Source organism: Eublepharis macularius, chromosome 1 (assembly GCF_028583425.1).
Source record: "Eublepharis macularius isolate TG4126 chromosome 1, MPM_Emac_v1.0, whole genome shotgun sequence".
Classification (NCBI taxonomy): domain Eukaryota; kingdom Metazoa; phylum Chordata; class Lepidosauria; order Squamata; family Eublepharidae; genus Eublepharis; species Eublepharis macularius.
The window spans coordinates 201691645-202268360 of NC_072790.1; the positions used below are offsets into that span (position 1 = coordinate 201691645).

General features: G+C 42.4%; 5 protein-coding genes and 1 pseudogene across 9 annotated transcripts; 3 read left to right on the forward strand and 3 right to left on the reverse strand.

The window, feature by feature from the left end:
- Window positions 1-42420: 42420 nt before the first annotated feature.
- SOCS5 (suppressor of cytokine signaling 5) lies at window positions 42421-64948 on the forward strand. 3 transcript variants are annotated; one of them, XM_054987291.1, is made up of 3 exons: window positions 42435-42835; window positions 53832-53969; window positions 59627-64948. In XM_054987291.1, exon 3 carries the CDS (start codon window positions 59639-59641, stop codon window positions 61235-61237), a length of 1599 nt encoding a protein of 532 aa, XP_054843266.1. In that variant the 5' UTR covers window positions 42435-42835; window positions 53832-53969; window positions 59627-59638; the 3' UTR covers window positions 61238-64948. The 3 variants fall into 3 exon arrangements, with proteins under 3 accessions (XP_054843281.1, XP_054843266.1, XP_054843273.1); XM_054987306.1 differs by lacking the exon at window positions 53832-53969 and having other exon boundaries at window positions 42421-42476; XM_054987298.1 differs by lacking the exon at window positions 53832-53969.
- Window positions 64949-136777: 71829 nt separating this feature from the next.
- MCFD2 (multiple coagulation factor deficiency 2, ER cargo receptor complex subunit) lies at window positions 136778-147578 on the reverse strand. 3 transcript variants are annotated; one of them, XM_054984083.1, is made up of 5 exons: window positions 147484-147575; window positions 146925-146949; window positions 143061-143216; window positions 140599-140758; window positions 136778-139813 (listed from the first exon to the last, which is right to left on the reverse strand). In XM_054984083.1, exons 2-5 carry the CDS (start codon window positions 146933-146935, stop codon window positions 139682-139684), a joined length of 459 nt encoding a protein of 152 aa, XP_054840058.1. In that variant the 5' UTR covers window positions 146936-146949; window positions 147484-147575; the 3' UTR covers window positions 136778-139681. The 3 variants fall into 3 exon arrangements, with proteins under 3 accessions (XP_054840058.1, XP_054840066.1, XP_054840076.1); XM_054984091.1 differs by lacking the exon at window positions 146925-146949 and having other exon boundaries at window positions 147484-147578; XM_054984101.1 differs by lacking the exons at window positions 146925-146949; window positions 147484-147575 and adding an exon at window positions 147330-147453.
- A 12961-nt stretch (window positions 147579-160539) lies between these two features.
- TTC7A (tetratricopeptide repeat domain 7A) lies at window positions 160540-403555 on the forward strand. The gene is made up of 20 exons (XM_054984113.1): window positions 160540-160718; window positions 180501-180664; window positions 182441-182609; window positions 189032-189162; window positions 190705-190826; window positions 201480-201558; window positions 207341-207501; window positions 208432-208495; window positions 218216-218353; window positions 219196-219279; window positions 238504-238608; window positions 252294-252411; window positions 270475-270532; window positions 279714-279786; window positions 290655-290815; window positions 324643-324759; window positions 333008-333105; window positions 337685-337819; window positions 356747-356949; window positions 402390-403555. Exons 1-20 carry the CDS (start codon window positions 160556-160558, stop codon window positions 402609-402611), a joined length of 2565 nt encoding a protein of 854 aa, XP_054840088.1. The 5' UTR covers window positions 160540-160555; the 3' UTR covers window positions 402612-403555.
- Window positions 403556-457057: 53502 nt separating this feature from the next.
- Window positions 457058-489222, reverse strand: STPG4 (sperm-tail PG-rich repeat containing 4). The gene is made up of 6 exons (XM_054972507.1): window positions 489106-489222; window positions 484934-485194; window positions 478020-478084; window positions 473963-474011; window positions 459725-459829; window positions 457058-457174 (listed from the first exon to the last, which is right to left on the reverse strand). Exons 1-6 carry the CDS (start codon window positions 489220-489222, stop codon window positions 457058-457060), a joined length of 714 nt encoding a protein of 237 aa, XP_054828482.1.
- A 6797-nt stretch (window positions 489223-496019) lies between these two features.
- On the reverse strand, window positions 496020-518214 carry CALM2 (calmodulin 2). Its single transcript, XM_054984125.1, has 6 exons — window positions 518050-518214; window positions 507530-507560; window positions 499759-499902; window positions 499581-499687; window positions 497616-497751; window positions 496020-496651 (listed from the first exon to the last, which is right to left on the reverse strand). The coding sequence occupies exons 1-6, from the start codon at window positions 518050-518052 to the stop codon at window positions 496623-496625; spliced, it is 450 nt and encodes a 149-aa protein (XP_054840100.1). The 5' UTR covers window positions 518053-518214; the 3' UTR covers window positions 496020-496622.
- Window positions 518215-523474: 5260 nt separating this feature from the next.
- Window positions 523475-524376, forward strand: LOC129325022 (ADP/ATP translocase 3-like; annotated as a pseudogene).
- Window positions 524377-576716: the final 52340 nt, after the last annotated feature.

Sequence of the window (576716 nt, forward strand, 5' to 3'; positions counted from 1 at the left end):
GAATAGAGAAGACCTCATATTTCCACTGTTGGTTAAATATCTTTTCTGTAATGTTAATGGTCACTGTATGCCATAAACATGCCCTGCAAGTTGGAATTGGTTGAAGCACGTTTGCCACACGTTCTCAGAAGAAGTCAAAAAAAGTTGAGGAGAAAGGGGATATACAGGAGAAAATGAACCTACTATTTAAAAACCAATAAGAGCTAAACAAAATAAATATCCTTTAATAAACAAACAGAAAGTGCCACAAAACAATAGTAATATGTACAAACGCTCCTATTATCAATCATAAAACAAGAGCAAGTGCATTTGGACATGCTGGCTTCATCATTGGTCCAATATACAACAATTTCAAAACACTGTACAATTTACTCGTGACAAAAATATGTGAAAACCATGTACAGGGATTTTACATACTCAGTAAGTCCTTTAAACATTTGCAAAATTGACCAGAAGACTAGGGTGGGGTGATCAGCCACCACAGCCTGCTTTCCCTTAAATTAAAACATGCAGAAATACTGTTTTTCACAGAGTTTTCCCTCCCAAAAGAAAAATGTACTTTTGTTTGGAGAACAATTAAACCCCCTCCACCATTCTTCAAGTGTCATATCTGTCTTCATCTGAAGTTAGTGCAACTGAAATGGAGGAAGGGCAGGGAATGAGCACAGCTTTGAAGAGTCACATATGAAGTTTCCTTATACTGAGTCAGACCATCGGTCTATCAAGGTCAGCATTGTCTACTCTAGCACTGACTAGCAGTAGCTCTTCATATTTTTTGTATCATCTCCTACCTGATCTTTTAAACTGGAGATAACAGAAATTGACCCTGGAACCTTCTGCATGCAAAGAAGATGCTGTACTGCTGAGCCATAGTCCTGCCCCTCTCCTTTGCCCTGTGCTTTGCCTATAGTAATAATGGTTATACAATCAGGTGTCTCCCAGAATCCCATATGAGATCTATTGATTTTATTTATGATTTTATCTGTTATTTGTTATGTTTTGAACTGTGGTTTTATGCTGTTGAGCCCACTTGTGGGGAGGGCAGAATATAAATGCAAAACATTCATTCATTCATTCATTCATTCATTCTGTAGTTATGGGGAGAAGGCACCCTGCTCAGAGGATCAAGTTGTCAGTACACAAACATACGATACCATATGTAGAATAAATTGCAGCTGTATTTAATATAACAAATTAAATCCATTTAAAATACTTCTTTTTACAGTGCATAGATCATAGTATACTAAATACTTAATGGCTAACAAACCAGTAGTCTTCAAGGAAAAGAAGGCAATACGGAATGGTTAAATAAATTCTCCATATCTTTCTTATATATATGTAGCTGGGAAAGCACAGTAGGATTAAAAATCCACACAGTCTTTCTGTGATATTCCTCAGTCCTTAAGCAAAGCCATTTCATTCATTGCTAGGGCATTCTTTAGGCTGAGAAATTCACAAATGCCTACTAATTGGTGAACACACAGAGTTCAGTTTATTAAAGCTTTTAGAAACATTTAGATGTAAAGTCATTTGGTCTGAAGTAATTTGTGGTTGTAAGAGGGTCTTTGTTAACAATAAGGAGATTCTTTGAGATAAAATGCTCACAGTTGAACTCTGTTATAATTAATGGAATACTCATTAAGTAGAGTTTTCATTCAGAAAACCACCCAAAGGTGTGATTCTTTAAATGAACAAAACCAGTAATTTGGAATGCAACTTTAAATTCGATCCGTAAGGCATTCACTAGGCTAGTTTGAAGTCAGGGTTAAGGTCTGAAGTATATATTTTAATAAATTAAAATGTATTAAATGATTTTGAAGACTCAGGCTTTTTCAGGAGAAAATTAACTGGAAAATGTCGAAGTTAATGAGATGTTAGAGCCAGTGCAACATGTGCCAGAAGGGCCATGGTTCAGTGATTTGCACATATTAAATCTGAGGTGTGCTTTTCCAGCTAGACTGATAGTGTAAAGGGTGTACTGGGCAAGGTCTGGAGAAACAGACCTAGAATCAGAGGGAATCAGAAGCAGGTGACTGAATTATGTAAATGAGAGAGCCAATATATTAAGGTCAATGCAGGACCTTGGATAGTTCCCAAGGACAGAAGGAAGTTGCATTCCATACCAAGCACTACCTGATGGTGATTGCCAGGTTCCTACTCACCAAGTGAGGCTGCAAAAGATTTAAAGGGGCAACATAATCATCTGGAGCTGTACACTGCAGAGCCATAAATGGTCCCAACAGGGACTTTTCAAAGAAGAGAAACAACAGCCCCCTTCTCCCTGGCCAAAGCAGGGATTCTATAGCAAGAGCATCACAAATGATAACTGTGCTTGAAATCCTTGCATGAAGAAGAGCCCATCACCTTTCATGATAACTGGTTTCATTGTCTCTTACCTACTCTTTTTCCTAATGTTCAACTGAAATCTATCCTCCTGTAACCTGAACCCATTAGATCTAGTGTTATCTTCTGGAGCAGCAGATAAGAAAACTATGTGGTAACTTGTCAACAGGGGTGGACTGGGAGGGAAGAATAGCTCTGGGAAAGGGCCATACTCCCTGGCCTGCCCTGGCTCCACTTCCCCCAAAGGAGGGAGAGAGGGACTACTTGTCTGCCCTGCCCCAGCTCCACCCACCCAAAGGAGGGAGAGGCAGGCTGCTTACCCAGCAGGCTGCATGATGCTTGGATAGGCCATGTGCCACTCTTCTAGCACTAAGCTGGCCCAATCCAGGTGAGGGTGGGAGGCCACTGGCCCACTGAGAAAAGTCCTGGTGGCCAAAATGGCCAGCCCACCTCACTTGTTGAGTAATCACGCCCCCTTCAAGTTCTCTCCAGACTAACCATCCCCAGTCCCTTCACAATTTCTTCATATTCTGAAACAAAGCATGAAAGATACATATGGATCCAAAGATATTTCAGAAACAAGATAAAAGCCAAACAGTTCTCATGATATAGCTGGAAGTGACCTGGTGCAGTTTGCTGAAGCTAAGCAGGATTGAGGCTGATCAGTGCCTGGATAGGACAGCACCTGGAAAACCCTCATGATGGAAGAAAGGTGAGATATAAATGTAATTAAATATATAAATACAGAGTAACGTTGTATTAAGGGACATAGACCAGGAGGAGATAATGCATACTAAAGATCCTAGAAACAATTTCCTGTTACTTACCTTTTTACTGAAGTACCATGGGGTTTGTTTTTAATGAGACCATGCCTGGAACATCAACCTTTCTCCATGCTGGTACACTAAACAGAAATGATCCAGGGGCAGCTAATCGAATAGTTCCTGGCTCAGATGGTTGGAGTTCAGCGTAAAAACATGGGGGAGGGGTGCTGAAGTCCGGCTTATACACATGCTATTGTCCTGATCCAGAGCATGAACTGTATGAACAGGCACTCAGGACAATACACGAGTCACATATGATTTTGTGACTTAATCGGTTGATTCTCTGTCCCCACCCTGTGTGGGCATTAACCCTTGTATAGCTTGATGGACAGAAGGCTGTCCTGCCCCTGAAAGGTAAACAGCCACTTAGCTGTTTCATCCCTGAGCTTATGGGAATGCCGCCCCGGCATCCAATCACCCTTCAGAGGGAAGATGGGATGTTGGTGGAAAACGCAGCAGCAGCTCAGTTCAGGGCTGCCTCCGGGACAAAGCAGACAATTCTGTGTATAGTGCTGCCATATTGTGGCAAGGTGGTTTAACTCTGCCTCTGGGAGAGGACAGACTTGTGAGGACTGTCTCTGGTCATGAGTAGCCCTTGTCCCCTTTAGACTGACTCTTAGGAAAGGGCAGGCTGGTGTGGGTGGAATCCTGTATGTGTATGGGACTAGACTAGTTAGTGAAAGCCTGTTTGTACTTGAAAGCATTACAGGGAATTAAAATCACAATCTGAAGCCATAACTAGCTTAAATTTATCTGCTTCAGCTAGGTTTCCTCTTTGAATAGTGGGACACCTGAGCTGCTGATCTTTAAAAAAAACCTGTACAATCTTCTTTGTTATTTTTATAAACTACCCGATTCAGTGATCGTCAGAGTTCTTACTTACCTCAAAACTTTTACAGCGGCAAACTCAAAGCCTTTTCACTCACTACCATAAGAACATCTAGCAACTGAAAGGAAGATTTACATTTCAAAGCAAACCTTGTTCCCAAAATTATAGGCGGCTGTGTGGGTTCCCTCAGTTGGAAGAAAATGCTAGTCACAGACAGCAACTGGAAGGGAATGGGGTCTGTGTGCAGTCTTGGAGAGCTACTGCCATCTGGAATGCAGATCTGATTATTCTGGGGTTTTCTTAAACCCCTGGTCCTCTTTGTCAGTGGATTTATTCCAGTCTCACCACGGAGTAAATCAGATTCCCTTGATCTTTACAACATTAATCCCATCTTTCATTAAAGACTGACCAGCATGTATCACAAGGTTGATTCTCAAGGTTCAACATCTTGGGGGCACACTATATGAGGTACATGGTATCTTTGGAGTTTGAAGGGAATGATTTCTGGGCAACAGCAAAATACTTCATGCTTCTTTCACTGTTATTTAGAATGAACAAGGATGTTACTGAAAAGCTGCACGATACAATCCACTTTGTAATAAATGTTAACCTTTCCTAAAAGCAGTTTTGGAAAAATCGTAATTTCATAGCCTTTCTTTGAGAACAAAAAGTATATTTATGGGACAGGAGCAGCTGTATCCTCGAGTATCTGTTCTTGGGATCTTGCGGAAATTTAAGAGACATGCCCTTGACAAGTATGCAGAACAGGAAGCATAGCAAACTTGACAAAATCCATGCTCATACAGAATGTATGCTGATACTTAACGCGTTCTGGATGACCCACTGAATCTTACTGACTCTGAAGAAGTGAGCTGTGACTCATGAAAGCTCATACCCTACCACAAATGTTGTTAGCCTTATGGGTGCTACTGGACTCTTGCTCTTTTCCATTGTTACTGACTCTGTTCCATTGTTACATCAGCTGAAAGTCAGAGCTGAATCTAGACACCTCCTACAAATGTTGGGTCAGGCCTGCACACAACTGGGAACCTACCACACCAAATGGTTCCCATCAGTCATGTATTATGGCATGTGGGGTCTCTAGTTCTGCAGGCAATCAGCAAAATCAGCAAGATGATACATGCTGCCATCCATGACAAATGGGCTACATCCAGCCTACTGAGTCACGTTATGTAGGACTGCCCTAGAGAAACTTGGAATTAGGAGCTGGATCTACATTTACTATGTCTCACCTAGGGGTCTGTTTCATTGTATTTAGTACTTTTTATTCCACCTTTCCTTCAAGGAGTTCAAGATGGCATACATCATCCTCCCCACCTAGATTTAAACATCACAACAACAACCCTATGAAATAGGCTGAGAGTGAATGACTAGCCCAAGGACCCCCATGAGCTTCATGGAAGAGGGGTTTTGAACCTGGGTGTCCCAGATCCTCTTCAACACTCTAACAAGTATACCATACCAGCTCTCAGTTCTCCTATTGCTGATCAGTACTAAGAAAAATATTAACTACTAACAATCCTGAGGAGATTGCATTTCCCCAATCAGGACAGTCCCTATCCAGGCTTCCTTTGCTTGCCACGTTTATTTACTACAATACTTATACTTTGCCTTTCCTACATGGGTTCAAGGTGCCTCATAACACATCATTAGAACCACACCAATGTCACATAAAACTACAAGAATTCCATTATCTGAAATCCGCGTACACACACCAAAACCCTGGTGAAACAACACTATTTTGCAGCATTTCCTCAAGACCTCTAGGAAAAGCTCTCTCTTCACATTCTCTGAAAGCCTTCCCAAGGCCCTCAGCCTTTCCTCGTAGGGCTCAGTCTCCAGACACCTGATCATTCTCGTTGCTCTCGTCTGCACTCTCTCAATTTTGTCCACATCTTTTTTGAAGTGAGGCCTCCAGAACTGCACACAGTACTCCAGGTGCTGCCTGACAAAGGCAGTATAGAGAGGGACTATGACCTCCTGCGATTTCGATGCAATGGCCCTTTTGATACAACCCAAGACTGTTTGCCTTTTTGCCACTGAATCACACTGACTGCTCATATTTAGTTTACTGTCCACTCTTACTCCAAGATCTCGATCGCATACACTACTACCCAGATAGCACTACACTAGTATCCTGTATTTGTGCTTCACATTTTTGTGGCCCAGATGTAATACTGTGCACCTATCTATGTTGAATTGCATCCTGTTCACAACTGCACACTTCTCCAGAGTATTCAGGACTTGTTGAATTTTAACTCTATTTTCTTGGGTGTTTGCCACTCCTCCCAATTTGGTATCATCAGCAAATTTAATGAGTAGCCCATTTACTCCTCCATCCAGATCATTAATAAAAATATTGAAAAGTACCGGGCCCAAAACCGAGCCATGTGGCACCCCACTGGACACCTCCCTCCATTCTGATGAAACGCCATTGACCACAACTCTTTGGGTGCGGTCCTCTAACCAGTTCCCTATCCACCAAACTGTCCTATAGTCCAGTCCGCAGTCTTCCAGTTTACCCATTAGAATGTTATGGGAGACCTTATCAAAAGCTTTACTGAAATCCAGGTAAATCACGTAGACAGAGTTCCCATGATCCAGTAAGCTTGTCACTCGATCAAAGAAGGAAACCAGGTCGGTCTGACAAGATCTGTTGGGGACACCATGTTGACTTCCCTGGATCACTAAGTGGTCCTTCAGATGCTTACAGATCGATCCCTTTAAAATCTTCTCTAATATCTTCCCAGCGACAGAAGTTGCTGTACTTTCCCGGGTCATCCTTCTTCCCTTTCTTAAAGACTGGGATAATATTCGCTCTTCTCCAATCTTGTGGCACATCCCCAGCTCCAGGAGGCCTTGAAGATGAAGGACAGAGGCTCTGCAAGTTCTCTAGAAAGTTCTTTGAGCATTCTTGGATGCACCCCATCCGGCCCAGGGGATTTGTATTCATCCAGTGCAGCCAGGTGCCTCTCCACAACCTCTCTGTCAATGTCAACTAGCCCCCCAGGTGCCCTGTCGTGTCTACTACCATCTCTAGATGGGTTCTTCAGGGAGAAAACAGAGGTAAAAAAGTCATTAAGCCTGTCTGCTTTTTCTGTCCTCCATCACAGTTTCTCCTTCCACTCCCAACAGCAGTCCAATTGCCTCTTTTACCTTGTGCTTGCTTCTCACATATCTGTAGAAGATTTTCTTATTGTAGCGAGACCCCCTGGCTAGACCCAGCTCATACTGAGCTTTGGCTTCTCTGATGGCTGATCTGCAGTACCTAGTAATCCTCATATATTCCTCTTTAGAGGTCTGTCCTTCTCTAAATTTCCTGAACGTTTCCTTTTTCTCCCTTAGCTTATTCTGGAGCTCTCTGTTTCTTGGAGCCTTTACCATGTTTTTGTCTTACTGGAATAGTGAGGGCTTGAGCTTGCAAAAGCTCATGTTTGAGAAGAGCCCACCCTTCACTCACTCCTTTCCCTTCCAGCACACTCCCCCACGGAATGACTCTCATCAAGTCTCTGAGTTCATTGAAGTCAGCCCTACAAAAATCTAACCTGAGTCTGGCTATGAACTTCCTTGACCCCCCACAGCAACTGGAATTCAAGGAGGACATGGTCACTTCCCCCTAAGGTCCCCACCACCTTCACCCCATCTACCAATTCTTCCCTGTTGGTTAATATTAAGTCTAGTATGGCCAAGCCTCTTGTAGCTTCCTCCACCTTTTGAAAAAGGAAGTTATCAGCCAGGCAGGTCAGGAGGTTGTGTGAGTCTTGTCGCTTTGCTGAGCTTGTCTCCCAGCACACATCGGGGAAGTTGAAGTAACCCATAATTATAAGGTTCTGGTGTCTGGATACTCTACCAATCTGTTCAAGGAGAGCAGCATCCATTTCCTCTCCCTGGTCAGGTGGTCTGTAGCAGACTCCAACAACAATACCCTTTGTTCTTCCTCCCCTTATTTCCACCCATATACTTTCCATCGGGCTGTCAACCACATTCTCCAGAACTTGCTGACAATCAAGCCCTCTCCTCACATACAATGCCACTCCACCTCCTCTTCTACTCTTCCAGTTTTTCTTGAACAACTTGTATCCATCCACTACCACATTCCAGTTATGGGAATCATCCCACCAAGTCTCAGTAATTCCTACTATATCATAGCCCTCTGTTTGTAAGAGAAGCTCAAGCTCGTCCTTCTGATTACTCATACTTCGGGCACTGGTATATAGGCACTTGTAGCCTTGTACCTTTGTTTGATCTGTCCTACTCAGGTGGGCCCCCGCTGTTATCACTTCTTCATTGAAATCCCCTTGTTGATTGTCCCCTTCCCCTTGTGGCATCAGTTTAAAGCTCTCCTGATGAAGCTCTCCAGGTTCTTTCCAAACATTTTCTTCCCTGAACCTTGAGAGGTGAAGCCCATCATGTGCTAGAAGGCCTTCCCTAAGGAAACTTATCCCGTGGTCCCAGAACCCAAAGAGCTCCTGCTGGCACCACCACCTCAGCCAACAATTCACTTTGAGTATGGTCTGCTCCCTTTGCATTCCTCTTCCTTTGACAGAAAGGATAGAAGAGAATACCACCTGTGCCCCCACTGTCCAACTGCCTTCCAAGAGCTTCATAGTCCTCTTTCTTGCAATGGTATTTGCGGCCATGTTATTAGTTCCCACGTGAACCAGCACAAACGGGTACTGATCAGTCGGTCTGATCAGTTTCGGCAGTCGGTCTGTAATATCCTGAATTCTGGCTCCCGGAAAGCAACACATCTCTCGGAGTAGCTTGTATAAGTAAAAAGTGGATTTGGTCACTAGCAATCAATAAGGCCATAGCAGTGCAGTCCTAAGCAGATCTAGACCCTTCTAAATCCATGGGCTTAGAAAAGTGTAACTCTGTTTAGGATTGCACATGAGATGTAGATGCCAGGAGGCCCCCACCTTTAAAAGGCGCTGCTTAGCTTGCATGATGCTATAGCTGGGGGTGGGGGATGGCTAGCCCCTTCCATACTGTGGTCTGTTGGCAATATTCAAACATTGTCCTTCTGCAGTCACTTGGAAGTGGATCTGTCACTGAAGTTTGACAACATATTTAATGTAATACTAAATGCAAAAATGGATGGCACATCATTGCACCAATTGCAGCAATCTCCAACCTTTTATATATTCAAACTTCATCAGAAGGGTAGGTGAGCTAGGTTTCACAAAATCCTCTTTGTATTAAAAGCAGAGCATAGATTCTTGTAGGCATAATATGTACAACAGATTACTAAAGACTAGAGCTCTGGCCCCTTAATAAACCAAGCATTGTTTGCAGTCTCAACTAAATCCTAATGGGTTATTTTTGTTCCTTGCTTGGATGGATATTTACATGTTTGCACTATGCAAGCTGATTAACTGTGTACACTTATTATAGGTCAGTGCTTGAAAAACAGCTCTTCCAAAGATCAGTTTTAATTACCTTTGGATAACTGTAGCACTCACGGCTAAGAAGGTCTAGAAATGAGCTGATTGCAGAATGTATGTATGATCCTATTTGATGCTAAAAAGGAGCTTTTCGCTGTTTGAAACAGAGTACAATGCTCATTTTCCAAAGTAGATAAAAGAAATATTGTTTTTGTCCAATCACAGGAACTACAGTCAGAAGAAGCAGAACAGACCTTTCTAGCTCATCTGTGGCTCAGAAATAGAAAAGACCAGAACACCGTAATCAGGGAACAGAGGAGTAAGATTTCCTTTTCATTCTGTGAAATTCACTAGCATGTAACATCCAAGCAACAAGCATCATATCAACTATTTATTCATCACATTTGTACTGAGGCTGAACTACAGAATGAATGGCATTTTTTGTAAAGTTTTTCCTCATCACAAAACACGGTCCCCATTTTGATTATCTTTCGTGGGAACACTCAGACAGCGTGACAAGAACATAACAACAGCTGTTCTGAGTGAGACCGTCTAGTTCACCATCCCATTACTCACAGTGGCTGACCAGATCCCCCAAAGGCCCAGAGCAGGGGCAACCCTCCCCTCTCCCCCCTATTGCCCCCAACAAATAGCATTCAATAGTATATGCCTTCCAAACATGGAGGTTCTATTCAGTCACCATGGCTTTTAACCATTCATGGATTTATCCTCCAGGAATCTTTGTAATGCCCCTTTTAAAAAAATTAACCATTTGCTATCAAACAAGATGTGATTTCCCCACTTCCTGCCAGAAGTGGGAGAGGATCAGACTGTCACATTGGATCTACATATCACACTGTGGATCAGTTCTCTTAAAATGGTGCTGGCTGCTGCAGCTGCTGACCTTCAGCATGATATGTGGGGCATAGTCTTCACTTTCCTTTGGCCAGAGAGGAGGTAGCCTGGATTCTACATATTGCATTAGGAGGAGAGGGGTTGTCCCCCTTAACATGGCAGCAGCTAATTTAAAAGAGGCGGTCTGCAGCAATAAATAATATCTGTAAGTGCTCTTCCTTTTGTTTGGTTAAGTGTTTTACAAATCGCATCTGGGAGCCCGCATGCCTGCCATATTTAAAAACAATTCATGCTAAGGAGAGTCATTCACCAATCTCTCTGTATCATGCCTGTTTGGGCTTTCACACTATCCTAGAAAATGGCTTGAAGCTCATTTGAAGTTTCCAATGCTTCCAGATGTTTGACTTTGTGAAATTTAACAACTGAGCAAATAAGGAAGAGGCAGAACGACTCAGCTCATTGTGTTTCTTCAAATCCAGATTTATCCTTCTTTAAATAGCAAGCTGCAATCTCTCTCTTTCTCTTTCATACACACACACACACACACACACACACACAGAGCTAAAGTCTAGAATGGTAGTCCAAAAGAAACAGCTGTACAAGGAGTCTAGTTCATCTATGTCAAAGTCCAGCCCTCCATCAAATTTGGTTAAGGCTAAGGCATATAGTGTACACAGGGGAGTGATGTAATTCTCATCCAGTCAGATTATTTAAACAGTCTTTGTAGAACAGAAGCCCTGTGGTAGAGACAGCAGAGTTATACCTTGAGGGTCATTCTATCTCCATTGACATCCCACCATTCCTCAGTGCGGCATACATTGTTCTCCTTGCCTCCAGTTTGTTCTCACAACAGTCCTGTGAGTTGGGTCAGGGCAAGCAGAGTGGCCACCCTAAAGTCTCCCAGTGAATTTTGTCATGGCCAAGAGGGGATATGAACCTGGGTGACCCAGGACCCTCTCTGGTGTGTAAATCTGCAACCCAGGCAACAATTGTTGTACCAGTATCCATCTGCAGAGAGACTAACTTCTTCAATGGGGATGTCATTTCCAATGGGAAATCTCTGGCACTATTTCACCAATCTTCAATGAATTAACTTGGCACAACTCATTAATTTAACAAGTAGTTAGAAACAGAGGATTTTAATCATGGAAATAAATCATGGACCTTGGCAGACTGGAAAACTGATCTGAAACTAGAAACTGAATTTCTAGTTTGATCTAGAAATCTGAACTGATCTGAAACTGAAATTGAATTTCAGTGGAGACAAACGCAAAGCTCTGAATTGAAAAAGAATCAAAGGCACAAATATAGGATGGGGGATACCAGGCTCTACAAACAGTAGCACATGCAAAAAATGGATTTTGGGATTATGGTTGATCACAAGCTGAACATGAATTGGCAGTGTGATGCAGCTGCAAAAAGGCTAATGTGCTTTCCCGCTGCATGAATAGAAGGATAGTATCAGAGTTGTGAGGAGTAATCACTCTATTTTGTGTGATCAGACTTCATCTGGAAGATTGCATGCCACACTTTAAGGAAGATTTTGATAAATTCAGAGGAAGGCCATGAAAGCCAGGAGACTGAGAAAAAATTCCTACAAAAAACGACTGAAGGAATTGAGTATGTTTTTTAGCCTGGAGATAGGAAGACTGAGGGGGATATTATCACACTTTTCAAATATCTGAAGGTCTGTCACATCAATCCTGTACTCACAAAATTTTCATATGTTGATTGAATGTGTGTGTGAGAGAGCACAGGCCATGCTGGCCCCACCCCTACCCCTACATCTCCTCATGATCTCAGGCTCCTGAGGATGTTGCCTTACATGTAGAAGCAGGTTCCATGTATACTCCCTCTCCCCATGATTGACAATGTTCAAAAAGCCAAACTAACAGTGGATAACCACACCTAAGGGACAAAAATACCCACAAATTGACTATTTAAACTATGATTTTTTTATGTATTTTTGATAAAGTGTCAAAGTGCTAATAAATACTGAATAAATATTTAAATATATCAATATAACTACATACAAATTCTCAATACGAAATACTGAATGCAAGGATAACATTTAAATTCTTAATGGGCAACGGCCATGGAAAAAGTTCATAAGATCAAAGACTTTCAAAAAGAATCCTGTTGTACACAGGTGCGAAGAAGCCATAGTGGTCCCAAAGGAGTCTCTGGACAAAATGGTAAGTGTCCACTAAGAACTTTATAAAGTTTAGATTTTCTTATTTCTTTCTTCTTCTTTTACTTTTGCAGGTAGAAGTAAGCGGATGGAAACCAAAGAGCTACGGACCCAACAAGGAACTGGCTATCTGGAATGCTTGTTTCCAAGTTGTAGCTTCATCAGGGGTCGGTAGACCTTGCCAACCTGCATTTATAACACAATACTCATCTAATAAATGCTTTTATCAAAATAGTGATGTAATCCTTCTAGTTCATAACATGAAATGATTCACCAACACTGACGACTGCAAACTCTCTCGTGTCAGTGAGGCGCACCTACTGTGCTGGCCATGCGCAGCTAATGAGCTAAATGCCACAATTTAAAACATGTACGGTGCAAATCCCCAAGTAGTTAAACAGACACAAATGTGGAATGCGACCATAAATGCTATTCTAGGATTCTTTCTTTAGAAATCAAATGCAACCACAGGGGCAACAGCAGGTTAACACAGGAGAGTGTTGTGTGGTGTTGGTGGTAGGGCTGCCAGGCCCCCGGTGGGGGCAGGGGATCCCCCACCCCCACTTACCTGGCCAGCAGGGGGGCGCACACCTTCCATGCGTGTCCCCCTGCGGTGCTGCACACCCCCGCGCACAGCAGCCCCAGGATCAGGCCTGTTTTGGCCTGTATCGGGGCCCCTGTGGAGTGCAGGAGCATTCCTGCGCTCTGCAGGGGCCCACAATGGGCCCAATCCACGCCAAAACGGGCCCAATCTGCGCCCATTTTGGCATGGATTGGGTCCGTTTTGGCATGGATTGGGCCTGTTGTGGGCCCCTGCAGAGCGCAGGAATGCTCCCACGCTCCACAGGGGTCCAAAATGGGCCCAATCCGCATCAAAACAGACCCGATCCATGCCAAAACGGGCATGGATTGGGCCCATTTTGGTGCGGATTGGGCCCGTTGTGGGCCCCTGTGGGGCGTGGGAGCGTTCCTGCGCTCCACAAGGGCCCACAATGGGCCCGATCGGCGCCCAAATGGGGGCTGCGTGATGCCGTCACTCCCAGAAGTGACGTCATCACGCTTGCAGGAGCGCGCACGCATGCTTCGCATGCACGCACATGAGCTCCACCAAGGTAAGAGCCAGGCCCCAGTCTCCCACTGGGAGATCGAGGGGGCCTGGCAACCCTAGTTGGTGGGGAGGGCAGCTATTTGATTCACTCCTGCAGAAAATCACTGATTTGCTCTCCTCCTACTGTGGAGATGTACAAGTGCCTGTCAGTTACCCCACTAGATGTATGAAATATTAAATTATATTATGAAGCAGCTGGTCTGGTTTGGATTATAGACTGGATAAGAAACCCCAAAGATAGACTAATACGACTAGAAGCAGCAAACTTGACAGACGGACTACACAACCTCCTATGGGTGGCAAAAAGATCAAGAAAGAAACAAGAAAGTCATGTTATAAAAGACAGCCTCATTCAAATTTGGGATTCGCTTAGAAGAAGAATAAGCCTGTTAATATTGCCACTATTTTCACCAATTGATGCCTTTTGTGATAAGAGTCAAAGAAGAGATAATGATTTTATAACGTACCAAGATATGATAAACTCTCAAGGAAAGATAAAAAACATGGCAAGAAATTCAAGACAAAGGAAAGAAAATACAATGGCTGGTATATTTTCAGGCAGTTTCCAGAATACAAGAAGCCCGGAAGAAACTCAGAGGACAACTAAGGAATCTTACCAACTTTGCGAAATTAATCATGCAGAAAAAAGAACACATCTTGGGTCTAATATATAAACTTTTACTCCAATATGATACAGAATCAGAACAAGTTAAAGTGTGTATGATAAAGTGGATGCAAAATTTTGGAGAGGAAATAACATTTCAACAGTGGGAGAATCTCTGGACAAAGGGCATAAAATTTACAGCAAGTCAAACATTAAGACAGAATTGGTACAAGATGTTTTTAGATGGTACATCACACCAAAAGACATTGAGAAAACGGACAAGAAATATGTGGGGTTATGTTGGAATGTAATGAGGCAGATGGTTCCTTCTATCACATGTGGTAGACTTGCCACAAAAGCAAAAACTTTTGGAAAGAAATACATGCTGAGATGCAAAAGATTTTAAAATTTGATTTCGCCATGAATCCACAAACTACGCTGTTGGGAATACTACCAGAAAATGTAGACAGAAAACTACACGAACTATTCAGATATTTACTGATGGCAGCAAGGGTGGTATTTGCAACCAGATGGAAGAAAAATGAATGCCCAACTAAGGAAATCTGGAGAGGTAAGATGGCAGAATACGCAGCGATGGCAAAATTAACAAACTATTTAAAGACCAATGAGAGAATTCGAAGAGAAATGGGGAAATTATTTTGCTTACAAAGGATAAAATGCATAAAATGTCTTAGTTTTAGAAACCAGAATAGGATGGTATACTGATATATTGTTATAGATTGGATAGGTTTTGATAAGATCAAATTGATTAAATATTAGTGATGAGATAGAATGCGTGATATGGAAACTTTGGCAAAATAGTTAAGCTAGACAGAAATGATCTGTATAGACGTATTAGACCATACTAAAATATAGCAGAATGATCTAAAATTGAATATTGTGTAGGGAAAAGATCATATTTGGTTTGAGAAGACACACAGAAGTTGGAATAGGAGATATAATATTGATGAACTCTGATTAAGGTATGTTCTGTGTAGTCTGTATTTTATTATTACAACTCTTGTAGTGCAAAATCTTAATGTTCCTCTGACCCTGTTATTCCCGTTTCTTCTTTCGTACCCCTCTTTGTTCTGAAGGGGAAAAAAGAAAGCATCTTGGGGGCGACAGTTTCCTGCAGGAAAATGGCACAAAAGGGATAAGTGTTTAATATCCATCTCCCCTTTAAATTGCAACCGTTGTGGATGCGTTTTTTTTTAAAAAGTTGAGAAAAAGAATCATGGATCCTATCTGTTATAATCCTAGACACCCTTTCCCAGGAGTAAATCCTATTGAACTCAGTTGTCTTACTTAATTCCCTTTGTTTTAAAACAGGTGTGTGTGTGTTTATATATATATATATATATATATATATATATATATATATATATATATATATATATATATATATAATTAAAACACACACATTGAATGCTCTTGAAATTGTTTTTTACCATTTTGGATGCGACTAGAGGGGACATGAAAAATCATGATCTGATCTCCCAACTTTTTTTTTTAAATTTAAAAGTAACCATGAGAGCCTTTGAATGTGAATAGAGCCATAGCACAGCAGGAGAGGGATTTAACCCTTCACCCACCAGTTTCCTAAGAGAAATGCCCCTCCCTCTTTAACTGTTATTAAGCCCATTAGGGAAAAAAGACAGGCGTCCATAGTGTACCTGTTGGAATAGGCGACTCAGCCTGCCTTTGGACACTGGGGGGCGCTGCATGTCTCTTTGAATGTAATGTACAAGTCTAGCAATCTGCCACTCTCTTGTCTAAGGTGGGAATGCCTACTGACTCCTCCTCTCTTGCCTCTGTGCTTCTTGGGAGATTTCACACCTTCCCTCATGCTCTTCTAAGAGAAAGATGTAAAGCCACCATGCTCCTCATGGAGCCCTTCTCTTTGTCCACAAACCCTCTTCCAGCCTCGCTGCCTATATTTTCAGGCCGTGGTATTAGCTTAGTGAATGTAACTCTATAGATAGGTTCTTTCCCTTGATATTACCAGAAGATATTGCTATGGAGAAATCTGCTACAATAAACTGTAAGTTCTATCTTTCTATGAATTTTGTCTGAGGATTAATTAATGCACGTTTGTGAGGGTTTAAACGCTTCTGACTAAATTACTCTGCTATATGTTACTCTGCTAAGTTACTAAACTAAATATATAAAATACCATAAATCTCTAACAGTACCTACCTTTCCCCTATTCTAGTTCTAATAGAAATTTACAGCCCTGAGCTACAATCAGGAAAGTGAGAAAGGGCTAACCAGTCCATAGATCTAAACTACAGCACCAGTCCAGATTTGCGGGGGGGGGGGGGGTTAGCTTAAGAAAAATTGTCTAGTTGCAGTTTTAATCTTGAGTATATCTGAAAACAAGTCTTGCTGAGCGTCTTGTCCTTTATTTGCCAAATGTCAAGCTGCTCTCTTCCATGTCAAACCCTTCAAAAGAGAACCAAACGGGCGAGCCATTTGCTTGCCATAGTGAGACCTACCCAGAATTCTTACTGCAATATTTTTTGCCAATGAAGGCCCTCCTAGTGATGTTTTTGTTGCAATAGGAAGAGAAAGTGAGCAAGCACATGCAACTGGAGTGAGTCCACAGCTCGACAAAGTAGCAGTATTACCAAACAAAAACTCCAAGGTGCTGGAACGATACAGCTGTAACTCCTAAAATAAAATAGTCACTTGGAAGTGCTTACCAAACTTAACTACAAGCATACTGTAAAGGCAAAGATAATATTTCTACATGCAAGTCCCAGGTTATGTAGATTTGTTTGGAAGTAAGCCCCACTGAATTCAATGGCATTTATTCTCAAGTAAGAATGCTCTGGTTTGCAGCTTTTGATGCATATATGACCACTGGAGGACAGATTCACAAACCCAATGCCAAAAGGAGGCAGCATTCAAAGACTTGCTGAGTTCCACATCCCTATAGTGATCTAACTGTATGCAGAAGATATATTTAGCGTCTTAGAGAAAGGTTTATCCTACCACTTGCTACTTAATCATCTATGGATCAAACCTGCGGCCCTCTGCAAGCAAAACACTCACCTGCCATTGAGTGATACCCCCTTTAAGTATGAGAAGTTGCTCTTTTCTCCTCAGCTCTTAAGAGACAGAAACCTTTGGCTAACCACAGAGCTCCTAAAGAAGTCCTTGTGTTGTGAACACTGACCCTGAGAGACTCCAGCATGAGTTCCTGTTCAAGTGTCCCTGAGCAGTTCTGAGCTTTCAGTCAATAAACCTGGCTTGGCCAGGTGCACTGTCATTGATGAACACCCCTCTTTCAGCATGTGGCAAGGCAGAATGTGACAACATGGCTGCCCAGAGCCCTTGGAATTTATGATTTCAAAAGATGACACAAGAGATGAAAGCTAAGTGAGGCAGTAGTTAGAATCACCACTCAAGGAGCACAGAGAGGCAGGCTGCAGTCTCATCCCTACTTATTTGGGAGTAGGATTATTAATTGTTCAAGTGTCACTTGTAACTACAAGTTTCTCTGAACATGTTAGCTGGCAGAGTGCTGTGAAAGGCATTGTGTTTTGATTTTTGCAAGGCAAGAGGACCAATGTGACATAGTAGTTAATAGTGTTGGACTGGGATCTGGAGGACTCAGGTTCAAATCCCCATTCTGGCATGGAAGGCTGCTGGGTGACCTTGGGCCAGTTACACACTCTCAGCCTAACTTACCTCACAGCATTGTTTTGAAGATAAAATGGAGGAGAGGAAAATGATGTATGTGGCTTTGGGTCCCCATTGGGGAGAAAGGTAGGGTATAAATGAAGTAAATAAATAAATGTCAATGGGATAAGAGTAGGCCTGGCTAGTCAATTGGTCATTATAGCAATTAGGCAGTGGCAATAGGGACAAGTTTTTTTTTTTAACTATTTATTTTTCATTTTACAATTTACAATATTCATAAATACATATAACAATAATACAAGAAACAAACCTTGGAACGGTCAATAACAATAACAAAGCCAATGTAATAGACTACAAAAACAGTGCAAGGGGGAACAGTGAGGAGATATTCTCATAATATAGCTAAGAAGCTAAAAGTATTGATGTCAGCATTAGGCAGTTGATTAGTATTGTATAAGTAATTCAAAAAGGGCAACCATTGCGTAAAGAATGATGACTGATACTGTGGTTTATCAATAGAATGAAGGTGGTCTGCTATTTTTTCCATAATAAAAATATCCCATACTTTCTGAACCCACTGTTGTAGCTTCGGAAGCTTGTCTGATTTCCAGTGTGCTGCTAGAAGCATTTTTGCAGCAGCAAGTAACATAAATATTAAATTTTTCCGCACCTTTGGTATGACAGGGCCTTCCCAAAGACCCAGCAAAATTGATTCTGGAGTCATGAGCAGTTCATAATCTGTAATCTCCTTAATTTTCCTTGAAATTAAGTCCCAGAATGATTGGATCTTGGGGCAAGACCAGGGACAAGTTTTTTTAAGTGGCAGATTTTAAAAATAAAATTTGTTTAGTGGCAAACTGAGGGCAGCAGGTTAGGTTGGCACTACAATTTTTCTGTACATTCTGTACATTCAGTCTAACCCTGAACAACACAATTAGAAGTGTTGGTTGAGGAGAAAATCAGAAGCATGCAGTGTCAGAGAGAAGCAGCAACCAAGGGCTTTTCCTCATGCTCAACTTACCGTAGGTTTTCTGGGTATTCGATCCATGAGGATCAAATCCGTTTCAGACCTCCATAATTCTGCACTTGAGGGAGTTTAACCAAAATGGTGTCTGTCCGTTCCCCCCCCCCCCCACTGCACTTGGAGATTTCTAGGAGATGTTGACGACATCAGTATTTTTATCGATGTAGAAATCTCCTTTTTTGTTTTGTTTTGGTTTTTTGCACATGCATTATATAATTTGGATGTTAGAGGGGGTTATGCTGTTCTAGTTGAGATATTTCAAATTTTTACTGCCTGGAGATTCAGATTTGTGGTTGGATAATTCCAATCATGTGTTCATAAGTGAGAACTAAATTTGAGGAACAGAGTACATGCACAGTACAAACCACTAATCTTCCTTGAAGTTAATTTTAATTTGGATAATTATTTTTTTTTAAGAAAATGGACATAAAGTGGGAAGAAATCATTTGCAATGTAAAAATGTTATGAAGTTGTTATAGATTTTTTTAAAAGGCATCAGGAAAAAAATGGACAACAAAACAGGAATAACAGAGATTAATGCAGAAAATGTTGTCTTCCATATCTTGTGTTGGTGAGTGGGCTTTGGCGAATTGCTTCATACTGCCAAGGTTAGCATGCAAACATTGCACATAACACATAATGATATTAATAAGATTCCATATAATATCCTTGATGACAAGCTGGTAAAATGTAGTTTGGATCCTATTACTGTTAGGTGGGTCTGTAACTGGTTGACAGATCGCACCCAAAGAGAACTTGTTAATGGTTCCTCATCCTCTTGGAGAAGAGTGACAAGTGGAGTGCTTCAGAGATCTGTCCTGGGACCTGTTCTGTTCAACATCTTTATAAATGATTTGGATGAAGGAATAGAAGGAATGCTTATTAAATTTGCAGATAATACTAAATTGGGAGGGTAATAAATACGGTCGATGACAGAGTCAGGATACAGAATGATCTTGACAGGATGGAAAACTGGGCTAAAACAAATAAAATGAATTTCAACAGAGATAAATGCAAAGTTCTGCATTTAGGGAGGAAAAATCAAATGCATAATTATAAGATGGAAGAGTCCTGTCTTGGCAGTAGTGTGTGCAAAAAGGATCTAGGGGTCTTAGTAGACCATACACTGAACATGAGTCAGCAGTGTGATGTGGCAACTCAAAAGGGAAATACAATTTTGGGCTGTATCAACAGAAGCATAGTGTCCAGATCATGTAAAGTGATAGTATTGCTCTATTCTGCTCTGGTTAGACCTCATCTAGAGTATTGTGTTCAGTTTTGGGCACCACAATTTAAGAAGGATATAGACAAGCTGGAATGTGTCCAGAGGAGGACAACAAAGATGGTGAGGGGTTTGGAGACCAAGTCCTATGAGGAAAGACTGAAGGAGCTTGGTATGTTTAGTCTGGAAAGGAGACAACTGAGAGGTGTTATGATAACCATCTTCCAAGTATTTGAAGAGCTATCATATAGAGGATGGTGCAGTTGTTTTCTGTTGCTCCAGAAGGTCAGACCAGAACCAACAGGTTGAAATTAAATCAAAAGAGCTTTTGGCTAAACATTAGGAAGAACTTCCTGAAAGTTAGAGTGGTACCTCAGTGGAATAGGCTTCTTTGGGAGTTGGTGGGCTCTCCTTCTTTGGAGGTTTTAAAGCAGAGGCTAGATGGCCATCTGACAGTAATGCTGATTCTGTGAACCTAGGCAGATCGTGAGAGGGATGGCAGGAAGGGTTACATCAGTGCTTAGTTCATATGGTCCCCTCTTACATGCCCAGGGTAAAGCTGATTGCCATTTTGGGATCAGGAAGAAATTTTCCCCAGGCGAGATTGGCTAGGCATGGAGCAGGGGGCACTGGGGGTGTGGAGGGGGATGTAGTTGTGAATTTCCTGCATTGTGCAGGGGGTTAAAGTAGATGACCCTGGAGGTATCTTCCAACCCTATGATTCTAATTTTTTTCAATAAAGAAAGTTGAAGGGGAAGAGTGAGAGGAGAAAGGAGGAGGGAGGGAGTGATGTGACATTAGTGTTCAGCCAATCAGCATGCAGAAAAATAAAGGGGAGAGCAAAAGGCCAGGCTAGTATTTACACCCCCAAAAATTCTGCACATCAAAAAAAAAAGTGTTTTACCTTCACTTTAAAAAATATCTGGGTATGCACAGAGGGGGGAAAATGCAAACAAAAAACAAAAAAAACCCAACCCACCAGGGAAAAAATTCTGCAGCCTTTCACCATGCAGAACTCAGAAGAGTAAAGGAAGACGTTTGAACACTGAACCAATGTAATTTCACCATGCAGAATACCCCCAAGAGGTTTTTTTTATTTTGGACAATGCTTCTGAGCAGAAGGAGGGAGAATCTGTAACCAGTAACTCCTATAAATGTCCATAAATGGTGTGTGTTGGGGGGGGGTTATCAGTTTTGCTACTGTCCTTTCCCTGATTTCTGATGCAAAAGTCAAGCTTTGGGAGACAGCCTCAGACTCTGAAGGAAAGGCAGGTTATAAGTATGCTAAATAAAGCCAGACAGAAAAGCTAACTTCATTATAGTTCAAATGATAAACATTTTATCAAACAGATTCTATCATTCTTTCTAGTTCAACTCATACTGCAAACTAGAATTTGCTGCACTGCAGCCAGTAAGGTAAAATCACTTAAAACCCAAGAGGGGGGCAGGCAGGGAGAAGTTTCTATTATTGCTTTGGCCTCTGCCCTTAAACATGGTGAGAAGTAAATCACCCTCTCTCCTTCAGGCTAATTTGGCATGAAGTATATGAGACAAGAATTTATTGTCCAATTTGCCGCCTGCTGATGGAAGAGTGATAGATTCATTTCAGGGGCAAGCTCTAAGTTTAGAATACTATGGAAGGTGCTACGTGAGAACAACAGTGCTGGGAGCCAGACCTCCATTTTCAAAAGTGAGCCAAATTGGGGAACTCTAATCCCCCATCTTAGATTTGCTACATGGCTGGGGGAAATGAAAGAACAAGGCAGGCAAGCCCTCTCAAGGGCCTCAGCAGCTTGATTTACAGACATCAGGAACATTTCACAGCACTTATCCAACCTCTTACAGATGTTGATTTTAAAGGGGGGAGCTGTAGGAGCAGGACAGTAGTGGGTAAGGAAAGGGTTAAAAGCATCCCCTCTCTGCCATTCTTACGGCTAACCTTCTCCAGATCTGCTTTTTTAAATATTAAAAAACAGCACCCAAACTTTATACATATAGTATGTATTGTCTCTTCACAGCGCTGTACTGACTCTCTTAATAAGTGTGTTGGTTCGCTCCAAGCCAAACAGGTGATAAAGGTCTGGAACCAGCTCTCTTACCTTCATTAACAAAGTTTAGGATCTTATCCAACAGTATGACTTAAACATAGCCCAGGCATTTAAAACTCTGTTGTATAGCAAAAAGAATACAAGGAATCTATCCACAGAAGTGTAGTAGTAATTGGATGTGGATGGCTGTGTTCTGTGTAACTAATGAAAGATTTTCAGTCTTGGGAGTACAGCAGTCTTGCTGCTCTCCATCATATAAAACATGTTAATTTTCACATGAGGGCAAATTACAAATTGGTTAGATCAGGGCTTTTTTTCTGGGAAAAGAGGTGGGTTCTCCGTGGGTTGCCCTTGGAGAAAATGGTCACATGGCTGGTGGCCCCGCCCCCTGATCTCCAGACAGAGGGAAGTTTAGACTGCCCTCCACGCTTCCGAGCAGCGTGGAGGGCAATCTAAACTCCCCTCTGCCTGGAGATCAGGGGGCGGGGCCACCAGGCATGTGACCATTTTCAAGAGGTTCCGGAACTCCGTTCCACCACATTCCAGCTGAAAAAAAGCCCTGGGTTAGATAGTGAGTATCCCAAGGACTCCTCACAGTAAGCTTCATGGCTGAGGAAGGATTTGAAGTCTCATTTTCCAGACCTGTCAAGTAGATATGATGGAGTATCTTTTTAAGTGCAGATGCAGTATTATAGGGTCCAAATTTAGACTGGGACGTGTGACACAACAGTTCTTGCAAGCTCCATGCCTGCCAGTCGGGAGAGATATAGAGTGGCACTTTAATCTCAAAAAGCTCAGTTATATGGAAAGGTTGAAGGGTGATGCAATGTCTCCCACGTGATAGGAGATATGCTCTCAAGGGAGATAGAAGGGGAGGGGGGAAGAAGGAAGGGAACACTGAAGTGGCAGAGACACAGCACTGTCAATTAGGGCCCTTGTCCGTATCACACTCAGACACAGCGAGTCCAGTCTACTCCTTCATTAAGTCCCCAAGGCATCAACGTCCGGAGGTGGTGAATTCAAAATACTTCTCTTTTCTGCAGGAGTTTGTAAGAATCTGAAGATGTGTTCTGTAATACATTCCACAACCCAGAATCGCAGCTGCTTCTCCGTGTGGCCCACAGTGAGATAGTGGTTAACAAGTGGGTCATTCAGTTTCTTTAATATGATACAGCTCTTATGTTCACATATTCAAACTTTCACAGGTCTAGTAGTCAGTGAGATTAAAGTGCCACTCTATGTCTACTGCAGTGCAGATTGAGCCAGTTTGGTGTAGTGGTTATGAGCATGGGACTCTAATCTGGAGGGCCGTGTTTGATTCCCCACTCCTCTGCCTGAAGCCAGTTGGGTGACCTTGGGCAAGTCACAGCTGTCTGCAGCTCTCTCAGCCCCACCCACCTCACAGGGTGTTCTATTCTGTTGTGGGGATAATAATGACATACTTTATAAACCGCTCTGAGTGGGCATTAAGTTGTCCTGAAGGGCAGTATATAAATCGAATGTAGTAGTTGTTGTCATTGATGTAACACACCCTTATACATTGGAAACCAAACCTCAGGTTGGTTTATGATTGAGTTTTGGGAACCTGGGGGGGGGGGGGTAGTTAAGAGTTTGTAATGGAATAATTATTTGATTTGGTAATTTTTTTCCATAGATTACATTGTGTGAGTGCAGTCCTGGGTCCACTGCCACATTTGTATTTTATCACATAATACTAGAGGTAAATTTTGATTTAGTATTTTACATAAAATAATACTAGAACATAATGGTTGACTACATTTTATTTTAAAAAAATCCCCCCCTTCTTCTTTTGTTGCAGTCTTGGATAAAACACTGGAAGCATTTCATGATTGGTTTCTGTATGTGTGGGTGTGTTTGATTATAAATAGTTTACAATTGACCACCGAGGAAGGCCTTAGGGCTGAAACACGTCTGGTCGGGTTGTACTGTACCATGGTCTGTTTGTATTGGTCATTGCACTGTACCATCATCTGTACATTGGGAATGTTCTAGCAAGTTTTAGCATATGTATGTAACCTGCCATTCAGGGCTTATGTTTTAAATTTGGTTTTAATCTATATATGTGTGAGAAATTTCTTCACAGGGAGCACGGGAAGAACAGAAGGGCTTTAATTCTTCCACTTCTGCTTGGTGTCACTAATTAAAACCATTCTCCTCTCCAGCGCACTATTAGCCCTTTAAAGGAAAAAAGACAGGTACTCATCTTTTGCTTGTCTTTTTTTCCTTTAAAAAGTTGTAATAGTGTGAAATGAGAGGTCTTTTTCATTTTCTGTTTTCAAAATCATGGCAGGGGGAAGTTGAAACCCCCTCTTCTTTCCTACCATCTGTGGATCCAGGTGGGGCCCCCACACCACTGCAATTCCATTTTAAAAGACCCTGAGAAGATCCAGTTGCTGATCTTCTAGTATCTCATCTCTAACCAGCTTGTCTGGCCCCCAGTCTACTACAGTATGCAGGTCTTCAAAAAATAAAAGCTGTAAATTAGACATGCAGCCTCTCTCAGCAAAATCACACATGCCCTGTAAAGTGCAGGAAGGTTGAAATGCGATTGTAAATCACTTTTCCTGTGTGGCCATCCCCTGATTCAGGAGACCCATACAGGGACAATCAGAGCTGCCTCTCTAAGCAAGAGGGGTCCTGGAAGGTCTTTAAGTGGCACAAGTGAATTTGACCAAAATTCTTCATTGCTCATTGGCCACATGTTTTCGATCAGCCTCTGAAATAAATGATGTGTACTGCAGATAAAACTTAAATAATTGTCTCCCAAGGTAAACAGGAATTTGAAGATTAAACATAGAAAGTCAAAATACATTTGGGATCTATTGCTCTTGATATTAATTTTTAGCCCAGTCCCCAACTTTTTGTATCATAAAATACTGCAAATCTCTTGTTTAGTTTGCAACTTGTCCTCCATCCTCCCCAGTTAGCACTCCATTTCTGAATATTTTGGTATGAAAGTCACTATTCCCTTCCGGGGCGGGGGGGGGCAGGGGGGCAGGGATGTCTCCCCAGTTCTTGGCTCATGGGAGATCTATTAGGTTTTTTGTAAGTGGCTTTCTGTAACCATGGGAGTGTTGCGAAAAAGAACCTTAACACTGATTCTATGCTGATACACAGCAAATGTATTGGTATGCATATGAAGCCCTGTTCATATATTACAATGGAAACATGTACTTTGCTTTGTAAGAAACAGCAACTGTATGCTCACTTTACAAATAAAACCAAGGTTTCAATCACACATTCAGGTGTTCATATGTTGAATGTACCTTGAGAATTACTCAATGCATGTATAAAGAAACATCAAGTGAACACAGGTTGTATGTGCAATCACTGTAACTTATGAAAAGGGTTTGAATATAATTGTATACATTCAGTAATATTAGGGGTGGTGTGTAACACTTCAAATGCAAGCCTGCAATCTCATAAAAGGTAACACTTATGTAGGGAAAACATGCAAAGTTCAATACAGTTAAATGGAGGAGCAACATTAAATGTGATGAAGAACACTGCTGCATACCTATCCTAAAGTCCACTCACATAATCACCTTGGAAATTTAATTATCTGGCCATCATTGGACGATTCATCCTATGTATATAATTTGATAATATTTTTAAAGGGTGCATTGGCTATCAGTGCAGCCCTAAGAACATTTTCCTGGGAGATGAAGCCCCATTGGATAGATTCTGAGTAGACATGCTTAGGATTGTTCTCTTTGATATTTAAATTTTTACAATAAAGGAGCACAACATGAATTGTTCTGCCTACTCTTAAAAACTTATTCCATTATCACCTTCAATTATATTTCTAGACCAATGGAATATTCCACAGATCCCAAAAGCTATCAGGAATCTTATAGCAATATTTTTAGTTGCAGCGAAATCAGCGATAGCTTCAGTCTGGAATCTGAAGAAAGTGCCAACTAAAGAGATGTGGCTCTCTAAGATATGGGACCATTTCATCCTGGATAAAATTAATGATAATATTCTCAATGCTGAACGCTTTCCCGCCAGTTCCAATTTCTATGAGAAATGGTTCCCTTTTCTTGAATTTATAGACATGCACGATTTACATCCCAAAATAAGAATTGCTCACACGTTGACTCAGTTTTCTGATATTTGGTAATATTATGTATGCTTTGTTTAAAAGTTATTGTAATGTTCATATTCTTCAAAACTTGTAAACTATTATTGATTAGTTGTTGTGTTACAGTTGATGTTCATTGTTGATTTCTATTTGTTGTATGTTATAAAGCTTAATTAAAAAGTAAATTAATTAAAAAAAACCTTATGATCTACTACCATCATGATTTCAGATATTGCCACATTACTCATTGTAGGAAAGGAGTGCCACTCAGTGGTACAACAGCAATGCCAGAAAAACACTGGCCTGTCAAACAGCTCAGAAAGTAACAACTAGATGGAACAAATACCTGATTTACTATAAAGCATTTTAAACTGCTGAAACAGCTGTTTTCTGTCAAATAAATGGCATTGCCTATAAAGGGAAGTCACTGTAAACACACAACTGAAGTAAAAAAAAGAGACAGTGAGATGGTTGTCACCAAGAAAACATTTTTGCTTTCAGAATCCTAAACGGTTAAGGAGCATCGTTACTAACACAACTGCATGCATACAGTGAATGCTCACTAGATGGCGCTACAGCAGCCTTCTAAATCTTTGGATGGTTGAATCAATTAGAAGGATGGGATTAAAAGTCTAGGAACAAAAGAACAGGCCGCCACCTGTTGTGCTCTGCGACACTGAACACAAAGCTACCTCCAAAGGAAGATTGGTTTCTCCCAGACTTTGCCATGGTATGAGCCTCTACAAGAAAGTCAAGAGTTCTCACACAGCCTGATATCAAAGTGCAGAACAGTGTTGCATCAAATGTATTTCCATGGCATGAAACCAAACTGCTCCTCCACACATATATAAAGATCTGGACACAGGCCTAGTTTCCAGCGAGATGGTAATCTGTGTGTGGGCTATGCCATTCCAGGGTGTAGTAGAGCGTCACATAACAGAGTGCTCTCCAACATGTGTTTACATGGGAGAATTCTACACAAAGAAAATCAGCATGTTGTGGAAGTTTATGGTCTTACATTCGCCTTGACAGCTAGTTTTCTAAGTGGAAGGATAATGTTATATGGAAATGTTTAACAGTTTGAGTCCTTATCTGCACTCTGAAATGGTAACAGCCCAGAGACAGGTTCACTTCATCAATGAGAAGTAGGGTACTCAGTCCATGTCTCATGGAGAGCCACATTCACAATGACCATCAACCAAAAGAGCCACATGAGTGCTGTAAAACCCATCAAACACACACACACATGTAATAAGAATTAATATTGTCTCTACGACCTTTTAAATTACCAGCGTACCTCTGAGCATGCAGGGTTGTCTCTCCCCGACAGTATTAAATCTTAGACACACCCACGCACCTGGAATGAAGGGGAAAGTTTTACAAATCAGACATGACACAAAGTTCACAAGTTTTCAAGTTCTCTAGAAGTCTGTGTCTGGGGTCTGAGGCACAGCCCCCGGACTCGCCGGGAGGAAGCAATGGCAGGCAGCCGGGAGACAGCTGTCCAGCCACCCTGGCCGGCAAACAAGGCCAGAACCTGCCTGTACCAGGGAGAAGGGGTGAAGTTCCAAAGCCTCAGAGGGCTAGAAGGGGAAAGGGGAGGCCAGCTAGCCCCACCCTCCAGGGGGAGGACAGGGGGCTAGGCAGAGCAGAGGGAGGGGGCAAAGACAGTGGGAATAGGGACCTAGCAGCTGCCCAAACAGAGCTTTTACCTGACGAGGAGGAGACGCAGCCCCAACAGCTCAGAGCTATGCCCAAGCCTATGTACCAGCTAGAAGGCAATAACCTGGCTCTGGGAATGCCAGGAGCAAAGCAACCCCAGGTGGAGCTGCCACAGGCATTCTGTGGGAGGAGCTGGGCAGCCAGCTAAGGGGCCACAGCTGGGCCTGCCTTCAGCAATCAGCTTAGCCAGAGAGGTCTGGCAGCCAGACAACAAGGCACAGCTGTTGCTGGCCAACGCAGCCAGATCAGCTACCCCAGCTGCAACAGCTTGAGGCAGCCCAGGACCCTGCTGGAAGGAGGGCGGGGTGGGGAAAGAAAGCCCTATAAAGGATGGCTCGGAAGAGCACTGGGGTGGTGGGTTGAGTAGGAGTGATGGAGTGGAGCAGAGGCAAGGAGGAGAGTTGCTGGAGGAGGAGATGGCGGAGATCAAAGGGGATAAGTGGCACAGGTTGAGCAGGCCAGCAAGTGGACTGAGAGGGAGTCTGGGTGAGGTATACCGCCCCTCCTTCCACAGAGCAGGGTCCTGCAGCACCCCTGGCACCCCTTTGACATCAGGACCGGTCTGTCTGGTGCCCCGCCCAGCAGCAGCGGCCGCGAGCCCTGACAGTCTTTATTAGGCTAGATGTGAAAAAAATAAAATGTTTCCCTGTGTTAAAAATACCTTTCAAGTTGGACTCTATTGTTGCAAGAGATGGGGTGGTTAGAACCACTCTCTGTGCTAAGTGGGAAACACCTGCCAACCACAGTCCTCACAGGGCAATAGCCTTGCCCAATTTCCTGAAACATGGGTCAGGTGCCACATAGGAAAACAGTGCTCAGAAGAGCCACATGTGGCATGTGAAACAGCCACAATGTGGTTCCCCCCAGTCACTAAGTCAGTATCACTTCCAGAGACAGTGAGCTATCCCAAGGGTCAAAGAAATATAGTCCTAGAATTAGGCCCAGTATTATTTTTTTTATTTAGAGAATTTCTGTGTTGCCTCTCCAGTGATCCTGCAGCACCTTTCGTAAAGCAAAGAGGATTCTGGGACCTAATTTTTGGAAATGTTGCATATTTTCATTTACTTACTTAGAAAAATTCTATCTTGCAGTCTACTAAACAATACTCAATAGGGCTTAGAAAGTAAGCATTAAAACATTTAAACAAATACAATATAAGAGACTTAAAATATGCAAAACAGCAATGTACAGTTGGCAGCAAAATAAAAACTATAAAACATAGGCAAATGTGAAAAAAATAAAAGCGATAAAACCAGACAGAAGTTCAAATAAGAAAAGGATGACAAGTAAAGTCAGTAGAATAAACAAACTTGCATATTCATTCTGTGCATTATTGTTTGCCTTTCCTCCAAGGGATTCAGGGTAGTGTATGTGATTCTCTTCTCCTCCATTTTATCTTCACAAGAACCCTGTGAGATAGATTAGAGGGAATGACTGGCCCGAGATGAGTTTCATGGCAAGCAGGGTTTTGAACCAAGGTCTCCTCAGTCTTAGTCTAACACCACAAGGACTACACCAGATTGGCTCTCATCAACTGCACAGTGGGAAATAAATTGATAACTAGCAGATGCTCTCTAGATCAGAACAGTTTTAGTAGTTCTCCAAAAAGCTAAAAGTGAGTGGCAAGAAATTCCAACCTCTATGCAGCATTCTGTTGTGAAAGATTCAAAGTGGGATAGCTACGCATGGAATTCCAGAATACAGGATATCCCCTCTTCAAATCCCATGTGCACAAGGCCAGGCGAGGCTGATACAGTTTAAAATTAGCATTGCAACTGAACTTGCAGGCTGTAAATTACATGTTTTATTTATTATATCCTTGTGGCCGTGGGCAAGGGATATTATAACATGCTGATAATCTAAACCTTATAACAACCTTGCAACCCTCTATCATGATTATTTTGTAAATGAGGACACAGATCAAGTAAAAATAATAATAGCACTTATATACCCGTTCTTCTAAACAAATTAGTGACCCTCTCAGAGTGGTGAACGAGGTCCGTGTTGTTGTTATCCCCACTATACAGCTGGGGAGCCAGGGCTGAGGGGAGTAGTTTACCTAAGATCACCTACTGAACTCATGATAGTGGTGGGATTCAAACCAGAAGTGTGCTGTTTGACAACCCAACCACTTACCCACTATGCTATAGGAGAATCAAGAATTGCAGGGCTTGGAAAGGATACTAAAAACTAGTAATCTGACTATACACTCTAATATTCAGTGTGGACTGGTGATGGGTTTTGTTTTGGTTGTAGGTTTGATTTCTGTGCGCTATATATACATAGGGAGGCACTTGTGTTATACACACACATTTGGAGAATAAACTCTAATTGCAAGAGAAGCACCAGGCTAGCATTGCCAATCTCCAGGTGGGAAAAAGTGATCAAAAGATCTCCCGCAGTGGAAACTCACTAACCTTATATCATTAAAGTGCACTGTGCAGAATCAATATAATATTCAACAATTTATATTTCAATATAAAGAGCAAGGTGCTCAATTTTCAATGAAAAACAATAAATAAGCATGGAATAGTAATATACACAGTTCACATTCAACAATAGGTACACTGGATAAATTACACAATTACAATAAGATCATGTAGTCAAGGAGTACTCCTCTACTTCCCGACTCTGAGTACTTGCAACATCAAATAAGGGACCCGGAGTCCTCTGGTAAGTCCTTTTCTTTACATACAGTTCACAGGATAATCTAATATTCTTGCTGCTGCTGCTTCTTGATCTCTTTTCCCTGCCCGTGTATTCCACGGCACCCCTCTTTTGTCCTTTTACAACCTCCCGGTGGGGCCTGGAGTTCGCCCAGAATTTCAACTGATTTCCAGAGTACAGAGATCAGTTCCCTGGAGAAACAGCAGCTTCAGAGGCTGGACTCTACGGCATCACATCCTCATTGGGGCCCCTCCCCAAACGCTGCCTTCCCCAGGCACTGCATCTAAATCTCCAAGAATTTTTGAAGCTAGAGTAGGCCATCCTACACCAGGACCATAACCAGAAATAGAGGTAAAGAAGCCTAAAAGCGTATGTGGGTTATAATGGAAATCAATATAGAACCATCTGCACGTGTGGGGGTGGGGTGAAGACACCAACCCTTCTTCTCAGCCCTCCTATGATCAAGCCCAACATTCACCAGGCCCAGTGGGGTTGCAGATGCACCTTGTAAAGAGCCTCACACCAGTCACCTGATCAATAGCAGCTGGCCCTTTCAGGCAACCACCAACAGCTGGCCCTTTGACAGCCAGCTGTCTGACAATCAGCTGTTGGGAAGTTCCACTCTGAGGGTGGGGAAGGGGACTAGCCTGGCAGAAATTACTCAGAAGGCACTATTGGCCCCTCACAGGCTTGGCCATGTCCCTGTAGGACTTTTGGGTAGAGGGAGGCTGCTGGGCATGCTCCAAGTCTTGCTAGGGCCTTTAAAAGGCTTGAGGGAGGAGGCCAGTTAAGATAGACTGATTCTGGTTTCTAGTTGGAAAGAGGTATTCCTTATCCTACTCTGTCTGAGGCCAGGGGAAGGCCAAATTGGGCCCTAGTGCATGATGGCTGGAACCTGGGACCCTACAACACCTAAATAAAAGTAGTTTAAAATGTTTAAAGCTATTTAACTGTATTAGTGTAAAAAGAGGACTGAGTGTACTTTTTCCATTTACTCAAGAATTTGTGTGCTACAGCACTAGCAGAGTGATAGGAGAATGATGAATGCCCACATACGCTTAGCTACAAGGATAACAATGTGAAGTAAGGGGAGAAAAGAAAAGGCTATGGATAGTCCATAAAGATCTGCTAGAACTATTTCTACCGCCAAAGTAGGTTTTATCTACTGCAATGATAAGAGACTCACAGGGGAGACATATGAGGTACCTGTCTGTGATTTGGGAGAGGGGGGGGAACACCCATAAACAATTAAAACAATGGTTATGTTGAGATCGCAGTCACATACTGTTAAATGAAGCCTTCCATGGAGATAGATCAAGCCATGTTAGCCTGTCTGTAGCAGAGGAAAAGAGCAAGAGTCCGGCAGCACCTATAAAACTAACAAAATTTGTGGTAGGGTATGAGTTTTCATGAGTCACAGCTCATTTCTTCAGCTACACCAGGCTATACCCTGATGTATCTGAAGCTCATACCCTACCACTAATATTGTTAGTCTTATAAGTGCTACTGGACTCTTGCTCTTTTCCACTGTTAAGCGAAGGTCCTTCATGTCTCTACTGCATTAGTTAGAAAGTTTAGAGCAAGTAACAAGGACACCCATTGTTGCTACCTGTCTTCTCTGCCTTTATTTATGTTATCTATTATCCGCCTTTCTCACTGAGACTCAAGGTGCAAGTCAATATGATCAACAGCTGGGACATTCAGGGTATGACTTGCAGAAATTTGAATACAAGCAGAAATCTAATACAGAGCTGAAAAAATGATGAAACAAAGTTTATACAATTCAACATGACATATTAGCAACATGGAAACTACCCAGTAGGACCATACTTACAGCACCACTTCCCCCCTTGACGCGCTGTAGCTTTGGTTCTGCCATCACCAAATTAATTCTAGCCTTCGCTTCACCAGCAGACTGGGACCAGTGGTGCTCTGAGCATGTGCAGAATAGTGTGCCCTTCAACTCCCCCTCTTACAGCCATGAGTCTGTGTCTGTGTACAAGCACCTAAGCACAAAGGGGGAAACTTTAATGCAGTCTGCTTCTTTAAAAAGATAAAGGTCTTTATTCACTACTGCACAGAAATACTACAGTGCACAGAAAACATAGGCAAAAGAATATTACAACATAAAACCAATTGCAGAATTAAGAAAAAAACGGAGTTACCAATGTTAAAAATTTGAGAGTTACTGATGTTACCCTGGCACCCCAATCAGTGGGATGGGTGTACACTTCCTGAAGTGTAGGAAATAGAGGCAAATACCCCTCTTTAAGTACACAACAAACAGAAAATCAACAACCTCACTCTAGCCTGGAGGACGGCTTCTTATCTTGACACGGCCGACCTGGCCACCTGGATCCATGCTATGGTAACATCAAGACTTGACTATTGTAATGCGCTATACATAGGTCTCCCATCCAAATTAACTAGGAGACTCCAACTGATGCAAAATGCTGCAGCATGAGTGCTATCACGAGCAAGCAGGAGCACGAACATCACCCCCATTCTGCAGTCACTCCATTGGCTACCTATCAGCTACTGTGCTCAGTATTAGTTATCACATACAAAGCTCTTCCTGACCTTGGCCCGGCATACCTACGGGGCCACCTCCCTCCCTATGTTCCTCCACAACAGCTTTACTTATCTGAACAGGGTCTCCTGCAGGTGCCACCCTGCACATGGGCAAAATCAACAGCAGCCTGTACACAGGCTTTCTCTGTGTTGGCCACTACCCTGTGCCATGGCCTGCCTGAGGAGGTCAGGAGAGCCCCCACTCTCCTAGCTTTCCACAAACAATGCAAAACCAAATTATTCAAAAAGGCTTTTGTATTGTAGGGAGGGGCTCTCAGATGCTACACTAATGAGTTAAGGACCATAGACCTCATCACTGTGTTGCCTTATGTACTACCTGTTGTCTTAAATATGTGCTCCTATGAGCTAGTTGTGCTTCATGTGGTCTGTCAGCCCTAGAATTGCTTATGTTCTGTTTCAGCATTTCTTCAACTCTGTATTGGATTCTTACTAATGCTATGTCTTTTTAAAATTGTGTTTATTTATCCTATGACATTGTTTATGGAAATGTCATTGAAACTGACTCTACTAACCTCACACTGTGTGATCCGCCTTGAGTCTCAGTGAGAAAGGTGAACTATAAATGATGTAAATAAATACATAAATAAATAAATATGATGTATTCTATACATTGTATTAGGGAAATGTTTTCTCCATACGATATCTGCACTTATGCAGCAAAGAACAACTGCCAAGGACATCCTGGGAAGGCCAGCAGAGATCACAAAAGATATAATTATGTGAGCCTGCCTTATCCCAGTCCTCCTTTGTCCTCTTGACCTTCAAGATGTGACAGAGTTTGGGTCTCCATTCCACTCACCCACCCCACCTCACGATGATTTCAGAAGCAAGACTGTCAGAAAATATTCGGAATTGCCTATGGTAGTCCTAGCAGGATATTAAAAACCCGTGTTATATGCAACTTACATGACCATAATGCCTTATTAGGTCACTGTGTCCTGTTATGCTCCCCTGTCCTAGATAAACAAAAATACAAATTAGCTTGTATCAGCAGATTTTTTAAATTCAGAAAACCATCAGAATCTAATTAATAAATAGGAATCCAGTTTCTCCCACATGGAAGCCATTTCTATGGTGACTCTGTAAGTGTATCAGTTTCTGCTATCTCCAGTATGCTACTGTTGTGATGACCACCAATTTTCAAAAGGTAACTATGACAGACAGACAAATTATACATTTCCTGATCTCCTTGAGTATATGTTTTACTGACCTTTTCCAATGTCAGCGCTATTAAGAGTCAACAGAAATAATGTGCTATTATTAGCATTTTCTTAATGTTAAAGACACTTTTATTGTGACAAACTTTGATATTAGAGCCCATTTTGTTAGATATATGGAATATTACAAGATTATATAACCTGCTCAATGTCAGCTTGTGGCTAGATAAGGCTCTTCCTACAGGTTCCCTTTCAAAAGAAAACATGAGTCCATTGATTGAACAAGGAAACTTTACTGCAGAAAAGGTCCATTATAGTCCACTGTCCTGAATAGGAGACTCAGGATGGTACACAGTCATTGTTACCAATGAAGGGCAAAGCATGAGGTACAAAGTAACAATACCCATCTGGATTTGCCTCCCCCCACAGTTCTCAAAACAACATCTCTCAGTCCTGGGAAGCTGCTCTCCTTCAAGGCCAATGCTTGGTGGAACGGTGTTAGACAAAACAGTCGCCTCCGGTGGGAATGCTGCCTGGGAACTGGTGCACCTGGGAAGAAAGCACTTAAACACTAGAAGCATTAGAAAATGGAGTCAGTACAGTTTAGATATACACTGGACCTGACAGGAGGGGGAGTGTCCAACGGGAAGGGATTGAAGTGAGCTCCATAGACAATTTTGAAAGGGGCCTCTCCAGTTGAAGCGTGTACACTGTTGTTATATGAGAATTCGGCCAGAGGGAGAAGGTCTACCCAATTATCTTGTTGGAAATTAATGTAGCAACGAAGAAACTGTTCTAGTATCTGGTTTGTTTTTTCGGATTGTCCGTCGGTTTGTGGGTGGTGGCTTGAGCTGATGCCTTGCTCAATATTCAACATTCTCAAAAGCTCCCGCCAGAAGTTGGCAACGAACTGTCCGCCGCGATCCGAAATCACCTTGGACGGAAAAGAATGTAATTTTACGATGTGTTTTAAAAATAAATCTGCTAGTTTTCGAGCGGTGGGTATAGCAGTACAGGGAATAAAATGAGCTTGTTTGGAGAACATTTCTACCACGACTAAAATGCAATTATGTCCTTTTGAAATAGGTAGATCAGTGATAAAGTCCATAGATATTATTTCCCAAGGTCTGTTGGGTGTTTCCAATGGTTGCAGGAGACCCGGAGGTTTTCCTTTTCTGGTTTTGGCGCTGAGGCAAATGGGGCAGGAACTAACATATTGGGAAATGTCTTTGCGCATGCCCGGCCACCAGAACTGCCTTTGGATTAGATGCAATGTTTTCAGATACCCATAATGACCAGCAGTGGGAGCATCATGACAGCGCTGCAAAACCTCCAGCCGGAGGCTGTCTGGGACATAAAACTTGCTCCCAGCTAGCCAATCCCCCTGTGGGGATTGGACCAGTTTGTTTCGCGGAGCCTTATCCCCCTCCTTTTCCACCTCAGTTTTAAGTTTCGATTTCCACTCCTGGTTGGCCGGGAGGGGCTGTTTGGCTCGACTGCGAGTAGTCACCACGCCCCCAAGTTGCGTAGGCGAGAAGACCGTGTCGACAGTCTCCTCCCGTTTGCTCCTGTGTTGGGGCATGCGCGATAGGGCGTCCGCCAAAAAGTTAGTCTTGCCCGGGAGATAATTTAGAGTGAAGTTGAATTTGGAAAAGAATTCCGCCCATCGCAATTGCTTGGCATTGAGTCTGCGTGGGCTTCGGAGGGCCTCCAGATTTTTATGATCTGTCCAAACCTCGAAGGGGTATCGCGCCCCCTCCAGCCAATGTCTCCAGTTAGTAAGGGCTGCTTTTACTGCAAAAGCCTCCTTCTCCCACACATTCCAATTCCTTTCCGCCTCCGAAAACTTTCTAGACAAGAACGCACAAGGCCGCAACTTTCCATCCTCCCCCTTCTGCAGCAAAACTCCCCCTATTGCCGTATCGCTGGCGTCGACTTGCACTACGAAAGGGGACTGTTCGTTGGGGTGGGAGAGGATGGGTTCCGTTACAAATTGCTTTTTCAGGCATTCGAAAGCAGTTTGGCAATCGGAGGTCCATTGTAGTTTGGAGGAGGGTTTTTTAGCTTGGTCCCCTTTATCTTTTGTTTTCAATAATTCTGTTAAGGGGAGCGTGATTTGGGCGAAATTTGCTATAAAGTCTCTATAGAAGTTGGCAAAACCCAGGAAGGATTGTAGTTCTTTACGGGTGGTGGGTGTTTGCCATTCTTGAATCGCTTGTATTTTGGTTGGATCCATTTTTAAACCCTCTTGGGAGATGCAATACCCAAGGTAAGTGAGTTCGGTTTTATGGAATTCACATTTGGACAACTTGATGGGCAGTTTATTATTCATCAAGGTGGCCAGGACCTTTTGTACCATTTGAATATGTTCTTCCTCTGTGTTTGAATAAATTAAGACATCATCAAGGTACACCACCACCCCTTTGTACAGAAATTCGTGCAGAACTTCGTTTATCATGGACATAAATACAGACGGGGCCCCCGTCAATCCAAAAGGCATAACTAGGTATTCATATTGTCCGAGGGGTGTATTAAATGCGGTTTTCCACTCATCCCCTGCCTTGATACGGACGTGGAAGTAAGCATCTTTTAAGTCTAATTTTGTAAAGATCTTACCTTGGGCCACGACGTTGAGAAGGTCTCGGATGAGTGGTATCGGATAGGCGTTGTTGGTGGACACTGCATTAAGTCCTCGAAAGTCCGTGCACAGTCGTAGTCCCCCATCCTTCTTTTTCACGAAGAGAACCGGAGCGGCGTGGGGGCTGTTGGCTGGGCGGATGAACCCTCGTTGGAGGTTGGTGTCGATGAATTTCCGGAGCTCTTCTCGTTCATGGAGACTCATGGGATAGAGTCGTCCTTTGGGCAGTGAGGCTCCGGGTAAAATTTCCACCGCACAGTCCGTTCGTCGGTGCGGGGGTAGAGTATCAGCTTCCTCCTCGGAAAAAGCGTTTAGAAAAGGCCAATACGGTTCGGGTATTTGGCTGATTTCTTCTTGAGTAAGAAGGGCCTTTTCAGTATGAGTTGGATCATTACCCCAGTTTTGGTTCCAACGGTGATTTTTGCAGTTGGCATGACTGAAGGTGATACATCCTTGTGCCCAGTCTATGTAGGGATTGTGATCACATAGCCACTTGCTGCCTAGAATTAACGGGTATTTGGCAGTGGAGCTGATGACAAAAGACCTCTTTTCCCAATGTTGTCCCATGCCTGTGATCACTGGGATGGTCTCAGTGGTAACAGGGTTCATATTGGTGCCATCCATTTGTTCAAAGATTACTGGATTTTGTAATTCCCGAGTTGGTAAGACTAGTCCATTGACTAGAGCTGGGGCGATGATGTCTCTCGAACAGCCCGAGTCGATAAGGGCTTGCACTCGGATGTGCATTTTTCTCTCTGGGTTGATTAGAGTTACTGGCATGAATAAGATGGACCCAGGCGGCCGGTTCCGTGCAGGGACGGGCTTGGGGCGGATCTGTCGTTTGGGCCCTTTTACGACAGATCCATCTCGTTTCCCGACTGGGGGCTTTCTGGATTGACTTCTGCGTTTGGGGAAGCGGGGTCGTATTCCATAACTTCTTCTGCTTCCAGTCCTCTCTCTGAGGCGGGCCTTTGGGAAGCGCCGCGGCCTCTGTTCGCGCGTGGCGCGGGAATCGGGCGTTGGAGAGTAGGAAATGGAGCAAGGGTTGGGCGCCGTAGTTGAAGCGGAGGTCTTTGCACAGGCCAGTAGGGGCATTGTGCTGCAAAGTGACCGGCTTGTCCGCATTGCAAACACAGCCCTTGTTGCCATCTAGCATCTCTCGCTCCACGGGTGGCGTACCCAGCTCCCCGTCCTCCCTTCTGTAAAGTCAAGGGTCTTCTTTGTCCCGTTTGTTGTTGTTGTTCAACCAAACGGACTTCCAAAATGCGATTCTCAACTTCGCATGCAAGTTGGATCCAACCTAACAACGTAGGGGGATTGTCCTGCATGAGGGCTCTGTCCAAAAGTCTCGGGTTTAGTCCTTGCTTGAACAGAATGATTTTGGTGGACTCCTCACACCTAGGGCATTTGGCGGCCAATTGTCGGAATTTCGTGATATAGTCTCTCGCCGACATGCTGCCCTGTTTAATGGCTTGCAATTCTGTTCGGGCCCTGGTTTCCTCTAAGGGGTCTTCATATTGCGCTCGAATAGCATCCACCAACCCCTGGAGAGTATTAAGTTCCGGGGCCCCGATATTGTATAGTCCTACATACCAGTCCGCTGCTTTGCCTTGTAAGCGGGAGCCGAGATGTTCAATTTGACTGGCCTCGCTGCCGAAGAGGTGTCCCCACCGGTTGAAGAATTGCACGACCTGCACTAGGAAAAATCCCAGTTTGGAGGGATCCCCATCAAAAGTAGCTTCCAGTTTCACCCAACCCATCGGGAGGTCTTGCCTCGGAGCCGGTGCTGGGTAGAAGTCCATCGGAAGCATCAATGGCACTTGAGGTATGGGGGGACCGGGTTGTGGTAGCGGTGCTGGTTGCGCTGGTGGCGGCATCACCGGTTGAGCCGGGGGTGGCGGCCTCGGCTGGGCTGGCGGTGGTGCTCTCGGCTGGGCTGGCGGTGGTGCTCTCGGCTGGGCCGGTGGCTGCAGTCGTGGTCGGACAGGCGGCTGCAATCTCGGTCGGGCTGGTGGTGGCAATACAGGAGGTGCTGGCAGTAGCGGTTGAGGTGGAGGTGGCCGGTGCGGCTGAGTAATGACCGGCCGCTGAGGGACGAGTTGGTGGGGTCGTAGTGGTGTAGGCCCCACCGGTTGGTTCGGAGGTGGTATTACTGGCTGCTCAAGTGGCAAACGTATCGGTTGCTGCGAAGGAGTTAGTTGCGGTCGAAGCGGAAGGGGCCGCAGCGGCGAAGGCCTGATAGGTGGTGGGCCGCGCGGGCTTGCCCCTCTCGGCGTCGTGTCTCTGGGACGCAAAGGCTGGTCTTGTGGCGTCGGGGCGCTCGGGGTTTGTTGAATGGGAACCACTTCTAGCGGTCGTTGCGGTAATTCCTCCTCGGAAGGGGCCGGAGGCTCTTCCGTCTGATCCGGCCGAACTGTCGTTGGAGAAGCGGGAGGGGGTATCACCGTCGTTTCGGTTGGACGGGTTGGCCCTTCTTCCTCCTCTCTAGGCTCCTCCGCTGGAGTCTCCTTGGGAGATGGATCCCCGTCCAAGTTAGGGGTTTCCGTCGGAGTCTCTCCAGGTACCTCAGCTGGAGTATCCCCGTGCGGCGGGGTTTCGTCTTTTCTAGGGAGTTCCGTGGGCGACTCTCCCGGTTCTCCAGGATAGTATTCCTCCTCTCCCGAAGGCAGCGGCTGCTGCGGGGCGTCCTCCACTGGATAGGACATGACACTTTGGAGGGTGGCGATTTGTACCGCCATTTCTTCAGGTGAGATTCTCTCCCCTGCCCCCATCGCTGAGATTAGGTGAATGGCATGAGCCAAACTTTCCTCCATATCAATCAGCCTAGCTTCCAACTGTTGCATTCGGCTAGGACCCGGTTGCCCCATCACGGAACCTCCTTCGGTTGTACTCACCGGGGAAAACGGCCCCCAAGGCGGAGGATCTCCTTGGTCGACTCGTGATCTCGCTGCTAGGATTCCTTTGGCTAGGCCCGTCACTGCCGAGATGCCGGAATCTACAGCATGGGTGCGACTTTGCATTTGCACCCAACTTTGTTCAGGAACTTCCGTTGGCTCTTTCCATGGGGCAAGTTCCGAATAATCCCAACTCAGGGCGCCGCGGCGAGATGTGTTCCCGTCCGTCTGTTCGGCCGTCCTGTTCCAAAACAGCCACGGTTGGCTGCTATCCAGCTCAGGGACAGTCTCTAGGCTTCGGCGTCCGTCCATCGAAACTCTTGGATGGAGCCCTCCGGCCCTACGCTCTCGCGTTTCTCGGGGTCTGGCTCCCCACTCCGACGGGGTGGGTAGCGAGATCAAGGGGAGAGCGGTAGCCGTCGGCCTTGTCCCTTCACTGCTGAGGTCGATGAGAGGCGGTGTAGTCGTCGAAGCTCCAGCCCCGGCTGGCACATGAGATTCTTGGGGTTGCACTGTTTGACTGTCGGGGGACGCATACGGATCAAACAAAGGATCCCTGTCCGGGACTACCTTGGATTCCGCTGGGCCCGACTCAGGCATGATTGGTAACAAAATGTCAGCTTGTGGCTAGATAAGGCTCTTCCTACAGGTTCCCTTTCAAAAGAAAACAGGAGTCCATTGATTGAACAAGGAAACTTTACTGCAGAAAAGGTCCATTATAGTCCACTGTCCTGAATAGGAGACTCAGGATGGTACACAGTCATTGTTACCAATGAAGGGCAAAGCATGAGGTACAAAGTAACAATACCCATCTGGATTTGCCTCCCCCCACAGTTCTCAAAACAACATCTCTCAGTCCTGGGAAGCTGCTCTCCTTCAAGGCCAATGCTTGGTGGAACGGTGTTAGACAAAACAGTCGCCTCCGGTGGGAATGCTGCCTGGGAACTGGTGCACCTGGGAAGAAAGCACTTAAACACTAGAAGCATTAGAAAATGGAGTCAGTACAGTTTAGATATACACTGGACCTGACACTCAATAGTAGAAATAGAAAATCGTAAGGTACATTACTACAAATTAAAGCTTGAAGACCCGGCAGTGAGAAAGGGGAATTTTTAAATTACAAAAGTAGGATGAAACGGAAGATCGAACTAAGAGTAAACAATTCAACAATTCTTATTATATTTGAGAATGGAAAAGGGAAAAGGTATAATGAGGGTCATTAGATTCTGGCCACTGACTGACAGACCCCACTGAGGCCAAATTTGATAAGTGTTTCTCTGTAAGAGAAAGTTTAAAGAATAAATGACAGAAGTAGAAAGAATGCTGTCAGATACTGATTTGTATGAATGCTTATGAAATTTAAGCGAGAAAGGTATGATTTAACAGATGTTTATAAGGAAGGGAAATAAGATATAGAAGGTTAAGAGATAAGAAGGCAGGAGGATAAGAAAGAAGATATAATTATTGTAGTTTGATGTGGATTAGTAGAAGAAAACTGAGGCCGGCTATGACGTCTAAGGAGGGGGAAATGACGAGGGAAGAAGCAACGGACTAAACACTCTTGGGTCATTACTACTACAATAAGCAAAAAATCTGCCTGTAACCGGAGCTCCAAAAATTGGGGAAAAACCCCTCGTCACCACTGAGAAGGAAACAAATAATCTGCCGAGACACTTCTCAGAACCGGCGGTATTTCCTAACTTTATGGTGTCCCGCCGCCATTGCTGCTCCTTTCCCAAGCCTTAGGTCCGAGATGGTATCGGACTAGGATAGTTTCCCCAAAGAAGTTTAAAATATTCGCTTGCAGGTTTAAGAGAGGATAGTTTTTTTTTAATGGAAAGCGCAATGCATCCTGGACTATGCGAACGCGTTTCCGTGTTGGCAGCGGCTGCACTCTAAGTGGCGTTGGAGTTTTCTGCGCACTTACTTGGGAGTAAGCGCCACTGAATTCCGTGGGAATTACTCCCAAGTAACCGTGGCTCATGCTTTAAGATGAAGCACGCTCTTTACGCATTTCAAACCCTCTTTTTCTGCCTCGTCCCTTGGATCGGCACCATTTCTTTCCCCATTCCAAAATGGCGGCTCAGCTGAAGTTCTACCCAGTTGCTAGAAAATCTGCCAGTAACCAAGATGGAGTCGGGAGAGAACTCGAGGGACAAACGTTTCTTAGGTCCGTGTTGGGGATTGGGCCCCTGGTTTCTGCCTGGAAGCGTTTCAATAGGCTGCTCTTGGCCCTGCCTTCGTATTGCACCTCCTGCTACTGGTTGACGGAAGGGAGGCGGTCGCTTTCGAGGATTGGCTGTCATCCCCCCCCCCCAAATTGTTCTCTGGGCCTGAGGCAAGAGCAGTTTCCCAGGCCGTGAAAGGGTGGGGGAGTGCAGTGCGTTACCTCCGCGCGAGGGAGGGAGGGATCGAGCGAGGGCGGGCGGGTGCTGGCGCTCCCTTAGCTCGAGCGGAGGCGAAGTCAGGCGATGTTGGGACCCAGGAGGAGGCCGGCGCAGCGCTGAGCTGGGGGGGGGGGAGGCGGGGGGAGGAGGGATGCGCCGGCCTGGCAGCACCACCAGCCTCTTCAGCCGCCGCCGCTGCTGAACGGGAGTTAGGTAGGTAAGCCTGGCTGGGACAGGTTAAGGGGAAAGAAGCTTAAGTCTGGGCGCTTCCCATCAGGTTCTCTCAAAGGCCCGGTTGCCTGAGGGGGAAAGCGGACGGCATTCCTTTAGTGGCGCTTTCTGCAGCCTCGTTGAGGCTAGAGGAGGAGGGGAGGTGGCAAGAGTTGAGTCTCTCCCCCCTCGCCAGCCCCGCATACTAATATCGCCCCTGTACCCCAAAAGCCAACTCGGTTACTGCAGGAACAGCCGTTCTCTGTGGGACCCCCTTAGACTGTCATCGAGGCCGTTGGCATCTTGAACGCCCTTCCGTCTTCTGCAGCGTTCAAGTAGAAGAAGCTGGGCCCGCTCTATTAGTAAGTGGTATAGGCGTTTAAGCTCAGCTTAATATAGTTATTTGTTTGCATCCTGAAGGGGAAAAATCTCAAGACTTTTGGGAAAATTGGGTGTATATATATTTTGGCCAGTTGAAAGCTGACACGGTGGCCAGCACTCAAATTCCCTCCCCCCTCCCCCCATTCATTCATTCATTCTGCAAGTTGGAGCAGTGAGCAGGTTGGGGGATGGGGCTGTAACTTTGGATTGCTGCTTACTCAGTGGTCATTCGCATATGGGTGGGTGAAAGGACTAAGGAGTACTTGTGGGTACATGCGGTTGAGCCTGTAGTTAAAAACTTGATAATATTTCAATTTAAAGCAGTTACATTTTTATATTTACTGGCAGTGGCTTGTAGTAATCTCTATATATTTATTGTATGTGATTGGATTTCAAGTGATAGGCAAATGTGTAAGCAGTATTAAGACTTACGTAATTGTTGCTTCAAATGGAGAATTTTTAAAAGTTGCTTCTTTAACTACTTTAACTGTGGCTTTGATACTTACTGGCAATGAACCAGGATGGATTGCTTGTAAGTTGGTGGGATGCTTTTTAGAAACATGAATGGTTAATTCAGGTTCATGTTCCTCAATGGGATCGATGGCAGTCTCATCATTCATGAATCTATAGCGTTATCTTTACCATTCCCAGTGAGTTGTGAAGATTGTCAAATTGTGAATGAAAGAGAGTTGTAATGAGTAGCTAGTCTGAATGAGAACCATGTGAAGCTGCCTGACCAGTATATTAATTGGCCTACCTAGAGCAGAAGTGTCTCTTTTGACTGGTAGCAGCTGTCTGAGGTCTCAGGCTGAGAGGTCTTTCCTACATTTCAGCTTGAGAATCTATTGACTGGAGATGCCAGGCGCTGAAAGAGTCTTTATGTGCACAAAGATCTGGCACTTGCCTCTTTAGTTGTGGCTCAGTGATTAGCAGGGCTATTTAAATTTTACCTCTATCATGAAAATACAGAAGCCAGCTTTGTATGTGATGAACATGAAAGCTCTACCGTATATTTTAAAAACACATGCTTTTTGTGTAGGTTGTCAGATGAGGTGACTGTAGCAAAACAGGTGTGTACGACTAGAGAAACTGGCCAGTTGTTATGGTATGGCTGTTTACAGGACTGCTTGCATACAGTTTGTGCTTAGTCAAGCAAAAGAATTTTCTTGGTTCCATTTTATCTTTGTAGAATATATGCAGACAATCCTGACTTTGTATTTAAGTCTCTGTCATACCAAATGGCTTCACTTGGGTAACCAGGAGGTGATATGATATGATGTGTTGTATTTAGGGTAAAAATGTGTAGGAAATGCTTTAACCTTAGGGTGGTGATTGTCTTGCAAGTCAGCATGCAAAATAAAATGCTTATTCTAGGTCACCTATATGACAGTGAAATAGTTGGGCTGTGTGGAAATGCTCTAAGGAAATGTCCATTTATGCAAACACATCTATGCTGTTGGAATTGCTGAGACTTGAGCCAAAAAGTTCTTTATATGAATGATAGAATGTTGCATACATTTTCATAGACTGGAAACAGGTAATTTACAGGCAATCAGTAATTCTTCCCCCATTTACAGCAGGTTTCCAATAGTTGTATAATTAGTGATGTGTACAGTGAATATGCCTTTAGACACTAAACATTTTGATTTTTCGAGCTTTAGAAAGAGAAGAATTCTGTACTATGGATCACTGATATGCTAGTGTCTTAATGAAACATGGTTTAGAAGCTCTACCGATTAAAAAAAAAAGCCCTCTCGATTTGTCAGACCAAAGCTTTGGCATAGTTTTTCAATAACACTGCCAAGGGGTTCAGAGTAGGGCATTCTTTAAATTAACTAGGATGCTGTGAGCCTTGGGAATACTTCATACAGTGATAGTTTAGGTAGATATTATACTACTTCCCTTTTGTTCTCAATGTAAAACGTCTGTAGTTCTGAGGCTGCTATTGAATCAGTTCCAGAGATAGCAAAGACTTGAACTGGGTGAAGTCATAAGGTTAGAAAATTGAGCTGCTTTATGATCATGAACAAACTGTAAACATGGGTTCCGAACTCTGAAAAAGAAAAATGAAATAATGCAGAACTTGCTTGAAAACAATGTAGTAGAGCTGAAGCTAGCATGAGCAACAGTGCATTCTACCCAGTGCCTTTTGTTAGCATTTATTGTGGTCTAACAGTGCTAAAACTACTATGTATATGATCATACAATTTCAAATCAAAATATTAAAAACTGACTGGGGTTGTGTGCTTTTCCAGTGGTTCTCATTAATGTTCTAATTTCAATCTTAATATGTATCTGTAAATGGATAGCCCACCATGTTCATATCCAGCTTTGGAATGCCACTGTGTGATTAAGTAATTTCCCCCCATTTTTAAATGTGGCATGCCAAGTTTGAGAGTCCCTTATGGCTGAAAAAGGATTTGAACCCAGGACAAAGTTTTATGCTATATCCATTTATCCTTGCCTCAGGTGGGGCTATGTGACTCTGAAGTTACTGGCTTACGTATGGCATGAAGATGGCTACAAACAAATTTCTCCATACTAGCTTAATCTAAACCTAAATTATTGTGACTGTGAAGTTTTAACAACTGTTTGAAATAATTAACACTGATGTTACAAACCTAACCATGCATAGTAGGGAATAAGTCCAAGCGAGACTGACTTCAGAATAAACGCACTTTAGGACTGAAACACTCATTGATGTTGAGCTACTGTATACATCACATTTATGAACCAAAATGTTGAGTAGCCATTACTTTTTGATACCTCAGTGATTGTTTTCTGATTGAACTTGAAGGTTGTTGTAAACTGCCAAAAAGTAAAGTGTTGCTAGACTAGTGCTGCAATTCTATGTATACTTGAGAGAAAATTCTGTTTATCTTGGGACTTTTTTCTGAGTAAACAGACATGATCAGATTTTAATTATTTCTTATGATGACTTTAAAAAGTGTCTAATACAGTCATGTTAATTTATACTAGTTACCTGAAATATCTGTTGTCTCACATATGGCAAGCAACATGACCTGAACTGAACCAGTAAGTGCTCATCTTTCTGTGACTTACTAAGAAACAAAGCCTCAAACCCAGAGTCTCTTACTCTTTCTCTGCATTCTAGATGCTTCCCTCCTTATCTTCTTTTCACTTTTTCCTGTCCCACATTTTCATCAAATTTTGTCCTATTTTTTAATTTTCCTAGTTGATGTTTTTTATTTTTTAAATTACATTACCCTGTCACCATGTGTTTTGGGGGGGACTAATATAATCTATTTTTCATTTTATTTATTTATTCATTAATTTGTTTGTTTATTTATTTATTTATTTATTGAGTCCCAGTGGAGACTCAAAGCAGCTTACAACATTGTTGTTCTAGCCCTCATTTTATCTTCCCAACAACCAACCTGTGAGGTTAGGCTGAGACACAGCGACTGGCTCAAGGTAGCCCAGTGAGACAGTGTGACATAGTGGATATTTGAACCTGGGTCTCCCAGGTCATCGTCTGACGCTAACCACTATGGCCACATTGAATAAAAAAGGCAGAAAAATCCACCAAATAAGAGTCCACAGATCAGACTGTGGAATTCAGACCACGAAGTGCTGCAAGCAAAGAACATGTACGCTACAGAAAGGAGGTGATAGAACACGTAGCTCAGGATGAAGCAAGCCAGTCACATTCTGCAGGGGAAAAAAGTACTTTCTCTTCCTCCCGTCCTGTCCCTTGCTTAATGCTTGGCCCCTTTTTTGCTATAACCTCAATCAATCTACTTCTCCAGTCTACCAATTTCTCCCTTATTCTGTTATATCTGTGCTTTACTTTAAACCTTTTTTTGTATAGTTGCCAAAACAGTCTTGCTGTGCTGATTTTGGTAATCGTTGTCTTTGAATGCATACCCCTTCTTCTCAGGACTGGTTCAGAAGAGTGCTTATGGGATCATATGTTCTTGAACATTTGCTGTGCTACTTTGAAGAACAGATGTTTGGATATAATCATGCACAACCAGTTTATTATTGGTTTGTGCTCCTGAAAAGAATAACCCTAAGTATGGATGGATGAATCAGGCCCTAAAGCATGTTGAAACCAAAAAACTTGACAGTGTGTGTAGAAGAACTTATAAAGCGTTTTTTTTAATTGGGTGGCATATTCTTGATGGGTAACTGTTACTTCATCAGTAGTTGTCAGATAGCACTAATTAATATTTTATATGTAGGCTTCATTTTGTTAATGAGTGCTGTTTATGAATTCAGTTGAAAACTAGGTCAGAATTATGCCGCTTATAAAATTCCAATTAACCATTATTTTTTAAAAATGCACAATGTATTTTCATGGGGGTAATAGGTCTTGGTTTTATAAATGCAGTGGCTCATATGATGCTGTGCAGCTGCCCATCATGATTTCATAAGCCTGATGTGTGCAAGTTTGTAATGTGTGTTGGGCAGGAGAGGGTGAACATAGTGAAACTGAGACAGAAACGAAGGTGGTGTCTTTTAATTAGAACAGCAGCAAAATCCCTCTGTTGTGCAGATCCATGGGCAAGCCAGTTTGGTATAGTGGTTAAGAGTGTGGCACTCTAATCTGGAGAACTGGGTTTGATTCCCCATTCCTCCACTTGAAGCCAGCTGGGTGACCTTGGGTCAGTCACAGCTTCTAGGACCTCTCTCTGCCCCACCCACCTCACAGAGTGTTCTGTTCTGTTGTGGGGATAATAATGACATACTTTGTAAACCGCTCTGAGCGGGTGTTAAGTCATCCTGAAGGTGGTATATAAATTGAATGTTGTTGTTATTATTTGGATGTTTTCATATGGTTTAAGCAGTACTACTAAATAAGGCCGTAGTGTGTATATAAATTGCCATCCATTTGCAGCTAACTTATGGCAACCCCTGCTGAGGTTTTAAAGGCAGTAGACTTACAGAGGTGGTTTGCCATTGCCTGCCTCTGCAACCCTGATCTTCCTTGGTGGTCTCCCATCCAATTACTAACCATTGCTGACCCTACTTAGCTTCTGAAATCTGATGAGATCAGGCTAGACTGGGTCATCCAGGTTAGGACAGCATTGTTACTCAAAGCTACTAAATAAAGGGTAAGGAGGAAGCAAAGGAGGAAGCAGCCGTGGATGTATCAGTCCAAGAGCAACCATTGTTCCTTCTTTGGAATAACTACTCATTCTAGGAGCCATTGTGCTTTATGAATACCATACATTTTAGCTAAGCCCCAGGTCCAGACTTAACCTGAGTCCCTGGTTTGCAGTCCTTGGGTGGGGGGAGACAGAATTGGGGGGCAGGTCCCGACAGGCACCTGGAGGGCGAAGGCTTCCCTCTGGTCTGTGTGAGGGAAATATATTAAAGGACCTTCGACATTGCCGGTGTCAGTCAGCTGCACCAAGGCTCCATCAGCTGTAACCAATAAACTTGTGGCCTTTTCACTTCCATCAATATTTGTTCATTGCCTCACCCTCATGCCCCCACCCGCCACTGAGCCTGCAACCCTAGATTCTATAATGAGGAAGGATACAGAGTCATATAAGGAATTACCGTGTAGGACACTGGCCATTAGCAATATAGCAAGGGCATTTTGTATAATACTTGTATTGGGAGTTTCATAACTGAAGGCTTTCAAATTTGTGAAACACTGTCGCTTGAGTTAATTTTTGGCAGTTTATTTAAAATTAAAATTATTTTAAAACTGGAACTAACTTTTGCAGTAAGGTGGGTTTGAGCTGCTTACTAATATCTGATACAGTACATAGAAATCTGGAAATAATCTTCCCTTCTACAATCTAAGTGCTGTTATCTCAACGATAGAAATTACTTTTACTGGTTCCTGATAGATATTCCTGCTCCTAATTAAACGAAACGTTTGTTGCTACAATAGTTTGCTTTGAGAACTTGCTTAATTGAATGGTAAGCATCTTGCAAAGCGATAAATGGAGAATTGCATATTTGAGCTATACATGTAAAATATTTTAAGGCTTGTATAGTAGGATTGTAGCTTTAACAAATTAAAACCCAATAAGCTCTTACAAATCTTGGTAGAAGGGTATTCTGAATTTGGATTTAGTTTTGGTGTAACCTCCCCATAACTGTTGATGCACCTCCCTGGTTTTATCTGTTTTTATGTTTTTTATTGAATTGTTTTTATATATACTTTATTTTAAATGCTGTTTAATGTTGAAAAGTTTTAAAGTTTTGTTTGCTGTCTTGGGAATCCTATTTGGGTTGAAAGACAGCAGAGACATGTTTTAAATAAATTGTAAACTTTATTGCTGTTTATTGTCACTCTAAAATAAGAATACTAAAATAAAATGAGAACTAATACCAGTACCATATAACAAATTAGAATAAAAGCAAAGGTGAAAAGACATTTAGCATAAAAACTAATGTAAAAGTTGTATTATAAATTTTTTTTCAAAAGTCAGCTATATTTAATTAAAGTCAGAGTGGCAGTTTGTATTTGTTATACAGTGAGGTAAGCTAGTATCAGGTGGTTATGGCTTATTAGGGTTGCTGCCCAGTAAGATTTATGTGCATATTTTGTTCCCCAGCTTCCTACATCCAAACCCACTGCTTTAGCCACTGTGCCACATTCATCGACATTGATGAAAATCCTGAATTGCTCTGCTGGAATTTAAGCCCATTGCTTCTAATTTTTCCTTCAGTGGCATTGGTGAGCATTTTTTTTGCTCTTTGTAGTACTAGATAATTGATTTCATATTTTTTTTTACTATTTAATGCCCCCCCCCCAAGTTAGAGAAATGTTGATTGCCATTCTTCACATCTTAAACTTTCATAAAATTTCACTAAGACAGAAGCATTTGACAGTAGTGTCAGTTTTGATTGGTAAGTACATAAAACTAATCTAACCCAGTTTCTTGAAGTGGCCAGCCTGAGGCAACCCCTTGCACACTCTCATCCCCAAGCAATTGGTATACTTTCTTTGGATTTGGAGGTTCTGTTTTATCTATCATGGTTCTTGATAGGTCCATCATCTATGAATTTCTCCTGTTTTAAAACAAACAAAATTAGTGACTGTTGCCACATCTTGTGGTAATAGATTCCGTAAATTGTACAGTATATAGAGTACTTTTCTTTTTTGCCTCTTCTTTTTAACCCTTGCCACACAATTGATGTTTTCATTGAGCTGTCTATTATACTCCCAAAACCGTGCCAGGTAAGTGACTACCTTTTCAGACTCTTATAGGTATATGTACAGTTAAGAGATCTTTTACCCAGTGTGCATTACTTTATACTTAATGTAAACTCCACTTGCCATTTCATTTCCTATTTATCCATCGTGCCACCAGTTATTATTTTATTTTATTTTTAACCTGCCCTCCCCGCAAGCGGGCTCAGGGCAAGGTACAACATTGATTAAAATACAACTTAAAGTCAATTATAAAAACAGATTAAGTTATATATGGGGCAAAGGCCTGGCTCTGGCCTGGCTCTTGCTGTCCCTGCTCACTCCCCCTACTATGAGGTAGATTTTCCCTCCAAAATTGACGAGGTTGTTTACTGGGGCTGGTAAGCCTTAGGTGGTGTGTATTTGGGTGTAACTCAGAGTTCCTGTTGTCCCACACAGTATGTATATATAGTTGGATTATTACTCAGCCTAAGTTTAGTTAGAGAAAAAGTAGAGGCCGGCCCACGCTTCTTTAAAATGAAATAGCACTAGAGGCTTCGAAAAGTTCAAAAAGATAACAGCAGATTTATTCAACAGGCAGGGTTGGCATGAAAATAAACAGGGAAAGGAAAACTGACGTAAATTTTTGTTTGTTGATCAGAATACTTTAATGGCATGAGGCACAATAGTCTCTTCAAGCTTAGTTTTAAATATTTACAGATCTTAGATGTGAGAGGTTGGTAGTTACAGACTTAAGTTACTTAAAGCAAAGTTCCTTCAGTGATTTTACTTCACAGCTTGGGTGTACAGACTTTTACACATAACACTCTTTTCTTTTTACTCCAGACCCAGGGTACACCACAGAGCCCAAAAACCCCTTTCCAGACATCGAGCAGGAATTATTCTTCGACTAAAGAAATAACCCTGTTCTTTTGTCTGAAGAGGAGTCACCTTTTACCACTCACTTTCTCTTCCAGCCGCACACTCCCAGTTCTAGTTTGTCTGAGTAATATTAGTGCTGGCTTTCCTACTTCAGTTCATCAACTTACAGCTTATTATCAGCCATAAGCTGTAACAGTAAGGGCAGACTTTTCTCCTCCCCTTCCTCACACAGAGGAATCTTAGTCTGACCCTCCCTGGTCAGATTTCAAGCATTGACTCCCTCCTGACAATCCTGTTAGCTGCAATTTGTTACCATCTTGCTGGGTAATCACGGAGAGGGGGGACAGTATGCCAATCATCCTCCCTTCAGCAGTTGTTTTAACCCTCTACCTGTATCTCTCTGGATGCAGCCATTAGTAATCCTGTCATTTAATGCCCATTCCATCACATCATTGTAAAGGGATTCTTTGGGAGTTCTTCAATCTTCTTAGGTTTTTACCGTCCTGAATAATTTGATAGTGTTCTCAGACTTAGCTACTTTATTGCTTACTTGTTGTCTTAGAAGCATGCACAAACATCCTTATTTTTGTGCATTTGATCAATGCATCCAAGTTCTTAGAAGGTAATATGTACCTATTATGTCTCATGTAATGGTCCCGATTGTACACTCTGACTTTTTCCCCCTGTGTTGTAATTATATATGTGTGAACTGAGGGAGCAAACTTCTCTTTTTTGCTTGTAAGTTCAGTTATATCTGAACTGACAAGGTTAGCATTTGGTTGACAGCATTAAGCAAATCATCTCTTTCTGTGTAGTTACAGAATGAGTTGTAAACTTAAATGATTTGATCAGGGTCAGCAATTTGTTTCTCCAGCAAGGTTGATTTCTTCCTGTTTCTTTCCACTCATATTAATGATCAGTTCACTTCAGTGGTAGAATATATCCTTTTTTTAAAAAAAGGACTTTCTTCTGTCCAAGCCAAACTTGTAATTATACGATAAAAATACAAAAGCTGTGTGTGAGGGTTTTTTTTTTTAAAGGAAGAGTGTACTATCTGGAAACTTTTCATGTTGGAAAACAAACTAATGATTTTACATCTAGTATTTAAATCATATTAGACTTATGCGAAAGTTGGTTATCTTTAAACTATAAATCACACCTCGCACGTGTTAATTGCCAAGTCATTAAAGTGTGGTAAGTAAGAACCAAGCAAGAAAACTACAGAAGTTCTTGATTTTTTTAATGACTAGTGCAGATATACTGGCACCAGGCAGGCTAGTAAAAATTGATGTGGGCTAGTAAATTGTCAGCTATAAACTGCAAATTGTATATATTTGGAATACTTGATTCTGAACCACAAGAAATGTTCTACTAGTCAGTCTGCCCATGCACATACTTAACGTTAATTTATGGCACAATGACAGCATGAAAGAAAAGAACCAACCATCTTCATGTTTATAACAACATTCCTGGTGGGTGGCCTAGAAATAATTCTCGTATGCCTAGATAAGTGGCTATTTATGCCTGGTATAACTTTTCAAATGGCAGTTAGTATAAGTGCAGGCATATGCCACCAATCTTAATGTCTATTGTATGCTTTATTTACTTCATTTATGCCCCACCTTTCTTCCCAGTGGGGACCTGAAGTGGCTTACATTATTCGCCTTGCCTCCATTTTGTCTTCACAACAACCTAGTGAGGTAGATTAGTCTGAGAGCATGTGACCATGGAACTTGTCTGTGGTCCCCCAGCAAACTTCCATGGTTGATTGGGGATTTAAACCTAGGTCTTCCAGATCCTGGTTGAACACGCTAATCATTATACCACACTAGCTTGAATGAGTGTTCTCATACAGCCCTGGGCAGTTTTAAAAACAATATATGAAGCAGGCTGGATTAGAATTTGGTTAACAAGCAGCTACAGAGTAGAAAAAATAGCCTAAGTTTATAAGCTAGAAAAAATAGCATAAATTTATCATTGGTTACCACTGCAGCACTGATAGGAATGCATACTATGCTCTGAGCAATCTTATCTCAGTGCTTTTTGCATGATGCTTCCAAAAAACCGTGAGAGTTTAGTATTCTGTTTAAAAACATTTCTCATGGAGAAACCTTTCATGCCCATATGAAAATGCTGTGCCAGCTGATCATGTTGTATTGCTTGTCTCAAAAGTAATATGGGAGTACCCAGTTACAGCAGAGGGAGTTGAGGGATATACCGTTGCATTATCCTTGTAAGGTTGGTTGCTTTACTAATGAGAAGCTGCTAGCAAGCCAGAGATGTGCTTCAGGTTTTTGCTTCTCTCACCTCCATAATGACTGTTTCAGTTATGCTTCTGACTGTAACAGTCTTCTAGGTGAGTGCCTGCAAAAAGTGAACTTTGTTCAAGTTAGAGACACAATTCCAAGAAATTTCCAAGGCTCCAATATCCCTTGAAGTGTGAAGATCAGCGGTAATGTATTATTTTAATATTATATCTTGCTGGGTTTTACACACAAATCAAAGTGCATAGCAGCACAGTAAATCTAATTTAAAAACCCTAAAAACCTAATGTGCTATAAACCAGTACAGTCAGAGAGTGGAGAACATAATTGTAAAAAGTCATTTACAATCTGTTTGTACAGAACATTCTTAATTCCTCTTCCGAACATTTGTGGTTGGGCAGTTAACCATGAGTGCCACCTTGGAGACGATATGTATTCTCTGCATCTAACAAACTAAGGCCATGTAAATATAGCCTTAGTGGGTAGCTCTGCCCATGGAAAATCTGCCTTCTTCAATTTCCTTGGCTACTTAAGCATGCAGCAAGCCCTGTTTTCATAGATCTCCCATCTGAGGGCTCTGTATGCTGTGAACAATCTAGGTGTTGCATGTCAAAGATGCTGTTCGGTGGATTGCCTTTGATAATCATACCCAAGATGCCTACTGAAGCAGTGTGGGTTGTGCTACTTGTCAACATATATATTAACTTTTTGCAGGTGCTGCTCGAAGTACCTCGAAAATAAAAAAGCAGTTTAACCAGAGACTGTGGTGGAACAGCTGCTGTGAAACATGTAATCTGCACATGCAATGATGCTTGACAATACTACTTCCAACTCTTTGAAAAGCTGCTATCGGTACATAGTCTAAGCCTCATTGGTTGACTATAGGCCTAGCTCCTAGCAATGAGTGAGAGAAGTAAAATGCCACAGAAGTTATAAGCGTAATAGACAATCTATTTTATTACGCTTGATTTTTTATTAACTACTAGCTGGAAGCCATCCACCCCAAGGCCTGCAGCTAGTAGTAAATCAGCATTTATACATAATAAAATAGATGTATACTCAGTCCATCAGGAGGCAAGGGTGTGTGTATGTGTGTGTGTTCATGCTTTCTAAATGGAATGCATTCTGTGTAGGAACTATGTAAATTTGAAGCCATTCTCAATCTATATACACTGCTTGAACCATAAGAGGAGCTATAGATCAGAGTGATTGCTTTAGTGCAAACCACCAGCTAGTGAGTGAAATCACTTTATATTTGGTTTTGTCAGATTGCTCAAATGGGAAGGAACTCTGTATACAAGAGGTAGTATACTTTTGATTACCAAGGACAGAAGAATAGGATTTCAGTCCACTGGCATCTTGGAGACCAACAAGATTTTCAGGGTGTCAGCTTTTGAGAATCAAAGCTCACTTTCTCCATCTTACCTCTTTGAGTTTCTCAGGGGAATCTGTCTGACCGTTTTGATAGGGGGAGTGAAAATGATTTTCATTAATCTGTGTCTTTGCTCTGAAGTGAGTGCATTTAAATCCTACTGATTCTCTTTTCTTAAGTACAGCAGTGATGACCAATGGCCTGGGCACACAGTTACCTGCATCTGAAGAATGTCTGGTTTGAGTCTTGCTGATGATAATAGTAGCTATTGGTGGACCCAATTAAAACAAGTAAACAGTATCTATCTTTACCAAACCTAGGTAGTAGTCTTACAATCATCCCATAAACCAGCTGGAACTTGGGAAAGCACTGTCATTTCTCCTTGTGTAGAGTTGCACTGGATCAAGTTGTTTTCTTAAGCTTTAGTGCCTGTTGTGTAACACTGCTTGATGCTTTTAACCTTCTTTCGTCAGTGGTGGGCAGCTTCTTGGCTTGAAACCTTGAAACTATGCATTTTATAAGCAGTGGAAGTCAGTCTTGCCGTACAGCATTTATCTGATTATCTCATTAATGAGTAGCCTCAGTCTTCAAAAATGTGTGTAAAACTCAAAAAGAATCTGTTAGAATATTACAGTCATACTGAAAGTAGTGGGCAGTTCGGTGATTCTTCCTTCCAATGGTTTTAATAGCTTCATCATGCCACAGCTGCAAGAGGTTGCAGTTAAGAGTAGAGGATTTGGGGTATGGGAATGCTCTGTCCTTTCCCTTTCTGCTGTTTGTCCATTCAAAATCTGCTTCCCCTCCCAAGTAGTTTTTCTCCTCTGTGCATCCCTCCCCATGCATGTGGGAAAGCATGGGGAGGGATGCACCATTGTGGAATGGTGATTTTTTTATAAGGTGAAAAATGATGTGAAGAGAGGAGATTAATCAGCCCCCTCTCTGTGCTCCTGGTTTCAGCCTTCCAAGGCATCTTTTCTTTGCTTTCTTTAAAATTAGTTAGGCAGAATCAAAGCTGCCTCTTGCATGTAGTTTGGCCACCTTGCCAGCTCTGTAGTAAAGCTGCTGTCTTTTAAACTGATCACTACTTGATTTCTTCTCTGTTCTGCCTCACCCCACCCCTTTGCTGCTCTAGAAAAGAATGTGGATCTCTGCCCAGCAGCTTTCAGTCCTCAGGTGTCAATAATTGGGTTCAGAGATGTATGGGCGTGGTTGTGTATGTATAGCATTTGTACAATACACCATATAGTACAATACAGCTACAGGCGCTTAAGGTCGCCATCTTTTAAGATCTGTTCCATGCAATGTGCAAAATCATACCTAATAGTAAAATATATCATAGAGTGCATTCATTTACTGGTGGACTTTTTTTTGATGGTGCACAAATGTTATTACTTACCATGGAATGTTGATTCCTAGAGATATTAAGTATGTATTAATGCTAAGTTTCAACAAGTTGACTCTTGATATAACTTGGGATCTGGCCAGTTGGGCAATTTTAAATCTGTCTTTATGGAGTAAACTAAATACATTCAAAATGAATATTATACCTAGAATTATATGTTTTGTGTGCAATTCCTTCCTAACAAAAATCTGGAATATATGTGGCTAAGTTGTCAGCAGCACAAATATTGCCACAATTTTAAAAACCATTTTAAAAATTACTTCTCTACCATTCAACTAAAATCCTCAATGTTGAACTTTTAAACAGAAGCCCTGTTCAGTTTTAGAATCCATATTTCATGGGAAGCGGGATCAGAAATGCAACTGCCTTCTTTACTCATGTTGGGCATCCCATGCATGAGTGAGTCTGATAAGAAGCAAATTTTACCACTCTACTAATGTTGACAAGTGAAGAACATATGTTATGACCCTAGCCTCTAACCATGTATATGGAGCATTCTTCTAACAGAGGTGAGAGCAGTCCTGCTGCTTCACCACACATGGATGTTTTGTGTGTTGCCCAGCAAGTAAATAGGACTTTAGGGACACGTTATTTTTAGGAGTTGTGCTTTTTGTACTGCTGTCACTTGTTTTCTCTGTCTCTTTCACAAGTGGTATTTTACATGTACCCTCTATATCAATGTCTTCATATATGGAAACCTGTGAAGTGGAATAGGAAGTTGTGGCAGGGAATAGATGGTAGGAGGTTCCTCTTTCCTAATTGTGCCCATATGTGTTCATGTGAAAGAAATTTAGAAGAGGCAGAAGAACAAAGGAAATTTTCTTGTTTCTGCTCTTTCCTTGCTTCCTCTTCAATTTCATGTGATTCTCCCCTTGTGGAGAGGAAAATCATATGACCTGATTTTAGCCCAAATGCTTATAAAGGAGAAAATAATGGGGAAGTCCTATCTTGTGTCAGAGCTATTAATATAATGATCAAGTTTTCTTAGAAGATAAACAGAAATCTGTGATTGGTATTTTGGTTATGCAAATGTCATTCTGAATTTTATGAAGGGGTATGGGGCTGGATTGTATACCTCCCACTTAGTGAGGAGCCTTGCTTTCTTGGTGGGATGGAATTGTCTATATCTCTGTCTAGATCTCTATCCATTTATAGAGACATTTTTGCTCAGATAATTATGGCTAAAAACAAGGAAAATTAATCATTAAATTATACAGTTATTTTGGCAGATAATTGGAAAGAGTTTTACAGTAAACAGTGTTAAAACAGCTAACAGTCCAACAATTAGGATTTGATTTTTGCATTGTGCCACAACAGTGGAAAGGGGAGGAACTGAAATTTGGATTTTGTTGGGGTTTGCTAGGTTGGAGAAACCATTTTCTCATTCAAGCTTTTATAGCATATCAAGAAGCAAAAGACTGAAGACCTTACCATTCTCCCCATGTGCTGTGCGCATGTTTGTCTTGAAAATGGGGATAAGTCATGAGAATTTGTGATGAATTTGTGATGAGTGAGAATTTGTGATGAGAATTTGCGCATCCCATTTATACATGCATCCACTGATCATATCTAAAATGGTATTCATGGGTGCTGTTATTTTACAAAATAAATGGAGCATACAGGATAGGAGAGCTAAACGGCTGCCTCCTTGTTTTGCTGTTTTAATTCCATTTAAGGATTGTTGTATCAATCCAGCATTAATACCAGAAGTGAGATAAAGCCAGGTAGCAGTAAAGTGCTGGGGTGGGAGGGGGAGACTGGAAAGCAGAGAAGAAGAAAACTGAAAGTAATGGAGCACAACAAGTCTTGTAAGCTTCATTTTTGTATGTTCTTTTTGAGAAAAAGATGCACAAGGGTCTCCACCCCCACCCCCAACAAGTCTAGTTTGGTGCTGAATGATAACGATCCTGCACTTTTGTCAATATAGATAACTTTATGGACGAACAGCTGCAGAGATTCAGGCTCTGGGAATATCTTAAAGATTGCAGCACCTGATTGGGAACAATTTTTATCTTGTTAACACTGCACACCTGAAAATTAAAGTGTTAATGGAACAAACGATGTTTGAAAACTTGTATTTTGTAAGTTCAGTTGTTCAGAAGCCAGGATAGGTTTCAGCTCCTTGTTGAACGTATTGGTTGCCAGGAATTAAAAGTGGTCCTCATTATGACTACTGAACACAAACTCTCTTTTCGGCTCCTATTTCTTCACAGTATATTATGCTTTTATATCCTCACTTCAGTGTTGCAAGCCCAGGTCCTTAGCAAGAAGTGAAAGTAGCTGTTGTATTCTTGTTTTAAACTAAATTATGTTAATAGGAGACATTTGCATGCATTCTGTAGCCACCAAATAAATCCTCTAATATCCAGAAAAAATGACAGCAGCCATTGCAGGGGAGGAAGAGCTGCTGAGTCACAAGCATAGTATTTATGGCTTATTGATTGGTATGAGAGATCATGGCCTAAAATGGCCAGGTTGCTTACATGACAGAGGACAGAAGGGGAGGAGAGGCTGCCTGTGCAGCAGCATAATAGAGAGTAGGTGACTGTAGAAGCAGAAATTAAAATTCTGCATTCAAGTCTACTTTTCATTTTAAAAACACAAGAGGGGGAGCAGGAAATGGATCAAAGAAGGAACAGGATTAGAATAAAGGGACTAGCAGATTTGTACCATCCTGTGCCTGTCCTGTGTTGCTGCTCACTTTAAACACTAATCAGTGCACCAGACTATGCAGAAGCAGGACTCGTGCTGCACTGGCGCTCTCTCTCTCTCTCTCTCTCTCTCTCTCTCTCTCTCTCTCTCTCTCTCTCTCTCTCTCTCTCTCTCTCTCTCTCTCTCTCTGTGTGTGTGTGTGTGTGTGTGTGTGTGTGTGTGTGTGTGAGAGAGAGAGAGAGAGAGAGAGAGAGATTCATAACATGATTTAAGGTTAGGGTTACCTGATGTTGGGATGGAGGACAAAATCTGTTCTGTCACAATGTTATATCATTTTCATGACAACTCTTAAAATTGCTTACCTGGAAAACTAATATTAGAAAACAGATGTATATTTAGTAGGCTTTTGATGCTAAGCAGCAGCTGGGGGGTGGGGGGAGCAGGCAGCCAGCTCAAATGATCAGCCAGCTCCTCAGATCACCAGCTGCTTTGTGGGTCATCGTTTAGAATTGTTCTATTTCTCCCCCACCAAAAAGATAATCCCAATGTCATGGAACTCTGAATATAAGAGGAGCAATCGTCTTGATACCTAAAGCTATTAATCAAAGTGAAAAGAATTTTTGTTTTAATTACATCATTATTGGAGACTGGAAGTTAACTCCAATATCGTTGGGAGCAGCAGTTGTATATAGTATATGACACAAATATTTCAATAGAAAATAAAAAAACTAGTTGTCATTTTATCTTACAAACTCCATTAAATCTACTTGCAGAACTTGCAAGCCTCTCTGTCCCATTACTTGCAAAATCATCCATTGTAATCTTTCAAAGCCCTAAGTGGTTTGGTTTGGGTAGAGGATATCCCCTAGGATCTACTTGACTTTTGCAGATATATGCACTCATCCTCTATTTTTTAAATACTTTTATATTTGTATTTAATTATTACTTCATTGGTTGATATTAGGCACCTATAATGGTTCTGTTAGGCATAAAATGCTTAGGACACAATATGACTTCATTTTCTTTTTTGAAAGTATCAGGTTACTTGTCTTAAATTGTCTTCTTCCTGTCTTTGAAATGTAGGTAACCTAATCCATGGGGAAAGTAAGGAAGATGTGGAACAGCTTCAAGTATAGATGCCAGAATCTCTTCAATCCTGAAAGTGGAAACAGAAATGAAAATGTAGATGTGAACTGCAATAGTTCATCAGTTAAAGATAAAAGTGTATTTGTACCTGATACTGCTCAGCAGCGACCAAGCAGCCCTCTAAGAGATGTTTCTTTACAACTGAGTCTAAATCCTTCCAGAAATTCTTCAAGAAAAAATCAAAACTGTGCCACTGAAATTCCACAGATTGTAGAAATAAGCATTGAGAAAGAGAATGATTTGGGTGTTGCCACAGGAACTAGACTTGCACGGAGAGATTCTTATTCACGGCATGCACCATGGGGTGGGAAAAAGAAGCATTCCTGCTCTACAAAAACACAGAGCTCTTTGGAGAATGATAAAAGGTTTGGCCGTTCACGCTTGCAAAGAAGGGAGAGGAGGTACGGTGTGAGCTCAGTTCATGATACAGATAGTGTCTCAAGCAGGACCATTGGGAGTCGTTCTTTACGGCAGAGACTGCAGGATACTGTTGGTTTATGTTTCCCCTTGAGAACTTACAGCAAACAACCCAAACCTCTTTTTTCTAATAAAAGAAAGATCCATCTTTCTGAATTAATGCTTGAAAAATGCCCTTTCCCTGCTGGGTCAGATCTAGCGCAAAAATGGCATCTAATTAAGCAGCACACAGCCCCAGTGAGCCCACATTCAACTCTTTTTGATGCATTTGATCCTTCTGTGGCTTCTACAGAAGATGAAGAAGATAGGCTTAGAGAGAGACGAAGGCTCAGTATTGAGGAAGGGGTTGATCCTCCTCCTAATGCTCAGATACATACTTTTGAAGCTACAGCACAAGTTAATCCATTATATAAACTGGGGCCAAAGTTGGCCCCTGGTATGTCTGAGCTGACTGGAGACTGTAATTCAGCATCACAGGGAAGTTGTGACCTGGAAGAAGACACGACAACCCTCTGCTTGCAGTCACGCAGGCAAAAGCAACGGCAGATGTCTGGAGACAGCCATAGCCACATCAACAGACAAGTTGCTTGGAAAGTACATACTCAGATCGATTACATACACTGCCTTGTGCCAGACTTACTTCAAATTACTGGTAATCCATGTTACTGGGGCGTAATGGACCGTTACGAAGCAGAAGCACTCCTGGAAGGAAAACCTGAAGGCACTTTTTTGCTCAGGGACTCTGCTCAAGAAGACTACCTCTTTTCTGTGAGCTTCCGCCGTTACAACCGGTCTCTACATGCACGCATTGAGCAATGGAACCACAATTTCAGTTTTGATGCTCATGACCCTTGTGTGTTTCACTCCTCCACTGTTACTGGACTTCTAGAACACTACAAAGACCCCAGTTCTTGCATGTTTTTTGAACCATTGCTTACAGTTTCTCTAAACAGGACTTTTCCTTTTAGTTTGCAGTATATCTGCCGGGCAGTAATCTGCAGGTACACTACATATGATGGGATTGATTGTCTCCCTTTGCCAGCAATGTTACAGGACTTTCTAAAGGAGTATCACTATAAGCAAAAAGTTCGGGTGCGATGGTTGGAGCGGGAACCAATTAAGACAAAGTGAAGGGACTTCAGAGTCCCCTGTAAGCTCACTAGGATCTGTGCATTTTTTTTTCTTTTGGAAGAGGAGTGCATTACAGTGTAACTGCAGTAAGCACATCAGTGTTTAGTGCTTTTGGGGGGCAATGTTGTACTTTAAGCATAGAGTTTTTTAAGATTGTCAGATGCTGCCTGTTATTAATCAAGCCTAGTTGTGAATACCTCTTGAAACAATATGCAGGACACAAAATAGTATGTTTGTAAATGTAAGCTTTTTAGATTATGATTTGCCAATTCCTAGGTATATTCTTACCACAGTTGCTGTAGTAATTACATGGGGCAGCTATTGGGCATTGACATGTTCCATTCAATTTCAGGATGCAGAACACTGTTAGAGCACTAGGATACCAGCAATTATGTTCCAGTGTAGCTGCTTTTCAGCAGAAAATGACCTTTAAAAATTAAGTTTTATGTCAATTTTCAGATTAAAGCAGTTTTAAAATGAAAAAAAAAATCCTGAGCAGCAAGGCAATCCTTGCCTTGTGTCTTGCATTTAAAAAAAAAAAATCTTGTGTGCTAAATAACACTTGCAGATTGGATACATGTAGCCCTGTTTAAAACCAAAGTTTTGCTATGAAGTGAATAAGATATTTTAATCAGTAAGCTGTACATAGTTTAATTGTATGCAAAAGCTTGCATATGAATAAAATGGTTCTGAAAGTAAAATCATTATCTGTTTAGAGGTTGTGCACAGTAAGTGCTGTGATACCTTTGAAGAGCTTGAGATGGAAACGAGGGAACGGCTCTGGTAAAATGCCTCCTGCAATTTGTATATGTACTTGCACTAAAAATAAAAACCTGCTAAATTAATCAGGGCCATCTTATCCTGTCAAGATGGTTTTTAATTAGTTAATTTAACAGTTAATTCCCTGAACAATACACCCCTTGGTTTAAATAACATTTTTAGCAAATTTAGTTCAGGCAAAATATATATCTGCTTATTAACCTAGTTGTTGGTATAGCTGTTAAACTGAATTTTGTTTAAGCTGGCCATAAGAAGCTGCCTTGATTGGAACTTGATAATTTTGAATGGTTCAAAACAGTATTTTAATTATCTGCTAAAAACTATAACAGTCACCTAGCTAGACCAGCTCTTTTTGTTATGACTTCAAGCTGTTCCAGATAGTTAACATTCTGTGCTACTTCTTCCCCCTCCTCCACCCTTTGCAGTGCATCAGAACTAAAGTTTCATGCTTTATAGGTACTATTGTGTTTGTAAACTGTGTTGCACTTTCTTTGTAACATGTAGATTGTGTGCTCGTTGAGCAAAATGCTTTGAAACTTGCTCTATTTTGTTCCCTTTTTTCTCTCTTGGACATAACAACCTGTTTTGTCCCGGCTGTGTTTGCACTAAAACTTACGTTGTACGGAGTCCCTTGTTTTTGCTTCTGTATCTTGTATCAATGAGTAGGGCTCCCTAGTTACTTAACCATTTGCTACAGTATGTTCTTATGTCTCCATGGCAGTGACTGTGAGGTAGGGAATCTCTGAAGCTGCATATACGAGAAGTTTTACTTGTATGCCTACACTAACCAGTTTATCAGTGTGCTTGTGTCTCCCCCATCCTTGCTTGCTGTGCCTTGTTACAGCTTTTTTGTGCTAATAAAGTACAGAATTTTCAGTGTTATACTTGTATATTTTCTCTGTTATATTTGATAACTTGTAGCAATTAAGCTTTATTTTTCATTTACTGAAATTAGTACAAATACTGTGCAGTTGGATAATTGCCTGTCAGGTCATCAAATCTTCGCATAAATGCAGCTTTCCAGAACCCTAAATACAGGCACTTCTAAGCTGTCAGGGCCGTTTCATGCAAACCCAAGTCTGTTGTAGGGTGTACACTCAATAGAGCTAGCACCTAATCACAGTTCTCTGGCAAATGTACTTGTGAGGGATGTTTTCTGTCGCATTCGAACATATTGCATCTTTGATGTGCACTGAAATTTTGTGTGTACACCAAAAATGTAACAACTGAGGTAGCCCTTGGAAAACTGAGGTAGCCATTGGAAAACCATGGAATGTCTCAAACTATACAGAAACAAAAAATGCTCTGTCTATTGTATGTAATTAATTAATGGCCACTTCAAACATGACAAGTTTCATGCATGGAAATTATTTCTGGTTAAGAAATGGTGTGAAAATCATGTTTGGTTTCATATACGCACAGTAGAAGGGACCTCTGTGTGATTATTACTCCATGATCTATATATACTTTATTTCCAATACAATATGTAGACTTTCAATTTATCATAGTTCTAAAAACTGTCAAAAGTATTCAACTGAACCAACGGTTCAGTACATATGAATGATTGTTCAATACATATTAATTTTACTTTCTTCTGTTCATAAAAATTCACGATTTATTACATATTATGTGTGGAAAGTTTTACGCAAATTTGTCATGTTTGGAGTTATCCTAAAGTTATTCTGTATAAAATGAGCTAGCTATTGCTGTATATGGCAGAAACAAAGGGTATACATTAAATCTTCTCTTGGGCAAAAAAATATTTTGCACTAGTAAGTTTAGTGTAAAAGTGCATGGAGTCCACAACTAAAGATCAGTGATAGAAAATAAGAATAAAGGTCTTTTAAATATATGGCTTCAACCAACTTTTATTGTAGATCACTAAAATGGGTTCATATTTTAATATGGTCCACTGCATTTGATGTTGCTGTTTATGATGTTATAATAATAAAATGAAAGATTGTCCATTCAGATACTAGTTTAATTTCTAATGTATGAAATGCAGCTAAATGTGAGCTATGGTTCCGACATTCACTGAGGAGCAATCTTCCTTGGACAGAGGAACAAGCATTTGTCCCCTCCCCTCCCAAACATACACAATTTATTGCAAGGCAGGTATCCCATCTATTAGCCCTGGCTGCATGGTGTTTAGATTCACACCATTTTCTCTCAAAGAAGAGGGGAAAGATGATGGTAGTAGACCATTTAACCTCTTCAGGGACTCCTATATCACCTGCCTGATATTACATATATGTGGGGAGGAAAGGGGCCATCTTTTTGCTCTTCTACCTCATACGGCAGATTGCTGCCTTCTAGGTGTCTGACCCTAGCTGGAGATGTTTACCAAAGAGTGTGTGAAGGGACATAACTGTTGCATAAAATGTATAATCGACACTAAAGTTATTAAACCAAAGAATACTTGAGTATAATATGCAGTTTTAAAGACCATGAAAAAATGCATATCACTAGCAGCAGTTACTCATAACTTTTTAGATGCAATCTAGATTCAACATACAGAACTGTTCTGCTTTACAACCAGAAGACTGCTGTACATTGGAAAGCTATGGAAGGAGTTGACGTAGACTCCCAGAAAGCTCTTTAAAAAGTTGTTCTTTGAAAACTAGGCTAGGGCTGGAAAAATATTTCAAATTCCTAGGAGGTGGCAACAAAGATTCAGGATGTTCAGGTACCTATATGACATTATTAGCTCAGCAGTAATGGATATATCAGATATGCTTTCAGATGTTACCAGTTTTCCAATGTTGACTTTGTTTTGTTCTGAACTTACAAGTACTTCTTACATATGTTAAATATAAGCATGTGATAATTGTTGGGTTTGTGTGTGGGTATGTGTAAATGAATATGCAACCTTTTGTTTTATAACCTGCTCTAAAACTAGCTGCTTACATTAAAAAAGTCACCAGCATGAAATTGTGCCCAAGTGTACCTTCCCTGTTTCTTCATACTCTGTCAGTTTGTATTGGAATCTGTGTTTTTTTACTGTTGTAAATGTGTACTTAGTGTGAATTCTTTCAAAGCCATTCAAATCAGGGATTGGTCTTTATGCCATGGGGAATATTGTAAAGTGTTATGCACTTTCAGTGAAGAAATTGAACTTAATTTGTGCATCTTTCGATTTTTTTTTCCTACTGCAACACTCTTATGCTTAGCCACATGGATTAATATATGCCCTTGAAGGGTCACAATAGTGCACTTGGTCAGTGTGAACTTCCGGGGTGTGTGTGGATCTTGCAACATACATATCCTGAAATGCCAGCCATGGCAACTGCAGCAAGGCAGGGAGCATATATGTGAGTTTGTGACCTGAGCAGTATCCCTCCACATTTGTCTTCTTTCCTGATTTGCCTTGTTTTAAGAGGAAGAAAGTTCTCCTCTGCTGTCAGTATTTGATTGGTACTCCAGTCCACAGATCCTGTACATCTATGCAGTGCTCTGTGAGTTCTGCCGAAGAGTGCTGTTGGTGGGTGCGAGGCGGGGGCAGGTCTCAGAAGTTAGACTAAACTTTTTAGAAGGGGCCCTGAGTTCAGAGTCTGGCTTAGCCATAACCATACTGAAAACAGATGAAGTTGGGTTTCCCCCCCTCGTTTCTAGTGCTGCTCTTCAAATCTTAGAAGACCTTGGTTAATGCGAGGTGTAGAGGTCTCTACCCATCTCAGAAAATGAAGACTAAAGATTGAACTATTTCTGTGTACATAGTTAGAAATTTTTGATTGCTGTATAGATTTCTTCAGTGAATTGGCCTTTGGTTGCTTTATGGTTCCTTTCTCAGTTTTGAAACAAAACACACTTCACCTTGCTCATGAATGTAATAATAATATTCGATTTATATACTGCCCTTCAGGACAACTTAATGCCCACTCAGAGCGGTTTACAAAGTATGTCATTATTATCCCTACAACATGTACACCTTGTGAGGTGGGAGGGGTTGAGAGAGCTCCAGAGAACTGTTGAGTAGCCCAAGGTCACCAAGCTGGCTTCAAGTGGAGGAGTGGGGAATCAAACCTGGCTCTCCAAATTAGAGTCCCGTGCGCAACCACTACGCTGAACTGTCTCAAGCTGGCCATTACTACTATTTTAGCAGAGTTTTTGCTACTATATTTTGTATGCAGCAACTTGGGGTATAGAGTCAAGAGTCGAGATTAACTGTATTTCCTATTGGAGAAATTTGGAATTCGCTTAATTCTTCCTTCAACTTTTGCCAGGAGTTTACTTTGCTTCTCTCTGATGTTTGCTAGTTCTCTGTGCTATAGAAGATGGAAACACGTGATCTGTCTGATGATGTTTGGCGATGCTACAAAATTGACAACTTGTCTATACAGCTTATGTATTAAAAACAAATTTGGGGCAAATATGATCTGTCTCTATCTATCTGGACTCCTTTTGAGAAAAGTGCATATGCTGCTTTTTAATGTGGACTTGTTGTGAAGGCCTGCTGCAGTTAGAAGTTGAACCATATTTAAATCCTTTGAGACAAATTCATGGCTGTAGAGATCTAATAAAAGAATTACCTTTGGTGGGTTTTTTAAGCCCTCAAAACAGTAACATTAAAGTATAGAACCAATTTTGGTCTCTAATAACACAGTGTTTGACTTCTGAATTTAATGAAGTATGCTCAGATTCAATTTGAGCTGGTGAGATTATTATATTTCAGGGTTTTTATTAGAAATAAAGATGATGTACCAGTTCTTGTGAAAGGCCGTGTCATTTATTTTTACATGTTAGTTATGGACAATGAAGATGAAGTTTTCATCTTTAAAAGTAAAATTTCTGAAGGGCACGTACCCAACCACTCCTGCCAATTTAGATTATGTAGAATAAGTTCTATTATGATGCTTTGGCAATGTCAGTATGAAAACTTTCTTAGTTTACATAGTTGCATATACATTGAAGCTCCTTTCCTAATAAATGAAATTAATGATTGAAGCTTTTTGAATCTCCTTCAGAACAGTCCTTTTATTGTAAGCATGCATCTTATGTGAAGACAGGTGGGCAGTGGTGATATGTTTTTATATTGCCCCTGTGGCTTTTATGTTTACTCCTGGCTCCGTGGTAAATGGTGTGTTATCAGTCTGATAGTAGATGCCACTTACATGAGTTGAATCCCAACTTTGCTAAACATTGCATTAATGTCTCTCCATAAAATATCATGGATAGTAATACTTGAAAAAATTAAAATGCTTTAAGCTCCTTTAAGCCACATTTTATCTAAGTAATCCTTTGAACAGCCCTGTAATATATGCCATAATTATCCCCATGTTGCAGGATGGCGGGCAAGGGGATGGTGGCAGAGGGGATTACCTCAGACCACTGAGAGTTCTTAGCTGAGGGAGACTTGCTGGTTGACAGTTCTGTCTCCTAGTTCCTGCACCATGGTAGTTCAGTATGGTGAGAGTTAGGCTTATACATACGCTAACACAGTAATTGGTTTTTGCACAGAACGGGGGGGTTGCTGTTTAGTACTACAGGTAACAGAAGAGTGAACTTGCCAATAGCCATCTAGTGATGTCCTGGTGGAGTAAATCAGGAGAATCTCAAGAAGTGCAAGTGGGGAGAGGGGGTCTTCTATATCTGAAAAGGAATGGCTCCAATATCTTCCTCTCACTGGTTGGTAAGTGTCCAGGACACCTTTTACTATTATCTGAGGAGTTCGAGCCATATCACATGGGCCTTGTAATTAATAGCCATGTGATGGCTGGCTGTAATTTTCTAACTACCACTTTTACAGTTGTTCAGTTTAATTTTTTAACCTGCATAATGAATGTAAAAGTTGGAACTGATCTCTTGATTTCTGCGAGTTCAGAAAATGGTGTTAAAATGCATGATGTTTCAGGAATTATTACTTAATACTGACAAATCTGGGAACTCAACACTTGCCCCTGACTAGGAAATTGTCAGTGATGGATATGAAATCCTATTATGGAAGCTGTTCTTTTGCTCAGCTAAGAAGTTGAGACTGGCATGTTTAGGGTGATGGATTTATTAGACCTACTTGTATTTGAAGAATTTGTGAAATTTAAAATGTTGGTTTGCTTTAACCACCAGTAGTAGGTGATCTAATGAAAAATAGTGTCTTGCATTGTCATTAAACAATTATGAGCTTAGTTCCTAAAGGCTTGGCAAATAGAAGCTGAAATCTAAAGTTTCCATACATTTTTGCATTTCCTGATATCTTATAGTATACATTATTACAGCAACCTTAATGAAAGGTAAGCAGGTCTGGGTATGGTCAGTGCCTTGGAGACCCAAAGTGGTGGTTGTGTTGACCAAGCATAAGGGTTACAAACGGAACTAAGCATGCAGGAACCACTTTCACATTCTGCTAAAAAAAGCCCCCACATGCTCTGTTTTACTTGGGATAGAGGAATTCACTCAATTGCCTGGGTCCTTTGTTACAAGATTTAAATGAGGATTTCTCCTTTCTTGCCTATGTCCATCACCCTCAACAGAAATATATTTTTAACACTTGGCCACAGGAGAGTCAGATATTTGTTCCTGTCCTGCCACCCAAATACTTGTTTTCATGAACTGCCATCTATTTAATGATCAATGGCATTTCCCTGTTACTTGCCTTCTTTTATGATGCATGGAGTGGCCATCTTTCAGGAGCCAAGAATATACGGTGATTGAAAAATCCACAAGAAGTTTACCTCCCTCCCCTTAACTTTGCACTTATTTATGTGAACCAAGGGTAGACTTGCATTTGGGTTATGCAAAACTTGCACCAATTGAATTTAAATTATCAGTCTTTTTTATTCCTTTCCCCCAAAAATTTCCAAGCAGGGTGAGACTATTCACTGAGCCTTCCTTAAGAACATGACTTACAGCATTGGCTCAGAGTCCAGATCTCCCTATCCACTGCGGTTCTTTCAGCCAAGCCAATTCTCAGCTGAAGGCTAATCCTTTTTTTCCTGCATGGGAAGACTGTCTTAAGGTGAGCATGTACAAAGTGCAAATTAGTAATTTCTCTTTCCAAAAATATAGGTCTTCCACAAGCTATCCGGACTATAGATTGCCATAAATTTTGAGACATAACATACATTAAGGTAGAACTAATACCTATTTTGTTTGTTTCACTGGATGTATGGATTTCTAGAATTGTGTTTACACATCCCCATCATTAGCAGTTCACTGCTCCTAGTGCACAGTATTGAAGCGAGAGATCAAGGTGTCCCTCTGCACTGAAAAGCAATGTCAGACCTTCTGCTGCATAGGAACTGAATCCTGATCGTTCTGTGAAAACTTCAGTAATTTACTGTGCAATCCTATGCAGATTTACTGCAGTCTGAACCCATTGATTTCAATAGACTTATCCTGGAGTAACTCTTCATAAGATTGTGTAAATGACTTGCTGAAGTATTCTTTGAATTTCTTCAGTTTTAAGCCACATGCTTTTGTTGTTTCTACATAGCAAATAATGTGCTCTTTTTCATAAAGGGGTAGCTTTCATCTCTCGCTCTCTCCCCCTCCCTAGCCTTAAACAAAGATTGCAATGTTCCTTTAAAGTTGAACGTGAACCACATCTGGAAACACTTAACTGCTGCAAAAATCCCTTCTAGGCAGTCAACATTGAAAATGTGTTCAGCGCTTAAAATGAAAACTAATAAACTCAGATTTCCAGTTAGCTTTCAGCCTCAATGGGTAGAGTTAGGAGCCAAGACATTTCTCGGGAGGTGGGCACAAAAGTCTGCCTTGCAAGCCAAACCACTCCAAGCCACTTTCCCAAGAGACTAATAACTAATTCTTGATTAAAATTGAACGTTGGGATTAACTTTCTTCCAGTCTTTATAGAAGGCAAGGAATGCATTGTTTTAAGCCCAGTTGAAAAAATTGTGCAAGGGGGAAGGGAAATCACCATTTGGCTTTCTGTACATGGTTCTTTTTTGTTTTAGGATCAGATTCTACACAAGTCAAATTGACCCTGTAGCTTGATAACAACCAGGCAAAAAAACTTGTCTGCGGGACTTTACACTCCCAATGGTGTCTCATTTAAACTGGACTGCTGTCTGTGCAAAGCAACTACAGGGCATACACAGCTGCTTTGCATGGATAGCACCCCAGCTTAAACAAGATCTTTGGCTGCAGCATCCCATGAGTGGTGCTTTTGCATTGGTCAGTGTTGCATTTAAATTAGTCCTGTCTGTGTTACCTTTTCTTGAAAGATCAGCCCCTCTTGAGCTGGTTTTGTCAAGTAGACTGGGAGACGGAGATTCAAATCCTGACTCATCCATGAACTTGTGGACACAGAATGAGCTCCCAGTTTGTAAAAAGGTATAAATGGCTAGGGAAAGTAATTTTTCTCTCTGAAACTATTTGACCAGTTTGCAGCAGTCTGAATACATCATTTTTGTCCCTCGTTTTGCAAAAAACAAAATTTCAATAACTTTCCAAATGTTGATTTTAAAAGCCTGGCCCCCTCAGCACCCATTTACTGCACCAGGTTGCTCTACAGAGGCTGTGATGCTGGAGGAAGTGAGCCAGTGGCTATAATGTTCCAGCAGCTGGTTCAGTTGCAAGAATAACAAAGACCCCTGGTGAAATCAGTCTGAAAATAGCTGATTGTGTTTTATTGGGTTTAAGGACTTGGCAAGTGTAAGAGTGGAAGGAAGGCTCTGAAGTTCCTCCTGAGACCATTTACACCTTAAATTAACTCTCAGATTGATTACTTTAATGCACTCCATATGAGGTTGCCTTTGAAAAAGGGTTCAGAAGCTGCAGCTGGTGCAAAATGCAACAGCATGCCTCATGACAGGTATGGGGCAGAGAAAATATTAGTATGCTGATAGTTGCCAACCTTTTGGCCACCATCTGCTCCTGTGCCTTTGACAGCGGTTTCATATGTAGATGCTACCTAGTGTTAATCTCCATGCTGCTGAAGTGCATCCCTGCCTAATTCTGCAAATTGAACAGCATCAAAAATACAGGAACAGGCCAGACTGCCTGCAATCTGTTAGCAACCCAAATGTTGTCATCCATTTGCCTACGCAGCTAGTTTCCAGGTTGAGCGCAAAATGCTGGTATGGAGCCTGGGCCCAAAATGCTAGAAGAAAAGTGTCCCCTTTCCTAGTACATGTAATTCTAAATGGTTACTATAATTTTTTTCCACAATGTTGTGATATTTTTTTAGTCTAAGTGACATACAAATATGCAGTAAAATATTTGAGGAGAAATACACAATAAATCATTGGTTACTTTGGAAAGATAATACAAATCTAACTGCATCAAACTTAAGCTATTAACCTAAACTTTTATCTAAACAAGCGCTCAAATCTTATAAGCATCAAGTAGTAAATGAATTCCATAAATGTGGGCTGGGGGCTGCACAGAATATTGTATTATTTGTTGGAGCTAATGTACTCTTCAAAGGAGGTGACACCTGTAACAGAACCACCTCGCTGGACCCCAGTACATCAGGATGCTTTGCAGGGGAGCAGGTACTCCTTGGGGTATCCTGGACCAGGCCCTAGAAGGCTTTATGGGGTAAATACCAGGCCTTGAAGTTATTATGGAAACATAGTGGCAACTGGTGAAGCTCCTGCAGAATCAAAGTTCTGTACTTCTGACTCGAGTCCTGACAATTAGACATTGCCTGTCTGCCACATTCTGAACTGAATGAAATTTCTGAATGGCATGTTAGAGGACTAAGCTGCTCTTGGCAGCAAATCTCCACTGTTTCCTTCTTACACCTCGGTTCTATCTGCTTATCTTTCCTACCTTCAACAGATCTCATAGTTATCAAGCAACTGATGTCAAGCAACTTTTACCATCACAAAAGAAATTATTTTCAGTGACTGAAAACTACAGGTTTATCATCGTCAGTTATTTTTTATTCTTTCTTCCAAATATTTCAATACACCCCTCTCAGCTGTGGCATGGAATCTGTTCTTAATCCATTTTTCAGGCAAGGCACACAAGGTAGCTCACGAGTGAACAAGTTAAAATATTATGTAAGGAAAAATCAAAGTATGAGTGAACAAGAGAAGATAGTATACCCACCCTTAAATCCACTGATAGAGATGGGCACAAAATGGGGAAAAAACTAAATGAGCGTTTTGTGTTTCATCACATTCCACGAATCATGAACTTTCATGAAATTGTCCCGTTCAGCGAAACGATTCATTAGTTTTGTGATTCATCAGAACCCAGGGCACTTCAATGGCCCTTTATACCCAGAGATGCCAAGCTTGCAGGGAGACTTCAGCAGGCTCTCCTCCACCCACCCTTGCCCAACAAGCCAGCAAGAACAAATGCTCTAAATAAGAATATAAGCAAAGAAAATTAAAGAAAAAAAAGGTAGGCCTCAGTCAAGCTAGGCCCCAGAGCCAGGCAATGCCCTGAGACTGGGGTAGGGTGGAGGAAAGAAGGCAACCTCACCCAACAACCTTCCCGGCAAGGCCAAGAGCTGAAAATAAGAAAGGCTTTTCAGTCTCTTTTAAAGCAGCAGCAAATCCAGCCAAAAGCTCCCAATTCCACTCTCTCATTCCAAATCCCAGCAACAGGCCCTCCCTCTGTCTACTGGAACTGAATAGCATGAGGCAGAGAGCTGTGCCTTATATAAGAAATGCTCACATAGAGCAGAACAGGAGGTCTCTGGTTGGCAGACAGACCTGCCTAACAGGGTTTGGAGAGATGAGATTGGTGTTCCCATGGTCCTGCTCCTTGCTGTATAGGGCAGAATGGAATCTCTCCAGTTGGCAGAGAGAGCTGCCTATCAAGGTTATGTGGGCTAAGATTGGGGTTTCAAGTGTCAAAAAAAGGTCTGCAGACATTCTGGGCCTATGTGGCCTAGGGAATCATTGGATCAGCGCCAGCCTGGCATCACGAATCATTCACAAATCGAATAAATTGGCCCCAAAAGTCATGAATTTAGTGAAAACCATGGCCCCACAATACGCAAAACACAAATTGGCCCGATTTGTCATGAAATTTGATTTGTATTTCGATTCGTGCCCATGTCTACTGATAGTTCTCAAAATACTGCAGTTAACGTAAGTATGGTTGTCAAGCAAATGGAATTAGGAAAACTGATAAAAGGTGAGAAATTATATGGGGTTTCTTATGGCATTCTACAGCTGCAGAACTACAGTATGCCAAGCTGTGCTTCCATAGACCATCCTTCCCCTGAAATGAGCATGTTAAGTGGATCATCTTTGCAGGTTTTGAAGGAGGGCAGGATTCACAAAGGAAAAATATTTTTTTTGCCTGAATAAAAATTATACTTCTGAATCTTGGGCCTGGTGTGGGTAAGGCAAAAGAACTTGCCTGTATAACTTTGCAAGTATAGCTGCTTTGCCTGTTGGGGAAAGAGCCCAGTTTCAACAAGACGTACAAATGCCAAGTTGCATGGGTGACTTCTTCTGCCTTGCCAGCATTGCATTTAAACCAGGCCTTAGTAAGTGATGATTTCCGAATTGGAGGATTAGACTGGTGCAATTTTTCTTTCAAAAACTTGGCAGCAGTCAGTAAATTCCAGACTCCTAGTGTTCCTGTGTGTGTTTGTACACATGCCATCAAGTCGTAGCTGACTTATGGTGACTCCATAAGGTTTTCAAGCCAACAGACATTAAGAGATGTTTTGCCATTACCTGCCTCTGCGTAGTGAGGCAGGCCTGTACTTTCTTGGTAGTCTCCCATCCACATCCAGGAGTTGCTACGCAGGGTCAGGCAATGGCAAGCTACCTCTGTTCATCTCTTGCTTTGAAAAACCCACAGAGTTGCCATAAGTCTGCTGCAACTTAATGATACGTTCTACCATCTTGTAAGTTTTAAGGACATAAAAAGTTGCAGTAGTATTGTTAGGATTAAGTTTCATTGTATGGTTATAAAAGCTAATCAAAAATATTAAATTCATAATTAGTTGAAAATTGTAATAATACTGTTGAATATAAATTTTACTGCTACGGTAATAGTAAAGCATGCAGATAATAAATTTTAAAATGCAGTGGTGCTATTGAGATTAAGGGAGAGTGAATTCTTAGTAATTTTTATGAAACCCACGCACCCCTTTGATAGAGCACATACCACCAGTTGAGAACCATTACTCTAGTTGATGCCAGGCTGACTGCCATAAGTGGGGTGGGGGTAGGGGGAGAATAGCAACTTGAGGGTTGCCATTGGCACACAGGAACACATGGGCAGAGATGGTTTTTCAGATACGTGGGCCTTAGGCTGTGGTTGTCTGAGATGTTTGATGATTCTTGGATGGTGTTCACTACAGTTTCTACTTTCCATTTTCTCTTGCTGTTTGATTGTTTCTTTAACTCAGATAGAGACTCATTTGTCATCTCTTTTTTATCTAGTTTGTGGACTGGATTTAAATCAATGGCATTGATGAGCTGAATGCTGAATTCTTGAATGGCAATTGCTTACTTCAGAACATTTGAACCATCCGATCTAATAAAAGCACTGAAGTATATCTTAAATAATTAAGTGTGAGGAAGAAATAAATGGTTCTCTCTTTGCAGCTAAGGAAATTGGCAGCCCAGAGCAACTACTGCTGCATGTTCTAGTATTAGCTACATCTCATTAGAGGTACCAACTCTGCAATATTAGGATAGGACCAGTGGTAACTATACTTCTAAAGCTCAATAATGTAATTGATCCAGAGCTCCACATATACTCTAGAGCATACGTGGAGCTTCTAGCAACTTTCCCCATTCGCTTTAATAAAGGCATAAGTTTTACCTACGAATCCTTGACAGGTAGATGGAGTATCCCTCTGCACTGAAGGGAGTGCAGAAAGCCTTTGCAAGGGACAAATCTCCACATGAACATCAGAGCCTCTGAGAAAGATCGTGGATGGGGGCAATGGTGTAGGGGATATCATGGATGTATCCTCAGATAAACTGCATTGACTGACTAGCATAGCAGGTGACTTGGCTTGCTTTCTTTTTCAGTTTGCAAACATGCTTTTATTTTGGTATAAATATTTTGCAAGCACATATTGCTAAATACACTCTTATAGCCATGTATGTTTGAAAGCCAGCTTGTTTATACCAAATGAGCAGATTGAGTCCCATATCCAATTAAGTGGCCACTTCCTTTCTTCTCATAGATTCTTTGATATTCCTTATTATCTACCTACAGTGGCTGATCAAGTATTATACCCTAACAGAGACTGTGTGACAAATTACCGTTTGTACGGCTGGTGGGCTAAACACATTTTTCAGCAACCATGTGAAAGTGCCTATACATTCATCAGCCTGTTTAAATATGTTGTTTGAGTTCTACCCTAATTCAGCTCCATGAATAAGAATAGAAACAATGGTTGTTGTGGGTTTTCCGGGCTGTATTGCCGTGGTCTTGGCATTGTAGTTCCTGACGTTTCGCCAGCAGCTGTGGCTGGCATCTTCAGAGGTGTAGCAACAAAAGACAGAGATCTCTCAGTGTCACAGTGTGGAAAAGATGTTGGCAGGTCATTTATATCTACTCAGGAGGGGTGGGGTTGAGCTGAGTCATCCTGTAAGAGTTTCCCAGGGTGTGGAATGCTAATGGCGGGAGGCTTCACTGTATCCTGAGGAGGTTCTTTTTGCATATGGATTGGTGCTTGATGTGCTAATCTTCTCTGCAGGGCTATTGTCGGGTATAGAGTGTTTTGTTAGCCTGGTGTTTTTCAGAACTGGAAACCATGCTCTGTTCATTCTTAAGGTTTCTTCTTTCCTGTTGAAGTTTTGCTTATGCTTGTGAATTTCAATGGCTTCCCTGTGCAGTCTGACAAAGTAGTTGGAAGTGTTGTCCAGTATTTTGGTGTCCTGGAATAAGATAGTGTGCCCTGTTTGAGTTAGGCTATGTTCAGCCACTGCTGATTTTTCAGGTTGTCCAAGTCTGCAGTGTCTTTCATGTTCTTTTATTCTTGTCTGGATGCTACGCTTTGTGGTCCCGATGTAAACTTGTCCACAGCTGCAGGGTATACGGTATACTCCTGCAGAGGTGAGGGGGTCTCTACTGTCTTCTGCTGATCGTAGCATCTGTTGTATATTTCAGGTGGGTCTGAATACTGCTTGAAGGTTATGCTTTTGCATAAGCTTTCCCATCTGATCAGTAATTCCTTTGATATATGGCAAAAACACTTTTCCTGTAGGAGACTTTCAGTTAGGTCACAAGGTCTACAGGAAACCAACTCACACTGATCGGTACTTACACAAAAACTCCAATCACCACCCCTGACAGAAAAGAGGCATAATGAAAACATTAGTGGATTGTGCAAGACGGATATGTGAGCCGCACTTTCTCAATGAGGAAATTAATTTTCTAAACCACGCACTTCAGGCAAATGGCTACTCCAGAAATGAAATCCAAAGAGCAATCAAACCCAGGATGAATCAAACAACCAAGGAAAAACAGTCTCCTACAGGAAATTAGAATATAGGAACAGAATTGTCTACTGTACAAAAATGTCTCAAAGACTGCGTCATCCAACAATGTCTTCATTTGCTCACTGACAGAGTTCCCAGTTGGGATTCATGTGTCTGATCACTGCAGGCTACTGCTGGTTTTGCCCCACTCAACTCTGCCTGGAGCACTGCTGCGATCCCAGCCTTTCTGTGTCATGTGATACCTTGTCAAGGGAAGAAGTTGTGGGTTCCCAGCCAAAGTTAGAGTTTCATTCATTTTAGTTAAAAGATAGTGGGCCTTTACATGAAAATAGTTACCCATTCTGGGTTTATTGCATTATTTTACCAGTAGCTGTTATTTATTGGTAGACTCATGCTTTGCATGGACCAGTTATCACTTATACCATACAGCATGTCAGCTCTTGCCTACCAGTTTTGAGGTGATTGCTAGGAATGCAATAGGATTCATGATCAAATAAGCCAGAAACTTTTGGGCCCTAAAGACCAGGCCCTAAATAGCATAGAACCCTGTGTATCTTCAGGAACATCTTCTCCCACATGTTTCTACCCACCCTTTATGATCTGGTGTGGTTGTCTTGTTCAGTGTTCCTTTATGTACTGTAGGTTAATACAGATTGAGATACTGACTCTCATGGCACCTGCCCAATGAGATCTGCCAACAGGAAGTAGATGATTCCTTCTGCCAGTTTATGCAAACCCATTATATTTTTCTTGCAACTGTTTTCCTTTGGTTGATTTAAATCTCTGTTGCTGCCATTCTGCTATTTTACTTTGCTTGTTTCTGTTGCATAATTTAAGAGTTAAGCTTTTCATTGTTCAGGATTAGACAACACAAAGCAAATCTCTTCCATTACATATCTTTGTTTAGAGATTTTTAATCAGTTTTTCCATTTTTCACAAATTCCCAAAATGGAGAGTAAACAAAATAGTATATTATTCAAAGAAAAATAATGTACCATGGTGGGATACCATGATACATTAACAGAAATCGCAAACTTATTAAATGCAGTTCCACTTGCACAAACAGCACTAGATATACTGTGATATGTGCAATTACTTGCACAATGTCTTGCGCAAGCCAAAGAACTGGAAAACTGCTGTCAGTAAGAATAGACTGTTCCTTGCTAGATAAACCAATGATCTGATAGTTCAAGGCAGCTTTGGACAGAATATGACAGTCATTTAGCATTTGGCTCTTGGCAACATGCCGGTTTGATTGTTGGTACTCCTTTGGATGGGCAGGTCACACACTGGATCATTTTATTTGCCCTTGAGAAAAGTTTGTTGTGAAGTGAGCTAATTTTGCTGGCTTCTTATTGTGGGGGGGGGGGGCTCTGTGCCCCTGCTCTTTATGATGATCTGACCTGTGGAGAGAACACAAGAATATTAGCATTGACTTACAAATTGGCTACCATCTGACTTACCTATCAGTCTTCCACTGACGGCATCCATCTTCTTGAGACGTTGATCCGGGTGTGCCTACAAAAGAAAAAGAAAATAAGAGACTATTCATTGTTCCACTTGCGGAATTATTAACCTGCGGCCATGAATTGTTAACTTTTTAGTATTTATTGTACAAGGAAAAAGCAATGTAATTTGTATTTAATGTATTTATTGATATTGTATTCTTAATGATCATGTGAGCACTTTTCTATTGGGACATAGGAAGGTTTATTCATTATAAGCACTTGTCACTTCGTACTTTGGTACTTGAATTTCATTCATAAATAGTACAATATCAGGGACAATTTGTTTTTGAAATCTTGTTACTGACTATACCCCCAGTTGTGGGAGTTTCCCTCTTGTTTGGATCAGCTTTACTCAGGAGGTGCCTCCCCTTTTTCTCTGTGTACTTGATCCAAAGCAATTTCAGCTCACTCTTCTAAAATCCAAAACTATGACTTTCCTGTTTTCCTTCTTTACCCAGAAAAAAACTTTGTAAAAGCCTCTTTCTAAATACTGCCAAATGTCCAGTGATCTGATCTCCACTGATTACAACATTATCCAAGCCCCCTGGTAGAGCCTTTTTTCACTTTCCTTCACACACCTTCATGTACTGCTATGTCCATGTTAAATGGAAACCTACCCATATTCTGCAAACACTATCATCTTCTTGTTCATTCCTATCCCTTCCAGAGGGTTTCTTTAAATTACAGAGGAGAACCATCTAAAATATGCTTCTTAGTTCCTTTTTCTTTAGAAAAAGGCTGTGTGTTCTTGAGAAAGAGTGCTCATCAAGTTCTAAATTTACCTCCCTGGAAGACCCATTGATTAAAATAGCATCCCAGTTAAGATCTCACTGTATAACCTCAGCACTTGGCTGCCCTTCTGATAAACTTGGGGAGGAACTGTTTTCCATTTTCTGAAATGAAGGGCAATAGAGAATTGTCATCTAATAAGAATGCACATCATTCTAAGTGTCTCTAAACAAGACCTTCTCTTAAGTGATTGACAGTGGAAGTCTGGATATAGACAGAGGGGTTTTTTTTTAGTTAAATGAAGCCTGGGGGAATCAAAATGAATAAAAGACAGGACGTGGGATGGTTCTTGGCACCAAAATGAGGTTGCTTATTTATGAGAAACAGTGAGTTATCTTCCTGAAGACTGATTTCTCAGAATTAAACCCACAAACTTTAGAGGGGACAAATTTTAATGGGAAACACACATGGCTTGCTTGTTTTTTAAATTAAGGATTAATGACTTGTCCTTGTAACTGTACGAAATAGCAGCTGTTGGAAGCTAACCCAAATTTCCATGTAGCAACTTTCTTTCTTAATTGCTGAGCATGTAAAAATTGAAAGAGCAAAAGGTGTACAGGGGCAGGTACTCAAAGGGAGTAAGTAACTTACAAGTCAAAGAATTCATGGGGGGGCAAAAAGAAAGGGGCGCGTTCCTCACGTCTCCCCGTTAATTTCTTTACTATGGGTGAGGTGAACTTGGAGAGGTCAGTTTGCTTCTGGAAAGATGATAATAGGTTTTCTCCCATCACGCAGACTTCATGATGCATTTATTTATTTATTTAGTTTATAGCCCTTTCTTGTTGAGACAACAATGGAATAAGAATTTGGGGGCATGCTTCTCTCTGGCTAGGGAAAATAGCTGGCAGCAGAGGGCAATATACAAGGGCAGTTCTCACTATACTTAGGTAGGTTTTAGAGCGTTGGAGGGGAGTTGTAATGAGTGGCTAAGATCACTGAGGGTTCTTTTCTGCTTTATGTCCATGTAGGACTGCCACAGCATAATCTTTCCAGTCCACTGTAGGCTTTTTCTTGTGAATTTGACACAACAAACCATGACAGTCACGAGAGATGAGGTGGTTTTTACATATGGCCTGCTACTTAAATAGAGCAGTTTTTAACTTCTATATGGGACCCTGTGGAATCATAAAGCAGTGACCTTATTGAACTGGTTTTACAAGAATCATAGAACTACAAGTTTCCCATTACAAACCGTATCATATGAAGGGGTTGAATCAGTGGCAGGCAGGTAGGCAAAGCCAGTCTGTAAACCAGAATCCTTTGGCTGCTCCAGGTAATATTTGAAACAGTTGTTGCTGACCACTTTCTGGGTCTAGCAGTCTTTGCCTACCTGCAGATCAATCCACATCCATACATTACTGAAGCAGCATGCAGGCAGTTCAGTTTTCCCCTTGACTTTTTGCCACACCACTCGAGTAGCAATTAAGGTAGAAGACAACTTTAACATCTGTAAAGCAGCTGGGCTGGTTGGGAAGAACATACACAGCATTCAGTGCAGACAACTTTTCTCTCCAGGATCAAACCCTGAAAAAACTGTTCTCCCAGCTCTGGCTTGTAGCAAAAGCCTACTGTGGGTGATGCAGAATGACTAGAGCCAGTGATATTATCAACCGTGCGCCATCCTAAACAGCTCTTCTTAGAATCCTACTGAAGTCTTCTCAGTGGAGCTTCCTATCAGGAAAAGGTTCCTAGAATTGCACTGCAAAGCACTTCCCTCTGTTCTTGGAACAGTTCTCAATTTTTAAAAAGGTTTTTGTTAAGTATCATGAAGAGACTACTCAGTCAGAAGGTCTGGAACCAACTTTGTGGTTAAAATAAAGGTATGTCAGGAGGAAACCTTGAACTGAACAGTCTATTAATGACAGCCAAACTGAATTTGGACTGGAAAGTGGAAAATAGTCTTGCTAAGAGGCTGAATTCTAGCACTTCCTAGAGAGGCAGGGTGGGTGGGACAATATAGTACAGTTTCCTTTTTTAAAAAAGAAGCAAATGATGAAACACATAAATGAACAGAAGAACATGTGCTTTTAAGTAATTAAAGTGATGCACAGTTCTCATATCATGCGTTACCCTTCTCCTTCCCCTACCCATTTCTCTACTTCCTTCCCCCAACTCGCTCAGCACTATTTCTCTCAATGCACATCTCACTATCAAGAAATGGATGCAAATCTAATAAAATAAAAGCCCCATTCTAAACCCCAGCTCAAACAGGCTTAGAATGACAACTAAGCGCTTCACTATCTCTCCAAATTATGTTGCCATATCTTTAGATTATATAATAATAACATTCAATTTATATACCACCCTTCAGGGCAATTTAACGCCCACTCAGAGCAGTTTACAATGTATGTTGTTATTATCCCCACAACAATCACTCTGTGAGGTAGATGGGACTGAGAGAGTGCCTCGAAGCTGTGACTGACCCAAGCTCACCCAGCTGGCTTGGAGGAGTGAGGAATCAAACCCAGTTCTCCAGATTAGAGTCCCTCTTAACCACTACACCAAATTATGTAATCTGGAAGGTTCATTGCAAGATTGGTGGCAGGATTGTTATGGGCACAAATGTGATTACTATGTGGAGGGAGGAGTGTTTGTCTCATTTATTTCCCCTCTGCAGAACAGCTGTGAGATGCCAGCTAGTGGCACTAGTGTGCCACCAGTGTCAGGGTCTCAGGAGGATGAGGCTGCCTATTACATAAGTGGGTTAGAAGCTAGCCAGGGTGCTTGCCCCCTTTCTTCACAGAGCTCATTCTTCCATCCTCTGTTCAATCATAATAGCAGCCCTGTAATGTAAGTTTCTGGGAGTGCTGCAGTAGGGATCTTGATGGCTGGAGGAGAGCCTGCTGGCCCCCATGAACAATGAACAACGTACATGTTCGTGACAGGATCATGTTCATCAGTGTTCATTGTTTGTGGATGGCAACGAACAACGAACACCATGTTCTTTTTTTTTCTGTTCGTGCCCATGTCTAGTCATAAGTCAACACACTTTGTGGAAGAGTGAGCGTTTGAACACGAGTCTTCCAGATCTGAGTCTGATACTCTGACCACTATACCACATTGGGTTCCAGTAGCTCCACGGCCACATTAGCAGGAGTAAACAGAGTTGATGAAAAATAACATCTAAACTGGCTTTGAAATTAAGTTTTTGAAATGGAATCAGATTTTTCTCAGTGAAAATGTCACTCTTTATGTTCATAGCCATTTACTATATTTGTCAACTAAAAATGTAGTATTGTAAAGTAGTAAATCTATAATTACATCAGTCCTGTCTTTGACACAGTTAGATGATGGAAGAGTGGTTAAAAGTAATCAGTTTTCTTTTTACTGAACACTGGATTTGTCTCATCAGAGTAATATCTATAGGCTACCTTTATCTGTCCCTGTAAGGTAGATTTTGCTGCAGGCCCAAGGTCTGTTACTTAGCTTTCATGGCTAAGTGGGGGAGGGTGCTGAAGCCAGATCTCCCTGCTTCTAGTCTCAACCCCGATGCCCCAGCGACTCTCATAGCACTTTAACTACTTATCTGTGTGCATGAGCTAAAGCTAAGAAGACGAGGCTTGCAAGATACCAGGCAACTTCCCATCCCTGCACTCTCATTCCCTGAGCTCACTTGATGAAACAGTGGGAGAAAAAAGTTGGGGAATGATGGCACAGATGCCATGAAATCAAGTTATGTCACAATATCCACGCTATGGTTCCCTCCCCAGGTTCTCCCCCGCCCCCACCCCCGCCCCATGCTTTCAGGGGTTGCACCCGTTTCTTAAAGCTACAGGTGCTCCTTTTTTAAAGGGTTCTGCAAACCCTGGGGCGCTTATCAGGTTTGTCAAAAGATCGGTCTTATGCATTCACAGCTTCCTTCTCCAGGTATAAGTTTTCTCAGATTTGGTTAAGTGAGAATTAGATATATTGACAAGTGGGGGTCCCGCAAGGACTTGCTGGGGCCATCTCATTTTCTCCTCCCCTATTATTTTCTCTTTCCTTTTCTTGAAAGTCCTCACAGCCTCTCCTCTTTTCCTGTCTCCTTCTGCCCTTCTCCCCCACCAGCCAACCTACCTTTATCTATCCCACTGTATTTAGTTTTCCTTCCTTCTCTACCTCAGGCAGCGTTTCCCTGGAAAAGGTCTGGCTGAGTTGCACTGTGCCTGTTGTTAGTTGAGCCCAGTTATATGATGATGCCTTTCCTCCACTATTTTCCTTTTCCCTCCTGGCAGTCCCCATATCTTCATCTTCCCCTGCTGCCCTCTTTTCCCAATCCCCAACCAACCTTTTATCTCTCCTCCATCTTCAGCTATATTTATTTATTATATTTATATCTTACCTTTCTCCACAATCTGAGCCAAAAGCAGCTTACATCATTATCTTCCATTTTATTATTAAAATAACCCTATGAGGTAGGTTAGACTGAGAGTATGTGACCAGTCTAAGATCACCCAGCAAGTTTGAATGGCAGAGTGGGGATTCAAAGCTGGGTCTCCCAGATTCTTGTTTGAAACTCTTAGCCACTACAGCACACTGGCTTCCATAGGGTGGCTGTTGTTGAACATTACCAAGCAGCTGGGCCCAGGTGAGTCATGCAAGTCACTCAGTAGCCAGACAGCCAATGGTTGCTGCTGAGACTGACCCGATGAGTCCTTCTTCCAAGGCCAAAATAGTTCTAGAAAGAGCCCTGTCCCCCCACCTTTTTCTGACAGAAAGCTTCAGCTAGCAATACTGTTGTAATTGCATAGCTATGGTCACAGAGGGCATTTGTTTCTTAAAGCAATAAGAGCTGCTTCTATTATTTTGGGTTTTTAACCCCCCTCCAGAGTGTGTGTGTGTTTTTTTAAGATTTCAAATTTTTCTGCAAACCTAAGTTTTAGAGGTTTATAGACAGATTTGTCTTATCTGTTTATGGCTCAATCTCTGGGTTTAAGTATCCACAGATTTGGCAATGTTGAGAATTAGATATATTGATGATCAGGCTTATGGGCTCTGCTGCTGCTATCTGGGCCAATTCCAGATGGCCAGAAATTGCGGTTTTTCTGCGGAAATAATCGCTTACCGGCCACACGTTCACTTTCGTCTCCATCCGCTTTGTCTCGCAGCGTGCTGTGCCGTCCCACTTCCGGATGTTCGCACGGCCAACTGAGGTACCCGGGATTGGTTGTTTCCTCCCCGTCACAGTTGACGTCGGGGGCCTTCATTGGTTCGCATTTCGGTTTTTTTTTAAAAAAATTTTTTTTACGTGTTTTGCCCAAATGCGCAAACGCGCAGGTACGCGAATATGCAGCGTCGACGTTTGTGCGCTTTTTGTGCATTTGTGCGCATTTGCGCAGTTCAATGTGCGCAAACGTGCGACTGTGCAAATGGCGCCCGGTTTAAAAAAAAAAATTAAGGGAATATTGTTGCCGGCCGGCCGGCAAAGGAAGGAGGGAAAGGGGAGCGCCTCTCTGCGGCGACGAAGCGTCCAGAAGTGTGCAAACCCGCAATACGGCATTCACACCGTCGGCTTATAGAGCGCAACCAAGCGCCATGGACCGCAGGTAAGCCGGGACGGGAAATTGCGGGTTTTTATGAGTGAGGTCGCTGAAAAAGCGAAAGCACTCGCTCTATTTGTGCCCATCTGGAATCGGCCCTGGCCACACTATGACTTGTCTACTAGGTCACACTATGCCTAGTAAAGTTGTCAACATTAGATTTTTTAAAAAGTATCTGGGTAGAACCTGGAGGACTGCAGGGTGTAGAGTTGACAACCATATAATAGGGCGAAGCCTGCTTCTGGTTTCTTGCAACCTAGAGGATCCTCATAGGAAAGAGAATAATCCCCATGGTGATAGTTGTCATGCTACGATGCTGTTCTGCTACTAAAGTACTTTGTTTTTTTTCTAATCATAATCTTCCTTCCTCCATAGGCTCAAAAGTTACCAGTCCAAATTACACATGGACAAGGAGGGGGTAGGGAATTCTAGCTTGGGAGTCCTTCCCAGAGGTCAAAGCAAAAGTAGGCATTTGTGGGTTTTTCCTGGCCAGTTGGCGACCCTATGAAACTTGACCATCCACAAACTAAAAATTCCAAAAAACTGCTGGCCTTTGATGCCAGTTTCATCATGACTTGCTTCCACATCCTTCTGCTAGTGCTTGATGTTGTATCCAACCAGCTTTTTTCTGCTAATGATAAAGGAGACGTTGTCTTTGACCACCCTGAAAAAGTTATGTTCAGAATCATGAGGCTTGCATGCACAAAAGCAAAGTGAGTTGGGAGCTGTGTGGTATGGAGACGAATTGGACGAGGCTGAGTGAAAAAGTTGGCTAGATCTAAGCAATGAAGTTGTGGTAGGAGGACAACTATTTTCTGAATAAATTGGCTGCACTGTTTAGCTACATTCAGTAAAAGGCATGGAAATAACTCTGGGCCAAAAGGAGGAGTTGAAGCTGGTTGTGTGTTTTTTTTTGTGCATTGGGTCAAGGTCCTCATCTTCTAGACAGCTGATGGAAAGAATGCTTTGATCAAAACGGTCATTTTAAATTCTTCTTCTGCACCAGACTCTGAGTTGCACCAACTCTTAATTCCTTCAACAGTGATCTTTTCATGCGGCTGGTGTTTCTAAAGGCCAAGAGCTCTTGAAATATTTGCCTCTTTTCCTTCTCCATCTGACCTAATTTCCTTTCCACTTGGCTGGCAGACTCAACAAAGAGGAAGAGTCATTTCCTCTCCAGTCATTTATGGCTGTATTTTGTTTCATCACTGAAAGCCGTCTTGTGATGGAAAACGCTGGAAGACTTTTCACTTGGAATTTTCCACCACCCAGGCAAACTCCCTCTGAGCGTATGCCAAGACAGGTGCTGTTTCAGACTCTTAGCTGTATCCCAAGTGGCAGTAGGTATAGGAGGAACTATATTTGTTTCACCAGGTGCTAAATCTGAGATGGCACACTTTAGAAATAGTTATTTCATTTGGAAGCAGTCTTACCTAGTCAGAAGAGTTTTTCCCAATGTGCAGTAATTAATCTCCAGGCAATTAAATTGTAAAAAAGATAGAACTTACAGTTTATTGAGATAGATTCCATTCACTGCAATTTTCTTGTAGAAAAAAAGAAAGTCTAAAGCATCACTTTCCCTATATCACAGCCAAGTAGTTTAGTAGGTATGTGGTTGATGCCTTCATGGTAGGAGTTCTGAAAAAGTACATCTTTCTCCTTGGAAGGCCATGAGGCAAGAGAGAGAATCGCTTTCATTGGAGACAAGGAGAGAGGAGAAGTCAGGAGGCATTCCCATCTTAAACAAAGAGATGTCACTTGCTTATCAGGAAGGTAACACATACACACAGGGAGACATGCAGCACCCCCTCAGTAGTAGTATCCCAGGCATGCTGAATTGCCTATCACAACAGCACAGACCCATGGGGACTTGGCAAGCGTTCTGCTGAATGTTTCAGCTGGCTGTCGGATATCCTTGGCCCTGGGTGCAACACTGGACACTGGTCTATACTAACTATATTGCATGAAATTTATAATCTGAAAATGGTTTTGTGAATTCACTATTCTTTTTCTCTCTGTCTCTTTCTTTTTCACATTTGCTCTTATAGTCTCTCTTGAAAACCACATTTGAGGAAAGTTTGATGAGATAAATGATATTAAAAGCACAACTGGAAGAAATTCATGAAAAAGCCAGAGCAGAGCTTCAGATAACTGAAGCAGGAATAGGCAAAACTGTATAAAACGTTGAGAGACTATAGAGGATTTAAGGGCGGGATCTCTATATCATTGTCATGCAAGAAACTATAATAGAAAGTTCTGAGGATTCTGAGCTCTGCTGTATTTAAGAGCAAGACATTATAGTAGTGATTTCAAGCAATTCAAATTGAATCCTTATGCATACTTTAGTACTACCGTTACTGGTTGCTTCCACTTTTCTACCTGAATTGAGAGACTTTGGGCACCTTTCTCAGTCAGTTATTTTTTCTCAACGGTGAAGGTGTCCTTCAGGTGTTTGGTGCCATTTTCTGCCTTTAAAAGAGGCCAGGCCAAGTCGCTGCACCTCACCAACCAATGAACCTTTATAGAGTTGCATCTTCCAGCTTTTTTTTCTTGCCAGACTCATTTCTTCTACTTATCTATAGCCATATAAGTAGTACTTTGCAATGTTTCAGAAAAACATATACATGTTTGAATTAGGCTTTGACATTCCTTTCCAGGGTGAATGTCAACCCACAGGTCTTTTAGTCCTTATTGAAGGTTTTGGAATTAATTAAGAATATTAATGTTATGTTCACTTCAGTGTAGTATATTTGAAGGTATAGAAAAATCTGATTCAGCTGCAGGGGAACTTTGATTTCCCCTTCGTTCCTGCACACACAGTTGCCTGTTAAAGATGGAGCATTTAGATTTAGCAAAAGCATAAATCTAATTCCTTCACTCTGGAACTGGGAGTTGGTTCAACACATACAATCTCTGTGGCTACTAGTAACTCAAGTTATTGGATATATTTTATCAAGAAAATATGTGTTTGTTCTATAATCTCTCACTATTTTAACTTTAAGCCATTGTTTGTCTAGAGGATTTATAATTTTTTTTTCTTTATCACTATAACAACATTTGGTACTGATATAACATTGCAGAGTGTTCCAAGTGCTTCAGGTACGTTATTTTGTTCTAAATCCTTGCAAAGGATCATATACAATCCCCATCTGAAGGAGAGCTGTTTCTCTAAGGTTGCCTGGTGAGTTTGTGTGTGAGACTGACATCACAGACTTGCTGATTTGTAGAACAATCTCATACCTGCTGCACTACACCAGCTCTTGGCTTATGCGTTCTTTCTCAGGAAGGGGCCATAGCGCAGTGAATGAGCATTTGCTTTGCAAATGAAAAAAATACGACCGTGGCCTTTTTATGCCCATGATTCATGACAGCATGGAAAAAAGGAAAAGGCCCTGAATTAAATGGGAGCAGCTACATGATGGCATGCTTATTCTGAGCATAACCCGAAGAGTTCCTGACCTCTTTAATCCAGGGAAAACATAGATTGTTTTTTCTGATTTGAAAGGGCAACTGCAGGCAGCTGGTGATGGAGCACCCATTTGGGTGCTCCCCAGTAGCTATTATGGGAAGGGGCAGATCTTTTTTTTAAAAATGGCACACGGCAGCTCACTGACATGCATCCCACCCAAGGCTTTTCCCCTGTCTCCCTGCTATAGTGTTACAGTGTGACTTTGTACAGAAAGAGGGTCAAGGTCTTCAGGGCATGGGAGGCCCCTGTCTAATCACCATCACCCCTGTGATTTTGCACAGGCTTAATGGGGGAAGAGGAGCAGGAGCAGCAGTGTGAGTCACACAAGAACAGGTTGTGTGGATTAGAGTTCCCATCTTCCAGGTGAGGGCTAAAATTCTGGAATTACAAGTCATCTCCAGACTATCGCTATCAGTTCCCCTGGAGGACATGGCAGCTTCAGATGGTGGACTCTATGGTATCGTTTCCCTGCTTGTCTCCCTCCCTCTCCCAACTCCACCCTCCCCAGACTCCACTCCCAAATCTCCAAGGATTTCCCAGCTCAGAGTGGGCGGTCCTAGTGTGGATGCTGTTCCTGCCCATTCGTGGGCCTCTTGCTGCCACTGCCACCATAATGCCGGCATGTTTTTGCACCCGTGTCTGCATGCAGCCTGAGAAAAAGCATCAGCTGGGTTCCTTTTTTGCAGCAATACTCAGCCCTGTAAATGATGTGTCCTGTTTGGGTTCTTTATCTGCAAGTCTGACATGATAGTGAATCAGCTTTGTCCTTTTAATTGTGCGTTTGCCATGGAATTGCAAATTTCTAGAAATGGCATTTGGACAGTCCTCTCAAAGATCCCTAATTAAAGACACTGAAGAAATTCAAGTTGCAGTGTGTTTGTTTAAATCGTCTACATGTGTTTAGGTTTCTAGACTTGCATGAGTTTCACTTTAATGTTACTTTTGGCAGGACAAACAGTCCTCACGCTGAGGTTGTTAATGCTGCCAGCCTGTGGAGTTTTAAATAACTCTCGACAAAGGCTTGAACTGGCTGCTGAAGCCTGATGGGATCAAGCAATACCGCTGCTAAATGAATGCTTACAATTTCTTATGATGTTGGCTGTTTTAATCTTAACTGGACTTCCCCAAGCAAATTCCTACAGATAACAACAGAGCAGGCCCTGAAGGTGCGCATTAGAAAGGTAGACTCCAGGAGGCTAGTTCATTGATATGTGAGGGGGTTGCAATGCCATGAAGGTAGGCACAGACACTGCACAGGGTTGTCCTGCACAGCCACCTCTGTGTGTTGACTGAGGGGCCTGCATGCAGCCCGCAATCCAACCCCACCCCCTGCATCTTCTGCACAGTTGGGATAGAATCTGGATCGGCTGTGCCATGTGGTCTGTGGGCCTTACATGTGGTACATCCATGACCAGAATACGTCCGCACAGAAACATTCTGAGGAAAGAAACACTCAAACGACCCCACTTGTGGAAGCCTTCTTCTTTTCATGCTTCTGTCTGCTGCACTGTAGCCCCACCTCCCAACATGCCTGCCATCAGAATACAACATGCTGGAAGAGGAAAGGGGTTATTGGAGATATGCAAACATGATGGATGAAGCAGAGAGAGAGAATGAAGGATTTCAGTTTGGAATTTTTTTTAGTAGCTCTTCTGTAGACAAAATGAGGTGTCCTAGCCATGGGAGCAACAGAGTTCAGTATTCCTTGTTGTATGTAAAAGAGAATTGCTTTTGCAGGGACTAAGGCATTACCTAGGGTTGCCAAATCCCTTTGCTCCTCCAGCAGGAGACTGGGACACTGGTTCCTACCTAGCTCTTCCATGCACATGCGCTCCTGGCTGGTGTGATGACATTACTTCCAGGAGTGACATCATCACACAGGTCAAAGGGCGCCCTGGGTGCCCTTTGACCATAGTTGTAATCGCCCCAAGTGGCTGAATCGCCCCGCTGCGGGGAGCAATTCAGCCCAAAATGGGCCTGCTGTGGCCTGAAACAGAGGTGCGCCATGCTGCCAGGGACATGCCATGCTGCCCAAGGGGGGTGCCCTGGGGAGTGCGCACCCCCACTGGCCAGGCAAGTGAAGGCGGGGGTGGGAAGGTGGAAGCAGGGGATCCCCCACCCCAGGTGGGGGAATGGCATCCCTACCATTACCTAAATACTGTTTGATACTATGGAGATCTCAGAGGCCAAATGGTGTGGCCTCATTTTCTGCTAGTCTGTCTCTCAGAGGCCGTCTAGGTCTTGTCATATGCAGTAGTTTGTTTATTTATTTATTTATTCATTCATTCATTCATTCATTCATTCATTCATTCATTCATTTATTTATTTATACCTTACTTTTCTCCCCAATGGGGACCTAAAACATCATACAACATTGTTCTTCCCATTTCCATTTTATCCTCACGGCAACAAGCTTGTGAAGGAGGTTAGGCTGAGAGAGACTGGCTCAAAAGTTACATGGAAGTGAGCTTCTGTAATGGAGTAGGGATTCCAACTTGGGTCCTAGTTGGATATTTTAATCACTAGGCCACTCTGGCCCAACATTTGGTGTCAAGGTTGTCATATTTTTATTTGCCCAGCTTTTGTGTCATTAACAATAACACGATATATAGAAATTTAGCAGATTAACCTCCCTATTCCCCACTTCTCTCTCTAGATCAGGAAAAGTTTCACTGGTTATATTTCTTCATGTCACAACACTGTTATAAAAGATACAAGATAAAGGCTAGCAAAAAAGATGGCAGCTGTTTTAGGTGTAGGCCAGGGGTTAATTGTTTGGGGGATACTGTGAGTCTGGGCACAATTTGTGTATGTTGCTTAGAGTGGTAGATTTTCTTAAGCTACCTGTACCTCTTCATTTATATCCTGGGCATTGTGCTTGAGCATTCCTGCCTCCTGGTGAAACCATTTGTGTTGTCATTTCCCTCTGGATCTAACCAGCTATGCTGCATTCGGTGGAGCGAAGGTTGAGTGCCCCAGTTTAAGGGACTCGCCAGTAATTCAGTCAGCTTGGGGAAAACCCCTTGTCCAATAAGCAGCTGTCTGAAGCTTTGCTAGCAGGCAGCTGCTTTATTCCCAGTGTGTCAGAGCATTTCCGTGTAACTCGTTGTGACAGTCATCTAGCACACCAATGTGTCTGAGGGACTGTGTGAGACTATCCCTCCTCACATTTGTGCTTTATGCCCTGCAGCTTCAAATGCTATTTTATAACACCCCTGAATAGATTTTTTTTAAAGACTAGAATTTTCCATTCTCAGTTCCAAAGGAAAAAAGTTTACTGAAAACAGTCTTGAGAATTCTTCAGTAGAGGTTGACAAAAGATAATTACATCCCTTAGTCACAATAAAGATGTTACAACATAGTTTGAGATTAACAATTTCAGCTGGTCTGTCAAATGTAGGAAGAACTGGCGAACTACCGTGTATTCCTTATAGCAAAGAGTTAGTGTTTTATAGAACATTTATGAAGACTACATGTACCCTACAAACTGATGTCCATTTTATATCAGTTTACTGATGCAATGCTTTGTATACCTACTAAGCCCCATTGAACTCAGTGTGAATTCTTTCAGAGTAAGCAAAGACAGAATTGAGCTGCACCTATCATGGCTCCCCCCCCCCCCCTTACTGGAAATTGTAGAAGTGACTCCATCTTAGAGACATCCCTGCTTTGTTTTGTCCAATTATGTTGCTGTCTTCTCCTGAGGTGAGCTTTTTAAAAGTTTCTGTATGGTTGCTATAGAAACAGGGCTGTGCAGATTGACTGTTGCCCTGTGATGTCACCCAAGATATTTACTTCCTCTACCCATGAGGCAGTTCAAAATATTTTTATGATAATTATTAGCAAGGGAATGAATAAGTGAATAATTGTCCCCACTGACAAGGTTCAAAGTAGGATGCCCCCTGAAGCATAGGAGGAGGGGCAGCTCTCACAGCTGATTTAGTGTTTGATTTGTTATGTACATTGGTTATGTCAATCAAATTACAAAGACAAGAGGCAGCTGGCTGAGCAATGACCTGTGAATTCTATCTGTACTTGCTGTTTGGTCACCTTCGATTAGAAACTCTTAGCCCCCTTGATAGAACTACAGTTAGGAAGAGGGGGTAACTTTTAAACCAGCTTAGATCTACAGTGAAGATGTTCTTAAGGAATGCTGATGCTAATTTTCAGATTATGTATATGTATATGTATATGTATATGTATATGTATATGTATATGTATATGTATATGTATATGTATATGTATATGTAGGGGTCATTTCGTAGAAAAAGAGCTGGAGGAACTCATTAGCATAACTCATTAGCATATGCCACAGCCCTTGACATCACCAGAAGTGTGTCATTAGCATAACTGATTTGCATATGCCACACCCCATGGCATCACCTATCCTGTTTTGGACCCAATCCTGGCCATTCAGGTCCGAAATTGGGCCCAAAATGGCAAAAGGGGGCTGAAAATGGCCAAAAAGGGGCCCAAAATGGTCAGGATCAGGCCGCTGCTCAGTGGGAGAGTGATCCACCACCTGTCAGAGGCCCAATCCAGGATGTTTCAGCCCAATCCAGGCGGAAATGGGCCCAAATGACCAAGAGTCAGGTGGGTGGGGCCACCTGACATGTGACCTCTTTGGGGAACTGCCAGAACTGCGTTCCTGCACATTCCCCCTCAAAATGAGCCCTGTGTATGTATGTGTATGAGTATGTGCATATGTAAAAATATATAGCAGTTCACATGTAATTTTGGTGTTCCTACATCCTGTTACAATGTGTGCTTTGTACCTAGATTATTTTATAGGTCAATTAGTACCTTCCCAAATAAGTTCCTGTTCTTAGTGCTGTGTTTCATTTTGGCAAACGATTCCTGACATCTTGGCCTTTGTCCTTTCCCTCAACTCTTCTACCTTTTGCCATGTTTTTTGTTATTTTAATTATTATTTTAAAAATTGGATTGCAACCATGCCGATAAATTCATAAACCACTAAAGCAGATGCTTTGTCAACATTCCCCCCTCCATTTCTGAAGACACATGCTAATTAAAAGTTAACATTTTTACTTATTAAAAAAATAGTTCTTTTCTCCATGAAAAATGGCATCAGTTTCTCCAGGGAGAAGATGACATTTTCTCCTCAGGAAGTGTGCACAGACTTCTTCCCCCTGTGAATGAAGTCCTTGTAGTTTTTTGCCAGATGTTCCAGAACGCACATTATCCTGGCAAAATTCTCAAATGACCAAATTTTGCTTCACATTTATTTAAAGAATGCATACTTCCAAGAACAGGCGAGTCCAAGTCACAGAACACGAATATGTCAGGACTAAAGAAATACTTCCTTAAAAAATGGGCAAGCAGGCCACATGTCACATTAATAGTGTACATGTTGGGTTGCAAGTACGTCCACATATTCAGTGGGCTGGCAGGCACATCCTCCTGACATTGTTTTCCCCAATGGCACTCTTTGACAATGGGGGTGCTGATGTTGGAGGTCATGAAACCTGCATGGACCAAAGCTCCACCTGGGCTAGAGGCTGCAGTGTGGGGGGGAGGGGATCGGGTGAGCTCTCTCCTCACTTTTCTGACATTGGAGCTTTAGGAAGCTCCATGAGGAGGCGAGGGGCCAATTTTACCCACTCGCTCCTCCTAATTTCATATGCTCTTTTTTGCCCATGCAAGTCTTATGGCCTCCAAACAGTTTTTTGGGGCTGCGGGGGCAGGGGGAGCTCAGCATCTGCCAGTTTGTAGGATGTGACCCACTAGTATTATTAGTACTGTTATGTCACTCCATTAAAGAAAGAGCCAAACTAAACATTTGGAATTAACAAACTAAGCAAGATGCTGAAAGTTAATGTGTTTGGAGCTCCATGACATTTATTACTTCATTAACAGCAATCACACAGGGTTCCAGTTTGAGTTGGGACTGAGGGGTGGGGAGAGAGAGTTAGCTTCCCATCTCCATTGTTTCACTAACTTCAAATGCTCCTTGGAGTTGCTGTGTTGGAGCAGGCAATATACAGCCCCACAGTGCCACAAAGGAAAGGGTAAAAAACTCTTTCGCCCTGTACCACTATCCTCGTCTGAACTGGGTGCTGACATGATTACTGTTCACAGTGATGAATGTGATTTTTCTCTAGCTACTGCGTACAAATTTAATGAATTGTATCAGTCAAACAATTAATTGATTGGATTTGCAATCATAATAGGTTTGAATCAAAAAGGTGAACTTTGCTTTTTCAGTGATGTAGTTGAAGTGCCCCAAAACATCATGAAGAACATAGAGATAACAATTATAGTAGATATAGATAATAAATAATTATAGATAATTAGGTGATTAATTAAGATAAATAATTATGTTTAATAGAAGTACTCATAAACAATGCAAATGTCAAGGGCCATCTCTGCAGGGGCATTACCTCCTGTGTGTGACAGAAGGAGAAATGCCTCTTCTCAAACTATGGTTGATATATGTAGTTTTTTCAAGGACTTTGTATTAGTTTTTCCAAAAAAAGTCTGTTGCCTGATTAATTGAGGGGCAGCTTTCTTAGTGCCAGAGGCTTTTAATCTAGTGATCAGTGTTGCAGCATAATAGTGTACAAATCCCACAACTTTCCTGAATCAAGATAGAACAAAGGAGAATGTATCTACTGAAAATTTTCCTATGCAGAAAAATCTCTTAGAAGTATTGTTGGATTAATGTGTTTCCACAAAAAGCTACATCTCAAGATACCATATGTGTGCTCTCACAAGTCATCTGTGTGACTAAAATGTGGCGCTTCATTTGAGTCAGACCCCAGTCCCAGAAGCAGTTGTCTGTTCCTGGAGTCTGTCTGAATGAAGTGAAGCAGAATATGAACGCATTCAGGTGGGGCTGTATTGAGGAAGCCTAGAGCAGTTTGAAACAGCATGTTGTTCTCTCCCCTGACACCCCTATTTCCTCAGCTGATGAGTGTAATTCCATTGTCAGTTTGCAGTCTTATTTAATTTTTGTAGCTTAGTTTGGCTGCTTGATTGATGAATTCCTTGGCTGTATATCATACATGAAGAATGCATTTAAGCAAGAGAGCTTTGTGGATCCGTCTTGCCGAAAAGAACACTGAGAATAGCAGCTGATGTGAGTGCAGAATTTGTAACTGAGTGGACTTACCTTCTCCTAGGTCAACTAGCCATCAAAGGTAGAGGTACTCATCTGCTTATCTCTGTAACCCAAGTGAAGAGGTGATCCCAAGACTGAGGAAGCATTTAGAGTGTCAGACTTGGACTGCTGAGACTTGGGTTCAAATCCCCACTCAGCCATTGAACTCATTAAGTGACTCTGGATCAGTCACTCTCTCAAATCTTGTGAGGTTCTTGTGAGGATGGGTTACAGATTCCACACAGTCTTCCTACAAGAAGGGAAGTATTTAGCGGGCTGCTGATGACTCTTGCTAGAGAATTCTTATTAGCATGTTTCTCAGGCACATTTCTTTCAAATCATCAGGGACATATTGAATTAATTAAAACTGCATAAATTGGCATACAAAGAATATTCATTAGGAGGAAAAGATTCTTCGCTTTTAAATGATTCTCACATGTGTCTTAGCAGATATCATTTCAGAAGAGGCACTTCCTTCCTGTGTGAGAATGCCACTTCCCTGTTTGTGCCTACTAGAGATGGGCAAGAACAGCAATATGAACAAAAAAAGCCAGGACAGCCCAATCTGCTGTTCGCAAACAAACTGTTCGTGAGGCCCCATTCTAAACGAACAGGTGATCGTTGCAAGCCTTGTTCATTGCTGTTTGTTGCTGTTCGTCAAGTCAGACAGTCTGGCACTTGCTATCAATTCCCTTGGCACCTTAGGCAAGGATTGTCTGAACTCTGTCTGAACTCCTGCTGTTGCCTGGAAACCCCAATCTAAGCCCAATTTAGCTCGATTGGAAGGTCTTCCTTTCAAGTGTGGCACTCCAAATTTGTTACAAGGGAACAAAGACCAGGGGGGAGGGGGGCTCCCAGCTCTGGGTTTGGAGAGGGGGAGACAGCTGCTGTTGGCATTTTGATAAAGTGCATTGGAGCTTGAATTTTCTTTGTGTGTGGTGGGATATGGATCTACCCCTGCAAGTTCCAGGGCTGCTGCCAGGCTCTGGGGCAAAGCTATTATTTATTATTGGTACCTTTCCTGGTGCCTGCTCAGGTAAGATTTCTGGGAGTGGTGCTGTAATGATTTCAAGTAAATGGGTGCATGTGTCTTTAAATGCTTGGTTTGAGCTAGGTAAAGAGTGGGGGTGAGAGAGGGAAGAGTGAGTGATATGATTGGTTGATGACTGAGAGTGTGGGCGGAGTGAATGCAGTTTTGAGACTGACAGGGCCGAGAGAAAATATTCAGTCAGAAAAAAGCAGGCTAGCTGTGTGCTGCCTGAGTATACTGAAGTGTTTATGAGAGAAATATAACCTGTATGGAACCTGAACTGAGCACGTTTGTGAAAGGACACTCAGTCAGGGAAAGAGAGGCCAGCTGTGTGCTGCCTGAGCAGGTTTCATATTTCTGTGAATAACAGTCAGGGAAAGAGAGGCTAGCTGTGTGCTGCCTGAGGAGTTTTAAGCATCTCTGTGAGACAAATATTGAGTTAGAGAAAGAGGCTAAGTGTGTGTGAAGCCTTATAAGAGATCTGTGTGAATGAGAGTAAATGAAGTAACTTTAAGAACTGAGAACTACGTTTATGAAACCAATACGCTTCTTGACTAAATAAAAGTTTATTTTTGTTTTGTTATATCCCAGTGTAGCTGTCATTGCTATATCCCATTCCTATCCTCAGGGCCACATAGAACCACGAAGGAGCCTGACGCTTAGGAACGTTACCAAAGGGAAAATTTAAATAAAATATCTTGGAATAAAATATTCCTGGTGGCAGCAGACTACCCAGAGGGTTAAGGGATAGATTAAAAGAAAAATCTACCCTAAAGAAAGTAAAGATCATAACAGGTGCGGTAGGGATCTACCCCTTCAAGTTCCAGGGCTGCTGCCAGGCTCTGGGGCCAAGCTATTATTTATTATTGGTACCTTTCCTGGTGCCTGCTCAGGTCAGGTGTCTGGGAGTGGTGCAGTAGGGATTTTGACTTGGATGATGGCTGGAGAAGTGCCTGCTGGCCCCCAGAAAGAGCCAACCACGAACATATTTGTGAACATGGCCATGTTCATGGTTGTTCATGAGTCCCTGTTCGTGCATGGCAATGAACAACGAATATCATGTTCATTTTTTTTCTGTTTGTGCCCATCTCTAGTGCCTACCATCAATGAATATTTAGGTACTTTTATTACAAATAATTAACAAAATTTCTAAGGATCCACTGCCTGATTAACCAGGAGCACCTTTTTAATTGGTCAAAAGCTTTAACTACTCAAATTGACTATACATTATACCCCTAATTAAAAGGCATATGTTAATCAAATCCTACTTACTGGGAAGATTGCTTTCTAGTTTATAATTTATTTAAAACATTTCTATGCTGCCTTTCCCCCTAGCTCATGGTCCCCAAGATGCTGTACCATGTATAACATTAAAACAAGCTTCTGAAATGTATAGTATAAAAACAACAACTAAACAAAACACATGCACAGTTAAAACATGCAGGAAGGAGGGTCAGTGAGGGAATGCTGGAAGAAACAGGTACATCTTCACTGGTTGGCAGAAGACAATGACAGATGGTTCATCGAGTCCAGTCACATGCACTTTTTGCAAATTATTTTGTACCTAAGGTGAAGGGAAGTTACAGTTCATCTGTGAGTGTTATCTGGCTTTAATTACTCCTTTGAGCTGTTCTGTCTGACATTTATAAAGTAAAATGGAACACAACCAATACACATAAATGCTTCCAATGTCAGCTAAACTTCAAACATTTCATCCAAACTAACAAATCAGGCTTAATTTTTTCCTCTTCTTTATTTGACTTTTTCCATCTCTCAACTAAAAGTAGTCTCTGATGCCATCTTAGTTGACTTATCTGGGGGAAAACACAGCCAACTTAGCCATTTCAACATGATTGATTAGCTCACAGGGAGGTCTATTAGCTAGACTCGGTCTCTACTGAGTCACTCCACTAAGTGAGTCCCTCTCCTTTTCTCCCTATGTAGACCACATCTTTCTGATGGAGAAAGAAAGCTAAATGAAAGTTAATTGGAGTTCGTGACATAATACAAAAGCACTGGATGGTTGGAGAAAAAATGAGCACACAGTCCCAAAAAATTCTAGCTGGAATTCCAGGTGGTGCTCTACTTCTGAATGGAAGATTTGGATGCTTGTAAGAACCAACAGGGCAGTATGCTGAAAGTGCGTAGCCTGGGTGGCACAAGATTATGATTGACTGTGCTGTTCCAGTAGCAAGCTGAATATATTACTCAGTTAATCAGTATGTACTAGGACTAGAATGTATGCCTGCAGTTTTTTTTTAATTGCTAACAACAAAAACTACAAAAAAGGAAAGGGAAAAAGGGAACAGGGGGAAAGGGAAAAAACAACATATAAAAACATGCACTACATCTACAAGTATTGTATTCCCTTCATAATACAATTATTCAAAGTTAAACTTTCTAATATGCTATTAGATTGGTAGATCTTATAAAATACAAACTACAATCAGGATCAGGTCTTCTCCCCCCCTCCCCCGGGTCTCGGTCTCAGTTCTCTCTGAACAGCTACAATAGCTGTGCTCACTCCCTCCTCCCCACTCCCCCCTTCAGATTCTAAGTCTTCTTCTTGCTGGAACTCTTGATGATTAAACACAAAGCCCTTCAGCTGTACTTCCAATATTATCTTGTAGGCTTGGTCTTTATATCTGAACCGGATGCCTTCCGGAAATAACCATTTGTATTTTATTTCACGCTTCCTCAGAAGAGCTGCAAACCTTTTATATCTGAATCTTCTTTTCCGAGCTAAAAATGGAACGTCCTTCAATATCTTAACCTTGTTACCCAGAAAGTCCAAGTCCACATTGTACGAATTATATAAGATGGTGTCCCGAGTCTTCTTAGATGAAAAATCAATAATAATCTCGCGAGGCAGCTGACGCTTCGTTGCATATTTTGAAGATGTCCGACAGACTTCCAGAATATCTCTTTTTAACTCTTCTTTAGTTGCCTTTGCGGATGATGCCAAAAGTTCCAACACCAAATCCTTTAAGTTTTCACTTTCCTCCTCCTTCACATTCTGAAGTCGCAATACCGTCTGAGCACGATCCACTTGTAATCCTATCAATTGATTCTCCTAAAGCTTTACTTCTTTGTTTGTTGCTTTCATGAGTACTGCATTTTCCCGAGCAGATTGCTCTGCCCCAGACGCTGCATCTTTAATGGTTTTCACTTCATTCTCAACTGCACCAACCCTTTGTCCGATTTCATTTAGCTTATCAACAAAGGGCTTCATAGCTTCAACGACCGACTGTTTAACAACCTCTTCAAGAGTTTCTCCCTTCTCCTGTAGCGTCGCCAAAACCGATTTGCTCACAGCAGGGCTCTGCTTTTTCGTCGCCATCTTAGGGGGGGGGGAGACCGCCAACTAAGTTCCAAAACTCAGTGAAGGGGGAGATATCCGGACCTTCTTAGCTTCAGCTCCCACCAATCCTTCGCGTACGCTTGGAATAGCAGAAGGGATTCGCTTACTTACAGGTTTTCACCTCAAATCTGCTTGTTGCCGTTCTCCATGGCCCGGCAGCACGCGATGTGCTGCGCAAGTCTGCCGGCCTCCGTAGGAGCAGATGGGCAATTTACCTCCTGCATTGACTTCAGGGGGCTCTTCCTGCAGCGCTCCAGACCCTGGCCCCCTCACTGGGAGTCCTGGGGGTTAACCCTCGCAGGTCAACCACCCAGTCAGGCTGCTCGGCCGCTTCCTCCCGGACCTGCGGAGAGGAGCGTCCGACATGGCCGGGAAAACGAAACCGAATCTAGAATGTATGCCTGTAGTTTTAAGAGAAGTGCATCCTGGGAGATGTAGTGCCTTACCCCAGAGATTTCAGTTCCTGGGGCATTCAGAGCCCGCCAAAACTTTTTAGGGCCATCTCCTCCTTTGTTCATTCACACCTTGGCTCCTATTTCAATTCATTTATCATTAAAGTTATCTATTTAAAATATTTATATTTTGGCCATTTTTACATGTCCTTATTTTAGCGGCACAGTATTGCTATTGTGTCGCTATACTCACATTAGTACACACATCCTCATTATCAAGCCGTGCAAATCCCGTCATCCTCCTGTCATGGTCGCACTTTCTCCAAGAATGCAGATTTTCTGCTTTTTACACTTCGGAATGTGTTTTTACTGCTATTTTTTGCATGCATAAGAAAACTTAGAGACGCTTCTCCAGAGACCACACACTCAACTGCTGCTCCTTTTTCTCCTCCTTTCTCAGTTTCCACTTCCTTGGAACAGAGTTTCCTGCCTACAACCAGGAATCCTGCAAGCCTTTGTGGAGTCCTGTCAAAAGGACTCCTTTTTTTTTTAAAAAAAGTTCAATTAGAGGTGGGCATGAACAGCAATATGAACAAAAAAAAGCCATGAACAGCCTGATCAGCTGTTTGCGAGCAAGCTGTTTGTGAGGCCCCATTTCCGATTAACATGCGTCAAGCCAGACAGTCTAGCACCTTTCAATCAATTCCCTTGGCAACAGTAGGCACATACTTTCTGAACTCTGTCTGAACTCCTGTTGCCCCTGAAACCCCAATCTAAGCCCAGGGGCACTTCACCCGCGACTCAGCCGCTTGTCAGGGAAAACCCTGCCAAGAGCTAATTGCAGCCTGCTGGAGTTTAAATTTCCCTCTCCCTGCTGCTGTGCAGTGCAGGAAGAGGGACATCCCCTAGTCAGCTGCTTGTTAGGGAAACCCCTGACAAGCGGCTGAGTGCAGCCTGCCGGGGTGAAATGCCCTTCTCCCTGCTGCTACACAGCAGCAGGGAGAGGGACACTTCACCCCCGACTCAGCCTCTTCCCTTCAGAACCTTCTTCCTTTCAGAGTCTCCCCTCCCTCCCTCTAGCCAGCTGGAAGGAGGGAGACTTTGAAGGGAAGGAGGTTCCCCATACTGTTTGCAAACCTTCTTCCCTTCAGAGTCTCCCCTTCCTCCCTCCAGCTGGTTGGAAGGAGGGAGACTTTGAAGGGAAGGAGATTCCCCATGCTGTTTGCAAATGGCGCAGGAAACTTTCTTCCCTTCCAAGTCTCCCCCTTTCCTCCCACGAACAGCCAACCACGAACATTTTCGGGAATAGGGTCATGTTCGTGGTTGTTCGTGATTCCCTGTTCATGGATGGCAACGAACAACGAACATCGGGTTCGTTTTTTCCCTGTTTGTGCCCACCTCTAATTGCAATGTCTCACATTTCCTGTTCATAGGTAACAGCCCAGGACATTGGTTTTTGAGTTAACTTTAAAAGTACACTCTGCAAATAACAGCCTCCTCTTACAATGGATAATGCAAGCAGTGAGTTTTTTAAATTATTATTATTATTAAACAGTAACAGCGCTATTGCACAAATGTTTTCACAGGAATATATAAGCTTCGTTTTGAGTGGGAACATAATGGTTGGAAGCAGTGTGCTGAGTGGATAATCTCTCTTTCTCTCCCCCCTTTCTCTTCTTCCCTTCTTCCACTAATAACTGTCAAAGGTGGAGCTTCGCCACACTGCAGGGCGTCAGAAACCTCAATCTACAACTTCACATCTTGGCTGGACCTTTGGAGCCACTCAAAAGAAAGGGGGCTGGAGAGAGAGAGAAAGCGATAGAGTCTTTCTCAGTGCAAAAGAGGGAGGGAGAGGAGAGGAGTGGGAGAAGGAGGGAGAGAAAAGAACTACTTGCCACAGCACCCACCTAGATCTGCTGCACCGGGGAGGAGCGAAGAGGGGCGCATTTCCAGCCAAGGGCTTGCCACAGCCTTGCAACCAGCAAAGCACTCTCTCTTACTCTCACTCTCGCTCTAATTCTCTCTGCGTCTTGAGGCAGGGCTTGTTCCAAGCTTACATATTGAAACATTGATATAGTGCAAATCTGAACATGGGTGGGAAAAAACCACCACAAATGGACATGAATGTGCTTTTGGTCAGCTGTGACGCAAGCTCACTCACTGCCCATAGCACTTTTTCTGCAGCATGTGAACTTCTGGAAGCGCAACATAGGTGCACAAGTCAAGGCATTGGAGTAGGCATATGAACAGTGTGTTGTGATAGTGAAATCACAACTAACACCATCATAGTGACAAAAAAGTGAGGAATTAAGGACATGTGAAAACAGCCCTTGTCTTGTCTCTTCAGGCTCAAAGTGGCTACCAAAACAACAAGAAGTTACACAGAACCAGAAAACTTAATAGTCCATTAGCAAGATAAAACAATGCACAGATTAAAATGCAGCCACTGTTTACTCTTCACCAAATGTCCTCTGAAATTAGACCATCTTACATGCCTTCCTGAATGCAGCGACTGAAAGGTGATTTCCATGCCCATTATCATAAGCCATTTCTAAGGGCTGGTCTTACCACAGAGAAAGCCCATGACCAAACTGTTGTCTATATGGTCTGTCTATATGGTCTATATTGAGCCTGGTGCTCAAGTGATGTCAGCCAGGCAGTGACTTCAGCTCATGATAGTAACTTTGTTTGCAAAAAGAACAACATGGCTCCCGAGGGAGCCAGATATATACACCTCCAACTCCACCCCATTTCAGTAATTCCTCAATAATAATACAGGCACTAGGATCCTTCATTTGCATGCACTAAACAAAAGGTAACATGTTTACATGACTGCAATTGGCTCATATCCAGGGGAAACGATTGGTTGCTGATAACCCTAATTCCCAATAGGGTTGGCTACCTGAGGAGCCCTGTTTTCCTCGAAGCTAGCCCAATACATAACAGTAATTGGTGCACAAAAGTACACGGGGAGAAGTGGTTCGATAAGTATGAGAACCTCAGGCTGTATAGGGCTTGAAAGGTAATGACCAGCACTTTGAATTAATCCTGGAAGCAAATAAATAACTAGTGTGATTACCACAGAACTGAGTTGTATGTTCTGAGCAGCTGACCAAAGACAGGAATTCTGCTATTACATTTTGTACCAGTTAAAGTTCTCTTTTGAAGTTGAGGACCAAGTTTGATATGACTGCAGCAAATCTATTTGTTTAACCCAAAATTTACCTCAATCTCACATAAAGTGGGAGTGGAGGGATCTGATTTGTAAAGCAAGAGGGGCAGAGTCTTACTTTTTCCTTCCCTCTGCATAGCCTCTCTTGCCAGTAAGTATTTTTCTCTGCTGCCAGTATCAGATCCAAGCTAAGGAGAAAAACATCTGGGGCCACAGACCTCACCTGCCTCTGCGGGGCAGGTGAATGGTGTGGGCGGCCGCGCTGCCCTTTGCCTGCCCTGCAGGACAGGGGGTGTGCAGCAAGCCGGCTGCCCCCTGTCCCACGGGGCAGGCGAAAGGCAGCGTGGGGGGCTGCGAGGCTGCCTGCACTGCTGCCCGCGTGCTCTGGCAGCTGCTCCCGGCGCCCCCTCCCTGGCGGCGCCAGGGGCAGACTACCCCCCCCCCCCGCCCCCCTCAATCTGGCCCTGCAATCAGGTCAAGATGGAATGTGACACTGAGAGATCTCTGTCTTTTGGTGCTACACCTCTGAAGATGCCAGCCACAGCTGCTGGCGAAACGTCAGGAACTACAATGCCAAGACCACGGCAATACAGCCCGGAAAACCCACAACATCCATCGTTCTCCGGCCGTGAAAGCCTTTGACAGTATGTGAAAATCCCCTCATGAGGTGATGAGATGAGGACTCTTGTTTATTTCCCTGGAGAGACAAACTGGTGTCGTAATGCCTGTCAGTTTTGTTGTTTTTTCCTTGTGGTGGTTGTAGGATTTTAGTCAATGGCCTTCAGTTTAGACAAGGTTAATCTTGTTCTCCATCCCCAGCCCTGCTATCTCAACTGTCGCTTTATTTGTTTGTTTGTTTGTTTGTTTAAGTTCTTCTGGAGACCCTGAATGGCCTTGGAGACTTAGAGACTTCATAATGCTTGATGGTACAATTGGGAATCCAGTCATGGAAATGCTCCACTGGATACAAGCCAAGATGCCTCATGGACAAAGACACACCAAAATCTGAGACAGCAGGCTGGTTTCATAGGGATTGTTTCAAGCTTTCTCCTCCATGCTAAAAGTTCAGAGCACTCCCTTGTCCTACCATGTCCTTCCTGTCTCAGCATCTTCTTCTGTCCATGGGAGAGAGTGATAGAGAGACAGGCAACCATAAAGCATAATAAGGCATATTTTGCAAACACGGGAATACAGGAAATAATCCTGTGCTGAAGATTAATTAGGAGTGGCTGGATCTCTTTCCCTTTTTTAATCATCAAGTGACGACAGGCTCTGCTCTCTTCTTTGTCAGGTGCCAGCTTTCAGCTCTCTAAATTCCCCCACCTCAGGAGACCTGGCAGCCCTAACCTACTCTCTTGCAAAAGCTAATAACCTCAGTCTTTCCCAGTAGCGTTGCCAGGGGAGGGCGGCAACCCACCATCAACCCAGAAGGCCAGGAAGAAGCCCATCATCCGATGTTGTTGTTGTAGCAGGAAGGGTGAGAACTCACCCTTGCATAGCAAACCACCCTGACTGGGGCAACTTCAGCAGTAATACAGAGGGAATAGAGGGAGGGGGGCTCCTTTTTCCAACCAGCCCAGCATATTTTCTCATTCAGGCTTTTATTTAATACTCACTGGCCATGTTAAGAACGGCTGTGGTGCTGCCACTGGTCAATATGTGTATATGAGAGTGAAAATATTCTATTCCTGAGAGAACTTCTGTTCTCAAACTACTGGGCAAAGTAAAAGTTTGGGGGGAGGCAACCTTTTCTTTGGGGGGGATCTCAACCTTTTCTTGTCTGGTAAATTTTATAGTTCACCTCCCCACAACTGCTTTTTCACCTACTCATATCTTTCTCCTTGGCTGAAACAGCAACATAGGGAAGGTGATTTTGTGCTGAAAAATTACCAGAGGGAAAAGGATTAAGCAGCCTCTCTCTTTCCTTCTTCCACCCCTATTAATAATATGACCAAGCTGATTTTTAAAGGGGGGAAGCCCCCCACAACTCCATATAAAATGTAGCTTGAGGTACAACCCAGGGAAAGCCAAGCATATTAAAGTTCCATTGTTTTCAACTTTCAAGCAGTCGTTTCAATCAAGGCAGACTTAACATTGGCTGAATGGATCACGGATGGCTTTATTACAAATAAGCAACTATAACAAGGAAGCAACAGGGCCCTCACATCTGCACAAGCCAGCCCCCTTCTCTTTTATCATTATTTCTTTGAAATAAAATGATAAAAATAATAGGAAATAAATATTAAATCCATGGCATGCCATTTCTGACACAGATCTGCAACTCATTGACAGAACTGGCTGTCATTTGTTTCAAAACAATGCCTGCATTTATAAGGAAAAATGCTGCCCATGTAATTAATTAGTGAGTGTAAAGTCACTCTCGGCGCTGCAGCCTGCCTGTGATGTTTCAGGCGGTCTCATGAAGTCAGTGACCTGCTGGAAATATTTGCTCGTTGTACGGCTTCTCTCCATGTTCAACAAGGATGATATGGATGGCACTACGGAAAGAGCAGACATTTCAGTAATGGCTGACGATTTGTAAGAAACAGAGTTCATGCTGAGACTAGAAGTTAACCACAGTGTGCAGTCAATAGTAGAAATCCAATAAACAGTTATTTGTTATTTTATCCTAGTTTTAATTTGGAAATATTTTTAGCCATTACTGTAAACTGCCTTGAACCACATGGAAAGGTAGGATATAAATGTTTTAATAAATAAGTAATAAACCAGGTCATTTGTATACCATGTGAACATGTTTAGCCCTTGCCATCAACTAGATATCTTTGAGGACTTTTTGCAGATGGTGAGAGCAGTGGACCAAGGTCCCTACTAGAGATGAGCACAAACTGGGAAAAAAACGAACAGTGCAGTTCGTGGTTCGTCACATTTCATGAACTACAAACCACGAACTTTCACGAACGTGCCCTGGTTCGCGAACCAGTTCGTTTTGGTTCGTGAAAACGTCACACCCAGGTCAGCAAATCATCACTTCCGGGCCAGCATAAGGTCACTTTGGGGCCAGCAGAAGGTCTGCAGGAAGTCCATCCCCTGTTGCCTAGGAAACTGATTGATCGACGCCAGGCTGTCTGCAGTGATGAACCAAACAAACCAGCCTAAAGTTCATGGTGGTTCATCAGAAATGGGCTCTAATGAACCGCCGGTTCGCAAACCACGAACCGGCCCGGTTCATCACAAACTTTGGTTTGTATTTCAGTCTGTGCCCATCTCTAGTCCCTACCTCCAAAACAGTCTATTGGCAAGTCCTGTTGCCACAAATGCTTCTCCGCTCACCTATTTCTGCCACCTATGGGTTGTCAACTCTGAACTAGCATTTTTCTCCAGCAGGCTTGGAGAAAAATGGTCTTTGGTAGAAAAACATGTACCAAGTTCTGCTGGGAAAAAACCTGGAAATTTTAGTTTTGTTTAGCCTGGGATCTGAAATGACGTTATATTTGATCTGGCACTCTGAGTCCTTGTAGCAGCACCTCTCTATTATCCATCTAGACAGCCCCTGTGAAGCAATGGAAAATGGGATGGAGAAAAGATGTGGTGAAAGTGTATGGATGGGGGAGTGGCTGGATCCCTTCCCCTCCACAGCACCCCCAAACAAAAGTAATAAATAAACTGTTATAAAGATTTCTTATGTAATAAAGATACTGTGAGCACATTTAGTAAAATGGTTCATACATCTTGCTCAGTAGCACATGGAAGAGGATTTTTGGATTGCTTCCCCAAAATCGAGTTCTTTGTTATACAAAGGATGCCTGTTTTCCTGGCTGACATTTTTAGGATACTATTGTCTCTTGATATAAACATTTTACTTAAAATACTTGACCATTTCCATTTCTAAATCAGTAACTTACAGAGGTGTTTTCATATATGTTTAAAAGATTGTTATTTTTTATGTGAGATATATAGAAATCTATTTTGAATAGTAGAAATACAACATAGGCTGGTAAGAACACAATGGCTGGCCAAAGTCTTCTGCTTGTACTACCTTGTTCTAGTAGAATCATTTATTGCTGGTTGTATTTCATTTATTCTGAGAGGCTAAGTGTTGGTCTGTATGGTTTGGTACAGACAACTGAGTTTAGAAAAATAAGGTAAGAGCTCCCCTCTTCACTACAAGGACAGAAGTTCAGGGACAATGCCACATGGTTTTGTTTCCTTTAGATCAGAGCACTGAATGTTTATAGTACCTTGTAAACAACTGTTTCATTTACAAATATACAAGGAGAGCATAGCATAATTAAATAGATCCTTGAGTAGACAGCAAAGCTGCTGATCCTGCATCAACCAATATTTGGACTCTACAGACCTCCAGGGTGTTTCTAGTGCTGACTCCAGTTACAGTCAACGATTCTTTCTGCCTCTGTCTGTGTCCTGGTTCAAACTTCTGTCCTTCCCTCAAATGCTGTCCTTCTATCTTCCCTCAAACTCTGATGAGTATTATATTCTAAAGGCTGGAGAAAGATACCAGGATATTAGGGGAAACATTCTGCCATTAGCACCCACTGAGGAAAAATCAATCAACCAATCCTAGCTGTTAGCCAGAAATCAGCCTTACAAATGCTACAAGTGACATTTTACACGTGAAGGATAAAGGATCATTTTCGCAAGTCTTTCTGGGAACTGAAGTTCCTCTCCCCCACCGCTTTTCCTTCTGTTCCTTCCCCTCGCTGGCTGAAGAGACAGAGAGAGCCTAGGGCAACATCAGCTTTTGCAAATCGTCTTGCTTGGCGGGGGGGGGGGGGCGGGGGGGATGCTCCGGAGAAAGCTGAGAAAGTTGCAGCTGCCTGCCCCAAAGATCATTGAGAGCAGGGGCTTGTGGCTGGAGAAACGATTTGCAAAAGTTGCTGTTGCCGCAGGCTTTCTCTGTCTCTTCAGGCAGCGAGGGGAAGGAACAAAAGGAAAAGCAGTGGGGGAGAGGAACTTCAGTTCCCAGAAAGACTTGCGAAAATGATCCTTTATCCTTCACGTGTAAAATGTCACTTGTAGCAAGGCTCTCAGCAGCCAAAACAACTGTTTTTGGTTCTTTGTGTAACTAACATTTTCCTGCATTTTGGATAAAGATGATTTATAATTGAGGGCTGTCTCTTCAGAAGAATACTCAAATTTGAGGGGCTGTCTGTTTGGTCATGCAGAATGGAGCAGAAGCTACATAGCCAGTGCCACTTTGAAGAGAGACACTTGGGTTACAGATGGGGTGTTTTGGACAGTGCACTACTCATATGAAAGCTCCGTTGAACTGAATGAGCGTTGTGAAGCCACAGAGCACCAAGTGACTTCAGCAAGGTTGAATAAAATGCAGCCTGCCACCTTGCCCTCTGGGGCTGATTAAATTGTCCAGATTAATCCATCAAGTACCATATACTTTTTTAAAGGAGTGGATAATGCCAACCACCATGAAGGAGATAGTCATGAAAGCCCTCTTGAAAAATCTCTCCTTATGCGCAAATAATTTGAACAACTATCATTTGGTGGCAATCCAGTTTCTGCCCTTGTTTTGATACAGAAAGTGCCTTGGCCACCCTCTGCAACAAATATCTTACCTGGCACAGGGACAGGGAAAGTGCAGCCCTGTTGATTCTCTTGAACCTCTCAGCAGTTTTCAGTGCTGTTGGCTAGCCTTCTGTTAAAGGGACAGGATATTTTTTTCCAGGCAGTTGGAATTCCTGGAAAGATATAGGTGAATATATCAAGTGTTAAGTTTCATAAAGGCTCTATTTAATTTTCCTAGATTTTTCAGTTTCTCCCTTCAAATTCTATTGAAGAAGTTAGTCATTTTGGAAAGGATTTTCCCTCTTCAGCCTATATGTATATTGGTAATTTTTTTGAGATCAGAAGTCTTAAGAGGACAAAACATTTATTTTATTTAACAAAACTTTACCTTTTCCAGTTTTTTTAGAGCTCCTGAGAACTCACAAGTAAACTTAGATGTCAGATATCCCAAATAATTTTTAGTTTTCCTCCAGGCTCATTCAGGAACCAGCTGGGAGTGTGTGTTTATAGTGATTATTTCTAAACTTTCATTGCAGTTTGAGATGTTTTGAGATGCTTCCTACTTACAAGTGGAACAAGCCAAATGAAATCTGTCATCATTTAAGATGCAGAGACATAAGCATTCTTCCATTATCATTACAAATAATCACATGAAGAAGAAGCTTTGCATCAAAACAAGATTATTGTAACAGGAATCTGGTAAATGTATTAACATCATAATTTAATGTGTACATTTTATATAACCCTTATAAAGTTGATCATATATATAAATCTGGTTTTAGATATATTTTCACAGTGGTGTATTTCAGCATCTGTTTGTTTGGTTTTGGTTTTATGCACTGTTGACCCTTTATGGTCATTATTGTACATGAAAAATACAAATTTGAGAGGAGGATCAAAGTTTCTAGACGGTTTTGCATGATTCAGATAGATGAAGAATTGATTCTACTATTCTGTTCTCTGCCTTATAAGGAGGCCATGTTTTCTTATGGGTGCTAGAGGCAAGTCTGAATATTTTCTGGCTTTTTTGTTTTCTAAGGGAAAGTATCATCCATTGCTTCTTCACCCCAATATGTTGGAGCCTGAGATCTTTTTGTAAGTACGGTCTAACCAACCGGAGTCTGCATAATTCTACGTCTATTCCATCTTGTAGACTTGCCCAGAAGCATCACCCATGCGCTGTTCCCTCAAGTTCTCCAGAGCTCTTATTCAGGCTGGTGCTTAAGAGAAAAAAAAGCCATTATGACTGTTTCATGCGAATACTACTAAAGGTATTAGTGTTACTCTTGCAGCCTTAAGCAGATGTTACTTTTCCCTGCAATAAGGGAGAAGGAGAAAGCTCAAAACAGTTATCCATTTGAGACTTTTCGGCTGTTAGCCTGTGGCTTGCAGATAATATCTTTGGATAAACCAGCAGCAACTGATTCCTGACTCACTCAAGCCATATTTTAGGGATTGTTTGTATTTCTCTATATTGTGTTTGTTTGTTGTTGCAAGCTGCTTTGGGTACCCTCAGGGAAAAAATAAATAAAAAGTACCCCCTATAATTTACAACAGATCCAGGGGCAATCTGGCCAATCTAAGCAGCAACTCAAGAGCAATCCTCCGATTATTCCAGGAAATTGTTGGATGCCACACAAGGAACTGCAGCCCTTATGCTTCAGAAAGGCAGAGCTAAGTGCAGGTATGTAGTTAGCTTTTCCTATGCCTATGCTGGGGTATCGAAGCTGTTCCCCCCCCCCCAATCTCCTCACGGAAGGACAGCTTAGCAGCACCATTGGAGTGAGAGGAATCAGCCCTTACTGATATATCAGGACATCATAGCCAGGGAGTGCCTTGGATTTGACAAGCCTACTAAAAAATGTTTGATAAGATCATTTCTCTGCCCCACCCAAACCTTTGAGAAAGAGAAGAGGTGGGGGAACACAACCAACATAAAAACAAAACCCAGTATAATAACAACAACTGCTCTTATATACTGCTCTTCTAGACAGATTAGTGCCTCAGCAAGAGCAGTGAACAAATTAGTGTTATTATTATCCCCACAATACAGCTGGGGAGCTGGGGCTGAGAGGAGCAGCTGACCCAAAGCCACCTACCGAGCTCATGGCAGAAGTAGGATTCAAACCAGTAGAATGCTGATTTGCCACTGTGCTACAGCAGCTCTATAAAAGGCAATCTTGCCAAATTATGGTTTAGGGTTGCCAAATTATGGTTTAGGGTTGCCAAATCCAAATTGAGAAATTCCTGGAGATTTGGAGGTGAAGCCTGGGCGGGCAGGGTTTAGGGAGGGGAGGGACCTCAGCGGTGTATAATGCCACAGAGTCCACCCTCCAAAGCAGCCCCTTTATCCAGGGGAACTAATCTCTCTTCTCTGGGCATCTACTCAGTTGTACTTCCAGGAGATCTCCAGGTCCCACCTAGATACTGGTAACTCTATTGTGATTGTTACCAAGAAAACATAATGCTCTTGTCTGTAGACATGCCACTTCACACAGTAGTTTCCCTGTTCCGTGTCACAGCAAAATCAGTGAACATGAAAGACTGGAGTAGTTCTGGAGCCAGAGCCATCCCCAAATGTGGATTCCGTCTGCCAACAGCCATTTGTGCCCTTATCATTATTGCTGTGCTGCCGTCTTTGTTTCTCATCCTTCCCACCCAAAACATTCTCCAAACTCAAGAGTTTGCTGAACTCTTGGTAATTTTCCATGTGCATTAACAAACCTGGTACTTATTGTAATTTGTCAGAGTGACATTCTGGCCTTTTCCATTTGGCAGTCACCACAGTTTGGTCAAATACTGAGAAGTTTCATACAGTGTCACAAATACAAACAAAAGGATTAGTTTTGTCTGGGGAGAAATATGTGTGTTTTCTTCTGCTCCTTCGAGCTAAATATGACCCTTGAACTTGGCAGTGAAAAATAGGACTTTTTTAAAAAAAAAAAAGAGGAGAAAATTCATGCCTGGTGCAAATGGTTGCTATGCCATAGAAGAAATTCTCATCTGAGATGTGGGAAATAAAGGGTCAGGGGTATTTAATAACAACAACAACTACAACAGCATTCGATTTATAGACTGCCCTTCAGGACAACTTAATGCCCACTCAGAGCGGTTTACAAAGTATGTCATTAATCAGGCAAAGATTCTCTCCGTCATTTTACCACATTGTTTATGTTATGCAAAGAGGGGCTCCTTTTTAACAATTGTGGAGGGGCTGTGGATGGAATAGAACGTTTGCATTGCATACTGCTGTGCTGATCACATTTGCCACACTCAGTGCCAACCCATTTTTAAACCAAAAGATACCACCTGACACCCAAACCAACTAACCTGCAGAACGAACATCAGATCACAGAGCATCTCATCTGGTTTGGCCCAGGGTACCAGGCAGTTAGAGGTGTGATTAATGGTCGGTTTCAAAATGCATATAGCAAGACTGCTTTGTTTGCTTTGAGACCAGTAAAATCTCTCAGCCTTCCTTGCCAAAATGACAATGGCAGGAAACTCAAGTCCCCACCTGGAGTTCTTAATGATGGGGAAAGTCTTCCGCACCAGGGTGCTGCGGGTGGGGGCAAATGATGCACCAGATGATGATGATGAATCAGGAAGCCGGACCATCTTGCAGGCTGTTCCGTTCCCATTTGTTAGTATTTGCAGAAGTCCTGAATGCTCCATTCCATTCTAACACTGAAACACTGCTCCATGTACATGTATTGAGCCACAGAGTAACCCTCCCCCTCCTGGGGCTCCAATCCTTTCTCAGGATGAGCTCATATATGAATATTCATCATTCTGTGACTATAAAACAATGAGAGATGACTAACAGCTGACAGACAATAGCTACGGAAATGAGCCAGCCCCCATCAGCAGAGACCCCCACATATTTCTCTGTATAGTCCCACCCTTGCTTCAGTTTCTTGGTCATACCGGCATGTGCAGGAGCCCCCAGAATTGAGGATAATAAACAAAAGATTTCTGCAGAAACGTGGGCTATGTGATGTGACAAAGCAAACCATCCAGGCACTAAGCAAGGATATGGAGAGATTTCTGACCACTTTCCCCTTGCTCCCCTTCTCTCCTTGTACTCTGGAGATGATTCAGGCTTTCATAAGTAACAGAAACATGTGAGGCTAGGACATAAGCTGAATTAGTCACCATCACTAATTTACAATGTCCTATTATTCAGAAACATGGAAAGTCATCATCAAGACTGCAAATATGGTTTGTGTTACTGCAAGACAAATGAAATGTCTTTTTAAAAAATATATGAGAATGAAATACATCTTTAAAAAAAATTGAATTGCATTGCAAAACACAGTCTGTTAAAATTTTATAAAATTATACACCCAAAGCAAATGAATCCTATTGAATCCTGTTGATGCTCATGTTAACAGAAGGGGCCGTTGCCTTTGGAAACATCCTAGAATATTTTCTACCATCTCAGTTGAATATATTCAGAAACTTTTGACCTCTTGTCTCAACAGTTCTCGAGCTTTTAGCAACCCAGTGTTTTAATGCTGGAAGCTTCAGGCTATTCGCTGTTGGCTGTTCAAATCCTAGCTAGAGATAACAGATTCTTGATCAGCTTGTGGTGTTTGAACCAAATCTGTTTGGATTCATCCAGATGACTCAACTAAGAGGTTCAGAGGTATTGTTTGTACAGAAAGAACTCTGCTTCAATCTGAAAGTGTCTTGCTGTCTCCTTACATGTTCACACATGTAACTGTGTCCATTGCTTGGTGATTCAATTAACAGATGAACACACGAAGTTGCCTTATAATGAATCAGACCCTTGGTCTATCAGGGTCATTCTTGTCTACTCACCTTGGCTTCAGCTCTCTGGGGTCTCAGGCAGAGGTCTTTCACGTCACTTGCTACTTCATCCTTTTAACTGGAGCTGCTGGGGAGTGATCCTGAGACTTTCTGCATGCAAGACAAATACTTACCTCTGAGCCATTGCCCCTTCTCTTAAATCAGGAATCATAAGTTCCAGGGCTTTTTCTCAGCTGGAACACGGTGGAACGGAGTTCTGGAACCTCTTGAAAATGGTCACATGGCTGGTGGCCCAGCCCCCTGAGCTCCAGACAGAGGGGAATTTAGATTGCCCTCCGTGCCGCCGGCGCGGAGGGCAATCTAAACTCCCCTCTGTCTGGAGATCAGGGGGCAGGGCCACCAGCCATGTGACCATTTTCTCCAAGGGCAACCCACTGAATTCCACCACCCTTTTCCCAGAAAAAAGGCCCTGATAAGTTCAATTGCATACAAGATCTTTCTTCAAAATGTCTTTTTCCTAGGATATCTATCCCCACCAAATTTACAAAAGGATCACAACAGCTGCAACACATGTCGTGACCATGGTTGTCTTTGTAATTGTTTTAGAAAACTGTAGCACTCTTCACTAATGTTCTGCTATGGGCAAGACTTCAGCATGGGGCCCCTGAAAAAAAGCCCTAGCAACTATGCTGACTTTTGTCTTCCAGAGTTCAGGATTGTCACCGTTCCTACCGGCTGAGCTCCAGTATCAAAGCTGAACAGATGCTTGGCTCAAAGCAATTTAGCAGAAGAAAGTTTCTCAGTATTGAGACATGTTCTGCACACAATGTACTTATTTATAACATCATTTGTATCCTGCTTTACATTCTTTCTGAAAAAGAATTTCCAAGGGGCTTACAGTGTAATAAATAAATAACATCAATACAAATCCTAAAAAGGCATACAAGCGACATATTATTCAGCTAAAGTATTTGTTGACTTATCAGTGGGAGACATTCTAGAACTATTTTGGTTCTGATGTATTGCTATTATTTATTGACTGCTAGCAGGGCTTTTTTTGTTTGTTTGTTTGTTTACCATGTGTCAGTATTCATCTATATGGATGTGCCAATTTCCACCAATTCTCCCCTCATGACTTGGGAGAGCCCCTCCCCCCAAAGGTGCTGGTATTCATTACCAGTTAGTACTATCACAGAAAACCCTGATTGTTGGTATTATTATTATTTTATATAGCATCATTAATGGTGATTTGCAGAACAAAAAGACAGGTCCCTTCCCCCAAGTTGTTGACATTCTGAAGTTTGCCACTGGGAAATCTGGATGCAATAAAAGAAGCAAAGAAAGCTAGAGGCAAAGAATACATATTCATGGTTCAGTTACACATGCTTGCATTTCATTTCCAACTTCAGCAGTGGAAACTTTCAGCAAGGTGCAGTGGTTAAGAGTGCTGAACTAGAAACTGAGTGACCCAGGTTCAAATTCTCCCTGTAGCATGGACGCTTTCGGGGAGAGTATGGGCTGCTCACTGTCTCAGCCTAAGCTACCTTACAGGGTTAACAACAACAACAATAACAACAACAATAACATTTGATTTATATACCACCCTTCAGGACAAGTTAATGCCCATTCAGAGTGTTTTACAAAGTATGCTGTTATTATACTCACAACAAACACCCTGTGAGGTGGCTGAGAGAGCTCCCAGAAGCTGTAACTTGGGTTTTAGTTAAGGCACGTTAACTAAACAAACTGCATGCAGAAAACTCTTATTCAAGTTAGAGAACCAATAACTGTTTAAAGAAATATATTTACATAAGTTTAGTGGAGAGAAAGAACTAGTAACTGATCTAACTAGCTAGGATGGCTTTGGATTGAAAGTAGGCCATCTCTCTCAGGAGAAGACACCATGCAGGGAAGAAGAGAGAGAGAAGAGGGGGAAAGAAGAGAAGGAAGGAGGTTCCCCTGGCAGGAAGGAGACTGATAGCAGCCTATCTATCGAACTGACTCTATGGTTGTTGTCTTCCTTCTCCTCTGCTGGCAGTCCTAAAGGCCTGAGCAAGAGACATCGCCAGTCCCTTCTTCTAACAATAACTGACCCAAGGTCACTCAGCTGGTTTCAAGTGGAGTAGTGGAGAATCAAACCCGGTTCTCCAGATTAGAGTCCCGCACTCTTAACCACTACACCAAACTGGCTCACAACAAATGGTTGTTGTGGTAAAGATAAAGTGGAGGAAAGCGTGATGTTGCAACCTGCAACCTGGGGTGAAAAGCAGGATTCAAATGGTTAAATAAATAAATCACCACTTTGCTCTCTCATCTTATTTTTTGGAGAGCTCATCTAATCTCTATTGTATTACAACTGAACAGGCTAAAATATACCACCTAGTTGTGACTTAGGTATTCTTTAACACCTTTTGTAACACGGAGATAAAGTAGTGGGGGAAATTCAAAGGTTTAATTTCTGTGCATCTGGCTGTTGTTAAAAGTGAAAGAGCAGCACCCATAAAAATGTGGCAACCTGGAGGCTGACTGACAGGAATGCTGGATTGCTCTGGATTTTTCTTGGAGAAAGTATACTGCATAGTTTTCATTTTCTTTCTGTCTAGTGAACTTTTTTAGAAGAAAAATCTTGGCTACTGCAGTGGGAACCACACAGAGGCTAAATGGAAAACTTTAAACGCTGTGTCACCATTTCCTGTGACCTGAAACACAGATTTATATCGCACAATCTTTTGCATTACAGCAAAAGCCTAAACTATCCCATGTCTTCAGAAAGGGTGGAAATATGCAACACTCAGTTCTTTAATCTTCATTCTTCACTTTCCTGTTTGCATTTCTTAAATGGTTTTGAAATAAAACTATTAATATAAAATAAAAAAGAAACTGGAAACAGCGAATCTTTGAAGAGGAGCACTTCATAGATCTCTCAATGGACAGTTCTGTCAATGGAGGGAAGTAAGGCATGGCGTCACTTAAGGACCAGTATTGGAGTTGATTCTGTTTAATTTGTTAATAAATGCTTGGGAACTGGGAGTGAGTGGTGTACTGGCCAAGTCTGCAGATAACAGAAAAGTATTCAGGGTGGTGAAAACCAAAGTTGACTGAGAAGAGCTCCAGGAGGATCTCCACTGACTTTTATATATATGCTAATAGAATGGGGTATGAACTTGCTGAGATCGAGAAGGAAAGAGATCTTGAGGTTGTAGTGGGTAGTTTAATGAAAATCTCAAACCAGTATGCCACAGCAGTGAAAAAGGGAAACACTGTGCTGGGGATTATTAGGAAAGGGAGTGAAAACAAAGCAGCTACAGGGTCTACAGATGACCCTGTAGAGATCTATGGTGTAGCCTCATTTGAAAAATTGTATGCAGTTCTGGTCACTGTATCACAAAAAGGACATTGGAGAGTTGGAAAAAAGTACGGGAGAGGGTAACCAAGATGATTAAGGGGTTGAAACATCTTTCCCATGAGAAAAGGCTGAAGAGTCACTTTAGAAAAAAGATTATTGGGGTGGGGGACACATGACAGAGATTTATAAAATTATGTATGGAGTAGACAGTGTGAAAGAGAGTACTTTTCTCCCCCTTCCAAAATACTAGAATTTGGGGGCATCCAATGAAATTGATGGCGGTAGATTCAGGACAGACCAAAAAAAACCCCTTATCTCAACAAGTAATTAAAACACAGAATTCGTCTCCAAGGATATAGTGATAGCTACAAGCACAGACAGCTTTAAAGGGGGATTCATGGAGGATAGGTTCATCAGTGGTTACTAGCCATGGTGGTTACTAAATACCAGAACTAAGGTGCAACATCCAGGGGAGGTCTCAGTTTCTATGCCTTGTTTTGGCTCTCCAGAGTAACTGGTTGGAGATCTTAAGCAGAGATACCCTCTTTCATCAAGTGATTTCCTTGAGGAAAAATGGGAGGGGATTACACCAGTAGATGTAATGTGTCATTTCGCCCCGAATCCTCCTAGCCTAAGGGATGATAAGGAGGTTGGGGGTCAAGACTGACTGAGAAAAAAAACTGTCATGTGAGTATGTGTGTGAGAGAAAACGGGGGGAGGGGGGAAGGAATTACTCAACCTTTTCCCAAATCATTCCTACCAGTCTCTTTCCCTGCATGAGAAAAGATATGGGGACTTTGGGTGGGAAAGTAGCTTGGAAAGGAGGCGATTTTGAGTGGACAAATGTCTGACAGAGAAAGGGTTAACCAACATCTTCCTTGCTTGCACACATGCTGGTGTGCTGTCCAAGATCCTAGCCTCCCACGGGTGCTTTCCCTTAAGCTAAAAGCAGGAAAAAGAATCACAGAGCTGCACATAATGTGCAGTTTGGCCCTCAGACAATCTTCAAAATGCTACAGGAAACATTTGTTTATTTTAATCCGAACATTTCTCCGAGGAGCTAAGAGTGGTGGTGTTGATTCCATCTCTTCCTCCCCCCCGCCACACCCCCAAACATAAAGTCAGACCAGAGAGAGACTCACTCAGCAAACTTCATGACTTTGTGGGAATTCGAACCCTTCTCTCTTGTTTTTTGTCTCCAGTCTAGATACAAACAACATCATGCTGGGCTCCTAAATCATGCAAGGATATCTTCCTTATGCTTTACCTGCCTTGCGGAAAACCCCACTTTTATATTGATTTGATGTATTCATTTCTCACACTGAATTCAGGGCAGAATGAATGGTTCTTCCCCATTCCCTAACCTTTATAACAATCTGGCATGGTTAAAACAGCAGGATTTGAGTCCAGTGGCACCTTAGAGACCAACAAGATTTTCAGAGGGTAAGCTTTCGAGAGTCAGAGCTCTCTTCTTCAGACACCAAAGAAGGGAGTGTCTGAAGAAGGGAGCTCAGACTCTCGAAAGCTTACCCTCTGAAAATCTTGTTGATCTCTAAGGTGCCATTGGACTCAAATCCTGCTTTTCTACTGCAAGCCAACACGGCTACCCACCTGAAACTGTCTTGCATGGGCAGGATAAGCAGAGCGAGACTGGCCTAAAATTATCCTGGGAGCATTATGGCTCAGGAGTAGACATGGGCATGAACCAAAATGGCCTTACCGTCTCTCAAATGGCCACCATGGCTGTCTCTGCTGTCCTGCGGGCCCACAGGGCACCAGAGGAGGCTGAAAATGGCCTTCCTGCCCCTCAAATGGCCTCCATGGTGGCCATTTGAGGGGCGGGGAGGCCATTTTCAGCCTCCTCTGCCACTCTGATGGACCGTGCAGCAGCAGAAGAGGCCAAAACTGGCCTTCCCACCCCTCGCAGGAGGAGGCCACAGGCTCCATCAACCCAGCAGCAAGGTAAGTATGGGGCTGGGGGTGTGTGGGCAGGGGTGGGGTGGGGTTCTGGGGCTGAGTTTGGGCCGTTGAAAGGGCCCTGCCGCTTTCCAGCAGCAGGTCTCTTTAAACTATCAGCTGGCAGGTGGCGAGAACGGGGATTCCCCCCCCTGCCACCTGCCAGCTGATAGTTTAAAGGGCCCTGCTGCTTGCAAGGGGCAGGAAAAGTTTAAATGGCCATTTCTCCAGGGAAATGGCCATTTAAACTGCCCCTTTAATACAAACCAAACGAACCAGTAGACCAGTTCATGGAAGTTTGTGGAAACGAGCTTCCACGAACCACTGGTTCGCGAACCACAAACCGGCCTGGTTCATGTGGTTTTTTGGTTTGTATTTAGGTTCGTACCCATCTCTACTCAGGAGTGGTTTGAAGACCCTGCACCAACCTATCCTAGGATTGCCAGCTCTGGGTTGGGAAAACAACTGGAGATTTGGGGGATGGAACCTGAGGAGGACAGAGTTTGAGGAGGACAGCGACCTAAGCATGATATAATACCATACAGTCCACCTTATGAAGCAGCCATTTTTTCCAGGGGAACAGATCTCTGTTGTCTGGAGCACAGTTGTAATTCTGGGAGACCTCCAGGCACCACCTGGAGATTGGCAATCATAGTCTTTCCATTCCTCTATGCCAGTTCTCAAGATCTGATCAGGAGATCACAGGAGCCATGGACTAGAGCAAAAGACTCTGCTAGAAGGCAGGGGGATTCTTGGTAACCCATCTTCCAGCTGCATCAGTCCTGGGCTAAGTTTCTGTTTCTCTTCTTATTGCAAATACTTAAATCTGGGCATAGCAAGAGGCACAAGGCTTTGGCAAGAACCAAAAGGCTCTTGGCTCACTGCCTGCAGCCTTGGGATGGGAGGAAAGCAGCACAGGAATAAACTAAATAAACAAAACCTGTTAATCCCTTGTAAGCTAGCACAAGTGGCACGAGCTACTAGATGTTCCATCCCACTAACTGCTGCAGAGGGCATAACAGTATCACAATCACCCTATATTCTGACCCTAGAAGATGGTGTGGGCAGGGCGTGGGAGGAGTGAACTGCTACATTCTCTTTTTGATTCCTTTTCTGGAAGCATTGAAACAAAGTTGAAACAAGAAAGGCATTTGCTGCACCTTGTACACTACTGGCACCCTTGGGGAGTAGAGCATCTGGTAGGCATGTGGAATTATTTGATTCCTCAGTTTAAAAGGAACTAGGTTAAAATCCTGACCTTTCCTTGAACCCATAGGCTGCTTCCAGGAAAATCAAACAGTGCTCAGCTAGATGGACCACAAGTGTTTTTCGGTAAAAGGAGCTACACAGGATGCATCCAGTCAGGGGTGGCGCAAGGGTTTGCGGCGCTCACGGCTGGCCGGCCGGGTGCCCCCCCCGCGCGCGCGCGCACCGGCCTGCATGATGACGTCACGCGTGATGTCATCATGGGAGCGCGCCCGCTGCCGCCGTTAGCCTGATCACTGTGGCGGGAAGCCTCCGAGCTCTCCCGCTCAGTTGCCTGCGCCGCTGCAGATGCTTGCCCGTGGCGGCTGCGCCCGGGCGGGGGCTTGTGCTGGCGGCAGAAGCGGCAGCAGTGTGGGGCGGGAGAGATAGGAGGCTGCTGCTTTGTGGTGCACGCTCCCACTCCCTGCGCCTCCTCCGGCGCTCCCTCCGGCACCCCGCGCCTGAGGCCACCGCCTACCTGGCCTCAATGGGTGCACCAGCCCTGCATCCAGTTCCCACAGGTTGCTCTTCGAAGAAAAGAATGAGCAGATAAGATCTCATGTAACTCTTGCTGTCCTTCTCTTCTACTGCACACTTTTATAAACACTTTGTGAAGGGAGTGAAATAATCAAAGATATTCCTGTTTAAAGGATTGACAGTTTGGGGTGCTGCTGCTGCACAGATGTAAGAAGTTCAGGATCTGTGTCATTATGCAGAATGACTGCTACTAGATTCTGAGTTAAGCCACAATTCAGGGGTATTCCTGATCAGAATTCATCATGACACATAAAGCCTCAAACTTTTAATGGGAATCCTCCCTACCTTCCCTCATGGAAATGGCTGTAGGTTATTATCTGGGAATCAAACATCTGCGTTGCATGGAAGATGAAGGTCTGGTCTCTGACTACTCCAGTTAAAAAAGATTCAGGAAGGGAAAACCCGAGAACCTGGAGGGTTGCTGCCAGCAAGAGCCCTTAGTAATTGGCTATATGGCACAATGGCCTGACAATATTAGGCAACTTCATAGAGTCATCAGTTTCTCTGGAACTCTAATATTAAAGGCTGAGGATGCAAATGAACAGTTATTCTTATTTATTTGGATATTTGTACCTCACTTTTCTCCCCAACTGGACCCTAAGTGGCTTACAAAGTTGCTTGTCTGTCCTCAATTTTACCCTTACAACAACAACCCTGTGAGGTAGGTTAGGCTGAGAGAGTGACTGGCCTGTGGTCACCCAGTGAATTTCATGGCAAAATGGGAATTTGAACTTGGGTCTCCCAGATCCTAGTCCAACACTCTCACCATTACACCATGAAGATTCTATACTCTACAAGCATTTACAAAGAGGCAACTTAACCGTGTTGTGTATGTAGCTACTTGGAAAAACTACTGCTTTTCTGTACCACCCTGTCAAATTTTAAAGCAAATTTTAACCACCCATATAGTGGGTTAAAAGCAATAGAAAATGTTTGTCTCGATCCAACTTTCATCATTTCAGAGAATATATGGTAACTTCTGAGGACCCATCCCAGAGCCATGACTGTAGGAAAAGTTTGTCCTGCTGTTTTAAAAGGCTGGTAATCAAAATAGGAAAATCTTTTGGGTGAGCAGGCAGTCCAGATGAAAGTTATACAACCGGCTCTTTAGCAAGGACAGAAAAGGGGAAAGAGAAACAATGGTTCACTTGATGGCTTAAACCCCAACGTCATGACCTCTCAAAAGCACAGTTATGTGATCCTGCAGTAATAAGAACATCCTGCGCCATTTGGAAAGTGACTGGATGAGGCCGTCAATTCAGACTTCCTGGCCTGCTTCTTGAACAGACAGTGGTGATGATGATCATGTGCGGTCTTACTTTGCCAGTTTCCTATAGTCCAGTTCCCCAGATGCCAAACAACAGTGACTCATGCTGCCATGCTCTTTTACGCTACAAGTCAACTAGAACACTTGGGGATGCCTTGCTGACTAACTGGGATGACCCCGGCTGGAGGAAATGATGCTTTTGTGTGAAACGCCCATCATGTCAGGAATCCTCCCTCAACACTGCCCTGCTGACCTTGAGGGAGGAACAGCTGGAACTGATTTTGCTGCCCTGGCCTCATAGTGCTTCAGGTTCCCATCAGCCCTCGTAGGGATATGGAGGAACCCAAAGGCATGTACAAAAAAAGAAGAAAAATTACCAAATTACAAAAATAGATAAATGACAAAAACACAAACAAATCTGGGCTGGTCTCGGCCTGTCAAGCTGTCTCCCGCAGATCCCAAGCTGCATGCCATGGTTTTGCACCCCGGGGTTCTTGCCTCTGATCCTGCCCAGGCTAATATATTCAGGAAGAGGAGGCATGCCTACAAATGACCCTGTGACCATCAACACCAAAACTCATCAACTTACAAAATGGCCTAAAGTTTGAAAAATCTTTGGTCCATGATGGATTTCTTTTAAAAATGCTGTTCTGTACAGAATAGAGGAGACAACGACTATCCATGAGAACAGTTAAAGTAGTGTTTTATTTCAATGACTCAGTGGGTCAAAAATAGGGGCGGGAATATGCCCAAGAGTGTATATCATTGGAAATGTCTTTATAATTGATGTCACTAATTGTACTGTTGGGACAGGTATCTAAAATATTGCCCTGAAGTTCAAGTGATGTGTTATGTCTAGGACATGCATTACTTAAATGCTGGTACTTACCTAAGTCGATTTGTACCTAGTGGTTAAGTGGTTGAACTGTGAATCAGCTGGTTCAGCTCCCACTACTGCCATGCGCTCTGCAGAAGCCATTCCTCTCAGCCACACAGCTGTACTGTGGGGATAATAATGACACTGGCTTTGTTTGCAGCTCTGACTTGGGCACTAATCTGTCTTGAAGAGCAGTATCTAAGCACAATTGTTTTTGTTGTTATATACCCCCTAAATTGACCAGTGGGTTGATGAGATGCTGACTTTGCCATGAGGTCTTTGAGTGCGCATGCACACGCATAAGAGAGAGAGAGAGAAAGAGATATAATTAAAAGTGTTTACTTTTATGTCTCAAAGAGACTGAAAGAGTTGTATTCACAAAAAATGCTTTCTCTACCCTTCATCTGGAACCTGGAAGAAAAATATAAACATTCCCCAATAACCATACCAGACTCGTGTTCTGTTTTTTTTTTTTTTTAGCGTTGAGGGTTAAAAAAAATTCAATAAGGAAGTGTATGCATGTCTGTGAAAAAATGTCATTAGTCTTTATGAATGACCACATGTGCATATTAATCACTGATGTGTTTTTTATGTTCGTGTTTTCTTGGCAAAAGCAAAATTCAAAGGGGCTTGTGGTGTTGGGTTCTATCATTTTATCTTCTTATGTCAAGGAACTGTCTTCCAAAATCCAAAATTCATTTTAAAATTATGATTAAGTGTACAATGTGCTTCCCAACTTAATGGGAGTCATTGAAAGTGATTTTGAAGATTAATTGCCCAATTCTGTGAGCTGCTTTGCCGAGAGAGTGGATGCATTTACATAACCATTTTTGCACTGGAAGAATCATCCCCAAGGTCACCTTCCCATTCAGTTTTTAAGTGATATACTGTGCAATCCTAAGAAGAGTTACTTCAGTCTAAGTCCACTGAAATCAATGGGCTTAGACTGGAGTAACTCTGCATAGGGTTGCACTGATAGTCTTGTGGCAGAAATAAAATTACTGTGGAACAAAATCAGATCCTGAAACAAGCTTACACATCCAACATTATGTCTTACTGATTTCAATAACAGGATTCAACCTTGCTTAAATCTCTCCCATTGAAATCCATGGGACTTTCAAGATGAGACATTTTGCAACTTTTAAAAATTACAATAGCAATTGTTTACAGTTTTGCAATTTAGAAATTGCAAGGTTTTTTTCAAGCAAAAATCTCATTTGCTTTAAAAACAAATAAATAAAAGAGCATGTACAGAGTCTGTTTTCCTCACTGTATATGAGAACAGGGCTTCTAGACCAGACAGTATATCCTGCAAGAAGATTTGAGCCCCGCACCTCTCTTGTAAATTAAGCAGTGCTCAGTGGAAACCTTACACCATCATTCTCTAAAATGTACAGCAGAAAACCACCATTCTTCTAATGATTCCCTGAACATCCTCTTATGATCCATTGTTATTAAATTAAAAATAATTACCTACATCAATAAAAATAAACGCTAGTGTCTGCCTTTAAAAAAAGAAATAAACACGCCCCCCCTAATTTATATGTGTCCTCATTCTGCCCCTGTCACTAGGATAATCTATTTTCAGTTCATTTGTTTAGAGGCAAAACTTGCCAGTGCAAAGCAGGCATAGCAGCAGACCTCATGAGAAAGCTCTGGGAATTTAGCTTATCTTCCTGTATTATACTCGGCTGTAAAATCAAGTGCAGAAGCTGGCATAAAGTATTTATACCTGCCAGATGAGCTCAGAAGGAAGAACGTCTTGGGAAGAATAAGAACAGGACACCAACAGTGCCTTTCTAAGCAGAGTTACACCCTTCTATGTCGATTGAAGCCAAGCCAACAGGCTCAGAAGGGTGTAACTGCTTAGGACAGCGCTGGTAAGCTGCAGTCCTAGGCACACACTACCTTGGGAGTATCCCTCTGGAATTACTTGGGAATGAATCACATTACATTCCATGTGACGTACTTTGGAATAAATACATATAGGGTTGAGCTGCATGGATGCAATCTAGTGTTCCAGTGTAAAACTTATTCCACTCCGGAGCCTTGTTCAGGACAGGAGCAGCGCCTAGCAAATGGAACCTCAAGATGCCTGTTCCAGAGTAACCCCATTGATTTGTGCTGGAGTAGTCTACAGTAAATGATTTAAGCTTTTATCACCACCAGTTTCATGCACATATTATGTCTGACTTCTCTTTCTTGACCTTCGTTTTTGTATATGCAGCCATGGGAGTACTGGGTTGACTAGGAAAAGTGCTGCTGAATTTGGGAATATTATTCATACTGCCCTAGGGTTGCCAATCTGTGGCTGCCATTTTCTCCAGGCCACTGGAGGGCTCTTTCAGGCTTTTAAAAAAATGTAATTGGCATAGCAATATATTAATTGTCATTTTTTAAACTTGAACAGGCTCTCCAGTAGCAAGGGCGGGGGGGGGGGGGGGAAGAAGGGCTAGGTCAAGAAAAGTGTGCACAGTCCATTGCCCATGCAAATGCCTGTGTATTTGCAGCTGCAACAGAAGGAACCTGTAAAATCTCTGTGGATGCAGCCACAGTGTCTGGAAAAGGCTACTGCAGCCAGCATTGGTTTGACCAGTGAGAGTTGTCCAGAGGAAAGTAATTCTTCGATGCACTTGGTAACATGACTGCAAAAACACATTAGTAGCTCTTTTGAGAACTATTGTGCATTGTAAATTTTTGAGCAATTCAGATCCAACTAGAGATTTCAAATTTCAAAGCATTTTAAATGACACATTGACTGAATCAACCTACACCCGAAACAGATATTTGCAGTGATCCAAGATCTACAGATTTTTTCAATTTCAGCATGTTGCCATGTTTTGATTGTTTGGACGGGCATCAATTAAGAAATTTCATAAACTTGACAGCTTTCATAAAAAGACACCATTCCCTGTCAGCTTCCAAATGCTGATACTAAATATGAATATCCTTTGTACAGTAAGACCAGTGCCTCCATCTAGCCAACTATTGTCTAATCTGCCAGGAAAGTAGCATGCCTTTAGTTGGTCTTTAAGATGCTACTGGATCTGAATTTTGCTCTTCTACAACAGGTCAACATGGCTACCCACTTAAAACTATTTCCCTACTCAATCACTGAAATTTCCTGGGATTGGGCCTGAGTCCTTCCGCAAGCAAATAATTAATTCTGCCACTGAGCTATGGCCTCTCTTAAAGCCATTCAATGTTTCTTTGAAATACAGTGTGTGTTAAACAATCAGCAATATTCAATAATTCAGAGAACACCTGGAGAATATTCAAATGTTGCAAAGGAGATTTTGACTGAGAGAAAAATGTTTCCAGTTCTAAATCCAAACAGGAGCATGTATTACTAGATTTTCTCATATCCACAGGAGTCTGGTGGAATATTACAGTTTGGATGTGTTAAAGAAATAATACATTGCCTTTTCTTCTCTGAGTTTTCATATACATAGAGATTCTTAACATTTTTGTAAAAAGACTGTTATCTTGGGCAATCTATGTTGCCATTTTCTTCAATCTGATCCATTTCATGGGTACTAAAAAGAGTTCAAAACAGATCAAAACCAGAGGAAAAAAATTCTGCCAAGAAAATATCACATTTCTGTGTCATAGAGACTGTTAATGCGGACAAAGCTCAAAGGGATGTGGGTGCGACCGCCCAGTTGAGGAGCGGTTCCAGGCATCATACCATTGATCAACAATTGTGGTCTGGCTGTTTGCCAGGTGTCATTCCACAACCATATCATTTGGGTGATGAGGCTGATTTACTTTCAACACCCCAGCTTTGGATTCTCGAGCAAGAGCAAGAAGAGTGACTCTTTGACACAAGCTAACTGCATGTACTACATGTCCTAACTGTAGATCAAATGGTGAAATCTTCATTTCCTGCAGCACTGAACAGGCAGTGGCAGGGCAATCATGATGAATGCACCAAGATTATAATCTGTTTGTAACCATGCATTGGTCAGATTTCAGGTATTCCCTGGATCAGAGTTTTCTGGCAAAGTTAGCACACTAGGGTTCCATGGATGGAGAAATTTTGATTTGGGAAGAATCCCCTCTCCTCCAATCTCCACACAATGTGGTATATTGCTGTATAGCAGTCATTGATAACTGGATTTTCCTGTGTGGACAAGCCAATAGATGACTGGTTGCTTGCAGTAGCACAGTAATAGCACAGAATTCAATCATGTGCAGATGCAGCACCAGTTCTGCATTCTGAAGTTGTACACGCCCATGAGGAAATGCCCCCTGTGACATTGACCAAGGATCCTTGGAAGCACCTCTCAGGTTGTGAGCTACTTTGCCATTGCTTGTCCTACTGGACTAGCTTACCCCCTGGGCCAGCTTTATCTATCTCATAAACCCCCCAAATAACACCATTAATGTTGAGGAGACCATGGGGAGGATGGAATGTTGCAATTTTCTCTCTCAAAGCTGAGAAACCTTGGATCCAGGACTGGTTAGAATATATATACAAATTTTACCAAAGTAAAAGCCAAAAATAATCTGATACCTTTCCCTGTCTATTCTGAAATGTGCACTGAGTATCTGTAGGATGAAACTATCATATTTATACTCCCCCCTCCCCTCAGGATCATGAAAATAGTCCTCTACTGAGGGTCAAACAATAAATGTAGGTTTTTAAAGAGTTGGTTCCAAACTCTACTCAGGTTCTCCTCAGCCACACAGAAACTTCAGGGAATGGCTTTTAAAAAATAAAAGAGAACCCACATAAACTTGGAACACTGCCTTGGGAAGAGGAAGGGCTCCTGCCTTCACCTCAAGCTATTTTCCTGTGCTGAAATAGTTATCTCCCATTTTTGCTGCTTCACATACACAGAATACTCCACATGGAGCAGCAAAAACAGGGAAATAACTTCCCCCAGCACTATTTCAGCATAGGAAAATTGATCGGGGGGATGGCAAGAGCCCTTCCTCCCCTCATGGTGGCATTCCCAGCCCATTAGGACTCTCCTTTTATTTTAAAAAAGCCATTCCTCACAGCTGCTGTGCTGCGCTGCTCTAGGAACTCTTTAAAAACCTGCATGTCTAGTCTGGCCTTGTGAATGCTATGAATTCTCTGGTAGGTATTGTTATTCCCCCCCCCCCCTCAGCTCAGCTCAGCCCTATAAAACCGTAGTTTCCGTACTTCCTTGATTAGGAGCTATCAGCTCCAATCTTAAGGACACTTTCCTGGGAGTAAGCCCAACTGAATAACATAGAACTTAATTCTGAGTAGGCCTTTTTAGAACAGCTCACATGACAGTTAAAAGGGTTTGCATTTATAGTGTACAGACTAAGAGGGAGAAGAGTAATAGCATTTTAAGAGGTAGATGTAGTTTTATAGCACCTGTGGGACTCTCAGAACACACATGAAATCTTGGGCAATTTTTAGGAAAAATACTTTCTGCAAGTTCTCCATGTGATTTCAGATTGAACCGGCGGAAACCATTCCTCCACTGATGGTGATTGGGTTGAGATAGGAGTCTGTTGGCTAGCATTTGTATCACCAATACCCCACTCCACCAATTCCCAGGGCAATTTTATTTAAAATAATTTGAGTAGGATAAAAGATGGATGCATATATGGCATAGGCACATATGTGCCTTTTTTAGAAGACACACATTCATATCACCACTTGCAAAACAGAGTGTACACTGACGGTGTGAACTAGATCTGTCTGAACAAAACTCTTCACAAAGAGTAGAGTTTAATCATCCTTTCTGAGTTGACTTTTGCAAAGCCATTACTGGATAAAGAAAATAAATGGATCTTCAAGCACAAAGCAATATTATTTTAACATAAACTCAAGAAATCACTAGATTATACAGTTCTGTATGCCTTTTAAAGAAAAAACAGAAAGTAAACATCAGAATATTAGGTTGAAAGTCATTGTACATTCTAACATGGAGACGTACATTGATACCAAAACTTGCCGCTTTCCCCCCCATACAGCTCAAGCCCTGGTTCCCCTACCATCACAGCCCATTTGAAAGACATACTAATCAGTGCATCCCATGCTCCTCGTATACATGGTCTTGCTGAGCACTTCACCCTGAGACAAGTATACTGTTCATTTTTTTTTCTTTTCCTTTTCACTCTTAGAACTATAGTATGAACACTCAGTCACTTAAATATTTGGTGTCTTATCAATATCAACTTTCTAAAAGTTAAAAAATGCTCTGTGAAGAGGAAGTGACCCAGTGACAACACAGAACTTAGCCAATCAGTGCTCTCCATAGCCAGCTTCTGCAGGAAAGAGATGAGCTGGTTCTCCCCATCCCCCTTCAGTCAGCCCCCCAAACAAGGTTGTATTATGTAAAAAGTGCAGTGAGTGGACTTTCCCAGTGAATTCCAAACTCAGGGTGCATGTCCTCTAAGAACCAAAGAGTAATGGAAGTGGTTTGAATGCACGGGCTGTGCCCTGAAAAGGCCCAGAATGCAGCAAATGTGCATTAAGGCCAATTCCACCATGCTTGAAAAAATGTGCTTGCCTTTATGGCTTCCGTTCCATCAGAATGCTTTTGATGGCATTACAGGACAGCTTTGGTAGGAGGTTGCAGACAATAGCCAGTTTCTAAACTTGGAGTCTGAACTTGGGAAGTACTTGCCATCTAGCAGAAGGCCAAATATTTCTTCATCCCTATTAATTCAGTAAAATGGAGTATAACCACTAAGGGTGACTAAATCATTAGTATAACAGGAAGTCTAATTTATAATTCAGAAGTCTGCATTTTATGAGCCATTGTGTGTGTGTATTTGATGGAACTGCAGATTGAGTGGCATGCACAGAAGAAGTCTTTGAGGCTTCAGGCGTAGTTGTGAGTTTGCCAACTTGTCACCTGCTCAACCTGGTCTGTAAACAAACAAATATTACAAAGACACCCCAATTCACCAATGAGCATTGTTTCAAAATGAAACTGGCCCATATCTTACAGCATTTTCCAGCAGTGTGCTTTATAGTAGCTTTACAGCAGTTTTGCAGCAATGCGAGTCAACAAGGCATATATTGCTTCCTGGTGTAGCTGGCTGTTGTGACTTTAATCCAAATGACATGATAGGAGTGAAGCCACAAAAGTAAGAAGGAATAAGATATGCACTTTGTAGTTGATTGCATCAGGCACAACCTTACTCTGGATCTTTCAGAAATAAATAGCTCCTTGATAAACATAGAGAGGTAGCCTCACAACACACCAACTGTAGAAAAAGCTGCCCTTAAATTTTTTCCTCATAAGATAAGAGTAGCAGAAAGCTGGTGGGTGGATTAAGAAATACTGTGCATAGCAGAACTCTTCAACTAACTGCCACGGCCAAATCTTCCTTTCAGAGCAAGCAAAGTGGGCTTTACCACCAGGCCAGACCTCTTTGTAATTTATTAAATCATTGCATCCTGTTTTTTCGGCTCTTTCAGCTGGGCCACTGCACTGCAAAATGAAGGCAATGGGATAAATGTGCCAGCATCTCTTTTCCACTGAAATGCTCAGTAAAATCCCTAAAGCTATTGGCAGACTCTAATACTGGGTGAAGCAAATTTGCTGGTTTCAAGTATTTTTTGTTGTCTTCTCCTCTCTTTAATAAGCTGAATGGAAGAGTCCAATGCTGGATCGCTGTCAAGTTGGATTCCCTGATATGACTTTGTTATTAGGAGGGGGTGGGCTTCCTATTGAGATATGTGTACTTGAGCCTGTCCTTTGCACAGGGCTCTTTCCGAACATTCCTGCAGCTGAGAACACCATGTCTTTTTGTCTCATTACAAGACAGACAGGGAGGAGCAGCGTCCAAGTTTCCAGATGTAGAGAAACTTAGCACGCTGCTTGGTAGCCTTGCCAAAATGCAGAGCGGCAAAGTTTCATGTCCTGCTGAAGATTTCAGGGACAGAAAAGCTCTCAGAACAGATGGGAGGAATGGGGCGCATGCCTTAACATAGCTGAATTTATATGCCTCTGCCTTGGCAGAGGAGAAGTCAAGGTAGATCAATTAAAAGCATCTGGGCACCACTTAACATGGCTTAGCATGGAGCTTGGTTCTAGTCCTATGCAAAGTTCTCTGGAGTTGAAATTCTTTTTTTCCATGGAAAATTTGGCTGCCTTATTTCTGGCAATGGTTATTCTTGAAAGCTGTAAAATCATCTGGCCAGTGTATTTTACTTGCATGTCTGTGCAATATCGTTTTTATTAATGACAGTACAACACCCCGCCTCCAATGAATCTGGCTTTGTATCTCAAGCACTGCTGGCTTCTAGTCATAGGAGAAAGCAGCCAGGTGAATGCAGCCAAGCCAGTAAGTACAATCAGCCAGGTGTCAGTCAGCCTTTGGCTTTGCCCTTTCTGTCAATGTTCCAGAGAGGTTGGCGGTCTTCCAGCGAAGCCTGGGTCATATTTGGCTGTAACGGCACCATGGAAAAGAGCTTCATCAGTACTACTGGGGGATTTAAAATATTTGTAGGCAGAATCATATCCTTCAGGAGTGAACAAAGGCCTTGGCTCCAATCCAACACAGTTTTAAGAGTCCTTAAACTCATTGGTTGCTGGGTAGTGGCCCTTCTAGAGAGTTGCCGCTTTTGTCATGGACATTGGGAATCTGACGAGGAAGAGAGCAGAGTAATTGATTTATTTAATTTAAAGCATTTGTAGTCCTCTTTCCCCCCAGGGGACTCATGGGAAAGGGGCAACTTCGGAAGGGCTTGCTATTTTCTTCTTATGCTGGTGGGCTTCCTGGAAACATTTGGATGGGAAACGGGATGCTGAAATAAATGGAACTTTGGTCTGATCCAGCATTACTCTTTATTCTTATGAGCAGGAAACAGTGGGAGGGGGAAGGATTAGGTATTGCTGTGTTGCCAAGCGGCAATGGTTCTTTTAGATTTGATGACAATAAAAAAACAAGTGTTGAAGGAGAAGAGATTTATTAAAGTTATCTAGAGAAGTTTACAGAAAGAAATGAACAAGTACAGAGCAGAAAGTATGCTTACGCCCCTATACTGCTGTCAGGAATTCCAATGAGTGGCCCCCTGGGTCTGGTCAGTTGCACAGCGCTGCTCTGCTGTTCAACCTGAGCTGAGGTTCTTTTGTGTAGGGGTTCTCTGAGACCTCTATAGAAGCTGTATAGCTGCAGCTGTGCACTTGTTTCCCCCTAGTTGCCCTTAGAGAGGAGTGATGTATTCCAGGCCAACAGATAAGTCGCAGTGGCAAACGTCCTAAAAGACCCCCATACCAGCTGCATAAACATCCCATTCCCCAATATAATGACAGGACACTGAGATCCAATAATGTGGATAGCAAGATGGAAAAGCATTCTACATTGCCAAAACAGAATGTTCAGGCCTGGCCTACAGAGCAATCTGGGTATAAGAGGGAGGAACTGTGGCACACGTCTAGCTGCTTGAGTTCACAATAATCTTCCTCGTGCCACTACATTCACCTAACTCCACTGTTCTCAGTTACACCCCAAAGCAGTTTTTCCAATTAACAAAATGATTGGTTGTTGTGGGTTTTCCGGGCTGTATTGCCGTGGTCTTGGCATTGTAGTTCCTGACGTTTCGCCAGCAGCTGTGGCTGGCATCTTCAGAGGTGTAGCAACAAAAGACAGAGATCTCTCAGTGTCACAGTGTGGAAAAGATGTTGGCAGGTCATTTGTATCTACTCAGGAGGGGTGGGGTTGAGCTGAGTCATCCTGTAAGAGTTTCCCAGGGTGTGGAATGCTAATGGCGGGAGGCTTCACTGTATCCTGAGGAGGTTCTTTTTGCATATGGATTGGTGCTTGATGTGCTAATCTTCTCTGCAGGGCTATTGTCGAGTATAGAGTGTTTTGTTAGCCTGGTGTTTTTCAGAACTGGAAACCATGCTCTGTTCATTCTTAAGGTTTCTTCTTTCCTGTTGAAGTTTTGCTTATGCTTGTGAATTTCAATGGCTTCCCTGTGCAGTCTGACAAAGTAGTTGGAAGTGTTGTCCAGGATTTAGGTGTCCTGGAATAAGATACTGTGCCTTGTTTGAGTTAGGCTATGTTCAGCCACTGCTGATTTTTCAGGTTGTCCAAGTCTGCAGTGTCTTTCATGTTCTTTTATTCTTGTCTGGATGCTACGCTTTGTGGTCCCGATGTAAACTTGTCCACAGCTGCAGGGTATACGGTATACTCCTGCAGAGGTGTGGGGGTCTCTACTGTCTTTTGCTGATCGTAGCATCTGTTGTATTTTTCGGGTGGGTCTGAATACTGCTTGAAGGTTATGCTTTTTCATAAGCTTGAATCATCTCAACAACATCCACCTGAACATACAATTCACAATGGAGAAAGAAATCGAGGGAAAACTCCCATTTCTGGATACCTTGGTCATCTGCAAAGCAAACTTTCAGTTAGGTCACAAGGTCTACAGGAAACCAACTCACACTGATCGGTACTTACACAAAAACTCCAATCACCACCCCTGACAGAAAAGAGGCATAATGAAAACATTAGTGGATCGTGCAAGACGGATATGTGAGCCGCACTTTCTCAATGAGGAAATTAATCATCTAAACCACGCACTTCAGGCAAATGGCTACTCCAGAAATGAAATCCGAAGAGCAATCAACCCCAGGATGAATCAAACAACCAAGGAAAAACAGTCTCCTACAGGAAAAGTGTTTTTGCCATATATCAAAGGAATTACTGATCAGATGGGAAAGCTTATGAAAAAGCATAACCTTCAAGCAGTATTCAGACCCACCCATCTTTATCATATTTCGTGTATTAACCATGTTAACTATTAAATATGGAACTGGAAAATAAATCATCAATACAAGCAAAAAGCATGGAAGTTGGAAAAACCTTTCAAGTACAAAGTCATGAAGTAATTTTTTTAAAAAATACAAATGTATCATAGCTGTAAAAACCACAATTTGTAACAGTTTTTGAAAATATACACACATCCACTTCATTATAATACATTAACTGATTTGAAATTGAGTGCTAGAGCCCTTATTGAGCATGGCTGTTTTCACACTGCTTACCTTCTCTCGGAATGACCCAGAACATCGCGCAAAAAATGCGGAAGATTGCATTTTCTCACGCAAGATTTGTGCGACGTTGCGCAAATTTCGCGTGAGAAAACACGATCTTCCACATTTTGGGGGCAATGTTCCAGGTCGTTCCGAGAGAAGGTTAGCAGAGTGAAAATGGCCCATGAGTTTATATATATATATATATATGGGATTAAATGGGATTAAACAGGGTTTTGAACAAGACAAAAGATATCTCAACAATTTGACTGAAAGAACATTAATTGACCCAACAGTCTGAAGGAGCAAATCCTGAATACTAATGGTATTCATTGACTTAATAGAATAATAAGTTTTGTATATGTGGATTATTGATTGTTTTCCATCCACTTGTGAGTGTCTTGCTCTTTCGGCTTATTTACCTGATGCCAGCAGGGAGTCTCCTGGTAATGGTCCCTATTAGAGATGGGTATGAATCGAATTACAACCCAAAAAAAACGCACAAACCAGGCCAGTTTGTGGTTTGTGAACCAGTGGTTCATGGAAGCTCGTTTCCATGAACTTCCACAAACTGGTCTACTGGTTTGTTTGGGTCGTAAAGGGGCAGGTTAAATGGCCATTTCCCCAGGGAAATGGCCATATAAACTTTTCCTGTGGCTTGCAAGGGGCAGGTCCCTTTACACTATCAGCTGGCAGGTGGCAGGAGGAGATTCACAGGGCCCTTGCAAACCACAGGACAGGGCCCTTGCAAGCTGCAGAGCCCTTTAAACTAAGGAGGCTGAAAACGGCCTTCCTACCTCTTGCAGGAGGGCATTCCTGCCCCTCTTGGGAGGAGGGGGAGGATGCCGCGGGCCCGCATGGCACCCCCAGTGTGGTGCTGGGGGCTGGGCAGTTTAAAGGGCCTTGCCACTTGCAAGCAGCAGGTCTCTTTAAACTAACAGCTGGGAAGTGGCGAGGGGGGGGAGCCCCCCTGCCGCCTGCCAGCTGATAGTTTAAAGGAACCTGCCACTTTCAAGGCAGGAAAGGGCCCTTTAAACTGTCAAATGCCCCTTTCCCTGCCACTGCTAAGGAGCTGGAAAGGGGCGTTTAAACCCCACGAACCATGAACTGGTTCGTAAACTTGCCCCAGTTCATGCCAGTTTGTGTTTCCTGGTTCGTGAAACCCCACGAACCACGAATGTCATGGTTCGTTTTCTTTGTAGTTCGTGCCCATTTCTAGTCCCTATCCCCTGCCCTTGCTCAATGAAGTGGTGTGTGTGTAAGGGGGAAACAGGGAGGGGAATGGCATCAATTGACACCTGGCCTTCACTTTTTGTTTTAGAACAGGAAGTGATGTAATGACAGTCTAGGTGTTTCAAAAATAAATCTCTATGGTTTTACCACAGAGATTTTTGAAATTTTTGGAGTGTCATGATGTCACATGGCAGGAGTATTTGGGGTTGGAGACTTCTGAGATATCATTTCCTGTTCTGGAAGTGATGTCATGATCCTCTAGGAATTTCAGAAATCTCTATGGTAAAACCATAAAGATTTTTGAAATCACTAGAGGGTCATGACATCATTTTCATAGCAGTTTTGTACGGCTATGGCTAGAGGTGTGCACCAGGAAAGGTTCTGTTTCAGTTCTCAGAATTCCAGAATCGTTCTGTTCCATTACTAGTTTGCTCGTGCTGGGCCAGTGCTAGTTCAGAACTGATCCGTTTGGCTTTTTTTTTTCTTTTGGTCCCTTACATGCATGTTGGCAGCACATGCGAAAATGCACACTGTTCTTTTCAAGGGGATGTGTGGGGAGACGGCTCTGTGGCAGCTGTTTTTGCTCTTAAACCTACACTATTAGTCCCCCTCCTAGTCTAAACCATTGATCCACTGATTTTTCTCACGCACAATAACACACACACACACAACAGACCCATAGAAGGTGATTATTGGGTGGAGTAGCAGGGCATTCCCAAGTAGGATAGCGCTTCATCCAGTGCAGTCCAGCAACAGTAAAAACAAGCCTGCTTCATGTACACTTTTTTCTTTTTCTATAGTGCCAATAACGTACTACTTTTGCATTCTGCCGTTGTGTTAGTTTCATATTTCCTTGTGCTTTGCTCCCACAATGAGGGATGAATCCAGATCCCTCCTTTTGATGCTCAGCATTCCACTGCAAATGGGGCGTTCTTGCTGCCAATCTTCTCCATTGCCCAAGTGCAGACAGGCAGGCAGAATGATTGGCCGAATTCCCCCCTCCCCACCCAAAGAGATCTAAATTTTCCTTTTGCTGTGGGGACAGACTGGATTATTTTTGAAAGGGGAGTTACACGTTTGCCAATTGACCCAGAAAAGGAGAGCGCCCTGAAAGGCTATGGAAGGAATCTTAAACAGGTCTATTCTGATGTAAGTTTCATGTTATTCAATAGTGCTTACTCTTAAGCAATTCTCTTTAGAATTGCAGCATACGATTGAAGTATTTCAGGGCTTTTATCAAGTTTGATTGATTGAACAGACACCCCCCCCCCCCCGTGGAAGTGTCTTTCAAATTGCAACCTATTCCTTCCAAACATTTCCAAAGCTGATAGGAGGGGAGGGGTTGTCTCTTGTGAGGACTGTTAATAGGTTTGCCATATAGTTTTTGTATGTATCACCTTCCTTGTACTGCCTTTATTACTCTGGTTGCCAGGTCCTCCCTGGCAATTGGCAGGTGTTTGGGGGTGGGGTTTCAGCTTTGGGCCAAGTTTTAAAGAATCGGCCCTAGTGTGATGCTATCACTTCCAGGTCACACTGGAAGTGATGTCATTGGCTGGGGATGCAGGAACATTTGTGCCCATTTCACCAGCTTGCCTCCTCCTGACAATCATCTTGTGATTGGCTGACCGAGATACAAATAGCTGGGAGTTTGCCTGCCATCAACAGATCTTGCCACCCAATTTGTTTCCCACTTTCTGTACTATTGTACTTCATGCCTTGATGAACAGTTTTTTACTTGTTGTCCTACTGCTCTGTTAATCAGAGGCCTCTGCTGTGTGTTTTATATTCTGTAATCTGCCTTGAGTCTCAAGAAAGGCAGGCTGTAAATGAAGTAAATATATAAATATGTATGAACATACATAAAATGAGAAGTCCTTATTGCTCCCTCATCCCCATTTGAATGGCTTCTAGGAAAAGAGACTTCATACATTATTTTGCTAAATATGAGAGCAGCTTGGAAACATCATCAATAGCACCCCATTCCAGATAATTGGGTAGAAGGGTGTGCCTGGAAACTTGGACAAGGTGTTCAAAAGATTCAAAGGGAAGGGGAAAAATAAAATCACCTCATGCTTTTTAAAAATATCTCTTGGTTGTCATAATTCAAATGCCTTGGACCGAAGACAAAACTTAGGGTTTACTCTATTAGTCTTGGCAAGAATAGGTGATTGTAAAGAGTTTTGGCCTGTTCAATGACAGAATTATGAAGTCAATGAAAGAGGAGTGTGTGTTATGCAATGATTCTGATGTGGTGTTAAATGCCCTTTGCTGGCATGCATATATTTTCCGCCTACTAGGAAGGTTAAAATGAGCACTTAGACCAAAATAATCTTGCCGTATTGTAATACTACCAGGTGATATTTATTGGGAGAGAAGAAAGTTTATTGACTTCATTCAATAGTCAAAGTTTATACTAAGGTGGTGAATATGATGTAGTATGATATAGATGCCATCTAGTGGCTAAAGAACAAAATATTCCTTTGTTTTATCAAGAACAAAATACATGCAATACCTTTCATTAGGATCAACAAAATTGACACAAAACATTACGCAAGCTTTGAATATGCACTCTTATCCATATTGCAACTTGGATAGGAGACATCTACCTACACCTTGTTGTGCAAATGGGAGGGAACAATTGCATGTCATTTCTGAATATGTGTTGCATTGCCAACGTGCATCCTCATCTACTGTGATTAGTTACTGATCCAGAAAGAGAATCTATGAGCAGAAACTGCACATAGATTTTGCTTGCTAGACTGGTGTGCATGTAGCATGATTAATGCCCATGATGATCTACACAGTCCTGCCTGTAGCCCATAATTATTCAGTGCCCTTTGTTGAAGATGCATAGGATTCGTTTTCAACTTCTTCAGCACCATATTGCTATATCAGAGGAGGTGAGCAGAAAGATGCAGGTAATATTGTGCCAGTGGCAATCATTCCCCATGCCCATAGATTCTCCTGTACTACTGCTACTAGCCCTGGCACCTTCTCTTCTCCCTGTGGTGATTTCTGGCCAATAGTCCCTTTTGCATCCTTCCTCACTGTGGAAGCCAACAACACTTTCTAATTATGACCGTAAATACGGAAAGGCTACTGAACCACTCATTTCAGACCAGTTATCTTTGACAAAGGAGAGTTCAGCTCCAGTTCACTGGGGGAAGAGAGGAGGGAAATCCTTCCGTGAACTGAGTTAAGTGTCGATGCCTTTCATAATGAAATGCTATAACCTGGTTAGAAATATGCTTTAGTTTAGTGCTTTGTGTGTTACAGTGCACCCTCAATTAAGAATCCATTAGTGGGCCTTTGTACCGTCTTCAGGACTATTGTCTAGTGACTATTGTGCAGGACTATACAGTGACTATTAACATCCAGTCACTAATTTCTTTCCTCCTATCCTTGAAGAGCAATGTTTACAGTTCTGCAAATGCTCCAGAAGCAGAGCTCTAATGAAGATTGTGAGAAGCTGCTGGGAAGTCAACCATGGCTCAGGTCATTAAAGACTGGTCCAAGGTAAGGCTGAACATGGTTCACAGCAAATAGAAATGAAATGGACATATGCAGTCACTTTGGTTCCTGAATTTGAAGAAGAACCAAGTTGCAGCACTTTGAATTTTATTGCTTTTGTATTTAGCATAAACCATTATACAAATGTGTCTAATAAGTCAGATGTTACAAGAACATAGTACAAGTAACTTTTGTTACACAATTAACAAAAGGAAACTTTTTTTTACAAATGCACTTCATATAAGAATACTTTTATACAGAAAATAAGTCTTTATACAATTTACAGAGAGCAGTTTGTTTTGTCTCTTTCTTAACATTCTAGTTTAAAACATAATGCTTTCTGATCCATTTTATACAGTAGGTCAAACAACAAGATAGCATCACCTCTCTTTAGATCCATACAGGGCTGCTGAATAGATACAGAATCAAAAGTGGCAGAGAGTTCCGTGATCATTTTCAGTAAGCAGACCATTCAAGTATTTAAAGACTCTTTTCAAAGAGTTAGCTGTGAAAATACTTTTTATTTTTTTCCTGTAAAACTAACACCATGAATTTGTGTCAAGGTACATTGGTAAGAACCTTAACAAGGCAGCATTTTGCTGTAATTATAACATTCAATTGTTAACACAGGAACAGTTCTTGCTAGCGGACCACACTGAACAGCAGTATTTAACCTACACTTTCTGAAACATGAACTCCCAAACAAAATACTGGATTAATGGCGTAGAAGATATAATGTATTTTTAATTTTGGGACAGAGCAACACACAGTAAAAAGGGAAACACATGAAGGGCAGACGCATGACTACATTGCAACCCTTTATTTAAAGATACTGGATAGGATCAGCAGGAGAGTTAACAGAAAGAGTTGGCAGAGCAGGTATTTCCTCACCATTATCTTTCCAAAGCAACCTGCTTTTTGTCCCAAAAATCCTCTGAGGATCAGGAAAACCTAGCAAACAAATGATATCCTGTCCAGCGGCAGAGTGACTCTCTTGATCCTCAGAGAGGAGTTCTAGAACAAACATCAACGTGCTTAGGGAAGGCAAAGAAAAGATCAGCTTCACTAACTCCTTCCATGTTGTCTCATGTGGGATCCAAACCAGCCAAAGTTTAAACACTTAAATTATTCACATCCATTTTATGAGAAGAGATTTAAGCATGTGCTTAACTTTTCAACCAAAAGGTGTGGGCTTTGAAACGGCTTAAACGTCTTCTGGGCCGCCATATTCCTTTTTTGTAGGACTTAACAAGAAACATGAACACTGAATTAGATTGTGAGTTACAACTTAACAGTTACGACATTTCAGACATCAGTGTTCAAACTAGTTTCTTTGAGACAAAGAGAAACCTTCTTGATCACAATACTGCAGACATTTGTTTTGAAGGACTCGCACTGAGGGATGCTTCACTTACTGCAGGGCTGTGAGCCTTTGTAGTACTTCAGAAACCCCTTTGAAAGATATTCTGGAGCTAAGTGGTTTCCAGGCCATAGTCTTTGGAACTTAAGCCTTTAAGCCAATGCAGCCAAATGATGAGCTAACCTACACAAGGTACCTTATTGCACAACAATGTTATCAAATGGACCCCATCATAAGGTTCTCTCCCAAATATAAAGATACAAAAAAAGCTGACACTTTCCCTACCATTCGTTTTGCAGTCCAAACAGTGGAACATATGGCAGAGAGGCAGTTAAGAATCACATTGTACTGGGTCACACAAACAAGAACGGTTTTTTGTAGTTTTCTCTTTATTCCAGTGACCTTGCGAATTCAGCATAGTCGATGTAGCCATCGTTATTCTTATCATCATCTCGCAAGACATCGTCAATTAAGCTAACGAGATCCTCTTCTTTCATGGTCTGGGTATGTTCACTACCATCCTACAAGAAAAACCAAGAAGGATGAGTCTCAGCAAAGCAGCTGGCTCATGAATACACCAAAATCAGACCTGTCACCCTCTTTAGGATGTTCTCTTTCTTCCACCTTCTTTGACCAGCACTTTCCAAAGCTCTCCTGCAGAGGTTTGCAACCTTACATGTCATTTAAAAGTTCAGTCTAGGGACTGCACTGCATTGTATCAGGGAGATTCAGGATTGGATCTTCTGCTGTATTTTAAAGAATGAAAAGTAAAAGCAGAGAAGAGGCTGCTTGGATCCACCAGGGTGTTTTCCATGGACAGAAGAATTTCGGTCTGTGGCTCACCATCTTCTTACCCACCTCACCTAAAATGTCCCACAAAATGCTGCTCCTGAGGGATGGAAACCTATAGGAACAGCACTTCGGAGGGCATTCTGGGCTACAGCAGGAGGTGAGAAAGTGACAATTGCAAGCAGAAGCCTCCCGTCTCTGGAGACACATTAGTGGATACACCTCTTCTTTTCCACCTACCAGAGCTGATTCAGTGCAAAGGTGGTGAAGTTCTCTACCCTTCAACTCTAGTCCAAACTGGGGCGGAAGCTGCTTTTTGAAAGAGTCAATAATAGCTCTCCCACATTCAGCCCTAGGATGGAATCTTTCCAAGAACCAATTCCAAAATGATTTAGCTCTTTTAAAAAAAATTGCAAACATGTTAGAACTAACACATTGCATAAAATATTATCCATTCCCACGTTATTCTTGGCTGTTGCTAAAGTCCCTTCAGATTCTGATAAATATCAGTCCTCACCTCTTTATGTACATGGGATATGGCAGTAGCAAGTTCTAACCCATCAAGCAAATTGTTGCCGTCGTAATCGTGCATTTTGAAGTAATGAAGCTGCAGTTCTTGTGGAGACATCTCAGATTCTGGTTTATCAATTACACCATCTAAGTCTTCCAGAATGTGGCTGACAAATAAGAACACGTTAAATGTCAAACAGACATCCATTCACATCTCTTGACTAGGAAGACAGTCATTTTCCTGACAGCCATTATAAATTATCAATAGTTCCTGTACTTTAGGCAAGGTTGCACTTATCCTATATATAAACTGGAAAAACAATCCTACCCAAGTCATGATAAATGCAACTCTAAACCACAATTCACATTCACCAAAATGCAATTATTGGACTGGACCAAGTCACAACTAAATGTTCTTGCTGATGCTTAATTATAGGATGGGGGAGACTGGTCTTGGCAGCAGAATGTGTGAAAAGGATCTAGGGGTCTTAGTAGACCATACACTGAACATGAGTCAGCAGTGTGATGTGGTAGCTAAAAAGGCAAATGCAATTTTCAGCTGAGGAGTCTGGAGGCCAAGTCCTATGAGGAACAGTTGAAGGAGCTCGGTATGTTTAACCTGGAAGGAGATGACTGAGAGGTAATATGATAACCATCTTCAAGTACTTGAAAGGCTGTCATATAGAGGATGGTAAGGAGTCGTTTTCCGTTTTCCCAGAAGGTCAGGCCAGAATCAATGTGTTGAAATTAAATCATAAGTTTTTGGCTAAACATTAGGAAGAACTTCCTGACAGAGTGGTCCCTCAGTGGAACAAGGTTCTTTGGGAGGTGGTAGGCTCTCCTTCTTTGGAGGTTTCTAAGCAGAGGTTAGATGTCTATCTGACAGCAATGCTGATTCTGTGAACCTAGGCAGCTTATGAGAGGAAGGGCAGGAAAGGTTACATCAGTGCTTAGTTCTTGTGGCCATTTTGTACATACCCAGGGTAATGCCGATCACCACTTTGGGGTCAGGAAGCAATTTTCCCCAGACCAGTTTGGCTAGGGATCCTGGAGGTGTTTTGCCATCTTCTAGCATGGAACACAAACAACAATTATAACCGTGTAGTTGGAAAATTACAAACAATGTAAACGGTAAGTAGTCATAAGTATTTAGTAACAATCCTATCAATGACTCATAAAGACATATGTAGTCCACTGTTCACACAATCAATGCACCTGATCATATGCAATCCAAAATAAATATCATTTACTGGAAAAATGCACATCAAATATAAATTCTTATATCCAGTCCAATCCACAATAACACATTATCAACGTGCTCCTGGTTATGAACCACGTTTCAATGGAAACATCTTCATGTATGGATTGATCAAAGTTGTGAAGGTTACATGTGTTTCTTCAATGTACAGTTAAAAGTGACTGTGCTATGAAACTGTAAAAAAGAGCAGTAAGTAAACTGTTTCCCTAATCAAGTTCAACAATTAATTGCAAACACAGGGCATTAAATGACCCTTACCACTAGTTCCCAGTTTGTACATTCAAGAAAGCAACATTTTACTGATACAGAAAGTTCTTCTGAAATATACAAAGCATAAACTATTCAGCAATATTCATACAATATCCAACCATTGATTTTACAGAGGAGTATTTTACAACATCAAAAACAGACATACGTATCAAACTTTATGACATTGTGCTACCCCTCGCTGTGGTAAAAGGATCTTGTCAGTAATCCATGCCAGTCTACATACAGAGCAACTGTAACATCTGTTGTGACCTGATTTCAATATTGTACTCTGACGGGCATATCCAATATCAGCTCTAACCGTGATGTGAATGTTGCCAGTAAATATTTATTTTGGATTGCATATGACCAGCTGCATTGATTATGTGAACAGTGGATTACATATGCCTTTATGAGTCATTGACAAGATTGTTACTAGATACTTATGAGTCATGACTACTTACCCCTTTACATTATTTGTAATTTTCCAACTACACAGTTGTAATTGTTGTTTGTCTTACATTTAATACCGTGGTCCTTTTTGTGGTAGATATCTTCTGGCATGGAGCAGGGTTCACTGGGTGTGCAGAGGGGAGGTAGTTGTGAATTTCCAGCATTGTGCAGGAGGGTGGACTAGAGGACCCTGGAAGTACCTTCCAACTCTATGATTCAATGCCTAAATAATTATTTGCTACATCTTATCAAGCAAGTTTACTGGATATTCCTGTATGAGAATTAGAAAAATGTTCTCCAGTCGATATGGTTCATAAATACATACATTTCTGCCATCTTCCCTACCTTTCAACGCTCTAGCTAGATGATCCAATTCACATTTTCTGTGAGGGAAGTAGGAAATTAAAACAGAATGTAAAGCACACATACAAATGTAGGAAAAGTGACAGAGGAAATGTGATTTGGAGGTAAGCCTCAGTGTTTATTCCAAGGTACATATACAGAATACATACTCCTTATCTTGCACCATGTTCCTATCGAGGCGCGCAGTTCGCTGATGATTCCCATCTGTGTGGTCCTCTGCTGAAGAAGGGATGAAGGAAGCCAGTACCAGGCAGCAGAAAAAATATATCCTGCGAGATCTTGGTTCTAGCATAATATTCATACTCCTAGTTGGGGAGGGGGGTGGGGAGAAACACACACACACACACACACACACACTTTATATAAAAATAATTACTAAATGCAAGATGGCTTTAATGCAGCAAGTATCATGTGAAACTAAACATCTCCCAGGCACCATTTTGGAGTGGATCAAATAATGTTTGTTTACTTAGAAAATGTATATGCCACCTCTTCAGAGAGCTACTAGCAGCAGCTCGTAAAGTAGAACTGTACTATAAAAATAATAATCACGTGCATAAACACAGGCCAGGGCATAAAAAGAGGTGACCCCCTCCCCACCCCCCAGTATCTGGCAGCTTAGCATGATGGTCACAAGACAATTTTCTTGCTAGAAACAGACCATAAAGACAATTATAAGAATTTGTTTTCTTGGCACAAACTCCAATGCTTTCCCAACATAGAAAGGGATACTGTCTAGGCTTATACCATACTTTTGGCCTCATAGTTGAAGCAAGAACTGTGCAAGAGGCAATTTGAAACATTTTCTGCTTTTGTTGTGCTTTTGTTTCACCTGTCTGTGCTCATGGTTCCTTTGATCTTTGGCAGCTTCAGCACAATTTTTAAAGCTTCTCTATCAATTCATTCTGTGTTCCTATCCAAACAGGGATCACACAGCCAATCAGATTTGAGACAAAGTTCATTCTGAAGCCTCAAACCATCTATAGTTGCACCAGAACAAGAATCTGGGCGCACGCTGAAACAGGCATTCAAGCACATTTAACACAGATGGAAATTTTTACAGAAAGAGACTTAAGATGCCCCATGCTGTTTTGGGGCAATGTTTCAGCATGGCAAAACACCAGTGGCCTGATGACCAAGGCATCAGAGATGCACTCTACTTTCCCTACTCTGCTTTTGTGGGTAAGAAATCCCCATCATTGGGGAATGCTCTTCAAGGAGTGTGGAGATGTTCTCGTTCTTTCTGTTCCCATCCCAGCAACCCAGTACAGAAGGATATCACAGACAGTAACACCAAAAGCCACAGGACACCAGGAGAATCAACAGGCTTACACTCTTCTTGCTTTTCTCCTAGTATATCTCTACCACGAATACAACCAAGGTAATGCCAAAACCAGGCTGAAAACCAGACTGAAATTGGTATAGACAATCCACATCTTCCCAGAACACCCAAGCTCTCAAGGTACTCCAGCGCCTTGCTCTAATCAGTATTGGACCTCACTGTTTGTATCCAGACAGCTTTCTAACAGCTGCTCCCTTAAAGGGAGCCAGAACAGCTCCTTCTTTTGTTAAAATATTTTCTACTAACTTCTATTGCTAACCAAGCTCTCTCTTGTGGCAAGACAAGGAACAAGCAAATATGGCAAAGGCAGTCTCTCTCCAGCCACCATTTCTATATCCTCAGCTGCAAATCAAAGCAATGGTGACAGTGAGTCTAACATAATACCTTATACTAGAACAGCAGCATCCAAACCAGAGTGGTCTCAAGGGATTCTATCTGCAATGTGCTTGGCAAACTTGTCACAGCAGTGAGATACACCTGAAAACCAGCATACAGCAAGCCCTCATTCATTACTTGGAACAACGATGCCTCACAGCTCTGTGAGTACACAGTGACTGCGTCAAACTCACTGCTTTGTGCCACCATCACCGCCACAGAGTACACGCTATAATGAGCTCTAGCCTCAGGATGAGTGTTATTTATTTACTCACATCATTTATAGCCCACCTTTATTGCCAAGACTCAGGAGAGATTACACTGTAAAACAATGCAATCAAGAGATCCAGCAAACAATGACATCAGACAGGGCTACAAAATTTAGAAATAATGTAACAATTATGTCAGAAACAATTCAAAACAAAAAAGAATTGCAAAAGCAGAATGAAATGCAGTAAGAAAAAGATCATACATACACTAAACAGGAGAACAGACTACAATCATGTCTGTTTATAAAAGCACCCTCCCCATTCTGTTACATTCCCCTTCTTAAATTGCTATCTAAAATAATTCTCTTTTATATGTGTGCAGGACCAATCAGGTTGTCTCCACCTGCTGCCCCTGTTGCTTTGTCACTCCAAGCCCCCTGGGATACCAGGAAGACAAGCAGGCTCTAGCTGGAGACAAAGGATGCTGAGGGGCAGCAGGGGCAGCTGCCCAAGCCATCTCCATACCCCACAGATCAGTTAGGGGTTCAGACGGAACTGCTTGCTTCACAATGCAAGGGCAGCTCAAGAACTGTTAGAATACATCAGTTTGGGGATCAACCAACTTAACCCAACCTCTGCCCTTGCAGAAGAACTGGGCTTTTGTAAGTCTAAACTTCGCCATGTAGTCATCTATCTGTAGGTCACCTTGAGTGCTTTTTTATTTTCTACAGATATACAGTTTATAAATAGAGGTGAGTAGCAAACAAAGTGGGAATAGCACCCCCATTTCCTTATGTTTTCCTGCAGATTTGTTTTCCACAACTAAATCCAACCAGGAATAAAAGGTCACTCAGGATGCTCAAGAACATCAAACAAACTACTACTGATAAAGAAACTGATAGAACTGTTGTACAGCAGCCAGGCTACTGCATCTGTTTGTAACCTCATTTTAAAATGGCTGGCTGCAGCTTAAAGCCACGGTCATGCATTCTTAAACTATCCATGTAGTAAGTGTCTGCAACTAGGAGTTGTGGCTTTTAGCTTTGCTAAACTCCTGGAATTGTTTAAAATACGTTTCTCCACAAGGTGGTAATACTCTGAGATATGAGGCAAAGAATCAAAGTACGCATTTAAACCGTTATGAAATATTTGCTTTTATTGAACTAATACCAAGGTTATTATTGCACTAAGTTTAGATTCATTTGATCTGTCATATATCAGATGTTTATCCAAATATCTAGTTTTTGAGTATACCATTCATTATTTCCAGCTCACTATTTTATATTGCAAGCCACACTAGACATAGACCTGTTTATTTTATCATTTCCTAACATGACAGCCCATTTTTACAGGTGCTCTATAATAAAAACAACAACTTATCTCCAGTCATAGTTTGCTTTGCTATCCCTGTGGCAAATGTGACCACATATGAATAGTTATTAACTATCTTAAGCGATTCAGCTATGAGTAGCAGTTAGTTGCTCAGAACCAAGAGTGTGGATGGGTCTTTAAAAATATCTACACACATTTTTGGTTGACTGGGTGACATGATGGATGCATGCACTATCAAAATTAAAAGAAAAGACACACTATACAGCAACAGCTTTTAAGATTTGGCTATATTTAAAAGTTACATATAGAATATGAATTTTTCCTTACCCTCCAACTCTTCCTATTTTTTCTAACCATGTGTGTACAACTACTGTTGAACTTTGTTTGCAACCAATAAAGGGGATTGCAAGACTAATACGGTGTTGTTATTTGTTTCCTTAACAAAATTAAATGCATGCCAAGTGTTAACAATGCTCGTCACTTCTGCATTCAAAGTTGTGATTTTACAAGGCATGATAACAAAACATTAGAAGTTCACCATCAACCTTCTTTCAATGAACCCCAGGGCTCACTTACTTTACCTCCCCACTCCCAATCTTTTAAAGTAATTATACAGAATATAAAAAACGACAAGATAGCTTGTTAATATCACCTTGGCTAGAAAACAAACCCTGATATTGGCTTGTCAACAGGTAGAAATACCATCACAACACTAAGAAGCAGAATGATGTTTTGAATTTAATTATTACACTTACTTTGTTTCCATCAGTCAAATTTTATCTTAAAAAACAAACAGAACAGGTATCACTTAATACTCCTCTCACCCAATATACCAAATGCTTTAGCAAAGCCTGTGCAAATCATTCTATCACTGGGCTTCTACCGTATCGTGAAAGTATCGTTAATTTACCTCACTTTATTTTAAAGTAAGGTGTGTATTTTATACACTTATTGTACTTTCCTCGGGCACACGTTTGGAGAAATGAGGCATCATTAATCTTGAACAAAAGGCGGCGGGTGGATTGACTTCCATTATAACGAGCGGCTTGCTTCGGGCTTTAAACATCGCCAGAGTGTTTGGCACGGACTGTTTTGACTAGGGATGGGGGATTGGAAGTCAGTCACCACTTCCAACGACGCCGGAGGCGACCATAGCTTACCGACGCCTAAGTAAAGCTGCCAGCCCCCAAAGGATCACCCCTTCTCAACTAGGCAGCTGTGCTGGAATAAGTGGAGAGTGGAATGACGGAGGAGAGCCCAGCAGCCCTCGACACTCCATCCCGAGAGGAACCCTCTTCTGCCCGCCCGCCTCACCTGCTCCCAACGTTGCCGTCTGTTGCTTACGACGTCTCCTCAAACGGACACCGGTGTGAATAGAATTGAACACTCCCGGCCACCATCCCTCCCTCTTCGTGTCACCTCTGAACCCGGTACGTATACTGTTCCACGCCCTCCTCGCGGGCTATTGGCTAACCCTCCCCTCGGCGTTCTACGTGGATGAAAAACGTTCAGGTGGGGTATGAGGCCACGCCCCCTCTACTTCTCATGACGTGGCCTGTTCCTTTGATATCTACGCTCTCTTTCTCTCTCTCTCTCTCTCTCATTACGCGCTTCAGGAAAGGCTTCCCTATCTCCACCCCCTCCACTTACTACGAAAGCCCCGCCATCTTTCCTGCCATTTGCAGGTAGATCTTGGACTGCTTTTTTAATTAGGGCTGACAGAACGAAACAAAATAACGTGCAAGCTTTCGAGTTCGTCAGAACCCGTCATCAAGCAAATATTGCAAAAATATTTTAAAAGTTGAGAAAGAAAAAGGCTTACTCGCTGTGCGAGCCCTTTGCCATTATCCAGGTGTGGACTGGAGATCGCTCGGAATTACATACTACAGAGATCAATTATCCTGGAGACAATGGCAGATTTGGAAGGTGGACTGTATGCATTATACCTCACTAAGAACCCCCCCCCCCCAACATTTTGCTTAGAAAGGGTGCCTATAAGTATACTTGAGTGAATGCATAGAATACCATACCAGTCCCTACACTTTTTGCAACACACAGAACCTGGGCATTGCTTATCAGAGAATAGGCATAGTATGTAAACCCTAAAACGAATCAGAAAAAATTGCAGGATGTCATCAAAGGCACCTAGTTTTCTCCTACACTTGGGAAAACATGCCCTGCCAGTATTTGTTTTTGTCCTCTGAACACCCCTCAGATTATTTATTTATTTGCACAGAGATGAAATCTTTCTGAAACAAAACAGCTAATTTACATGGCATGTTTAGCTAGGGCTGCCGGATCCCTTGAGTCCCCTGGCGGGAGACGGGGAGCCTGGCACTTACCAAGCGCTGGTTTTGGAGTTGTCACTTGTGCGCTCGTGCTAGGGTTGCTAGCTCCAAGTTGGGAAATTCCTGGAGGTCTGGGGGGTGAAACCTGGAGAAAATAGGGTTTAGGGAGGGAAAGGACCTTGGCATGGCATAATTCCATAGAGTCCACCCCCAAAGTAGCCATTTTCTCCAGGAGAACTGATTTATGTGGCCTGGAGACCAGTTGTAATTCCAGGAGATCTCCAGCCACTACCTGGAGGCTGGCAATGCAGTGCCTGCATGCTCCTGGCATGCATGATGACATCACTTCCAGGAAGTGATGTCATCACGCAGGTTAAAGGGCAGCCTGGGAGTGCTCCCATGCTCCCCAAAGGGCTGAATCACCCCCCCCTCCCGTAGGCCTAATTTGGCCCAAAACAGGCCTGTTGTGGAGCAGGGGAGCATGCTGCGCCGCCTGGGGGTGCACCACGCCACCAGGGGGGGCATCCCAGGGGCACGCCTCCCACTGGCCAGTTAAGTGGGGGCAGGGGGGAGCAGGGGATCCCCCACCCCTAGTGGGGGAAAGGCAAGCCTATGTTTAGCAGTGTGGAAACTTCCCAGTAGGAGCATCCATCAGAGTAGCGTTTAGTCCCTGACCCTACCAATGCATCTCTCTGAGGTACTTCTTACAGCACAGCCCCATAATCTGGGTAGAAAGGCCTCCTGAATTATTCAGTTTTGCATAGTTTGCATAAAGCCAGGAGAGTGGGAGCTTTCCTGACCTCAGGTAGGCCATTCCATGAGGTGGGGGCTATCACAGAGAAACCGTGTCTATGGGTAGATGTTGATTTTGCCCAACTGCAGGGTGGTATCTGCAGAAGGCCCTGTTCAGATGAGTGAAACTACTGTAGTGGAACATAGGGGGAGAGGCAGTCACACAAATATGATGGGCCAAGGCCGTGAAGGGCTTTGAATGTGCTAGTCATGATGGCCTTCAACTGAGCCTAGTAACTGATGGGCAGCCAATGGAGTGACTGCAGAATGGGAATGATATGCATGCTCTGTCTAGATCCTGAGAGTAAACAAGCTGCAATGTTCTGCACCAGCTGGGGTCTCCGAGTCAACTTTGAGGGGAGACCTATGCAGAGTGCATTACAGTAGTCTAGTCTCAATGTTACAGTGTCATGAATCCAGGTAACTAGATCAGCCATATCAAGGTAGGAGGCCATATTCCAGGCTTTGATTTGGTTTGATCAATCCAAAAATTAGGGTAATTGAATGAGGAGGTAGAAAAGATCACTCACCACAAGATAGTCTTTGTGCAAATATTAAAACAGTATACTAGAAGATGCCCTGACATAGATAGCCCAGGCAAACATGATTTCAACAGATCTCAGGAGCCAAGAGGGCTGTCATTGGTTAATAATTGAATGGGAGACCTCCAATAGAGACCAGGGTTGCAGAGGCAGTCAACAGCAAACCACTTCTATTAATCTCTTGCCATGAAAATCCCACCAAGGCTTGCCATAAGTCGGCAATGGCTTGATGGCACCACCACCATTCTAGAAGGTAGCAGGTGTAGCCTGGTTTCAAGGCAGTAAGCAGCATGAAATGGTCATTTTTAATACCCACCTCAAGGGATTCCCAGAGGCATATGATTGACCAGAACTAGGGACAGGATGGAGGACTAGGTGGATATTATATGGGATCCAATGGGGCTGTTTTTACCTCACAAGAGACTGAACTGTCAACTAGGAACTTCCTTCTTTGAGACTCACCTCCAGTCGTATTCTCAGGCAAGACTTCGTGAGGCACACTGTCTTCACACTTGAACCAAGGCCCACTGAAAATCCCCCTCCCCCCCCAAAAAATTTGTATTCAACTTTTTCTGTAACTGCTAATAGGTTTTGCTCACAGTGGGTTAATTTTGGTCTGAAAACTAGGACAATTTTTTAAAATTCTCTCAGCCTCAGCTCTCCAATTGCTAGTCCTATTACACTACACCTTAGACATATCATCCCACTGATTTACATTGTGTGATCTACCTTCAGTCTCAACAAGAAGGTATTTATTATTGTTATTTATATTTTTGTATTATTACCATATAAGGAGGAGACTGCAGCTGAAATAATGTGCCTTACCTAAGACCAAAGAATGAATATTTGGCAAAGAGGAGACTCAAAACCAGAGCTGACTTTTGAAAAAGAGGAATACCCAAGAATCTTACCTGACAGCGATATTGCTGGATCACCTACATGAGTCCACATATAATTAAATAGATGTAAGCTAAATTGTCCAGACAACTTTTATGCAGTTAATCAGTTCCAGCCAGTTCTCCCTTCATTGTTTTCGATCAGGTATATACATCTTTGAAAATACACATGTGCTCTGTCAAATGAAAAGCATGTGCTTATTTGTTTCTCAATACATCATTATTTATATTTATTTATATTTATTTATTTATTTGCACAGAGATGAAATCTTTCTGAAACAAAACTTAGCTAATTTACATGGCATGTTTAGCAGTGTGGAAACTCCCCAGTAGGCGCAAGTCTACATCAGCATACAGTATCCAACAAGAGTAGTGCTCAGATATATATATCTTTGAAAATACACATGTGCTCTGTCAAATGAGAAACATGTGCTTATTCATTTCTCAATACATCTCAACTGGCCAAGCAGTAGATCTAGGTCCATGTCCTTAATGGAAGAGAACCCTGTCCTAAAAGGGATCTGCAAATCCTAAATAAAGAGACAAGTTTTCACTCATTCAGTTGGTAAAGTCTTTAGTTCCATGCTTGCACTGCTATGAACTCTGACAACTTTGCGGTTATAACCAGAAGTGGTTATTTCAAACAGGAAATGCTGAGCGTTTAACATCTCTGTGAAAAATATATAAGCAGTCAGACAAGTCAGCAGTTTATTATGCAGAGAACTGCTTCCCCTCCTCCCCTTCCCAGTTGATCTGGCCATTACTAAGGAAGGATGCAACAGAACGAAGATTTTTCAGATTGACTCACTGTCATGACACAGGCTTTCCCAGATAAAAAGTAATGAGAGACAGTTAAAGCAGGGTTGGTAATGATACCAGCTGACCAGACATTGATAAGACTGTGCAAGACACTGGGGAATAGCACTGGGTAACACAAATAAAGTTAAAAGCACAAGAGTTCTCTGCCATAAGCAGAGCAAAGACTGGAGAAGGCAGCAAAAAAGAGCTTCACATTTATGCCTCAGAATGCCAGTTCATAGTATGAAGTCCACATAGCAGACAAGGAACTCAAGGTACATGTCTGATCCAAAGTCCTTATAGTAACCATGTATCACCCACATGGACTTTGTCATGTGTGAATTAGCCCTCAGCTGTAAAGCAACCACCTGTCCCACAGTCTTATTCCACCACCTCCATACAAAGATTAGAGAGATTTCAGGAATCTATCACTTTTTTTAAAAAAATCCACCCTTTCTCAAAGGAGCACAGGTTACTATTTGGGTCTCCGTTCTTCCATTTTATCAGTCACTCCAACTGTTTGAGGTAGATTGGATTGAGAGGTGGTACAAGGTCACACAGAGAGCTTCATGGCTGACTAGGAATTTGAACATGGGTCTGCAGGTTCGGGTGCCTGGGGATCTCCCAGAATTGCAACTCTTCTCCAGAAAACACAGGTTGGTTCCCCTGGAGAAAATGGTCGCTTTGGAGCGTGGATTCTGTGGAATTCTACCTTGCTGATGTCCCTGCCCTTCCTAAACACTACCCTCAAATCTCCAGGAATTTCCCAACTTAGAGTTGGCAATCCTACATGGGTCTTCCAGTTCTACCACACCACACTGGTGTTTCCTGGAAATAGGCAAGCGACTAAAATCAAGACAACCAATATAGTATAATGGTTCGGATGCTAGAATAGGATCTGGGAGACCTGGGATCAATTCCCATTTTTCCATGGAAGCTCAGTGGGTGACATTAGGCCAATCACTTTCTCTCAGCCTGCCCTACTTCACAGGTTTATTATGAGAATAAAATGGCAGAATGATGTAAGCCTCCTTAATAGAGGTGGGCATGAACTGAAATACAAGCCAAAGTTCGTGGCGTACTGGGTCAGTTCGTGGTTTGTGAACCAGTGGTTCGTGGGAACGCATTTCTGATGAACTGTGACGAACTTTAGAATGATTCATTTGGTTCATGGTTCGTCACTTTCAGTAAGAAATGCCAAGCTCACAGAGAGTCTTCAACAGGGTGTCCTCCAACCACCCTCCAAGTTTGGCAAAAATTGGATTTTGGATGTCTGAGTTATACAGCCCCAAAGCAGCTGCCCCCAGGAAAGTTCCATTGCCAATTGACTTACATTGGCTCCATTGAACTACATTGCAGCACCAAAAAGTTGCATTGAAAACATGGGATGGAGTTACAGAATCTTCCTCTGAGGACAGTCGCTGGGAGCAGAAAAACTTCTCTGGGGCTGGAATGATGGCCACCAGAGCGGAATGACTTACATTGGCTCCATTGAAATATATTGCAGCAGCAAAGAAAACGTGGGATGGAGTTACAGAATCTTCCTCTGAGAACCAGAGGAGTTAGCCATTTTAGTCCATAGTTGAAAAATAGTAGAATCCAATAGCACCTTTAAGACTAAACAACTTTATTGTAGCATAAACTTTCAAGAACCACGGCTCTCTTCCTCTCCTACGTTTTCATTGCAACTTTTTGGTGCTGCAATGTATTTCAATGGAGCCAATGCAAGTCAATTGGCAATGGAACGTTCCTGGGGGCAGATGCTTTGGAGGTGTGTAACTTGGACATCCGAAAACCAATCTTTGCCACACTTGGAGGGTGGCTGGAGGAGACCATGCTGAAGACTCCCTGCGAGTTTGGTATCTCTGACTGTCAAGGGGGTCATTCTGTGCCCCCCAGAAGTGACAAACCATGAACCAAATGAACCGGTTCGCGAACCGGGGCAAATTCGTGGTTCATGAAACATGATGAACCATGAACTGTGGTTTGTGGCATCTTCTAGGTTTGTGCCCATCTCTACTCCCTAAGCTCTCTGGAAGAAAGGTGGCATCAAAATGTACTAAATAATAAATAACAGAGTTTCTTGACTAAAAGATAAGAAACAGCAAACATTGGTAGTCCTACTAAGCATTTTTAGAGGATGTTTCAGTGTTCCCAGCAAATCACAACACTGTAACGTATTATTATTCCATTTTTGAGATTAGAGTGACTTGCTTAAGGTCACCTAGTGAATTTGTGGCTGCAGTGAGATCTGAACCAGTAACCATCTGGAACACCCTTCATTCTCTAAGCTACATTAGCTAGTTCACATTTTCTTAACTAGGGAAAAAAGCAAGAGTACAATAGCATCTGTAAAAGTAACAAAATTTGTGGTATGGTATGAGCTTTCATGAATTACAGCTCAATTCTTCAGATATAGCTAGAATGGCAGCATCTGAAGAAGTGAGCTGTCATGAAAGCTCATACCCCACCACAAATTTTGTTAGTCTTATAAGTGCTATTGGATTCTTGCTCTTTTCCACTGCTACAGACAGACTAACATGGCTAACCATCTTGATTTAACTAGGGAAATTACTAATTTCCCTTTTGATGCATTCTAACTTTTTTGGCTCACGTTCTGTTTACTAATTTTGGCTGTTCTATGGCTTTCATCATCTGGTTAAAATCTTGTAATTTCCAATTAAAGTTAATTAACTGCTTAGAAGATCACATGTGGGAGCTATAAGTGCAACCTTAAGAAGAGTTATTTCAGTCTAAGCCCTTTGATTTCAATGGGCTTAGACTGGAGTAACTCTTCTTACAGTTGCACTGTTGATACTGGGGTGGATAAGGCCGTTCATTTTTATAGATCTGAATACTTGGAAATTAGAACACAGTATTTGAGAATCATAGTTTTTTTTTAATTTTAAAAAAATCGATTTTCTTGCCATCCTGGTTCTAAAGGAAGTTTGAAGAGGCTCAAGCTCTAAATGGGAAAGATCCAGGGCTCCAGAGGAAACTCTTCCTGCCATATTCTTCTACTCCAAGTGACCTTTTAAAAATTTGTACCTTGCTTTTTTCCATCCCAATCATTGCCAAGGAAAATTCAATTCTAAACGTAAAAAAAATCAAGTACAAATCTTTGCTTCAGCATAAAACTTGCAAATTAAATGTGCTTCTTCAAAATGGAACAAATGTGCATTTATGCAACTTGGAATTTATTCTGAATTTTAGTTTTCTGGCACCAAACTTGGCCTACTCAATATAACAGCTGGGAGTTGTGGTTTTGGAATACAAACAGCATTACAAACTGTGGGAGTACAGTTTGTATATTGTTCAACCATAAATCTGGACAAACCTGCACCTTGTAACTAATTCCAGTCCTCATTTTAACAATAGCCATTTAAAACTATATTTACATTGGAAATGAATCAGAATGAATGAATTTGAACATTCACAGTTTAATAATGGAATCATTATTAAACGGTGAATGTTCAAATTCATTCATTCTGATTCATTTCCAATGTAAATATAGTTTTAAATGGCTATTGTTAAAATGAGAGAGTATTTTTGTTGAATAATACAGTTAGCACTATTTTTGTAGCTTTATTTTTATTGTAATTATTACATACATTAAACTACATACTAATTCAATTCCAGAGTATTTACAACTACTCATAAAAAGCAAAAGGATATGTATTATCTATAACTTTTCCATTCCAATATATAATAAAAATTGCCCACAATTCACAAAACAATTTTTGTTACGTACATTGTTAATTTTTTTTGTATCCTTTGGTAGTATGTTAATTTAGTTAGTAAGGCTAGATTCCAGATGTGAGTTAACCAGTCTTTTATATAAGGGGGTACAGATATTTTTCCAATATGCCACAATAGGCATTTATTATTGCAAACATTTCTATGCTGCTTTTCCACCCAACTCAGTATCCTCAAGATGAACATTAAAACATTTCAAAACATAAATTAAACTTTTACAAACATTAAAACAGCCCTTAAAGTACAAGTATATATAAAATGTTTAATATAATTAAATAAAACACATAAATACAAATAAAAACACAATATGGAGAAGGGCTAATAAGAGTTAGAGAGGGAGCACCAACCAGAAAAGTCTTCACCCACTGGCAGAAGACAAGGATAGATAGAGACAGACTAATCTCCCTGGGGAGGGAGTTCCATAGTTTCATTTTAGCAGTTGTAAATAGAGTTGGGATTAATTTAGCATCTGAAGCAGCTATCAATCCTTTTAAATTTCCTAGAATTATCATAGGATCTGGTGGTATATTACTGCATACTGTGTCATTAATAAACAGAATCACTTTATACCAAAATAGATGAAGTTTTGGACATGTCCAAAACAAATGTATCAGATCTGAATGCAGATGAATTAGCGCCATTTTAAATAGAACATCAGTCTTATGGATATTTCCATTTACATGAATGTAACCAAATAATTATAAAGAGCATTATAAAAAGATCTTTATATTTATAAAAATAAATCTCCTTTGGTTCCTCAGGGTTGTAGAAGAAGCCAGGAATGGAAGTTTGCTTTGGCCAATACGGACTGTCTTTGTGCAAGAGAAGAAATAGACACAGATCAGACGCTGAAAATACCCAGAAAGCAGCAGACATTTTGTATCATAGTATAAAGTTGCCAAAGACATTGTGCTCCCCACTTTTAATGGGGTTCAGTTGTCCCTTGCATACTCAGTTAAGAGCCTAGGGGTTATACTGGATCCAGCACTGCTGCTAGAAAAGCAAGTTAATACAGGCGCAAAAAAAACCCCTTCTTCTAACCCAGTCTAGCCCAGAAGATGACCCCCACCTGGATCCATGCTACAGTAACATCAAGACTAGATTACTGTAATGCACTCTACATAGGTGTCCCCTCACAAACTCCTATTAACATAGCTCAGTTATTATCAGGAGCTAGACAACCCATATATATTACTACTGTTCTGCAGTCACTCGGTCAGCTACTCATCAGTTACCAGGCTGACTTAGAACTGAATTAGCAGTTCTAAGACCGAAATATTATAGAACTACTTATTAGGGTCATACTTAAAGCAACAGATAGTACACAGTGGCACATTGTAGTAAAGTACAGTCCCTGGATGCATCTCTTTGAAACCACTACCCTACAGAACAGCCCTCCGATCCGAGTAAAAAACCCTCTTGAATAATTCAGTTTTGCATCAATTGCAGAAAGCCAGGAGAGTGGGACCTTTACTGATTTCTTCAGGTAGGCCATTCCATAAGGTGGAGGCCACAATAGAATGCACGTGTATGAGCTGCTGTTGATTTTGCCCATGTGCAATGTCACACCTGCAGAAGGCCCTGCTCAAGATGAGCTAAGCTACTGTAGTGGAACATAGGGAGAGAGGCAGTCCCATAGATATGCCAGACCAAGGCCACGGAGAGCTTTTTATGTGTTAGCCAGTAACTTGAATTGAGCCTGGCAGCTGATAAGGTAGCCAGAGGAGTGACTGCAGAGTGCAAGTTATATTCATGCTCTTCCTGGCTCCCTAAAATAATCCAGCTGCAATGTTCTGCATCAATTGGAGTCTCTGTTAGAGGAGGGATTTATATACAGTGCATCACAGTAGTCAAGTCCTAATGTAACCATGGCATGGAATCCAAATCACCACAGGATACAGTGGAAGACTTGGGTTGCTACCTGACAGCTGTGATCAAATGGCTGAAAGTGAACAAATTGAAATTGAACCTAGACAAGACAGAAGTGATGGACGTTCGGAAGGCAGAGAGATCTTGCAGGCCACTGTATGCCTCGCTTTTGATTGAGTCTGTCTGACCTTGGCTGACTCAGTTAAGAGCCTAGAGGTTATACTGGATCCAGTGCTGCTGCTAGAAATGCAAGATGTTGAAGAACACAGCCCTTCTACCAAAAAAAATTGGAATGCATAATAAGCAAATCCTTATAAAAATGTACACTTCTATTTGCATTTACCTGTTTGGGTTTTTGTACACTGCCTTCTCCCAGTCAGGACCAAAGCAGCTTACAGCATCATTCTACTCTATTTTATCCTTAACATGGCAATCCTTGAGGTAGGTTTGGCTCAGAGAGTAACTGACCTAAGATCACCCAGCAAGCCTATGGCTGAGCAAGGATTTGATTCTGGATCTCTCAGATCCTAGTTAGGTGCTATAGCAAGTACACCACACTGGCTCTCTACCTAAATGTTCGTAAAGGCTAAATCCATGTTAAACACATATATAAAAGAAAATCTTTTTACAGATTCAACACAAACTCACACAATAGAGTGCCAACTCTTCATCAGGCTGGATGAACAGCACACAAAGAAGGAGAGGGCAGGATGTGATGGAAAAGTTGGTTGCAGCTTGTAGAATGGAATTCAGGATGTGCTGCAAACTTAATCAGGTTAGATGACCTGGGTGTAAATGGTTTCAGGTTGCACCCACATTTTCTGGAATGAAGAGTAAAAAATGCAGCCTCCATTTGAAGATATAAAAAACAGTGACTGGGCAAACATCTGTCTACTGCCAAGAGGAACACATGGATCTATTAAAAGATCACAAACAGAGGAAAACATCATGGGCCTACTAACAAAAGTAGAAATGAATTTAGATGATATATTAGGTAAAGCATCAGTTGAAGCCAAAGCAGGCAATATTAACTAGAGGACAGAGACCCACAAGCAGAGACCCATTCTAGATCTTCTTTGCTACGCTGAAGAATCCGTCTGTTTGATTGCTAAAGTCTGTATTTCCCCAGACAGACAAGATTGCAGATCGGTCCAAAGAAAAATACAAAAGATTAATACCTTGTGTTGGGACTAAGCAAAATATCACAAAACAGCAGGCAAGTGGTCACGTTTTGCAGAGTTCTTCCACTGGCTGCATGCTGTGCCTAGGTTTCTCAGACTTCTTGACATGTGACCTACTTGTGAATATGCTGTGGTTTGAGGGACTCATTTCTGTAAGTAACTTCCTACTCCCCCACCCCCCGCCCCAGCATAAACTGCAGGAATTCCATATCCATCAATACTGAACATATTTATATTTTATTTTTTTATATTTGTATCTATAAACATATAACACTATTGAGCAACAGGCTTTATTGCAGAGCCATTAAATAGTATTGTTATATTGTGGAGAGGCAAACCCAGATTTGCCATTGAGCTTCCCAAAGCCTTCTCTCCCAGCTCACCGATTTCTTTCTCCTCCCTCCTGGCCTGCATGCAAGAGGGTCACAACTCACTTTTGGGTCCCAACCCACTGTTTAAAAACAAACTGCTTTGTGCCATTTTTTAAAAAACAGCACAGCAGCTTTAGGAGGGAAACTGAAGCAAAGAGATAGTGGAAGGGTTAGAGATTGCTTAACCTTCCCCAGTAGCCCTTTTCTCACTTGGAATCCCCACAGTTGCATTTTAATCTATGGACTTCCAGATGTGTGCTTGTAAACACGCATTTGGAAACCCTATGGGAGGGCAGTATAGAGGATTCTTTTGGGACGAAAATACAACAGGTAGGAAAAAGAGATGAGCAACCCCCCCGCCCATGGTTTCCATGCTCTAAATTCACCCTAGAAGCTATTTTTTAAAAAAACATGACATGAAGTCAACATGCATAACATATGATATGTCCCTTGCACATAAGCAATGACAGATCAAACTGGGGGAAATGAGGAGTGGAAGAGAATTGAGTAGGTGGGGCTTGGGGCCACATGATGCCTTGTTTTGCTTCTCATGCAATATTTGTGCCAAATGCACACATGGCAGTTCAGAATGTGGAGGAGTTCAGAATGTGGAGGAGGGCCATTTAAAAATGTTCACCAAGAGGGTACATCATGATCTGTATTGATAGGCACACACATTCGGTTCAGGGGGCTGAGACAAGCATGGTGCTGTACAGGGCTCATTTCGAGGGGGAACGCACAGGAACTCCGTTCCAGCAGTTCCCCAAAGAAGTCACGTCAGGTGGCCCGGCCCACCTGACTCTTGGCCATTTTGGGCCCATTTCAGACTGGATTGGGGCCAAAACGGCCCAGATTGGGCCTGTGATGGGAGGTAGATTACTCTCCCACTAAGCAGCGGCCCGACCCTGACCATTTTAGGCCCCTTTTTGCCATTTTGGGCCCAATTTTGGCCCTGAATGGCCAGAATTGGGTCCAAAACAGCCAGGATAGGTGATGTCAGGGGGTGTAGCATATGTACATTAGTTATGCTAATAACACACTACAGGTGATGTTAAGGGGCGTGGCATATGCTAATGAGTTATGCTAATGAGTTCCTCGCGCTCTTTTTCTAGAAACGACCCCTGGTTCTGTAGATGCACATCTACATTAGGAGTGTCAATGCCCCTTTCAGGATAGCGTAAACGTTTCTCTCTCCACCTACCTGAGCCCTCACTTTAGAGTTAAAGGGAACAATGAGGAGCTGTACAAGGTGCACAGACAGACGATGCAAATCATAAGTAGTCCGAAGGCAAACGCCGAGCGCAATGCTGGTGAGAGGGCTGCGGCTGTGCTTGATCCCTCAGGGGGCGGCGCCAGACTGGCTTGGGGGAAGTGGAGTTGCGAACCCTCCGGAGCCCCGCGCTCGCTCCTTTGCGTCTAGATTGCCCTCCTCCTCCTTGAGACTCTCCTGAAACTTGGAGCTGCCTGTTGCTTGGCAATTCCACTTGGGAGCGTGAAAAAGCCCCCTGTTGGTGTCGTACAGCCGCCCCCTGCTCATCCTTCTCTTAGGGACCACCCATAAAGCATGCTGTGTGTCTCAAGGGGTCTTCCTGCCACACGTTACCCCATTGACCCAGTTCCTCTAAGGGCTTTGCCATTCGCCCTTGCTCGCCTGGCATATTTTATAGTGGCATTGCGCTGCCCAGCAGGGGCACATCTGGACTCCGGGGGGGTGTTGCACAGCTGGCTAGGGCTGAAACTCGAAACTTCACTTCCCAACATGCACACGGGAAAACGCGAGTGTGCACATGCTCCGGGAGGGGAGGGGTGGGGAGCCCGGCTCTTCCCCTGGCGCGCCGCGGCTCGCCTGCCTGGGACTTCCCTGTTGTACACGAGACTCCCACCCACGCTAAGATGGCTGCGAAAAGCTCCTACTTCCACCTGAAAATGGAAGAGACGCTCGAGAGGGGCCGGGCGGACTGCCAGTGGGAGAGGCAGCTGGCCCTGGTGGGGCAGATGCGGGCGCGAGCCTCGTCTAGCCCCCGGCGCAAAGGGGCAAAGGGCTCTCCAGAGTCCGGTAAGTTAGCCCGGGAATGCCCTGCCGGCTGCAGGCGATTCGTCCGCAGGCAGAAGGGAGGCAGCCGCAGCGCCAGCCGGTCTCCCTCCCACAGAGCTCAGATTTTCCCCGCCAAATGAAAACTTCTCCGGCGGGAGAGCTGTGAAGCGTGTGCCCAGCCGCTGCTGCCTTCCGAGGCTGGCGCGAATGGGTTGGGCTAGCCGGAGTCTCCGAGCGCTGCGCTTAGCATTGCTGTCTACCGTCTCCTCTCCACTGCTTAGATTATTCTTTTTTCTTTCTTACGTTCTCATTCATACATACCTCTTCCTCCTTGTCCTCTTGTTTAAAAAAGTCCCCGAAATGATGCCTGTGGGCTAGTTTTTTCTTGCTGGCTTTGCACCGTTCGAGCCGAAGCCTCCCCTTTACCCCCTCCCCCCAACCCTACAGGTTTAATCGGATAGTTTTAGGTGAGTAGCCCTGTTGGTCTGCAGTAGAACAGCTGGATTTGAGTCCAGTGGCGCCTGAAAATCTTGTTGGTCTCTAAGGTGCAACTGGACACTAATCCTTCTGATTTAATCGGATCTTCGGTCCAGCATCACCCAGGTCCACTTTTTCAGTGTTTCGTTCTGTTGTTACCCAGAGCCATTCCTAGATTCTGAAGTGTAGAGTTCTGCCTGTAGTCCCCACCCCCAACTGGGAAACCAATTATCTGGAGAAAGGTTTGTGGTGTGTTTCAGACAGTTTGCTGAGTAGACAAGAATCTTCTGTATCTGAGATATAGAAAGTTGCTTACTTATTTTTTTTTTAAAAAAAGGTTGAAAGGGGGCTGTTCCTTGAGCAGCTCACCTGATTCTTTGCCTAAGAAAGGCCAGCTCCTTCCTGTTAATAGGATAAAGGAGGCAGGGCTAGCAATTGAGAGAAGCAGGAGGGAAGATCCTCTGAGAAACTGGTTGGCTTCTGATGCAGAGGAGTTAGCCCTGTTAGTCTGTAGTAGCAAAATCAAAAAGAGTCCAGTAGCACCTTTAAGACTAACCAACTTTATTGTAGCTTAAGCTTTCGAGAATCGTCTGACGAAGAGAACTGTGATTCTCGAAAGCTTAATGCTACAATAAAGTTGGTTAGTCTTAAAGGTGCTACTGCACTCTTTTTGGTTGGCTTCTGTCAACTTTGCCCAGGTTGTATGTCTACCTTATTACTCCACGTGGCCTTATATTTATTACTAAAATCTTTCTCTCCATTCATGAAGGCTCAAAACAGCTTACAAAACTGATTACAAAGCACAATTTAAAGAACTTATAAAATTCAAAACCCCAAGGCCCAAGATTTTCAAAAAAAATCCCCATTAAAGGCCCTGCTTAGCAGTGCCACTGAAAATATGCCAAAGCAGACCTGCTCCTGACCTGCCCTGGAAGACAGCAAGGACAGTGCCGCAACTGAAAATGCTCATGACTGAGCTGCAGTACTTGGATGCCAGCTCATGAAGGGCCTTAAAAGCAAGAACTAGCATCTTGAATTGAACCTGGGAACACGTAGGGCAGTGGTCTTCAACCCATGGGGTGGACCTTCGGGAGAGTCAGGTGCCCAATAGGGTTACAGTAATTTCCCCTGTTTTTTGGAAGGTTCTGGTGCTAACTACATAAACAAGAGCATCACACCTTCCATCTCTCTTTGCTTCATTTATTCCTTACGTTTTCTCCCAGTGGGGACCCAAAGCAGCTTGCATCATGCTCCTCTCCTCCATTTTATTCTCACAACGAAGGTTAGGCTGAGAGAGCGTGTCTGGCTCAAGGTTAACCGAGTGAGCTTCCGTGGCAGAGTTGGAATTCGAACTTGGGTCTCCCAGGTCCTAGTCTGACAGTATAACCATGATGGAGAGGCAAGGTCATTCAGCAGTGGAGAGGATCCTCCATGGCTTCAATTCTTAGCTTGTTTTTCACTGTAGTTTACACCCTGGTACTTGGCTTGTGTTTTCTGACCCCAGTGTCCTTGGTCTGCTGCCCGCCATCCTGGACTATGCCCACCACCTATGACAGTGATGTCATAACTCTGGCTCCCACTGTTCCTGTCACATGGCTGTAATACCACATACTTGCAACTTACTGGGATCCATGTTCCTCTCTGGGGCTAAAAGGGGAACCTGGGTATGGAAAGGTTGAAAATCACTAGTACAGGAAACAGAACACTTAACATAACCTTCCAAATATCTCCGTGCCTTGGTCAGTGATCAGTCTTACCCTCCCCCAGAAGGTGGCTGAGCTTGTTGAAAGGGATAAAAGTTGGCTTCTTTCTGACCCATATTTCTATGGTGGGTAGTTCCTGGCTGGACCAGTTAGAAAGTGGAGTGTCCATTCAAAACACTGTGGCCTTTTCCTTAGGAAACATTTTTTGTGTGCAGCCTCAAAATAGTGTGTTGTGCAAAATGTAGTTTGGGTACAAAGGGGAAGAACTAGCTGTCACAGCAAGGAAATTCTCTATTGACCCCGACCTCAAGACAGTTTGACAAGTCACTGTGACAGCACCATTTTAAAAAACAAGGCCAAGAGGCAGGGAATATTTTCATTCAGTGTTGTTACTGGGAGGAAAAAAATTCTCCTACTAATTGTGATTTTTTTTTAAAAAAAATGTGAATCAGTAGTGATCTTGTGATCTCTTTTAAAAATGCTTTTCTTACCTCTAATTATTACCTGAATTGCAATATTATGTACAAAACAGTTTCCTCATGCTCAGTGTACATGATATGTACCTTCTGGTGAAGGGTACCAGGAACATGTGATAACTAATCACAAGAACACATGGTGTGATCATTTACAAGAATCATATGTGGACTTTGCTCTACTTCTTCCCACAAGGCACAATCCTAACTAAGTTAAGCATTGAGCTGCCTGATCTGATGCATCTTTACTCAGAAGAATGTCCATGGAGTTCAGTTTGGACAGCCCAAGCAAGCATGCTTAAAAATGCAGCCACAAGATCTCACAAATTTTAATGGTAGATAGAGACTTTAAACAATGGGATTTAATGTACTTTGAATTGTTCCCATGGGTACAGGGAACAGAATGAAAATGATTGAGATCACTTAACAGAAGGTAATGATTTCTTAGCACATGTTTACCTCCCTGCTACATCTTCTAAGTGGCAAAGTAATGGGTCTCCCTCTTTTATTACCGCCTTTTATTCTGTCAGGGCCCCTGCCTGCACCTTTAAGAGCTACCCTGATATCCAGAAAATGAAAAGCTGAAGCCTTTTCTGATTTGCAAATGAAGTGCTCTGGAGCAGTTTCTCTTGTTAAACTTCTGCTTGATGGGCAGCTGTCAGAGCACTGCAGGGAACATCTGAGGATCATGTTTTCTTTGCAGGTTTCTCTAGTAAACAAGGTGCCTTTGCCTCAGTGTGTATCAGATTCCAGTTGTCCAGGCCATGTGAAGGATCCAAGTGTTTTTGTTGCCCCAAATCAATTTGAAAAGCACTTTATAAACTTTTTAATGCCTTCATCCTTACAGGAACAGCGAAAGGGTCAAACTACATGGGTGTGATGCTGGTGTTATGTGCTTCAAACTCCTGACATATATTTGTCCCTAAAAATGAGCTGCAGGGATTGAGAAAATCGGGGATCGGGGCCACAGCAGTTAGGAAGCCCATGCACACAGACTGTGTAAGGCCATGCAATACACTGGATTTGTTCATGGATCTCCTTATGCAGTCCCCTGCAGTTTCACCTTCAGGGAGGCTGCTGCTAGTACCATTTTACAGATTGGAAAACTGAGATTGAGGTTAAGAAGTCTCTCTCTCTATCTGATACATTTTTTGAAATCCCACCCTTTCTCTAAGAAACTCAGAGGGGCCTTCATGGACACCCCCTGCTCCACTGAGTGTCCCCACCTTCAAGAATCAATGTATGTCAGAGGTATAGTGCAGATCTTCCATTCTGGTTATCTTGCCACTGGATTGGATTGGCCATCCATGGATCTGTGTTTCATAGAAGTCCTATCAGCTCTCTAGCTTGCCTTGAAGCTGTTGATTTTGTAACTAGTCTTCTCAAAAGAAAAGAAAATGAACCATGATTCTTGTGTGTACACATGGAACCCCATTTCAGACTTGTCTAGATGCCATGGTTTGTTTCTGAGGAAACCAACTGTCTCTTGATTCAGGGACATGCCCATGTTTTAAATGTAAAGCAGTTTCAAAACCGTTTAACTGAGGATTCCTGAGAACAGTGCGACTATTCAGAGGCTCTGGATATCTTAACAAAATATTTTCAGCACTCTCACGAAAATGGCAAATCTCTGTGTTCTTGGGCAGTGGGGGAGGGCAGGGGGGAATTTCCTCGAGATTTGTGGGTGGAGCCTAGGGAGGGCAGGACCTTGGTGGGATATAATGGTATAGGTTTGCCCTCCAAAGCATCCATTTTGTCCAGGGGAACTGATTTCTGTAGTCTGGAAATCTGTTGTAAGTCCAGGAAAGCTCCAGGCTCTCCTGGTGGTTGGCAAGCCTAGAGGCGGCAATGCTTGTTTAACCATGACAGTTAAACTATTTTGTCTTAATGAAGTTTCTAGTGAGGCTTGGTTAGTTCAGGAAGTGTGCAGTTTTAAAAATTTAGACTTTCCTTGTCTGCTTCAGGCTTTCTGTCTCCGCAGGGAGGAGATTAGAGAGCGCTGAGATGATTCATGTTCTTGCATCTTGTTAAGAGTTGCCTGCAGAGTATGACTGAGGATTAAGAAGCGAAAGAGGGTTTGTGCGTGTGTGTGTGTGTGTGGGGGAATTCTGTGGTCTCTTCTCCAACTTTTGAAAAACTTGTATTGCTATGCGTGTCTTGCTTGCTTCTTAGACATAATATAATTTAAACCTGAAACAGAACCTTCTCAGTAAAAAACTAATGGTCTGGAGAAGATCATCAAGGAGTGGAGCAGATTACTCACCAGCTTTTCCTGTTTAATCTCTGCCTCGCTGCAGAGCTGAGGAGCTGTTTGATTTCTCCGGAGGAGCTGCACTGCCAATTTTAACTTGGCCAGTGGGCCCCACCCAAGAGCATGTGTGTGCGCTTATGCGTGCTCCCTCAGACATGCACAGGCATAAACAGAAAAGAGTCTTATGGGGCATTAAAGACTAGCCAGTTTATTGTGTGGGATACAGTTTTGTGGACTTGAGCCTGCTTGAGCAGATGCATGAAGTATGTTCTCAGTTGGCAGAAATACTGGCACAGAAAAAATTGTAAACAATGCAAGGAAATGAACAGTGTGATGCGTAGCAATGTAAGAGGCAGTGAGATGCCAGAGGCTCTGTAAATGGATGGAGGGATCAAAATTTGTACCTCTTGCACTCCATTGCCTCTTGTACCTCTTGCACTCCTTAATGATGTTTCTACCAACTGAGGGCACACTTCATTCATCCAATGAAGTGGACTCTTGTCTATGAAAGCATATGCACTGATAGATCTAATGGTCTTTTAAAGAGCACAAGACTCCTTTTTATTTTTCTGTAACCAATGAACTGGCTACCTCACTAGTACACAAGCATGCAATTTTCTCCCATTCTCTGCCATATAGCCTCCCATACATACGCATTTTCTTGCTAGGACTAGCTAGGAACTGCAGACTGGCTTTCTCCTAGGTGGTCTCTTCAGTGTGACATTTTTGGGCAAGGTGCTCAAGTGTGTAGTGGTAACTCCAAACCCTCCTGGATGAGACTGATTATCAAAAATCTCTTATCAATCTTCCTTATGATTCTGTTTTGGGACTGAGAGAGATGAGCTACATTTAATGTGTACCTAAGGGGTGTGACTCTCTTGATTCTCCTAGACCACTTTGTGTCATTCTGTACAAGCACATTCTGGACATGAATACCCTTGCTGGGATGGCAGTACAGGACAGTGTTTTGCAGTTGTTTTGGATCTTCCTGGTAGAAGTTACTGAAAGGAAGGTGCAGGTTTACGCCCGTGCTATTGGCTTACTGGAAGTTCTATCTACATGAAACTACTGGGAGAGGTTTATTAGGGATTTGGGGCATAGTGTCATCAGTATATTGGAAGCTGGGTTTCTGAACAAGGATTGAGGATCAGTGATACACAGCAAGAGGGCAAAGAAACTAGAAACATAGTCCAGACAAGGTGGACTTGCCGGTGAACCAGATGGCTCTCGTATAAGTGTTCAGCCTATTTTGGAGAGAGTTACACTCCCCATTTTAAGAATTCTCACAGTTTGGGGTCGCTCCTGGACTTTCTCTTGCTCCTGAATGGTCAGATGGCAGCAGTGGCTAATAGCATCTTTTATCAGCTTCTCTCTATACGTCCAGCCATGTGAGGTACAGAAGATGATTGCAAGAGACTTTTTCTTAGAACTCTTACCTAAGAGGCACTGGGTGGCTTCTTCCTTTTTAAGTCTTATGTGGCATGTTAAGAAATTATTTCATTTCAAGCTTTTGAGGGGTTATAAAATAGTCTGGGGGGCGGGCTCTTGCTCTTTATGGTCTTAAGCCTGCAGTTGGTTACTGCTGCTATGCTTAGGTGCTGTGCTGCTTTTATGTTATCCCGTTTTAATGTGAACATCTATAGCTTTTATCTTTTATGTGTGTGCTGCCTGGGATATCATTTTTTTGATGGAAAAGCAGCAAACAAATGTTTTAAATCGACAGTATGTTGTGATTCCCTTGCGGGGGGGAGTAGTAATCCAAAGTGTACACCTCTTACTTTAGATGCTTGTGGAATGACCTTGGGTACTAAGGAAATCCTGGCACTGGTTTTATTTTGTGCAATACAGGTTCTTTGTTAAAAGTATCTCTTGTTTCTAAGAGGTTATTGTGGTGTGTTGACATATTGTCCCCAGTGACTTGGTGTAGATGGGTGATGAATTATAAATAGCCAATGTTTATTTATTCTTTATTCCTTTGCCAGTGGTTTCCTTTCATTGAAAAGACGACACTCTGGTTAGCTAAAAATTGTTGATGAGTTACTGTGTCCCATTGCTTTCCAAAAGGTATTCCAGGGAGCTTTTCAGGTTTCTTGGAAGGTTATGAGAAGTTCCTCAGTGAGGACAGAGTGTTCTGAAAAAAGTCTAGCCTGTCGCTACTGGACTTTTAAACAGCGTGCAGCCACAGGGAAGCACTGTCTACAGCCTATAGCATATTCTTGGTTTGTTTAGAAAGATGATGAGCTCAACAAGCTTTAAAAGAGAATTTGGTTTTAAAAGGGTACTAGATAAACTCATGGAGGATAGGTTACCTATGATGGCTAAATGGAACCTCCATGAACAGAGGCAGTATACCTGCACTGAGGGCAACAACTGGAGAAGGCTTTGTCCTTCTGGGTGTATTTGGATGGGACACTGTTTGAGACAGGATGCTGGAGTAGATGGGTCATTGTGCTGATCCAGCCAAGCTTCTTTTTTGTTCTTAACAAGGCCAGATAGTGCCTTACATGTATTGAGTGTCCCCTATTGTTTACAGGGTTCTGTAGCAAACATACAGAAGTTTATCTGCATACATGTGATGTCAAAAGAATTCCTTCAAAGTAGAAAATTCAAAAACGAACTGCTCTGTCCACCCTTATAGGGTTGGATCACCAAAATATGCAGTGGCTAAAAGAATTGTAGATTTCAGGAAAATCTGTATATGCACTTATTTATAAATGCAGGGTATAATGCACTTATACCCTGATTTGCTCACCAATAGGGACCTAAAGTAGCTTATAACATTGTTTTTCCTTCTTCCATGTTATTCTCACAGAAACAACTGTGAGGTAGGCTAGGCTATGAGTGACTGGCCCAGGGTCACCTCACAAACTTCTATGGGAGAAAAAATATGTGTGTTAGAGGAACTGGCTCTTTGCAAATCATAAGAAGAAAAATTAGTGTATACAACACTTTCCGCTTTAGAACCTTTATCCAGTTTTTATAATCTATTTGTCTTTTGTCTGTGGTTAGATTAGGATGAGAGAGCATGACCAAGCAAAGGTCACCCACATAAAGAAATCTTATGAGAGAGATGGTTTTAACTACCCTAATGTAATTTTATGTTATTTTGGCTGCAATCCTAAGTACACTTTCATGGGTATAAGCCCTATTGAATAAAATGGACTTACATGTAGACCTGCTTAGGAGGCACCTCTGTGCCCCTATGGTTAAAGGTAAAAAGGTAAAGGTAGTCCCCTGTGCAAGCACCGAGTCATTACTGACCCATGGGGGATGTTGCATCACGACATTTTCTTGGCAGACTTTTTGTTATGGGGTGGTTTGCCATTGCCTTCCCCAGTCATCTACACTTTACTCCCTGGAAACTGGGTGCTCATTTTACTGACCTCAGAAGGATGGCAGGCTGAGTCAACCTTGAGCCGGTTACCTGAACCCGGCTTCCGCCAGGATTGAACTCAGGTCATAAGTGGAGCAGTACTGCAGCTAACCACTCTGCGCCATGGGGCTCTTGCCCCTATGGTTATCAACTTTAAATGAGTTCCTCTAACTGTCCCTTTAATATCAGTTTGATCCGCAAGTAATTATCAGGTGATATTTACATTCATGCCATAAAAAAGTTTCAATGGCCCATTTCCACTCATTAAACCTCATTAAAGTGACAACACAGTTTTTCCTGTCCAGTTTTGTCAACCTTATTTGTCTCTAATTTATTTAAGTGTTAGCCATGTTTTAGGCTTTGGCCCTGAGTGTTAGGTTTTGGTTTGAACACATTCTCAGGACAGACAACTGAAAACTTAGGACCATTTGCTAGCCCACACATTTTCGAGGCATGCATGCTTGTTATACGGCACATGTACATTGAAAATGGGAGGCAATAATTGGCATTATCAGCTCAACTACATTTTACATTTAGTGCATATTTCCATGTATGTATACTCTCTCTCTCTCTCTTTGTATTTGTGTGTGGTGAAGAATCCATTTCTTCAAAGTAACATAGTAACTATACCTATTACCAGATACCATATGCTATAACAGTGATATGTGGAAGACATACTGCTATTATTACTGCTAATCAGTGGGACATAAGTAGGCCTAACCCAGCGATGAGCCTCTCGGTTTGGGATGCTGGTTACTGATCTGACAGGACAGCTCTGGTTTTGATCAGCTTTGGATCGGCTTTGATTTAAATTCAAACTGAGTTGTTGTTGTCCAGAAAAGTACAAATTCTTAGTACTTCCATAAAAACTAGTTTCAGATATACTCAGTAGCCCATATATTAATGCTGTTTGGATGTACGAGATAGATATAGGGTGTCTTTGAACCTTGCGGTTTGCTCTTTGGTCTCCTCCATCTAGCATAAGACCTTCTTTGTTGGAGGAGATACTATGTAATCATTGCCAAATAGTTCATTTGAAAGACTTATTACGGGATGGACTCCAGACAGTGTGTTGATCAATGATAGATTAGAAAATAGCTTACTTGCATGGATATAGTAACCCAACCAAACAATGAAAATATGATGTTAGCTAGTATCTGTAAGCTTAGAAGATCATTTGGGTAATAATTTTAAAGTTTGGTGTGAGAAGATGCTAAGTAAGTCTATTATGAACTGGAATAGTATTTGATCTTTTTGTAAGAGACTGGCATCTTCTATCTGCATAAGATTATTCTATTTCTGATATTTACTTCTTTCGAGTAAATAATTTCAATAACTTTGCTAATTGCTGGAACTATTAACATATACAGGGGTTTTTATATTTGGTGAAGCATCCAACAATTCTGGAATGAAAAATGATAAATGTGGATATACCCCCTAGTTCCAGCTCCGCTTAGGGTTGCTGTTCCCCTGGTGATGGCGGGGGATCCCCTCTCCTCTGGCCAGCAGGGGTGAAAGGCGTGAGAACAGGCCTCCTGGGGCACACTCCTTGCATGGCTCAACAATGTCACTTCCAGGAGTGATGTCATTGCACAGGCTGCTGGAGTGATCCCACGCTTCACACCAGGCCAATTTGGGCCTGAAATGGGCTGATTGTTTAAGAATCAGCCTGTGCGATGACATTCCCGTATGATTTCCTTAAGATGAGTGCTGGGTCCCCCATTCTTGCAAGGTGCGTGAGGGGACCTGGCAACCATAGCTTCCCCTCTCCCGGGGAACATCCTGTGAGAGCTGGTGGTGTTGCCAAGTAGGCCCCCTCCCCTGCTTTAAAGCCTGCTATGAACCGTGTTAAAGTTTCCTGCATTACTGTTTCACTGCTGCACAAAGATTGCTTTGCACGTGTGCGTTCTGATACACGTGTTAGTTTCCTGCCTGCGTGTCAATTACCTTGCTGCTGCTATAGACTGTGTAGTTTACTGACTCCATGTTTGGATATCTGCACAAAGGACTCTCTTTCTGGGCAACCCTGCCCTGACCTGTATCTGGACTTCCCAGTGTGTGTTTGGACTGTGTTACAAGTGTGCCCCGTGCCTGCATTGCCATCTGCCACGGACCGTGCCTGTTCCCTGCTTTGGACTGTGTTTTAAAGTGTTGTTCCCTCTGCCTCCATGGAAGCCTGCCTCATCTGGGCCCAAGCCGCTGCTAGCAGCCGGGCGCCTGCCGGGGAAACCTCCAGCGAGCCTGGCTAGGCGCTCCCTGGTCAGTTCCCGCCTGGAGCCTCCCGCGGGTAGGTCGCCGAGCTTGCCCTCGCTACCGGGCAGCCTGCTATCCAGCCCCAGCTATGCCCAGCCGGCATCCATGTTCTCAGGCAGCCCGAAGACCCTGGGAAGAAGACTGCTTGGAGAAGCCATTTCGGCAAAGCGGGCACACCACGTCCGCAGCGAGAGCCCCTCGCCCCGCTCTGCATATCTTAGGAGCCGCCCCGGAGAAGGAACTAAGTGCCGACCATCCCAAGCACTTAGAGAATGCATCTCAAAGAAACCTCCGCATTCCAGAAGCTGATGACATCAGGACAAGCCCTGTCCGCTGGAACATCCATTCAGCCCACTTGGATTTTCCCCTCCCTCTTTTGTCCCCTCTTCCTGAGGTGTCACTTATCACGATCTGATTACTAAAGTGGCCCATCCAAGCCATTCAGTAGCCCATTAGACCCTTTGTTTTAAACTGTGAGAACCACCAAGTACAGCACCAGCCCCAGGGTACGTTTTGGGGTATTTAAGCTGGTCTCCCAGACCACTCGGTGCCTCGGCCATTCCCTATCCAGACCTCCTTGCTGTCCGTCTGTGGTCCCAGTGCTGGCATTGGGCCACCCTCGCTGCCGTGTCTCTGCTTCGCTCCAGGATTGTGAGTATTTCCCTTATCATCGTTGGGAACCCGCTAATGCGAACGTCTCTGTATTTCATACCCTGTATTTCTTAGGTCTTGTGTGTTCTCTGTATGATTGTGCAAGCTAGGCTTACGCCACACCTAATACACGTGTTTGGACCTGACTCGTTGTCTGCCTCTTTTTCACTAGAGTGTCTGGGATCGGGACCTCCGTATACATAGGTTATGATCCTCGCTTAATATTAAAGTTACAGACTGCTATAGCTAATTCCCCATTATAATAAAGAGCAGTTCTGGTAACAGTGGAGTGGTAGGATTGGTGACAGTTGAGATTTGTTAAGGCAGTGCCAGCTCTGGGTTGGGAAATTCTTGGAGATTCAGGAGGTGGAGCCTGGGGATGGCAGGATTTGGGGAGGGGAGGGACCTCAGCAGGGTATAATGCCATAGGGTCCACATTCAAAAGTAGCCATTTTCTCCAGGGGAACTGATCTGTTGTCTGGAGATCAGTTGTAATTCCAGGAGATCTCCAGCCATCACTTGGAAGTTGGCATCCATAAGTTAGTGTGAGAGAAGGTTTTGCTGAAGGGTTACAGCTAGGGTTGCCAGGTCCCCTTAACCATCCTATGGGAGGGATGGGGTCCTGGCACTTTCTGGATGCAATCTCCTCACACATGCATACTCCTAGTGGGAACGATGACATCACTTCTGGAAGTGGGCACAATGGGCATAATTTGGGCTGCTGGGCATGATGACATCTCTTTCAGAAGTGACCTTGTTGCGTCGGGTAGGACTGCGCCCACTGTGCGCTGGCCTGGGAAGTTTTTTGCCTCTTGGGCCCATTTCCCAGACCTTTCCTCCTCTGCCGGCCATGTGAGTGGCGGTGGGGGACAGAGACTGGGAGCAGGGGATCCTCCCTCTCACTGGGGACTGGCAGCCCTAGTTGCAGCAGATAATAGCTGGCTGTTGACACAAGTTAATTTACATTATAACCATCCACTGTTATAAGAGTGTGAGATTATGTGTGTGCCTCTTAACAACAATAAACACTGAGCTCTCTTTCACCAATAGCCCTGGGCAGTAGCTGGTTGGGGGGTAGTGAGTATACAGAGCTAGTTGCCTGTCTGGTAGAGTCTCTGGGAAGAGGAGAGAGATGACCTAGCGTCAAATTGGGCCAGGTCTTTCTACCTGATAAATAGAGGTTAGACAGATGGCGCATTATGACTGGCCTTAACTTCCTGTTAGGGTTGCCAGCCTCCAGGTAATGGCTGGAGATCTCCTGGAATTACAACTGGTCTCCAGGCCATAGAGATCAGTTCAACTGCAGAAAATGGCTACTTTTGAGGGTGAACTCTATGGAGGTATGTCATGCCAAGGTCCTTTCCCTCCCCAAACCCCACTTTCTCCAAGTTTCTCCAGGTTTCACCCCCCAGATCTCCAGGAATTTCCCAACTTGGAGCTGGCAACCCTGTGAAGCCCCAAACCTGTATAGGGAGTTTGTGGTTGGTGGCAATTTGTAAGGTGGGGGGGGGTCACACTGTCTAGTCCACAACTAGTTTTGCTTGGTTCTCTATGAAATTTTATAATAATTTATGGAATCTTTTTAACTATGACCAGGCTATTAATAGCCAGTTCTTGGTGTTAAGCTAGACAGTCTTTGTTGAAAGAATGGTTGTACAAGGTGTGGCAGCTGAAATGGCTAAACTAACAGAGTGTTTTCATCTCAAAGGTAAACAGAAATGTTAAATGGCGGACTTCCTGTTTGGGATCCATGGAGGTCTAACGCAGCTCCACTTGCGGAGCTGACCGGACTGCCGTTTTAACCGGCCGGCGGGGTGAAAACAGCCCGCGGCCGACTGCTCTCAGGCGGGGAGCAGGCAAAGAACGCTCAAGACCCTAGGGTGAGCTAGATCTCGGACGAGGGGGGGCTCTACACAACGAGTCTCCCCCCGATCCTTGAGGTCCCACCTTGCGACGGGTCGGCTATAATCTCTGCGGCAGTTTTGGGGCCAATTCGGCTGGCATAAGACCTACATACCCAAGCATCGATTGGGGGAAGAAGCTGAGAGGAGAACTTAAAATCGAAACAGCGATTACAACCCGAGAAAAGTGAAGAGAAGGTAAAGATCATTATCTTCTGAGACGGGACAGAGTGATAAAAACAGAGAGGAAAAAAAGTAGATTTTTAAACTGCAACAGACTAGTGAAAAGGAGGGGAAGACTCGGCAGGAATCGAATTTAAAAAGAGACTAAGTTTAAAGAAGTTATTAAAGAAATGGGACTATTGTTTTGAATACCTGTGGCTTTGGAGCTGTGAGAAAAAGACACCATCGCGAGATCTGCTGTGGGAAGACGGGAGACAGGAAGTGCGTAATAACAATAGAGTGGCTGGAGAGAAGCGGCCCTTGCTGGAGGGCAGGAAGTAGGGAATCGCCATTTTTGAAAGGGGAAGGGTCGCGGCTTCAGCGGAAGAGGAAGTAGGCCATCTTGGATTACAAAATCATAGAGAAACCATAGAGAAAAGACGCCCGACATTTTGGACTCTTTAAAATTTAATTTCTATAAGAAGACCGGGACATTTAAAATAGAAAAACGTTAAATTTTACGCCACGGAGTTAAGGAAGAGAGCGGATTCGTGGGAGCGAGCTAAAGCAAGCCCCACGATGTCAAAAAAAGAGTGGCAATCGGCAATAGAAAACCTGGATAAAAACCTGGACAAAAAACTTTTAGATATGATTAAAGAACTTAAGGACACGAAATTGGAGCTGATAAAAGAGGTGAAAGAGGTTACACAGACAGTAAAATCGGAGCTGTCAGAAGTGAAAAAAGGTATGGAAACAATACGAAGTGAATTACAAGGAACGCAGCAGAGAGTTAAAACAGTAGAAGACGCGATGGAGAATTTAGCAGACACGCAACAAACAGAGATGAGATTGGTGAAGGGGAGAATGTCAGTTGCAGAAACTAAACATATGGAGAAGCAGCTACGTTTTCGTGGCTTGCCAGAAGTGGAAGGAAAGTCAGCGCAAGAACAGATGACTGAGGTGTTGGCTGAGTACCTGGGGAAGGAGGAGGAGGAAGTTGTGGCTATCCTAGATGTGGCATACCGTGTGAATTCGAGAATAGCAACCCAGAGGAAACTACCAAGAGATGTGATTGTGCAGTTTACAACACGAAATATGAAAGAGAGGATTGTGACAAAACAGTTTCAAGATCCATTGGAGATTGATGGCAAGACGATTATTATAATGAAGGAACTGCCCAGATCAGTGTTACTGGACCGGAAAAAATATAAAGTGCTAATTCAGATTTTGAAGGACATGAAAATCAGGTACAGATGGGAGTTACCGGAAGGAGTGTCCTTTGAGTTTGGAGGGGCCAAAAAACGCATCAGATCTGAGCGAGAGATGGAGCGATTTATTAAGGACAATGAAAAAGACTTACCAACAAGATCATGAGTATGGAGTGTAAAGTATTATCTTGGAATGTAAATGGACTAAACTCACCGAATAAGAGGAAAAATACTTTTCACTGGCTACTAAAACAAAAATGTGACATTGTTTGTTTGCAAGAGACCCATATCAGAAAGCAGGATGTAAAATATTTAAAATCTGGAAAATTGGGCAAAGAATATGTAGCGGCCTCCAACAAGAAAAAAAGAGGAGTGGTGTTGTACATAAAAGAGGAGCTACAGCCAAAATTTGTTATGAGAGATGTGGAAGCTAGATTTGTAGCAGTGGAATGTATTTGGAATTTAAAGAGAGTGTTGGTAGTCGGACTTTATGCACCTAACGGTGCAAAAGAAAGCTTCTTTGAGGATTTAAGGAAGCATTTAGACGATCTTGTATACGACCAGATAATTCTTGCTGGAGACTTCAATGGAGTGACAGACTTGGAACTAGACAAAAAGACTACAACGGCACAAAAGAAAAGAGGACTATTACCAAAGCTTTTTTTTGAGTTGATTCAACAAGAGACTCTTGAAGATGTATGGAGGAGAGAATATCCTAAAAGCAGACAGTTTACTTTTTATTCTGCAAGGCATTCTACATTATCAAGAATTGATATGATCTGGGCCTCAAAAGACTTAGCATTATGGACTAAGGAGGTAGAAATAATGCCTATGGTAGGCTCAGATCACAACCCAATTATGTGGAAATTTGGAAAAAAGAGAAAAAGGAAAGCATGGAGAATAAATGAGGACTTGTTACAGGAAAGAGAGAATATGGAAATACTGAGAAGAGAGACAAAGGTTTTTATACAATACAACGTGAATAAAGAAGTACCAACCAATAAAGTTTGGGATGCTTACAAGGCGGTTGTGAGGGGCATACTAATGGACTTAAATGGTAGAGCAAGAAAGAAGAAAGAGGAGAAAAGACAAGAGATTGAGGAGAAAATAAAAGCCAAAGAAATACAGCTAAAAAAGAGACCAGGGAAAAAGAAGGTATACCAGGAAATTAAAATACTCCAAGAACAGCTAACAGCAATGAGCAATAAAGAATTGGAGTGGAATCTCAAAAGACTGAATCAAAAAGCGTTTGAGGGTGCTAATAAACCTGGGAAGTACCTGGCATGGCAATTGAAGAAGAAAAGGGAAAAGAAGATAATAAATAAAATTTGCGAAGATAACAAAACGTATTTGGAGCAGGCTACCATTAGTAGAGCCTTTTATAAATTTTACGCTAAGCTGTATAATAAAAAAGAAGTAAACAAAGAATCAATAGCGTCATATTTGGAGAAAACCAAACTTCCAGAAATCTCGGAAGCTTGGAGAAATAAGTTGAATAGTGAAGTAACTGACGAGGAAATAAGTAAGGCAATACAATCTGCAAATCTAGGAAAGGCGCCAGGGCCAGATGGACTTACGGCTAAATTCTATAAGACAATGGCTAATGAACTGGCACCATTCCTAAAAGAGGTGATGAATGGGGTTTTAAGGGATCAAAGGATTCCAGAAACTTGGAGTGAAGCGAATATATCATTGATCCCAAAAGAGGGCCAAGACCTGACTAATGTGAAAAATTATAGACCTATATCGCTACTCAACAATGACTATAAAATTTTTGCGAAGATATTGGCGGAGAGATTGAAGGGGTGGCTCTCGGAAGTCATAGAGGAGGAACAAGCAGGCTTTTTGCCAGACAGACAAATAAGAGACAACTTAAGGACAGTGATCAATGCTATTGAATATTATGACAAGCGTTGTGACAAAGAGGTTGGTTTCTTCTTTGTTGACGCTGAAAAAGCGTTTGACAATTTAAACTGGGACTTTATGTTTGCCACTATGGAAAAGATACAATTGGGAGAAAGATTCATCAGAGCAATTAAGGAAATTTATAGAGACCAGACTGCAGCAATTGTGGTGAATGATGAATTGACCAAGAAATTGACGATAAGTAAAGGAACAAGACAAGGTTGCCCGTTATCTCCATTGTTGTTCATTTTAGTATTGGAGATTCTGATGATACAAATACGTCAAGATGATGAAATTCGTGGAATAAAAATAAAGGACTATTCATACAAGGTCAGAGCATTTGCGGATGACATAATGTTAATTGTAGAGGACCCATTGGAGAACATGCCAAGAGTGATAGATAAGATCAAGGAGTTTGGAGACTTGGCAGGTTTCTTCATTAACAAAAAGAAGTCAAAGATATTATGCAAAAATATGACTAAGCAGAAACAACAATTGTTAATGGAAACAACGGATTGTGAAGTAACAAGTAAAGTGAAATATTTGGGAGTCGAATTAACTGCAAAGAACATAGATCTATTCAAAAACAATTATGAAAAACTATGGACTCAGATAGAGAGAGACTTGATTAAATGGAATAGATTGAATTTGTCATGGTTGGGCAGGATTGCAGCAGTTAAGATGAATGTGTTACCAAGAGTAATGTTTTTGCTACAGACAATACCAATCATCAGAGACTCCAAACAATTTGAAAAATGGCAGAGGAAAATATCAGATTTTGTTTGGGCAGGCAAGAAGCCTCGAGTGAAAGTGAAAGTTTTACAAGATGCAAAGGAAAGAGGCGGAATGCAACTGCCCAATCTGAGACTTTATTATGATGCAATCTGCCTAGTTTGGTTGAAAGAATGGATGACATTAAAGAACAAGAAACTATTAGCCCTAGAGGGATATAAAAAAATATTTGGATGGCACGCATATTTATGGCATGACAAAGTAAAGGTCAACTCGATGTTCCTGCATCACTTTGTTCGGAGAAGTCTATACATAATCTGGAAGAAGTACAGAATTTATCTACAAGAAGGAACCCCTTTGTGGGTGGTTCCATATGAGGTGATAGACCCGAGAGCTGTTGATAATGAACAACAATGTTTAACGTATAAAGAAATAACTAAAACTGAAGCATCCAAACTTAGAATAAAGACACAAGAGGAACTATCACCTAACTACGATTGGTTCCAGTATAGACAGATCAGAGACTTATATAATTCGGACTCTGTAAAGGGAGGTATACGAATAGAGAATTCGGAACTAGAGCAGACCCTTCTTAAAGAAGATAAGAAAAGAATATCCAAGGTATACCAAGTACTGTTGAAGTGGTATACCGAGGATGAGATAGTTAAAACACAAATGGTGAAATGGGCTATAAACTTTAATAAAGAAATAACAATGGAGGCATGGGAATACTTGTGGAAAACTACAATGAAGACAACGACATGTATTAATATCAAAGAGAACATTTATAAAATGATCTATCGTTGGTACATGACACCAAAGAAGATTGCGCTAGGGAATTTGAATACTTCTAATAAATGCTGGAAATGTAAGAAGCATGAGGGCTCCCTCTATCATATGTGGTGGTCGTGTGAGGTAGCCAGGCAGTACTGGGGTGAAATAATAAGAGAAATGAGTGAAATTTTACAATTTCAAATTAATAAGAACCCAGAACTCCTGCTACTGAACTTGGGAATGGAGGGAATTCCAGCCCAACACAGGACGTTGATATTTTATATGACAGCAGCAGCTAGACTTTTGTATGCGCAAAAATGGAAAGTACAAGAAGTGCCAACTATTGAAGATTGGACTTACAAATTGCTGTATATGGCTGAAATGGACAAGATGACAAGAAAATTGAGAGATCTGGACTCAGGGCAGTTCAACACAGACTGGGAGAAGCTGAAACAATACCTGGAGAAGAAATGGGAGGTGGGAGGAAAACTGTGGCAGTTTGAGAACTACTGAAGTATTGAAGTAGAGGGGGGAGACTTTACCGGGGGGAGAAGAGATAAATGTGAATTAATAAGCAGTCAGATTAATAGATTGACATATATATAGATATATATAGGTTAACAAACAGAACATAGAGAAAATAATTAATTATAAGGACTAAATATAAGGAGCGATTAACTAACAATATTTTCTTTTTTTTCTGACAAGTTTTGTACCAAACTGAATGTCTGAAGATATAGATGGGTCAAATTGATTGACTACGTGAGGAGAGATATATAGAACTATTATAAAAAGATAGAATGAGTAATATATATAGAGAATAAGTCAAATTGTTTGATATAAACGAATGTATGATCTATATGGTTTATGATATATAGAAATACCTGAAATTGAAAAATTGGGATAAATTGTTTATCTAAGATGGAAACAAAGGCTTACAGTTTGGGCATATAATGTTAAAAATAGTTAAGGATGTACTGCTTAGAATAATGGAGAATATATATTTGTTTTAGATAGAGGAAGCTAATAAAAGTAAGGGAAAGGGGACAAAGGGTTGGAAAGCTGTTGGAAGTCAACAAAAAGGGGGGGGGAAAGGGAGGGGGTTAGAGATGAAAAAATTGGGGAAAATTGAATGTAAATGTGGAAATAATGGATTCTAACCCAATAAAAATTTTTCAAAAAAAAAAAGAAATGTTAAATGGCTTCTATTCATTACTTCTATGAACTCTCTTGTTAAATTATATTAATTCATATGGGTCTTTTTATAAACAGATCTTTTAGTATCATTATCTGAATTTTAATTGTGCATATTGTTAGAACTGTATAACATATTATATATTTGTTGTATATATACACGGTATCTCCCTTTGCAGATACTTTGCATTTTTCAGTTTCTTGACATTCTATACTTTGGTATTATAATTTGTCTATTAGTTTGCTTGTAAGTTATCACAACAACCCTCGAGTGGGCATGGGCCAGGAGAGGGAAATGAATTTTAAAAGAAGTAAAAAAAAATGTCATCTATGATGTTCATAAATTGCCAGGCAAATTATGTCAGTTATCTGATGCTAAAATATTATTTTTTCCAGTACAGTTATCTGCACAGAACAAGTTCTCCTCATATTGCAAACTATAGGGAAAATCAGCATTATTAACAATGACAAAAATGACCTGGTATATACAACATTGGCCAATGGGAGACATTCTTTGGAGATGGGAGAAGTTCTTTAGAAAGCAAAACATTACTTAAAAAAATCAGTAGCATTGTGTAAGCCTGGTTGCTTCCTAAGCTGCTCAGATTGCACTCAGTGCTAGAACTTTCTTATGTAAGGGAATGTTTATACAATGGCCAAGGTTCTGTGTTTATCTCTGTGGCCTGCTATATATGGGAACAAGCCACAGTGGGACTTCTTTTTATTCTTTTCCCTCTGTCTTGCAGAAGACTATGAGAATCTACTAGTAGCAGAGGCACTTCTGGAGCTATGCTTGAAAGAGAACCTTGCCAAAATAAAGGACGCCATTCCATTAATGGAAAAGAATGAGCCAAAAATGAGTGATGCCAAAAAGTATTTGACTGGCATTCTAAACCGAGGGAAGTTACTGGTAAGCATGCTCAGTAGACATAAAACATGATCCATTTACAATGCTGCTAAACGATGTACAATTAAAAGGATCTGATATAAAATTAGAACATTTTAATTACATCTGCCTCTTCTGCATCAGTCCTGTGTTTCTTTAAAGGCTCCAGTAAATATGCCATTTGTTTTCTCTCTGCTGTGCTTTTTTGTTCAGGAAAAAGTCCTTCATCAGGATTTAATAAATATGTAGCATGATTTTATAAATCTGCTTTAGCTTCAGTGAGGGAAACAGAGGGGCGCATGACTCTGCATTTAAAGTAGGATCCTCTGCTATGGGCAAAGGAGTCTGGCAATGGACTTATCGTCAGCCACACACACACCCTTCCCCTCCTGTTAGCTTACTGCCGGGGAATTCCCACATGGGATTTTTGAGCACTCCTGTATTAGTTCCCATCCGCTATCCCTGCAGACCTAGGCAGGCTGATGAGAAATTACTAGGTTCCATGGACAGCAAATTACATACAGAGGAATTTTGCACAAAACCAGCCTTGTAAATAAATCTACAAGTATTGCTGCCTACCTGATTGTACAGTTTCTGATTATAGTTTCTCTAGTTAAAAGGAAAACAATTCTTGTAAGTGTGTTATTTCTAATCACATGGAACCTATTTTTATGTGCTACAAGACAAGAGGCCATTTTCTCCATTCTCCAGCATATCTGTGTTCTGGGCAATGGTGCCTTCAGCATCTTTACTTTGACACAGATGAACCAAACTAAGTATTTGTGAAAGAGCCAGCCATGTTCTGAGGCTGTTTTAAATGTCATCCAGGTTACAAGCAATGCACTTCTCCCCCAAATAAGCATTCAGCATAGCCACTGGCACATTTTTGTTCATACCAAATGTGCAAACGAGGGCTACATTTACTTGGATCAGAGTTCAGAGGCATACTAATGCTTCATTCATAAGAAGTTGTGCATCTAGTAAGCATTTAACAAGACAGTGGAGCTACAGAATGCTTAAATGCATAAGTGTTTTGCAATTGGCCAACATCTCATTAAAACTGAGGCTCTGACAAAGCTGGTGCAAGCTTACACCTCAGAGCCCCTTGAGTGATACAGAAAAGTGGGCTTTGTTAATCTCCTGCTCCCACCCTTCTCTTTCTTTTCTGTGGAGACAGATGAGATGTCAAGAAATCATGAAGCCCATCTTTAAACTTTAAAATCTGACTAAAATTTGGCTGAAACAGCTTAATTATTTTGTTCTGTTTATTTTTAATAACCACATTTTGGAATTGGAATGAATTCAAAATAGCAAGTACATACATAGAACTTTATCCCGCTTCTGCAGTTTACTGTTATCAGAATCTGGAGGGTTTGGTTTTAGAACATGTAGGATTTGTAAGGTGCATTTTTCTGGACATTGCCTACAGCAAAGACCTCCAATAAACACTGTAGTAGGACTTGGATTATGGAAATGCAAATGCAAACAAAAAATAAGGCAACAAATAGTGTCTGTGGCATAACATGCCATAATGAAGAAAGGGGGTTACTAAGGTAGAGAACATTGTGCTAAAAAGGAAAAGTTGTATAGAATCCAACTTAGTAACTTCAGATGAGAATTGTGGTCTCTCTGTGTGTGTTTCAAATGAATGGAGAAGTCTGGGTTTATCGCAGCTCAGTGTATACATAAAAAGCTCATAAGGGGTCTGGTTTGAGGTGCTTGATTTTAATTAATCATCACAACATAATTTGTTTTAAAGCAATGTTGCCTTATTATTGAAAATACCCTTTACTTTTCCAGCCAAAAGATATGACAGAAGCAATGCTGATCCTAGCCAAGCTCCATTATGTTGAGGGCTCTTACAGGGATGCCATCAGCATGTACGCTAAAACTGGTCTTGAAGACATCTCGGTCATGAAGAAGCCCTTGTATCTGCTGCGGATGCTAACAGAAGCTTTTGTTATCAAAGGTAATGAATGGGGTGCAGGTATTGGCTGGGGTTACTTCTGTGTCTCAAGGTGCAGTGGTAATGTGCAAAATCAACTCAAACTAATCCTACGTGCTGTCCTCTCTGAAGTTCAAGGGAGTTTTAACATGGATTTGAATGGAAGCTGTCTTCGGGTTAAGCACGACTGAAAATTCTACTAACACTTACTTGCGTGTGCATGTACTGAGTCTTGGTCCATATGTTGTACAAATGGTTTATTACAAGAGGTTTGAAAACACTGGTGCAGATGAGAGAATTTGATGTGGGAGATGCAGAGACAACAGAAATTTTGCCAGCTTTAAGTCCTATTGAAATCAATGTACAGGTTAATTTCAAAGGAACCTTAGTACAGGTCACTTTCTGTGGATTGAGACCATAGACTCCCATCAGTAAGGCATGCTTTTGAAACTTTAAGCTAAAATAATAAGGGTGAGTATTTTGAAGAGGGGAAGAAAAAAACAGCTGTTAGATAAGAAAATAAATATTGATATTAGGTGGCCTTGAATGTTACATTGTTAGAATTTGACAGCTGCTTCGTAAGTTGTATTTGGACTTTGGAACGAATTTCCAATTATGTGATATAATTTTATGTTTATGAAGAATGACCATTTTAAAATTATTATTTTTGTCTTCATAATACATCCAAGGTGTGACTAGGAAATGATCAGGCAAAATTCCTGATGTAATCCATTAATATTAATGCCTATTATTATTAGAATTAAAATATACTATTTCAATAATATGTACAACAGCCCTGTAAATCAAACCATATTACAGGTTGAGGCTGAGGAAAGGAGAACATTGTTTTGATTAAGGCCACCTATTGATTTCATCATTGAGGTAAATTTGATCAAGGGCCTTTCTGGCCACACAGCTCTATTACCTGTTAGTGCCATTCATATATAATGCTAGATATATGTGTTTTGCACTTAGGAATGAATCCTTGGGGAAAATATAATGTAGGAAGTGATCCTGAGAATGAGCTATATTCTAGTATCATCCTCTCTTCGTGGCTGTTGCAGGGTCTGTCCTTGCATGTAACTATACATATGGATGGAAATCCTATACTTAAGCATTCTGCTCATTCTGTTCTTGAAAACCTCCAAGGAAGGAAATTCCACCAACTCCCTAGGGCAGCTTATTCTCTTGCTGAAGTGTTGTTATGGAGAGGACATTCTACCTAATATTTAACCTAAATTTAGCATCCTGTAATTTTAACCATTACCTCGTATCATACCCTCATTGGATACAGTTGGACAATTGCTGCCCTTCCCTTCCTTTGGATATCCTTTATAAATATTTGAAGCAGTCTGTATAACACTTATTTTCTCTAGGCCACATGTAATGAACCTCGTCAGCTGTCTTCCATATGATTTGTAATTGGATGAATCTTTTCTGGCTTGTAGAAAAAAAAACACTGGTTACAATAGATGATGCCTTCAGATAGAATGGAATAAGAATGGTACTAATGCTTCCTGAATGTTTAAAAGGATGTTTCTTTCATGCAACCTAAAATGACATGCATCTTTTTGTCATGTTATCCCATTGTTGGCTGACTGCTATAGACTCTAATCTTTCTCAGAAGAGTTTAGCTGGTTGCTTGAAGCATCTGATTCTTCTTCCCTTTGCATAATACTTCCTTGCTTCCACTTTAGACATCTTGGTGAAAAATACTCTCTCCAATGTATACAAGAGGGTATGGGTCATGGGCATGCAGGGGATTTGTTTAGCTTCTTTTCTGGAGAAGAAAATTTTAAAAGCCTTTTGTGATCTTCATTTTCTGTTTGCTTTCAATGCTTTTTAGAGACATTGCTAAAATATTGCTATCTATCTACTGCTTTTCTACTCCTTTTCAGCATGCCCACCAGCTTATTAGGTGAATGAGAGCTCTTTGATGATCAGATACCTTCAACTGGTATGTAAAGATCAAAAGCTGTAATCTACAAATATCACTAGCACTAAACTATTAGTGTATTAGAAATACACCATTAGTGACTTTGTTGTGTTTTCATCGCAAACCACCACAGCTTTGTGCTTTTGATGTGCTCCATTTTCTTGCTCTGCTGGCTTCCAAGGTGTTTCCTCTTTTGGGATCTGGTAGGTAGATGTGGTTACTGCATGCCTCTATAGCTGTGGTTGCAAGTTTCTTTTATAGAGTTCTGTCCTAAGCAGAGTTACACTCTTCTAAGCCTGCTCACTTAGAAGGGCATAGCACTGCTTAGGATGGCACTGTTAATCTCTTAACTCTGTATTTGGTCTAATGTGAGGACCACACACTAGTAGAATTAGGTGTGGTCCTCACAGCATCCCAGTCCGTTCCCAACATTGCTGCTGGATTTTTAAGAGAAATGTACAACTAATTTTGTATGTGCATGCTCTTGTATGTACTTGCATATTTGCTCCATTGTACTGAAATAAGAGGGCAGCCCTTCAGCTTAGTGTCTAGTAAAGATCCAAAGCAAGAGTTGATCCAGCTCAGGTTGGCAGCAGACATCAGTGCTGGAAGTGATAGGACAGGGTCATTGTTTCATACCTGTTTCTTTTATGGCTTCTGATCAAGGAGGCTTTGCTGTTTTTGAAGCTCTTTTTAAAAAAACTATAAAACCTATGGATGCAATAGAGTGCACACTGCTGGCAGTAATGTATATTTCTTGCATATTGTCTTCAGCTCTCTGGAGAAAAAAAATGTTGTCTGTCTCCAGTCTTACTTGAATTCTCCCAAATGGAATTTGTCTGATGGAGGGATTTGTTCAGCCCTTGTAAAATTGCTTGTTTGGTTTGAATGTTCACATGTTCTGCTTTTTATGTTATTATTTAAAAATATACTGTTGTATTGTCCCCCCATTGTTTACAACTTGTGTCAGAAAGCAGGGCCAGTCTCAGATTTTGGGAGGGGGTCAGGCATACAGGGCTCATGGAGTAAGACAGCCCAAGTGGGCAGGAGGGGTGCTTGCAGGTAGGGTGAAGGGCAGCTGTGGGCCCTGGTCACATCTCTGGGCCTTGACAGCTGCCCCACCTCAGAGTATGCTGGTGGCACCCTTGTTGGAGGGGCACATTCTCTTAGTGGTTAAGAGTACAGGGCTGCCTAGTCTAGCTTTCCTCCTTAGGAACAAAGATGTAGACAGACTTTACATGTTATAAGTATACGTAGTTTATTTATCCTGTGGTATAGAAAGATGAAGTAAATATTAGATATTTTTACAGACATATAACTCACAATATCTTAGCTATTTGCTTTCTTAGCTATTTGCTGAATGGGTCATAAAATATGTAACAATAATCTTTTGGCCAATAAGTCATAAAATGTGTAACAATATTTTTTTAGCTGGGAGAACTTTGCAAATGAAGCAAGTGCAATGACTCCAGATTCCTAGCTTCTGGATTCCTGGATTTCTGCCAGACAGCTGGTTTTCAATTGCTTATATAAAGTAAGCTGCAGGTTATGCCCAACTAAGGTCAACTCAGCCACAGGTGAACTTTGTACTATCAGATGGAAGGCTGATATTAAACAAAGCCTGACATTTGTGGGGCCCATTGCACCATCTACACCACCATTCAGACTTTGCAGAGAATGCCCAGGGAAGTCAGTATGAAAGACCCGAACACGTGAAACTACCTGATAAGTCCAGATAGCTCAGCTGACTCTCCTCTGTATGGCAGAAGCTCCCTAAGGTTTCAGGAAGCATCTTTCTCAGCTCTGCTATTGTTGATCCTTTTGCTTAGAGATCCAGGGACTGAATTTGGGCTCTTCAGCATGCACGCAGAACTGTATTGGTGAGCTATGACCTCTTCCCTAAATTCTCAGTTTGCAGTCTCTGTCTCTCTCCAGTTGCCACTGAGGGCGTTTTGCCCAAAGGTCCCTAAAATTCTGGAGTCACCCCACCACACTTTCCCCACTGCTTGGAGTTCCGGGGGCTTGCTTAGGGCTCTGCTGCAACAGTTCTCCAGAGCAGGAGGATGTAGTATCCCCTAGTGCCTACACTGGGAGTGTACCCAGTAGACACTAGATTAAACAATGGTCTGGGCCCTGATGAATAAGCTTTGTATGCATATTAGCATAATTTTTTTGTCCTCACTGGACTGAGCCTGGCTTAATAACTCTTGCACTTGTTCAGGAGAAGAATTTGTTCTGTGCATTAGCCTAATGTTCTCTTTAATACTGGGTCAATCAGTATTAGTCAGGACTAGGGTTGCCAGTCCCTGGCTGGTGGGAGAAAAAGTGGGGGAACATGCCTCCTGGGACGTGCTCCTGGGTAGCGCGTTGTGCTCCTGCATGCCTCAGTAGGCCGGTTTTGGCCCGAAATGGGCCCAATTTGGCCCACTGTGGAGGGCAGAAGCACTCCAGAGCCTGTTGTGCCACCCCACCAGTGCTCCTTGGCTCCACAGTGGCCCGATTCGGGCGGAATTGGGCCCATTTCGGGCTGAATTGGGCCGCTGCAGCGCACAGGAGCACTCCAAGGCCCATTGTGCTGCCCCGGCAGCACTCCTGCACTCTGCAGTGGCCTGATTTAGCCTGAATCGAGCCTGATTCGGCCCACTGCAGAGCATAGGAGCGCTCTCCAGGGCATCATATGGCCTGCACAATGACATAACTTCCTGGAAGTGTTGTCATTGCATAGCTCAGGAACGCATGCGTGAGGATGACCCAAAGGTGAGTGTCAGCTCTCCCACCCGGAGGGTAAGAGGATCTGGCAACTCTGGTCAGGACTGATATCTGTGGGTTTCTTGGATTAGCTTTGGTTGGCTGCTCTGATTAGACCCTAGGGAGCTGACCAAAGTAGCAAACAAGCAGCACAAAAAATAGCTGATCTCTAGGGAGAGAGACAGGTGCTTGAGGCTGCTGTAGCAGGCTCAGTTCCTCAAACTACCCTTGGTGCAGCAGCAATAAATGAAAGAGCTTTTCTTTCCTGGCACCTCCTCTGTATGTTCTGTGTTTATATCCACATTAAGCTGGCATGATGGAAGAAGAAGGGTGTGTGTGAGTGTGTGTAGTGGGGAGAGTGAAGGAAACTCAAGTGGTTGGGAAACTGAAAGAGCTGGTAAAAGGCAAAAGAGGAATTGGAAGGGGTGATGATTGCACTGTTGCATACAGAAGTGTGGTGTTGGGTACAGGTGGAAGAAGAAGAAAGTGATGTGAGAGTGGCCTTCTTTATTTTTTAATAGATTCAGAGGAGTTAGCCATGTTAGTCTGTAGTAGCAAAATAGTCAAGAGTCCAGTAGCACCTTTAAGACTTACCAACTTTACTGTATCATAAGCTTTCAAGAACAACATGCATCTGACGAAGAGAACTGTGATTCTTGAAAGCTTATGCTACAGTAAAGTTGGTTAATCTTAAAGGTGCTACTGGACTCTTTATTCTTTTTTAATAACATCAACATTCTGCAACCCATATTATATACAAGGAATATGCAAAATTTCTGCATGGTTGACTTACTTTTTACAAAATGAAAGTGGGAATTCAGAGAACCTGCAGTGTTAGGTCATTATAATGTTATGAAATTGATGGTTTTAAAAAATGGTCCCATGGGGAGGGGGCTTAAGCATGTGCTAAAAATAAAAAAAGGGAATGGGTGCTGTGACTCCACCAATTATGTCACTGATGATAACAGCACCTTTCCTGGAAAATCCTTATTATTTAGTGAGGAAGAAATAAGCCAACTCAACAACTGTTAAAAGGCATAGGCAGGGCAGACGTGCGGAAGAACTGTACCAAAACCAATTCCAGTGCTTGTGAATTGACTGCTAAGAAAATTAGGAATAATCTGAGTGTGCAGAAAAGCCCTAGGATAAATTATGCTTGTTTGCATGGTGTTGTAATATAATGGCACCAGTACACAGCCCATTTGGTAAAACAGTATGTGCAAAAAGACAAATTTCTGTCCCAAAGAGGTGGCAACTTAAAAAGTTTTGTATTTGGCTGCTTTCCACAATTTTTTGCCCTGCTAATCTTGGAGAACATTTCAGGGTACTGAAGTCTCACTGCCTTACCACTAGATATCCAGCTTAGATTCCCCTCTAACTCCAGAGATGACTCTAGATGTTCTCCTTATGCTTTAAAGCCTATTTTCCTAGGTTTAAGAACTAGAAACTCACTTTTCTATTGAAGAAACAGTATGCTGTGTGACCACAGAAGCAGAATTCATACAAAAGCCTCTCCAATGATATTCATCAGTGGGTTGAAGGAATACACTTTAGCCAAAGGTTCAGGAATAGGGGAAAGGGAAGGATGAAGGGATAGAAAGGCCCTGTGTAGCAGCCTGGGCAGCTCTTGTATGTTTGTATACACCCGTCCCTCACTCACACGTCATATAGGAAAAGCGAATGGAAGTAATATAATGTTATACATTAAGAAGGACCCAGTCTTTAGTTTGACTTTAATATGCTGCTGTTGCTCTTTTTATAGGATTGTCCCTGGAACACTCCCCCAATTCTGTCGCTTCCCGGACACGACTGTCAGAAAGGGAGGAGGAGGTCATGGCTTGTTTTGAAAAGGCATGTGTGATCGCTCAAGTGTACTTACAAGAACTTGAGAAGGTAAATGGAAACTTTCTTGAAATGCCCTTTTGCATTTTCTGAATCTTGGGGGGCAGAAACACTGCAAAGTTCCTGAAAATGTGGGCCTGTAGTTAATATTATAACAATGCAGCCACATCTGCACAGCAAGGAGTCTCCATTTTGTATCCATGGCTACTGCAACTGCAGAGGTGTTCGCTAGATTGCCAGCACAAGGCTGGCAATCAGCGGGAGTCTCACCAATGGGCAGGACCTTCCTCGCCAGCAATGTATTGATGTTGCCCGACATGATGACATCACTTCCAGTGTGACTGGAAGTGAAGTCATTGCATCACCGGCAAATACCCTCTGATGGCATGACAGCAAGAATGGAAGCCCTGAGGACTCGATGAAAGGAAAATGGTGCTGATGTGGGCAGGACCTTCAAAATGCACACCTTCCCATCCAAACAGCATGCTAACTTTTTAGGACTGTGTTCTTTCCAAAAATATAATTTTAAAGCTAGTTTGGGAAAACATGATGAAGATGGGGAAAACATGGAAAGAGTTCTCCAGATCTGAAGCTGACGACGAGCACAACCTCTGTGCGGATGCACCCATATTCATGTTTCATTATTGGACTCTATATGTATTATTTAGCAAAATCCTTCAAAACGCATGGTCTTTCAAGGGCCCTGTGAGGTAGGTTAGGCTAAGAGATGACACCCCTCACCTTTATGGCTGAGCATAGATTTGAACAAAACACTCCTAGTGTGAATTTACATGTTCCTATTTTTGAAAACATTTCAGTATTTTCTGTTTTGGGGGTTACTGGATTTAGGGATTTTAGGCAAAGTATAAAAACTGAATTTGGCAAGTCTTACCCATATTGTATCAGTGCCTTAGAATTAAATCTGAATTCATTCTAAGGCAATCAATATAATTACGTTCCTTAAAAAGTATCCTTCTGTAACTGAATTTCAGAACCCAAAATATTCAGCGTTTCCAAAACAAAATGTGCCTTTTAAAAATCATACCACACTCCATTTGCCTCATTTTGTAACTGTCTAAAGTTTCTCTTCAGCTGTACTTTATGCATATTCAAATTGGCATATATTGGAAATAAAGAGGGCTTATAAACATGTGACTTTGTCATATAACCTGCCAGAATGTGCTGTGCAGAGCAGGGCACTGCCCACCAGCCATGTAATTGTAGCCAGCTAGATGCTTGACAATCTTCCTGGTTTTTGCAGTCGTAGGCAGGCAGCAAAATAGGATGTTGTTGAGACTCTGGTGGGCCATTATATTTTTCTTGGTAGGTCGCAGATTGTGCTGGGCTGTGGTATAGCTTGTAGCCAAAAGTGTGAGAAATGTTTCTGATAAATGCCAACATGGCTCCTATGAAGAAAGCAGAAAAATGGTCAAGGGAACAAAATAATATGGACAGTTCAACATAATTTTCTATTTCTCTCTTGTTTTGTTCATTTCCCAGCTACTAGGAGAAAAAATTAGATACAATTTTAGCAAAATTGCTGTTACTATTCATCTATAGCAATAATGCCTCATTTCCTTCCACAACTGCTAGAGTTTCAACAACACACATTCAAGAGCCATCAAAGGTAGCCATTCATCATCTTTGGACTTTGAACTTCCTTACTTCGTGGAAGCAGCCCTGCAGAGCTCATATGTGGCTCACTTGAAAAGGGGGTAGGTAGATACAACTCATTGAAAATTCCAAATGATTGATGTGGGGTTATATAACAGGCTTACAAAACTGACTTATGGTCTGCTGTGCAAAAGCAAGCGGTAGATAGAACCAGGCTTGTGAACCTTGAATCACATGTTTATCTAAAACTGCCCATTTGCTTATTGATTTTACAGTCTAGATCCAATTGCAGTCACTTGGGAGGTTGGGGAGGCTTTTATATTATGCAAGCATAAACAGTATTATGATTACTTTATTTTAATACATTATTATTTTAATAATAATATAGCATCATCAGCATACATAGTGTTTTGCAGCTAGGCACAAAGGGCCATCCCTTGAGGAGGGTAGAATAAAAAGATTCTATCTATCTTTAAAATGTACTTTTATGATCTATTGATTTCTGTTGGAGACTTAAGCATGTGTTTTACTCTGTTCTGGTGAAATCGGTGGCACAAGTTATTAGCTTTGGTTGGATTATACCCTACATTTTAATGTGTGTGAGGAGGGATAACAATCCATTTAATTTGGAAAAGGGGTGTGTGTCAGGGATGTTTGCTAGCACCTCTTTTGTTCAACTTATACTTAAATGATGCAGCATCAATTTTTGATGACTGCTGCCATCCACTAAAATTAGCTGAAATTGGTGTACCTATTCTGCTTTATGCAAATGATGCTGTGATTCTGTCTTGAAATCGGGTTGGACTGCAAAGGGCCCTGCAATCTTTTTCCAGCTATTGCTCTTAAGAAAGCTTGGTGATGAACTATCTGAAATCTAAGTTCTTAGTTTTCACTGACACTAAGAAATGGAACCTGTCTCAATGGTCAATCAACAGGTCAAATATTGAACAAGTCAAGATCTTCTCCTATTTGGGATCTGTTTTCAGCAGATCTTTCCTGGATTCCCCAATTTAGAACAGCGCTTAATAAAGCAAAACCATGCACTAATGCTATATATAGGTTTTTCCACAGTAGGGAAGGGAAGTATATTCCTGGAGTGATGCAAGCTTTTAATCTGAAAGTGGCCCCCATTATTCTTTATGGCTCAGCTATTTGGATTAAAGCTGATAATATTGACCAATCTTTATCTCAATTTCTTAGGAAAATATTGAATTCCCCTGTTGTGTGTCTAACGTTGTATTGTGGGCAGAATTTGAACAGCTATCCCTGGGAGCAAAAGCTATATGCCTTTAAACTGAGATTAAAACTTCTCTATGCTGAAGATGGTTTGTTTGATGGGCTAAATCAGGATATATACAAATTGACTTGGATTAAAGCCCTGGATGAGAAGATGATGATTGTTGGAATGTCGATTGATGATATTTTTGAGATGGGCAAATCCAAAGCATTTTTCTCTGATTAAAAACTGTGTCCTAGAAATTGACCATAGCAGCTTGATTTCAAGAGCCTGCAGAGTTTGTTCACCCCTATCTTTTGGTCTGTCTTTTTCAAAATCAATATCCATCTTATCGTCCCATGGTACTGTTTGCAAGATTGAATATTATACCCACAATGGTTTTACAGGGAGATGCCCTATTGTGACAGAATTTTCCCTTGTGGCTTTAATAGGGTTGGTACATCCTTTCGTGCCCTGCTTGAATGTAGGGTCTTTGAAAATATAAGGGATTATTATATTAAGCCTTTTATTAACCAACTACCCCCTTATATTCCAGAAACTCTGGCTTTTTTGCTTAGCGATAAGGATCCTAAATTTACCTTAGCAATTGCAAAATATGTCTCAGTCCTTTTAGCCCTTGCATCCAAAAATATAAGGAATAAGTATTTTCTGCTACTCAAGATTTATGAATCAATAAGCATTTAAGGAAATAAAAGGAAAGGAAAGGGGGGATAACATTGGGAGAGAATGGGAGAGAGTCATGGTAAGAATGGGTGAATGTAATGAATGCAATTTTACATACTTCAGCTGTGGTTTTAGTTGTGGTTAAGGAGTAAGGAATGAAACCAAAAGTTTAATGGAAACAGTGGGTTCCAAGAAGATACTTGAGGGAAAAAAGAGAGAGGTGGAAGTATTTTAGGCAGGATTTTTGCAAGAGAGCATAGTTGGCATTGGCGAAGGTAGTGGGCAACCTTTGGGTGATGGAGTGAAAGTCACAGAAAGGGAGGGGCATTTTTTTGGTATTAGGGAGTGCTTATTGAATTGACATGGGTTTCTTCCATTTCTTAAGTCTTTGAAAAAGGCCATCAAAACAACTCTCTTCTGTTTCATGACACAACTGGCCTATCTGCCACATAACGAACTCATCAGGATAACACGTAGCTGCAGGGCTTTTTTTCAGGGGGAACGTGGGGGAACAGAGTTCCGGCACCTCTTGAAAATACTCAATAATAGTGCTTGAAAATAATATGATTTCAAAGAATCCTGTGTGTTTCTTCCTCATTTCCCTCTTGAGAGTTCTGCTACCCCTTTTCCCAGCAAAAACCCCGTGTAGCTGTATCCTTTGCGTGCATACTCAGAATAAGGTCCTATTGTATTCGATTAATCTTCTTAAGCATAAATTAATCCTTAGCAGAAATGTCATCTGGAATTAGAAGAAACATGATTCTTCTCTCAGTTGTACCAATGTAAATTTGACTTGAGATTTTGAATTTGGTTTTCAATACAAAAGGCAGCATGTAAGAAATAGGGTTCGTTGAACTTTTTCTTTATCTGCCACAAGGGGGCAGAAGTAGAACTCTTAATAACCTTATACCTAAAATTGTTATATGGGGGATGGGTTCTTCAGCATGTTCATCAGAAAGGAAATTTTTCTATTCATAACTCTTTTGTGCCCCAAGAGAACCCAACAGTAATATCTTGGAGCCTAATGCAAACTTGTACCAGGTGCCCCACCAACCATACGTGATCCCATTTCTCTGTGGCAACCCCTGAACTAGAACCACCCCATCTAGCTTTTCATAAGGGGTGCAAAACATTCCCACCTGGCATTTGGGTAACTGTAGCGCTTCTGTTTTGTCAATATTAGCTTTTAGACCAACGTTGGCATCTTTACCTTTTATTGACATTTGTATTGATTTTCTGTTGAATGCGTTATGAATGTTACATTTGCTTTGGGGATTGCAATTGAATACTTTTTAAAATAAATAAAATTTATATATCTTGTGAGTCATGAGAGAAAAAAATGATGTGTAAAATGATACAGACAGTATCATGTTATTGGGCTTTCAGCCTGGACCCTATGGTGTGGTAAAATGTATCTCTCCCACTCACGTGGTTGGGTCAGTATATTAAGAGTAGAATATTTAAAGTTGGTGTTCTGCTAACAAAAGAATGTGTTGGAGACCATGATGTAATTTCCAGGTGATTTACAAAAATAGAGTGGGATCTCATATTTTCATTCTAACTAAGGCTGGATTCAGATGTATACTGAAAGGAGGCTTCCTGCACCATAAACCCTCTCTAGTTAATACATAGATGTTGGTAGCATACAAGTTAATCTAATGTTTTAAGAGCGAAGGAAGCAAGATCTGGGGTGGGGAGGACCAAACTCTCAGGAGGTTCCAAGGCCTGAGCTTTAAACATTTTAAGATTAAGGTTCCAAAAAGTAGCGTACTTTAAGAGTATTTGTCATAGTTACTTTTTCATATCTTATACTGACCAGTGTTACAGTTGCCCCACCCCCACATCTGTTAAAAGGATACTACCTGTCATACAAGGTTGTTGTAACAATTGGTAAAATAATGAATATGACATGCTATGATCTCTTTACTGTATGTGTCTCTTATATAATTGATTGTTTATTTAGATATATGTATCCTGCTTTTCTCCCCAATGGGGACCCAAAATAGCTTACAACAACAGCATTCACCCTACTCATTAAATCCTTATCAAAGGCAAATATTGATACACTTCCAACCTTCTTTTTATGGCCTAATTCCAAGATACCACACTGAGCAAACAAACAGCTACATTCCTTTGCTCTCAGGAAAGAATGGTGACTCTGTATTTTTCTTCCCTTCATTTTTCAATCCCATTTAAAAGCATGTGTCTGAAACAGAGTTGTAGTACATATATGAGCATATAAAGCTGCCTTATACTCAGACCCATACTCTGGCCCATCCAGCTCAGCACTTCATACTCTAAGTGGCAGCTGCTCTTCAGGGTTTCAGGCAGAGGCGTGTCTTTCCCAACTCTACCTTTTAATCTAGAGAGGCCTGAGGTGAACCTGGGGACTCTTCTTGCAAATATGTGCTCTGCCACTGAGCCTTAGAGCAGAACCACAAGTGACAAAAGGCACAGATTGGACACTTGTCTGCTTCCCTCAAGTTTTGATGGGAAATGTAGGCATCCTGGTCTCGCAGCTTCGCTCTCTGACTGCTGTCCAATGGACTTTTCAACTGTCACTTGTCCAACATTCCGCCAAGCTGCCTACATTTCCCATCAAAACTTGAGGGAAGCTGACAAGTGTCCAATCTGTGCCTTTTGTCACTTGTGGTTCTGCTCTTAGACTCCGACTAACATACAGCAGCACCTTATATCAAGTCAGACTATTGGTCCATCTAACTCAGTATTGTCATCTCTGACTAGCAGCAGTTCTCCAAAGTAATTCCTAACTGGCAAAGAAAGATCCTTCTCTACATTATGTACCCAAGATCCTTCAAAATGAGATGCCAGGGATTCAGTCATGGAATCTAGGCCATCTAGTCCAATCTCCTGCTTGGTGAAGGAAATTCAAAGCTAGATCATTCTCAACAGGTGGCTGACTAGTCTCTGCTTTAAGACATCCAGTGAAGAAGAACCTGTCCCTACCCCCAGGTAGCATTCCATTGTCAAATCACTGTTACCATTAGGAAGTTTGTACTAATGTGCAACTGAAATCTTCTCTCCTGTAACTAAAGTCTGTTAGATCCACTAAAGCAGCAGATTACAAGTTTTTGTTGTCTCTGTGCGGCAGACATTTAGGTATTTGATCTTGTCACACGCACACCATTCAGTCTTCTCTTCTCCAGGTTAAAACATATCCAGTTCCTTCAACTTTTGTAAGAATTGTTTTCTAACTTCCCTGACCATCTTTGTTGCCATCCTCTGAACCTGAAACCTTCTGTGGGCAAACAGTATGTTCTGCTACTCAGCCCCGGCTCCAGCCAAATACTATGCCTGCTGACTGAATGTGACAGAGATGAGGTTTTTATTTGGGAACAGCTCATCTTCTTAGCCATTATACTACAACTAAACAGGCATCATTCTTTTTATTTAAGAAACAGAACTGTCATCTACCCCATAGACAGCACCACAAATAGGTAAAAAAATTAAAATGTGAACCCCCTAAAGCTACCAACATAAAAGGATTTGGACACATTGCATGGCATGGTATTTCTCCTGGGATCCTCTTGCCACAAACCCACATCCAACTCAGGCTTAGGCTGACCTTCCCCTACCCTGAGGTAAAACTTCTCCTCTTTAAGCCTATGAAGCTGTATACTGGGCTGGGAAGCCTCTGGTAGCGTGGTTGATGTTAAGCTTCAACTTTCCTTCTTGTCCCACCCTTAAGAAATATTAAAAATGGTTACCCAGCCAAGTCTTAGTAGGGGACAGATCAGGGGTTTGCGCTTCCCTTTAGCAGAAACTGGCACACAAGGCTTGGGGAGGTTCAAAATGTAACTGAAGGTTTATTTACAGAGTGTTAAAATCAAAAGGCAGGTAGGCAGATGTTTGAACTTAAGTAACAGAAAGGTTTTTATACAGCAACTTCACTGGTGTGAGGCACAAATCACTTGGTTTAACACTAGGTTGCTGGCTTCTTTCAGAGGTTGATACTGCTTCACTAATGTTTCCCTTTTAAAGCACAGACACAGCACGACTGCCCCCCCTCTCCAGACTTAAGGGTGCTCCACTGAGACAAACCCTTACAGATACTGGGCAGTTATGAGCTATAACCCTGTTCCTGGCACTGAAGGGGAGACTCCTTTCTACCCACTTCCTTGGCCCACTATAATTCCCAGATCTCTCAAGTCTAAGCAGGCATTAGTGCTGGTTTTTCCCACTTTAGTCCGAGGACTATCAGTGCTTCACAAACATTATTTCCTTTCACAGAGGATTCTCTGGCTGACCCCCTCTGGTCAAAAGCCAGGCTCCAACTCCCTTTCACTCTCTTGTTTACTCTCCAGCTCCAACTGACAGCTTCCCCAACATTCCATCCCCAACTGCCATTTCAGGCTAGCCACATGAGGGGGCGGGGGCGGGGGCGGGGGTGGGGGCGGGGGCGGGGAACATGTCAATCATTCTCTTACTGTCTGGAAATCTCAGCATCTGAAGCTGAGTCGGTCACACCTCTCTATTCAAGGATCAAGATCATTGCAGATCATGTCTGGAACTTTCCACCAAATGACTTGGAAAAGATGGTCACATTCTCCTTTCAACAGGATTTTATGTATATTATAATCTGTCTTGAAAAGCTAAAGCGCTTGGCACTTTTAGTTTGGAAAAACAACAACCAAGGGAGGCTAATAAAATTTTCCATGGTGTAGAGAAGCAGAGAATTTTTTCCTCCATCACCCATAATATTAGATCACTCAATGGAATGAGTGGTAAAGAGATTCAGAACAGAGAGAAGAAAGTTCTTCCGATAATGTATAATTCATTTATGGAATTCACTTCCCCACGATGTAGTGATGGTAGCTACTGTGAACTAATTTAAAGGTGGGGTTAGAAAAATTCATGGAGGGTAGATTAATCAACAGCAATTAGATGGGGTAGCTAAATGAAAGCTCCAACTTCAGAGGCAGTATGCTAGGGATGTCTTGTGGAAATGATAAAAACATGCAACTGACTCTAAGTTATGTATATGCAGTGAACAGAAACTTCCCAGTATGCTTCTTAATACCAACTGCTGAGTGATAAACAGCAGAGAAGTCTGTTGTATCCAAGGCCTTTTTGTGGGATTCTCAGAAGCATCTGGACGGTCATTGAGGGAAACAGGAGCTGATCCAAATAGATCTTTTTTATTTATTTATGTTTATGTTATGTACAGACTGCCTTTCTCACTGAGACCCAAGGCAGATTATACAGACTAAAATAAAAAACAAGCATGCGCGTGTGTGCGCGCACACACACACATGGCCCTACTCTGGTGAGCAAAAGTGTCATGATGGCACATAGGGGAAGAGGCAATCTCTTGCAGATATGAAGGAAGTAGGTCATGAAGGGCTTTGTATTTGAAAGTTAATACCTTGAATTGAGCCTGCTAACTGATGGAATGTCTGCAGAATGGGAGTAATAAGCATGCTCCACCTAGCTTGTGGTAATAACTGAACTGCGATGTTCTGCACCAACTGGAGTCTCTGAGTTGACTTTGTAGTCTAGTCTTGATGGATCCAGGTGGCTAGATCAGCGATGTCAAGGTTGAAAGCCATCTTTTTTGCAGTTTCATTAACGTTTTTCTCTAACAAGTGTTGGACTCAGTATAATCCCTAGGCTTTTAATAGAGTCAGCAAGGGTCAGCTGAACCCCATCAAAAGTGGAAAGCTTGGTATCCTTCAAGATCTCTGCCTCTCAAACCAGAATCATTTCCATCTTGTCTGGGTTCAGTTACAGACATTGAACCACAGCAGTCAGCCAGTGGTCAAGACCTCTACTGTATCACCAAGGATTTGAGGGGTGGGGAGAGAGAGAGCGAGAGCGAGAGAGAGAGCTAGGTGTTAAAAGAATATTAACAACATCCAGTTCCAAAACTATGATTGATTAAAAGCTTTACATAGAGGTTGAATAACATGGGGTTGTACCCTGTGGAACCCCACAAGACAACTCCTACACTGAAGATAGTTGGTCTCCAGAGGCAACCCTTTGAGTTTAGTCCAGGAAGAACTATTGAAACCAATCCAAAGCACAGCCTCTGATGCCTACTTTTGCTTCTATATGCCTCAACAGGATGGTATAATCTACTGTATCTTAAGATGCAGATAGATCTAGTAGAAAAAGTGAATAAGCATGGCTTACATTCATTCATTCTACAGTCAAATGGAGGTCATCAGCTTATGCCACCAGGGCTGTCTCTGTCCCATAGCCTGGCCTGAAATCAGACTGAAAACTTCCAGATCACATTAATTATTCAAGAAGACCTGGAGTTGGTCCACTACTCTTCTCTCAATCACTTTTCCCAGGAAGAGCAGATTAGATGCTAGGGTGATTGGTCACATCATTTTTCTGCAGAGATTTCCCCCCCCCCCCAGTAGTGGATGGGCAACAGCCTCTTTGAGTGGCTGGAGAAGATGTCATGAGTTAATGACTGACTTACGATGGATATGATGAGCTCCTTAATGTATATGATTTTAGTAGCCAGGATTGGCAAGGGTCCAGTGCACAAGTGGTGGCCTTCTTAGATCCCAGGGCTCTGTCAATGTTCATTGTAGTAACAGGGCCAGCATGGTCCATAAGTAGACCAGTTGAAGTATTAGGCATTTATTCTGCCTGGCCTATATTATAGGTGGCTTCCAGATCAGAGCATATTTGTGCTATTTTATCAGCAGAAAAAAACCCTTACGAAGATATCACAGCTCATTGTCTGTTCCTGAGAAGGTAAATGCTCAGGTTAGGAGTCAGCAGATGTCAAGATACTTTAAACAATTGGAATGGTTGTGAGGTAGCAGATAAATAACTTTTTTTTAATGCTGTCACTGCCACTTCTTCCAGGAGGCTCTATAGCTCACTCTCTTGGATTCAGTATGAATTTTCTGCTAGCATTTTTCGAGGTATCTTCCCTCCTCCTTAGATCACTGAGCTCTGTGGTAAACCACAAGGCTCACTTCTGCCCAAAGGGTAGGAAAGGTTGACACGGAGTGCTCTTGTCAATAGTTTCAAGCTCCCATCATGGCCTCAGCAGAGCTGTGTTTGGAATCCTAAAATTCCCAGAGCATTTTGGAATCTAGAAGGTTCCGTGTGCCTCCATTGGTGGACCGTTTTAACTGGGACCTCCCTTTTTGAACAGTATTGGTGCCATATTCACCCTTGACTTGAGTATATAGTGGTCAGATCATAGTTCAGGCTGAATTTCAAACCCCGAAACAAATCCTCCCCTTGAAGGCTCTTTGATGTGTTGGGCCCATCACAATTTACGAGGAGCCCAGGGCAGCCAGAGAAGCTGTAAAATCCTGTGCCAGCCCTGATGAGGAGTGCTCAGGATGAATGTTGAAGTTATCTAGAACAATCAGTCTGGTTGTCTCCAGCACCACATACAAGAGCAGCTCTGTCAGCTCAGAGAGGGAGCTCACTGGGGTGCTAGGTGGCTGATAAACAAGCAGAATGTTCAATCTGTTCTTGCTTCCCCAGCATAAAGAGCCACTCCTGATTAGATGGGGAGGTGGCCAAGTGCACTGGACCCATCCATGTTAGCAAATTAGCTGCATATGGGCACAGTACCTGTATACATACATAGGTAGTGATTGGCAACAGTTATTCCTGATCATTCCTGATCACAAGGATAGAGCCTTACATGTGTACAGGGTGGTCTTATCCACGAGGCATTAGGCTGTATATTATTTGTGCACATTTTAATATATGGTTCCTTTTTAAAAATAAATAAAATACTTCAGCATATTTAGGTCACTTTTCTCGCCAGAAGGGCCTAAAGTCACTTACAAAAAAGAAAAACAAGTTCAAAATGACAAAAATTGTCAAAGAAGATAAAAATAAATCTGTTCTAGTCCAGATCTGCAAGGCAACTACTGCAGGTCCCAGGCTCTGAGCCACAGACTAAGAGCCATGGAGTGATCCCCTTGGCTCTTTCCTGAGTGCCAGTTTGGTGTAGTGGTTAAGAGCACAGGACTCTACTCTGGAGAACCGGGTTTGATTCCTCACTCCTCCTCTTGGAGCCAGCTGGGTGACCTTGGGTCAGTCACAGCCTTTAGCTCTCTCAGCCCCACCCACCTCACAGGGTGTTTTGTTGTGGGGATAATAATGGCATAGTTTGTAAACCACTCTGAGTCGGTGTTAAGTCATCCTGAAGGGCGGTATATAAATTTAATGTTATTATTATTAATGTTATTTTTGTGCTCAAGGGATAGCACCTCTGGCCCCAGGCCTCAACCTGCAGAAAGAGTAGAAAACAGAAGTCCACCAAGATAAACCTCAGCTGCCACTAGCTTCTGCCAGCAGGATCTTCCTCACTTCCCCACCTTATTTGAAGTAGCTGCTCACACCTCTTGTACACATGTACATGTGGTAAAGAGTTGCCTTTGGCCATGGATCCCTGGCATCTGTACAATGCATTTACTTCAAATGAAACAGATGTGAGAAGCTGCTTCAGATGTATCAGTCTATGCTATTTGCCCATGGTGAAAAATGCAAAGGCACTTAAGAGAGAAACGACGCAGTCATTTGAGGAAGCAGTGTCTATTTAAAAATAGGATCAGTGGAAAACTTCCAAATGTCCCCTGTGTTCATCAGAGATCTTCTCATAGGACACCATCTGGAGTAAAGCTCCTGAGAATCTATCTTTCAAAGGTCTCATTGACTTGCTTCATTGTCATTAGCCCAACTTGAGAGCATCATTAGCATTCACCCAATTGAGCATGATTAGGTATTTTATATGTTGGATATTTTCTTTCTCCTTCCTTCTTTCCTTCCTGCCTCCCCTCCTTATTCAGAGTTCTCCATCAAATCAATTTTGCCTTTACATATCTTGCCTTTGCCTTTCCCTTAGCAACATCGTGAAAGGAATGAGAGACCTCCGAGATTTATTAAGGACCACGGAAACAAAAGCTACTCAGAGCTTCAGAATGGTAAGATTGATTGATTGGTAGATGTCATAGCCCTGCTTTGAAATGGGAAGAAAATAATTTTTGTTTTTTGGCATGTGTGTGTCCTTTTAAAAAATCCTTGCCATGCAGTTTGAGTATGGCCTTATTTGTCTTGGGGGGTGGGGATGGGAATCTGTCTTGTAGGTCTGTATTAGCTAACTGACTAAAAAGGAAACAAATGGAATTTAATGCAGACAAACACCAGATGGACAGGTTATCTTCCAGATGAGAGCAGTTTTCATACTGAGGGATGAAATGTATTTATTACTGGCTCCTCTCAGCCTCATATAAACTAGATTTCTTTGGGTTTGGGACTGACTCACTGTGATAGATATATAGATCTATGTGTAGGTTGTGGTTCTGTAGAGCCGCAGAATATTAAATGATAATAAATGTAGAGATGAGGTTGAATCTGAAAGGAGGAGGAGGTTCAAGAGTGCTGCTTCCTCCTCCTGGATCCATTTTGTATCAGACCCCAACCTCATCTGAAGTTTGATTTGGAATGGATCCATTTTGGCTTAGAGGTTCTAAACCCCGCTTCCCCTCATTTTCCTAAACTCTCCATAGTAAAGCTTATATAACCAAAACAAATGGTGCAAAATAAATTATGAAAAGTAAAAATAACTCCACATTTGTTTGAGTTGCATAAGCTATACAACTTGAAGAATTCATAATTTCTTGACGAAGAATTTTGCACAGAATAAGGAGCCCCCAGTTCAGTTACTAGTACCTCCAGCCAGCAGCAAGTGCTGGGGAAGACCTTTATCATGCCTGAAGAAGGGAGCTCTTATTCCCAAAAGCTTACACTGAAAATCTTGTTGGTCTCTAAGGTACCACTGGACTCAAATCCTGCTGTTCTGCTGCAGACCAACACAGCTATCCACCTAAACTTTTCTGCCAGTGGCCCATGATGCCAGTCAGATAGGCAATACTGAGCCAGATGGGCCAGAGTCTGTTGATCTATCTGCTTTCATCTGTTCCCAGCTTCAGTAAGGAAAGTGGGGGGATAGAGAAAAAGGGGTGGAATAGCAGACTTGAGGAGAGATAAAATGCAGGAGAGGGAAAGGTTCAGCACATCTGTGCTGCACACTTCTTTTAATGAGAAAAGAAGCCCCTTTCTGCCTGCTTTATATGTGAATGAGATAGATACATGAAAAGGCTTATGTGTTTGCCATTGTCATATCTAGTTGGGCCCTGAGCTAAAATGAAAAAAAAACAAACCCGCTATCTCTGAAAAAAGTGTTACTGTTTCTTCTGGGGAGGGGCCATGTCTCCGTGGCAGAGCATCTGCTTTGCATAAAAAGGTCCTGGGTTCAATCTTTGGCATCTCTAACTAAAAGGATCAGGTTATGGTTGATGTGAAAGATCTTTACTGAATACCACAGAAAGCTGCTGCCAGTCAAGGGAAACAATACACACGAACCCTTAGTGTGTTAACTGAATACTGGTCCCACTATCTCCAGCTTGTGAGCATAGAGTGTATGTGCAGAGGATGTGTTTGAATGTGTACTCCTTTCCTTTGATTGGGAACACTGCTTTCCAAATGTTGCCAACCACATGGACCTTCCTTTGGGCATAGGCGCTGTGCCCATGAGCCAGCAAGCATGTGGAGGTGAGATTGGAGACCAGCAGGCTCTTGCCTGCGCTCCCTCTTTGTGCGTTCATTCAGTGAGCAGAGGGGTCAGGTGTACAGCGCTAGTACTAACTGTTGTAAACTAATAGTCTGACTTAGTAGCTCTGTTCACATGTTACAGTGAACACATACATTTTGCATGTATCTGTGTACGTATGTGTGAGAAAGAGCCAACATGCATTCATTTTACAAATGAAACTGGGGACGAGTACCTGCATAAATGTGGGGTTTAAATCACATGTTTGGTTGCACTTGTATTGAACATAGCATAAGAATTACTCAGCACATGCATAATTAAAAATTACAGACATCTACGCATAGTCTTGTTTCAGGGAGGCAATCTGTGTTTCTTCTTCTCGCTCTTATTCAAAAACAGAGACAAATTATATCAAAGTAAAGCCTGTCTTCATTATGTATGTGGCTGCTTCACAATGAATATTCCTTGTTTTCTCCTTGACTGTGTTTATATTTTGTTTCCTCTTTGGTTTCAGTATTATATTATTTGAAGCAAGGAAAACAAGTACTTAAAAAATTGTGGGCATGCCTTGCTAATCCAGTAGTCTGTAAAAATTCTTATCCTATTTTGAACAAGTAGTCATTGTCATTTTTTATTGCCTGAGCTGTAACAAATGATACATGATAAAACTGTAGCTAGTACACAATAAAACACACTTCATAGCTTAAATGTTTAATAACATTAAAATGATGCCAGATCCATTCTTTGTTATAAATCTGCTGTCCCACAGACAACATTGGCTTGAGCAAAATTGTCTTGAGTCTTAACATGTGTCCAAGAAAGGAGCTGTGACACCTTAAAGTCTAACAGATTTATTGTGGCTTCATTCTTTGTGGATTGCAGCCCACTTTATAATATGCATGAAGTGCATCCTCATTTGACTAATATATCTGGGGAGGGGGAGGGGGAGGTGGTCAGAAGGTAATGAAAAGCAGAAGATAGAGTCTGCGCACTGATATTTCTGTGCAAATATAAATCCAAATTCAGCAAGTTCATGCTGGAATCTCCTTTTAAAGTTCTTTGACTTTCAGCTCAGCTGCTGAGATTCTTGGGAAATTATTATGCCTCGTGTGCAATTATTCTGAAGCAGTCTCTAAATCAAAGGGAAATAAAAATCTCCTTGACTCTCCTCAATGGAGAACAAAGGCAAATCAAGGAGAAATAATGCAGTGATTCTAACACCCATTTCAGAAATAGGAATGGGCAGATGAAGAGGGTGAAGGGAAGAAGCCAGATGCTTGGGAATTACAAAATCCTCTCTCCCAAAGAATCCATGTGGTTTTTTCAAGTTCCAGCAATGCAGCATGTGCTGGTGTTTTTCTTTGATTCTGTTGAGTTCCTGGGAAACGGCATTTCTCCCTTCCAATCAGATCCTCACAAAGTAAAGCTCCTAGCCAGTCATCTTTCCAATAAAGAGCTGCTGACTACTTTGCTCCCTTTGAGAGCCTGTTGGCCCCTTGTTCAGGGGCCTGTAGAATTGGAACCCTTGGTCCAATTCACTCAAAACTTGGGGATTGATTCTAGACAGGCAGCCCTCAGTCCTCTGCAATTTTGATGACATTTAGTTGGAAAACAACTGCTCCAGGACCCTCCCCATGAAAGTTTGATGGGATTAATGGAAGTACAATTATGATGGCTGGGGATAACTTGTTCAGGGCCCTGTAAAACTGGAACTAGGGGTGTGCATAATGAAAAAAGAGCCAAAAATACATACAGAAATCGCTGGCTTTGCTCGTTAAAGCAACTTGTGGAATGGCAGAACAAATTTGGGGAATGAGGCTGTAACAACTCCCCCCCCCACCCAAAAGTTTGTGTGTTTTGTTTTGGTTCTTGCCAAGTAGAGAGGCCTTACAAGCAGGCCAGGCAATAGAGGGGGAGTCGTTACAGCCTCGTTTTGTTTTCTTTAATGGCAAGTCTGTCTGTACTCATCAATATGCAACCAATTGGATCCAAAGGGGAGAGACTGAACCCTTAATGTTAACTCTGTTGGTGGGAAGGGGATAAGTGCAGTACTCATGAATGCATTTTTTCTTCATGCTTCCTGGGCATTGGCATTGGCATTGAGCGGCTCATAGGGATAAGATTACAAAAGGTTTGCTTTGCTCTGGGGAGGGGAGCAGCAGATGGCACAGTGCCTTCATCACCATTTCTTTCTGTGCATTTTTACGCATGATACAAGGAAAGGCCGGCAACATCCATGTGGGCAAGCACACGTGGGTTTGAGGAGGGAGGGGCCTCCTTCAGCCTTTGAGTTTCCAACTGCCACAAAGGCTCATGTTATGCACATTAGGGTTAAAAATTTGAAAGAAGAAACGATTATTAAAGGAGAGCAGCTCTGAGAAGGTCCCAGGCATGTGGAGCTGGTTCATGCCCATTCAGTGGCCTTCTGCTGCTGCTGTCCTTCATTTCGGTGCCATGGTGCCAGCAAGGCCACACACTGTGAATAAAGAAGTCCTCCAAAGACAGCAGGTTGAGGAATTTCATCTTGCTCCGAAAGCCTTCTAGCTTTTGGGGCTTTTCTGATTAAAATGACGGGGAGGTAGCAGTGTTCATTGCATACTCACACATGCATACACACCAAGTCTTTCCAGATCAGTATTCCTCATGGAAGAACTGATCTGGTCAGATTTTTTTATTTGCAGGAACATGAACAGGACTCCGTAGTTCAGCTCTGCCCACCATTGTTTCGTCTTCATTTTCATTCAACTCTGGGTTAATGTTTTTAGTAGGAAAGGGAGGCTGGCAGCCAGCAACCTGTCCAGTCTCCCAATTTTATTAGTAAAAAATAGGGGAAAACCAGGACCATCCTCTCTCTACTTACCTTCCTGTGAAGGAAAAACCAAACAACATCTAGCCCTCCCTTTCTGTGTGCTTTCACACACAGTGCAAGGACAGGCTGGTGGCCAGCAGGTTTAATCAGGGAGTCCCAGGACAATTAGGGTGAAGAAGATTTGCCTCTCATCATGGAAACAAAACTACAAGACACAGGGAAACATGGCATAACAACAGGGCTCAAAGAGGATTTATTGGCATTGTTGCTATCATAAAGAAGCAATTTTTAAAATTTTTGCTGTACTATGCAATGCTGGCACTGCTTTGCCAGTAAGTTTCTCGCCATTGTGTGCACCCACCAACACTCGCCTTCCTTGAGGTTCATTACTGTGTGAGTTTCCATGTACTTGAGGAGAAACTCATTGGATCAATGGGTTTTGGGGCAATGTGGTTTTTGATTAAGCATGAATAGAGCTTTGTTTCCCCAACTTCCTCCCTTGAAAAGAACAGTGTTCTTATAATAATAATTGCGTGTACTCACTGCACAGCTGCCCAACACTCAGCTTGACATGTGCCTTCCCCAAGCATCCCCCGAGGTCCATAAACACAGATCCCCACTGTTGTGTGCTCTCCAACTTGGTGGGTTGATGGTTTAGGGGAAGGACTGTGTTCTGTGAGATTTTGATGTTGTTGAGTGCAAAAACAGCTGCCCCCAGAGCCTTGTTTCCCCATCTACCTCAAAAAGAACAGCATGCATCAGCACATGTGTGGCCAACACACACACAATGGGCTGAAACTCATGAAAATGAAAACGCCAAATGTATCAGTTCCGATCTGGCACCAGCCCACCTGGAACAAACAGTAAGGGAAAGTGATTATTCCGGAACCCCCCAAAACCAAAACTGAAAGTGAAAATTTCTCAGTGCACACTCCTAATTGGAACCCTTGGTCCAATTTACTTGAAACTTGGAGGTTTTTTACTAAACAGGCAGACCTAACTCCACTGCAGTTTTGGTGTCATTTGGCTGGAAAACAACCACTCCAGCCCCAGCCCTGAAAAAAGTCGCCGAGTACTCCTTGTGTAACTGGCTGTGTTTGGGATGCTTAAATAAGAACCACAGCCAGAGAGAAGCCTCAACATACTTCTGTGACAATGGTTAAAGAAGACACACATGCAAACCCTGACCAAATTAAGAAAGTAACTTGATGCATCCTTGGTGTATCATGTACTGTGGTATCTCATGGCGTCAAGTGGACTTCTTAATAATGAAGGTAAAAGTGTCTTTCTGGGTTTTGTAAATGTGTTGTTCCTTCTCTACATCCTGTCCCCTGTTCTTTTCCAGGCAGCTGCCAAACAACTGGCAGAACTTCTTCTCCACTCATTGAGTGAAGATTGTTACTGGAGCCCCTTATCTGATCCTCTCCCTGAGTTGATGAACAAAGAAGATAACACTTACATTTGCACTACTTTGCGCAGAAGACTGCAGCTACACACTGGAGATAAGTGCGTATAGTTCCTTTTTTAACTATTACATCCAGAGCCAAAACAATCTAGTTAAGGTACCAATTTATACACTTGCTAACATCAACCAATTGCATTAGTCACTAGCAAGTCTTTCCACTTCAATCTTTGATCGAACTGCTAAGATGTCATGTAATGTTCAGAATATTTATTTATTTGATACATGTCTATTCCACCTTTCTATTGGTGTATCCAAGGTGATTTAAAATTCAAAACAACCAAGAGACCGTCTAGTCCTGCATGCACCCCGTGCTTGAGATCGGTAAGTAAGGCCCTGCTTCAGGTCCCATCACGCAGAGACAATTAATGAATCAATAAAACTCATTACTGAAGGGCAATACTCCCTCACAAATTCTTGACATCCTAATGTAGCTATTAGGCAAGTTTGGCCAAGGAGGAAAGCCCTCATAGTGGAAAGGAAAGGCTTCATGTTATTGGTAGGGTTTGAGAGTTGAGGGAGGAGTGTTAAAGTATAAGGGAGCTGGTGGTGAGTCAAGTAACTGAATGGAGGCTGGATTTTAGATACTGTGTCAAAATAATATTTGGATTTTTGTTGCTCTACATAATTTGCTTTTTATTTTTGCTTTGAGAATAAAAAATAACTCCACCTGTGAAAGTTTTTCATGTCATTTTTCCAAGTTGAGAGATGGGTCAGATACTGAAGCCCTCGCCTGCCATACTTGTCAGAGCCCCATTCCCTCACAAGATACACTCCACAGCTATTAATCATCCAGGTCTGAAAAAAAGCTATTATATAACAAATGAATCATGCATGAGGTGTTTCAAGTTACTAGTCCTGTGACGGTGTTAACAAGAGTACACCATGAGCTAATTCCTCATCTTGCTTATTCCTTTATTTAGTTTCTGTTTTTGGGGTGAAAAAACAACCACTTCCCTGTGTTTGTCTTTCAGCCTCTACAGCCCAAAAGACAACGTAGAAGAGGCCCTCCTCCTGCTCCTGATCAGTGAATCCATGGTAAGCCAAACAACAGTTGTTTTAAAGAATGATAATAATTAAAACAATTAATTGCAGCAATCAAGATTATATCAAACATGAGCATGACAAGACTTCTTTGTTTTTTTATGAGTTGAAAATGGGCTTTCAGCTTACAAAAGCTCGCCTGTACAGCTGGAAGTAAAGTGGTTATTTTTTTAATGCATAGAAAACTGTTACTTTTCTGAGCCACCCCTATCTGATTATCAATTAAGCAAACATTGTTGAACAGTCTGAGGAATTTAATGTAAGACTGAATCACCTTTAAGATGGTTCACTGTGTCTGGGCAAAAAAAATCATTAACTCATCAATGGATTTCCCAGGGTGTTCATTTTACAGTGCCATCATAAGCAAAGTTACACCTTTCTACAGCCGTTGAAGTAAATGTTCTTAGAAGGATACAACTCTGCTTAGGATAGCATTGCAAATCACTAAGAAGCACGTATCAGCACAGTGGAGGGGCAGAGAATAAATTATTTAGAGCTGTTTGGTATCATTCTTAATTGGCAGGTTGATGTTCAGGTGATTTTTAGTTATTCAGTCAATACAATAGGTGGCCTTTACCACAGAAAACTTATTTGCCACTCTCTAATAATTCTAAGCAGACTCCTTTCCAGAGGGGAAAAATCAATATGATCTTTAAAAAGAATAACTTTTATCGTAAGGATAAAATGTTTACAAATGATATATTCAGGATTATGAACACATGAATTTAGTTAGTTTACTAAAACTCAGGGCTTTTTTTCAGCCGGAACGCAGTGGAACGGAGTTCCGGAACCTCTTGAAAATGGTCACATGGCCGGTGGCCCCGCCCCCTGATCTCCAGACGAGGGGAGTTTAGATTGCCCTCCGTGCCGCTGGAGCAATCTAAACTCCCCTCTGTCTGGAGATCAGGGGGCGGGGCCACCAGCCATGTGATCATTTTCACCAAGGGCAACCCACTGAGTTCCACCATCTCTTTTCCCAGAAAAAAAACCCTACTAAAACTTATTGTACACTTTCCACTAACTTTTAAAATAGCACCAGGGATAAAGCAAATAGCAATAACAGAGCAATATTGAAAATGTCATGACAGCAACGGTTATAGAAGGAGTAATCCTTAAAAACTTTCAGTTAAAAGGTCATCCTTTTTTTCAAAATAGTTGGAGGGAGGAGCTAGGCAAATCTCCTAGGGAAAGGCATTCCATAACTCTGAAGCTACCACCAAAGAGGCCTTCCTGCATATAGAAATCAAGCTAGAAGCAAGACCTTGCTTACTGATCCCAAAGCACAGCAGGGTTAATACGGGAAGAAAATCTCTCTCAGATATAGGACATTCTTCCTTGAAAAGTTCAAAAGATTAAAGCTCCCAGTGGTCACGCATCCAGGTACCAAATAGCATGGAATGCTCCCAGACCATGGATGTCATAATCCCTTTTTAATACATGAAATTAATCAGGTTGTATTTTTATTAAATGGAATAACTGCAGATGCAACAAGGGCACACAAGAATTCTGCTGCAAAACAGTACATTCTTATACTTATTGAAATGATTAAGGGAAGAGTTTGGCAAAATAGGGACAAGGAGGAAGGTGGACTTCCTTGCAAATACTTTCACAGAGGAATTCAGCCCTCTAGGGACCAGAAACCAAGGACTATATACTTTGGGCACTGCCAAAACACTCCGAGGAACAGATTCTGACTCACAGTCAGCCCCTGTTCCTGGTGGGAGGGAAACTGGCATTGTTGTTAGGGCTTTTCCAGGAACAGATGGGTTCTCGAGCCAGTTACCAAGGGCTACATGAGAAAGTTCATTGGCACACCCCAAACCAGCCATATATTTTCAGCAACCCCAAGAGAAAAAATTAAGAGGAATCTTATTATAAACAATGCAATTAGCCATCATTTAGTGTAGGGCCATAGAGAAAATTCCAGAAGGCCTTAACTGAATGGGCATGTTGGGGGTGGGGGGTTGGTCCAAAAGAAAGATGAAGGTGCAAGGCTCATCCTTGATCTGAATAGTCTTAAGAGATTTGTGACTTTTCCACATAGAAACCATCTCTTCAACTGTAGCAGAGTTGTCTTAGTCTTGAAGGGTCCATGTGTTTATTATGCTCATATGACAGTAACATCAAAGGTATCTCAAATTTTGCTTCTAATGGGCAATGTTATTAACTTTTGCTTTAGCTTCTCTTTTTCTCTTAGAACATTCACAAATCTTTTTCTCCCAGAACATTCACAAATCTCCGAGAACTTTAGTGATGTTGGTAGCCTTTCTCAGAGAGTAAGGCAGGGCTTTTTTTCAGGGGGAACACGGGGGAACGGAGTTCCGGCACCTCTTGAAAATGGTCACATGGACGGTGGCCCCGCCCCCTGATCTCCAAGCAGTGCGGAGGGCAATCTAAATTCCCCTCTGTCTGGAGATCAGGGGGTGGGGCCACCGGCCATGTGACCATTTTCTCCTAGGGCAACCCACTGAGTTCCACCACCTCTTTTCCCAGAAAAAAAGCCCTGGAGTAAGGTATTCACATATTCTCATATCCAGATGATCTGGTCATCCAAGCACTTTTATCAAAACTTATTGAAATCCTAACTCTTTGCAGTATTCTGATTAGTTACACACATGTGTGCGTGCATGTGTGTGGGCGTGCACGCACACACTCATTTAGAAAAAACAAGTGAAAGACTTTCATCATCTAGGTATTACCATGGATATGAATTTCACAGGGTATTTCTGTCTCCAACAATGATCTGTTTCAAATTCACTGACTCAGGGGATAGCTACAATGGAAATACAACTACTGGTCCAGTATTTAGGGGTCAATAGTATCCCACCTTGGCATCATTCCATAAACTTGGTTCTATTTGAAGTTCTTACAGCGACCTTTTGCACCATTTCAAAACAAATAACATCAAGCTACAATAATATGAGTCAAATTTTGGCCCAGGTGGTGGGAGAACCAATGTTAGGTTCCCAGTGATAGAGTCCATCAGATGGATTCTTGTATTAGATGTAAACCTTCAGAACTGAGATGCTGTCCAAGGCATTCAGGGTGTATGGTCTCCTTATCTATCCCCTAGAGCTACACACCGTCTATTTGGCACAAACCTCTTTTTGCTAACAGTGTCTGAGGTGGTCATACTCCTGCAGATTGGCAATGTGATAGTGGTTGCATAAATCAACAGGCAAGGGGATTCAGCTCACACAGACTACAGAGGGAAGTCCAGACAAGCAATGCACCTTGGCAAGCAGAGCATCTGTAGTCCATATCTGGACTCCATGGCAAGGGAACAACAGCCAGAAGGCTCAAGCAGCAGGCAATAAATACAAACAAATGGCCCTTCAATCTCAAGTTTAAACCTCATTATTTTAGGAATTTGGAAATTAACATTTTCATCTCTGGACACTATGTAAGGAGGATGCAGACAGAAGAATCCCATGGTGTAGTCAGCGGATGCTCTGTCTCAGAAAAGGTCATGAGTTTGTATACCTTTTCCCCATTTCCCTTGCTAAAGAGGCTGTTGCACAAGATTTTGATGGGGGTGATGCTCCATAATGGCCATGCAGGCTTTGATAGTCCAGAGTTCTGGAAATAAGAATGGGTGCCTCCCCTCACAATAGTACCATTTTCACTTCTACTGCATCACAGGTCTGGCATGACACAGAGGAATCTGTGTCTTACAAGCAGGAAAAAGATAGTTTTGGAAAGTACTGTGCTGCACTGGGCATGATTTTGGTGCTGGAGAAACGTTAAACTATGTGCAACTATATTGCTCCCTCCCCTTTTCACTGCCTCCCTTCCCTCTGTTGTTTTTACCCACAGTTTATTTTAGATTGCAAACTCCTTGGAGGATAGGAACCTATCTGTTTTTCTCCTGTGTAGCTTATGAACACTGATGGTATTGAATCAAAGGCACACAATATTAATAATACTAAAAATCCATTTAACAATTGATCGCTGCTAGACTTCAGTGCTCATTACAGATGCAAACAAGCACTAAGTGTGGACAGAACAGGAGGTGTCCTTCTTTAGGTCTGTTTGAATAACCTTTCCCTTCTTTATTTTGCAGTTGCCCTTAATTTTTCTAAGAGAGCTTTCCCAGACCTAGGAATGGAACATTTCCCCCCGTGTTTATTTTGATATGCTCTTATTTACATTTAGGAAATCTATTCCCCTCTTAGTTTTGGAAGCTTAAAGTACATTGCATATGCCTGTAAATCAAGCCCTATTCACTATCTGCCTTTTAAAAACAATAGTAAGAGAACAACATCTTGTTGGCATGTTGTGAATCAACATAACATACCACAAGTGGTTCAGGATAATCTGTCTGGGTTTGGCTCCCTTTTCTCTTTCCTGCTGTACTGGAAATTAGGGTGCCTGTAGCCAAGATTAATAAACATTGTGCCCAGTACAACAGAGCTTAGAAATAATTTATTGAGTCAAGTGGCCAGATGGGATCTGACCTTCAGAAGTCTGAGAAAAAAGGAGAAAGGAGATGCTGTGATTGGAACTGGGAGCATCTTTTCTTGCGTTTACTTCAGTGTGCAGTTTCTTTGGCTTCTGTAGTTCAGTGAATCTGGGTTCTTGTGGGTAATTTGTTCAATCACAAGAGAACGCGTGGTGGTTTCTATTTATTGCATTTATGAGTTGCTTTTCCATGTGAAAGGAAATAACAGCAAAGCTTCAAACAGCATAAATCAGTTAAGTAAGACAATAAAAACAAGTTACTGCAAAAGTAATTAATTAGCAGTGCTATCCTAAGCAGAGTTAAACCCTTCTAGTCCATTGAAGTCAACTCTGCTTAGGATAGTACTGTAAGAAAAGCTCTACTAGATTAGACCAAAGGTCCCCCCAATTCAGTATTATCATAAGAAGGCAGGAGGATATAAAACCATTTATAATGAGTTTCTAACCAATTAAAATCCAGGAGAAATGTAGTAATTTATTTGAAATGTTTATCTACCCACCTTTTCCCTGACCACCTCAGGCCCCAAGATGAGCAACAAGAATATTAAACAATGGGATAAAAGAATAATAATTTAAAACACAAATATAAAATACATTAAAACTTTAAGAGGATATTCCAAGATAATTCCCCCTTTGCACACACTTAGGCTGTCCCTGGAGTTCTCGGAAAAAACTGTCTAGCAGTCTCCCCCGAAAGGCAGAAGTTCCTCAGACCTCATCTGGGAGGCTATTCCACAGGTATTGGACAATCACTGAGAAAGCCTAAACTAGACCATAGCAGAATGTGCCTTAGACAAGGTAGATAGACAGTAGACCTTTCTGGGAACAGTGAAGGGGCCACATAGGAACATGCAAAAAGAGTCAGTTCTTCATGTATGTGGGCCCCACATCATGAAGGTGGGCATCAACATCTTGAATTGGACCCAGAAACTAATTGGCAGCCAGTGAAGAGACCCCAGAACAAGATTAACATGTTACCACCACCAGCTAGCCTCCAGTAACAAATAGGCTGCCACATTTTTCACTAGCTGCTGTTTCTGAATTGTTTTCAAGGGCAGCTCCATGTATAATGTGTTACAGTAATCTAGTCTCAAGGTTACCAAAGCAGCGATCCTTATGGCCAGTTCAGGCAGTCTGTAAATTAGGATACAGGTTCCTAACTAAAGGTAGCTGTGGAAAAAAGAATTTTTTTCTGTCACTAACACTTATTTCTCAAATAAGAAACCCGAGTTCAGCAAGACTCCCAAGCTTTTAACATAGTCTTTCAGTGAAAATCCCACTCCGTCGAAGGTAGGAAGAAGAATCCCATTTAAAGCTGTGGCCTTTTACAGCCAGTGTCACCTCCATTTTATCTGGATTCAGCTTCAGTTTGTTCTCCCTCTGCCATGACCACTGCATTCAGACACTGGGCCAGGACAGATGCAGCAGCATCCAGTGGCTTATTCAGAGAGATATATTGTATATGGGTGTCATCAGCATATTGAAGACAACATATTTCAGAACTTTAGGTTATCTCATTAAGGGGCCTTATACAGATATTAAATAACATGAGGGATAACACAGAACCTTGTGGGACACCCCCCTCCATCATCTCCAAGAGAATGATCCAGTATTTCTTACTGCAGCCTCATGCAGGGGTACCACCATGTATTCATAAATTACTCAACACGCTGAGGACCTTTCCTTACCTTAATTCATGTGGCAAGTAAACATACAGGCTCTGGACTCATGAGGAGATGTGGAAGCAGCTTTCATGTACAGGTTCCCTTGTTGAATTGGGAACACCACATGAGGATAGGCTGCTGCTGTGCACTTATGTAGCAATGCACACCAGAATGTGTTCCATTTAATATGGGCTCCTCATTAGCAAGGTATAGATGAGGGCGTGTGTTTCTGTGTGTACTGCAATATGAGCAGGAATGTGCACCTGCACCTCTCAAACACACTCTCAGGCTGCATGTCTGTTGCTATATGCATCTATATTATGAAGAAGCCCGGAGGAGGGAATCCACCATACTACATACCAGATGTAGGATAGTTTTGAATTGGGTTAGCAAAATATCTAAAGCTAGGCCTATCTAGTATACTATGCATGCATGTGCGCCACTGCTGACTGGCAATGTCATCAGTTGTACATTAGAATGCCTACCAGCTTGGGACTAGACAGTAATCTTTCACTAAAGGTTTTGATGTTTCCTCCTTAAGAGCTGTAGTAGAGGTGTGAACAGGGGAAAAATACATTAAATTCCAGTTCAGAAATCTGAACTGGAAAAAAAAAAATCAGCATCCTGCAAATATTAAATTCATTCTCCAGTTCGTTTTGGTAATAAAGATCAAATCCAGCAAAATTTGGCCATTGTTTCCTATAGTAAACTCAGTTCAGAAATTTCTGGTGGCCAGGAAGGGGAAGGGGTCATTTTTTTGTGCAAAATTTCACCAAATTTGCAGGGGACCAACTCCTAACTGTCCTATAATGACCCCCCAAGGCCAACCCTGCTCAGTTTCTGAGATTTGCCACAATCAGGCTTGCCTGGGCTATCCAGGCTCGGAAACTTGAAATGTCCTTGGACTTGCAAATTGGTATAGTTTTGCTGAAATTTGCTGATGTAATTTTTTATTTATTTATATTTATTAACAAAATTCTTACACCATGTTTCTGCCTTCAAAGGGCCACCAAGGCAGCTAACAAATTCAAAACATAATGATTAAAATATCATCTTAAAAGCCATTAAAACACAAACATAAATGCATCATTAAAACAATTTAAAACCAGAATTTAAAATAAATCCAAAAGATAAAAATGATAGTTAAAAAGATAGGGGAGGGAGGGGGGATCACTGAGGGAACCTGCTAAATTGCTAAATGTTTGGCATATAGGCAGCAGTTCCCTTTCCGTGGCAATGCCAAAAGTCTCTATATACAGTTCAGTGAGCAAAAGCGTGGATGAACCGTGTCTCTATGCTAAGGCATCACTTTAAAATTCCTAGTTTGGCCCACTGACAAATGCTCAAAATAGCTGACTCTGATGTGATGCTGATTACCAGCTTTCAGAATATGTGGGGGCTTGTTCAGTGCAGCTATTTTTCACAAATAAATGTCACAGCAGACTCACTGGTGCAGAAACTTTTTAATGGTATGGTTTTGCAACACGGAAAGATTTAATTGATAATAAGGATTGCTGTGCACATTCTGCCTTCCCAATGCACTTTTAATCATCCTCTTAAAGGCCCACACCATAATAAAGAAGTGTCATTGATTACTGAACATGAATGAACTCTAATTTTTTTTAACTCTCTATATAAGTTCTGCATTTTATTGTGTTAGGGAATTAAAAAAAAACAGATTAGCTACACCTCCGAGAACCAGATTAGGAGCGTAGGCTGTAATCGGCTTTTGAATCAATTTTGTTTTCCCTATCTGCCTGGAGTAGATTGCCAAATGCAAGTGGTTTTTGGAAAACTAATACACAAAATAGTCCCTGCTGAGTGCAGGAGGTCACTGATGAATGGAAATTCTTCTCCTTGTGCTGCTGCTGTTTCAATTTTTGACATTCTAAGGAAGCAACTTGCCAAATAAAAATAGCTTATGCCGTTTCTCCTGCCGCTTCTGGGTCTTACACAAAGGGGGGAGATGCACATATCCCCCTCTCAGGAGGAGAAATGTATTCTTCTGATGCAGGGATAGAACATGCTCCCCTGACCCTTCCAGGATCAAGAAACAGCGAGAGATGGGAAGCATGAGCCATTCACATTTCTTCTGACAATGCATTTTTAGAACATCTGAAGTAGCCCAAGCTTGTATGCAAACTTCTGAATGTGCAACTCTCATGGATCAGGATGCTGGTTGCAAAGAACTGTTCCTGTGTCTTCCCCATCATTGTCCCTTTGGCACACTGTGATTGGTAGTCTGGATTAGAGCAGGAATAGGGGGCCAATCTAGATGCAATGGTAGCAGATACATCTTTCTTTTCATGTCTCCACCTCATTGACATATAAATCAGGGCCTGGAGACAGTAGAAGAAGCATTCAGGAGAGGAATGTAGAACCCTCTTCCTGTGCCTTTTTTTCTCTCAGGTGGAAGTTAGGAGAGTGCCTAGAATAACAACCTGCAGGCAGATGAATAACGGGAAAATGGGAAGTTTCACTCTCTCCCTCATGCTAATTTGGTAAAGTAAGACTCTCTCTATTCCCATTTTATAGTCAAGTGTGAAAGAAACAAATTATGCCCCTGACCCACTTAGCTTGATCCTCAGCTACTACATCTTTACCATTGGTATTAAACATGTTGATTAGGGTTGGCAATTCTGGTTTGGAAAATTCTTGGCAATTTGTGTGTGGTGCCTAGGAAGGTGCAATTTAGGATGGAGAGGGAGCTCAGCAGGAATGTGATTCCATCGATTCCACCCATCAACGCTGCTATTTCCTCCAAGGGAACTGAGCTCTAGTCTGGATGGTGGTGGAGAGTGCTCTTGTCAGAGATGACTTATGGCGACCCCTAGTGAGGTTCTCAAGGCAAGAGACTAACAGAGGTGGTTTGCCATTGCAAACCATTTTATGGTTCATGAAATAGTGACAGCTATTTTTGGAGCTGTGTAATTTGCTGGACTTGCACATAACTAGGGAGACATCTACTTTTCCCCATACAAATGCAAGGCAATCATAAATCCGAGAAGGTTCATGTGGAGAACTTCCTGCAGCCATGTTTGCCTAGTATATACTAGTATGCACTGTTTTGTGCTACTAAATGCTGTGAACTGTAGAAATGGTACTGTGGAGTTGCAGTCAAAAATAGTTCAGCTGATCTTCGGAAGATGATTTGTGAGAAGCAGTTTAGAGAATAGTATAAAATTGCAAAGGGAACATTGTGATTCTTATTGTAAGCCACATTTTCAAACCATAGGAAACCTGGAATAGCATTTTTAAAGGGCATGCAGTTGCCATAGTAAAGTTGCAGGCAGCTGAAGTAATTTGGCACACAATTTAAGTGTGGCCTTAGGCTTTTGAAAACTCTGACCCTTTAGGCTTTTGCTATCTCCCATCTAAATATTCTGAAAGAAAATCCTCGGGAATTGTCTTCCAACCTTCCTGTAAATGCATTCTTCCTTCTTGAATTAGACTCCTGCAGATAAATGTGTAGGCTGGTACAGCAATCGCTTGACATACGGTGTCTGGTTGAAGACCCTTCTGTGGTGGACTTGGCTCGCTCTCTTTGTTACTACTCAGTCTGATCTCTTTGTTTTGAATTATTTGCCAGGCAAACCAGGATGCAGTAATTAGCCGGGCCCCAGACCAGAAAGATGACCGAGCTGTCAGTCTGCAGGATGCATCAGCAGTTTATGATCTTCTCAGTATCACACTGGGCAGAAGAGGGCAGTATGTCATGCTTTCTGAGGTAACCAACTCAAGGTTTTCTTTTTTAATGGAGACGGCACTCATAATTCTTTCAGACAGAAGCCACCTTGCTTATAATATTTATTGAAGTGTGTCCAAATGGCAAGACGTTCAACTGAAACATTTATTGGAATGCAAATTCACCCTACGGGCATGAGCAATATCTACGACTTCATCAGAATTAGAATTCTGGGACTGGATTCCTTCAGTCCACCAGCTGTGTAGAAGCTGCTGCAGCTGGTTTATTGTTTTGCCACTGATTTGAGAAGCCCAGGGCCACAGGGGAGAAGCCCAAGCTGCAGCATCTTCCCATAGCAGCATTTTTCCCTAAGGAAAACATCCCCTTCTCACTCAGCTTGTGTTATATCACCCAAGTCTTTGCCACCTCATTCTCCTGCATGTGAGAACTATACTGGATAGGTTACCAATATTGATTAAATAACCCAAATCAGCATTCTGAATATGTCAGTGAAAATCTCTGCCTGTGTACCTGTATGAACTACATTCAGGTTTCCAAGTCAGAGAAAACTACGGGGAGCTAAGATAATGAGAAAATTCTCTTCCCCAAACATTATGAAAATATAACTGCACGCATAATCCCATACAATCAGGCTGGCTGTCACTTACACACTTTTTAAAAAAGGTATAAAATTGCCTAATTTTGAGGTTTCTAAATCCTCTTTTGGTAACTCATTGTACAAAAATTAGAGTGGATTTCTATGCATGTTTACTCCATCCCATTTTATTCAGTGGAGCTCTCTCCCAGGCAAGCATTCTTAGGATTGCAGCCAAAGAATCTACTTGTGATGTCTTTTATGCCTCCCTTCTGTTTTTCTTCTTTAGTGTTTAGAACGTGCAATGAAGCTTGCATTTGGTGAATTTCACCTCTGGTATCAGTTGGCACTTTCTATGGCAGCTTGTGGCAAGGTAAGGCCAAATCAAAGAAGGATTCCCATTATCCAGACACCAAGGCAACAAATAATCTGAACTATTGTTGTTATGTGCAATTATTATTAAAAAGTTATTTATTATAGTATTATTTGGAAGGACAGCCTTCCTTTCCTTTGTGAATCAGGGCCAAAAATGCAGATGGTTTACTCTGATAAAGGGATTTCATTTTTGCCAATAGCAAACTAAATATACAATGTCTACCTTCTCATACTCTTTTCTAAGAGGGCAAAGAATTGTTCTGCGTTGCTCCAGATAGCAAGTCTACATCTTAAGTGATAGGAAAGTAGGTTGTGGTTGAACATTAGGAGCAATGTTCTAATGGTAAGAGTTGTATAACAGTGGAATGAATTAATTAGGGTAGAGAAGGGCTCTCCCTTGATGGAGATCTTCCAGGGATGTTCTGTCTTTGTATTCCTTGCATTGAACAGGGAGTTGAACTTGATGATCTATAAAACTCCTCCATGATTCTAGGAAGGAGGGAAGGCGGCATGGTATAGCCCAGCCTCATCAGATCTTGGAAGTTAAGCAGGATTGGTACTTGGATAGGTGACCACCAAGGAAGACTCTGCAGAGGAAGGTACTGGCAAATCACCTCTGCTTCTCACTTGTCTTGAAGGTCCCTTGCTGGGGTTGTCATAAGTCGGTTGTGACTTGATGGCATATATGCATGCATTATTCTAGGAAAGCAGTTAATCTGGTCAACAGCAACACTTGCCAAATCCTTTTCATCCATTTTGTCTACTGGAGCTTTTTATTTTTTCCAGAGGATGTTGCCACTAAATTGCCTGTCGGTTCTCTGTCTCATGTTTAACATTATATATTTTTTGAAAACCTAAGTAACTCAATTAATGATATGAGTGTGACGACAAAGCCCAAAATTACATCATATTTATTCAATATTTTTGTGCAGTGCCATAAGACATACTTTAAATCTGCTTGGTCCTTGTCTCTCCAGTATTAGACATTTCCAAACAAACTTCTAATTCCTGTGGGAATGTGATATAATTGATATAAAATTGTTAAGGAATTCTCTCTCATTGTTATATTTAGGGTCTTTACACAGAAAAGTGTGAACTTATTAGTCTTTCGCTCACTTCTTTAGTTTTTAAGATATATCATCAGTACAACAGTGTGAGAATATGTATGTGTATGAATAAATTTAGACAGTTTCAGGTGGGTAGCCGTGTTGATCTGTAGTAGAAGAGCAAGATACAGGTCCAGTAGTGCCTGAAAGATCAACTCAAAATCTCATACCTGAATCTTATATTTAGACAGTAATGTTTTATGCTTATTAAGATTTAGGACCAAACTAGAGATGATAGAGGGAGATCTGTGACTGGATCTCCTAAGGATTCTAAACTCAATAGCTAGCTTGGGGAGCGGGGGATTATATCAAAATAGTAGCTGGGGATCTTATGTTGTTGCTGTTTATTGCTTTTTATGGTTTGCTTTTTGTATTTTAATGGTGTCAGTATTGTAAGAAGAAGGAAGAAGTAGAAGGAAGGGGATGTAAATGAAATAAATAAATTTCAAGAACTTGAACAAAAGGAACAAGCCCTCAGTAACCCCAAATTGACCAATCAACTAAAACAGTGTCTTAATGGTGGTATTAGTTAATTAGAGAGAGATAATATGTTAAGAAACAAGTACAGTTATCATAAATGGCAACATGGTTATGATATCAGTTGCAAATCCCAGTTAGATGCTTATTTCATACTTCTTTATCAGACTGTTGTGGCTCTGTACATAATTTTAACATCAGTATTCTATATTTTTTGTTATTGAGATATTCTTTATTGGTATAAGATTATATTAAGATTGCATCAGTTGTAAATTACCCATGGTTGATATTAGTGAGTATGAGCTAGGATTGCTTATATGTAAAGAACAATTGGAAGATAATACTTTCACAATTGGAACATATTACTTTAACATTTTACTTTTTGCAACCAGTGCACAGATGAAATAGACATCTGTAAGAATTCTGAGGATCCCCCTGATGAAGCTAAGACAAAACTCGTAGGGGTTATTCAATATTAAAGAATTCTTTACCTGCACCATTACTGTTCCTTCTTTGTACAGTTATTTCCCCACATAAGTGAAGAAATATATTTGACATTCTAGATTTTCAGGGAGATGCAACTACTTGGCAGGTCTTGATATACTGAGATCTTTATTGCCTAAAAGGTTTTTTTTGCAAGATTTTGATGAAAACATATATATTGAAATCTATATTATCTGCAAGTTTTTCTGCAGTAGTCTGATGAAGGTGTATGAAACAAGTATCTACTTACAGTCTCATTAAAACTGATACAGTAACCATGTTGTAATTTATTATAACTGTAATTTGTTCTAAAGATATAGTTGTTCTAAAGATATAACATTATTATTAATATATTGTTTTGGTTTCCATTTTAAAAATAAATTTCAATCAAGAAAATGGCTTGGGAGGGAAAAGTTAAGCTGATATCCACTAGAACTGCAGTTTCAATCTGATATTCCCCCTCCCTCCAGCAGCTACTAACAAACAAGGGCATTCACAGTGCAATCCTAAAAAGAGTTACACTCTTCTAAACTCATTGACTTTAATAGTCTTAGAAGGGCATAGATGCTTCTGATGGCTTTAGCTGATGATCTCTGTTTGAATGGAGGCAAAGGCCATGGTCCTTTGTTGCTCCTCCTGGATCTATCTGTAATTTTGATAGAGTAGAGTTGACTTTGCCATCCAGTTGAGGCATTTGGAGACAGAAGTGGGTGTCGATGTATGTGCCTTGGACTGGTTTAAATCATTTCTCATGGAATGACCTCAAACGGTTGCTGCTGGAAACCAGCTATCTCCAGAGAGGGAATTATCTTGCAGGGGTCCACAGGGTGTAATTTTATTCCTCATATTATTCAGCCTCTATGTAAATCCTTTAGAAGAACTCATTCATAGCCATGGAATTGGATGCCATCAATATTCAATATTATCAGGAACTAGGAATTGCATGAATTTAACTCCCATTCTGCAGTCACACCATTGGTAACCTATCAGTTCATCTACGGTCTTCCTGTGCAGTCCCACATGGGACTGCGCACGCGCAGGCCTGCCGATACCGGAGATTTTAATAGCTAAACACCACCAGGGGGCGCTCCCGCCTCTCAGCGCGCATGCGCGGCTGCTTTCCCGCCGAAACGGCCCTTAAGAGGCGGAGCGCCCCTCACATACCCTCAGTTTCTCTTTCGCCGCCGATCGTTGAGGTTTACAGCTTTCTTCGTTCGCGATGTCTGAGAAGGCCTTGTTTAAGCGTTGCGAGACCTGCAATCGTAAAATGACAAGGTCGGATGGCCATTCCATTTGCTTATATTGCCTTGGGGAAACTCACAACACTCAGGCGTGCAAGCATTGCCGCGCGTTTACCTCCAAGGCCAGGGCGGAACGGGCGGATCGTTTGCATGCCTTCCTCTGGCAGCGTGCGATGTCGGTCGAGGACCCTCCACCGAAGTCTTCGTCTGCTCCGTCTGCGTCCTCTCGTCCTCCTGTAGCGTCGGGTTCCAAGACTCCTCGTTCACAACCGTCTCCGAGTCGCTCGGAGTCGAGGTCCGAGAGGATCCCTTCGGGTCGGAGTTTGTCGGAACCGACCGCTTCGGTTCCGAGACATCTAGCAAGTCGACCTCCTTCGATCTCGTCGGCTGTCTTGGCTTCACCTGCTCGTGGAGCCCATAGAAGTTCGACTCCGTCGGTTCCGAGGTCGACTCCTCCAACTCATACCACCTCTACGGTTCCGATGACTTCGGATCCCTCTGTGAGATCGAAGACCGTTCCTGAAAAGAAAAAGAAAAAGCATAAGCATTCCAGTAAGCATGATAAGGCAGTGTTGGAAGGCTTACTCACCTCTTCCCCGTCGGTTCCGGTCGACTCCGCTCCTGTCCAAGTGGAGCAGCAGGCAGAGGCGAGTGATCGTCCGCAGTTCAAGACTCCTCCGGACCGGGAGGCTCAGGAGGACGACGTCATTCTCCTCGAGAAGCCTCTTACCCCTTCAGGTCGGGCCCGATCGGCCTCGTACGAATCAGGTTCTATTCGGTCGGCTCGGAGTCGACAGAGTCGGTCTACCCGTCGCTCTAGCTGTCGGAGCCCGCCACGGTCCTACCGGAGCCGATCCAGGGAGAGTCGACGTCGAGATGAACCTGTCCCTCGTTACTTTAGTAGAGAGAGTTCATACTACTCTGACCGGCATTATAGAGGTGCTTCGTTGTCTCCCTCATTTCGAGTCGGTTCCGATGTTGGATATGACCCATCCCGCCTCCCGTTGGATCGGGTCTCTCCACGGCCCCGGGCCCGCTACAGTGTTTCTCCTCTGTCGGAGTCACCTGAAAAGGAAATTGGGCCATCTGATGAGGCTTCGCCCACTGATGATTTTCGGGCCTACAACGAGTTGCTCCAAAGAATGGCGAAAGCCTTGGACCTTGAAGTGACTTCCACTGAATCTAAATTTACTGATAAGATATTGCAACATATCTATTCGGGATCTACTCCCTCGATTGCCTTTCCCCTTATTGAGGGGTTTGCTGATCTTTGGAAAAAACTGCAGTCTCGACCTGCGTCTGCTACCGCCACTAATCGGAAAGTGGAGAGCTTGTACAGAACCAAAGATGATGCTCATCCGTTCCTGGCCGTTCACCCTCCTCCATCCTCACTTGTCACTGAGGAGATGCAAGCTCGGCCTCGCCAGGGCTCGCTGTCGGCTCCAACTGACAAGGATAGTAGAAAGATCGATGCCTTGGGCAGGAAGTTGTATACTTCAGCTACGTTTGGCATCAAAGTGGCGAATTATGCCGCAATGATGGCGGCCTATCAGCTGTTTTTATGGAAGAAGGTGGCGTCTTTTCTTCCTAAGATTCCCGAAGACCAGCGCACTCTGCTTCGGGTCATTCAGGAGGAGGCTGTTCGCCTATCCAGACACCAAATTAATGTTGGGCGAAGTATGGCTGACACTGCGTCTAGATCACTTCTCTCCTCGGTGGTACTGCGCAGGTACGCATGGCTTCGCACGACCGCCCTGCCAGTTGAGACAAGGAACAGGGTTGAGGACCTGCCGTTCGAGGGCACCACCCTGTTTTCAGAGAAAACTGACGAGTTCCTCTCTAAGAAGAGGACCGACCGTCTGACAGCCCGCTCGTATGGGGTTCTACACCAGCCGTCGCAGCAGCCTTCTCGCCCATACTATCGTTCCTTCCAGCGTGGCAGACAACACCGCTATCAGCCCTATCAAGGGTATGCTTACCAGCCGCGCAGGAACTACCAGAGCCCACAGTCTGCCTTTCCCAGACGGAGGCAGGGCCAACGTCCCAAGCCTGGTTCCCAACAGCATCAGGCCAAAGACCAGGACCAATTGCATAAGCAATTCTGACAATCACAGGGACCTGACCCCACATTTGGGGACAGGCTTAATGCTTTTTTGGATGCATGGTGTTCAATTTGTTCCGATGTTTGGGTTTTGTCTATTATCCAGTTTGGTTATAAAGTTGAATTTCTTGGTTTACCTTACCTACGTCTCCCTGTGTTTTCTTCTGACCCCCCTCGTTCAGAGATCCTGGGAGAGCTCTCAGCCCTATTGCAGAAAGGGGCTATAGAGGAGGTTCCGGTTGCTTCAGCTGGTTTGGGATTCTATTCCAACCTGTTTCTAGTGGAGAAGAAGGATGGTGGGCTTTGGCCTATCCTGGATCTTAGGGGTTTAAATAAATTTATACGAGTTCGTAAATTCAAAATGGTTACTTTACAAATGGTTTTGACTTTGTTGCCCCAACAGTCGTGGTTTGCTGTCCTGGATCTGAAGGATGCGTATTTTCATATTTCAATTTTCCCTGAACACAGGAAGTTTTTACGATTTGTCTATGGTCAACGTGTTTTTCAATACAATGTTTTACCCTTTGGGTTGGCCACTGCACCTAGAGTGTTCACCAAGTGTGTGGCAGTGGTGGTGGCTCATTTACGCCTCCAGGGCTGCCAAATCTTTCCTTATCTGGATGACTGGCTCTTGGTTGGTGATTCTGCTGACTCTGTGTCTAATCAGGTGTATCTCACCTTAAATTTATGTTTACGCCTGGGTCTTTTTGTTAATCAGAAGAAGTCCAAGTTGACCCCTGTGCGCTCCATCCAATTTATTGGAGTGATTTTGGATGGTATTAGGGATGCAGGCTTCTTACCTACAGAGCGTGCTTCGAAAATTAAGAGGCTTATTTCGACCCTTCAGAGGTGTCGTTTCCAATCTGTTCGCTTTATCCAGACCCTTTTGGGTTGCATGGCTTCTAATACGGCTGTGGTTCCACTGGCCAGGTTATTTATGCGACCCTTCCAATTGTGGTTCAATTCAGTATTCTCACCGGCCCGTGATTCTCAAAATAGGAGGCTTTCCGTCCCTAGAGGGGTGCTGTCCTCCCTGGAGTGGTGGCTGGATGATGCTAATTTATTTAAAGGGATGGAGTTTGGTTTTCACCAAACTCATCTGTCAGTTACTTCAGATGCTTCCCTTTTCGGTTGGGGGGCTCACTGTGCTGGCCTTTATGCCCATGGGTTATGGTCTGAGTCTGAACGTGAGGAACATATTAATGTTCTTGAGTTACGGGCAATTTTATATGCATTGATCTCCTTTTCAGATGTCGTGCGGAACAAGTCCGTTCAAGTCCTGACAGACAACACGACGGCAATGTTTTACATCAACAAGCAAGGTGGCACGGCGTCTGTGGCTCTCTGCACAGAGGCGATGAGACTCTGGAAGTGGGCCATAGATCATGCTGTCTGGCTGCATGCAGTTCACATCCCGGGGGTACAGAATTCCATGGCGGACCACCTGAGCAGACTCCACAGGGAAAACTACGAGTGGTCCCTCCAGGACAAGTATCTCGCCCCTATCTTCTCGGAATGGGGGACTCCAGAGTTGGACCTCTTTGCGACAGTGGAAAATCGCAAGGTCCTAGCTTATTGTTCCAGAGGAGGAGTAGGCCCAGAATCAAGTGGGGACGCGTTTCAGTTAAGTTGGTCAAGTCCCCTGTGTTATGCCTTTCCTCCGTTCCCGCTTCTGGCACGGGTCCTCGGCAAGATCCAGAGGGACAGGGCGTCCGTCATCCTGGTGACCCCGTATTGGCCGAGGCAACCCTGGTTTCACTCCCTTCTGAGTCTGCAGACTCAATCAATCCGTCTCCCGGTGGTTCCCGATCTCCTGACCTGCGGGGGGGTTCTTCACCACGACATCAGGAGACTCAAACTCACAGCGTGGTTGATCAGGCCGGGGCTGCCTTCTCCGAGGCTGTGACTAATGTTCTCTTAAATGCTAGACGTTTGTCTACCAGGCAGTCTTATGCCCTTAAGTGGGACAAATTTTCTGTGTGGTGTAGTCGCAAGGGTTTGGATCCTTTTGAGTCCACCCTTTCTGATATTTTGGACTTTTTGTGGGAGGTGAAACAGGAGGGTTTGGCCAACTCCTCAGTCAAGGTTTATCTGGCAGCCATCTCTGCTTTTCACCCTCCAGTGGATAGAAAATCTGTTTTTTCCCACTATTCTGCTAAATTATTTTTGCGGGGGTTGAATAATTTGTTTCCCCCTGTGCGGGCTTTGGTCCCTCAGTGGTCGTTGCCCCTGGTTCTGACTCGTTTGATGTCTAAGCCGTTTGAACCCTTGGCTTCCTGTCCACTCCGTTTTTTGTCCATGAAAGTGGCCTTTTTGGTTGCAGCTACTTCAGCCAGGAGGGTTGGGGAGCTAGCAGCGTTATCTTGCGAGCCCCCTTATTTGAAATTCCACCCTGAGAAGGTCGTTCTTCGTACAAAGGTCGAATTTTTACCTAAAGTGGTATCCCGTTTTCATTTGTCTCAAGAATTGGTTCTGCCGGTTTTCTTTCCGACTCCGGCTTCTGAGGCAGAGGCGGCCCTTCATTCTTTGGATGTTCGCAGGGCCATTTTATTTTATTTGGATAGGGTGAAACCGTTTAGGATTGACTCTAATTTATTTGTTTGTTTTGCTGGACAGCATAAGGGTAACCGGGCTTCGGCTCAGACTATCTCTAGATGGGTGGTCCAGGCTATACTGACTTGTTATTCTGCTGCTAATTTACCTTGTCCTTTGGAAGTGCATGCCCACTCCACCAGGTCCCAGGCGTCGTCAGCGGCTCTCTTCAGGGGTGTTCCACTCCAGGACATCTGCAGGGCGGCGACGTGGGCCTCGGCGGATACCTTTGTGAAGCATTATGCGCTGGACATCCTAGATAGAAAGGAGACAGCGGTGGGCACAGCTGTTCTGCACTCCATCTTTGAGTGATGCTTTGGCGTCACCTCCACCCAGGTATTTAGCTTTGGAATCTTCCCATGTGGGACTGCACAGGAAGACCGTAGATGAAAAACAGGTTTTACTTACCATAACTGTTGTTCATCTAGGTCTTCCGTGCAGGCAGACATGCCCTCCCTCCTTCCCCGCTAACTCTCTTGGTACTTACCTTGCAGGGGGCGGCGAAAGAGGAACTGAGGGTATGTGAGGGGCGCTCCGCCTCTTAAGGGCCGTTTCGGCGGGAAAGCGGCCGCGCATGCGCGCTGAGAGGCGGGAGCGCCCCCTGGTGGTGTTTAGCTATTAAAATCTCCGGTATCGGCAGGCCTGCGCGTGCGCAGTCCCATGTGTGCCTGCACGGAAGACCTAGATGAACAACAGTTATGGTAAGTAAAACCTGTTTTTACCAGGCTCAATTCATGGTACTGGCTATCACATACAAAATTCTTCACAGCTTTGGTCTGTCATATCTCTTTCCCTGTGTTTCATCACAGCAGCTTCACTCATCTGAACAGGGCCTTCTGCAGATGCCACTTGTACATGGGCAGAATCAACAGCTGCAGTAACATTGTGGCTAAGTGGTTGGGCTGTGAATCAGGAGTCTATTGGTTCGAGTCCCACGCCATGAGCTCAGTAGGTGATCTTGGGTAAGCCACTCTTCTCAGCCTCAGCTCCCCAGCTGTATTGTGTGAATAATAATAATGACTTCATCACTTTGTGCTCTGAGTGGGGCACTAATCTGTTTAAAAGAGTGGTATATAAGTAAAGTTATTATTATTATTCTATGTGGTAGCCCACTTTATGGAATGGTTTACCTGAAGGGGTCAGGAAAGCTCTCACTCTCCTGGCTTTCTGCAAACTGTGCAAAACTGAATTATTCGAGAGGGCTTTTTACTCGGATAGGAGGGCTCAAATAGATGCATTGGTAAAGGGATAGGAACTGTAGACTTTACGACTATGTACTGTCTCTTGCTGTAAGTACGATCCTGCTGGGTAGTTTCTGTTTAATTTAATATATCAGTCTTAAAATTGCTTATGCTCTGTTTTAGCATTTCTTCAACTCTGTATTGGATTTCTGCTGGTTTAAATCTTTGCAAATTTGCAATTACATACCTATTACAATATTTATTAAAATGTCTTTGAAATTAACTGTACTGATTCACACTGTGTAATCTGCCTTGAGTCTCAGTGAGAAAGGTGGACTATAAATAACATAAATAATAAAATAAATAAATAATCACCACTATTAAAATATCACTATTAAATTACATTTTGTTGTGAAGTTACTAATGTATAAATCTTGAAGTTCAAGGCTGCATTGCTCTCTGATTTCACTAAGCCCAAATATTATAGTAGTGAATTCCTGTGGCTTATCATTGGGCATTGTCCTTCAATATATTCCTTTTAGAAAGTATATTACATCCAAAGTCACATGCACATTGGTAAAAATGTATTTAAAGAACAGACAAAACAAGGCTGCCATAACCTTAAATCTCTTGGAAGTAGCAAGAGGTTTGCAAATTGTTATATGATCTGAAAAGACCCTGATCCTTGGGCATAAGGAACTTCCCTTTTACTGCTCCATCTGTGCAGTATTTTGTTTCTTCTCCAAAACCTTTCCCACAGGATTCCTGTCATATCTACTGCATATCCATCATCTCACTAATGGGGAGGGGACACACAGCCTACAATTTTTGACATGCTCTGCAACTCAGTGGGACCAATAATGAAGAGAGATGATGAGGAAACGGGATGGTTCCTCCAGACCATGGGTGCATTTGGGGCTCTGGGTAAAAGATCACTTTTCACCTGTCTCTTAGCCATAGCCAATTTCTGACATCATTACTAAGTAATGAGATCCCACATACTGAGGTTTTGCTTTCAGACCTGCAGCACTGGGAATGTGACTCATAAATGTTTGGTATGATGGATACACAGCTTGACAAGTCCTTCTATTGCCCCATAAATCTTCAAATATTTGATAATAATATATTTTAAGTGTAACCAGAGGACCTGCTCTCATGTTAATCATGTCCTGCTGTTACCCAAGTAGGTGGTGTCCTAATTAGTTGGAGGAATTAGCTTAAAGGAGACAAGCGAGAGGGGACAACTGCGATTTCCAGCTATGTTTACAGGAATTATTCCCTTAAGAGAACTCTTGAAATAAGCCAGGCAGATGTTCAGCCAGAAAGGTTTTTTCTTATTAAAAGAGAAATAAAAGGGCAAATGTATAGAAAACCATACACAGCACACATATGAGGCTAACTAGGAGAAGATCAGGAAGGAGAAGTGGGGGGGGGAGTGAGCAGTTTAGCAAAGGGCAATAGTTACCAGTCTCGAGGATAGAGGTCCACGGAGGCAGCAGAAAAATGACCAGCAATTCACAGAGAAGAAAAGAGGCCCCAAATGATTTGGGTGTGTGTGGACAGATTGAAGAACGCACCCACCCACCGGTGGGTAGTGAGTCCAGATATAGGGCTAAATGCTACCTGATGTCTTTTTCCAGAGGTGGATAATGAGTTGGGAGAGGCTTCATGAGGTGGACTTTAGGTGTGCATGGTGCTTGATGACCCTGTTGAGTACCAATGAGAAAATCTACCAGGTTTGCTGAATAGCGTTGGGTGGTGCTTAATCAAGGTAAGTGGACGAAGGAAGTGAGGCGGGTTGTGGATGAGATTAGCCAAGAGGTTCCCGACAGCCTAATTGTCCTAAGTTAAGCATCTTTTCAGGGCAAGAAGGGGGTGTTTTGTCAGCCTGCCACTCTGATTCTCCTTTTAAAATATTTTTCCAGGCTCTTGCCCTGCTGGCATCCATTTTGTTTTATTTCAGACCTGGCAGTGCCTTGCACCTATGCTATATGAGGAAAGGTGTTTATGATTTTATGTCCATAAACTGCCACTCAGCAGGAGGAGGGGGTCTGACTGCTAACACTGTCTTCTGTTCACGATACTGCACTCTGCTTACAGTTAACTTGCATGTTAACTCTGCCCTTCAAATGCAAGGCACTGAAAAGACTGCATTACACCAGTTTCCTCTTGCCAATTAACACATTAGCACTACACAAAGCCAGTTCATACAAGGATGTATTTCTATTTGTAAGTAAACACCCAAACAGGTTTTAAAAAGAAATTCTCTTGAACTATGCCCCTAGTGATTCCCCTGATGAATGGCTAGCCATCTGTGACTCTAAATGTATCAATATTTGCTGAAGAGCAAGCTAACAGCCTGTCAAGTTTGATAGGAGGAGGAGCAGACCTTTCTCCGGCACCTCTCCTCCAACACCACCTTCCTTATTCTGCACCATCCTATCCTTCATTACAGCTTTTCACAAATGAATTGGGCCTCATTCCCATCCACATTAGTGTTTGTGAATGCTAAGTCAGGGCACGGTAGTCATTTTGGGTTAATTAACACACAGCGATCAGATGGGCATGTGATTTTGGGGATAAAATTCTTCTGTTTGGTGTACAGATGAAGGAAGCAGGCAAAGGAGGCTGCACTTCTGTCTCCCTTAGCGACTCTTGAAATATTTTTCTGGGTAGCAGAGGGAGCCAAGGGAGAGGCTTTGCAAATAGCTGCTCTGCCCTCGGCAACACCTTGGTTACTCCGTGTGGGCGAGAGAATCAAACGGCTCACAGCTGATGTTTGCTGTTCCGCTGCAATTTTGGCAGGGCGTCAGGCAGAGAATGTACAGCAAGGCTCCTTTGCAATCCGTTGCCACTATTTCATTTCACTTTCGGCTTCTTGCCTTTAAAAGTCAGTGTTGCGCAGAGACGAGGCACTCCAGGGCAATTTAATAAGGCATGTGACGCGTGCATTGGCATTCAGAGTCTGCCACAAGGTTGTTATTAGAGTGTGTGAGTGGTTTAAATTGTAAGCTGCTTCCTACCCAATGTGGAATAGTGAAAGTTCATAGTGTAAGGGACAGAACAAACATTAGTCCCGGACCAGGAAAGCCGGGTTTGTATCTCCCTACCCAGCCTTTGGACAGGCCAAGCCTCTTGGGTTTGCTGTGAGCATAGAATGAGGGGGGGAAACAGCATGCTCTGTGCTGCTTGGAGAAAGGGCAAAATGCAAATGCAATGAATTAAGAAAAGAAAAAAGATACCCATCAACACAAATGCTCAGTCCTTGGATTTAAAAAAGCCAAAAAGGCAACAGCCATTCAACAACAACAACAAAAGTGAAGTCATTTTTTTTAGCAAGCTTAAAGTTTGACCTAGCAATTTCCCTTCTTGCACAGAGTGGCACAAAGCCTTCCAGAAAGTTATAGGGGACAATATCTGACATGCAGTTCCACAGCAGCAAGGAATGGATTTGATTTGGGATGCTTCTTATATTGCTTGCAAAAGCTTAGCCTGGTTGCTAAGTAACATACTTTTTTTTTTTTAACAAAAAGAGCACATTTGTCTTTGCATTGCAGTCAGGAGCCTTGGGAGATGCAAGGGCTTTAGATAGCTCCTTAAATAGCACATGGAGAGAAAGGAAGTTAAAACATTGTGCATCTAGTGGTTCAAGATTTGGTTACAAAGGTCAGCCATCTAGAGGACGTTCAGTAGTTTGATTTCTTTGGCTGGAGAGAGGAATGAGGAGGGGGGTGAGACAGAAAAATGCGTGCCTTGAAGACGGTGCAGCACATGGAAATTTCCAAAGATTCCTCAAATTTCAGTAGAATCATAGTGAGATGGCTAAAGCTATATTTGGATAATAGCTAGTGGCTTGAGCAATGTAAAATATTGGGTTATCATTCTAAATACTGAAAGCAGGTTTATGTTAGGTTCTGTAATCTCTATAATCTCAGATAATTACTTTAATGATGTCCGACGGTTGATTCTCCCACATCTGTGGCAACTCCTGTCAGCCAGATACAGGAACAAGTATATATCAGTAGGATCTGAGTCCAGTTGCACCTTAGACACCAAAAAGATTTTCAGGGTGTAAGCTTTCAAGATTTAAAGCTCCCTTCATCAGACATCTGAAGAAGGGAGCTTTGACTCTCAAAAATTTATACCCTTAAAATGTTTAGATCTCTAAGGAGCTACTGCTGTTCTACTGCAGACCAATATGGCTACCCACTTGAAACTAAGTATATATCAGTAGATTATAGACACTAAGGTATCCCCAAACTGACAGGCCCCAACTTCAAACCAGAATAAACAATTCATATTAGCTCACATGAATTTAAACGAATATGTACGTAATTTGGATTTGTTCAGCAGCCTGTAAACTGTCAATGGCATGTTGTCTGTGGAGGATCTTGTGATTTAGAATTTATCTCTATCTTCTTGCCTTATCCTGTATGGCCTGCTACTTTCTGCAGGGCAGCAAAAAAGAGACAGCAACAGGCAGTAGTGCCCCCCCTCCATGCTACAAAATAAGCTTGCAAATTAAAGATGACACACACCCCTTAAAACGGGATCTGATGAAGGCTGGGCATGTTCATTGCTCTCTGAAAGGTCTGGAATGTTGAAGGCAAATAGAATGTTAATTAGTTACACATGCGCTCAAAACTGAGGTGGGAAGGAAAAATGTCCCAAGTCTCTTTTAGTATTGTTGGGTGCAGGGAGGGGGAGATTTGAGCCTGGGGAGGATTTTCCAATTATTTATCCTCCTGTGAATCTCCATCTGGGTGTTTACATTTCTAAGTAAACTGAAATTACACCAATACGGTAAGTTTCCGGTCTCCTACAGGAAGAAACCGATTCTGTACAGAGCTGCTTCCATGAAACATCTCACTGCTTAGGAAAATGTGGAGCTATGAAATAGCAACTTTGAAATCGAGGATGATATAGGAAGATCTATTGCTGACAAAGCTCAAGGCTATGCACAAATGTGGAACAGTTGATCATGTCAGTGATAATGATGATCTACCTTGTACATCCTCTAGTGTGACCAATGTTCAGACAATCCTGGATTGGTGCTTTGGTCATACTTTGTAGCCTGATATGCACTCTGATATATAGGTGGAGTTCCTTCACGTTCCACATTTCAGTGGAAGGGTAGTTCACACATATACACACTTCCTGTTTTACATAAAACAGGTAACTCCATCAGAGGGAATAATGTGATCCTTAATGCCTGGGCAATTTTTTTGAGTATACTGTGTAGCCTTTATTTATTTGTTTGTTTGTTTAATTCAATTTGCATTCTGCCCTCCCCGCATCAGCAGGCTCTGGGCAGATTCCAGTTAATACAATAATATAAAATACAAATACCTTTAAAACCAATAAAACATATACTAGAATGATAATGTTTTAGGATTCATCCACTCAAGGAATTCTCTTCCAGTTTAGCACTTCGGTGTGAGAATTTCAGGACAAATGCCCTAGAAAATATTTATAATGCGTGGAAATACTATACCAGCATAAAACCATGACTTTTGGGATTGAGGCCCAAGTATATATTACACTATCTCATCCTCCCTGGGTCCATCATGAGGACTTTCAGTCATATGTGCCTGGCAAGTTCTGACCTTGGAATTCAGTTCCCAGGCATGCAGGGGCCTGATTCAGATCAGAATTGCAGCACACATGGAGAACAGCTTTAAGCCTTCCCATCCCCATTCCTGTTTCCCCAATCTCAAATGGCCCCAGGGAGCCACTATTTACCCATTGAGTAAACTTACATTTATGGGTGGTTATGTATAAGTTTCTCCAATGGGTCTAATAACGGCTTCCTGGGGCCATTTCAGGTCAGGAAAGTGGCAAAGGGGAATAGCTAAAGCCCCCCTCTCCCCACATGCCATAGCTGCAATCCAAATCGTGCCCCTTACCTGCATGCCTTGGAATTAAATTCCCTGTTTCAGCATTTCTTCAACTCTATTAGATTCTGCTGGTTCTTAATCCTTGCAAATTTGTAGACCCTACGATACATTGTTTATTGAAATGACCTTGAAATTGACTGTACTGACTCACACTGTGTAATCAGCTTTGAATCTCAGTGAGAAAGGCAGACTATAAATAACTTAAACAAATAAATAATACATGTGTGAAGAATAGAGTAAAACATGGGACTATGGTAGTCTTTCTATCATAAAGAAAGCCAGCTATCTTTTTGATCTTACTCTCGAGGTATAGTTGCCAACAGCCATGCCCTTTCACCTTCTAAGAGGCATGATTTCCATTTCAAACAGAAGACAAGGCCTTAAAGCAGATTAAGGGGCAGGAGTTTGGTTCTGATGTGATGGCTGAATGGCAGGTGTTGGACTCCAAAATGGAGAATCACAAGTGGCTTCATATCTGGATTAGCATTACACATCCCTTAATTGATCAGAGGCATTCAGGTATGGAATTTATATCCAGATGTGGAAATTGTATTGAAATTCTTCCCTGGTGTACAGCCACGTCACTAATAAGTCTAATTATTACTATCTTGCGGTGAACCTTGCAGACAATGCACTTTCCACCCACAGCATGACTGAAGAATAGCAACATTTTAATTGTCTAATTATTTAGACCTTACACAAACAGTACTGAATCAGTATTTCTCTGATATGGCTGCTGTATGATCATTCATTCTCTCTTATGCATGCACACACTACATAAAACCTCAGAGATCTATGACATATACACACAGATAGAATTCTCTAAGCGTAGGCAGGAAGGAGGAATCACTGAAGGAACTCCAAATGAAATTAAAAAAGTCTTCACTCACTGCCAGAAGATGGCAGCAGAAGGGGAGACAGTTCCAGAGTTGTGGTGCCACAAGCCCCTCTTCCAAGTTGCTAGCCATCTGCTCTCAGAAGGTGGGGGCACTCAAAGCAGGACCTCCAAAGATGACCAGTAAGTAAATTTATTGCCCTATCTAAGAAACAGAACAGAAAATGGGGAAATCACAACAGAAGTACAAGATGGAGAGCTATTGCAATAGTATGAAAACTAACTTTTGCATAGTCCTGGTGGCTGGTTGTGGTATATTAAGCTATATACCCAATTAAAATTACTTTTGGTCCAACTGCGAGTTCTTTCCTAGAATGAACTAAAGAGACAGAAAGTTTGCCCAGAATGGGACGAGAAGGTACAGCAGGGTAAGTGGAGAGATGCTTTGGGTAAGAAGGGAGGATTTCCTGAGCAGAATAAACAAAAATGGAGTGGAATTGGATGGCAGTAGGGCAGACTAGCCTGAAAAGGAGAAGCTAATAAGCAGTAAAAGGACTCGGAGAGTTAAATTTAGAAAGGAAAGCAGAATAGAACAGAAGAAATAATACTCTTGTCTTGAAGAGGAAGGATCTGATGATTTCGAGCTCATGGTAGTGGACGAAAGTTCTGCAGAAGAACCAGCTACCCAGATGGACATCCTGAGATGCCCTTCTTATGCACCTGACTTTACCTGAGAACCATTGGAGGGGCCTTGCTATTGGCTTACCTTGGTGTAAAACTAGGATCCCTTATAAAATTAGACCAAAGCTTTGGAATCTGGCTGGCCATTGGTGGGCTTCTGATTGTGTTCTCATTGGTGCAGCCTTTAGCCGTGAATCCCCATTGGTGTGAACCTGGGGTTTATTTTTATTTAATTTACATTATTTATAGTCCACCTTTCTCACTGAGACTCAAGGCAGATTACACTATGTGAATAATTCGGTTTTGCATAGTTTGCAGAAAACCTGGAGAGTGGGAGCTCTGAAAGGTTAGTTCAGCCCTCCTGTAGCAGAAGATACACAGGAAATGTTCTGAGAGAGTATCTATGGTGCTTCTTAGTCTGAGTGATTGAATGAGAACGGGTGATTTTGATCTGTTGACAACTGCTAGGAGATGGGCTGAGTTTATGATTGAATCATCCAGTAGCTGCATTATGAAGGGGATTTTGAGAGCTTTGATTATTGTCCTGCAAACCTGAGTCATTGTGGCAAACGGTGTGAGGTGCACTGGAGGTTTAAAGAAGCCTTGATCTATGTTCCCCTGAAATATGCAGGCAGCTGACTATTTCCTCTTCAGAGCATCTAGGGGAATTCCTGCCTTAATCAAGAGACCCTATTTTAATAGCAAACTATTAAAATCCACACCTCTGGCATTTGAAGATCAAAGGATCTTGGGGGTACAATCAAGAGTCTCAGAGCTGCATCACGTATCACATATGGCAAAATAAACATGGTACCATCTGGCACACAGCAGAGAGGATATAGAAGCTGACCCTAATCTCAGAGACTGAGATCATTAGGCTTAGTTCAAATGTCACTGGACTTACAAATATACCCTTTCTCCTATATAGTGGATGGCTGCCATTCATTCATGTGGTAGAAAGTGCTACTATTGCGAAAGTTTCAGGGGAGGCAAATCCCTTGAATAGTCTTACCAACACTGAGCTGAGTTTCTCCTGGCTCTTTTTCTGTCTATATCATAAAGCACTACACCTGTGCTCCTCCAGGCAATTGTCCATTTCCTATGTATCATCTTTAATGTTCACTCTATAATCTTTCCTGTAAGGGGATTAAAGATTGCCTTGTGAATTAAGCGTGTTGCTGTAAACTACAAATCAACTATTTTATCAATTGATGTCAATACTGCAGATTCAAGCTCATCAGTAAAAGGAATCGTCTGCATAAATTCCGCCACTTTTTCCTTTCTGCTTTTCTAGTTCTAAAAAGTCTCAGTTCATGGACTGCCAGAACCTCTTCAAAAGTGTTTGTGAATCTCAGCCATATCACTAGCCCTGTTTATTAAATTTGGCTTCCTCTGATGTTTCTGCTGAACAAGAAACTCCAAACTCTCCTTAAAATTTTACTTCAATCAAGGTTCAATGTCAACTCTCTGAAGCACCAATAATTCTGTCCCCCAATCCCTCTCAGCTTCTGTGAATACTACAGTCTCTTTGGTTGTATTTTAATCCCCTCTTTCTTTTGTTTATAAGGGCCTCAACAGGATGTCTATGCTTTTTAATAACTCTATGGTGACAAAATTGTTGATGGGGTGTGGCTTTTCCAATCAGTATTGCTAAGGGCAGTGCTTGCTCAACAGGAAGGAGAAGCAGGCTTTTCACAGTTTTTCACTAGTTATTTATTTCATTGGATCCTGTGTTGACTATGATGTGACCAGTTTTTTGTATGTTTGACTGCTTCCGAATGGTTAGTGAAGATCAGTTGATCTTAATAAACATGAATGGCAGGAAACTATTTCTTCACCATCTCATGATGGTTGGTGGCTGAGACCATCTAGGATTCACCTCCCAGACAGTGAGGTAGAAGAGGTGGGGTGGGGTGGGGGACTGTTCTTCAATAAGTGTATGTGGAAGAGAAAACTATTACCAATGTTAATAATGCAATGTAACCACTAAGAGAGACAAAGTCTGAATGTTGGCATTGGCTTGAAGGAGTTTGAGTGATGGAGACTGTTGAGGAGAGTGGGGAATGGATGCCATTGTACAGATAGGAAACACCATTTCCACTGCTGTCTCATTCAAAAGGAAATTAAGCCCTGCAGTGCTGCACCTGGAACTTCTCACTGCTTGGGAAAAATGGAAAGGGGGTAACAGTATTTTCAGTGCTGCAGAACATGTGATTTAATAAAATCCCTCTGAGCAGGTGGAAAGTTCTATTTTCTGACCTCTGGGACTGGGAGAGAGAAAAAAGTAGGCTTCCCTTTATTCATTATGTTTTCTCTCATCCTTCCTCCAAGATGTACAAGATTTGGGGATTCCCCCAAACCATTTTATCCTCACAACAACCCTGTGAGATAAATGAGGCTAAGGGATAGTAAATGGCCCAAGATTTGAACCTGGTCTAAGTTTCTAGCCAGTATACCACACTGTCTTTCAGCATCTAATGCAAGGGTGTGATTTCAAAAACAGATGCACCCATCCATTTTTCTTATGTGAAGCATTGCAGAGAACTGGGGAGATGACATACTAGCCTATGCTTCAGAAATATATCGTCTTAATTGTCTCTTTGTTCTCACCCTCTTTTCTTTGCCCAGTCCGCACATGCCGTCTCAGTGCTCAAAGAATGTACAAAGCTTCGTCCTGCGGATCCTACAGTCCCTCTCCTGGCTGCCAAGGTCTGCATTGGGCCGCTGCACTGGGTAAGCAAGCTGGTGCAGTGCTTCTTACATAATGCATTAGGTGCCGCATTGACAGCCCTTGAGTGTAGTTAAAAGAGAGGAGGAATGGGAGGCATTGGAGGAGGGGAAGGATGGAGAACAGCTGCAAAATTATAGATCTCCACTGAAATGTTGTGAGAGGGGGGGCACTGGAATGCTGTTCTCTGATGGTTCAGAGCAAAGGAAGAAAAAAGAGAGCCCATTGCAGACTGGTAATAAATTGCCAGCGCAGAGCTGTTCTCTTGAAGTGGTTTTGCCAAATGGAGCTTGAACAACTAGTTTTCATCTCTTAATGATAGTGATCGCAGCCCAGTCCTGTGCAAATGTATTCAAAAGTAAGCTTTGTAGGCTACTGTGTGCATAAGATTGCAGTCCAAATAAATCTAGCAACTAGTCTACCCTGCTCAGAAAGCTTGTTTTACTCCAATCAGCAGCTGGCTCTTTTTATTTTATTCTTCATGTCACAATGGCTGAGGGTTCCCCCCTCCCTTCCCATTTCAGCCTTGTTAAAATGTACCCTCTTGTCACAGCGACAGGGGTGGGTAGAGGAAACCATGCCTCGCAAAATGCTGATTATCTTCAAGAGCAGAAGCATCTGCTGGGCTTTAACTGTTTGGTGTTTATACATTCTCAAAGTGAGAGCTGGCTGTTTCTATCAATATATTCTCCACCAGGTGGCCCTGCAGTCAGCAGTGGATTACGGTTGCGAATATCCGCTAAAATCAGAAGAGGCAGACTGCGGAGAAAGGAAAATATATGGTTGCCAGCCACGTGCTTGTAGATGATGAATTGTCTTGCTTTTAATTGATTTGACTGAATAATGAACAGGTGGATATAAATATTACAGTATCACAATACAGATGATAAAACCCTGAGGATACTCAATGCAAACCTCAGATTCTCTCAGCTAACACAGGCAAATTATTTATTCATAGGAGAATCATTTTTCATGGTTAATATTAAACATTGTAAAACCATTTGAAATGTACTGCCAACTCAATACTTTTAAAAAAATTAAACTATGGGAATCCAGTATGAGGAAAGGGAGTGTGGATCAATAGTCAAACACATATCATAGTTCCAAATGCTATCTATGTCATTCTCCAGGGGAAAAGATCTCAGGTAGCAACTGCTGGGAAAAAACTTTTCTCTTGAGATTCTGGGGATCCACTGCACATCAGAGAAGGCAGTTCTGATCTAGAGGGACCAATAGTCTGGCATGATATAAAACCATCTCATATGTTCAACTGTGAACTTAGTAACTTTGCTTGGGATACACCTACAGACCCAGTTTTACACCAGGAAGCCATCATATATATAGATGACATCTTTAGTCTGTAGTGTTATGAATCTCACTGGCAAGTTCCTTTGTAAGGTACTTGGAATCCGCTACATATGTTCCAGCCCATTATACAGGAAACTTAATTCTGGAAATATTTTTGTTTGTTTGTCCGTTTGTTTTATATCCTGCCTTTCTTCCTCGTGAGGACCCAAAGCATCTTATATCCTCCTCCTCCCCTCTAATTTATCTGCACAACAACCATGTGACTGGGCCAGAGCATGGAATTGAGTATGTGTGAGTGGCCCAAGGTCACCCAGCAAGCTTCCATAAGCAGACCAGGATTCAAACCTAGGTTTCACAGATCCTAGTCTAATCACTATACCACACCACACCACATTCTGTGCCACTAACATTCCTGTTCAAGTGGAGCCAGGTCAGTTCTCATTTAACTCGACATATTTTTGTAGTTAATTACTTACTTACTTAACTGAGTGGATGACTTGATTAATGAATGCAAGCTTAATGTAATAAAGAATATGCTTTGCATAAGAAGAAAATTGATCATATGAAGATTTTAATAATTAAATGTGTCAGATTCTGTAAAAGTCTACCTATTGAAGTAAATGGTTACGATACACAGGAGCCCATGTGCCAACCTTGTATCCAGTTTGTGTATGTTTTCCTTTCTCTACTACATCCATCTTACCAGGGCAATTGGCCTGTTTTTCTAAGAGTCATTAAAATTTCATAAACATGCCCCTAGTTGCTTTTTAAATACAGGAAAATACATGGGGCATATTACAAGAGGAACACATTTCAGGAATGTGAGTGTGCCAATGGTGCATTTGTGCCTCCTCCACCCATCACAGCATTGACCCCAAATATAGTTTATTTTCTCATTATGAATAAATGCAGCCATTGATGAATATGGAAGAATATAAGTGGTTGCAGTTGGAAAGCTCTGTGACTTACGAACAAATCCAGTTTCAGAAGAAAGGGTTTTGTTTCTTCTGCAGCTGTGTTCCGGATTATAGCCCATTTGCTTTGTACCATAGAACTAAATGGGCACATTGCTGAGCTCTGTATATGATCCAGAGGACCCATAAATGTATACTGTTTGGTTATGCTAGAGTCTGAAGGAGTTTAGAGAGATGAGTTTTGATTCTGCTTAGAGTAAGTAGAATCTCTACTCTTAACAGTTACTGAGACAAGATTAATCGTGTGGCTCCGAAACTTCCATTATAGTTTTAAAAAACAAATTTGACATGGTCTTTAGCCAGTGGGTTGGCTTTCGTTGTTCCACCAGCAAAGCTCAATAGTTCAGCCTTGAGACAGCTTCTTTCCTAAACACTGTAATTACGCTTATTGTGTGCATTCTCATTGCATAGTAATAAAATTAGAATGAGATTCTTGTCAAGGGAAGTCGAGTGACCTAGTGAAGAAATTATCAGTCATGGTGTAAAAAACTAGGTAGTGAGGTATGTGGTATAATGGCCTAAATGGAAAATCAGCTACAGTTCAGTTATAAAATATTAAGTGGGTTCATTTTCAGGAAGCTTTTAAAGTGTGACATACTCTGTGTATTTCAAGCTAGCTATAAATATGCTGTTAGTTTTGAAATAAATTTAGAAATGTAATTGCCAGTTAGAAAGAGAGAAAGAAAGAAGATGAACAGAAAAAAACCCACTACATGTAAATGATCTCCTGCTGTGTTCTTGCCCTCTCTAATGCATGTTCTTGGTATGATGTTCGATCCTATTTAGTTGGGTGGTAGAACTTGGGGAGGGTGGAGTTTGAGAAGGGTAAGGATAACAACAGAGTGTAATGCCGAAGTCGGGATTCGGTTTCGTTTTCCCGGCCATGTCGGACGCTCCTCTCCGCAGGTCCGGGAGGAAGCGCCCAAGCAGCCTGACCGGGTGGTTGGCCTGCAAGGGTTAACTCCCAGGACTCCCAGTGATGGGGTCAGGGTCCGGAACGCTGTGGGAAGAGCCCCCTGAAGTCGATGCAGGGGGTAAATTGCCCGTTTGCTCCTACGGAGGCCGACAGACTTGCGCAGCACATCGCGTGCTGCCGGGCCATGGAGAACGGCAACAAGCAGATTTAAGGTGAAAACCTGAAAGTAAGCAAATCCCTTCTGTTATTCTAAGCGTATGCGAAGGATTGGTGGGAGTTGAAGCTAAGAAGGTTCGGATATCTTCCCCTTCATTGAGTTTTGGAACTTAGTTGGCGGACTCCCCCCCCCCCTAAGATGGCGACGAAAAAGTAGAGCCCTGCTGTGGGCAAATCTGTTTTGGCTGCTTTGCAGGGGAAAGGAGAGTCTCTTGAAGAGGTGGTTAAACGGTTGGTCGTTGAAGCTATGAAGCCCTTTGTTGATAAGCTAAATGAAATCGATCAAAGGGTTGGCTTAGTTGAGAACGAAGTGAAAACCATTAAAGACGTAGCGTCTGGGGCAGAGCAGTCTGCTCGGGAAAATGCATTACTCATGAAAGTAACAAACAAAGAAGTAAAGCTTTTGGAGAATCAATTGATAGGGTTACAAGTGGATCGTGCTCAGACGGTATTGCGTCTTCAGAATGTGAAGGAGGAGGAAAGTGAAAACTTAAAGGATTTGGTGTCGGAACTTTTGACGTCATTCGCAAAGGCAACTAAAGAAGAATTAAAAACCGATATTCTGGAAGTCCACCGGACATCTTCAAAATATGCAATGAAGCGTCAGCTGCCTCGCGAGATTATTATCGATTTTTCATCTAAGAAGACTCGGGACACCATCTTATATAATTCGTACAATGTGGACTTGGACTTTCTGGGTAACAAGGTCAAGATATTGAAGGACGTTCCATTTTTAGCTCGGAAAAGAAGATTCAAATATAAAAGGTTTGCAGCTCTTCTGAGGAAGCGTGAAATAAAATACAAATGGTTATTTCTGGAAGGCATCTGGTTCAGTTATAAAGACCAAGCCTACAAGATAATATCGGAAGCACAGCTGAGGGACTTTGTGTTTAATCATCAAGAGTTTCAGCAAGGAGAAGATTTAGGATCTGAAGGGGGAAATGGGGAGGAGGGAGTGAGCGCAGCTACTGTAGCTGTTCAGAGAGAGCTGCGACCGAGACACGGGGGGGGGGGGGGGAAGAAGACCTGATCCTGACTGTAGTTTGTACTTTATAAGATCTACCAATCTAATAGCATGTTAGAAAGTTTAACTTTAAATAATTGTATTATGAAGGGAATGCAATACTTGTAGATGTAGTGCGTGTTTTTTATATGTTGTTTCTTCCCTTTCCCCCTGTTCCCTTTTTCCCTTCTTTGTAGTTTTTGTGGTTAGTAATTAAAAATAAAAAAATTATATATAAAAAAAAAACAGAGTGTAATGCCAAAGTCTACCTCCAAAGCAGCCATTTTCTCCAGGGGAATTGATCTCTGTCATCTGGAGATCAGTTGTAATTCTGGGAGATCTCCAGGCCCCACCCAGAGGTTGGTAAACCTATCTGCAAATCCAGCCTGAATAGAAAAGGCCACAGTGTCAGCACTGTACTTACCACTGCAGGGCAACGTGCTGACAAAAGCGCAGTGTGCCCTGACTGAAGGGGTAAAAAAGTATTCCGAGGGAACTTCCCCTCAATCCAGAAAGGCCAATCATGTACATGAAATAAGTTTCCCCAGCTAAAGATGGGAAGGGTATTTGTGGGTGAACATCCCTCTGGAATAAGTTTTCGTTCCATATGGATTGGCGGGAGTGTGATCCAGAAGACAGAGGTCACAACTCTGCATGCAGATATGTTGTCCATTTCTCAAACACATCACTATGTCACTAGTGAGTTATCTTGGGCTGTTTTTTTGCTCCTGTAGGGCTATAGAAGTCATTTTTTCCCTCTTCATAGATCTCTCTCAATTCACAAGTGACTTCAGGAATTTCATCAGGAACATGTTTTGAAGCCTTTCTTGAAAAACCTACAGGACAAGAGCTAAATAATCACTTGTTTTAAAAGTTATAATAAAGCAATATTTTGAAACATTTTTAGCATACCTGTAGGTCTGTGAATACAAGAAATGCATAGCCAGATTATGCCATAGACCATCTAGTCCAGTACGTTTCCTGCAGTGAGCAGCCAGGGAAGTCTAGGGAAAAGCTATAGTTCAGTGGCAGAGTCAACAGTTTGCATGTTAATCATTCTTGTTGGTTTCTTCTCATGATCTCGTTTACTGTCAGCCTAAGATGCTGGAGAGCTACTGCTGACCAAGTAATGCATGTCTATAAACTGACTTAGTTTTGCCAAACCCATATTGCGAAACTTGGAGATTTAGGGACAGAGTTTGGAGAGGGAGCTCGACAGAGATGCGATACCATAAATTTTGTCCTCTGAAGATGCCATTTCCTCCAGATTAACTGATCTCTGTAGTCTGGAAATCATACATAGTCCCGGAGGTTGGTAATCCTAGGCTGACGCAACATAAATCAGCTCTTTCTTCTGGACAACAAGGCACGATGGAGAAATTCTCTGCTGTTTTATCCATAATTTGAAGGTTCTTTGGAGGTTAGCTGGTCCAACTACTGTTCATTTTAGCATGTTCAACAAATGACCCTCCAGGCTCTGCTTAAGATATCCAGTGAAGGAGAGTCCATGACCTCCTGAAACAGTCTGTTGAACAGCTTGTAGTTAGAAAATTTTCTTATAATTTAGCCAAAATTTAGTTCCTTCTAATTTCCACTCATTATTTCTAGTCCTGCCCTGCCCTCTGGAAAAAGAGAAAAAGTCTGTTCCATCTTCTAAGTGACAGGACTTCAGGTCATGTCACCCCTTAGTCTTCTCATCTTAAGGCTAAACATGGCCAGCTCTTCAACCTTCCCTCACAGGGCTGTGTTTTCAGACCTCTCACAGTCCTGGTTACCCTCCTCTAGTTCATCACTGTTCTTAAAAAGTGGTGCCCAGAACTGGACACAGTACTCCAGATGATGTCTGACCAGTGAAGAATAAAGTGTACTATTGGTTCCTATGATCTGGACACTATAATTCTGTCAATGCAGCCCAAGCTTGCAAAAGCTTCTTTAGTTGTTAGCTCATGTTCAACTTGTGATCTGCAAAGATGTCTAGATTCTTTTTCATGTACTGTGGCAAAGCCACATCTCCCCTATCCTATGCTTGTGCCTTTGATTTTTTTGTATCCAAATATAAAGCTCTACCTTTATACCTACTGAAATTAATTCCTTATGGGCTGGAATTAAGTCCAGTATAGCAGATCCCCTTGTCCCCAATATCTAGCAGCAAGGGATACGCTTTTTTAAAAATATCAAGGCTCCACTTTTAGCAACTATACCTAAAGGTTATTGAGAGACCTATCCTTCATGGTTTTGGACTGACCTTTCTTTCTGATATAGTATAATGTTGGTAAGATAGATTGATCCATAAAATGTGTGGGTTTAGAGCTGCAATGGGCATATCTGTTTAATTATCATAGCTTCTTCCAAAGAATTCTAGGGATATTATTTTGCATGCATTTGTATTTATTTATCCTGCTTTCCCCCCCAGTTGGGACTCAAAGTAGCTTAGAGCATCATTTTCCCCTCCTCCATTCTCTCACAACAACAGTCCTGTGGGGTTGTTGGTCTGACTGAAAGTTTGCGATGGGTCCAAGGTCACCCAATGAACTTCCATGGTAGAAATAAGAATTCAAACTCAGGTCTCCCAGGGTCCTAAATAATCCCCCACTTTATCCACTATGTAATGCTGGCTTTTGGTGAGGATGCTGGAAATTCTCTATTAAAGATCACTTACTCCCTCACAGAACTATAGTTCCTAAGATTCCCTGGGGAGGGGAATGACAGTTAAACCAATTTAATTCTCTGGCCTGGAAAGGCCTGACTTAGAAGTTCAACCTTAGGTGGCCAAGATAAGCATAAGTGGGGGCAAGGGGGAAATGGTGTACTCCTGTGATAGAGCACCTGCTTTGTACACAGGCTATTGTAGGTACCATCCCACATACCTCCAGTTGAAGGATCTCAGATAGTGGGCATTAAGAAAGACTTTTCTTTGCCTAAGTCCCAGAGGGTTCCTGCCTGCCAGAACAAATAATACTGAGATAAATGAGCCCAGTGTCTGACTTATAATAAGGCCAGTTTGTATATGTTCTAAAGCACAATAAAAGACGTTATTAGACAAAATATAGGAACAGAGGGTACCATTCTTGGTGGGGCAAGAGATTTCTATAAATGTTCTTAGGAATGGCTTTGGGATAATCATGTATGTGAAAAGTATGCGTGTATATGTGTGAGTATATATATATAATTTGTTGTCATTATTTTCAATAGCCACTAGTCACAACAGCTGTATTATTAATAGAAGTAAAGCAGTCCCACATTTTTGAAGCAATTTTACATGCATGTCTAGCACATCGAACCCTTTCACTTGTGAAAAGAGTTTATTCCGTGAACTAGCCATATGAGAAGTGAATTCCACATGTTCTAAAATGGTGCCCTGCAGAAAAAGAAGAAGAAAAAATAAGTCAGAAAAAGCATAAGACAACAAGAAATAGTTTCTTTTTTTAAAAAAAGGACTTGTGTGTGATTCATTGTTTTGGAACGGGGTGTGTGCATTTAGATGTGCATCCCATTGCAAACATCTGCATTTGCTTGCACACTTCGGCACACATTTCAAATATGCCTCTGGATGATGCCCGTGGTACAACAAATGACAGGTGTATAAAAGCCAGCTTCTGAATTGTGGCCAGAGGGACTAATCTGGGGAAACGTGGAAATGGTTTCAGAATTGTCAGTGGGATGTGCCTTCAGTAGCAAGAATCTCACTGTAAGTCCAGCAAACCGTATATAAAAGTAATTGTAAAATACAGAGCCGTAATTTACCAAGTATTCACAGTAGTCTTTGCTTTAGTTAAGGTGTTTTTTTTTTTAAATCTCATTTTTAAGCTGCATGGTTATTTTTTATATTAGCTCTGCTTAGGGAGGTTTGAACACTTGTTTTACTGATGAGCAGGCTTGACCAACTTGAAATACTCCTGGCTTAAGTCCTCTTTGCGCTTAATATTTCTTAGATGTACACATAAAATGTTTTCAAGTGTACATCTACAAATATAGTGTGAACATGACAATCATGTTCGATGTTATTATATGGGTAAAATCGTCAGAGAGCTGAGATTCGCTGCAGCTCATTATTATGTGTGCATTCAGTGGATATGCTGCTGAACAATGTGTGAAACTGTCCTCATAGGATCCTGGGGCAGTCTGAGCAGTGGGAATGGGCTCGCTGGCCTTCAGGTCTTTTCTAGTCCTACATCGGTATATGATTCTGCAAGCAATGGCCATGGTGTTAGGGTTTAATTTTGTTATGCGCCCCCCTTTTCTCTTCTTCTCTGTGGCACTTCCCTGCTATTAAAAAAACCTAAACATTTCCCCTCTGCCCCACTAGCTATGCTAAATTGCTGTTAGTGATAGCAGAGGCTCTTGTTTTTAAATCTAGAGGGTACTGATTTAATGTGTATAGCTTTGGTCTCCTGGAAAACAAAACAAGAAAACACCAAGAGGTGCCAGATGAATACCAGCTGGGTGGCAGCATGCCAGGGTATAGCACCTGCTCTTCCCCATTCCCTTGTCAGTGTGCCCATGGGCTTGGCTCTAACAGGCTTTCCAAAAACCACAGTAAAATAACATGGTTAGCTGGAAATGACAATCAAGAGTTAGGCTTCTAGCAAAATGCACAGTGTTCAGTCATGATGGTAGTGGTGGAGGGGCAAGAGAATCCAGAGCATTATGTTTTTCAGTGACTGAACACAGTTGGTTGGCAGAGCTTGCTGAGTCTCATTTGTGTGAGCATCTTTGATTCAAGAGGGGTTTGACAACTTGTTCTTGCTCTTTATGATAGCTGAGAAAGCCTCAGCTTTAGCAGATCTCTTAAAGTGGTCTGTGGTGTCCTTGTCACCCCAGCATGGCCTAAAACATGCAAATCACCCCTTCAGTCAGTCATCCTGTTCTGTTAATATCACCATCTACAGTTATGAGAGCAGAAACAAGAACATGAAAACCCTTGGGGAGCATGAGCAATCTATTAATTTTTATCATGCATGCTCGGTCTCCAAGGAATTCCATGTGGTGTACATGATTTTCCTCTCCCCTGTTTTAACTTTACAACAGTGCTGTGAGATAGGCTAATCTGAGAGAGAGGGAGACAGAGAGGGAGAGAGAGAGAGAGTATCCCTGTCCCTTTATTGAAGCCTCTCTGAACCATTTCCTTACAGCACAGCTCTATTACCAGTGTAAGAAAACCCTCCTGAATCATTTGGTTTTGCAGAGTTTGTAGAATGCCAGGAGAATGGAAGCTTTCCATAAAGTGGGGACACTACAGAGAATGAGCATGTATGAGCATTAGAGTTACCAGCCTCCCAGCTGGGATGGAGAATCCCCTGCTCCCAGCCTCCACACATCCCCACCTCTCATCTGGCTGGTAAGGGGGGAAGAGGCATGGGGAACAGGCCTAGGAACCCCACAGCATGCTCTTGTGCACTCTGGAACACTTTCACATCTCACCAGGATTGATGTCATTCCAGGCTCAGCAGAGAAGTGATGGGTCGTGCATGAGACCAGTTTGGTAAAAATCAATTTGATGTGACCCATTGCTTCCATGTTGAGCTAGGAATGATGTCATTCCTGGCACAATGTGGAAGTGTTCCAGAGTGTGCACATGCTGCGTGCACACGTGAGAAAAGTGCTCCCATTGCGCCCTCCCCCCACGACTCCTTTGTGCCCTGTTTTCATACCCTAGTGACCTGGAAACCCTAAGGGGCAGCTGTTGATTTTGCCCATTTGCAGGGTGGCAGCTGCAGAAGGCCCTGTTCAGATATCATATGTCCCTCTAATTTCCCCCACATTGGTGCCACTTCTTCTTTCTCATGTCTGGGGATAGCTTGCTAAGGAGATGGCTTGGCTAGATCTTTCCTCCAATGTGATGATTTTCTATTGGCAGAAAAATTTTATTTGGGAGCATTCACATAAGTAACCTCTCTATCCCCTCTCCCCACCTGCAGCAGTCCAGAAAATTTTTATCTCTTGGTTATGCTGATTGTAGAAAATGTCCTTCAGCAACCCTTGCATCAACTCTGAAAGATAAGCTACTGTTATCTCCTACAGTTGACCACTGGTGTGATCAAAGGTTATCAATTAACCATTGTTATTACATTATAATAAAATATTGTCAAATATATCCTGAACCCAAGAATGCCACTATGTATGTTTCAACTTGCCTTTTTATTGCATTACTAGCAACAGAACCTGTTGTGTGGAAAAATACAATGGGCTCTAGAAAACTAATTCGGTAGGTCCCTGCTACAGGGCTTTGGGAGGGCTGCTCCATGCCAGACCTTTCCGCCGCCTCCATGGCTGCTGTGGGGCCTTGGGAAGGCCGTGCTGCTGCACCAGGCCTCCCCGCTGTCTCCATGGCCACTGTGGGGCCTTTGGAGGGCTGCGCCACTGTGCTGGGCCTCCCTGCAGCCTCCATGGCCCCTCAGAGGCCTGGCATAGGGGCAGGGAGGCCCATTGCAGTGGCGTGGCCCTCCTAAGGCCCTGCAGTGTCTGTGCCCCTGTGCCAGTCCTTCCTGCTGTGGCGGTGGCCTCCTGGGGGCCTCCGGAGGGTTGTGCCACCGCACTAGTTCTTGCTGCTGGGGCTGCAGCCTCCTTGGGGCCTCCAAGGCAAGTCGTGTTGCTATGGTTGCCAGGCCCCCTCAACTTCCAGGTGGGGGATAGGGGCTTGGCACTTATCTTGGGGGAGAGGGAGGTGTGCGCACGAGCGCAAAGCGTGTGTGTGCACCCCCCACAAGCGTGATGATGTCACTTCAGGAGTGACTTCATCGCGCGGCCCCTGGGAGTGCGCCCAGGCTCCACAGGGGCTCAAAATGGGCCCAGTCTACACTGAAATGGGCCTGTTTTAAGGCACTGCAGAGTGCAGGAGTGCTCCTGCGCTCCACAGCACCCCAAAATGGGCCCGTTTTGCCACGGATCGGGCCCGTTTTGAGGCACTGCAGAGCACAGGAGCGCTCCTGTGCTCTGCAGCGCCTCAAAACGGGCCCGATCCGTGGCAAAACGGGCCCAAAATGTGCCCGATTTTGGCCAAAACAGCTCCGTTTTGAGGCGCTGTGGAGCACAGGAGCACTCCCGTGCTCTGAAGCGGCCCTGATCCAGGCCAAAATGGCCTGATCCTGGCGGCTGCTGCACTCAGGAGCATGCAGCACCACAGGGGAGTGCACACTGAAGGTGCGTGCCCCCCTGCTGGTTAGGTAAGTGGGGGCGGGGAGTGGGGGGAGGATCCCCCCCGGAGGTCTGGCATCCCTACGTGTTGCTGATGAGTCACTTTTTATCCCTGTGGAGGGGTCTGCAAATGCACCTGTGCAAGGATTAAAAGTGAGTGGTCACCAATATGGTTTGCCTTTTATGTAGTAGAATAATGTTAATAGTTAGCAAGGCTATTTCCATTTTAAAAGTTAATTTCTTTGTTTCACAATAACAGATAACTAATTTGGTTTTGTAATTGGCATAAGTATGTGACCAATTGATGATTATAGTTTTATTTGTTGCACTAAAATGTGTTTTAAAAATACATAACAATATTTGATGAGGCAATGGACCAAATCTTCGGGTTTTTTACTGATCAAATGTATGACTATTATACCTGTATTAGAGATGCAGGGCTGAGGGGCTGAGAGAACAGTGGCTTGCCTGAAGTTGGGTGTTTTGTGTGTGTATTAGCAATTATGCTTCTGGTAGGCTGAATTATTTTTATAAAGCATGAGTTCAGTGGTACCTTAAAAACTTACAACATTTGTTCCGGCATGAACTTTTGCGAGTCAGATGCTTCTTCAGCTGCTATGACGAGGAATTATTTTTAACCTTTATAGGATGTAAGAAGTGACAGAACTGCTTATATTGACAAGTCTGGGCATCAAGAATGTTTTTCCTTCAGGTCCTTAAATATTTACTTCAGTTTCAGATGAAACCTTCAAAGAAAGCTTCAGCCTCTAATCAGTTTCCCAAAGTAGGAGTCATAATGCTGTGTTGTGCGGGTTGGCTGTTAAATCTAAGCGAACATTGTTGATTATTGCTGACAGGACCTGCCATTTATCCTCTGAGCTAATGAAGTGTGCCGTTGGAGACTCTCAAGCAGGTCCTACTTCTTCCACCTCTAGCACATCCTCAAACTTTAGAACACTTACTGGTGTGCTTTGTCCAGCTTTTGTTCTTCCTGCTTGTAAATTAACTTGGAGGGTCTCAAAATTCTAACTTCACAGGGCGCCATTATCTTAAAATAAAAAGCTGGCTCTGGGCCTGTGCCTAACCACACCAGACCTGCAGCAATGTAGCAGGCAGGGAGATAAAGCACATTGGCACAAATTGTGACACTCCAAGCTGAACTGTAACAACTGTGGTACCAAAATCTCTTTTGCTAGACTCTCTTTTCTGCTAGAAATATGCTACTCTGGTGTGTTGCAACCTGCAAAGGGAAAAGAACCTTAGAAGAAGAGCTGCACTTGGAAGATTTATAGAGGAGTTGCTGCATTACCTGTCAGACTGAGACTTGGAACTCTTTTGAGGGCCAGGATTCAGCTCTTGAGCCAGTTTGGTATAGTGGTTAAGAGCGCGAGACTGTAATTTGGAGAACCGGGTTTGATTCCCCACTCCTCCACCTGAAGCCAGCTGGGTGACCTTGGGTCAGTCACAGCTTCTAGCTGTCTCAGCCCCACCCACCTCACAGGGTGTTTTGTTGTGGGGATAATAATGGCATAGTTTGTAAACCACTCTGAGTGGGTGTTAAGTTATCCTGAAGGGCGGTATATAAATCGAATGTTGTTGTTGTTATAGTGTGTTCTCTTACTTAGTTATGTATCTATAGCTTTAGATAGTTCTGAATCACTGAAATGGGACACAAGCTGCTGCACTTCTAGCTCCATTCATTTTAGGGTAAAAAGACAGCCCTGCTATCCACAGAAGTCACTAGAGAAGCATGGGTGAGGAACTGATGGAGGAGCAGGAGAAGAGAAACTGTCTTGTCTCAGAGCCATTGAGTCTTTAAAGGGAAAAGAACTCTGGCGAGACCAGGCCTTGAAAGTCCTAGGAGGGGCTGAAGATACAAAGAAGTGGAGGGTTCCTGTGAGCTTGTTCAAAATGCACATCTCCCCCCAATGAAAGGTTAAAGCATGCTTGACACCCATCTTGAGTAAAGGGATCGAGTTTTCAAGTGAGTTTAACCTTCAGCACCCCCCTCTCTACAGAAACAAAGTACTGGTCACATTGTGTTCATATATGGATCCCCAAAGGCTTCAGATTACAAGGGCTTTTTGTAATATTTATCTCATTTATTAACTTGTCTCATTTATTAACTTGTCCTTGCAGCTGGAAGAAGGAGAGTATTTTGCCAAGATGGTGATCGACCTGGGAGAAGATGCTGGGGAGCTTCTAGCAAAAGGCTACCTGGCCTTGGGCCTAACATACAGTCTTCAAGCAACTGATGGTAAGGTATTGGACCCCTTAAATGTGATCCATACAGTAGCTGTTCTTAGCTTAAGCGGCTGAAACATGGAAGTTTAAGAAATCATGCACGTGGGGTTTGCCTTGCAGACTAGGGTCCATCCACTACAGCATTCTGTTTCCACCAGCAGCCCATGAATGTGATAAGGATGGAGGTGAGATGGACCCCTCTATTCTACCACTCCACTGAACAAAATTTGAAGGCCTCCTCCACTAAAATAGTTCTTCTGTTGGAAGAAGAGCCATTTAAACTGGAGAAGGCTCTTAAGGCTGGAGGAAGGCCCTGTGGAGGACGGTTGGACTCACCTGTTTCATTTAGCTGTCATGGCTGTTGATAAGAGAGACCAATTATAAATTTGTCTAGTGCTTTTTTTTTAAAGCTACCAAAACAAGAAGATAACATATCTTGTGATAATGTCCTTGAAATTGATTGTACTAACTCACACTGTGTAATCTGCTTTGAGCCTCAGTGAGAAAAGCAGGCTATAAATAAAGAAAATAAATAAAAACTAATGAAACTTGAAAAAGCTCCTTATCCCCAAATGATAGAAGTCAAGGATTGTTTGCCAGGAAAGATTCAATATGTGACAGATTCATGATCACATTTTCCAATCTTAATATTAAAATTCACAGTAGCAAGATGTGGAGGGGGCAGGAATTTGGACAGGAGTGGTAGCAGGTAGGACTTCCTCCCTTTGCACATGCCATTTTCCCATGAGGAATGCTACACCTGAATTGCTATTATTTATTATTCATTTAAAACATTTCAGTGCCACTTTCCCACTCAAATGGAAGCGAACATTAAAACATCAATACATTAAAACCACATTTAAAATATGAGTGCATATAAAATATTTTAACAATTCAATAAAAAATATAAACACATAAATATAAATAATAACACAGCCAGGGAGGAGGGCCAATATCAATTAGAGGAGTGCCAAACAAAACAGAAAAGACTTCACTGCTGGTTGAAGATAACGATAGAGGGAGATAGATGAAACTCCTTGAGGAGGGAATTCCGAAGTGTTAGTACCAAGAAGGCCCTTTCTTGGGTTGCTACCCATCTAGCCTCAGATGGCAGGGGCACCCAAGTGAGGCCCCTGAAGATGATCAGAATGGACAGTAGGGGAGTAGGCTTTCCTTAAGGTATGCTTGCCTCAAGCCATATATGGCTTTAAAGGGCTATAGCAGCACCATGAATTGAGCTCATAAGCAAACTTGGGAGGCAGTTGTAGATAGAACAAGACTGGAGTGAAATGGGCCCTACAGTCAACATTCCGACAGCAACATTCTGTACCCACTATAGCTTCCAAACAGTCTTCAAAAGCAGCCTCATTAGAACACATTGCAGTCATCTAATCTAGGTATTACCAGGGCATGCACCACAGTGGCAAGATCTTTCCTGACCAGAAACAGCTTGCTCAGCACTGCCTCCTCTTTATCCAACAGGCAACCCGGGTCCAGCAGCACTCACTCAGTTACAAACCTGCTTCTTTAGGGGAAGTGCAACTCCATCTAGATCAGACTTTTCCCCCACCAGTAGAATCTCTGTTTTGTCAGGGTAAAGTTTCATTTTGTTAGCCATCATCCATCAGTTTGTTAGCCGTCATCCATCCCCAGGCACCATGGTTTCCACAGCTGCCCTGAGATCTGCTGGAAGCATGAAACAACAACAACAACAACATTCGATTTATATACTGCCCTTCAGGACAACGTAATGCCCACTCAGAGAGGTTTACAAATTATATCATTATTATCCGCACAACAAGACACCGTGTGAGGTGGGTGGGGCTGAGAGAGCTCCAGAGGGCAGTGACTAGCCCAAGGTCACCCAGCTGTCTTCAAGTGGAGGAGTGGGGAATCAAACCCGGCTCTCCAAATTAGAGTCCCGCACTCTTAACCACTACACCAAACTGGCTCAAGAGCTGAATCCTGGCCCTCAAAAAGTTCCAAGGCTTAGTTTGACAGGTAATGCAGCAACTCTTCTATAAATCTTCTAAGTGCAGCTCTTCTTCTAAGGTTCTTTTCCCTTTGCAGGTTGCAACACACCAGGGTAGCATATTTCTGGCCAAGGTAGCATGTTTCTAGCAGGATGGAGAGTCTAGCGAAAGAGATTTTGAGTCCCACGCTCTTAACCACTACACCAAACCGGCTGAGTGTCATCTGCAGATCGGTGGCAACTGGCAATTCTGCCCATATCTTTGGGTGATCTCTCCCAGAAGCTTTTCATAGAATTTCAAAAGCGTGGGGGACAAGTCAGAACCTTGTGGGAGCCCAGAGGTCAGAGGCCAAGGGGTGTAGCACACAGCAGTCCCTCATCACCACACTCTGAAATCTGTCTTTGAGGTAGGACAAACACCAGAACAGTGGCTTCCAGTCCCAGCCCTGAAAGGCAATACAGAAGGATATTGTGACAGATGGTATGAAAATCTTCCAAGAGGCCCAGGAGAATTAGTAAGTTAACACTCCCCCTCTCTATCTCTCAGCACTGGTCATCCACTATTAGCTGCAGTATGAAGAAAATAAAGGAATCTTCAGAGTTTTTTTTAAATTATAAAGTAACCTTTAAGAGAACCAGTTAAAAGAAAAGGCTGTCAAATGTACATACACTGAACTCACTGAAATGGTTTCCTCCTTTAAGTGTAATAGGGCTACATGTGCCAGGCAAGGCTGTGGCTCTCTGCGAGGTATACATACATTGGAAAACTTGTTTGCTGCTACAAAACAAGATCACTTATTGACAAGTACAGATTTCTTCTGTTACATTTTTTTTTGGCTGAAAGTCTCTTTTCTGATGTTTGTTCACAAAGTGTCTCCTGCAATTTCTGCTGTCTGGCTGCAGTGGCAGTCCGGCTTCCCTTATGTCATTCAGAATTTATATTAGACAAGCAAAAGCTTTGAAAGGGTGAGAAACACTCCCCTGGGCTTCACTCAACAGAAAACATGCTTGAAATGAGCTGCTCCTGAACAGAAGGTGGATGAGTTGTATTGTTTTTTGGAATTTCCCTCCTTCTTTATCTTGGTCTGGTGACAATGTAACTCTTTGTTCCAGAGAGGTAGTTGTGTTAGTATGCTGTAGCCAAAACAACAAAGAGTCTCATGACACCTTAAAGATTAACTAATTGATTGGGGCATAAGGAGTATATTTGCAGGAATGGGGAGCTAGAAACCCACTCCTTTGTAGTCCAGGATTTGGCCCAAGCAGTTCCTCAAGTTGCCTAATTCCTTTTTGAGAGTGTTGCCACTTATGGCACTGGAGGATGACACCAGAGTGTTTCATTCCTCTAACATACAGCTTCAGCTTCAGTTATCTATGCAATTAATTAGCAAGGTGAGCTATTATGTTCTGGGATTTCTTGTGAGGTGAGGGTTATGGTGCTGCTGAGCTAGGGAGGAACTGATCTGGGGGGCTAGTAATTAATTGGTTCATATATGGGATAAGCTATGATTTGGATCCCAACCATATAGAGGTAGTACAGGAGGATGTGGCAGTGTGAGGAGAGTTAGTTTGTGGAGGCAGTTAGGGTGACATGAGAGGGTTCACCAATTGTCTAGTCTCCTATCCATCCCCACGGAACTTGGAAAAGAGATTTTCATTTGATCCTGTTTGACCTTGAACAGTTTCTCACTACAACATGATTTAGTGAGGGAAGAAGTGGCTGACCTGGTATGTGTAAGGTGCTAACACCTTAGTGACCCATAGACTTACAGTTCTGGAGTCACTCCTACAGTTAGCCAGTCCTGTTATAAGGGACTGATTTTGACCACAATCAGGGCTCATTTCGAGGGGGAACACACAGGAACGCAGTTCCAGCAGCTCTCCATAGAGGTCACATGTCAGGTAGCCACGCCCATCTGACTCTCGGCCATTTTGGGCCTGTTTCGGCCTGGATTGGGGTTGAAATGGCCTGGATCGGGTATCTGACAGGTGGTGGATCATTCTCCCGCTCATCAGTGGCCCGATCCTGACCATTTCGGGCCCCTTTTCAGTCATTTTCATCCCCTTTTTGCCATTTTGGGTCCAATTTTGGCCTTGAATGGCCAGGATTGGGTCCAAAACAGCCAGAATAGGTGATGTCAGGGTGTGTGGCATACGCAAATCAGTTATACTAATGACATGCTTCCAGTGATGGCAAGAGGTGTGGCATATGCTAATGAGTTATGCTAATGAGTTCCTCCAGCTCTTTTTCTACGAAATGACCCCTGACCACAACCATTCATTGCTGCAAGTACAAGTGTACTGAAGTGGCATTTTTACAGCAACAAAATATTTTAGAGATTAAGTGCTGGGAAAAATTCCGAAGGACTAGAAGCTATGCATGTTTATCTGGAAGTAAATTCACTAAGCTCTGGGGAGCTTACTCCCAAGGGATGCTGCTGCTTAAAATGCAACTGATAGAATTATAGGAGTCAGTTTTAACTGATGTCATTCAAGTTCATTTGCTTGTTTTGTTGAGTATTTTTGTTCTGGTGTGTGGTGTTTCTTTTAAACTACCTAAGATATTTATTTATTTATTTAATTTCGTCTTATACTCCGCCCTTCCTGCTAGCGGGCTCAGGACAGATACAGCTCCTCTTTTTCTTACCTTAAACTTTTTACCTCAGGAGAGCTCTGGTTACAACCAACACTTCCTTCCCCCAAAGTGTTCTCTCCTTTAAACATTTTTACCATGAGAACACCTTCCCTTTGGGGTTTGAATCCCACCACTAACACCACCTGTGATATTTTGCCACCTTTATATGATTTCTGTAATGGCACCTTGCTATACGGTTCTGAAATGGCCTATATTATGCAGCCTCCCTGCTTGTTTTACAGCAGGCTTTTAATCCAGTGGCACTGGCGGTGGGGGTGGGGGTGGGGGGGAGACCTAGCTCCACCCTTCTTTCGTCCCTTCTTTATTGTTTACTTGTGCATGCACAGCATGCACAGTCCTGAGGCTGTGGGGTGACGGCACTTCCGGTGACATCACCGTGGAGGCGCAGGGGCGAGTCCACTTCACATCAGGTCAATTTTGGCCTCAAATGGGTGATGAAGTGCGGGAGTGCTCCCAGGGTGGCGCAATGACACCAGTGACTGTGCATGTGCAGGCCTACTGATTGTTAGGTTCTACAGCCAAAAATTCCTCTGGGGGTGGCTGCCCCTTCCCAGAATGCATGTGTGGCTTGTTTTCCACTGAAACAGCCCAATCTCTGGGAGGAGTGAAGCTCCTGACCCTCAGTCCCTCTTTTGCCACCAATTGGAGAGGCTCTGCTTAGATGATCTTCTGTCAACTTCATTCTTCCCATAGACAAAGGAGTGAGAGAGAGATGGTCAGGATGGCTGAAAAAGCCTTATTCAAAAAATGCACTCTGCAGTATGAAAATGGCAACGACGGATGGGCACACTCTTTGCCTCATCTGTTTGGGAGAGGGGCATAATGTTAGCTTGTGCAAACACTGCCAGAGCTTCACTCCTAAGGCCAGAGCAGAAAGAGCTACTGGGCTCAAGTTCACCTTGTGGGAATGGGCATTGTCAGCTGTGGCTAGTCCATCTAATAAATCCACTAAGTCCTCTGCCCTGGCGGAGCTCACAGATCAACTGGATCTGACACCAGCCGTTGCGCCCTTGGAGTCGCCAAGTCCCTTGAATCCAACAGCACCATGTCAGATTCAGAAACATCACTTGACATTGAGTGCATCAAGCTCATTGGACATGATTCCATCTTGGATCTGCCTGTTGGGTTCATGCACCCCGAGCCCCTTGGACCCAGCAATGTTATGGATCTAACAACACCACTGGGCTTCAAGCATTCCAAGCCCACTGGCTTTGACAGCTCATTGGATCTGTCTAGAGAACTTTTGGATCAGATGATACAAACTCCGTCCATGACACATGCCTTTATGGACCTGCTCTCAGCTCAAAGACCTATAGGGCATAGGTCTGAGGGAACTGAAGGGCCAACTTCAGAATCTCTGGAGCGACCTGGAAAAAAACCCAAATCTAAATCAAAGCACCCCAAACATAAGAGGAGTGCTCACAGGATGCAGGTCATAGACCTGGAGACTGGGGATCTGGAGGTAATGGAGACCTCACGTACACCTTCCCTGCACAGAGGCTCCTGTTCAACTTACTTCTCAGAAGAGGAAGGGGAATTTCCCCGAGAACCCTCTTACATGGTCTTTAGAGGTCACAGTCCAATTTCACATCAAAGCAGCATAAATGTTCAGCATGGTATCAGGAAGCATCACCATCTTCCGTATGTGGCCGTGGTGAACCCTAAAGAGCAGATTCTGTAGGATCTTCATTTAATCTTACACAGCCTAGAATGCACCATTGATGGTATTCCATTCCAAAGTTATCCATGGTGTTTCATCTACCTGATTTGGATCCAGAGCCTGACTTATGAGAGTGGAGCCCAAGTCTGTCATCTGAATGGTCACCAATGAGTCTGTGGGAGATCCTGTTTCTCCCATGGATGATTTTTGACTCTACGCCAAGCAAATGTTCAGAATGGCAAAATCCCTTGACAGAAATGCAATAAAGAAATAGATGTGGCTTCTTCTGAACCAAGTCCCAAGGACAAAATACTGCAACATCTCTATTTTAGGAACCTGGCCAGCATCATGTTCCTAATGATTGAGGGGTTCCTGGACTTGACGTATACACTTTGTCAGAAACCAGCTTCTATTCCCCCTACATCTAAGAAGGCTGGCTTTATAAGACCAAGGAAGACAAGACAAATATCCTTTTCTGTTCACCCATCCTCCTCCATCATCATTAGTCACAGAGGAGATGCAATCCAGACATAGGCAATGTCACCATTCTGTGCTTGCTGACAGAGAGGGAAAGAAGCTAGAGACAGAAGGGCTATATGTCTGTGGCCCTCAACATCAAAATCTCTAATTATGATGTTATTATGGAGGCTTATCAGATCTTCCTTTGGAATACGATGGTTGTGTTCAACGAGCTTCAGCAGTAGTCCTTTAGAGGCCTACATGGCTTCGATCGACGGCTCTACCTATTGAGATGAGAAGCAGAGAGGAAGAGACATTATTCTCCACAAAAATTGACGGATATTTATCCTAAAAGCGAAAGGATCAGCAAACCAGCAGATCCTATAGATCTCTCTCACCCTTTCACCAATCAAGTTCTCAACCTTTCTACAGGCAGCAGCAACAGCAGCAGTACAGGTGTTGCTACCCCAGATATCATCCTTACCAGCATCAGTATCCTCACAATTGCCCAAAATCTACCAGTCAAGGGTAGTATCAGAGCTGTAAGCCCACTCATAAATCGAGACAAGGTGTCTCATTAACAGGGAGCAAGGATTCAAGCCTAAGTCAGAAGCAATTCTAACTAGTGCAGGAGAAACCTATTGTTTTTGATGATAAACTAACCTACTTTTATGCAGCCTGGGCTTCACTCACCATAGATGTTTTGATGTTAGATGTTATCAAGAGCGGTTATAAAACTGAGTTTAACAGTTCCCCTTCTGGGAAGGGGCAGATGCTCACTAGAGGAATTTTTAGCTGTGGAACTTACCACTCGGCAGGCCTGCGCACGTGCACTCCCATGTGTGCCTGCACAGAAGACCTCAATGAACAACAGTTACAAGTAAGTGCAGCCCTGCTTTATTTACCAACAGTGAGTCATTATTCTTCAAGAGGAGTTTAGGTGTTAATGATGGCCAGACCTAACACTGAACTCAGATAGAGAGGGAGATTTGACAAAAGAGGAGGAGAGGCAAAATAAACCCATTCCTGGTTCCATTTTTTTAATACTGGGCAATGTTACATCTATACCAGGCCTATACTGCCAGTAATGACTGCTGCTACTTTGTTTTTTTTTAAGACTGGCTCAGTTCCTGTGAAAGGCCAAACTTTAGTAGGTAAAGTTTGTCCTGGCGTGGAGATAAAGTAACTGGAAAATCTTTAGCTCTTTAGTTTCTGTGAATCAAGCTGCTGTTAAAGGCAGAAGAACAGGGCCAGCCAAATAAATAAATAAATCTATCAACCTCAGCACTCATAGAAAAGATCCAGCAAATACATCTTATCAACATAGAAGAGATCCAGCAATACATCTTTTCAACATGAGAGTATCAAACTGCATCTCAGGGAGTGACAGGCCATTCCAGTGATCATATCAAGTTCTTGCATCCGTTAGCTATCTGTAGAAGGCATCCCTGTATTAAAAAGTGCAACTGGCTTTACGGTGCTCATTTGTTCCATTTTTTATGTGTGTGTGTGTGTGGGGTGAGTGGGTGGGGAGTCATTTATTTGTAAAAATCAAGGCCTGTTGGGCTGGGTCTTCAGAAGAGCAAAGGGCAAGAGAAGGTGCGGCAGGCTAGGCCGTCATCTGTCATTTCTAATTTGTATTCTGGTTAGGAGCCAAAAGTCCATCCCAGAAGAGTTTCAGTATCCCCTGAGGACATTTGTGCTGGCTGAACCTCTGGCAGAGTTTTGTCCTCTCTTTCCCAAGCCAGCAGGCTCCCGACACGTCTTCTACATAGAAGAGACAGCAGGTGCACCACCTAAGCTGTCTATCTTGGGCAGCCTTCCAGCTGATCGGCACAGATGACCATGCAGAACTGCCAGGGCTCAGAGAACAACTCTAAAATCTGTCACTGAAATATTTATGCAGCTCTATGCACACAGGTTGACCGTTTTCCAGAGAGCCAAATGCTAAATACATGTAAAAAACACAGAGCAAATAAGGTGCTAGTCATGCAATTGTTGGGACTGTGTAATGTTCAAAATACTGGACGTCTGTTTTTGAGTTACCCAGTACCTATTCAAACATAGATATTCAAAGCCAAAAAAGAAAAAGCAAGTAAAGAATGAAGGTATTATTTATTAATTGATTTCAGTATTACCCTGTTTTTCTATCCACAGTCCTCAATAGGTTGCAGCAATAAAATAATAAAAACAAATATTTTAAAACAGATTAAATAATAGATAACTAAAAACAGAAGTTGGCTTCTTTAATAGTAGAGAAAAAACTGGCACTATTGTTACCATATGTGATTGAGTAGATGGGCATTCTCTAGATATAGCCGTATATTCCTTAAACAGAGCCCTTGCCCACAGAAATGGCCTTGTGAACCCACTGAGGAGAAATTAATTATTCACTGCAGCTTCTCACTCTCTACTCACAAAGTTGCTGGCTTGGATTTTAACACTGGCAAAGATGCAAGTTAATACTGTTAGGAACAACAGTCTTAAACATTCCCAAGGATCCAGTAACCCTAAAAACACCAATTTAAAGCAATGATCCACACACAAGCTATAAAATGATTCTTGACTGGGTGATGAATTGCCTAATACAAGACCTGAAGAGGGTAAAGAAATATACACAGAACTCAAATAATTAAAATAAGAAAAGGGGTATAGGGAATGGAAATCACAGAGCATCAAGCTGAGGGCATTAGGAATATATGGATGAGTGATTCCAAGCATTAAGAGTTACCCAATGCCAATGGAAGGGCTGGGAAGGAGTGAGAGAGATTGAGACAAATAGTGAATAGCCACCGATCTTGAGATGTAGAGGACAGTCCAGGGCCATTTCCACACTACTCACTTTCTTCCGGAACTCTGCGGAACGTCACAAAAAACCCGTGGAAGATAAGCGTCTTCTCGCGCGAGAAGACGCTATCATCCGCGGTTTTTTTGTGATGTTCCACAGTGTTCTACAAGAAGGTGAGTAGTGTGGAAACGGCCCAGCATTAGTGGGGAGAATAAGCCAGTGTGTTGTTGTAGTGGTTAGAGTGTCAGACTATGACAGGGGAGGCCCAGGTTTGAATTCCCACTCTGCCATGGAAGCTTGCTCGGTGACCTTGGACTAGTCACATACTTTCAGCCTAACCTACCTCATAGAGTTGTTGCGGAGTTAAAATGGAGGACAGGAGAATGATGTATGCCTCTTTAGGTCCCTCTTAGGAGAAAAAGCAGAGTATAAATGGAGTACATAAATAAGATCCAGGCAGGGAAGAACTATTTTCTTACAGGACAGTTGGGCACAGAAAAAAACCCTTCTTTCTGAGCTTAGGTATGAAGTGGGGTAGGAATTAGTTTACATTGCATGACATTCGGAGCGATTTGAGCCAAGATAGGTAACAGAGAATGGACAAAAAGGGAGATGTTCTTTTTTTTTTAAAAAAAAATTTTTTTATTGGGTTAGAACATTAATATTTTTACATTACATTCAATTTTCCCCTAATTTTTCGTTTCTAACCCCCTCCCTTTCCCCCCCTTTTGTTGACTTCCAACAGCTTTCCCACCCTCTGTCCCTTTTCCCTTACTTCTATTAACTTCCTCTACCTAAAACAAATATATATTCTCCATTATATTAAGCAGTACATCTTTAACTTTTTTACTTATTATACATCCAAACTATACTTCTTTAGATAAACAATTTATCCCATTTTCCGGTTTTGAATATTTCTATATATCATAAACCATAAAAATTTCCCACATTTAAATCAAACAATTTGATTTGTTCTCTATATATTACTCATTTCTTCTTTTTATGGTATTTCTATATAACTCATCACATAATCAGTCGATTTAACTCTTCTATACATTCAGTTTGGTGCATATAAATCTTATCAAAGAAAGAAAATATTGTTAATTACTCAATCCTCATGTTTAAACCATTAATTATTCTCTATCAATATTCTATCAATTAACCTTTGCATATCTATATATATCTCAATCAATTAATCTAACTGCTTATAAATTCACATTTCTCTTCCTCCCCCGGTAAAGTCACCCCTCTCTTTTATACTTTTATTGTACTTCAGTAGTTCTCAAACTGCCACAGTTTTCCTCCCACCTCCCACTTCTTCTCCAGATATTGTTTCAGCTTCTCCCAGTCTGTGTTAAACTGCCCTGAGTCCAGATCTCTCAGTTTTCTTGTCATCTTATCCATTTCAGCCATATACAGCAATTTGTAGATCCAATCTTCAATAGTTGGCACCTCTTGTACTTTCCATTTCTGCGCATACAAAAGTCTAGCTGCTGCAGTCATATAAAATATCAACGTCCTATGATGGGCTGGAATTCCCTCCATTCCCAAGTTTAGCAGCAGGAGTTCTGGGTTCTTATTTATTTGAAACTGTAAAATTTCACTCATTTCTCTTATTATTTCCCCCCAGAACTGCCTAGCTACCTCACACGACCACCACATATGATAGAGGGAGCCCTCATGCTTCCTACATTTCCAACATTTATTAGAAGTGTTCAAGTTCCCTAGCGCAATCTTCTTTGGTGTCATGTACCAACGATAGATCATTTTGTAAATGTTCTCTTTAATATTAATACATGTCGTTGTCTTCATTGTAGTTTTCCACAAGTATTCCCATGCCTCCATTGTTATTTCTTTATTGAAATTTATAGCCCATTTCACCATCTGTGTTTTAACTATCTCATCCTCTGTATACCATTTCAACAGTACTTGGTATACCTTGGATATTCTTTTCCTGTCTTCTTTAAGAAGGGTCTGCTCTAGTTCCGAGTTCTCTGTTCGTATGCCCCCTTTTGCAGAGTCCGAGTTATATAAGTCTCTGATCTGTCTATACTGGAACCAATCATAATTAGGTGATAGTTCCTCTTGCGTCTTTATTCTAAGTTTAGATACTTCAATTTTAGTTATATCTTTGTATGTTAAACATTGTTGTTCATTCTCAACAGCTCTCGGATCTATCACCTCGTATGGAACTACCCACAAGGGGGTTCCTTCTTGTAAGTAAATTCTGTACTTCTTCCAGATTGTATATAAACTTCTCCTTACAAAGTGATGCAGGAACATCGAGTTGACCTTTACTTTTTCATGCCATAGGTATGCGTGCCATCCAAAAATTTTTTTATATCCCTCTAGGGCTAATAGTTTCTTATTCTTTAATGTCATCCACTCTTTTAACCAAACTAGGCAGATTGCATCATGATAAAGTCTCAGGTTGGGCAGTTGCATTCCGCCTCTTTCCTTTGCATCTTGTAGAACTTTTACTTTCACTCGAGGCTTCTTGCCTGCCCAAACAAAATCTGATATTTTCCTCTGCCATTTTTCAAATTGTTTAGAGTCTCTGATGATTGGTATTGTCTGTAGCAAAAACATTACTCTTGGTAACACATTCATCTTAACTGCTGCAATCCTGCCCAACCATGACAAGTTCAATCTATTCCATTTGATCAAGTCTCTCTCTATCTGAGTCCATAATTTTTCATAATTATTCTTGAACAAATCTATGTTTTTTGCAGTCAGCTCGACTCCCAAGTATTTCACCTTACTAGTTACCTCACAATCCGTTGTTTCCATTAACAATTGTTGTTTCTGCTTAGTCATGTTTTTGCATAATATCTTTGACTTCTTTTTGTTGATGAAGAAACCTGCCAAGTCACCAAACTCCTTGATCTTATCTATCACTTTTGGCATGTTCTCCGATGGATCTTCTACAATTAACATTATGTCATCTGCAAATGCTCTAACCTTATATGAATAGTCCTTTATTTTTATTCCTCGTATTTCCTCATCTTGTCGTATTTGTATCATCAGAATCTCCAATACTAAAATGAACAACAATGGAGATAACGGGCAACCTTGTCTTGTTCCTTTACTAATCGTCAATTTCTTGGTCAGTTCATCATTCACTACAATTGCTGCAGTCTGGTCTCTATAAATTTCTTTAATTGCTCTGATGAATCTTTCTCCCAGTTGTAGCTTTTCCATAGTGGCAAACAAAAAATCCCAGTTTAAATTGTCAAACGCTTTTTCAGCGTCTACAAAGAAGAAACCAACCTCTTTATCACAACGCTTGTCATAGTATTCAATAGCATTGATCACTGTCCTTAAATTGTCTCTTATTTGTCTGTCTGGCAAAAAGCCTGCTTGTTCTTCCTCTATGACTTCTGAGAGCCACCCCTTCAGTCTCTCCGCCAATATCTTCGCAAAAATTTTATAATCATTGTTAAGTAATGATATAGGCCTGTAATTTTTCACGTTAGTCAGATCTTGGCCCTCTTTTGGGATCAATGATATATTCGCTTCGCTCCAAGTGTCTGGAATCCTTTGATCCCTAAAAACTCCGTTCATCACCTCTTTTAGGAATGGTGCCAGTTCATTGGCCATTGTCTTATAAAATTTAGCCGTAAGTCCATCTGGCCCTGGCGCCTTTCCTAGATTTGCGGATTGTATTGCCTTACTTATTTCCTCATCAGTTACTTCACTGTTCAACTTATTTCTCCAAGCTTCCGAGATCTCTGGAAGTTTGGTTTTCTCCAAATATGATGCTATTGATTCTTTGTTTACTTCTTTTTTATTATACAGCTTAGCATAGAATTTATAAAAGGCTCTACTAATGGTAGTCTGCTCCAGGTACGTTTTATTTTCTTCACAGATTTTATTTATTATTTTCTTTTCCCTTTTCTTCTTCAATTGCCATGCCAAATATTTCCCAGGTTTATTAGCACCCTCAAACGCTTTTTGATTCAGTCTTTTAAGGTTCCACTCCAATTCTTTGTTACTCATTGCTGTTAGCTGTTCTTGAAGAATTTTGATTTCCTGATGTATTTTCTTTTTCCCTGGTCTCTTTTTTAACTGTGCTTCTTTGGCCTTTATTTTCTCCTCAATCTCTTGTCTTTTCTCCTCTTTCTTTTTCCTTGCTCTACCATTTAAGTCCATTAGTATGCCCCTTACAACCGCCTTGTACGCGTCCCAAACTTTGCTGGTTGGTACTTCTTTATTCAGGTTGTATTGTATAAAAAACTTTGTCTCTCTTCTCAATATTTCCATATTCTCACTTTCCTGTAACAAGTCCTCATTTATTCTCCAGGCTTTCCTTTTTCTCCTTTTTCCAAATTTCCACATAATTGGGTTGTGATCTGAGCCTACCATCGGCATTATTTCTACCTCCTTAGTCCATAACGCTAAGTCCTTTGAGGCCCAGATCATATCAATTCTTGATAATGTAAGATGCCTTGCAGAATAAAAAGTAAACTGTCTGGTTTTAGGATGTTCTCTCCTCCATACGTCTTCGAGAGTCTCTTGTTGAATCAACTCAAAAAAAAGCTTTGGCAATAGTCCTCTTTTCTTTTGTGCTGTTGTAGTCTTTTTGTCTAGTTCCAAATCTGTCACTCCATTGAAATCTCCAGCAAGAATTATCTGGTCATATACAAGATCGTCTAAATGCTTCCTTAAATCCTCGAAGAAGCTTTCCTTTGCACCGTTAGGTGCATAAAGTCCAACTACCAACACTTTCTTTAAATTCCAATTACATTCCACTGCTACAAATCTAGCTTCCACATCTCTCATAACAAATTTTGGCTGCAGCTCCTCTTTTATGTACAACACCACTCCTCTTTTTTTCTTGTTGGAAGCCGCTACAAATTCTTTGCCCAATTTTCCAGATTTTAAATATTTTACATCCTGTTTTCTAATATGGGTCTCCTGCAAACAAACAATATCACATTTTTGTTTTAGTAGCCAATGAAAAATATTTTTCCTCTTATTCGGTGAGTTTAGTCCATTTACATTCCAAGATAATACTTTACACTCCATATTCAAGGTTTTGTTCGTAAGTCTTTTTCATTGTCCTTAATAAATCTCTCCATCTCCCGCTCAGATCTGATGCGTTTTTTTGCCCCTCCAAACTCAAAGGACACTCCTTCCGGTAACTCCCATCTGTACCTGATATTCATGTCCTTCAAAGTCTGAATTAGCACTCTATATTTTTTCCTATCCAGTAACACTGATCTGGGCAGTTCCTTCATTATGATAATCGTCTTGCCATCAATCTCCAATGGATCTTGAAATTGTTTTGTCACAATCCTCTCTTTCATGTTTCTAGTTGTAAACTGCACAATCACATCCCTTGGTAGTTTCCTCTGGGTTGCAATTCTCGAGTTCACACGGTACGCCACATCTAGGATAGCCACAATTTCCTCCTCCTCCTTCCCCAGGTATTCAGCCAACACCTCAGTCATCTGTTCTTGCGCTGACTTCCCTTCCACTTCTGGCAGACCACGAAAACGAAGCTGCTTCTCCATATGTTTAGTTTCTGCAACTGACATCCTCCCCTTCACCAGTCTCATCTCTGTTTGTTGCGTGTCTATTAAATTCTCCATCGCGTCTTCTACTGTTTTAACTCTCTGCTGCGTTCCTTGTAATTCACTACTAATCGTTTCCACGCCTTTTTTCACTTCTGACAGCTCCGACTTTACTGTCTGTGTAACTTCTTTGACCTCTTTAATAAGCTCCAATTTCGTGTCCTTAAGTTCTTTCATCATGTCTATAAGTTTTTTGTCCAAATTTTCTATTGCCGATTGCCACTCTTTTTTCGACATCGTGGGGCTTGCTTTTGCTCGCTCCCACGAATCTGCTCTCTTCCTTAGCTCCGTGGCGTATAATTAAACGTTTTCCTTTTTTTTCAAATGTCCCAATCTTTGCCAAAATTAATTTTTTTGTATCCAAAATGTCGGGCGTCTTTTCTCTATGGTTTCTCTATGTTATTGTAATCCAAGATGGCCTACTTCCTCTTCCGCTGAAGCCGCGACCCTTCCCCTTTCAAAAATGGCGATTCCCTACTTCCTGTCCGTCGGCAAGGGCCGCTTCCCTCCAGCCACTCTATTGTTGTTACGCACTTCCTGTCTCCCGTCTTCCCACAGCAGGTCTCGCGATGGTGTCTTTTTCCCACAGCTCCGAAACCACAGGTATTCAAAACAATAGTCCGATTTTGTAATAACTTCTTTAAACTTAGTCTCTTTTAAAATACAACTCCTGCCGAGTCTTCACCTCCTTTTCACTAGTCTGTTGCAGTTTAAAAATCTACTTTCTTTCCTCTCTGTTTTTATCAATCTGTCCCGTTTCAAGAGATAGCGATCTTTACCTTCTCTTCAACTTTCTCGGGTTGTAATCGCTGTTTCGATCTTAAATTCTCCTCTCGACTTCCCTCCCCGATCGAAGCTTGGGTATGTAGGTCTTATGCCAGCCGAAGGGAGATGTTCTTTGGGCAAGATCCCAATGATATAACTCATGGTTGGCCATATTTTCAGCAGGAAGATAAAAGGACATACAAATAGTGATAAGCAAGGGGATTGGAGGGGGGACAGACAGACTGATGTAATTACTGGCATTACTTAATTGTGATCACCTCACTGCCAGTTTTTTGGGTGAAGCATTGCTTCATGATTCCTTAGGCTTTTCTCAGAGATTTCCTATTCTCATTCAACTGGCATGATTGAATTGTGTGGTTGCTTTCTTCTCTTCAGTATTTGCCTTTGTCCTTTACAGGCCAGAGTTGGAAGGGTTTTTTTGTACTACTTGACATAAGTCTAATGAATGCCAGGGGGACAAGCAGGCCTCAGCACCAGAACGGGGGCGGGGGGGGGGGGAGAAGGAGAGTTAAGTAAAATTGTATATGTTTTTAAGACTTGCATTGTTTTCTAAAACTACAGGCTTTCTCAGAGAGAGAGAGAGAGAGAAAGAGAGAGACAGAGAGCACGTTCTGCAGAGGTCAATGCATATTTATGTAGGATGGATCTATCAATAGCTGTTTCAGCACAATAACTAAACAAAACCTTCAGGTCAGAGGCAGTCATGCCACTGAATTCATGCCATGGTGCTGGGAGACAAGAGTTTTCCACCATGGCTGCATGTTTTCATGTCCTGCTTTTGGGCTTCCCTGAAGCATCTGGCTGGCCGCCATGAGAACCAGGATGCTGGGGCACTGGACTTCAGGTGGAATTCTAGTCTGATCCAGCCGGCCTTAGGGCAGAGAAGGCCCTGCTGCTGTAATATGTCTGTCTGGTCTGGCAAAGTACAAGGGCCCATCCGAAGTTCTCAAAACCCAGGTATGTTTGTAGGGGGGGAACAGTCTTTACTGAAAGCCAGTATAGTGCTGCTGTCAGAAGCTGCACTAATAGCAGAGAGGCCTAGATTTAAATCCTTCTTTGGCCTGGAAGCTTATTCATTTATTTATAGTCTGGCTTTCTCACTGAGGTCCAAGGCGGATTACAACTGTGCAAGTGACAATACAATATAATTGATACCTAGGGCATACACTGAGCAAAGTATAATAGTGAAAACGGGGACATTCAGGGAAACAGATACATCTAGTGAGCCTCCCTACTGGTCTCCTGTCCGGGGGAGGGGGGAGGCTGTATAGTCATCTCAGTCCCACACGTGAGTCACAGTGTGATCAAGATGGCTGTTCCTCCTCCCTTGTGCATCATTGGCAGGGGTGGATGGTGTGGGCCACTATCTCGAGAACTATATTTTATTGTAATTTATGATTGTGATGATGATGTGGTTTTATTGTGATTTGAAATGTATTTATATCCTGCTGTAACTCGCCCTGAATCTGCTTGTAGGGAGGGCAGGCTAGAAGTCAAACAAATAAATAATACAGAATGGTAACAAAACATTTTAAGCAAGCATAAAGCCGAAAGTCAGTTATTCTTTCTAGCTCAACCAACCTCACAGAGGTGTCGTAAAAGTAAAATGGAGCTTCTTGGATGAACAGCAGGATAACAATGTGATAGACAGACTCTCTAAGGCACTTTGGTATTGTGTATCTAGACTGGAGTTAATTGAATGTTCAAGAAAAGGAGCAGGTTCAAATGTCCGGTTTTACTGAGCGTTGCTGGATCAGACCAGTGGTCCATCTAATCCAGCATCCTGTTTCTCACAGTGGCCAATCTGTTGCTCTGGAAGGCCAGTAAACAGACATAGAGTCCAAAGCCTTCCCCGGATGTTGCATTCTAGTACTGGTATTCATAGGTTTACTGCCTCTGCATGTGGAGGTTCCCTTTGTTCACCATTAGTAGCCACCAATGGATCTCTCCTCTGTTAATCTGCCAGATCTCTTTTTAAAGTTAGTGATTACAGACCGTAATAAGGTAGCAAATACTTTTTTAAAAAAGCTTTGCTGATAGAAATTGTTAGGAATTCCTAGTTTTTTTTAAAACTTTGACCCCCCCCCCAAAAAATACCTCCTAAAAATGTAATGCTGTTCTGTAAGTTCCAGCTTTTTGCAGTGGTTTCAAGACTGTATGTTTATGTCTTCTGTCACAGCTACCCTGAAAAGCACACAAGATGACTTGCACCGGAAAGCACTTCAGACTCTGGAAAGGTGAGAAAGATCTCAGTTGACAAATGGCTGTTTTATGTTCTAATCTAAAATCTTCCCTGGGCTTATCAGCTTTCCACTGCCACGACCAACCATGTTTACTGCTAACAAGGAATTAATGGTAAAAGCATGTTGTTCTGCCATTGTAGCCAGCCAAAGCAATGCTCTTGCTGCTCCTCTATGTACCAATCACAAGTATATGAAGGTGTCATTTTAATAGTGCTCCTTCTCAGAGAGGTAGTGGGCTTTAAGTGACACACATTCCTAGACTCAGATGTAACATCTCCATTACTATGCTATTTTGATGTAATTGCTGTCCTATATTACTCTTTAACCATATTTATTTTTAGCCCTTTGACCTTTCCCCACCGGCTGTGGCTTGTTTCCCTGATACCTTTTACTCCAACTTGCAAGTGGATAGATCACTGATCAGACCTCACAGATACCCACTGTTAGCCAACAGGGGTTGTTGTTGCAAGCATTTACTCAGTTCTTATGTCCTGAATTTCCATATGTGTATGTTTACCAATTGTACAATATCCTGCTAGCAGTTAAAACAAGATCTCGGCTGGAAAAAGGCAACAATTTTTAAGAGAGTTGAAGATGGAATGGAACAAGGATCATTGTCTGGGATGCACGTGCATTTCTTTTTTCCTACTCTTAGTCTCTGGAAAATAGATTTTGCTCATTTTTTCTAGTCTGCTTTTCTCACTGAGACTCAAGGTAGATTACAAAAGTTAAAAAAAACAGCTACAATGCAATAAAACAGTACAATAAGCCTGAAAAAATGGTTTCCTCAGGGCCAAGCAGGACCATAAGCAATGATGCCTTTCGCCTCTCTTGTTCATCTACAACCTTAGTGGTAGATTCTTTAAACAGATATTGGGATGGCTGAGTTAAGAGGGTGGAGGGGGAGGGCATTTGCTGGTATCCCAAGGCCAATGGGGAGAGAAGCAAACTGAGAAGGTTTGAGGATGGTGAACTCAACCTTCAAACAGTGTCTTGCTGTACTTCCTAGATCAGTTTGCATAATCCACATTGCAGAGCATGCTGGAAGCAGAAAATAGAAAGGTACGTGCAGAACAAGTAGCTCCAGATGGTTTATATAAGCAACTGACAAAAAAAGCGCAAAATAAATAAAATCCCAACTTAGAGTTGTTGTGATGAAGAAATTCAGGATATCCAGATTAACACGCAAGAGGCCCTGGGGCCAGATAAATCACACACTGACCTGGGAACCAAGCCATAAAATCCTCAGGTTACAGGCAGAGAGAAGATGGCTCCTCATTCACAGAGACAAACAGGCAGTGCAGTGATAACCACTGCTACCCATACAATAGGAAGAGGATAGGGTTAGGAGCTTAAAGCCCTCTCACACACACATGCTGATTCCCACTGCTTTATGGGGACTTACAGGCAAGGGGGTGAGTGGAGAAGGGGGCAGTGGATAACCACAGGGGTCACTGGTGATTCTGGTATGTGGGACAGATTCCTTCCTGAATTCAAATACAAAGGACAGTCAAACTCTGTGTTTGTTAGCAACTCTTCTCGCCACCCCATTCCTTCCTTCCAGATTTGTGGGTAACTCCCCAAGGTAACGTAACATGATGAGACAGATGTATTGTCGAAGGCTTTCACGGCCGGAGAACGATGGTTGTTGTGGGTTTTCCGGGCTGTATTGCCGTGGTCTTGGCATTGTAGTTCCTGACGTTTCGCCAGCAGCTGTGGCTGGCTGGCGAAACGTCAGGAACTACAATGCCAAGACCACGGCAATACAGCCTGGAAAACCCACAACAACCATGATGAGACAGAATTTGTGCATCTAAGTATGTACAATTCTCTGTATGGTTAATCCATTCAAAAAGGGCACACAGAGAGCTGTTCTCAGCCGTTGCTCCACATCTGTGGAATTCTCATCCTCCAAGAATTTCACAAATGCCTGAGAAGTGCTGAAAGATCTTTTTATCTGTGCTGTCTTCTTGGTTGACAAGGTTACACTGATAGTGGGAAAAGGGATGTGATGGGTTTTTTCCTGCATCTTAGCTTCCATTTTTAGGAGATGAGATTAACTAATCTTAAATCAGTGGTATTCTGACTGCAACTACATTTGCGGTTAGCATCAGTCAAAAAAGTCTTATTTACTTTGCAGCTTACCTGTTTTTCTGGTGACAGCTGGTTCAAAGTGGTAAACACCTTTAAACCACAAAGTCCAACTGGGCAAGGGTCTTGCCCACTTACTTGTCCTAAGTTTCAGGAGCCATATTGGGGGACAGTGCTCAGATGAGCCACTGGTGGCATATCAAAGTATCTCCCAAGACTCTTGAGTGAATATCACTGTCTTAGATCCATGGATGGTGAAGAGTTAAAAACCTACATTAACTCAAATTGCATGTATATTTCAGGGATCAAATCATAGCTCTGCTCCATTGCTGTTTTCTGTGATATTCCCTCTGTCAGCAAGTCCGGGGACTCTGTCATGGGACCTTGTCCAGTGATTAACTCAACCCTCAGAGTCTTTCTCAAGCGCAGAAGGGAATAGAAATCTGCAACAGCAGCCAGTTGGCAGTCAATATTAAGCATTTGAATAATCCAGGCCTGTTATAAATGCTAGGAGCGTGGTTTACTGCCCTTGTTTAGTCATTACAACAGTAGTTTGTGCCTGTTGCACTTCCAGTCACTGGGATGGGTCCAGCAACTTGCTGGATGTTGTGCAGAGCTTTCTTGGATAGAGGAAAATGGAGTTGTTGACTTTAGAGACCCTCTTTTCCATAACTCCCTGTTCCTGATATTGTCCGCCCTTTCTTCAGAGCCTTTTCCCCCCTGGGTTGAAATTCTATAGGATATACATAAATAGGCTTGAGTGCCAATGCTGGTGACATACAAAAATACAGCATTGTCACCAATTTAAAAATCAGTTTCCGGAACTTTGAGTAACTTACTACAAGCTGTACTTAGAGTATAACAGGAAAAGAAGTTCCGACCTGTTCTCATTGACCAAGGAAGGAAATAATTGTGCTTGTCCAATGCTTGCTGCTGAAGGATGGTGATTGTTAAAATTGCTGCTTTTCCTTGTGTGGTTTTTGTATGTTATCTGCTTTTATACGTTTCCTCATGCCAACTAGTCAAATGGCAAAAAATGTACTAGGCTTGTTTAGAGGTGGGGGGGGGCAGGTGGGACAAAAAGCAATATTAGCTTTTAAAGCTCTGATCAGAAAAACAGAGAAAAGTTTCTTTGCCTTGTTTTTGGTATCGTTATATGATGGTTCAATTAAGCCACCTACCTTAATGGGAAATCATCTTAAGGAAAAACTATGGACCACTTTAGTTCAAAGGCATGTTCCAGAAAGCCTCGTTAATGCTACTGATCCAGACATTGAAAAAGAACAGAATATCAGAATGATGCAACATGTATTCACATTTTAATTGCAACTTTGCATCTCTGGGACCCTGAAAGAAGCAAATTGGATAACCAGAACTGTTACATGTTTCATTATATGCTTAGCTTCAAGTTCTGCAAAAGAACCATTTAGGTTCCTAGCAAAAGACTGTCATTTGAAGTTGCCAATGATGATATTAAGACTTACTCAAAAAGAAGAGAATAAATAATGATCAGAAGAGATCCTGATTGCTCAATTCTTCCAGATCCAGTTTCTTAAACTAAGAAATCAAGTTACTAGCAAAAGTGTCAAGTAAGCAAACTTATTTTGAGGATCTGCTGACATGGGCATGGAGCACTCAGGCTGACACAGAAGTTTTGATGTTAACCATGTATCATGTTGTCAAGTCAAGCTGAATGATGCATCGATGCACGAACCTAGACTTTCAGTTGATGAATTAGGAATAGTCAGAAGTTTGAGATTCATTGCTGAAAGTGGCCATTTGCACAATTTACAGAGAATGTGTGTTTAAAATCTCATCATATTGGTATATCTTCACTTCTCTTAGGGTCAGGCATATCTGTCAGAAATACCTGTGTATTCTGTTGACTCCAATGTCAACACAGTTGAACTTCACATATAGATTGAATGTTCACTGTTATTTACTCTTAGTTGGAAGTTCTCGTAGGAATAGGCACCTGCGCTGGACTTTCAAAATGATTTTATCAATACTTCTCTATATAAACAAGATTCCTTGACATCATAGTCAGTTGGTCACATGCATGTTTACTGCAAGCAAGAATGACCATAGCTAGGGTGCACACACATGTGCAAAATCAGTGTCACACACAGTGTCATACACATTGTCCAAATGTTAAAGAAAAACATATCAGACAAGAACCACTAGTGGTAATCAGAAAAAGAACAAAGTTTTAGAAATTTGGTTTCTCTGAGCATTCCATATAAAGAAACTTCAGAAGATGCTAGATCATAAAAAGTATGATTATTTAGTGTTGTTCTGACAAGCTGCTTTTAGGCCTCAAAGAGTTAATGTAGGAAACCAGTAGAAGGAACACAGGAAATAATTTGTCTTTACTCTTTGTTCCTTTTAAAGGATGATACTGTTGTTAGATTTGTTGATGGATTCTTTGTTATGGAGTTTCAGTTTATTATTTTCTATTTAAAAATTAGAAATAATTCCAGCAGAAGATTAAATGTTTATCTTTTAAATATCGTTTAAAACTTCTTCCCGTGCCAGAAAACAGTCTTCCTAAGATATGTTTAAGAAAAAAATCTCTTTCTTACTTACATCTAACAACTTGGTACCAGAGTCTGGCTTTAAATGTTATAATGCTCTGTATTTTCCCAGACTTATTTCCCAAGTTTGCAGAATTTAAAGTTTGATATTTCTACCCAGCATGACATGGCTGTAGCAGGTAGCAATACAATGGTATCCTATGTTTAAATATAAACATCAATGGGAAGATTATTTGGTTCATCTCAGTTACTGTCCCCCAAAAAGGAGCTCCTTCTCTGTTGAGGTTTAACTTTATGGCAACTGTTGTTTTGGCGGATTTACTAATGACCCATATGTATGTAAGCGTGTGTGTGCGTGCATGCATGCAGTCAAGTCACAACTGACTTATGGCGATTCCAGCAATCCACTTTCAAGGCAAGTGAGAAGCAGAGGTGGTTTGTCAGTGCCTTCCTCTGCAGAGTCTTCTTTGTAGGTTGCCCATCCAAGTACCAACACGGCCTATCTTTTGAGAGCTGATGAGATCAAACGCCCTATATATCTGATTTTGCCTCTGTACCACAGGAAAATGGTCTTATTCAGCACTTCTTTCAGTCTCATTCATACATCAGCGAGAAATAGATTTCTGCCCCCAGGTGCTGCAAGGCAGACAATGACTTGATCTTCAGACGTTTGTTTTTGGCTAAGCATCAAAATGTAACAGCTTTAGTTGGCAGTTTATGATTTAGCACTATCAAAACCTCATGCTTCTTTTATTAAATCCTATGTCATTAATAATTGTTTATGATGAAAGCTAATTTATTGCTCTGCTTCTGTTGCTGTATCTGTGTTTCTTCTTTTTCCTGTTTTCCTGTTATACCTGATTTTATTTATTTTATTTTATTTACATTATTTATAGTTTGCCTTTCTCACTGAGATTCAAGGCAGATTACACAGTATCAGTACAATAAATTTCAAGGATATTTCAATAAACAACATAATGGGATACATATACGCAACTTTGCAAAGATTTAAAACCAGCAGAAATCCAATACAGAGTTGATGAAATGCTGAAACAGAGCATAAGCAATTATAAGACTGACACATTAAACAACATAGAACTAAAGGGGGAGATCATACCCAAAGCAACAGACAGCACACAGTAGCACATAGTAGTAAAGTCTATGGTCCCTATCCTTTCAAAACCATGGTTAACTGCAAATAATGGGATGTCTTAGATGAGTAAAACAGCGATCACAAAAACTGTAGATCACAAAAGTGATTAGTGGAAAGCTTAGTTCTGTGGGTTGTAATCTGTAAGGGGGATTCCGCATGATCAATTTTGATCGGACTTTCTGAGCAGTCATGCCGCGGTGGAGTCCTATGAATCCACTTCTCCCTGATTCCACATTAGGCTTTTGTTTCGCACATTTCATCTGCTCAAAGTCCATCATGCGGAATTTTTGACAGGATAAAAATCGATTCCTCATCGCTTTTTCCGGGGGAAGTGTCAAATGACACACATCTTCATTTTTCAAAAAAAAATTTCCCCCAAAAAACGTTGCTACACATAAACGTTGCATCAAACCAACACATTAGAAAAAAATTTCTCACAAAAGTTGCTACACATAAACATTGCATCAAATAAACATATTGGATAGGCCAGAGCACTTCCCGCCGATATTGTGGAAGAGTATTGGCTATTGACATTTGGAGGGGAAATTGTTACCAATGACCCCGCGTCTATCTTTCCCGCTTTCTTCGTGAGCGGTGTGGTTTAGTGATAGGTGTTGTGTTGAGGACGGTCTCTTTCTCCCTCCATGAAATGCCTAGACCACTAGTTGAACGCTGAAGTCCCTCCATCACACTTTCACTCTACCTCAGAAGCTGTCAGCTGTCAGCGAGCAACAAGTAACAAATTTGGCGTGTTGTAAAATGGACCTGTTATTGGTCAGCTGTTGTCATGTGACACAGGATATGTTTCTGCATAGATTTGTAGAAACGTTGCAACGTTTTTTTACATTTTTTTTTTAAAGGGGAAGGGAAAGGGTAGTGGGTGTAGCTTAGAAAACATGATTGGCCAATCAAATTAAGTTGATTCAAAGGGTGAGAGAAAAGGGCAAGGGTGGGGAGAACATTGGATAAAGAATTCCGCATGATTAAAATCCCTAATCTGCTGTGCATGGACAAATAAGTCGGGGGAAAGCAGGATGGAAAAAAAATGGACAAAACGTGCAGTGACTTCGAATCTGCTGCTAGGATTGCCTTCCCACGTGTGGAAACACAAGAAAAAATCGAGGTCATTTAGAAGCTGAAGCAGGGAAAACCATTTGTGCGGAATCACCCTAAGATTAGCCAGGCTGTGAATCCACCTTCAGCTCCTTCTTCTGCTAGAGGAGAGTACTTGAAACCTAGCCTATGCAATCTATTGCCGAGTTATTTGAGAACCACCCTCCAAACACAAACACACACACACACACCCCTATATATCCTTAATATCTTCTATTGTATCTTTGTGATTATTTTAAATTGTTGCAGCCACTTCAAGAGCGTCACTTGAAAAGCAGGAGATAAATTTATTAAACAATAACAGGTATCTCTATGGAAACAATATTTTTTCAGTGGAAGTGGTTCCTGTAGTCTGCTGAGAATCGTCAAGCAGGGAGAACCAATACAGTGTAGTAGAGAGTGTCAGACTAGGATCTGAGACACTCAAAGCTCAAATACCCACACTGCCACAAAGCTTGCTGGTTGACCTTGGGCTAGCGACTCTCTTTTGGCCTAACTTGCCTCACAGGGTAATTGGGAAGATTGGCATGGAGGAGGGTGGGGGAAGCATGCCATCCTAAACTCCTTTGAGAAAGGGCAAGATAAAAACGTACTGAATGAATAAATGAGCGAGGGCCAAGCCTTCAGCTGATGCTTGTGCCAGTGTGAACCACTTAGATTGACCAGTTGGAAAGAAGATCAAATGTGTAGCTTCAAGAAATGCTGGTTAAGTGTTGTTTGTTGTCACAATAGAACAATGTGGCAGTAAGCTACATTTCTTCTGTAGAAATTTTTTCCTCTCCTCAGTGTTAAAGGAGAACAAGAAGCCCTGCCCTCCTTAGTACTTGGCCATTCTTGAACTGGTTCTTCTTCACTTTATTGGTGCTTTTGCAATCAAGGAACGAGCATTTGTCTGGTGCTGACGGAAGACAGTCAGTCTGTTGATGTGCTTGGCCTGTATTAGTTAGAGCAATGTCACGAAGGACATAGGTTATGAATTTGAAGCTACTGAATGGCACAGCCCCCTTCTCTATCTTAGTCAGATATCTGAATACTTGGCCATAACTCACCTGGCACTCAGTGTCAGAATGGCATGTTATAAATGGGGTGAGTTTAGCATCTAGCACTATAAAATGGGGAGTGCTGGCAGTTTTATAGATGTATTTTGTTTGCAGGATTCTTGAGCTTGTCAAATCCAGCTCAGCTTCACCCTTGCTTGTTTCCTTGTGCAGCTTCTAACTTCTTTGCACTTGTTGAACCTAGAAGTGGGAGGTTTGCTGCTGTTTTAAAGAAAAATACCCCATAACCAGTGACAATTGCAGTGAATTCTCCATCACTGCCGAAGGGTTTTAAGCACAGGTTTGTATTTAAACTGGCCACAGCCAGAATTCCTGTGGAGAAACTTTTTTTCACCAATACAGGAGGCCTACAGATACAAGGAAAAAAGTCTCTTTCAGATACCCTTGGTCTTACAGCTCTACCCTTTCCCCTTTCACTGCTTATTTGTCACCAACTCCTCTCATCTTTTGATCATGTATTTTCTTTTAAGATACAGTTGATAAAATTCCAATGTAATTATATTTATTTAGTTTTATACCACTAATGGGCAGAAAATCTATAGTTTTGCTAAGATAGTTAACACCTCTAGTGAGTAAAAAATGTCAAGTCCCTGTTTAAACCAGGATGAGGAAATAGTGTGAAATCTCTTAATGAATCCCAGTTCAGCAGTTGGAGTCTCCTTTGAAGTTCTTTCATTGGACAATAGTGAGTTTCAAGCTAGTATCAGAATGCCCTGGGGTATTGAAATGTTCCCCCATTGGTTTCTCAGTATTGTCATTTTAATGTCAGATTTGTGTCCGTTTTTCTGTTACGTGGGGATTAACTTGTTTGTCTTATGTAGAGAGTAGAAGGGCATTGTTGACATATAGTGGCATATCTTTAATTGTACAAACCAGTTTTACCACACTGTTAATTTTATACTGGTCTTTATTGTACTGTTTTTAATAATTCTGTAATTCGCCTGAGTAACAAGAAGGGAGGCAGATGATAAATAAAGTAAATAAAGTCACAAGGCTGAATACAAGTCCTTGTAATCCAAGCCAGCACTGATTCTGCTTTTCCATGTTAGCTGTCCACAGATAAAATAATGCCAAAGACAATGGGAGAAGCGGGAACTTAAAAACATAGCTTATGGTTGTACTTTCATACCACCACTAAATCATATGTTTGTAGTATGTATGCAATGGTAACAGCTTGCTTTTAGCACTATCTAGCTCTCTTTTTGAACATTCTGTATGTTTTACAGAGCACATCAATTGGCACCAGAAGATCACCAGATCATTCTCTATGTTTCATTGCAGCTGGCTCTGGTCAGGCAGGTAGGTACAAAGATTAGTACCTATAGAACAGTGAAAACACAGTTTACTGCTACTTATAGCTGCAATCAATGAGGTGCTTCCCTTAGGGCCGTGGTATTCAAATCCCTGGGGAATGCTTTCCACCTTGATTTATTTGCTAAGGAATTACTGTGTGACTGCCACAGGACTGCTGCATATCACAGAAGATTGTTGAAGCATGTTTCATGGTGCATGGTCAGTTTATTCTGCATACTAGCCATTGTCTGTGTGAATTTAGAGCTCATTGCTTGAGTGCATTGCTGAACCAAATGCCCGCTTACAGCTGAAATGTGGTGAAATACTTAATAACAAGTGGAGAACCTGCAAGGACTTGCTGGGGGCATCTCATTTTCCTCTGTATCCCCACCCCTCTTTCCATTCCCTGCCAGCCCCCATAGCCTCACTGCTACTTCTGCTTCATTCTCAGTTTTCCATCCACCTGCCAATCTATCTTCATCTGTTCCCTGTCTTCAGCTTTTCCACCTTCCCTCCATGCATAAATCTGTCCAGTTGTGTTAGGGCCACCAGCGCCAGGCTGAGTCTAGTTGCATGGTGGCTGCCAGTGCCAGACCGAGTGGTATGGTAGTTAATCTCCAGCGGTTGTTTAACGTGTCAGGTTTAGAATTGTTTATGCTCTGTGTCAGGTCTGTATTGGATCTCTGCTTGTTTTCACATCTCTACAAATTTGCATTTGTATACCTTTGTTTATTGAATGTCTCTGTTGTAGATTGTCTTGATTTATGCTATGTAATCTGCCTCGAGTCTCAAGACCAGTAGTTCCAAAAGAACATGTTAAGAATTACTAATTTGTGTTGATTTAACAGCGAAGGCTGTATAGCAAGAAAACTCAGGTTAGAATTAGAAGCAAAACAAGCAACTTCAAGTAATGTATCTGATTCTGGAATATAGTACTGCAGACAGGGTGGGGGAAAATAGATTATCGATATGTTTTCTTATATAAATTAGCTCCCAGTAGCACATTCAAAACTAGCATGTTATGAGAAAGCAAGACTAGAACCCTATCCATAACATGGCAGATTTATGCATGGAGGGGGTCATGGTTTAATAGTAACACGCATGATTTCTGTGCAATGGATCTCAGGTGGGCAGATGGATGGAAAGACCTTTCTCGACAGAGACCCTGCCAGTCAGAGTAGATACTGTTGAACTAGGCACCCCACTGAGAAGTTCATATAGGTTTTTCATATACAAGGCGCTGCAAAAACGAGGTGGCTTAACCTAAATTACGCTGACTGCAAACAGCAGCATCAGGCTACTTCTATTCCATACTCGAAGCAAATCAGAATAGAAAGAAGTTGTTTATTTGGGACATGTACATGCCTCAGTCACTTTTAAGGGACCCTTATTACATTTCAGCTAATCTTTCAAGCATCGGAATTACAGCATTCTGTTCTTAAGTATCTTTACATAAGCTTTAAAACTGCTGAAGAAGCTTCTAGGAAACCAAATTAAACATCATCATTGATTTTACTTTGAGAAAAAAAACAAATTCATGTTTTTCAGAATTATTCCTAGGTTCGTGGTAGTTAAGTGCTGTGTTAGGAATTTGTTTAAAGCCAACATGATTTTCTTAAATGGCAGTCATGGAAAGGCTCATTTAGCTAAATATAGAATATTCATCTGCTTAGTTCTGTTTCTTTATTTATTGGTACACTTCTTTAATTATTATGCCAATTATACTAAACAAGGCTTCAAACTAGCAGAAGAATCCTAAGAGTACCTCAAGGCTGTCTGTACAGAACTTGGTTTCTAGAGGGGGATGTAGAAACTTTGTCTACTGCGCATGTACCACTACCTTAAATATGCAGTCAATTTACGCCCACAGTTTCCAGTCCTGCTTACATGTACATAAAGCCTGTTTATGTGTGTGTGAATCTCCTTAGCAAATCAGAAGAGCATTAGGGTTTTTTAAAAATAAAAACATGTAATAAAGGAGCAACTAGTAAGAAATGGAGATTTTTGTGAGAAAGTTGTGGTTCAGTATTGACATTTTTTTTAAAAAAAAAGATTGTTCGCTCAAGAATTGAAATGCAGATGTTGACAAGCCCACAAATGCTGCAGATGGGGCTGGATGGGAGAAACCAAAATGGATGACAACCTTCGTTCAGGAAATCAGTTATAATTCTCTTATGAATATACGGCAACCATACACAGCTCAAAGTAAAGGTAATTTTAAGTTCTAGAGGGGTAGCTGTCAGTCTGTCATAGCAGAATTATAGGCTCCTCAACCTTTTCCAGCCTGTGGGCACCTTTGGAATTCTGACACAGTGTGGTGGGCGCAACCACACCATGGGAAATGGAACAAATTACAAAATGGCCACCATGGGAGGTGGAGCCAACAACAAAATGGCTGCCATGGCAGGCAGAACCAACCACAGAATGTCAGGGAGTAAGGTTATGCATAACTTGGACAGTAGGTCTTTAGAATTTCAGTCAGAAGCTGTGTTTAATAGGATGCCTTTTAAAATCAACTTAATGATTAAAAATATTTTCTTGCATGCACAGAAAATAAGTATACATATTGAGCTAGCTAAGAAACACTCATCTGGCAGTACCTACAGGCATCTAACATACTTATGCAAAAGGAAAAGAAAAAAATGCTTCTTCTCCTGGCGGTCCCCTTTACATAAGCCCTTTCCTCATGAGCCCAGACATTTTTTAACCAGCACTATTACTTGTAACAATGACAGTGCTGAAGGACTGGTGAGAGCTCCTTGCACATGTATGCAGGAGGTGAGAGATTCTGGACAGTTTTTAACAGGAACATAAATGTTTTTTTTTTAAGTGAACAAAATTTGAGGTAGTGATGTTATTATGAACTTCCACTTCAGTTATAAAAATACATTAAAATTGGGAAGATACAATGATTTCAATAGAAGCAGCAGTTAGGTACATTAAACATTTTAACTGTTTAGCCGAATTGTATGTAGTCAGAATCAAGTCCTAGAGTGTTTTCAGAATATTATTCTGCAATTTGCACAGATACAGTACTTTGCATAAAGACAGTATTTGCATTATATCATAAACATCAACAACTCAAAAAGCACTGCCTGGCCCTACCCACTTGCTAAAAAGTATTGGTGGGTGCCAGATGGTGCCATGGCGCTTATAGGCACCACATTGGGGACCACTGTTCTAGTAAAACAGCTGCAACTGAATCAAAAATATATTGATAAACGCAGGAGCACACATCTCTAAAAATTGGTTAAATATCACATTTCCTGTAAAACATGTTCTCATTCTTGTTGCCATAGTATTAGATTTCGTTGTTCTTTTGTACGGTCCAAATCTCTCCAGCCAGGGAGAGATTTCTTCAGCTCTTTTAATCTGTAAGGGCGTGTTCTGCCTCTACTGCACATGCTTAGAGGCTTTCTCTCCAAAAATATGGGTTGTGAGGCGGAGCACCCCTATTTCCCTCAGTTCTTTTTTGCCACTGTAAAAAACAATGCATTTTTAATATCCTTAATAATTTAAACTATCTAATGGATTCTCTTTCTGATTAATTTGAGAGACAAATGATACTTACTAATGTATCTGGCAGGTTATATTTACCGAAGAGTGCTATGATTAAAGCTTTCTCATCAGCCATTCAGGAATGCCAGAGGTTGCCCAGCCACTGTTAATTCAATCACCCAGTTCAAGAATAGTACATTTCATACTGGACAGCAGTTATTCTACTCTACTGAATCCAGAGTAGTTTTCTTTAGGAATGGCCATTCCACTGCCTGATTCATGGAAGGGTTGACCACGCCCTCTCTCAAGGAGGCATTTACTGTCTGCTAGCCCCTCCACACATACTAATTTAAACATCGATGAAAGGCAAGGTACAAGCAGGCGATAGATCTTAAACTTCCAAGGATCCTGCCCACATTCTCAGACTGAACACACTGAAAGACATCCCACACAACTGGACAAGTCAGCACCCTGGAACCATCCAATCATGTCACTGCTAATGCAGAGTCTAAGTTGGAATGAATGTGAGATATTTTATCTACAACTTGTTGAGTAAAATTGTCCCAGTGGGCAGCAGAGTAGCCCACTTCCTCCTGTAGGTAGGATAGCCAGCCTGTGACATTATACCTGTTAACCTCCCTTCCCTTTCAAAACCCTGCTCTCCTCAGTCTCCACCCCCGCATCTCCAGGAATTTCCCATCCCCACTCGCCCATGGAAGCTTGCTGGGTGACCTTGGGCCAGTCACACACACTCAGCCTAACCTACCTCACAGGGTGATTATGAGGATAAAACAGAAGAGAGGAGAATAATAAATGCTGCTTGTGGTCCCCTATGGGCAGTAAGGAAGGGTATAAATGAACTTAAATAAATAACCATTTATATGTGGAACCTATCCTTGCTGGGACTCTAAAGCAATCTTGTTCAAACTTATTCATAAGCAACTTTGAGGGCCTCTAAATGGTAGAAAAGTAGGATCTGGCTTTTAAAAATACACAAATATTGATGGTGCTATATTCATGATAATAACAGCTCATTCATACAGTGATCACGTTTTCATAGATTTCACAGTGAAACACCATATGATGAAACCTTCAGAAGATCAGACTGTCGTGTCACTGTCATGTAAATAGTACAGCTATTTCAGCCAGCTGCTTCTTATGACTATTTTCCACATTTCTTTTCTATTGAAGTTTTTCTTCCTCCCTTCTAAGACTGTAAAACTCAAAACTCTTAAAAATGTGCTTGTGCTCAGTATCTCACTAAAAGGTTAAACATGCATGTTGTACTATTTACAGTCTCCTTTGAGAGAGAGGGAAGAGTGGCAAAATGTATTTGGCCAAGGGACCATAATAGTTCTTATTTCCTAACTCTCCCAGATAGATACATAATATGTAGCTTCACCTGAGCATGACATCAGCAATCTGTGCATACTCTTGTAGTTTACCTGCCGCTGGAAGTGTATGCAGGAGTCCCTTGCCAGACTTTATTGGCATTAGGAGACCACTGGAATGAAGGTGCTGTCAGTATCTGGTAAAGACAAAATTGAAGACAACATCAGTGGGACAGAAATGCTTATATGTTCTTCATGCATGCCTAATGTCTTGTTTAAACTGGGCTAGTATTTGCACAGTCCCACTATGCATGCATCATTATTGCAATGGTTCTCTGGATTGCTACCTTTCAATGTATAGAGGCTGAGAACCTAGGTTCAACACTACATTTCTCATGTGCAATGCCGCATTGGTAAATCCTTCCATCCTGGTACTGTGTTTAAATCGGGGCGGGGGGGGGAGGGTATGGTAGGCAGTATTGTGAAAGCCTAAATGATAAGATGAATGTATTTCAGTACTCAGCTGGCATATGAAGCTGCCAGGCAAAGGAGGGGGGAGTTTCCCAGCCCTGCTACCTGAAACCTTTTAAGTACAGACGCCTGGGATTGAAATGTGGGAACATTTTCCCATTGAGCTACAACCCTTCTTATCCAGGGTACACTCTGGAAAATACAGGCATTATTTCTCTTAAATAGGTACAGTTGGAGGCTATGTTAATTAACTCATCCAGATCATTACAAGGAAACAGAGCTGCTCTGCTGCTGTGAAATGGCTTTTAAGTTTTCATATTTCTGTGCACAGGAACAATGGGGGAAGGGGGCTGCTCAGTTGCTTTCTTTCTTCTGCAAAGGTATTGTATTTTCAAAGGAAGCTAAATTGTTTGAGACAATATTCTAGATGATCCATGAAACATTTTTTTTAAATGGAGAGCCCTTTCATGGTAGTCTTCTAGCTGTTCAGAGCTGGCATACACAGGTGTGTTCATCACCTCCTAACCGTGGCAATCAGTTGATGACTTGCATATGTGAACAGTCTCTCACAAGAGTGGGCAGTTCTAGGGAGGGCTTGCTCGTGCATGCCTTCAGAGGTTATCAGGTGACAGGTGTGGTGGAAGCCCTGTCCCTGGTGGAGATCAGCTGCCAGTAGATGATACCAAGTCAGACGGACCAGTGGACTGACCCTGCAGAAGCAAGCTCCAGACGTTCATGTATCATTAGCTTATGGGTAAAGATTAAACTGATCAGCTCCTTCCAGTTCTCTTCCACCAAGCTGCTAGACTTGAAACTTTTATTAGTATTTATTTATTTGTTTATTTACTTTATTTATAGCCTGCTTGGTCTCACTGAGACTCAAGGCAAGTATCAGACATGATATGTCCAACAAAGCAGTACGTGGAATTACATAAGTAGAAAACAATGTAGTAAAAGCAGGATAGCACATACAATAAACAGATAATACATGCCATAATATATACCAGTGAGAGTTAGTGTGGTATAGTGGCTAGAAAGATGGACTAGATTTGGGAGACTTGGGTGCAATTCCCTGCTCTTCCATGGAAAGTCACTGGGCCAATCACACACTCTCAGCTAAGCTACCTCACAGGGTCGTTAGGAGGATAAAATGGAGGAGAGGAAAATGATGTATGTTGACTTGGATCCCCATTGGGATCCGAGTCCTTTTCCCTTTATAAAAATGCCCTCCTGATGAATTCTGTTTTACACAGTTTGAGGAATAACAGAAGTATGGGAGCTTCCCAATGACTTCAGGCATGCAATTCCCTGAAGTGGAAACTACAACAGATAATGCACATGTACTGGCATTCTTACCCACTTGCAGGCGGATGCCTTCTGGAAGCTTTGCTCAAATGAGTGAAGCTGTCATTGTGAAGCACTACAGGAGAAGCAGTCCTGCAGATATGACAGTCCAAGGAAATGAAAGACCTTGTATGGGATAACCAGTAACTTGAATTGAACCCACTGGCTAATAAATAACCAATAAAGTGTCTACAGAATACATAACTTTAGTTGCATTTCCTTCTGGGGAGAAGTAGAGGGATAGTGTAAGAGGTCTTTCCAGACTATGTCTTAAAATGTATAATTTTCAGCTGCAGAGTGAGTCTCTCTGGTGCAGGCTGAACACACATGTACCCTCTTGGGAACAAACAACATGGGAAGGCCATTTGTCTTCATGCACAGGGTTGCCAGCTCTTGGCCAGCAACCCCTGGGAGACTTGGGTGGGGGCAGAGACTGACCTGAATGGCATTCCATGATGTAGCGACGACATTTATGGCTGCATAACCAGAAGCAGCATCACTGCATTGTGGGATGCTCCAGCATTTTGTGGAAATGCTAAAGCATCTGGCAACATGGTGACATCACTTCTAGTTATTCAGATGGAAATGGTGCTGCCAGATGCCATTCTCACCCTTTTCTCCATTTAGTGCGGGCAGGGAATGGGGGTGCTGCGTTGGGGGTTTGCCCACCAAAACCAGGTGAATGCCACCCCTATACCAAAAGTATCTATAAGCAATGGACCATGGTCTGATCTCACAGGCTAGTTCTAATTGAATTTGTATCCTTCATGGTGACAGAAAATATCTTGAGAATATAGCATATATTCATGCCTCCTATTTTCACTTTTCATTGTTCTTCTCTGATTAAAGGCTATTTCACATGTTAACCTTTTCCAACAAGAAAAGTAGTTCTATGTAGGAAAAAATTCCTATACCTGCTACATGTCCAGTCTATAGCCATAAGATCTTCAATGTGTAAATTGCTTTCCTCTCTATCACTTTCACCACTTGTATGAAATTGAACAAATAAAAGTCCTGGTAACATCATGTTTAACTCAGGATCATTTTTAAGATCTCAAGCTATCTGTTAAGATCTGCTATCAATAACAAAAGAGGAAGATTTCCTCAAAGAATTTCCTTTAGACAGCAGAAAGATAGAATATCAAACCACAACAGGAGAAAGAGAAAATTTTATTCATTATAGATGTCAAGGGTTTCACTGTCTGGAAACTTTATTCTCCCATAAAAAGCTATTGGTCTACTTGGTTAATAAAGCCCGAGCTCAAAAACAACATTTCTCTGGGATTGGTGCAAACCTGTAACATGGCCAACCCCACCCCATTCCAATAAATACAAACAGTCTCAAGAGTCAGAAAAGGCAAAAAAATACTGTAGACCATGGCTGTCCACTCAAGAGTTAACTGTAGTATGGCTTCCCCTTTGTGGAATATGTTGCAGAGACTGTGAGGAGTTGTTGCCAACTGGCTAGTTTTCCACCAGCAAGGGTGGGATTTCCCCCCTTTTGGTTCATTTTCTTGAGATATACTCTAGGTTCTCTGCCATGGATTCACAGTTTTCAGTTACAGACTCTCAGATGCAGTTTTTTCTTTCTGTAAAATAGATGATTTCTCCTCCAGAAGGTGTTCTAAATGCTTAATGTGAAATGCTTGATTACTTAATAATATGCTATGTATGTGTGTGCTAGTTCTCTCAATGAGTGTGTAAACTGCTGCGTTCTCACCTGCTTGAGTAATAGGACCATTTATCTGTCTGTTGGTCTGTGTCTATTTATAAAACTTCTATGCTGCCTTTCCAACCAGTTCAAGGTCCCCAAGGCACCAAACATTAAAATAATACATTAAAACATTAAAATATTTCAGACAAAAGCATTGATAATTAAAACAAAATATTTTATAAAATGAAATCAAACATAAACAAACACACAAACCGGGAGGAGAGCTAATAAGAGCTAATATGAGGGAAACCAACCAACCAAAAAGGTCTTTTCCCACTGGCAGAAGACAACGATAGACACAGACACAAGACACTGCATCTTTACTAACTTCTAGAGTCTTCAAAGGCAGCCCCACTTAAAGCGCATTGCAGAAATCTTACCTAGATGTTAACAGAGCATGCACCATAATGGAAAAATCTTTTCTACCCATGAATGGCCACAGCTGGTTCACTAGCCATATCTGATTAAAGGTGCCCTGGCCACTGTCCCACCTGTTTATCTAACGGGAGACCCCAGACCAGCAGCACCCTCAAGCTATAAACCTCTTTATTTAGCGGAAGTGCAGCCCCATCCATTTGGTTGCTATATATGTGTTTTGCTTTCTCCCTAAGGAGCTCAGAGGTTTACAGATGGCTTCTATGTGGCTTCCTATTAAGGGACAGCTTTGGACTCCTTTAACTTCAGTAGCTGATCTTTTTTATATCCCTTTTGAGTGTTTTCTGGTCAGTAGGTCCCAGAATAGTTCATGGTTGCCAACTTCAACTTGGGAAATTCCTAAAAATATGGAGGAGGAGCCTGGGGAGGGTGGAGCTTTGGTAGGGGAGGGAGCTCAGTGGGTATGTGATCCCATATAATTTTCCCTCCAGAGCTGCCATTTTCTCAAGGGGAACTGGTCTCTGTAGGTGGGAGGTCTGTTGTATTGCCAGGAGAATTCCAGACCCCACCTGGAGGATGGAAACCCCTGGTCTTTTGTTAAATCTAAGCAGGCATCTGTCTTGTTTGTGCTTGGACAAGAGCCTGTCTTTGGAGATGTTGTATCCAGAAGGAAAGGCACGGAAATCAGGAAAGAGCAGGGTTCTTTCTCTGCAGAGTTACAGCAATAATTAAACTTAACTTGTTTCTAGAGCTCTCCCCTACTTTTTGTCCTTCCAGTTCACTGTAAATTGGGGAGTGGATTACCATATGGTTAATCCTGGACAATCTAAAACACTGGTCTGTGTCAAGGAATAATGTTGCTAAAAACAGCACAGGTGTTCACTGTAAGTTGCTGTAGCATAATGGTTAAGTGGTTGTGAGAGTCAGTGCTTTGATGGTTTGAATCTCTCTACTGCCATGAGCTTAGTAGGTGGCCTTGGGTAAACTACTCCTCTCAGCCCTAGCTCCCCAGATGTATTGTGGATAGTGTTGCCAGCTCCAAGTTGGGAAATTCCTGGAGATCTGGGGGGTGAAACCTGGAGAAACCTGGAGAAAGTGGGGTTTGGGGAGGGAAAGGACCTTGGCATGGCATAATTCCATAGAGTCCACCCCTCAAAGTAGCCATTTTCTCCAGGTGAACTGATCTCTGTGGCCTGGAGACCAGTTGTAATTCCAGGAGATCTCCAGCCACTACCTGGAGGCTGGCAACCCTAATTGTGGAGATAATAACAACACTATGTTCATCACTCTGAGTGGGCACTAATCTGTCTAGGAGAGTGGTATATAAGTGCATATAGGTAATTCAATTTGTAGCCATTTTAGCCTTGGTAGCTGTGAAGCGATAGCAACACTATACTGATTCTGCATCAACACTAGATTGTGATGGGGACCCCTGTCACTGAATATTAATTGAATATAATCCAAATAATTGATATGCCTTTTCAGGATTTCTAATGTATATACCTAAAATGTTTTTAATGCTCCTACATCCCCTGCAGGGTGTTGCGCTCTGCAGACAAGCAACTCCTGGTGGTCCCCGGCCCAAAGGACATCCGTCTGGCCTCAACCTGGCCTGGTGGAATGCTCTCTCGCTGGAGATCAGGGCCCTGCGGGCCCTGTTACAGTCTCGCAGGGCCTGTAAAACGGAGATGTTCCACTGGGCCTTCAGCTGAGTGCCAGCAGGTGTCCTCCTTCCATCTAAGACCACCACTTCTTTTGGGGCTGCCCTTGGCCATCTGCTACGCCCGTATACGGACTCCCAATATTTGTTTAAATAGCCTGCTCCTGGACTATTTTAATGATTTTTAAAAAAAAAATGTTATTGATTTTATGTTTTTGTGATTTTAATGTATTTTTTAATGTTGTTAGCCGCTCTGAGCCCATCTGAGGGGAGGGCGGGGTATAAATTGAATTAAATAAATAAATAAATAAATAAATAAATTGAAGTTTAGTTTTATTGATTCCGTTTTTGCCTTTACATTAGCTTGGAAGGAAGAGGAGATTTTTGTTGTTTTTGTATTTTTGGCGAGTGGCTAAAATAAATATATCTGAACTGAACTGAAGGTAGGATTAAGTGAGATAAATCATTTTTTCTTTTCCAGATTTGTGATGCAATAGAACACCTCCAAGAGGCAGTGAAACTGTGCAAGGATCATATGAATTCCCTTCACCTGCTAGCGCTCCTCTTTTCAGCCCAAAAGCACTATCAGCCTGCTTTGGATGTCATCAACATGGCCCTTTCAGAGTATCCAGAAACCTTTAGGTAAGAAACATAAGAAATATGTCCCACATTTCAAAGATCCCAAGCATTCATATGTCTGAAGCAGTGGTAGGCATTTTTTTAAGCACTGAAATCCAGGAAACTTTGCTAAGGACAACTGGGGACATAGTTCTTGGTAAACTGTATCTAACTTTAACATCTGAATGGGGGTGCAATTGGATGACCTGACTCCACCCTCCCATGACTTACTTGCCTGTATATTCCAAAGGCTGTTCTCTTCTACTGCACCTCACTTATATATTTTATTTCAGTTTTCAAACATACAAACAAATTATAAACTATAATCCTATAAACCTAAAATAAAAACTGTATACATACATTCAAGTGGAACTTACTTAAACCTACTTTTAATATTTCACTTCAGTTTAAATATCTTATTCTATCTTTACCATCTGTCTTCATATCTAATAACATTTTATCAACTAATTTTTTTATTATAAGCATGTATTATCTAACTCTTTCTATCATTCTCTTTATTAATTTTGTTCTTCGTTTTCAGCTATATAATTAAAAAAGCTTTTATTTTATCTTGAAATTTTAAAGTTGGTCTATTATGTATGAAAGAACTTAATTTTGCCGTGGTTGCATACTCATTTAATTTATTCTTTCATTCCTTCAAATCTGGGCATTACACCTCTTTCCATTTTGCTGCATATTACTCTTGCTGCTGTCACTATATAGTTAAATAGTTCCCTGTGTACTTTGTAAAATATTTAATAGCATATTTTTTGGATCCATCGGAAACTTGAATTTTAATATCTTTTGTATTTCTTCATGTATTTCTAGCCAATATTTTCTTGCTTCTTTGCATGCTCACCACATGTGATAAAATGTTGCATCTTATTCTGACATTTCCAACACTTCTCATTGTAGTTTCAGTTTGTTTTTGCTATATTTTTAGGGATAATATACTATCTAAAAACATTTTGTACCAGTTCTCCCTTAATATTTGACGTTCAGTAAACCTAATATCTTTCGTCCATAAATTTTCCCATTGACTCAAGTGTATGTTTTTTCCAAAGTTTTGCATCCATTTTATCATACAGTTTTTACTTGTTCTGTTTCAGTGTCATATTGCAAAAAACATTTTATAATTTTTTCCTAAAATGCACCTCTGTTATAGTATCAGAGCCTTACAACAACAAAAAAGGTGAAATAATAGGGAAAAAAGAAAAATAAGTTTAAGACTGAAAAAGAAAGTTTAAGACTGCAAGAAAAATATGTATAAAACTGAAGGGAAGTAGGTAGAAAGGGGAGGGTTCCACTCTCCTCATAGGTATTAACCTTCTGATGCTAAATTAGAGAAAGGCTCCCCACCACATTTCTGTTTGCTGAAAAAATTGCAAATACCTCATTTCCTCCCAAATCTAATGATGACTTGGAACTCCCACCCCCCATAATTAACCCGCAGCCCTTTTTGTGTTTTAGTATTTTTAATTACAATATTGATAAAAATATTATTGAAATGTTGTTGGTTTTATTATTTTTAATATATTTGTATGTCTCTTAAAAGACTCCTTATCTCCAAGCCTTACCTTCCTGGCTGTTGATGGCAATTGCTGTATTGAGAGGGCAGTGGGCCTGGACAGGAAGAGAGTCTCTCCCTTCACTCACCCCCCTCCCCCAGTCCTTGGATGCTTGTGTCCGATCCATTAGCATGTCATGTACTCTTCATATGAAATAGCATGAGGGAAGGAGGTGGAGGCAAGGAGCAATAGATTGTCTTCCCACCTGTCCACCTGTCAACTGGCTGGCCATCTGGCCACCACCATTCCATCAGGTTGCCTCAGCGGCAGCTGCCTGCAGAAAGCAGACTTGGGTTTGACAGGTAGGCGAGAAGGAGGCAGTCAAGAAAGAGGTCTTCTTTGGCTCAGATATATAACCTAAGCCAGAGGAGAACTCAGGCAAGTATTGCGTGGTGCCTGAGCTCATACTGAGCATACCCTTGGTGCAATACAAACATACCTTTTTCTGTCCCAGAGTTAGCTTGGAAAAATCTATTCTACAAGTTTTTAGCTTGGCTCAGTTTGAACCATCCTAAAGCTGCCTGTGAAGGGTGTGTGCTAGTTAGCACTAGTACATTAGTGTCATACCCCTCCTCCCTAACTGCTGGAGTAGTCCTGCATCTGTTTTGTAAATATTTTTAATAAGGTAAAGGATCAACATAGGAATATCAAAACACATATATGCTTCTATAATTTTTTTAAAAATGTGGACAGCTTGCCTGAATCATGATAGGAAAGGCAAACCAGACACATGTGTTGTATAGCACAAGGAAATAGCACAAGGGCGTTAAGGAAATGTAACTTCAGGAAGGGTAGGAAGCTTTGGGCAAAGAAACAGCATGGAAGGAATATGTCACCTAAATCTTCCCCTTCAGTAAAGTCTCTGCTTCCGATCATTCCTCCTCTAAGCTGCTTATCTGCCCATTGAGTTCAAAATGCACATTTGCGAGGGAAAATACACTGTTTGAGCCTTGTGGGTCCAGCAAGTAGCTTAAGAAAAGCAAGTTGGAGTAAAGAAGGTATGGTCAGGGAAAGGGTTATGCTAGTGCCCCTCATCTCCCATGGAGTTTTCTCAGTGCAAACTCTACCTCATAGGGTTGCCAGCCTCCAGGTGGTGGCTGGAGATCTCCTAGAATTATAGCTTATCTCCAGGCAACAGAGATAATTGTCCTGGAGAAAAAAGTTGCTCTGAGGGTGGTCCCTATGGCATTATACCCTGTTGAGGCCCCTCCCCTCCCCAAACCCCTCCCTCTCCAGGCTCTACTCCCTAAATCTCCAGGAATTTTTCAAGCTGGCAACCCCACTCCCCATACTTCTTTTTAAAACATTGGTGTCAGGACACTCTTGCATATATACTTAGCGCTTGAAAGTCATGGGGAAATTATTTGGAGTCTGGAATAAAGAACAATTGTTGACAGTCTGGGTAAGAAAAGGCAATATAAGTGTGTAACAATAAAGTAAGGAAAATAAATGCACAAACAAATAACAAAGGAAAGGGCAGCTTAAAAAAAGGATGAGACAGATTCACAGAGGATCCGTCTATCAATGGCTACTAGCCATGGTGACTTAGGGGAGCCTACACATTCAGAGGCAGTGAATCTCTGGATATCAGTGCCAGGAGGCAACATTGTTGGGAGGGGGGAGGCCTTAGCCTCTGCGCCCAGTTGTTGGTCCTCCAGAGGGTGCCCACTGTGTGATAAAGGATGCTGTACTAGATGGAACAGTGGTCTGATTGAGCAAGGCTGTTCTTATGACAAGTTTCAGAAACCAAACCAGAAAAGTCCCCTCCACCCCCAAAATAGAGGCTCTGACGACTCTGGCTATTTTTGTGCTGGTATAATTACTGACAATAAATCCTGGGCCCTGCCTTTGCTGTAAATCAAACATTTCATCATCTGTTGCTCAAACTTGAAGGAAAACAATAGCTTGAAATTACTCAGGATGAATTGCCACAACAAAATAAGCAGGTTTGAAGAAGAGATTATGAAGCAGTATTTGAACATTTCTGAAAATGTACCTCAGTCTGTGTGTGTATGTGCATGGTTGTGTGAGACAGAGAATGAGAGAGAGAGAGAGAGATTTGAATTGGGCACCCAAGATAGCACATGTAAGCTTCTATCGTAATTGCAATTCTCACAGAAAGCAGCATCTAAACCTGTGCTGGCAACACCTGGATGACTGATACATGGAACGCTATTGGCTGGGGTGTGTGTGTGGTAAACAAAAGGACTAATAATTCATAACCCTTCTAATTTATATTTCTTGGTGATGAGTCATCAGAGCTCTATTTAGAAAGAACTACAAAGATCTCACGAGGATTTCCATGTCTCTCTTTTTGTAAACTGGTCTCAGTGCGAGTGTCATGTTTTGAGACAGAACAAGGTGCCACAAACACATATTCCTGCACACCCTAACTGAAGTCCTCACTGACCCCAGTGGCACCTGACGTGGGCTTTCGAGGACCACAGTTCTCTTTGTCAGATGCATCTGGCAGGGAGGGCTGTGGTTATCAAAGGCTTGTGCTGCAGTGGAATTGTATGGTATTGGTGGTGCTGCTGGACTCTTTTTGATTTTGCTACTACAGACTAACACGGCAAACTCCTTTGAACCTTTACACAAGCAAACTGATCCCCACATCAAAAGGAGCTGTTTGCATCTCCATATCAAAGGAGTTGTTTACATCCCTCCTCTCCTCCTCCCCTCCCCTCTCCTCCTCTATATTTGACCAGTTTCTTTCTGCCCTCCATGCATCTGACGAAGAGAACTGTGATTCTCGAAAGCTTATGCTACAATAAAATTGGTTAGTCTTAAAGGTGCTGCTGGACTCTTTTTGATTTTGCTACTACAGACTAACACGGCTAACTCCTCTGGATCAAATGCAAATGGTTGGCTTGTGGATCTAAGTTTGAGATGCCATTGTATAGTACAGGGAGGAGGAGAGAGAGGCTAGTTGTACTGGTATTCGTCCCTTTTTTAAAAGAAAAAAAAGGTAGTTGGGCACTCCAGTAGTGAAGAAGAGAAACATACAGCCTTCAAGAAACAAAATAAAATAATGTAAAGTGTCAGAAAATAGTTGGGCATTGTTGATTAAAAGGAGGTAACCTTGCTAGATAATTTTATCAATATAAGAATAATTTCCTAATTATTAAAAGAACATGGTAACTTGTATTCTTACCACATAGGTTAAGACAATTCAACAAATGGTGGAAACCATGGTGCAGAAAGTACTTCTCTTACAGAGACTTATCCAGATAGAAAATGATTATATGAAATAACCCTTTGAACCAATTCTTGTCCTCAGGAGAGGACGGGGTAGTTGGGTACTGCTCACAGCCCCTGGTTAACATACAAACAAGGAGACTCCTATTGGCCACTGGTTTCACTTAACTCTTTTATAACATGTGATGTCAGTGAACTGGACTGTGCGCCACTCTTGCCTGGGCAATCTGAGCCCTTCTCCCAAAGAAGTGTGCATTACAGCCCTGCCTTTAATTACACAAGCACCTGCTGCTTCTCAAATATTACAGCATAGCACATTTCCCCCTTCTACCTATCCATCCCTGAGCATTTTTTAAAATTGTATTTAATTTCCTAATATATGACCTATTAATCTTGTTAGTACCATCCTACATTTACAGTAGGTCCAAAATGTAGCTAAATGAGAACTTTTACCTGTGAACACTGACAATTCTAGATAATTTACCTATAATTGATACATGTTTCCCTACATTTTTGACATGCACCACTGATTGCTGATAGTCAAATTTAGATGACTTTCAATATTGTTTACAAGCAGGGGACTTTTAAACACATGTAGTAACTGTAAACTCTATGTATTTATTAATGTATTTAAAATATTTATATTTCTTTTCTTAGACTCAGTGCAGTTAATGCAACAAGAAGTTAGAAGGACAAAAAAGCAAGAGTCCTGTTAACAAAATAAATCAATGCACAGGTTAAAAACACAGCTAAAGCTGCCAAAACAGATCACCTGTCACAGATAAAACTGTCTTGCACACCTTCCTACACGTAGCTGGAAGAAGTGGCCTCTGCACCCACTTTGGCAAGCAATTCCAGAGAACTGGGCCTACCACAGAGCAAGCCTGTGACCCAGCTGTGTTGTACAGACAATCCTAAGAGGGGGCTCCACAAGAGAAGGTTGTCTGAGGAATATAGCTGGCATGTGAGCACACTGGGAGGTGTTGTTCAATACACATCACTCTTTATCACCAATCTCTGCCCTGACCTGCTGGATTTGCCATATTACCACTGGAACTGCCTCTGAACTGGTTTGGCCCCTGTCACGTTCCAGCTTGCAATCACCTTGGCACTGTCCCTGGCTTACAAAATCCTGTTAGTTAATCCAGGATCCTAGGGCACTGAAGCCACAACCTGCCCAGGTCCACAATTTTAAGTTTCAAGAGCTGACAACTGGATTTGCTAGATGCAGGCTGAGGCATCCAATGCCAAAGCAAGCTGGTGATGAAATTGACACTGTTTGGCCTCAGTACAGGCTTAGCAGGGCAAAAAGCATCAATCAGTCCTTCCTGTCTTTTCAAAGCACAACTGAAGTTTAATTTCCTTGTGCCAGAAATTTGTGGGCCTTAAATTCAAATACATAAAAGGAAAGCTTTTTTTTAAAAAATGAAGTCACCAGCAATGAGAGAAGATTGCCATTTATGATCTCTCTTTCAATACCTGTTAGGGTTACCAGCCCATCATACAAAGAAGTAATGATGTTTTAGGAATTCCCCAAATCTCTATGGTTTTTATCACAGATTTGGGGAAATCCTGGAGCATCACGTAACACTATGAGATCACTTCCATAACTCTGGCACACTGAGGTTAACTTCAGATGTGCCCTGAAAAGACAGAAAATGTTTTCCCCTCCATTTTGCTCCCACTGCTTTATTTAGCAGCAGAGGGAGCCTGTATGCTGGGAAAGGGCAATCTGGCAACCCTATACCCTTAACAGCTAACAACTTACTTTATGAAGACTTCCTTGCTTATCCTTTCCCATTAATCAGTTATTTTCAGAGTTCTGTTTTCGGTTTAGGAATTTTTCAGAAAAAAACTGGGTTGTATCCAGCCAGCTTTTTGGCTGGTGTTAAGGGATGTTAGCACTTGTTCTTAGTAATTTTTGCTTAGCTGAGCTTTTTCAGTTTCACTTGATCTTCAGATAAGAATCTCTTAAGCACATCTGTGTGTGAAACAATAGGCTGCAGTACTCAACCAACTATCAACATGTGAAAAATGCCACCAGTAAAATCTCAAATAGTTACGCAACATACATGATCACTATTATTCAGATAGATATTGTAGGCATGCCTTACAAAAATTAATATTCTGCAGTCTAGCTGTGTGAAGTGTTATCATTCCTGAAACATACAGTTTTACCAACAGCTCAGTTTTATGCAGATATATTCAGAAGTATGTTTTACTATGTCCAGTGAGGCTTAATCTTAGGTAGGCCTGCATAGGATTAAAGTCTTACATTTTTATCCTACCCAAGATGCTTCCCGGAGCTCCACTTGGCTCAAGATATCCCTGCAAGTTTCATAGTACCATTGGACAAAACAACATTTGTCACAATGTGAATGAGTCCGGGTGATGGCACGTACTTCCTCCCCCTGTGCACCTCCTCCCATTACTCATCAACCACTGTTTGTGTCTGAGATGTAACAGCAAACTAAGTACATCTAATTTCATGATGAACTATAGTTTGCTGTTACATCCCAGCAACAATTTGTGGTTTGCGCCATTTCTTCCAAACCAGTATTCCAAACTCTGGTTTGATCCTGATTTGGAATCCTAGTTTGTAAGGGAAAGAAAAAAATCATCGCTTGCAGTTTGGATATAATAGCAAACTAAGATTTGCTGTAAAAGGTTTTAATTATCAAGTTGCACACAAATTCAAAGAGAAAGAGTGCACATGCAATCCCAAGGTTCCCTCAGGTGTGTTATTACATGTAAAGTATGCCAAAATGGCTGATTTGTTAACTACATGTGAAGGTCACTCAGTGAGTTTCGTTGCTTATTGGGATTCTCCATGGTTTAAATCCAACAATATCTACTACACAGTGGCTTTTGCAAGGGCACTGTACTATGTGGAATAAATCCCATTAATCACTCCTTAGCACTATTGAAAATGATAGTGGTAAAGGGAACTGAACATTAAAAAAATAGCATTTCAACTTCTGTAGGCTTTATTGTTGTAAGCTTTCTATAGGCTTTTCTTGTCTAGATAGATTAGCACTGGTGTTGACAGCTTCATTACTACAGTGAATTAAATAACTCACTAGTCCGTTGGCACTGTCCCACTGAAACTTCTATGAAGTCGGCCATAAACAATGCATTTTTTCATCATGGTTTACAGAGTTGATTCCATTTAATGGCTCTTCCTTCAGTAAAGATTAGCATCTATATTGCAAAGAAAGAAAAAATAAATGGATACTAACACTAAAAGAGCCCCGTGGCGCAGAGTGGTAAGCTGCAGTACTGCAGCCCAAGCTCTGCTCACACGACCTGAGTTCGATCCCAGCAGAAGCTGGGTTCAGCTAGCTGGTTCAAGGTTGACTCAGCCTTCCATCCTTCCGAGGTCGGTAAAATGAGTACCCAGTTTCCTGGGGGTGAAGTGTAGATGACCCGGGAAGGCAATGGCAAACCACGCTGTAAAAAGTCTGCCAAGAAAATGTCATGGTGCGACATCCCCCCATGGGTCAGTAATGACTCAGTGCTTTACCTTTACTAATACTAAATGCATACGCTGTGATTTATGGCACCCCAAATCTAGGAATAATGGCATCTTAAATATTAGATTTCTATATGTGGGGGACCTGCAAGAACTTGCTGGGGGCATCTCATTTCCCCTCCCCTCCCCTGTCCCCTTTCATTTCCCTAACCGCCCCTGTAGTCTCTCCCCCTTTTCCTGCTTCCTTCTTTCCTTCCCACTCACTTTTGTTTGTCCCCCTGTCTTCACCTTTCCCCTCTTCCTCTCTCCAGCAGCCTCTCCCTGTGGCCCAGTTTTGTGGTGCCAGCTAAGCTAGACCCAGTTGCATGGGGGGAACCTGCAAGGATGCTGGGGGTACGTCACTTTCCCCTGTCCCCCCTTTTCTACACTGTTTCCTCTTTGCCTTCTCCTGGAGGCCTTCATATGCTCACCTTTTCCTTCATTCCTCACTCCTTCAAACCCACTAACCATATTACCTTTTATCTGTCCCCCATCTTCATCTATATTTTTTTAATTTACTTCATTTATATACTGCCTTTCTTCATAGTGCGGACCCAGAGCAACTTAACATCATTTTCCTTGCCTCCATATTATCCTCTTAACAACTCTGAGAGGTAGATTAGGCTGAGAGTGTGTGACTGGATCAAAGTAACTCTGAGCTTCTACAGCAGAGTGGTAATTTGAACCTGGGTCTGAAATTCTAATCTTGTCCCCTCCCCCTCCCTTTTCCTGACAGAAACGAAGCCTGGAATACTAGCTAAACTGTTATCGTTGCCTAGCAAGAGCCACTGAGGGCACCAGATTTAAGCTGCAGGTGCTCTTTTATCATTTTGAGTCTTTTTTTAAAAAATGTATTTTTTATTTCTGGTTTTCCTGCAAATCTGGGGCATTTTTCAGGTGTGTAGGAAGATCTGTCTTGCCCACTCATGGCTACAACCTCCAGATTTAAGGATCCAAGATCAGGGCCACTTGGCTATTAGTATGTAAGGTGACCCACTTGCACAGATACAGGGCTGGAGAATGGTGGTGGTTCTTAACGGTATTGAAGATGATACATGGCTGTGCACTGAGGAGGAGCACATACTGTGCATATGCTACTTGTGCTGGCTGTTTTGTTCTTATCTCCATATTATTGTTTTATTTTGCTTTTGGTTCATTTTAATGGGGTTGTCACTAATCTATAACCTGCACGGTGCACAGCTTGTTATCCACATCTGAAAAATGTCCCCACTGGAATACATTCCAATAGCCACAACATATTATCTGAGAGAAAAGTGTCTTCATCTTCCCCTCCCCCCAACCCCCATTCAAAGAAAAGGCAAATTTAAATCACCTCGGAATTCTTGGCTGACTGTATAAAATGATTAACTCTTTGCCACTGAAACTGTGTACACTTTTGTTTTATATAAAACAAATACTTCATGCCTTAGTCAAGGCTACTCACAATGAAAGTAGCTATAGCAACACAACAAAAATTCCAGCTAATGAAGGAATATATTATTTCCAGTACGGAGAACAGAGCCAGCACACTGAAGTAGATATTGGGATCAGATGTGTTCATATTTCAGTTATGCTATATGCCTCTGCATTCTGCAAGCTGCTTTTTAAAAAAAGTTTTGCTTCTGAGGTGGGTTTTGTTTTTGTACATAAGAATGCATTAAACATTTTGAATATTTAAGGCTCAGTGTTTCACATAACTATCTGTTCATACAACAGGGATGGGCCAATATTTATTATGCCTCTGTTGGAAAGGGGTGGGGTGATACAGCTGAGGGTAGTTTCACATATTATATAAAAGCAAACACATTTTCTTTGCTGCATTCTGTTCTCTAACTTGTGCATCCATGTGGCTGAAAACACATATTTCATATGCACATGTTATTTTAGGGTTAGGCATAAAATTTTATGATGTGTATTTTTAAAAATATTCTGAGGTGATAGCTTGCCTAAGACAGGCACCTACTTATTACATAACGCCTAATGGCTGAGGCACATATTCATTGATCTTCCATGCCCTATTCATGTACAAAGACAGACATATTGGAAAGGTGTCACAATTAGTAGCAGAACATATTTTTGTCATTGCAGATGTTCCATCACTGGACTCTTCAGTTAAAGAATCTCTGACAGCAGTTTTAAAAATAGCTTCTACTGTCTTAAGCCCTTGGAGAGCCACTCTAAGTCTGACTAAACAATAATGGTTGGTATAATGTGTGTGTGTATCATATGTTCAACACATACACATTACACATTATGTATAGATACATAATGCACAAACACATTCAGTGATGCATGTGCTCCAAGTAGGCAAGTATTCTCTAAGACTGCAAGCTAGACAATTACTGGGAAAAATGGTGTGTGTTTTCTAGATTTTGACAAATATGATGTTGATCAATCAATCCTGAAAGAAAGACTTTTTCAACACAAATAACAGTGTTATCTAGGGTTACCAGCCTCCAGATGGTAGCTGGAGATCTCCCGGGATTACAACACATCTCCAGCCAACAGACATCAGTTCCCGACCGGCTGCCGAAACTCATCAAGCCTGCTGATAAGTACCCGTTTGTGCTGATTCATGTGGGAATGAACGACACGGCTGCGAATACTGTTGCAAGAATTAAAGAGGACTATGAAGCTCTTGGAAGGCAGTTGAAGACATTGGGGGCTCAAGTGGTATTCTCTTCTATCCTTCCAGTAACAGGAAGAGGAGCACGCAGGGAGCGGACCATACTTGAGGTGAATCGTTGGCTGAGTTGGTGGTGCCGGCAGGAGCGCTTTGGGTTCTGGGACCATGGGATAGGTTTTCTTAGAGAAGGCCTTCTAGCACATGATGGGCTTCACCTCTCAAGGGCAGGGAAGAAAACGTTTGGAACGAACCTGGAGAACTTCATCAGGAGAGCTTTAAACTGATGCCACAAGGAGAAGGGGACAATTGACATGGCGATTTCAATGACGAAGTGAAAACAGTGGGGACCCACCTGGGTAGGAAAGGTCAAACAAAGGTACAAGGCTACAAGTGTCTATATACCAATGCCCAAAGTATGGGCAATAAGAAAGAAGAGCCTGAGCTTCTATTGCAAACAGAGGGCTACGATATAGTAGGAATTACTGAGACTTGGTGGGATGATTCCCATGACTGGAATGTGCTAGTGGATGGGTATGAGTTGTTCAAGAAAAACCGGAAGGGTAGAAGAGGAGGTGGAGTGGCATTGTATGTGAGGAGAGGGCTTGATTGTCAAGAAGTTATGGAGAATGGGGCGGATAGCCCAGTGGAAAGTATATGGGTAGAAATAAGGGGAGGAAGGACAAAGGGCATTATTGTTGGAGTCTGCTACAGACCACCTGACCAGCGAGAAGAAATGGAAGCTGCCCTCTTTGAACAGATTGGTAGAGTATCCAGACATCAGAACCTTGTAATTATGGGTGACTTCAACTTCCCCGATGTGTTCTGGGAGACAGGCTCAGCAAAGCGTCATGAATCTCGCAATTTCCTGACCTGCCTGGCCAATAACTTCCTTTTTTCAAAAGGTGGAGGAAGCTACAAGGGGCTCGGCCATACTAGACTTGATATTAACCAACAGGGAAGAATTGGTAGATGAGATGAAGGTGGCAGGGACCTTAGGGGGAAGTGACCATGTCCTCCTTGAATTCCAGTTCCTGTGGGGGGCCAAGGAAGTTCATAGCCAGACTCGTAGGTTAGATTTTCATAGGGCCAACTTCGATGAACTCAGAGGCTTGATGAGAGTCATTCCGTGGGGGAGTGTGCTGGAAGGGAAAGGAGGAAGTGAAGGGTGGGCCCTTCTCAAACACGAGCTTTTGCAAGCGCAAGCCCTCACTACCCCAGCAAGACAGAAACATGGTAAGGGCTCCAAGAAACCGATGTGGATGTACAGAGAGCTCCAGAATAAGCTAAGGGAGAAAAAGGAAATGTTCAGGAAATGGAGAGAAGGACAGACCTCTAAAGAGGAGTATATGAGGGTTACTAGGTACTGCAGATCAGCCATCAGAGAGGCCAAAGCTCAGTACGAGCTGGGTCTGGTCAGGAGGGCTCGCTACAATAAGAAAAACTTCTACAGATACATGAGAAGCAAACGCAAGGTAAAAGAGGCAATTGGACCGCTGTTGGGAGTAGATGGAGAAACTCTGATGCAGGACAGATAAAAAGCAGACAGGCTTAATGACTTTTTTGCCTCTGTTTTCTCCCTGAAGAACTCAGGCACATCTAGAGATAGTAGAAAATTTGGCAGGACACCTGAGTGGCTAATTGACACTGACAGAGAGGTTGTGGAGAGGCATCTGGCTGCACTGGATGAATACAAATCCCCTGGGCCGGATGGAGTGCACCCAAGAGTGCTGAAAGAACTTTCTAGAGAACTTGCAGAACCCCTGTCCATCATCTTCAAGGCCTCCTGGAGGACTGGGGATGTGCCACAAGATTGGAGAAGAGCGAATGTTATCCCAATGTTTAAGAAAGGGAAGAAGGATGACCCGGGAAACTACAGGCCGGTCAGTCTGACTTCTGTTGCTGTGAAGATATTAGAACAGATTTTAAAGGGATCAATCTGTAAGCATCTGAAGGACCGCTCAGTGATACGGGGAAGTCAGCATGGTTTTGTCCCTAACAGATCTTGCCAGACCAACCTGGTTTCCTTCTTTGATCGAGTGACCAGCTTACTGGATCGGGGGAACTCTGTTGACGTAATTTATCTGGATTTCAGTAAAGCTTTTGATAAGGTCCCCCATGACATTCTGATGGGCAAACTGGAAGACTGTGGAGTGGACTATAGGACGGTTCGGTGGATAGGGAACTGGTTGGAGGACCGCACTCAAAGAGTGGCAGTCAACGGCGTTTCATCAGATTGGAGGGAGGTGTCCAGTGGGGTGCCGCAGGGCTCGCTTTTGGGCCTGGTACTTTTCAATATTTTTATCAATGATCTGGCTGAAGGAGTGGAAGGGCTGCTCATTAAATTTGCTGATGATACCAAATTGGGAGGAATAGCAAACACCCAAGAAGATAGAATTAAAATTCAACAAGACCTGAATACTCTGGAGAAGTGGGCAGCTGAGAATAGGATGCAATTCAACAAAGGCAGGTGCACAGTATTACATCTGGGCCACAAATATGGGAAGCACAAATACTGGATGGGGGATACACTTCTGGGAAGTAGTATATGTGAAAGGGATCTTGGGGTAAGAGTGGACTGTAAACTAAATATGAGCAGTCAGTGTGATGCAGTGGCAAAAAAGTCTAATTCAATCTTGGGTTGTATCAAAGGGGCCATAGCGTCAAAATTGCAGGAGGTCATAGCCCCTCTCTATACTGCCTTGGTCAGGCCACACCTGGAGTATTGTGGGCAGTTCTGGAGGCCTCACTTCAAAAAGGATGTGGACAAAATCGAGAGGGTGCAGAGGAGAGCGACAAGAATGATCAGGGGTCTGGAGACTGAGCCCTACGAGGAAAGGCTGAGGGCCTTGGGAATGTTTAGTTTGGAGAAGAGGAGGAGGTTGAGGGGGGACATGATTGCTCTCTTTAAATATTCGAAAGGCTGTCATTTGGAGGAAGGCAAGGAGCTGTTTCAGTTGGCAGCAGAGGGTAGGACGCGAAGCAATGGGCTTAAATTACATGCACAAAGGTACCGGCTGGATATTAGGAAGAACTTTTTCACCGTCAGAGTAGTTCAAAAGTGGAATCAGCGGCCTAGGGAGGTGGTGAGCTCCCCCTCACTGGCAGTTTTCAAGAAGAGGCTGGATGAATACTTGTCAGAGATGCTTTAGGCTGATCCTGCACTGGGCAGGGGGTTGGACTAGATGGTCTTTATGGACCCTTCCAACTCTATGATTCTATGATTCCCCTGGAGAAAATGGCTGCTTTGGAAGGTGGACTCTATGGCATTATACCCTACTGGGGTTCCTCCCATCCTCAAACCCTGTCCTCTCAAGACTCCACCCCTGAAATCTCCAGGAATCTCACAACCTGGAGCTGGCAATTAGACATGGGCACGAACCACAGAAAACCCGAACATGGGATTTGTGGTTCATGGCGTTTTCACAAACCAGGAACCAGGAACCCCCACGAACTGGGGCAAGTTCACGAACCCGTTTGTGGTTTGTGGGGTTTAAATGCCCCTTTCCGGCCATTAGCAGCAGCAGGGAAAGGGGCATTTGATAGTTTAAAGGGTCCTTTCCGGCCACTTGCAAGCAGCAGGTCCCTTTAAGCTATCAGCTGGCAGGGGGAAATCCAGCCCCCCACCCCCCAGGCCCAGCCCCCCACTTACCTTGGCTCTGCTGCTAGGGTGGTGGAGGCCGCAGCCCAACAGCAGCGGCTCTGGCCTTCTCCACCACCCTGCGGGCCCATGGCCTCCTTCCCCTCCTCCAGCAAGGGGCGGGAAGGGCTTTTTGGCCTCCTCTGCCATTGTGTGGGCCTGCAGGGTGGCAGAGGAGGCTGAAAAGGGCCTTCCCATCCCTCATATGGCTGCCACTGGCTCATGCAGTGGTGGAGGAGGCCATAAATGCCCTTCTTGCCCTTCGCTGGAGGAGGTGGAGAAGGCCATGGGGCCCGCAGGGTGAAAAAGAAAGCCAGAACCGCTGCTGCTGGGCCACAGCCTCCACCACCCCAGCAGCAGAGCCAAGGTAAGTTGGGGGCTGGAGCTGCGGTGGGGGGCTGGGGCTGGGAGGGTATGGGCTGGGGTGTGGTGGGGGGCTAGGGGGTTGGGGCTGGGGTTTGTGGGCTTCAGTCCATTTAAAGGGCCCTGCCGCTTGCAAGCAGCAGGTCCCTTTAAACTTATCAGCTGGCAGGTGGCAGCTGATAGTTTAAAGAGCCAGCTGATAGTTTAAAGGGCCCTGCCGTTTGCAAGCAGCAGGAAAAGTTTAAATGGCCATTTCCCCACCGCTCCAAGTGGCGGGGAAATGGCCATTTAAACTGCCCCTTTCCCTGCCGCTTTGCTGGTTCTTGGGGTTTTTTGGTTCGTATTCAGGTTCGTGCCCATCTCTTCTGGCAACCCTAGTGTTATCTGTTAGAAGAAGGGACTGGTGATGTCTCTTGCTCAGGCCTTTAGGACTGCCAGCACAGAAGAAGGAAGGCAACAACCATAGAGTCAGTTAGATAGATAGGCGTCTATCAGTCTCCTTCCTGCCAGGGGAACTTCCTTCCCTCTTCTCTCCCTCATCTCTCTCTTCTTCCCTGCATGTACCAGGATAGGCATCTTGGTGTCTCCTCCTGAAAGAGATGGCCTACTTTCAATCTAAAGCTATCCTAGCTAGTTAGATCAGTTACTAGTTCTTTCTCTCCACTAAACTTACGTAAATATATTTCTTTAGATAAATAAACAGTTATTGATTCTCTAACTTGGATGAGAGCTTTCTGTGTGCAGTTTGTTTAATGTGCTTTAACTAAAACCCAATATTATCAACTGTGTCTGCTGTTTCCGTATCAATTAAACCTTACTAGGAAATCAGAAAATGTGGCTGGTAAATCACAAATCAAGGATTAAAATGCCTTTCTGCACCCTTTAGGTATGACCTGCTCTGAGGCACTATTATTGTCCAAGTAATCTATTTGACTAATGGTGTATAGGAAACAGAATAAAGACGAGGATTGCATGATGTCACAACAGCAGAAGCCGTGGTGGGTGGAGGAGCTGGGGCAAATGTAATTCCATCTCCGTTCTTGAATAAGATTTAGAGCTGCAAGCTTTGACTTTAGATACCTTGCAGATACCTTGGAACCAGTCAGAACAGTCTTCCCTTTAGGAATGAAGCAGTGGGCTTTCCAATGCAAAAGGCAACAAAGAACAACAAAGCTTTGCAATAGGGAAAATAAGATGAAGGTTTAGCTTGCTCTTACACCATGGCCTGTTTCTTCTCTGATTTATTCATTTATTTATTTCAGATTTCTTTGCTGCATGAAAGGGCACTGTATAACTTTGTGTCCTTACATTCTCTCAGCAGAACCCCTATAAGGCAAGGCAGGCTGTGTTCTAATGACAGGTCAAAGGCTGTCCTGTTGCACTTTACCCATTATATGATACTTCCACACTTCAGTGACAATAGTCTTTGATTCTACCTGCTCTAAATAGATGGGGTCGGGGGCAGTTTTGCTATATGAAAGGAAGCTGTTTTTTGCTGCAAAGGATACTAGAGCTAATTGCTTCTCTTCTAGCCACCCACCCCATTAAAAAAATCTGACTAGCTATTTACTCCAATACAGGAAAAGGGAAGTACACAGCGTCCAAAGAAAATAAGTTCACAAAAGGGCAGGACAGTGTTGTACAAGAAGTGGTAGGGTTGGCCCTACCCTTAGCTAAGGTGAGATGGTCTACCGTAGATAGCAGATTCTGGGTTACTGATAAACCCAGCAAATTCACAATTAGTTTGTTAATTGGTTATTTTTTTAACACTGTGGGCTGCCATTTGGATTTGCACCAAAAATTTTGGGGGCTGTCTTTGCTGATGGGTAAGGATAGCCTTGCTAGTGTTCACCCCCCAACACTCCTGTGTTGTAGTTGTGCAATGAGGGAACGTTCCATCTCTATACATTTTTAAAGGTTAAAAAATTATCTTACCTGAAGGAGGAATAGATTCTCTCTCCATTGATCACAACAATATTGATTAGGGGGTCCATAATGTCTGTACTAAGTCTTTCCGCATAGCAATCACATCAGGAATGAGACTAATATCTGGGGAAAGTATCACACTTTCCATTTTTGAGGGCAGATGCACACATTATGTCCCATGTTCTATTGATGCCACTGAAAAATTGTTCTCTGTGTCTGCTTATCCATTTGTTGCTTTCCACTTGAATCCTTCATATTGTGTGGAAAGTGGCCATGCCACTGCAGGTGGTCCTTGCACTAACTGGATTGGGTAGAAATGTGTACAAGAAGCTGTAATGTACATGGAGATTATAACCCTCAACGGGGGATTTTAGTTGGCTGGAAGGCCCCCTGTGCGTGCACCCAGCTCCGCGTGATGACATCACACACAGTGATGTCACCATGCAGTCCGGTGCGTGTGTGCGCATGCACGCATGCACAGGGCAGCCCTTAAGCGGCATCAGGTGCCCATGATGCTGGAGCCGGCCCTACTCTGAGCCTAACTTATGTCATAAGGTTGGTGAGGAAAGAACAGAGGCAGTGAGAAAATGTGTGCTATCATGAACTCCTGGAAGGAAGGATGGGATATAAAAGTGTTACAGATGGTACAGACAGAAGACCCTCTACTTTTTCCTGATAATTAAAATAATATTTGCATTTTTTTCCAAAATGCCCTTTCTGGACGTTAGGTTCTTTTCTGCTTCTAAAAATACTGCATTTTTAAAATGTTAGAGGTAATAAGCATGATTTTAGTGCAAACTTGACTTCTTATGCACCCACTTCTATGGTTCTATAATAAGATATGCTATTTCCTTAGCATATCCAAAGGAGCTGTCTGTCACAGTTTATGCACTGGAATTAAAGTGAAGAATGCAGCAGGCAAATACAACTTAAGGGTACTTTCACAATTCACACCATCAACCCCAACTGATTAAACAAAAGGGATTCCTACTGTCAAGTTTTAAAATTATCACATTTTTGTCCTGTTCCTCCTCAAAGGAGATTAAAGTGGCATATATGGTTCTCCCTACTTCCATTTTATAAAATGTGTAAATGTTACCTAGTAACACAGATGGCCAACATCCAGTTATTCTTAATAATTACACTTACACATCTCTGAGACCCAGTCAGCCCCCATCCTTTAGCAGATTTAAGTAGCCAGGAAGGACAAGGGTCATACAAGCAGGTTGTAGGCCTGAGACCTCCAAGGATCCTGTCCATAACATCAGACTGAATAAACTCAAAAGTATTCCAAAATAACTGGACAAGTTGGCACCCCGGCACCAGTTGGCCTTGTTACTACTAACACAGAGTCCAAGCTGGAATGGATACAAGAGAGTTTATTTGAAAAGTAATGAGCAAAATGGTCACAGAGCGCCACTGAGCAGTTCACCTCCTCCCAGCAGGCCTCTGACCACAACGGTGACAGAAAAGTGTTATTTCTTTGCCACTATCATCTCCACAGAATACACTTTAAAAAAAGGCGTCCCCAATCTATTTGAGCCTGTGGGCACATTTGGAATTCTGACACAACAAAATGGCTACCACAAAATGAATGCTGCAGGAGATGAAGCCAGCCATAAAATGGCAGCTGCAGCTTACCACACAGTGAAGACCCTTGTGCTGTGGAAGCAGCTTCTACCAAAGCAATATTTTTAAAAATTTGCACAGAAACTCAATGGCCAGTAGGGTTGCCAGGTGTCTGTTTTTCCCCTGGACAGTCTTGCCTTTTGCCAGACTGTGCAGGGGAAACAAAGTTGAAAAACTGAACATGCACACACCTAGGTCTCACCTGGGGAGGCAAGCAGGCTGCCACATGCTTGAGGAATGGGCAGCCCACTCACCTGCCTGGTCTGCTGCATGCCTAGGGAGTGTTTTAGCAAAACACTATGAATCCCCAGTGGCTGGAGGGAAATGTACAGCTGCCATCTTCTCACCAATCTGTGTTCTTTGAGAGGGGTTGATTAGGATCTTAGTATTCTTCTACAAGGACAGATGGGTCCCTATTCACTAATCTTTTAGAACGTTCTCATTTTACAGTTTTTGTTTCCACAGGGGAATCTTGAAGGTTACAAACATAAGATACTTACTGTTTATTAGATGCTTCCCCAGTCTCAGCCTCTATACTTTACCCGCTCTTGTCAAGAAATCCAAATCCATTTAGAAGTAGTACAGATGTTGGAGATCATCAAATGCAAATATCTTCCATTGAGTCACATGCAATTGATCCACCTAATTCACTCATACTAGTGGTGGTTATCCATAGTTTCAGGCAAAGATCAATCTCAGCCCTGTAGTTTGAAATGCTTAGAATTGCATGTGTTAGAGACTGAACTTGGGATGCGAGTCATGAAAAGCATGTACTCTACTTTGAGGTACTGTCTCTCTCCAAATTAAATGTGCCCCTCAGTGCTTTCTTGAATTGGTAAGTGTAGTGCATACTGAGTCCATTCTTCCTGAAACAGGAACTTTTATCAGTTTCATAATAATAACCAGGTCTATTACTTCATTAAAGAAATCTCAGTTAATTAATCACATGGGTTTTAATCAGTCAGTTAATTGATTAAATTTGCATATTTTATATATGGTTTTAAAATGATTAATCTGACCATTATCCCTTACAAGTGAAGACCCAAAATAAAAAAAGTGGCTTTGAATATTTCAGGTGGTTTTAATGCTCTGTATTATGTATGTTAAGTGAAACAGATCTTTATGCTTGGCAAATATAGGTCTTGTGTATTTTTAATGTACAAATGTAGTAGGAAAGCAGAGAGTGTCAGTGGATTATTGTTAGTGGCATGTTTATTAATGTGCAAGCAACATAAGTATGTCAAGCTGGCTATTAAGAATTCTCTGTTACTATACCAGAGGGATTGTTTTATAGTTTATACTTCTCCTTGCATAATTTATACAAATATATGGTAAGTATATTATTGCTTGTCACGATATCTGTCATTTTTCTATAGACTTAATTTGTGTATACTGGTTTTGCCATATGCCTTAGGATTCTGGTCTATCTTCCATTCCACTTGTATTTTGAGAATAGATATGAGGCGATACTACCCCCGAACAGATATATTTTGCTTTGCTAGTAAGATATCTGATTTGGCTGCTTCTAGAACATGATGCTGCATTTATCTCTGACAATGCACCACTGAGATAAATAGAAGCCAAGTTAACACAGCAACTGTGAGAAACTATGAATCCTCCTTTTCTACCCTGCCTGACATGGTTAGTTAATTTTTAGTTTTAAATGCTAGGGCAAGAGGCAACATGAAAGGACATCAGCAGTACTGTAAGCATTAATCAATTAAACAGGGTCTTTTAATAATCTAAAACTCCGATCACATATATTTTGCCTTCAAATAATTGGCATGCCTTATAAGAAGCAAATACAGAAGTTCTGAAGCCAGTACTCGGGAGGGGTGGTGGTGGTGGTGGTGATGCTTTGAAGTAGGCTTCCCAATCTCCAGGCAGGGCCTGGAGATCTCCTGGAATTCCAATTAATTTCCAAACTATTTATTTATTTTTTTGATTGATTGATTTCTATTCAGCTCTGCCCGCAAGCGGGCTCAGAGCAGATCACAGCATTTTAAAATATACAATAAATAGAATAAAATGTTACAGCAATTTAAACATTAAAAATGCATCGATTATAACACAACCACACACATTTTGCACTTCTCCGCAAACTAAATAACCTGCGGGGGTGGGGGTGGCTAGTCATAGATGTTACAGAATCGGGGGGGGGGGGGAATGAGGCTGATACAATACCTCAGGTGGCCCACCCACCTCAACCACCAAATGCCCAGTGAACATCTCCGTCTTGCAGGACCGACAGAAAGATAACAAGGCCGAATGGGCCCATGTTGACACAGACAGAGAGTTCCACCAGGTTGGGGCCAGAGCCGAAAAAGCCCTGGCCTGGTTGAGTCAAGGTGAACTTCCTTGGGGCCGGGGACCACCAGTAGATGTTTGTCTGCTGAACGAAGCCCGCCTCTGGGGAACATGTAGTGAGAGGTGGTCCTGCAGGTATGCTGGTCCCAGTCTGCTAAGGGCTTTAAAGGTTAGAACCAACACCATGAACCTGATCTGGAATTCAACTGGGAGCCAGTGTAGTTGGTGCAAAACCGGTGTTATATGGGACCGGAGAAAATAGCTGTTTTAGAAGGTGGGCTCTATGGTATTATACTTTACTGAGCTCCCTTCCCTCTCTAAACCTCATACTTCCCAGACTCCAACTCCAAAATCTCCAGGAATTTCCCAGCCTGACCTTGGCAACCCTACGAAGATTCAACAATGTGCAGCCTGGTGGATTTTTATCCTTGTACCAGTGTTTTGTTGTCAGGATGCTAGATATACTGGTGTTATGGAAACCAACTGCATGGTCCCCCCTATGACATTTTGAGTACCCTTTATTTATTTCCTCTCCATTCTTTTTGCCTTTCAGTTTTCTTTGCTTTTCTTGGAGGTTCTCTGTTCCTTCAGTCTAGTGCTTGTATATTCCAATTGTAGGAGAAGAAAGCTATTCCCTGGTAGCAAGGATAAATTTGTCTCTTTCCTTTATATGGGGATGGAGCTTTGTCTTGCTGTGAGTGCTGTAAATAATACACTAACAAAGAAAGGGTTTGCAATCCAGAATGGCTCTTAATACCAAGCAGTTATCTTCTTTACACAACAATCACATTCCCACAGCACTCACGTAAACTGTGAGTTGCAAATGGTTAACACATGTCTAGGAGTTCTGATTAGGACATGGCTCTTCAGTATATTAGTTCAAGGACACATGGTTGTCATTCAAACTCTGATTGTTGCAGGAGACACCAGTGAACCCACTGCAGTCTTGTTTGCTGAGTAAAGTGTGTAGCTGCTCCGAGGGTGGCTTTGCGCTTCATGTAGCAAACATAATCAGCATTGGTGAGATTCTGATGTTATCCACAGCAAAAGAAGTGAATAATAGACACACATTCTGAAACAAAAAGATATGGCAGAGAAGTGTCTGTAACCAGCTGTTAAAAGCATTTGATCTATCACCCACCTATTCACCACAAGGACCACCAATGGGATACTGGAGCATGATAGCAAAGGGTTTGCCATGCAAAATGTGAATATGCAAACAGAGAGAATCACGATTAAGAGCTTATCAAAGGAAAAAAACGGCAATTGTGAACGCTTACTAAGATGTCTAAATCAATGCCACTTAAAGGTTGCCAAGCACCAAGTCATTACTGACCCATGGGGGGACGTCGCATCACGACGTTTTCCTGGCAGACTTTTAATAGGGTGGTTTGCCATTGCCTTCCCCATTCATCTACACTTTACCCCCAGGAAACTGGGTACTCATTTTACTGACCTCGGAAGGATGGAAGGCTGAGCCAGCTACCTGAACCTAGCTTCCGCCGGGATCGAATTCAGGTCGTGAGCAGAGCTTGGGCTGCAGTACTGCAGCTTACCACTCTGCACCACGGAGCTCTTACCTTCAATAAAATAAGTACTACAAAAGTATGTCTATTTTATGGGAACAAGTCATATGTCCAAAATATGCATTTGTGAAAATGCACTCTAAGTCAACTTCCAAAACAACATGCAGGAGCTTTGCAACAATATTTCTCTAGGAGTTTGAGCTACATGAATATTATTCCATATTGTGACTAGACATGGGCACGAACGGAAAAAAAAACCCGAACAAGCTGTTCGTTGTTCGTTGCCATCCAAGAACAATGAACAGTAACGAACATGACCCTGTTCACAAACATGTTCATTGTTCGTGGCCCTTTAAAGATCCCTTTAAACTATCAGCTGGCAGGAGGCAGGGGGGATTCCCCCCTGCCGCCTGCCAGCTGATAGTTTAAAGGGCCCTTTCCTGCCATGTGCAAGGGGCAGGGTCCTTTAAACACCCCACAGACTGACCTTCCCAATGTCCAATACCCACCAAATTTGCAGGGGACATAGTCCTCACTGTCCTCCAAAGACCCCCCAAGTTTCAGAGAGATTGCACCCCGGGAAAGGCATGATGCATGGGTCTCCCCCTTTGTTGTCATTTTCTCTTCACAGTGGCAAAAATGGGACTTTCTGCTGGAAGTACTTTGAAGGGTTAAAGCCAGAAGGAAAGCCAGAAGGAGTTCAGACAGAGTTCAGTCCCTGCCATTGCCAGGGGAATTGATTGAAAGGCCCCAGACTGTCTAGCTTGATGAATGGCTGATGAATGAGGCTTGCAATGACCGCTTGTTCATTTAGAATGGAGCCTCATGAACGGCTTGTTCGCGAACAGACGAATGGGCTGTTCGTGGTTTCTTCTGTTCGCAATGTTGTTCGTGCCCATGTCTAATTGTAACTGCTTTGAAAAAAGCAATGAAATGGGACAAATGCACTGGATGACCCATTAGCTAGTCACAGCTGATTGTCTTTTGAAAGAACTGACAAAAAATATACAACAGCATCTTGGGAACTGAAACTGGACTTTGATATGATCCACTGAAGATTCTGAGGGAAATTTGGATCTCTAATTACATATCTTTCCTAGCCTGCTGTTTTGGAATTTGGGACTGTAACAGTGTATGGACTTGTGCAATATTGAATTATTTACTGATATATTTATAAATTGTACTTATGAAATGTATTTATTGTATGTCAAGCATCGCAATTTGTTGTTACCAAGGGATTCATTGTAAAGTGAGTTGCATACTGATTTGGAGGTTGACTTAGAGTGTATTTTCACAAATGTGTATTTTGGACATATGACTTGTACCTATAAAATAGACACGCTTTTGTAGTAATTATTTTATTGAAGGTTAAGCGGCATTGATTTAGACACCTTAGTAAGCTTTCATGATTGTTGTTTTCCCTTTGATATGCAAAATGTGAAGCCGACCACTGTAGGGTTTCTAGAAGTGATCCTGTGTGCCAAATGGCAGCATAAAACTACTATTTTACTTATGAAAGCAACTAATTCTGGCATATGAATGATTCACGATGCTACATTTTTTAATTCTGTTAACTCATTCAGCATCCTCCATGATTGTGCTTTGCAACTGAGCTTGCTGTAAGTCCAAAAAGAGGTTTTCATTCAAGCTTCTGGCATGTTGCCTTTATAATCAAAAAAGGAAGGAAAACAACCAACTTCTATTTCTCAGTGACTGGTATTGCTGGATATTGCCACAGACATTTTTAGCTTCACAAAGTTTCCCTTGTTCTCTGTTCAGGCCAATAGTGAATTTAATTTCATAAATGAAATGAATAGTTTCTTGTGATATGAAGTCAAGTTCTTAAGACTCATTTTAGAAAACAAGGTGAAAGGAGCAAGTCTGTGCATGTCTTGTCCTATCTGGCATATATGCTGGAAAAGCTTGAAAAAAAACCCCAGTAAGCTCTAATTAAGCTGAAAATCAAACTGAATTTCTCTTGCATTCTAAAGAAACATGTTAAATATTACTTTTAACAGCATGGTAAGTGATAGCACTAGTATTCGTTGAGAAAATGGATTGGGAGGGGGGTGATTTCCATATGATAGTATCATATATGGGCTATACTGGGCTAGTGTACCTTTCAATTTTAAATACACAAATTTCCAAACTCCTCCCGGCTGCTATAGAATAAAGTTTGGGAGACCAGAAAAAAATCATTTTTCCTAGTGATTTCCATCATGATTCTTATCAATGATTTAAATTGCCTACTTACTTAATTCTCATCTAGACTTTTCTTATTCTCAAAAACACTGTTTGGCACAGATCACAATGCCTAAGGGGAAAAAAAAGATAATACCAAATTTTGTTATCTGAAATTAACCAACAAATTTTCTGTTTTGCCCATGGTAGAATAATTCCAGGAAGAAGATTGATTCATTTGAAATGTGGTGCTGGAGGAGAGTTTTACAGATAGCATGGACTGCCAGAAAGACAAATAAGTGGGTTCTAGACCAAATCAAGTGTGAATTTTCAAGAGAAGCTAAAATGACTAAACTGAGGTTATTGTCACATCATAATACTCACTGGAAAAGAAAATAATGCTAGGAAAAATTGAAGGCAGTAGGAAAACAGGAAGAACTAGCATGAGATGGCTTGATTCAATAAAGAAAGCCACTGCTTTCAGTTCGCAAGACCTGAGCAAGGCTGTTAATGACAGGGCATTTTGGAGGTCATTAATTCATAAGGTTGGAAGTGACTTGACAGCACATTCACAGAATAATTCGAAAGCTTTTCACTGTTATCCGGTAAATCTTGAGCTGGTTAAGTTGTACCCAACTCTGTTAGAAAAGACACACTGCGTCATGATCAATAAAATGACTTGCCCTGGGTGGGGAGGTCCAAGAGTGAAACATCACTCAGTAAGATACTCCTACAACTTTGGTTACAGGTTCCAGTATGGTGCAAATTTCTGCATGCAGGATGGGAATGGGGGACCACTTGCAAAAGAACTTTTGGTGAACCTCAGAAAAGAAATATTCTGAGAAAAGTGTCTGCTTTCTTGATACTTTCCAGGGAAGGTGAAACTGCTTAAGATTTGCTGCCCATTTTGATTCTGGCATGGGGATGCGGAAACATTTATATTTACTAGAAGAGTAATGCTTTACTTTTTCCATCTTGCCAAAGCAAAGAGGCATTTTGTATTTACACAGAGTAAATAATTTGTGCTCCCTCTCATTAAAAGCAAAGAAGGAACTGAATGTAAGCCAGAGAGGCAAAGAAGAAAAATGTGCAAGCTTCTCTGTTTCTCTAATAAGCTTTCAAGGTCTGAGCGCAGCTGGGAAGATGGCTGATATATGTGCAGTTAATAAAAAAGATGAGTTCTTATAGATAATGAGGGGGTGTTGGAATACTTCAAAATACAAGAACATGATAAAACAGACATTCTTAAAGCAAAAACTGTAGCTAACAGGCACAATTAAAAAGAATTATTCACATTAAATGCTATGGTGGGGATAGGTAGGTAGGTAGACCCCCCCCCACCTCACAGACACACAAACCTTTCACACTCTTTGCTACCCACCCCAAACCTCCTTTCACAGGCTTGGGGCTTCCTGGGCAAGTAAAAACCATGAGTGCATCATCACATGCCACTTGTCTAGCCTCCACTGCAGCAGGCAGAGAGCCATGGCCCAAACCCTCACAGGCTCTCCCCTCTCCTCTTCCAGAGGCTCTACCAGACAGGTAGCCAGTTCCCTATATGTACCTCCCCTCACTCACCTACAGCCGAAAGCTATTGGGGAAAAGGGAACTCAGAAGTTACTTTTCCTCAATATATGCTGCTGCCGTATGATTCACTAGGCCCATTGGGCGTGACCAAAGTATTTGTGTGTATGTGTCAGATATTTTCCCCCAGCTAACAATCTGAAGCCAGCCAGGGGTAAACAAAAACAAAACAAACTTTACTTCCAAGAAGGTACATAGGAGTGAATGGATTTTAAACTAACAAACATACTGGGTTTGAACAGCAAAGATTTCAGAGTAAAAGAATAGTTTAACACCCAGCTATCTTTCTGTTACCTGTTTTAGCAATGTCTCAAACCCTTCTACCCATCAGTCTCTTAAAAGCCCCTTTTCCCCTCCAACAGACTCTATCTCTGATTGGCCCAGCATTCCACCTGCTCCTATTGGCTGTCCCTCAGGAGAGGAGTAGCTGGAGCCAGTTCTGGATGTAGAGATGGGCACGAAACGAGAAGAAAACTAGAGTTTTGTATTTCATTGCATTCCATGAATCATGGAACACAAGCTTCCACGAAATTGTCTCCTTTCACGATACGTTTCATTAGTTGCGTGATTCATCAGAATCCGGTGCACTTCAATGGCCCCCTTCATACCCATAGATGCCAAACTTGCATGGAGACTTCAGCAGGCTCTCCTCCAGCCACCCTCCAAGTTGCTCTCTTCAGACTTTCTTTGCTGTCTTTTCCCTCCCGTCCTCTTGGTTTCCTGTTTTCTGCCACTGCTGGAAGAAAAGTCAAGCCGAGCGGATCTGCTTTGGTTTGCCTCTCTTCAGGTTCTCTTTGCTGACTTTTCCTTCCGGTCCTCCCATCCTCCTGCTGCTCTGACATACCCTCCCCCCTGCCTCCAAGTTCTTGAAGGAAAAGCCAAGCAGAGCCGATCTCAGGATCTGCTCTGAGGAGCTTGTGGGTTGGGGGTGGGAGGGAAGGCATGTCAGAGAAGCAGGAGGACAGGAGGCAGAGAGTTGGGAAGGGTTCTTGAAGCTGCAGCGAGCAGTGGCAGAAGGAGCTGCTGAGGCTGCCGCTGCCGCTGCTACTCTACCATCCTGTTCTTAAAAATAGAGAAGGGAGACAGAGAGGGGAAGGAGTCTCTGACTACAGTTCCCAGGTAAACTTGCACATACCCACATTGCTCAGCAATCAGGTTGGCAGGGAGAGCTGCCTATCAAGGCTATGTGGGCTAAGATTGGGGATTCCACAGCAACAAAAGGTCTGCAGACATTGCGGGCCTATGTTGCCTAGGGAATCAATGGATTGGCGCCAGCCTGTCTGGCATCATAAGCATTCACAAATCGAACGAATCAGCCCCCAAAAGTCGTGGATTTTGTGAAAAACGCGGCCCCACGAAATGCAGTTTCGCAATACATGGATAGGCCTGATTTGTCACGAAATTTGATTAGTATTTTGATTCGTGCCCATGTCTATTTGGATGTCACAAATGCCAAAAATCCAACCCTCCTCCTAGGACTTCAAAGCAGTATATTTTACTTTTTATTAATACCAAAAACATTAGAGCTTCATTTGGCAGATCTTTTCCCCCCTATATGATGAAATGAAAATAAATGACTATGAAGTGTAGAATAAATTGTGCCAGACAAGGTTGGGGGGAATCTGTTCTTACTTAATTTACAGAAAATTTGAGTATCAATGCTTGACCTTAGGCAGCCTTGGAACAACAGCCAGGAAGCAAAGACTGTTTTAGCCTAACTGGAAGCATTTATAGTCCTTTTAGGTCTGAGGAGGTAACAGCTGGCACGAGTGAACCATCCAGAGTTTAGGAATACTTCATTGTTCAGGAAATGCTTCAAGCATAGATGTGTTAAATCAGCCCGTGAGCCAGAAGTGCAGAAAGCCCCAAATCTCAGCTTCTAGCCCTGGCTGCTCCTGTCATCAGCTTCTCGGGGTGCAATATTTTGGCTTCTTTCTAAGCAGAAAGTATATGTAGCTCTGCTTCCAGACAGGTGTACCATTCTGTCCAGCTTGAGGCAGTGTACAAAACATAAAATAGAACAATAAAAACCAAAGCAATGAAATAATATGCCTGTACAACAATTCATTAAAACACAAATTGCAACAAACAAAGGGAGCCACAAACAAAAATGAACCCCTTCTTCCTCTTGCCATCTGCTTCCTCTGAAGGTGATACGAAGCAGGGCTTGAGGTGAAGAGTGTAACGTTTTTCTAGCCTCATAATAACTGTCGTGTTTCAATATTTGTAGTATCTGTTGGTATTTAGACGTTGGTTTCATTAGGGAGACCATAGTCTGTTGCTGGGCAGAATAAATTCCTATGGACTGATAGGAAAACAGAGAGGAAGGAAAAATAACATGTAGGAGAAAGTAGAGTAGGGGATGTAAAAAAGACTGAAAAATAAAACCTTGAGTTAAGAATCCTTGCATGCATCGAGCTACAAAAAACCCTGCTTATCTGCGAGGAACTCCCTTGCAACTCAGATTATATTTAAGTGACCCAAACATACGGGTGGGGGACAGTCTCGTAAGGCTTTCCCATGGAATAGGGGCTCTTACCCTTCTAATTAGGACTTTTAAATACAACCACATGGGTCCTATTAACAGATAAACAGTTCCCATACATTTGGGACTTCAGACTCTGTCCAAAAAGCACCACAGACACAGTTAGCTCTGTTTACAATAAGAAATTTCACAATATGTATAAAGACCATTTTAAAACTGAAATGTATGTTTTGATCACTGTAGCTGTTTAATTCATTGTGACTGTGTATATTCCAATCCTGTTAAAAGAATTCAAAGCCAGAAACATGAAATCTATGTTCATTCACATCACTAGATCCATTTCCTATGAAGCCTTTGTCTCCTACAGTCACCAGACTTCTGTTGTTGAGTGACAATTTCATTATTCCTGTGGAATGATGTTGTCATGGGAGGACATAGGTGGAAGGAGGCAATCTTTCAGGTAACCAAATACAATTTGACAGATGACTGTTTCTCAAATATATTCCATTTTAAGCAGAGCTTTTTTTAAAAAAAATAGCAAATTGACTAATAGTTGTTGCTACCCAGTACATACCCACCATTCACCAAAGTTCTGTTATTGGGATTACCACAAATGGCAAAATCTTTGAACACTGAAGGCGAAGGCCAAAATGCTAAGCCAAAATGGCCTTGGAAAGGCCTCACCTCCTCATGGAAGAAGGTCCGCTCAGGAAAGTTGTGTACGATGCTGGGCTCGGCTGTAGTGTTGCTGAGGCAGTTGTGTAGCAGTGGCAACCAAGCCTGCCTGGACAGGTGAGGTAGGTGCTGTTGTGAGTCACCTGGCCAGGTAGGTGAAGTGGGCACCACACAACTCATCCAGAACATAAAGACTTCCTTCTCGTGTAAAAACAGTTCTGAGAGCTGTTGATCATGCAGAAGCAAGGCACAGGTCCAGAATGCTCATTTCTACTCTCTCTCTCTCAATGTGCAGAGAGATCATGTGCTCAGGACATGCCACATCACATGGCTGTGCCGTGGAGCACAAATAAGTGAAATAAGTGCAATTGAGAGCCAGTGTGACATAGTAGTAGAGTAGTAGAGTGTCCGTATAGGATCTGAAAGATTCAGGTGTGAATCCCTGCTCTGCCATGGAAGCTTGCTGGGTAATCTTGGGCCAGTCACATACTCTCAGCCTAACTTCATAAAATGGAGGAGAGGAGAATAATGTAAGAAGATTTGGGTCCCTATTGGGGAGAAAGGTGGGGTATAAATGAAGTAAATACGTGAAAATAAAAAAAATTATGAGTCATGAATCCACAGATGATGTGAAGCTACTCTAATGCCTGCAGTGCAACTAATGGCTTGTGTTGCAACAGCTAAAACAGCATTCTGCTCAAGGACTAAACACTCTTGCAATGTATTAAATATTTGTCAATATTACATTACAAAGGGATTCAGGTGAAGGTATTCAAGATCTGGTTACTCTTAAAATGGAGCACAATGCACTGCAAATGGTCATGCTTCCTTTCGTGCCCCCCCCCCCCCGCCCCGGAATACTTATGCTTCTTTGAATGACTTTCAGGAATAATGTAGTGAGAAAGAATATTTGAGAGAGACTTGTGGAAGCCAGGAGTTTTAATTTTGAAATATGAGGAGTGATACAGGATAAGTACTCTTGTTTAAGAAGGAACAAAATATGAGCAAATTAAACCTTGGGCCAAATGAAGGCAGATGAGTTAAACAGGAGTGACAAACACAAATGAAGATTCTGTTAGTATACCAAGAAATACATGATATTTGTCCAATATATTCACCTGATTTTTCGAAAATTCGTTATGTTTGGGGCTGCCAGCAGCAACCCATCAGTTGTAATTGGGGGTAGGGACAAGTATGCGGGTATTTTTTTGGCATGCTATATTACTTCTGGTTGTTGTGGATTTTCCAGGCTGTATCGCCGTGGTCTTGGCATTGTAGTTCCTGACGTTTCGCTAGCAGCTGTGACTGGCATCTTCAGAGATGTAGCACCGAAAGACAGAGCTCTCTCAGTGTCAAACTGTGGAGAAGATGTTAGCAGGTAATTCATATCTACTCAGGAAGGTGGGTTTGGGTTGCGTCATCCTGTAAGAGTTTCCCAGGGTGTGGAATGCTAATGGAATGCTAATGCTTCACTGTATCCTGAGGAGGTTCTTTTACATATGGATTGGTGCTTGATATGCTAATCTTCTCTGCAGGGCTATTGTAAGATGTAGAGTATTTTGTTAGCCTGGTGTTTTTCAGGACTGGAAACACTTCCAACTACTTTGTCAGATTGCACAGGGAAGCCAATTAAATTCATAAGCGTAAGCACAGCTTCAACAGGAAAGAAGAGACTTTAAGAACGAATAGAGCATGGTTTCCAGTCCTGAAAAACACCAGGCTAACACAATACTCTACATCTTACAATAGCCCTGCAGAGAAGATTAGCATATCAAGCATCAATCCATATGTAAAAGAACCTCCTCAGGATACAGTGAAGCAATAGCATTCCATTAGCATTCCACACCCTGGGAAACTCTTACAGGATGACGCAACCCAAACCCACCTTCCTGAGTAGATATAAATTACCTGCTAACATCTTCTTCACAGAGAGCTCTGAGAGAGCTCTGTCTTTCAGTGCTCTGAGAGAGCTCTGTCTTTCAGTGCTACACCTCTGAAGATGCCAGTCACAGCTGCTGGCGAAACATCAGGAACTACAATGCCAAGACCACAGCGATACAGCCCGGAAAATCCACAACAACCATCGTTCTCTGGCCGTGAAAGCCTTCGACAATATATTACTTCTGATTACCTTTACCTTTATATTACTTCTGATTCTTCATTACATTGGGTTGATGCTCTAGGATTTGCCTAGAACTCCATGGTTTTTGCTGGAAGTGAGGTTATATTCTGGTAGAATACTATTCCCCCTATTTTTCTCCCCCTGCACTGTGAAGCTCCAGCAGGAAACAGGGATAATTGTCAGGGTAATTATCTCCTCCCAGTTCTGTTTGTCAATATTCTTTTTGTGTGTGTGTCAATATTCAACAGATTGCTTCATAGTATTCTTTTACTGTATTCCTTCCTAACCATGCATAACATCACAACTGGCATTGTGTGTGCGTGGGTTCTCTCACATAGTCCAGTCAAGTTTAACTACCCGCCCATCCTTGCTGTGTAACTGCTCTACTCAGCACAGCAGGTAATTGTTTAAATAGAAAATTAGATCTCTCAAAACTCTCATAAATCAGTCATAAATAAATGCTGTATTTCAATAAAATCCTATCCTTTGGTGTTGATCTAAGTAGTCTTTAGTGACACTATGGCAACTGTTTAATTTGAATCAGCAGCATCTTTGTGCATGCACAGTTCTGCAAAAGCCCAGTGCAAACATGTTTGGCAGGCATATGTGGCTGTTCGACATGAATCAAACAGACTGAGTGATTGACACCCTTGAACACAGTAAGTTCAACTGTCAATTATATTCATGATGACATTCATAACATTCCTATTTAGCACCTCTCAGCAGCATATAATAAGAGAAAAGATGGTGTTTTTAAAATGAGATAATTACAAAAAATGTGCTTCTTGCTATTTTCTTACTCTTCTTACATCTTAATGGTAGCTGATTTCTTAAGGGAGTGATGTGATTCCATAGTAATCATATTTTTGTTTATTACAGAATGGCTGCCATGTTAATCTGCTATAACAAAATTAAACAGAAGCACCATAAAAAGTAACAGAAGTTTTGTGGTTAGCACTCAGTTTATCAGCTACAAGAAAAAAAATTTAATTTGTATTTTTGTTAGAATTTTCATGTGTTGTGTATTAATCTCATTTGTATTATTTGTTTTAAAGGCTTCACTAACTGATAATTTTTATATATTAGCTGTATCACTGTGCTACATATTGTGGGGAAAACAGTACTCCACATTTATGCCCACTCACCAAAATAGATACAGATTATTCCATTCAAAAATTGTACAGATGTGCATGGGGCTTAAGCTCCATGTCAGTAATGTGATGCTGGAAGTGGCCCTTAAAAGCATTTGACATAATTGTTCCACTTCTCTCTGCCTAGTTGTACCTTTATGTGGATGCTAAATTTAGGTACTGGATTTGAATTTGTAAACAGTGCAGTAAATTATGTTGAACTCTCAAAAGAGAATTACCCAGGTTAATATCTTTGAACATTGCTTGTTTACCTAACAAAGGTTTCCCATGGTGAATATAAACACATTTCTATTATAATGTGAGGCGGAGAAGAGCTTGCATGCATTGTTCTATTTTGTGTATCAGTATATTTACTTCTTAACATGGCCTCATCTGTGGATATTTATTGGGGACATAGTCTGTCAAAACTGATCTTTCTTCTAACCTGAGAAAAGCCCCAAGTTTGATGAAAAATCTGAAATCTTTAAAAAAAAACATTGCAGGGTTTTAAAAAATGCAAAATGATAGAAGCAGCACCTGTCGCTTTAAGAAATGGCCTGAATGAACATTGCTAGGCAATAGGATTGCCAAGCTCCAGGTGAGGCCTGGAGATCCCCTGGAATTTCACCTGATCTCAAAATTAGAGATCTGTTCCCTTGCTTTGGAGGTGGACTCTGTGGTATTATATCCCCCTGAGGTCCCACTCATCCCCCAAACCAGTCCTTCCCCAAGACTCCAAAACCCCAGACTCCACCCCCAAATCTTCAGGGATTTCCCAACCTAGAACTGACCCACAGGGGAGGGTTTAGTGGGCTATAGCAGAAGGAGGTAGCAAAAGAGTACTATTCCACCCCGTTAGCAGATATCATTGAATACAACTCATATCCTTGAAAATACTAGCATCAATCTCTAAGTAGAATGAGAAAGATACATAGCTCTTGATTCTGAACTTCCAGTTTGAGCTAGGTGGACTTCAGAAAATGGAAGGTTTGCATAGAGCACGTTGCTCAAATTTTTTATATGCTAGTTTGTTCCTTGGCTTGTGTTTATGCATATTTTAAAATAATCATTGATTAATTTCGATAACCGGAGAAGAAATCGGAAACAAAGGAGAAGAAAGTTTTCAGTGGCAATGTTGGACAAAGGCCTAACCACTGTTACAGGAATAATATGCTTGACATGCTCCCAGGTTGAGCCAAATCCTTGAAGGTCTGTTCTCTGCAACATTTGAAAATATTTTTCCAACATTATTTTAAATCAAAAACATGGAGTCCCAGAGGTTAAACCTGGAATAGCAGTAATCCTAAATTTCAACTGTTTACATACAGCAGATGGAAATAGCATGACCATAATGGTGATTATGTTTCCTTTTTTATTTTACAGCTTACTCTTCACCAAAGTAAAGCTGGAGTTGGTGGACAAAGGACCAGAAGAGGCTTTAGTGACTTGCAGGCATATGTTGCATCTTTGGCAGACACTGTATAGTGTTTCACAGCACAGGTAGGTTTTTCTTGAAGTAGAATTGCATTTAGGCCTAATTCTCAGTATAGTGGTAAACCTGTTGTATGAGTTTGATCAGTTCAGGCTATAGATGGGATCCTACATGACTGAATGTGCTTTTATTTAAAAAAATCCTGAATGTAGAAAACCAGAATGTCAGGCGATGAGCAACTAGCTGCCTGGTAGGAGGTCTCCTACTGTTAAGCAACAAGCAGGAGGTTCAGGGGCAGGGCCATGGAAGGGCCATGACATCCTGCAACTATAGAGTTTCCAGCAATTTCTAGAGCTACTCTGTACCACTGACTTTTGTTCCCTTCCACTTGTCAAGAACTGATACCAGCAGGAGGCCTCCCACTATAGCAGGAAGCCTGGAAGCCCTACCTGCTGTAGCGGGAGACCTGGCAGCCTTAGAAAGGGCATTGGAGAGTGATTGTTTGAACATAGGGGAACTAGTATATTTTAGCTGGTTCTGATTCTCACTTCTGGGGAATGCAGGGCAATAGAAGGGCCACATGCGTCTCACTCATTCTGACTGTCAGGTTCAGAATCAGCAGATGGCAGCTGCTGAGGTCCATGAACAAACAAGGGGGTGACTACCAGCACTAGTTGCTGCTATCTTTGTGAGGCTTTGTGCATATGTTCATGCCTGTGGCTTGGGGACTGCAAAGCTCTCTTGTAACGGTAGTTGCTAAACAACCAACAGTGTGCAAAGGATGAATGGCTAGCAATCTTATAAAATCTTCTCAAGGCCTTTCTGTGCAGAAGGCAAGTGGCCACCAGAGATAGGGCTTTTTAGTGGTGAGACCTCACCTCTGAAATACTCTCCTCTTGAGGCTTGCTTCACACCTACATTACTCCCCTTTAGGCACTAGACCCTTCCCCACCCTTTTTCCCCAGGATTTTAACTGAGGGATTCTATATTTTAAAGCTAGTTTATGGTCTTCTTCTAGCTTGAAGATTCTTTTATGAATATCATTATACACTTCCAAACATGGTTTTACACTGGTTTCATGCCTCTGGCGTCTTTTTATGTTGTGGCTTTTATGGCTTTTTTCTGCTGTTGTTTTATGCTTTTATTAGACTGTTTTTACTGTGTGAGCCACCTGAAGCAAGTCTCTGGAGAGGCAGCATATACGTAGAAAGTAATTCTCATTGCTTGAAAGTCCAAACAGCTGTTCCCAAGTGACAGAGATGGTGATGCAGCTATTGGTGCCACCATGGATGACGACAACTCCACTAGAGTCCATGAGTTTCTCATATCCAGGGCTCACAAAAACTTAGAGCTGGCCCTTCCTCCAAGTATTGAATCAGGGATTCTTTGTAACGTTTTTTCCCCTATTAGTTTCAGAAGTGATTGGCATAGGTGTTCATGGGCAGGTAGGCAGAATAAACATTTTGAGTGGGGTGAGGGGTTTGATACTGTTGTTGGCTCACTTGCAAGGCTGCTTGAGCAAGAGTAGTACATTGAGATTGATGGTTTTTTTTTAAATGAGCAAAAATGTTAAGCATGTAAATCTGCAATTCTACACTCACTTAAATGATTGTAAATCTTACAGAGGTCAGAGAGATTTATGAGCATGTAAGTGGATCCAAATCTATATATAGGAGTGTGAGCAAGAGATCTGAAATTTGCAGAAACTACTGAGCAAATGAAGTGATGTTACTTTATACCAGTTGGAAACTAGGAAGAGACAGTGTCATATAACCGGCTAACTTTATAGGAACCAGAATCTTGGAAATAAAACTAGTGGCAATCAAGCCTCGTTTGGAGAATGGCAACGGCAAGCACAGATTCATAGAACTGAAAGAGACCATCAAGCCTTCTGGTACAGCTCCTGGATGAGATGCAGGAGCTCCATTCTGTCAGCACCAAGGCCATAGAACAATTTTTGTTAAGAAAGATTGCTTTTAAGACCAATGCTGTCATTATTACAGGACTCCAGATTAAGCTTGTGGGACCAACTGAAGCTGATATGAAGGCTGATCTTTAGCTGTCATGAATATCTATGAGGGTATGCCCAGACAAGAACTCTTGCCTGGTTCTCGTACACAAACACACAGTTCAGTTTATTCAAGCTTAACAGCCCATAGGCCATACACTATAAACAAAACTTAAGAATTAAAAATAACATTGTGCCACATCCATAATGCAGCTTTTGAAAGGCTACTCAGAAGCAATCTTAATCTTAAAAAGTCAGGAATGGTTGAATACTTCAGTTGCCATTTTTTAAGAAATCTATTTCTGGCCATTGCATGCTTTGAACAGTGGAAAAAAGTATGAGACGATGAGTCAACTATAGCCAAAGCGCAGTCACAGAAGTGCAGGTCTGAAGGTGTTTCGAGGAAACGGCCCTTCCTCTGAGTTGCTGGCAATACGTTGCAATGTGCGATCAGGTATGACCGCCTCAGTTTTAGAACTGCCAGCATATTAAGATAATGAGGCAGATACTTAATTCCTGCATGGAGTGGAAAGCATTTTTGCGTAGCATCCTTTTGAAGGGAGTCACAATAAAGCTTTAATCCTAAGGCACTTTCCTGGGAGTAAGCCCCTTTGAATAATGTTAGACTTACTTCTGAGTAGATTTTCTTAGTATTGCTCCCTAAGAGAGCAATCCTAAGCATATCTGCTCAGAATCCTACTCAGCTCTATTCAGAGGGGCTTATTCCCAAGAATCAGTTCTTAGGATTGCACCAATTAGTCAAATGATTGCAAAAAAAAGATCTAGAATTCAAAGATTTACTTCCTTTATCCAACCCTCCCCCCAACTTTGCCTTTCTTTCTGTCAGTAATCACTATTGGCTACTGAAGTGGACAGTGCCCCACTTAAATACTGCTTCTAAATTTGGATCTTCCAACAATACAGAATAGTCCTTGAATTTTCTCTCTATTAAAATTCTGAAATATTGCCATAATAGAGTAATTCATGTTCACAAATTTGATGAAACAGAAAATGTGAATGATGGCCTGTCTTTCTCAGAATGAGTGGTAGGTTTTGTTCATTAAAGTTTGAGTGATCACATGCTGAAGAGGAAACGACTTCCTTCCTTGAAGGCATTCAAAAGGCACCATCACCGAATTTTTGCCATATGTCAATTTAATCAATTAATATGTTGATTAGTTGTAAGCAGACGGTTAATTAAAAAATTTAAATTGCTTGGTAATGATTCTTTATACATACTTTCCTTTATAATAGAAGGGAAAATTCGGTGGTATCATATTTAACCATAATACTGTGACTGTACTATATACTTCAGCAGAATTTTTGTGTGTGAAGCTATCCACTCAGACTGTGAAATAGCAGTAATGATGTCTATATGATTCAAGTAAAGTCCTACCTATGAACAAATTATGACCTGCCTCTCAGTCACATGATTCCTGAGGTGGAACAGCTTAATTCTTTCCTCTTGCTTTTTGAATGTATTTAAAGTAAGAACATCAGATGAAAGCATACATCAAAGTAAACTTCACCGTCAAAATCAATATGGCTCTCAGTCTGCAGTGAGAAGGCAGCTTTCCAGAGGAGAATGTAGGACAAATTTTATGAAGGGTCTCCCTCTTGCCTTTGCCCTCCTGCAAGACACTCTTGCTTTTGATTATGAAGATCATAATTAATAACACTTTGCTGGTCACAGTTGGCAAGGAAGGACTGAAATAATAAGTGGGTATTATAAAGCTGATGTATGATGATAGAAGAGCCAATGTAATAACAATGTCCAGGCTGATATTTTTACAAGATGAACAAAAATACTTCATTTGTATAAGAATGGGGACATGATCCCTGATTTTAAATGTAAAGTTGTAGATAGTTTGTTAAATAATAAATTCTTATAACCAAATCTGTTTTACAAGCTGATTTCACTTCATCTATATATATAAAGACAAACGTCCTGACTGACTCATCAACGCCCAGCCCAAACCCCTGGACCTAGAAACGTGAAATTTGGGCAGGACGTTTCTTTTGTGAGGTAGGGGCTCACTAAGAAGGGATTTTAAGAAATTCACCCCCTAAGGGGTTAAAAAGGGGTAAAATGTGTTTTCCCATAGGGATACAGCTTCCCTGTGTGGCTGTCAGAGTGCTCCTCCCCACCCCACCAACTGCCAACTCAGCCTCCCTGAGGTCATTTGCATATGTGGCCTTGATTGGTCGTCATCCCAACATTCTAAACACTATGCGGGACACATGCAGTACCTCAGGACGCATTCGATGGCTGGCTTTCCTGTGTGGCTGCCAGGCTCATGGGTCAGCTGTGGAACTTTGTGTTCTGAGGTAAAAATCAGGCAAAGGAAACTGCAGACAGTTGAAGAAAGACAGTACAAGACTCCTGAATAGGGATTTTATATAAAAGTCAGTATTGCAGCTGAGTTTTTAAATGTTCATGGGGAGATGGTACACAACCTTTCTAGGGGCCATTTCAATGCGAACCTCTCACATGAACCTGCCGAAGTGCCCACCACACCACCTCTCCCTTAATCCAACTCCACCTCACACCTCTTGCAGCCATCATCTCTTCCTGCTCCTTGCTGCATCTCTAAGTTGCTTACTCTTTTTAGCATCAGTGTATCTTGCACGACATCTGCCAGAAGGCTTCTTGGTGGCAGTAACACCCCTTAAGCGCCATGGTGCTCTCATCCCAAACAATGAGCTTACAGTTCCACAGCACTTGGGCCATGTTGCTTTGTTTTGAGATGCTGAACAGGGGTGTTTCTGCAATGATGAGTTTAAGAGATAGCTTGAAGGTAGTGAAGGATCATATGCCATGCCTGTGAGAGCCTTTACCTTCCATGGAAGTGAGCACCTCTCTACTTGTCTTCCAGGATTGTTTTGCTTATAGAGAGACTCTGCTGCTCTGTGCACCTTGGGGTGATCTTGCTGGTACTTGGCCACTGCTACTTGGTACACCGCAGGAGCAGCAGTGGCCAAGTACCAGCAAGTCCCGAGTCCAAGGGAAAGGTGACCATCCCTGAAGGCCAGGGCACAGCAGTGATGACCCTAGCAGATCTAACAGCCACAATATACCCAGATATCGCCACTATCAGGGAGTAGTCCATGGACAGGCTATGCAAGCATGCCATTCTGACCCCCAAGAACGACAAGGCTGCCATCATTAATGAAACACAACAACTCCCTCAAAGGGGCAGAAATGGAGTACAGTTCTGTGGACTCAGTAGTGCAAATGGATGATGTGGTCCACTACCCTGTGGAGTTCCTCAACATGCTTAACCCTCCTGGCTTCCCAGCCCACAACCTTCTCCTCAAAGTGGGGGCTCCAGTGATCCTGGTCCAGAACCACAGCTCACCCAAACTCTGCAATGGCACCAGATTAGGAGTGGAAGCTCTCCACAGGAACATTATTGAGGCCACACTGTTCATCAGCAGTGCTTGGGGGGAGTCGGTGTTCATACCACGCATACCATTCATACCATCAGATAACCTCTTTGAGTTCAAGAGACTGTAGTTCCCACTCAAGGTCTGCTTTGCTATGACAATCCACAAGTCCCAGGGGCAGATACTGAAGGTGGCAGGAATTGACTTGAGGGAGGACTGCTTCTCACATGGGCAGTTCTATGTGGCCTGCTCTAGAGTGAGCTCACCCAGCAGCCTGGTGATCCTGAAGGGAAAATCACCAATGAGGTATACAAAGAGGTCCTTCAACAGAAAAAAAAGGTTGTACATATTTTTCACTTTATTTATTGCATGACAATCTTTTCCTTTTAAAAATCTCTTCAATAAATGTTACATTTCGAAATTCACTTCATCAGTTTTCGGCATCAACATACTTCGCTTTATTCAAACACTTTTGTGAAGCTTGGGTACTATGCTATTATACTACAAAACCAACTCAACCCCCCCCCAACCAAAAAATGTTACGTACCCATAAATGTTATGGGTAATAAAATGTTACGTACCCATAAATATCCATTCTGGGATATAGCATTTCAGTACATTAGAAGCATAGAGCAGCATTCATAAAATTTATTTGCTCCAAAATTCATCCCACTGTGTGCACAGGCATAAAATGTTAACTTAATCATTAAAACAATTTTCTAGATCTTATTAAACCATTCCGGTCTTGTTGGCACTTTTTTAATTTTTCCAAACAGGATATGGCCCCTGCTTTATTATACTATATAGAATGGCTCAGGGGGGTAGGCAGCAATCTTGAAATCCTAACTCTGCCATTAACTTACTAGATGGCCTTAGACAAGCTTTTCTCTCTCCTTGGATATACAAATCAATATTTACAGACTCCTAGTAGTTTCATTTCTGTTCAGTTTCCCTGGAGAAAATGGCTGCTTTGGAGGATGGGTTCTATGGCTTTATACCTCTCTGAGGTCCCTCTCCTCCCCATACCCCAGCTTCTCTAGGCTCAACCCCCAAATCTCCAGGAATTTCTCCATCTTGGAGTCGGCAGCCCTATTCAAGCAGCTGTCATCTATTGATCTCTACAGTTATGACCTTTTTTGTGATTCAGTTCAATTCCTGGTGAGACAGGTTTTTTTCTTTTGATTGATTTTCAACCTCATATTTTCTGCATACCTCAGGAGGCCTCCGAGTATGAAGAGAACCCTGCCTGTTTGCAAGCAGCTTGGTATTCTGTCTTTGCCATCTGCATAGAGGCCAGCCAATTTAGTATTAGGTATGACATGTTGATGGCTCACATGTATGACCCGACCATATAGGCAACTTAGGCATTCGTCTAGGATGCCAGGATTTAAGGGGCTTCCAATCAGATGGAGGTGAATTTGTTTCCTATATTCTAGCACTGTAAGGCCAGGCAAATTTCTATTAGATAATGGTGATAATAGTTGGCTTTTTCTTCTAGAGTAGATGAAAGTTCCAAACAAGATAGCCTCTGATGAGGATTAAAGGCACTAAGAGAGGGCTAGTATGGTATAGTAGTTTGCATGCCTTGCTAGGTCTTGGGAAAGTCAATTTCTAACCTCCACACATCCATGAACCTAATTGCATTACATTTTGCCAGTCATTTTCTTTTAGTCTAACCTACATCACAGTGGTTGTCTGGGGCAAAATGGAGGAAATCCATGTAGGTCACCATGAGCCCCATGGAATAAACATGGGCACGAACAGCATTACGAACAGAAAAGAACCAGGAACAGTCTAATCTGCTGTTCTCGAACAAGCTGTTCGTGAGGCCCCATCCTAAACGAACAAGTGGTCGTTGCAAGCCTCGTTCGTTGCATTCACCAGCCGTTTGTCAAGCCAGACAGTCTGGCACCTGCAATCAATCCCCTTGGCAACTGGAGGCAGGGAGGGACTGAACTCTGTCTGAACTCCTTCTGGCTTTAACCCTTCAAAGTACTTCCAGCAGAGAGTCCCGTTTTTGCCACTGTGAAGAGAAAATGACAGCCAACGGGGAGACCCGTGGATCATGCCTTTCCGGGGTGCAATCTCTCTGAAACTTGGGGAGTCTTCAGAGGACAGTGAGGATTATGTCCCCTGCAAATTTGATGGGTATTGGACATTGGGAAGGTCACTTTTGTAACCCCTCAAACTAGCTGCCAGCAGACACTGCTGTTTTTGCCAGGACAGGGCCCTTTAAACTATCAGCTGGCAGGGGGGAATCCCCCCTGCCACCTGCCAGCTGATAGTTTAAATGGATCTTTAAAGGGCCAGGTAAGTGGGTTTGAGGGGAGGAGGGCTAAGTGGGGGTGGTTGGGGGTGGGGGTGGTTCTGGCCCCCACAAACAATGAACATGTCCAGGAACAGTTCATGTTTGTCCATGTTCATTGTTTGTTGTTCGTGGATGGCAACGAACGACGAACAGGGTGTTCGGGGTTTTTTCCCCCATTCATGCCCATGTCTACCATAGAACTCAAAGTCCCCTTTTCTGTTTTTTTATATGATTCTGGGCAGAAACAGGATTGTCATCACTATGAAGGGAATGAAGAGATAGACTTTCAGCAGGCGTAAATGTGCCATTTACTGATATGTGCCAAATTGCTCTGAATGGGTCCATCACCACTACCACCACTTGCTTTGCTAGCTTGCTTTGTCAGAATGGCTCAAATGGTGCTGCTAGTGACACAAGCAATTCTCATCACTTTGGCAGAACTGTTCCCCTCAGCATATTTTGACAGCCGCTATCTTGCACTCACAGATGTTTCTGCTTTCAGAGCTGGTGGCAACTGGATCAGATTGATGCTCATTTTGTAGGTCTGCTTAATACTCTGTGTTTCCTATAAGTCACCGTCTATCACATTGTTGCTTTTGTCATCCCCTTGTAGCGATTCTGAGAAAGTAAGCAGTGTGACTGAGGTGCCACCAACCAAGAAACATAACAGCATGTATCTTACACTTCCTGATGCCCATGATACTGACTCTGGTAAGAGATTTTTTAAAAAACATTTTCTTGTGGGCAGACTAGTGCAAATGAAGGCGGACTATTTCCCTGAAAATGGTTTCTTGCCTTAGGCATTCATTCCCGATGGTATGCTATAAGAAATAAATTAATGAAATACATTGAAAGTTCATGCGTATCCGAATAATATGCCACAGAAGAGGCTATCTGCATTGTCTCTGCATGAGTCACATGCTGAGCTAGGGGCCAATTCTTCTATGCCTCTGCATCAGGTTTGATTGGACCATTCAGTCACTCCTGAAATAGAGGCAAAGATGCAAAGGAGGTTGCCTGTTGTGTCTCTGCCCATCACGGCTCTAGGCTTGCTTCCTTCCCATTAGAAGCGAGCCCAGCATAGTGACTCATGTAGAGACATAAAGGAGGACCTATTACAAGCAGGTAATTTTACTCTTGCATGTTTTAAAACTCTTTTGAGTTTTAAGTGTAAAGCATCCCTCCAGTTGTAATTTAGAAAAAAATGCCTTGAGGGTCAGAAGTTTGGGAAAGACTGCTTTAGGTTTATGTAGTCACACAAACCACTCGAACTAAAATTATAAGGTAAAAGAAAATCACAGTCCAGTCAAGTCATATGCTCTAGACTTTTTCAGTCTGGCTTCAGGCTGGAATATGGGACAGAGACGGCACTGGTGGCTTTAGTTGATGTTCTCCACCTGAATGTACCGCACAATAAGGGGATAACTGAATTCTCTAAGGAGACTATATAAATTTAATAATTCAACAAATGAGTTATACCCTAAGTATCCACTAATTGGATATTTACTACATAGGGTATAACTCACTTGTTGAATTATTAAATTTATACAGTCTCCTTAGAGAATTCAGTTATCCCCTTATTGTCTGGCACGCTTCCTTTTCCTTCCCCTTTGAGTAGTTCCGTGAAGGAAGCTCCCCCCCCCCTTTTTCGGTTTGCCGCTCCACCTGAATGTAAACAAAGGCTATGCTTCTTCGTCACTCCTACTGGATTTATTGTGTGCCTTTAATACAGTATCTTGTTGAAATATTTGGAGGCAGAAGTAGGTATCAGGATGTGCTTTGGATTGGCTGAAATTGTTCTTTATGGACTCAACTTAAATTTAAAGCCCTTAGAAGAAATCATCTGTAGCTTTGGAATTGGATCCCATCGATATATTGATGACACCTAACTCTATATCTCTCTACCCAAATCTCCTGGGGGTGTGGTAGAGGTCTTGAGTCACTGCCTAATTGCTGTGGTTAAATAGCTGAGAGTCAACAACTTGAAAATGAACCCTGAAAAGATGGAGGTAATGCCAGTTTGAGAAGCGTGAGGTCTTGAAGGATATTGCGCTTCCCACTTCTGATGGGGTTCATTTGACGGTTGCTTACTTGGTTAAAAGTTATGGGGTTATAGTGGACCCAATATAAAGTGTAACCACATAAGAGGAAACAAAATGATACCTACAAATAATGAAAAACAATTACAAAATTTGTTTGAACATATACAAACATTCACCAGAATATAGTCAATGACTACTTGCAAGTTTATATGAATAGAAATAATACATGAGATCTGAATAACCATACAAAACAGCCACAATTTAAAAAGCTGGATCTCTGATGAACATTATAGGACAGCTGGTAGCAGTGACTTTTGAATTATCTTCTTCAGATACATAAGTATTATTCTTACCTTCAGAAATGTGGAGTATGCTTCTTTTTCATATAAAGACAACTGGAACAATCAAAATACTAACAATAAACAATCCTGAAAAGTCAAACAAGCCATAATATACTCAATAAGATGACGTTCATATATTTTGTTCATATCTGTTATAAAAGAAGATATAACAAGCTAGAAAACTATATATTTACCACTGAAATGCAATGCTGAAATTCACCATTTTCTCTCTCAGGTCCATGCAATGCAAGGTCACAGCTGTGAAAACATTGCTGACTCATGCCTATTTATTAGGAATACTCATTGCATTTCAAGGGGCCAAGAATGATTCAGATAGTGGACAACATATCCAACCAGTTGTTCAGACCACTAGGTTGTATAGTGTCCACAGTATGAATCCAGAAGGCCTCTCCTTGAAACAAACTACGATTAATATCACAGTGATGTTCAGACTGTATATTTTCAATAACAAAAAGAAAGAACTGCTAGAGCTATGATTCTTGTCTTAAAAATGCAATACAAATGGTGCCTCTAAAGACTTATTACTCAACTTACCACACTGTTCTGTAATTCTAGTTCTCAGGGAACAACTAGTTTTGGCAATATATAAAAGATAGCATGGACAAATCAATGCATAAATAACACATGGAGTTGCAGTTGAAAAAAATCTTAATTCAAATATTCTACCTGTAATTGGGTGACTGAAAGTTTTAAGCTGTATAACCCAGGGCAATGCACACAATTCCTGCACTTGAAATACACAACACATTCCTGAAGCCTGAGGCCAGTAAGTTTCAGGGTATCCCCTATTGAATAGGTTTCATGAAAACCTGCTACAGGACATCTTCCACATCCTGGAATGTCACTGGCCAAATACCAGTGCTTCAGAATTATACATTTGAAGCTATATGCTAAAGGAGAAAATTCCATGGAAAAGCATTTTGCTTTCTTTTACAGGTCTATTGTTTTCAATCAATGGTTCCAATCTCACTTTACCATCTGCTCTAATTTTGGCTGCCACAATAACCCGCAATAATAATAATAACTGCACTTATATACTGCTCTTCTAGACAGATTAGTGCCTCACCCAGAGTAGTGAATAAGTTAGTGTTATTATTATCCTCACAATACAGCTAAGAAGCTGGGGCTGAGAAGAGTGGCTTACCCAAGGCCATCTACTAAGCTCATGGAGGTAGTGGGATTCAAACCTGTAGAGTGCTGATTCACAGCCAAACCACTTAACCACTGTGCTACAGCAAAAGGTAACCATGGGCTGAAAACTGAGATATCAGAGTGTTGCGTTCAGCCTGATGCCTCTGTGGGAGTGAGGTGTTGTGTTTGGTATGTAAGAAAGAGTTACATAGCTGGGCAGGATGGTGACTAGCATATTATAATAAAGAATTTCTGTCTGTTGGTTTTTTATGCAATCTGACTTTCAAATGTCCCTTATCTACATAAACAATAGCGTCCCAAACATCTACTTATCTGAACTCATTTGAACAGGGCTGTTTACAGGTGCCACTCTGAAAATGGGTAAGACCAACAACTGCCTGTACTTGTGCATTCTCTGTAGTGATGTGAACTCTGCCTTATAATATGGCCTGCCTGATTAGATCAGGAAGGCTCCTACAGTTCTGGCTTTCCACAAACTATGTAAAACAGGAGGACATTTTTACAAAGGAAATAGGACTGTATTATAAAGAATGATTCAGGAAAACTCTTCTATAGAGGGAATGGGACTGTGGACTATACTACTAATATGTATTTCCTGTTGCTGTATATTTTGCTCTCACTGTATTATATTTCTACTTACATAATACAATTTCTTGCATTGTTTAACATGTCATGTTTAATACTTATGCCTTGTTTCAGATTTCTGCAGTCGTGTTCTTATTACATCGTTTCTTAAATGATTCCTTATCCTGTTAACTGAGCTGACTTACATTATGTAATCCACTTTGAGTCTCAGTGAGAAAGACGGACTATAAATAACATTAAATAAATAAACTGGCATGAGGTTGAGTGATATTCATTTGTTGAGGAAAGGGCTTCAACTTTGTTCTTGGCTTGCTGTTTAACACAAAACTTACTTCTTATAAACTCCAATAATCTCTGTGTTCAGATAATATGAATGACACTTACCTCATATGTGCAGGGATATACTATTGACTGAACTGCAAAAATCAAAGTTCTGTATCATTGTAATACAACGTGTGCCAAGAAAAATTGGATCCTGTGATCTCTCTGTTGTTAAATCTTCAAGCCACCTTACTGGATAAACAACAAATAAACTTCCAATCAAAATCAAATTTAAACTATTAAAACTATTTTTAAGTTAATGGATAAAAGCAAAACAAATAAAGGCAACAGTAGCGAAAAGTGTGTAGCAGAAACAGACACAAAAAAACTCTACTACTAATAGCCGTGTTTGAGCAGAAGATTCTGAGAGAAAAGTGACTCCTTAATGGAAGTGAAGTAGGCTGTTTCTGATGGCTTCCTCTCACATGACATAATTTATCACTAAATTTAGTGTTTGAGTTGCAGCCTCTGAGTGATCTAATTTTCTTTTCCAATTATAACAATTTATTACTTAAGTTATATTTCCTGAGAGGTAACCGTGTTAGTCTGTTGCAGCAAAAATAAACAGAAGTCTTGTGGCACTTCAAAGACAAACAAGTTTTTGTTCCAGCATAAGCTTTCTTTGGCTAAAAGTCATGTAAAGAACCCAAATGTAGAATTGCTGAGCTCTTCTCAATATTATGAATTTTGTCCTTTAGTCAAAGGCATTCATATTGTCATCACTGGTTGGCAAGGAGATGGAGAAACAAGCCCGCCATTTTCAGTTAGTTTAAGGAGAGTGACGTGATTAGAGTGTTAACATAAGTATTGTGTGCCTATATGTTTCAGGCTCCCAACGAGCTTCTTCTATCGCAGCATCACGGCTGGAGCAGGCCATGTCTGAAGTAACCATGCATAGTACTACTTTGAAGCAAGGACCTACACAACTGCGGACCACTCTTGAACAGATCTGGTTGCAGGCTGGTAAGTCTCTTGTTTTTTTTATGATGTACAAGATGTTTCTCATGTCAGAGGAATATCTTGCGCATCTCCTTTTTTTGAGAGAAGTACTACTTTGGTGGAGTGATAGTGATAAACTATCTTGATTTCAGTAAGGCTTTTGATAAGGTTCCACATGATATTCTTGTTGACAAGCGAGTAACGTGGCTTGCATCCTAATACTCTTAGGTGGATTTGTAACTGGTTGGCAGGTCACAACCCCAGAGTGCTTGTACATGGTACCTCATCTTGGAGACGAGTGAAAAGTGGAGTGTCTCAGGGATCTGTCCTGGGCCTTACGTTGTTCAACATCTTTATAAATGACTTGGATGAAGGAATAGAGGGGATTCTCATTAAATTTGCAGATGATCCTAAATTAGGAGGGGTTGCAAATACAGTAGAAAGCAGAATCAAGATTCAAGGTGATCTTGACAGGCTGGAAAACTGGGCTAAAACTAACAAAATGAAATTCAACAGAGATACATATAAAGTTCTACTTTTAGGTAGGAAAAATCAAAGGGATACTTACAGGATGAGGGAGACTTGTCTTGGCAGTAGTACATGTGAAAAGAATCTAGGGGTCTTAGCAGATTATACACTGAAGAGGAGTTGGCAATGTAATGCTGTAGCTAAAAGGGAAAATGCAATTTAGGATGTATCAACAGAAGTATACTGTCCAGCTGGGCTTTTTTTCAAGGGGAACGCAGTGGAACGGAGTTCCGGCTCCTCTTGAAAATACTCGGCAATAGTGCTTGAAAATAATATTATTTCAAAGAAACCCGTGTGTTTCTTCATTTCCCTCTTGAGAGTTCTGCCACCTCTTTTCCCAGAAAAAAAACCCTACTGTCCAGATCACGCAACATGATTGTATCACTTTACTTTGAGCTGGGTATGTTTATGCTAGAGAGCAGGTAACTTAGAGGTGATATGATAGCCCTCTTCAAGTATTTGAAGAGCTGTTACATAGAGGATGAAGCAGAGTTATTTTCTCTTGTCCCAGAGGTTCAGACCAGAAACTATGTGTTAAAATTAAACCAAAAGAGTTTTCAGGTAAACCTTAGGAAGCTCTTCCTGACAGAGTGGTTCCCCAGTGAAATAGGCTTCCTTGGGAGGTGGTGGACTCTTCTTTCTTGGAGGTATTTAAGAAGAGGCTAGATGGCCACCTGACAGCAATGATGGTTCTGTGACTCAGTATGAATGTACGCAGATCAGGAGAGGAAGGGCATAAAGGGATGAGCCAGTGTTATGCTCTTGTGGCCCTTTCTTACATTCCCAGGGTAATGCTGATCACCACTTTGGAGTCAGGAATGAATTTTTCTTCAGGCCAGATTGGCTGGGGATCCTGGAGGTTTTTTACCTTCCTCTGGGCATACAGCAGGAGACACTAGGGGAGGTGGGGGGGGGGGAGAGATAGCTGTGAATTTCCTGCATTGTGCAGGGGGTTGGACTAAATGACCCTTGGGATAAAATCCAGCTCTGTGTTTCTATGTATCTATGTTTACTGTCATTCCCAGTTCCAGATGGTAAATTCTGTTCCAGATTATGGTTGCTACTTGTCTGGGGAAAGAGGCATAAGGGGATGCTATTTACTGGTTGATGTTATGTAACTCCATGCCATGAAATGCTTTAACTGCCCATCGCCACATGTTAAACTGCTGCTTAACAGGATATTTTCCCTACAAGCCCTATTCCAGATTCTGTTCTGTACTAGCAATCTATTTTGCAGCTCAAGGTTTCATGTGTTTTTATGTAACTTTCAGAATGGTTTTCCAATCAAGCCGGTAGCCTTCACTATGGGTTTCTCTCTTCTGTGTAGTCTAGAAAGACCTGGGTCTGTTATCTTCTTAGACTTTGTAAATGCTTTAGAGGGCTAGAAACCCAAATTTAAAAAAATCCCATGAGACTCCTTATAGTATTGTGGCCATGCACAGGTTGAGCTTCCATGATTTGGGAAAGCCTGTAATAAAAATTCTTTCATTTCTACAAACTTAAATATAGGATTGGGATGCTCAAATTCAGAGCGTAGGCATTTCAGCCCACTGAAACTCCCTTCAGTTTCTCAGTTGCATTTAACAAATTTCAGCAGATAATATCAGCAAGCAGTAGGATCCGCTTGTCATTTGTGGTTGTGTTGGCTCGGCTCATCAAGATTGCTAAAAAATAATTGTCAGATATCAGAAGTAAATGATCGAGGAGGGTCAACACTAGTTGTTAAATTGTATGGCACTGTTTCAACCCGTTCCTTCTTAAAGGCCACCTCCCACCAACCCAACATTGTTTAATTCTTAAGAATTTTTAAAAATCCTTCATGTAAGAAACACGTAGTCTGAAATTAGAATAGAGAAAACAAGGTGCACAATCCGCTGCTATAGTGGGCGATTCAAACTAGCAGCTCTCTTCTCTTTCTCTGGAATCTCATTCCTCCACCCCACCTCGGGCTGTCTTGTATCTTCCTTTGAGGAATCAGTAGTAGCTGCAATGAGCATACAAATGCCTTATCCTGAGCCAGAATATTGTCAGGTCAGTGTCGTATATTCTGATTGACAACAGCTTTCTAGAGAATGAGTCAGGGAATTTTTCTCCCAGCACCTGTTACCTGAGGTCTCTAACTGGTGATGCCAGGGATAAAGTCTGGCATTTTCTGAAAGCAAAGCATGTGCTCTACTAACTGGCAATAACTCTGCTCCAGTGCCAGAGTGCAGCTAGATGGAAGGAAACATCTGGTTGAAGACAAACGAATATAGCTTCAGCAGTGAGCCCACTGTGAAAGTGAAGTTATCGCTGTTTATTCACATGTACATCCTTCATGTCTGATATGGTTGGGGCGAGCAGGGAGAATTGTTCCTGTTTTCAATAGAAAATGAATTTGTACAATAATGGCTGATCAGTTCTTGTGTAGATTACGCCAATTCCCAAACTTACCTCCTCTGAACAAATTTCAAAATATTTAAAACCCAGCATAAAAAAAATGAAAAGAAAGTAAAACAAATATGCTAGGAACATAAAGAAGAAAAAAGGCAGACTCTTCATGTGAAATGTAGGAAGAGAAGTGAATAGGAAGAAGTTATAGGGAGATGATTTATATGTGCCTTTATAGGAGCAAATATGTGTGTGTGGTGGGGACAAAATCTTACCTCATCTGCAGCCCAAACCCTGCACCTGTTTCAGACCCAGGCACATCTGTCTTCTCTTCACCCTTAATTTACCTCAGTTTTCCCCTCCTACCCAAGATCTTTGTGCTGCTTTCCAGGGTTATTACCCAAAGAACTTTCCCAGGAATAAGCCGCACTGAATAAAATAGGGGCTTACTTCTGAATAGACAGCTTTAGGATTGCTTTCCAAATGTCCCACAACCCCTGCTCCTGTTCAGGGATGCCTGTCCTGTAGTTTGAGAATCTAGACTTTGTTGTCAAGAATATGGAGATATTTTACCACAAAAAAAAAATTAGTAAAGTTTCCACTTGCCATTTCCTTGGCTGTTGGCTTATTATCCACTCCTCTACCATGTAGAAGATTTTTATCCCACAAGGCATCCATGCCTTCAGTTTGTAGTACTGTATTATTTTAAGCCTCTTCCTTTGACCGCAGTGCCTCACTCTGCTTGCCGTTACTGGTACTCTTAACTAACCCTTTGCTTTACCAAATATGGCCACTCACAGAAGAGTTGCTCTTTTAATTTGATCCTGTATTGGCTGAATGCCCACTGCATGAAATCTACAAACTTTAACAGGCAGACTGCTAAATCATGTTCCAAAGTATATATGCCAAGTGATTGCTAAAATATCAAGGCTCTCTAAATTCTCCTTCCAAAACTTACCAGAAGAATCCTGTATCTTTCCTTCCCCAAGGAGCATATTAGACATTTACCCTTAGAAAAACATTGGAATGAGTACACCATCAATGTGCAGTGCACTGGGATCGAGGGCAGCACAGGACAGTGAGCGAATGGAAAACATCTGTTCTCTTGAGTTATGTGTACAGTAGAATCTCCCCCCCCCCCATCACATAACATTTTAAATATATTTTTTTTGTGATGGGAGAATTCCTGGGAAACCAGACAGCAAATTAGAAAAAGGGTGGGGTATAGAGAGACAGTTTTTAAAAAAGGACTGGAATCTGTCTGCAATTTGCCAGGTTCCATACAATTGCAACATCATCAGTGGAATCTGCTGCTTCTCCAGGGAATATTGGTCATAGTTCACTGCTGGGCCTCCCCCTCCCCTTACAAATACTCATGCTTCTCTTCTACCTGCCAAATACTTTCACTTGTAACTATGATGTTCTTTTCCTTATTAAGATTTCTGTACAGGCTTTGCTGTAGCCAAATAGACCACTGTGGCATAAATAGCTCTAACCCTGCCCATGTTGCCTCTAGTATATCACTCTCCTGCAGTGAGATTCCTGTGTTAGCTGAGCTGCCTTAACCAGGGAGTACAGAAGCAGGCTGCAGTTCACAGGGCTCAGCCTGGGGAGCAGTCTCTTGGAAAAAGCCCTAAGAATACCCACATAAGTTGTATGTCAAGTTCAGACAACAGGAAACACAGAAGATCTTTCTCAGTGGGATTTTAGGAAGAGAAAAACTTTGTGGTTCGGCACTTTAGAAGCAGAAAGCAATTCTCCAGCTACAGCTCTGAGACATGTGGGAAAACTTGTGGAACTGTAGAGACTAGGGGCTGAAGTAACCATTGGGTCTAGTCCTCACTGTGCATTAGCCCCCAATGTAGGCATGTGGTAGAATACGCAGACATTTTTCTGCAGAAGCTCTGCGTCATCATTTGCAAAGCCTTTGGAATAACAATATTTGCAGTAGCTATCAGTGGTCTGAGTTTTTGATGTCAGGTAGTTCATACTGCAGAAATCCTTTTAAAATCCATTTGACTTTTAGGGGCAGAAATGCAATTGTTCTTGCCTCCATAGTGATGAGGAGAATTATTCTTGACATCATTTTGGAAAACTTCCAAAGCTTCAGATCAGTCAGCATTTAACATTACCCAAGCTGTGCTTTTCATTGTACATCGCTGGAGATGGGGCTGAAGGAAATCACAAAAAAGAATAAGCAAGTCAAGCAAGAACTCAGCATGCACTCTGCAAAGGTCCAGCAATCTGGGGAGTCTTTGCTGATGTTCTGGAGAAAATGAAAGTACAACAGTGATTTAAGAGCCAGGATTCAAATGCCACAGCTCAGAATCCTCTTGGCCCTGGAAATCAGGTGTTTAATTTAGTACTATCCTGTTCCAGTTGGGTTGAGAGCATGGGGAGCACTAGGGAAATTTGGGGAGAAACTGTCCTGGAGCAGAGATCAATCAGCCTCAGGCAGCAGAGAGTAGATAAGGAGGCAGCTACAGGTAGTTGGTTAGAATGAGATACTGCAGGACCAGGGAGAGCTCCCGGGGTCAGAAGGAGTCCATCTGACAAACTAGGAATCTCACATGAATCCTCTTTCAGAACCCCTTCCTCAAATGGCTTTGTAAGATATTTAAAGGGCCAGCGCTCTAGCTTGTAACTGTGCAGTGTGGCATTGTTGAATGGTTTAAAACATGAGCGGTATGCTTTCTTCAGTGGAAGAACCTTGGGAGGTTTGTGGATTGTTTGGCAGACCTCTCACTATGTGACTGACTGTTGGAAATCGCTAAGAAAGAGATTCAGAATAAACTTGCCAGCATGACAGTGCCTTTATATTAATCTGTGGTGCTGCTGCATTTGGAAGACTTTGTACAGTCCTGGTTTCCACATCTTCCTTATAATTTGAGGCTAAACTCCTCTCATGAAATGTCTGAGCTGCCTCTGCAAGTGATCTTGTAACTCTCCACCTCAGAGAAGTCCTTCAGGGAGTTACTTTGCAAGTTATGAATTTGGCTGTTTCAATAGCAATGAGATCTTCTGGCCAAAAGATCCTGACTTGATGTCATCATAAGAAGAGCTATCATCAGAGGAGGGCAGGAAGCTAAAGAATCCGCCTTAAGTCTTTTCAGACTAGAAATACTGTAAAACAAAACAAATAAAATACATTCAAAACAGCTAGTAAGTCAACAAAGAGTTACAAGTCTACTTAGGGCACATGGAGGGCCAGAAAGAAAAATAAAACCAACTCTCTTCTAATGCATTCAAGTTTTTTTGCTCACCTCGAGGTAATTTTTGCTGTCTGCTAGGTAACCAGATGAGGAAGGATTTACAGATCTGATTCAAACTATTCCTCATTCTTCCTGTCTGATTTCTGCTGCACCCACTGTAAATTACTTTTTTAGATTAGCAGTGCTTCTGGTTCAACAGTAAGCAGAATGAATGACTAATAGGAGCATAAAATTAAATTTCTTGGAACACATGTTTATTGTAAGCCTAAATAAATCTCCCTTTGTCATACCATTTTTCTTCTCAGTTGGCTATGTACTCTTCCTTTCCTCTTTTGTTTTTCAAGCCCGTCAGCTGCTTTCCTTCTCCTTCTGTCAGGAGGATTCTGGCTCTATCAGCCTATTTTAAAAAATAATAAGTTGTAGAGGTTCTTTTAAACTGTTTTTTAATTTAACATTGTGCAAATTAAGCCACCCACACATCTCCTATTGATTATATCTGTACTTGCAAATAAATGGGGTCGAGTTTAAGAAAGTCTTGCTGCCATGAATATGCTTTGTTCTCATTTGCATCCAGTCTTGTTCCTTTTATGGTTTTCATTTTTTTATATCTAATTGTTGCAACTAAAGAGGATTTATAGGCCCACAGTTTCACAGTAGTTGAAAAGGTGAAAAGTGCTCTTCAGCTCTTATTTGCTATAGGCACACACATCTTTCCCCATTTCCCCATTTCTTTCCCCTCTTCTTTCTCTCTCTTTGTAAGTAGAATTGTTGGTTGCTAACAGATTGACGAATATGGTAATAACCTTATGCAATATTCTGCCTGCTATCCTCATTTAGCTCCCAGCTCAGCAAGATATTTTATGCGTCTGTCTCTTTTTTTAATGCATGTGAATAAGCCTGCTGATTTCATGCTCAATATTCATTGCATGTTTAAGTACCTCTCTGAAAATGGGCAAAACAAAAACTCAGATTTGGGACTATGCCTAAACTTCATATATATCCATATTTCATTTTGAGAGAATACTGCCTAGGGCTGCTGAGAAGGATAGGGGAAGCTAAAAGTACAAGCTTATGGGCGCTCTGGTCACCCAGGGGGCCCAGCAAGGCTATGCAAAATGCTATTTGGCGAGAGTAGCAGCATGCTTATTCTAATCAAGCACTTTGTATGTGTTCTTCTAAATATGAAGGGGGGGCAGAAGGAATCTGCTCTCAGCAGTCCTGATTATGTCTATTTTAGCTATTGCTCTCTGTTTAAGGCCTTGGGAAGCTGCTGCCAGTAGGAATAAATAATACTGGGTAGCGTGGGTCCTTGGACTACTATAAATGTCAGGGGCGACACCTGCCTGTGCCCTGCTCTTAGTTGCCTCTTCTCCCCAGGGGCCTCAGCTAGGGTTGCCAGTCTCCAGGTGGTGGCTGGAGATCTCCAGGAATTACAGTTGATCTCCAGGCCATAGACATCAGTTCCCCTGGAGAAAATGGCTGCTTTGAAGGATGGACTCTGTGGGATTATAACATGCTGAGATTCCTCTCCTCCCCAAATCCTGTCCTCTCCAGGCTCCATCCTCCAAATCTCCAGGAATTTCCCAACCTGGAGCTAGCAACCCTAGCCTCAGCCCTCCCCTAAGATGCCCTGACTCATCTGTTGGTCTCAGAGGAGACCCAACAAAGCCCCAGGTGATGCACAGTAGCAAATGCTCACTGCCCAAACCCTAAGTCAGGCAAGCAGCCCCGCATGAGGCCTCCACATGGCCAACTCATGAGGCTCTTAGGCCCCAGCTCATGAGATTTCCACAAGGCCTTCACACAAGGCCTCTCCGTGGGCCACATAGAAGGGCCAAGCCAACAACAACAAGGAATACTTGAGTGCCAATCACACCTGTGCCTCAACCAGCAGTACCTCCTAACCAGGCATCAGGGAGCCTGGGTGAGGCAGGAAGGCCTCCAACTTCTGCCCCAGTCATTGGGAGATAACCAGGCAGGGCTAGGGGTGGGGATTCTCCCAGAAGGTGCTCCAGCCCTTGGCTGCTGGATTGACCCAGATCTTAAGGGGCAGGGATAGAGGCTTGGGCTGGAGATGAGGGGAGGATAAAAGGAGGGCTTTTGACCCAGGCCAGGGATGAGTGATGGAGGAGCAGCCATGGCACTGAGAGACAGAGATGGGGCAAAGAGGCTAACTTCTAGGTAAGCAGTGTGGGCCCATAGTAATGCAACTCAGACTTTCCCATTTCTGAGGCCTGTGGGGAGCCCTCATAAGAGGGTAGCCAGGACAACAGACGGTCAGGAGGTGGACACTACCCCTCTAGAGGGCTTACAATAAAGCGGCTTGATATGTTCTTTGATATATAACCATCTTGTTTCTTAAGTCAGTCCTGTAGGATGTTATTCTCAGAATGTTGAATTCTGTTTCCAGTGCTTTATTTGGTATTTTTTCTATGCTCGTGCATAATTGCAGATTGCAACGCACTCTGGCTGGGTATAGTACTGAGCTTCTGCTTGTGGCGTTAATCAACAGTCTAGGCCTTAAAAGTGATAAGGAAAATCAGTAATACCCCACAAATCACATTGGATCTTTCTGTGGCCTTTGATACTGTTGCCACATCCCTGCAAACATGTGAGCATGTAGCGAATTAGCTTGCGTATTTGTGCATGAGGTGGAAACAGAGATATTTTACTTAAACATATGGCTATGAGTAGCTATGTGGAGTGTGTTTCAGAAGGAAAAGGACAACAGAAACAGATTTAAAGGTTTAACAAGAAATATGGAATTTATTGAGGGATCTTGTACAATATGGGTTGGAGGGGACTATCCTAAGTAAATACTAGCAAACAGGGCCAGATCAACGGGGGGGGGGACATGGGGGGGTAGTCTGCCCCCGGCACCACCACAGAGGGGGCACCAGGCGCAGCTGCTAGCCGCCGGGAGCACACTGGTGGCAGCACAGGCAGCTGAGCAGCCACCTGCGCCATTCACCTGTCCCGCAGGACAGGGAGCGCGTGGCAAGCCGACCACCCCCTCAGCAGGGCAGTCGAGTGGCACAGAGGGCTGGGAGGCCACCTGTGCCATTGGCCTGCCCCCCTGAGGGGTTGCTGGCTTGCCACATGCTCCCTGTCCTGCAGGGCAGGCAAATGGCACGGGCGGCCTTCCAGCCACCTGCGCTGCCGTCACTCCGCTGGCGGCACACTCTGCCCCTGCATGATGACGTCACAGACGTGACGTCATCACGCAGCACCAGGAGCATGCGTGCACTGCGCACGCATGAGGGGGGCCGGACTTGGGTTGCCCTGGGCACTGGCAACCCTAGATCCGGCCCTGCTAGCAAATACTAATTCAGAGCAAAGACAAACAAACAATATAACAGCAATAACCAGAAATCAACAAGAGCTACTTCAGTTTGGAGCAGGAGTTACTTCTAAGTTAGCAGGGTGAATGTGGAACAGGACAGAGGAGAAGTGGTGCACTGAAACCATCCTTCCAGGTGTGTGATCCTAAGTAGCAAAGAAGAGCAAAATGCCAGCTTTCTGTGGTGCCATGTGGGTTTGAAAATAGGAGGAGATAGATTAAAGTGGGGAGCAAAGATATACTTTTCCTATTCTGCATAGAAATCAGGAGGAAGAAAGAAAAGTCACAGACAACAATGAAGCCCAGATCAGACTCAAATTGCTGGGTCTAAAGCCAGGCTAGATATACTGTTTTGGGCCCATAGGTTAATGTGAATCCTTTTTCAGGACACAAAGGAATTGCAACAGAGAATTAAAGGATAACTTGGGACTTGGGCAACTTATCAGGAGAAATCTATAGAAGTGGGAGTTGATTTAATTTACCTGAGCAGCAATCCTGATTAATGAAGGCTGATGCCCTGGCCTCCCTTGTGATTAGGTATGGCAGAATGCTTGATGGTCCTAGAAGGTCAGTCATTGTCCAGAAAAGTCATGGTCTGAATTTGTGATGAGCCCTCAGGAAGCCAACAAATAGAACAATTGTCAAGGGATTGGCTAGGCCCCCAGTGGCGCCTGACTGCTTTACTGTGAGTGAGTCAGCTTTTATGATGCCTGCAGCCTGATCACAGTGTCTCAGTTTTAATATTAAACATGGGTTCACTCCCAGAATCTAAGTCAGCATAGGCCCTGAGAAACCATAGAGTTGACAAAAAAACGTGGCCAGGGCAATTTTCAGGGTTCTCTTGAGAACTGATCCATCACACACACTTGTTGGGGCTGGGAGCTACCACATCCAGGCTAATCAAGATTGCTTAGTTCTGTGGCATCTAAGAGACATAGTTATCCTAAAGGGATACTTTATGGTTATACTTTGTAGTATTGCCAAGTCCCTATACCCTCACGGCAGGAGGCGAGGACCTGGCACTTACTTTGTGCTGGTTGCTTGCTCTCAATTTGCATGCTGTGCATTACCTGTGTGATGACGTCACTTCCAGAAGTGATGTAATTGTGTCAGGCATGGGAGTACTCCTGTGCTTTGTGCAGGACTGAATCGGCCCATTTGGGGCCAAAATCAGCCCCCAAACAAAGCGCAGGAGCATTCCCACAGCCAGCGTGCCGATGTCACTTCTGGAAGGGATGCAGTCGTGACCCCTGTGTATTCCTGGTGTGCCTGCCAGTGGCAGGTGACCTCCAGGGGGCTTGCCACCTCCTGCCAATCACTGGCAGATTATTATTTAATGTTTAATATTAAACATGGGTTCACTCCCAGAATCTAAGTCAGCATAGGCCCTGAGAAACCATTCCCAGGGTACACCCCTGGGAATTAATTTGCCTGCCACCGACGGGCATCCAGGAACCCTAAATCTTTGTGATAACTTGGTTTGCAGGGAAATAGTTAGAGGGATAGGGTCCTTGCAGGGGAAGGGAGAGCCTTTACTCTTGTTTGAGACAACAGAGAGTGGAGGGAAAGAGAAAGATTCAAGAAGGAGTAAGAGCAAGGGATCCCTAACCAAGGCTAGATACACCTGCTGGCTAGGCATCCCCTGGAATCATAAAACTATCAAACTATCAAACCGCCACCATGGCAATAAGGCTCTTCAGACAGGTGGTATACAGGAATAAAATACATAGACAACTTTTAAAGTCCAATTAAATTGTTAAAAATGAGTAAACATTAAAAAAAATCTAAAATAAAAGCCATTAGAAAGTTATTTTTAAACAAATAAAACACAGCAGAGGAGACCATGTGATAATAAATAATATAATGGCTTGGATCCCATGGAAGAGTTCCATGGGTAGTTTTGCCAAGTAGGCCCCCTCTCCTGCTTTAAGGCCTGCCATGGACTGTGTTAAAGTTTCCTGCGTTGCTGCTTTGCTGCTACACAAAGATTGCCCTGCACATGTGTGTTCAGGTACACGTGTCAGTTTCCTGCCTGCTTGTTAATTGCCTTGCTGCTGCAATAGACTGTGTAGTTCCCTGACTCCATGTCTGGTTAACTGCACAAAGGACTCTCTTCCTGGGCAGCCCTGCCCAGACCTATATCTGGACTTCCCAGTGTGTGTTTGGACTTTATTACAAGTGTGCCCCGTGCCTGCATTGCCATCTGCCACGGACTGTGCCTGTTCCCTGCTTTGGACTGTGTTTTACGTACTGTTCCCCCTGCCTCCATGGAAGCCTGCCTCATATGGGCCCAAGCCGCTGCTAGCAGCCGGGCGCCTGCCAGGGAAACCTCCAGCGAGCCTGGCTAGGCGCTCCCTGGTCAGTTCCCGCCTGGAGCCTCCCGCGGGCCAGTCCCCGAGCTTGCCCTCGCTACCGGGCAACCTGCAAACCAGCCCCAGCTATGCCCAGCCGGCAACCATGTTCTTAGGCAGCCAGAAGACCCAGGGAAGAAGACTGCTTTGGGAAGCCATTTTGGTGAAGCGGGCACACCATGTCCGCAGCGAGAGTACCTCGCCCCGCTCTGCATATCTTAGGAGCTGCCCCGGAGAAGGAACTAAGTGCCGACCATCCCAAGCACTTAGAGAATGCATCTCAAAGAAACCTCCGCATTCCAGAGCTGATGACATCAGGACAAGCCCTGTCCGCTGGAACATCCATTCAGCCCACTCGGATTTCCCCCTCCCTCTTTTGTCCCCTCTTCCTGAGGTGTCACTTATCACAATCAGATTACCAAAGTGGCCCATCTAAGCCATTCAGTACCCATTAGACCCTTTGTTTTAAACTGTGAGAACCACCAAGTACAGCACCAGCCCCAGGGTACGTTTTGGGGTATTTAAGTCGGTCTCTCAGACCGCATGGTGCGCGTGCCATCCTATCCAGACCCCCTTGCTGTCTCTCTGTGGCTCCACTGCTGGCATTGGACCACCTCGCTGTTCTGTCTCTGCTTCGCTTCAGGATTGTGAGTATTCCCCACCATCGTTGGGAACCTGCTATGCGAAAGTCTCTATATTTCCTACTCTGTATCTCCTAGGTCTTGTGTGCCTTCTTGTGTGTATGTGCAAGTTCAGGCTTACGCCACACTATTAGTAAATACACGTGTTTGAACATATTCGTAGTCTGCCTCTTTGTCACTAGAGTGTCTGGAATCGGGACCTCCGTAAACATAGGTTAGATCCGCGCTATTTTTAGTTACAGACTGCAAAGCTAATTTCCCCATTATAAAAAGCAGTTCTGGTAACAGTAGACAGAGAGGATATTTTTACCAATTCCCCCTTCCTGCTACAAACTTCCAGATCCCTCCTCAAAGCTGCTCCTGGAGGTCCATAGGAGCATCATTTTGAGGGGTGTTTTCGGCTGCAGCAGGAGGGGTGTAAGGTGGTAAGGTTGCACTCTGAACACAAATCATTTCCATTTACAGAAATTTCAGTGAATCCAAGCCATCAGCAATATATCTAGTTTTCAGCATGACCTAATAATTTGGCAACTGCAGATGGGCATACGTTTAGATATTTGGAAACCTTCTATGGATGCTTATGTGCAGATTTCTCACTATTGTTTTCATACTTTTATTTTTATTTGTATGAGACTTGCTGTAATTTTCCTTACATAGGCGTAGTTGTTGTTGTTATTATTAGTTTTATTGTTTCAAATGAATAAATAATGGACAAACCTGTGGATACTTCAATCCAGAGATTGGAGTAATGAACAGACAAGGCAGATCTTTCTACAAAACTGAGAAAAGCCTTATGTTTGCAGAAAAGTCTGAAATCTCAAAAATGATACATTGGGTGGGGGAGATTAACCTCAAAACGGACAATTTTTAATTGGGTTTCAACATGAACTGCAGGTCCCCTGCACAAGGTGCAAGTACCTCACTGCCCTCTGCCCCTCAGTTCCTTGCACTCCCACTTTGGCCCTTGGGTGAACTGGTAACCCTAGCTTAGGTGCTTGTTATTGTTCAACAACAGCCACTCCATGAAACCAAGTGTTGTGCATTGGTTAGTTCTGGGAGACCCAGGTTCAAGCCCCTACTCTGCCTTGGGCTAATCACACCCACTCAGCCTAATCTATCTCTCAGGGTCATACTAAGGATAAAAAGGAAGAGGGGAGAATGATATAAGCTGCTTTGGATCCTCACTGTGGAGACAAGCAGGGTATAAATAAAGTAAATAAATATAGCTGAAGATGAGGTCAGATAAGAAGTAGGTTTGTGGGTGTGTGGGAATGAGAGAAGGAAGCAGAGAAAGGTGAAGATATGAGGGTTGCCAGGATGAGGGAAAGAGGAAATAGTACGGGAAAGGGGATACAGGGGAAAATGAGGTGCCTTACACGCATCCTTTGGAGTTCCCCACTATTCAAATAGGCCCAGCTCACCGGCCATCACTGCACAACTGGGCCCAGCTCGTCAGCCAGTACCATACAACTGGTTTTCCCAGGTAGTAGCTGCCAGGAGGAGAGAAGGAGGGTAAGCTGAAGATAGAGAGCAGATAAAGGTGGGTTGGCTGGAAAAAGGGAAGGAGAGAAGGAAGCAGGAAAAGGGGAGAGATTATGGGGCTTTGGGGGGAGAAACAGGAAATAGTAGGGGAGAGGCAAATGAGATGACACCTCAAGTCCTTGTGGTCCTCCAAGTGTTTGTTTCTAAACTCTTTAGTGAAGTTGGTAACCTGAGATCCATTACAGTTTATTAAACAAAAGCTACCAATCACTTGTGGTAAAAAAGGCATTTTTCTGTGATTATTTCCTTTTTTATTCTCTTTTACAGTACTGTATTTCAGACACAGAATAGTATTCAAATAAAAAGTATTCTCTTAATTTACAATCCAGTAGCGTACTGTTGTAGTTAAAAGTGCGAGACTAGGATTTGGGACATCCAGGTTTGAATCTCCACCCTGTCATGGAAACTCACTGAGTGACTTTGGCCAGTCACATACTCTCAGCCTAACCTATGTCACATGGCTGTTGTGAGGCTAAAACAGAGGACAGGAGAACGATGTAAGCCACATTGGGTCCCCAATGGAGAGAAAGATGAGGTATAAATGAAGTAAATAAATAATAATGGCCCAGTCCATGGCAATTCATATACAGCAAAACCACCCACACCTATTAAATTTGACACTTGAGAATTAATTTTCCCCCCAGTCCTACTCCTTGTTACAAAAGCAACAGCAATTTATAATGGAGTTCACTCTTATGGCATTACTCCAACTCTGTAGCTGCTAACCAAAGGTGGATCCCCCAGGCAATGAAATAATAATAATAAATTAATAATATATATGTATATTCCCCATAGCCATAAAGGAGAAATTACCACATTTCTTTCAGTGTCAGATATTTCAGTTTTAAACAAATGGTTCAATGAAAGTGAAACGTATTCTTTGCTGAGGACTTAATAACTGTTGCATGTCGGGCATAATAAATCTTAGTTTTACATTAACAAAAAAATTGAATTGGTAGTGTCAGTAGCAGCATTAGTATTCTTGTTCAATATTTCCCACTGTAAAAAGCAATAGAACAATTACTTTTTGTTGAACAAAGTAAATAGGGGAGCAACCCCATTTTTATTAGTCCCATTTTTTTTCTTTTAAAAACAAACAAAAAAGATATCTGCCTGTTACGTACTATGGCTGTGAGCTAACACATACACAGTCTCATCTCTGACAGGAAAATTTTGTAAATATTCAGTTAAGCAAAACTTCATTAAACAGAGCTCAGGGAAAAAATGCAATTTAGGTAGAATTCTAGAGAATTCTAAGGATTAAACCAGGGTACATCTCTGTTCACTGGAGCCTCCTAGAGTAAACCGTATTAAGGTACAGAACTGAGAAAGAATAGGGCAGTAATGCTGTACCAGGGCCCAGGATAACTCAACACATGCTGGCCTACAGACACACACACAAACAAACACACACACAGGACCATTGTCACAACTTGATCAGGCTGCTTCCCCATAGAAATGTATTTCCTTCTTAGCTACCAAATTGCAGCACTTTAAGCAGCCACACAACTTTGTGGTCTAACAGTGTTCCAGATGTACTTTCCCCACACTCTCACATCAGCTTTCCTCCATTCATTAGGGAGAGAGTGCAGTTCATGTGCATAATTAGGCAGTCTCGATGGGAAGATGTGCATTATTTTAAAAATCCCCACTGTGCCTACTGAGGAAGAGAGTTTTGACTTTTGAAAGTTCATATCCTGAAATCCTTGTTGGTCTCCAAAGTACCACTGGACTCAAATCGTGCTGTTCTACTGCAGATCAACAACCTACTTCAAACTATCAGAGATTGATGGTTTATACAGTTTGGTATCCTTCGAATATTGCAATATCCTTCTGCCCTCTATCTGAATGGCATATATCCACAGCCTACATTCAGCAGCCCCCCTCCAGTCATTTGGGATGAGGGACTGGGGAGTCTCAGATCAGAAATTTTGGCAGCAGACTCCAGAAACCTGGAAGAGAGGTCCATCAGTGGTTGCTGGCCGTGATAACAAATGGGAAACCTCTACATCTGGAGGCAGTAACCCTTCTCAATACCAGTGTTTTGGCCCCTATGCCTGGTCTGTTGTCCTTCCTTGACAAATGGTTGTACACTGTGTGAAACAGGATGCTGGACTGGATGGAGCAGTGATGGATGCCTCAGGGTGTTTTGTTTTATTCTTAACTAGAGATGGGCACGGAATGAAAAAAAAACCAAACCGCTTGGTTCATGGTTCGTTCATTTTTACGGAACACAGAACACGAACTTAATGAACTCAACCGATTTCCGAAGCGGTTTGAGGTTTGGGTTTCAGGGGGCCCAGGACGGCCCCCTTCATGCTCAGAGAGCCCAAACTCACAGGGAGTTTTCAGTAGGCTCTCCTCCAGCCACCCTCCAAGTTTTGTGAACTTGGATCTTAACTAGAGATGGATCTCTTGAGTTATAGAGCCCCAAAGCTGGTGCCCCCGGGAAAGTCCCATTCAATAGAATTGGAGCTATCAACGGCAATTGCCGTATGCCTCCATTTGAAGTGATGAACCCCTAGTCGTGGGTCATGTCAGTGGCCGCCCCCTCCTCACGGGTGGGCTCGGGGAGGCATCTGGCCACCTCCAAACTCAGTGGCTGCGGGGTCTTGCTGCCACCCGGCAGCACCCCCCTGAGCCCACCCACACAGCCCTATGGGCGACCACACGTCTGGCATGTGGAACATGTCGGCGGCCACCCCTTCTTGCGTGTGGGCTTGGGAGAGAGCTAACAGAAAAGTCAGGCTCCCTGGGGGGGACCCATAAAACAAACCAAGTTCCGAACACTACAGCCAGCCAGCAAGCTCCCCTCCCTCTCCCACTCTAAAGAAACTGAAACCAGGAATCACACGGCTTCCCCTATTTATGGAGAAGGCCAAGATTGAACAACACAGGAACACTCTGGTTGGCAGAAAAACCTACCTAACATGGTTTAGGAGGAAGAGATTGGTGTTACTATGGCTGCTGAAGGCCCAGCTCCTCAGTTGCCTTAGAGATTCTAACCTTCCCCTTTTCCTGGCTGGATGGCCCAGAGTGGGAGCTCTCTATTTGGCAGGGACAGGTGCCAATCAAGCCTGGAGGCCTCTGATTGGAGGCAACCGAAAGACTGCCACTGTTGCCTGGGCGATGGAGTGTTAGGCGCCAAAAATGTCCAAACTGGCCACGGAACAGTAAGAAAATTTCGTTTGGTTCCGGAAAACGGTGTCCCACAGAACGCGTGGTTCTGTGAATAAGAACCAGCCGTTCCATCTGGAATTTTGTTCCGTGGTTCATTTCCTGCCGATCTCTGTTCTTAACCTTACTGCCTGTTCCTCCATTGTAGTCTACCCGCGGAGGAAGCTGGTGGCCTGTGACATTTTTGCACTTCCTCTGCAAATGGTGAGGATGTGGTATTGCAGCTACCAGCTCAACAGAGGCTACGTGACACGAGGGGTGGGTGGGTAAGTACAGTTCTACCTGGCTTCTGGCTTGTACCTGGTTTCTTGATCTGTGCAACTTGTTGCATCAACACAGCCAGAACTGCTCTTGACTGTTTGCCTGCTTCCTGGTTAAGCAACCAGCTTGGTGAGTATCAGCTTGCTTCCAGACTGCCAGCCCTGACAATGACCTATTTTAAAGGATTGGGAGGATTACTGAGCTAATGTAGGTAAATCATTTTGAGAATTAAAGGAAAGTGTTCAATGTTAGCTCTGTGTTCTATTTTGGAGAGTTGGCTTGCTTTGTTCTTCATGACGTTGAGCAGCATTTTATGTGAGATGTGATTCAGTTCTGTATTTGTGGCACATTTGTTGCCCAGCCTATTCTGCAGCCTTTCAGTCCTAATACAAGGCTAAGGAGCCCATAGCTCATAGGAATAAGCGAAATGCTTTGCATGTACAAGTTTCTATGTTCAATATCATTTCCAGTAAAGAGGAGGGATTTGAGCCACCAGGGACCCCTGCCTGTGATCTCTGGATGACTTACTTTCCAGTTCCAGTACATGAATGATGAGAGAAGCAGCCATAGGGAATGAGAAGACCTGGTCATGCATGGAGCCAATCATCACTTGATTTGCTCAACTCTGGAACTACCTGGCAGGTTGTGAGGAATGGCTGTGTGTCTCTGTAACCCAAACAATGGGGAGTGGCAAGAGCAGCTGCTTCAGAAATGCCACCCAGGCTGCCCTACCCTTGTTGCTGGCACATAGAAACAAAGGTTGCCAACTCTGGCTTGGAAAATTCCTGGAGATTTGGAGCAGAGTCTGGGGAAGTTGGACTTTGGGAAGAAGAGGAACCCCACACAGGGATGTGATTCCACAGAGTTCACTCTCTGAAATTTTCATTCTCTCCAGGGAAACTGATCTCTGTAGTCTGGAGAACACTGTGATTCTGGGAGAACTCCAGGCCCCACTTGGAGGATGGCAACATTACCTGTGACCCTGCATGTGACAGGAAAGCATTGAAAGCTCAAGCAGCAGAGGTTGAGGATAATGCCTGCAGGGCACTTTCTATTTGAGCTAAAGAGAAAGTGACAGCAAAGCAGGGAAGAGAGCTGGATATTTTAAACACATCTCCTAGTGTGAGGCTGTGTGAGGAAGTAAAAGAGAATACAACTACTACCAGGCCTGGCAAAGAAGGGACAGCTCTCATTGACTTCTCACTTTCCCACATATTCATGAGGGGAATTGCCTATTTCTCTAACTACCACAAGCAAAAGGAGGAGCTCCTCTATATTAGTTCTAGGTGAAACAAACAAGAGATTTGTTGTATGTCCAGTAAGCAAGCCACTATTAGAAAGTCTTAAAATATAGTTCCTAGCACTCCCGAAAGCGCATTTTTAAATGGCTGTGTTATAAGCAGGTATATTTTACCCCTGTTGCACAACAATTCTTCAGCTATGACCATCTCGGCATTTCTGAGTTGCACATGCCAGAATAAAGAGTAGAAACACGTTAAAATAAACTACATTTTTTTTTCTTTTGGTAGCTGAACTGTTCATGGAACAACATCATCTCAAAGAAGCAGGCTTCTGTATCCAGGAGGCAGCCAGTCTCTTCCCCACATCTCACACTGTGCTGTACATGCGTGGGAGGCTCGCAGAGATGAACGGCAGCTTGGAGGAGGCTAAGCAATTGTATGATGAAGCACTAACAGTGAATCCAAATGGAGTGGAAATCATGAACCACCTGGTGAGTGTGGAAGGGTCCAGCTGCAATCTGCTGTGGGGCGCTCTGTAGCCATGCCTGGCAGACACACTCTCAGCAGCTTTGTTCTCAAGAGCAAGGCCTGTAGTAAGAGAACAGGTATTCCTTTCTCAGAAATCCTTCCATTCATTATATATATATATATATATATATATATATTATCATACAAACATAAAATATAAACTATAATCATTTATTTTCAGTATCATACATTTATATGGAACTTACTTAAATTTATTTTTAATATTTTACTTCTGTTTAAATATCTTTATTCTATCTTTTCCAACTATCTTCATATCTAACAGCATTTTTATTATAAGCATGTATTACCTAACTCTTTCCTTCTATCATTTTCTGTGTTAATTTAATTTTATTCTTGATTTTCAGCTATATAACTGAAAAAAACTTTCCATTTTTCTTGAAATTCTGAAGTCCGTCTGTTATAAAATATGTTAATTTTGCCATTATTGCATATTCATTTAGTTTATTCTTCCATTCCTTCAGGTCTGGGCATTTTGCTGCAAATATTACTATTGCTGCCATCACTATATACTTAAATAATTCACTGTGTATTTTTTTGTAATTTTACTTGGTAAGATATTTAATAGCATATTTTTCAGATCCATTGGAGACTTAAAATTTTAATATTTTTTTGCATTTCTTCATGTATCTCTATCCAATATTTTCTTGCTTTCTTGCATGCCCACCACATGTGATAAAATGTTGTGTCTTCTGACACTTCCAGCACTTCTTATTATAGTCTTCATTTGTTTTTGCTATGTCTTTAGGGGTAATATACCATCTAAAGAACATTTTATACCACTTCTCCCTCAATAGTTGACATGTAGTAAACTAACAATGCAATCCCAAGGAGAGTTACTCCAGTCTAAGCCCATTGAAATCAATGGGCATAGACTGGAGTAACTCTGTAACTCTTGCACTGTTAATTTCTTTAGTCCATTGATTTTCCCACTGACTCATGTTTATGTTTTCTCCAAAATTTTGCATCCATTTTATCATCCATTTTTTTACTTGCTCTGTTTCAGTGTCACATTGCAGTAACGTTTTATAGATCTTTCCTAATAGATGTCTTAAATTTCCAGTGATTCATTGTTCAAAAGTCGAAAAACCCTCCATTCTAACCTGGGATATGGTGCATGTTTTTGGTGATTAATGTTTTGTGAAAGCTGTGGTCCATGTGAGCAGATAAGCCCTCAGCACCCCTAGTAGCAAGTAGCAAAATAGTAAGACCTTCCCTCCCTACAGTGCTGTTGTAAGGATGTCTGTGATAATGCTGGGGTTTTTTTAACATTATCTTTCTAGTAAGCTATTGTTGTTTTAAAGAGGGTTAGAAAGAATAATTTCTGCTTGCGTACTGGAATCCAGTTCTTGGGCTTGGAATGCTAGCTGCCATCTGACAGATCCAGTCAGTTTCCAAAACAAATTTCCCCTGTAGATGGGCCTGTTTGTCCCTGGCATACTAGCGCTAATTAGTGCAGGACTCATCCGTCTCCCTGAAGGCACTTAGGCCTTTATTTAGAAAAATTCAACTTTATACTCTGCAGCAGATTTTAAGAAAGGACACCAGTCTAGTGACTAACAATCCCTTTGGGTTTATGGATTTTTCTGCTCCTTTTCCCCCCATCAAAGGCAAAAACAAAGGGAGGTCTTAACAAGCAAACAAAATAATTTTATCCCGTTGCATTTATTGATAAATATTTGGATACCTGAGAGGGAAAAATCTGTACATCTGTTGTATCCTATTGGGAGGGGAACTTGTTTCCCAATAGCAGACCACTCATACTCACATACCGATAAGTAAATACCTTCCACTCCCATTCCTGCAATATGGTACAATGTGATGAGACTCTTCTTGAAGGATGCAGGTAACGACAGGTAATAAGCCAGGAAGATTGCAACTTGAACAGAGGATTTTGGTGGGTCTCCCCAAGCTGGGCTGCATGAATTGAGCTCAGAGAACAGCAGCCGTTGTTGCAGCCCTCACCCTAGCTTCAGCAAGGAAGAATGCACTGACTTCCCTGATGCAAGCCACTCAAGTCTGACAGAAATATTGCCCCTGCCCCCAGGCCTGAAAAGAAAAAAAAACGTATGAGGCTAAACGGGAAGATGCCTTGAAGGTCATAGATCTAATTCTTCAAGCTGTGCAGGGCTTGTCTCCTTTGCAGCTAAACAGATCCACTGAGTACCCATGACCTTCCCATTCACAACTGGTATTGGCTGCCAAGAAAAGGAGTCTGATTTCTAGAGAGTCTTCTCCCAGTCTCCAGTTTTAGATGTGCACACTCACCACACCTGTGGGCCTGTTTACAGGGAAGCTGCTTAGCTTTAGCTGAGCTCTCCTCCTCAGTCGATTTGTTGATGACAAAGGTGACAATGATCAATAGCATTGCAAGGAAAGTGTCTTTAGAGACAGACTTGCTCTCTCACAACCAAACCCAGGTTCAGCTCTACAGTTAGCAGTTAGCAGATTTAGGGGCAGAAAATTTTCCAGGTATGACTTATTTATTTTTATTTATTTATGTCATTTATAATCCACCTTTCTCACTAAGACTCAAGGCGGATTACACAGTGTGAGATTAGTACAGTCAATTTCAAGGACATTTCCATGAACACTACCACAGGGTAAACAAATGCAATTTACAAAGACATACCATTAGTAAGATCCATACAGAGTTGAAGAAATATTGAAACAGAACATAAGCAATTCTAGGGCTGACATGAAGCACAAGTAGCTCATAGGAGCACATATTTAAGACCACAGGTGGTATGTAAGGCAACATAGTGGTGAAGTCTATGGTCCTTAACTCATTATCGAACCATCTGGGAGATCCTCCCTACAGTACCAAAGCCTTTTGAATAATTCAGGTGTGCATCATTTGCAGAAAGCTAGAAGAGCAGGAGCTCAACTGACCTTTGCAGGCAGGCCGTTCCACAGGGTAGGGGCCACCACAGAGAAAGCCTGTGTATGGGCTGCTGTTGATTTCACCCATATGCAGTGTGGCACCTGTAGGACACCCTGTTCAGATGAGCGAAGCTGTCGTGGAGAGACATAGGGAGGGAGGTGGTCCCATAGGTATGCTGGGCCAAGGCTGTGAAGAGCTTTGTATGTGATAACCAATACCTTGAACTGAGCACAGTAGCTGACTTAGGCAATCTCTGGCCAAATCCAAACCTGAAGTGACATATCCTAGAGGGAGAAGGCTGCTATGAATGCACTCTGGAGCAGAGTAACAAACTCTTTAATACAAAAGCTGTGAATCATACCTCTATTTGATGTCTTCCCTCCTGACCAGCATGGTGCAGTAGTCAGTGTTGGACTAGGATCTGGGAGACCCAGGTTTGAATCCCTGCTCTGCCATGGAAGCTTGATGGGTGACCCGGGGCCAGTCACTTGCTCTCAGCTAACCTGCCTCACAGGATTGTTGTGAGGATAAAATGGATAATGTGAGTGCACAGTGCTCTAAATTCCTTTGGGTTCCCATTGAGCAGCAAAGTGAGGTTATAAAGATTTACACAAAATAAATAAAACCCAGGTCCTGGATTCCCTGCCTAACAGACTTCCACCCAGTCTGCTCCTTGTGGCCACTAACTGAGTGGCTGTTACCAAATGTGCTTGGAGCCTCACATTAAACTTCCTTGGCCCATTCCGCACGGTACACTTTGCAGGCAATGCTGAGCATTCATGCCAATTGATGCTGAAATGGCTTGGGGTCCCATCATTCTGCACTGCAACTTGACACGATTTGGTGTCTGCTGATGAGTTGAGATGTGTCTGTTTGGAGCCACATTTTGTGGAGGTGGAGCTGATGTCATTAAAAAATTTTTTTTTGCGTGTGTGGTAATATTGTAATGTTGGAACCCATCCTCCCCCCCCTCATATTTGCTGTTTGGGCTGTCCCATGCCCACTGGAGAGGCAAATGGTGATGGAGTTTTGGGGGGAAACATGTACTTTTTGTGCTTATTCCACTCTAATTTATGTTTTTTTATGCTTCCCAGGAGTCTTCCAAGTTTACCAGTGAGGTTAGGGCAAAGTAGAGACTTGAACCAAGGTTGTCCCAGTCCTAGTATAGTCCATCACTCTAACTACTATACAACACCACCTCTGACCAAGTTAGCAGTTCTGGTACCTTTTGATAGGGCACCTGGACTGAATCAGCTTTATCATATTTTTCATTGCATGTGCTAACCATATGCTCAGGCATTGAAAAACCAAGCGAGGTGGTAAAATCTCACCATGTTGCAATCCTATTTTATGTTTCCTATAACTAGCATTGCTTCCCATTTTTTCCCGCAGAAGGAAAGGGCAATTTATAAACTCTGTTGCACTCCTAATGACATCATAAAGAATATGATTGTATTCCAAACTTCAGAATTTGTTTTAAAAATGAGCCTTTTTTCCAATCTAGGGCATAAATAGCTTGCTTTGGCAAAGAAAACTCTCAGTTGACACACACACCCAGGCCGTTTTCACACACCTGTTAATGCCTCCAGAAAATCGTGCAAAAGTCGTGGCATGACAGCATCTTCATAGCGTGATTTCCCATTTAATGGTGTGATGATGTCAGAAATCATGCCATTAAATGAGAAATCGCGCTATGAAGTCGCCGTCGTGCCATGAGTTTTGCACAATTTTCCGGAGGTTTTAGGCATGTGAAAACAGCCCCAAATCTGAATAAATGAAAGTCCTCACTGCTGCATTGGGGAATATTTGTTGTATTATTACCTGTTGTGCTGCAATTATAATCACAGGAGCCCTGCTAAAAAGGTGAACGCCTCATAAACATTGAGATACAGACACAGCATCTGTTTATAGCTAGAGCTAAAATGGAATTTAATGGTGTTCAGAGACGAGATGGACAGACATATAGGTGATGAGCCACTTTGAGGGCTGTATGCTGAAAGGCAGTATGTAAATTTATGTAAATTCCATAAATAAGTCAAATACTTTGAGCTTGATAGCTACAGCAGCTATTTTGGGGGTGGGTGGGTAGTAAAGCATGTAATGCAATAGGTTAGGAAAAACCTTCATCTGCTGGGAACGTATCTACAATACCATGCCTAGGATCTAGTCAGGCAGTGTCTGTATAGCTGTAGTTCAAATGCTTAACAATAGGTCTAACAGAATTAATTGAATAATTAGTGTGATTAAGCAACTAATGCTTTGATTACAATCAAAACTGTGGTTGTGACTAATCTTCATGCAGGCACACAGACACGTGGCCATTTTCCTTTTGCCTTCACTGCTGCATACTACTCCCCAGATAACAGAGATTAGAGCCTATAGTCTTGCTTGCTTTTGCATTACAGTTGCCAATCACCAATCAGATAACTCCTTACATTATGTGTTTCCCCTCCCCCTACCAGAAACCACCCAAAATTGGAGCAAGATGGGGAAATGTGTGGTGTGATGCCATTGCACTGTGGTTTATGTGAGTCTACATATTTTGCAGTGGAGGTTGGTCATTCAACTCAGGGATGCTGTTTTTAGCAGCAGACCTGTATCAAGTGTAATATGGAGTTCTGCCCTCAGAAGTAAACACACACTACAGTTTTCTCTGTAATGAAAGTATTTGGAAATACTTCTTTTCCAAAATCTATTTCCAAGTAAATATGTCAGGTTAAAAAATAAGTCCAAAAATCATAACTTTTAAAATTCTCCTAGGTCACATGTAAGCTGTCCTAAAGAGGCACCAGCCATGATATACTAATGTGCTTCAGACATTTGGTTGTAGTTCATAATATTGTGTATGTACACTTGCTTTCAAATGCATCACTTCAAAGAAGAAAAGGAGCGATTGCTTAATTTTTTTAAACCTCCAATATCAGTTTCCTTAAAGGTTTGCTTCTTCACATTGGCCTGGAGAAAAACACAGAAAGACACATCATAGAAGATTGTAGCAACACTAATTAAGTGCCACTTTACCAGGAAAGTGTACTCTTTTTGTATATACAAAAACAAAAAGCCCGTAGTAGTCATGCTAACTCCACAGGAGCTGATACCTGTTGCGAGTGTAATTCTTTTCTAGCTCTTTAGCTAATTGCTGTATGGCAAGTTTCATATGGGCCGATTCCACACTACCTTGTTTTAGCGCTAGTTTTTCGCTGCTGCCGCACTACACATTCCTCTGTTCACGCGTTTTTTAAAAAAAAATCGTAATAGTATCGCTACGGCATTGCAGCAGACCACCGCGATTTCATTGCGCTATGAGCTCATTAAATCATCCATCCCATAAAGCATCACCCAATCAATACGCACCCCTCATCTCCGCGGCCCCGCCCCCGCACAAAGGGGAAAAAAAAGAAGGGCAATTCATCGGTATGCCGACACCGCGACTCAATCAGCCTCCATGCACCTACCCGGAATTAGAACGGACCGCATCGTTGTTGGGGGAAAAGGTTAAAAATAGCTTTAAATCAGAGGTGCAATGGATCTTGGATCAATAGAGAGTCAGCACACGAGTTTAGCTTTTAAAAAACATTTACTTCTAAAGGGAAAAGGGTCACAGGTTGCCTACAAAACAACAAACACCTGGAGCTACATTTTTCCTTACTGTTTACAACAAAGAACTGAGATAATAGAATGGAGAATCTTCTTCTTCCTCCTTCTTCTTGACCCTGAAAGGACAGTCACCTGACCTGTTGACCAATAACAGTTTACAAACACTCTCAAGTTTCCCGGGCTTGCAGATTATTGGCTTTGTGCCAGGTTCCCTTTCCAGGTCAATCTAAACAATAGCATGGTAGGTAAACACATTAACCCCATAATGACTGAATCTCAGACCTTGCAACACACATATATTCCAACAATCGTAACATTTTTCGGTGCAAGCTGTCATGTCAGCTTTCGGCTTGACTGCTCCGTCATGTTGCAAGAGTGGATCTCCAGATGAAAGCTGGGGAGAATGATGCATAGGACGGACAAGGATGTTGATTGCCCCTCACGGAACCAGTGTCATGTAGTGTGGAAACAGGGGTCCGCAGTGGGTGATGCCTCCCCTGTCACAGGCGATCACCCGCCTTAATCAGAAGATATTTATTTTGGTCATTTGGTCACAGGATGGTTTCACGAGGAGCCATGACAAGCAATCCCAAAATCCGCCTACTACCCACAGAGATGAAAACTCCACGGACCCAGTATTGAAAAACATTTCAAAACTGCCTGCCCAAACAGGGGGCCAATCACTGCAGACTATCGATGGTGGGAGGAGAAAGAGCCAATCAGCGCCAATTAACAGGGTGTGGTTTCGACAGGACAGGATAGTATCGTGTCGGTATACCGACTGCCTTAATATATATATATATTTTTTAAAGGCACATGACTTTTCAGAGCAAAACCACGCCCCCACGCGTTCATTGCGGGTTTTGTTGAGGGGATGTGATCGTGGTGTCGCACGAAAAAGACAGAAGTCGGAAGGTGATGTGAACACGTGCGTGATTATTGCGCCCTCGAACATGACGCAATGATATTGGGAAAAAAGCGGGAGGTAAGGTGGTGTGGAATCGGCCATGGTTCTTGAGGATCATGAATTTCATTCAAATACTATTAGGGTTGCTAGCTTCAAGTTGAGAAATTCTTGGAGATTTGGAGGGTGAAACCTGGAGCAGGGCTTGGGAAGGCTACAGACCTCAGTAGGGTATAATCTCTCCTTCCAGAGCAGCCATTTTCTCCAGGGGAACTGATCTCTGTCATCTCGAGATCAGGTGTAATTCCAGGAGATTTCCAGCTGCACACTGAGGTTGGCAACTCTATTATACTGGAGAAAAGCAGATAAGCAACTGTCTTCTGCTTTTTCTTGAATACTATCTCAGCCATAATCATGTACAAGAGCACCATTTTGGGTGTCAGTTGAGAAGCTAGTCAGATTTCATTGAGGAGGGCAAGATTACCCAACATGTAGCCAAATGCAGAGGAGCTAATCACTTGCACAGCTGCAGTTCTGCTGCAAGTTGCTCTTTGTGAAAAGAGCTCTAAGTGCTGAAGTATTCTTTCTCAAGTGTAAAGTTGGTTTTTAAAAATGAGAATGTAATAGTTGCTTTCACATTTTGGATCTTTTTATGTTTGCTTGGTAGAGGAGGGATTCTGAAGCAAAGAGTTCTGCACAGGTTTTCTATACAGTGCTATGATGAGTAAACAATATGAATAAAAATAGGAATTACCCTATAATTATGTTATTCACTATAACATTTATTTTAGATGCTTAGTAACTAGGTACCATCTATAAGAAAATATCTGGGCATCTCTTTGAGTCTTTTAAAATAATTTTAGCAACTTTTAAAGCTATGATACCCAATGAATTTACTATTGGGATTCAAATGAGTTTCAGAAGAGCCCAGTTGTCTCAAAGATGGAAGTACAGATCTGTTTTACAATGAAGTTAAGTACTAAAAATATGGTTATTTTGAGCAATTTCTGGCCCATAGATTGTAATGGTGGGAGAAGGGACATGCTCAAACTGGCCAGTCAGTCCATGAGATCAGAAAGACAAATAGTTCTTGAAGAGTCATTCCTGCAGTCTGTACACACCCAAGCCCAGTTGTACACCCTGCACAACTTCATATATCTGAAGCTGAATGTAACCCACCCATGTACGTTGGTCCACCGGGGCCCAGTCATTCAGGTTTGCATGTGTGTCTTTTGTATCACCTGGCATAGCACAACAAAGGGCTGCTTGGTGGGTCACAAATCATATACGCTTGTTCTAATACTTGGGATTTTCTCTCTCTGGGCCAAACTACACCTGACGGGGCAGCCGTGTGCGTGCCACATTCACATATGAAATGAGAAATGGGGGGGGGGGTCTATTTTTCATATATAAAAGAGAGTGAAGGTAAGGGGACTTAATCCCCCTACCACTGCCTTGCCTTGCAGCACTGCTTGCAGCACCTCAAACCGACTGCTTGCCTTGTAGCACTGCAGCCCAATGCTTTGAGTTAGGCTTAGGAGGGAAATGCTTGAAGTACAGCAAGGTAAGGTGCAGGTGGATCTTTTCCACTATCTGCCTAGAACCAGCACAGAACAAAATGCAGTGGATCCTACCCCTCTCCTACCACTCCACTGAGCAACATTTGAAACCTTCCTGCAACTTAAGGAGCCTTTCACTAACTTCAGTGTGTGTTTCTCCAACAGAAGAACCACTTAAATGGTTGGATCCATCCCAATACTTGGTTCCGTCACATCATATTTGGACCTCTGTAGATACAGACGAATCCACCAATCATTATGATTGGCTCACCTATGAAACAGAACAGTGCCTGAAAGTACAAACATGAATTTCTTTCAGGATTTTTGTTTTCCAGAGCAATCTGCACTGGCTTGACTGCAGTATCCTGTCTGCCTTCCAGCCATCCATCATGCTGACAAATTGTCTTTGCAATGCTGTGACGGAAAGGGAAAGCAGAAGCAGGTGTGAATTTTAAGGCATTTACAGCAGTCCTCTTTTATTCTGGGTAAAAGGGTACAAAAAGACAGGAAGAATCCCCTCCCCCCACTTAGTAAAAATGAGGGTCAGGATACAGTTGTTTTCAAGTTATAATGGCGGTGAATTTTAATATCTCTGACTGTTAGAGGACAAACCCCATTTTTCTTTGCTCCAGGAAAATAAACATCCTGGGAAATATTTTATCTGATGGAAGACGATTGAGGTCTTTATAGGAGGTCTGCCGCATTCCAAGGTGAAGTGGGAGGGTAAAGGCATGTGGGCAGGGGGTGCTGAACCCTTCAGTCACTCACCTTTTGGAATCAGTCCCCCAGGAACCTTTTTACCAGGCAAGCTTTGATACCAGAAGTGAGCCCAGAAGAGCAGAAAGTTATGGGTCAGAAGAGGATTAAGTTCTCTACAATCATGCACTTATCTGGCCTCTTAAATCACACCCCGCTCTCTGTGTCATACACATCTGTGTGAGTCTCCTGACATCATATGTAATTTGGCCTTGATCTTTAAAAAGAGATCATTGTGATTCAGCTGAGAACCAAAGAAAGATTTTTGGGTGGGTGAAAAAAGTATTTACACTCTCACTGGCACTTAAAAGCATTTCAGAAAAGCACAATGAGTTTTGTTTCTTTTTCCCCAATGCTGCTAGTACTTACAAAGAGCAGTTACTGCAACAGAAAGGAGACTGTGGCCCAGAAGCCATCACGTGGGCGTCTGCACTATCTTCAACCCTGGGTTGTTGAGGGCTACATCATTTTTCCTGACACAAATGAACAGTATTGTAGAGAAGTTTTATTTTGCAACAGAGCCAAACTGAATGGCAAAATAGGATTGAGAGATCCTGACTCTTGCATTATTTATTTGTTTGTTTTAAACCATTTATTAGCTGCCTTTCTACCTTGCCAGGAACTCAAGGTGGCTTACGATATAAATTGTAAGTTTAGGACTATATTGGCCGTTTAGGACTGCCAATAAACATAAAAACAAAGTTAATTAAAAGCATTCCTAAATAAAACAGTCTTCAGCTGCCTCCTGAAGATTGGCAGGGAGGGGGCCAGGCACACCTTCCTAGGGATAATGTTCCATAATTGTGGAACTACCACCAAAAAGGCCCTCTCTCGTGCCACCAGGTGAGCTTCTTTAGCTCATGGGACAGTCAGGAGGGTTTCTCCATGTAATCTTAATTCCCAGGCAGGAACATATGGGAGAAGACAGTCCTTCAGACACCCCAGTCCCAAGCCATGTAGAGTTTTAAAGGCCGAAGAAGAGCTGATGTAGCATAGTGGTTAAGGGGTTGGGTTGGGTTGGGTTCTGCTAATCTGAATCCCTTTACTGCCATTTTTTATTTTTTTATTGCTTTATTAGTGTAGAACAAAAAATAAAAAAGCGAACAGTGAAAAAGAAAAAAAATGCTGGTTGCCAAATATATAGATATCTATAAAAATGTCCAAGTTTCTAAAAATAAGTCCATACACAATTGCCTTGTGTATTGTAAACCATTCAAATGTTGATAAGTTCATAACATCTTCAATCCAGTGATTTACAGGAAGTGGGCTTTTGTTTTTCCAATGCTGAGGTATAAGTCTTTTAGCAACTATAAGGATACAAAGGGTCTATTTCTGTTGACCATCAGTTAGATTCCAAGAAGCAGGCAAGTACTTTAACAGTACATTAACATCCACAAAAATAAGTGCATTTCTTAACACAAAATTAATATGACTAATAAATTTATCCCAAAAGAGCTGAATAACTAAACATGTCCAGAACATATGCTTAAGAGATGCATTTTGTGAATTATATTGCAACAGTTAGACCCTGTGCTTAAATCTTTAGTAAAAAAAGTTGTGGTGTCCAATATATCCTAAACATAATTTGCTGAATAAGATCCGTAGTAGCAACAGGTATATCACTTAAAGCCTTATCCCATTGTCTTAGCAACACTGGATGTTCCAGTTTGTTATTCCATTCATCTCTAAGGCTCCATATATCATATTTATGAACCAACCTCAAATATTTATATACAGATATTGTAGAATTCCTTTTCTGTGTTGATTCAATAAGAATCTTTAAAAGTGAGGGAGGATCTGAAGCACTCAAAACTGCTAGACAATATTTGGACACCAACAAATGTTGCAAATGGCAGAAGCTGGCAAATCATATTTAGACCTCAGTTGAAAGCATGACAAGAACTCATCATCCTTACATATCAATTGATCCAAAGTAATAATTCTTTTATCCGTACAAGCCTTCCATAAGAAAGATTTCCCAATTTTTAAGTCTGGATTTGACCATAATGTTAGTTTAGCATGTGAAAATGGATCGAATTGATTTGTCATGATATTATATGCCATACTTCTCTAGCTGCAGAAATAGCTGGAAGAACAAAATTCATTGACTATTATTATTATTAACAACATTCGATTTATATACTGCTCTTCAGGACAACTTAATGCCACGCTCAAGCAGTTTACAAAGTGTGTTATTATTATTTAACATAAGTAGACCCTAATGCATTCCACTTAGAGATTGGTTCCAAAAAAGAGGCCTCCAAAAGAACCCAAGATGGATACTCCAATTGAGGAGAGGGATCCCAATACTTTGTACACGCTAACAAATATGCCTGATGATAAGCACTAAGGTCTAGAAGACCAAGCCCTCCTTCATTAACTGAAAGTTGCAGTCTCTTTAAAGAAATCTTGGCTGGTGTTGCACCCCAGATAAATTTCCAAAACAAATATTAATTTTTTGAATATATCTACAAGGTATATAAAAAGGGATAGCATGTATAACATATATAGTGTGAAGAATAATATTCATTTGAGTGAATTTACCCGATAATGACAGGTTTAGGGATACCCATCTATCCAAAGCCAAGGATATATCCGAGATCAGTTTATTAAAATTCAACAAAATCATGTCCTGATATTCCTTGGAATCAATATTCCATTATAAGTAATAACATCTGGGCACCATCAAAAATGTTCTTCAGTAACTACACTCTGTGATATATTGTATTCCAGAGGCATTAATTCAGATTTTGCCCAATTAATTGAATAACCAGACAAATCACCAAAATTATTAATCAAACTCATTAATTCAGGAATGGAAGACTGAAGTTCTGAAATAAATAATAAGAGATCATGCATATAGAATAATTTTAAATTCTAAAGACTTACGTATAAAGCCATGTTTATTATGCCTTTGGCTAATAGCACAAGCCAGAGGTTCCAAACATAAATTTAAAAATGAGAGGAGAAAGAGGACAACCTTGCCTAGTAGCTCTTTCAAGAGTGAATGGTGCAGAAAAAATATCATCTGTCTATACCCTAGATCTAGGGGATTAATACAAAATTCTAATTCCATCCAAGTCAGGAGATGTTAGGATTGGGCCTAGGCCTCTTGATATCAAATTGGCTTCTGATCCCCCTTTTCATAATTAAGCTCTGAGTTAGCCTGGAGTGCCAGGAAAAGAAGGGCAATTATAATGCCATTTCCTATGCTTGACACCTCTCCTTCAGATGTTTGGGAAACTTGACAACTTGGGATACATAATTGTGTGTTGCTTTAGCCTTTTGGTACCATCATAAAACCAGAGACCTGAGGGATAAGAGACACGAGACAGGGAGCCAGCTAGCCAGTCAGTCTGACTTCTGTTGCTGGGATGATATTAGAACAGATTTTAAAGGGATCAGTCTGTAAGCATCTGAAGGACAGTTCAGTGATCCGGGGAAGTCAGCATGGTTTTGTCCCTAACAGATCTTTCCAGACCAACCTGGTTTCCTTCTTTGATCGAGTGACCAGCTTACTGGATCGGGGGAACCCTGTTGACATGATTTATCTGGATTTCAGTAAAGCTTTTGATAAGGTCCCCCATGACATTCTGATGGGCAAACTGGAAGACTGTGGAGTGGACTATAGGACAGTTCGGTGGATAGGGGACTGGTTAGAGGACCACACCCAAAGAGTGGTGGTCAACGGCGTTTCATCAGATTGGAGGGAGGGGTCCAGTGGGGTGCCGCAGGGCTCAGTTTTGGGGCCGGTACTTTTCAATATTTTTATCAATGATCTGGATGAAAGAGTGGAAAGGCTGCGCATTAAATGTGCTGATGATACCAAATTGGGAGGAGTAGCAAACACCCAAGAAGATAGAATTAAAATTCAACAAGACCTGAATACTCTGGAGAAGTGGGCAGCTGTGAATAGGATGCAATTCAACAAAGACAAGTGCACAGTATTACATCTGGGCCACAAAAATGGGAAGCACAAATACTGGATGGGGGATACACTTCTGGGCAGTAGTATATGTGAAAGGGATCTTGGGGTAAGAGTGGACTGTAAACTAAATATGATCAGTCAGTGTGATGCGGTGGCAAAAAAGGCCAATTCAGTCCTGGGTTGTATCAAAGGGGCCATAGCGTCGAAATCGCAGGAGGTCATAGACCCTCTTTATACTGCCTTGGTCAGGCCACACCTGGAGTATTGTGTGCAGTTCTGGAGGCCTCACTTCAAAAAGGATGTGGACAAAATCGAGAGGGTGCAGAGGAGAACGATGAGAATGATCAGGGGTCTGGAGACTGAGCCCTACGAGGAAAGGCTGAGGGCCTTGGGAATGTTTAGTTTGGAGAAGAGGAGATTGAGGGGGGACATGATTACTCTCTTTAAATATTTGAAAGGCTGTCATTTGGAGGAAGGCATGGAGCTGTTCCAGTTGGCAGCAGAGGGTAGGACTGGAAGCAATGGGCTTAAATTACATGCACAAAGGTACCGGCTGGATATTAGGAAGAACTTTTTCATGGTCAGAGTAGTTCAAAAGTGGAATCAGCTGCCTAGGGAGGTGGTGAGCTCCCCTTCACTGGCAGTTTTCAAGAAGAGGCTGGATGAATATTTGTCAGAGATGCTTTAGGCTGATCCTGCACTGTGCAGGGGGTTGGATTAGATGGTCTGTATGGCCCCTTCCAACTCTATGATTCTATGATTCATTGCAGGTTAGGCTGGATTTAGGGACGGGAACTCTTTCCTCCCACTCCTTGGCAAAGAAAAGGTACAAAAAGAGCCTGCAGCGATTAAGCTGCTCTGCTCTGTTGAGGTTCTGGATACAGAAGACAGAGGGTCTTCCTCTTCCAGGGCACCAGACTCCCTTCTCAAGAAGGAGATGAACAAGGTACTCTGTGGAAATTCTTTAGGTGCTAGACAGTGGCAACTTCTTTTCTTTTTGTAGCTGCAAACCTTGTGCAAGATCTGTTTTCCCTAACCTGTGTGCTCCTTATATTGTGTAGTCTGTTGTAGTCCAATAAATACCTTTATTGGTTTAAGATAAGTTGTGTCAGTCCTCACCTGCATGCCAGCTGCTCTGTCACATGCCAGAACTCTGTACATTCTCAGAGGCTTGGCAGCCTCCCCCAATAGCTGGTGAAGGGAAACGCCTGTTTCAGTTGGAGTGGTGGCAGCCCTACTGAAGGTACTGGGGATCAGAGGGAGGAAAGAAAAGCCTCCCCCATCCATAACAGGAGAGCTCTCAAGTTCCCAGTCTGCCTTTCTCTTTACCCACAGAACCTCTGGCTTGTCAGAATTCAGTTTCAGCTTGTTCACCCTCATTCAGCCCATTACATGGAGACAAATTTGGGCTCTCCATTGAGTGTATATTTAATAGACAGTCCTGACCAATCTTAACTCTTCAGTGAGTGTGACTGCAATGTATATGTGTTGAGTGTATTTATTCTGTACAGTTTGTATGTGTGCCTTTGAAACATATTGAGGGTATGTCTACTGCCTTTAAGACTGGAAACCAGTGACCTGATCTTCTGTATGCTTAGGGCCAAACCAGGCAAGAGGCTGGAAGTGCCATGGATTGCACCCCCAAGTCTTTTTTTTTTCAAATTAAAGACGTAGACTCACATCACCTCAGTTTGAATTGATACTTTGGTGTAGAGAAGATTAAGCTTTTCTGACACACACCATTTTCCTGACCTGAAGTGGCCCCATGCAGTTGCTCTTTGCCCTTTGGAGAAGACATAAAGATCCCATATGAGGACCAGTATTAACAAATACTCTCCTGTAGCTAGTATACAGGAGCATAATACCTCTGAACAAGGAGGCTTCATTTAGCTATCATAGCTAATAACTGTTCATAGACTCATCTTCCAAGAATGTGTCTAAGACTCTTTTAAAACTATGTAAGCCAGTGGGTACTACCACCCGTCTTGTGATATCTAACCTATTAATTTTATGGAGAATCTGATAGTCCAAAGATTATCTACATACAGCAGGGGTCCCCAACCTTTTTTGAGCCTGTGGGTGCAATAACAAAATGGCTACCATAAGGGGGTGGAACCAGACACACACAGAGGAAGTCTTAAGTGCAAGGCTGAAGAGGGGTAATTTTAAAAAAGAAAAAGTGGAGTGAGAGAGAGAATAAACCAACAGTGGGATGGCAACTGCCGCTGAAACAATGTTTTTGAAAATCTGCACAGCCAATCAGAAATCCTGTTGGACAACAGGCCCACCTGGTGCCGTCCACTTGGTGGGCACCAGGAGAGGTGTCAGTGGGTATCATGGTGCCCATGGACATTACAGTGGGGACCCCTGAAACACAGGATTACCTCCTTCTGTTTAGAATAATGTCCTCCTATTTGGATTTACCATCTATTAAGATGGTGCCAAGTTGGTCATGAATATAAAATATCGGGTCTGTTAATTTTTATGCTTCATTTAGAGTCTGCCTTTCTCACAGAGAGAGTTTAGTGGTTGCTCTCTGGTGAAATACAATGCCGCCTGACATGCTTTTGTGCCAGTACCTTCAATTTGTCTTCTTTGCATGATGTTCCCATGATAAAGAAATATGAATACTTAAAATGCTTTACTCTGTGTTATTGTAAAAATCGGCCTCTAGGCCAGTTCTTCCAAGTTCGTACTTCCCTGGTGCTATTTGATGGTGCAGAATGCAGAAGCATGTTACCATGATAATGTAACTGTATTTAGCAATCTGTTTCTTGAGGGGATCGTTCATGAAACACATGAATTCTTGATGACCTCCTACCCCCTGGATACCAACCTTATTACAAAGCCCTACCATCTGTACCATCTGTGAGGGAGTCAGATTGTCCCTGTCCCCAGACTACAGTCTAGAGAATAGATTAGTCCCCAAGAACACAGAAATTAAAGGACAAATTGTAAAGTAAGAAAATAGAATGGAACCGCACTGGATTTCCCCCTTTAAGAAATGAATCGATGTTTGACCGTGCATAAGGGCAGAACAGCAACATCAGCAGGAAGGGGATTACTTAGCCCTTGAAATAATGCACAGTGAGAGAAAACACCCGAGAAAAGACTGCAACAAGCCATAGCTCCTTACAGATGCTCTCAGATCACATCCGTGCATGAATCCCATATCATTACAATCGAAGCTTGTGCATCTTTATTCCTGAGAGGAATGAACCATCTTGTCACTGTGGAGCACTGTCCTCATTATGCAGAGGAGCTAGGTAGTAATAACAGTTTCACAGGAATGGAAGCTCATGCCTACAAAACCCATAAGTGCAGCATCTGTCAAGTGTCACCTACTTTGGGACAGAATTCTTCAGATCTGATAACAACTGATAGTGCTGATCATACAGCGTTATTCTTTATATGTGCTCTTAAAAATGTTTTGGAATCACATGTCAGAAATTATTTATTTATATCCCGCCATTCTGCCCTCAATTTGGCCCCCAAGGCACCTGACATAGTAAACCATACATACAACAATCACATTATAAAACCATTAAAATCAACCAAAACACAACATTAAAACACTTAAAACCAGAGCTTTAAAAACATTTAAAGCAATTAAAACATTGGACATGGAGAAGGGATCACTCAGGGCATGCCAAACAAAACAAATAAGTCTTTGCCCACTGGTGGAAGATGGCAAAAGAAGGGAATAGGCGAATCTCCCTGGGAAGAGTTCAGAATTTTGGTGCAACAACTAAGAAGACCCCCTCCTAGGCTGACACCCATCTAATCTCAGAAAGCAGGAGCATCCAAAGTAGAGCCTCCAAAGATGACCACAGTGTTGGGTAGGTTCATAAGAAATCATGCCAGTATGGTGGTAGTACTGTATTTTAGTCTGGAGAGAAACTGAGTGTGTGTGTGTGCATGTTTGTGAGAGAGAGAATACAGACCATTTTGGATACTTTTTCCTGCACAGCTCTGTGTTTAACTGAGATTGCAAAGCACTTGGTATACTTGATGGAAGGGTCATTCATAGCTCAGAGGTAAAGCTTGTGTTTTGCATTCATGCAGAAGATCTCAGGCTCAGTTAAAGGATTTCAGGTAGATTGATTGGATAAGATCTCTATATGAGATACTCAGAGCTATTTCTAGTTGGAGCAGTGGTGGGATCAATAAGACAGTTTCATATGTTCATGGGCTGTATTAATGATAATAATAAGCTACCAAAAAGCAAGGCAATCATGGTTTCACACTTCTCATGTTGTCTAAGCTCAGCATCATTGTATGTGTTCGCATCTGTCCCTTACATGGTCAGAACACACATCTTGCCCCTGGGGATGTATGAATCCTCTCCCTCTTCATGAGAAACCAGGGAGTGTGTTCTTTTCCACTCCTTTTGTGCCCTGTGAAAAAGCACCTTAACTAATTATAGACAGTGAATTAGAAAACGTTCCACAAAAAAAAGATGAGGCAAAACCCAAGATCTCAATAAAGCAATTATTTCTTTAGGTGCGCAATGAAGCACAAATAGCTGGAAAGAGATTCTCTGTTTTCTCTAACACTGTGACAGTGGTTCAGCTGGGAAGGCGATGCAGCAGCCACTCTAATTACAAATAGCTCTGGGAAAGGGCCTGGTTCTTTCAGCATACAGCTAGCCCCATTGCCACAGCTTCACAACACTACACTGGGTCTAGGGTTGCCAGCCTCCAGGTGGTGTCTTGAGCTCTCTCAGAATTACAACTGATCAGTTCCCCTGGAGAAAATGGCAGCTTTGGATGGTGGACTCTGTGGCATTATATCCTGCTGAAGTCACTCTCCTCCCCAAACCCCACCCTCTCCAGGATCCATCCACAAAATCTCCAAAAATTTCCCAGCAGGCAACCTGGGTTCTGTCAAATATATTTGTTGTTGCAAGCAATCTACAAGAACTGATCCGTATAGTGTGTATCCAGATTACTTGATTTCATAGTTTAAAGACTCTGTTTTCACCACTGTCCTTTCCCCCTTCCCCCTCCATTAGTTACAGAACTCAAATAATGGACTTATGGTGCAATTCTACAGACACTTTCTTGGCATTAAGCCACATTGAATAATATGGAGGCTTACTTCTTAGTAGACCAGTTTAGGAGTGCTCTCTTAGTAACAATGAGTTGGAAAGCCTGCATCATTAACTCTTGCTTGTTTTACTTGCTCTAGTGTGCACTTAGGCTTGCATTCCCCCACCTTCCATTTTTTGAGATCCATCCAAAATGAGGCTTTAGCTCCATAAGGTGTTGCTCTTTGTGTTTTTTTAAAAAGGCTTTCAGTATACATTTTAAGAGTACTTACCATTATTATGTATTATTATATACGTATTTTTTAAAATATTATTATGTAAGTATTTTTTAAAAGAATGTTTTAAAATCGAATGTTATTATAAAGAAATGGAAACATAGAGTGGCTAGCTTTAAAGGAAGGTGTGGTTCCTGTACCTTTTACAGGAGAGTGAAAAAGAGGATTCCTTAACAGATGCAGCTTGTCATACAGAGAGGAAGAGAGAAGCACTCTGCAAATGCACAGAGCACTCTTGTCTTTAATAGTATTGCCCAGGTTCTTCTAAGGCCTAGCCCTAATGAGCCTTCAACTTAAGTCCTGACCTGGAAGGTCCAGGTAGCCTGATCTTGTTGGATCTCAAAAGCTAAGCAGCGATTGGTCCTCCTGGTCAGGATTTAGATGGGAGACCACAAGGAAGGCCAGGGTTGCTATGCAGAGGCAGGCAGTAGTAAAGTACTTCTGAACATCTCTTGCCTTGATAACCCGATGGGGTGGCCGTAAGTCAGCTGCAACTAGACAGAATATAATTTTATCTTATTTTTTGCCATAAACCTTGGCAATAAAGGATGACTGGTGTGTTATCCTTTCAATATAGGCTTGTACCAGCAACATGACTGCATAGAATGGCAGCACTACATTTTAGTTGAAAACAATGATATTCACACAATAACTCCAGGAGGTATGGTGTGCCATCACTGAAAGAGCCATAGTGGTGTAATGGGCAAAATGTAGGACTGGACTGTGCAAACCTGGGTTCAAGTCCTTGTTCAACCATAAATCTCACTGGTCTTTCATCCTAACCTAACTCCAAAGGGTTATAGTGAGGAAAAATAGGATAACCAGAGCCAGTGTTGTGTAGTTGTTGGGGTGCCTGACTGTGATTAAGAAGACCCAGATTCAAGTTCCCACTTAGCAATGGAGCTCATTAGGTGAACTTGGGCAGGTGTCTCTCAGGCTAGCCTACCTGACAGGGCTGTTGTTATGATCAAAAGGAGGTGTTTAACGTATGTTCCTCTGAGCTCCTTGGAGGAAGGATAAGACAGAAGAGTAACAATGAATAAATAGAACTGTGTTTAGTACCTTGAGATCTTCACATGACAAATAGATGTTAACTTGAGATTTAAGAGGATGAATAAATGGCTGAGATAGTGACAAGCCAGATTTCTCTCTTCAGAGTATTCTTAGCTGAGTTGCAGTTGGAACCCTGTGCACAAAGAAGTAACCATATTAATCTGCTGCAGTGAAAACAGCAGACTTATAGAACTTTAAAGAATAACAGATTTAGAAAACATTCCCACATGCCATTTAAAATTCTTTTCAGCCCCTCTCTTACTGTTGGTGTGCATGTGTAAGAAACACAAAGGTAATTTTAAATGCATGTGTATTGGGTTTCTGGATTGTAAGAAGGTTGCTTGGCAATCACATTTCACCCCTTTTGCACTTTACAGGACACACACAAGTTCAGTGTTATTGTGGCATAATCTTTTGTGAACTTTTAATCAGATGCATGGTTACCCATGGAAATGTCACAGACTGTACCTCTTGCATTTCTTATTCATTTAGCTATACAATTTGCAGGGAGGGGTGTTTTTGATTTTTTGTTTTTTATATGCTCATGTTAAGGATGGGCAAAGGTTATTTTTTTCATCCCATTTTATATGCTTACAGCAGATCCATCCAGATCTGCTTCTGTATAAGGTTTAACATCAAAGGGAGCAATATTAAGCAAATCTTCTAAAAAACGAGTCCCATTTTCTCTCCCATGAATGGGTTCTGAGGTTTGCAGCCTAAGCTCCTGTAGATGTTCAGTGATAGAGTTCTCAGCAGTCTTGCTCCCATTAATGGCAAAGCTGATTGAGACATCCTGATGAATGGATCAATAGAGTGTTCGGCACTGCATGCCCGACAGGTTCCCTGCTGCTGTGGTGGTGAAAGTCAATAAACGAATTAATCAAAACCCTCCTTAAACAGCAAAGGCTTACAGCATCCCCCAGGGAGTATCAAATGGAGAGAGATTCCTTGCTGAGACTTCTTTGCCAACATTTTTTTAAACAGAAAATGGATAGCAAATTGAAAATAGGAACTGTGTTCATGCATAGCTCTAGAAATTCTGAGTGACTTTGATCTGGCTGTGTACTCCACTGTGGTATTCACTCTTGAACAAAACCTTGAAAACTTTGGATTTTATATTTTTAAGAAAGTGTTGCTAAAACTATAGCACAACATGTTTACAATGCAAACTGAAGCCCACTAATCTTGTTTCTAGAACTCTTTTTTAAAATCACTATTCCATCAAGACTTCTGTTCTCAGGATGCTCTGTAGAAAATCATGATGATAGCTAAACTGGTTTCATATTGTTTAAAACTTCTGTTGTAGACACATCCATACAAAAGATTTGGGGACGGTGAGGATTCCATTGCTGGGGGGGGGGCTTCATTTACATAAATACAGGAGGAGACTCACTATCTTTGGCTGCAGAAGTTGCAAAAGAGCCTCTTCTTGTAACACCTGCCATTTATTGTAGGTGTTTGGAGGCTTATACATAGCATTGCCTGCTTTCAAGTAGATTGGCTTGGTAAGACTGGTGGTAGTCTAGCCACTGGTCAGTCAAAGTGAGCAGTCAATACAACAAAATTTAAGGCTGGACAATATCTATTTGTCTGTTGTCTGTAAGCAACAATGAAAGCCCAGGAGCAGCAACAAAGCAGGTATGCAAACTGGTATCTGCCTGCCTGATGAGTTGCCGATATGGAAATGAGCACAGTGCCTGGCTATCTGATCCATATCTTTTACAGATAATTTGCCTTTGTTTCATTTTGTTACAGTGATAGTAATAAAACACCCTCATATGCCTATGTTTTGAAAAGCATTTCCTCTTCAATGGGATTTTCTGAAGTGTGTGTAAATATTAGTCTGAGATGTTTTGTTATGATTACATACATAAGCAACTAGAATTAAAATTATTCTCATGCAGAATCATGTTTGAGTTACAGAAGAGGGAATAGTTAAAACTACTGACTGTCGGCTTTAAATGCTCTTCCCAAGAAGAGGGAGGGGAAAATTAAAAAAACAAAATATCGCAGTTTAGTGTTCTTCGTCAGTTGTTTGGCTTTCACGCAACACTAACAACAGCTTTGCTGAGTTTTAGCATGGGTCATTTTATCTCATATTGTGTCCTTGACTGCATATATAATAATGTTGTAAACTACTGTAATTATAAATTGCTCTTGCTATCTTGAGTTCAAGGACATGCCTCCTTGCTACATTTTTCAGCAGCCTTCTTACCCTGGTGTATGCTTGAAGAATATAGAGAGAACCACTTTGAGCCATTAGCTGTTTGGAGGAGAAAACTTTTAAAGCCCAGCTGTGGCTTATCAAGTGCACAATAAATTAATTCAGCCTTTTGAATAGCAACTATGCTCAATGTGCCATGGAGTGAAGACCTTGGAGAGTCTTCTGAGGTTTAGCTGGATCATGCCAACAAGTGCAGAAATGGACTTTACTACTAAGTTACCCCACTACAACAACAGTGCTTCTTGATTCTTTAGCTTTATGATGCTGGCACAAGCAGTTGTTTGGGAATTTTGTTGGGAGAAAAGGCCCTGGAGGGGAATTGGTAGCCATGGCATCTTGAAATGGAAGTAAACATCTTCAGGTTAGGATGCTTTTTTTTTTACGGAGTATTCATTTCAGCAAACAGATGCCAGTTTTATATAAGTCCATACTTTTCATTAATCCAGAATAATTATTATTTATTTTATCAAATGTATACCCTGCCCTTACCACAAATGGGCAACATATATTATGCAATTAAAACCATATACATATATACATATGCAATTAAAACCATATACATATGTGAAAACCATAAAATCAATACAGAACAACTGGCGCCGTGATCAACTCAGGCTATAATAAATATCTAAAAAACCATGTACCTAGCTGCGGCACAGCCCAGGGTGGCTGCCAGTGGAGCATGGGATGTGACAAACAGGAAGGGGACAATTCGCTGGCTGTCAACCAAAGGCCCGGTGGAACATCTCCATTTTGCAAGCCCTGCAGAACTATAACAGGTCCTGCAAGGCCTGTATCTCAATTGGGAGCGTGTTCCACCAGGCCGGAGCCAGAGCTGAAAAGGCCTTGGTCCTGGTTGAGGCCAGACGAATGTCCCACTGGCCAGGGACCACCAAGAGCTGCTTATCCGCAGAGCGCAAGGGGGACATAGTGGGAGAGGCATCACTGCAGGTATGCAGGTCCCAGTCCATAAAGGGCTTTGCACACTAAAGCTACCACTTTGAACTGGATCTGGAACTGAACTGAAATACTTCTTGGTTCTGTACTCATGATTGCTAACACAGATTTAAATTTCCAGTTCATGCATAATCACATGAATACATAAATGGCAACCCCATGATCAGTTTTTCATCATTGTAACATGTAGTATGATTTTTCTATATCCTGATGGCATTGTGTTGTGTAGTTCCCGTCCTTGCCAGTGATGTGGAGTGGAAATGAGCAAATGTATGATCGAGTCACATGCAAATGTATGATCGAGTCACATGCAAATGTATGAATGATCGAGTCACATGCAAATGTATGATTGAGTCACATGCAATCCAGTCCTTGTAAAGAATTCCCGTAAAAAATTCTGTTCTGATTTGTCTAATCTAAAAAAACTCCCAGTATACACATAAGAGATCCAGAAAAACTTGGGTAGCCTGGAACAAATTTTCTAGATGCCATCTCTTAAAATTAAGATGTTTATTCTTCCTACAAAGCTTGTCATTATGAAGCTGAAAAAAGCCACATGATTCTCCAATTCTTCACACATACTTTCCTAACTCATTTGCACATGACCCCACAGGCAACAGTATACTCCCACTACATGTTCATCAGGCCATTTTCAGCAATGAATTTTCTCCCCTGAGTCACTGTGCCATCTGACAATGCTTCCTGACTGAGTTCTCAGTGCTTCACCTGCTCCATCTTTTTCTGCTGCAGGCGCACAGCATATGTGAAAGCAGAGATCATCAGGGCACAGAGAGAGCCCAGGGAGGGAAGAGTCAGGATGCTGTCACAAATGCTCTCTTCTGCCTTCTATGACATGAGCAGCATGGGCTAGTTGGAAAGGCTTGTGTGTGGCCAGCCAGTACCCATGAATGGCATGTTTAGCTAAGATCAGACACCTGACAGAACCAAAGAACAGTGAAGAGCAATTTTGAATTTCTCATTTCTGACCTGAAAATCTTTACTTCAATTTCACTTCACCCTTTTGCTAATGGAACCTGTATTTATTTTTACACCATGTTTTGTTTCCTCTCAACAAATATTCCTTACATTATCCAACATTGCTACATCAATAATTGCAGAAAGCAGAGAACTGAAACCATTTTCAAACTGGGGAGCCAGTTTGGTGTAGCTGTTAAGAGTGGCAGGACCATAACCAGGAGAGCCAGGTTTGATTCCCCACTCCTCTACTTGCAGCCAGCTGTGTGACTTTGGGTCAGTCACAACTCTTCCAGAGCTCTCTCTCCCATCCCCACCCCCTCACAGGGTGATTGTTATGGGAATAATAATAACACACTTTGTAAACTGCTCTGAGTGGGCATTAAGTTGCCCTGAAGGGTAGTATATAAATTGAATGTTGTTGTTGTTATTTGCAAGACATATAGACAAATATAAAAACCAATTAAATAAGGGAACATTTGCTCATTCATACACCCACATTAGACCACTTGACATTGCAACAGGTACAGAGTCCTTAAGCCCTGGTCATTGTAGAATTGTTTGAGTCTTTTTTTTAAGTATCTGAAAGTTCAATGCTACCTGTACGTTTGCAAACTTTTTGCAAAAGTACTACCTGTACTTTTGCAAACTTCAGTCTTCAACTGCAAGAACCTGATGACATTTTTTTGGTTTTTTTTATTTCTAAATGAAAGCTGAAAGTCTTAGCATGACATAAACATAACTATTCCTAGTTCGGGATATAAACTGTTGGATCTTCTAGGAATGCTAAAATTGTTAGGAAAGCTGAAATTATTATCTTAAGATTCATTAAGCCTTTGGAAAACAGGAAGAGCTGACATAGGATTTAATACTAATGCTAATATAAGCACTTTGGAGCATTTTAAATACTGTGCACGCTCACACACATACATGCATATAAACAGTCTCTATGTATTTAAACATATCCTGCCTCATCTGCTACATTTGAAGTCGCTTCCAATGACAAATAACGTGCAACAAGAAAATACAGCATCTAAAACATTAGACACTAAATTTAAAAATCTTTCAAACTTGCTCTCCCTAAAGTATGGAAGTGTTGCTATCTCAGTATTGTAAGTGGGAAACTGAAGTAGTTTCCTGTAGTTTCTTACATCTCTCCCATCAACATGGTTTGACTTGCATAATCTGTAAGTTCTTTCTGATGTCCTTCTGCACAAAGGTTTTAATTTTATTGTTACTGGTTAGTAGTACTGCTTAAATCTCCCTCTCAAGTTACCTGCTGACAATTCCCCATTCATTTGCAGTACCCTGCACCCCAATAAACATCAACCCTTTCAATCCCTTCTTCTTGCATTTACCCAAATAAAGCTTCCCATTCCTTAAGAACATTGTGATGCCACATATAAGCTGGACTTCTCTACCAAAGCCAAGAGCAATGTTTTGGATTTTATAATCCAATTTACCTCTGTTCTAAAGATCCACATGCCCCAAAACATAAAATGTGAACAGGTGGCAACTTAGAGAATATACATATATACATGCATATCCCTGTACATTCTCCAGGATATTGAGGTACTGCAGGAAGAATGCTGTACTACAAGACTACAATCCAGAAAATGTATATTCAACTTTATTTCTCTTATGTAGTGGGGTATGAGGCATCTTTGATTTTTTCCTGCCTGATCCCCTTTCTGATCCTATGATCTGCCCCCTCCATGAGTCTCTATAAGCAGCAGGACTCCAGGTTGCTGTACAACATATATGGAAGGGGAAGCATGGATGATAGGATGGGGAGTGGAATAAGCTTGAGAAACTACAGCTATCTTTATGGGTGTGCACTTCAAGAATTACCATTTTCATTTCATTTTAGTCCACTTCACAAGTTACAGTGAACAAACATACAATCCTAAGGTATTAAAGGAACTTGCTGATGTAATTTCAGAGCCCCTCACTATCTTCTATGAGAATTTTTGGAGAATGGGTGAAATGCCAGAAAATTGGAGGTGGGCAAATGTTGTCCCCATCTTCAAGGAAGGGGAAAAGGAGGATCCAGGTAACTACTGACCCATCAGCTTGACATCTATACCTTGAAAGGTTTTACAACAGATTATAAAACAGTCAGTCCTTGAGCACTTACAAAAGATAGCTATGATTACTAAGAGCCAGCATGGATTCCTCAAGGACAAGAAATATCAAACTAACCTTATCTCCTTTTTTGAGAGAATTACTACTTCGGTAGATCAGGGGAATGCTGTTGACATAGTTTGTCTTGATTTCAGTTAGGCTTTGATAAATTTCCACATGATATTCTCATTGACAAGTTGGTAAAGTGGTTTGGATCCAACTATTAGATGGATTTGTAACTGGCTGACAGACCCAAGGAGTGTTTGTTAATGGTTCCTCATGCACTTGGAGAAAAGTGACAAGAGGAGTGCCTCCGGGATCTGTTCTGGGCCTGGTGTTGTTCAACATCTTTATAAATGACTTGGATGAAGGAATAGAGGGGATGCTCATTAAATTGCAGATGATATTATACTGGGAGGGGTAGCAAATACAGTAGAAGATAGAATCAAGATTCAGGATGATATATGGACAGGCTGGAAAAACGCTTAAAAAAATGAATTTTAACAAGGATAAATGTAAAGTTCTGCATTTAGGTAGGAAAAATCAAAGGCATAATTGTAGGTTGAGGAATACTTGTTTTGGCAGTAGTACATCTGAAAAGGATCTAGGGGTCCTAATAGGTTGTACACTGAACATGAGTCAGCAGTGTGATGCTGTAGCTAAAAAAGCAAATGCAATATTGGGCTGTATCAACAGTAATAGTATCCAGATATTGCAAAGTGATAGTATCACTTTCATCGTTGTGTCTGCTGTGCAGGCACACATGGCATTTGTTCATGTGCAGGCCAGCCGCAAATGTTCCAAAGCTCCAAGAGGTGCAAGATGGTTGCCTAGCCTTTTTACATGCTTTTCACCCAGGCGTGGCTATAAAAGAACGGGCAAGTGGCTCTCTCCCTCAGTTCTTCTTTTGCCACTGCTGAAAAAGGATGTCTTTCTCTCTGCTCCTTGGATCTGTTGCTGTAGGCAAGTCAGGGCCTTCAGTTCCATGGCGTCGAAGGCCCTCTTCAAGAAATGTTCCCATTGCTGGATGATGGCCCAATCTGATGGGCATGAGAAGGCTATGACACCTTACAATGTGCAATCTGAAAATGGTTCATACCGAAAGCACACCATGAAAAGGAATCACAGCTGAAAGTGGCACTTTGGGACTCGGCCCTGAAGAGCTCTATCGACTTGGATCAGACAGCCACAAACCGAAAACCTGAGCAGGCCTCCTCAGTTCCACCTGCTTCTTCTGCACCTGAGTCAGGTCCCAAAGAGCAGTAAGTTCTGGCTACATCTTTATCAGTTCCTCCTCAGTGCCAGTCAGAACCGCCTACAAAAAAGGTGAAGCTCAAGTCCAAACACATTGAAAAACCGTCTACATCAAAGGTGCATAAGAAGAAGAAATCCTCTTCTTCAGGCCTGGATACCTCAGATCCCTTGAGTCCGCCTAGGGTTCCAAGAACAACCTCTCTGGTGCCAAGATGACATTCCATGTTGGTTCCATCTCTCTCTGGGGGTGAAAGTCCTGAAATCATTGAACCATATCAGACTATTTTCCCCCTACCTCCATCTCCTGTTTGAGCCTCTGAAAGTCTTAGAGATTCTTCTGTTCTGTCCACAAATAACAATCAACTAGAACTGGCTCTTAACTTCAGATGCCATCAATTCTGTTACTCCCCATATGGCTATCCTTACCACCATTACTAGGCCTAGAGATATGAAGATTTGCTGGGCATGTACCCACCCCCTCACTATTTCTTCCATGAGGAAGACCCATATATGCCTGGAACCAAGATGAAAGGCAAAATCTTCCTCGGTTCCTACTATGGTTCCAGAAAATTATGCAGCTCCGGAACCAATAAACTCTTCCACACAATCCGATGACAACAGTGATGTTAGTTCTGATTCTGCATCAGAACCATCTCCACCAGAATTCCTTATGAGGTCTCTGCTGATTTGCTGAGTGAAGACCTCCATTTGTACACCAAGCAGTTGGGTTGAATGGTGAGGTCCTTAGAAATTGAGGTGAACTGTTCTGCTCCAACCTGCTTAGATCCGGTCTTCAAGGTCCTGCACTCAGAAGCAACTGGCCCTGTATTGTTTCCAATTACACAGGGAATGCTTGATGTGGCCAAGGATGTGTGGGCAAAACCAGCTTCAACTCCCGCATCAAAAAAGCTGGGTAATATGTATAAAACCAAACATGAAGTGTCACATTTCCTCTTCACTTACACCCCAGCCAATTCCATTGTTACAGAAGCTCTCCAAGGAAAAGGCCTCCAGAAAAGCACAGGCCATTTGGCTCCAATTGATAAAGAAGGGAGGAAACTTGACACATTAAGTAGAAAGAAAAGTATATGCCTTGGCAGCATTAGCCTTTTGAACTGGCAATTGTGAAGCCATTATGGCCCACTATCAGCTTTTCCTATGGGAAAAGATAGGGCCACACTTAAATTTAATTCCAGAAGATGAAACAAATTAACACAGCCAGGCATATTGGGGATTGCTCATCCAGAGCTATAGCCTCTGCTAGAGTCATCTGCAGACTTGCATAACTTACAACCACAGCACTAGACCCTCATCACAGGATGACAGTGGAAGACGTTTTTTGGCCACTACAGAGGAGGCACTGAAAAAGTTCAAATATAATAAGGTGACAGCTAGATCTCTTGGTATCATGCCTTTCTTGAGGTTGACAATCTCAAGATCTCCTGGAGATCTCCTTGAATTATAACTGACCTCCAGTTGACAGAGATCAGTTCGCCTGGAGAAAATGGCTGCTTTGGAGAGTGGATTTTATGGCTTTATACTCTGCTGAGGTCCCTGCACTCCCCAAACTTCATTTCCTAATCTCCAGGAATTTCCTCACCCAGAATTGACAACTCTCAGCTGGCCTCCTAGTCCACCTTGCCCTCCCTGTAAGCCTGGACCCATACCCAGTTCACACAACAAGGAAGTCCACACATGTTGCCCTGAGCATATTTTGTAATACCCCATCTCTCAGCAATGCAGCCTCAAGTCAGATGGCTGATCCAATCACAGATCTCTCCTATAATGTGCACTGAGCCCTAAGCAAAAGTCACCTGAGCGGAATATTTGTAACATATCATTACTGACATCCTTAGTCAGATCCTCAGTTCAGACCACTCTGCCATAGCAACTGCTAGAGAATGCAGAAAGACGTAAGCGTTAGCCCCCTGGTTCTGTTATGTCTGTAAGCCTTTGGGGCCACTTCCTTGTCTTCCCTTAACCTGAAACATTTCATAAATCATAGCTCTTTATGAATCAGAAGACATGAATGAATTATATGTAGCTCTGTGTTTTCTATTATATGCTTAAAAGAGAAAGTATAACCCAATGTGAAGATAATTAAAATCTTCCTATAAAAATTAGATGTACTGTGATAGGATAGTGGCCTAATTTCTCACAATGTTCCAAAATTAGATGGTTTCACTGTATTTCTCTAATCCATACTTTTGTGTGTTTTACCCAACGTTTGATGATATACCCCCCAAAAATAGATAAAGCTAAAGACTTGGTCAGCAGGGAAGGTTGGTGAGTGGCAGGAAAAGAGAGAAGGAAGCAGGGAAAGGGAATAGAATATAGTAGCTGCCAAGAGGACAGAGAGGAAATAGCGAGGAAGAAGGTACAGGAGGAAATTAAGTGGACCCTCCCCTCACCCACAAGTTCTTGTAGGCTCCCTGTTTGTACAATATAATAGCCATGGTGCCTTGGTTATGCTAGATTGGATCTGCTTACCAGGACTTTTCTGTTGATCTGATTTCCTTAGCTTCTTCCTTGATGAGCCAGCCTTTGTCACAAGCAGACCAGTCATCCAGAGTGGCTAGTACTAGCATCACATTCCCTTTACTACTTGCCTGGAGACCTCCATAATGTCTGGCAGACCATTCCATAACTGGAAAACACTCATCTAAATGTAAAGGAGTGACCCCAACAAAATGGAAGCTTTTATTGTTGGCAACAGGGGGCTTAACTCTTTCTCCCATGCCATTTTCCCAACAGAACCCCCACACACACTCAATTATTGTAATGCTCTCTCTCTCTCTCTCTCTCTCTCTCTCTCTCTCTCTCTCTCTCTCTCTCTCTCTCTCTCTCGAGCTTCCTTTGGAGACCTCTCAGAAACTGCAGCTAGTTCAAAGTACTGCAGCAAGGGTGTTGACAGGACCACACTGCAGTGGTCTCATTGTCCTTGTGTTAAAAGAACTTCACTTTCAGGTATAATTCGAAGTGCTGATTTTGAAAGCCCATCCTGATCTGAGTGCAGGGTATCTGAAGGACGGTCCTCTCCTGTACAAATTGCCCATTGACTAAGATTTTCTGAAGAAGCAAGGAGGTGAGAAGAAGTAAAACCTTGGTAGTGGTGCCATGACTGTGGAACGTTCCCTTGCCCCTCCCCGCCAGCTACAAAATGTGCTGCATGACTCCATGTGGCATTTAAGCATCAAGTGAAAATGTGGCTGCTTTGGTTGACCTTGGCAAAGCAGTCTTTGCCCTCTGTTGCTGATGGTTGGTTGCTATGTTGCTGATGGTTGGCTGTACTTTTAAATCTAAACTTCTGTCTCTTAAGTTTTAATTTTTTTTCCTTTTTATTATTTTAGGATATACATTGCATTGTGATATAAAGCCAGCCGTATAATAATTATTATGAGGCCAGTTGCATGGGCTTTCTCAAAGTAATCCTGCCAGTCAACAGTGAAAGACTCACACAGTCAACCCTCCCCATCTGTCTGCATCATTCTTCCACTGCATGCCGCCATGTGGTGCCGCAGTGGTGAGGATTGTAAGGCTCACAAGGATTAGCACTGCAGATACAGGCAAAACCAGAGTTCTCCTATGTGGCTCTCATAGAGACCCAGTTCAGTGTAGTGGTTAAGAGCAGCAGAACTCTACTCTGGAGAATCAGGTTTGATTCCCCACTCCTCCGTTTGAAGCCAGCTGGGTGACCTTGGTTCAGTCACAGCTCTCTCGGAGCTCTCTCAGCCCCACCCACCTCACAGGATGATTGTTGTGAGGATAATAATAATTTACTTTGTAAACCACTCTGAGTGGGCATTAAGTTGTCCTGAAGGGTGGTATATAAATCAAGTGGTGGTGGTGGTGGTGATGCTATGGTACCTTCCAGGACTTCCCCTGGCATCCATCAAGCTTTTCAGAAAGTGAGCAGGGCCACTGTAAGGCAGGGCTTGGTTTTGGCTGACCTCATTCAAATGAAAAGGTTTTCCACAGTTGCAGTAGCAGCCATAGCCACTGGAGATCAGGAAGACTGGAAAACACTCCGGTTTCTGGTTTTATCCCTTCAAGTTTTCCTTTTTATTCCTCGTTCTCTTTCTCCCTTCCTCCCACCTGGCCTTTCCTTTATTTTGTTTCTTCCCCTTTTCCAGTTCTTTTGCAAGCTCAAAAATGTTGGAGGCCCCTGTGCTAAACAGGGCCCTGTGTTGGAGGCCCCTGTGTTCCCTCTGTACAGAAAGGGCAAGCTGAATTCTTTTTGCCAGTCCAAGTGGTGGTACAGCACAAGAGGAGCATGCTGTGGGACTCATGGCAGTAGCCGGGGGGGGGGGGGTTGCTCTTGCTGTGCACTCACACCACCTCAAAGGCAGGTGGCAGAGAAGCTACCTGCAGCCTTTTGGAGTAGACAACAGCAGCAAGAGCAAGAAGTGGGTGAGTGCTCCTTCCCCACTGGTGGTGCTCAGGTTCAAAGAGACTTTGGAATCTGGATACGGAGGCACAAGTGGGAAGCTTCTCTGAGGCAGGTTGGATGTGGACTCTGCAGCTGCCTTGAACCTGGTCAGGAAGATGGTGAAAGGCATGAGCATGAGCCACGCCTGTCGCCTCCTCACCAGTGGTGCCCCTTGCCATTTGGGCACCCTGAGCAACTGCTTGGGTTGCTTCAACAGTGAACCAGCCCTGTTTACAGAATAATAAATACATGTATCAGTAGCCTAGGAAGGTGATAACTATTCATGCACGCATGTACATCAGGTGACACTTCAAAGAGCTAAATATTTAAACTGAATCCATTGAAAGCATGATGTGTGAGGCAAAGCAAAGTGATGTGATCTGTAGTGTTTCAGTCTGCGATGCCTCATCTACACATGTAGCTTGCCACTGATTACTGCAGTCCTCATGGGGTGAACTAGATCATAATACGATGTGAAATATAGCCCATGGTCTACAGCCATTATCTAAGCCCATAGTCCTATCCCTGCACAGACTGTCCTTGGTATAGTTACCGTTGGGTGAATCCTTTTTTATGCAGATAGTTTTTCCTCTTTCCTGCTCTCATGGGTGGTGATAAAAAAAACCCATTCACTGTGCAAAATCAGCCTCTTTTTCTTCCAGTGCTCGTAATGCCTTGGGCTGGCTCAGCCTGCATTAGAATCTGCCCTTTTCAGCTGATAAGCAGGCAGCTGAAGACAACAAAGAGCTTGAAGAACTCTTCATGGAAAAACGGGATCAAGGAGCAACATTTGGGGATGAAAAGAAAAAAGGAGGGCAGATCAGTGTGGGCTCTGAAGCCTGCTGTTATGAGAAGGAGGGATTTGTTGTTTTATGTACTCAGATTAGTGTCATTGGGTGAAGAAGCTGCAGATCATGTGGGTATGATCCAGCCCATACTTTAAAGTCCATGCTTGAAATATAATCTAGCCTATAATGTAGATTGTTGTATCCCAAATCTGCCCCCTCCATCTACTTTCAGTCTTGTCATATAATTATACAGCTGAAGACTGTGGCATGAAAGTCTAATGTATTTATATGAGAAGCAGTTGTTTTGAGAATGCTGAAATAGTGTTTCTGTACCACTTGATGCTGCAGTTGCATACTGTCTATTACTTCTGTATTCTTATTGTACATGGAGCTCAGGGCAGTATATGTGTTTTTATCTTCTTGGATTTTTCATCACAACAACCCCGCAAGGTAGGCTAGGCTGAGAGTGACTGGCCCAAACCCAGTGAGCTATGTTGCACAGTGGAGATTTTAATTTGGGTCTCCTACTGTGACACTCTGATCATTATACTACACTGGCTCTGTGCCTGTTTGATTTTTTCCCCTCTGCTTATGGACAATGCTAATATGCCAGGGAAAGTTTTTGGCTTAATTTTTTCCCCTGACCTGCTAACTTTGCATGTGGAAGATGTTTTTGATGTAAGAGAGCATTCAGACCTGCAGTTCCTTCATCTGCTTTCTGAAACAGTGCAGTCGGGGAGGATTGTGCCACATCCTTGTTGAGCTGCCTGTTTGATTAGGCCTGCAATCCCCTAAGTGGCACTCATGATTGGGTAAGGATCATAAGAAACATATCTCATCTGTTTTAGAAGAACTCTCCTAGCTGCCCAGTTCATAGGCACAATTCAAAGTAGTGGTTCTTGCCTTTAAGATCTAAATGCTGTCTAAGGCGACTTATTTTAAATCATTTTTATACTGTGCTTTCTCACAAGGTAAGTTATATATTCCACCTGTCTTTCAACATGGAACTTAATGAAGTGCAGAAGCGTACTAGGAGGTCACCCGTCCAGGCCCTAATTAGACCCACATCTCGTAGGCTTCAACCAGATTGCTGCTGTTATTAGGTGCTCTTCAACTGGAACTCTCTGGGGAAAGAGCAGAATACAAATGTAGTAAAAATAAATAAATAGGCTGTCCATGTTACTTTAGAGGGTGACTGACAAATGTGGGTGGGGTGGGGGAACAATGATGAATGGTATGAAAAAAGGGGGAGACATGGGGTTGCAGATTATACGACTGCCAATTTTACCCAAAAATGTGAAGGGGTTTGGAGAGGAGAGGTGAATGGAGACAGGAGCTCCTTTACACACTGTTCCCACCCTTCACCCACTGTTAGCAGTCAGACCCCTTCCCCAAACTGCAAGGGCAGTTTGTGGACATGAAATATCATAAACCCCTTGCCAGAAGTCCCATACACTGTCTGGCCCCAGTGGAGTGGAGACTGGAAAGTTATCAGGACATCAGTCATAGGGGGACGACTGGCTGACACCCTCCACGCCCCGGAGAGCAGCAGAGACAACGGGGCTTCCTGAGAAAACTCCCTGCCTAATCTCATCAATGCCTTCCTCCACCTTCCCTCTCCCACTTACCTAATCTGGCTATTCAGCGCGTCTGACAGGCTTCCAATTCAGTCCTTACCAGGTCATCAAGCAATATTTTTACCTATAGTCTATCCCAGATATTCATAGCAAACCTTAACCAAGTTATTGTTGTACCTCTAGACAAACTATCAAGCCATTGTTTTGGGGCAGAGACGTCAGTTTTGCCCTAAGGAATGTCTTGCCATATAACTGGGCTGCCCAGCCTTGTGCTGTGTGTGTCTGTTCTGGACCCATACAGGTACTCTCAGATATGTCTGAGTCTCCTTCTCCCCATGAAACACTGATCATTATGATGTTGATCCCATGGATTGCTGGTAATTATCTGGTAATTATCACCCTATCCCAAATTACTTTTTCCCATTTTCCTCCTTGATTTTCTTAGCTAGCCCTGTGTGTATGCTGGGTATGTTTTCTGTATGCTTGCCTTTTATTTTTATTTTCATTAAAAAAAAACTTTCCTGTTGAACATCTGCCTGATTTGAGAGTTCTCTAAGGGAACAGTCCCCGTGGACATAGGTTGAGACTCCCAGTTACCCGCTCTTGCCATCTCCTTTAATGCTAATTCCCCGAACTAATTAAGGAGACCTCCTATTTGGGTAACACAACAAGCTTCTCTGACGGTGCAAAGGATTGTGTGCAAAGGGGAAAGATGATGATGAAGGAAGAGGGTTCAGTTGCCTGGGTGAACAGTGAAGTGAGGGCAAAAGCGCCAGAAGCAGAGAGCGAGAGAAAGTACAGACATTTAGAAAGTGACACTGCTGTCATGCCTGCCTGCTGCCAGCTCTCTCGGGGTCACTTTAGTCTCATCTCTCCCAGCACCACAAGGCCTTGCAGAGTCCCCTTAGTTTCACTGAATATGTATGAGAGCAGCTTGGCCATGCAATGGGAACTGTGGAATGCCAGGTGTAGGCTTAGGAAGGAGGGAGAGGGAGGTCGTTATTTGTCCTGGAGACAGCCCTCGCTGCTATCCTTGGTGTCTCTGCACTATGGCAACATCCGCTACTTCTGAGAATTCTGGCCCTTGAGAGCTCCAGCCTTGCCTTGGGAGGAAAAACAAATGGAGCATTGTGCTCGGTCTATTTTAAACCAGGAGACAAGGCATCCTATTCTGTTCTGTGCCTTGCTGTTTCTTTTCCATTTAGGTCTTGGTGAAAGCAGGACGGTCTGCAAAGGGTTCCACATGCAGCCCTCTGTTCTTGTTTGAACAAATTCAGCAAGGCAGAGGGGGAAAAAACACATCCCTCTTTTTATCCTCCCTTTCTTTAAACTCTCAAGATTCATTCAGGCTCCCTGGGAAGAGATCAGAGCCTCCTGGTTTCAAAAAGGCTGCCTAAGGGCTTGGCTTTTATGCCAATAAATGTTCTATCATATTTAAGCTTCAAACATGTTAGCTGTGGATCTGCTAACATTTGGTGAAATGAAAGAAAGCAAAAGATAGCAGAAATGGGAGAATAGAAGGTTCCCTTCCATTGCCTTTGTATAACAGGGAGGAGGTTCACTTTCATTCTCAGGATGGGTTCTGGAGAAGATTTGGGTTTTTATTCCTCAGGAGCTGTCCAAAAAAGTTGTAGTGGAGAAAGGAGGGAGGGAGGAGAGAAAAGCAGGTTCTCTATTCTGCTTTTTTCTTCTTTGCTTACTATTTTGTTTCTCTTTGCTTCTTTCCCCCATCCTTCACTCTTTTATTGCCCTAACCTGGATAACCAAGGCTAGTCCAATCTTGTTGGCTTTTGAAAGCTAAGCAGGGTCAGCCCTGGGTACTACTTGGATGGGAGACCACTGTGGAAGTTATGATTGCCATGCAAAGACAGGCAATGGCAAACCTTCTCCGAACGTCTCTTGTGTTGAAAACCATACAGAGTCGCCATAAGCCACCTGTGAGTTGATGGCATAAAAAAAGTTTCACCACCATTATTTCCCAGCTACCATGCATATCTTTTGCATTGGAGAGTCTCCTGGCTTGCAGGGATTTAATTACAGAAGTTAGGGGGTACACAGAGCAGGAGGAATGAATATTTGAGCTGAGTTGACTCTCCTCCATTACAGGTAATTTAGCCTGGCCATTGCCAGAGGTAAGAGCCAAAAAGCTCCTGGCCCTTTGGCTCTTAGTCGGTGGCTTGTCACCTGTGGCCCTGAATAAGCCAAACTGTGAAACTAGCACCAGCTCAGTATTTTGAAACATCATATTGTATAAGTTTTTGGTTGGTTGGTTGGTTCAGTTGTATTTTTGCATTTATTTCATAAACTGCATTGAATCCCAGGTATGTGGGGGGGTGGGGGTGGAGAGTGAGATAAAAATGCCTACCTAAATAAATAACTAGTTAGCTTTGCGTACATGCCTGTCTTGCATTCAATGTTTTCCAAAAATCAGTAGGACATCAGTCCTCACGAAGCATCCACTTTTAGCAGCCAATCAGACAGATCTCAGTATTTTGCATTATAGAAAGGTGTGGCTCTCTCAAGTATGACTTCTGATGTAGTTTAATTTCATGCCCATTTCCTTAAGTATCATCTTAAAATAGTTAGGAATGGGTGTGTGTGCTTTGTTTGTCCCTGCCCTTTTTGCAGTTTCCCACCCCTGCATGTCAAATATATGTTTCTCTATTTTATTGTTATTGTTTTTAATAATAATAACAACAACCATATTTGATTTCTATACTGCCCTTCAGGACAACTTAACACCCACTCAAAGCAGTTAACAAAGTGTGTTATTATCCTCACGACAATCACCCTGTGCAGTGGGTGAGGTTGAGAGAGCTCTGAGAGAGCTGTGACTGATCCAAGGTCACCTAGCTGGATTCAAGTGCAGGAGTGAGGAATCAAACCCAGTTCTCCAGATTAGAGTCCTGCTACTCTTAACCACTACACCAAACTGGCTCATATAAGAAAAGAAGGAAATATACTATAGAGTAACACTGCATACATATTGCTGGAAAATATATTACTATATGACTATGAAGATTACAGGACAAGTTGACAACTCATGTCATTATACCTTGCAAGTTTATCAGGCACTCAATACTTAAAGCAGACTGAAGCCCTTTAAATCGTCTCTAGAAATTTCTCTTCTACATTATATTTAGGTTTGATTTTATTCCGGAAAATCACAAATGGCCTCCAAATCTTAACACATTTTTCCGTGTCTTACTCTTCCCTATTATAAATGTCTGACTGCCATTATTTTGTACGTCAGTTTATTAATCCAGACTTTATGCAGCCAGACCATTGTGGGGGTGGGGGGTAGCACATGTTTCAATATTTTGTCAGGATCATATGGGCTGTGGCTAGCAAATTTTTAATTAGGACCCTTAACTCTAAATTCCAATATCTTGGGAGTATTCCTAGAAGAGCAATCTTTGGATCAACTGGAATTCCTTGATCTCTTCCATAAATTGAAAGATATTCTGCCAGTAACACATGGCAACCGGGCAACTTCACCAGATGTACAAGAACGTTCCACTACTATTGTTACAACTCCAGTAACCCTTCAAATTAGATTTACTTATTTTCTCCGCTCTATTTGGTGTTTCAGTGCATTTTCTCTTAAATCTGTGTTACAAGAGTCTTTCTTTATATCTTTGTATAAATCAAGCCAAACCTCTTCTTAGATCTGTATTCTTAGATGTTTTCCCTATTTTATAAGTCCAGCATTTCTTCCTTTCCTTCAATAATAATCTGTATAAGGTCATCGATAGCCTTTTCTGTTTCTCTAATTCCTTCAATAGTCTCTCAAAATCCTTAAATGCCCCCCCAGTTCATTTACTCCTGAAATGCATATGTCTAACTCCTGTGTTGAATAACTTCTTGATGTCCAATGTATGTTTCAGCTTTGCAGTTGACAAGAGGTACTTGAGATGCTCAGATGTCCTGCATAAAGACCATTAGGACCACTTGACATTTTGGTGTACCCATCTAATGTTTTATGTGCTTATCAAATGTGTGAATGTGATAAACATATTATACAGGGCACCATTCCAGACTTTAGTGATAGAGGCCAGGTTCTTTGCAAGGCCCATATTTTGAGGTGCATGAAACTATCCCAGCAGATATTGCTAAAAAAAACCTGAGAAGGAAGCATATATTAAGAGTGTTTGTGTTGGTAACATTTTGGCACCTCATAAGATGAACTTTAAGATGAGCTTTCACATTTCTGGCCATAGCTGCCCCCCCTTATCCAGCAGACCTTTTACCTCAAGGGGAGTGCAACCCCATCCAGAACTGGTGACACTTTAAAATCCTGGATCAAACCTTCTCTCACTAGTAGCACTTCTGTCTAGTCAGGATTAAGCTTCAGTTTATCAGCCTGCATCAACTCCAAAACTGCCTCCAAGCATCGATTCAGGGTAACTACAGCCTCGCTGGGATCAGCTGGAAGTGCAAGATAGTGCGGAGTGTCACCCTCATATTGGTGACAAAGTAGCCAAAATCTCCTGATGACCTCACCCAGAGGTTTCATGTAGATGTTAAATAACATAAGGGATAAGATGGAAATTTGCAGGGGCCCGCAAGTCAACGGCCAAAGGGCTGAAACCTATCTTCCAGATAGGACTGAAACCACCATAAAACAGTGCCTCCTAATCACAGCCCAGAAAGGCAGTCCCTCTGTCCATCTCGCAGTGCAGGTCGCCCACCGGGCAACCAAGGCTTTTTTCAGACCCATAACTCTGCCTAAAATCAGATTGGAAAGGATCTGAATAATTTGCCTCACCCAGGAAAGCCTGACACTGTCCAGCCATCGCCTGTCCAGTCACCTTGTTCAGAAACATTGGAGACAGGCCCATAGGTGTTGCGGTCCCCTGGGTCCAAGATAGGCTTCTTTAGACATAAATGCATGACAGCTTGTTTCAAGGGTGAGGCAACCACTCCCTCTATCAAGAAGGCATTGATTACCTCTCAGCACCCATCCAACCCCTCCCCACCCCCCACACTTTTAAGTAGCATGGAAGGGCAAGAGTTACAAACTCTGAGTGAGGAATAATGCTAGAGAGTCGACCCTCTAAGGTAGCCATTTTCTCTAGGGAAACTGATCTCTGTAGTCCAGAGATCAATTGTAATTCAGAGAGATCTTCAGACCACACCTAGGAGTTGGCAACCCTATCAAGGAGTCAAGAATGGCTACAGCTCCCTTTTGGGTAGATACTTTGTGGTTTGCTGTCATATATTATGGGGAACACATCTGAAGTTTTGGTTTTTTGCACACACAAACCCACACCACGCTTATACATACAAACGAGGTCAGAAATTTCTCTGACTTAAGGCAGTCTTTGAATAATAAAGCCTTCCATCAGAGCTTCAGCTCCTATCATTCCAGAGTTGCACATTAAGCCATGCACAGCCTGATTCATTGCATTTGGCAGGTACCCACTGAGTACTCCAGCAGGCAACACGCTTTATGTTTTATTGTTTCATGTATTTTTTATAATAGGCCTTCAAAGGCTATAGATCTAGAGTGTCTCACAACCTGTGCTGAATAAAGAAGAAACTGCAATATTAAATAACCAACATATTGTAAGCTGCTGTGGGCTGAGGTCACTCTTGCTTAAGAACATAAGAAGAGCCCTGCTGGATCAGACCAGTAGTCCATCTAGTCCAGCATCCTGTTTCACACAGGGTTTCATAAGTTTGCTGCCTCTGAATATGGAGGTTCCCTTTACCCACCCTGGCTAATAAGCCATTGTTGGATCTCTCCTCCATAAATCTGTCAAACAACCTTTTAAAGACATCTATGCTTGTGGCCATCTCTACATCCACTGGTTGTGAATTCTAGCTTCCTACAATTGCACCAGAATCCCACTTCCCCTTACCTTCACATGTCAAGATCTTAGGGGGTGGGGGGTGGGGGTGGAGGAAGCAACTAACACACAAACAAAAGGTTAACCAATCCACTGTAATATATTGGAGTGGGGGTTATTTTATTTATTGAAAACACCTATATCCTGCCTTTCTATCCAAGTGGATTTATAAATTGGCTTGATGACAATATAAAAGGAAAGCAGATAAAAGTGCAATAAAGCAATGCAATTGCAGCACCAGCAGCAACTCGAGCTAGGGTTGCCAGTCCAAAAAGTGGCAGGAGAAATTGTTTTTTAAATGGCCATTTGAGAAATCCAGAAGTGATGTCAGTCCTCTCTAGGAATCATCAGAACCCACCAGTTCGCAAACGCCAAACTGGGCTGGTCCGTGTAAAATTTTGGTCCGTTTTCCATCCATGCCCACTTCCAATATTTGGGATGTATGTACTAATGGGGGCCAGGGGGCATGATATCAGCATTTGCAGGGGGGAAATGTAAGGAAAAGTTAAACACATCCCTTCCTCAGTTTCAGTTCTCTGCTGCAAATGTTCCCCTGCCCCTGCATTTTGTTTACTAGGCAGTTACATGTTTGAGAACCTTGTTAGTTTGTAAATTGTGTAGTTCCAGCCTATGCCTTAGCAGCTTTCAGAACTCCAAACCAAGCAAACCAAGGTAACTAGCCAATCCGAACAGAGCAGAATTCTTTCCCAAGCTGGGATGTGGTGACTGATTGCAAACAGGAGCGGAATCCTCAAGATGCCCTGGGGGATGCAAAAGAATCCTGATAGACAGCCTGAGACCATGCCACCCAGGGACCTGAGCACTAATATGAGTATGTAAATAAAACAAAAACAAAAAGCTACCCTGCGTTGTGTGGAACATCAGGACAGAGTGATCCTGTTAATTATCTGCATTTTAAAAAGTATACTAATTGCTCATCTTCCTTAGATCTCTGCTGATTTTATGAAATTATTCGTATTCTTCAACAAGAGAAGTTTCTATGGAAACTGAGAGACTGAACTTTCATTAGGAAACCTACAAAAATGCCCAGCTAAAAATGTATATTACCCTTTTGCAAGAGACTGTATGAATATACTTCCCCCCTCCCTTCATTCTGCATCGTGGGCAGATCCCAGCTGGACTGTACATGGCAACAACATGCAGGCATTGTTTACTGCTTGCCAGACTCTGTAGGGATATATCAAATTCTGCCAGAGAGCAGCAGCTCTCAAGGGGGGATTCTTCAGGGAAACAAAGTGTTCAGTTCTATGTGTCATGCCAGCTTCAGGGACTCAAAAATACGTAGCTGTAAAAAATGCTTCTTGAGACTCTGAGTTTTCATCCTAGTTTGTAGGATCCTATGTTTGTAGAGCTGTTCTCTCTTATACAACACTGAATAAATTATTGGTGGAAGAGGGAGCTGCACTGTAGCCTCCCCTCTTCCCCACCCCCTGAAAAAGAGGGGAAGTGGCAGAGATAGGATTGCTCTGTGGCTCTGCTGTCTGGGTTTCATGAGGATCCTGGACAGCCCCCATAGAATCATAGAGTTGGAAGGGAACTCCAGGGTCATCTAGCTCAACCCCCTGCACAATGCAGGAAATTCTCAACTACCCAACACCCCCAGTATCCCAGTGACCCATTTTGAACCATTAGTTGGACCATATTGCTTGCTTTTATTCTGAAACAAAAGTTAGTCTCTAGTCCTGGTAAATCTAGAGGTGCACAAGGTAAAATGGGCAGGCAGCATTCTGCCCCATCATTTTGTAAGAAAAAAGCCAAATCTCACCTACCAGAGGTTGTTTTTTATCCAATGAGCTATTATTGACAAGCATGCTATATCTCTTCCTAACAAGCTTTGTTGTTGTCTAAGAAAACAGAGGGTGGGGGGCATGAGTAAATGATCAGGTAAAAAGATGCTTCCTCTAATCCTTCTCCAGTTTCGTGTGCACACACAAAGCATCTGGTTAACAATGCAAGAATTAATGTGCAAATTAGCCCCCAAAATGCAGATTAGAGTTCCTGCAGTTGGGGAGATGGAACATGGAAGCCCTAGGCACGGAGCTGCATGGACAGCAGCTGACACAGTCTCCAGCTTTATTAGCAGTCTCTGAACGGAGTCAGAAAGTTAAGAACCTAAAGGAGAGGAATTTATTCCCTTTTCCTCTTCTGTCCCTCATGCTGAGTTGTGATCTCTTTTGTTGTGCATGTGGTAGAGAGTAGGATCAGTCCACACACAGATTCTTGTTTCCATGCACAGATCAACTTTCCTTGTAGCAGGGACCTTCTCTAAAATAATTTTTATGCATCCCATTCTCCTGTGGTACTGGTAGGGTTGTCAGTGGGACAACTATTGACACCAGCATGACATCACTTCTGGGGGAACTTGGAAGTGATATCACACCCCAATATGAATTGCTGGAAACTATGGTTCTACCATAGAGTCTTCAGTGATTCCTACAGAGATTTGATGGGCATTTTTTCTCCTGCCATTGTTTGGAGTGGAGGCTGGAAATGAGAAGAGGGAGCAGTCATTTCTCCTTAATCACTCTGTGTACATGATTCAAATGATATAATATTCTTTAATTTTTAAACTTTTTGAAGTGAAGATTGTCTAACAAGCTCATTTTGAAGAAGTATGATGTTTGTTACATTTATATCATGATCAGATCAGAGAGTTTGTGATATACCATAGGGAACTGCCTTTTGGTATGGTCATGTGTTTTTCATATAATTGCGCCTATATTAGATAACCACACCAAAAGACACCTGAGACTATTGAATCTTTCAGAAAGTGCTTTGGTGAGATTCTTAAAACTGTATTTTATTTTTTAGATCTAAGATAGATAAGGGATGATGGCATGTATGCATGTCTGCTTTTAATCTCTTTGACACATGGAATTGTTTTGTGTATATTTGTGATCTTTGTATATTTGACTATTTCAAAATTGATTACATTGATTTTAAATAGAAATTTTAAGAGTGAATGATTTTTCGCTGAGATACATGATTTTCACTTTATGTCTGGTATAAATAAACTTCTGACCTCTCTTCAGTCAGAAGACTGTCAGTCTGTAAGAAAGGGGCTAAAGAAGAAAACAGTCCCTTTAATACAGTTCTGTGGTTCAGTAGTTAAGAGTGTTGCTTTGAAACAGACAAATAGAATCTTTTCTTTTGGTCTTATCTATTGGTGGCTCCAGTCTCTGAATTTAAATATCCACACATTTGGCTATGTTGAGAATCAGAGATTTTGATGATGTACCTATATTTAAGATACAGTGTAAAAATTCTTTCTCATGCAAGATATTGTAGAGCTGGAGAAGGTACAGAAAATAACATTTAAAAGGACCACAAACATTACACAATCTTCAAAAAGAGTCTAAAAATTAAAGAAGAACATTATATCATTTGAATCATGTACAGAGAGTGAAGAGAGAGAGATTTTACTTTTTCTTAAAATTCTAGAATTTGGAGGAGGGGGCATCCAATGAAACTGACTGATCACAGGATCAAGTCAACTGAAAAGAAGTTCTTGTTTACAAAATACATGATTGATGGCATTTGTTGCTATAGGCTATTGTTAGATGGCCATACCAACAGATTGGTGGAGGAGAGCACCTGAGAGGCCACAGCTGGACTACTTAAACTGTACTAGATGAGCTTTTGATTTGATCCAGCAAGGCATGCTTTTTGGTTTCAATTGAGAACATTCAGGGACCATTGGGGAGTCTTTCTAAACATTCCACCACTGACCATAACATTGATAATTTGTAGATTCCATTAAGCATAAATGGTAACATATCATGACATATTACATTTTTCTCAAGAGGGTTCTAAAATTAAATTAAGAGAAGATTTGATAACAGAAGGATACACGCCAATTTTTTTATGCATAACTAACAGAAAGGTTTAAAGCAGATAAAAGATCTCATGGTTTTGAACGATCTAAAACTGAATTTGAAAAAGAATTAGGTACAAATGATGAGCATGTTATTGCTAAAATGTATAAACTCTTGTGAAATTTGAGACAACAAACAAGTGAAAGAATCTATGATAAAATGGGCTACAATTTTGGGTATAATACACAAATGGAACAATGGGAAAATATGTGGATGAAGGGTCTTAAATTTACACTAACTTCAGTCTTAAAAGATATTTTTTATAAAATGATATATCAATGGTATATGTCACTGGAGAAATTACCTAAATGTATAAAAATATCTTGAATGTATGTTGGAAATGTGAACAAAATGAAGGGACATTTTATCATTTATGGTGGACATGTATTAAAGCCAAAAAAATTTGGATACAAATACATTCATTAATTCTGAAGATTTTGAAGACAAATGTTCAAATGAAATTAGAAGCTTTTCTTTTGGGATTAATGGACAGACAGCTAGAAAAAAGTCATGGAACATTATTTTTATATATGACAATGGCAAGATTATTATATGCAAAAAAAATGGAAAAGTTCAATATTACCCACAACAGAAGAATAGTTGATGAAGATGCTAGAACTTGCAGAGATGAAGATGATAGAACTTGCAGAGAACTTACTTCTTTGATTATTGCTAACTGGAAACCCCTTATAGACTTTTTGCATGAAAACAGAAAAAAATGAATGGATGATTTGTGGATTTGTGGATGTGTTTCAGCACTGTTGTTATCTGGAGAGACTATTGCTCAATAGTTGAAATTACAGTTTGATGATTAAGGCAGGTGGGGAAGAAACTGGATCTTAGAAAAAGGAGAGCCTTATTTTTTGTAATTATAGAGTAAGTGTTAAACTTGTGATTTTACTTGTGTTTGTCATAGAGAAAATCAGAAGTCACTTCTTTCTATTTCTTTATGTTTTATATTTTTATTTTTTTCCAGTTTTGTATTCCTAACTTTTAAAATATAATTTTCTTGTTAATTTTTATCTTTTGGTTCTAAATTTTTTAAAATAAAATTTAATTAAAAAAAAGATAATTTGTAGGTTCCCATGGAGAGCTAGAATGAATGGCTGGGGTACTTACTGAGATCCAATAAGAAATATGAAGAGTTTTTTTTTTTCTGGTAGGCAAGTCACTTGTCCTCAAACCAATCATTCTAAATATCCACTTGCGCCACAAATTACCTTGGTCTGTTTGGTACTGGAGTCAGGCTTGCTACTGAACACCTGAGTTTGTGTTCTAACGCTGGATTGCCTTTTCTTTGCAGGGGATGCTATTGAATAGGCTTGGGCGAAGCAGCCTGGCTCAGAAGGTTCTGCAGGATGCAGTCCAGGTACAGAGCACCAGTCACAAAGCCTGGAACAGCCTTGGAGAAGTTCTTCATGCTCAGGGAAAAAATGAGGCTGCTGTCGAGTGCTTCCTGACAGCTCTGGACCTTGAATCCAGCAGCCCCATTGTCCCATTTACAGTTATTCCCAGGGAACTCTGAAGGTTTCGTACCATGCACATGCATTAATTGGAGGAGGTGCACTAACAAACTTAGGAGTTCTCTCCTTTTAGGGTCTTTCTAGATGAGTTTACAATGCAACAAATATAGAGACTTTGAGCATTTGTTGCCTCGAATTTAGACATCTTTTCTCAGGGAAGTGCTATTGTTTCAGGGACATCACACTTGCCTGGCACTTAAACCACAATATATTGTTGCTGGAAAATGCAATTCTTATTCTAGCTAGTGGGGCCATTGCAATTTTCATGGTTGCCTAGAATAAGCTTGTGGCTCACCATAGTAAACATGTGGCACTAGAGCTGAAGCTCTGCCCTCACTTCCTGTCCTGTTTCCTGTCTGCTTCCTGTCTGAGAGTTCAAAAACATGGAGGCTTTCAAGGCCCTGGCTGGTCCCTATACATGGCTGGTGATCTGCATTCAGCTTGGTGCACCACTAATGATAAGTGACACAAAACGTTTCCCCTAAATTCCTAAGCCATGTAGTCATCATACCAGCAGTGCTCAACCTGAGAAAAGTGGGATCTAAAGCTGACTCCTGTTCAGGCAAGGCGGGGAAAAGACCCTTATCTGATTTACCATGGGCACCCATCTTCTGACTCTTTTTTGACACTTTTATTAAACTTACTGCCAAAGAGTCTTAATCAGAGATATTCATAACATCAAAAATACTCTGCATTCTAACTTTCCTTATAGAATCCTGAGCTAAGTTCTGCGCAGACAAGCATAACTATTGAGATTGGCAAAGTCCCTATATGCAAGATGACTGTCAAGGTTAAATGGTTTCCAACTTCTTACTAGCCCCTTTTCCTGTGCCTAACAGCAACCAAACACCCATAAAGTTAAACTTTTCCCATTGTGTTGTTTCACTGCTTGGGAAATCTTGTTCTTTGCATTATTCCTAGAATATAGCATGGATGGAGCACACGAGATCATTCTATGTAAATTATTCCTTGTGCCTCTTAAGCTTGTCTTTTCCAGCTTTAGACTTCAGGGATCTTATGGGATAGTATTTCACTTGCTTTTTCATTGGCTGTTGACTATTGTGTTGACCATTCCAGTTTGCCCCATCTATTCACCTCAGCCAAGTGCACTGAAGCCATCAAGTTCCCAGAAGGATCACTCAATAATAACTGGATTAGATGGATGAGAAAGTACAGGTACACCTCCATTGTATTCTTTAAGGTCACAAACCCTCCACTAGGACCATCTTGCATATTTCATTTCTGTCATCCTCAGGGACTAGTATTGCCTCAATGATAGACCATGCCTTCACTGCCCAAGAATAAGGAGACAGGGCAACTAGAGTCTGTATTCTGCCATATACATTAACCATATTGTAATCCTGATGAGTTTCAGTTATTGTTGTTATCTGGAGCGACCATTGTTCAATGGTACAAGATACAGTTTCCATGTATTAGAGCCCTGGGTTCAGTTCCTGACATCTCTAGTAAAAAAATAACTTGTCTGGGAAAGATTCTCTGCCTAAGGCATTGAAAAAACACTGCCCAACTGGAGTATGGAGGATCAAGACTAGCTGGACCAGATGCACTAGAAGTCAGTTCATGTACGTTGCTTGGGAAAGGTCTCGTTGTATCACCTAATCCAACCTCATGGCATAATTCAGCATATCCTAAACCTCGGAAAGTGGTAATAATGTATTGTCGAAGGCTTTCACAGCCCGGAAAACCCACAACAACCACAGTGGTAATAATGTTGATTTCCTTCTTCAAGGTAATAGCAAGTTTATATATGTCCTCAAGGCATAATTCCTGCAGATTTCAAGAAGGCTGTGCCCCTGCAGGCAAGGAACCTCTGGGGATGCAACTGGACCAAGCTGCTATTTTGAACCTCTAGCTCAGCTGCTTCTCAGAGCCACAGTTGGGACCTTTGTGTGTTAGTTGTGCATCAGTGCAAAGTCAGTGTACTACTAACTTATGAAGGAAATAATGGCCATTTGCATGTGCTGAGCCTGTGAGAAGGGAGTTTTGCAAAATAATTGTAAAACATTCTGCTTCAAACAAGTTTCATTTCTCTGTCCCCCTCCCTCCCTTCTTGAATATATGAAAATCATGTTTTATCATAGCTATTGTAGCAAAAGGGAAGGAATGGCATATATCTTGTTGCTTTTCTTTCAAGATTCATAAAGGACAGTCGGGAGATTTACACTACAATCCTAAATAGAGTTCAACAGACTTAGAAGGTTATAATTCTGTTTAGGATTGCATTGTCAGTGATTCAATCGGCTTGACGCATTTGGACCTTGGTGAGGAATCACCAATATAAATGGCTATTGTGTACCCACTTCCCTAGCTGGGGCTATGCACACACATTCTTTGCAAAAAGAAAAAAGCTAACTCCCTTTTGCCAACAACAACAAAAGCTGATTATCAACCTTCCACCTTTTAAAAAAAAATGGCTACATGTCAGAATTAGGATCAAGCCTGATAACGGATAAGCAAAAGTAAATCTGCAAGTTTACTGTTCTCCTCTGAAAACCATGGGTTTTCTTTTGCTTATTCTTTCAGTGTTTTATCTGTATTGCCTAGTTTGTGATGCTATTTGTATTTCTATAACTGCAGCTTTCCATTCAGTTATTCAATAACCCCACTCGCTTCAGCAGGCCTTTTCCAGACTGAGGGCTCAGTGGGCTCTCAATCACTTCAATGGGGCTAACACAAGAGAACTTCCTGATATATAGGACTGCACTGAGGTTCATAATCCTAGAATCACAGACAGTTCAAAATGTACCATCCTCACTACCTGAAAAATCACCAATAGAACAGCCTAGCATTACCAGAGGTACTGTGAACCAATTTTGTCGAGCAAGTAGCTCTCCTGGAGTATGGATTTATTATTATTTATTACATTTATTAGTTGTCCTTCCGGAGGGAGGGGGAACTATTTCCAAAATCTAATCACAGTAAAGTCCTGCTGAAAGCAATGAAATGAGACCTAGTTCTGACTAATTTGTCTCATTGAGTTAAATGGGACTTCAGTAGCAAATTATTTTGCTAAGTTTGCTAGCACCAACTTACAAACCATGCAAAATAAATTATTTTCATTTAGGAGCCTTTGACAACTGTGCACAGATCCTGGGGGAAACCTGAGTACATTAGGTATCTATAATTGCTTCAACAAGAACTCAAAGCTATTTGTCCTTTTCTTTCTTGCATTCATGATTCTCAAATATAGCATTCTCAAGCAAAGCCCTGTATGATATTTTGTTTAATTTGCAAGTTGGTTTGTGATGCCTTTGAGATTTTTTTGTTCCTTTTTATATGAAACATAATAATGCTAAATTTCAAATTGCTTTCTCCAGCTAAATAAACAAATCCCACGGTGAAACAAGTCTTGTAAGTGTGCAGTCATTTCCCACTGCTTTTCATTCTTTGCCAAGTATTCATGCTGCAAATATTTCAAGGTTTAAGGAATCCAATCCTGAGAGATTCCTTTAGTTACAAAAGACAGTTTAGTACACATTCAGTTGTTCACATGAAAAACAATAGGGCAGAAGTCTCCAACGTGATGCCTGTGAATGCTATGGCACTCATCAAGTGGTTTTAGAAAGTGGGTGGTGCCAGTTGAAGCTTTTGCCCACCAGGGCTTTTGAGGGGCTGTGCAAATTAAAATCCATCCTGTTAAACAGCTCCTGCCTGAAATATTGAGTTACTATTGGAGTTATACATAATCTCACTACTTGACATTTTGTAGTTGGCTCTGTCATCAGTGGCAACCATTTTGTGGATCGCTGCACTTTCTATGGAGGCCATTTTGTGGTTGCGCCCACCTCCCTGTGTCAGAATTCCAAAGGTACCCACAGCCTCTAAAAGGTTGGGCATAGCGCTGCCAGGTCTCCTGTGGGGGGGATCCTCTGCTCTCACCCTCTGCCCCCTGCCACTACTCATCTGGCCAGTGAGAGGAAAAGGTGGGGGAACTGGGCGCTCTCCCAGTGCACCGAGATGACATCACTCCCATGAGTGATGTCATTGCGGAGGGTCTGGAAGCACTCTCATGCTTCACACTGGGTTGATTTGGGTCCCAAATGGACCTGGTGCAAAGTGCAGAAGCGCTTCCAGACCCTGCGCAATGACGTCACTCCCAGAAGTGACATCACCCTGCACCAGGAGTACACCTGGGAACCCTGAGGGGAGAAGAAAGGTGACTGACAGGTCTCCCTCCCTCCCGCCAGGAGGGAAAGGGAGCCAGGCAACCCTAGTTGGGGACACTGTGATGGTGAATTTTCAAGAACAGAGGCTTTTGCCATTTTTCTAGTAAGCATGACATGAAACAAATTCAGAGGAGTTAGCCGTGTTAGTCTGTAGTAGCAAAATCGAAAAGAGTAGGTGCTACTTATAGGTGCTACTGGACTCTTTTCGATTATGAAACTAATTGAATCAATTGGAGTCTGTAGTTCAATTGCATCATCTTCCTCTGATAGATCAGGTTTTCAACCTGTTGGTGGAAGGGTGACAGGGCAGGCAGGGATGGCTCACAGGAATACAATACATGGATTAAAAATGGTTAAATCAAGTTAATGGTTAACAATTATGATCGCACAGGCAAGCATCTCATTTACTTTCTCCCAATATTTCCTCTTTCCCTTCCTTGAAAGTCCCCATCACCTCTCCCCTTTTCCAGCTTCTTCCTCTCCGTCCCACTTCCCAGCCAAACCATCTTTATCTTTCCCTGTGTCCGTCCTGCCTTCCACTGTCAGCCTCTCCCCAGGAAACCTCTGGCTGCATTGTGTAGTGCTAGCTGCCAGGCCAGGTAAGGACCATTTGCACAGTGGGGAAATTGCAAGTAGTTGCAAGGGCCACCTCACTTTGCCTCTTCCCCAGACTATTTTCTCTTTCCTGCTGGCAGCCCCCATATCCTTGCCTCTATTCCTGCTTTCTTCTCTCCTTCCCACTCACCAAATAACTGAAGTTTTATCTGCCTCCCATATTCAGCTATATTTATTATTTTATTTATACCCAACTTTTCTCCATGGTGTGGACCAAAACAGCTTATATCATTTTCCTCTCTTCCATTTTTGACCCCACAACAACCCTTTGAGGGAGGTTAGGCTGAGAATGTATAACTGATCCAAAGTTACCCAGAGAACTTTCACAGCAGAGTGGGGATTTGAACCTGGGTCTCCCAGATCCCAGAAACTCTAATCACTATATTACACTGTCTTTGGTGGGATTGTTGGTGATGAACAGTAGCAAGCAGTCCTAGGTGAATCACACAAGCCATGTGGTATCAAGTCATTTGTGGTTGCTGCCAGGCCTAACTCCATTGGATCCTCCCTCAAAGGCCAAAATGCCCTTGGAAGGAGCCCTGCCCTGCCTGCCAGCTTTTGCTGACTGAAGCCAAGACTTGAAGGCTGGCAATACTGTTGTGGGTGCCTAGCCACAACCACTAAAGGCATTTGTTTCTTAAAGCTACAGGCACAGTTTCTATCATTATGGATGGTTTTTACCCCCCAATGTATTTTTTTTAATTTCAGATTTTTCAGGTTTGTAGAGAGATGCATCTTGTCTATCCATGTCTCCACTCTCCAGATTTAAGTATTCGCAGAAATGGCCATGTTGAGAATTAGCTATACTGACCACTGTTATAAATCATCCGACAAAGAGAACTTTGACTCTCAAAAGCTTATACCTTGAAAATCTTGTTGGTCCTTAAGGTGCTACTGAACTTCAATCCTGCTCTTCTACTGCAGACCAACATGACTACCCACCTGAAACTATTATAAATCATATCACTAATTGCAATATAATAGAACCAGAGCTAGAATATGGACCTATACACACATATACCTATCTGACAAAGATACAAAGACAAAACATCTGGAATAGATTAAGTATGACCTTGTGAATCCTGTGTGTGCACTTGCATGCCCCTGAGCATCATTCATTAAGGTACTTTTATAACAAATAGAACGCTGAAGTTTGCTACACACATAGCTCAAGGCTAATTAGAAATGTCTGGACACAAAACACTATCGTTCAGCTCTTGGCACAAAGTTAGCCATGTCCAATAAACCATCACACTGTCAAAGGTGTATCTGCCTGTTTAAGTGTCAAGAAACTCACAGGTAGCAAAGACCTGAAGTGAAAGAAGAGGAATATGACTTCAGTCAGATTAGGTTGGTATATAAGTTCTTCTTTTAGACACTTTAACCAATCAGAGACTGAGGAAGCAGTTTTGCCGTTGCAGCCAGAAATGGATCTGTGCTAGAATGTCCGCCTCTTTTACTAGCAATAGATAAAGTAGACCTGGGATTTCAACATGCATCATGGAGAGTTCACAGTCTTAGAAGGGAAGACGAAACAACAAGTTAGAGAAGGAGCAGGGCAGTTCAGTTTCTTTTTAAAAAAAAGCACACAAAAAACCCACATGGTTTCCTCCTCCTGATTCAGCAACAGATAAATGTGCAATATGATGCTCTGGAAAATTGACCCTATCATTTGAATCATCAACCAGCCTGCACTTTTCCCCTGGCATTCAGAGGACAACCTTGTCCTTTTGAGAAATAGAGTTGTTAGGTTGCTTTTGATGATGAGAGCCCCAAATGTCACCAACATTTCTGTCCACTGATGCCATAATTAGAAGGGTCTGGATGCTGCCTTGTTTATAAATTAGTTAGTAATGAGAAGGTTCCCGCACATGATTGTCATATGAGAGGCAAGTTGCAGCTGGGTTCACAATGACGTGTACTATTTCAGGAAAATGTGAGTTCAAGGGGTTAAGGACAGTCTGGTGATTGCAGGCCAAAGGTGACTTGGTGATCAGCCTACAAGAAGTCATTGTCTGGCTGAGGTAATTAGCAAATGAGTGTTGCCTTGCAAAAGGAGCCAAGGCTGTGAATTCCCTTGTCCTTGGTAGACAACATACATATTGCCTCAGATTACAAGCTTGGGTTTCTAGAACAGAAACCTGCTCTATGAAGACAACTAAAAATTCATTATCTGTGTAAAAACTCCTGCTCTAAGAATTACATCCAAAGAAAGGGGTTTTTTTGTCACACCTTTTCCATGTGGTTTATTTGTTTAACCTTTTAAAGGAAATGAGCTTGAAACCCATGCTTCGCTACAGTATTTAACTACTTTAAATCCAGTTACTGCCTTTCTTCAGCTGTCTGCAGTTTCCTTGACCTGATTTTGACTTCAGAACACAGAGTTCCACTGCTGGCCAATCAGGGGGGGGGAGGGGTGCAAGCAGGCAGGCGCCTACCAGCCACACAGGAAAGCCAGGCCCCACAGGGAGACTGGCAACCCTAACATTTAGGGGAAGACTGGCAGGTGCATTTTACCTCAGGACACATTCAATGACTACAAATAGCAACTGCATACTGTTTAGAATGTTGGGGTGAGAAGCAGTCAGGCCGCATATGCAAATGACCTTGAAAGGCTGGCCCAATCAGGGAAGAGTGGCTGAGTTGGCAGTTGGTCAGGGGTGGGGGAGAGCAGGCAGCAGCATGCCAGCCACACAAGGAAGCTGTATCCCTATGGAAAAATACATTTTACTCCCTTTTACCTCCTCAGGGGGCGAATTTCTTAAAATCCCTTCTTAGTACGTGTTTACATCATGAAAGGAATGTTCTCCCCAAATTTCATGTTTCTAGGCCCAGGGGTTTGGTCTGGGCGTTGATGAGTCAGTCAGGACATTTGTCTTTATATATATATAATAGATTGTGTAAATGGGTGAATAGCCTTAGTTATGTCCCAGAAATGATTTGGAACCTATTTATTTTATTTATTTATTTATATTTCAATTTATATACTGCACATCCTCAGGGGCTCTGGGCGGTGAACAAGTTAAAATCCATAAAAACAAGAAAACAACAAAACTAAAATCAACATACAAAACAATAATGAAATAAATTAACCAAGTGCAATGGTGGGGAGAACCCCCCCACCCCAAAGGTGGGAGGCCGACATGGCACCGCCCCCTTCAACCACCGAACGCCTGGCGGAACAGCTCTGTCTTACAGGCCCGGTGGAATGATAATATGTCCCGCTGGGCCCAGGTCTCCATTGACAGAGCGTTCCACCATGCTGATCGAACATTTATCCGCTGATCGAAGCGGTCTCCAGGGAACATACAGGGAGAGGCGGTCCCGAAGATATGCTGGTCCCAACCTGCTCAGGGCTTTAAAGGTAAGAACCAATACCTTGAACCTGATTCGGAATTCAACCGGAAGCCAGTGCAGCTGGCACAGGACAGGTGTGATATGTGAGTGGTAGGATATACCAGTCAGGACCCAGGCCGCTGCATTCTGGACCAGTTGTAGTTTCCGGATCAGGCCCAGGGGTAGCCCAGCGTAGAGTGAGTTACAGTAATCTAGCCTGGAGGTGACCGTTGCATGGGTCACTATAGCCAGGTCCTGGGGCGTCAGGTGTAATCTAGCCTGGAGGTGACCGTTGCATGGGTCACTGTAGCCAGGTCCTGGGGCGTCAGGTAAGGGGCAAGTTGCCTGATCTGACGAAGATGGAAAAATGCAGACTTGGCAACTGCTGTGACCTGGGCCTCCATCAACAGGGAGGCATCCAGGAACACGCCCAGACTCTTCACCACTGGCAAATAGAAAAATGACCTACTAGATCATTTTTTTTGGATCCTCAATTTCTAAAGCTGTCCCACCCTCACTTTCATTGATATGCTGATGCTGAGGCAGTAACTTCCACTCCCCTCCCACAGGACTAGAAACTTCAAACTTCAGAGGCATAGCACAGACCTGCCAGATTTATGGTGTTTCAAAAAGTTGGTGAGAACTCTAGGTAAAACTTGTCACATTTTTAAAAGTGTGACAACTGCATTATTAGGTGATATACAGTAGTAGATGATGGGGAGGAATTGTGGCTCACTATAGTAGAGCATCTGCTTGGCGGGCAGAAGGTCCCAGGTTCAATCCTCGCTAGCTCCAGTTAGAAGGATTAAGTAGTAGGTTATGTGAAAATCTCTACTTGAGACCCTGGATCTTCATGTATATCTAATAATTTAAAACTGAACATATTCAAAAAAACTAATAACTTATTCAAAAAACCAACACGTTGAACTAATAAAAACCAACATGTTGAATTAATAAAGCAATAGTAAAGCAGTCTCCAATATTTCTAAAAACCTGGTGTAATTTAAACATCTTAATTTATTCAAAGTTCTGGGGTCACAAGAGAGAAAAGTTTGTCCTGGCAAATTATAATCTTGCCTCATGAGAGAATGGAATCTGGATCAGAGCCTAACATGCAGGATCATATAAGTAAAGGCTTCCCTGGAGATATTTTGGGTTCAAACTGTTATTGGAGTTGAATCCTAAGTCGATTGGGTTCAATTCTTATACCAATTATGACAATATAAGGGCCTGATTCAGGCATTATTAAATCCTCCATACCAAACATCCCAGCATAAGAAAAGTCATATTTGACCAGGAGCAACCATACTGGCCACTAATACTTCCTAGTAGGAATTTATGTTAAGTGTAGATGAGTTTTTCACATAAATGATCACATTATTCCTCAATGCTTCCTCCATGCCATTCACACAACATGGACCTATTTATCAAATATTTATACCCCAGTTTTTCATTGAAGGACCTGGAAAGCACTTACACTGGCCAAGAAAGCTTTGGGCCCATCCAGTATCATTTTTATATTATTCTTATTATTAATTTATTGCAATTACATCTTGTTTCAGAAAGCTCAGTTCAGGCTACATGGAATGTCAGGACTAGGGGTGTGCAAGGAAAAAACTTTCGGCTTTCTTGTTTCGGCATTAGCCGAAACAAGAATCTCTATCGTTAAAGCCGAAAGCCGAAACAAGAATCTCTTTCGGCTTTCGGCTTTGTTTCGGCTTTCTTTCGGCATTCGGAAAGCTGAAACGCACATCCCTAGTCAGGACAGTCTCCCATTCAGACACTGACCAGTGTGGTACTTGCTTGGCTATAATAACGTTACAGTGTCATGGGCTTCTCAGACCTTTACTGTGGTTTGACTTTCATTTAGGGAATAAACATGGCAGACCATACTCTTCTTCTCAGCCCAACCACGGCACATTCAGGTTGATTTGCCAACTCCATTATGCACAATTCCTGAAGATTTTGGAGGTGGAGATTGGGGAGAGTAGTGTTTGAGGAATCAAGATACCTCAGTGAGGTATAATACCATAGACTCCGTCCTTCAATGGAGCCATTTTCTATCAGGGGAACTGATCTCTGGATATCATCTGGAGATCAGTTGTAATTCCAGGAGATCTCCAGGCCCCACCTGGAGAATTGCAACCCTAAATTCATGGCTAATGAAACACTTCCCCACTTGGGCAAGATGTCAGCCTATTCATATTAGAACATGTGCAAGATGTGAGCATATTCATATTAAATTCAGGGAGAGAGGCAACCCCATCCCAAGGCCCCAGCACATGTGGCACAGGTCCTGTCACATTTACACAGGCCCTCTCAAGCAGCAGTAACTCTTTCCTCTCCCCCGAATCGCAACATTTCAAGACCAAAGTAGACATGATGGCATCCGTGTGTCAGACACAGGAACGCTGCCATCATTTTAAATCCAATTGTCAAATGCTGTGAAAGCCTACTACAGGAAGTGCAGCACAACTAAGATAAGCAGGAACAGGTCCAAACCCAATCAGGGGCTGGGGACACCTCCTGGGTGAGACCTCCAATGCCACAGGCAGGCAGTTGGGGGGCATGGACAGGTAGAGGGGCAACAAGGCTAGAGGGTACCCCCCCAGAGGTGTCCTAGGCAATTGCCTAGCCCTTAGAAACTATCAGAAAGATCTTATTTTTTGTTGATGTCAGACTTGCATCCACAAAAGACTATATCCAGTACAAGACCTCGTAAAAGCACAGGAGGTGAGGATCATACAGGAGAAAATGCTTCCTGAGATAATGCAGATCTATACTCCGCTTCTGTGTTTAATAACTTTTGACTCCTTAAGAATAATCTCTTAGAGTCAAACTATACAACATTAAAAGACTCACATGTATAATAATTTTCCTCCCTGTCATTTCTCATTCTTACGTAATGCAGCTGCTCAGGCTGCAATCTCCAATGGAAAACCAGTAAAAAGGAGACATTTTAACCCTTCCTTCTCTCTCAGTTTTCCTCCTCCAAACCACCATCATCACTCAGGGCCAGCAGGGCTGTTTTGCCTCGGCCTCAGACTCAAAGGGGGTCTCAGATTTATATGCTGGTTAATTTGGGGGCATTTGATAAGTCTCACAACTTGTTTTTATGAACTTCATGTGTCTTTTTTTCCCACAGTGTCTTTATTTTTATTATAGCCTCTTTTGAGCAAATGATCTTCAATGGTTCCAGTGTATGCTGCCCTTGTAGGTAAAAGTAGTCCCCCGTGCAAGCACTGAGTCATTACTGACCCATGGGGGGACATCACATCACAACATTTTCTTGTAGGGATGTTGTCGTGCCCTTCTCAATGTGAACAGGAATCTGCATCCACATCAGTGCTTCTTGTTCTGTATGACTGTTTCTCCCTTATTACAACTGAATCAGGACCTCTTCTAAAAATCATAATTAAGAGCAAAACTTTAACCTTTGCCTCCGACCACTGAAATCCAAAATGGTGCTTTGGTGAACATCTCTAGACCTTCATAATATCTCCAGACATTTGTATCTCCTTATGCTGAGCATATGATCCCTACTGAAATTTCTAGCTTCAGAGCAGTATTTAAGTTTTTAACACCACTTACGTCTTGAACAACAGGAACACTTACAGAGAAAAATCCCTCTTGAGGATAACAGCAATTATTTTTCTTTAGAATTTAGCAGCTTCCAGTCCCACTGGATTCAGTGCAGTGCATGCCGTAATCAACTCAGTCTGCCTGGCTCGGCTTGCTTGGTTTCATCTGTTAGGAACTTTTGTTTGAAATGTATTTTGCAGTATCATAAATTTATGTAAACAGGGAGACTAAATACATATACATAGTTCTTGTAAAAGGATATTTTAATAGAAGTAGTCCCAAACTGAGGTGTTAATATTCTTGGGCTATTCAAACAACTGTGAGCATGGTGTTGGAAGACAATTCTCTTTTATTTATTTTATAAATAAATGTTGTTATGATACTTCTGAGCTGAGTTCTCCCCTTCTTCTTCTGTAAATGATAACACTCCTGAAGCCTCACAGCATGACAATTTGTGGCTTCTTGCCTCTGTTTTATCACTGGCTGCCAGGAATAGACATGGGCACGAACAGAAAAAAACCCGAACATGGTGTTCGTTGTTCATTGCCATCCACGAATAACAAACAATGAACATTGACGAACATGACCTGTTCACGAACATGTTCGTTGTTCATGGGGGCCAGCAGGCTCTCCTCAAGCCATCAAGATCCCTACTGCACCACTCCCAGAAACCCTACCTGAGCAGGCACCAGGAAATTTACCAATAATAAATAATAGCTTGGCCCCAGAGCCTGGCAGCAGCCCTGGCACCTGAAGGGGTAGATCCCTACCGCACCACTCCCAGAAACCTTACCTGAGCAGGCAGCAGGAAAGGTTCCAGTAATAAATAATAGCTTGGCTCAGAACCTGGCAGCAGCCCTGGAACTTGAAGAGGTAGATCCCAATCCCACCACACACACAAAAAAATTCAAGCTCCAATGCACTCTCCCTATCTCTCTCTCAAAATGACAACAACAACTGTCTCTCCCTCTCCACTGTCTGCAAAACCAGAGCTGGGAGCCCCCCTCTCCACTGCTCTTTGCTTCCTTGTAACAAATTTGGAGCTCCACACTTGAAAGAAAGACCTGCCTATCAAGCTAAATTGAGTTTAGATTGGGGTTTCCAGGGCAACAGCAGGAGTTCAGACAGAGTTCAGGTGCTCCCTGCCTCCGGCTGCCAAGGGAATTGATTGCAGGTGCCAGACTGTCTGGCTTGAAGAACAGTAATGAAGGAGGCTTGCAACAACCACCTATTCATTTAGAATGGGGCCTCGTGAACAGCTGGTTGGGCTGTTTGTGGCTTTTTTTAGTTTAGTGATGCTATAGGAAATAGGCTGGAGCTATCTTAGCTTTTTCCTTTCCCCAGATGTTCTGCCTACAAACCATTTTGCCAGAGGACAGTGGTGAGAGCGACCAGCTGCTCAGCTTTGCCTTTCTCTGTGCCTGCAGCACTGAAAGATCTTTAGTCTGATGGGAAGGACTGTGACCTGTCCCACTTGATCTATGTCATGGAGATTTTTAGTGCAGCTTATTGTACAGTTATCTGTTTAGAGTTACTTTTATTGTAAGCTATCTTGCGTCCTGCTTTGTGGGAGAAAGGTGGGGTAAAAACAGTTTAAAATAAACTCTAACTGAAGGATCTCAGGATTGGGAAAAGATTTTTTTCGAGACTAGAGCAGCCAGTAATAGCCTGGCAACCAATAGGAGAGGGGGGGATGACATCACGTTAATGGTGAGAATATCTAGAAGTGACATCCTGGCTCTGATGTGATGTCAATGTAATTGTCTGGGATTTTGACAAAACTCTTTGGTAAAACCAGGTCCTTACTGGAAGTGATGTCACACATTGGAGTGATACTGGCTTTTCTGGCTTTCCTGCAACAAAGAGGGAGGCTGGGAGGTCTCCAGCTGAAGCAGGAGATGTGGTCTCCCTACTCTATACATCCACTGTCAGTCAGATTAGATGGGTCAAATATTTATCTTGGAATAAGGCAGCTTTATATGTTCATTTTATTTTCTAAACAATTTTGTGAAAAAGTTTTTGTGAAAAGGCCTATCCATTGAGCTTCAGGCAGAGTAAGGATTTGATCCCAAGTTTCCTTATCCTCGTAGTCTAACCATTATGCCACAATAGCTGTCCAACTAGGCATCTTTAAATCGGTAGACTGCCTGGTGTACATATGCAGCAGAATGTGGATGAGGCAGCAATAAGGTAATACAATGGGTGGTACCACTTCAGAAAGCAGGAGAGGCATTTCTCCACATTTCCCTGCGTTAATAAATCCTTGTAAGTGAAAAAGTTGTACAGCACACAAAGGACTACACTATATATATAGTATATACACTATATATATATATTATATATCAGGGGTGGGCAATTGTTTTGGCTTGGGGGCCACTTTGTGGGAGAGGAGGTTAGTGGAGGGCCGCACCTTTTAAAATGATTGCATTCATTAGTTAACTTTGCATTTCAGAAAAGGTATAAATTGTATCATAAAAATCAATAAATATAAATTAAATAAAACAGTGCTAGTTTTATTCAATTTATTTATTGTGCTAATTTCATATCATCTATAGCTGCAAGCACATTTAATTTTAGATTCAGTTTAATGAGACAAATGTACCCCATCACACTTTTCTACAATTTTTTTGAAATCAGGAGTGAGATTGCTTGTTGAGATTTCAGTGCAACTTTCATTGCAATCCTAAGAAGACTGACTCTACTCTAAACCCACTGAAATCAATGGGCTTAGACTGGAGTCACTCTGCTTAGGATTTTACTGTTTGTTATACAAAGGGCCATTTAGTCACACCAGCCTTATTACACAGCTTTGTCCTGTTTTTCTTTTAGTAATAGGTATGGGGGGGACCCAGCAAAGTCACTCTCTCTAACATATTTGTACAGTGAAGGTCCACTCATCAGATCTTTAAAAAAATGGATGCACAAAAGCCCCTGCTAGGATTCAAAACTTGTTAGTCTTCAGGGTACCACAAGATTCCGCCCTACTTTTGGCACCTTGAGAAGTAAAATGTTTTTATTCATCCTAAGCTTGCATAGCGAGGATCCACTCGTGGCCTCTGAGCAGCAGCAGCAGATTCTTAAGGTTCAAGAAGGTAAAGAGTCCAGTAGCACCTTTAAAACTAACCACCTCTATTGTAGCATAAGCTTTCAAGAGCCACAGCTCTCTTCGTCAGATGCTTCAAGGAGTCAACAAAAGCCTCTGCATGGAATAAACATTTTCGCTCTTAAATTACCACAGGATCAGCGTCTGGGTTTTTTTTGCTGCAACAGACTAAAACAGACACCACCACCACCGCTGTTGCTAAGCTTCCAGTCCCCCTCAGCTGCGGCCGTCTCCCACCCACCGCCCCTCTTCCACCTTGAGGCCGCACCTGAAAGGCCTCCGGGCCTGCCATCGTCTCACCAGCTCATGAAGAGAAGGCTCGAAGCCCCTCAGGAGGCGCTGCCACCGCCACCTGTTGCTGCCCTTTGAATCCCCCACGCGGCTCCGCCAGGCTCCTCCTTTGGCTGAGGCGTCCCTTCCACTTCCCGAGGCCGACACTGCCCTCCCCTTCCCGCTTCCCTCAGAAACACGGCCTAGTTTTTTTCCCTCAGAGCGCCTTTTCCCGCGTCCCTGCGTTATCCGTTCCACAGAAATTCGCCTCACAAATTACAACTCTTCTTCGGGTTGCGGTCGTGTCACGTTTACTCGAGAGTAGGACACTCTTGCTTAATATTGGCGGGCCACAAAAAACTCTGTTGCGGGCCGCATGCGGCCCGCGGTCCGCAATTTGCCCACCCCTGTTATATATACTAAAACTGTGGTAATTTTTAAAATATATTTTAAAAATAGGAGTTTTCCCAGCTGCTGTCTGAAGTGGTGCAGCCCATTTTTCCACCTCAGAATTCTATCACTTCTTTCTGCTTCATATGTAGACCAGCCCAATCTTGGATGACAGAGTGGATGGGGCTGTAAATCCCAAGGTATGTCTGTTACCCAAACATGGGGTCTCCTAATTAGTTGGGGGGATTAGCTTAAAGGAGACAAGTGGGAGCTGATAACTGGGATTCTCCACCTATGTTTACGGGGATTATCCTCTTAAGAGAACTCTCTAAATAAGCTAGGCAGATGTTCAACCGGAAAGTTTTTTTTAATTAAAGAGAAATAAAAGGGCAAACATACAGAAAACCACACACAGCATACATACAAGGCTAACTAAGAGAAAATCAGGGAGGAAAGGGGGAGAAAGCAATTTTGGGGAAGGCTATAGTTACCAGTCTCAAGGATAGAAGTTCCTGGAGGCAGCAGCAAAACAACCAGCATTTCATGGAGAAGAGAAAAAGCCCAAATGGATTTGTGGGGATTCAAGAACACGCACACAGAGCACATGGCTGGGGAGCCCAGGTATAGGGTGAAATGCTCCCTGGGACCAGCTGACATCTTTGCCCCCTAAAACAATAGCTTAATAGCTGTCTCTGGAGGTGGACAGTGGATTACTGGATAAAATTAAAGAATTTGGAGACTTAGCAGGATTTTTTATAAATAAAAAGAAATCAAAAATAATAACTAAGAACATGACCAAGAAGAAGCAACAGGAATTGTGGGAACTTACAAACTGTGAAGTGGTACACAAGATAAAATATTTGGGAATAGAGCTGACAGCTAAAAACATTGATTTATTTAGGAATAACTATGAAAAGCTCTGGTCACAAGTTGAAAGAGATATGATAAAATGGAATAAATTAAACTTATCGTGGTTTGGTTGGATTGCGACAGTTAAAATGAATGTGCTGCCCAGAATTATGTTCCTAATTCAAACAATACCAATCATTAAAGACAAAAAGCAATTGGAAAAATGGCAGAAGAAAATATCGGCGTTTGTGTGGGCAGGAAAGAAACCCAGAGTAAAGATGAAAGTACTTTGTGATGCGAAGGAAAGAGGTGGAATGCAGTTACCTGAACTTCGTCTTTACCACGAAGCGATATGCCTAGTCTGGTTAAAAGAATGGGTGTCTTTAACCAATCATAATTTGTTAACCTTGGAAGGCTACAATAAGCATTTTGGATGGCATGCATATATGTGGTACGATAAGTATAAAATGGATGCAATGTTCCAGCACCACTATTTGAGAAGGAATTTATTGTTGACTTGGCTAAAGTACAAAAAATATATTGACCAGAAGAAACCACTGTGGATTATACCAGCTGAGGTGATCAACCCAAATTTAGAGTATAAGGGAAAAGAATGGCTTACCCTCAAGAACCTAACAGAAGTAACAGATAAAGAGCTGAAGCTCAAACCAAATGAGGAGTTGTCTTTTAAGTATGGTTGGTTACAATACAGACAGATAAAAGATCTATTTGACTCAGACCAAAGGAAAACAGGATTTAGAATTAAAAACTCAGAATTTGAAGAACTCTTGTTGGGAGATAATACTAAAGCGATTTCAAAAATGTATAAATTGTTATTAAAGTGGTTCACAGAAGATGAAACAGTCAAGGTACAGATGGTAAAGTGGGCAATAAATTGTAATAATGAAATAACAATGGAAGCGTGGGAACAATTGTGGAAAAATACGTTAAAAATATCAACATGTACCAGTATAAGAGAAAATGGCTATAAAATGCTATATAGATGGTATTTAACACCAAAAAATTAGCCATAGCCAATAAACAGCTATCTAATAATTGCTGGAAATGTAAGGAGCATGAAGGCTCTCTATTTCATATGTGGTGGACTTGCCGTAAGGCTAGAGACTTTTGGTCTAAAATTTGTGTTGAGATTCTTTGATACTTCAGTATAATGTTGTTAAAAATCCAGAAACGTTGTTATTATCTTTGCATTTAGAAGATGTTAATAGAAATGAAAAGACATTGTTATATTACATGATAACAGCAGCAAGAATGTTATATGCTCAATACTGGAAGAAAGAAGAAATACCTGAAATTGAAGAATGGACAAGGAAATTGTTGTACATGGCTGAAATGAATAAGTTAACAAGAAATTTGGAAGATCAGGATCCGAATATGTTTTTAGAAGATTGGAAAAAATTAAAAAAATATATGGAAAAGAGATGGGATGTTAAGGGACAATTATGGTCTTTCGGAGGGTTTTAAAGATATTAAGTAAGATAAGATTTAGTTAAGATCTTTACCAATAACGAGATAAGAACAACTATAGTATAGAAATAATGTGATAATAATAATGGGGGGTTGGAGTACTGTTGGAAGTCAATATGGAAAAGGGGGAGGGGAGGGGTGGGGAAATATATCTATGGGAAATAAAATGAACTGTACATGTGTTTTAATTCGATTGTATTGACCCATCCAATAAAAAACTATTTTACATGAAAAATAAGCTAGGCAGATGTTCAACCGGAAAGTTTTTTTTAATTAAAGAGAAATAAAAGGGTAAACAAACAGAAAACCATACACAGCATACATACAAGGCTAACTAAGAGAAAATCAGGGAGGAAAGGGGGAGAAAGCAATTTAGGGGAAGGCTATAGTTACCAGTCTCAAGGATAGAAGTTCCTGGAGGCAGCAACAAAACAACCAGCATTTCATGGAGAAGAGAAAAAGCCCAAATGGATTTGTGGGGATTCAAGAACACGCACACAGAGCACATGGCTGGGGAGCCCAGGTATAGGGTGAAATGCTCCCTAGGACCAGCTGACATCTTTGCCCCCTAAACAATAGCTTAATAGCTGTCTCTGGAGGTGGACAGTGGAGTTGGGAGAGGCTTCCTAAGGTGGACTATAGGTGTGAAAGATGCTTGATGATCCATTTAGTACTGGGTGGGAAAAGCTACCAGGTTTGCTGAATAGCTTGAGTGTTGCTTGATTAGGGTGGATAGGTGATGGGAAACAAGGTTGGGTGTTGATAGGATGAATCAACAGCATCCCGAGAGCCTCATTGTCTTAGGTTATGCATCTTTCTTTGTCGCATGGAAGTGCATTAGTCAATCAGCCGCTCTGACTCACATTCTGGTAATTTTCCAGGCTCCCGCCAATTGGCATCTGCTCTGGACCAGGCAGTGCCTTGGACTTATGATATATGAGGAAGAAGTGTTTATGATATGTTATCCATAAACTTCCCTCTTAACGTGAGAAGGTCCAACTGATAACAATTCCAACATGAGAAACAAATGCAGAAGACGCTTCCCACTCAGACACAGTTTTTGGTGAAGCAAGGCATTTGTGCTTTTAGCAGACATACCAAGGACATAGGCCCAGTTGTCATTCACTGAATACAATCATTGTGCCTGCCCAACCACCCATTTATCACATCACATTTTAAAAAACACACAATGAAAAACTCCCTTTCAGTTCTTCTCTGTCTGCCACCAAGTTGAACCAGCCCCCCCCCCAACTTGTGTGTATTTTCAGTGTAACCAAAATAGATTTCAGATGTGTAAACAGCCACTTGATCTGCCTCATTCATTTTTGATGGATACGTCTGCACAGTGGATACTTGGATAAGAAACCAGATACAATAGTGTCACAGGTCCTTCTCAGTTACATGGTAGGGGTGGCAGCTGTTATTCTAGGCAGCTTGCAATGCAGTGGGTGATGGAGTGATAGGAAAATTAATTAGAGGTATATATTGCGGAAATCACCTTTTCCATGTCTTAGCTCAACACTCTGATAGAACACACAGAAAGGTCTATTCAGGGTTGTTGAGTTCACATCAAGTTACTCCTCTCTTTAGGATATCAGGATGCTGCATAATTGTACTAAAAAGGCCATTAAGCCAGGGCATTTAAGAGGGTTAAGAAGACTACCTTTCAATGAATATGATTTAGAAAATTGTTACCTGTGAGTAGGGATGTGCGTTTCGGCATTCAGAATGCCGAAAGAATGCCGAAACAAAAGTGTTTCGGCATTCTTCAAGAATCCCGAAACGTTTCGGGGAATGCCGAAACGTTTCGGGATTGCCGAAAGAAAAACCCGAAACGTTTCGGGATTCTTTCGGCATTCTTTCGGCATTCGAGAATCGCCATTTTGATTTTGCTAGCCGTTTGCCTTAGCAAGCGGCTAGCAAAATCCTGCTGGAAGCAAAGGCTTCCTGCAGGCTTTTAGAAGAGGGGAGGGGGGGAGAAGGAGTGAATCACTCACTCCTTCTGTCACCCCCCACCCCTCTTGCAAAGGAGGATAGGGAATCCTGCTTTGCCTTGCAAATGCAAGGTGCAAGCATTGCATTGCACTTTGCATTTGCAAAGCAGCAGAGATTCCCGCCAAAACTAACAGGTAGGGGAGGGGGAGCAGGAGGAGGGTGGCTCTTGGAGTGTGGGTGGGGAAAGGCAGGGGACTGGGGACTTTAGGAGTCACCAATCCCACTGCTGCATTCTCATGCCAGCCAATAGATTTAAATCTTTGGCTGAGGCTGCAGCAGGGGATTTAAATTTGGAGCAAGACTGTCTGGAACACTTCTGTTGCTGCTGCTGCTGAGCTGTGACCGAGAGAGGAGAAGAAGAGAGACTGCACCTGGAGCCTGGAGGACATCTGCCTGGAGGATCAACTGTGCTGGACATCCTGAGAGGACACCTGGTAGGCCTTTTTAAAATTTTTGTAAATTTTTTTGATGCTGGGCAATGTGCTGCTGTGGCCTGCCTCTGCAAAAAGGTGTTGCAGTTTATTCTTGGCATGGCCTGGGGGACAGGTTGGGCAGACAATGTTTGATGGTGGGGTGGGGGTTTCAGCATTGGTTGTTGTGCTTGCCTTCTTAAAGCTTGATCCACTGTTTTAAGATTAAAACAAGAGTGTGCCAGCTTTGGGCCTACACAGGCCAGAAGCCTTTCTTCTGGCTGGCTCTCACAGTTGTGCTCCACAATCTGGAATGGTGTGGCTTGCTTTTCTGTGTCTGGTCCCCTGCTTGCAAGGATTCCCAACAGGCTCCGTCCTGATCAACTGTGCCAGCCTGTGGGCCACACACAGGTATGGCCTGGGGGACAGGTTGGGCAGACAATGTTTGATGGTGGGGGGGGGGGGTTCAGCATTGGTTGTTGTGCTTGCCTTCTTTAAGCTTGATCCACTGTTTTAAGATTAAAACAAGAGTGTGCCAGCTTTGGGCCTACACAGGCCAGAAGCCTTTCTTCTGGCTGGCTCTCACAGTTGTGCTTCACAATCTGGAATGGTGTGGCTTGCCTTTCTGTGTCTGGTCCCCTGCTTGCAAGGATTCCCAACAGGCTCCGTCCTGATCAACTGTGCCAGCCTGTGGGCCACACACAGGTATGGCCTGGGGGACAGGTTGGGCAGACAATGTTTGATGGTGGGGGGGGGGGGTTCAGCATTGGTTGTTGTGCTTGCCTTCTTTAAGCTTGATCCACTGTTTTAAGATTAAAACAAGAGTGTGCCAGCTTCGGGCCTACACAGGCCAGAAGCCTTTCTTCTGGCTGGCTCTCACAGTTGTGCTTCACAATCTGGAATGGTGTGGCTTGCTTTTCTGTGTCTGGTCCCCTGCTTGCAAGGATTCCCAACAGGCTCCGTCCTGATCAACTGTGCCAGCCTGTGGGCCACACACAGGTATGGCCTGGGGGACAGGTTGGGCAGACAATGTTTGATGGTGGGGGGGGGGGGGGGTTCAGCATTGGTTGTTGTGCTTGCCTTCTTTAAGCTTGATCCACTGTTTTAAGATTAAAACCAGAGTGTGCCAGCTTCGGGCCTACACAGGCCAGAAGCCTTTCTTCTGGCTGGCTCTCACAGTTGTGCTTCACAATCTGGAATGGTGTGGCTTGCCTTTCTGTGTCTGGTCCCCTGCTTGCAAGGATTCCCAACAGGCTCCGTCCTGATCAACTGTGCCAGCCTGTGGGCCACACACAGGTATGGCCTGGGGGACAGGTTGGGCAGACAATGTTTGATGGTGGGGGGGGGGGTTCAGCATTGGTTGTTGTGCTTGCCTTCTTTAAGCTTGATCCACTGTTTTAAGATTAAAACAAGAGTGTGCCAGCTTTGGGCCTACACAGGCCAGAAGCCTTTCTTCTGGCTGGCTCTCACAGTTGTGCTTCACAATCTGGAATGGTGTGGCTTGCTTTTCTGTGTCTGGTCCCCTGCTTGCAAGGATTCCCAACAGGCTCCGTCCTGATCAACTGTGCCAGCCTGTGGGCCACACACAGGTATGGCCTGGGGGACAGGTTGGGCAGACAATGTTTGATGGTGGGGGGGGGGGTTCAGCATTGGTTGTTGTGCTTGCCTTCTTTAAGCTTGATCCACTGTTTTAAGATTAAAACCAGAGTGTGCCAGCTTCGGGCCTACACAGGCCAGAAGCCTTTCTTCTGGCTGGCTCTCACAGTTGTGCTTCACAATCTGGAATGGTGTGGCTTGCTTTTCTGTGTCTGGTCCCCTGCTTGCAAGGATTCCCAACAGGCTCCGTCCTGATCAACTGTGCCAGCCTGTGGGCCACACACAGGTATGCTGCTTTGGCCAAGGTAACCCTTTTTGGTTGCTGGCCTGGCACTCACAGTTGTGCTCCACAATCTGGAATGGTGTGGCTTGCGTTTCTGTGTCTGGTCCCCTGCTTGCAAGGATTCCCAACAGGCTCCGTCCTGATCAACTGTGCCAGCCTTCGGCCCACACACAGGCCTGCTGCTCCGGCTTTGGTAACCCTTCCCGTTTGCTGGCCTGGCACTCACTGTTTTGCTTCACATTCAGGTTGTTTATCGTTGGTGGACCTCTTCTGGACTGGACTGCACTTGGTTGACATCGGCCTGCAGATCTCTGCGTGGAGGATCAACATTGCTGGACATCTGCACTGGTGGACTGGTAGGGTTGTTGTTAAATTTGGTTTTTGAGCTTATGTCTGCTGCTGTGCCTACCTGCAAGCATATGCTTTGGCTCTGTCTTTATGGCTTGGGCCGGGGGGGGGGGGCATTTTCTGGTTGGGCAAGAGGATATTGTTTGGGGGTTAGGGGGGCCAGCATTGATCGCAGTGCCTGCTTTCTTTCATGTTTCATTTTTCAAGTTTGAGTGTGGGGTGGGCATGAACTGCTGTTTCACAGGACTAAAAAATGAGTGTGCCAGCTTCTGGCCTGCACAGGCCAGAAGCTCTGCTGGGTGGATGTGTTTTGTTTTGCTGCTGGTTGGCCCTAGCCTTTAAGGGGGGGGGGCTGACTTGGCTTGTGCAACGGGGCCTTGAATTTTGGGGTTGCGTGTGCGGCGTGTGGTGTTGACTCTGCTAACATTTCCAATTTTCTTGACAGCATCGTGGAGGAGAGGAGGACCAGCTGCAAGACCGCCTGAACATCGCTGGACTGCAGGACTGGTGTTACTGTGAGCGAGTCCGGGTTCACATTTGGGTGGCCTTGGGGGTGGGTTCTTGCTAGCTTGGGAGGGGGGAGGCTCATCTTCAAAACACCACATCCACACCCCACACCGACATACCACAGAAACATCGGTCCCGCTAAATAGTGTCTCTTAGGTAGGTAGGCCAGTTGGTAGGTGATCAGTGGATAATTGCCCTCAACATAATTATTAGGGAAACCGAGCCTAGTTTTTTTTAAAAAACTAAATAGGGACTCAGCAGGGAAAGCATTAGTGAGTGAGTGTTAGGTTTGAATTCTATATATATATATATATATATATAAAAATTTGTAATAGCTGTCAATAGGCTTCCCATTAGTGCCCCCATAACTAGGGTTCCACTGCCCATCTCTGGCACCCGTGGTGGTGCCAGGCCGGCCCGGGCATACTAGTGTGTGAGTGTTTAAGGCTTTGTCACCTGTTATTGGGGTTTAGGGCCAGCTCAATTCCAGAGGAATTCAGCTGATTGGCAGGCTCAGGTTCCCTGACATAAATAGGGTTGCTTAAAAAGGCACTTGATTGTTCATCTCCAAGTCACAGAGCCACTAGAAACACAGATTTATAGCAGGTTAGTTAGGTCTTGAAAACAAAGTTGACCTTTGTTTTCTAAATCTTTTCTGATTAGTTAGGGTTGAATTTGGGAGGGGAAAGTATGTCAGAGAGGAAAGCAGAGAGGGGACCCGGGGGAAAGGCTAGGGAGAAATCTAGAGGGGAGGAGGGGAGGGGGAGGGGGACTGCTGCGGCAGCCCCTCCATCTGAGCGGAGGAGGCCCTCCCCTGCGCTGCTGCCGTTCACCAGCCTGGCTTCTGGTGACAGGAAGAGGGTTCGCAAGACTCTCTTTCCTGAGGCAGCTGCTGGAGGGCCACCCCCAACCCGGGTGCGTGAGGCAGGGGCTGGCACTGGGCAGGGGCCTGCTGCTGAGGCTCCTCCTCCTCCAGTGGTTGCGAGCCAGCTGCTGGAGGAGGGGCAGCATGTGGTGTCTCCTGGGATGGGCGCGGAGCACATGACTTTCCCTGCGCTCCCGCTCACCCCAGGAACCCGGAGGATGTTGGAGGAACTGCCCGTGAGACCCCCCCTGGGGCGGTCCACCCCAGTTTCCTCTGAGGCCAGCAGCAGGCCTCTCGCGGCTGTGCAGGAGGAGAGGACGCGGGAGGAAGAGGCAGAGACTGTGGTGGAAGAGCCCACATCTCTGCCCCTTCAGCCTCGTCCATCCCCACCTGCCCGGCCGAGAGTGGGACACGGTGTGTCCGGCCAGAGCACCTCACAGGAGGTGCCGCAGGGTGGTCCCGAACGCGCTTCTCCTGGGAAGCGTGGGATGCCCTTTTCCTCCGAAATCTGGAAGCACTTCCAGACAACGGAGGATCCCCGAGCAGCCCTGTGCCTGCATTGTAGGCAGCGCGTCAGCCGTGGCAAAGATGTGTGGCATCTCTCCACGTCTGGGATGAGGCACCATATGAAGAGGCACCACCAGGCGGTGCTTCTTCGGGAGGAGGGTTCGAGTGGCGCCGCACGGCCGCCAGCTAGCCAGAAGGAGGCAGGCTCCTCTGGTGCTCTCCCCCCAAGGGTACCTGCAGGAAAGGGACGCCAAGCCTCTCTCCCGGAGATGCTTGGTATGCAGGGCGCTAGTGTGCCCAGAGAGGGGATCCGGAGGGCGAGCAGGCGCATCACGCGCCACATCGTCAACATGATAGCAGTGGATGGGCAACCGTATTCCGTAGTTGAAGACTTCGGCTTCTCAGGGCTGCTCCAAGATTGCTTTCCCTGGTACGCCGTCCCTGCTCGCACGTCGTTGAGCAGATCGGTGGTGCCCTCGTTTTACAGGGCTGCCAGGGATCATGTGAAGGCACAGCTGTCCCGGGTTGCCGGGAGAACTGTGCACTTCACATCGGACATCTGGACCTGCCCAAGTGTGCAGCAAGCGTACCTCTCGCTTACTGCTCACTGGTGGGAACCCGAGTCGGTTCTGGGTGGGGGCCGGGGGGAGGTGCCTAGCACAGCTAGACAGGGAAGGATGCGAGACCGCCAGGCCGGCTACTGCAAGGCCTTGCTTCACGCCGAGGTGCTCGACGTGTCCCACACGGCGGAGAACATCGCTGCCACCTTAAGGAGACAGTTGGACGAGTGGATAGGCCAGGGACCCGCCACCGTGGGATGCATGGTGACGGACGGTGGCAAGAACATGAGGGCAGCGGCGCATCTAGTGAGCCGAGAGAGCGTCTACTGTGCCGCTCACAAGCTTCACCTAGTGGTGAGAGATGCGCTGGGGTTGGGCTCCTCGAAGGAACCCGTGGATACCCGGACCCGTGAACTCCAGTTACTTGTCCAGAAATGTCGGAGGCTCACGGGTCACTTCTCGCGCAGCGTGAAGGCCACGCACGAACTGCGCCAGACACAGGTCAGGACAGGTGTGCCAGAGCACGCTCTGATCACTGACGTCAGCACTCGCTGGAACTCCACCTGCGCCATGCTTGAGCGCTTGGTGGAGCAGCAGGCCGCACTCCACGCGTGGCTCTCCGAGCACCGCGGTGCGAGTCAGGTGGGTGAGTTCAACCGGGAGGATTGGCTCACCATCACCCAGACAGTGGAGGTCCTGAAGCCCTTCAAGGACTTCACTGTGGCGGTCTCGTCAGACACGGCGACCCTCGGTCTGGTCATTCCCCTGGTGCACACGCTCCAGAGGAATCTGGCCACCCTTGCAGACCGGGTCGCGCCCCGTGCTGACCTTGTTCCAGCGGTGCGCGCATTAGTGAGAAGGCTGCAGCAGGGCATAGCTGCCAGGCTAACTCCTCTCACTAAGGAAGAGTCATACATGTTGGCGACCATGTGTGACCCGCGCATAAAGGGCACTTTCGCCGAGCGGGACGGGAACCTCACCCAAGCCAGAGACGGGCTCTGCTCTTGGGTGAGGCGCAGGCAGGCCAAGAGGGGACGCCTGTCGACAGGGGGGACGCAAGAGGGGCCCTGCCGTGCGGGTCCCTCTGACGCCCCCTCTGCGCAGGCCCCCCCCGAGGCCACCACCGGAGTGCCGATGGAGATGGAGATGCTCCGGTGGGCCCTCGTCCCCTCTGGGGTCGTGAGGACCGTGAGAGAGGATCCGGCGGAGGCGATGGTCAGGGACTACCTCGCGGAGCCCTGCGAGTCGCTCTCCACCGATCCGCTCAGCTACTGGGCCAGGAAGGAGTCGGTCTGGCCGGACCTCTCCCTCGAGGCGCAGCGGCTGCTCTCATGCCCTCCGACGAGCGTGGAGAGCGAGCGCGTCTTTTCACATGCGGGCGACATTGTCGGCCCACATCGCACTCGCCTTCTCCCATGGAGAGTCGAGCAGTTGACCTTCCTGAAGGTCAACTCTCGCCTCTTCGATTTCTCAGGACTGGACTTCCAGAGTGACTGAGGTGAGCCCAACTTGTGGCCTGCATCCTCTATGAGTCCAATCCTTTGGAATCGCGCTCTCCCCTGTATAAAACCCTGTATATACAGTTAAAACCGGCCAGTAGAGGGAGGGTGGTTAGGAACCAGTGGCAAAGGGAAAACACCCAGCAATTTGAAAGCCCCCCCCCCAGGGTATTCAAAACATCTCCCATCACTGAGACATACCCTGTGGGACCAAATTTATTATGAGAAATAATGCCCCAGAAACATGGATTGCTACTGGAGGGAGAAACAGGTTAGATAGGGATTGCTTAGGTGTTTTTATCAGATGAACTCCTTGTAAAAAAAAATTGTAGAAGAATTGTTGTACTGTTTTTTGCAAGTTGATGTTCCGTTCATGTAAAAAAAAGGAAAAAAAACCAAAAAAAAATGTTGTGATTATGTTTTTTAAAAGTTGATTGAATGTTCATAAAAAAAAAAAACCCAAAAAAATGTTGTGATTATGTTTTTTAAAAGTTGATGTTCCGTTCATGTAAAAAAAAGGAAAAAAAACCAAAAAAAAATGTTGTGATTATGTTTTTTAAAAGTTGATTGAATGTTCATGTTTAAAAAAAAAAAAAATTGATGTTAATGTTGGGTTTGCATGGTTGGGGGATGCGGGTAGAGTGGTGGATGGGCACCGGCCAATGATGATCTCTCACAGATGTTCCCAGGTAAATTCTGAGGCTGGTGTGGGGGTGGGGGGAGACCTCTGCAGAACTGCTCCAGAAATACCATTGTCCAGTGCCTTGGAAGTGCCCAGTTCAGCTTTGTGTGTCTGAACTGAAAGCACAGCCACAGGAAATGACATAGGTTCTGCTGGACCCTGTTGCAGTGGTTCCCCCCCCATTTAGTCATGTTATGGAGGGAGAGTTGTATTAGGCTGGTAGTTATGATCATCTTCTGTTTCCATGCCCTGTTGTGCCCGCTCACTATGTAACCTGCTGTAATGTTCAAAACTTTACTGTTTGTCCATTTCAAAAGAAAAATTGTGTTTAAGATTCTCTGATGTGTAGTTAATTGTGTTGTGTTGTGCTATGAGGGACAATAAGTGTAATATGTTGTGATTTGTTGACCACTTGTAATTTGAAAATGAGAAAATAAAGGTTTTTTAAACTTAATGATTGTGTGTCTGTGTTCCCTTCTTTGATGGGAGGTTGGTTCCCAGCATAGGGAACAATGGGGCAGGCTGGCCAGCCTGTTCCTGGGGTACTGGGTGTGGGGCAGCTGAGGGTGGTTTTGGTTCTGAGACGGGCTGAGTGGAGGATTTGGGTCTGTGTGTGGCAGCTGGGGTGGGGGAACTGGGTTTGTGTGGGGCTGTAAGGAGTGGACTATGGGGGATGAGAGCACTGGTTGTCCCTTGTGCCCAAGTAGGCCCCTGCTACTGTCCTGGTGTGGGCTTCCATGCCTCCATCAGTTGCTGGCCCTCCTTTGCCATCTTTTTCTGAAATTTTCCTAGGGCTGCCAAACTCCTGGTTGGGCTTGAGTTCAGGTTAGAGAGAGTAGTTCCCTACAGAGAAACTGGCTGCTTCCAAGGGCAATCTCTTTAGAGGGCAAATGCGGACCATGGATTCTGGGGGAGATCCCTACTCAGATTTTCCTTTCCACAAGTCCCACCCCCAAATTGCCAGTAACTTCCAAGGCCAGAGTTTGCCACCCCAGAGAGATCCCGTTCCCACCCTCTTAGCCTTGGCATGAAAGTTGTAGCCCCCATGGAACGCTTCCAGGTTCCTGATTCCAAGCCCAATGACACCAATGTAAGACAATCCAGACCTCCATCAAAAATGGATTTTAAGTAGCAGTGGGATTGGGCTGCATTTCAGTCATTCACATATCTGGTTGTGTTCCCAAACATTTAGCTTATGTTTTTTTAAATCAGCGTATGGCACTGAAGGACACTTTTAAATGGTTCTAAAAACATTTTTTTATTATGAAGTATTTAATGTGGCATTGATCAAGGGCAGGCCTTTTGGCCAAATGAGCAGTATCAGTACAGTAAAATTTAGACTAAGCTCATAGGAGGAAAAAGCATTCACACTGTGAAGTGGGAAGAAAGTTTCAATTTACATGTACCATGGACTCCGAAAAAGACATGTAAGTGGGATCCAGACCAAATCAGGCCTGCTTTCTCCCTTGAAGATATCAATTGATGATAGTGCTTATGTCACATCATGAGAAGACAAGGTTCACTAGAAAAGACAATAATGCTAAGAAAAATTGAAGGCAGTAGGGAAAAGAAGAATACCCTAGATGTGGTAGATTGACTGCGGTTTGCAATACATGGACAAGGTTTTTGGGATACTGTGGAGCTCAATATAATTCTAAAGTACACCACAAGTGATTTGAATGCATAAAACATACAGACACATACACATAAAATGTATATACCCCCTCCCCACCAAATTAAAGGTTTATCTTATGCCCCGGTTTTCTCCCCCATGGGAACCTAGAGTGGTTTACACATTGCTGTTCTCCCTTGATTTGTTTCACCCTCATCACAACCAGGCTAACAATAGACAGCTGCTCCATGCCTCACATTGGAGTGACTCCACCGATGGCCTTCTTAGTTGTTGGAGGGGGTGGAGGGGGGGGGAGGAAGGAAACAACGCACTCCTGCCCACTCTATCTGGGGCCTAGGTGACCAAATTGCTTGGCCTTGGCAAGGAGCCAGTGGTGGGGCGGCACTGGTTCTGGGGCCCCGTCCAGAACATTTGTCCAGGGCCCCAAAATCACGTAGACTGCCTCTGGAAAACACAACACAATTGTTTACTTAGGCTGAGCCAAGAACATCCATCAAGCCTACAAGGCACAGAATCAGAGTCTGCCAGATTCTAGACCAACTCTCTAGCCATTGCACTACAGTGGATATCTAAAAACTGTTCATACCCCCACCAGCAACTTGAACATTTTTCTCCAAAAGGCACAACTTGGCTGGGTCTCAAAAAGGACTATGATGCATGGGCCTGTCAATGCATACTGGTACTAAGGCTCTGGCCGGGGGGAGGGGGGCATTGTGCCAATGCCACCCTGGCTTTGGAAGGGGACAGTAAAATAGAAGAAATAATCTAGCTTCAGTGCCTCCCCCCCTTCTCTGTCTCTCTCTCTCTCTATAATGTGAGTGAAAACATTACTATACCATCACTGAAGCCTACAGGATACTTAGGGTCTGTTCACACACGCATGATCATTTAATGGCAATGCTCTGGCATGATGATGTTTGTTCTAGGAGGTGATGTGATCATCACACAAGGCTGGGGAGCACGCACAATTCACAGCAGGCAGATTTGGGCCACAAGGGATCCTGCTTTGGCCTGTAGGGCCCAAATCAGCCCACTGCAAAGCACAGGCATACTCTCAGGGCAGCCAGATGACATCAGTGACATCACGGCAGCAGCCCCTGGAGCGTACCTTGAAGGCTCATTCACTGACTTTCCCCCTTCGGGGTGATAGGTGAGAGTGGGGGATCCCCCACCAAGGGGAAACGGATCCCTAATTGTGTCTGAGGTTGTGGAAATCAAATGGGTCATTACCTCCATATTGCTTCTGTCTTTGAGGGACTTACATGCACATTATATTTAACTCCAGATTTCTTGATTGTCAAGGAATGCATGTGGTGGGGGGTAGGGGGGAAGGGTGGGAGAAGGGCGGCATTTGGCATGCAAAATGCCACCCCTGGCAAGACAAGCCTCTCCCAGCTGTCGGTGGTAGAGATGAGAGCAGAGCACCCACTTGGGGAGGCCATGAAATGGCCCCCCCAAGTGGGAGCAGGCTGAGCCTTGGTGGGGGGATGGGAGGAAGGGTGGGAGAAGGGCCCCAGAGGGTTGGGGGGGGGGATTTTGTTGCTGTGGTTCCCCCCCATTAAGTCATGTTATGGAGGGAGAGTTGTATTAGGCTGGTAGTTATTATGATCATCTTCTGTTTCCATGCCCTGTTGTGCCCGCTCACTATGTGACCTGTTGTAATGTTCAAAACTTTACTGTTTGTCCATTTCAAAAAAAAAATTGTGTTTAAGATTCTCTGATGTGTAGTTAATTGTGTTGTGTTGTGCTATGAGGGACAATAAGTGTAATATGTTGTGATTTGTTGACCACTTGTAATTTGAAAATGAGAAAATAAAGGTTTTTTAAACTTAATGATTGTGTGTCTGTGTTCCCTTCTTTGATGGGAGGTTGGTTCCCAGCATAGGGAACAATGGGGCAGGCTGGCCAGCCTTCTCTGCGGGTGGTGGGGGGGTCAGGGGGGTGGTTGTCTGTGTGCCAGGGCAGGTGCTCTTTCCCAGGGACGATTTGGCACTGCCACCATTGTGGCACCCCTTGTCTGTGCAGAACTGCCCTGGGAAAGAGAGTTTAGGGGTTCCCAAAAGGGGAGGGCAGGCCAGCCTGTTCCTGGGGTTATGGTGGGTGTGGGGCAGGTGGGGGTGGATTTGGGTCTGTGAGGGGCTACTGGGGGGATTTGGGTCTGTGTGTGGCAGCTGGGGTGGGGGAACTGGGTTTGTGTGGGGCTGTGAGGGGTGGACTTTAGGGGCTGAGAGCACCTACTTGGGGAGGCCATGAAATGGCCCCCCCAAGTGGGAGCAGGCTGAGCCTTGGTGGGGGGTGGGAGGAGGGGTGGGAGAAGGGCCCCAGAGGGTTGGGGGGCATTTTGCATGCAAAATGCCACCCCTGGCAACACAAGCCTCCCCCAGCTGTCAGTGGTAGAGATTAGAGCACCTACTTGGGGAGGCCATGAAATGGCCCCCCCAAGTGGGAGCAGGCTGAGCCTTGGTGGGGGGTGGGAGGAGGGGTGGGAGAAGGGCCCCTGAGGGCTGGGGGGCATTTTGCATGCAAAATGCCACCCCTGGCAAAGGAAGCCTGCCTCTTCATTTTTTCCCCATAGGAAATAATGAAGAGAGATCAGCAGCAGCATGCTAACAATATGCTGCTCCTTTGCTTTCTTATGGGGAGGATGGGGGGACCTGCTTTGGGGGGCCATAACATGGCCCCCCAAAGTCCAATCTGTCTGAAACTTGGGTAGTTGTTAGAGAAGGGTTAGAGGAAGGTCCCCACCAATTTTGGGCTTATTTGGTGGGAAAATGCCTCCTCCAGGCGTCCTGAAAGACGGAGGCATTTTCCCAGCAAAAAAACCCGAAAGAATCCCGAAAGAATGCCGAAATAATGCCGAATCCCGAATCCCGAAAGAGATTCTTGTTTCGGCTTTCGGCTAATGCCGGTAGAGAATCTTGTTTCGGGTAATCCCGAAACAAGAAAGCCGAAAGTTTTTTCCTTGCACACCCCTACCTGTGAGTTTCTATTCCCGCCATTGACTGGGTTGCAATGATGCCATAGAATGTTCGTGAACATTGTAATTGCTGAGACTATGACTTAATTCTGGATTACTGAAATCAGCACACCTGGTTCAGATAAAGGCAGAAAATCAGTTGGTTTGAGAGGAAAACCTTACCTGAGACTTAGAGCCAAGCTACAAGTGACAGATTACACTTGCCTGGCAAGTGAACAGACTCACGTGTATTCCTCCCCGTTCACTTGCCATTCACTTGCGCTCCACTTCATCAAGTGGAGCGCAAGTGAATGGCAAGTGAACGGGGAGGAATACACGTGAGTCTGTTCACTTGCCAGGCAAGTGTAATTCGTCACTTGTATCTTGGCTCACAGAAATAAGAAAACTATCTGCACTGCATGGGAAGACAAAGTGACTGAGGGCTAGTATATCATAATGGGATTGGAGAGGATATAGGGATGGAAGATGAAAGATCCAGAAATGGAATGGAGGAAAACACATCATGTTGCTTTGGGACAGGAGGGAACCTGTACTGTTGGAAGGAAGATAAAAATATAGAGATCTGAAGTTGTTTTCACTTGGAGTTTAGAGTGAAATTTTAATCTTATAGCAACCTGTGTTGTAGTTTGGTCTGAGAAATAGAGACTTGCCCAAAGCCACTCATTGAACTTTAGAGATGGAAATGCATAAGGCCAATAACTAGCCAGAACACCACATTTCACACTGGTGAAGGGTCACAGTGACATGATGTGGAAGATCTATGGGGAAGGATTGTTGGGTGTTTATCTCTTCCCTTCCTCCATGTCATTCCCCTGACATAACGAGGGTTGCCAGCCTCCAGGTAGTGGCTGGAGATCTCCCGGAATTACAACTGGTCTCCAGGCCACAGAGATCAGTTCACCTGGAGAAAATGGCTACTTTGGGGGGGGGGGGGGTTGACTCTATGGAATTATGCCATGCTGAGGTCCTTTCCCTCCTCACACCCTGCCATCTCCAGGTTTCTCCAAGTTTCACCCCCCAGATCTCCAGGATTTCCCAAGTTGGAGTTGACAACCCTAGACATAACCCAACATTCCCCTTGACACAAATAGATCAAAGTCCCTCCCCCCCCCACACACACTGCTGAACTAATTGCAGGTTTGAGGAGTGGCAAGGATAATCATGGGGTGCTAATTAGATTTGTAAAGTGAGAAATCATAATCATGGATCTCTTATGCCTTGTTTGTTTGGAAAATGTACGTGCTGCAGTCTGCAGAGACCTGCTGACGGTAGCTTAGACAAAACCATTAAAACACACTCATTAAAACAAATCAAAGGCATTAAAAACAAGCCAGGGTACAAAACCAGCATAAAACAAACATCAATCAACCTAAAATGAAATTGAGAAAAACAGTTCTTGGGCAAGAAGCAGCCTATAAAACAGCTAAAAGAGACAAACCTCCTCAGTTAAAAACATGGATAAAAAGGAATGTAGGCCTCAGGCAAGCCTCATGGGTAGAGTTGCCAGCTCTGGGTGGGGAAATACCTGGAGAATTTGGGGAGTGGAACCTGGGGAGGGTGGGATTTGAGAGAGGTCGGATCCCCGCAAGCTATAATACTATATAGTCCACCCCCCAAAGCTGCCATTTCCTCCAGGGGAACTGATCTCTGTAGTCTGGAGATCAACTGTAATTCCAGGTAATACTTGACTGGGCCACCAGCTGGATTTGAAAATCTTGCGTCCCGCTTGTTGCCTAGTTGAACTTTCCCCATCTCCATAATAGCAAAGAAGCTCATAGCAGTAAGCAGCAAATGGACAGCCTGAAGAATTATTCCATGTTCTTACTAGTTATTATATATCATTGCTGACCTACTTCACAACTTTTACAATTGTTGCTTTGAATCCTGGTGTTTTGACACTCCTAAAATAGAGATGTTTGCTACAACAATCCTTGCCATAATATCTATTGAAAACAAAAAGAAAAAAAAGCCCAGACTGAGTGTTACTTCAGAATGCCAAGAAAGGAGAAAAGAAGCCCCCACACTTCATGACTGATGGAAAATGAAACAGCTGTGTAGCAACATTCAGTGATATGCTGTTCACTCCTCAGAGATAAACAATGCCTACTCACTAGAGGGGGAGAGAGGAAAGATGCATTCATGTTGTTCGACTATACACACACACCTCTCATATATGGTTTTGAACTGAATGTTCAAAACCAGGGCTCTTTGCATGCCTATGGCACCCATTCATTTCAAATGAGGTACCTCAATACCTGAAGATCACTCTCCACTAAAATATATAGAGTAGCTTCTGTTGACACATAAGGTCAAGCATTAATTCATTTGTTCATTCATTTGTATACCACCATTCTCCCAATGGGGATCTGAAGTGGCTATTAATACAAAATAAAATACAACTATACAAGAGAAAGAAGGGGGGAAGGCTTCTAGGTATAGAGCAGATCTGGTTCTCTCTCCCTCTCTGTGCCAGGAGATCATCCTGCCTGCTCTAAGCTACAGGTGAAAGACAAGCTTCCAGCCTAGATCTTAGAAGCTGGCAGCCATCTTCCCACAATTTCCCCTCCCACAGATGTTTTTATGAATCTTGTGCCCTTAGATGGCTCCCAACTAAGAAAAAAATTATGATAAAAACTCACTAATGGTAGTTAGCACTTGTCATCATCCCAAATATGATTTCTTTTAGCATTCTATGCAAATACAAAACTGAATTATTCAAAAAGACTTTTTACTCAGATAGGAGGGTGGTATTATAGTGAGGGGGTCTCAGATGCTTCACTACTGAGTTAGGGACCATAGACTTCACCACTACATTCCCTTACTTATTACCTGTTGCTTTAAATTTGTACTCCTATATGCTACCTATATACTACCTGTTGTCTAATGTCAATCCTAGAATTGATTATGTGCTGTTCAGCAACTCTTCAACTCTGTATTGGATCCTTGCTAATGTTATGTCTTTGTAAACTTGTATTGATTTATCCTATGACATTGTTTATGGAAATGTCCTTGACACTGTATGGAAATGTCCTTGACGCTGATTGTACTAATCTCACACTAGAGTCTCAGTGAGATAGGTAGACTATAAATGACATAAATAAAAGAAAATAAATAAAATAAATATGCAAAACTAAATTATTCAAGAGGGCTTTTCTACAAAGTTAGTAAGGTTGTACTGTACAGAATGTTTTAAAAAGTTACTTTTTACTTTCACTCAGGCCCGCCAAGACCTTGTGTTCTTTTGGTGGGCCTGCAAGATAGATGTTCCTCCCTGCCGGTCTCCTACCCGGGGCGCGGGGAGTATGACCATCTGCCCCCCATGTACCAATAGTGACTGAGTATCAACTCACATCTCCGCCCCCACTCTTCTCCTTATATGGGTTGCAGGGAAGGGTGAAGGGAATCTCGTCCCGGAACACTGAGAACATATGTTTTTGTTATGTATGCTTATTGCCAAACCTGTGTACACAGTTTATGATGTTAATTCCATTACTCAACTGTTATCTTCTTCCTCTCTCTACACTTTTGTTATTATTATATTACAATAAAAAACTCCAAAAAAAAGAAAGAAATGTTTAAACACACTCAGGCTGCACACAGCTTGCCTCTCTTGCCCTGAATGAATTTTTTTTCTCTGCTCAGCAACTAAAAACTGCATTCACTCCGCCCACACTCTCAGTCATCAACCAATCATCTCACTCACTCATCCCTCTCTTTCACTCCCACTCTTCATCCATACCACACCAAGCATTTAAACACACACACACACACACACATTTATAATTATTACACTGGGTATGTGGATCCATCATTAAACTATAAAGAAAATTGTCCTGATTATTAATGAATTATAATCAGGTTCTGTATAGATGAAATCCATCCATCAGTATAACATAGCACAATACATCGTTTAATCCTAGGCATGTGCTCATACTTTATAGCCACAGTCAGAGTGTGAAACAGGTAAAGGTATGTTTTCTTAATTAGAACATCAGAATCATTTTGCATTCATACATAAAAGAAAAGAAGCTATGCCTAAAAAGCAACTTTCTTTGAGCTCTTACAAAGGAACAAAGCAAATTCAGGCTTAACAGTGCAATCCTGTGCATATCTACTCAGAAATAAGTCCCATTACATTCCCTGGTGCTTACTACCATGTCAGTGCACCTAGAACCGAACCCTAGTTTTTCTAGTTCTAAAAGCCATTTTCAGGACATTTTTAAATTGTCTTAAACTACATCAGTCACATTTTTTGTTAAGCTATCTCTAACTTAGAAGAGCTGCAGCCAGATCATGTGAGCTTTGCTCAAGCACTCAGTGTAATGCATATGCAAAAGAAAAAGATTTTGGCGTGCAACTTTGAAGAAAGATCTAAAATTTACAGGGTTGGCAAAGAGTGGTCTTATGAATAGAGATGGGCATGAACAGGAAAAAAAACTGAACATGATGTTCATTGTTTGTTGCCATCCACAAATAGGGACTCACGAACAACCACGAACATGACCCTGTTCACGAACATGTTCATGGTTGGCTGTTCATGGGGGCCAGCAGGCTCTCCTCCAGCTATCATCCAAGTCAGGATCCCTACTGCACCACTCTCAGAAACTTTACCTGAGCAGGCAGCAGGAAAGGTACCAATAATAAATAATAGCTTGGCCCCAGCATGGCAGCAGCCCTGGAACTTGAAGGGGTAGATCCTTATCCCACCATACACAAAGAAAATTCAAGCTCCAATGCATTCGCTCTATCAAAATGCCAACAGCAACTGTCTCTCCACTGTCTGCAAAGTCAGAGCTGGGAGCCCCCCCTCCCCCCTGCTCTTTGATCCCTTGTTGTAACGAATTTGGAGCTCCACACTTGGAAGGAAGACCTGCCTATCAAGCTAAATTGGGCTTAGATTGGGGTTTCCAGGGTAACAGCAGGAGTTCAGATAGAGTTCAGACAATCCCTGCCTAAGTTGCCAAGGGAATTGATTGCATGTGCCAGACTGTCTGGCTTGATGAACAGCAACGAACAAGGCCTGCAGCGACCACCTGTTCATTTAGAATGGGGCTTCACTAACAGCTTGTTCGCGAACAGAAGATTGGGCTGTTCATGGCTTTTTGCTGTTTGTATTGCTGTTCGTGCCCATCTCTAGTTATGAACCAATCACTATTGTACAAGACTATGATTTATTTTATTTATTACAATATTTATACCTTACCTTTCCCACTATCAAACAACAGCTCAAGGCATCTTACAGATGCAAGTGTAATCTACACTGTACAAATAAATTAAAACATTATAAATACAAAAAAGGACAGAAAACAGCCCTAAATCCATCTCAACAGCACAAACATTGTTTCAGTTTGATTCAATTGTCCTCAAAAGCTCCTCTTTGAACAAAAGTCTCCAAGAATTTGTGCCAAAGTGGTAATCCTCCTGACCTCCTCTGGGAGGCAGTTCCAAACAGCAGCCACCATGGACAAAAGGCTAAAGCCATGGAAGATCAAATGGAACTCATGGGTACAACATTCAAGAGAAAGTCCTGGGAAGATCTAAGTTCATTGCATGAGTTTCATAGCAGGAAAGAAAGTCATTCAGGTAAGTGGACCACAAGCTATGTAGGGCTTTATAGGAAAGATATGGAAGCAAACAGCAGCCAATGTTGACTGCATAAAACTGAGCCAATGTGGTCATATTATCTATGAGCTGTAGTTAGTCAGGATTTTCTATTTGGAATGCCTTCAAGGACTGCCCCACTTAGAGCACATTGCAGTACTCCAGCTGTTATGGCGACACGAATCAGCATGACCAGATTGGCAGAGTATAGGTAGGGAGCCAATTTCCCCACTCATTGCAGATGAAAGAATGCACTCCTCACAGCTGCATTAACCCAATGCCCAAACCACACATGGAATCTAATGCAATTCCCAAGAACTGTATTTGTTAATGTAAACACCACCCACAGGCAAGGCTATTTCCTCCTAAACTTCTGTTTTACCAACCAAAATCACTGGCATCTTGTCTGGAATCACCTTTCACTTGTTATGCCTCAGCTACATGACCACAGCATCTAGGCACTGGCCCAGAGCAGAGGCTCCTGCTTTTGGAGGCTTATTCAAATAAATATGCAATGATAACATTTCAGAGTAATTGGGTATGTAAACTTCTCAACTGGTAGCTTTGAGGAGTAGAATCCAAGCTGCTTCAGCAAACACCACTATGGAGTACCTGTGTGTGGGATGTTTTCTAAATAATATTATTTTGATGTGACTCCCCCGATGTGGTGTCATTCTGATAACCCTGTATCCCTTTTGTGATCACTGTTGCTAGAAAACAGATGATACTTGGAATTTCAAGCATGTCATTTCAAGTCATTATTTGTTGTGTTTCAGATCCCTGATGGATTGCCAGGCTACAAGGATGAATTTATGCAGAGAGAGAGAGAGAGAGATTTTTAAAAGAATTAGAGTTGATGAGATGGATAGCCTCTTTACTGTCCTTACATAACCCCTTAGACATTCTGCACAATGCATCTTGCCAGCTATTGGTAATGAGGGAGAGAAGGATTTAAGATCCAGATAGATAGGGAGGCATTATATCAATACATTATGATAGGCAAGGCAGTAGCTTAATTTGCAGCATTGCTGGCTGAGGCAGGCCCAGCAAAATTTCCAAACTTACGAGATGATAGACAGAAAATCATCTCTCTTGCCAAGGAAAGAATCCAAAATAGTTTGAAGGGCTGTTTAAACATTAACGAAGTATTCCAAGAAGCAGCTGAGAAACGCACCCCCCCCCCAAAAGCTTCTGGTTAAAAATGAGATAAATTTTACTGAGCCTAAATAATGGTCCAACTTATGTGATTTAGGATGAGGGGAAAGAAGGGAAGATGTTAAAGTGACACTCAAAATTTATCAACCACAAAAGGAAAAAAGGAGGAAAGTTTTATCTTGCAAAATGTGGTGATCACATACAGCTCCAATTTCTGGTGTGTAACACTGCTTGATGGCAGAAACAATCATTTAAATATCACAAGGAATTAAATCATGTATGATTTATCTCTTTATGATATTCCATTGATTGCTACTAGTCTCATTTATTTATTTAAAATATTTATATGCTGCCTTTCCCCAAAAAAATAGAATCCCCAAGGTGGCAAACAGATCATCATCATCATCATTTATTCTGCAAACAGATAATTAAAATATTAACTTTACGTTTAAAATACATATATAAACAAACACCCATACAACCAAGAAGGAGGGCCATGAAGAGGTTACTTGGGGTACATCAAACAAACAGAAGAGTCTTCACCCACTGATGGAAGACAATGACAAAGGGACCAGGTGACTCTCCCTGGGGAAGAAGTTCCAAAGTTTTGGCATCAACACCGAGAAGGCCCTTTCTCAGGTTGCCACCTGTCTAGCCTTACATGGCAGAGGCACCCAAAGCAGGGGCTCCAAAAAGACAAGACTTGAAGGGTAGGTTCATATGCGAGAAGGTGATCCGTAAGGTGTGCTGGCCCAAAGCCATATAAGGTTTTAAAGGTCAGTACCAGCACTTTGAACTGTGCCTGGAATTAAACTGGGACTTAGTGCAGGTGTAACAAGACTGGAGTGATCTGGTCCCTACGACTTACTCCAGTCAAGACTCCTGCAGCAGTATTCTGCACTAACAGCACCTTTCAGACAGTTTTCAAGGGGAGCCCCACATACAGCTCATTGCAGTAATCTAACCTAGACGTTACCAGGGCATGCTTCACAGTGGCAAGATCTTTCCCACCTGGAAGAACCAGTTACATCATTCTCCTCTATTTTATCCCCACAACAACTGTATGAGGTAATTTAAGCTGAAAATGTGTAAGTGGCCCAAAGTCACCCAGTGAATTTCCATAGCAAAGTGGTGGCTCAAATCTGGGTCTCCCACTAGATTGCCCAAGTCCTAATCTGAATTACACCATGCTGACCTTTGTGAGTGCCTGTTATTGAACAGTAGCAAGCAGCTGGGCCTGGGGAAGCCATGCAGGCTGGATGGTAACACAAATCACCCTGTGGTTGCTGCAGGACCCAGCTCCAATGAGTCCTCCCTTAAAGGTCAAAATAGGAAATAGTCCTGGGTACTTCACTTCCTTGTACTGATGGAAACTAAGGCTTGAAGGCTAGCAATACTATTGTGGTTGCCTGGCAACCAGGGCCGGATCTAGGGTTGCCAGTGCCCAGTGCAACTCTTGTATGGCGTGCATGCGCAGTGCGTGCGTGCTCCCGGTGCTGCATGATGACATCACTCCTGTCAAGCCATGGCACGCTCCCGGTGGCTGGTAGCCACGCCCGGTGCCCCCTCTTTGGCAGTGCCGGGGGCATGCTACCCCCCCTGCCCCCCCTCGATCCGGCCCTGCTGGCAACCCCCAACAAGGGCCACTGAGGGCCATTTGTTTCTTAAAGCTAAAGATGCTGCTTCTGTTATGAGGGAATGGTTTATTTCCTCAATGTTTTAAAGAGGGTTAGGTTTCAGATTTTTCTGCAAACCTGGGGCATTTTTCAAGTTTGTAGAAAGATTGCTGTTCCTGATCCAATCTCTGGATCAGGAACAATATCCTGAACCCATCTCTGTATCAGGAACAATGTCCACAGATGGGGCCTTGTTGAGAATTAAATATGTTGATAGTATATCCTATATAGTGTTGCTCCAGTCAAAGCCTATTGATTTCAGCAGGCTTAGACTGGAGTAACCCTGCTTAGGAGTTTATGGTTAATTTCTGTATTGCCTGCATAGGCAATGAATGAAGAGATTCCACTTATATTTGCCCACCAATGCCACTAATAGTGCAGAAAAAAGGGGCAAATTGGGATAAAATGTTCCTTGAACACTCTCACTAGGGCTGCAATCCTAAGAACACCTTCCTGGGACTAAACCCCATTGAATCGCATAGAACTGAGAAGACTCGCTTGCAGTGGCTGAGGTACACTTTGAACTGTTGACATAATACAGAACAATTAGTTTTTTCTGGTATATCATTGGCAACAAACATCCTTGCGTTTAACTTTTAATTCAGGGCAGGGCAAGTATATATCAGTATAACTCTGTTTGGGATTACACTATAAGTAAGAGAGGGAATAGCAACCTTTAAATGGCAGGAAGGGACAGGCAAGGAGATAGGCTGGGGGAGCAGGGAGGTGAAAGCCAAGAGAGCATGGGACAATGTTCAGTTTTTATTTTGAACTCACCCGCTAAATCTTAGTTCAGCCAGAATTCTTGCAGTATTTGCGGCTCTAGCTCTTCTTTCCACACGTCATTCTGTACAGTTCCAAGTCCTCTAAGGCTTGTACACTTTATCTCAAATAAGGAGACTTTAATCAAGGACACCAGTTCCTCTGCCAACGGCACGCCTCCAGGGTCAATAGGCATCCATAAAATATCCCTTTCCAAATGATTACTGCTGGCAACAGGGTTTCAGTACAAGCAAAGGGGATGGAAGTGTTAAGTGCTGGATAAGCCCAAGTTGCCAATAAAGAACTCTGACCTTCTCAAATCACACAGTACTCTTGAGCATTTCCCAAAGTATACACAGGACAGAGGAGCAAAGCATTGTTAGAGTACAGTTCCCCAGCTGTCACAGGGAGTGAGGTTTGAGTAAATGGAAGCTGATTATGAATGAACATAATGAATACTTTGCACACCATGTCTCTGTTTCCAAATATTGACATTTGTGCAGTGTACTCAGGTGAAGAATCCTGACATGTGTTCAACAGAAGCTCTGAATCTCTTTTCCAGATGCCGTTCTATCTGTGCAATCATTCGCTCAAGTGGTTACTAAAGCATTATAGAAAACCAGTTTATTTCACATGTTCTAATCATCCAGTTGGACAGTGCCTGGCAACTCACAATTAACAATACATTCATTTCTGCCAGTTACTACCACAAACATTGGCTCACATTATTCTGTCCTCCTAATCCTCTCATTGTGCAAGCCTGTTAGTGTGCAAGTCCATTAGCATGCAAGCAGTTGTTTTCATCAGGTAATAAGAAAAGTGTGGACTCTTGGGGCTTTGGTTAGTCTTGGAGTTTTGATATTTAGAAGTTAATGAAATCAAAGGGAAAAGCCCTCTATCCCTTGATTTCTACGCTGCCAAACAAAAACTAGGCCGTTTTCACACTACTAACCTGCTTCCATAACATTGCGAAATGTCGCACAAAAAACACGGAAGATAGCATCTTCTCGTGAGAGTTTTGCGCAACATCGCACGACATCACACAAAACTCTCGTGAGAAGATGTTATCCTCCGCATTTTTTGCGTGACGTTTCGCAACGTTATAGAAGCAGCTTAGTAGTGTGAAAACGTCCCTACTATCATAGGTGAAGTACTTCTAACTGACAATGAAGTTTTCTCTCTCTTTTTAAACACACATCCCAAGAGATAGTTTCAAGTGAGTAGCCATGTTGATCTGCAGTAGAACAGCAAGATTCAAGTCCAGTTGCACCTTAGCACCAACAAGATTTTTCTGGTATAAGCTTTCATGAACCAAAGCATCCTTTGACGGATAACCTTCTTAGGAAGGGAACATGACTCTTGAAAGCTTAAAAAATCTTGTTGGTCTTTAAGGTACTATTGGACCCAAATCTTGACATACCAGGAGCTGATTTACAGTTTACTTTTTAAATATGGGTACAAAAAGAAGAAATCTAGAAAACCGCTTGCTTCTGCTCAGGGATTTTTCCTCGCTTGAACAGCAGGAAACCCATGCATCCAGACAATATGATGTCTAATTTGGATACAATTTGTCTGGCTCCCATTTTTTTTACTTTTACTCTGGAGAAAATATAAGCCTCATTTATTCCAAAGTAAAACTGTTTGGTGCTGGAGCATCCATCTGGATTCTCCTCCAAAGCCAGCTATGGGAGAGAGATGATGAAACTAAGCACCACCTTCAAGATAACAGAGCCAAGGTTCACATTTCCTCACTGTTTTCAGACCTTTAAAGATCCCCCCCCCCTTTCTTTACTGAAAAAAATCCTTTGTGTGGCTTTAAAGTGAGGCGGGGGAATGGGGGGCTGCACAATGCACAGGTGTAGCAGGGAGGAGTGACGAGGGGGGGCAGCAGAGTAAGTAGCCACAATGGTTTCAGTGAAAGCAATTCTCAACTCTTTTCATTATACGGCTCTCTTATTAAAGCCCGGGACAACCTTTGGAATACAGGGATAACTCAGGCAGTAGATGCAATGCTCCAGCCTGGAAAATGTTTAAAATGCAAGTGAAGGGAAACTTAAAATGAGTATGATGAGAATGCTTGTTCTGTGGTGGTGAAGGCAAATCCATCCAGCAGAGCTTTTCTGGGTTGGGGGGCGGGGTCCTGTCTCAGGATCCCGATAGAGTAGACTTAGATGTCATGGTTGGTTTTGTTCAATCTCAAAATGTTATCGGAGTGAATTCTGGTCCTAGTTGTATGAATAACTTTCCGTTTGGTGATACATCTTGAAGAGGAAAAGCTGCTTAGATGTGTGCCGCATCTAGGCACAACTTTGTAGCTGATAGTATTGAGTTAGTTTAAGTTAATCAAGAGGGTTTGGGAGACAGTAAATGTGATTTCCATCACTTTGAAAGCAGCAGTCATAAGGCCCATCTTGAAGAATGTATCCCTGGTCCAAGATGACCCAAATAACTACCATCCCGTGGCCAGCATTTCAATCTTGGGCAAGATGCTTGAGAGGGTGGTGGCTGTGCAGCTCTATTTGGTCTTGGAAGAGACAATTATCTAGCTCAATTCAGTCCAGATTCAGATTTTTATGATGGTATTGTTTGCTTTTTTTAAAAAAACTCTTTGAGCCTACATGAACAGGTCTCTGGAGAGATGGCCTATATGTTTTTAAATAAATCTTGGCTAGTATGAGTACACTGGTAGGAGAGAGCAGTGTTATTCCCCACAATTTATATTATCTTGAGATGAAAACAGCAAGTGATTGATGTTGAAAGAATGATGCAGCTATTACATCCTCTCTTCCTTACCTCTCAGTTTCTCTTGTATTATGTATTCTTAAATGGAGCACATCCCACAGCACCTAGAGAAGGAGATGAGAGGCATGTTATTCGTCATCTAAGACAAATGCCCCAGATGCACATTTGTCGACCCATGAAACAAGACCAAGATCCAAAGCATGCTCTTGGACGGTGCTCTGAGGGCAATGCCATGATGACTGCCTTTCTCATGACAACCATTTTGTTTCTCAACCTGTGACAAAACTTGCTCTTGGTAAGATGGACCCATAAGAATTTTGCCTTGAGCAGAAAATTCAGTGTTGCTGCCAGGGCTGCCAAGAACCATCATGGACTTCCAAATACTCCTTCTGGAGCCTTACTCACACGCAAAAGAACTCACACAAGACACTTGATAAGAACAGATACACCACTACTATTTCCCAGCAATACCCATGCTCCTAATCCCTCCTCCTTGTTAATTCTCATTGCCATAATTCAATCAACTCTGCATGGGATGATTTGTGTTGTCCAGTAAAATTGTATTCATGGGGACAGCCAACCAATTTGGCCACCACTCAGTGTGGTAAAAGGCAGCAGGAACAGACATGGGACAGAGTGCCAGCAAACCATTACCGTTTTCATGCATGTTAATCACCAGCCTAACAATGCCAATATATGAATTGTGGGGAAACGTGTAATCTGTTTCAATGTTGAATGTTTCTGAAGAATTTCCCTTTATCCTGATATGGTTTCTGTGACAGATGCTTGATATCCAAAGAGCTCACCTTAAACTAAACTGAAGTAAAATTAAGGGAAAATCACAACTTAGACAACTGTGGTCTTCAAAGTCCACTAATTCTTTGACTACCTGTGGTTCCATTGCCTTATTTTCTAGTATATTCTGCCTCAGAATATTTTACCTCAGTGCTCATTGTAAACTTTCCCCAGCCTGGATAAAAATTATTGCTGTCAGAGGGTAAGCAAGCATTTCACTTCAATGTCAAGAAATGTCACTTTTGCTCCTTTTTTGCCTGTGTCACATATATGGGGCCCATCATTCTCTAAACAACCAGTTGGTCTGACAGGAGTGCAGCAAAGCGGTCAGAGAGCAATTTGGGACTCAGCAGTTCTGCATGACCAGCCTAACTTGGTGTAAACTGACATTCCAGCCTACCAGTGACTGCCCATCTTCTTCTCCTAGAGGACCTCCAAAATCTTTCTAAAATATTACTAAGAAGGAAAAGAGCATTATAATCAAGAGGAACTTTGTATGCAATCTGCAGAGCTAAAATATCCTATGCAGGGCTAAAATCCCATGCTAACACTCCCTTCTGAAAGCTGATTTTGTTCTCACTTGCTAGTATTTAGAGTGTGAGATGCATGACAATGGAAACATTTAGATTCATGAGAAAGGTGTCTGCACTCTGCACTTTAAAGAAAATGTTGTCAGGGCTTCCTGACCGACTCAGTAGAATGGTGTTGCATTGCTGACTGCACCCCTTGCCAGTTTGATGTAGTGAGATCCAGTTTGGTGTAGTAGTTAAGAGCTGCAGAACTCTAATCTGGAGAACAGGGTTTGAGTCACTACTCCTCTGCTTGAAGCCAGCTAGGTTACCTTGAGTCACAACTCTCTCAGAGCTCTCTCAGCCCCACCCACCTTACAGGGTGATTGTTGTGGGGATAATAATAATGTACTTTGTAAACTACTCTGTGTGCGCTAAGTTGTCCTGAAGAGTGGTATATAAATTAAATGCAATTATTATATTATTGATGAAATACACATACACACACAATGTCTCAGAAGAACTAAGCATTGCACAATTGACCTACAGGCTGTGACACTGTTTTGTGAATTTTCCAGTTTTGCCTCTTTCTCTTCTCTATCTATTCCCTTGCCTTCTATTACTAGTGATTTCTTCTACCACGTGTCTTCTTAAAGGGATTTTCTCTTTATAATAATGTATAATGAGCAGTATAATCACACTTGAGTACAGTAGTGGAATGGAGTTTGCTTTTGACTCTGTTCTTGCCTGGTGAAGTGTACCAAGCAAGATCTCATTAAGTGGGGATGAAGGGGGGGGGGGGAGTGCTCTTACGTTGTCCTAGAATAGCAAACAGGTCACTGACTCCAACATCTGATTTGATCCAAAGAGTGAAACAGAGGGTGAAATGAGTTGAAAGAGAGATTCAAAAACTTCTCACAGATTCTCTTTCAGCTCAGGAGGCATTGGGCATTATGGTAACCTTTCGTTGCTGTCAACCTCCTGTCTCTGGTAATATCTTGCAAAGGATGACACACTGATGTCATCACACTGCTACTACCCACAGGCACAACCAATAAAGTGCAGTGAGGGCAGAGAGTCAGTTTTTGTGTGTGTTGTCATCTCACTAGGGGTGGGCATGAACCATGGAAAAAATGAACCGTGTGGTTCCTGGTTCGTGCATTTTCATGAACCACAAACCACGAACTTCCCCAAACTGGGGCAAGTTTGTGAACCAGTTTGTGGTTCGTACGTGGGGTTTAAATGCCGCTTAGTAGTGACATGGAAAGAGGCATTTAAACTCGTGGATCAGTTGCTTGTCAGGGAGATCCCCGAGAAGCAGCTGATCATTTAAACAGCGGGGCTTGGCTGGCCAGCCAGAAACTCATGGCCAGCCAGCCAAGCCCCACTGTTTAAATGGCCATTTCCCCGCCACTGTTTAAATGGCCATTTAAACTGCAGGTGGGGCTTGGCTGGCTGGCCGGTAACTCCCAGTCAGCTAGCTAAGCCCCACTCTTTAAGTGGCCATTTCCCCACTGCTCAGGAAATGGCCATTTAAATAGCGGGGCTTGGCTGGCCAGCCGGGAGTTTCCGGCTGGCCAGTCAAGCCCTGCTGTTTAAATGATCAGCTGCTTGTTGGGGATCTCCCCAACAAACAGCTGATCGGCAGGTTTAAATGCCCTTTCTGTGCCACTTTGCAGCAGCTCGGAAGGGAGCATTGCTTTTTTTAAATGAACCAAACAAACAAACTAGCATACCAGTTTGGAAGTTCATGGAAAGGAGCTTCCACGAACCACTGGTTCGAGAATCATGAACCGGGCCGGTTCGTGGTTCTTTTTGGTTCGTGTTCCATTTTGTGCCCATCTCTTCACATTTGCTGTAAGAGAGTCATGAGTTGAGATGTAGATTGACAGCAGCCACATATATATGGTAGCACTTCCACACAGCAGGCCCTCCACACATATGTGTAACAGGAGCACCAGACACTGACATCTGTACCCGAGCAAGCTCAATCTGTGTTATATTTCTCATTGTTGAGGGGGGAATACTGGCAGGTTTCTGAATATATGGACTATAAAACAGGATTTTTTGCATATTTGACTTATTCCTGATTTTCTTAGCAGTCAGTCCCCAAGTTCTAAAATTTTGGGGTATGGTTCTTCCACACGTCTGTTCTCCCTCAGCATCCTCCCTCAGCATTTTTACAGTTGTGGAGTTAGTTTATTTTGCTCTGCACATGACTTAAATAATCAGGGTTTTCAAATGAAGGTGATGCCATCATCAGTGGCGTCATCAGTGACATCACAGCACAGACACCCTTTTCATTTTTTGTGCATGCTTATATTGCTATATTAATATAAAGGTTGATTTTTTAAAAAAAGATTGAACATGAACATATGGGGAAGTCTTTGCGTGGGGAAACCTAAAAGAGAGGCAGTTCTGCCACCCATACCTAAGTTCCACCCCCAACACACACCCAGTCCTGACCAGAGAATCCCGCCTGGCCTGACCCAGAGCCAGGAGACAGAGGCCAGCACCAGCAGAGGCCAGCACCAACAGGGCTTCTGTTAGGATGAAGCCTGGAGCAGTACTGGCTATATGCTTTTCAAACCACGCCGCTTGTTTTGGTGCCAAAAGTAGCGACCCCCCCCCCCACCTTCCCCTGGGCCATGAGAGCTTCAGCAATGTTTTTAAATTGTCATTTTCATATCGCTATATTAATTTGCTGTTGTAACAATAGACGCAGCAAGTTCGCTGAATTCCCAGCTTTCTTAAAAAAAAAAAAAGTCTCTATCCCCTTCCTTTGTGGGAATATAAGGAAAAAGACAGATCTCTGCAATGGAAAGGGCTAAGGATTTTTTTTTAAATGAAAGCTGGGTATTCAGACAATCTGCTGCATCTATTGGTACTATAGTAGGTTGATACAGCATATGAAAATGACAATTTAAAAAAGATAGAAAACAAAACCTCGAAGGTGTGTGTGTGGGAGGGGTGATGGTTTGATGATGATGAATTTCCAATAATTGAAAAGTGGGTTGGAGGTGGGTAGGAGTGGGCGAGACAAACAAAACTAAAAGAAACATTATGCACAAGGAAAAAATCGACAGGAATCAGATAAGTGTTTTGTTATTTCTTTACACATTGAGTTTTCTTGCAAATAAATCATTCCCACTTAAGCACAGAAACATCTGTTCATGCTGTTCTCATAAAATAGTAGTTTCTTTACTTTCAGGTCAGTTGGCAGAAAAGCAAGGGGCAAGCCTGTGTACGTGTTAACAGCACACCTGCGTGAATAGACAGCTTTTATAATGGGCTCTGCCTCTAAATGAACCTGACTACTATGGTCCTCTTCGGAAGCCTAGTTTTGGGTGACCCTGCCTGCTGAGATTAGGCAGGTGGCAAGCTGAGAGAAGGCCTTCTCAGTAATGGCACCAAAACTCTAGAACTGTCTCCCTGGTGAATCTCATCTGTTCCCTTCTGTTACCATCTTCCACCAGCAGGTAAAGGCTTTTTTGTTCAGCATGCCCTCGGTGATTCCTCCTTGCTGCTCAATGTTTTAATGGTTGTTTTTATGCTTTTATATATTTTCTAGTTTTGTTTTTATTGTTTTAATGATGCTACATGTGATATTTTTAAGATGTAGTTTTATTATGTATGTTTGTTAGCCACCTTAGTAGCCCTTATGAGAGCTAAATAAAAAAGAGTCCAGTAGCACCTTTAAGACTAACCAATTTTATTGTAGCATAAGCTTTCAAGAATCACGTTCTCTTCGTCAGATGCATGGAGGGCAGAAGGAAACTGGTCAGTTAAAATGCCCCTTTCCATGCCACTGCACAGTGCCACAGAAATGGGCATTTTAACCCCCGAATCAGCTGCTTAGCAGGGAGTTCCCCACAAGGCAGCTAAAGCCAGTGGATTAAATCTACCCCCCTCCCTGCCATTTATTTCTCCTGATGGGAGAGGGAGGAGGGAACCCCCTCCTCCCCCTCCCATCGGGTGAAATAAGCAGCTGGGTGGGGAAGTTTGTCGATGTGCTTCGAATCTTTACAGAGCACACCGAAGCCAATTAAGCGATTCCCGAAGCGGCTTGCCACTTCAGAAATCCCTTATTTACTATTTTTTCCCCCGTTTCAAGTTTCCCTGAAGTGGGAAACCCGATTTTTTTTTTTGCTGCACACCCCTAGCTGCACAGTCTGCATATTGATTAAATTTACTGTGCTGCCTTTTCCAGGGACACTTCCTGCCCTTCCAGTTTAGTGCTTCCTGATCAAGATGTCAACAAACTGCTGTGCAACACATCCGCAAGGCAGTTCTAGAGGACGTGAATGCATTGCTCTCTGTGATGCAGAAATGCAGGATACTTCAGACCACATTGGTCCCTGCTGGTCCCATATGTCTGACAAAGGACTGGCTTGGAATCAGTGTAGGTTTTGTTCAGAACTTTAAAAAAAACCTTTTAAAAACTTTTTCTTTAAGTGCTAGTCCTTTTGCTAGTTCTTTTGATTGAGAAGATACTTCAAAATGTTTGGACAATGTTTGGTGAAATCTCAGAATCAAGTTGAAGAAAGCTAGTAAAATTACCAAAGAGAAGGCTCAATGCCCTTGCAGATCTCTTTCCCATCCTATAACCACCACCACCAGGAGCATAAACTATGCAATATAAGCAAATATATTCAAATTTGCTTACATTACACAATATGCATACGGGAGAGAAACCATTTTTTCTTGGTACAGAAGTGCTTGTATTTATTTAAGCTTAGTACACATCTTTTGTTTCACAATGAACCCAGGTAGTACCTCAAAGAAAAGGTTACTTGTTTTTCCACAGGACATTTTCCATGGAACGCTCAACTGAATGAATAGAATGCAGCTGTTTTTAAAAGCTAATAAGCCCAGTTTACTTCACATATCCAGGCTGAAAACAATACATGTAGAGGGAGAGAGATAACAAGCAAACAGGCCACATCCCCAGCATCCCCTACACACAATTGCCAGAACATGAGCACAGTACTTACACCTATGCAAACTGTATGCATGTAGAGACTGTCCCCACAACTGAGACTGTTGTTTTTTCTATCGTTCCTGATCACAGGGATCAAGCCCACATATGTTAAGTGTGTACCTACACAGACATCATGCTCATGTCCCCGTGGAGTGGTGCGGCCATTGCGCTCATTCCCATTCCTCTTCTATACATTTTCCTCTGATATATCAAGTGAACAGGGCTATAGTGTGTGAGGGAGAATGGGGTTAAGTCTTCTGTCTTCTCATGGTTTCACCAATCAAAATGGTCCCCCTCCCCATGCTGTCATTACTGGCTAAGAAAAAAAGATGTGCATCTCCCACTTCATACAGTGGACCCAACTCAAATTGGGACCTTATCTGCACAGCAGCAAAAAAAAAAGTGGGAGAATTAGATCACAGGTGTAACATTTGTTTTATGCTTGGGGGTTTTCTTACTACTGCAACCTGAGAACCCCTGCTTCTGATCTAATTGAAACTCTACTACCTCATAGTAAAAAGTCGCACTGCTAAAAAGGCACCAGCAGTTTCCTAAGTGGCCAGTAAGCAACCTACCCCAACCCCACCCTGGCACACACACATGATCGCTTGGCATTAACACCACAGAAGGGCTGATGTTCTCAATTGGCAGTGACTTGCTGAACTTTGATGCCTGCTTTCAAGTTAATGAGATGTAGCAGAGCTTCTGGAAGCAGCTGAGATTAAGTAGACTGGCAATAAAATAGTTATAAAGAGCACTAAATGACTGTAACTTTATTTTAAAGGTCTATTCTTAAGATTCCCTTGGATAATGATCAAGTATCCTGGGAGACTGACTTCATTTACCTGTTAGTTACCTGATGAATTTCTTCGCTGACTGAAGTTCTCAATTAGTGGGGGAAAGTAGGAGAGAAATGTGTTCTGAGACAGTTTATTACTATGAAACTTACAAGGATGCATAAAACAATATCAAGGACACAGCTGATTAATATTAGACGGGCTCTTTTTTTAGATTATAATTGTTTAAAAAAATAATAATCTATATCTGGAAAACAAAAACCCAGCTTGCCATGTGGGTGGATGAGTGCAAGGTTAGGAGGCCCTCCACGTGGTCCACCTGCCCTGCTGCCCCGTGCCACCTGCGTGGCAAGCCAGCTTCCCCAGTGCATGCCGTGCCTCCGCCATCAGCTCTGCAGCGTACCGGGCGCTTGGGCAGCTGGCTTGCTGCACAGGCAGCATGCCTCCTGCCACTGTGTGATGACATCATGGAAGTGACATCATCACGCAGCGCCGGGAGTGCACGTGCTCGCTGTGTGCACGCAGAGGGACAGACAAGGGTTGCACCAGGCACCAGCAACCCTAGATCTGGCCCCGTCGCCCAAGTGCAGGCAGGCAGGTAGGATGATTGGCTGATCCCCCCCCCCAGACCTATGTTTTCCCCGTAAGTTTTCCTTTTGCTGTGGCCACAGATTTTGTTTTTGAAAGAGCAGAGTAGTCAAATGGCTCACAGGTATACTCAGATGTAAGTCCCACGTTATTCAATAGTGCTTACTCCCAGGAAGTGTCTTTTGAATCACAGCCTGTGATTGAATTCTCCCTTCCCAATGTTTTCAAAGCTAATCGGCAGAGAAGGGAGTAGTCTCCCTTCGCCAGGACCTGGTTGGAGGTGCAGGAGGGATGCACTCAAGTGAATTGGTCTCATTCCCTCTTCCCAACAACAGAGTTAGTTAATAAGGTACGGTCTCTTTCCTCTTTGTGCTCTGATTGACGCTGTTCAGGACAATAAGCTACTGCACTGCCCTGAAAGACAAGCCTGCCCAGTGCCAAAGGTATGAAATGAAACAAAACACACAGACTTTTTAGTGGGAGGGATTTGCTTCAATTTAATTTCCCAGTTTTGGTTCAGCATTCCAGAAGCTTTTTCAATGAGCCGAACAAGCGCGTTCTGTGTGTAATTTTGGCTTGGCTTTTTTCTATTATCCACACTCCTAGTTGTTTGTGCTAAGATCTGGGGTAGGAGAAGAAAGGGCTGATCTTGGTTGAAGATTCCCAGAGCACAAAAAGAAGTCAAGAACCAAAGCTAACTCTTAGAGATTTGTAATTTCAAATAAACTTGTGGATGCATAGCTAATTTTAGTTTTGTTTCTCATGCAATAGAGCAATGGGATATTCCAGGAAATAACATACAAATGTAGGCAACAATTTCCTCTTTTGCAATAGAAAATATGCCCATGTCTACATCAAGGACAATGTTTTTTAGCCAACATATGACGATCTCATTGTTTCTCATTTTATTTAGTTAGTTAGTTGAAATATTTTTAGGTCCACTTTTCTTCCAGCACATTTGAAACCTAAATTCAAAAAACAGTAAATAACCATAATAAAAACAATCATGTCAATAGCACAGCTAAAAAGCTCCATAAAATAATAAAGAGCCAATAAAATCTTATGCTGAGGGCAATCACTGTGTCCAGAAAGGGGCCAGCCTATTCCAAACACTGTCCTTAATAATTCAGTTTTGCAGCCTCTTCTGAAGCTGAGCGAAGTAGAGGCTTGCTTCACCTCCTCCAGGACGCCACTCCAAAACAGGGAAGTGGCAACCAAAAATGCCGACACCTAGGCAGTGAAGAAGCATGCTCTGGCCAGAGACGGGACAGCCAAAAGGCTTTGTTGGGTACAAGGAGAGGTGGTTCTTCAAGTACGTGGGATCCAAGTCTTGAAGGGCTTTAAAGGTTAGCACCAGCATCTTGAATTGGATCCTGAAATGAATAGCAGTCAAGAAAGCTCAGGATAGCTGTAGTATGCTTTTGATGGCCACCTCTAGGGACCCCAAGTCTCCAGGTAGAGGTGGGGGATTCCCCCCTCCCCCCTCCCCCCCCCGCCACCACTCACCTGGCAAGCAAGCTGGGAAAGGCGGGGGAACAGGCTTCCCGGGTGCACTTTCAGGGTGGTGCAACGATGTCACTCCTGGGAATGATGTCATTGTGCAGGGGCGGGAGCACTCCCAGCCCCTACATGATGATATCAATCCCTGGAAGATGTCTGAAAAGATGAGTGCCACATCCCCCTTCCCACCAGGAGGGGAAGGGGACCTGGCAATCCTACCACCCCCAGATTATAAATGAGCAGCTGCATTTTGTACCAGCTGAAGTTTCAAAGTCCTCTTCAAGCACGGCTCCATGTATTTTAACTTTATTATTATTATACTTCATTCATATCCTGCCTTTCCTCCATTTTTTATTTTGTGTGGTGCATGTTACAGCAATAGATCCTTGAGGTTACTGATCAGCTTGGCCAGAATTGGTTTGAAAATAAGTGGCAAAGTTTCAAGCCATGTGTGATGAAAAAAATGTACTATTTGCTAGCAAACTCACTGGCTTCTCCAGCTGAGGTCAAGGGCAAGTAGGACTCAAGTTATTCAAAGAGAACTTTTTAAGGATGTTGTTTTCCATCTACAGTTGGACGAAAAACTTTCCCCAATGCAGCAGCCTTACTGACCAATATTGCCTCCATCATAGGTGGACTCAACTTCAGCTTAGACTTCATATAAATGGTACAACTTATTACATTTCCAGTTGCAAAATGATGTCTGGCATAAGCACGTGACCCCATCATAGAAGGTGCCAGGATCAGCAAGGTTGAGGACTCCTTTATTTATTTTAGAATTTGGGAGTATCTCACATTAATTTAACGGAAATTGCAATGGTAAGAGCCTTCATATGAGGAGAGAAAAACAGTAATAAAAAAGATAACAATGTAAGAGAAACTGTGTAGCAATGTAGTCTTTAATTTAATCATCAATTGTATAGAAAAACTCATCTTTTAAAAGAACTATTATTTTAATAAAAACTCTAGACATTTCCAGCATTCTACAACTTGTCCCTGGCTTGCAAAGATACATTCCTTTGAACAATTATAACATGTTTTTTTGCTTTTAATCTATGTAAATGAAATTTTAAAATTCTGCTTAGAGAACAGCACTAATATCTTAAAACAATTTATTGTAGAGCCTCCATTGATTTCTGTGGCACTACTTTTGAAAAAGTTTGTTCTGCATCAGAGAGAGGATGTGAAAGTTGATCTTTCACATTATTTAGCAATCTGCTTTCTTTCCTCTTCCAATGCAGATCTCGCATCTAACCAAAGTTTTTCTAAATTAAACTATTCTTTGGAACAAATTCAGGTATGCTATCTCAAATCCATATAAAAAGCCAATGAAACCTGGTGTCCTTGAACTGGAACATGTCCGCAACCCAACCACCAGCAAACAACAGCATCAGCATTATTATAAATGGAGCTAAGACAATGGTCAATAAATGCAATAAGCTATAGTGAATAACAGCTATTAAGAATCTGGGATACCAGAAAAATCCCAGGAATCAGGTAGAACTAGAAAGCTGGGTAAGCAAAATGCCCTTGATGTGATGTAGAAGCATCATAACCCATTTGAAAGCACAAGAATAAAAGCAGGCAGATCTGTCCTAGTGTGGGGAGGAAATCAGAATCAATTGCCCTGGACTGTAGAATGCTGGCAACAATCTGTGTTCTAAATCTCATGGATATTGCTGAAGAAGATACTGTGCTCCCGGCCCAGGCTGGCAATAGTTCTCGGCTGTTTTGGAGTCTGCCTTGTAGGCCAGTAAGTTCCTGGACCTGGTACTTTCTAAAAGAAATAAGATTACCAAATAAAGGAAAGTACACTTGCGCAATAACATGTCAAAGCAGGGGGCTGAAAAAAGACCCCTCTAATTACTTCTTCTAAATTTTATGAATTCAAAGGGGCTGTATTGCTATGTTAACTATGTTAACTATGTCAGCCCATTCTTTCTTATCTCTTTCTGAACCCCCAAAGCACTCTTCCTTCTCTTCTGCACCACCACAGGTCTGTCTTTGAACCTCTCTCTGTGTTAGCTGTCCATCTTTCTCTGAACAGATTTGTCCTCAGTTACTGATTTTAGTGATTTTGTAATGTTAACACTATATGTTCTTGCTGTCAGCCATTCTGGGTGTGCTTTTATGGAGAATGGTTGTAATAAATCATTCCAATTCATCAATCCCAATTAATTACTCCATTTGGATACACAAGATGTATATAGAAATCCAAGCAGAATGGCCAAATTAAAATTAATAAAGTAATAAACTAAAATATTAATAAAATGTAATTGTATAACATTTAAAAATAAGTGTCTGATGCTACTTAATTATGACTGCATCTACATGGAGGTGTGAAACTGTATCCTTGCTATGGCAACTGCAGTAATAACCTGCTTGGGAATGGTGCTCCCTGGTCCAGAGCAGCTCACACCTGCCATTGCCCCCTCCCCCCACTCCTTGCCCTCCCCACCCCATTGCTCTTGCACAAAAGCACAGTCATGACAGCAATTTTGCTGGGATGCTGCCCCCGATCCAGAATCCTCCCCCCTTTCCCTCACCTTCCCTTTCCTTACTGAGCTGCAGTGTCACAATACAGCAGGGAAAGAGGAAAAGGGAGATGGGATGTGGAGCTTAGTTCCACTGTTTTGAAGGCAGAGCTTGGCTCCATCCTCCTTCCAAGGCGGTTATGAAGCAGCATCCATCTAGATGCTCCCCCTGCAGTTGCCTCACAGTTTCCCTTTATTTCAGAGAAAATGAAGATTATATTTTCTTCAAAGGAAATAAAGAGCCAAACACGCCATGCACAGAACAGGCATAACATCATTTGGATGCTTCTCCAAAACACTGGATGACAGGAATGGGCACTAGGGAATACTTTTGCCTGCAGACTTCCCATTATATCTCCACAAGTGAAAGGGCAAGATCCTTATTTAATGGCACTTGAAAATTCAGGAGCCTGGCATACCACCAAAGGATTCAGAATCTCACAGGCCCCTTCTGAAGCTACAGCCATGCTTCGTAATTTGAACAAGCTAGAGTATACATTAAGGTAAAGGTAGTCCCCTGTGCAAGCACCGAGTCATGACTCATTACTGACCCATGGGGGGACGTTGCATCATGACATTTTCTTGGCTGACTTTTTACGGGGTGGTTTGCCATTGCCTTCCCCAGTCATTACATTACATTATCTCATAATTATATTTGAGTCCAGTGGCACGAGTCCAGTGGCACCTTCAGATTTTCTGAAATACTCCTGTCTGAAGAAGGGGGCTCTGACTCTTGAAAGCTTGTGTGTGTTATGTGCTGCCAAGTCACCTCTGACCTATGGCGACCCTATGAATGAAAGATCTCCAAAACGTCCTATCCTTAACAAACTTGCTCAGATCCTGCAAACTGGAGGACGTGGCTTCTTTTATTGAGTCAAGCCATCTCATTTTAGGTCTTCCTCTTTTCCTACTGCCTTCTACTTTTCCTAGCATTATTGACTTTTCCAGAGAATCTTGTCTTCTCATAATGTGACTAAAGTACGACAGCCTCACTTTTGTCATTTTACCTTCTAGAGAGAATTTGGTCTAGTACCCACTTGGCCTTTTTGGCCATTCATGGTATCCACAAAACTCTCCTCCAGCACCACAATTCAAATGAATCAATTTTCTTCCTGTGAGCTTTCTTCACTGTCCAGCTTTCACATCCATATATCATAATGGGGAATACCATTGTTTGGATTATCTTGAGCTTGGTCCCCAGAGAGACATCTTTTTCTTTAAGTATTTTATCTAGCTCCCTTGTTCTTCCTAGTCTCAACCTCCTTCTGATTTCCTCGTTGCAGTCTCCCTGTTGGTTGATGATTAAGCCAAGGAATAGAAAATCTTGGACAATTTCAATCTCCTCATTTTCAACTTTAAAACTGTATAACTCCTCAGTAGTCATTATTTTTGTCTTCTTGATGTTGAGATATAATCCTGCTTTGGCACTTTCTCCTTTAACCTTCATCAGTAGTTGTTTCAAGTCTTCACTATTTTCTGCCAGTAACATGGTGTCATCATCTACTTATTTCAAATTGTTAATGTTTCTTCCGCCAATTTTTACTCCAGCTGCTTCTAGACCTAATTCAGTTTTATGATCTGCTCTGCATAGAGGTTGAACAGGGAGATAATATGCATCCTTGTTTGACACCCTTGCCAATTGTAAACCATTCTGTTTCCCCATATTCTGTCCTTGAAAGCTTACACTCAGAAAATCTTGTTGGTCTTTAAGGTGCCACTGGACTCAAATCCTGCTGTTCTACTGCAGACAGACATGGCTACCCACCTAAAATTATATTTCACGTTATACTTACAGTATGGGCTGGTAGCAGACGTGATACTTTTGAGACAAAGCATGACTGAATAGGCAGAGGTGGCCTTTCCCTTATTTCATAGTCACCTGGGCCTGGACCTTCTTTCTACAATGTAATGAAGTTTACATACATTGGTTAGCATCCACACAATACATACATTTTATTATTACATTGTTGTTCTAATTTATATGGTAGTGGTATTGACACTACTTTAATGGCTATCAAGAATCAGGACTCGAGTCTGCAGTAGATCCTAGACCATTCTTTAGATAGTGTAAAGAGTTCAAGTGGAAGATGGTACTCTAAATTTTCAGTGTACATGACGAAGTTCTACTTGTGGTTCTTTGGCTCCTGTCCCTTTTAACTCCTTAGCAAAGTACATGTTTTGCGCATGTGATCACAATCCTCAGTGTACGGCCTGGAGTTCTCCCAGAATTCCAGCTTATCTCCTGACTAGAGAAATCAGTTTCCCTGGAGGAAATAGCAGAACTCGAGGACAGACTCTATGGCATTACATCCCCACTGAGCCCACTCTTCAAACTCTGTCTTCCCCAAGCACTGCCCCCAATTTGCCAGGAATTTCCCAAGTCAGTATTGGTAAATCCTATTTGCAAACAGAAAGCTCCTTATTCAATCACTGGCATCTCTAGTAAAAGAAGATGTTGAGAAAGGCCTCAGACAGATGGAGGATACAATGTAACTCTCCTTTTGCCTTAAAAATAAATGCAATAAATTATTACATGGCTAGCATTTGTGATATCTCATATAGAGAACTGCTGTAACATAGTGGTTAAGTGGTTGGACTGCAAATAAGCACTCTGCTGGTTCAACTCCCACTACTGCTATGAGCTCAGCAGGTAGCCTGGGTTAAGGCATTCGTCTCAGCCTTGGCTCCCCAGTTGTATTGTGGAGAGAATAATAACACTGGCTTTGTTCACTTCTCTGAGTAGGGACTAATCTTTCTGGGAAAGATAAGCGAATTTATTACTATTATTGTCTCAATTATTCAATTAATCAGAGAGTATAAAATTGGTGCAAATCTCTATGTACCATGTGGATTCCATAAAAAGATCCTGATGTCTCACCACAGAAGCTGTGCAAATCTAGCTCAGCTGACTAAAGACCTTGACCTGTACTGTCTCTTGTATACTAGATCCCTTCAAGCAAACTCCTTCAAGCAAACTAGAGATGGGCACAAAATGGAACACGAACCAAAAAGAACCACGAACCAGCCCAGTTCATGGTTCCCAAACCAGCGGTTTGTGGAAGCTCGTTTCCACGAACTTCCGAACTGGTCTGCTGGTTCGTTTTGTTCATTTTAAATGCCCCTTTCTGTGCCACTGCAAAGCAGCACAGAAAGCGGCATTTAAACTCCAGCCAGCCAAGCCCTGCTGTTTAAATGGGCATTTTCCCGCCGTTCCGAGTGGCGGGGAAATGGCCATTTAAGCTGTGGGTGGGGCTCGGCTGGCTGGCCAGGAGTGGTGGTACCACTGAGGCAATAGATCAGGAATTAACACATTTGTAGGGACCCCACCTACAAAATGAAGACCAGTGACACACACTCAGTTCATGGAATATTTGAACTGGGAAGGCATTCTACAATGTTCCCCAGAATAATCCACAATATGCGGGGTAGTTTTCTCAGCAGTCAAGTTGATGTAGAAAGGGGAAAAATGATAAACCTCCAGTTGATATTAAAATTAGTGTTTTAATATAGCCTTTTCCAAGAAACTTTGACTGGTGAGGCAGCATGTAAGGGAGAAGCCATTTATCTCCTCGAACCATGGGAACCCAACTATAAACCAAAATTAATGGCTATGTAGAACTGAATCTAGGGATTCAATGTTCTGGGCAACATTGTAGAATGCCCAGTTCAAATATTCCATGAACTGAGTGTGTGTCACTGCTCTTCATTTTGTAGGTGGAGTCCCTACAAATGTGTTAATTTCTAATCTATTGCCCCAGTGGTACCACCACAATTTCGTGTCAGGGGTTTCTTTTTGTCGAGTGACCAAGGAAGACAGAGTTCTTTCATATTTGTGCAGAAGGAGCATGTATACAATGACATAGAAAGATGTGAAAACATGCACCTACACAACTACCAAAGGTACAGAAGCTCTATTCCCCTTTACATGTGTCACCCTAGAAAGAGAAGACAGATGCACATTAAAGAAATTAAAAACAAATTCCATGTAACAGTTTGGAGTGAAAGGTAATTCATGGGTCTGAAAAAAGTTGAAGACTACAGCCCTAGAATACACCCAGCTTTTCGCTGCAGCTGTCTTTCCAGGAGGGTTGTCTGCCATTACTTATCTTCTTGTTGAGGGAGCCCTAATAAGCATACAAGAATCACAGGATTTTCTAGGGCCTGGTTTCTACTTCTTTTATTGTGGGGCCTAGTTTCTAGTTCTGTTTCTTTCACTGTGTTCCACCAAGGCAGCAATAATATTTCCTTTAGTCACAGAAGATCTGAATGACTTGGATTGATTCTGACAGATTTTCAAAGCCCTGAAGTAATTACAGGATACATCAGCCTTATCTTGCAAGGAGAAATAAACACATCTTTTAATGTTAGAAAGACTGACAAAGAACATGAGCCATCTCATTGCTTTGAAACAAAATCATTTACACCAGTCCATTTGTTTTCAATCACTCTCAGACACAAGTGGCAGCAACTCGTCAAGCAACACTTTTATGTTATTGTTATAAAACCAGGAAAATACATCTATTTATATCCAATAGGTAGGTTAATGTCTGTCTATTTTTTCCCGTGTTCATGTGTTAACATCTGTCATGTTCCTTCGAGCATAAAAATGATGCTTTTTAACACATTTGAAATTGTGACATCTCTCAGGGTTTTGTGTGTGTGTTTTCCATGCAGCAAATCAATTTTGTTTTGTTTACAGGAAAGGTTTAAGAGCTTGGAGGCTTGCAAAGATCTCTGGAAATTTCACTCAGCCAGGACTCAATGACATTACAAAAGCAACTCAGTGAAAGGAATAGGGATTGTTAAGAAAATGGTTGGTGACAGCCTGTAGAAGATGTAGGGTCTTTTCACAAACTGCATAAGCTTCATTTCAGCAAAAATATCACGAGAGATACATAATAAAAAAAATTACCACATGCGTTTGAAGGTGCATGTTGGCCTATAAAAATATAAAACAATGAAACCAAAACAGGCCTATAAAATATAAAACAAAAACATACATGCAAAAATGGTTGAACACATAAAGCTGCCTCATGGTGTCTGTCCAAAGAATCCAACGTTATGTATTCTAACTGGCAGTGGCTCTCAGACAAGCCTTTTCCAAACCTGTTTTGATCCAGCAAGAGGGGTAGCCATGTTAGGGCCAAGCTACACATGACGAATTGCACTTGAACAGCAAGTGTATTTCTCCCTGTTCACTTGCCCTCCACTCAATCCACTTGCCGTTCAAGTGTCATTCGTCATGTGTAGCTTGGCCCTGAGTCTGTCTGTAGCAGTAGAAAAGGCAAGAATCCAGTAGCACCTATAAGACTAACAAAATTTGTGGTAGGGTATGAGCTTTCGAGAATCACAGCTCACTTCTTCAGATACAGCTAGAATGTGAGTCTATATGTCCTTATATTTTGAAAAGTGGAGTGGTTACAGAAGCCGAATGATAATAGCTGGTGAATGACAATAGCAGGCATGATTGAATAACAAGCCAAGATGCCAACTTTGCTCTCATATAGATCCTAGCAACACCATCAATGGACCCAACAACATCAGACATACCATCTCAGTTCATATTCCTGCTCATCCTCCAAAATGATTTATGCCATTACGTGTTGGCAATGTCCTTCCACCCTCTACATTGGACAAACTGGCCAGTCCCTTCAACAAAGAATTAACGGACACAAGTCTGACATCAGAAACCAATACATTCAAAAACCAGTGGGAGGAGATTTTAACCTTCCAGGACATTCAGTTGCTGACCTAGAAGTTGCAGTTATCCTGCAGAAGAATTTCAAAGGGAGATTAGAAAGAGACTGCTGAATTGCTGATAACAAAGCTCAAGACAATGCATCCACTTGGACTGAATCGCACCATAGGCTTCCTGTCTCATTATCAATGCTGATTTCTCCACACCCACTTCCCCTCTGCATATCCCACCCTAGCCAATCATGCCTGCTATTATCATTCACTGGCTATTATCATTCGGTTTCCGTAATTACTCCACTCTCCAAGATATAAGGACAGATGGACTCATATTCTAGCTGTATCTGAAGAAGTGAGCTGAGACTCAAAAAAGCTCATATCTACCACAAATTTTGTTAGTCTTATAGGTGCTACTGGATGCTCTTTTCTACTGTTTTGATCCAGAGATGCTGAGGACCTTCAACAGGGCCGGCGCGCCCATAGAGGCCAGGTAGGCAGTGGCCTCAGGTGCGAGGGCACTGGAGAGGCGCTGGAGGGGGTGTCAGGGGTGGAGGTGCACGCCGCGGAGCTGGCATGGCTGGTCCGCAGCTGCTGCAGCCAGCCAGCCAGCCCCGTGCCTCTGCCGCTGCTGCTGCCACACGCCCCCAGCCGGGTGCAGCAGCCACGAGCCACTGCCGGGGCGGCGTGCGGAGCGCAGAGCAGCCTCCGCCCGCCACCCCAGCCATCCGCCGGCAAATGCCCCCGGCTTGTGCTGCGTGATGACGTCATCAAGCAATGATGTCATCGCACAGTCCGTGGCGCGTACACACACGGGGGGGGGGTGCCGCAGGCACCAGAAACCCTGGCACCGGCAGTGACCTTCAACAAGAAAGACATTTAGTTCCACCACTGAATAATGCTCCCGTCCTAGCTTGGCTAACTTATCAACCAGCTGCAGAATCCTATACAGCAATAGGTTTATGGCAGCCTTGTACAATTTGTGACATAGTGAGCTGAATGCAAAACACCAGCCACGTATTGTGTCCTGCCAAGCACATGACAATCCCCTCTGCCATTTTGCAGGTCTCAGTAGTGGATTCTTGAGCCACCACCATACATTCTTATGTATTTACGGAGAGGGGGACCCTCATCATTTGACTGCCAATAGCCAAATAGAAAGCAAGGATGAGTCACTCCTTGATTAACGTTTTTTTCTACTGGAGAGGCCAACAACTGAACCAGGAACTTTCTGTATGCAAGCTAGGCACTCTTTCACTGAGACCCAGTCCTTCCCTAGCAGGACTAAACTGGGATTTCATGTTTCTCATCTAGAATGCACAGCAACTTGCAAACATAACTTCAAACTTCTTCAAACAGCTGGCTCGAAATATATTGTTAACTTCACCAAGATCCAAGGTCAGTATAATATTTGCTTTGTTTTCAAATATACGAGAAAAGCACAGGTGGACTCAAAGAAGCCCTCAAATGGGATAGCCCACTACTAGAGATGGGCACGAGCAGCAATATGAACTAAAAAAAGCCACGAACAGCCCAATCAGCTGTTTGCGAACAAGCTGTTCCTGAGGCCCCATTCTAAACGAACAGGTGGTCCTTGCAAGCCTCGCTCGTTGCTGTTCATTGCTGTTCGTCAAGCCAGAAAATCTGGCATCTGCAATCAATTCCCTTGGTGACCGGAGGCAGGGACTGTCTGAACTCTGTCTGAACTCCTACTGTCGCCCTGGAAACCCCAATCTAAGCCCAATTTAGCTTGATAGGCCAGTCTTCCTTTCAAGTGTGGGGATCCAAATTCCTTACAACAAGGGATCAAAGAGCAGGGGGGAGGGGGGTTCCCAGCTCTGATTTTGCAGACAGTGGAGAGACAGTTGCTGTTGGCATTTTGATAGAGCGAATGCATTGGCGCTTGAATTTTCTTTGTGTATGGTGGGATAGGGATCTACCCCTTCAGGTTCCAGGGCTGCTGCCAGGCTCTGGAGCCAAGCTATTATTTATTACTGGTACATTTCCTGCTGCCTGCTCTGGTAAGGTTTCTCGGAGAAGTGCGGTAGGGATCTTGATGGCTGGAGGAGGGCCTGCTGGCCCCCACGAACAACAAACATGTTCGTGCACAGGTCACGTTCGTTAATGGTCATTGTTCATTGTTCATGGATGGCAACGAACAACGAACACCGTGTTCGCTTTTTTTCTGTTCGTGCCTATGTCTACCCACTACCCTACAGATCACTAGAGAGAGAGAGACAGAGAGAGAGAGAGAGAGAGAGAGAGAGAGAGAGAGAGAGAGAGGTACTAGCACTTCCAAGGTGTTTCAACCAACTCAAAGGTGTGTCTGCTTCTCTTTCTGTCTCTTCTCAAAATCTTTTTTTCCCCCAAACACAGACTGACAAATCTGTCATGTTCCTTTGGCAGGGGCGGGGTCACCTCTCCAAGATCTTATGGGATCTTCAACATAGGTCTCAGTGGACCCCCTTCTAGTGATTATCTTCCACTAAGGAAACAATGATCATAGTTAAGAAACATTTGCATTCTTTTGTGTCAGGACCTTCCTCCCTTCCCCTTAGGCCAAACCTTTAACAACATGATCGATGTTTAATTTGGAGAGGTTATCCCACCTCTCTACTAAAAATAGTATCCAAGGTGTCTTACAAAATTAAAACATTAAAATGTTAAATAATAAAACAGAACCAGCAGTAAAAATCAATCAGTCAATAAAAAGTTTCAGTTTCAGTTTCAATGTAATGAAAAGTACAAGGAAAACTTTATATGGCACCTAAAAGATAAGTTATTTAAAATATTTATATCCTGCTTTTCTCTCAATGAACAGAAGTCAAAGTAGTTTACATTAATTAAAAACAACAACAACAACAACAACCTTCAGTTCACAGAAGTGTTGAACAGAAGCTGGCACTGGACAAATTTGATTGGGGAAGGAGTTCTATCCCTGGGGCACTGCTACAGAAAAAACCCTCTTTCTGGTATGGTAACTCCCTGTCCAAACTCTGAAGGTGGCATTACATAGAGAAGAGCCTCTTCATATGGCTAAGTGAATCAAAATGTTTCTTTGTGCTTACAAAATACTTGAGAAACTGGTCATTCACTTATATGGGGGCACTTGAGGGCAACAATGTGTACAGGAATTCATTTCTCTCATATCTCTTAGCAATATCCCTGCATTATGCAGGCCTTCCCTCCAAATACACCCTCTCTCACACTCACATACACACATAAGTGACAGGCATTTTGTCAGTGATAAAAGGAACAAGAAATTCCAAAGTATCTTCAAAGCAACAACAGCCTAGCCAATCTTGGTCTTCAGCTGCAAAACATGCAGGTTTCAGCTGCTGTTGCTCTGAGGCAGGAAAATGTTAAGATGTCGGTTACAGCTCATTTGTTGCAAAATATTGGACAGCAGCTGTATCAATAACTCATTTAAGGAGCTGTTGTTTACATGGAACGTCTCTTCTATCACAGAAGGCCACCTGGCATGAGGACATTAATGAGATCCTCCAGGATTTTCAAATAAAAGGTTAACATCTATTTAAAAGCCAAAGAACATCCTTGGAGAATTGGTGCTACATACAATCCTTTGCTATTCTTTCAAAATACATGCTGAGCAACTGCCACCCGGATTCCCCCCCCCACCTTCTGACCTCCACTATAATTCTTCAGAAGTGCCAGCCTGATCAGTAAGAAGGGGGGAAGTGATTTTTAAATCCAAATCACCTTCTCTGTTTGAGTGTGGATTTGATGTGGCTGGCATCTGAAAATTAGCAAGGAAGTCAAAGGGGCTAGAGACGGCTTAATCCCAAATAAAAAAGAGTAGACTTGCCAGAGTTTTTTTAAAACCCGTATAACCAAAAATATCTAAAAGAGAGCAGGGAAGAAATAGAATAATTTCTGCTCAATGGTATTTTAAACATTTGAAAAAGCAGAAATAATACAGCAAGGGAAATGACACAAACCTCTGGTCCAAAATGTTATCCCACCCCCTGCTCCATTAAATCACAATTAATATAGACTCAGCAGGTACCAACTATTCTGCATGGGCATTAACAGTAAAATCCTAAGCAGAGTTGCTCCAGTCTAAGCCCATTGATTGACGCCCCCATGCCCCGCCTCCATGGTGTACGCATATTTCTTTGGAACCTCTACCGTTGCTTCTGATCAATCAGGTTTGGCAGGGTTTTGAAACAATTAAAAACTTTCATACCTGTTAACTAGAGGTCAAAAGTGGGATGAGTGTATGAACCAGAAACAGCAACTAGCTCTTTCAAACTGCCTTCAGCTCTCTGAGCAAAGCTATCAGTGGTAACTAGTTCAAGCGCCATTTGAAACAGTGGGATTTCTGACCAAGCAAATATGTTTAAGGTCAGGGCATATAATATGTAAGCCTGAAGTATGAAAATGTGCCACATTGCATGGCCTAACAGAACCTGAATCAGAACTGCATAGTGTATTACAGTGCTCATTGTATGTACCATTTTACTTTTACTACATCGTCTTCTACGCTTGTAATCCACTTTCTGCCTTGTTTATGGAATTTCATGCCTTAGATATGTTTTTGTTTGCATTGTTCTCTAATCCTAGCCCTATTGCATTGTTTTTACATTTTGTAATCTGCCTTGAGTCTCAGGCAAGAAAAGAGGGCTATAAATAAATGAATGAATGAATAAAAAATACTGTGCTAAGCAAATCCAAATCCTGCACCAATGAAAATGAATCTTGCATCCCATTAGTAAAATGCTGTAGACTGTTCAGTGAATCATATTAACCTCTGGAATTGCACGATTGAGAGAGAGAGAGAGAGAGAGAGAGAGAGAGAAATCCACTTATTGTGGAGGAGGAAGGCAATAAGATTAAGCATTTCTTCCCCCTTGTGGCTTGTTTCCTTGTTTCTAGCAGCCTTCTTGGGTTCTTCACCAACAGGTCAACTGTGCTCGTTTTACAGCATGTAGATTTGGTGGCTAATTTAAGCAAAATGCTTTTCTGTTCAGCCTGTGTAATACATGCATGAATCACCACCAGAAAGCTGTCACCTCTGTTCACCAACATGTGCTAGATGCTCAGAAATCATAACACTCCCCCCTCCCACCATCACCCAGTCTTTTGTAGTACAGGATGTTCTACTTGGTGAACTACTTCTACAGGAAAAAAATAGGAGTGGGTGATCATGCGAAGGTTGCTTTACACCAGAGAATCAGACAGACATCTGTTAACGAGGAGACTGCATAACAAGGTCAAGTTTGAGGCCATTTGGTACACTGTCGTCCTGCAGATGTGTTTTTCCTGCTGTCATCATGATGGATTTCTGCATATCTAAATGCACTTCCATTGATCTAGCAACTTGGCCATTGTGTGGAGTCAACTTTAGCAACTGTACTTGGGTTTGTTGGGAAGGCTGACTAGTTTGTTTCAATAGCTAAGTCCTATCTTTCATCCCCAACAACAATGAAGTTTTAATTATTTATTTACAAGATTTGTATGCTGCTTTTCTGCTGATTGAGGGCCTCACAGGTAGCTAACTATTAAAATAGTATAAAAACATATCATTAAAACAATTCATAAAAACAATTAAAACCAAAACTAAAATACATATCAAAGGCACATAAAACAATAATTAAAACATAGAACAGGAAGGACGATCATTGAAGGAACACCAGACCCCCCTCCCCCAAAGGCTTCACCTGCTCACAGAAAACATTGACAGGAGACAGATGAAGATCTATGAGGAGAGAGTTCTATAGTTTTGGTGCCACAACAGAAAAGGCCTTCACTTGGGTTTCCACATGCCTAATCTCAGAAGGTGGGGGCTCCTGAAGCAGGGCCTTGGAAGATTACTTTAGTAATCTAGTAGGTTCATATGGAAGTAGACAGCTCTTCAAGTATGCTGGTCCCAAGCCATATAGAGCTTTAAAGGTCAACACCAGCACCTTGAACAGGGACCAGAAACAAATTGGGAGCCAGTGTAGATAAGCCAAGAGTGGGGTTATATAGTCCTTATAAGGTAGTCAGGTCTCTTGCTTTGATGGGAGATCTTCTGCCAGCGGCCCCATCCACCACTTGATAGGGCAGTGGGGGAGAATAATGGGTGGGAAATTGGTGTCACTGTGAAACCACAGTTTTGAGGAATCCTAAAGTGTCACCCTGGCACAATGATATCACTTCTGGGATCATACTGGACATGATGTTGCTGTGAACTATACCAATTTACATGTCCTTGCCTCCATAAAGCTCCCACCAGTTGCCAATACTGGGCTGACAACTCCAGGTCCCTACAACCCACTCCACTCTGGCTGCAGCACTCCTTACCAAATGAAGTTTCTAAGAACTTCTCAAGGGCAGTCCTATGAAGAGCGCATTGCAGTAATCTAGTCCAGATGTTATTAGGCCATGCAACACAGTGGCTGGACTTTTTCTTCCAGGAAAGGCTGCAGCTGGATAACCAGTTGAAGTTGGTTAAAAAAGGACATTCCTAGCTGCAGCTGCCTCCTGATCCTTCAAGGGAATTGCAGCCCTATCCAGAACAGGGGATACTTGAAATCATGAGTCAAGCCTTCCACTCACCAATAGCACCTCCACCTTGTCAGGATTAAGCTCAGTTTATTAACCTGCACCCATCCCAAAACAGGCACTGATTTAAGGACACTTCCTGTTCGCTGCTGGGGAAGTGGGTTATATGCAACCATCCTGTTCACCTCTGAGTGGTGTGTTCTTTCCGCACAAGGCACATCCAACTAATGGAGGAGCCCCTGGTATTGACTTGGGTGCATTTTGCACTGACGGAACTCACCTCCCTTTGCTTATTTGTATATTTTCTTAATTTATATACCACCTCTCCACCATGTTTAATGCTCAGGGCAGTTTATAGTATACACGTAAAATACATTATTAAAATAATATAAATACAGACATTAAAATCGGTAATACAATATTAAAATACAAATTCAAACATTAAAAACTGATAATACAATAGAATACAAACATTAAAACTCAAAGAACAGCACTATCACTAAATCCTACTCATGTCGATTGTCTGTAATAAATCAATCATATGGAACCAAACTAATAAAAATATCAGAATCAGCCTCCAAATGCCAGACGAAACATCTCTACTTCGCAGGCCCTTCAGGAATTGCATCAAATCCCAGAGGGAGCAAGTCTCCTCTGTTAATGAATTCCAGAGGGGATGTCTGCTTAGTTGGATACACCTCTGGTAGCAGTCCTCCAAATAAAAAGTAACATATTGAAGAGGTGCTTCTTGAAGTGGGAGCATTGAGCTACTGTTTCTGTTCAGCACAAGGATAGCCTCCACCCCATGCCAAATTCTGCATACATCAGAATGAGGATTTCTCCCTTTCATCACTAAACATGTGGCTTGTAAGTCATCCGAGCTCTGAATCAGCACATCAGACATCTGGCACAGTTTACAGCAGCTGGGAAAGCTGGCATTGAAGCTGACCTCCCAAACAGGAACTGCATTTTGGTCACATTCATCTCTCATTGCTCTTCCCTGCCCTACTCCCATTGGCAATGCTTTGAGTATAAGGTCCTCAGGCCAAGGAACTCTCTTGTCTGCTAATGCTGTAAAATGTGATTAGAAATAATAAACCAGCTACTTTTGCACCTTACTTTGGTCTTTCCTCTTCTTCTCCCTCATCTTCTGCCCCCAGTCTCCATACCCTTCCCAATTAAAAGAAAACCTTTCTGACTTCTCTGAAAATTAAAATCTGCTATGAGAAAGCAGTATGAACCCAAGCAAATATTTGCAAGAATCACTAACTGGATTGCTACATTCATATCACAGAATTTATGTCTGCTTAGTAGAAAACTGTGTATGCGCACATATGTAAGTGACAGTGTGCAAAGCCCATACGGCCCTCTGTGGCATCAAGCAATGTTCAAGGTCTTCCAGATATTTCTGACTGTGCTACAATGACAGCTTTGGGGACATGATGGATTTGTCTTTGAGGGAGATTCATATGGTCTGAGCTTTCTTTTCAGTGTTTCCAGGATCAAGCCATTTGTCAACATTATGATAGGGGTGACTCATACGCTCTCCAGCTGATACTCTTGCTTAATATTGATGACAAGATCTAGATACTTCCTCATAGTCTCTGCTCCTGAATTCTGGATATTATTAACTGGAGGTGCAGACCCATCAATAATGTCAGCCAGCTTGCTGTGTCTGTCTGTATCTAGACACTCACCATCAACATATCCATCAAGTAGGAGAGCCATGACTCTATATGTTTTACAACTAGAATTTTCAAGCATTTTATGAAAGCTGGAACTTTTCATAATATGGATTCTCTTGCTCAAGAACCTCTTCAATAGTCTTCTGATGTATACCTCATAAGCTGCTCCAAGCATTTGGTGTTGCTATCCAATGAACTAACTATGAGTTGATCCTACACAATGATTAGATACTCCACAGTTTATGGCATTTTGCCTCACAGAAAGCCTTCCCCTTCCCAAACACACTCCCCCAATTCTTTACCCCCAAATTTCTAGGAGTTTCCAAAAGCCAAGCTGGCAACACTAGTTTGAACAGGGTTCAAGTTTCTTTGCTTGGTGCATCAACAGACACATTTGGGTAGAAAATGTAACATATAGCTCCAGTAGGAACTCTATTCAAAAATATGCTGAGTCATGGTCAGTTGCCTGCTAGGAAAATGCCAATTGGCCTCTATAGACTTGTAATTCATGCCACACATTTTTGAATACTATGGTCGGATGTTAATTTTTAATTTAATTTAATTTAATTTATTATATTTATATTCTGCTCTTTTTGTCACAAATCACCCATGCACAGCCATTTTCCATCCCTTTCAGGGCCCTGTGTGCCATTGCACTCTGCATCTTAGAGAAGACTATTTGTGGGGCAGTTAACACATGCTGCTGGCATAAATTATGAAATTACAAGCAGGGAACCTACAAGGACTTACTTACTGGGTCACTTCATTTTCCTCTCTATGGCCTTCCACAAACTATGTCCTCTTTCTTGCCTCCTAGACCCCTCATATCCTTTCCTTTCCCTGCTTTGTTCTTTCCTTCCAACTCACTAGCCAACTTTTCTTTTACCTCCCCCACTTTATTTATTATTTATTTACTTCATGTATACCCTACCTTTCTCCCTAAAAGGGACCCAAAGCAGCTTTATTGTCACTTTATTGTAGTGACAACCTTGTGAGGCAGATTAGGCTGAGAGAATTACTGGCCCAAGACACACAGCAAGCTTCCAAGGCAGGGTGAGCATGTGAACCTGGGTCCTAGTCTGACACTTGAGCCACTACACTAGACTGGCTCTCAGCTTTCCCTCTTTCCCTCCTGATGGCAGCCCTCCCTGGGAAAACCCTATCCCAGTTGTAAAGTCATGCTGTAACAAGTCACTCAAGTGAGCTGTGCAGTGGCCACTGCCAGGGTTGGCCAAGTCATGCAACTTGTACAGCATCAGGTCATCCAGTATCCACTACCACACCGGGCTGAGTTACACAAATTGCATGGTAGCAAGTTGCACAATGGCTGTTGCTGGGCTTGGCCGCAATGAGTCCTCCCTTCCAGAGGTGGACTGTGAAGCCAGAATAGCCCCAGAAAGGGCTCTCCCCCACCTTTTACTAACAGAAACCAAGGTTTGAAGGCTGGCAATGTTGTTGTGGTTGCCTAACAACTCTCACAATGGCCACTGAGATTTCTTTTCTTAAAGTTACAGGCACTACTATTATATGTTGGGAGGGTTAACCCTCCTCCATTTCCCCTGACCTGGATAGCCCAGGCAAGCCTGATTTTGTCAGACCTTGTCAGACCTTGAAAGCTAAGCAGGTTTAGTCTTCGTTAGCAATCAGATGAGAAACCACCAAGGAAGACCAGGGTTACAATGCAGAGGCAGGCAATGGCAGGTAGGACTTGATGACAAAAATTTGCCTTGTTTGATTATGGCTCCAGTTTCCGGATTTAAGTATCGACAAATGGGGCCATGTTGAAAATTAGATATATGGAAATGTTAGTCAAGTAGCCCTTCTGTCTGCTGTTTTATGCTGATTTGTTGCTGCAATGGCTCATACGGTTTTAACAGAGTACGGAATATTTACAATAATATCATTCTTAATTTTGAAAAAAAATGTATCTAATGCCCATGCCCAACACACGTGTGTTTGTATGTGCGCTGAACTACCACTGCAAAGCCCTGTCCTGAAGCCTAGACTACAGTTGAAGAGGCGTAGTTAGATTAACTGTGATAGCGCACATAGAGGAGAGGTAACTAATAATCTGAGAAGGGCTAATTAAGTGAGGCTCCACCTTTGGGACATCTATATCCTTCAGTCATTTGTCAGTATGGTACTTACCGGGCTAAAAGTTGGAAACCTTTGAACTGCAGATCGAAACATATAATTCCTATATTTAGAGAGGAAGAAGAAAATATTTAAGTTATTTGAAGTGTTAGCAGCATTAGCAACAGATCCTAGCCTTTATAAAAATAAATGCATCTCACTGCTTTCATTGGATTTTATGGTCAACTAAGTCTGCATTGGCCATATGGAGAAGATTGGATTAGTGGCTCCATGCAGAGGTTCAGCACATCCGAAGTAACCATTTGACTGAATTACAATCAGCTCAGCTATAACTCAAATCCAAATAGGAGGTATTCTGCTAGATCAGACTGGTGGTCCATCTAGTCCAGCATCCTGTTTCATCAAGTTGCCAGCCAGCTGCCCTGGAGGACCAACGAACAGGGCACAGATGCCAGGGCCTTCCTCAGATGTTTCCTCCTGGTACTGGTATTCAGAGTTTATAGCCCGATGATTCATGAATCTAATCCCTTTTTAATTTAATCCCCTTTAATCTCGGCTCGTGGTCATCACTATGTCCACTGGCAATGAATTTTATAATTTATTTACTTGTTGACTAAGAAAGTACTTTTATCTGTTCTGAATCTGCTGCCTATTCACTGGATGTCCCCAAGTCTATTATGGGAGTGGGGGCTTGTCTTTATCCACTTTCTCCACCCAGCACATAATTCTTTATAAAGCTCTAAAAAGTGCCCCCCAACTTTCTTTTGTCTAAACTGAAAAGCCCCAGTGTCTTTAGCCTATTCTCACAGAAGAGGTACTCCAGCCCCCCCAACAAACAAACAAACAGACTTCACTAATACACTGCTCAACTTTCAACTGCAGACAATTCATGAACAAATTAAATAGCACTGGTCCATTGATGATCCTTGTGGGAACCCACAGTTTACACCACTCCATTTCAAAAAATATCCATTTATTCCTGCCATTTATTGTTTAACCAGTTTTTAACCATGACAATCTTTGATGAGGAATCTTGTCAAAAGCCGTTTGAAAGTTCAAGTAGATAGTCTACTGTATTATACATGTACTTGATCTTCTCAAAGAACGCCAAAAGCCCAATGAGGCAGTACTTCCCTTTGCAGAAGCCATGCTGATTTTCCCTCAGAAGGCTTTGTTCCTTTATGTACTTAACAATTCAGTTTCCAGTAATTTGTGTGGAACAGATGTTAGGCTAACTGGTCTGTAATTTCTTGGATCCTCTCTAGATCCCTTTACAAAATCTGGTATAACATTGGCTACTTCCCAGTCTGGTGCAGGGACTAATTTTAGTAACTAGTTACAAATATTGGTCCCCTCATTTGCCATCTAGCAGCCAAACTGCCTTCCCAGCCAGTTTCCTACTTCTGATACATTTGAAGAAACATTAGCTGCCAGCCTATCTAGACAGCATAGGATTCCATAACCTTAGCAACAGGCAGGCAAGTCAGTATGTGGTAAAGGCATCCATCACAGACTCCTGGTCTCAAATCTGCCTGACGATCAAATCTCCCATTACCTAAAACCACCTCCCCCCAAAACCCAGAGGGATATCTTCAGCATGAAAGGATATTGGTTTGCCAGCTAAGGACAGTATCTTTTCTAAAGGTACATTTGCCCCTTCCTCAACTCAAGGGCATTGACCTCAAATCCTTACCCTCATCTAGCTCAGGAGTAGAAGTTCTAGCAGGTCCCAGAAGGTCTCATCCACATACTTTTCTGCCTTTCACACACCTCTCTGCATTGGCAAACCTAGCCTCAACAGAAAAAAACTGTTTTCCAAGAGCAAAGAGCTCCAGAAATCGAGCACATGACCCACACTTTCTGTCCTTCAGGCAGATAATCATACATGCGGCACTCTCTGTAGAACACTGGTTCCATCATTGTCAAAATCTAAACTGAAAACTGTATTCTTACCTTACATGAGGAATCACATACATGTATGGCACTAATAATACAAATACTACCCTCCTTCTGCATTTCATACTCTCAATGTCTGGACATATTATATAGCTTTTCATAAGGTCCTGGGATTCGTGGTGCATCTGTTTATATTTTCATTGTGTTGGTTACAATTCAGCCTCCAGAATCATCGTCTCAAGACATTTCTGACAATGCTTCTAAGACAAGATCATCTGCCTATAGGTTCCCACCAATGGTGGGCAATCTCCTGGTTTGCTCACCAATTACTGGCAATCAGTGGGAAGAGGCAGGCCAGGAAATGGGTGGGAATGTGCCTGCATCCCCAGCCAATGATATCACTACTGGTGTGACCCAGAGGTAACTGCATTGCACCAGGGCTGATTCTTTAGGAATTGACTTCAATGCAACACCGTCATTTCCAGGTCACACCAGAAGTCTCCCCATAGACCTGAGGAAGAGTTACTAGCACAGGAAGCACAGAGTGAAACAACTGAAAACAACTGGAAAAAAAAAACCAAACGCTGCTTTCTCTCCCAAGAGGCCTGTTGAAGATGGCAAAAGGCACAACCAGAGTCTGTTCAGTAGTGCTGCAGTACTCCATTCCAAGCCACTACATCCCACCTCTTTAGACCCCTTGCAACCTCCCTTGAGTGATAGACCTCTGGCAGATATAAGGCTTGCATGGGGACAGAAGCACTCAATTGGACTCCATATTTTAATGGGTCAGTTTCTTGCTGATTTGAGAAAACTAGAGATGGTCATAGAGTGGCTGCTTAGGATAATGGTGTGAACCACATAAAGCTTTCTGCTCCATTGTGGTGGAAAAGGGGGAGGGCATGTAAGTCCATAGGAGGAGATGCCAGTGTTAATCCCTACTGACTTTGCTACCACGTGAGAGACGGAGTTGACATCTGGGCAGAGTCTGGATGCTAAGTGTGGGAATGGATATAGAAACAGAAATATTAGAGTAACACATGTGCCTTGATTTCCAGTTTGATTTGAGAAGTCCATCAATTTCCACCTGATCAGCCGAGTTAGTTTTGCTTCCAGCAGCAAAAAAAAGTTTTCAATGTAATGATAGGGCGGGGGGTGGGGAGCCACGGTTACTGGCTGACCCTACAAACTTGGTAGTCCCAGGGCACTGCTGTGCACTATTGACACTACGTGTATGCCTGCAATGCTGTGATCCGACTGGCTTGTTGTGATCTGCACCCTGCTGCTGTCCACCCTGGATAGCCTTCTCAGCTGGGTTGGTTTTCCCAGAAAAAGCATAAAGAGCTCTCATCCTGAAGAGGACTTAAATAAACATTCTCAGAGAAATTATTTGGTGGGTTGCTAAATTGTATATTATTATAAGGAATGTAATATTTGTGAATGAATGCTCAACGTTTTAGAAACAACATACTGGGAGAATCTCCTGCCCAAATGGATATATATGGTTGTGTCTGCATGTTGGACTGAGTACAGGGATTTCCCCAGAATTAATATTTCAGTTTTTATCCTTGATTAATCTAGTTTAAGTTCCAGCCAAAGGGTAGCATGTCCCAATGGTGTTGTGGGATGCCACAGCAGCTTAACTATATGTTACTATAAGCAGAGCTATGATGCTTTACCCCTCATCCAACTTACCCTGCCACACACAACCATTCATTGTTCCTCTTAAGGTGCTGAACATTACAACATTGTCCCATTGCTGAGCAAGATTGCCATTTGTTGCGCAAGGTCATGTATCCCTTTCTGCCTCTGCCTCACCACCTCTGCAGCCCAAAAAAATCCCCTTATGAGAAACAAGAAAGCCACTCAGGGCATGAAATATATGCTGATTTAAGCTGCTTGGCAGACCAGAGCCAGGGTTGTTTTGGATCCTACAGAGTGGGTTGCCTTGTGCTACATGCAGCATGTGCTCCAGTGCCCAGTCCTTTGCACCATACTATTCATACTATTCATAGAAGTAGCACATCTGGTCAAACTGCTACAGCATGGTGCTTTCTTGAAAAGGAAGAATGCTTCCATGCTCATTGAAACCAGTAGTTGGGTTCAGTGCCCTTTGTTCTTTGGCATGGAATTTGTTGCTGCTTTGAAATGAGGCAGCACAGAGGCAGAAAAGGACTTGGACAAAAAGAAAAGACGATTAGAAGATTGGCTTACTTACTTGGATGGAAAAGTGGGAACTAGAGGAGGAAAAAGATCATACTGTCCAGGGTCAGTGCTTATATTCTGTAAAGGGAAAACAAGTACAGACAAGAGAATAAGTAACTCATTTAATTTGCAATATTTGAGTCCAGTAGCACATTAAAGGCCAACAAGATTTATTGAATATAAGCTTTGGAGAGTCAAAGCTCCCTTCATATTTGATGCCAGGTGTCCTATTTGCCTGGAATAGGACACTGCCATGGACAGCAGAAGAAGTGGCCACCACAAACAATATTGTCATGGACTCTGGTAGTAAATGCCACTGAAATCCCCAAAACAACTTCAGTATAACAAATTTAGGTTTGGGATCCTTTCCCAGCTGGAAAAGGAGCGTCTACTGCACAATGGTGAAGAGGACTCTAGAAACCAACCAGGAATCTACCCTATTTCTGGACTTTCTTACAGTCTTCTTACCACATGGATCCCACTGAGAGTTACAAATATGTTACAGCAATCATGTGGCAGGAACAGGAGGAGCCAGAATTATTAACTCTTCAGAGACAAGGTCAGAACTATGAGCTGCAAATGGAGACAGCCGGAAAGAGTGCCCCACTGTGCCCCACTGTGTAGAGGAATCCTCCCCACTACTGACAGCCCTCACTATCTTGTTGCCCCCCTCAGCAAGTTTGCAAAGAGATGCAGAGGGTAGGGGGCACTCTCTTTCCATGCACACTAGCAGCAGATCCTTCCCAAAAGTGGCAAAGCAAGGTGAATTTATCAAGGAGTCATGAACCAGCAGGCTGCACCTGAAGTTCATTTTTTTTTTTTTATTTTTTTTTTTTATTTTTCATAACTACAAAACACTACACCAGACTATCACAAGGAAAGGGAAGAGGGAAGGGACAAAGGGGAGTGGAAAAAGAAAAAGGGGGGGGAATGAACTACAAACACTAAACACTACACTTCAATGTTTCCCTTCATACTGTCATAATACAAAAATAGCTCCATAGAATAATGATGGAGTGGTTAATCATACAGAGAATAAACATTTCAAATTCTGATTAAACTTTCCTCCCCCTTCTGGGTCCCGGACGCAATTCTCTCTGTGCAACTGCTGTTGCAATGCTCTCCTCCTCCCCCCCCCCCTCCGGCTCCTCCTTTTCTTCGTTCTTGGTGCAGCAGAGTTCTGGGTTTTTATTCTCAAAATCCTTTAGTTGATCTTCTGATAATATCTTATAGGCCTGATCTTTATATCTGAACCATATTCCTTCCGGGAATAACCATTTGTACTTTATTCCATGGTCCCTCAGAAGAGCTGCAAACTTTTTATATTTAAAACGCCGTTTCCGGACTAGAAATGGAACGTCCTTCAAAATCTTGACTTTCAAACCCATAAAGTCCAAATCCGCATTGTATGAGTTATATAGGATGGTGTCCCGAATCTTTTTAGTTGAAAAGTCAATAATGATCTCACGAGGCAACTGTCGCTTTGTTGCATATTTTGAAGAAGCCCGACGGACCTCCAAAATGGCGCTTTTAACCTCTTCTTTAGTCGTCCTCGCGGGTGTCGCCAGTAATTCCGAGACCAAATCCCACAGATCCTCATTTTCCTCCTCTTTTACGTTTTGGAGACGCAAAATTGTCTGCGTTCGTTCCACTTGTAGCCCGATCAGTTGGTTCTCTACCAACTTCAGCTCCTTTTTTGTAGCCTTCACAAGTGACGCACTTTCCAGAGCAGACTTTTCTGCCCCCCCCGCTGCTGCCTTAATGGTTTTCACCTCGCTTTCAATTAAGCCCACCCTTTGATCAGTTTCGTTCAGCTTGTCAACAAAGGGTTTTATGGCTTCCACCACCGCCCTGCGCACCAATTCTTCGAGCGACTCCCCTTTCTGCAAGGTGGCCGAGATTGACTTACCGAGAGCGGGACTTTGCTTCTTTGCTGCCATTTTGGGGGGGGGGGGGCGCCAACAAAATTCTGGAACTCCACGAAGGGGAAGAACGAGTCTTCTTCAGATCAACCTCTCCTTCACAAACGCTTGTAAAACAGAAGGGATTCGCTTGTTTACAGGCTTCCGCCTGTTTCTTTTACTTGCCGTTTCTCGTTGCCCGGCGGCACTCGAGGCGCCGCGCACATCTGCCGGCCTCCATAGGGACAAACGGGCAATTCCCTCCCCGCATTGGTTTCGGGGAGTTCTTCCCGCCGCGTCCCGGACCCTGGCTCCCTCCCTGGGAGTCCTGGGGGCTAATCCTTGCAGATCAGCCGCCCGGTCAGGGTGCCCGGTCGTTTCCTCCCGGACCAGCCGAGAGGAGCGTCCGGCATGGCTGAGAAAACGAAACCGAATCTGCACCTGAAGTTCATGATACGTGGTTGAAGACCACAGTCTTACAGGATGCAGATATAGAAAATGGAAAGGTCTCAGAACTCCCATCTTATCAGACAACTGGAATCATACACACACTAAAGGTGTGTGCCCCCCCTCCAATTTACTTGTTGGATCTTGTATTTGAAAATAGCATAAATATCTGATATTCCTGATATCTGTGTCAGATTCTCAATTCAGATTTGGTTTTAACTGGTAATTGTGAATATATTTGGCCATTATTCCCTATGGGAAAAACTATCCAGGGGGCTTGGTGGGCATTTTTCAAGCAAACTCCACCAAATTTGCAGGGAATCTAGTCCTTTCTGTCCACTAAGGACCTCCCCAGTTTCAGAAAGATTGGACCCTGGGGTCCAATTCTATGGTCCCCCAAACAAGGTGTCCCAGCCACTAGCCATTGTTTCCTATGTGGGAAACATTTCCAAGGCTTTCCAGGCAAATAAACCTTAAGCAAAGGGGCATCCCCTAGCCAAAAGCCACTACCAAATACAAGTCCCAATGCAAGGGTAACCAAAGAAGCCAACCAGAACCAAACTGAAGCAAGAGTACCTACATCACATCAGAGAATCCCACCAGAACCAATGTCAGAACAGAGAATCCCAGAAGAACCAATGACAACTAAGACAATCACAACAAAATCAAACTGAATCAAGGAAAGACACTATTGCCAGCCCATCAGAATGATCCCAACCAGAATCCAGGCATGCAGAACCCAGAACCAATGCATGGACAAAAGAACTGACCCCAAAGCACAGAATCCCAGCAGAACCCACATCAAAAAGTCAAACTGAAGCAAGGAGGGAACCTTTTGCAAGCCCAGCAGAACCAAAAACCAATGCCAAACTATTACCAGACAAGTCCAGAAAGCCTGCAAAGAGAGGAAACCTCATTCATTCACTTACTCCTCCTCCCTCCTGCCTCACTCCCCCGTCCCCTGCGAGGAAAAAGCCCAGGAAAGCCTTGGAAAGTTGAGGGTGGGGGAGAAAAGAGCTTGCAATAGCAGCCAGCCAGCTTTAAAAAGGCTGTAGGTGAGTTTGCTGGAGAAACCTAAATATATTTGGGGTTATCCAGCATTGATTTAATTCGTATCCCATTTTATTTGTGATTCTCTATGTGATTTGTGATTCTCTATAGGCACAGTGTTATACGTGGGGATTCCTATGAAGCATATTCAGAAGCTTCCACCAGTTCTAAACACAGCCACTGTGCAGATCTAATCATATCTCGCTGGTGCTTAAAGATCTTCAATGGAGACGTGTTTGTTTCTGACCACAGAATGTGATAGCTCTTTTAAAATTCCAAATAGCCTAAGAATGAGTTGCCCAATGTGCCACATGCTACCCTGTGAACCTTGCTGTGCCTTAAAATCTTCTGCAAAGGCTATGTTCTGTGGCCCCCTGATCATAACTGCTAATGACACTGCTCAGAAGACATCCCCCAGACAAGTTCTCTTTTAAGCGTCAGTCAAAATCACATTTATTCACTCAGGTTTTTGGTGGCATTGGACAACTGTTCTGAGGGCTCTTCGATTGCTGGCTCTCAATTATTATGACCAGTGTTTTTTTTCTAAAAATAGAGGTGCCAGTACTCCTGATGGGTTCCCCTCTCAGCCAAAGTCCCGAATGACCTAGAGGTGTCAGTACTTTGTGAAAAGGTGTGGAATATGGATTGCCTGTACCAGCATGTAGCCCCTTTTCAAAAAAACCTTGATTATTTATTGCAATACGTCATTTTTAATTTGAATTGTAAATTCACCGCAGGGGGCTATATTAGGTAGAAAAGTGGGGGAAACTTTTTTAATATATACAAAAATTAAACAAGTACATAAGGATCTTGAGCAGTTATGTTGAAAGGAGTGTTTGGGGAGGGGTAACTTCAGCAACACTATAAAGGGGGAAATTCCACTTGCCAAGTTCTTCTTCCTCTTATACAGCCGCTACGAATACAGGAACTTGTGCTACATAGAACCCTTGCCATTCTTACAGCAGTTTCAGCTAGTGGCTCAAGTTGCAACATGGGCTAAACCCCATTGAAGTCAATGGGAGCTAAACAACTTATCCACATGCAGAATAGAAGCCATCATTTTTACAAAAAGCATTGTCTAGGATCAAGCCTTTCTCTCCAATTTCAGATTATGAGGTTTTGGACTACTCAGTAGTAAAGGAAAGAGATACTTTCTGAGCACGTGATCAGAGTAGCTGTGCTATCGCTCCTTTAGCGGTTAAGAGAGTTGGGATCTGGGAGGTCTGAATCCTCACTCTCATGGAAGTTCAGTGGGTTGCCTTGTGTCAATCACACTCTCAGTCTAACCAGCCTCACATCACACGGTGGTTGTGAGGATAAAATGGAGGAGAGCAGAATGAGGTGAGCCACTTTGGAGCTCACTGGGGAGAAAGGCAGGGTATAATTAAAGTAAAAAGTCTGCTTTTTTAAACCATCCTGCATAATTTGGTATCATCTGCAAATTTAGCTGCTACACTGCATACCCCCAATTCCAAATCATTTATGAACAAATTAAATAGTGCCAATCTCAGTGCTGATTGTTTTAGGAACCCACGGCTCACATCACTCCATTACAAGAACTGTCCATTTATTCCTCCATGTACAGGAGCAGTACACCTGTAATGACCAAAGGCTGGTCAAACGTTTCATGCCCTTCATCTTCTTGGGTGCTATAGAAGATTCAATGTTGACTATGGTTTCTAGGTCTAATCCAGCAAGGCAGTTTCTGTGCTCTTATCAGTACAGGGTCATGAAAAACCATGTACAACACTACTGGTGGAGCCTGAAACACTTTTTACTACTTTACAATTTACCATGTGGGAAAATGTTTTTATTTGTAGATTTGAACTGTTGCAAAAACTTCACCCTCAGTTTAAAAAGCGTCTCTTAGTTGAGAACAAGTAGGAGAGGGGAGGGGAAGCCAGATGCTTTCTAAGCCGCACCCAACCTTGGGCTTTAGTCATCAAGAGGTAGCCAGACTTTCTGCTAAAAGCTTACCCTTCCACATGTGTGTGAGAGAGGGGGGCAGAAACTTGGAGGACTCAAGTGCCAGAACAGTTTCTTCCTGGAACCTCCAGAAAAAGCCTCTCTGACCTGCACCTTTGACCTTCCCAGGGGGTGGGCCAAGGGAGAGTATAAGACTTCCTGGCACCAGGAAGAGGGTCTCTTTGGCTGACTTGAGCTGGGAGCTGAAGGAGCTGAGAGCTGACCCCTTGCAGGTGGCTGCCATTGATCATGTGGAGGCTGGAGGCCTGAAACAGGAGAATATGACTTCTCAATAACCTGGAACTTTCGAAGAGAGCCTGCCTAAACAGAAGATCTGTGTTAGGCATGTGCAAAAGGGAGGGACAGAGACATTTCGTTTTTACCCATTTGTTTTTTAGTTCTCTTGCTTGTGTTTAGAAGTGTGAGTGTGAACATTTTTTTCTTTTCTTACATAAATACTTCTTAAGTTCTTCAATGCTGGTAGCTGTTGTCTGTACCACATGGATGCCCACTGCTCAGCCACACTACCTAAAACAGGTACCACAGGAAGGGGGTGATCTGTTGGCAATTGGCTGATCCCCCAGTGGTGCTCAAGCACAGTAAACTGTTCCAGCAGTAACCAGGTGCTGAGTAGCAGGAGACTGGGCACAAGGCAGGGCTCAGAGTGGCAAGCCTGCCAAGGGAGTGCAGAGTCTTTTGGCCCCCCTCATAGGCAATTCCCATAAAGGCCAAATGGTGGCAGTGGGTGCAAGAGAGAAGGGGATAAAGCTCCTCTGAAGGTTGGGGTGGCATGTGTCAAGCACTGTCTCTGGTGAACCTTAGTCACCCCAGAGGGCAAGAAGGGGCAGTGGAAATGGGTCTGTCCACAGGGCTTTTTTTCTGGGGAAAGAAGTGGTAGAACTCAGTTGCCAGCACCTGGGACAACTTCTGGCAGGAGGTGGCAACCCTGTCACCACATGTGTGTGTGCGAAGAGCGTGTGTGTTCTCCTGGGACTGTGCAATGATGTCACTTCTGGGAAGTGATGTCATTGCACAAGGCACAGCACCTCTCAGTTTCCCCCTCCCAGCTAAAGCCTGGGGAAGCCCCAAAAAGACTCTTTAAACTTCAGCCAGGAAGGGGGATTTCCCCCTCCCAACTGAAGCCCAGGGAAGCTCTAAACTTCAGCTGGGAGGGGGAATTACCCCCCCCCCCAGCTGAAGCCTGGGAAGTGAAATGGGCGCTTTAAATTTCAGCTGGGAGGGGGGATTTCCCCCTCCCGATGAAGCCCAGGGAAGCCTGTAAATGCTTTAAACCCTGGATTCAGCTGTCAGGCAGGGACTATAGGTAGGGCAGGAAGTTTGTCAGTGTGCTCCGAATCTTTATGGAGCACACTGAAGGGGGTTAATAAGCGATTAGTCTTCCTGGGGAACTGATCTCTGCCTGGAGATTGGTGGGCAGGGTAACCGGACACGAGATTAACTTCAAGAGGTGCTGGAACTCCATTCCACCATGTTCCAGCTGAAAAAAAGCCCCGGCCACATACCTATTAAGATTAAAGTGCCCACATTATTCATTAACGTCTACCTTATCTTGAAGCCATGTTCTGGTAGGACTTTGCCTTGAAGTGCTCTTAAAAGAATATGTTGCTGGCCTTTTCTCTGCTAGTTCCACGAATGAAGGAGGGATGAATTTGAAGGTATCTGGTAGTGTCAGATCAGGCATCTGCTGGTAGATAGAGAGTCTCTTTCTGCCTTCACCTTTAAAATTATATGTTGCTTTCACTGGGTTCAGCTGAGCATCTTGAAGAAAGTCTCGGACTCGATAAGACCCAGGAATTGGCGTTGGCTGGTGGAAAGAGATGTAAAATCTAAACATCATTATGCACTTGGATTCCAGCTTTCTAGTTCCAACCAAAAATCACATTCACACAACTCATAATAATTAACACACAGAATTCAATACAGCTAGCTTTGATGGCTTAAATATTTTGAGACAAACTGATGTAGGATAAGCCTATCAAAGGCTATTACAGCAGGATAACTAAACAGAATAATCATATTTAGAGTTAATTTATTTGTTTTGTTTATACCTTGCCTTTCCTCCCAATGATGACCCAAAGCAGCTTATATCATTCTCCTTTTCTCAAGTTTAGCCTCACAACCCTGAGAAAAAGGTTAGGCTGAGTGTGTATGACTGGCTCGAGGTCACCCAACAAACTTCCATGGCAGAGTGGGGATTTGAACCTGGGTGTCCCATATCCTAGCCCAACACCACTATATCACTGTGGTTTTGGGGGGACACCATCGGGAAAATGGTATCGGTGTCACACCTTGCTTGGGAGCTCAAAAGGTATCTGGCTAAACACTTTCGGAATGTGAATGAGCTGGACATTTGTCTATTCCAGCAAAGCGCTTTTTACATTAACTCTTGTTTAAATCTCACCTTATCCATATAGCAAACTCAATAACCAAAAAAAAGAAGTCTGTTTTGCAGTTTATGCTTAGGAGGATATCGTTCAAAAGGGCCACTGAACATAGACATGCAATTCAAAGGTGAAGCTGACCATATGGCAACTTACAGTGCAATCCTAAGTGGTGTTATATCCTTCTAAGCCCATTGACTTTAATGGGCTTAGAAGGGTGTAATGACATTTAGGATTGCATTATTAATTTGAGTATTATTGAGTATTATTAATACTCAATATTATTGAGTATTATTAATACTCAAATGCTAGGGAAGCCATTCAAAGGTGTAGTCAAACAGAGTACAGATGTTTACTTGTGGGTTTTCAGTACGCAACCCAGAAATCCTGTCTGTCATTTTGAAGTTCAGAGATAGAAGGAGAGGATACAATGGTTATGCCTTCCAATCTTGTTCCACTCATGATCCCATTGTCTGATTCCCTTCCCCACCTGCTGTAGGAAGCTAGACTCCAGTGCCTCCACACAGCAGGTGTGAGAGAACCAAAAGGGCTGTAGTCAGGATTATCAACTGGCCTGCAAAAAAGTGTTCAGTCCCTTTAACAGAGGTCTGATGTGTAGAAATAGGCAATGGAAGCTTTTCATGGCTTGTAGGTATGTGACATCAACTGGCAACTTCCTATTAAGCTGCTGTTACAGGAACAAGACATTTTTTTCTCCAGGCACTTAGCCACCCTGGCTGGAATAGACACATCTGTTTGCTAGCAATTTCAACTCTACTGAAGTGCAATTACTATGCACAGAGTTCTTGGAAACCAGGTTTTAGTCTGTAAAAGAGTTGCTCTTCAAGATCTACTGACTCATCTGGTACCATGAGAATTCTACCATTATAACATTTTTATGAGCGAGCCAGCAGCATCTCAACTTGGATTAGGGATGCCAGACCCCTGGCGGGGGCAGGGGAATCACCCACCCCCGCTCCCCACAGCCTGCCCACACTTACCTGGCCAGTGGGGGGCGTGCACCTTCCATGCACACTCCCCTGCAACTCTGCATGCTCCCATGCGCAGCAGCCACCTGGATTGGGCCCATTTTGGCCAGGATTGGGGCTGCTGCGGAGTGCTCCTGCGCGCTGCAGCAGCCCAAATCGGGCTCATTTTGGTACAGATTGGGCCTCTTTTGGACTGCGGCAGAGTGCAGTAGCACTCGCGTGCTCCACAGTGGCCCCAATCTGGGCCAAAATGGGCCTGATCAACACCAAAATGGGCCCGAAACTAGCCCGATTTGGGCCGAAACAGGCCCGTTTGGGGCTGCTGCAGAGCACAGGAATGCTCCCGTGCCCCACAGCAGCCCCAATCCAGGCCAAAACAGGCCCAATCTGTGCCAAAACAGGCTCAAAACAAGCCCGATTTGGGCCGAAATTGGCCTGTTTGGGGCCGCTGCAGAGCAGCCCCAATCCAAGCCCCTGCAGAGCATGGGCACGCTCCAAGGGGCCGCGTGATGGCATCACTTCCCGGACGTCATCCTGCGCATGCACCCCCACCACAAGAGGTAAGTACAAGGAGCCAGTCCCCCACCGGGAGGTTAAGAGGGTCTGGCAACCCTAACTTGGATGGCCTGTGAGGAAGATGGATGCTAGTGCTCTTCTGTTTTGAACTATTACCATGGGGCATTTAGATTCCTCTTATCAGTTAGTGACTTGCATTGAATGAAGGGTATAACTGGAAGTCTTTTGTCAAGTTCTTTTCTCCACCAACTATTATGCTATTTTTTTCCTGAAGTTTTCACAAACAGTATTATGGTATGATATTTTTGTCTTCAAATACCACTGTAGTTGATTGTTTTTGCTCAATCAGTTTTTAAATATGTGATTGTTAAATGAAAAATGAGGGATTGGATCCTGTGGATCTGTTCTACCAGTGGTGGTACCGTCTTATGATGTAAGAACACCACTTTTAACAGAGCGCCACTTTTAACAGAATGGATTTCTATAGTATGGGGAATTTGCATAAACTAAGTCCCCATACCAGATCCAACCCACTGATTTATCTGGAAACCTGTAGCACTGGGGTCTCTAACATGGCACTCATGGTGCCCATGAAAAACTTTCCTGGCACCCATAAAGTGTTTTTAGAAAGTGGGTGGGGCCAGGAGGAGCTTCTGATTAGCCGCTGGAGATTTGATTTGCTGTACAGATTTTTTAAAAAAATTGCTTCAGCAGTAGCTGCTCCCATAGCACAAGGATGTTCATGATGTTACTGAAAGTAAGATACATATGCAAGAAAATATTTTAAACTATGTTCTTTTTAAAAGGCATCCTGTTAAACAGTGACTCTGCATGAACTGTTGAAGAATTAATATTAGTTATCCTGACATTTTGTGGTTGGCTCTGTCTCCTGTGACAGCCATTTTGTGATTGGTGGTGGTTGATTCCCACACACACACACACGCCCATGCACACACACATGCACTTAAAATTATATAATTTTAAACATTTATATGCCACCTTTCCATACAATTCAATGTCCCCAATGTGGAGAATATTAAAAGAAAACATTAAACATTTCAGACTTTAAATGGCATTTAAAATGCAATTAAATAAAATAAAATGAACACATCAACACAGACAGAGGGTTAATAAGAGAATGTCAAACAAAACAAAAATGTTTTCACTCATTGGTGGAAGACAATGATAGAGAAAGAACAGATGAAACTCTCTGGGGAGGGACATTTTGGAACATTGATGTCGATATATTCAGTTCTATATTTTGATGTGTTATATACATTTTTAATATAATAATAAAATTCTATTTATATTCTGCCCTTCAGGACAAATGAACACCTACTCAGAGCAGTTTACAAAGTATATTATTATTATCCTCATGACAATCACCCTGTGAGGTGGGTGGGGCTGAGAGAGAGCTCCAAAAGCTGTGGCTGACTCAAGGTCACCTAGCTAGCTTCAAGTGGAGGAGTGGGGAATCAGACCTGGTTCTCCTGATTAGAGTCCCGTCCCTCTTAACCACTACACCAAACTGTATAGTTTTGCTCTAACCAGGATAGCCTAGGCAAACCCTTTTCATGTCAGATCTTGGAAGCTAAGCAGGGTCAGCCACCTGGGAGATCTCCAAAAAACACCAGGGTTGCTATGCAGGGATTGCCTTAAGTCAGCTATGACTTGGCAGCTCTTTCCACCACCACCAATGGATGATTTAATTATATTGTATATATTTTCAGTTAGCTGAGATTTCTAAGCACTTCTCCTCTTCCTTGATGGTTATATAACATCTACGTTTCTATCTTGCTATGAATAACTTAAATGAGTATCATACTTACCCTGAGGGACTCCCTCCACCATGTTTCCCTTTCCCTTGAGTCAGTTATTTCTTTCTCCTTGTTAAATGCAAAGAAACAGATTTTGTTTGACATACAAAGATTTGTAGAGTTGTCCATTTGGAGTAAATATTTATATATGCATACATTTTACATATATATATATATCCACAAGCATAAATGAATACATACCCTGATTCAGGGATTCCTTGAGAACACCTTAAAGTTGTGAGAGTAATGCCCCGCTCTCTTTTACACACACACACGTAGGATAGCAGCAAGTTTCCACAATAACAATGAGGGCCCGATTCAGGGTAGGAAGTGGAGGAGAAATGTGCTGCCTCACTCGTGTAAGTTTCAAATAATTTAGAAGACTAGGTCAATTAATGGGAGAACAAGTGACCTCCCCTGAGAGGAGAGATGGGGAAGACCTTCAGTCTTCTGAGCCCACTAAGCAACACAGATATGAAAAAGAATTGTAGGACACATGTGAGTAGTGGACAAGGCAGCAGACCGCTGAATTTTTATTTTTTTCTTGTAGAGTAAATCACCACAGAGAATAGACAAAGCAATATAAAAGATTTTTCAAAAATCTGCTACCAGAGAATCTTTCAGTAGGAGATGCCAGAGATAGAAACTGTCCTCCTGCACAGGCAAAACCTGTGCACTACTCTGAGACACCATGATTTTGAAGGAAGGGAAGAAGTGGCTTTGAAGGATTCAATAGCAAGCCTGCTCCTCCCCACAGAGTGCTGCCCATCTGGACTGAAGAATTCAGAGTCTCTGTGCAAATGCGCAATAACAGCCACTATGGTTTTTTTGGACTAGGGCAGTCTAAAAGATTGGCTCAGATAAAAGGAACAGACTTGTCACACACACTATAGTTATAAGCTGTGGAAAACATATATACCTGAAGGTGTTAACTGAACCCACAAAAGCACAGATCAAATAAACATTAGTCTTTAGGCTTTTGTCTTATTATATCCAGAATCAATCTATAATTGGAGATGTTTGATGGACTCAATTTATAACATTTTGGCCAATACTCTTTATGCACCAGGATGGAGTTAAAACTCATAGCATGTTCCCTTCAAAGGTGATGGTAAAAGGATCATAATGAGCTGTTGATTGGCAACTTAAAGGGAAATTATAGCAGGGAAATTCTGCTTCCCACTTAGGCTAACAGTTTACAGCTCTCACACTCTACAGTGACTGAATTAGAGATGAAGTGCTATTTAATCTGCAGACTATTAACCACAATAATAGTGACCATCGGAATCAAGTATACATTTTCTAAAGGATTGCAGTAGGGGCTCTGACAACAGCCAATTTAATGAAAGTTTCTTTCAAGGACTTCTTGTTCTGTGACATTCATTGTGCGTAAGATGTCCTTTAAAAATATGGGTGTGGAGTTTGTCTAAACCCCACCATTCAATCCCAACAGAGACTCAAACATTTTACACCTTTCTATTCCACAACAATGCTGTGAAGCAGGCCAGGCTGAGATAATGCAACAGGCCCAAGGTCACAGGCAACGCTTTGGGGCAGAATGGCATTTGAATCTGTATTTTCCAGATCCAAGCCCAGTGCTCTACCCACTAAAGAAAAGTGGACCTTGTTAGAAACTGTGTCATATAGGAATGACTCCAGAGACAGGCTAAATGCAATCGAAATAAGAACTCTTTCCCAGCAGTGGCATTTGTAATGCTGTGGAGTCTGTTTCATGTTTTATGTTAGTCCCAGGATACTGGTTTTATTCATGTCTGTATAAACTGGCTGAAGGATTGTTACATCTTGTGTTTTTTACTTTGTTTCTGCTGAATAAATTACTACGTTGACTAAAATAGACCCTCTGCACAGTTCTGAATGACTGCAGAATCTTACCGCAATGAGATTGAGAACCCTGGGGAGAGACAGCACCGTTCCTTGATATGAAAAATGGTGTGTGGGCATACATAGAACCAACAGCAAAAAACTGCCTTCAAAAAAAGGGTTGGGCTTAGAGGAGCAGGTTTATCATATCTGTTAAAAACAAAAGCTGCCAAAGAGCTGCCAACCATTATATTAGTGGTTCTGAGGCACCACTAATAGGCACCACTAATAGGCTATGTTAGCTCTATTAACTTTTGCCTACAGGGACCTCACTTTGGACATGAGGGCAGTCTGAGAGGAAGAGGGATTCCTTGAGTCAGGAAGAAACATATTCAAAGCCTTTAGGGAAAAGCCTTGCAGCCGCACATCTGAGGGCTCTGTTAAACTAGGTGTCTTCTCCTTGGAGCCTACGCAACCAAGGAAGGGGAGGGGCCATTATTCAGGCTGACAGGCAGGCAAAGCCTTTGGGAATGAACCTCTGAACAGAGGACTCTCAGGCCACATCTCTGGACCTATCCCTTTGGAATAGAAGGGACCAGGGAGGGGACAGATGCCTTTAATCAGGCTGGCAAGAAGCTGCAGCCTTTGATAAAGAGCTGTTCTGAAGAGGCTCCGTCAGATTATGCCTTTAGAGTACATTGGAGTCATGACAAAGGGAAAACAGAAAGCTTTCTTTAAATGTAGTTTTATTTTTCACTAGAATGACTATTGATGGTTTTTAAAAAAATCTTTTAAAAGAAATAAATCTCCACAGCCCCAAAAATGAGGTGAGGGGGAAAACATAGAGCAGCAGTGGAGATCCCCTTTCTGCCACAGCAAAAAGAAAACTGAGGGAATAGCACCCCTCAGGACGGGTGCTTCTAACTGCTAGAAAGTTCTGGAAATCTTTTCTATGGCTGGCCTGAGTGTGTGCAGTCCCAATGAGGGACTGCTCAGAAGCTACGAAGATGAACTGTCAATTCTCTTCTGCCGACGTGACTGTTGATTCCTGAAGTGGGTGAATGCATGCCTTGATCTTCCCAGAACACTGTCTCTGGAGGACATGGGACCCTCAGGATCAGCATGAGGGCCAAATTGGGGGTCTGCAGCAGGAGCAGGAAACTGGTAAAAAACTTCACCCCTTCAATTAGCAGAAAATGACCTTTGGATTTAAATCACTATCTTGATTCTACATAAGCTGGTCAGGCTCTGTTAGTCAAAGTCATATAGCAGTAAGGGCTTCACTGTTATAATTGGGCATTGCAAAATAGCCCCAAAAGGGGGGCACAATCCTCCCCAGAGGTAGGTTTAGATCGTGGCAGTGGCTACATTTGAAAAAGTCAAATGCATAATTATAGGATGGGTGAGACTTGTCTTGCCAGTAGTATATGTGAAAAGGATCTGGGATCTTAGTAGACCGTACACTGTACATGAGTCAGTATTTTATGAGGCTGTTATCCTCGCTACCCAATTAAAGATGCATGTGTTTCATTTACCTCAGATTGTCTGCTAAATCTGCCTGTTCCCTCACTGCTGGATGACATGTTCTCCTATTTTAAAGAATGGACTGCTTCTGTTGAACAACTGCAAAACCACAATGGCAGTGGTGACATCATAATACAGCACTCTTCCACAGAGAATGGAGAATGGAAAGCCCATCAAAGACTGGAGAAAGACAGTAGCTTACAGTGTTGAAAGTGGTATGAAAAAAAGATTGCTGCTCATGGTATTCTATCCCACTTTTGCCTCCATGAAGAGCTTGGGCAATTTTACAGAAAGCCTGCAAAACTTCCTTGACGGGAGGCAATAGTAGGACAAAAGAAATATGTGTACCTACTACCATTGAAAGAATCTGCTCCAATTCAACCTATTAAGTAGAGGTAGTCCTTGTTTTGATCACCTGTCCCTGGTAAATTGCCATTCCTATTTTTGCCTTTGAAGGATGTTTTGTTAACATTTTGTTAATACAGTTTTCATTTCTTACTTCAGCTCCCTTTCCAAGGTCTCTAGTACAATGAGTACAAACTTGTTAAACCTATGAGCATTTAATTTTGAGAATAAGTACTGAGGGGGAAGCACAATAAAATGGCTACCATAAATGATGGCATCAATCACAAAGTGGCTGCCCTGGGGACTGGCTCTAATCATAAAACTTTGGGAGGCTCCACAAAATGTTAAAAGGTTCCAGGCCGAACATCTTCCTATAATGGAGTCTGCTGTTTCCAAATGGGTGTTAGATGTAAAGATGACAGGTTAGATATGGAGTACAATGGCAATTTCCCCTGATCCTCTTGTTCTGCTGCAGAGCCTTTGCATATCATTCCTTGGAATAATTCCTTGGGATTTCAGAGATCCCTGGGAAGGGGAGAGGCAGGCAAGTTCCATTGCACTGATGGAAATTTTAGTCTAGATCATCTTCTGTGCTTTTCTGAAGCACCTCCTACTCCAAGGAAGTGGCAGATTGCCAGGGTTGGCTTTGTGCTTTGGGAGAGAGATGCTTCAGGGAAGAAACCAGTGGATGCCAAGAAGCACACCAGCAGCCACCATATCACCCATAGGCACAATAAGGATCACTGCTTGAAAAGTTGAAAATTTCTTCAGAGGGAGGTGGAAGCACCTGATTGTGGGTGAAGATACGTATTAATGTGTCACTAAGGTACTCTGCAATGGACAACCAGACCTCCAACACCCTTCAGTAACTGAGGTAGCTACTGAATTTTTAACATAATCTAAGACTAGACTACATTTCCCTAGTATATCTGTAAGAGTAAATATTACTGTGCTTGGCTTTTAACACAGTGCAGGGCAACCTATTACAGTGTATATGAATACAGTATGAAGCCAGTGGAGTAGTCTTCAGCTGTTATGGAATAATAGAAGTGTTACAAACAAGGCTTTTTTTTCAGCTGGAATGTGGTGGAACGGAGTTCTGGAACCTCTTGAAAATGGTCACATGGCTGGTGGCCCTTTTTTCATCTGTGGAATGCTGAAGAGAATGAGGAAGTAAAACCTTTCTCCAATCACTTTCAGCTATCTAAAAATGCTCGTTGGAGTCTCTTCAGATACTGCCAATGTTTTACTAGAACATACTTGTATGACGACAATTCACAAATACCAAGTCAGTTTTCCAAAGAATTGAGCAACTAGCACCATGAGTGCATTGGGCTTGTTTCCCTTAAACTGTAGCACACCCAACTATATCGCAAATTGCTTTTGAACCCAAGGCTGAGTTTAAAAGCAGCTTTTGATACAGCATGATAATTCAATGGCATGACACTTGGTCATCATGGCATGTTATCCAGCTTAAGGAGATTGACTATTAGGTCTTGGGCATGGCAAGTACTTCCTTGGGCAAGGAAGTGGTTCCATTTACCATGAAAGGAATGTGTGAGACCCCTCATTAACCACCCCTCCTCCAGCCACAAGATTTAAAAAATTGACTAGTTGTATATACCCCTTTGGGAAGAAAATGTTCAAGCAAGTGATGGCTGTACAACTCCTCTTTCTTGGATGAAACATTATCTTGACACAATTCACCACAGGATTTGAGTTCAGTGGCACCTTAGAGAACAACACAATTTTCAGGGTGCAAGCTTTCAAGAGTAAGAGTTCCCTTCTTCAAATATCTGAAGGGAACTCTGAACTCTTGAAAGCTCATACCCTGAAAATCTTGTTGGTCTCCAAGATGCCACTGGTCTCAATTCCTGCTCTGCACCTGATCCCAGCCAGGGTTCTGTTCTGATTGGCATTGTATCAATAAAGAACTTTTACTCATGCAGTGAAGTCTCTTGAGAGTTAGCTGGCATCCTTACAGTTGCAGCAGATATATTTGCAGCTTCAGCTTCAAATTTTTTGGCCCTGTCTGAGGACACTTGAAATGTGTCAAGGAAGAGGCCGGTTTTCCCTGAGGTGGTGTTTTAGAATCTAGTAGGTGTATTTATGAGTGTCACAGTTTAGATCTAATTGTGAGAAATTTCTTAGAGGACTGCCCCAATCCTAAAGGAAACCAAGTATGATATACGTACCTTTTCTACAAATACGGATGAGGACGACTCAGCTGGTAATTTATCAAAACGGCCGCCAAGCATTTTTGTTTTGTGTTAGGTCTCCTTATGGTTGGTTGATATGTTGTGGCTAGGGCAAAAAGTAGGTGAAAGTTCTCTTCCCAGGCAAGTTTTCACTGACATATAGAGGTGTCACTATGGTTTATTTCCACATCTTCAGTATAAACATATTTTATCTGCTTTATCCTTATGCTGTCAGATGGATGGCTGACAGGATTTCTTCCTTGGCTGCCACTCTTCACCCACCAGTACCTAGCCTAGCAACAATTGCTATTGTTTTGCCACTATGATGCAAGTGTAGCAACATCCTATCAGTGGCCAGCTTTAGGTACAGCAGCATTAAGCTGGAGTTATCTTTTCCTGTTAAGAAAAGTCTACTGGAGATAGAGCCCATATTCTGTCCTCTGTACTATAACCTTTCCCTCTTAGCATTGCAGTGATTTCTGCTACTTACTATGACAGCCATTTATATACACCTTACTTTCACAGCACTCTTTCAAAGCATTTAAGAAATCTGTATTGCAAAGAATTGTGAGATGCCTTCTCAGTACAGGAAGGACATAGAAGCTGCTGTCGTCCTATGCAAGCAATGTGGTCTCAAACGTGGTAAGAATTCCCAGCATCTGAATATTTCAGGCAAAACTGAAAGCCACTAAAACAGTTTGTGAACACAACTCAAGGAAGTTAAGTTCACCATTCTGGTGAAATTATATAATCAGTTATATTGATTTCAAGAGTGGCTTGTCCCCAGTGAAAAGTTGTATGTACAACATCCAGCGCTCCTGTATCACCGGAGAACTGTCCACATGCTGCAATTTAGATGGAACTCAAGCCAGACAACAAAATGGTGCCAAAGACCACCGCATTTCAGATGTCACTGCAAAAGAATGCAATTGAATATAAAGGACCCGGTGGATCATTTCTCCATCATTTCAATTTATATATGCAATTCATAACACCTTAAAAGCATAGAGGTACAAATTCAAAAGTGCACAGAAACAATATGGGTTAATTGTAATATTTTATTGGAAAACAAATATACAACTTGGAATGGTTTTGAGGCAAGTTGTGCCATAAGCAGATTCTTTGAAAATAAGTGGCTGAACAAAAGAGTTAAAAGCATAGTAACCATAGAAGAAAATGTCTTCTGGTACAGGACCAGCAGTACAAAAAAATAGTGTACGAGTACCTGGATAATACACCCGTTTTGCAATAGTGCAAACTTTTTAATTCCATATTGTTGACTGTCCATAGTCCACACAGAGTTAAGACTACATTTCAACAACATGCTAAGTTTCCTAAAATAACTAATTTTAAACAGGCATAACCTAGATGTTCCCTCATTTAACCAACACCATCTAGTTGTAGAAGTGCTGAAGGGCTTAAATATCCAGAGTAAGCCACATGCAAACATTTGTTACTTTGATCATTTTCCCAAAATATCAGAATGACAGATAAAGGGGAAAACATGGAGGAATGAATTTGTTACTATACATGCATATTCTCTTGACAGTAGGGGAAAACCTTTTACAGATAAGTTACAAACAGAGAAAAAGGCAAATAAACAATTTGTACAAGAAATTTAACACATTCTGTACAGTGTCTTCACTTTGCTGTCATCATTTGTACAAACTCTGCAGAAAGAAGAAGAGCAAGATTTATTCAGTATCTAACATCTTCCAATTAAGAGCAACATAACATGCTTTATTAGCTGATCAGTGCCTGCAAAGTCTCAGGCAAGACCACCCTCCCCACCAGCTCTATGAAACTTGCATGCACACCTATTTATAGTGGTTTTGAAGCATTTCAGATCTTCAATGACAGGTCTACAAACAGGATTGTGGTTTTGTTTTTACTTTCTAACATTTTTGTTCCTCTAGTTAATCTTCCATAGGAAGGAAAAGAAAGAAAAGCGATGGCAATTTATAAGACTCATTCACTGCTGACCACACTCTCAATAAACTATTTTTTGTTTTTGTTTGCCAGGCAGTCACAACCAACTTATAGTGATCCCATTGGGTTTTCACGGTATGAAGCACTCAGAGGTGGTTTCCTATTGCCTGTCTTTAGACAGCAGCCTTGCAACCCTATACAACTACCCTGGACTTCCTTGGTAATTTGCCATCTAAGTACTAACCACGGCTGATCCCACTTAACTTTCAATATCAGGCTATCTTGGGCTACCCAAGTCAAATGCACCTAGATCAAAGTCTTCTGAGAGCCACCTGCTAGCCATCCAAGATCAGACAAATTTCAAATGATAGGACTTCAAACAGTTTTATTAGTTTTGCTGCTCAACTTATGTTCTGAACCCAAAGTTTAAATGCTTGGCAAGTTTTTAACTGTAAAGCTAGCCAAACTGCACTGAAAAAGTACTGATCAAGCTAGCCACCAAGTTGGACAAAAAAATTAGTCATGGATTGTTAGTTAGGGAAGGCAACTGAACCCTCAAGAATCACTATTTGGGGAGGTGTGGGAAGCCCGAAAGTCTTGCTGCCCATATGAAAACAACAGTTCTGCAACCTAACTATGTTTGGGGAGGGGAGGCTGTGTGCACGCACATATACACACACTCCATTAAGAAATAGTTCAATTTACCTTCATAGTTTACTTGACCATCACCATCAATATCTGCTTCTCTAATCATCTCATCAACTTCTTCATCTGTTAACTTCTCTCCAAGATTTGTCATCACATGGCGAAGTTCTGCAGCACTAATATAGCCATTTCCATCCTGTAACATGTTTAAAGTAATTCTGTTATCACTAAATAGACATGCATATTCATATTTGAACAAGGTGTTGTAGCCTATATTTCTAAACATGTAACAGGGCTACAATCAATTAGATCTGGTGTACATGCCTAAAACAGCCAAATCAAATAGGTGCATTTATCAGAAGCTTCAGGTGCGCTGCGCTCCTATCTTTCAACCTCCTAATCGACCTCTTAACAAAAAAGCACTGACAATTCTGAGTAGCCAAGATATATTTTGTATTGCCTCACTATGTGCAAGTTAAATTCTCAGACAAGTGTACACTAATTTATGGAAGCTTTAATGTAGTTTTGGTCAAATATTAGGCAGTAAGAAAGCAAATAATAATAGTAGTAGTAGTAGTAGTAGTAGTAGTAGTAGTAGTAGAAGATTTCTACACCACCCTTCAGGATGACTTAACACCCACTCAGAGTGGTTTACAAAGAATGTTATCCCCACAACATCACCCTGTGAATTGGGTGGGGCTGAGAGAGCTCCTAAAAGCTGTGACTGACCCAAGGTCACCCAGGTAGCTTCAAGTGGAGGAGTGGGGAATCAAACCTGGTTCTCCAGATCACAGTCCCGCTGCTCTTAACCACTACACCAAACTGGCTTTCATATGATCTAAACATACCAGCAGTACAAAATCTTAAGACCGGTCAGCAAGAAGCTTCTCATATTAATGTTGAATTGTTGTTAAGAAAAGGTACTTAATGTTTTTGGATTGGTTCTAGTGAGCCTGCCAGCATAGCTGCTTATAACTTGGGACAGTAATATAATACAGAAGATAGCTAGCCCAAACAAGAGACTCTTAAGAGCATGTAAAACCAGACAAGTCCCTAGCGCAGTTCAACCTGCAATACAGGTTCAAGTCCCACATAGAACTTGAAATCAACTCTAACATTTGTGGTGGCTATAAATGCAGGGCCCTATAAAGCACCTGGCTGTATTAGATCAAGACAGACAATGAACTGGACCCTAAGCAGATCCATGCATGCAAAGAGAGGGGAAGGCGGTTTTTTTCGTTTCTCCCAGCAACCCTCCAACTCCCCACCCCCAAAGCTGTTCCTGGGAATCCAACAGCAACGTTTGGGATTTGATGATACCATATGCTTTGTAAAAATTATTTTTCCTGGTTTCTGCATTAATCTCTTAGCCATTTCCATCCGAGTCATATTTTGCCATTTTTATTTATTTTATTCCTACACCACTTTTACCCTCAATGTAGTTTTTAACATTCTCCCCATCCAAGAGCCACCACTTGCTTTTGTAGACTGGTTTAGGCACCCTTGTAGAAAACTATGCAAGTTACATCAGATAAGTTAGTAAGTAAGAAAAACAAGTTTCTCTTTTAGAGCAGAAGGGCCCATGCTTGTATTTTAAAAGGGAAATTAGTTTATATAAATGAGATCTTCATATCTGACTTTCAGATACTTGGGTCTCTCAATACCACTCATGCAAGAACCAGTCCCTCAGGCTCTTTACCATCTATAAACTGTTTCAAAATGCCCAAAAAAGCAGATCACGTAATATCTCATTTTCAGCATGACTGGAAACTGAGATTTGATTTGTTTTTCCTAACACAGTTGCATTCAACAAGCCTGAGCAATGTGAAATGCAGAGTACATTTAGCTCAAACAAGCATGCCAGCTAAAGCCCTACCAACTAAATAGAAGAACTTCAAGGACTTTCCTTTTTTGTGCAACCCTGTACCACAGCAAAGGTGCTTCTGAGACTCTCTGACCTCAAGAAGAGTTGAGACGGGCATGATGTACCTGCTACCACCCACCCACCCAAAACTAACTGAATACCTTATCAAATACACGGAATGCTTCTCTAATTTCCTCTTCACTGTCTGTATCCTTCATTTTCCTTGCCATCATTGTCAAAAATTCCGGAAAGTCAATTGTCCCGTTGCCTGTAAAATAGTGGCGGTTAGTAGAAATCACATTGAGCATTAGTGACTGAACTGCTTTAGGCAAAGCTTACCATCAGCATCAACTTCATTGATCATGTCCTGCAATTCTGCTTCTGTTGGATTTTGCCCAAGTGACCGCATCACTGTCCCCAGTTCTTTTGTTGTTATAGTACCATCTCCATCCTTGTCAAATAGTGAAAAGGCTTCTTTGAATTCTATAGAACAGAAAGATTAAGCAACCCAAGTTGAGTGTGTGTACAGTTACTTTTGCAACTACAAAACTTACTTTTAGGTCATAAAAGCATTGAACTGTTATTATGAGCATACTGAATAGAATTCAAAGAAACTGAAGCACAACTAAGTCATTTGATTTAGTAAGATTTGGTGTACCTCTGTCAAATGCCATCTATAGCATTTGTTTCTCGCAAAGCCGGAATTAAGTAAATTTCAGCGCTGATTTTCTGAGCTCAGCATCAATTTGTATAAAAAGCAGCTTCCAAGAATATAAGTCTTAGCCCAACCTTAGCCCAACATTCTATTCCCAAAAGTGGCTTGCCAACTATCTTCTGGAAGTTTCCGGCAGGGAAAGAAAGTCCCTGACATCTTATTCAGAGAGATGCTGCTTCTGAAGAGAAGTACGTTAAGCCATTGCCAACATCTGCTCTTGGATCTACCATCTGACTTTGCTATGTTTTTAATGTAATTTAAACCAGTGCCAGTCACCATATGATGTGGCCATTAGCTAGCTATGCACTGTAACAAATCGTACTTCATTTTTGCCTCTCTAGAACATATTGTCAGTTTTCAGTTACTCAAGTTCCAGCGACGTGGGGAAGAACTTTACCTTTCTCTCACAACAACCCTGATTTCATAAGCCCCTGCAAACTAAAAAGTGCCAAACGCATTAAGACTTTTCACAGGGAAAAGCCCTCCTGATAGTCCCATCAACCAGGCAAGCTTGTCTGGGTACATGAGAGAGGCCTTTTAAGTGCCAGTCCCATGATAATGGGACAAACTCCCCAGAAAGATGCACCAGGCTCCTTCGCTGTTGATTTTTAGGAGGCATTTAAAGACAGTTTTATTTAGGACTACATTTGATAAATTAAGTTTCTCTTTTTACTGGCAGTTTCAAACTGTGATTTTAATTTTATTATATTTTATTACTGTTGTTTTTACACTGTAAGCCACCTTGAGTGCCATGAAGTAGAAGGGCAGCTAAGAAATATTTTAAGATAAAAATAAATAAGAGATGGTTGTTGTGGGTTTTCCGGGCTGTATTGCCGTGGTCTTGGCATTGTAGTTCCTGACGTTTCGCCAGCAGCTGTGGCTGGCATCTTCAGAGGTGTAGCACCAAAAGACAGATCTCTCAGTGTCACATTGTGGAAAAGATGTGACACTGAGAGATCTCTGTCTTTTGGTGCTACACCTCTGAAGATACCAGCCACAGCTGCTGGTGAAACGTCAGGAACTACAATGCCAAGACCACAGCAATACAGCCCGGAAAACCCACAACCGTGAAAGCCTTCGACAATACATAAATAAGAGACTTAGGCTGGAGAAAGGCTCTTTGGAGGATGGCTGGATCCATCTCATCATTCTGAATGGAGGCAACAGGAACCAAACACTATAGTCCAAATATATCCATGTAACACATACAGGCATTGGCTTGGGTTCATCAGTGTTTCATAGACAGATTTCTGCCAGCAACGTGTGCTTTTCTTACCTCCATTTTCTTGGGGTAGTGTGAAATGTTCCAGGGAGGGGGCTGTCCCCTAGGAAAAGCATTTCAGGGGGGCATTTGGGGCTGTAGTGGGAGGGAAGAAGCAAGTAATGCTTTGCAGGCAGAAATTGTTCCATCCACAAACCTGGCTACTTCCACATTCTCTGCTGATAATTTATAAATTTAAACAGCACCAGTCCTAATATGGATCAATGCAGGGACATCAGAGATCTACAGTGGAAGGAAGTACTGTGTCTGTTCTTATGCTATTCTTATTCTTTAACCCACTGCTAAACCATAAAACAACCTGTTCTTTTATTTCATGAAGAACTGCCTTTGGCAAGAAATTAATACTTTATCTAAGTGTATTATGGGTCATCCCCTCACACTCTGCTCAGGTATGGGTAACATGATCCATAGGAGAAGCAGCCTGCTGTGTCAGCAGAGTGCACTTTATACCAATGGAATGTGCTACCCTTACTGAGTAGCAGGATAAAACATATATCCACAAGTCTGATGACACCTCAACTCCAAAAAGTTCTGTAAAGGGAAATTTTTACTGAAGTTCCCGGATAAGATTTGCTCTTATATCTGCCATTCTTGTTTTAATATTATCAACTTATCTGGGACAGAGGCTAGACTGACAGAACTATAGAATAAACCAGGGGATCTCTGAATTATATTTTATACTGGCTACTTTTCAATTTATAAGGTGTTTTAAGTACTCCTAAGAATACAACTAAGTCCAAATGGTATGATAATTTGGAACTTGTACATTAGCTGCATCAGTTGTCATCTATTGCTTACTTTCTCAGATGTTGGTACAGAGTGCTGTCAAGTCATAGCTGACTTATGGCAACTCCTAGTGGGGTTTTCAAGGCAAGAGACTAAAAGAGGTGGTTTGCCATTGCCCACCTCTGCAACCCTGACCTTTGTTGGAGGTTTCCCATTGAATTACTAACCAAGGTCGACCCTGCTTAGCTTCTGAGATCTGACGAGATCAGGCTTGCCTGAGCTACCCTGGTCAGGGTATTCTGCCTGAACATAATGTTCAGAGATGTGGGTTTCTCTTAGGGAAGATTTTCACTTGCTTGTAAAAGCACTGCAGAGAACCTTTTCATCCAAAGATCCAGCTGCCTCCTAGCTGGCTTTGTTTACCACATTACTTAAAGAAGTTTGGTAATGGGTTCTGTACTTTTAGCCATTACTCAAATTCATTTTTGTTACAGTTTCTATTCTGTTTCCTCATCTGAGTAAGACTTCCACATTTAAGAAGGAAGCCTTTTTTGTTTTCTTCACAATTCTTAACCATATTGGCATCTTTCTGGACTCTGGCATTCTTTCTAAACCAGGATAGCGTATACATTTAATCTGAGCTCTGTTCTAATGGTTTTAAATAGCCTCCAAACATCATGACTGGATTTGATTCTAATTCATCCCTTCAGTTTCTTTGACGGTATTTTGGAGAAATTCTTCCTCTGAAGTTAAATATAACTGTTTAAGTCCTATATGTTGAGTCTGACAGTGCTACAGCCATTGCTGCAAAGCCACTGTTCCATTGGCTGTTTCAAAGTTGTATTTATCATATTTAGAAGTGCTGTACTTTAAGATAGCAGACAAGTTATTCAACCAAAGCACATAATAATGAGTAATCTTTCATTACACATTAACTCTCTACCCTAATTTTGTGCTGTACTTTCTCTGTATACAGACATGCTGATAACCAAGGACAGCATTTCATACATCTAAGTGAGCTTTAGCAAGCATGAACTTATGCTGTAATACATTTTTTAAACTAAGGTGCAATGATACTTGGCTGTTTTGGTTGCAACTAAACCCAGCAACCCTTTGGAAACTTCTTTTGACTGCCTTGATGGAGGGAAAAAAATCTGATGGTTGTTACAGGGGTTTTGGTCAAGGGAAATAACAGTATGACTGCAGTATTTTATTTTCATCTAGTGTTCTTTCTTGGTTATTAGCAGAAATACGGTCACTAGTATTTTGTTAAGTGTGGCAATGTTCTGATATACAACATCACCACTACCATGCTGTTTATTCCTCCCCTTCAAGTAGATTGCATATCCAGGGATAACAATAGACACTTGATTACCACTAGAATTCTAACATTTTCTAACACTAGGCCCGGAGCCAGCTCCTCTGCTGCCACAGCGACCCACATGAGGCTGGGGCCACCTGGGGCTGGCTCCTCTGCCACCGTCTGCGGGGCCTGCAGTGGCCAACTGGGCGGCGGGGAAGGTTGGAGCCACCGCCTCCATTGGATGCCAGCAGGGAGGTGGGAGAGCTCAGAGCCGCTCCCTCCACCACCGCAGCGGCCCTCTCGGCCCAGGTAAGGAGTGTGTGTGTGGGGGGGGGGGGGTTGGGGTTGGGCCAAGTTCAAAGGGCCCTGGCACTTGCAAGTGGCAAGGAAAGGGCCCTTTAAACTTCAGCTGGTAGGCGAGGGGATTCCCCCGCCTGCCAACTGAAGCCAGCCCCAGGCCCTGAAGCTTCCCTAAGCAATCTGCATGCTTTTGGAAGCTTTGATTTGGGAGTTCTGAATCAGGGCCAGCATGCTGACACTGATTTGGAACTCCCGAATCTTTATGGATCAGGTCCGATTCGGGCATCTCCCCCAAATAGGATACCTGAAGTACACACCCCTATTCCTTGCTATGGAAGAGTAAAGAAACACTGTTTCCTGCCTTTTTTTACCAAATGGGAGGGGGGAGAAGGGAGGGGGAGTGACTCAAAGGCGGAAGGGGGAGCGTGAATGGACAATCCTTGCAGCAGCTCTCCTTCTCAAGGAGAGTGCCTTTTTAAAACTGCTGCAAGTAGTTAAATTAGGAGGCTTGCCTCAGTCAGCCTCCATTTTGCTCTGGCTTGAAGACTGATAGACACTGGCTGCTTGCTGCTGCTGACTTTCTCTTTTTGGGCTGTGACTAGATCCTGCTGCCCAGCGAGTGGAGCAGATTCCCAGCTGCTGCCTGGTTTGAGAATTGTAGACTCACTGGCTTTTTCCTCTCTTTGGAGGCAGGGGGTTGGCCTGATGTCTGGGAGGTATCGAGTGGGGGGGGGAGTTTTTTTTAATTTGTATTTTAAAAACTGCTTTTTTGCTGTGAGTGGGAGGACATTAGTTAGGCTTTTGTGTAGAAGGGCTCTGAATTTTGACTGTTCATTTTGCTGCTTGTTCTTCTGGGGGGGGGGTCGTTTTATCCTGTTGTGGGTAATTTATTTGGAGTTTTATAGTTCCTATTAATTTTATTAAATTCACTTGTTCTTCTAGGGAGGCTGTTTTCCCCTGTTGTTGAGCTTTCTTTACAGAAGTTTGGTTAGTGTTTTTTGCTGGGTTCTGTTTTCTATTGGTGTACAAGTTTGGTTTGACCAGGTGTTGAATTATTGTTGGTAGCTGTTGTTCAGGGGGTATTCATTGGGGTGCTTGGTTCTGTTTGTTAACTTAATCTAATTGTGTTTGGGTGTTTTTTTTGGGTATCCTTAGAGAGTTGTAAAGTGTTAAAGTGTTTTTAAGATAGGCTAGGTATAGGATTTCCCCACAGGGAATAATGGAGATTGGAAGTGGCTGGGGGTATCTTCTTTGGGAGGCCATAAAATCCCCGCCCCCCGGTCCAATCTTCATGAAACTTGGGGGGAGTGTCATTAAAGGACAGTTAGGAGTAGATACCCTGCATTAAAATGGCCACCTGGTGTCCAATCTTAATGAAACTTGGGGGTCATTAGAGAACAGTTAGTAGTTGCCCCCCTGCAAATTTGGTGAAATTCAGTAAAAAAAAAAAAAGAATCCCCACAGGCCACTGGAAGAGTTTCCTATAGGAAACAATGGCCAAATTTTATCAAATTTGCTCTGTATAACTAAACAGAACTGGAAAATGGATTCAGTATTCCCCAAATTCCATTTTTTTCCCAGTTTGGTATTACTGAACTGAATCAACCGAATTTTTTTCCTTTTTTTCTTTTCTTTTTTTTCTTCTATTTTTAACTTTATATACTGTAGGCTTGTTATTGTTCACGTGAATGAAAACTTGCAACATGACCCCACATCTGTATGCGTGAAACTATCTTTTCCTGAACTCAGTATCACTACTCCATAGATCTTAGAGCACCTTTAATCATTATCAACACACACATTTCAACCAATGAATAACTGTAGTCTGCTAAACTTTCTCGCCTGAAAAAGATCCCGTACTTTAAATACAATGCAATAGAATTAGGCAAGGCAAAAGGTATTTATTCATTAATATAGCCTCCTTTCTTTAAAAAGCTCCCACTCTCAATGCTTTCCTTATACCCAAAATAAGGAAAACAGAAAAATGAAAAGTGTATCTATTAAGAATATTAAGAAAAAATCAAATAAATCCAGATTGCCCAACGGGTCTCTTGGATTAAACACATCAACTATTGTACCTCAGGAAAAAACAGATTCTAGTATTGTTATCCTTGAATCTTAAGTTATATTTGTGGTTTCTTCTACACTCAGTACCCAAAGACTAATACTATTTAAATTGATCAAGTTTATGAACTGATCAACCTTTTGTTATCTGTATCAAAATAGGACAACAGAAATAAAAGTTATTACTTCAGTGTTAGGCTAGAAGATCTAGTTGCTTATGTATTCAAAGACAAGTTTAGAATAAACTATGCTGGAATTTACTCTAAGCCTGAAAGAGACAGAAGCAAAGCCTGAATGGCTCTCTTCTAAAAAAGACAGCAAGTATTACTGCAAACCCCAAGTATTATAATGCAATCCTCAAAGACTATTTCAGTGCCTCCACAGCAAATGAATATTTGCCTGCAGGTCTGCCAAAAGCTTGCAGAATCTTTTCATACATTAAAATATTACACTACATGTGCTGACCAGGACTAGTATGCTTAAAACACATTTTTCTGCTGGAAAGATCCTCACTGTCAATATCACTACCAATATTTTCTAACATTATGTTCCTACACCTTGCAGAGATGACATTATGTATTAGGAATAACAACTTTCTATTGATAGAGTAGAAAGTCATTTTCCATGTTGATATCTCACCTCTGTACAATTGAAATGGACAGAAAGTGGATTATCTAATGCCTTGTCTCCATGGAATCTTTACCCTGCTTCTCAGAAAATGCAGGCCCTTAACTGTTGAGTATCTTCCACTGGTATATCAATCACTTTAAGAGACTTTACATAAAGTGTACCCAGTTCCAGAACACTAAATACTATCAAGGCCACAGCTAGTAAGCAGTATTTACTATAGCTAATATAGTGAAACCTAAAGTTTTTGCATTCAGTGAAACCCGTAGAAAGCCAAAATTAACTGTAACAGAGCTTCAATTTGAAAGAATGCTAACACAAAATTATTGCCAGTTCCTTGATGCTACAATGCAACTGTTGGTTGAGCACAACTAAAATGGCAGCTAGAATAAAAATTAAGCCAGCACTGTGTGAAATTAATGTACACTGATTTTACTTCATTTGTACCAAATCTTTCTCCTCAGGGGGTACCTAAAGCAGCTTGCATCATGCTCCTCTTCTCCATTTTATCCTCACAACAACAAACTCTGAGACAGAAGTTAGACTAAGAGTGTGTGAGTGGCTCAAGATCACCCAGCTAGTTTCTGTGGTAGAGCAAGGTCGCCACTGTAGCTATACACCACACAGGCTGTTGAGTATTTCAGTCAAGTTAGCAACCTGATCCAGCTTATTACAAATTCTCAAGAGAAATTAATGTGCAATTTCAATATAATAATTTCCTTTTAGATCTTACATCTGTGGACAAGCATTGGATTGCTTTGTTTCGTCTCTATCTTAAAGTGTTAATTATGGCTCTAGATTTCTGAACTGCCCACATACAAGATCCTGCACAAGAAAAAGCTTACAATGAATCTTTTCATTATTTTACAACTTCTAAAAAATACTTGCCGTATCACAGGAAAAAGCAAGCATTATAGAACAAATGCTCAGTAAACACACATAAGAAGCAACTGCAAGACTAATGGAGACTATTATAGTTCAGTCTTAGTTAAGTCACCAAGAATGAACCAAGAATGTTCTAATTACTGATGATGCAATTACATATACTTATTATACATTAAGATTATCTCACAATTCAAGTCTATGATCTTACCTGCAATCTGTTCCTCTGTCAGTTGATCAGCCTACAAAATATCAAAAAAGTTCCAGTTAGTACCTTGGAAATAAGCATTAGGAGTCGCCACCTTCCCAAACTACTGCCGATTTTTTAAAGCAACACCTAGTTACTAAATTATGCTGTCCCCGAGCCATAAAGGGTTTTAAACACTAATAGTAGTACCTTGAATTAGGCATGGAAGCAAACTGGGAGCCAGTGTAGCTGGAACAAGACTAGAATGACCTACTCTAGTCAGCATTCTGTACCAGTTGTAGCTTCTGGACAGTCTTCAAGGACAGCAGCACATAGAGTGCATTGCAGCAATCTAATCTAGATGTTACTAGGGCATGTGCTACAGTGGCAAGATCTTTTCTGCCCAGGAAGGGCCAAAGCTGGTGAAAGGCACCCCTAGCAACCACTGCCACCTGTTTATCCAGTAAGAGGCCTGGGTCTAGCAGCATCTCCAAGCTACAAACCTGCTCCCTTAGGGGGAGTGCATCTACATCTAGAATACAAGATAACCCATTTCCTGGGTCAGACCTTCCCCCTACCAGTAGCTCCATTTTGTCAGGATTATGTTTCATCTTGTTAGCCCTCACATGTTGCAAAATTACCTCTGTATGTGTCTGTATTTCCAAAGATTTGGTCTGTGAACTCGTCCCAAAATGAAATACTGTTTAAATGTACAGGGCAATGCACAACTTAATGATGAACGCACATTTAATGAGCTAATGAAAGTACAATGGTATAGAACTCTTCAGACTAGCATTTTGTGATGCTTTTTGTAAACAGTTAAAACTTGGTTTAGTATGATTGCTAAGTCCGTATTGGAGCATTACAGAGCACTCAGTGGTCAGGCTGCCATACATTTTTCTGTTGAACATATTTTGTGAATCAGTTGCTTATGTTTTAACAGTGATGCATTTCTAAGATAGTATATTGTATACACTCTGTATCATATAGGGCTTCCCTTGAGTCTGACCTGGAAATTACAGCAGGTCCCGAACGCTGCTGCCCATGTCTTGAGGGGTGTGCCTTTCAGGACACATGTAACTCCAGTTCTGCAGCAGCTACACTGGCTTCCCGTGGAGTTCCGGATCAGGTTCAAGGTTTTGATATTAACCTATAAAGCCCTAAACGGACTGGGACCAGCATACCTGAGGGACCGTCTCTTCCCATATACTCCCCGGAGGGTGCTGAGATCAGCTGGTAAGCACCTACTGGTGGTCCCTGGCCCCAGGGAGGCTCGATTGGCCTCAACCAGAGCCAGGATCTTTTCGGTCCTTCCCCCTACCTGGTGGAACTCTCTGCAGACACCCGGGCCAGCCAAGATCTTGTCTCCTTCAGGCGGGCCTGTAAAATGGACATGTTCCACCAGGTGTACGGTTGAGGCCATCAGGGTTTCTACCAAATGAGCCTCTCCCCCCGTCTAACTCCATTTCTGTAGGGGGTATTGACCATCTACCCCCCCATATATGGTTAAGCCGCACCTCCATCTCTATCAGATGTTATTTGGTTTTTATATGGTGAGCAGGTGTTTTATTAGAAAGCTGTATTAATTTACTGTGATTTTATCTTGTATATTTTTATCTTCTGTTGTAACCCGCCCTGAGCCCGCTTGCAGGGAGGGCGGGATAATAATAATGATGATGATGATAAAACTCCAAGCAGAGTGCAAATTTTAAAAAAATCTGTATAATTGGGCCAGCAGGTAGATGTTCACAATACAGAAAAATTCAAAACTGAAATAAAGTATGAAATTAACACACAAATACCGGCAATAGTGATCATGACTCTAAAACCAACTGATGTCACATGAGATCAGCCAGCATTATGGATTAGATATTGACATGTGCCACAGCCTCATAATCTTGATTATTTCTAGTCATTTGTTCTAGTTACTTGTTATAAGTGTAAATCTTGTCTGTTGCATAATTTCATGCATTTACTGAAACAGAAAAGATAGCTATTCAAGGAACTGTACAGTGCTTTTATTAAGATGCAGTCAACAGTATTTACAAATAAGTTCATGTGATTATTCTGTTAAACAGGTAAACTTTGCCTAGTGAAAATATGGATTTGTTCAGGCTAGAAAAGTTCTTTTGTTTTATAGCATCAAAAATGATGTTTAGTATTTTTAAAACATGGAAAGAGTGTTAGAAAATACATTGTACACTTGTATGTCAAGAAATCATGATGGAATGGTTGTGTTCAGATAGTCCAAACTTCAGTGGCAGCTAGCTGATAAAATTAATTTGACATAAAGTTTAGCATCATTAGTCCAGTAGTTTAGTGACATGGTCATATGCCTTGGAATATACCATTTGCAACAACTGATCTCCTGAAACATCTAGCAACATTTCTGTTTACAAAATTTCTACCCCACCTTTCTACTCTCGTAAGGCAGCATTAGTACTTTCCTGGGTATCTTGTAACCCTAAACCACTTAAACATGCCTCCAGTATAATACACACATGAATGAACTGGTTTAAGAAGCTCCAGTTCACTGTTAAGTGCAATGTCTGTTCATCAGGAGCTAGTAAGAGAAGATGAGCATGGCGCTCTGAATGTTGGCCAGAGGGCCCAACGTTTTATAGAACCTGCTTTGGCAGCAGAGCTTTGCAGATCAAAGTACTTCTGTCCGCAATCATCTCAGAGGATTGAAAGCTACTGGGAACTTTTATTCCTTTCCAAAAAGCCACTAAGTTGGAAAGATCGGCTTGTCCCCAGCTGAATTTAAATGTCCTGTTGAAACTCACATTTCTAGCATTCTCTTTCCTCTGCTTTTCTTCTTCTGTACTTCCCTGTTAGTTTCAGAAATTATAATTGTAGACAGGGCTCAATTTATGCACATTGCAAAGAACCACCTCCCATTTGAACCTGCCTGTTCAACCCAGTCATTTTCAGAGGGCCTGCTTCAGGAGCTCCCATCATATGATGCTAGATAGGTGGCAACCCAAGAAAGGGCCTTCTCAGTAGTGGAGCCAAAACTTGGAACCCACTCCCTCCAGGGAGATTTTGTCTCCCCCCTCTGTCGCTGTCTTCTGTGTTTCATTTGGCATACTCCCAATCCCTGTTCTTGGTGGGGTGTAAATTTTTACAAAAAAAATTATACTATTTTAAATTTACATTGTTTAAAACAATTTTTATGTTTGCTGCCTTGGAGATCATATTTGGGTAGAAAGGCAGCATACAAATGTTTTAAATAAATACACCAATCAGACCACCTATTTACATTTTTATGTTCAAGTACAAAATGTTTACTAGCTCAAATTAATCTGTTCCAGCTCCAGAAGCTAATTTTATGTACAGAACTGTATTAAAAGATTTTCAGAGCCATTACCTAAACTAGTTGTACCACAAGCTAACATTCTTTTAAAAGTTTCATTCTACCACATTTTAGTTTGTATGGAATCAGTAAGTCTCTGTGACTAGGAACCTATCACAGTGATCCTTCCTAAGAGAGCAAACTGCCCAGTTCTCCATTTTAACAAGAGACTGTTCTGCAGGCTCATTAGAAGGAGGTCCATTATGAGTTCACATTATACTTAAGTTGCTGTTTTCAGTGTGCTCTTAAAATTCCAATGAATTTTTGTTATCAGATGTTCCTTCCTTGCCCGCTATTAGCAATTTCAACTTGGAAATCACAGAGCAGTAGTGGGAACTCTTAGGCCAGCTCTAAATTTAGATGGGGCAGTAAGCATGACATGAGCCTGAGCTGCACTGGTGGGTGCCTAGATTAGAGGTCTTCAGCCCACAGGTCTGGACCATCATATGGGTTGTAGAACCTCACTTGCTGGACTGCAAAGCCCTATAAAGCTTTCATTTTGGTTAACCTTTGAAGGACCTGCTACTTGTATGCATGCACAGAGAGGAAGGATGCTACCCTACCTCTTTACATGCATGCCACACAGCGAGGAAGGAAGTTCTCTCTCTCCATTGTGGAGAGGATTCAAATAGGTCTAACCGATGTCTAGTTTTCACTATGGTACATGTGTTTCTGGTACAGCTTGTGTTTCCCATTCCTGACTTACTGGTTACCCCAAGTCCCAGTCTTCACAGTAGAGAGATCATAACTCTGGCTTCCCCTTTTCCTACCATGCAATAGGAGACTCATGACTTCCTGTCATATGCCTATAACTCAAAGCGTCTTCTGCTCAGCAAGTACTGGGTCTGAAAAGCCTGATGTTCACTGCCCATGAACACATCTCAATACATTATATTATGGAAAGAGTCTGCTGAAAATGAAATAGGGATTCCCTAACGTGTTTATAGTACTTGTTTTAGTATTGTTAACATTTGTTTAGCTTTATTGTGTTTTTGTCTAAGATAAAAAGTATGAAACAATGTGGGAAATGTTCACTGACAGTAGATTTAAGCTGGAGGGAAGCTTGAAACCAGTGCTCTCTTGGCTTTCAGCACCATCACAACTGCAAAGGATGCGAGCATAGAAAGCCTTCTGTACAGAAATGAAGAACAGAATGAGAAGGCATAGCTAGTCCAAGTGAACACTGGGTTGAAGCATGACCATTCCATTGCAGGTGTTCAACAGGAAGGAAGAATTGTGCGAAGATGGCTGCCAGTCTGTAAGATTCAGGCTAAATATTCCTCTTTTGTGCTGCAGGTATTTAAAGCCTAAGGAAGGTTGAGGGCACAAGCCCAAGGACCTTTTGGCTTTAAGTCCACAGCCTTGAGAGACTAACCCAATGGGACACCAGTTTAGGATGCAGTGTACTATGTTTTCTTTATAGACTGTTTTACTTAAAACTTATTTAAACTGCATTGGCTTTTTCGCAAATGACTTTGGGTACCCACTGGCAAAAAAGCAGGATTAAAATATTTTAAACATAATGCTTGCCCCCAAGGAAATAACTTCATTCAACTATAAATATGATTAATCCATTTTACTAATGAAGTTGCCAGAGAATGTCAGCGCTACTGTATACATCTGAGACAATGCTGAGCATCAATTTGTATTTTAACTGACATCCTTACCCCTAGTTACATTTCATCATGTTAATGATGCAAGATGAAGGATCTCTTCCTAATATTTTCTATTGCATCAACTAGTACATCAGAATGGCCATGGAACTGTACACTCCCCAATGCTGTTGAAAGTGAAATCAGTTTGAAAAGTCCATTTCTGTAGAGAAACTGCTTAAGCTCACAATGTAAGAAGCAATGAATAAGGAAAGTGAATGGCCGAGTTTCAAAAAAGTAAAGAAAAACTAGCAACAACGATGTCCTCCACAAATTAAGAGAGGTTCAGACATAGTAGACCATCTTGAATGTTCTGCTTGTTAGTCTGTTGCAATAATGGAATCTATACTTGTTATATTGTAGAAAGCATTTAACTCCTCAGAACTGTACACAGGAAACTCTGCATTCTTCAGTTTAACAAGGAGCTTGCTTAAAGAATCCCATAATCCAACACAATGTATCAAGGACCAAATTAAATTTACATAGCAAAATGAGCTTGAACTGCCCTCCTTATTCAAACTAAGGCTCAACAATTCAGAGCTAACAAAACACAGGCAAAATATAACTTAATCATATAAATTTGCAACTTGATGGTTCCAAGCATACACCTTAGAACAGGCAACCCATCACACAACTACATCAGCCATGTATTTTGCTCTGCCAAGTGTTTTACAATCACTCTGGTTTTGCTGCCAGTTCAGGGCTGCAAACAACGCTCAGTAAACTATCATATGGTGCAGAGTGCATCAGACCTGGTAAATTGCAAAGGAAGCACGTTATGACTGGGTTACCATCCAAATCAAGGTTATAGAAGCTGTACTATAGCAATACTTTTAAAGCAAAGGTACCTTAACTTTGGAATCATGACATGAAATCAGTATATGAGCAAGAGCAACAGAAAGGAAGAAATGAAATGGAGGGGGATCGGCTTAGCAACTACCTAGCCCAAATATACTGAATGTTGTTGATCTATGGTACTTACTCATCTCCTTCCGCCTGGCGTTTGTGACCTGAGAGAACTATCTGCTGTCACACGCATCATAGGAGGGAGGGTGTCAGAGGGAGGAAACAGTCCAACTTCAGCTTTTCTACCTTTTCCCCTCTCTGGCTGCGGTTGTCAAGCATTCAAATTGGATGCACTTGCAAGGGGACATCCCTTTACCAGTGCGTAAGGAAGATTATGCAGGGCATATGTGAGAGAAAACTCCAGGTATCCAGTCATATGTGAACCTGCAGGTTACTCTCATTAAATGAATACATTAAGGACAATTACTGAGATAGAACTAGAGTGGCAAGACTGCAACCACCATTTAAGATTAGCCTGCCTAAGCACTGCAGTTGCTGCTTCTCAGCCCCTCAGACCTTTTTCCAAAAAAGCTTTATTCTAGATGGAGTACACTGAGGCTTCAAGAAGCAGAAAAGAAATATTTCATTACTGCATAAGGGGTGGCAGGAGGTTCATTCCTCTCTCATCTTATTGAACAAACAAAAATTAAGTGGCTTGTCTAAGGGGGGAAGGTTGAGTGAATGCATCCCCCCCCCCGTCATGTGCCTCTATTTGTGTGAGATTTTCTAACCCCCCATGGTTAGGTTGCAAGTTATTCACTGTTTAAGGCATGTTCTGCGCATGATCACAGACACTCTTCTCCTCAGCTGACCATACTCTGGACATCTGGAGCCATCTGGCAGTGATGCTGAAACTGAAGTAGTATTGCCATGTTCCTATGTTACTAATACACAACTGCACTACCGAGAAATTTTGCATGCTTTACTAAAGGGTGGTGCTAAGCCAGTAGCAAAATAGCAAAGGTGAAGTTCCAAATATGACAGGGCTTGATAAATACACACACCATGTCACCTAAAGAGGATTTCATTGTGGTGCCTAATATTTTCAACAATGATGATGCACTGTGTCTTGACAATCCTCAGCAGAAGTACAAAGCTTAATTTCATAGCACAGTATGTTTGCTGGGTGCTATAAAATACATGTCCATCACGTTCTTGCCATTGCTTATTTACACATTTTGTTTTAAATAACACACTGCAGTTAGTAGTACCTTTAGCATTCCAATTAAGTGCAGGCAATAATGAGCAACTGGAAAAAACTTCCAATTTAGGATCAGAGGTTAGCTTTTTGCTGCACTGACAACCAAGATTACCTCATATTTATTTATATAATATAACACGTTTGTCATAGTTAACAAAAATAAGAAAAACTGAGCTTGGAATCAAGTTTTGTAGTAAGTATATTTAGAAAATATAGTCATTAAAATGCAAACTCCTGAAGGCTGAAAAATGAGTCCACCTCCTAAATTTCTGAGCTGAGTCCCAGAACAAAAGGAAATTTGTCAAGGCATGGTATAGGAAGACAGAATAATGGGTCAAGAAGCAGGGAGGGGAACAGAATGTATATAAAAGACACACCCTGTGGTAAATGAAATGGAAGTTCACCTCGAAGAGATTGCATGGCACAAAACAAGCTAGCTAATAACTGAAAATAGAACATCTGTCACAAAGTCTATATGATATGAAAGCGGCACACAGAAAGCAAGCATATTTAAAGTAAATAGTTAATTTGGTTTCTCTGTACAAGTTAATACTTAAAATGGGTCCCAGAACCATAAGAGTTAGACTGCTCTCTTAAGAAAGCATGACTACCAGAAAAAAACTATTTTGTTCATTAACTGAAAACTTTGTTAGTGTCCAATATTTCAACTGCTCAAAAGCAACCATATTAAGAGTTTGACTTAAGAGCCAAGATACAGATGAACCACTTACATCTTCCTGTTAAAGGCTCTGAACTCTCCTACACATTTCTATTGTATCTGTCAGCAGTCATTACTGCACTGTAATCTATAGCTCCTCTTCCAGACACCACAGACTTCTAACTTTCATGGCAAAACAGTCATGTGATCCTACTCAGTGGAAGAGATCTCAATGTCTTCCCAGGGCAGAAAATAGCAAAGCCATCTCCTGGTTTACATCTAACAACCCATCCCCAAAGACAAATGCGTGCCAAGGTCAACAACCTGAGTATCACTTGTGGTAAAGTCCAAGGACTTCTGTGGACAGGAGAAGGTGGTAAAAGGTATATTCTAAGAAAAACACACTTGGGATAGAAGGAGAGCTCAACAACAAACACTCATTACATGTAGGCTTCTTGGTCAGAATATTGTGAAAGAGGAAATCCCCCTGGTTGTAGAAATAGGTACACCTCAAAGGAATGCTTCTTGTTCATAGTGAAAAAAGGAATCTAAACAAGGTACCTGTGCCTATGGCAACACTGCAATTGATAAAGGCTCCGTTTAAGATTAATCCTCTGTAAAAACCAGCAGCACTAACTAGAATTTTAGTTGCCATTTGTGCAACACTACTTCAACTAACTTGAATGTGTAAGTACTAACATTTCCACCTGATCAAACAAATGCCTATTAATAACTGTCAATTTGAACAACTAACCAAAATATTCTTCTGAACAATTTATAGGTGAAATATTGAACTGTGGATGTTAGCAAGTTGCTTATATAAAGCTGTCTACAGCTATCTACTGCTGGATATTCTACCTCTAGGAAGGCTTTCTAACATTTTCATGTAAATTAATATTTTGGTTAGGCAGTGAACTTAATGCTACGGTCAAAATACATTCAAAGTACATCTCATGATATTTAACTAGGTTACTTTATTTATATTCTAAATATCTGTTTTTTGATGTGAAGAAGACAGATAATGAAATTATGTAAAAATGAAATCTAAGAAGTATAATTTCAGGATCAAATGTAGAATCACTTAACCGCCCTTCTCCTTGAGATCTAAAGAAATTAACACAAACTGGACACTTTGAGAAGTAACTATGTTTTATTCTTTACTATCTTGCCTTCTGTTTATATGGTCTTTGACAAGCTTATCTCCCTTAGACATCCTTACATTAAAAAAAATATTCAAAAAATAGTAAAAGAGGCATTAACCAAAAAGATGAAATCCTGACTGCTAAAGTCGCAGTCATCTCCTTCGAGCACAGCAGGACTCATCACAGTTTTATAACCAAACAGAGATTAGAAGACGTGTCAAGTGTCCTGTTCTTGCTCAGGGCTGATATTTCCACACCATGTCTCAAGGATCTCATTTCAACATGCTCCTTTCTAAACACGGATATAAAGCTTTTCTATTCAAGAATCATTAAATGCAAGAAGTATTATACTACTAAAAAATTCTTCCCAACTGGGAGACAAGTATCACTGAACAAAGAAGTTCCGTTAAAACTAGAGACAATGACTCTGCATTACAGGTATCAGAGCTCAGGGATAGCCCCACAATTGCCAGATGTTTTCAAGAGAATATCTTCATTACAGGACATCGTGTAACAGCATAGTGACACCTTAAAGATATTTCTTCTCAGCATACAAGTTCCATAATATTCCTTGGTGGGGAAGCTACATCTTCTATGGCACCCGTTTTCCTTGGGAGCTCTGACTCACAAAAGCTTACATCCTGAAAACGTGTTGGTCTCTAAGTTACCACAGGACACAAACCCTACTGTACTACTGCAAACCAACACGGCTGCCCACCCAAAATTCTTAGCCTTGCAATCTAACAGAACTTTACAGTAGTACAACACAAGTACACAACTCAAGCAAACTTTACAATGATTAACAAGAATACCACGTGGTTTTGCCATTAATGATAGCAAGACCCTAATCTGTAGGTCTCGAAGCCCTCTCAGCAATCCTCCGGATGCTGAAACGCTACTATGCTAACCATCTCCTCCCTTCCCCCCTCCCCCGTTTATACGAACACCGAAGATGCAGCTTCAAGTTTTGACTTGCTCGTCGATCCTTTCCCACGCCAAATCTGCCGCACCTCCCGTCCCATCAGTTGACGAGCAGCCTATTCGTCAACAAGCCGGTAACACCGCGCGCCCGACCAACACAGGACAGGAGTTGCTGCTCGTTTATAGCAGCGGCACCCAGTGCCGCCCACCGTTCCTTATTTACTCTCGATAGTTTTTGGTGCTAAGCATTTTCCACCCTATCGCTTTATGCGCCATTGAAACAGAGCCCTAGAGATTCTGTGAAGAACTCCCATGTGAACTGGAACGCTGCGGCGAAAGGGGCGGCGGCGGCAACTCAGTTGCTATAGCAACACTGCCCCCCCCCATACAATCCCAACGGCCTTCTAACTGCTCCCGACAAGAAAACGAAGAGGGAAAGGAAACCCATAAGCTTCTCTTCCTCGCACAGGGGCGGGAAAAAACACCCGGTCGGTGAGATCAGTCGTTAGCGTCAGTTTGAATTTTGAATTCTGCCATGGAAAACAGATGCGCGCGCGCGCAAAGTCAGCCTCCCACGCACTTTCTTCCCACCTGCTCTCACTTAAGCCACTTCCTTTAGTCAGGCGCTGTCCCTCAGTCCCCGCTAATAGTATCAACGCCAAAGCCGCATGCTTCGCCTCCCCTCCAGCTACACGATTAACGCCAGTAACCCCCACCCGACCGAAGCGCCAACCCAGCAACCCACCCCCAAATCCCCTCGTTTGCTAACCATAGTGGCTTGTGCCGGGCCTGGCGGCGATTAATTGTAGCTAAAGCGCAAGACAGGTACAGCCTGGTAAGCACAAAAGGCGGGAGGGGCGCGCCGTAGGTCTCTCTCCCTCTCCTGCTTCCAAACCGCACAGCACCTCGCCTCACACTGAGCGCAACGCGCCTCCCGGCAGCGCCTCATAAACCTCCTCACCGCCCTGCTGAATTCCTCCGCTCACTCCCCTCCCCCTTCCAAATAGTCGAGTCAGAGAACGTCCGGTAAAATGAGATCCGGTTCTCCTCCCTCGATTACTGAACTATTCTGTTGCTGCTACTATGCATCTCTCTCCCCGCCCCCACCTTTGCTGCTCTGAACTCCCTCTGTGTTCTCCCAAATGTTCGCAAGAAGAAACAGTCTTAAAAATAGACTAAACGAAGAATAAAGAATCGTAATTTGGGGAACGGCCTAATTGTTATTTTTTTAAAAGGAACTGTTTCGTTTAGCGGAAGACGATTGAGTAAGAGCAACGTGTGAGTGAGTGAACACCTAACGGACGCCTCCGATTGGTGGCTTTGTACCTGCAATGCGTCATTTGGGCATGCACAGTCTGAGCTGAGAGCAACGCGCCCCCTGCTGGGAAGTCCGGTAGCCAAGCGGGGCCACAGGCGGAAGCGTCCTGGGAGGCGATTGGACCCGAGAAGGGGCTGGTGCTGGCGCAGTGAGCGCCTTGCTGGTAGCGGAAACTGCGCGTTCGGGGCTTTCTCTGTAAAGTTCCTGGGCTGCATTTAGAGAGGAGGATGAGGAAAGGGAAGGCTAAGGAGAGGACGGGTGGGGAGGGAGATAGTGCAAAACCAAGGAGCGAACTGAGAAGTAAGCGGGGAAATCGTGCCATTGGCTTAGTCCATTAGTGTTCGAAGGAGATTAAAAACCGGGGGAGGGTAACCCGCTGAGAGTGGCAAGGGGGCAAAGAAGTGGTGCTGAGGGGGAAACCCTGGACTGAAGCAGATTGGAGGAGCGCAAGCGATAAGCTTTTCGAGGCCCTAATGTTCTATAAAGTAAAGTTTTGACAGAAAGGGATGATCATTATCGTTGCTAGTAGAATTGGCTGGAACGGATTCAGTAGTAAAGCTTGAAGGCAGGGTAAAGGGGCGAGTGGAGAACGCTGCGGTTGGTGCGAAGGGACGGGGCCCGCTCGCGGTTCAGCTTGCCTTTAAAGGGGAAGTTGCTTCCCGAAGCGGGCAGTGCCAGCCGCTATCGGGTGTTTCGGAGGAGCCCACGTACGTCCTTCTCGCCTTGCGTTGTTATAAATGGCAGGAGTTCGGGCGCGCAGAGGACGTGTGGGATGTGGGCGATGCGGAGGGCCGCGTGTTTTGAGCCCTGGGGGTGGGCGGGAGGGGGACCGGGCTGCTGGAATTGGGGTCGTAAACGTCGCCGGGTCTAATATATGGGCGGTGTAAAGTGGAGAGGGTGCGAGCGTCAAGGGGCAAACGGGAGGCTGCTTGTGCTCAGGCTGTTGAGGCACATCGGGACGGGGGGGGGGAGCCTTCGAGAGCCTTCCCCGTGGAAGGAGCTGGGAAAAGGTGTGGTGAGGAGGGGGGATTTGAATGATGCTGTGCTTGTGCGGCAGGGACGTTGCCGGCTCTTCATGGGCGAGGCAGTTGGTTAATTTTACAGCTCAGGCGGGGGAAACCTCCTCCTGAGAAGAGGAGGATGGTGATGATAACTTTGAAGGCAGCTCGAAAATATTTAGGCATGGGCTTGGCCATCGGTCTTTACAGATAGCATTTATCCGGAAGTAGAGAACTAAAAGTCTTGTCGATTTCTGGTGGAATGCATATACTTGCATCGCTTGTGGGCAACAGCTGCAGAATATTGATGGGGTGAAGGTTAAAGCCCGCGTTCAGGAAAACATGGCTTGGGGAAACTTATCTTTTAAATCGTCTTTCAAGTTATGTTGTGGAGGGGGAGAGAGGAAAAGGAGAGTGTGGATCTATTTTTTTTTAGACATTGATTTTTACTGGGATCTAGATGCATGGCACAATATCTGACTATAATGTTGATAGTCCTTTAGAAAGTATTAGTGGTTGGAGGGGATAGATTTTCGTGTTTATGTGGATTTACTGGAGTTGACTTGTTAGATTTGAAAGCAAGATAGACTAAAACACATATTTTAAAAAAATGGTTAGAATCTGATTTTTATTGTAACATCTTTAAAAACAGTTATATTAAGCATTCCTTTCAAAATATCTGACTATAATACAAAACCATCTTAAAATCTACAGTACAATTATGGCCCAATAAAAGGTAAAGGTGTGCAGAAAATGTATAATGTAGAGACATCTAATTCTCTTCATAAAAGAACAAATGAGGAGCAAAAGTAGTGATGAGGTCAAATATTACAAGTACAGTAATGGGGCCTATATTTAATATATTATGGAAATGATTCTGTCAATTTGCTAGCATGAACATTCACTTTCCATAATATAGAGAAAAACACTTCTGGGAAATTCTAGGCACAAAAATTCAAATAAGTGATCTTGTTTGATGTCCAAAACCGAAATCCTGAATTTTACTAGTATTTTCTTAATCTGGTATAAATTGTGTAGTGCAAAAACATATGTGAATTGTATGACCAGAAGTTTTGGATTATGCCTCTGCATGGTATAAAGTACTGTTGTGTTGTACACATTTTGATCACTATTCTAACCAATTGGTGTGCATGTTGAGTAAATAAACAGCAGTTGGATACTTCATTTAATAATTAATCCATCTGGTGAAGGGACTTTTTGTTGTGCTGAGAGCTTAAAAAGTGGACACTTATTAAAATGAGGCTGTTCTGGATCATTTTTAAAAAAAATAGAGGTATGAAATGATGGTATTCCTGCAAAATTTAATTATGTTACAGATTTTACATTGAGTTGGGGATAGGCTAGTATTTCCAGTAGTTAGGGTGTTTAGGAAGAGTTATGGCAATGTAGAACGGGGAGTGATAACTTTCCTCTGCAGTATCACTCAAGTAAAGTTTGAAGAAAAGTTGAGATTTTTAGACACGTGTTTAGATGTTGAGGGTTTGATATACAGAGGATTCCACCTAAAATGTCTGTGCATGTGGGGGGGATTGTTGCTGATTTCCTTCCCCGCCAGTATTCCAGTGGGGTCCTCCATCCCCTAAAAGCAGCATTGGAGGGGCATTGCAAACTGCAGCAGAAGCAGGAATACAGGGAAGTCGCACTTCCACAGACAGAAATCTTCCTTCCATTTTAGATGAGATCCAACCCAATGTCAATAGTTTTATGATGGAATAGTGAAGGAACTGAATCAAACATTCATGGATTAGACATTCCTCTGAATTTGGTTAGGAATCCTTTCACCTGGTGAAATGAAGAGTGTAGTATTGTTCATCAGAATATATCAGGTACCCTTAGGTGGGTGAGGGATACATAAAGGAAACAAAATGGGAAAGTCCAGAATGGTACAGTAAGGTTTATTCAAGAGTTGCATCTTGTTTTTAATTTTTGCTGCTTATGAGGTGACGAAGTTCTCATCTGACGAAGAGAACTTGATTCTCGAAAGCTTATGCTACAATAAAATTGGTTAGTCTTAAAGGTGCTACTGGACTCTTTTTGATTTTGCTACCACAGACTAACACGGCTAACTCCTCTGCATTTATGAGGTGAATATCACCTTGCCACAAAGTTCAGTTTACAGGCAGTATCTGGTACAATATTGATGTTTCTGTGTTCTAAGCAAGCATTCATGACATTTTTAAGGTCCCCCCACCACGTTAACATACTTAATGATGCACTTATCACACAATTCATTCAACATTTAAAATATTTGCTTTGTAGTCTGTGTGAAATGTTATATACTATTTGCATCATGTATATAAGAGCAACTTGCAACAATCGCAAGCAACCACACATCTACACTCAGTCATAGCAGCAGAGAAGTAAAAATTATTCCTTCTTGGTGGAATGTGGCTTTTTCCACACGAGTGATTTACTTCTCTGTTTTTGAGTGTTTGCTTCTCCAGGATTGGATTCATTTTGGCCACAGACCTTCCTGCACACTGCCTTTAATCCCGCTGTCGATGTCGTCTTTTTTTGTCAGCACTGCCATGAAATAAAGAGGGTTATGTGGTGAGGTGCAGATGTCATCATTGGCATCACTGATGCTGTCACATCACCACCACCACCACCTTTTTTTAATGCTTGTGTATGCCCAATCACATTACTATGTTATGACAACCAAAGGTGTTTAGCACTAAGCCGTTAGTAGTGTGGGGGGAGGGGGGACAAAAGAGAAACTAAAGCAAAAGGAAGCCCAGCATGGTATGTATGCAGTGTTGGTGCAGAGTAACCCCAAACACAGAACTTTTACCCAAAAGGCATAGATAGCTAATCTTTGAAAACCTAAAAGTGATCCATGTAACCACAACACAAAGTAACCCTGTCATTATATTATTATGTTATCACATCATTACGCTTGGTTTTTAAAAACATTTCCCCAATACTTGACAACCATGCTCCAAGTAAACATTTTTGTTTATGATTTATTACCATGGTCCAAACAGGAAAGCCCCATCTGGGCTGACCCAGAGCTAGGAGGCAGAGACTGCAGCACCAAGCAACACAACTTCATTTAGTTTTCTTCCCCCCAAAAAACTGTCTTGGAAAAGGAGGGGAACAAGGAAAAGGAGGAGGGGAAGGGAGAGGGAGGAGCTAAGAGGAGGATGGAGAGACCAATCATCAAGAAGTGGCCTGCAGAGGAGGGGGGAGGGTTGGACAGAGGGCAGGAGGGAGGGAACCAAAAGGAAAGTTCTGCACAAATGAAAAAGCCGACTCAAAACTGCATTGAGGAAAAACATTGGGGAATAAGCTCAGGCCGAACATTCAAAGAGAACCCTTGAAAACACCACACTGAAATCTGAAGGGAGAGTAAGCATGTGGAATTCAGATGAAAACCTGAAATGGTATGGGGCCAGAACTGGCAAAAATTGCATATGTGGAAAAGGCCAGTTAAATGGATATGCGCACATTTTGATACAAGTTTTTGCTAACTAGACAGCTGTTTTTCATTCTCTGAAAAGATGAATAAAGATTGCTGGGAGTAACAAATCCATCTTAAATCATCTTCAAGGTGTGCTCTGAAGAAGCACCTTGCAAAGTACAGTGCCAAACCAAATGAGTAAGAGAATTGCCATAATCTTTATTTAGACACTCAAGCAATGTAGTCAGATTTGCTATTTTTTGCCACTTTTCCACTTGTATTATTAGGGAAGCCATTGTATTTATTATATTTATACTCCATCTTTCTAGCTAAAAACCCCACCAAGGTAACTTACAAAATAATCAAATAATAATACATTCCAGTGGCTTTTTGCATGCATTAAGCCGTGCGGACAGCCTCTCCATCACTAGGCCCCTTCCCCTAGTTTGACGTTGTTATGGCAGACCAGGCACTCTTTTTTGCCAAGGACTTCCTGGCGGGCGGTGTGGCTGTGGTGATCAGCAAGATGGTGGTGGTGCCTATAGAGTGAGTCAAGCTCTTGCTCCAGGTACAACATGCAAGTCAACAGATTGCTGCTGATAAACTACAAAGAAATCATCGATTGTGTCATTCACATTCCTAAAGAGCAAGGAGTGTTATTCTTTTGGCATGGAAACTTGGCCAATGTTATCAGATACTTCCCCACTCAGGCACTCAACTTTGCCTTCAAGGATAAGTATAAGCAAGTGTTCTTTGGAGGAGCAGACAAGCATACAGTTCTGGAAGTATTTTGCTGGTAATCTGGCTTCTGGAAGTGCAGCTGGAGCTACATCTCTCTGCTTTGTCTACCCATTGGATTTTGAAAGAACCTGTCTGGCTGCTGATGTTGGAAAGACTGGTGCTGATAGAGAATTCTCCGGTTTAGGCAATTGTTTAGCAAAAATTTTCAAGCCTGATTGCCTATGTGGCTTATATCATGGGTTCAATGTCTCTGTCCATGGTATAATCATCTACAGAGCTACCTACTTTGGAGTTTATGACATTGCAAAAGGTCCAGATCCTCGGAACACACATATTGTGGTAAGCTGGATGATTGCACAGACAGTAACTGGAGTGTCCAGTGTGGTCTCTTATCCCTTTGACACAGTATGGCGCCATATGGTGATGCAGTCCGGGTGTAAAGGTGCTGACATAATGTACTCTGGAACAATTGACTGTTGGAAGAAGATCGCAAGAGACGAAGGTGGAAAAGCTTTCTCCAAGGACCCATGGTCTAATGTTCTGTGAGGCATGGGTGGAGCCTTTGTCCTTGTGTTGTATGATGAATTCAAGAAAGTAACTATCTTGCTAGAATTGTGAGGTTAAATTGAACGGATCATGTAGCGTAACTAACCATTATGGACCATTTGACTTTCAGAAATTCCTGTGCAGAATCTATTTATTGGGGCAGATCATGTTTCTAAGTAGTGTTTAGAAACTACCTTCAGTGAACTGACATACCAATATTCAGGCATCAGAATAGCTCAGTTCAGCTCACTGGTTGTCTGTTTTTCATGTTTATTATAATGGTGGTTGTCCTGTGCCCAAGGCCCCTGATCCACATCTGTCTGCAGATCGGCCTGAAGTTTCAGGTCTTACTTTACAGGACCATACAATCATGTTTGGAGAAGTACTCATTTAACAAATCATGTTTTCCCCACTTGTACTTAAGCACTATATACTGTTTGCACAGCTGAACATCAAGCATTTGTGTTCTTTTAAATTTGGGGCATTCTGTGAAACAATAAACGTACATTCCAGTGACAAAAAACATTTCGACAGCAACAGTACAGCCAAAATGAAATTGGCAGGGAATGCAGCCTGATATAGCAATCAGCTTGTACTTTCCCCCAAAGCTATCCGAAATAGCCAATTCTTCCTTGCTCATCAAAAGATAAACAGTAATGGGGGTTCAGTGGGTCTCTCTAATGAGGATGTTTCACAGCTGAGGCACCATAACTGGAAAATCCTTCCCTTGTGAATTCACCCATCATATTTAAGATGATTTGGCCAGGGGAGGGGAAAGTAAGGCCTGTGATGATCAAGTGTGTATTCAGGTATGTGCATATGAGGAGGAGACTGTCCTTAGCTGCAGAATGGAGCCAGTTGCAGCTGACATGTTTTGGACTAGCAGTTATTATACCCACAGTAGTTAAAGCCCCCTTCACAGTGTAGTCTTGACAGAACATTTCTAGATTTTTCCCTTTAATACAAACTTGTTTTAGCCTCAGTGCAGCACAAATAGCATGGTATTCTGTTCCCACATAAAGGACTGGGAATAGCTATACTTGTATAGCTTTTTAAAAACTATATCATGATCAGCATGAGCTGAAACACCACTAAGGGGAAAGGCAGAGCACATGTGAAAGCTTGGGCAACTGCTGTGTTAGGATTGGATCCACTTGGTGGGATTTATTGCTTTATGTAGGTTTTACTCTTGCACTTCAGTAATGGAATGAGCAGGACTTGTTCAGACTTTAAAGGACATTTTAAAAATAAAACTTCCTTAAGGTTCCAGAGGAAGGACTAGCATGTGGCTCTTGCCTGGGCTCTGCCCATGACAGAAGGTACAGCTTGAGATAAAGCGGTTTAACATCACACCTCCTTCCCCTTGGTTCCCCCTCAGGAGTTCTAAGGTTTCCTCTCTGGCCATCATTATATGAGACTTCCAGGTCAGATACGTTCCTCAACTCCCTCCACAAACTTGCAAGACTGCCAGGCCCCATGACAGCATGGCAAGATATTCCTGCTGCCATAGCAACCAGGCCTCTCCTGCCACAATGTCCTTGCCCTGAGAGTACTGGAGGAGCAGGCAGTTGTTGCTATGGTTATGGTACCATTCACTGCTGCTTTCCCTGCCCACGTGCCCATGAGGTTCTGCCAAAACACTGCCTGAGGGCTAGAACTTCATCAGCGGCTGGCAAGTGATGATGTCAAGTGGTTTCAGTAGGGATTTAACCTTGTTGAACTCATGGTCACTTTTGGAATTTAGAGAATCACAAAATAATGGAGTAAACACCCATGCAAGGGCTGTAACATGCAAAGCATCCTTTAAATGTTTAAGACCCAACACGTCACCTGGGCAATGAACTTTATGTCTTCTGCCCATGTTTACAGGGTTCCTATGCAGGGCAGCAATCCAAAAGAATGAGGGAGAAAATAGCTCTTAAATGAGAAAAATCTTTATTCCCCTAACAATGTACAGAAGGGAAAGTGGAATGGCAAGAATAGCAAAATGAGAAAGTAAAACAGTTGTATACAATAAATGCACAACCTTTGCATAAGCTTGCCTGTGTATGAGCTATTGTTTATTAGGAAAAAACTGGGAAAGGGAAACTGGCTAGCAGTAAGACAGTCCAGGGGGTGCTTTGGCAGGAATAAAGGGGAGAGAGAGAAGTTATGAGTCTGCCTGAAGATAAAAGATGGGCAGTCTGGGGGGTGGGTGATGAAAAGCAGGAACAGAGAGGAAGTTGCAGAGGTCAAAGGAGGGGAAAGTTCAGTGATTTCAGCCAGAGAGTGACGGTCCAGAAAATGAATCGATTGTAAGATTAAGGAAGCAGGCTTGGGCCCCAAACCCAACTATAAATGCAGAATGTCTGAAGGCTGGTTTTTATACCCCAGTAATGATGTCCACAGGGAGGCAGTGGCTTCACTGGGGTAGGATTGGATTTAGGGTGGAGGCCTGAAATCTTCGAGAATTTGAAAATTGCTAAAATTGCCCCATGAGGGAACTTGGATGATGAGACTAGCCACTGAGTTTTAAAATGAAGCTGGGATGTGAGGGAAACATACTTACAGTGTAATCCTAAGCAGAGTTACTCCAGACTGGAGTAACTCTGTTTAGGATTGGAGTTAGATTGGAGTAACTCTGCTTAGGATTGCACAGCTAGCCTGACAATGGTTGCGGCTGGGCTGGAAATTCTGCCTAGGAGTGTGATTGAATTAAGTTGGGGAATGGAGGTTTTGGTAAATTTGATTCAATTAGTCATTGCCAAGGTGTGAGGGAGCACTATAGGCTTGAGACCAAAGGACATTATCAATATGCACCATAGAGCATCCCAGCAAGGGAATTCCTGCCAGTTTCAGGGCCCCTCAATTTAATATCAAGCTGGATACTCAGGCCCCTGGTAAACTAGCCAGAGGATCCTGAGGGGTTAACAACAATGAGATCCCCATGTGGAGGAGTCTCATAGGTACCAGGGAGGTGTAACAAGATTTTAAGTACCAAGCTTACTCCTTTGATTTCCAAATGGCTACTCCCTGTAGACACAAAAGTGAGTCTTCCTAGGCTCTTCAGATATAACCGCTATGACACTGGAAGACAGGAATGCCAGGACTTACTTTGGGGAAGAAGCAAGTGGGAAACCTTAGGAAACCCCTCAGCTGGTGCCATGGCACCCATAGGTACCACACTGGGGCTGTGACATATTGCCGCACTCAGCACTGTGCTTACCATAATTGCTACACTAGCCAGGGGGAAATCATATTTTTTCCAGCACCAGATTATTGCAGTTTGAGTGCTGACTGCTGAGTATGTTCATTTTTACCACAAGAGGAACTTTGCATTGAGGAAAGGCACCTGGATCTCTTGTAACAGCTAAATGACAATTGTGCAATCCGCACATGAAATAAAACCCCTCAACCTAGCCACTTTAATTGAACAGCCCACTTAAATTCTTTGCAATACATTGTGAAGCTCGCACAGCCTATCTGCCATCACATGTGGCAAATCTTACTTTATTAAACTTGCAAAGAAATGACTGCAGAACAAAATTTATCCAGATCAGCTTTCCTGTTAATAAATAATATCCATTGGGTGCTCTTCTATAGTCTTCAATATTTCACTGATGACAATGGGGACAGACTTGCGCATTTATTTATTACAAAATTTCTATCATACTTTTCTGCCCTCATCAGGGCCACCAAGGACCAAATTAAAAAACATGGCTCACATGACACCTCTCTTTTCATACCAAGAATTATGGGCTGAGCTCCCCATCCACCTCATTGCGCACTACTTTGCTGGGGCACTGTGTTTGCCTGTGGCATTTTTTATGCAGTAGCCTTACTTACGTACATTGGTTTTTAAAATATAACAGTTTTCTTAGAAATATGGTAGAAAATTGTTTTTAACTTTAGGATGTTTCATCTCGCAATTGATCTGGTTGTACCCATTATAGCATTGCAGCAACTCAAACTCACATATGAACTTATTATCTGTACTATCTGAATAGGAACCAACAGAGTGTACTGGCATGTAATGTTTAGGCAGTCAAGAAGGCACCATAAGAACCCTGCCAGACCCAACTAAAGAGCTATCTATTTCAGCATTCTGTTTTCTGAATGATCAAGCAGGCTGCCTGTTCCTCTCCATTGTGTCTCCCCCACCCCCTGCATTCCCGCTATTCAGATGTATACTGCCTCTGAGCATGGAGGTTCCATCAGGATGGACACAACCAAAGTCTGGTCATGGAAAGCAAATGTTGGCTAGATTAGAAAAACACAATTGTCCTGCTATGTCCTCATTAATATTTCAACATTAACCTGGCCATGAGAAACAGAAGGCTATGTGCTGCCTTGGTGTTTATGCACTAATATACATCTGCAGTGTGTCAAGATAGATCCAGCACATTCAGAGATTGAATTTCTAGATACTTGGGAAAGGGATTGAAATATGAACAGTACCAACTCATAACAATGTTTTTAGTGTATTATATCCCTGGGAAAGGAGGTCTGTAGTTTTGGAGCAGTGGCCCTTTCTTAGGTTGCCATATGCCTAATTTCAAAAGATGGGGGCACCAGAAACAGGGCCTTGGAAAGTGATTTTAGCAGACAGGTAGGTTCATATGGAAGCAGGAGGTCCTTCAGGTATGCTGGTCACATATGTGTTCAACAGGTGGTCAACAGGTGGTCAGGCAAAGGTTAGTACAGACATTTGTGACATGTCCTGGTGATCATCATTATTAGAATAAACAGATTAATCCCATGTCCTCCACTTTGATCTGAGCAAGTCTGTTAATGATAGGATATTTTGTAGGTCTTTCATTCATAGGATCACCATAGGTTGGAGGTGACTTGATGGCACATAACACACACACACCATGGTATTGTGTGCTTCCGCTCACAACAACTATATATAGCAATGTACAATGACCTGCAGGTGAAACAGATATTTAATGACATTCTGAATAGCTATTGTATTTTATAGTTTCAATATGTTGAACATTTGAAGACCTCATAGAAAAATCAGCATCTCTGTGATCATTTTAAAGCTATTCTTGTGCAGCTTATATGGTCAGAATGTAGCGTAAGATCCAAAAAAGCAATTAACTTAGGAAGGAAAGCTACAGCTTTTAAATAACAGCAATAAGGAAATAATCAGGACATTTTGAAAGCTATCTTCAGACTATGAAGTAAGTTATAAATTGGGAGAGTGTCTAGAAATGAGAAAAAGAGCAACAGAGATAGGGTTAGCCAACCTTAACGAGAGAAAAGGGTGAAGTAAAATATTTTGTCCAGAAATCTTCCATGTGTCAATGACATACAATGGCACTACTACTGAGACAGAATTCCTTACTGAAAGAGGAACACATGAATGGCTGCTTCGTATGTTATTCCAGTTCAGAGCATATGCAAATAACAGCCCACTATTCAGCCTTGCAATGTAGGAGGCTTTGTCATAATTATTATCCATGCGTAAGAGTGAAGAATCCAGGCCCTTGGGCTCTTTATTTTTTAACTTAACACAAATAAAAATGACAAGAATGCTCTAGAATAACAAAGAAATCTCTATTAATTACTAGTAATTAGGCTTGCCAGATGTCATATAGTTCCCTACAATGGACTTCCTGGGGCCAGTGATTACTATGAGGGTCTAGCACCATCTGGCAATGGTACCAGTAACAGCAGCATGTGGGGGCTGGCTTTTCCAGAACAATCAAGATCTTACATGCACTTACGAAGAATGCTAGCGTATTGGTAAAAACGCTAAACAATGGGTGTTGCAAGTTCTATTCCTTGTTACTTCTTGTGGCATAGTAAAGTTAATCTTGTAGGTTTAGCTGACCCCAGGGGAAAGAAAAACCATCTAAAAAGCTAGAGGGATGGCTGAGGCCTGATTCAAACCTGATGCTAGCTGAGGGGAAAGCTCTTTCTTGTGGGAATTTGCACCACACTTTGTTAGAACTGAGACACACGCCTTGTACTTTGGCAGCCACCCTGCTTAGACAACATGCTGTGTAAGTGCAAAATCCCACAGGAAATGGCTTTAGCCTTGGTGCCATGTTTAGATCAGGGCTGAGTTTCGGGGGGGGGGGCTGAGCTCCAGGATAAGGAGCTGCCCTGCTGCCAGCTGCCCCTCAGCCTTTTCCCTCTCAGAGCAGACTTCATCAACAGCCGATGACTTTGCAGGTGCAGAAAAAACAAGGAGGGCCCTCCTTATACTGCCCTACTGAGATAAACCAATCCCTGCCCTTAAATGGTTTCTTCCCTCTTCCGCCATTTACTTGTTCATGGAGTGTGACTGAAAATTTCCTAGGTTAAAAAGATTTTAATCAAACTCCAAGAAGCTGTCCATCCAAAAACATACAGTTTGCAAACTGGAGTTTATTTCTCACACATCTGAAGAGTCTAATTCTCAATTTAACCCCAGTTCAGAATCTCAGGGGGAAAAAATCTGCATTGTGCTGGCCAGGTTACCTTCATCTGGATGCCCTGGTAAATTGGAGCCTGACTAAAGTCTTCTCAAAGCAGAAAGCTTTCGGTCACACTCTGTATGTGAGGGGAGGGAGTGAAGGAGGGCATGTGAGCAAGATGATAAGCTGTAGTTATGCCTGTTGTGGATGTCTGAATACAACCCAAGGTCAATTATAACAGTTGCAACCTGGGCATCTGCACCATACCGTAGTTAACACTGATTTGCCAAAATTTGGCTGAATGCTCCATTTCCTAGGAACCAAGTCGTGTCACCCCAGTGTAGATAATTCCAAGATATATTGGCAAAATGACAGACTCAGACACTCAGAACTTGATTTTAAAAACTGTGGCTGTCTGATCCCTTCCTGCAGACATCTGTTGTATTCTCCCCTTGAGAACTACTATACAAAGCTTGCCTATCTAGAAATGCAGATGGGGCGTGTGACAAATGGACATTCTTTCCCTCTCTTATCAGCAGTGTCATTTGGCAATCCTGTTTTTGCATTTAATGATATTTCCTAATACTGAACCTTGTGCTTTGCCAGTTTCCCTCCGCTGCCCTTTCTTCACACTTCAGCATTGATACATATGCCAATTATACCCCACTAAGGAGATCTGCCCACGTAAGCAGACATCTGTGCATGTATTGCTTGCTAGATCTAGAAACAGATGCAAATCTGATGTGCATTCAAATGTGCTTCAGCATGCCCCTTTGAGCGCTAATGTTATCTATCATGTACAGTATCATTTTCAATGGGATGTTTACTTCAATGGACATTCAAAATCACATCCCCTAACACAACAACTTGAGTATAAATACTTTATGATAGTGCAGCTAGTGTTCCATTAAGTGTGACCGCCTCTTACAAATATGTAATTGAAGGACTGTCTTATCCCATGCCAGTGGCCTGCCAGTAGAGATTGACAGCAAAGACATCCTTTCTGTGCCCCTCATTCTGAAGTGAGGTGGCTATCAACCAGAAACAGGGCTTTTCCAGAGGTGACTCTTCTGTTAATGGAATATCCACCCATACAGATGCACAGATTCATCCGGCACCTGGTTTGTAATCACTCAGGAGCCACAAGAAGACATTTTGTTCCTCTTTAAGTTTTTTAATTTGGTGTATTGGACGATCTGTATAAGCTGTTTGTAATTGTATATAGTAATTAGTCTAGGCTATCAAATCTTGCCAAGACACTGCTTATAATTGGTTTTACAGTACAACCCTAAACAGAATTGTGATTTAAAAGATTTTTTTTTTATTCTGACTACTGTTTTTTTAAAATATATTTTTGCTGCTTTTCAGCCTGTGGGGGTTTAAAGATTTGTTTCATTGTTTTAATGAGTTTTACTGGGTTTTATGAAACTTGTCAAGAGCTGCCACAGACATCTGTATGGAGAAGCAGCAGATAGACTGCCTATATAAATGAAAGTTTGAAACATAAAAATAATCTCTCTTTGGCTAAATCCTAAACCTCCTCTTTTCACACAAGTATTTCCTTCAAATCTAGCTATGAATCTAACATACCATTCTCAGCCAGATGTTATTATGCATACACATACAGGCACATACATCTACACCCACGATTTAGTTGCTTGCATCTTTCTACACAATCTAGGCAAAGTTCCATTTTTCTGGCAGGGGCATCACACCCCTTTCAGCTCTGAGGCTCTTGTGCAATTAATAACAGAGTTTCCATCCAGATAGTGTGCCTTCAGTACTGGGTAAGCATCTAAAAGGGTCATCGTTTTTCCTTAATATGATTTGCGCACAGAATCATGAAGGGATCAAAAATCATGTTAAGTAGAGACTTGAAGAACACGAGAGGATTATTATTTCAATAGAAAGTAACAGATCAGGAGGATTCTACTCTAAAAGAGCTCCTACACTTTGAGAATAGTCTTCAGACTTGCTAATTAATCCCTTGCCTCTCACTCTAAAACTGGACTTGATTGGGCCTTTGTTCTGGTCCACTCACTTTCACGGAAGGTTCTTGAACCATATTATTTAACAACACAATATAGGTAAACTTTGCTAAAGTTCCTAGATAAGAGAAAATGCTTTGAAGAAGGCCTGCTACAATCTCACTTGTTATAAAAACAGCAGCTACATTAGCACTCTTTACAACTTCCAATAAACTATCCTAAATAGGGTTGCCAGCTCCAAGTTGGGAAATTCCTGGAGATCTGGGGGGTGAAACCTGGAGAAACCTGGAGAAAGTGCAGTTTGGGGAGTGAAAGGACCTTGGCATGGCATAATTCCATAGAGTCCACCCCCCAAAGTAGCTATTTTCTCCAGGTGAACTGATCTCTGTGGCCTGGAGACTAGTTGTAATTCCAGGAGACCTCCAGCCACCACCTGGAGGCTGGCAACCCTAATCCTAAACCTAAACTGTTAAACAACTCAAGGTTTGCAAGCAAATTTTACAATAACTCAGCACTTTAGCTGGCAATCCATGCTTCCAACAGAATTTCCATAAAGAATAATGTACAGATCAGCCTCAAAACACAAACATGAAAATGTTTAAAAATATATGCCCTTTCATAAAGTGTTGGGGACAGGGTATGAGGATTTGAAAGTCACAAGAGAAAAACTTTAGGCCTATCTTTTTTTTTTAATGGTCTATACATGCAAAAGAAAAAGAATGAAGGAAGTCCAGCTAACTTCCTATATACTAGTTTTCTACTCGTTAGCAGTTATTTTTATAGAGAGCATTCAGAAATATTGCTCCCATGGTCCGTTTAACCACATATCAACTCTACCACCTCATTTATTTTTGTTTTGTTTTTTGCACAAGGAAACGTACAAAGTAATCCCAAGCAGAGTTACACTCTTCGAGGCCCGTTGACTTCACTAGACATAAAAGAATGCAACGCTGCTTTTAGTGGCACTGCAAGCCTAATACTGCAATGCCAGTGTATTTAGGGATGGACCAGTGAGCACAATTTCCATTTGAGCCAGGTCTGATAGGTTATGAAATATTATGAGATACAAAAGCAACATTAATACATACTGCACCTCTGCCACTCTTTTTACCTGTATCCAACAGAGTTACTATTTTTTAAATCACGGACATGATACACTCCCAAAAGGTACTTAAAGATATAAGGGAAAGAAGCTGTCACAGGCATATTGCAGTCTCTGTTTTGTTCTGCTTCTAAGCCATTTTGTCCAAATACAGAAAAGATAATTAGGCCTAGGTGTGTGTAGCAGCCGTGGGGCAGGGGGCATCCAATATGCAGGAACAGAGATGCTGAAAAATGAAAAATACCTTGGTATTGTAATTGAACAGCAATGGATTGCAAAAATTGTATTTGTACTAGCAACGAAAACATGCATAGAGTTCCCAGGTGCTTGCATTCACTCGTATAATAAGTTTTGGTGCACCAATTACGAGGGCATAGAATTACAGATGATTCATGAAATCCAAGACATGCCAGCTGTCTGGCCATCCATAATCCTAACTTTTGTATCAGAAAGCATTATGAGTACTTTGTAGAAGTATCAACAAAATGTGTAGACTAATACATTAATCTTTGGCAGGGGGATGCGATTATAAGATTGCCTTCTGCTTCTCAGCACTTTCCCCTTGTATTTTGATTCTTGCCCTCAAGTCTACAATTCCCAAGGTTCCTTGTAGAACCCACACCTGTTTTCTTAGTTTAAAATGTGTGTTCTTCTTTACAGCCTCCAAACGGGCTATATAATGTGACTGACATTTTACAAAAAAAACCTAAACCACACAAGAATTTTACAATTTTACAATGTGTGTTGTTTCACAAAGTGAACAATCCAAAATAGCATAAGATCTGAAATTTTAAAAAATCACCATTCCAAGTTGCAAAACAGAATTATGCAGCGATCAAAAGCCCAAACTCCATCTAAATAAATATTACCACCTTCCAGACATTTTCCAGTATGATCTAACAGGCTTTTCTTGGTACAGAATTCTATATGAAAAGTTATAGCGGTTTAAGAACTGCTTTACCTGAATGGTAGAGATGTGCCTGGTTTCCTTCGCTTGAACAAGGATTCCTATTGCAGAACTTACAGAACACTAGTTCTTCACAAGGGCAGGGGATACTGTCAGTTTTGAGGGGCACCAGGTAACAGATGCACACATGTGAACCTAAGAACAAGTGAACCTACAAACAATAATTTGTTTGAATGTTTAAAAATATAAGCTCAGGTTTTTAGAAAATTCAGGAACAGTTCTGTAGGACTCCATTCAAATATACAACTAGATATTATTACTGGCGCCACCTTGTGGCCATTTTTGATGCCAAAAATAACAAGCCACATATTGTCAAGGTGAAAAGCAATATGCTCCAAACTACAAGGAATCATGAGTTTTGTTTATTACTTTATAGCCCAACTTTCTCACTGACAGGGCCAGCCCAAAGAGTTTGAGCACCCTAGGCTAGGGTGGGCCAGCTACCTTCTCGCACCAGGGGCAGGTGGGAAGACAACACCCGTCCTCCCTGTCTGCCTCATTCCAGGCTGTGTAGAGGTGGGAAGCTTGTGCCTACCCTCCTCCACCCTACGTTGCAGCAGGAAGCCACTGTTTACCTTCCACATCTCCCAGTGGTGGGGCAAGGTGAGGTGCAGTGGCTGTGGGGTGTGGTGGAGTCCCTCAACCTCCCACTGCGCTTTGGGTGCAGCAGGAGGACAGTGCCTACCCTCCTCCCTCTCCTCATGGCATACAGCAACATGAAGCATGGCAGTGCCTACCTTCCTGCCTGCCGCACTCCAGCAGGAAGCTGCTCAACCCCTGCCCTGCCCATTGACAGAGAAAGGGAAGCAAACTCCTCACCAGCCACCCACTGGGACCCAGGGTGCTTCCCAGATAGGTTTATCAGGTCCCTATACCCTCCCGGTGGGAGGTGGGAGGTGGCACTTAACTTGCGTCTTGTTCGTGTTCTTTTTCGTGCATGCAGAAAGCGTGTGTGAGCTACTGTTGTTCATGTGATGATGTCACCATACCAGCCATGGGCGTGCTCCTGCGCTCTGCATGGGGCTAATTCTGGCCTATTTGCGGCCAAAATTGGGTCCAGCGAAGTGTGAGAGCAAACCTGCAGCCAGCGCAACAATGTCACTTTAGGAAGTGACATCACGCTCCACCAGGAGCGCACCCAGTGCTCACTTTCTCAGGTTGCTTGCTGGTGGTGCTTGATCTTGGGGGGGGGGCTTGTCACCTCCCACCAATTTCCAGCAATCAGTGGGCAATGGGACAAACCCCCAGGAGATTGCTCACCTCCAGCAGGCAACTGGGAAGCCTATTCCCAGGACAGATCCCAATGCTGTGGACAGGCAGCCAGGCAATGGGTAGCCAGCTGGAGGGGGCAACAGGGCTGTTTGGAGTCCCTCCATGCCTGGTTCCATAGGCAATTACTTAGGGCTTCCTAGTGGATGAGCTGCCCCAGTTCAGGGTGGGTTACAGAATAAAAACAATATATCTTAAGACATCCAAAAAACAATGCAATGGTACAGAATTAGAAGACAATGCAAAAAAGAAAAAGCTGCCTAAGGAAAGGTATATCATGGAATTACAAAGGTAGAAGGTAATACGGGATAATTCCTAGAATAATTATTGCAGCAGACACAATCTTATTCTATAATAAAGGAGCCCTCCTGGACTGTTCCATTCGGCTACATTTCTAATCTCTTCATAAAAATGCCCTCCTGAACATTACAGTTTTGCACAGTCTGTGGAATGATAGGGATATGGGAATCTTCCTGATTTCCATTTCCTCTCGATGATGAAGGCCTTATATGCCAAACTCTGAACAAAAACGCATGTGTGAGCAGTGGTGTAATGATTTTCTTTTTTAAAACCTTGCCTTTGGATCTTTAATTCCGCTCTTCTTTATGTTCACTTAAACTTTTACCTCAAAAGGGCTCTGCTCACAACCAACACTCCTTTTTTCTCCACACCGAGCTTCAAGTGTTCTCCATTTTACCCAGGCTTTTACCCCAAAAACACCTTCCTTTTTCTGTTTGTGTGACCTATATATTTCTGCCTCCCTGATTCCCTCAAAAGGTTTTCACTGCCACCAAAGGCTTTCCCTTTATACCTCCTCTGTTTAACTGGTGTTATAGGACGGCTTTGTTATAGATGGTAGTTTGACAGAACAGTCAGTGTATCGGGGTGGCTGTGAGGTAAAAAAAGAGATCATTTCTGGCTCAACTAAAAGTAGAATTTATTTATAAGTATCTAAGTGTAATGGTTGTAGAGTATTGATAAGCATATTGATATCAGAATAGTTCTTAAGCTTGGTGGTTTCAAAAACAGTTATATATTCACGGACCCAGTCACAAAGACTAATTTTCCATACAGATATTCACTAACAGGATAAATACTACTCTCATCCACACAGACATAGATTCACTCAGGCCTTTCCACACAGCTTGCTTGACCTACATAGAATGAAACTCTTTAGGCTTCCACGCAGTTTGCTTGACTAGACCAGAATCTCCTGACTGGTTATCTCTCTCAGAAATACACAGACACAGACTCTCTCTCAGGCTCCACACAGTTTTCCTGACTCAACTAGAATAAATATTTCTCTCAGCACACTGACAAAACCCCTGCGGTTCACTCCGGCCACCCGCTAGAGTACAGTTAGCATCCCATCAGAGCACATTCCATTCACCCATCCAGTCCCCTTCCTTCTTTCCTTAGAGGCCTGCATTTAAACTCACAATAACTAATATTAAATATGCCATGTTAACCAGCAGAAATAAACTACTTAAACTTAATTACATGCAAAACATTACAAAAGGCAAAGGAACATGAGGATTGCTGCAAATGTGGCTGAAGTAACTCTTCTATTGTGTGCACAAGAATGCGTGTTACTCAAAGAAACTTTGGTTTACACAAGGATAACGTTATGTCTGGTTAGACTCTTAGAGTACAACTGTATGTTCAGAAAAATAGGTTCAGTTGTTACCTCAGCCAGAAATCGGGTTGCCAGATGGGGTCTGGAATTATACTGAACCCCAGGGAGAGAACGGGGGGACTGGCATCAACTTTTTACTTGTTTAACATTTGATAAAAATTGCTTTCCAATCTAGTGTTTTGGGCCTATTTTTATCAACTCAGCCCCATGCACAATCCCTTGCTTCTGCATCATGCTGGGAATGATGTCATTCCTGACATGATGAGGAAGTGCTGCAGAGCACCAGTGCATTGCACACATGAGGTAAGTCTTCCTGGGGTGGTGGAGAGTGCCCTCAAGTCATAGCTGATTATTGGTGACCCTGGAGGGTTTTCATGGCAAGAGACGAACAGAAGTGGTTTGCCATTGCTTACCTCTGGTCTTCCTTGGAGGTCTCCCATCCAATTATTAACCAAGATCAACCCTGCTTAGCTTCTGATATCTGACAAGCTCAGGTTCACCTGGGATATCCAGGTCAGGGTAAGTCTTCCTGGTGTCCTCCCCAACCCTCCACCTGTCCCCTGGTTTAAAGCCCAGGAGACCTGGGTCTAAGCTGATGTACATTTGTTCTAAGAGCATTTTCAAGACGGCCTCAGCTATGTTTCCTCTCCAACTGGAAAAGAAAACAATACTTAAGGTGGGGGGAATGTTATAGCTAAAGTTCACAGTTTGTGCTTTGAAGATGCTGTCAAAAGTGCTGTATAAATGTTTCATGTTATTGTTTCAGCTGTCTGAGATGTATCAACTAAACACCAGAGATTATAAAATCTGCTTTCTGAAATTGTGGCCTGTCATTAATGAATTTTCTGAGTTAAACACCCTGCTATGGAATGCAATTTATTGCTCATGGATTTTCTAGACTAAGGTGAGTGATATGATCAATTATGCAAAAAAAAAACAACCAAAACCAGCTAAATTCTTTATTAATTATGCGGGCCCATATGTGCTCTTGATTGTGGAAATTATCAGCAGAATACCTAATGCAACGTAAGATTTATCTACAGGAGAGCTGATTAAAAATGTAACTGATTAAAGATCAGACATTTAAAAAGCTACACACTTGCACTTTAGAGGCCAAGCTGAAAGTCAATCGAATCTACCTCCATGTTCCAGATTATGTGTTTAATTTATAAGCCTCTGATGCATTAAACTTCAAGAATCTTGCCTTAGGGATACGATTTGGAAATCCTGACCTTCTTGTTCAGTTTGTGCTCTTTGCTTTTATCATAAAATGGTAAGTAATTATATTTTGTGTGAACCTCATTCTGGGGAGGAAATGGCTGATGTACATACCTCTTTAAAGAGTTTCTAGAATATACTGCCTGCCTGTGAAAGACCTGGTTTTAAATTTTTATTGCTTTATTGTTATTACTGTTTTGTGTTTTTAGCTTGTACGTCAATTTAAAAAGTGTGAAAAAACAGAATACAATATTGTAAATAAAAATATAACTAAATTAACACTGGTGATGCACAAAAAACATACCTGGAACTCATGTTGAAGCCACCAACTGTTTCATAAGAGAGACTCTGCTGGATAAGACAAGTGACCCATTGAGTCCAGCATCCTGTTTCACACAGTGGCCAATGTTGCCTTGGAGGGGCAACAAACGAGGTGCAGCCACCCAGACCTTCCCCTGATGTTGTTTCCTAGCACTGGTATTCAGAGGCAACATCAGGAGATGAGGTCTCTGTTTCCTGGTTGTAGGCTATGCCAGCCTATATCAAACATGCAAGCAATCCAATGTTCTTCTAACCAGACTCTTGGTATTTGTAGTGCTGCACAGGTAAGTTTTCTGTGCATGCCAAGCCTCATGTTTACATGGTTACATCAGGCCTCATCATTCAGAAAAGATTTTCATTCCCAAAGCAAGCAACAGTTTGTTCTGAGGTCTTCCTGTGTCCACACCAATTCTACCAGAAAGAATAACTGTTGAAGGGTTGAGGGGCAATATGCTGCAAATGAAGAAAGCTACTAACTTAGCACTCTGCATGATAGTAGAAATGTAGTCAGAAGCAATCAACAATCACCTATATTTTTATTTTTCCCACCCGATGTAGGGCCCGAAGGCAGCAAATATCAAAACCATGAAAACAAACTTTCAAAAATGCTTATTATAAAAACAATTTTGAAAAATTCAACAAAACACACAAACAATTAAACGAAACATTTAAACAGGAAGGATGGCCAACAAGGGAATGCCCAAGAAAACAGATAAATCTTCATCCACTGGCAGAAGACAGTGATCAAGAGGGGCAGACAAAAGTCCCTGGGAAGGGAATGCCGTAAGTTTGACAGCACAACTAGGACATGTCCCTCCAGCAGTGGAAAAATGATCTGAAAATTGTCATTGATATGACATTTTATGATTCTCTAGAAACTCTGTGACAAAACTGGAAGTAACATCACACAGTTGATGTGATGGTGCCCCCCTCGTGTCCCTGCCAGTCCCACACCAGGTGCCAGCCAGAACCAAGAAATCTCTTTCTTGGGTTGCTGCACATTATTCCTCAGACTGTTAGGGCACCCAGACAAGGGCCCCTGAAGATGACTGCAGTGGTCAGGTAGGTTCATATGGGAATCTTTTGGCAACACCTACCCTCTTACGGGCTCATGCAGGTAACTAATGTATTTTATATGCATACAGCCGCTACAAGGTTCGTAGGTGAATCAATTCACAGAAAATGCGGAAACTGTGAGCTTGCTGTCACTTACTCTTAATTAGATGCTGTAGTCCATGTTTATGGGACTTCACAAATTTAAATGTGTACCTCAAGAGAATGTTAGCAGGAAGAAAAAGAAAGGATGGAATGATAACAATCAAGGCCTCCCATTATGTGATCAGATTACATTCACAGCCTTCTTTACTCGTTTCCTGGGGTGCACTTTCCTACCATTTCTAACTGCTGCCACCACTTCCTGATATGGGCACAGGGTGGCAGAGACAAGGAAGAAGATATGTAGGCATGCCCCATGTGAGTTTTCCTCCAGAAGTGAGAAGTACTGATAGTCAGATGCACAAATGACTGCACACTCATCTGGCAGTGCTTCTTTGTAATGTCTAAAGCTGTTGTGAGAATTCTGTTATTTCATGTCATTTTTTAGTTCTAATTTTAAATCAATTGTGAGCTGACGATTTATTGGGCTAGCAAGAGTCTGAGGCTGGAGACAGGCACTGTAAGCAGAAAAAAGATGTTTGATGCAGAGAAAGTGCAAACGTTATCAGCAGAGCAGTTCATAAGGTTCAGTTCTGTCTTTTGAAAACTCGCCTTGACAGAACACTTCCTAGGAGGAGGAGAAGCTGTTCTGTGAGCCAGCTGCTGCCTCAAATCAGCATAAACTTGTTTATATCAAAGAGATATGCTAGCCTACAGTGACAGAGGATCTAACCTGTATTTCTCAGATAAAGCTAACCAGGCTTCTTTTTCTATCACTTGCGAGCATAGAATGGCAGAGGTGTGAGAGTGCATCTCTTCTTCGGAGCAGCAGATACACGAACAGATTGCAGCAGCCCACACCTTCGCCTCACAAAGTCCAGCTGCCACAAGGAAATTTGTGGTGTATTTTTGGAGTGAGATTATGAAACACTGTCATCAGTAACAAGCATCTCTCTGCAGCAGCGGAGACGGCTTATCTCAAGACTGATTTCAGGAAGGATCATTGAAATCGTTGATATTTAAAATCTTGGTTTAAATCTTTGATTATGATCAACTTTTCCATTTGTATGTTATTTTTTAGAGCAAGTTGAGAGTACCATGTGGTGTAGTGGTTAGAGTGTCAGGCTAGGATCTGGATTCAAACCCCCAATTTGCTGTGAAACCTGCTGGGTTGATCTTGGCCGAGTCCTGCTCACTGAGCCTACCTCATGGAATTGTACTGAGAATAAAATGAGAAAGGAAGAACAATGTATGCTGCCCTGATTTCTTTGGAGGAAAGATGGGATAAAAATGTACTAGATGAGAGATGTGTGATTTTCCCCTTCTTCAACAAACTGCATCACAACTCCTTTGTATGGAATGTTGCACATGGCATCATAATATTGCAGTCCTGGGGAACCCAAAGGTCATCTGGTCCAACCAAAGATTCTTTGTAGTGCTTTGCTCCCTCTTCCCTAAGTGGTTCGATATAGTAAGGTTGTTTTCTTAGTGATGCTTTGAGGGGTGCTTGTATTTGATATTTTTAGTTGGGCTTTATTCTGTTGTAGCTGCATATTGACAGCTGCCTCAAGCACCTTCTAGGCTTAGAATTGCAGAATGAACCTTTTGTAAATAAATAAATATTAGGAAGCAGACAGGAAGACATCTGGCAACTATGGCCAGTTCATATTTCAGATACTCAATATTCAACATGTGCAGCCCATAGACAAGCTGAGGAGGACTGTTCCCTGAAATGATAGTGATGAATAATGAATACACTGGAGAACATTACAAGCAGTTCATGCACAATTTTGGGGAAGACAAAGGAGTACATAATCCTTTACATGAAATATTTTGTTCAAATTGAGAAAAGATTTAGACTAAGAAGGTCCTCATCTGGATAGTCCAGGTGAGCCTGATCTCATCAGACCTCAGGAGCTAAGCACGGTCAGCTTTGGTTAGTAATGGATGGGAGTTGTCCAACGAAGACCAGAGTTGCAAAGGCAGGCAATGGCAAACTACCTCAGTTAGTCTCTTGCCCTAAAAACCCCTCTGGGGTCGCCACAAGTCAGCTAAAACTTGAGGGCAGGATTTCATTTTTTTCTAGACTTAGAAGAAAACAGTGACACTGTTAAAAAATAAACCCAACTGTTGTGGCAGCTCCAAGACTTGCTACATTTTTCTTTTGGTTTAAGCTTTTGTTAACGGCATTTTGTTAAGGTGTCCAAATTGCATGTTACATGCTTAGCCTTTCTCTGTAATCTTGTTCTAATGGTTATGTTCAACTATTGGCTACTTCAGTAGGAATTCTTTCAGCAGTATCACTTTGGGTATTTATGTGCTTATTTACAAACTTTCTCTCCCGCTTTTTGTTCCAGCTGGAAGCTGAATCCATAAAAGCTAGAAACCAGGAAAAACAGCATACAAAAATAAAATCCAGGAATACATAAAAATCTCAAGATAAGACTCAGATAAAAACATCAAACACAGAAACAGTGAGATAACTGGAAATCAGTCTGGCACAGTAGGTAGCATATTGAACTAGGATCACACAGACCCAGGTGCAAGGTTTTGCGTGGCCATCAAATTTGCTTGGTCCATGATTTTCCAGCCATTCCTACCTTAGAAAACTGAATCAGAAGGAGGAAACCATGTGTGCTACTTCAATGCTGAAGCTTCTTGGTGGAAAGGTGGGACAAGAATCAAATATCGGGAGAATAAATTAAGAAAGCCTGCTTGAATGAAAACATTGAAGTTTCTTCTAAAAAAGTCATACAGTGATGATGTGGCCAACCCCCCTTAGGAGGAGATTCTTTATTTGAGTTGTCAAATGAGCAAAAAGGCATCTAGGGGTATATTATCCTATGATCCAGTGTTCCCAGGGCTGTCCAACACAGCCATAGGCTCCCCTCCTTAAGAAAGAGTTTGTATACAAATATGTTTTAAAAGGCACATGCACTTTGTTGGCAGAAATACATGTGATGAGTTTGTTCAAAGGCCTTCATCTAGAGAACAGGAAGATTATGACTAGCAATTTATTGAGGAAAAATATACCCCACAATATCACAACAACATATGCAGCCTTTCAGATAATATAGTAAAATTATATACATGAGCTTGCAGCAAGGAACAAGAAACAAAGAATGTACATGTTCTTGAGCACAAAGCCTGAACAATGCTTTCTACTGATCAGTTTCTTCACATATTTATTTAAAGAGGTAATGGAAGAGTCCTCAACTCTTTAACAACCTGAAAAGCTGGTTTTAGGAGGAATCATTCAGTTTAAAGGTACACTTTTTACCAGTGCATGACCTAAGGAAAGCTCTCGATTTCTTCACAATGACTTCTGAAAGAACACTAGAACAATCTCTCACCAGCAAACAACTTTTTCATTAATCTTGGGTTATAGACAATCATCTTTGCATGCTTGACAGAAATTCTAAATTCAGCACCCTGAAAATCCTTCCCAACCGACAAACTACTGGCTTTAAGCCAGGCCAGGTCAGGTCAGGAAATCACATATCTTTAACATCCAATGTTAATATGGCAAAACAATCCAGAGCCATACTGCTACATCAGTATAATGAATCTCTGCAAGTGGGGGGATTACATGCAGCTGACCATCACTGCGGGTGTCTCTCCTCTTAAAAATGTGCAGAGCTGCTCAAGAGAAGTTTCCAACATGCCTGCCAAGCCTTGTTGCTGTACCACCAACACCAGCATCTCTGGCTCTGTCAGTTGAAGAAATGAAGCTGCCTTATATTGAATCAGATCATCGGCCCATCAAGGTCGGTAATTGTTTACTCAGACTGGCACCAGCTCTGTAGAATACCGCCTGGTCCTTTAAACTGGAGATGGCATGGATTGAACCTGGGACCTTCTGCATGCTCCACCACTGAGCCATGGTCCCTCCCTGTACCATTCTCCAGATCGAGATCTTTGCCCAAATGAAGGCTGCAAGTGCAGTCTGTATGCAGTACCAGGCCTGAAAGCAAGGGGTGCACGATAATCCCAGATAAAAATGAGAGAGAGAGAGAGAGAATATGGGTAGATGGATCCTTTCTTAGGGAGTTGCTATTCAAGCTTACTTTTATGAGGACCACCTCTACCATTCCGTACTTTACTACCCACACAGTTCAAGTATCTCTTCTGGAGACAGAATTTGCTATGTAATTTTTGTTCACAAACACCTTACTGATTTTTCAAATTAAGGGCAGTGGTAGGGGGCAATGTGGAGGAGGGAAGGGAGAGAGAGAGAGAGAGAGAGAGAGAGAGAGAGAGAGAGAGAGAGAGAGAGAGAGAAAATGCATTGCCTCTGTTTACTTGGTAACCCTTGATAATTGGAAAAAGAGAAGCAGGGGAGAGGTTAACAAGAAATCAAGGTCCCTTTTAAGGTAATGTGCATTGTACCCCACTGGTAACTACACAAGCCTGCAGACACTGTTCCTACTGGGAAAGAAGTTCCACTTGATTTGGAGAGCCAGCATGATAGCTAAGAGGTGTATATGTGTGTTAGCAATTCACAATGATGTTACAAATCAAGAGGATATTGCTAAAAATTATGGTCTGACCTCCTCTGACAAATGGCCTAATAAAAAAAATGCTAATGTGATTTGCTGCTTCAAAAGCCATAAGAACCCAGGGAAGGAGGGCGAGGGGAGTGTTTCTGCTGCAGTGTATTTAAGCCTAATTGCTGGAAGGGAAAGACAAGCAGATCCGAGCGGTGGATTAGAAGAGCATCCTGATGAGGGTGATGTCTTCACTATCTCGGTGGTGCAATGCAGCAAGCAGGGTGGGAAAGGCTCCCTTTCTGGATTGAAGCTGCAAAGGGGGAGTGAGGGGGGCTGTCAGAAATAGCTGCATGCAAATGCTTGGAGAGGAGACGAAAGGCTGGCAGAGGAAACTTTGCTGGGTGGGAACAGCTTCCCCCCTAGGGGACTGCTTGATATTGCGGTTCAATCTTTTGTTGCCGTTCATTGTCAAAACATTTCAGCTCCCTTTTCACTCTCGTGCAAACAGCTTTTCCAATCAAGCGGACATGCCAAAAGCATGTCTTTTTTTCTGCTGGGAATTATTCCCTTTGATTAAGACCTTTTGCAATGTCTGTTTCTCCCAGTCTCTTTGACGAGTAGCATGACGCAGCTCACAATAAAAAATTGGGGTTTTACTTTACATTATATCTCCCAAGGTGTGAATTCTCAAATGGCTGGAAGTGCACTTTTGACTGCATGACATCATTCCTAATGCTGCTCAGAAAGGATGTCTCCTGCACCCACTGAGCATTCTTTGTTCATGCCCTAATTCTATGGTTGAATATAAATGCAATTTTTCTGCCAATGGAAAACAACTTTTCTTTTTTTCATTTACCAGCATTTTTTCTCCATTAGAAGTAGGAGGAGAGTGCTCAGAAATAGAACAGTTTTGATTGTTCAGGGTATTGTATATATGTTCAGTCATGCTTGCCATCTCCCAAGTCTGTGTTCCTATCAAGGCTGCTTCACAAATGAAGCAACTGGAAAGCATGAAGGCCCTGTGGAAACTCAGTAGCCCGGTCCAAAAGAAGCTGATGAGATCCTCATGCCTAGCTGTACCTTTCTGTCGTGATGGCTGACACTCCGAAAGTCTCATACCACTCCATGTGTTTGAAACTTCAGAATAATGCCCTGGGGCAGCAAACTGCACATAACCTATGGCAGGTAATCAGGGAAGCTGCATCTTCAGGACCTGGGAGAGCTCCCAGAGAGTACAGCTGTTGTTCAAACAGGTGGCAGAGAGAAAGGTTCCATCTACACATTACAAAGTACCCGTGTTGGGGAAGAATACAAGGACTTTGCATCACACATGTAATTTTACAGGCCTCCCAGATACACACTGTCTGTTTCTGGTTTGTAACCAAAGGAGGCAGAAAGAAGCAGTGTTAGCCTCTCCTCCTGCTATTTTCAATATCTGCAAACCACCCAGGGTAGCCACAGTCAGCTCTGCTGTGAAACTGACGTGTAGCTAGGTCAGTAACCTGAACTCTTAAGTGCTGAAGTCTCATCCATCAGCTGTGAGATGGAAGAGTCTTAAAGAGAAATCTCCTTCACTTTAGAGTTTTACAGCCCAGTGCATCTAAATAGGCTTGCATTCACTACTACCACTGGGAGCATAGGAGCTGCATCCTATGGCATCTTCTCATATGGTTGCCATATTTTAATATGAAAACCATGTGGGTGGGGCAAGAAGCACAGTTTCTTCTCAGCCTTGGCTATGAAAAGAAAGGCGGTGATTGGGTTGGAAAGAACAATGCAAACAGCCCCAAGACTTTCCAAAACAGCATGAAAAGAATTCACAGGAAAGAAATGCCCATCCCACCAGCAGTATGGGTGATTCATGTGGAAGATTGTTCTGGCTCCTCCTCAAAGAAATTGAGCCATAGCCTCTGGAACAGAGGAAGATTTTCTGTTCCTTGGTAGCCCACGGCTTGCTCCTTGGACAAACTTGGAAGACCCAAGAATTCTGAAATAGGAACCTCCACTTTAAAGCTACTATCCAAGGCCCTTGGGGTAGCCAAAGACCAAAACATGCTTTATTTTGGTAAAGGGAGTGAAGCATAATATTTGAAATTGAAAGCATTTCTATTTATGTACATCACCTTTAATGTTCAAGAAAACAAATAGTCACTATAGTTTGTCCTCACTAACATTAAGGGTATAATGTTAGTTCCATTCTACAACAGGAAAACTGGTGACAAACAATAATACCATCTATTAGTCCAAAGCAGGGATTTGAACTCAGGTCACAAAAGGCCAAGTATACACTTTATTTTCTTTCAGGACCCACTAGGATCTGAACTTGGGGCTTACCTTTGGTTGTAAGCTACTTGCAGCTGCTGAGAAATGAATTTATATATACACCACCTGTACGAAAATTGGCAGAGTTTAAGGCAGAGATTGCACATTGTAATTAATGAGAACAGACACGCACTCCAGTATAGCTCTGTAAGAATATTTTACTACATAAAGGATAAAAATAGTGTTACATTGGATGAAAATAATAAATTGCTAGACTGACTACATCTTGCTAGAAAAGTATCTTAAGATTGGCTGAGAGAGACACTGAGTAACTGTAACTGAGACAAAGAGCAATAAAACTTCAGTATATAGCATTGCTTAATTGCCCCCCAATAAACAGATTGCCCAACAGAAAACCCTAATTTTATTTTATTAAAACTAGCAACTCCCCTTTCCTTGGCGGGAATGCTTATTTGAAGCCTAAATGGCTACATGCAAATAAGTTTACTAAGTAACACAAACGGTTATGAAAGAGTTAAACTGTTTGTGTTACTTAGTAAACTTATTTGCATGTAGCCACTTAGGCCTCGAATAAGGATTCCCACCAAGGAAAGACTGAAACAAAAACACTTGCTAAATCCCAGCACCACCCCAGGAAGTCCATCGCTTGTGCCTTACCTGGCTTGCCTATAAATACTTCCATATCAGACCTGGGGGGTTGCCAATTAATCTAAGAGTTTGTTTCCTGCTCTATGGCATCTTTCTATCTCCTGCTGCTTTGGATAGGCTACCAGACAACTGACCTTTACTCTAGATCTTGTTGTCACTGATACTAATTGATGTGTACATATAACCTCTTTCTGTCTATGGTGCTAAATTAGAAACCAAAGAAGTAAGACAATTGCAAGTTAAGAAATGTCTTCAAAAACATTTCCAATAGCCAGAACAACGCAACTAGATTTTTATAACCAAATGCATAGGTGTAACAGAGAACAGAAACTCGTAGCAAATAATGTCTTTGAATTCAGCCGAGTAACTAGTTGTCTCTTGGCATCACTCCAGGGTGAGGAAAGTCCAACTTTTCAGGTCCAACAAGTGCCAGAGTCCCTTGATACAGTCCTCTTGATTACAGGAACAAACTGGAACCCAGGCCTAAGTCTTCAAATTAGAAATCACAGCCCTGCAATAAGATCATTCCAGTAATGTTACCAAACGAAATATAACACACACACACCTTTTACTCATTAATTTTCACATACAATGTGTTTCCAGTTACCTTAATCAAGGTGATAAAAGCAGATACAATTTTACCAAGCTCCCATCTAACAGCCTCTTTTTCAGCTGCTCAGCTCCAGATCTTGAATCTGCCCTGCTGGGCTAAACCAACCAGCTCATGGAGGTGACATACACATTCTGTATCTGGCTGCAGTCTTGGCTCCTCCTGACTTTGGCTCTCATTACCCTTTGTGCTTCCCTCTTCAGCTGGACACCTTTACCCAGTTGCAGACAAAGGGCTGATTATATGTGCCTCATCTGCTTCAAATCCAGGAGCTCCAGTTGCAGGGAGTCCGCTCCAGCGTACTATATGTCTCACTGATGAGACTGAGAAAGCCTAAGACACTCAGTTTCCCCAGCAGAGGGACACAACAAGAACACACATAGCTGCCTTATCTTGAATCAGTTCATTGATCTATCAAGGTCAGTATTTTCTATTCTGGCAGGCAGCAGCTCTCCCAGATCTTAGGTCAGAGTCTTTCATATCACCTACAGCCCCATGCTTTTGACTGCTGATGCCAAGGACTGAAACTGGGACCTTCTGTGTGCAAAGCAGGTGCTCTTCCACTGAGCCTGGAATGAGCAAGGTGAATAGTCTCCTAAGCAAATTTAGAATTATATATTGTGATACGGATAGGAATGCATAAGATGGTGCAGGCTGATCAGGGCATTCAGAATTGAGCATGGAAGAACTGGAAGGGACACAACACTAGCAAGAACACCATACTGGTGTCCTGGTGCTCATCATTCACAGCCTAAAGCAGACTAGTTTTCCCTCTAAGGAGGAGGCACTAGTGAGAAGATGGGAGGAAGGGGTGAGACCCATCTTCTCTATCTCAAATATGTGCTGAACATGGACAGTGAGCAGGGAACACTGTCCAAAGTTGGGCCAAATCCAGCTCCGGCTGGATTTCATACCTGATGGACACAGGCCCAAACCGTGGGGGTCTCTAAGGCAGAGACAATTGCAAGGTTTCCTTCTCATACTCCAGTGTGAAAAGAGACCTGGGAGCAGGGCACTTGCCAAGAAAACATGTACAAAATAGGCAAAAGAATCCCAGCTGAGAGGAATACTCATGTACTCCACTTTCCTAACCTTGGTGATAAAGTAAGCCTCTTGCCCCTTATTGCTAATATCAGATGAATATAGGGGAACTGTGGGGTCCTAGTGGGCTGGAATTGTGCTCTCTGAAGGCTAAAAAGGGAGGAAGTCCCACGTCATAAAATTACAAGCTATCACAGTTATTTCTCTAACCCCATATACATGTGTTTAAGACATCAGCTCTAACCCCTAAAGAAAGTTTGGGAACTTACAGACCCGCAACCCAAATGCATGGAGTGAGATTTTTTGTTCTGGGAAACCCAGTTGTCAAGCCAGCCCACTCATCTGGGATTCTACTAACCTTGACCTGGTTATGCTGAAAAGTTACCCTGCCACTGACTGAACACTGAAGGTCATCCAGACAAGGAAAAGCACAGCTGTTCACAGCCCACATCATTAATATTTCTCATAGCCTTTTTGGAGCATTGCCCTGCTTGGGGAAATCAGAGAGACCTGCATCAGGACCAAGGGCTGAAGCTAGAGGACAAATAAAGGTTCCCAAAGAAACCTCTGCCTCTTGAAACTCAGCCCTCGGTCTGAAGCATCATTCTTGCTAACACTCTGCTTTTTAATCTCAGAGACGACTTCTTGCCAGGGATAATGAAATTCTCCTAGTTATCAAAAATAGCATAAGTAATTGCAGTCTACTAAACTGAAGAGTTCCTACTAGAGCCAAAGAATATCTGTGAGCGACATCTTAACTATTGTGTGCAACATCTTAACTATCGTGTTGGTGGGGTGAGGGAAGAGCACCATGGTACAGCAAATGCTTGGCATACAGGAGATCTCCACTCCAGCTGTTGGTATCTCCAGTTAAAATAATCTGTTTGCCAGGACTGGCTGGCTGACGAGCAGAAAGGCTTGTCTTGAAACCTTGGAGAGCTATTGCTCCTCAGGGAAAACAACATTGGGTTAGAGCAAGGGGTTTAACGCAGCAGGCCTGTAGTTTATGTACATGTCTGTATAAAGAGACAGTGCAGACAGGATAAATGGCCCTGCCCCCGGTTGTGACTGAGCATACTAGTCCTGCTCTATGTGCATTTCCCATACATGGGCACAGATCTTCACACATAGAAGCTGTATGCATGTGGGAGCCAGCACAGTGATTGGAAATATTTGAAAAATCACCATTCCTGAGAACAGGCAGGGTTCTTACATGTGCAGTCGCTGTTCGGACATTTGGCAAAGACCCAGAGGCCAGGCATGGCCAGCACCCTTGCTCCTGCTCCCCTTCTGCAAGCATTGGCCCTGTGTGCAGATATGCAACTGATAAAGTCAGCTTCCCATGTTGGCTTCAGGACTTTGGTAACTGCTAGACAAAGGACTATCAATGAGTTCCCATTAATCAGTGGAGAAATTGTGGCATGTGTGAAGAAACGCCATTCTGTTGGTGAATTTAACTTTCTAGGTGCTACAGAAGGGAGGAACCAGTTCGGGAATGGAATTTGCTTGGAGGGAGAGCGAGTCAGTTGGTGGAGGGGAGTTGAAAAGTTGACAGTTGGTGGCTAGAGTTGAGGGAGAGATGGCTCTGGGGGGAGATGTAGCTCTAATGTAACCCCAGGTATCAAAGGATCGTGCCTGCCCTACACAACATCTAATTAGGACATGAGTATAGAGAAGCAGAGGGAGAGAGAGTAGGGGTTTCTTTTTATGTTGTATTATTCCTTCCTGTAATGATTTTAAGTAAATGTGAGCATTTGTCTTTAAATGATTGGTGTGATATAGGTGAAGAGTGGGGGGTGAAAGAGACGGATGAGTGAGTGATATGATTGGTTGATGACTGAGAGTGTGGGCGGAGTGAATGCAGTTTGAGACTGTGGAGAGCGAAGTTTCAGTCAGGGGAAAGAGAGGTTAGCTGTGTGATGCCTGAGCATGTTTAAGTATTATTGAGAGAAACATAACCTGTGTGGAAACCTGAACTGAGTATGTTTGTGAAAGAACATTCAGTCAGGGAAAGAGAGGCTAGCTGTGTGCTGCCTGAGCAGGTTTAAGCATTTCTGTGAAAAATATTCAGTCAGGAGAAAGCAGGCAAGCTGTGTACAGCCTAAGTAATTTTAAGCAGTTTTGAGAGAAATATTGAGGGAGGAAAAGAGAGGCAAGCTGCGTGCTGCCTGAGCATGTTTAAGTATTATTGAGAGAAATATAACCTGTGTGGAAACCTGATCTGAGTATGTTTGTGAAAGAACATTCAGTCAGGGAAAAGCAGGCAAACTGTGTGTGAAGTCTTAGAAGAGATCTGTGTGAATGAGTTTAAGTGAAGTAACTAAGAACTAAGAACTACTCTTATGAAACCGCTACGCTTCTTGAAAAAATAAAAGTTTACTTTGTTTTTGTTATATCCCGGAGTATCTGTCATTGTTATATCCCATTACTATCCTCAGGGCCACATAGAACCACAAAGGAGCCTGACGCTTGGGCACATTACTAAAGGGAACATTTAAATAAAATATCTTGGAATATAATATTCCTGGTGGCAGCAATCTACCCAGAGGGTGTAAGGGAAAGATTAAAGGCAAAAACTACCCAAGAGAAAGAAGTGGTCATATAACACTTCCGTTCACTGTATATTTGCCTGTGTATAGTTAGAAGTTAAATAAATGATTTTTGGAATTTATGAAGGAAGAAAGATCTTCTGTTCCACATAGTTTCCCCAACCGCTTGGGCCTACTAGCAGAGGAAGGAGGTTAGGAGGCTGTCCCACCTAACCAGGACCCACTACAGGGACAGTGGTGGCAGCAACTACCCAGAGACAGGAGATAGCCCCTTCAGGTGCCTGGCCAGAGGCAAAAAGGGAGGGGTAGGTAGAGCAGGGTCTACCAGTGGGAGGAAAAGGCCCCGATTTGCCACCACATGCAAACACAATACACAAAATACATTATCCAAATGATGCAGGGAATTAGGTGAAGCCATATGACAAATCCTTGTCAAATTCTCCCATGTTGTCTGGTTTGTCCTTAGCTTTGCCTAGTACACACACAATAAGGCAGCATGGAAGATATTGCCTATGGTGTGGTTACACGTGTCATATTTGCCTCTATCCCCGCCCCCCCCAAGGCAGCAGTACTGTAGACCTGTATGCCCGACTACAAGGCATAGCCCGAGATAAAAGTAAGCAGCTAGAATGCTTATGCAGAATGAAATCAAAGCCAAAAACCAGCATTGTGATGCATATAAATAACAATTTGGAAAGACAGACCTATCCATGGTATCTTCTTTGACAGCAAGACCTGTAATTTCTTTATCAATAAACATCCCCATCAGTTACATATCTGCCGATTCACTCCTTGAATTCCACAATGCCAGGTGCCAGAATAATGAGCAGTAAATTTCTGAATACTAGCACTATGGAACAGGATCAGAGGAAGGCCTTGGCTTCTGAGGCCTGTTGATTGACATTTCAGGACAACTTGTTTGCCACTATGTGAAACAGGATGCTGGACTAAGACAAGCCACTGGTCTGATCTGACAGGGCTCAGTCCTAACAGCAATGTCATACACTCAAATAAAACATTAGGACAGCAGTGCAGAGACCCTCATATACATGGTAAGGATCAAGCTTAAAGTAATTGCAAAGCTGGAGAGAAATTATAAGCAATTGTTTGTCCCACAGATCAAAGCAACTGGGAGAGTGATATTTTTAGTCAATGGCTGGGACTGCAGCTTTGCAGTTAAGTTGCGCTATTGTTTTGTGGCATGGTAGTGTAATAAATAGCACTTGGCTAAAGAAGAGCAATATTGAGTGAAACAATCCTGCACCAGCATGCTTTCTGTTGCACTGACACCATGCCTAACATTAGCTGCAGTGCAGATAGATTCAGGATGGATGTGCTGCATAGTGCAGATCTCATAGCACCAATGCACACTGGGCATGCTTCATGTTAATGTTAACTTGTATGTGCAAAGCACAGCTTGAAAATACGTGAAGGAAATTAAGGGGAAAAAAACAGAATTGTGCCAAGAAGAGTGAATAGAATAAGAACATTTCAGAGATATTTTAGAAAAGGTGGGTTGAATTATAAGAGAGTTTACAAGTCGGTACTGCTGCCTACCTATCTAGTCCCATGCCTAACCACCTGATCATAATGAATACCAATGGACTGTGCAATTATTTATTGCTGCAGTAAATAGAAAGAGAGAGGGAGGAAAAAATAAATAAATAAAACCACATCCCCACTGGCACAAAATGGAAGCAGGGGTGAATTCAGAAACAGAATTCAGCATGAAGAAAGGTTGTGATGTGTATTAAATAAATACATTATTAAACAGCAAAATCCTTTGAACAGGCAATGCTTAAAAATATACAGCTCTGTTATTAAGATAGGCAAGGCTCCTCTCATGGATGCTCAGGTGGAATCATTAATCAGGTGCCACTTTCATCAAGATGCCACATGTACCCTCTCCTGAGGAAAGACGACCTTGGCCCCATTGTCCATGCTGAAGAACTGCCTTTGAAACCCATTCAAAAATGTACAGCTGATCCAAAAGGTGGCAGCAAGATCAGTTGAAGGTTGCCAAACTGAACACAAGCCACCTCTCCTTAAGGAATTTCACTTGCTTCCAGTTTAGTTTATGGTCATGAAATCAATGTAACATGACTTTTAAAGTCCTAAGTAGCCTGGGGTCAGGAGGATATCTGAAGGGCCATCTAGTCTGGAGGTCAGCTATGTTATGTTTCTGGGAGCTACTTACATTTTTTTTTAAGTCTTGGGAGCAATCACAAAATGGCAGCTTCATGCAGGGAGCCAGCTTGTATAACAATTATAGCTTTTCAGAGTCATTCTGTATCTGACGAAGAGAGCTGTGGTTCTCAAAAGCTTATGCTACAATAAAGTTGGTTAGTCTTAAAGGTGCTACTGGATTCTACTATTCTGCAGTGGTTGGTTAAAGAAACCTTTCCCTTACTAGTTCCCCAAATTAAACCTCCACCATCACCCCAACCTGTTACCTTTCCTGCAGGGTTAAAATATAGAGTTACTTCTGTGTTTTCCCTGGAAGAGGCAAATAGCAGCTTTGATGCAGGGAGAAAGAGTCAATAGCATGCTCCTTTCCCAACCAGAGCAAGGCTGAATGAGTGTGCATATGAAGGTCGAGGAAGAGAGGCAGATGGGAAAGGATGCTGGTATTGTCATTTTCCCACTCAGAGCAATGATGTATGTGTGCGCGCTCTCATGCAGACTGGGAAGTGAGAACAGCAGAGCAGCAAGTCAAGCTGAGCAACCCCCACTGTGCTACAGGCCAGCATGGCAGGGCCACTCAGCTCAGTGGGGCTAGCAATGGGCATTATCTCACCCACTGCATCATCCCCCGATCTGAAGCAGTGCAGGAGGAGACAGATGGGAAGCTAACACCAAGCGGCTTTGCTGATAAGGGATCTAGGCCATGCGGCCTCTGAGGCTTGGGCAAAGTTGCTGTGGCTTGGCTCTGCTTGCTCCTGGCCACCAGTGCCCCCCTACAGTAGAGGCCCATCAGGAAATTTCCCTGTAAATTAAATAGTCATTCCACCCCCACTTCTTGTCCCCCACACAAAAGGAAAAGAGGAAAGGAGTTGCTGTGGTAGCTTTAAAGGGAAGGATAAGAAGGCAATGACAGCAACAGGTGGGGGGAAACTGTTTTTAATTGCTTGGAGAGTGTCTGGTTATTCCCAAGTGACCTTCTGCCCACCCTTGATCAACTGTAGGTGCATAGTTATGGTTGCCAGTCTCCAGATGGGGCCTGGAGATCTCCTGGAATTGCAACTGATCTCCAGACTATGGACTCTATGGCATTATATCCGGCTGAAGTCCCTCTCTTTCCTAACCCTCCCTTCCCTGGGCTTCACCTCCAAATTTCCAGGAATTTCCCAGCCCAGAGCTGGCAACCCTATGCCATGGTTGTGAACAGACACCACCTTTTTCTTTAGTGGCAACCAGTCTTTGGAACATTCTTCCTGGAAAAATCTGCCAAGCCCCTACTTGGCCTCTTTTTTTAGATGGTGAAAACAATATTGTTTAGGCTCAACTTTGAAGCAGAATGGGGATAAGGAGGTTGTTGGCTGCTTCGTATTTTGTATTTTATTGCTTGCTGGTTTTGTGAATAAGGGTTTTTATTGTTTGGATTCAATTTTGTTAATCACAAACATTTTTTTAAAAAATGTTTATTAATGGTTGTTGTGGGTTTTCCGGGCTGTATTGCCGTGGTCTTGGCATTGTAGTTCCTGACGTTTCGCCAGCAGCTGTGGCTGGCATCTTCAGAGGTGTAGCACCAAAAGACAGAGATCTCTCAGTGTCACAGTGTGGAAAAGATGTAGGTTATTTGTATCTACTCAGGAGGGGTGGGGTTGAGCTGAGTCACCCTGTAAGAGTTTCCCAGGGTGTGGAATGCTAATGGCGGGAGGCTTCACTGTATCCTGAGGAGGTTCTTTTGCATATGGATTGGTACTTGATGTGCTAATCTTCTCTGCAGGGCTATTGTCGGGTGTAGAGTGTTTTGTTAGCCTGGTGTTTTTCAGAACTGGCAACCATGCTCGGTTCATTCTTAAGGTTTCTTCTTTCCTGTTGAAGTTTTGCTTATGCTTGTGAATTTCAATGGCTTCCCTGTGCAGTCTGACAAAGTAGTTGGAAGTGTTGTCCAGTATTTTGGTGTCCTGGAATAAGATACTGTGCCCTGTTTGAGTTAGGCTATGTTCAGCCACTGCTGATTTTTCAGGTTGTCCAAGTCTGCAGTGTCTTTCATGTTCTTTTATTCTTGTCTGGATGCTACGCTTTGTGGTCCTGATGTAAACTTGTCCACAGCTGCAGGGTATACGGTATACTCCTGCAGAGGTTAGGGGGTCTCTACTGTCTTTTGCTGATCGTAGCATCTGTTGTATTTTTCGGGTGGGTCTGAATACTGCTTGAAGGTTATGCTTTTTCATAAGCTTTCCCATCTGATCAGTAATTCCTTTGATATATGGCAAAAACACTTTTCCTGTGGGAGACTATTTTTCTTTGGTTGTTTGATTCATCCTGGGTTTGATTGCTCTTCGGATTTCATTTCTGGAGTAGCCATTTGCCTGAAGTGCGTGGTTTAGATGATTAATTTCCTCATTGAGAAAGTGCGGCTCACATATCCGTCTTGCACGATCCACTAAGGTTTTCATTATGCCTCTTTTCTGTCGGGGATGGTGATTGGAGTTTTTGTGTAGGTACCGATCAGTGTGAGTTGGTTTCCTGTAGACCTTGTGACCTAACTGAAAGTTTGCTTTGCGGATGACCCAGGTATCCAGGAATGGGAGTTTTCCCTCGATTTCTTTCTCCATGGTGAATTGTATGTTCAGGTGGATGTTGTTGAGATGATTCAAAAACCCCATCAATTCTTCCTCCCCATGGCTCCAAATGATAAATGTATCATCCACAAACCGGAACCATACACTAGGTTTGTGGGGTGCTGATTCTAGAGCTGTTTTTTCAAAATGTTCCATGTAGAAGTTTGCTATAACTGGGCTGAGTGGGCTCCCCATGGCCACCCCATCCATCTGTTCATAGAATTCGTTGTCCCATTGGAAGTAACTGGTTGTCAGGCAATGGTGGAATAAGGCTGTTACACCCTCTGGGAAAATCTGATTAATAAGTGCAATAGTGTCTTTTACTGGAACCTTGGTAAACAGGGATACAACATCAAAACTGACAAGTATGTCTTGTGGACTGAGTCAGACTGCACAGGGAAGCCATTGAAATTCACAAGCATAAGCAAAACTTCAACAGGAAAGAAGAAACCTTAAGAATGAACCGAGCATGGTTGCCAGTTCTGAAAAACACCAGGCTAACAAAACACTCTACACCCGACAATAGCCCTGCAGAGAAGATTAGCACATCAAGTACCAATCCATATGCAAAAGAACCTCCTCAGGATACAGTGAAGCCTCCCGCCATTAGCATTCCACACCCGGGGAAACTCTCACAGGATGACTCAGCTCAACCCCACCCCTCCTGAGTAGATACAAATAACCTACATCTTTTCCACACTGTGACACTGAGAGATCTCTGTCTTTTGGTGCTACACCTCTGAAGATGCCAGCCACAGCTGCTGGCGAAACGTCAGGAACTACAATGCCAAGACCACGGCAATACAGCCCGGAAAACCCACAACAACCATCGTTCTCCGGCCGTGAAAGCCTTCGACAATACAATGTTTATTAAAACTGTAAAACCCACAAAAATACAGTAAGATAACAGTGTAAAGCAACAAGCAATACAACATAGCTTTCTGAAGTACAAGAAGATACAGCTGGTTGTATAAGTACATGTACGGAGAGAATATTAGCAGTATCCAACTTGGTAGCACAAAGTATAAGCATATACTTTGTATATATATATACACATGTATATACACATATGTATATTTATATATATATATATATACACATATTGAAAATCTTTTACATGTATGTAAATATGTAAGTTTCATTTAGGCTTTCGATATATATACGACAAGTACACGACAAAATATATCATATAGAGCATTTTCCGAACACCATGAACTTTATTGACAAATGGTTTCCGTTCTTTGTTCATATAGAAAATAATAGTTCCTTACCTGGATTGAAAATCTTTTACATGTATGTAAATATGTAAGTTTAATTTAGGCTTTCATATATATATAGCAAAAGCCTAAATGAAATTTACATATTTACATACATGTAAAAGATTTTCAATCCAGGTAAGGAACTATTATTTTCTATATGATCAAAGAACAGAAACCATTTCTCAATAAAGTTCATGGTGTTCGGAAAAGGCTCTATATGATATATTTTGTCATATAGTTTTTTGGAAATGAAATGAGATTTTAGAATACCAATTGTCGAGGGGATAGGTTTTGTTTTCCATAATGTAGCTATTGCACTTTTCACAGCTACTAGCAAAATGCCTATAAGATCTTTTCTTATCTGGGGAATCGGGGTCTGGATTTTGTCCCATTGGTCCAGGATCTCTGGTGCAAGAGGGATCTCATATCCTGTTATATGCTTGATTTCTATTAGGACCTTCTTCCAAAAATTTTCAATAAAAGGGCACCCCCACCAGCAATGTGAGAAGTTTCCTTCCTCCCCACAATTCTTCCAACAATTTGGGGAGCATGAAGATGAGATTTGGGATAGCTTTTTTGGTGTTATGTACCATCTATTAATTATTTTATATTATTGCAACTTGGTAACAATTGATTTTGAGTTGTAGATATTGGACGACCATATGTGTTTCCATTTTTCAGTAGATTTTTCAATTTTACAGTCATGGAGCCAATGGTCCTGATATTTCCAAGTTCTATTTTTTTGGATGGATAGTATTATGTTATATATTTTTTATATTAAGCCTTTACTGTTATTTGAAGATGAGTCAAGGAGGGTCTCAAAGTCAGATTTGGGAGATTCCAATATTTTCTGTAGATTAATGTGGTCAGCAAGACTTCATAATTGAAAATATCTAAACCAGTGGATTTCATGATTTCATATTTTTTCTATTTCTGATTTTTCTAGTAGGCCTTTATGGGATGTGATATCTATCAATCTGGTTAAATTTATCCCATTCCAGAATTCATTAAAAGATTTATCTTGTCCTAATGAAGACCAATGTTGATAAGTGAAGGTAGAATATATGGATATCTTGGGTACCAAGTTCTTCCTGTTCTGGTCCCATATTTTCAATGGGGAGGATATATAGATGTTATGATGGAGTGTTTTAGGTCGTTCCTTTGCACTATTCCAAATTATGTTGCCGATTGTATATTGTTTTAGGAGTAGGTGTAATATTGTAGCCCAGATTGGTGGTTTCGAATGATTTAGAAGTTGAATCAAATTGACCAGTCTTGCAGCTATGTGGTAATTATAAAGATCCGGATAGCTGAGGCCTCCATTCGATCCCTTTTGACGTAAGATGTCAAAGGCTATTCTTGGTTTTTTGCTTTCCCATAAAAATTTATTCAGTACTCCTTGCCACTGATGCAATATTTTGCGTGGTATATCAATTGGTATGGCTCTAAGTAAGTACAGTAATTTAGGGAAGGCAAACGATTTAACTAGATGGAATCTGTCATACCAAGAGAGATGCATACTAGCCCAATCTTTAAAAAGAAGTTTGATTTGGTCTATCATTTTCGTGTGGTTTAATTTGATAAGAGAATTGATGTTGATAGGAATTGTTACTCCCAAATATTGGATTTGCTGCTTAGCTATTTCATAATTATAGTCCTTTGAGAGTTTTTTACAAGTTTTTTTATCTAGATTAATTGGCAGGATATGAGATTTTGAGGTATTAACTGTTAGTCCAGCAATGTCCCCGAAATCTGTTAAAAGCTGTTGTAGATGGTTGAGAGAAGAGATAGGGTTGGTGAGAAACATTAACATGTCATCAGCGAACATGCTGATCTTAAATGAGTTATTTCCTATATTGATCCCATATATAAATTGATGGTTCCTGATTGCCATAGCTAATGGTTCAATGGCTAGTGCAAATAGAGCAGGAGATAGGGGGCATCCTTGTCTGGTTCCTCTCATAATGGGGATTGCCTCTGAGACATGGCCATTGGCTTTAATATTAGCTGAAGAGTTTGAGTAGATTGATTTGATCGCTATGAGGAATTTGTTTCCAAATCACAAACATTTTAATGGAAAAGGCAAACTACAAATTTTATATATGTTTTCATGGGAAAGTTGCCCAATATAGAGAAGGTACTTAAAAGACATTGAGCGAATATCCAGAAGTGCTATGGTTAATTATGATGAGATGGTAATTAACCATTTCTTTTTTTGGATAATCATTAGAATATCTGCAGTTTAAGGAGAGAGGAAGACAGACTGATTTACTTAATTAGAAACAATATACTGTAGTGACAATCATTCCAGATTCTACTATGGTCAAGATCCTGGCCAAGAGGGCAGGAAACAGCAGGGGTCAGGGTACGATCAGTTTAGGGTCTAAGATTTCTATAGGCCAGGAATCACATTCAGACAGGTTACAGAGACCAGTTGCTAAGTACTGAAACTGCAATGCCTGACAGGCAGGAGATTCCCCAGTGGCAGACTGCACGGGGTTATGGGCAACAGACAGAGAACTACAGACAAGCGTAATAATGAAACAGATGGGCAGTGTAGTCCTAAGGCTAGCCATACTGGCACGTTGCTTATGTGGCTGTTGCAGCACCAGTACAACCAAATGTTCTTTCAGTACAGAACAGACATTTTACAAAAGACCTAAGCCTAAGGCACTGAGAGTTTCACGACAGCAGTGGAACCCATAGCAGCATGGCCAAAAAGCCCTCAGTCATGGAGAAGTGTGGCGATTACACCTCCCCCAGATTATCCCTAAATGCAAATCTGTTATGCCACCCCAGAATGATATTTGATATTTTAGTTTTATATTAAACTGTAATTTATTGCACTTCTTGTATTACATATATAGTATGTTATATATATAAAATTGTGTGTGTATGTGTGTATATATATACACACAAGGGTGGGATACAAATCCAATAAATAAATAAATAAATAAAAATAAAGAGCCAACCAATGCACTATGATGCCAGAACACCCCTGTGATACCACCATCACACATCCCACCCACAAAACTAGAGAATGGTAAAACCTGTCATATACCAGGGGAAATGCTGCAGAGAAAGATCTACAGCACTAGACTGGTGTGGCTGAGATACCAGGTTCAAGCCCTGCATGTGGCCAGCTACTCAGACAGTCCTGGATTGTGTCCCAGGCACAGTTGAGATTCTGCTGTGTCAGCCCCAGTTGTTGAGGATGAGACACTTTTGCTTAGTATCATCCCATTTAGCCATCAATCCCCTGGACTCACAAGGTTAATTATTGCTGCTTGCCGCTAATTATCCCAGCAATCCTTTCCTTTCTTCTCCCCTCCCTGTCACGTAGCACGCACACAGCAGCAAAGAAAGGGAGAGTGAAACCCCTGACGCCTGCCCCTCCCCACTGCTGCAGCACAACTTTCCAGGGTGCTTATTTCTAAACTGGGGCATCTTCAGAACTGACAGTACAAACATGATCCTCTCATCCCCCTTCCAGTGAGAGCCCCATTTAGCAGACAGCAGAGGGTAGTAACACATAGACGGTGGGGGCACAAACCTGTCACCCAAACCCCATTCATACAGAAACGCCGTCATCAAACAATCCGGACATTTATTGAACAGTGTCAGGAATGGAGTTCTGGAAGTCTGCCTGATTGCCAGTTCTCTCATTGTAGCAAGTCTCCTTTGCCACTGACAGTTGCACTGAGAGACAGCAGAGTAATATGAAGAGCTGTTACAATCAAGTCTATGTTAAGCTGTTTGCAGTGGTACAGGAGCCAAATAGGGAAAAGGGAGTTGGCAGCTCTACAACAAAGCAGCTAGATGCACACTGGGCACTGCAGCTGTTGGTCATTTTATAAGCTAAATGTATGGTTGGCACTATGATGTGAATAGATCTCCCCCTGCCTCTACCCTTGTTGGAGAGCTGCAGGGAAAGAGCCACGAGATACAGTGATGTAATGAATGTTGTTCAGTCATTGCAACAGACAGCATGGGGGCTCAAGCACTCTGTACCCCATGATGAGCTACAGATGAGAGAGAGAGGCAGCACCTATGACCAATGTCCTATATCTCCCCTTTCCTATATCCACACATTGGCATTAACCTTTCAAGGGGCATAATGTAGCCACTGGGCCAATACTTACTCTTTGCTTGTGGGGAGTTGTGCCAGAACTTTCTCTGCTGCTTTTGTATGAGGGCTCTGACCCTGCAAGGCAACCATGCTCTTGAATGTTTGACCAGGAGAAAGAAAGGTTGGAATGGGGTGGCTGGTATTAAATGTGGTTGTGCTCCCTGTTCGGCCCACCTGCCAGTTACATCAGGTTGAGTTAACACCAGCATCGTGAAAGTGACCCTCTATTCTGTACAGTGGCTGTGTAGGCATGGCGGGAGGACAGCGTGGAGGGGAGCAGTAGTTTTTCACTCCAGTTAGTTTAAATTTATGCCATCTCTTTTGCTGGTATTACTTTACACTGGTGTTAAGGGCAGGATCTGGGCTAAAGAGGCATCCCAACTTCAGTAAGTCCCTTCCCTGGTACGATTTCTGGTCCTGTGCCAGTACAGTTGCAGAAGTGCTGGGGTTTCACTGGCATAGCTTCTACACCAGCACTGTACCAACCTATCTCCAGATAGGCCAGTGAATTTCAGAGAGATGCCTTTGTAGGAGCTTAGTGGCCATCCTAAGCAGCCTTAGGATTGCTGTTCTCAAAGAACAGGCAAACGCAGACCATGCTTTTCCAAATAGTTCAAGGTAATTTGAAGGAAGGATTGCTGCTTTCTGGGCAGGTACTTGTGGTGTATACATTTGGATCCCTTTGCCTCTAGTCAAATAAGTTTTATATTCTTTCAAATACTTGCAGAACATGCTTGACTAGTTGTGATATTTGGACAAAAGAAGGTCTCTCTCTCTCTCCCTCTCCCTCTCTCTAAAACTGCTTTCAACTCTCTTAATATCTCTAGTCTGTCTTTAGCCCATGCCTCATTTCACTGCATTGGTGCATTCTATATTTGTTTGTTTAAAGCATTCATTAGCTGCCTTTCCTCCAAAGGTGCTCAAGGTTATTTACAATATAAATCAAATATATCAAAAGCAACAGTTAAAAACAAAGTTAAAACACAGTTAAAAACAGAGTTTAAAATTAGCCCATTAAAAAAGCTGTCCTAAATAAAACCATCTTCGGCTGCCTCCTGAAACTAGAGAGTTGGGGCTATTTGGCACCTGGAACAAAGCCATCCAATCCTGTCATGCATTTTAAAAAATACTTGATATGGGATCTCCCTTGTATTCATGGCTCCAAGAACTGGCCAAAAACAGCGCAATCCTTCACCTACACACATTAAAAAGGTATGATGTAGTGTTAACTACTGGTCATGAAATGAGGAACTAAAACAGCGGAAAGGAACAGATTATCAACGAGGCACCAGCCCTGTAGGAAACAAATATTTGATAGCAGTCCTGGGATAGCCGCATGTTTTGTCCTGAGCTGTTCGTAGCACAAATTTTCATTGTTCAGTTATTATAAAATGCCTTTGTTTGGCTAATTATGGAATCCTTTTGTTATCGGCCTGCAGTCACAGTGTGAAACATGTGTCCGCATGCCAATATCATTTAATCATGTGTCAATATCATTTAATCATGCCTGCCAATTTAAGCTAGACGGTTTTCTCCTATTAAAGAAGCTCTCTTTTACATCTTCAGACGAATGGGCTGGACAGACTAGAGTTGTGACTTTTGGATAAAAGTATACACACAAATGTTCTATTATTTACTGAATTTTAGCCGATTAACAGACCACAAAAATAAAAAGTGAGATAGAGCCCACTTCAGTGGATGCGTTATGTATGAAGTCTCAGTTAGTGGATTATATATACATATACAGTGGGGGACCTTCAAGGGCTGACCTTCTCCCTGCTGGCACTCCTTCCCATGCCACTTTCCCTCCCTCCTTCCTGGTCTCAGTCCCCATGGCTTCTCCCATTTCCCTGTTTTCTTCCCTGCCAGCACCCATTTCTCTCTCCTTTTGCTCCAATTTTCTTTCCTCCCTTGACTCCCGTTTCACTTCTTGTTCATATTTTCCTTCTTGTCCTTCCTGTTTGCCCATTCCTTCTCCCCTGCCCTACAACTCACTTAAAGTTTCAAAATGAAACTATAGCAGTCGTTTTGGATTACCCAGGCAAGTACAGACAACATTATGCTGTCTGCATTTGCCTAGGTAAAATGACTGCTGAGATCTCAATATATGAGATCTCAGCATTTTAAAACTTGTGTTTTCTTTTATCCCTTTCTTTTTAAATTAAAGATCTTTCCGCAAACCTGTAGGGTACCCCATCCTTATAGAAATGTCTTCCCTATCTGCACATGGCCTCATTCAGTAGATTTCCTGTGGCATTTAGAATTACAGAGATAGAGATATTTTCAAGGGGGTATGGTGGTCTGTAGTAGGAAAGCAAAATGTCGGGTCCAGTAGCTCCTTAAAGACCAACTAGATTTCCAGGGTATGAGCAGGGTATGAGAGCTATATATCACACACATGCACACACAAAATGGGGAACAATTGTGGAAAATGAAAAAGCCATGAAATGCAAGAGATACAGTGTGTGACATTTCTGTGGAAAACTCAAAAGTATACAAGGCAAGCACAGTAACAATTCACAACAGCACTGATAACACACTTCACAATTCACAACAATTAGTGATAACACAGTTATCTACCTAGTTATGTTTAGCAATTTAATGCCTGGCCAAGAAAGGTGTCAGCTCAGCTTAAGCCCTGGTTAATACAATTAAACTTATTGATAAAGTCTAATTTAGCAATTTCTTGCTAGAATGGGCTCTAGATCACAAAAGCTGATACCTCAATAAATCTGTTTTTAAGTGTCACAAGACTCTTTTTTGTATTTACTACACTCAAAAAGGGACTAACCAAGCAAGAATAGGTTTACAAAAAAAATTTATATATACAAAAATAATTTTAAGTTTCTCAAAACAAGCATAGATGTTACAAACAGCAACCATGAGCATTCTTTCCAAGTCTCTCTTAAGTACCATATTTCAAAATAACCAAAGAAAACTTGCTATGCACACCTTTCTTAGAAGAAAGTTCTAGAAGAAGCAAGGGTGCCACTACAGAGAAGGTCTGCCACCCACAAAAATGCATTGCTTCCTGGAAAGAACAAGCGCTGGCCTTCTCTGATGATGTTCAGCCTTGATAAGAAACAACCTTAAGGCATAAAGTAGAGCATGGAGGAGGCATTCTTTCAATTACTTGGGCCCAAGCCATTTCAGTAAAGGGTAACAGCAGCATCCTAAAATAAGCTCTAAAATAAAGACAGGGCTTTTTTTCAGGGAGAACGCGGGGGAACGGAGTTCCGGAACCTCTTGAAAATGGTCACATGGGTGGTGGCCCCACCCCCTGATCTCCAGACAGAGGGGAGTTTAGATTGCACTCTGTGGTGCGGAGGGCTATCTAAACTCCCCTCTGTCTAGAGATCAGGGGGCGGGGCCACCACCCATGTGACCATTTTCTCTGAGGGCAACCCTCTGAGTTCCACCACCTCTTTTCCCAGAAAAAAAGCCCTGAATAAAGTGGTAACAAAACAAATTCAATTGTTTAAGGTGAAGTGCAATGTGAGCCCTTCAGCTAATCCCTCTAGAAGTTTCCAGGGGCTTTTCAAAGACAGTCCCATGAGGAGTGTATTGCTGTAATCCAGTCAAGAGGCAACATGGCACTAGATGCTTTCACTTTACACACTGTAGAAAACAAGCGCCTGCACAAATAGTTCATAAGCCAAAAACCTAACAGTGAAATGATCTATTCAATATTATTCAGCAGCAGCAAAGAAACAATCCTTTGGTATCTTGAGGCCCAGACTTGCATGTTCTGCCCACTGTGCCAAACAATTCATCAGGCCTGAGATAGTGCAACTGATTGTATATATAATGTTCATTTTGGTACTACACTTGAGAATGTAATAAGAGGGTTTATTAAAATAAAAACTTTCAAGGGTAAAATTAAAGAAAATAACTATGAAGCTATTTTAGGCCGGGGGGCGGGGGGAGCACTTTGAACAAAATTGCAGGCTAATGATTTACCCAAACATTGTGCATTTCACTCTAGGTGGAAGCTAGCTCTATGAAATTACTAGAAATAATATTGAAGAAGAAAAGTCTAAATGGTGCTTCAAGAATCATCAAGACCACTAAGAAAATACAAGTTCATTTGGTACTTAACTCAGCAGCCATCTTTTGACAGGCACCATGCTGGGTTTAGTGTCTCTTCATAGCATGTGCTGCCCAAAAGGGTATTAAACTTCTCCCAGGAGAATCTCTGAGCAGGAGCAGGATCAAAGACGTGGCTGGAGACTTGGTTTGGGCACTCTGTAAATTCCAGCAGAGTGCAACTATGAGAAGCAACTCACTAAAAGGGACTTTCAGGTGGGTAGCCGTGTGAGTCAGAGGTAGTAGAACAAAATTCAAGTCCAGAAGCACCTTAAAGACCAACACAATTTTCCAGAGTATAAGCTGTTTTGAGTCAGAACTCACTTTGTCAGATACAAATAGCATGAAGGCCCATCAGCACTGACATCCCGGTAAGAAGGTGGGAGAAGTGTTGCAAAGAAGGGCAAGTCGGAGTCAAGGATGCGGAGGTACAACGCAAAATGTAATCAACATTGTTTAGAGCTAGGATATATGCACTAAAAGTAAAACATCATAAAATCTAGAAAATATCCTTGGATATCTTTACACCTTCAGCCCCAGGACACATGAACCTCAGACCCTGCCAGCTCTTTAGCTGTGTATTCCAAGATGAGATTTGCTGAAACAGCTCATAAAAGTTGAGCTGCCTATAGATGCGCTCCAGGACAGTGATGGTCAGCTTTCTAAATGTGGAAGCCCAGACTCTTCCTAGCAATGGTAATTGGCAGCCAGGCCATCCACAATTAGGATGTCTTTGCCAGGCTCACAGTAGACACAAAGGTCAAGTGAGGGCAGAGTCTTCTTTTCTGACCAAGTTTTGTGAGCACTGTACAATTTCTAGTCATGCCTCCCTACAAACACTCAGAGGAGAAAATCAAACAGGGATAGAAGATTAAGCCAAGGCATTCTCTCTTCTTGTGCAGCTGTTCTCTGCCAAACAGAAGGTTTCAGGAGCTAGACAAAATGTCCTGGATAGCAAGTTGCTCTGGGGTCACCAGCTGGCCACCACTAAAAAATACTGGACAAGCATTATCAAACCTTGGTGGGAAACAGTGATTGGAAAGAAGAAATCTGCACATCAGCTAAGATGGTCCACTGTAATCTCAAAACTGACTAATAGTACACTCTTAATTTTGCCAGCAGTGTACTACATGAACACCACAAGGATGAATAGGTGTTCTCAATGACTGCTTCACAGATGTGAAACTAATTGGCCCTCAAAACTCATCAAAACCCAACCTTGAGCGCCTTTCAGAATGTGCATCTCCCAAGAAAACCTGACTACCACCTATTCACAAGGGGTGGGGAGAGGCATCAGTGGGGATGGAAGAGTTGGAGCAAAGAAGTCCTGCTAACATACTGAGGCTACAGGTAAAATGTGTGTGTCTTTGCCATCAAGCTGCTTCCAACTTATGGCAACCTTACAAATTAATTACATCCAAAACTTCCTATTATCCTTGTTCATATCTAGCAAACTGGAGGTTGTGGCTTCTTTTACTGAGTCAAGCTATCTCATTTTGAGTCTTCCTCTTTTCTGTTTTTATGATTGCCTTCAGTCTTTCCTAGCATTATTGTCTTTTTCAGTGAGTCTTGTCTTCTCATGATGTGACCAAAGTATGACAGCCTCAGTCTCGTCATTTTAGCTTCTAGGGAGAATTCAGGCTTGATTTGATCTAGAACACACTTATTGGTCTTTTTGGCTGTCCATGGTATCCGCAAAACTCTTATCCAGCACATGGGCACAGGCATGTTTCCCCCTGCCACTGAATATGAGGTTATCCAGTCAGCCCCCAAGCTGGGCATGACTCTGCCAGCCTTCACCCCAGGAACCCTTAAGGGGATCCCCAAAGATGGAAAATCTGGCACATAGGACCAGTTTCCCTAAAATGGACCTGGGCCCCTGATGATACTGCTGATTCCCTTTGCTGTGACAATAGGAAAAGAGGAACTAATCACCCAGATGCAAACAAACAGTAACCTATCACAATGAAACCTATGTGCCAAAGTGAACCAGGGGAGGGATGGGGCAAGAAAAGCCAGAACCAGAATGACACAGCATCCCTTTTTAAAATCCTGGTGGGCAGAGAGAAAATTCCTCCCTCCAGGTCCTCCCACAGGGCCCTGCCCCCTCAATCAGCCAAGCTAGCACCTGATTGGCCAGCCAAGGAGGACAATTGCAGCCATGCCAGCTCAGAGTCAAGGTACAAGTGATGCCTGACACAGGTTGGACACTTGTCAGTGTCCCTCAAGTTTTGATGGGAAATGTAGGCATCATGGTCTTGCAGCTGTAATGGAGATCCAAGCTGTAAAACCAGGATGCCTACATTTCCCATCAAAACTTGAGGGAAGCTGACAAGTGTCCAACCTGGGTAAGGCATCACTTGTAGCTTGGCTCTCAGAGACTGCTGGGATGAAGTCATGCTGCTGCAACATTTGGCAGTCATGGTGCTGAGCCATCTCCCACAACCTTGCAAACTTGGCCCCAGGTACAGGTAAACAGCTAAAATTGACTATGTAAGTAGAACGCTGCGAAGAATATTCTGAAACTGGTGCATTAGTAATACTTAACAGGCAAGCACAAAAAAAGCCTAATTAAAGATTCACCCCTTGGAACCCATTTATTATTTCCCACTCTGTCCTTTGTTACCTACCTCATTAAAATGTTTGTTAATTATGTGGGTTGACATAGAAGTTGCTAGCACTGAAGTGCCTTTAGCACTTGTCTCCTAGCATCCCATTTTTCTGTGGGCAGCCCTCTTATTCGAGGCCCATGTTTTGAAATGTCCAGGTTCTGCTTCTGTCCACTAAAATCCACTGCACTTTTTTGTTGCTATTTGTAAACATGTGAATGACAGGCCATCACTTAAGAAGCTGAGCTCTGCCAGCTGCCCCAGGCAGAGCTGGACTCTATGGTGAGTTTCTATTTTAATGACAATAATTATGCATAAATGTGCATCTACAAATGAAAGTTAGCATATGCACATTTTGCCCTCTTTTTAGATGGCACTGTATCTGCTAAGCCTATGGGTACCAAGTATAATGTTTAGTGAAAAGACTGGCTATGTCAGAGTGTTTCCATATCACCTAGAGAGAAAGCAGCCACTCAATGTATGTGAGGCACACTGGTAAACTGTAGAGAGCACCCTTCACAGTTATTATTCCCAGGAATACATTGTTCTTGGTTGTGGATAGTGCAATGTTTGATGTTGCAGTCCTACCTGCTTGCATGCAGGTATTTCCACATGTTGCCATGCTCCTTCTAACCATGGCTCCTGAGGTTTCCATGGCTTTCACCTTTGACCGGGAACAAAGTAAAACCTTTGCTTCAACTCATGGAAGGAAGTGCAGGTTGGCCAGGGAGAATGTCTGTGTGGATGCTCTACTCAACACCAGAGATATAATTTTGAACCTCTACAAGCAGAAGAAACATGGCTTTCCCTATTTGCCTCTTCTCTCACCAGCTGGATAGCTCTCCCAGAGTCCTGTTCTCCAAGCAACTAGAACACTCCATACAGTTGTGAGGATATAGCTGTTCCCTCTACCTGAGTCATGGGTGTGCCACCTAAATGGCAGCTTTCAAATGGCAACAGCATATAACTATGTGCCTGGCTCTTTTCCTTTGTAATTCTATTGTATCACTGATTACAAGGATCACCAATCAGATGTTCATGAGGACTATTGTATTCTTCCTGCCTCTCCTAAGAAAGCAGACAAATAACTAAAGCTAAAAGAGCAATATGGGAAAAGTAGACAGAGACAAAGCAAGAATGCTGATTGGTAGAAGTGCGTCAAATATGAACAAAACCAGAATCCAATTAATATTTTCTTTTGTAATTCACATTTATCTAGATGTGTTCATTATTTTGGCTCACTGTATCAGGACGAGTGGCGGGGGGAGTATTGCACTAATGGAACTGCATTGAAAATAATCGGTAACAGCACTGTCCCTCACTGAACCTGATTGATCTTTATAAAGTATGTACCAAATCAAATAAGAGGGCTATTAATAATACATGCGGTCATAGTTGCATAGAGAAATTAATCATGTGGCCAAAAATATCACCTTGCTTAGTTTTTGTCTATTAGGCTCAGGCTGCTGTTAAAGGCATAGGAATAGGGCCAGTGAACATTTTAAACAAGACCAAAATCCTAGCAGTCAACCCCTCACAATGCATGGATGATTAATGGTATTTTTGTTTTATCTTACTCTTTTCTCTCCAATGGGGAACCAATGCACCTTCATTCTTCTCCATTGTATCCTCACAACAATCATGTGAGGTAGATCAAGATGGGTAGCCATGTTTGTCTGTAGCAGCAGAAAAGAGCAAGAATCCAGTAGCACCTATAAGACTAACATTTGTGGCAGAGTATGAGCTTTCATGAGTCACATCTGAAGAAGTGAGCTGTGGCTCATGAAAGCTCATACCCTACCATTACCTCTTGCTCTTTTCTACTGCTACAGACAGACTAACACGGCTACCCATCTTGATCTACCACAAATGTTGTTGGTCTTATAGGTGCGACTGGACTCTTGTTCTTTTCTACTGCATGTGAGGTAGGTTAGGCTGCAAGAGAGTATGGCTGGTCCAAGGTCACCCAATGAGCTTTTATGATAAAGTGAAGATGCAGACCTACCTAGTTCTACCAGATCCTAGCCTGACACTCTAACCACTATACTTTGCTGGCTCTCCATTATTGGTGGGTCACAAATTATGGAGGCCTGTCCCATGCTGAGGTGGTGCAGTATTTAATTGCTGCCACTTCTGAAAAGTTTCTCATTGCCTTCTCCTTCCAGTTTCCCACAACCTCTATGTGACTGGGAGAGGGTCTAGAGAGTATTGGAAGGAGAGACACATCTATTATGTTTTACTTCCCAACAGAATGCTGTATGGCAGCGTATTCAGCAACCCTGCTCTCGGGCAGTAACTAATTGCATATCTTCATCTGAGGGATCCTGCAGGAGCTATGCCTAAAGAGAAACTGGAACAAGATAAATGTAAGTTTTGCCCAAGTAATGTTGTAAATAAAGTGTTGTAAACACCGAGATGTCTAAGATTGTTTCTGCTATTCCCTCAGCACAATAGTATCCACCTCAAGGGGATGCTGACTGAAAGGAGATATTTTCATAGCTGTGACTCACATGGAAGCACAGCAGCATCTTCTTTTGTGAATATGCTTTGGGGCTCTCAGGAACCGTCCAATATTTAATTAATTTGTTTCTTAAGGCACACAGGGAATTACTGAATAAATAGCCAGAAGAAGGTTCTGCTGTTGCCACCCTCTGAAAAGGCCAGTTTCCTACATTCCAGATCATTTTCTCCTGCTCTTTGTTCCCTTTTCTGCATTTCTTCTTCTCAGGTTGTTTTTCTGGGGACTGAGATATATTCACAATCTATTACTATTGCTTTATTTTCTCATTTTCTTGGTGTGGTAGGAAATGATAGTTTGTTATTTTCTGGTTACTCACAAAAAGAAGCAGTCACAGGCATGTTTGGATCACACACAGAACAAGAGAACTGAAATATAGTGGGAAAATGATCCAAGTTTGCCCAGTTAATTCAATCCAGACATTAGGTGAGCAGAGCTTCTATCGACGATGCTGGTATCCTACCCATCTTTTGCTGCCGGTTTTTGACCCAGACCCTGTGCCTGTGCATTTCACACCGACTTAATGCACTGACATCAATGTTATAGCTAGCAACTGCTGTTATAATGGATCTCTGTGTTTATCCTGCATAGGTCTGAGCTTTGCTGATGCTGCAGTCTGTACTTCTGGCATTTCATTTCCCTTTATAATTTTTTGCCTTTATAAATCTTGCCAATTGAGGCCACATTTTAAGCATTGGATGTAGTGTGCTCTAGTCCATCAAAGCATGTGCCACAATAAATCTGTGTTAGACTTTAACATGCCAGAAGACTCCTTGTTGACTTAAACATTAACAGATGATAATACTTACCTATAAGGTGCTATGAAAAGGTTCACCATCATGTCAACAGGGTGACATCATTTCCAGAGCAAACCTAAAATTGACATTACCACTGCAATGCCATGTTGAGAATGCAACATCACATTTAAGTTTGCCCCAGACACAATGACACACTGTTGATACAATGGCATTTTTGGATGTCTTTCCGCCGCCACCCTCCTGAGTGGCAGCAGGGGTCAGAGGCTGTAGCAGGAGAATTGGAAGCCCTAGGCCAATGTATTTCTTACCAGGTGACAAGCCTATGCATCTTCTCCGAGGAGACTGCAGGGTAGTACTTTTTTTAAAAAAATGTTCCCTCATAACAGTCCTGTGGGATATGTTAGGTTTCGAGATAGCAACATCCTACAGTTACCTAGGCTGATTCCGCACACGTTGGATAATGCACTTTTAATGCACTTTATCAATCGTTTGAGGTGGGTTTTTTGTTCTGCACACAAAAAAATCAGTTCCAAATGGTCTATAAAGAGGATTGGAAGTGCATTATCCAACATTTGCGGAATCACTCCTAATTAGTTCCATGACTGAACAAGGGCCTGAACCCGAATCTACCCAGTCCAAGTCCAACAGCATCCCAGCCAGTAAGTCTACATTGATTCTCTTGTACTTGTGTAGCCCAACCCTTTGCATGTTCAAACTAAGTCCCACTGTGTTTAATTGGTCTTACTGACAAAGATACATGCATAGAATTGCAGGTTTAACAGCAGTACAGGAACCACCTGTCTTTTATCCTACAACAGCCAAGGTGCTGCAATATCAATACAAATCAGTAGCATTCCTCTGCAGCTAAGCTTTGAGGCAAGTGCTGAAGGAACTTCTGGGCTAAAACTTCTAGTGGGTCCCAACAACTGTAGCGACATATAGTTAATAGCAACAAGAACTTTAATGAAGTAACAAGGAAGCTTCAACAAAGAACAGGTGGGAAATAATTACTGGGTTTCAAGTAGGGTTGCCAACATCCAGATGGCGCCTAGAGAGCTCCCAAAATTACAATTGATATCTGAAGCTCAGAGATCAGTAGCCCTGGAGAAAATGGACTCTATAGCATTATACCCAGCTGAGATCCTACCCTTCCCAAGCCCCACCTTTCCTAGGCTTTATCCCAAGTCTCCTGGAATGTCCCAACCCATAGGTGGCAACCCTAGTTCCAAAGGATGAGTTTTTAACTAAGCCTTTTGTGTTTTCTGGCAAGAAATAAGAATGCATTGGTAGCAGGCTCTTCTTCCTAGGATAGAGTTGCCAGATCTGCTTAACCTCCCAGCAGGATGACGGGACTCAGCACTTACCTCTTCATGTGTGCACAAAGCATGCACACACATCCGGAAGTGACATTATTGCATTCAGGCAGGCATATGCTCCCGCCCTTCACAGGAAGTCACTTAAGGAAGTGATGCTGTGGCCAGCAGGAGCATGTGCGCTGGCCCAGGAGGATTTTTTTGCCTCCCAGGCCCATTCCCCAGGACTTTCCCCCCCCTCCAGCCAGGTGTGTGGCAGTGGGGGGGGGTAGAGGCTGGGAGCGGAGGATCCCCTGCCCCCACTGAGGGACCTGGCAGCCCTATCCTAGGACTCTATTGTCAATAAACAAAACTTGAGCACCAGTCTAACAAGAGGCCTCCAAGAAGTTATTTTCTCCATTGATGTCCTCCTAGTGCTTACAGGCCTGTTCCTGGTTTAGCTTGTGAAGACATGCTTTTTATTTGTAGGTTTTAATGGTATCAGAATCTTCAACCCTAGATTAAAAAGTGTGTCTCAGTTGAGAACAGGTAAAAGAGAAGAGGGGAAGCCAAATATTTTCTAAGACTCACCCTGCCTGAGGCTTTAGTCATACAGATTTCCCTACCTGGCAGAAGACAAACTCATTTAAGACTTTCTGCTAAAATCTGACCCTGCCAGATGTGGGCTGGGGGCGGGGAGAGATTTGAGGGATTAAAATTCCAGCAAGAATTCTTTCTGGTGCCTTCAGGAAAAGTCTCTCTGAGCTGCCCTTTTGACCTGCCCAGGGTGTGGGCAAAGGGAGATGATAAAATCTCCTGGCATGGGGAGGAGGCTCTTTCTGGCTGATTTCATCTGGAAGCTGAAGGAGCTCAGACCTGGCTCCTTGTAGCTGGTGGCCTTTGGTCATGTGGAAGCTTGAGTCCTGAACCAGAACGGCAAAGGTATGAGAATTTCTCAATAAGCTGGAACCTTCTCAGTTAGAGAGCCTGCCTTAGTAGAAGATCTAACTAGGACGCGTACAGAGTAAGGGACAGACGTATTGCATTTTTACACATTTCTTTTGAGATCCGCTGCTCAAATTTGTTGCTGAGCTTAGAAATATGAGTGTGAACATTTCCCCCCTGTTTCTTAATAAGTGCTTTTAAAATTCTTAAATGCTAGGAAGCTGTTCTGTATACTACATAAACTTCCAGTGCTCATCCATGCTATTTAAAACAAGCACCGGGGGAGGGGTGGTGTGCTGGCAATCTGCTGATCTCTTAGTGGTGCAGAAGTGCAACAAGAAGTCCCTGTGGTGACCAGGTGCTGGGTAGCAGGAAACTGGGCACAAGGCAGCAGGGCTCAGCATAGCAGGCCTGTACAGGAGAGCAGGGAGCCTTGCCCTTCCCTGTGGGCAATTCCCAGAAAGACCAAGTGGTGGCAGCTGGAACAAGAGAGAAGGAACAAAAGTCCCTCTGAGGGTTGGGAGGAACTGGGTAAGTGGCCTGTGGCAGGCAGAGACTTGGACTTGGACTGCCACTGTTTAATCTCCAGATGCCCCAAAGGGCAAGATAGGTTAGTGGGGCTGTTCCATCACACCACTTGTTTCTCTTTTCCATCTCTTCCTCTCCCTTCTTCATCCTCTCCTCAGGAGACAGGCAAGTGTTTTTTAGGTTAGAGTCAAAGCCAGGGGCTGCTGAGACTGGGAGATGCAATCCCTCAGGAATTCCATTACAGCGCCCTTTCAGTGCCCAACATACCTTCACAGGGACAAACTCCCAAACCCCTGTTTGTGCTCCCTTCTGTGCTGGTGTACTTGTATTCCTGACTATGCACCATCTTAAGAGGAAAAAAATAAGAGTTAAATGTGCTGGATTTTACTGTGTTTTTGCCCCCAGCCATTAAGAAGGCAGTTCAGCTTACGGTACACACACACCTCTTTCTGGCTTTGAACCGGCTTGGGGCTGGCTCAGACAGCAGGAACAAGAAGGTAGGTAAATTATTTCTTGGCAACATAATATGTATCTTCTATGTACAACTGCAGAGCAATATATATTATGCTGGTTACACAAATATTGTTTTAGCTTTTCCCTGCCTACTTGATTACAAAGCTTGTAACTCTCCCTATGGGAATCACAGCCCTTCTGACCTAGTCCTGAAAAGACAGGGGAGAAAAGAAACTTCTGCTTTGTTGCTGTGGTTGCTTTTACCTCATGTTCTCTTTGTTGATCCTCTTTCATTGGCTACACTTTGCTGGTGTCCTTTCATCCGCCACAGCTTCTCTCTATGGCTACTCTTTGCGTCCAACAGTCCTTATTCTACCCATCTAGGCTTAAGAACATAAGCAAAGCCATGTTGGATCAGGCCAGTGGCCCATCCAGTCCAACATTCTGTCACACACAGTGGCTAGAAATCCAGTGCCATCTAAAGGACTGTCAGTGAGGCCAGGACACCAGATGCCCTCCCACTGCCTTCCTTCCAGCACCAAGACAACAGAGCACCACCTCCCCACAAAGAGAATACCATCTATCTCCTGTGGCTAATAGCCACTGATGGACCTCTGCTCCATATATTTGTCCAGTCCCCTCTTGAAGCTGGCAATGCTTGTAGCTGCCACCACCTCCTGTGGCAACGAATTCCATGTGTTTGTCACCCTTTGTGTAAAGTAGTATTTTCTTCTATCTGTTCTAACCCGACTGCTCAATAATTTCATAGAGTGCCCACGAGTTCTTGTATTGTGAGAAAGGGAGAAAAACACATCTTTCTCTACCTTCTCTAACCCGTGCATTATCTTGTAAACCTCTATCATGTCTCCCCTCAGTCGTCTTTTCTCCAGGCTAAAGAGCCCCAAGCGCCTCAATCTTTCCTCATAGGGAAAGTGTTCCAACCCTTTAATCATTTTAGTTGCCCTTCTCTGTACTTTTTCCAGTGCTATGATATCTTTTTTAAGGTGTGGCGACCAGAACTGTACACAGTACTCCAAATGAGGCCTCACCATCGATTTATACAGAGGCATTATGATACCGGCTGATTTGTTTTCAATCCCTTTCCTAATAACCCCTAGCATAGCATTAGCTTTTTTTATGGCAGTCGCACACTGTGCTGACGTTTTTAGTGAGTTATCTATCATGACTCCAAGATCTCTCTCTTGGTCAGTCTCCGCCAGTTCAGACCCCATCAACTTGTATTTATATTTTGGATTTTTGGTTCCAATGTGCATTACTTTGCACTTGGCTACATTGAACCTCATTTGCCACATGGATGCCCACTCTTCTAGCCTCGACAGATCCCTTTGGAGTGCCTCACAATCCTCTCTGGCTTTCACCAC

Bases quoted from the DNA above. Each gene is read 5' to 3' on its own strand.
- STPG4 (XM_054972507.1), bottom strand. From the start codon at position 489,222: ATGGACAACTCTACAAATCTTTGTATGTCAAACAAAATCTGTTTCTTT. The intron at 485,195-489,105 runs GTAAGTATGATA...TCTTTCCACCAG, and splicing joins GGTGGAGGGAGTCCCTCAGG to CCAACGCCAATTCCTGGGTC. The intron at 474,012-478,019 runs GTAAGTAAGCCA...CTCTAAATATAG, and splicing joins GTTCCCACTTTTCCATCCAA to GAATTATATGTTTCGATCTG.
- TTC7A (XM_054984113.1), top strand. From the start codon at position 160,556: ATGGCTGCGAAAAGCTCCTACTTCCACCTGAAAATGGAAGAGACGCTC. The intron at 219,280-238,503 runs GTAAGGCCAAAT...TTCTTTGCCCAG, and splicing joins CTATGGCAGCTTGTGGCAAG to TCCGCACATGCCGTCTCAGT. The intron at 279,787-290,654 runs GTAGGTACAAAG...TTTCTTTTCCAG, and splicing joins AGCTGGCTCTGGTCAGGCAG to ATTTGTGATGCAATAGAACA.
- SOCS5 (XM_054987306.1), top strand. From the start codon at position 59,639: ATGGGGAAAGTAAGGAAGATGTGGAACAGCTTCAAGTATAGATGCCAG.
- MCFD2 (XM_054984083.1), bottom strand. The intron at 140,759-143,060 runs GTATGTATTCTG...CTTATTTGTCAG, and splicing joins AACATGGTGCAAGATAAGGA to CCACATTCTGGAAGACTTAG. The intron at 139,814-140,598 runs GTGAGGACTGAT...TTTTTCTTGTAG, and splicing joins TATCCCATGTACATAAAGAG to GATGGTAGTGAACATACCCA.
- CALM2 (XM_054984125.1), bottom strand. The intron at 499,903-507,529 runs GTAAGATCATAG...TCTGTTCTATAG, and splicing joins GACAGAGGAACAGATTGCAG to AATTCAAAGAAGCCTTTTCA. The intron at 499,688-499,758 runs GTAAGCTTTGCC...ACTATTTTACAG, and splicing joins CAATGAAGTTGATGCTGATG to GCAACGGGACAATTGACTTT.